Source organism: Cimex lectularius, unplaced genomic scaffold (assembly GCF_000648675.2).
Source record: "Cimex lectularius strain Harlan isolate CLEC.00 unplaced genomic scaffold, Clec_2.1 scaffold163, whole genome shotgun sequence".
Lineage (NCBI taxonomy): Eukaryota > Metazoa > Arthropoda > Insecta > Hemiptera > Cimicidae > Cimex > Cimex lectularius.
The window spans coordinates 654,846-1,142,728 of NW_019392826.1; the positions used below are offsets into that span (position 1 = coordinate 654,846).

At 34.1% G+C, this 487,883-nt stretch overlaps 5 protein-coding genes, 1 long non-coding RNA gene, 8 other non-coding genes and 1 pseudogene across 22 annotated transcripts; 7 read left to right on the plus strand and 8 right to left on the minus strand.

Annotated features, from left to right (window-relative positions):
* Positions 1–25,299: 25,299 nt before the first annotated feature.
* Trnad-auc lies at positions 25,300–25,372 on the minus strand. The gene has a single exon. It is a non-coding gene; the product is annotated as a tRNA-Asp (tRNA).
* Positions 25,373–36,338: 10,966 nt separating this feature from the next.
* LOC106669560 (metabotropic glutamate receptor 2-like) lies at positions 36,339–420,128 on the plus strand. The gene is made up of 16 exons (XM_014399104.2): positions 36,339–36,423; positions 53,861–54,393; positions 142,648–142,790; positions 226,553–226,723; positions 233,722–233,866; positions 339,007–339,258; positions 370,460–370,741; positions 380,516–380,665; positions 396,473–396,606; positions 407,072–407,222; positions 407,921–408,095; positions 412,090–412,252; positions 412,314–412,527; positions 418,480–418,631; positions 418,699–418,873; positions 418,931–420,128. Exons 2-16 carry the CDS (start codon positions 53,904–53,906, stop codon positions 419,107–419,109), a joined length of 2,976 nt encoding a protein of 991 aa, XP_014254590.2. The 5' UTR covers positions 36,339–36,423; positions 53,861–53,903; the 3' UTR covers positions 419,110–420,128.
* On the minus strand, positions 286,008–292,264 carry LOC106669565. Of its 4 annotated transcripts, none has more exons than XM_014399118.1 (9): positions 292,010–292,264; positions 291,828–291,961; positions 291,677–291,780; positions 291,525–291,605; positions 287,102–287,231; positions 286,777–287,039; positions 286,515–286,721; positions 286,324–286,457; positions 286,008–286,231 (listed from the first exon to the last, which is right to left on the minus strand). In XM_014399118.1, the coding sequence occupies exons 1-9, from the start codon at positions 292,068–292,070 to the stop codon at positions 286,182–286,184; spliced, it is 1,164 nt and encodes a 387-aa protein (XP_014254604.1). In that variant the 5' UTR covers positions 292,071–292,264; the 3' UTR covers positions 286,008–286,181. The 4 variants fall into 4 exon arrangements, with proteins under 4 accessions (XP_014254604.1, XP_014254620.1, XP_014254630.1 ...); XM_014399134.1 differs by having other exon boundaries at positions 291,677–291,765; positions 292,010–292,263; XM_014399144.1 differs by having other exon boundaries at positions 291,677–291,765; positions 291,828–291,952; positions 292,010–292,229.
* Positions 391,946–392,019, plus strand: Trnah-aug. The gene has a single exon. It is a non-coding gene; the product is annotated as a tRNA-His (tRNA).
* Positions 420,129–424,386: 4,258 nt separating the features above from the next.
* Positions 424,387–424,576, plus strand: LOC112127446. Its single transcript, XR_002910576.1, has one exon. It is a non-coding gene; the product is annotated as a U2 spliceosomal RNA (small nuclear RNA).
* A 1,028-nt stretch (positions 424,577–425,604) lies between these two features.
* Positions 425,605–425,816, plus strand: LOC112127447. The gene has a single exon (XR_002910577.1). It is a non-coding gene; the product is annotated as a small nucleolar RNA U3 (small nucleolar RNA).
* A 1,761-nt stretch (positions 425,817–427,577) lies between these two features.
* LOC112127442 lies at positions 427,578–427,739 on the plus strand. The gene has a single exon (XR_002910572.1). It is a non-coding gene; the product is annotated as a U1 spliceosomal RNA (small nuclear RNA).
* Positions 427,740–430,157: 2,418 nt separating this feature from the next.
* LOC112127444 lies at positions 430,158–430,319 on the minus strand. Its single transcript, XR_002910574.1, has one exon. It is a non-coding gene; the product is annotated as a U1 spliceosomal RNA (small nuclear RNA).
* Positions 430,320–435,058: 4,739 nt separating this feature from the next.
* Positions 435,059–435,517, minus strand: LOC106670479 (barrier-to-autointegration factor-like). Its single transcript, XM_014400889.2, has 2 exons — positions 435,301–435,517; positions 435,059–435,242 (listed from the first exon to the last, which is right to left on the minus strand). The coding sequence occupies exons 1-2, from the start codon at positions 435,424–435,426 to the stop codon at positions 435,117–435,119; spliced, it is 252 nt and encodes an 83-aa protein (XP_014256375.1). The 5' UTR covers positions 435,427–435,517; the 3' UTR covers positions 435,059–435,116.
* An 804-nt stretch (positions 435,518–436,321) lies between these two features.
* LOC112127443 lies at positions 436,322–436,533 on the minus strand. Its single transcript, XR_002910573.1, has one exon. It is a non-coding gene; the product is annotated as a small nucleolar RNA U3 (small nucleolar RNA).
* An 830-nt stretch (positions 436,534–437,363) lies between these two features.
* Positions 437,364–437,556, minus strand: LOC112127445. The gene has a single exon (XR_002910575.1). It is a non-coding gene; the product is annotated as a U2 spliceosomal RNA (small nuclear RNA).
* A 1,864-nt stretch (positions 437,557–439,420) lies between these two features.
* LOC106670357 lies at positions 439,421–444,963 on the minus strand. Its single transcript, XR_001341063.2, has 3 exons — positions 444,777–444,963; positions 440,052–440,323; positions 439,421–439,680 (listed from the first exon to the last, which is right to left on the minus strand). It is a non-coding gene; the product is annotated as an uncharacterized LOC106670357 (long non-coding RNA).
* A 269-nt stretch (positions 444,964–445,232) lies between these two features.
* Positions 445,233–458,063, minus strand: LOC106668282 (general transcription factor IIH subunit 2). The gene is made up of 7 exons (XM_014396892.2): positions 457,752–458,063; positions 452,318–452,519; positions 452,156–452,245; positions 451,874–452,092; positions 451,458–451,714; positions 451,146–451,401; positions 445,233–445,400 (listed from the first exon to the last, which is right to left on the minus strand). The coding sequence occupies exons 1-7, from the start codon at positions 457,814–457,816 to the stop codon at positions 445,269–445,271; spliced, it is 1,221 nt and encodes a 406-aa protein (XP_014252378.1). The 5' UTR covers positions 457,817–458,063; the 3' UTR covers positions 445,233–445,268.
* A 70-nt stretch (positions 458,064–458,133) lies between these two features.
* LOC106668253 lies at positions 458,134–481,146 on the plus strand. 6 transcript variants are annotated; one of them, XM_014396827.2, is made up of 24 exons: positions 458,134–458,278; positions 458,687–458,796; positions 463,962–464,504; positions 464,574–464,774; positions 464,854–465,063; positions 465,131–465,229; positions 465,304–465,380; positions 466,976–467,032; positions 467,385–467,521; positions 467,587–467,772; positions 467,845–467,936; positions 468,028–468,150; positions 468,210–468,436; positions 476,853–477,247; positions 477,487–477,589; positions 477,652–477,775; positions 477,831–477,956; positions 478,918–479,069; positions 479,159–479,259; positions 479,323–479,428; positions 479,503–479,655; positions 479,711–479,873; positions 480,331–480,424; positions 480,495–481,146. In XM_014396827.2, the coding sequence occupies exons 2-24, from the start codon at positions 458,766–458,768 to the stop codon at positions 480,520–480,522; spliced, it is 3,528 nt and encodes a 1,175-aa protein (XP_014252313.1). In that variant the 5' UTR covers positions 458,134–458,278; positions 458,687–458,765; the 3' UTR covers positions 480,523–481,146. The 6 variants fall into 6 exon arrangements, with proteins under 6 accessions (XP_014252313.1, XP_014252330.1, XP_014252322.1 ...); XM_014396836.2 differs by lacking the exon at positions 458,134–458,278 and adding an exon at positions 458,318–458,581; XM_014396844.2 differs by lacking the exon at positions 458,134–458,278 and having other exon boundaries at positions 458,317–458,796; positions 477,499–477,589.
* A 2,848-nt stretch (positions 481,147–483,994) lies between these two features.
* LOC106666446 lies at positions 483,995–486,619 on the plus strand (annotated as a pseudogene).
* Positions 486,620–487,883: the final 1,264 nt, after the last annotated feature.

The following is a 487,883-nucleotide window of genomic DNA, read 5'->3' on the forward strand; positions in this document are numbered from 1 at the left end:
TATCAGTATTTTTCTACGATGTATTTTTGAAATTATTGTAATATAGATTATGAAACTTATAATTAACAAGTATGTCAGAATTTAAGACGTTCACTTCCTTAATACAGTTATTTGTTGATGACAATCAATTTTTCCAGTTCATCACTTCTCTGAAAAGCTGGAATTTGACAATTTTACTTTTTAAACATACCGACTTAAATATATTACTAAGAAGTGCTTATGCTTTACCGATTACTTGGCATTGCTTAACTTTCAGTTAAGATGGGGTAGCTAAGATGAAAAGAATTAATCGAACATTAAAAAAATAATTTTTGTGAGTTTTTATCTATTTTTAATATAAATTTACAAATTTATTAAAAATTACAGTTTGGGACGCTTTTGTTGCGTACAGAAAATTATTCCAACAAGTCAGGAAGTGTATATTATTACATCAATTTGTTATTTGTTAATATATGATATAAATATACAGGGTGTCCCAGTTCCTTCTGCCGAAACTCAGGGAATCGATTCTACTCTTCTTTTAGAGCAAATGCCCAGGAGAAAATTTTTGGAAAGTTCTCTATTTTGAAGATATTCGTCAATTTAGGTTTTTTCAACTTTTCACTACCTTACCACATAAAAACGCTTATAACATCCAAAATATTGAGACTACAACAAATCCAATTACACCATTTTAAAGAACGCTAAATTTTCTGTAAGATATTTCTATTTGCAATAATCTAAATGATATAAAATGTTATCCAATATCTGTTGGAACATGTCAAAATTACAAAATTTAAAATTTTGGTCATGATTGCACGTCCTACTGAGGTTACAAAAAAATACCTACAACTTGTCAAATTTCACAAAAACTTCTTCATCTAATATGCTTTACGTTGATATATCCAGGTTTTTAAATAACGTTCTAGTAGAGTTGAAAAATAACAATTGAATGTTCGAAAACGTGAGCTAATTTGAATTTGAAGGGGGGTAGAAATAAATAAATTAGAACTCTCTTTGTAAAATAAAAATGACACTTGTTTGACCGGTTGAATGAATAATACTTAATAGGATCGAAGTTTAAACAATAATCATCACAGAATGAAATCAGGTAGGGTGTGTTACTGAAAGATAATAATATTAATTAATATTAATATTAATATTATTTTACAAAGCGAGTTCTAATTGATTCTAATTGACACCCCAGTATATAATATACATGTATATTAATTTAAGAACCATTACATTCATTATATCATCCCATACTTGTAATTTTCGGAATCTATATCTACACTTTCACAATGCAACAAAAGAATTGAGAAAAAAGTTAAAATTTTATGAAATGATAAATCTGACGGTATAACAATAGCCGTCATTTACATGGAGTTCAATTAAAAGTTATGAAATTTTTGCAGATTCGTTAAAAAGTTTCTGTTTCGGCCATGGAGGGTTTTGCTTTAATTATCTCACCAACGGTACGCGAAATACATAAATACATAATAAAAAAAGTTACGTTAGTAAATCCAGGATATGTGATGTGATTATAATAGATCAAAGTAGAATTAGAAAACTTAAAATTATAAATGAATCGTGCTAATTTTCTCATAATAAATTAAACACCAATGTTTAGAAATTATTATTATTCAATTAAATAGCAATGGAAAAACGGAACATTTTGATACAGCAATATTTCACTGGGTAAGTTTTATTGCATACTAAATTTGTTACTAAATTCACTTGAGTACTGAGTTATTAACTGTGATCAGGTTTGTTGAAGAAGACCCCCAAGAATACATTGTGACGGACACCCCAAGTAAAAACAGGCAATACATGAAGATACCGATGATTGGAGGGTAGCAATTCATATCATGTGCTTGCATTGCAAATTGGACGTTATAATTAAAAAATGGCTAATGGATATGCTATTAATTAGGGGGAACATGTGCAGTATGAGCACGCAACAAATTTCCTTGATAATGTGAAAACAATTTACCGATGACTAACAGACAATATTTAAATATAAACAATAGATCAGACAATCAGATTATTTTAAATTAGTCTAAACAGTAGATAAGTCTTAAATAATTTCGGTGAATTGATTATGAAGCTTTATGAAAATAATGATTTAGAGAAGCTTTAAGATTCAAATGAATATTTCTGAAGAAAACATAAAATTTTAGTTCTATGTTCAAATACAATTTTGATTGAGTCATATTTAAAGTTTGTGTGATAAAGTAAGAAATCAGATTAACATAAAGGTGTAAATTTTATATAATTTCATCTCATAGTTATTTTACACAATTAAAAATTTATATGTAATCAGATCAAGATTCATATAGGACAGCTTGTAAATTATTGACTATGATTGTAGTGAACTGTCACAATTTAATGTTTTTGTTACGATGATATGGTTATTTTAAGAGTTTTGAGTAGGAAGTGGGATGAAATTTAATTTTTCAAACACAATCATCGGAACGCAAATCTTGGTCTGCATTGTGCAATTCATGCCATTCGGCCTTCAATTACATTTCGTCCGGCTTGTTTAATCTAGTTTTCTTTTTTTTTTATCCGCCATTGATTCTTACGCGTTAGTATTCATTTGCCAAAGGCCGGGTGTGGCCGAGATCCGTTCGTATTCCGGGCACAACCCGCCGTGAAAGGGTATAATTCCGCCTTTCGCACTTTTTCCTCGCCATAATGTTGCGGTGAGGTCGTTGAATTTTATCCGGGAGGAGTAGATATTTCCATTTTCAGACAGCCCGTTGCCCAATAATAGACTTCTGCCCTGGGTCGACGGTGAAACATTCTGGGAAACGAAAGAAACAAGGGAAAATACCTTCTGAGAAAACATCAACATGTTTGTTTACAAAACCATACAAAAATAGGAATAATATGTTATAATCATGTGTGGTATTTAGTGACCGTTAGTCAATGATTGTTCGGAGATCATGAGATGCGGTCTGCTGTGACGTAGGTTTTAGAAAAACATTTTCTTTATCGTGCCAACGTTTCGATCTTTATTGAAATCATCGTCAGGGCCTAGGATTGTTTAAATTTTACAAATACATGTAGGATGTGAAAAAATGAACTTATACAACGCTAGAGATTTTAGATTAAAAAATGAAATTATACAACGCTAGAAAAATTTTGATTAAAAAAAATTGAATTTATTACAATGCTTGAAAATTTTAGATCAAACAAAATAAATCTATACAATGCCAGAAAATTGTATGTTTAAAAAATGAATTTATACAATGCTAAAAAATTTTAGATTAAAAAATGAATTTATGCAATGTTAGAAAATTTTAGATATTATATTTGTCAAATTTAAACAATGTTTATAAATCCCAGGCCCTGAAGATGATCTCAATAAAGATCGAAACGTTGGCACGATAAAGAAAATGTTTTTCTATAACCTACGTCACACCAGACCGCATTTCACGATCTCCGAATAATCATTGACTAACGGTCACTAAACACCACACATTACAATTATATATTTTTTTATTGTTAAAATTATTATTATTATTAATTTTTAAGGGCGTTTAAAAATATATTGTTTTTATACTTCATCATCTGCAGTGATTCCTACTGAAACATTGAGTTTTTATGTTTCTATGTCGGTAGGCTGTATAGCATTCTCACATTTTGGGCATGCGCATATGTTAATTTGTTTGGAATAAAATTCATAGCGAATCATCTAGAAAGCAACCCACATAATTCCTAAAAATTGCATAAAAATTTGACAAATGGTTTCACAGATATTGCTGTATAAGCGAGTTTACGTTTGCGCATGCGCAGGCAATACCGTTGATCCGAATGAATGAAATTCATATGGCACCATCTAGAATCGAACCCGCACAATTTCTTAACATTTCATCAAAATCTGTCCCATGCTTTCGGAGTTTTACCGATTAATTTGGAGAACAACAATTTTTTTCGAATTCCTGCATGAATGCAAGGCTTCTCTATCTTCGGCAGTTTGGAAGCAATAAATCTCACATCAGACTATAAAAACGAATCTCAGCCAAACTAAGAAATGTTTCTGTAGACAGACAGAACAATACATTCTTGAACAAAATATAAAAAGCTATTCTCGGATCGAAACAATTCTCAGACTAGAAAGAACAAAATGGTAAATGAATGAAACTTTTCTCTTTACATACATTATGAAAAAATTGTCGAGTAAGATTTCCCAAAATGATTGTTCGAGCAAACTAAAGATCGGTTATCGAATAAAATTGTAGGAAGCGATTTTTGAACAGACTGTAAGAAACTGTTTTCTGATTAGAATGTTAGGAACCAGTTTTTTGAAACAATTCTCGAAACTCTTAGATTGAACTCTTAGAAATCATTCTTTTATCAAGCATCATTATCTTCAATCTAAGAAATAATTCTCGGGCAACAGATTGGTAAAAATATTTGTAGGGATGTTCAAAATCATCAGCCTTATCTATTTCCACACAATTCGGTCTTCCTTTGAATTTTGGAACAATAGGGCGTCTTATGTTGCCATTTGAAACGCCATCTGCGGATAATCCATGAATATGTATACACTGGGAAACACGCTATGGTAATTCATCACCTTGAGGTGTTCACATGACTCAACCAATTCACTATCGTATGCAACTACCAATACCCCATTTCCCAATAAACAGATTTATTCAGCTGTTCCGACCTTAGAATTTTCTTAAAAAAGTTCAAACCATGATCTTCTGACTATTAAATTTGTGAAATTAGTAACAATAGTATAATTATAAATCAAAACGAAAAATTAGAATCACTATAGTATTAATATTTTTCATGTCTTCATGTATTTTTGACCATCTGTATAAAATTTATTTCCTTTTTCCCTTTTCCATGAAAGTAAAAGTACTCGATTATGGAATATTTCTAATGTTCAGATAATTTTTCTGAATAATTGAAAATGATTTTTTTTTATTAATTTAATGTTTATCTTTTACGTTGATTAGAAAGCTAGGTAAGAATGTTCTACCTCTCAGGTTTTTAGAAATCGCTTTTTCTTCACTGAAATCGACGGTCAAAATCGATGGCGAGGTTCGTGATTTGTCCGTGAAGACGTCCCTCGGGAGGAGGATAGAATTGTTGGGTAACACATTTGAACAAAAATCACCTTCCACGCCGACCCTTATCCCTCGGGGCAGAAAGCAATGTAACAAAGCAAGGTGATGGCTGTTCAATGCCGCCTTGATGACAACTGAAGAATTTACTCTTGAAATGCCGCGTTTAATTGGTCGGTATTGTGTGGAAGAGACGTGCAGAATGCACGGCCTCGAAAGATTCAATAAGACTTTCAGGAAACTAATCCAAGAACCATTAGTCCAAGTAAAACCTTCTCTATCTAGGAATGAGGGAAATTATATTCTCTGAGTTTCATCATTATGGATGCAGATTGATATCTAGATTCAAAAAAAATATTCGTAAAAAGGATTACCATCTAAAAATTTTCTTGCGTTAGAATATTCAATTAATAAAACTAAATATAATTAACTTATTTATAATTTTATGCAAATTGTCGTTGAGATGAAAAGATTAGTGTCACGAGCGGGACTCGAACCCACGACCTTCGGCTGAATATGCCGCTGCTCTAACCACTTGTGCTATCGTGACTTGGGTACTCCCGAGACACCAACTCATCATCTCAACTTACAACATTTTCAAATTCCCCTCATATTCAAATACGAGTAATCGTTTTGGGTTCTCAACGAACTTGGTGGGTACCGAAGTCACGATAATTCAAGTGGTTAGAGCAGTGACTTATGGAGTCGAAGGTCGTGGGTTCGAGTCCCGCTCGTGACCCTTATCTTTCCATCGCAACCATACTTTACATAAAATTATACATCACTGAATAATTGCTCTGGTTCGGGAATAGGACCAATTAACACAAAAACATAACAAAATATAATTATTAATAATCTGCTTAAAATAGTTAGCAATAATAATTATTATCATTCTTAAATATTGAACGGTATTTCGTTACAAAAAAAATGTTAATTTGTCTGCCTGTAATAAATATATTTAGTCGGTTTTTAGTCCAAATAGACCTCGGCGCAGTTGTTAAAATTTAAAAATCGCAAACTCTTCAATTCTGAGTATATATATTACAGATTTCCTAAAGAGAGAATTAACGTTAATAATAATAATTAAAATAAAACTAATAAAATGTCAAATACGTATATATTTTAGAAAGAAATATGGAACATAAGTGGAAAGCGAAACACTATTTAAAAAAAATGGTTCATCGCTATTACAGTATCACCTTGTTTCTCAATTTTATTGGTTGAAGTAATAAAACTTGTAGTTAAAGTGTCTCTACCATTCTTTCTCTTGTCCCCCCCCCCATTGTACAACGTTTTATCAGACTCACCAACTTTCGCAATTTTTTCTGTATGTACCTCTCTCACTTTCACTCTTTCTCTCACCCTCTCTCCCCCTCCAATCTCACTCTTCTTTTTCTTCTTCTTTCATTTTCTATTTCTTTTTTTCTTTACCTAAAAACTTCATCAATTTCATTTACCCAAAAATGAAACATAGAAATACAAGTCCTACGATTCTATAATGAAATGCTACTATTAAAAAAGATATTAAATTCTTAGATATTATCTTTGATATGAAATTATCCTCGATCTCTCACCTGTAGCGCATCATAATAAAAAGGAAACAATACTAGTGACTACAAGAAGCCCTCTAGACAAATATTGACGTCTAACCGAAAATGGCTTATTGGCTACGTTGGTAGTAGTAAGACACAAAAGAACATATGGATCACTAATCTGGTAGAACAAACCTAGACAAAAACGAACTACCCAAACGTTAGGCAGCAAACAAATGTAGAGGAAACATAAGTAACAAAGGGGCACAATGAAAACTAGTCCCTCAATTGCACGAGAAATTTGCTAAACCCACTTCCATTGGAAACATTTATAAAGAAGAAATTATAGAAAGTTATTGTAGGTTCCAAAAACAACCAAACTGGACCGGAACTAAACACTTCGGGCACCCAACAATAAATAACAAAATCAGACACCCATTCTAAGAATGGGGATGGACTACATCAGGCAACCTGCGGCCCTTTGCAAATTTTTGCGCGGCCCGCCAAAGCCCAATATAATTTTAGGAAAAATCAACAAACTTAGAGCGTGAGCGTGTCGAAATGTGGCCGGTGACAAAAATCCGCGCTAACAGAAGCTTAGTGGGAAACCTATTTTACTGCGCAAGTTTAATCCCTACTCCCCATAATAATATTTATACTCGTATATGATATAAAAGCACTATTTAAGTTACATTTGAATGTGCGCCCGCATAAAAAATTTTATTTTGAAAATGGCCCACCGTCCGAAAAAGGTTGCCGACCCGTGGACTACATGATCAGAGAAACACTCTTTCCAACATCCTATTGCCAACATACTACAAAGGAGAAGAATTAAGGAGAACATCAGGTAGAATGATATAACGTATCAGCCGTTAACATGAGCAACAAAACTCATTAGCGATGTACACCTCGGTCTTATCTGAAAAGCTTGTGCCTGGGAAAATCTTAAAAGAGTTTACACTGGCAAAAAATGGTCATAAGATAGCAGAGCCAAGCTGCTATTAAATCACATCAGAACTAGTCGGGGGAAGCATCCAGACACCTACAATACCTGCGGAAAAAGAATTACCTGATTATATCTTCGGTACCAAGACACAAAGAAATTTATGGTAACGAAAAGGCAGACACACTAGCTAGAAAACATTTTGAGGATATTCATCTAGACCATCAATACAGAATGGATCCAACAAAAACAAAAAGAGACAAGGATAAACTCTAGGGGTTCTAGACACACTAAACTTATGCTATAATAACCCTCAATAAGACTGGCAAACTCACTGCTTCAATTAGAGAGGGCCAAATCCGACGAGAGATAGAATTATTACGTCTGACATTTGTGAAAACATCTACACAACATGGGCATATTCAATGGCGATCCCATCTGCAGATTATGTAATGGATATAAAGAAACAGCCTTATCGTATTCGAATGTGAACTAACTGTTCAATCAATAAAACCCAGGAAAACGAATTGTAGCAACGACAGTCATTGACCTATTTCTCCTTAAAAAAAGGTTACAGTGCATGGGAAACCTAAACCCCCTCCTGGTCACCTTTAGTCATCATCATCGCCATCATCCAATCTTTCTTTGGAACCTTGGTACCACGAACCTGACAGACTAATTCTCATACTATATAAAGTATTAAACAATAGTCAATTTCTGTAATATTTGAGATAAATTTAAAATATACTTAGAGATTGTAAGTCTATCAAAAAAAAAAAAAAAAAAAAAAAAAAAAAAAAAAATTAATTAATTAAAAAAAAAAAAAAAAAAAAAAACAACACTCAAACCACAAAAACGTAAGTATTAATTTAAGTTCGAATAAAATTTAATGTTCATATATATACCGTAATATCGTTAGGATGGTGTATTTTTCTCACGACTGTGATAATAATAACGGTTCAGACTGGACTGGACGTAAAAGTCAATTGAAGCTATTTTTGTAGAAATTAAATGGAAAAATCGAGAGTCAACAGACAATTTTCAATCAATTGGTTTTATATGAAGTGTACGTACTGTTACTTTCTCAACGCCCTGACCTTTCACCCTTTTAAGAATAATTGAAAATCTTTATAAAAAGTGACCGATAAAGACATTGAAAGGACAAATATAATTTTAGATCAACGTATGGAAACGAAAAAACTTTCGGTAAAGTTTTCAAATATGATTCGTTTTACTACTTTATACTACTAATTATAATAAAATTATAATAATAGATTTTATTGATTAGAAAAAGAATACACTGTTATACTAAGATAGAAAGTAAAATATTGATTTAAGATATTAAAAACACAATAATTTCTCATTAATAGTTAATTAAAATAAGTGTTTAGAAAACTTACATATAATAATAAAGATAAACACTCTTGTATCATTGAATTTGTCTGCCCAATCACTGAACTTAAATTTTGTAAACGTCGGAGTCTATTGCTCAGACCGCAACCTTTTTCTATATAATTCTCTTGGTTATTATTTTAAATAATCTGGTGTGTAGCATTTTCATGGTTTTGTAATATTCTTTATGTGCAACTGGAATTTAGATTTGTCGAATGGTTTAATTAAAAATTAATAATTTTTTAAAATTTCTCAATTGGACTATCCCTTGAAACCCAACATACATATATGGCATCACTCTATAAGTCAATTAAGGGACCTTTAATGTTTCTTTAATCGGAGTATTTTTATCATGTATTAAAATTTCTCATGTACAATTAATAGGGGGGGGACGCAACTGTTTAGGCCCTCATCCCTGTAGGTACAGGTCCCGGGTTCGAATTTAGCTGCCCTGCATTCGAACCCGACATACTTACAAATAGGTATTTTTATTTAGAAATCGTGAGATGCGGTCTGGTGTGATGTAGATTTCAGAAAAACATTTTCTTTATCGTGCCAACGTTTCGATCTTTATTGAGATCATCTTCAGGACCTGGGATTTACAAACATTGTTTACATATTACAATTACATTTTGGATGTGGAAAAGTGAATTTATACAATGCAAAATATATTTTATATATTCAATCAAAGTCTTTCTACTCACTCAAAGTGTCTGTCTTCTGTGTAATTGTGCCATCCTTGCGTGTCGTGTTGAGAGTGCCAGTGAGATTTTGCTGTTTTATGTTTATATATGTTGGGTTTTGAACGGGTGGGGAAGGAAGTCGGTATATAAAAGACATTTTTGTATAAAGCGTAATCACCATACATTCTTAAAAATAGGCTTATTTTCGAAAATACCGGCACCCAGAGGGTTGATATAAACTCTGCTGTTGCGAACCCTAGTAAAAATAAATAAATAGCCAATTTGGATACCGTCTACACAAATTATTGAAATTAAGATTAATTTAAATTTTTTGCTTTTGAAACATTGTTCAATTTTTAATTTTAGCAATGTTTAAAAACAATACCTGTTATGGTTGTATGATCTTTATTTTATACAATAAGTAGAGAAATGAATAGTCGTTATTCGTTCCCGTACAATCTGGTAATTAGCGGTTATGTCAGCCAACAAAACATTTTATAAAAACCAATCTAATAATAGTAGAACATACTTGTAATAAAAGTTTCCGATAGAAATATATAAAACAATCAATTATATTTCGTGGTCCGATTGACCAAATAATTTCTTTCAATTAATTAATCTTTATGTAATGTATTGGTTAAAATGAAAAAATCAGTGTCAGCGGGATTCGAACCCACGACCTTTGGCTTCGATCGCTGCCCCTTGAGCTATCGTGCTATATAATAATAAATATTTTACCGGATATGTTGTGTCAGAAGTAATTGAAATAAGATAAAACCCATGACCGAGGCTTGCGCCTTACAGGTGATTTACAAAACGGTGAAAACTAGTGCGCACTTTGCCGTCTTAATTAGGGAGCCGACCTTGATGTGGCCGTCAACGAAGTTGTGGGGTGGGAAACATTTTGGAAACAGGCCTAATCAAGTCTGCAAAGAGTACATTACTTGCTCATTAATTATGGTCCAAACCGTTCAAATTCCCGCCTCTTTCTCGTCTTTGGGCACAATGAGTGTCTCGTTTCGGTTGATTTTACAGTCAACACTCCCTTTGAGTGTGAGTAATTTGGAATCAAGTAGACACCAGGGCAAAGCCTTGTTTTGACTTAATCTGGTTTAATAGTTATTATCCTTCCATCTCTTGCGGAGTGAATGGGCCGCTTCCCACAAGACTCACTACGTGCAATGTCATATAACCTGTTCCTTGTAAACGCGGCTTGTTCTCACATGAATTCCATTTACATGGGTCTAATAGTTGCCAAGGTGTGTTTTTAACACAAGGTTTTTAACCTACTTTCTTATTTGCTTTTTTGTTCCCTCTGTTAAGTGGTGGTAAAACGAGCCGACGAACAGCGCAGGACTTTGAAACTCGGCTGGGCTTGAAACGGTATAAAAATTCAAGACGCGAAAGTTTGTGAAAGTGGTATTTTTTCTCATTTTATACGAGGAATAATTCCGTTTTAACAAATCTACCATTTAGGGATTCTCGATCCCACGGAAAACAAACATTGACAAGTTCTCAGGTTGAAATTCCGTCAGAATTTAAGCGATCGAGCGGTGGTTTTTGCGAGCCCTTACGTTTACTTCCATTTGAGTATTGTAGATTTTGAGGGCTTTGTATTGTTTAACATTCACGGCCGGACGCGCTCTCCGGGTAAATTAAACGGAAATTAATCTTGATTAAACCTAATTTTGTTTATCAAGTAATAACTGTAGATCACAAAAATGGCAATAAATAAATAAATACACAGACACAGACCGACAACACACACGTGTATATACATATATATTTAAATTTAATAATAAAATATCATAATATTATATTATATGCATATCTGAATATCACTTTGAGCCAATAAGGAAGAAATCCGAAAACAATCAAGCTTCGTCTTTTTTTCATTTCCAGTTTCATTTTCATGTTAATTATTCAGATATCGTGAGATACGGTCGGGTGTGATGTAGGTTTCAGAAAAACATCTTCTTTATCATGCCAACGTTTCGATCTTTTAATGAGATCATCTTCAGGGCCTGGGATTTACAAACAATGTTTACATTTAACAAATACATTTAGGATGTGGAAATGTGAATTTATACAATGCAAAATATATTTTATATTCAAACAATATTTTGCTTGTATAAATTCACATTTCCACATCCTAAATGTATTTGTTAAATGTAAACATGGTTTGTAAATCCCAGGCCCTGATAATGATCTCAATAAAAGATCGAAACGTTGGCACGATAAAGAAAATGTTTTTCTGAAACCTACATCACACCCGACCGCATCTCACGATATCTGAATAACTATCGATTAACGGTCACTAATCTCTACACATTTCATGTTAATTTTTCTGACAATCCGTTAATTTGTCTGTTTTCTGTGTTTATGTTAACAAGTTTGCACAAAATATTAACTAGGGTATTCACGACGATTCTAATTTGTTAACTCGTGTTATCTCGAATAGAAAAATGTCCAGTAAGAACGTGAATGCCCCATTCTTTTCTAAGCATGTTAATCGTTAATTTTTCAGCAATGCTGCGCATGGCGATTGGTAGGACCAAAAATAAAGCTATAATAGACCTTGACGGCTTGTTGTTTTTGTTTTAGTTTTGCTTTGTGTGAAATTGTAAGATGCCAGAAGTTAATAAAAAAGGAAAATAAATCAATTCTTTCATTCAAAATGATATCTATTCACTCGAAAAGTATTAACAAATGACACGCTTAAATTCGTGTCAACATACCTAACTGGTATCCTAAAGTCTAACAGTCTACAACTTTATAGGATAGTGGATGTATCTATTATGAATGAGAGTATAAGTACAGATCAGAAATTAACAAAAGAAATGTAGTTGTCTGATTTAATTAATGCCTATTTGAGAATAAAAATACGTGTAAACAAAAAACAGCTGTTAAATTCATGGCTGCCATGTTGGTTACCTCTGCCCTAACGGATAGCAATGTGACTACATTTTCGACCTAACATCTAACATTGGCCCTGGCCTGTTAGTTCGAGCCATATACACTAGCCGATTCTTACAAGTCATAATTTATTCTCGGTGTAACACGACCTAACAGAGTTAACAGGTTTAACACATAGATCGTGAATACCCGTACTGTATAATACCAGTAAAATCGTTCCGTTTGTACCGTTCACCTTCCATCTTCCCATAATCATCTCTTCTTCCCTCGTTTCTCACTCCTTTCCTTTCCTTCCCCACCTTCTTAATTCTTCTTTTCCTTTTTCTTAGCTTATTATTCTTCCGAATTACATGAAAAAAATTTCTTTTCTTATTTTACCAAATTCAATGTATTTGTCCTAATAAATAGATTATTTAATTTATTTAATTATATATTAATTTTGTGACACTTATATCATTTTGGACCGACATTTATCTCATTTTCCACATAATTTTTTTGCACTTTCCAATTATTATTCATGTATACCTTGCTAGGTGGTAAGTCAAGTTCTATTAAAATCCACTATATTTTAGACGTGATAGTCGTGACCACTTGACTTTTTAGCAACGAAGCAAACGTGTGTACAAGTAGGTAAATAAACATATTTCTTGCTGCACTTAGGCAAATATTCATTAGGTCACAATATGTAAGTATACATTTTTTATTTCAGTATATGAATTATTCACGTTTTTAAGGGGACAAGTAGGATTGGCGTAATAATTACTTGGATATGCATTAATATACCTACACACATTAAGATACATTTTCAAATAAAATAAAAATATATTTATAGGCCCATTGCCATCGACGGGTGACAGTTTATCCAATTTTGTCCTATCATACAAGAATTTCATATATAGAAAGTGTATTTATACCAAGTTAAGAATGAGTGCGTTTGGCGAATTGCGGGAATTTTGGCTAAGAAGTAATCCAGATCTTCTTTAGCATTTATAGTAAAGCCGAAAATCTTTCAAGTTAAGGCTACTTAACTTCAAGTCTAAAATTTAAATTTAATGGGTCATTTTTAATGTCCATTGAATTTCTTCCAATTTTCCATCTGGAGTATTGTATAAATCTTTATAATTCATTATTTCTCTATAATTGGAACCTTTTTTGGGAAGAAAAACAAGATAGGAATTTTTCCCGATAAACAGTCCTTAATAAACAAGGGAGTGTAGCTGGCAGCACCAATTAGGAGAGGTCGGCTTGTGAATAGTCGATTCAAACGAGTAAGTCATGATTTTGAGAGCAAACGTTTAAAACTGAAAGATTTTTGTATAATTTCCGGCATAGTAATAATATTTGGTGGTCTATACATTTCTGAATAAATATATTTTTCAGCTTATGGGATTTGAATCGTGCTGGGTTTTTTCAACATCCAAAAATAAGTTGTACGTAAAATAACATAAAAATATTTGCAAATAAATCTTTCTAACTTATCCTACTCTTAATGGAGCTTAAAGCTACGTTTCATTAATGCCATTATACAAGATTCAAAATATATATCAATAATTCACTACTTTCGTGGTCCGCTTGACCAATTAATATATGACAATTAATTAAGGTTTTTAGTTGAGATGAAAAAAAGTTAATGGCACGAGAGGGATTCGAACCCACGACCTTCGGCTAGATACGCCGCTGCTCTACCACCTGATCTACCGTGACCTCGATCCACTCGGACATCAACTCCCCGTCTCAACCCCACCTTATGAGTTTTCCCTCCTTTTGCCATTTTTCAAGCGGCCCACGAAAGTAGTGAATTAATGATTTAAAAATGAAGTACACTTCATTAATGCTCTCCGTCGCCATTTCAATTGTCGTCGAGAATCCAAACCGATTACACGACATTTGAAAAATGGCAAAAAGGAGGGAAAACTCATAAGGTGGGGTTGAGACGGGGAGTTGATGTCCGAATGGATCGAGGTCACGACAGCTCAGGTGGTAGAGCAGCGGCGTATCTAGCCGAAGGTCGTGGGTTCGAATCCCTCTCTTGCCATTAACTTTTTTTCATCTCAACTAAAAACCTTAATTAATTGTGATATATATCAATATCAAATATATAATCAGAGATGATACAATAAAGAAGAATACAGTAAATCACATCGTCAAGTTTCTCGACGAATGTATTTTGACACACATTTACTAATTATTGACGATTGTTAAAAAACTATACCAAACTGCGAGGGAGCACAAGGCCAAAAAGGCGAACAAAGAAATTGCTTTGTCGTTCTATCCAGGATTGTACGTTCAAATAATGTATTTTTGAGAAAGAAAAAGCTTTATCATCAAGAGAAATGTATTTCACAACTGATGCGACTAAAAAATTACTTAATATGGTGGGAAGGTGTTAATTTTTTTATGAAAAAAATGTAAAAAATGCCCAAAAGTGCAAATTGAAAAACGATCTTCGCAGGGTCTATTGCATTCCAGAACGACGCCCATAACCAACGTGTAAAGAACATTCATTCCTTTGTTCATTTATACAGCAGTTGTATTATTAAGCCAAATATTTTTGATTGCCTAAGTGCATGGTTTATGTGGAAAATAAATACTTCAAAAACGTTTTTCTAATGTTTTAACTAAAAAAGCATTAAGGGAAAATATTTTGGAAAGACAATTTTCAACAAATTTTCAAAGGATTTTGTACGATTAGAGAAATTTGTAAGTTCATAATTCATGTATAGATACAAATAATAATTATTATTTTAAAAAAGCTTATTACTGAAACCATATCAATTTTAAACCTATTATTAGATTTGTTTCTTTACATTTCTGTCAAATCATAACATGAAATTTAAATATCCACTTCCTTTTTCAAATCCAAAGTTTAAATTCATATCCATTTCTTTTTTCAAATGCAGATTTTAAATTCATATTTGCTTGTTTCTTCAAATTTAGATTGTAAATCCACATTCAATTTTTTCTACATATTCGGATTTTAAATTCATATCCCTTCCTTCTTCAAATTTACGATATAAATTTATATCCATTTCTTTCTTTAACTTCAGATTGTAAATTCGTATTCACTTCTTTCTTTTTATTCAGATTTTAAATTTATACCCACTTATTTCTTTTTTTGGCCTTATTTATCATACTGGCCATGCATACATTTATTTCTTCAAATTCAGTTTGTAAATTCCTATTCACTTCTTTCTTCATATTGAGATTTTAAATTCATATCCACTTCTTTCTTTAACTTCAGATTGTAAATTCGTATTCATTTCTTTCTTTATATTCAGGTTTTAAATTCATACCTACTTCTTTCTTTTTTTGGCCTTATTTATCATACTAGGCATGTATACACTAATTTCTTCAAATTCAGATTGTAAATTCGTATTCACTTCTTTCTTCAACTTCAGATTGTAAATTCATATTCACTTCTTTCTTATTTGGCCTTATTTATCATATTGGTCATGCATACACTTCGTTTTTCAAATTGAGATTGCAAATTTATATTCACTTCTTTCTTTATATTCAGATTTTAAATTCATACCCACATCTTTCTTTTTTTGGCTTTATTTATGATATTGGCCATGCATACACTTCTTTCTTCAAATTAAGTTTGTAAATTCATATTCACGTCTTTCTTTATATCCAGTTTTTAAATTCATATTCACTTCTTTCTGTTTTTGGCCTTTTTTATCATATTGGTCATGTAGACATTCATTTCTTCAAATTCAGATTGTGAATTCATATTCACCTCTTTTTTCATATTGATATTTTAAATCCATATCCACTTCTTTCTTCAAGTTCAGATTGTATTTTCATATTCAATTATTTCTTTATCAGATTTTCAGCTCATATCCACTTCTTTCTTCAAATTCAGATTGCAAATTGATCTTAACTTCTTTCTTTATATTTTGATTTTAAATTCATATTCACTTCTTTCTTCAATTTCAGATTGTAAATCCATATACACTGCCTTCTTCAACTGGTAACGTTTTTGAAAGCAAGACTTCAGACAGAAGTTCAAAAAAACATACCTACAACGTTTTTAATAATTTTCACCCAAGAGAAATAATTAGATTTATTTGTGTCTAAAAACATACTTAAACAGTATGATGACTTTGTTTTTCTCTTTTAATTGTAGGTATTTTTTCTATATAACAAAAACCTGTATTAAATGGTTTCGACGCTAATTATATTGTTCTTCTCAGAAATTTTATGGTTAGTTTAAAGCACCACGTAAAGCTTTTGCTAAAATTACTGTTTACAATTTTCCTCACAAAGGAAGGTCGAGAAAGGATTTCGAATAAATGTTTATACGCCACCTTATTTGATTATTATGGAACGTCGAGCTATGGGCGGACAGGAAATGTTGTAAGAAAATTGCAGACTGTTTGGGGCAGGTAATAAATTACTTCCGTTGAAACGAGCTCTGAAGGCCGATGATTTGCCAGGAGGCTGAGCTTGTCGAATCAATGACTTCCCCTGGATTCCCGTTAAACGCTACATTAATCTTTAAATTGGCCTCTGACGCAGGTGAAGCGACTTAAGTCAAGTTAATTATCTGACCCCAACGTGAATGATCGTGCTGATTGAGGTTGACAACTATTGAAACTATGCCCAAATCAAATAGAAACAGGCAATGTCCTCTTCACAATTTACATCCGGCGATTTGTTTATTTTAGACAGAAAAGTTGTTTCTTAGGATCGCAATAAATATCCAAGTAAGTCATTGTACTTTCTTTAAAATAATTTACAAACAATATTACAGCTACAAGTCTTTCAATACGATCACTCTCAAAATTTGACATTTCGTCAATTCCGATAATTGTGATTTTTCTCGGTTGTTTTTATCTTACAGTCCAGTTTTTGGCATTTGGACATCCTCACCGGCTGGTTTGTTTAAAAAATAAAATAATAATAATAGAAATCTAACATAATAATGGTAGTAACGAAAAGGTCTCATATTCACGACTCTCAAGTTGTGCTAAACCTTCACGACTGGAAATCAACCACAAACATGTGAAGGAAAATTATGTAGATTTGGCAAATATTCAAGAGTTAGAATGCGTCTACAAAATAATTGAGAACAATTGATTAATTTGGTAATAATTTACTAAAGGTTTAGTGGATTGATGCCCCCTAATATCAAGCCACATTTTGGGCAAAACCTCCAGTCATGATGGTTTAGCATACCTAGAGAGCCGAGTGAAACTACAATTTTGTTAGTGATTATTCGGAAATCGTGAGATGCGGTCAGGTGTGATGTAGGTTTCAGAAAAACATTTTCTTTATCATGCCAACGTTTCAATTTTTATTGAGATCATCTTCAGGCTTGGGATTTACAAACATTGTTTAGATTGAACAAATCTATACACATACATGTGTAGGATGTGGAAAAAGCGAATTTATACAATGCAAAAAATATTTTTTATTCTATCAAAGTATTTTTTCACATCCTACATCTATTTGTTAAATTTAAACAATATTTATCTATATATATCTCAGGCCCTGAAGATGATCTCAATAAAGATCGAAACGTTGGCACGACAAAGAAAATGTTTTTCTGAAACCTACATCACCCCAGACCGCATCTCACGATTTCCGAATAATCATGGACTAACGGTCACTAATTACCACACATTTTTGTTAGTAACTCTGTTAGTTTATTTTTATTTTTGTGTGCAAACGCACCCCAGAAAATTTTGTAATCTGTTTCTATTGACAATTTATTGCTGTTGAATATGGTACTTACACCGTTTTCAATGTAAAAAATTTAAAATGATGTTTCAGGATTTTGAAGTTGAACTAGGCCTTAGGTACCCTGTATAAATATTCTAAAAAAAATTTGAAACTAGACTAAACAATATTAAACACGTATTTTTTGTATTTCGATAGCGTCATTGGTTCAAGAGAAATTCACCCGGGCTATCTAAAAAGCCATATATATACTAGCTTTTTTATAAACCGGCGTTGCCTAGGGGGATAATAAAAAAGTGTTATTTAATACATTATTTTGAGTATATATATTGCTATTACTAGATAGGAGAATATACATAAATTAAATGAACACAATTAATATTTGATATCAATCATCATTTTAGATGTTTACATACACAATATTATTTTTGCTTCGGATTACATTGTATTAAATTGTAATTACTGTTGTATTGGGTTGTCCGGAAAATAATGCAGGATTTTGGTATTAAACAAAAAAAAAGAAACTAGTTACTTTAAAGCAATGTTCTTTAATCAAAATAATTTNGAGTAATCCTGTAAACGTAAACAGAATATTTTATATAGATTTTTTTTAATGAAAACTTAAAATCCTGCATTATTTTCCGGACAACCCGATATTCGGCGTTAAATTCATTTCAACGCTCTTAGAGATACAATGTTTTGGTGATTCCATTTGGGGCATGAAAAAACCATGGATTCTTCAAATTCAATCCACACAATAGGAAAGAATAACCTTGTGATTTCCTTATCATTATTGTAAAAGCCAGTTTAATTGGAAATTGCAATCAATTGAATAGGAAAAGCACTTCTGTTGGTAGCATTGGTATATGTTGTATTAGCACATCCTACCTCACTAGTCTTACTACCAAATATATTTTTTCATGTGTATTTTTTTAGCATAGCATTGCCCAGAGGAGAACATAAAGTTTCATTTTATACATTATTTTGAGTATACATATTGCAATTGCTTGATTAGATATATATATAAATTAAATTAACATAATTTAATGTCTAAACTTGTACAAACTTTATTCACTTCAACTTCAACTACCACAAATGGATGCAAATTATATTCAAAATTTTGAATTATATTAAAACGCAATACCATCAAGTTTTACCAAATAGCACATTGATAGTTCTTCGTATCACATTTAATTTAAGCTTACCGAGTTTGGTAATAACTATTAACAATTATAAATCAAGTAAAATATTATTAAACATTGATTTACCAAACTCGGTAAGTTCAAATTAAATGTGATACGAAGTACTATCAATATTCTATTTGGTAAAACTATATATATATATATATATATATATATATATAAACATACCTGAAAAACAAAATTGGTTTTTGTAGTCTCATCTTTGTACACTAAATAAACGTTCACTCGGAGCACTTTTTTCACTTCTGATGGTTTCGCTTAGGGAAGCGCCGTCGATTACATGACATGCCGGTAGTTCGTTGTCCTACCTATCCCACTGCTGCCTATAGTAAAGGTACAACGATGAAGTTTGTATCTGCCTATCTTTATATCAGCGTAACCAATTCTGCACTTTTTGCGACTGTAATGTATCAATAGTTTTGGAAGTATAACCGATTGAGTAATTTTTGCGACTAGAGAGTGTTAGCGTCGTTTTCGCGTTGACTCTTAGCTCCTCCAATTCGGAATTTGAAAGACTCGGGAAATGCGTATCATACCAAGAACAGAAGGCCCTTCTGGACACCTGACAGCTGTGAAAACAGCTGTGAAAATGGACGCCACAAATTCCCGAAATCTGTCTTTTTTACAAATCCTGACGCCCCTTTTTATGTCCACTTTATATTCTCTTAACCATAGGGCACAAATACAAATAAAGTGTGAAAGTTTCCTCGAAATTGGATCCGTAGTTTTCGTTTTTATCATAACATTCACTTTAAATATACACTGCTAAAAAGAACAGTCATATAGCTGAATTAAAAAATGTATAGAGCAAGCAATTAATTACTGGGAGTATTACAGAATAACATAGCGTTCATTCGTTCATGAGATAACATAATATTAGTTCTTTTAAGGAAGTATGTATAGCATATATATACTAAGTTAATTAGTGTTTAATTATTTGGTGTAAGCATTTGGTGTAAGCATTGCACATACATATACACACGGTATTAGCATATGAGGAACATCCATAGTAATATATCTCAAGCTTACATAGTCGTAAACCTGCTAAATCTACGTGAGACGATTGGTAAATTCAATGTCTTAAGTGGACACGTATCAGTTGGAATGTCAGAAATATTAATAAAGACATATCGACACCGAAAATATACATTGAAAATATCAAAAACTAACGTTTTTACCTGATCTGTAATTAGTTTTCCATAGTTCATGTTGAAAGGGCTTGTTTTGTGTTTAAACTCGGCAATAATTCATTTTCAGTTGACATTTTTCTTCAAGATATAAATCTACCACCTGCGTGCTGCTAATTAAACAATTTTCCGCCATTGCAAAATCCTTTCGCTTTGGTGCTAAAGCCGATCGTTTAAGTATGTGACGGAACAGAAAGGAACACACGATAAATATTTAAGCCATATAAGCGACGTTGATAAAGTTGCGAGCTTAATGATATATATATATATATATATTTAAAGTGGGAAGTTTATGGGCCGACAAATAGTTAAGGTCATCTCCGACCGTCTGCTTGTTTTCATTCTTTTTATACTTTTTCACCATCGCTAATCATCCACAATTGACTGCGGAAGAAAAATTCCCATTCACAATATGGTTTCACTCCCCAGACAGGCAGGATGGAGGCACTTGTGAAAATAAATGAATATAGACGACCTCAAGAAAATAGTACTTCTGATTTCGCTAGGCGTAAAGGGAGTATCTATATTGGTGGCCACCTGTATATAAACAACTTCGCTATTTTACCTGCCTTAAAAATCTCTACAACTTGGCGAGGCATTATTTTCCAATTGGTATGTAAAATAAAGCACAGCCACTATGCAACATTGAACACGTTCAAAAGTAGGAAGAAAAAGGATATCCTCAAGAATGCTCCGGACCAGGCTTTTTGTACGGCTCCCTTCTAAAATTAGAACTTCCTGAAGAACTTAAAATGGTGGCATTTGCAGACCACTTCTTCTAATAATAAGCTCAACGACGTGTTCGACTCGAGCGACCCAACTACTGCTTGTTCACAATCGAAAAATGGGCAGTACAAAATAAAGTGCAATTAAACGCAAATAAGTCTAGCTTCATACGAATTTAAAAAAGAAGAAAGATCAAGCAGGTGAATATATTTCTGCAAGGGAAAAGACTGAAAATGGTTCAAAAGCTTAAGTAACTGGGTGTAATGTTTGACACTAAGATAAATTGGAAGAAAAACGTGGATTACATATGAAAAAAGGCTATGTAACTGATAAATATGCTTGCACGCTCAGCAAAGGTGTACAAGGATTTAGAACCCAACCCTCGGCAAATTATCTATTCTGGATCTTTGTTACCAATACTGACATATGCAGCCCCAGTCTTGTCAAGCGAACATATCCGTCAACGTCAGAAAACTCTCCAGCGTTCAGAGAAAAGTAGCATTTCGGATAATAAAAGGTACCGATCTCAAAAGAAGCTGCACATGTATTAACAGGAAAAGTTCTTATCGATTTGAATATAAAAGAACTGGTGGACATTTACTTTACCATAAAAAGAGTAGCATCCACCGACCTCTTTCCAAAACTAACAGTCGAATCCGTAATACCTGTAAATAATTGGTCTCATACTTATGTCTCGCTTGTGATACACAAAATATATCAAATAAAATAAAATAGTTAAATATTACCATCATATATATACGGAATGGAGCAAAATGGTTAAGGAGGTAACAGTCTACGACAACCACAACGCCAAGCAAGAAAATATTCTTAAGCTGGCCAGCTCGTGCTCCAATACTGGCCGAATTATTTGCGATTCTAAAGGCACTTCAGTGGCTCTCACTGCATGTTGGAGAACAGAACACCAGAAGCGCAATAATAATGGCTGACAGTCCAATTTCTTTAGAAAATATTCAAACCTACAAAGACAAGCTCAATGGCTGCGGAAATCAGAAGACCAATCAACATAATGATTGAAAATGAATGGAAAATAAGCATAAGGAAAGGAAAATCTCGCGCCGGGGTCCAGGTTAACGAAGAAGCGGATACAACAGGAAAATGAGCCACAGAATTCAAAGCACCATGTGACAACAATGTCATTAAGGAAGAGCATTACAAGTGAGAGGAAAGGTGGAAGTACACCACTAATGGAATACAAATGAAAAAATAATTCCTAAAGTTCAATCAATGATGACCCTGTCACTGCAACTCAATTTTTTAGATTGGTAAAAATATAAAACAAATATAAAGGAAAAATAGCTTTTTCCGAAAGGTCCTGAACCGATGCCGATGCAAAACGTAACGCTTTGTCCAAACAATTATTTTGTATAAATTGTAAAAAAATCGATAATACGTCCATGCAGTAAGGCGTAGTCAATTTGCAGCCGATGTAATCCTTTAAGCCGGGTAAGGGGAAAAACTTCTACGTCACTACGAAAGACTAACAAGCTCTTTGCTATTGTTTTCACGGCGAATTTCTGGCTGGTTTTTCTCTCAGAAAACCCATGAAATATGGATTAACTGGACTGATACCAGCCTCCTTTGATTTGTAATACAGATATTTAAAAAAAACAACTGTTGTTTGTAATCGTGATCTGATTAATTGAAAAAATAAACTTGAAGAACTTTGTAAATAAAAACAATACCGATTTTATTTTTTTTATTATGAAAAAAAATATATTACTGTTGAATTACACGGTTGAATTATTTCCCAACAAAAAACATTTTCCAGTATTTCTCTTCATGTATCTCCAAGACAAATCATAAATACGGAAGATCTGGTATGAAGTCATGAGATAAAAACAAACTTGTTTTCTAATGTCGAGCTATATTTGACGCCTTCCTCAGGTCTTTGAAAATATATTTCAAAAAACTTCAAGATTAGCCGTGATAACCCAGCCCACTGAATACAATTCTATATTCAACGATTTCATTAACTTTCTTTATATTAGTAATAATAATAACAATGATTTATTAGTACAACAAATGTTTACAAAACAAAACATGCCTTAATATAAAATAACGGCATGGATAAAAACCGTCTGCCGGAATACCAATTTACTAAGTAAGATTTAACAATCAGGGATTAGGAAAGCATTAATACTATCGGGTTGTCCGGAAAATAATGCAGGATTTTAAGTTTTCATTAAAAAAAATCTATATAAAATATTCTGTTTACGTTTACAGGATTACTCATTTGTATGAATGTCAACACTNAAATTTTAATGTCTATTTACAAATGTGTCTTGCATTTCTACTACTTAAAAATTATTTTTTATACAAATATCAAATAATTTGTATAAAAAATCATTGTACAATTGAACTTCAAACATTAAAAATTAATACTATTTTTGAGTTGAAATTATTAATGTCTACGTACAAATGTGTCTTGTATTTCTACTACATAAAAATGATTTTTTATACATATATCAAATAATTTGTATAAAAAAATCATTATACAATTAAACTTCAAGGATTTAAAATTAATACTATTTTTGAGTTTAAATGATTAATGTTTATTTACAAATGTGTCTTGTATTTCTACTACATAAAAATGATTTTTTATACATATATCAAATAATTTGTATAAAAAATCATTATACAATTGAACTTCAAACATTAAAAATTAATACTATTTTTGAGTTGAAATTATTAATGTCTATTTACAAATGTGTCTTGTATTTCTAAATAGACATTAATAATTTCAACTCAAAAATGTATTAATTTTTAATATTTGAATTTCAATTGTATAAAGATAATTGTTTTCCTAATCACCTAAAATTTAAACGACCTTGAACCTAGAGTTTAAGACAACTAATACATATTTAAAATGTTGTTCATTTAAACTATCAAAAAATAAGTTCTTTAATAAATTATAAATGTTAATTTTTCTAAATGGTTGGAATTTGAAAATTCGGGTATTTGTATTATGTCACCATAATATTTATGATTATAAAGATAATTGTTTTCTTATCGCCAAAATGTTAAACGACTTTAAATCTAGAGTTTAAGACAACTATTACATATTTAAAATGTCGTTCGTTTAAACTATCAAAAAATAAATTCTTTAATATATGATAAACTTTACATTTTCTAAATGGTTGGAATTTGAAAATTTGAGTATTTGTATTATGTCACCATAATATTTTCATTTTCTCATTCTATGTGACCAAAAATTTTGATGGACATGGTTACAAACGATATGAAATCAAACCTTAATTAATCTTAATTTGTTAAGAACATTTTTGTATTTCTTAAATAAAATAAAAATATAATATAAAATGAAATATAGAAATAGAATAAAATTATTTAGAATAAATCGGGAAGGGAATTTAAAAATATTACCTTTTTGAAAAATCATTCAGTTTTTATTTTTATATAATTTGGTTTAGATCGATTAAAAGTTTATTTGCACTGTTCGTCCCCTAGAAATAGTCTATAGTCAAAGATAATCGTCCAATAGAAAGGCACGATCATTGGGTGAAGTTGTCCTTTAGAAATGGATAATGAGGATTACTAGGATTTCCACAAGATGTCAAACTAATGATGTCGCATCCCCGATCGCTAATTATATAGATAAATATCACTTTCAAATTCAATGGTACATAAAACACAGTATTTAGTGAATATCTTTTATTCAAAATGAAAACTTTGAATGCTCCAAGGAAAATTGTTTAATTTTTCCAAATTACCTGTCACATGTGGTAGATCTTTTACAGTATTCCCAACGCTCAACATCATTAAAAAAAGTCAAATACAGTATTGTATATTGTTGTTCATAAAAGTAAATATAAATATGCAAATATTTCACTGAAAATACTAAAACTGTAAAAAAATCAATAACATAATTAATATTCAATTAATTAATTAAGAATATTCAATTAATTAAGGTTTTAAGTTGAGATAAAAAAGTCAGTGTCACGAGTGGGATTCGAACCCACGACCTTCGGCTTGATACGCCGCTACTCTACCACTTGAGCTATCGTGACTTCAGTCAGAGAAGTCGGTGCGTATCAAGCCGAAGGTCGTGGGTTCGAATCCTGCTCTTGACACTGACTTTTTTTATCTCAACTTAAAACCTTAATTAATTGAAGGTTCTTAATTGGTCAAGCGGACCACAAAAAATAGTTAATTTAACATAATTAATGTATTACTAATAATTATTGGTTTCGTTTATTTACATTTCCGTTAAATAATAACATCAAATTCAAATATTCACTTCTTTCAAATTCAGAATTTAATTTCATATCCAATTCCGTCTTCAAATTCAGGTTATAAATATATATACATTTATTTCTTTAAATCCAGAAGATAAATTCCTATCCACTTCCTTTTTCATTCGTAAATTCATATTCACTTCTTTCTTCATATTCAGATATTAAATTCATATCCACTTGTTTCTTCAACTTGAGATTGTAAATTCAAATTCACATCTTTCTTTTTTGTTCTTGTTTAACAAATTGGCCATGCATACCCTTCGATTTTCAAATTCAGATTGCAAATTTATATTCATTCTTTCTGTATATTCAGATTTTAAATTCATATCCACATCTTTCTTCAAACGTAAATTCATGTTCACTTCTTTGTTCATATTAAAATGTTAAATTCATATCCACTTGTTTCTACAACTTCAGATTGTAAATTCATATTCACTTCTTTCTTTTTTGGCCTTATGTATCATATTGGCCATGCATACACTTCGTTTTTCAAATTCAGATTGAAAATTTATATTCACCTCTTTCTTTATATTCAGATTTTAAATTCCTTTCCACTTCTTTCATGTTTGGCCTTATTTATCATATTGACCTTGCATACACTTTATTCTTCAAATTCAGATTGTAAATGCAAATTCACTTCTTTCTTTTTTGGCCTTATTTATCATATTTGCCATGCATACACTTCGTTTTTCAAATTCAGAGTGCAAATTTATATTCACTTCTTTGTTTATATTCAGATTTTAAATTCATATCCTCTTCTTTCCTTTTTCGGCCTTATTTATCATATTGGTCATGGCATACACTTTGATCTTCAAATTCAGATTGTAAATTCATATTCACTTCATTCTTTAAACTCAGATTTTAAATTCATACACGCTTCCTTCTTCAAATGACAAATGAAAATACTAAAAATGTACAAATCAACAACATAATTAATCTAATACTTTCTACTGTCTAATAATGTATTTAGTCTCTTAAAAGTTTATTTACTTTTACAGATGAATAAAAGAAAACTTGAATAATATTTTTTCGCCCTCCAAAAAAACACGCTACTTTTGAAAAACATACTATTTATAAAAAGAGGAAGTAAATACTATGATAACAATGATCACAGTTGAAATTCTTTTCTTCCCCCAAACTCTTATTCGTGTCTTTATCAAATGATGAATGTCTTGACTTTCCATCAAGCCGAGACATACGGATAATGTCTATCTCGTTCCAACTACTTCTTCTCAATACGTCAATGTCCTTTCAGAAACACTTTCATCCCCATCCTCGTTTACTCACGCAATCCTGGAAATAAGACGAAAATGAAAGAAACCCACCCTTGCTCAGTGTTTGGCCTTTGCCGTAAAATCGGAATTAAATAGAAATACTCGAGTTATGAGATTAAAAGAATCATCTATTATGTTCCGTTTCAATGTTTTCGATATAAATCGAATCTTGTTAACACTATAACTCATCATCAAACTGAAAACAAAATAAGCGTGTGTCAAATAAAAGTTTTATTGAGTTTAAATTTTTAATATCGTATTAGAGAATATAAAATAAAATGCATTTTATATTTGTTTAACCTTACAATAACAAAGGTATTTTAGCAGTAAAAGCGCAATTGTTGTTGTTCTCTTAATGTTCTCTAAACACAGGAAACCTCAAAGCATGTTAACTCTGAATAGATGCTTTACCAGAGTATTTCACCAGCCTAGAGTAAACCAACTAAGATATTAAATAACTAAATACGATGTAGCATAAATAAATTTGTATATTCAAGTTGAATAAATAAATACAGTGATACAGAGTGTCCCAGTTCCTTCTGACGACACTCAGGGAATCGATTCTACTCTTCGTTTGGAGCAAAAAATGCTCAGAGAAGATTTTCAGAAAGTTCTCTATTTTGAAGATATTCGACAATTTAGGTTTTTTCAACCTTACCGTATAAAGACGCTTACAACTTCCAAAATATTGAGACTACAACAAATCCAATTACACCATTTGAAAGAACGCTAAATTTGCTGTAAGATACTTCTATTTGCAATAATCTGAATGACATAAAACGTTAGCCAATATCAGTTGGAACTTGTCAATATTACAAAATTTAAAATTTTGGACATGATTGCACGCTCTACTGAGGTCCAAAAAAATACCTACAACTTGTCAATTTCATAAAAACATCTTCATCTAATATGCTTTACATTGATATATCCAGGTTTTTAAATAACGTTCTAGTAAAGTGAAAAATGAACGAAGCGTAAGTTTGAAGCGTTTTTATGTAGTAAGAAAGAGAAAAGTTGAAAAAACCTAAATTGACGAATATCTTCAAAATAGAGAACTTTCCGAAAATTTTCTCCTGAGAATTTTTTCCTCCAAACGAAGAGTAGAATCGATTCCCTGAGTTTCGTCAGAAGGAACTGGGACACTCTATACAATAACATACACTACAGTTTAATTCGTGCATTTGGTTCAATTTTCATGAAAATAGTTAATTTAGGTGTCGTCAAGTTTTTTGCGTTAAATTATACTTTGAGAACAATTATTACGTTCCACCTTTTGCCAAATTAAAAATACTTCGTATTATGTCACGATGGATCGATAATCCGTATATATTTTATTCTTAAAACCGTTAAAATTTGTTGCCTGATCTTCCCATGCAAGTTTTACTGTACTGTATTGGGAATTAAGCATTAATCCCATTGCCATTTCAGGTTTTGAAGAGACAATTTTAATCCTCACAAAAGAAGGAGCAAAAAAAAATAAAACAATTAATTTAAAAGATATTTTTACAAAATTTAATGTGTTTTTGTACGAGAGATCAAGGGTTTAAAAAAAGACTAACTACTAGTTAAAAAAGCGGATTAAAAAAACAGTGGTACAACAGCCAATCAATTTATTTACGCGTCTTCGGTTACCGCAATGGCAAAAGGTTTTAAAACTTTCCAATTATTCAAAGTAAACTCTACTTAATACAAATTCAACCGATAATCACTTAACTGTTTGACCTATTAGATCTTCTGAGCTTACTAGTTATTTTTTTATAAACGATGCTACTAGAAAAAGGTTCTTTATAATTATTGCTAAATGATTAATATTTTCTTGTTAATTAATTTTTAGCTGGTTTTTCAAGTAATATTTTTTTCAAAAAACGTTTTATTTTCCCGGCTTTATTCACAATTCAAAAATTGTTCGTGTAATAGATTTTACTTAAATTGTTATCAATTTTTTCAGTCAAATTGATTTTTTTAAAAGTTGGAAAATATAAATTTAGAAGTATAACATTTTAAATGTTTAAAATTTATTTAAAAATAAATGTCGCTGAAAGCTATAAATAAATTATTGTAATAGTAATGGTCAGAAAGTAGGTTACTGAAAATGAATCTATTTTTAACAAGTAGAGAAACAAGGAACTGTTAATTTCTTGTTCTTTAAAATGGGAAGGTTTTTTTAAAATGTACTAATTATTACATATTAGACATTGTTTTACACATTTTACAGCACGCCATAAACTGATTTGCATCAACAAATTTACAATACTTTTCTCCTTTTGTCTTTTGTTTCCAGTAGTAAACACTGTGCGAAATTCTGTAAAACTAAAATTAGCAATCTCAAAATAAATTATTGCCCTCGAGTTTTCTGTATGAACTAAAAATTAACATCGTCATCAAAACATGTATTACTAATTCCTTCAGAGAAAAAAAGAATAGGAAAAACTCTCTAGTGCTTTGAAATTTTATTCTATTAAAATTTCTGCACGGTGTATTGTGGCCAAATGTTTTTTCCGTCTTTTTGTTAATTTTTATTATTCATTTATTCTATTTATTTATTTTGGAAAAGCACGGTAAAGTACTTATTACTTGCGAGCGTGAAATTCAAAATGGGGTCTTTTAACCGAAATAGTTCGGATACAAACGTGTGATAAAGCAATATTAATGGTATCTATTATTTGTTAGATGTACACATTTTGAAAAATAACGTAGTGTTAAGAAACGAAGTTGAAAAAAAATCATTAACATTCAGATGGTAAAACATTTTCGTGATATAAATGATCCCAACCGAAGCCTAACCGTGAAAAAAGGGTCAAGTTCCAGACCCCCTACAAAACAATTACCCTATTGATGTATGCTACACTGTGGCTAAGCCCGGTCTTTTTTAGCCCATAACCTGAGATAACTGAAAAGAAAAGATAGAAGTTCCAGACTCCCACCAAAAAGTCAGCCTATTAAAGAAATGATATCTCAACCTCAGGTGGCCAACCTCATTGCTCTTCTACTTATATGAGCACCCTTTATTTTTATTGCCTAACATTTGACCAGTTTCTGAATGAGCAACAACGAGTCTGGAACTTTTTCATTTGTCAGTGTGGAACTTTTACATTTTTTCGGACTTCTCTTCTTTCTATTCACTTACCTTCTCCTGCGTGAACACACATGGTCTAGATAAATCCTTGTTCATAAACTGGCTAAATGTTAAGTAATAAAAATAAAAGAACAGAGTTCCGACATTTGCGGTAATTCATTAGTTTTCCTACGTATTTGGATTCGCAAATATAGGTAGTTAATAATATGTAGTGTTAAGTGACCATTACTTGATGATTATTTGGAGGTCGTGAGATGCGGTCTGGTGTGATGTAGGTTTTAGAAAAATATTTTCTTTATCGTGCCAACGCTTCGACCTTTCTTGAGATCATCTTCAGTGCATGGGATTTATAAACATTGTTTAAAATTTAAATATACAAGTAGGATGTGAGAAAAGAAAATGAATTTATACAATGCTAGAGATTTTTTTTAGATTAAAAAAACGATTTTATACAATTCTAGAAAAATTTAGATTCAATCACAGTATTTGTACTCACTCGAAGTGTTTGTTTTCCGTGTAGATGTGTCATTCTTGTCTGTCGTGTTGACAGTGCCATGAAATATTGATGTTTTATGTTTATATACGTTGGATCCCTGTTGATGTAAACCATTTCTAAAAAGTTACGTTTGTGTTTGTTTTGTACTGTGTATTTTTCGATCGTTGAAGTCGAAATTGGGTTGGTGTTCAAAGTGGTGGGTAGCCAGTGCTGTAACATTTAATAGCAGTTAATAATTATAATTCGAGTAACTGAAACCCCATGGCCTAATCGTACCTCGTTACTTCCATTCTGGAAGACATATCAATCCTTTAAATCACCTGACAACATTTCGAAGTGCTATTCGAGGATAGTTCAATTTCAGCTCTTTGCAGCAGTCGGCACTAAAGTAGTACTACAAGTCTTTGTTTCTCTTCCGACAAGTCAGCGTGATCTATCATTGCTCTCAGGAATAAGTAAAATATTCTCACATTAAAGTATGATCAGCTTTTCATCTTAGCGGCCTTCATTTTAATTTTTAACATTTTTAATGATTCCGATTCTATTAATTTATCTCCCAGTTTAAATTATCAATTGGCCCATTACCACCGCTTTTTTCGTACACTTTTACCACTTGTTTTTGCTTGTTTACAAGCCTATGAAAAATTTGAATATTTATCTCATCGGAGACCTTACATAAAGAATAATTAATTGAAAGAAGTAACTTGGTCAATTGACCACGAAAACATAAATGGATTGATATTTAATAAGTAAAAGAATCACTTCACTATAGAGCTCCCAGTGGCCACTCCATAAGTCGCTGAGAATTTAATCCTGATTACACGACATTTGAAAATGGCAAAAAGAGGGAAAATTCGAACGGTTGACACTGACTTTTTATCTCAACCAAGACCTTACATAAAGAATAACGAATTGAAAGAAGTAACTTGGTGAATTGACCACTAAAACATAAATGGTCGAAATGAAAAAATCAGTGTGACGAGCGGGATACGAACCCACGACCTTCGGCTCGAATCCCGCTCGTGACACAGACCTTTTTCATTTCGACCAATACCTTGCATAAAGATTAACTAATTGAAAGAAGTTATTTGGTCAATCGGACCACGAAATGTAATAGGGTTGTTATTTATTATATAGGAAATTATAATTATACAATAGATACAAAGGCGCATCGGGATACTTTTCTTGAAATTCTTCTTAGACCCATTGGTGTTATCATTGTGAAACACTATTTTTACGATTTTCAGAGGAATTTTAGAATTATTTTAGTTTTGCAGGATTAGGATTTCAAGTCAAGCATCATCTATCCCACTTGAGCAAATACTAAACATTATAACATGTGAAATACAAATTAAAAGACCAGTTGTTGGAATAGGCTATTCCAAACTGAATACCTTTTTTCATTGTACCCATATTTAGTAAATAAAGTATACTTTCTGTACTATTTTTACAAATTAGAATTATCAAAAATCTACGATATCACATTAAACACTTTACATTAAACACTTTACATTAAACCCGAAAAATTCATTTTTTCCAATTAAAATATTGAAATTAACAAATTCAAAAATAATATAAAAAAAATTATGCAGATGTTCATTACACGTTTAACTAGTAAATTGGTACAGTGAAGCGTCGGTTATCTGGTTCTGGCAGATTCATAAAGAGTTAGTTAATGGCGTACGCCTTTCCAGTTCACCACCGGCCGTGTGCCAAACTTTAAGCGGTTTACGACGTTAACTCCATCGAATGATTTCTTTTAGGAAATTGTTTAACATTCTAATGATACAGAATACGGTTAAATATTATTAATAACATCCCGAATAGAAAAATTGTCTACCCAACAAATTCGTAAGCCTTGTGAAAATAACATACTTTAATTGGATTTATATATATATATAACNTAACCTAAGATAGAAGGTTTGGATGTTAGGGCGTGAAATGACCTTAGCCGTTAAAACGCCCTTAAAAATTAATAATAATAATAATAATAATAATAAGACGTATTGCCTCCTCTGGTTTTAATTATTGCTTCCGCTTGTCTTGGCATACTTGTAAAAAGGTTCTGAAGAAAATCTTGGGGTATATTGTCCCACTCCTCCAATACAGCTGCCTTTAGCATTTCAACGGTAGTAGGAGGTGGATCTCGTGACCGAGAGATTTGAGATAATCCCAAACTCGGTTGTGTTAAGGACTTCTTGCTGGCCAATCAATGGTGTGGATATCTGTGGTGGTCAGGTACTCAGAAACACATCTTGCCTTGTGAGGACGGGCATTATCATGCATGAGCAACGATTCAGAGCCTATGAACGGCACAAAAGGCACTACGTGATCTTGAAGAATCATTTCTACATACCTTGAACCATTCAAGGCCCCTCCATGGATTGGCACTAACTCGGTACGTCCATCCCAAGATTTGCCTTCTTCAGAGAGAGCTATGATTCTGACCGAATCATTGTGGCTTAAACGATTCATTGTGAATAAAATTAATTGTTGTCACTAGACTAAAGAGAAAAGATTTGAGGCAAACGAAAGATAAACATGGACTGAAAGGAAATTTGAAATGAATAAAAAAAATTCCATCGTTTGTTGGTAAACAGTGAATAACAATGTGTCTAATCCCTAATGTCTCTCATTTAATAAATAATATTACTGTAAATATAAACAAAGTATGGATTAAGGTCAAAACCAAGTCGAAAATTATGGGTGTTGCAATACTTTTGAGGAGGAGTTTATATATCACAACAGTCACAACAGAACGACAGTTTTTTAAGTTTTTGCCGAGCTTTATATAATAATCTTTATTACACACANCTGAAATGGTTGAGAATCGGACCATGGACAATATGAACTTTTTTGTTCATTTTAGGGTGAAGAATCTACTGGAGAAGTTTGTAGCACGAGTAGCAATTCACCCTGTATATATTTGTACATACTTTTAATATATTACTCTTTAACTGAACTTTAACTTTATGAAATGTCTGTTGATTTGGTTATTGTGTTGTACAGATCCATACAGATAATTGCTCATGATTATAAATATACCTTACATAAAAATTAATTCATTGAAAGAGGTGAGAGAGACCAAAGTCAATCGGACCAGGAAAATCTAATGGATTTAATAAGCAAAATGAAGTATAAATTCACTAATGTTCTCCGTGGCCATTTCATTTGTCGCCGAGAATTAAGTAGATTACACGAAATTTGAAAAATGGCAAAAAGGAGGGAAAATTCGAAAGGTGGGTTGAGGTGGGAGGTTGGTGTCCGAGTAGATCGACGTCACGATAGCTCAAGTGGTAAAGCAGCGGCTTATTTAGCCGAAGGTCGTGTGTTCGAATCCCGGTCGTGACACTAATTTTTTTATCTCAACCAATAACTTACATAAAGATTAATTAATTGAAAGGGGTTATTTGGTATATTATCGGACCACGAAATATAATGGTTTATATATATGTGCCATAGGTCTGTATAACACAATAATCAAATTAACAGATATTTCGTAAAAATATATTAAAAGAGAAATATATTTGTGTTTGTTCTCGGTTTTTTGGTGAGAGGAGCGGTTCTTATTTGCCAGCCAACCTCCATACCCGTTTCTAGGGATAAACAAATATTTTTTCCCTAAATTGGTATTGGGGAAAAGATATAAATTGATAATACTCAATAATCAAAATGGTATAAAATTACAATTTATTTTTAAAAAATTAAAAGAAATTTTCTCAATTAAATTTACAAAATAAGTAATTATCCAACTGGCCAGTGTTTACAATGAAATAAAATATAAGGGTTCTGTTTTGTTGAATTGGAAAAATGACGCGTTTTCCAAAACAAAATTTGAGACGGAGTTTGCAGCTTGGTTCGACGTTGACGACAGACGGTGTCCCATAGCCATAACGAGGTGTCTGGTTGAGGCTGACGGCGGTAATGTGACTCATTCGATGGCGGCGTTGTCAAATCGATGTGGAAAGTCGATACAGAAAATCGATATTAATATCAATAAGTTGTTGAGGTTTAAATCACGATGCAAGACTGGGCTGCCGGGGTTATCTCTTGAACCAAAATGTCAACAGTATGTCACTCGGCGATTCAAATTGAGCCTCCGCAGGCGAACCTTAATCAACAAAACAAAATCAATGTGGGTAAATTGAATTTTTGAAATTTTCCGTATTCATTAACTATTTATGCTCTATTACTCCTTTCTAAAAGACAAAAAAATATTGTGATCACAGTGTTGTTAGTTTTTGTGATTTTAACAAGGAAGACCAAATAAAAATGCTTTAAGCTATATATAACCTTAGATTGCAAGTTATATACACAATTATTGATGGATCTTAAAGTTACAATAGCAGAAAACCGTAACACATCTGATTCTTAATACTAATCCCTGATAACAGCACGTGGTCAGTATCCGCATGCCGCACCAGTGTTACCAATCCACTCATTTCGTCAACCACATCATTTCGGTTTATGTAGCGACTGCTACACTACGCCCCACAATGATGTTCAGTCGTAGATCTTCTCGCAGTAAAAGTGCTGGTTTAATTCTACCGTAAAGACTGTGACTTTTCGTTCGGAAATTCGTAATTCGAGTGTTTTTCATTTATTCTCAATGCTTTGTATGGGTCGGTGTATAGTGGAACCAAAGGACTTCTCAGTACATCTTCCCGGAGAAATACGTGTTTACAAGTTTCCAGGGCCCGAGGTACGCAAACCGATCTGTCACTTTTCCGGAATATTGCGGAGTTTAGTTAACTCATAGTTGCCTGTAAACTGCGCAAGAATGCTACGTTGCTTAATGGTCTTTTGGTGGGATCTACAAAGTCACTTGTGACGCGTCTTTAATGAGATGAGTAAGGATCATTATTTATACATGATCAATTGGGCATTGGGTATAATAAAATAAATTTTTGCAATTGTATTTTTTCGCAATAAAGCTGTAGGCATTTCTCATACCGTCGGGGACGAAGCTACTTTTTAAAAATATACACACTTCACCAACGTCTCTATCTATCTCTATTTTATCCCTGCACATGGTATCAAACAGAATGAGAAGGAGGATGAGAGCGAATGTGTGTAAGAAAGAGAGAGAGAGAGAGAGAAATTACGTATATGCTTATATAACATATCTCTCCTTCTCTTCCCCATTCTCTTTTTCTCTTTCCTTTAGGCTTTCTTACACTGTCTTGCCTTTGCGCTTTTCTCCCTTTCTCTCTTTTTCGCCCTTCTTTAGAACATATCTTTCTATCTGCTCACCTTTCTTTCTCCCCCCTTTCGCACTCTCCATAGCTCCTTCTTTCGTCAATTATATTTATCATTAGTGCATATCCGGAGCAATATTGTTTAGTAGGTGATAAAATAGAAATATGGATAAATGAAACACTCATTTTCATTTTCGTTGATAAAAAGTAAACTAATTTCGGTGAACCTTCCTCGTCTCCTTCCTTTATCGAAAAGGGTCGAAAAATCAACATGTACCTTCTGGCATCCCTCAAAGTATTATGCAACACACACGAGTAACATGTTCTTTAGTGTGTTGTATATATAATTTTTTTTAGTGAAAAATTCAATGATGTGTAATTTTATAGAGATTTTTGTTATGAGTGTGAATGTTGAATGTTATAAGGTAAAGCCGATGCGAATTGAAGTTGCGCTACGTAATCTCAAAAGGGTTGTGAAGGCCGCTATCCAGGAAGCATCGTCGATCATCACTTCCGCTCCGAAGGGCGATAGTGCCGAAAGGGTCACCATAGGCGAAGGGCATTTTACGCCCCGGGCGAGTGACATGAGCCTACACGGTAGAAATAAAATTTAGGCGATTTTGGCGTGGGTGTCAGCAAAGAGGGGATGTCCCGATGGCGGGGGGGTAGCGCATGATCTCGACCACCCCCATTCAGGGTTGAGAAAGCGTTGGGAACAGTTCAGTGCCGTGCGCCCTTCAAAACATATCACGACGTCACCATGACGCTTAGCTAGTTTGGTAAGGAAACATTTTTAATTTCCTGATGGATTTCTGGAAATAAATATAATCAAGATTTTCGGAGAACACCTTTTCAATAAAAACAAAAAAGACGACAAAATTATTTTATCAATATAATCTAGCAAGTGTTGACATATAGGCATCTAACATTACAAGATTAATATTTAAAAGATATACCATAAATATTTCTAAATTTAGTGTAAATAAGCTGACGTACACATGTGAAAAAACGATTCTTCTTTTTATCAAATATCTTAACGATAATTAAAAATATTCCAATTCTCTTTAAATAAACGTAAAGATTTTACCAACAATATAAAATTCTTGTACAATCGTGCTTTTTAAACTTCTAAAAAATAAAAATGTCAATCTTAAAGAACAAAAATAAATAAAACATAAACATTTAACATACATGCTACAATGGAATATCCAAATGAAGAAAGTACCAAATGTGGAACGTGGGTAAATAATACAAAAAATTCCTCAGTCTGTTTACCAAACCAAAACTCATATTTATAACACTTCCAAACAAAAATCCCGTTAATTACGTTCAAACTATTAAATACAACGTATTTTACTATGAAAACACGATCAAACATTTAAGTGTATTATTTATTTTAACATAAAATCGCGCCGTAAGATGCAAAGTGTTTTGACCGTAAAATAACATACAGAAAATTTGACTGTTAAATTACATTTTATATCTCGATAAATAATCGCATTCATCCAATAATCGACATAGAAAAATTCTGATAGTTGAAAAAATGCTGATAGTTTTAGTTTCAAACGAATTCAATAATGGAATATTCAGAAATGGCTTCATTGATGAACGGTCTCAATGGGACGGCTAACCCCGCCCAGTCACGGTTTCTCCAACTGTCAAAACTCTTTTATAACACGTTAGTTGTATCAACGGAGATACTTTTTAAACTTAAAAACAAAGAAAGAATATATATAAGAATATATATTATAAGAATATATATATATAAGATTATATAAGTTTTAATATTTGTCCTTAGAAACTGTATATAATTCATTTAGGAGTAGTCTTCTGCAGAAAATAGAATTACTACGCTTAGTTATTTAAATAAATTTTTGGTGTAATTTGTTTCAATCTTATTATAGACTTGAGTTATTGAATGGTTACAATAAAAGTTCAGTACTGTCATTACACTTTCCTTATTTAAATTTTTAACAACAATCATATGTGTAGTGACCGTTAGTCAATGATTATTTGGAGATCGTGAGGTGCGGTCTGGTGTGACGTAGGTTTTAGAAAAATATTTTCTTTTCGAACGTTTCGATCTTTATTGAGATCATCTTCAGGGCCTTGGATTTACAAACATTGTTTAAATTTTACAAATACATGTAGGATGTGAAAAATGAATTTATACAATGCTAAAAAATGTTAGATAAAAAATAACTAAATAAATTGAATTTATACAATGCTAGAAAATTCTTAGATTACAAAAATGAATTTATACAATGCTAGAAAATGTTAGATAAAAAAAATGAATTGATACAATGCAAAAAACTTTTTGTTTAAAAAAAATAAATAAAATGAATTCGTACAATGCTTAAAATTTTAGAATAAAAAAATGTATGTATACAATGGTAGAAAATTTTAGATAAAATAAAGTGAATTTGTACAATGCAAAAAAGTTTTAGATTTAATAAATAAATGAAATTGCTTTATATAATGCTAGAAAATTTTAGATTAAAAAAAATGAATTTATACAATGCTAGAAAATTTTAGGGCAACCAAATCAATTTGGCTTTCCTTCTCTAATTATCCCCGTCTATACAATCCTGAAAAGATAATCAGGCCGAACCATTACCCACGTTTTTTCTCATTGTCGGCTCCTTTCACTTCAAAGAAGCCGATTCCTCATATAAAAAATGTCTTTCTATCCCGACTTCCTTCCCCACCCCTTCGAAATCCAACGTATATATACACAAAACAGCAATATCTCACTGGCACTCTCAACACGACATACAAGAATGACACATCTACACGGAAATCTAACACTTTGACTGCGTACAAATATTTTGATTGAACAGAAAATTTTCTAGCATTGTATCAAATCTTTTCTTTTTTTTCATTCTACAATTTCGTAGTCTTGTATAAATTCATTTTTTAATCTAAATTTTTTTAGCATTGTATAAATTTTTTTTTTTAATCTAAAAAATTATTCTAGCATTGTATAAAATCATTTTATTTATTTATTTATTCTTTGTATCTAAAATTTTATAGCATTGTACAAATTCATTTTTTTACATCCTACATGCATTTGTAAAATTTAAAAAATGTTTATAAATCCCAGGCCCTGAAGGTGATCTCAATAAAGATCTAAACGTTGGTACGATAAAGAAAATGTCTTTATAGAACCTACGTCACACCAGAACGCATCTCACGATCTCCGAATTAACCATCATACGCTTAATTACAACAAACCATGTTTTGTAGTAACGGTTATATCTCAATTTTACCCTCCCCTCCAGTCTATTAACAAAAACAGTACACTTATTTAAAAAATGGTTTTCTCCCTGAAAACAACAAAATAGACTTATTATTCTTAAAGCTTAATGTCATGATCTTTCAGTGAAGATCATTGAATCGTGATTTATAAACCATCACTGAACCCATAGTTACCTATTACTATGTTTTTTGTTGTTATTGACGTTTGCGTATGATACCAGAGTAAAACAATTACCCAAACAGGAGTTCAATTCTACGTCAATTCGAATATATTTTCAGGGTCAGTGGATTCTGCTGATCCATATCGATATCCCTGCGGTTTTTGTTACGGTTCTAAAAAGTAACCTAGGGTTTTGTAAATAGTAATAAATGTATAATACGTTTCTCATATTTGTTTTCACTATGATCGTAACGGTTAATTATAACTGAAAAGCAGGAATCTTTCGATTATTAATAGCTTGAATGACTTTTTTAAGTTTAACTGTTTAAGCAGAATAATATTTAACAAAAGCAATTCTTCAATAGGAATTTAAAATTGTACGATTAAAATAGGTCTTAAGAAAGGTCTCAACGTGTCTGCAATCTGCAGATAAAATCCAATCCTTAGATATTACCGGACAGTCATTATCAAATCGCTGACAAATTAAATTGATATCGTATGATTTTATTTTAATTAAAATATTATATTTATGTACTTCAAGTTTGATTAATTACAGTCAAAACATAAAAGACGTTTTGAGGTTGTAATTAGTATTACACATTTAGGTTAGTTGAATTAATAAGAATTGTCGAAATAAATACCCAAATGAAGAAATTATTTAAAAAGTCCTATCTTTTATTTCGTAATCCGGAGAAAAATGATACAACATGGTATCAATATAATTTTTGTCGTTATATATTTGAGTGAGACACTGATTTCATGGATTAATTGTCAAACACGTCAAATCCATGCATGAATTGCGTAAATGAAATGTACTGTAAATTTTGCAATAAATTCTGCTTATATTTGTTTATGTCTACTGATCAATATGCATCATCGACCATTAACTTTTCATTTCGGCATGCAATGTTTGGTTTTGATGTATAATTTATTATTAAACCAGTTGTTTTGATCGGGTTTAGTATTATTTCCGAGCAATTTGATTTTATAAAGTTATAAAAGTATGAGGAAATCCGCAAACTTGCATTCAATGATTAAAGAGCCTTACTTAGCTGATAAAATACAACATATAAATGAAACAAGTAATATGCGTCTATAAAATTTTAGTTTTGATTAGTGTCGACGAAAATTTAAACCTCACGTTTCATATTTTGTATTTTATTGGAACGAAAATCATTCCATTATGAACATTTTTCTTTTTGCGTTTTCGGGTTATGGATTTGGAAGTTGAATGAAATTTTTGGCCTTCACTTTTTCGTAATTAACTAAAATCTCCATTCGCCTGACGCCGATGAGGCTTTATTATTTAATGACTCTGTATTCATTTTTTTAACACAACCAATTTTGAAATTTATAAGATAATTAGACGACAAAAGTTAAAATGGCCGTGTCAGAATGCTTGACAGTCTTGGTTGATTGGCCTTAATATCAAACCGTGAAAACGTTTCATAATTATCTTCTAGACGAGTTATATTCGACCATTTGCAATTAATATAAAATTTTGAATAAAAATAAATTAGGTTTTATAAGATTCACGTTTAAATAATTTTTAATTACCTGAACTAAGAAATAATTGCTTTCTTTTTCATAATAAAATTTGTGTTTTCTAAATTTCATAATTTTACATTCTCTATTCTACATTCTACAATAAAAAATTTGCTGTATTTTTTAAACTTTTAAAGTGTTATAAGGATTATGTAATTAACTGTTTCTACCTATCTCTTTTCTTTTTTTCTTATTCTCTCTTTCTCTTATTTCTCATTACTCATCTTTTCTATTCACCCAAATGTCTTTTATTTCCAAATCCCATCTTTTGTCATTACTATCTACCTTTTCTCTTTATCATTCTCTATTTATCTCGTCTCTTTCTATTTCTCTTCATATTATGAATTATTTTTAGTTAGAATTTGTCATTTATTCGGCTAAAAGTTTAGTTTTTTCTTTGTGTCAATTTATTGTAAATAATTTGTGATGAAATAATGTTAAAAATATGAATAAATTATGAATATGTTTTTTAATGACTTTACTGATTGATGATGGCAGGCGGTAGGTAAACCGATAAGCTTTTATTCGTGATTTGATCAGTGTTTTTCTCGTATCCCTCCTCCTTAAACGACATATAAAGGAATCCCGGTGTAATTTATGACCGTCTGCAAAATGTGAAGAACGTTTACAACGTATTAAGTTGTTGCTTCAGGCGTTGCACTGATTGATGACGGCAGGTGGTACAAGATAAGATTTACTTCGAGATTTTGCCGGTTTGAACGTTGAACAGTTGTTACTTCGTTACTCCGCCCTTTTTAACGAACCACCCCTCGAGGTAATTCACTTAAGAAAGAAGGTTTTACTAGGGCTTTAAATTTTTTACGAGACGAGACGTTGCTCGTCTGAACCAACCGGCTCAAACGACTCCCTCTCACGGTAATTAACTTACCAGTTGTACCCGGATTCAGCTTCTTTAGCACTCGGTCTAGAAGAAAGTGTGAGAAATGGATTTAGCTGTGGAAAGTCTGCCGAGTGGATCGACCGATTTCGGAGGAATGATTGATCCCGACCACTTCCGGCCTGCCTGAACTCATTTAATGACAGGCGTCTAGATAAAAAAGGAAACAGTGAATCAGTGTTGATCGTACTGATGGCCTGCGCTTTAATCACCAAACAAGCTGAGACTTCTTGTCATTTTTCAACTCATTGGCTGTATTAATTTATGCATTTAATTTATCCTAAGTTCAAACTTTTTAATTTAATTAACATTATAAATCTAGATGTATATGAAATTAGCTTTCAATATTCTAATTTTATATTAATTAATTAGTTATAATAATTATTAATATTGTAATATTGAAAAAAAAAGAAACACAATCAGTTCTTTTGTCAAGCTTTCGAGGAATATTCATCCGGAACTATTTGGAGATCGTGAGATGCGGTCTGGTGTGACGTAGGTTCCAGAAAAACGTTTTCTTTATCGTGCCACGTTCAATCGTGACTTCAAGTGATAGAGCAGCGGCGTATCAAACCGAAGATCGTGGGTTCGAATCCCGCTCGTGCCATTGACTTTTTTTATCTCAATTAAAAACCTTAATTAATTGTAATATATTAATTGGTCAAGCAGACCACGAAATTAGTGAATTTAACAATTTACAAAGTTAACAACTACGAACATCGACTGGCAGAACTGTTATATGTAGGTAATTTACAACTTGATAAGTATTATTGTAAATGTACTTATATGCAGATATCCCTACGTACAACAGCTCATAAACATAATATAAACTACGACTCACCAAATCTATTTTAAATTCCACAGCGAAATAAACACATCAATAGAAGGCCTAAGAATTGGTAATCCAATTTCACAGTTTTTAAAACTCGCAGAATGTTGTTTACAAATTTGAAGAGAATATTACCCAGACATTATGGCAAAACATAACATCATATACATCGCCATGGTAGACATCAACAACAACAGCACAATCAACATACGGACAGAAATATGTGGTATTTTGTGACCGTTAGTTAATGATTATTTGGAAATCGTGAAATGCGGTGTTGTGTGCCGTAGGTTTTAGAAAACATTTTCTTTATCGTGCCAACGTTAAAAAAAATTATAAACTTAAAAATTTATGAACAACACACATTTCTACACAAGAAGAACGAAGAACAAGTGCACTCACAACACTACAGACAAGAATGACACATCTACGCAGAAAACAAACACTGAGCCCTGAAGATGTTCTCGATAAAATTTGAAACGTGACACGATAAAGAAAACTTTTTTTAAAATCTACATCACACGAGACCGCACTCACGAAATACGGACAGACCTGAACTCATTCCACAAAAACGATTCCCGGCGGAAATAGGAACAAATATTAGTATGAACATCCTAGATTTAAAAAATCACATATACACCCTACGATTTGAAATATAGAGAAAACCGACATCAACTGACAACATACAAGTCGACTCAATGCGCCCACACCGATACATAATGTCAGCGCTGAAATACATCACATGATAAGTACGAAAACGAATTACAGAAATACAAACCATAGCACGCAATAACGGCTGCAACACAAGGACAATCGATAATACAAAACATATACACAAAAACAAAACAACATCACAAAAAAACCCACTAAATGTACCACATTCACATACATTGGGAATGAAACGTATTAACTAACTAAAGTATTCAACAAATTAGGCATAAAAATAGCAATAAAAACAACAAACACAATAGGAAAATTATTCCTGGTAAAGACAAAACATCGACAAGACGGTCCAACGAGAGAGAAAAAACAGATTATAGACACGAACATGCACGAGACATACATAGGACAGACAGGACGAAAAAGAAAAAATATTTACAAGGAACGTATATCGTTTAGGAACAACGACGGAAAATCTAATTACGCTAAATAGAAAATAACCACGAACTAAACACTAATTACTAATGAATGGACGGAAGCTCAAAAAGAACGACTAGAACAATAAAAAACCAAATCCATCCAATACACCAATAAACACAGCCGCCCCCTCCACCCCCCATTTACGATCTCGTAATAAAAACTTCACAGAAATCATTCAAACTTTCAAGATGGCGCAAAGCTGAACGCGTTTCAATAAATCGGGTTGACACAGACCCATTAAGTAAACTTGTGCCGGTTCAGCAGACCAAACTCATATCAACTTACATGAATTTTTATTCTTATTCCTTAAAAAAATGCTAGGCTGGTGTTAAAAGAAGATCATCGTTTGATATCTTTTACTTACTTTAATCTCCGTGTTAAACTATTTTCTGTCTTGCTCCTGGGTGTAGTCAACCCTACAGAGTCGAGTTTTCAGACAAAATAATATCTAAAAAACACCCTAGCAAGTTTGAAAACACGAGACAAAAAGAAGCCAAATTAAATTTAATTCAAAATAACTAGAAAAAACGCTAAAGATGGGGGGGTCAAAAGGGTAAGATTTCAAAGAAAAGAGAGCTTTTTTAAATAAAAAGAAACGATAAACGGCCCAAAGCTATATCAAATTAATTTTAAGGCACTTTAAACTGGACCAGTTTTAATCGTAGCATAAAATATTCTTTTATGTATCTGTTAGATATCTGTTAGATCTGTTGTCTTATATAGTAGAAAATATGAAATTACTTATATTCAAAACAAAAGAAAAGCGTTTCTTATTAAAACTGTTACTACATTGGATATTCGTTTATCATATTTTAAAAAGATCGTAAATAAACCAATTTAATATATTTTAATTCCTACAAATTAAAAAATGGGTTTTGCATGCAAAAATTTTCAAATAGTCTACACCAATTTCAAGACCGATGCTTAATATAAAATATTAGTCGAATATATTTTTTTGCCATGTAGTCAGGGTTCTGTTTGGATTGTCAATTACAAATTTTGATTTGGATTCCTGGTTGATTTCTTTGCAAACAATGATTTCAAGAAATGAAAAATTTTATTCGATGAACTTGTCTGTATCTCAAAATTACAATTGATTAATGATTATAATTTTGCTACACAATTTAGTTTTGTTCTTTTCTACTGCCTAATTCAAAAACTTTGTGAAGATTCAGGAAAGGTTTCATCACAATCACTGAAACGACTTTCACTTTTTTTAATTGTTGTAATCTCATTTTGAAATTGCTGATACCACATTCTGCTTATTGAATTTTTTACATCTGATTTTACGGGCTTAAAGCGGCTTAACAAAGTAAAGTGGGCTTTTCCACAAACGACCTCCGGTTAGGAGAAAAGCGATTCTATTGTTTAAAACTATAAACGAGTCCTCTTATCTTTACCACCCCTCAGAGCCACCCGCGCATTCCCCCGTTACGCATTAAAAACTCTTCGTGAAAAAATTATACCGCCCTCTAATCAGAATTGTGCCTAGTTAAAAAAATGCTTTTTTTATACTAGGAAGAATCTGTAAACATAATGAAATTCTTGAATTAAATAATAAGATAAAACGTATTTTCTTTCATCTATAAAAGTTCAACTATATCAGCTAGAAAAACGTTTCAAGTTTTAAAATTGGCACTTTCCGGACACCTACGACAGCTTACGTGAAATTGCAAATCACTCGAACTATTTTCAATTATTTCTTCGAGCTTAGAATCTTTTCCATCTTATCCGCCATGCATTTAGACTATTGACTGTTTTACAATATCGTACAGTTATGGCATAAGATTCATTGGAGAAAAAATTGCAATAAATTATGAGAATTCTCAGTTTGACCCGCGGGCTAGAGAAGCTGTAATGGCCGAATTTTGGTTCATCACCCCGCAAACAACATGGCGAAATCTCACATTAACTTGGTAACGACCAAATTACATGAAATTTGTTGTCTAAACTTGTTCAGCAATTCATTGCTTTAGGTTTACGTACGTAGAGTTATAATTTGATTCATCATTGTTTATTCAGTGATGAATACATTATCACTTCACGCTTTCACAAAAATTAGTAATATAGATTGAATTGTTAAAATTCAGTACAATTTGCTGGTTTTCAAGTGCAAAAAACAAAACAAAAAACATTAACTCAAAATTAAAACCGTAATACAATTTAGTCATAAAATTAAAAAATATATTCAAAGACAATATAATTGAGTATGTAGGTTAGAAGTAAATATTACCTTGTCGACATTATTCGATCAAAATGTCATAAAAAATTATGTGTGGTGATTAGTGAATCGATATTTATTCAGAAATCGTGAGATGCGGTCTGGTGTGAAGTAGGTGTCAGAAAACATTTTCTTTATTGTGCCAACGTTTAGATCTTTATTGAAATCATCATCAGGGCTCAAAGTGTTTGGTTTCTGTGTAGATGTGTCATTCTTGTGTGTCGTGTTGAGAGACTTTTGTTCTCTAAGGGGTGGTGAAGGGAGTAGGGATAGAAAAACATTTTTTTTTATGAGGAGTCGGCTTTTTGAGGTGAAACGAGCCGACAATGAGAAAGAATGAATAATGGTTCGGTCTGATTATCCTTTCAGGATTATATAGACGAGAACTACGCATTTCACGATCACCAAATAATCATTAACTAACGGTCACTAAACACCACGCACCTCATGTATAGCGTTTAATTTTTTTTTAAATTTTAGTCATGTAACACATATTCACTTACGTAATGTACGTGTTACGTAATACATACTTTATTGTTTGTGCCTGTTAAATTTTTTGAAATCAGATTGTTCCTAATAAAAAAAAAGTCACTGGCTTTCATGCCTGAAAAGAATATATTTCATCAAAGTCGTTGGAGCATGTTTACCATTTCTCTTTTTACATAAAACAATGAAAGTCAAGAATATTTATATATGTTACGTAATGTGGCAACGTCCATAATTGCGAACATGTGATTGTCGATATAGCATATGAAAATATGGATATCACCAACAACTTATTTGATTATGTGTGGTGATTAGTGGCCGTTAGTCAATGATTATTCAGAAATCGTGAGATGCGGTCTGATGTGATGTAGGTTCCAGAAAAACATTTTCTTTATCGTGCCAACGTTTCGATCTTTATTGAGATCATCTTCAGGGCCTGGGATTTACAAACATTGTTTACATTTAACAAATAATGTAGGATGTGGAAGAAGTGAATTTATACAATGTAAAATATATTTTTTGTATTAAATCGAAGTATTTCTACTCACTCAACGTGTTTGTCTTCTGTGTAATTGTGTCATTCCACAGAATGAAGATGGTCTCAAAAATGATCGAAACGTTGGCACGATAAAGAAAATGTTTTTCTGAAACCTACATCACACCAGACCGCATCTCACGATTTCTGAATAATTTAAAAAATTATCTTAACTTAATGTTGTAACATACTAAATCCATTAGATTTCGTGGTCTGATGGACCATATAACATCGTTCAATTAATTAATCTTTAAGTAATGTATTGGTTGAGATAAAAAGTCCATGTCACGGGCGGGATTCGAACACACGACCGTCGGTTAAATCACCACTGCTCAACCATTTGGCCTATCATGTCTTCGATCCACTCGGAAACCAACTTCCCACCTCAACCCCATCTTTTGAATTTTCCCGCCTTTTTTCCATTTTTCAAATGTCTCAATTCTCTATCTCCGCCAATACGTTACTTAAAGGTTAATTAATTGAAAATAATTTGTTTGGTCAATCGGACCACTAAACCAATGGACTTAATAAATATTACGGTTTAACACATATACATGTTTTTTCAGAATACGTTTACTTAAAATTTGTATGTTCATGTGTAAGAGGGTAATCATCTTCCGTAAAATTGCAACGTGTATTTTGCGTTGAGTTTTCTTCTAACTGAGTTTTCTTTTTAGGCTTACGAAATACATCCGATTAAAAATCATCCAATCTATTCAGAGCTTATCTTTCTATGTTATTACAAAAACCCAGTAAATCCCCCGGTTTTTCTATCATTTTAACCACTGTCAAAAAAAAATGTATTATATCGAACAATTAATGTATAAAAAAACTTTAAAAATAGTTTAACTACTAAAGCATTGGGGTTTTAGGAGCTTGGTCGATTATTATGGCATAAATTTCGATATATATACATAATCCTCTTTGTTTTGCGCTGAACGGCAAAATACAAGGCAAACTTCATAAATTACAATTTGGTTTAAATTGGGCATTATGGGAACACACAACGTCGAGTTAAATAATGTATCTTTAATTTGTGCGCTCGTTAGTCAATAACATGAATTAACCAACATTGGCTTAAAATGTCATCTTTCTTTTTTATTTATTTTTTAAATATCTACAAAAATTGAATTTCACATTCCTCAATTATCTGTTAATCAACAACTAATCGAATGCATGATTTATTTAAGGTTAAGCGTACAATGCCTAGTTAACCTCAAATTGCCTATTCCATAATCAGTACGTATTTCACACTGCTTAGCTCTTATGACACCTACTTGCTTTTACCTACATTCTAGATATTGAAAAATATTACCAATAAAAAAATAATAGTAATCTAAGTAATTAGATAACTAGCAGTACCTCTAAACTAGGTGTAACTTACTCAAAAATATTGTTAAGTTTGTTTGCAGCTTAATAAAAGCTAAAAGACCTAAACTGTTCGTGAAATAACCTATGTTTGTATATTTTCTATGATAAATAAAAATTAAATATGCCGGTACAGAGCGGTGTTCAATGATTCGAAATGCAGGAATTTAATTTAAACTAAGTTTCGAAGTATAATGTCATAAAAAATTATCTTAACTTAATGTTGGAACATACTAAATCCATTAGATTTCGTGGTCCAAATGACCAAATAACACCTTTCAATTAATTAATTTTTAAGTAAGGTATTGGTTGAGATAAAAAAGTCAGTGTCACGAGCAGGATTCGAACCCACGACCTTCGGCTAAATACCCGGCAGTTCTACCTCTTGAGTTATCGGGACTTCGTATGATTCGAATCTAGCTCATGACACTGACTTTTTTTATCTCAACCAATACCTTACATAAATATTAATTAATTGAAAGTTGCAAAACATTGAACTGATTGAAGAGATTTGAATCATTACATTGGCCCCATGTATAGATCTAAATTGCAATAAATTGGTTGTGGTCCGTCAGAACAGGTCTTCCACAGCAACGGCGTGGAATACATAACACCATATATTTAACATTATATTGAAGGTTTTTAATATACAAAAAATTATATTTCATATTTATTTTCCAAGAAATTAAAAACATTTTTCTAAGACGCTGCTTGAACGTTGTCAATTTTTTAGAATATTCAATGATTTGAAAATAAAAATCGATTTTAAAAACAGATTTTCCTTTGCGAATTTATAATAATGTTTTGGAGAACAAGTCGTCCCTAAACGAAGCTACGGCGGCGCAATTGTCGCCGATGGAAATTCTGATGAACCGTAAGGAAATCTTTCCGTCATTTCTATGGGCCGAGCCGTGATCCGGGCTTGTTTGGCATACCAAGAGATTTTGGCACAATGCTCACGTATTATTTTGGCTTTATAAGAACAGCCTGGGTTTTTTCCCCTTGACCTGGTTTACAAGTTGTCTTTTCGACGTGCAATGGTACTGCTGCCAATCACCAATCTACATCACCTGCACTTATTTACTATCACGAACAAACTATCTTGAAAATAATTTTTTTTTACAAATTGAATTCAGCATAAATTCCCTATTTTATCAATTCATTAGAGAATTATTGTGATGATCATATGTGAAGATTATAAATATTTATGTGGTGTTTAGTGACCGTTAGGAAATGATTATTATTTGAATAAAGAATTAATTTATAAATCCTAGACATTTATTTTTTCAAGTATTGGTATAATTTAAACGATGTTTATAAATCCCAGGCCCTCAAGATGAACTCAATAAAGATCGAAACGTTGGCATGATAAAGAAAATGTTTTTCCAGAACCTATGTCACTCCAGAACGCATCTCACGATCTCCAAATAATCATTATAAATATTCGGAAATTACACTATCGCCTAGCTTAACAATAGAACAACATTTCAAGGAGAAAATATAAACAACTAAATTTGGCGTTTCTGTTTAAAAAAAAAAAAATTATATTACATAATGAAATACCATGTGCCAATTGAAAATCTTCAATTCCATACTTAGTTCGGTGCTATGGTACGAGGCCCAAATGTTCAATAATGTTATTGAATCAACTTTTTTTAATAAGACTTTTTTTTGTTTGAAAAATGTCTAAAACTACTCAGGAACATAGTAGATTTCTTTTTATATTTACATTAATGCCGTTTTTTTAATCTACTTATTTATTTGTATTTATTTTTTACATTAAATTAATTTTAAAGCATTTACAAACTTGTCTAAATCTGTCATCCTCCAGACTCACAAACATTGTTATAAAAAATGTCATTCCAAAGAAGGTATTTGGGTATGAAGAAAGTAGGAAAAAATATTTTTTGGGTAAACAAAGTTGATAATATTCACCAGAAAATGGCTATTTTTTGTCCTATAAAATCGTACTTATCGGCTTTAAAGAGCACTTAAAAAGAATCCGTATTATTTAGAAAAACATACTTTTGACCTAATTTACTACTAACCTACAGCTTTATGTTTTTGAATTTTTTTACTTATTTAATCTTATTGAACACAATCGTGCACATTTTTTTAAAAATCGAATGATATATAATAACCGTGAATTACGCGCAAAAAGTTAGAAACAATGTAAACCACTTAAAATAGCCCTTAGACGGTTTGAAACTATGAGGAACTTCTTTCTTGTTTTGTAATATATATTGCCGAATCGTAAAGTTTGTAATGTATAAATAATTAAACCAAATTAAAAGAGTTTTTTCTTGGACCCTAGGTCCCATCGGCAAGAACCTAGAAATGTGTCTAATATTTTCCGGCATCACAAAAAAAGTTTATTAAAATCGTAGCCTCCCCTCGTCATTCAACCGTAATAAACGAGAATGTGTAGAATGAAAGAATATATTGTGCATATAATCAATACAGTGTCACCCCTTCAAACATTATTTACTTTGTTTTATGTTACCCTGATAAAAATTTAAAGACATTCTCCCAGTAGATCAACGATCAGTTTGTAACCGTGAATACATATTAAGTATATAAATTTGCCTTAACATTAACCGAAAGGTTTTTCATATCCCTTAAGAAACCTAATCTTGTTTTTCTGATGGGGTTCCAAGGCATTGTAAAAGGAAATGAATTAAGCCAGGAACACACTTACCCGATGCTACGTCCTGCGACGCTACCCGATGCTACCCGACGCAAATCCAAACTCCGATTTACCATAAGGTTGCATTACCGCCGTGCACATCTCCCCAATGCTATGCCACGCTAACCTACCCGACGCTCTGCGATCCCCACTGTCCAGATTTTCGTTGGATCGCATCGAGTACAGTCGAAGAAAAAGAGCCGGACATTCTTATTTTTATTCAAACTACATGTATTATTGTCGTTATATTAATTACAACATACTTATTTTAATATAAATCAAATTAACTGTGATTAAAAATTAATTAGTTTTTATTTAAAAAATTAATTTTACTGGTTTGGTAGAAAATTAATCAAAACACCGGAATACGATTTTTTGATATTATGAATTTAACTAACAATTTATTGTACTCGCTTCGGCGGTACATTTACTAAAATTTGAACAATTTATTACACGGTTTTGCTCATAAAATTTAATTAACAATTTATTTCATAGTTTTGCTCGTAAAATTACACCATTTTAGTCGGGTAACATCAGAACAGGACACTCCTATTTTTTGTAGTTTATTTCAAACTAAGTACATGTAATTTTGTCTTTATATTAATTGCAGAATATTATTTTAATGTAAATCAAATTAAACGAGATCAAAAATTCATAAGTTTTTATAAACATTGTTTAATTATGATGGTTAGGAGTAACTTTATTTAAAACAATTAAGTTTAACAAACAATTTATTAGATGGTTGTGCTCAAAATAGTGCATTAAGAATAAAAGATGCGTTGCGATTGTGATAGTGATACCAAAATGTGGCAAGGCGTCGGGTAGAGTCGCATGGCGTAGCATCGGGTAAGTGTGTTCCCGGCTTTAATTCAAAGAAGAATGACGGGTGGCCATCCATAAGTTGATTTTATTATATACTAAAAGATTTTAGAGGACTAGGTTGACAAAAACCTATCCAGGGTTACAAACCAATTGCCTTTCCTTTATAAGAAATTGGAAAGAGATAGGCGACACGCTTAACAATACATTTTTCATTAATTGATATAAAGTTGACATATACTTGTTTTGAAGCTACATTTTCAGTACAACATTCAATATGTAACAATTCAACGAAACGTTTATGTAATTTGTGCTAATAACAAATTATTCGTGTATTATATAAGGAAAAGACAAGGCCTTTTGTAGTATCCTACCTTAGTACCGTAGTATTTTTGTAGTACCCTACACAATATCGGTTATTTTGGTGCGTTAATACACCGAATTCATTTTTTTGACAAACAAAAATATGAAGAGTATTATTGAAAATGTAAAAAGCCCACACTCGGAATTCTGTCTTTTTGTATAACATAAAGCAGAGATAAACACGTAAAAGGCCTTATCGGACCATTTTTGTTGTTTTCAAATTTTTAATTTATTTATGTAGGATCGGTTATTAATTTCAGATTTCTAATATTTATATTTGAAGACGTAACAATGGGAATTGATGAATAAAAAATATATAAAAATTTTAGTGAAAACGCAAATTTGTTACAACGTGCTTAATTAAATGGTAAATTACACTGTAATTACCATTATTGTTTACCATTCAATAGCCAAGCTACAACATTATCTTTCGACTTTTAAAAAGGTAATTTATCGGCAAACTTAGTTTACTTAGCACTCAATTTCGATAACACGCAATTGTTATTATGCCAAATAATAGTTACACTTTAAAGAATAATTTACAATTTCAATTAATTAAGGTTTTTAGTTGAGATAAAAAAGTCAGTGTCACTAGCGGAATTCGAACCCACGATCTTCGACTAAATACGCTGCTGCTGTACCATTTGACCTATCGTAACATGATCCACTCGGACACCAACTTCCCATCTCAACCCCACCTTTTGAATTTTCCCTCCTTTTTTCCATTTTTCAAATGTCCTGTATTCAATTTGATTCTCGGCGACAAATGAAATGGCCACGGAGAGCATTAGTGAAGATATACTTCATTTTTACTTATTCAATTCACTAGTTTTCATGGTCCGCTTGACCAATTAATATCTTTAAATTAATTCAGATTTTTAGGTGTGATAAAAACATTTTGTCAAAAACAATTGTCGCCGAAAATCGAATTCATTACACGAAATTTGAAACATGGCAAAAAGGAGGGAAAATTCAACAGGTGGGGTTGAGATGGGAAGTTAGTGTCAGAGTAGTTCGAGGTCACGATAGCTCAAGTGGTACACCAGCGTTCTAGCTGAAGATTGTGGTTTCGAATCCCACTCGTTACACTAACTTTTTTTATCTCAACTAAAACCCTTAATTAATTGAAAGATATTAATTGGTCAAGCGGACCCCGAAAACAAGTGAATTTAGAAATTTACAATCTTAATGGTGGTGATGGGTTGGTCCAAACGATTTGCTTTTTATACCTACTGTTATATTTATATCTGTTTTTATACATGTTTTTAGTGTAGTTTTTCATTGCCAGACATTTAATCATTATCAAATAAGTCTTTAAACCAGAAAAAATAATTATTACAATATCCACTAGAAGATCTGCCCCAAGACCGACAAGTCGAATATCTTACTCTTTAAACAGGATCGTTTTATTCCAATTGCAATGATTAAAAAACACATTTAATTATTTTATATAATTAATGAAATGGAGGGAGATAATTTTATCCGTATACACATATTAACTTTCGTCACCTGAACAAACTTTTTACTTTTCTACATTCATTGAAAGCGTAGCATAAACATATTTTTAAGTAACAAACATGTGATAATCACGACTATTAATAAATGGGTAATTGTTTAGGGGAAATGATTAAAATAATGGTGAATTTCATCTGAAGAAAGTGAATATGTTATTTTCTCCAAAGAAAGCCTAGAAAAATTTATTCAGAATATAATATCTATTCAATTATCATCAATAACTTAGAAGACTCACGTTCCATAATAAAACTAAAATTGTATGTGTTGATTGCCTATATATAGACATTTAGAAGAGTTACAATAATGACAATTTTGAGAAAAAAGAAAAAGGGTTCTCCGAGTTTCTTGAACATCTTTTGTTTTACAATCTAAGGATATCAATTTGCTTTGCAGTATGAGTCAGCGGTAAAATGAGAGAGGTTGACGGGATGTGAGGATGTGTAGGGAGGTGTGGTTGTATCTAGCGTTCTTCTTCGTCGTGTGCTTCGGATCGCACATACGAGGAAAGCACCACAGGGTGACACGGCACCACAGGCACCACCACCACAAGCACAACGAGAACGTGGACGGGCCTGCGCCACGGCTGCAGCTCTGGGAGCCCGGTGGCGACATGAAAGGCCTTCGGAGGTCCCTCGCCGAAGAACTGCTGACCCCCTGGGCCGCTGAGCCGCCCTGGCCGGTAAAAAGGGAGGCCGTCGTCGAAGGTGATCTCATCCTCGGCGGCCTCATGATGGTGCACGAACGCGAAGATACGATAACTTGCGGACCGGTTATGCCGCAAGGTGGCATCCAAGCCGTCGAGACCATGCTTTACACCCTAGACATCATCAACAAAAGGTTGAGATACTTTTCCCTCGGCGCCCACATCCTCGACGATTGTGACAAGGACACCTACGGACTGGAAATGGCAGTAGATTTCATTAAAGGTCTGTTTATAACTTATTATTAGTGATTAATTAACTAAATTTGATTTTTCGGCAGGAAAGTCTTTCTATTATTTTATACTTTGTCTAATTATTGCTTATTTTGTATCAGCTATTAGTCCCTAGAATTAAAATATAAAATAATAGAAAAGCCTTTCATTCAATAACATTAAGTGAATTTACAATAATAATTAAATGAATTTTTAACATTTCGGCGAGTTAAAACTGAAGGTTTTTCATTTAACGCACGGCCATGGGTTCGATTACAAGTTTTCGTTTTAGAATTTGCTGTCAAAATAACTTCATGTGAGCCTGACGTTTAGAACAATCATAATATCATCATAAATTATTATGTAATCACAAGTGACGTTATTTTTATTTGAAAGTAATGCCTTAGACAGTCATGTTAAAAGAGCTTGCCCAAAAAAATGGATCTCATAAAATATGTACTGCATACATTAAAAGGCTAACAAACTCCTATTTTTCTATACAGTATTTGTTTGAAATGTATCTGTTAATGGAGATAATAAAACAACATGTTCTTTAGTTGGTGAGTAATCGTATTGCAAAATTAACTAACTAATTAATTAATTAAGTAAGTGGCAGACCTGAACATTGATCGCTCACTATTCTACAAAATTGACTATGATGAATTCTGACGAAATAATTAAGTATTGTTCTTATTTCTTGCTTTATTGAATTTGAATTTATTAATATTACAGTTATGTTTGCAATAAAAAGTACGATTTACAAGTTAGTAAACAATATATCAAATATAACCGCAGTAGAATTAAGCATAGTTGAAGAATTATTACGCCTAATTATTAAACAGAAAATGAGAATCTCTACATTGATTGATATAGAAAAAACTGCAACATATTGGACGCTGATTCTAGTCATTTGCAAATAATCAAGTAAAACCTATTTATGTGAATATTTTTTGCCTAGGATTTTATGTGTAGAAAGGTAAATTTCCCTTTATAATAACTAGATACAAACTGATTGATGCTGGTTATTGATCTGTTGTAAAAGCGTATTATCGGATTTTCGACTATGTTATATACTCAATGAATGCAAATTTGCTTTCCCTGCGACAACTTGTTTTCGATTAATTTGAACAGTTTTGTATGCAAAGTCTGTTGCTCGAAGAACTGCGCTTTAACCGCGTGAGGTCTACCTCTTCATAACCGAAACATAAACGTGTGAAAATGAATAACGAATGAGAATCAGTTTGCGACACGTTGAATTCTGCATAGGATCTGCAGACATTAATTCTGCTAATATTGCCGATGACAGCCGGTCATTGAAAATTAAGTGCTATCGCTGCGCCAATCGATCCCACGTACGCTTGAAGTTTAAACGCAAAATTCGTAATAATACGGAAAACGTTCATCCGACATAACTACTTATTCAGCATATTTAAAAGGTTGACAATAAGTTGTTTTTATGTTTTTATTCAACAGGCACACACAATAAAGTATGTATTACGTAACACGTACATTACGTAAGTGAATATGTGTTACATGACTAAAATTTAAAAAAAAATTAAACGCCATAGATGAGGTGTGTGGTGTTTAGTGACCGTTAGTTAATGATTATTTGGTGATCTGAAATGCGCAGGTTCTCGTCTATATAATCCTGAAAGGATAATCAAGCCGAACCATTACCCATTTTTTCCCATTGTCCGCTTTTTTCACCTCAAAAAGCCGACTCCTCATAAAAAAATGTTTTTCTATCCCTACTTCCTTCACCTCCCCTTAGTGAACAAATCTTTCAACACGACACACAAGAATGACACATCTACACGGAAAACAAACACTTTGAGCCCTGATGATGATCTCAATAAAGATCGAAACGTTGGCACGATAAAGAAAATGTTTTTCTAAACTACATCACACCAGGCCGCATCTCACGATCTCCAAATAGTAACGCATGATGTTTAACTTATTTTTACTAAATTGTCATCGTTCATTTTATCTAGGGAAAGTTCATTTGTTATATATGATTAAAGTTGAGCATGTTAAGAGTTGTTTTCAAATTGAACTTTTTTGTACAAATATATTTAAAACTGGTTTTAGCGATTTTGTCAAAAGACAAATTATAGTCATGACGTACATTTATGAATAATAAGGCTCATTTTGGACCTTTTTCCGTGTACAAATTGTGTTTCATTTGTCATTAGTAAAAGGGTCGGTTTAATTTAAACAGATCGGCAACGCCTTTGGTTTCCATTTCAAAGCGACACGGGAAAATACTTCCAATGCTGGGTTAATTGCGTTTTGGCCATTGTCGTTTAATTTGAAAAGGGCAAAACTTTAAAAAAATATACGCTTAGAACATTGAAAAATAGCTTTTTATGAACTTGTTCCTAAGCATGTTTACTCGAATACGATTACTAGAACATATTAATATTACAATTTTATGAATGAAACATTTAATTTTAAAACCAAAGAGATTTGTACACATATATTTTTGACAAAACTTTGAAGAAAAATACTCCTTTTTTTTGCAAGGTTATTTCAACTACGAGGCTATATGAACCCTCAGGGTGACGATGTTTTGAAAAAATGCCATTTATAAGTATATCCAGCAGCCCTGTATTCGAACCTAGGATCGTTACGTTACAGTTATGATCAACGCTTAAACCGCTGCGGCCAACGATGCCCCAACTTAACGAGCTTGATATGTCATCTAATAGCATTTTTAGTGTACTACAAGATAGTTTAATTGATAAAAAAAATTATGCAGGGTGAGCGACCGATACCCGAGGGGTTAAAAGCCTAGGTAGGCCCGTACCCCATCCCTAAAAGGTCCGGGACTTGGTCGGCTCACGAGTCCTGCATAAACCTCTTGGACCTGTTTACAAACCCCAAGATTTTGGACCATTTTATCTTGGGGAGTGATTTGTCAATGTCCTCTCCTTCAAAAGCTTCAAATCTATCCCTGGCATACCTATCACATTCTACGAGGTAGTGTCGAGCCGTTTCTTCTTTTATTTCACAGAAGCGGCAAAAGGGGTCCGGTAGGATACCCATTATGAAGAGGTGTCTTCTCAAGGAGCAATGGCCTGTTAGGATAACTATCAGCCTCCTAATTCCCCTCCTTGAGTTAGAGAATAACCATTTCGCTTATTTTGGTTTGATTTCTTTCAGAAACTCTTTCGATTGCCTATGTCCGGGGGACAGATTCCATTCTTTCATCCTCCAGCAATTAATACTCTCTTTCGCTGTGATAATAGCGTGGGGTAATACCGGTTGTGGCCCGACAAACGCGGTATTTGAGCCTTCTTTGGCCAGGCTGTCCGCCTTTTCATTGCCATAGTGCCCCTTATGAGCTGGTATCCATATGACGGTTACCCTATTCTCGTACCTGGTAGTAATCCTATTAATAAGTTCAACGGTTTCCTCTACCAGCCTAAATGTTGATAACTCTTTTTGTAGTGACTTAAGACTGGCCTGACTGTCGAAAAAAATTCTAATATCTTTTCCCTTGATCTTGTTCTCCATGAGTGTTCTCCAGCAAACATTGATGGCACAGACCTCCGCCTGAAAGACTGATGTGTTATTACCAAGAGGGGAGAAGATGCTGATCCCCAATTTAGGTATATGTATTCCAGCACCGCTTCCCTTGTCCTTAATGAGTGAGCCATCGGTGAAGCAGTCTAGGCTACGATGGTCGTCATCCGCACTATAGTTGTAATCACAGGGAGTAACTACCTGAAATTGCTTTTTCCCTAAAGGTGTTTTTACCTTTTTATCGCTAACGCTTAGTAGTTGGTTATTGACCTTACTCAATAAATGTAGAGTTTTTGAGTGACCTATATTATTTCCCTTATGGGCTTGAGTCCATAGGAAGCGTTAGCAGATTGATTACTCTAGATAAAAACGGCATGAGTCCGTGCGGGCGCGCCTTTGGAAAAACGGCTTCAGTCAACCCGTCTACTTTTGATGTGATGTATCACATATGTATGTATGTTTGGGTAACATTATAACCCTATTATCTCCAAGTTTAATACTAGTTTCTTTCTTTTATTGTAATTCATGAACAACACTGTCGAATTATAAGTGAATTCAATGAATTGGGAAACACCAATGACCAAAATTCTTGCCTTGCTGGCATCATCACCGTTCTCTCTGTCAAGCGTCGGCGTCCACGGAAAAAAGAAAACTAGGCACGAAGGCTTCATTCAGTTATCGAGTCCGGATTATTGAGAATGGAAATATTCGCGATATTCCAGTTTGCCTTAAGGCTTTTATTTCGTTCACGGGATCACCGGCCGTCGAGTCAGATATATGAGGGAATCCATCTATCCATGGAAAATCTACAAAAGATATGCGTGGGAAACATGACATACGGGCTCACAAACTCACTGATGAGACAGAGTGGAAGGCGATTGATTTCATTGAAGTCTGCTTACCCTTTTGACATCACACTATTCATTAAAAGATTCGATGAAAATGTATTTACCCGCTTATGCTTGAAATATTAAAATAAAAATTAGATTTGATATAAATCAAGTATTTTTATTGAAGGAATTTCGAAATAAAAATATATATTGCTTTTTGTTGGGGTAGCTTATCCTGCAGAAACAAACGGAAGCTTTAATCGACACTAAACCACTTTTATGTGGCATTTCGATCGCGTTGATCAATGTGAAGAATCATAAAATAAGTTAATATTCTGCGTGGAGCTGGATCGTAAATATTTATTTATGGAATGTAAAAAAAAATCGAGTATTGAAATAGAGAAAATCCAGAGGGGATTTGGGGCGGAACCGTGGAATGGCGCACGTCTCTCGCCTGGGACGGCTTTCGTGATGCTTCTTGAATACATGTCACAAATGGCATGCTTCGCCGTCGCCGGTCTGCCGCGAATCTTCGTCTCGGTTAAATTGAATCTGGCCTCTTATAGAATTTCTTTTTCAACATGAGCATGAAAATAATGTTTCGGATGGAATGCCGAGGCTTCACTCGATGCTGAGTCCGGACTGTCTTTTGGCCGGAAATTACTCAATGAAAACAGGGAACTTTTGTTATTAAACTTGTATTATTAAATTTAGTAATAAAAGCCTTTGAAACATTCACCGACGACCGAACTCAGGGCGACAGCCCTCTTTTTAACCAATAACTGAAAATTTTAAAGAAACTCATGCTTCAAGTAAGGTGTTGCTTTCAATTGAATATGAAAGCAAGAAATACCTTATAATAATATCTTAATAGATTTAAATTATCTTGTCCATTTTTATATTTTGAATAAATAAATGTACCTATAAGTTTGTTTAGAGAATTATTCAGAAATCGTCAGATGCGGTCTGGTGTGATGTAGGTTTCAGAAAAACATTTTCTTTATCGTGCCAACGTTTCGATCTTTATTGAGATCATCTTCAGGGCTCAAAGTGTTTGTCNACACGACACGCAAGAATGGCACAATTACACAGAAGACAAACACTTTGAGCCCTGAAGATGATCTCAATAAAGATCGAAACGTTGGCACGATAAAGACAATGTTTTTCTGATACCTACATCACACCAGACCGCATCTCACGGTTTTATTTCTGAATAATTATCGATTAACGGTCACTAATCACCACACATTTGTTTAGAGAGTTGGAAAAGTTTTTATATATGTAAAAAAAATTATAATTACACAAAATTAGAAATTCCTAATGTGAGTCAATCTGACCCTGATCCATAGATACTAACAAAATCCCCTGGTAATATTTTACCGTTATTTTTTACGCGTTGTAGTGGCCCTGCCGAGACTAGAGGTACGTAACACATTTTTACGACACATGTATCTACATTATTTATATTATTGACAACCTGAAGTCCCAAAGAGAGAAGAGAAAGTCCGGAGACGCACTGGAGGGCCGTTGGCTAGAAAGAATTGCCCCGGAAGGACGAACGAGAAAAGGAAAATAAATATAAAATACATGAGAGACGAATAAAACAAGAAAAGATGACAAGCAATTGTCTATTCGTGCGTCTGTATGGATAAGTAATCGCTTCCATAAAACGGGTGGAAAAGTATCAATTTTGTAGAAAAAACTAATCGCTAAAGGGAAATAATAAATATCCGTGTCTACAATTGAATTACAGCACTACTATAAAGTGTTTTTATTAAATATTTACATTGTTTTCATTATAGGCATGTCATTCAATGTCCTAGGGTAAATAACCTAATAAACATAAAAAAACAAAATAATGATTTTGAAAATACGTTTTTGCGTAAAGAATTGCCTATAAAATTTCACAAGGTGAGATCTTTTTCTATAAATTTATTCGTATGAGGTTTCAACTGTTAAAAAAGAACTATGTTTCCAAGATAATATTTTTTTTCTTGGAAAGGTAGTTCTTTTTTAACAGTTGAAACCTCATACGAATAAATTTATAGAAAAAAATCTCACCTGTAAAATTAGATAGGCAATTTGTCTAATTTCAGTTCAAAAGATTCAAATTTGTATAAGCCAGTTTGACAAAACCCATCGTTTAAAAAAATGCATAACGATTAACAACCTCCGACGTGTGTTCAGACAGTTCGAACATTTTTAGATCAAAGATTATGTTATTATGTAAGCAGTAACGGATGCCATTTTTTAATTGTTTAAAAATTCTGCCGCAGTTTTTATAGTTGATGAGTATAATCACACCTGGAGTATTTATGTTATTTGTATGTTACCCGTAGTAATTAGTCGTAAGCTGCAATTACGGTGACTTGGTTCCTCCTTGCTGCGTATATAAATCTTATGCATCGAAATTTTTCAGTTTTTTTTAAAGAGGTTATTATGGCAATTCGGTGTAATGCATACTTTTTTCGAAATAATATCTAAACAGAACGGAAAGAATGTTTGCATGCAAAGTGAATATGTTTAAGTTAATAATATCATAGTAGTTGAATATTGATAATACATTCATTATGATAGAATGCTTTTGTTTTTTCGTAATAAAATTTTGTATAATTATATTCGCTAAACATTCCATTTACCCTTAAATATATTTAAATTAATTTTAATTTTATTTGATTTTGATTTTACTTTACATAATTTGCACTATTTAAACGGATTATACGCGTATGTCATAGGGATATCTGGAATGAGTAAAACTTAACTTTGAAACTAAACGTAAATTTTTAAGTTCTGCACGTTCCTCTAATATGTAAACTGTTTGACTGCTAAATTAAAAATTATTGAAAAAATCACTTTTTAAAACGAGTTTAAGCTGATCTGAAGTTTAGCACATCTAAAGCGAAAGTAATTATTTCTTCTTTTTTCATAATGATTATTTGGAAATCGTGAAAACCGTTTTCGTCTGGTGGGACGTAGCTTTTAGAAAACCATTTTCTTTATCGTGCCAACGTTTCCATTTTTATTGAGATCATCTTCAGGATTCAAAGTTGTTGTAGATTTGTCATTCTCGTCACACAACCTTCTTGTACCCGGAAAACAAACACGTTGAGCTCTGAAGATGTTCTCAATAAAGATCGAAACGTTGTCACGATAAAGAAAATGTTTTTCTAAAACCTACGTCACACCAGACCGCATTTCACGATTTTCAAATAATCATTATGAAAAAAGAATAAATAACTGCTTTAGCTTTAGATCACGATTACCAAATAAGCATTGACTAACTGTCACGAAACACCACACTTTTTCATTAAGTGTGGTGATAAGTGACCGTTAGTCGATGATTATTCGGAGATGCGGTCTGGTATGACGTAGGTTTTAGAAAAACATTTTCTTCATAGTGCCAACGTTTCGATCTTGACTGAGATCATCTTCAGGGCCTGGGATTGACAAAGATTGTTTAAATTTACTAAATACATGTAGGATATGGAAAAAAGTGAATTTATACAATGAAAAATAATATTTTTTATATTCAATCAAATTTATTCATAATATTACCATTCGGTTAGGAAGTTAAGAAAACCAGAGACAAAGCGTAAACGTGTTATTGAGGTAAAAAAAAAGCAAACAGAAAAATTTTCCGTTTTACTCACAGACCATCAGGTCCGTACATCTTTGCTATTTTGCAATATTTGGACTCCTGAAATTAATCAATGTCGTTCGTGACTTCAAGAAACAATAAAATAAGCTATCAAATAATTAAGCTTTAAACAAATAAAAAACTTTATTTTTTTCATAAATGAAATTATACTTGAAGGTTGAGAGTCCGGATGAAGGATAAATGGATAAATCCGAGGGATTTTCGATAAGATAGACGGTTAAGATATTGCCTGGAGAACCTTAAAAAATATCATTTAAGCCCATTAATGCCGCCATAGAGAGATTAAGATAGTTCATATTGCGGAAAAGATCGGAAGTGGAGCAGTTATTTTGGATCTGGGAAGCTTTTTCGTTTGAAAAATGACAAATAATTGCTTGGTATTTCATTTAAAAAAAAGAACTTTTAAAGTTAGATGATAATTTATGACGGCCGGGTAGAAATTCTTCACCTTCGGAATGACGACATTAAATTCTCCGCCTTCGTCCTACGAAAAGAAAAATTTAGTTTGAAAATAAAATAAATGTTTTTTAAACAGTTGTAAATGAAAATTCTTTGTTGATTTTTTCCCGGCAAACAAGTGCGTTACTTTTCATTTTTGCTTTGCTGTGGTTTTCTTACTCATTTGTAGTAACCCCTATCTTCTTTGTGGGCGATCTACCATCTTATTAATGAAATGTAAGGCGCATGCACTGATTTCCCCAATAAACGTCCTCAAACTTGGTGAAGAGTCCAGATTTAAACAATATTTAAATGTGTGATGTTTAGTGACCGTTAGCCAATGATAATTTGGGAGATCGTGAGATGCGGTCTGGTGTGACGTGGTTTTTAAAAAAAGATTTTTTTTTCGTGCCAACGTTTCGATCTTTATTGAGATCAACTTCAGGGCTCAAAGTGTTTTTTTTCTGTGTTGATATGTCACTCTTGTGTGTCGTGTTGAGAGTCAAATAGAGTTTATATTTAAACGCACTCGCCCAAACACACACAGGGTTTAACAAACAATTCTAAACATAACCTAACTAAATCAATATGTCTGTGTGGTACTCTATTTTGCCACAGACCGTTCATCCTTATCTACAAACTTAAATAAATACAAATTGAACATTTTAAACCGTATTTATAATTAAAAATTGGGAAAGCATTAGGCTATTCCACAATAAGCTATCTCACCCCTTATCACAATTCAATGTTGGCCTAATTAGTTAGTACTATATATTTCGCCCCATGTACCACCGTCCACACTTAACCACTTACGCCAATAAATACATTCTAACAGGTACAGCCTTTCAAATCGAATGTACCACACAGATCCGTTTACACACCGTCTAGCCAAGTCATGTTGGTTGCTTGTCGTCCTTAGAATTTTAAAATATCCTTCACTGTCACAGCCATACTACATAGGTTGTTGTTCTTAAAAGGATACGCTTATATAAAATATAATTTCCTAATTTCACTGTAGAATGCGCGACCTAATCATGTTAATTATTTGTGTTCATAATCAATTATTTTGGGAACATAATATTTTGTTGATTGGTTTAATTATACAGAAGGTTGCCTCGAAATAAATACAGCTTGTTGAAGTATATATATAATACAAATATATAATATAAACACCTCCAAACTTTAATTATATACTTGTAATTATTTTAAAATCATTTTAACATTATCAAAATATTTACGTATTATATTATAATTTTACTACAGAATCGCAGAATTGAATTGAAATAATTTCTATGTGTGTGGTGTTTAGAGACCGTTAATTAATGATTATTTGGAGATCGTGAGAATCGGTCTGGTGTGGCGTAGGCCCTGATGATGATCTAAATAATGATCGAAACGTTGGCATGGTAAAAATAATTTATTTCTAAACCTACGTCTCACCAAATCTCTATGTTTTCTATCGCTCAATACATCTGCGGTTTGGTTTAGACGTTGCTCAATGCTGGGAAGCCGTGTCTTCAAAATGTGTCTCGGTCAGATTGCATTTGTGCGATATGTACTGCTGAATAACCCAAAAGTGAAAGTCAAGGTATATGTCCTTTTACTCGCGCCTTATGGACTCAAATAGTCTCCAACGTAGCCGTATGAATGTTAGAAAATGTCGTAAATATCCGATTAATATTTGATAGAGTTAGAGATTTCGAACAGTTTCTAGATGACTAGATTACTCACACAGCATTAAACAACTGTAAAAAAGAAAAAAAAGAAAAAAGAGAAATTACCGATGTTACAGACGTTCTTTGTTTGATTGAATATGAAAGTTATGCCTAGTTCAGATGGTAGGGATAGCGGTAGTAAAAGGATAATAATCCGTAGTAATTGTTATCCCCTTTGAACAATTAAATTTTTACAGGCGGGTCAAAGACCGTCGATGGTGTGGCGTATGCCGTGTACAGCGAAGAGTGGCCACTTGGTCGTTGCCCCCTCATTGCAGCATATACAAGGCAAAGCTGTATGCGATTTCGGGGCGATCTTGTATCTCCGAGTGTTGTTTCGGCTATACGATACAGGTTCTTTATGGGCCCTTTCGTCGAAATACGCTGAGCTGGAGCGCCTCGCAAAACCGGTGGTTGTCTGGGTTCCTGGACACGTCGGCCTGGAGGACTTGCGGACGAGGACCATCGGGATCTGGCCATCTGACGCTAAGCTCGTAGAGAAAAACACGATAAAAGAAAAACGGCAGCGTTAGCTGGCGGTGGTCGCCCGAGAAGCTCTTGCGCGTCAAGTGACGGAGACAAGGGATCGTCCTACGTTGTGTGTGATTGTGAACTAGCCATATGTTGACACGCGGATCTGCTTTTGATTTAAAGGCCGCGCAGGTTCCCCTTATGCACAGAAAGATTACTCGATGGGTCCCACATAAAGATGTCATGCTTTGGCTCCATGCAGAGAACGTGTAGCATGCCGCTAGATTCTGGGAATGGTTCCCGTGCACGGCAGTCGGTATATGGGTTCCGTTTTTTAGAGGACATGTTTTTTTATTGTATATAGTTATGTTCTATGTGTTTTGTTTAAATTCGTGTATTTATTAATGTACTGTTTAGGGGCGATGGCGGAATATTTATAAAAGTACCTCAACGACCCTAATTTAGGTTAGATTATTAATGCTTTGCGTAGGTTGATGGAGGAATGTAGTCCACCGACTAATCAGAATGAGTGTATTTTTATGTATGAATGTATTTATTTGTGCGATTGGCTTATCTAATTTAATTAGCATTAGGCTAGACAGACCTACCTGTCGATAGTCTCCGTCAGACCCTAATGCCAGTGGTAGGGAAGCGATGATCTCCTGGGTATTAGGGGATACTAACGGCAGCGTCACAATGGGGTGCATGAACTCCATGATGGATAGACACTAGGGCCAGCACATCAGGAGAGTGTGAACCCTTTGAAGTGAAAGTCCGAACAATTAAAAAATTATATTATGAACATAAATAATCGAAAAAAGATCGTCCCTCGTTTAAGTTGAATTTGGGGAGTCTGGATCTCGCTTGCGTAATATAAACGTATTTTTTTATAAAACTACTTGGCGCCTAATAAAGTAGCATGTCACCCTTAACGCAAAATTAAAATTAAAGGTAGATAGAAATGAAAAAGTAGATAGATAAATTATATTCAAAAGATAAACTGAACCTTATAAAAAAAGTATCGTAAAGTAGGTTGAAAACATCAACTGATTGGGTTTTTTAGAAAAAAAAAGCTGGTCAAGATATACCAGGATATAATCTCCTAGCTTAAAAGCTTTTATCATAGAACACTATTACCTAATAATTGATTAATCTGTATTTAAGGTATTGGTTGAGATTAAAAGTCAGTGTCAGGAGCGGGATTCGAACCCACAACCTTCGGCTAAATACGTTGCTGCTCTACCACTTGAGCTATCGTGATTTCGATCCACTCGGACACTATCTTCCCATCTCAACCTCACCTTTTGAATTTTCCCTCTTTTTTGCCATTTTTCAAATGTCGTGTATCTATTTGATTCTCGGCGACACATGAAATGGACACGGAGAGCTTTAGTGAAGATACACTTCATTTAACTTACGAAATTCACTAGTTTTCGTGGTCCGCTTAACCAAATAATATCTTTCAATTAATTAATCTGAATTTAAGCTATTGGTTGAGATAAAAATCCCGTAGGTATTCGTTCGAATCCCGCTTGTAACAATGACCTCAACCAATATCTTAAATACATATTAATTAATTGAAAGATATTATTTGGTCAAGTGGCCCACGAAAACTGGTGGACTATTACCTAAATTTATCATAATGATACTTGATTATTAATACGATATCAATAACAAGCATTTCTTAAAGCAAATAAAATACTATTGAATATAAATAATGTAAAATATGTATAAACTATTCATAGACATTTTCAAAATTGATAAAATTTGAAAAAAATACAATTTAAAATTGTATGATTATTGGCTCCATTTCATAATAATGAACTTGGTGTTATAATTTGAGATCATTAATTTCAGTTGGAGAGACTTGGCAACTATTCAACTAAACAACGACCGGTTGCAAAGCCAGCTCATGATGTAATTTTAAAGATTAAGATATATCATTACTAATGTTTATAATATTAATTTAAATGGGATAAGCACAATATTGAAAGATTATAACTACATGGAAGTACCTTCTCGGCTTAAATAAACTCTCTGTCAAAGTTAACGAGCAGAAGAATAATAATGGTTGAAAGAAAATTTCTTCTTTTTTCCCCTTAAGGGTGTGACAATTTGCCATCAAGTACGAAAGGGTCATTTACAAAAGGAACAACCGTTTCGGAAAGAAAAAATTATAAATATCAAAGGTGGGTCTGATCTCATCAGATTTTTACTTTAGTTTATTTAATTTATTTTTATTAATTTAAAAATCTTTGAAGTGTTGCTATGTTTTCGCAATTATGCTTGACTTATTTAAAAGCGTTTAACAAATAACCGTTAAAAAATAAAATATTTGACATTTATATGTTACTTACATGTTGCACACATGTGCCCTAACCTATGGTATTAATAAGCAAAAGCGAATAAGATTGGTATGATTTTTATTTAGAAATCGTTAGATGCGGTCTGGTGTGATCTAGTTTTCAGAAAAACATTTTCTTTATCGTGCCAACGTTTCGATCTTTATTGAGATCATCTTCAGGGCTCAATAAAGATCGAAACGTTGGCACGATAAAGAAAATGTTTTTCTGAAACCTACATCACACCAGACCGCATCTCACGATTACTAAATAAGTATCGATTAACGATCACTAATCACCACACATTGGTATGATTCTTCTAAATTTCCTAATTATCATACAATTCCTAAAGCGATAATCTCTCATTAATGGCGCAAGAGTGGGACTCCTTTGCACACAAAAAAAGGGTGTGAATCTCTTCACCTTTGCCATCCAGCAAGCGGTCATGACGCGCACAACTAACCAGTCCTCTCACAACCCTCAAACTATCCAAACCTACTGTACCTAACACGCCAGGTTTGGTTAAAAAATAATTTAAAGGATCAGCATCAAATCTTTTGACTACTACGTATCCAACTTTCTAACCTCTCACAAATCACTCTGCTCAGCCATGTGAGGAATCATGAAACACCACATTTCATCTCTTCCCCTCCGTTGACATGATGGATCATGGGCCATGTTTTACCAAGAAAAAGATACATTTGCTAGATATCTCCAGGAAACGCTCTCGCCTCTTTCTGAGGCTAACAATGTTGCAATCGAAATAAATATCGAAAAATATCTTATATCACCCCTCTATGGACCCTCCCGCTAAGCCGCCAATCCCGCTAAGGTCAAACTTTCAGGCGTTCCTCAAAACGCTATTGTTTTCCACACATACAATAATTGTATATACGCACTACCGAATTTCCCTTACCCTGGAAATATTCGACCATCATTCTATTCCTGAAACCTGGCCAACCAGTTTAAAATACCTCATTCTATCGCCCAATTAGTTTACTTCCCATAATGGCCAAAGAATTTGAAAAAATTCTACTTTAAAGATATTGCCAAGATTAAACTACTTTAACTGTCTCCTCTCCAAAGATCATCAGTTTGGCTTTCGCCCCCATCATTCCCGATCCAGCCAGTGTTTCGCATTGTAGACCGTATATCTTTCTCCCTCGAGCGCAAGGAATATGGTACCAGAGTCTTTCTTGATGTAGCACAAGCGTTTGGTAGCGAGTGACACAAGGGCCTCCTGTAGAATTGAAAGAGTTTCCTTCCACATACCCTTTACTTAAACCTCCGCTCTTATCTGAGCGGTTCTTGCTGTCCGACAAGGATCAGATTGCTCCGAAACTGCTCTCTGGTAGCTGGAGTAGCTCAGAGTAATGTGCTCTGACCAATCTCTATATCCCTTATACTGCAGATGTTCCCACTACATGTAACACCCTCCATGCATCTTTCACCGTTGATACAGCTATACTATCCTCTAACCACGATCCTGCGGTTGCTTCGGAGGATCTGTCAAAAATATCATAGCATATTAGCGTAGACATTGAAATATGTCTATACTTCTAAGCAATCTCCTCTAACAATCTACTACAACAATGTTCAGATCCTTAATCCGATTGGGTTCGTTACCTTGAAATCCACCTAGACTCAAGTTTAACATGGAATCAGCATATATAACGCATGTACAACTGAAACGACAAGACCGAAACAGGTGCTACGGTCTTCTACAAACTTATACTACGACAATCCAAGCTATCGACAAAACAAACATAAAGTCTACAAAACTCTACAATAACCAATTTGGACCTACGGCATAGAACTGTTAGGAACCGCTAATCCTTCCATTATCCAATGTCTACAAGATTTTTAGTCTAAAGTACTCCGATAATTTATAAACTATTAAATAATTATAAATTTGCCGTATTTTCTAATATTACCCTCCACAAACGACCTTAAAACCCCATTTAACAAAAAATGAATTCCCAAAAAATTCACAAAATAATCACTCTCATGACCACATTAATCAGGCCCAGGCTTCCAACAGAAACCACCCCTACGATCCCATTATATTTAGTGAAGTGAGGTGGGAGAGTAATATTGATTATTTGCTTCTCTCAATGTGTCTCTCTCATTACATATGTATGTAAATAGTTGTAAATATGTCCGCGTATCATGAAATTGCACGTTGTATCAAAAATTGCACATTGTAATAATGTATTGAATTCGCTAAATATTTCAAATATAATCGATTTCATACATTTAATCTCATTTTTGTTTTTATACCTAAAATGTTTGAATTTGAGTATGAATAAAAGTACATTTTAAAACGACTAGGTAACAAATATCAACAAATTTTAAATCTGGATGTTCATTTGCCCTTCCCCACCATTTTCTCTGAAGAAAGCAGGTTAAATCATAGACCTGTGTTTTTCATATTTTTTTTATTTGCCCAAGCTTATTATGAGCATTACTATTAACTGTTTGTTCCGAGCTTATTTCCGAGAGATATTAGTTTTTTGATCAGTACATACTCGTAACTTCTTTGAAGTTTGTCCGTTAATTGTTTTTCTCTTCTAATAAAAATGTAATTTCCTCCAAAAAAATATATAGAAAAAAGGAAAAGACATACAGAATTACGAAGTTACAATACTGTCTGGAGTTGTTCTATCTTTTCAAAAATCGGAAAAAAAATTCTGTAAAATTTTCTTAAAATGTTTTTTAGCGGAGCCGAAATATATCTTTTTCTGCGCCACTTGGCTTTTTGCTCCAACCATCCAAAAGAGCAATAACATGGTAATTAACAACCTACTCTTCAATTATACATTATTAATTAAGGAGTCACAGGCGAGTTTGAGGTTTAGTGAGACGTATATAGTAATTAAATTTAATGATACTTCCATCTAACTATTCTATCTCCTTTTGTCGGTTAAGCTGTAGCTCATTTATTAACAAATTTCTTTTACCAAATATTTTTGTTAATTTAAATCAATGTTTAATCAACTTTCTTTATTCTCCAGCTGAAATCCTTTGTTTTGCAAGGCAAAATTACTTATCCAAATTTTCAGTCCTGTAATCATGAATTGAAAGTCTTCGATTTCCCTTTAAAGATGAATACAACTACTGGCAAACCATTTTATTTATTTACCTAAATATTTGACTGATCTAATATAAAAGAGCAAATAAAGAAAAATCAGAAAATCACCTATGGTAAGTATAAGTAACAATTAAATTCACTATTTTTCGTGATCCGCTTGACTAATTAATAACATCCAATTAATTAAGGTTTTTAAGTTGAGATAAAAAGTCAGTGTCACGAGCGGGATTCGAACCCACGACGTAACATGATCCACTCGGACACTAACTTCCCATCTCAACCCCACCTTTTCAATTTGAGATGTGAAGGTAGTGACCGAGGGGATCGAACACGATAGCTCAAGTGGCAGAGTAGCGGCGTATCAAGCCGAAGGTCGTGGGTTCGAATCCCGCTAGTGACACTGACTTTTTATCTCAACTTAAAAACCTTAAATAATTGAATGTTATTAATTGGTCAAACGGACCACGAAAAATATTGAATTTAATTGATTAAAATGAAGTACACTTCACTAAAGCTCTCCGTGGCCATCTCATTTGTCGCCGAGAATCCAATCCGATTACACAACATTTGAATAATGGCAAAAAGGAGAGAAAATTCAAAAGGTTGGGTTGAGATGGGAAGTTAGTGACCGAGGGGATCGAAGTCACGATAGCCAACTGGTAGAGTAGCGGCGTATCAAACCGAAGGTCGTGGGTTCGAATCCCGCTCGTGGCACTGACATTTTATCTCAACTTATAAACCTTAATTAATTGATCAGTAATAATGTTTAGTTTATATTTACTCGTTTCGGCGGTTTATATACGACAATTGTTCAATTTATAAAACTATGTAACAACTGTTGGTGTAAAAATTTGCAGCATTCGTATAAGTTGATGATTATTAACCATAATGGACATTGCTCATGAAACTCGTAAAAAATGTTTAAAATTGTTCCAAAACATGCATACCTAACAAGAAAAATTAAACCTAACTCAACGCAATTCACAACAATTCCTAACCCCGTTTGCAGAATTTAGATAGATGTTTTATTGCAAATTCCCGTATAGTTTATTAGGTAAGCGTAGACAGAATTATAATACGATCCTGTCATTCCGAATGGACCCAAGTTATCCCTTAGGTCAGTCTTAATCAAAAATAAATTAAATTACGTTTGCATAATAGGACTATTTAATCTACATTGTTTAAATACCAATAAGCTAATATTTGTTTAAATCAGACTACATTGTTTAATAAATTAGTGCGGTTAAATAATTAAAATTTAATTTGTACTATCAGCATAATTTAAAATTACGCTAATTAAGAACATAGTTAAAATTTCATTTCAGTTCAAAATATGTTAACAGCAGTGACATGCTAAAGTATTTCAAAAGTGGTTGTGTTTGAAAACTAAATATTAGTTTGAACAGTGAATGTAACTTTGACATGAGCATAGTCAAAATTTACAAAATATACCCGATTCCTCAATAAATTATTAGGATTTAGAATAAAACGATTACCTAGTTGCATCTTTAAGTTCCCAAACTATAGCCATTCACATTTGTTCTTTATTGTTTGTTGTTGTTGTGTTGTTTATGGACTGAACAATTTTGAGCATAAACTTATAGCCGACCACTACCATGCAGATCAGTATTGATAGTTTGACCGTTAGGTACTACTCAAACAATCAAATTATCTTTATGCAGTGGTGTTAATAATAAAAAATATTTTGCCAATGGCAGATCTTTTTCCGTCGGCTTTAGTCGTAATTAAATTATATGGCGAAAGATTTATTCGTTAATAAGGGAGACCAGAGTAGTAAAGAATACAGTTGAGAGAGTTAGTGGGCCGGATCATCCGAGAAGATCTTGCTTTTCAAGAGCACGGATTGAACAATGGCCCTAAGAGAGTCTGAAAAGAAAGGAAGGGATCGTACTCACTTGTTTGAGGATAGGCCATACACGATTGGCACATGGACACCGGCTTTTGGGGCAAACCTCACACAGGAGTCTCGGTTATAGAGAAAGGCTGCTAAAACTTGAGGAATGACGTCAAGGAGTGCCAGGCCTTGACCACTTTCAGGCATGGTAGTCATGGTACCCGGACATGAAGACTAATTGAACATGAAATTATGTTATTGGGTCTCCTGGATTGTAAGTATTGTACATACTGATAGATGGTTGTATTTATAAACAATACTGTATATATGAGTTGGCTTTGTGTATAGGTTGAGGAGAAGGCGGATTGCCGAATATCGAGTACCTTATTGGCTCTCACAGTACCTTGGAAGTTGACATGGCTTCATTTTCGGTACTCCTATTTAAAAAGATAAAGAAAAACTTGTGATTTCAGGAAGTTCTTTATTAAAATTTCTGCAGTGCCGTTGTTGAAAATGTTGTTTTTAATTTGCATTTTGTTTTAATCAATTATTTTCATTACTGCTAAATTAGAAATGTGCTAAGAAATCGATTTTAACGAACCACGAATAAAACTTTTATAAGACCTCGTGTCGAAAAATTTTCGAAACGGCAACACTTCAAATCTGAAATATTAAAATTAAAAAATATTCTATAAACTTGACAAACCGTGCTAATTCATTTCCCCGACAGCAACCATGATGTACCACCACATTCAGAGCAGAATATTTCATCTTTTTCCTATTTTTCACTTATATTTATCTTCATTAGTAGTGAAACTTTATATTGTGCTTATGAATAACCATGATAAATGGGAATATAATTATTAGCACCGAAAGGATTGAAGCTTGGTTTGAGACAGTCGTAATTGTCTTTCGTGTCTCAATAGAAGAATTCGCAGAAATAACCACACTGCTTATAAAAATCAAGAAGAACCGCAAAGGAAAGTTTCTTTAATTTCAAATTAAAGTTTGTTTTATTTACTTTGAACTTGTCTATTTCTAGCGGATATCTTAACATCAAAAATAATAAATTAAAATCATCATGACAGAACATTTATATACTATTTTTTAATTAACTATATTGTGTGATGTTTAGTGACCTTTAGGCAATGATTATTCGGAGAGCGTGAGATGCGGTCTGGTATGACGTAAGTTTTAGAAAAATATTTTCTTTATCGTGCCAACGTTTCGATCTTTATTGAGATCACCTTCAGGCCTGGGATTTATAAAGATAGTTTAAATTTTACAAACACATGTAGGAGGTGAGAAAAAAATTGAATTTATACAATGCTAGAAAACTTTAGATAAATTCACTAATTTCGTGGTCCGCTTGACCAATTAATACATTACCAATAATTAAGGCTTTTAGTTTTTTTCATCTCAACTAAAAACTTTAGATAAAAATGAATTTATGCAATGCTAGAAAATTTTTGATTAAAAAAAGAATAAATTAATAAATAAATAAGAAAAAATTTTTATAAATTGCAGGCCCTGAAGATGATCTCAATAAAAATCGAAACGTTGAGACGATAAAGAAAATGTTTTTCTAAAACCTATGTCACACCAGACCGCATCTCACGATCCCCGAATAATCTTAATTATATTATGATAATATGCAAACAAAATTAACCTCCATTGTCTTAAAAAAATTGTCATTATTTTCTAAACGAACCCAATTAGCTAATACAATCGTCATAATTTTTCATATCTGCTATCCTCCTTGACGTGTGAGCCAATTTTCAATAATCAATACAACCTTTAAAAGTCATCAAAAAAATCTCTACCGAAAAGTACAGAAGTGATTTTCCCGTAGATATTTTACGAAGTGGAATAACGTAGTGGTAACTCAGATCCAAGGGCGTAAAATTCGGAGTGGACGAGGACTGGAAACCACTTAGGTCAGCCTCAATCATTGAATTGGAAAGCTAACTTGAGTACGCACCGTGCAAATTTGTCACAATGGCACTTAGCCCCGGCACCGATCCACCTTGGCATTCCAAAAACCCTGTGTGATATATTTCACATTTTCTATTAAATTATTGAATAGATTCTTCGTATCTTGATTTACGAACTATTATTTGCATGCTATTATATAAAATATATTTGTTCTCTTATATGCAAATGTTACTAATCTATTAAAATTTATGTAAATAACGCTAATAGCCAAAACCTCTTGTTTAAAACATGATCATAATTCTTACCAACATTGAGGAGAAAAATCACACTTATAATTGTCGTTATTGCAATATACAGGGTGACAACTTAATAGTGTTTTCTCACAAACTCTCAACCTAGAAAGAAATAAAATTTTTGTTTGCACACTCATAAAAAAGCAATATACATAGTCCATCATCTGGAAAAAAGTTAAAAAGTAATAAAAAATATAATTATTGCAATGCTTGAAAGTAAGAACTTATGCTAACAAAAAGGCTATTTTTCGTTTTCGTTTTCGGTTGAACAGTTTTCAAAGCGAAGGACGCTAGTTTCTCCATGCATATTATAATGTAAAAAGATCGAATGTTTATCGTTTTTTGATATAATAAGGTTGATAATTATAATTTTTTTATTGTGTATCGACAAATAAATCTCAACTGTTATTACATCTTCTTTCATACTAAAAATATAAAGAACATAAGTTCACAAAAAATTAAATCTATTACAAACTATATTAGACGCATATGGTAAAAAAAACTAATAAACAACAACTAAAAAAAACTAAAGTCTAGCTATAGAAAACGAAAAGGAAAAATTCTATAATCACCTCAATACAGACGGTAGTATACAGTAAAAAAAATATTTTGGCATTATATTATTAATTACTAGTTTAACAGACAAAATACTAAAAGTTAAAGCTTTTGCAAAGATTTCTGTTTGTATGACTAATTAAATAGTAAAATAAGTCCAGTTATTCCAACACTAAAAAAATAAGTAAAATGGAACAAATCATTTCTATAAAGTAAAATTTTCAATCAATAAAATTTATGAAAAAAAAGAACGAAGTAACGTAAGTAAAACGACAAACGTGTTAAAAATCAGCAGAAAAAAAAATAATTGAATTGGTTCAAGATGTTTTCAATACAAGACACGAATTTAACTTTCAAAACGTGAAAATTCTCAGAAAAGAAATAATGAACTAAAGTTAAATGTGTTAGAAAAAATATATATAAACTAACCAATGTCAGTGTAAAAACTGAATCACATTATTCTTAACATTAAAAAAAATCCTAGATAGTAATTAAGATCGTGAAATGCGGTCTGGTGTGACGTAGGTTTTAAAAAAACATTTTCTTTGTCGTGCCAACGTTTCGATCTTTATTGAGATCATCTTCAGGGCCTGGGATTTATAAACATTGTTTAAATTTTACAAATACATGCAGGATCTGAAAAAAAAGAATTTATACAAAACTAGAAATTTTAGATTAAATCAAAGTATTTGTACTCATTCAAAGTGTTTGTTTTCTGTGTAGATGTGTCATTCTTGTTGGTCGTGTTGAGAGACAGAAGAATGACACATCTACACAGAAAACAAACACTTTGAGTGAGTACAAATACTTCGATTGAATCTAAAATTTCTAGCATTGCATCATCTAACTATTTGAATAAAAATAAGTATATATGGACCAAAATATGTTGTAGCTTTGAAGATCGAAAAAGGTCGTATCCCGTAATGCAAAGGATTGAAATATATGCCATAAAAATTATTGATGTTTTAGTTCCAAAACAAAATCAACAACCTAGTTTAGAAACATTTTATGGCCAAATAATATTAACGAAAAGGATTTGAAGTAAAAAAAGTTCTAAATCAAAAACATTATTATTGTACTGTATTGCTGTCAGTCTATAATATCATAATGATAACAGTTATAGTTATATGATAATCATGTCGTGTGAAATTGCGATAATGATCATGATAATGTAAACTGATTATCAAAGCACAGAGGGTGACAATTTGAAAATGAAGTTTGGAACGTCTTCGAAGGTTCGGCTTCGATCCTCGTAATTTGCGGTGGACCTGCAACCGTCTTTGAAACAATATACTTGGAATAGCAGCAAGCCGTATAAGTAACTAGTTCAAAGACATTCTTGTCTAACACGCGTTGCCTTTGAATCAGAGGGTAGTAACTTTATCCCCATGAGGTATAATGACGACGTAATAACCACTATACATCAGGAACAGAAAATCGTCCATCACAAGCGCCATTGCCGTAGACTTTTCGCTCTTTAACTATAACTGTCTTAACTGGTAGGATTTTTTTTCAAGGTTAGAATAGTTTTAGCAGGATTATTGCTTGCAATATTATCAGAGATCAACATGATAGGGAAAAGTAAAGATTTCTATTCCCGAGATAATTAAGTTCGCCAATGTCTCTAATTTCTCCTGGATAAGAATCTCGATGCAGGATTAAATATCAGACGAACCACCATTCGGATTTGTATATCATGTATTATGCATAGTCTGGTAGATTATGAACAAATTCGTCATGATACGATAGCAAATTTAACACTTTTCGCAGTTTACGCTCGTCCGGTTGACAAATTCCCGTTAAATATTTTATGTACGTCCATCAAAGTTTCAAAGTATTGCAATTGAAAAATCACAAATTTGCATAGCAGATTAACAAGTCGGAGTGCAATTTTATTTATTACTTGAATTGTTAATACAAATGAATAAATAAAATCATTTTTTTAATTGCAAATAACACGTTTATTCAATTTTTTATAATATTTATTATTGAAAATCCTTTCGGTTGTTATGTTGAACATGTTGTTGTTCTTTTAACTCTTTAAAAAAATATGTTGTAATCAATTCAAGCATTTAACGAAACATTTGCAGAAGTCACTGAAATCCTTACATTACAGTACAACCCCATTTTCATTGCCTTTGAGTATCAGTTACCTAATGTATTAAGAGCATTATTTTAAGAAAATTCGCAAAAAAAAAGATTCGCAGGTCTGCAGAGACTTAAAATATAAAGAGTGGAGAGAGCAGCTGAGTAAGTCCGCAGAGTGGAAGTTGTACTAGTGGGTTGGGTACTCTTTCCTCTCTCAATCAGGTTGGTGCTTGATATTCATACGGTTGGTATCATACTGCAGCTGGTAGAATATCAGGAAAGATTGACGTATCATAAGCCGTTAAACAATATTTTTATAAGTTCACACCAACCTTGAATGATTTTTCTTTCTATTCAGTTGGACACCGCACTGAAGATGGCAGAGAGTGCCAGACGCGTCTGACAGACGAACACAAAGAACGACGTTAAACCCGTTCGACCTAGATGTATTTAAAAACAACATACATCGATTTGTTATTTATAAAAGAAACGGAGCGGAAAATTTGTGACTTGACAAGTATAAAAGGGGGACAGGATATAGGGAAAAGATCTCCATACACTTTATATATCGAGTTCTTTCAATGTAGAATATACTGTGTACGGTATTTAGGATTTTTTCTGTGGCTTCTAACAGTAAAGTCATTTCAGATCCCCACGCACTGTGCAGGACGATCGGGTACTCGATCCCTTCTTCTTAACCTATTTACACTATCTGTGTTATTACATTAGTCTATCTATTTTTAGTATTTCGGTTGATAAGACCCGCTTCGGCTTCTCGTCATCTTCAGTTTGTTTTGGCTGATTATTGGCCTGGTTGGCCGGAAATGACGATGCTGCGTAAAAATTGCCAAATTTCTTCTTGCAGTTTAGCTGTTTTGGTTTGTCAGACGATAAAAATAGTATAAATATCACAACTCAACTGCTGAAGTTCGCGAGAGATCGAAACGTGCGTCTGACTGGCCAGAAACTGATGCTAGAAAATAAAAATGACTGGAAAAAACCTAGCATAAAACAGCATAATAACTTGCGTCTGGTCTGGCTGTTTTGATCTTTCAGATGCTAAAAAATAACATTCAGCCAAACCACTGAAGAGTGCGTGAAGCAGAAACGCGCCTGACCGACAGAAAACCCCTGATCAAGTTGCATAAATAATTGTGCGATTCATTTTGAGATCTAGTCTGCCTGTTATAATCTGTCATAGGTCATAATATAACGCTCAGTCTTACTGCTGAAGATGACGTAAAGACGAAACTGGTCTTATTAACAGAAATACCAAAAATAGACAGACGACAAATCATCAGAAATAAACATCTCTGCAAACTGACAAAAGGTCAATGTTGACAAATGCTTCTGAATGGGTGAAATGCCGAACTCGTCTGACAGACAAAAACCGTTCATACAGGCAGATAGGATGTTCGGAAAGGATCTAACTTTAGGTACATCACCCTCCAGGGTTCCTGAAGAAATATCACAATTCTTTCAAATTTTTAAACTTGAGTACTTCTTTTTTTGGTTATGTTTACACTAACATAACCAAAAAAAGTTGCATAAATAATTGTGCGATTCATTTTGAGATCTAGTCTGCCTGTTGTAATCTGTCATAGGTAATAATATAACGCTCAGTCTTACTGCTGAAGATGTCGTAAAGACGGAACTGGTCTTATTAACAGAAATACCGAAAATAGACACATGACAAATCATCAGAAATAAACAACTCTGCCAACTGACAAAAGGTCACTGTCGACAAATGCCTCTGACTGGGTGAAATGCCAAACTCGTCTGTCAGACCAAAACCGTTCATACAGGCAGATAGGATGTTCGGAAAGGATCTAACTTTAGGTACATCTCCCTCCAGGGTTCCTGAAGAAATATCACAATTCTTTCAACTTTTAAACTTAAGTACTTCTTTGTTTGGTTAAGTGAGTGTAAGGAACATCTATCGTAATAATCAACGCAATCAGATAATCATGATCAGAGAGATAATAGCTTGTAACAGTCTCTACAGCGAAATTATTTTTGTAAGGTGCATATTTAAATCTAAGGTGAATTGTTTTAGTTTATACCAAATGTGATTGTTTACAATTTTGTTTAAAATATTTTAAGAAAATTTTGGTGGGCGATATGTTTTGGCCAGAGCAAAATAGGCTCAACACCTTTGACCCTTTAGTCCTCTCCTCCATCTCTCCCCTCACCATTTTCCGGCAGTTCCGATTTTTCTGTGTCTCATTGTCAGTCAGGATCTATTGGGAAAGAAAAACCTATTCTTGAGCTCACCTATCTCTCCTCTTTTACGTAACTATTCTCTGCCGTGAGCACCGACCACTTTCTCTTTCAATTTTCCTTTACAATTTTCCAAAAAAGTTGTTTTGCTCTTAGCTTTCTCTAATTTTAAATTGTATTTTAATATTCAGCCCAAAACAACGATTAATTGTTATTGTTTTGAGATTTCTTCACGGCATCTGCAGGGTGATGAACCATTATGGTCGATTACGAGCATTTTTGGTTTGGATAGGCAGATGGAACATGATCAAAAGACCGAATAAATTAATTAATCAATAATTTATATAAAAAATACCCAATGCATTGTTTTTAAATGACATCCATGTTGGTTAATTCGTTTTGCATTGAAGCTGTCATGGAATACAAATTGAAACCGGAAATTAGACATTTTAAACGCCATAAGCCTGCGTCCATACGCAAATTGTTTATTAATCCGCAAGCCCGCGGTAAAAACGATAATAAAATCTCTACTCTCTCGCTGTTTTAGGTGTAGATTAATTTGCCCATTAGAGTTGTCATTACTAATGGGCTAAGATAAAGGGAAAATCCGTTTGAAGGGTTTAGTGAAGGCGAAATCCCTTGCGTAGCCTTTTGAGCGGAGGCAGCGCTTCAACGACAGCTAAAAAGGCGCCGGTGAAACCTTTGTCAACAGGAGCTTTTGATAAAGTTAGTAAAATGTTTTTGGTTGTTTACTTCGTGGGATGGAGGAGGCACCTGTGACTTGAAATTAAAATAACAGACAAATAAACAGTGAAATTTACAACGAACACAATTGTACATGCATACGATAAAAATTTTGATTTTATATTGGATCATTAATGTGTTCCTTTATATCTTTACAGCCTTCAACTTTACCGTAATAGTAAATTTACGATTTCATATCGCGTCAGGAGAGAAGACAAACGCGAGGCTAGTCAAACACCGATAAGATCAACATGAACAAGCTGACTAAACCTTAATGTTTAAACTTCAGAAAACACATTATGGTTGATATTGTTTGATCATCTATTTTAAATGAGAGATGTCAAACAGAGACTGGTAACAACAGACAAATCTCACTCGCTGTCCTTAATTTTGATGAAAATGCGAATTTTATTTATTACTTAATAACGTTATGATATATACATTTCAACTGTTTTAAATATTTTTGAAGTCTGAACGAAATTTGCAATGGGAGAGTAACGAAACGTCGATAAGAATTTTTTTAGCTGCATATTATTGCTCACTTAAATGTATGATTAGTTTACATGAACGTATACTGAGAGCTGATACAAAAATTTGCTTACATCTCGTGTTAGCCAACTCCACAGTACGCTATTTTCGGCTCATCTTCACAGACGGGTCTAAGGGTCTGGTGTGTCACGTGTATTACTTCATAGCCGCTCGTCCTCTCACTGTAGCGTATACAGGGCAGAATTGAACGCGATTTGGCACGGAATTTGGGTGATTTGAGTTGATAGTGGCTCTGCCCACCTAGTATGCACTGATTCCCTCAGCGAGGTTACTGCTGTCCGTGACAGTGCACCAATGTGGAGAATGGATACTTGAGAATGAACAGCTTTAATCCGACCTGTGGGTCGTAAGGCCACATAGTCTCGGATTCGCCCCTCGAGATGACTGGTCGGATGTTGTAGACTCGTTCGGGGCTTGAACGGACATCTCATCTTTTGTATCCACCCAGGGGAGTCATAGCCCACTTAATGTGGAACTATGGCGACAATGGGTGGTACAGTGCGGACAAGGCGGGAGGCGCTGACTTATTAGGCGAGCCTCGTGTCCTCGTTCAGTTCCTTTTCCCAGGCCGGGTCCTTCTCTCTTCCTTGCGACCTCTCTCAACCCTTGGTTACAAAGGGGTATCCAGGCGCAAAATAATGGTGCAGCCATGAGGGCGTGGCAACCTTTCTAAAGAACAAGCCAGATTCGTGTCGGCCACCGGGAGCTTTATCAGCGGCACACGAGGGTTAGGGTGCCAGATTCTGTATGCATAGACGGGGGAGGGTGCATAACCATCTGTACTACATAACCCGGTACTACGGGGTAGAAGAAATGTTCCAAAGTCCAGCCCCTGTAACAACGGGAACGGACTCGTAGTGGGTGGTGACGAGGCTCCTGGCGAGAACTTAGAGAAAAGGTGTTCTTCTATCGGTGACCTTCGCCAAACATTTGCATATGGCCATCGTTATTAACCCAGCCTCACGGGTTACGAAGGATCGGACCATCGAAGCGTACAGAATTGAGGACGACTACGTTGACGGAGTCCCTCGAATACGTGAGAAGTGGCGGATGGGAATGGATAGTTGTCAGCTAGGGGAGCCCCAATACTCTGGGAGATAGAGTGGCCTTCGGAGTGCGTGGGAGACCAAGCTGATTTATTTCAGCCATTTTGGGTACATACGGTCTGATGCTTAATGCAGTCCCGACCACTCAGAATGGGCAAGCGGGGAGTGAGGTTCGTCTTGGACCCTCGGGACTGGGACAGCTTCTACACCAACGCTTGCGGCTTTAATACACCATCAGTCGTAAGCCGAGGTGCTTCATCTCTCATCTTGAGAATCAAAACGTCCGGTAAGGTCTTGAGCCAGGTACGTACGTTAAAGATCCTGTCCTTCCAAAGACGACCGAGTATTTGGGAATGCACTGTCCGCGACATCTTCTCCGTCGACCCTTTCGTTGTGACCTTGTCGGATAGATATCACGAACTAGACCTTCGCGGCAAAACAGTGGCCGGTATAAACCCCGGACTACCAACACCCATGGTGGGTTATTGTCGAGGCCTGCCGGTAATTTTAGTAAATTACAAAAATTGGAATAGCCGAAGAACTGAGATGAGTGACACGCTCAACTCTGTACGTTTGTATTGTGCATACATTTGCAGATTCGAGTTTAGTAAAATAGCAATTAGTTTACTTTCTAAAGTGATTTTATTGATCGTTATTCGATCTCAGAATATGGAAAGGTGATTCGCACGGTTTTTCTGTCGATACACTCGCAGCGCACCGATGATCAAGGAGGCGAAAAAAGCGAAAAGGAGAGACACAATGGCTTGGTCGGAGGTCATGTTTAATTCAAGGAAGAGGCCGAGACCTGAACCGGAAAAATTAGCATTTCCTCCGCACCGCTCGCGCATCTAATCCGCCCCGCCGATGCCAATTCCGGCAAAACCGTGTTGATTTCATGCCCCTTAATGGCACTTTGTTTCAGAGTTCCGTTTCAATATAAGAACCTTTTGTGCCCGGTGATAAAGGGATTATTTGAATTCTATTATTAAGAAAGTGAGCGGAGTTGCCTATTATCTTCTTCCATTATCGATCTGAAGAAAAAAGGCAGTTTTTTTATTTCGGGAAATAATATTTTTCAGTAGCTTTTTGAACAAGGACCACCTTTCGACGAATACATCCATAATGACCATGAAACAGCGTAGAATTTAAATTTAAACACGTTTCTTGATTCAAACCAACTAGTTAGCAGTGTCTACAAATTAGGTGCTCCAAAGTTGTAAATAGGTGGATTATCTGTCAATCGATGGGCCAGGGCTCCTGTTTTAGAGACAGATCCCTTCATCCGCCTATTATTAAACTTCGCCATTCCAAATATTCGTGTTAGAACATCACAGTCTCTAAAGAGTGTTTAAGGATCTTGGTAAATTTATAGTTTATTATTTATAAAAGTTTATTTTAGTTCAAACATCTTCCAACTGACAAAATTCACATACACAGCACATTCAGGTTTATTACATGAGGAAATACGGTTATTCTGACTAAATATACAGTTGCAGAAGAAAACCTAACAATTTTGTTTGATAATTTTATACAACGAATTAAACTTAAAAAATTGATATAAAAAAGTATTATTTCTAAAAATTAATTCGTTACGTAAGCAATATAAATATATACAAATATTGTACATGTTTTTGAAAATGTTTAATACTACAATGTGTTCAATATCAAAGATTTAACTTGCACATTTTTATATTAAATTGTTAAAATTGCCAATACCTATATCGGTAAACTTTGAGGGATTTTTTACACTATCAATTTCTTTGATTTTAAAAATAGTAATTTATTACTTTTATATTATTATTATGTTTTTGATATTATAAGATATTTAAAGCTTATTTTTATTCCACTTGATATTTTAGATTAAAGATACACGTCTTTGAATCGCTGTAATGTAATTATTTTACTCCATATTTATTCTAATTTTTTACTGTTGGTGTTGGCAGGTCAGACCTCGGACTTATTCAATTCTTAAATCCCTTTACACATCTCACCATTAAATTTTTACTTATTAACATAAAATCACTCAGTTAGGAAGGTTGGTGTATTTGAACTAAAATTATTTATGAGCGTAAAAGTTATCGAAAAACTGGGTTCTACCATAGAAGGCCCGGTTCTGGAGGCTGTTGGGCAACAGAACCACAGGATGACCATTTTTAGATTTTGAGAATTTTGCGAAATAATCACCTTACTGATGTTCAAGCGATTCATCAGCTCCAGAATGTTCAAGGTGTCCAACGCACTGCTCGAAGAAGATTAAATCACTGATGGCTTTTCGGCCCTTAAGAGGACCAGAATTGACCATAACACACATAGTTGCACGGCTCCTATTTGCTCGAGAACACGGCCAATGGTCTTTGGAAGATTGGTCTGCAATACGTTTTACAGATGAGTGTAATTCGCTGTATGATCTCCAGATAGATGTGAAAGAATGTGGAGAAGGCGAAATGAAAGTTTGTACATGAATCTGTATTTTTTCCCAGTGTCAACCTTTTCCAAAACAGCTCAGAGATGGTGTGGGCGGAAATTTCAAAATTTCAATGGAGAGACCCACAGAGTTGGTTGTTCTTCGTGGAGAGTGTTTGACGGCAACTCGCTATAGGGATGAAATTGGAACAACATCCGTTGCCTATCCTCGATGAAATCAAGAAATCTCACTATAATTATATTTGTCAACCGTCTATGGGGATGAAATTTTGCAGCATAATCCGTTGCTTCGATGAAATCAGGGACAATCTATCCTTATATCCTTTTATACCCTTTATATTACAAATGGGTGGAAATTTTGCCTGTCATATATATATATATANCGTTTCCTTGCGAGCGTAAAAGAAAAATAAGAAAAAATATTTGTGCCACAAACTCAATTACATTAAACGGAAAAGACAAAAATTGGGACCTGATCCAAATAAATTATAACAAAACCTTCAAAAAAAAAATGTATTCAGTTTTGAAAAAAATATGTGATCTTTGACATACGCAACTAACTCCTTGCCATTTGCATAAAAAAGAGCAGGTGCCTTCAGGCAAAATTGAGAGAGAGTCCTTCCTCGTCTTTTCGTAACTCAGCTCGCACTGCCTGATCCTACTGTTGGGGATTAGCTTATCTTTGAGATAAGCTTCTCATTTTTGAAAATATTGTTATAATTCTCAATCAACTTACATTCACAGGGAACGACAGCAAACACGACTATTCCATCCTATACCATAAACATAAACGCTAAACGTTCTCCTATGCTGTCCAAACCTCGTCGTCCATTTATTATACATTTATCACAATCTTATCTGAAATTAGGTCATTCTGGCCTCCCGAAGAAATCTGACTATAATTATATTTGTATAACCGTGAACCCACCAATTGATAATTACAGTCATAAAGTTCAAAAGAAGAGTCTCTATTTCTTCAAATTTCACCGAAGGAACTTGTTGGAATTGTTCCTTTCCAATTGACCTTATTTGTGACTTTTAAAAGAAAATATTAATTTTTCTGGCAGGGTAAATAGATTTATAATTTTTGACCTAGCTAGTGAAAGACAAAGAAAATTATCAGAAATTCTAAAACTATTTCTTTTGATTATTATAGATATTTTTCTGCAATATCCTGTGATGGAATTTGAATTAAAAACATGTTATAACCATGATTATGTGGTTGACAATTGTGGGGCATTAGATCACCGCCCATTGTGTATCATTTATAGCGTCCCATATTAATATGCCTCAATTAATCAATTGCAATCAGCGCCAAATGCACGGCGCTAATTAATTATAACATATAGAACTAATCTCAAGCTAATGTTTTCCATGCGTAATTTCATTCTTGTTTGATCCGTTGCTGCTTTTCAATAAATATCTTTTCTTATGTAAGGTTTTACAAGGCGTGATTGTGTTGACATACTCCAAATATTTCAATAAAATATTCCAAGAAAATGGAAATAAAAATGTTTCAAGTTTACAGTCAAATCCTGAAAAAGATAGAAACGAGAGAAAATAAATAAGCCACTGGCGACAATTCCATTAATCTTGGGACAAAGAGACACGCAAGATCGGCCAATACCAGTGAAAATATTTTCTGCTCGAAAACAGGAAAATTGGTAAACGTTCAATTAATTACCGGGTCCATTTCGTGAGGTGGCGCGTCGCGGGACTTCGATGGGGAAGACGAGCGTTGCGAACCCACCCAGCCCAAAACTGGCCCACAGGGTTTTATCGAAAATGGGTCTTGAAACAATACAATTTCGCGCTTAATTAAGCACCACCAGCACATTGTTCGGCCCCATCCTGCGGCTGTGCACGTTGAGAGAGTTTCGGATCAATTAAGTTTGCCTCACCAGATTATTTCTGCGGTCCAACCCAGTTGCTGTTAATATCAACGTTATACACAAGCCAGTGTCAGATTGCAGAAAAACTTATTCATTTATGGCGCAAACAAAGGATATTTTAAAAAATCTTCGGGGAAAAATAATAATTTTCAGTTATATGCAAATTTCCTGTGAATTAAAATATAATTTTTTGTTTTGAACCGAAAAATGATAATTTTTTATTCAAGACTTGAAGCCGATTTGGTTCATCTCTACCACCGATCTCTCCACGATAGCAAATTACGGATAAGGGCTTAATTATGTCCAATGGCAAATTTTTTGAAATGTTATTTGTCGCTTATTTAAAGGTAAAAACGTTTTTAATTGAGGGCAATCGTAATCCAGTTATTCTCAAAAAATATTTCCAAACATGGTTTTTCAAAAAAACGAAACCTTCTCTAATATTTCCAACGAATCACCAATTTATTTAATCATTTTAATTGATAGCAAGTGAAATGTTCATGGTACCAAAATATGTAACGAACGATCAGGTTATGATACAAGTGGCAGTACAAGTTTAAAGGAATTTTTTAATTTTTTGGAACCATCAGAATAAGGATCTCTAAAGGTTGAAATAACACATTTCGTGTCTTCCCTGGACGCTAGATAATTACCTCCAAACTAACGCAATATAGTGAAGTCAGAGGGTGGTACCTACCATGAGGAAGAAAGCCCCACGTAGTGCCCTCTGGGGAGGTTTTGGCAAAGAACCGGTGCTACCAAAAGGGTAGTCACGAGTCAGTGGTTAGCGCAAGTATACACTGGTCAGATGGTAGCGAAAATGAGTAGGCTAGACCTTTGTTTGATTTTTATAGAATGAGTATACTTTGGAGAGGGAATGTCTGGCTTCGAAGCTTAGTTAATAAACGTTGTTATGAAATATGAAGATTTGGATTGCTTTATTATCGCCCAAATTGAAGGATTCAGAAGTAAAACTAAACCTGACAAACGACGATATGCGTCTCTCTCTCTCTCTCTCTCTCTCTCTCTCTTTCTCTCTCTCTCTCTCTCTCTCTCTCTCTCTCTTTCTCTCTTTCTCTGTTTTAGTTGTTCCTATTAACAAAAGGAATTATTCTTTAATTAAGGTTTTGGTTGAGATAAAAAGTCAGCGTCACGAGCGGGATTCGAACCAACGATCTTCGGCTACAAACCCCACTGCTCTACCACTTGAGCTATCCTGACTTCGATCCATTCGGACACCAACTTCCCATCACAACCCCATCTTTTGAATTTTCACTCCTTTTTGCCATTTTTCGAACCCCGCTTAATTAAAGATTAATTATTTGAAAAGAATTTATTTGGTCAATCGGACCACAAAACCTAGTAGACCTCCATTTTTTATAAAGTATGGTTGGGTTGAAAGATGAGTCAAGAGCAGCCCTCCTGCTTGAGTCAGTAATTTTTCAACTCAACCTACTTTTCAAAAAAACATAATAAATTAATTAAAGTAAATACATTTGTTTTGACTTGAGGTTGAGGCTTTTGTACGACAGAGAAAAATTGGTTGAATTTTTTAATATATTCATCTTAATAACAATCACGGTTCTGGGTTCGGATCCTGATTCATCCCATGCATTCTTAATTAAATAATCTTATGAAAATTGTATTGAAAAATGTTCTGACCGGTCGTCCGCTACACCCAACAGGTAGTTGGACGTTAAGCCCTTCTGAATGACATAAATTACTTTACTTTTACATTAGTAATGTCATCATTAAAAATAAATATATATTTGTAAGTAAACATCCCCTGAGATTATACATTACACCGAAATCTTGGCACCAACTCAAATTTGTACAGGCTATTAAATGTAATCTTTCATCATCATGAACCCTTATATTTTTGTTGTTGATTTATTTATTTAATGATCTGCCATTTTCCGGGAATAATTCTTTTTCCTAGTGGCCTTAATGTTGTAATAACTTTGAAACTTAAACCGAGTAATATTTTCCAGGTAATAATAACAAAATTTAATAAGTTTTTCTTTTCTTCTTAAAGTAAGTTGAAACAATTTTGGAGAGATGGTTTTCTTCTTGTAGGTCTCTTCGATTTCTCAGGGAAAGACTTAAATCACTTGAAGAGCGGCTGTTTCGGCTGGGGTCGCCGAAGGCTTAGTCATAGCCCTAAAAGCCGGCATAAATCCGTGGAGCGTTTTCCTCAACACCGGCATATCTCGGAACGGTGTCATCCGCATTAAAACGCGATGGCGAGGGCTTCGTCAGGGGAGTTATAAATTTTCTCTTCCCTTTCTCCTCGACCGTTAAGCACGGATGAAATTGTTTACAATATGGACCTTCTTTGCACCCCCCTCGAGTTCACATTGATTTTGTCGCTATGAATTAAATAATTATGGTAATGCCCTAGGTAATACCTACACGTAGTGAGCATATTTTACGTCCTGGCATGCCACAACTGTCAAAACCGGTGCATGCAAACATAAAAGGTTGTGGACCTATATCTTATTGACAACAGGAAAAAAGGTTTAATGATTTTTTCTTTTTCAATTAAAAAAAAGATTGGAAAACTAAAATAATTGTTTTAATAAATTGTTCGTTCACTTGTGCACTATTTGTAGGCCTCTACCTACATTACCTTTATGTATTGATGTACGTTATTTTTATTTTGATAATATTTCTGAGTATACAGCATTGTTTATTTTGTTTCTGTCTGTTATAAAGTAAATTGATTATCCTTACTTCCAATTTGGGCTTCCATTATTTCCATAAACGGACATAAATTTATAATTGTCCGAATGAGAAATATTCTTCCCGCAAATCTAATGTCATATTTATTCGTTTGCCCTTGTGATTTATTAATCGTTATAGCGAAAGATTTATTTTCAATGTAAAATTTCATCTTTCAATTAATTAATCTTTTTATGTAAGGTTTTTGGTTGAAATGAAAAAGCTAGTTCCACGAGCAGGATTCGAACCCACGACCCTAGGCTAAATACGCCGCTGCTCTACCACTTGAGCTACCGTGACTTCGATCCACTCGGACCTCAACCTACCTTTCGAATTTTCCCTCCTTTTTGCCATTTTTCAAATGTCGTGTAATCAGGATTTCCATTCTGGAAATACACTTCACATATGAAGCGGCCACGGGGAGCTGTAAAATTTATTATAAGGTGTACAGAATAAATGAATTGGAGGAATGCTTTTAAATCCTCTATTGTCCCCGACCTTTTACATAAAATATCGTCTACATAGCGTTTCCAAAAATAGACATAACTAATTAATTTATTGTTTGAGTGTGTGGTGTTTAGTGACCATTAGTTAATGATTATTTGGAGGTCGTGAGATGCGGCCTGGTGTGACGAAGGTTTTAGAAAAACAAACATTTTGCGTGAGCACAAATACTTTGATTGTGTATAAATTTCTAGCATTGTATAAATTCATTTTTTCACATCCTACATGTATCTGCATAATTTCAATAATGTTTATAAATTCCAGGAACTGAAGATGATCTCAATAAAGATCCAAAAGTTGGCACAATAAAGAAAATGTTTTTCTAAAACCTACCTCACACTAGACCGCAATTCACGATCTCCAAGAAATCATTTGTTATTTGAGTTGAAAAGAATTTTTCAAAGTTATTCACGAATATTTTGGCATAAAGTCGGGATATTGGAGATTCCATTGGAAACCCTTTCATTTCATAAAATTTATTATTAAATTTATGATAATTAGATAGTAGGCATATCTTCAAGAAGGCTATTATATAACGTTTTACAAATTCTTTAATAGAGTATTACCTAAGTGTTTGTTTTATTAGTTCAATACATTTTTTAACGGGGTTATTTGTAAATAAATTAGTGACATCAAATTACATTAATAGTTTGTTTCTATGTGAATTTTAACCATGATGACATTGGTGGATTAGGGTTCATTGACATTATTTTTGTAACTGCATATTTGTCATTTGAGCATAGAAAATCAGTTTTTTATAGCCGTTTGAACTCAAGTTGTTAGTTTTAAGGTTGGGTCTTTTTCCTTTCTTTACAATCATTAGTGTTTAGGAATTCTGCAACTTTAGAAATGTATTTTTGATATTCAATGACAACTTTACTATTTTCTTTATCGGCTTTTAAAATAAGATTGTTGTTATTTTTTATCAAAAGACCCAATTGTACGTGGGCTATTTAATTTATTGACGTTTAGATTTATCAAGTATGGTTTAATTATTTCAGCACATTTTTACGCTTCACGGTCAAAAATTGATGAAAACTAGTAATCACTGCTGAAACGTGAAAATTATAAATTTTGCAAGATATACAACTACTTTCTGAACATTACCCCCAAAAGCGGATCATTGTAAAATCTCGTTCACCCTAATTTCTTTTACACACCTAAGTATGAGATAAAGACAAAAATTCAAAGTTGGGATGGAATCAGGTGGGTTAGTTGAGGGAAACCAGCAATTTTCGAAAATGTTTGGTTTTTATCCGTTAAAAAAAAGCTTAGTTATTCTTTGCCTTGGCACCGTTTTTTTCCTATTCTATACACTCGAAGTACTATCTCTGTGGCTTTCAGCTGCCTATCAGATTGTCCCACTGGTTTCAATTGAGCTATTTAGCCTAAAATCTCGAAAATAGAATAAATTGGTCCACTTTCGGTTTACGATGTTGATTGGGATTCGGGTAGTGGTCTTCAAACATACAATGTTATTATATCAACCCCCAAGCTTTCGATAAGTTTTATTGCCTTCTTCAGGGGATCTACAAAGACATAGGGACCTAATCATTTAAATAGTTATAAATTACTGTAAATTACAATAATTGTACTTACAGATACAAAGTCATAACTTAAACACATTACACATTTCACGATATGTATATATACAAACTATACACATATATAATAAATAAATAAAAACGTCTTCTTAATAGCCTCTTACATATATTTTTTTTAAACAGTAACAATTACTTAACAATTAGTATTCTTTAGATACATAAATATCACAGGCGTTTGACTAGAAAATTGTTTTATCACGTTATCAGGTGGGAGGTTCCCCATACTATCACCTACTGATAACAATCGTTTTCCACAATTTTTAAAACAAGATCTTAATTTCTAGTACATTGGTAATTCTATGTTATCACAGCCTGTTATAATAAATAAATAAATGAATAAATAAATAAATATGTATGTAAGTATTGTTACGATCTTTGGAGAGATACCTTGTCTTTCTCTAGAATCCCACTGTATATCACACTCAAATTATTTAAATCTGTTTTTAAATTACATGCCATGTTATAGATGAATAGATATCATTTCTCTCAAAAGTCTACGACCTGTATTTTGTTCTGAAGCCACAATTTTGGCTTCATCGAAGTCAAAATTATGTTTCGTAGCATATGTATGTTTGGATAGTGCTGTTCTCCTTTCTTCATCACTGCCATCATACTTACGTTGCCGCACACGTTCCGATTATTGTTTCGTTTGTCCGTAATACACAGTGGGACATTGTGCACATTTGATGCGATACACTACATTCGATTTTTGTAATAGACGTTCTTTACTTTTATGTTTTGTGTAAAAATTCTTACCCACTTTATTATTGAATTTGTAAACAATATTTACATTATCTATTTTTTCTTTCAACAGTTTTTTTTAACTTACTTGATGTTCCAGCTACATATGTAACTGGTTGATAAAGTTTTTGCTCGACAGGTATATTCTCATTCCTTGTTGCTCTTGTCCTGGTTTCCATTAATCTATTTATTAATGATTTTGGGTAACCATTATCTATTAATATAGAGCGCACCTTTTTCCTGTTCTCAATGTGGAAACGATCATCGCTCAATTTCAGAGCTCTATCAATGAGGTTAAAAACTATGTTAACTTTCATTTGGAAAGAATGGATCGATGAGAAAAGTAGCATCCTGTCCGAGCTGGTTGGTTTCAAATACCAGTTAGTTTTTAATTTACCGTTATCTCTAATGACAACTAAGTCAAGAAGTTTTTTTACATTTATTTATTATATATGTATATAATTTGTATATATACATATCGTGAAATGTGTAATGTGTTTAAGTTATGACTACTTTGTATCTGTAAGTACACTTATTGTAATTTACAGTAATTTATAACTATTTAAATGATTATGTCCCTATGTCTCTGTAGATCCCCTGAAGAAGGCATTAAAACTTGTCGAAAGCTTGGGCGTTGTTATAATAACACTATATGTTTGAAGACCACAACACGAATCCCAATCAACATCGTATTAAAAGCTGGTTGATCGCTTAAAAAGTACTTTCTGTTTAGTTGAAAGATTGTGCGTTAACTGTTCTTTAATAAAAAGGTATATCTACAAGGGATCACAAACTTTCGTTTCATTACGGACGAAGTGCAAAACGATATTGACTTGTGTAGTAGGTAATTAATTATAGTTATAGTTATTACAGTTATTAGTTGTTAGTCTATTTTGTCAGTTCTAGGTTTTATTTATCCTACAACATTCTTGGAGCTACGAACAAAGCATGCCGATGCTAATTGTTTTCCATTCACACAGACAAAGAAGTGCAATATCGTATGGTTGAACTACATAAAGCCGTTCACTGCTAGTTTTGAAAATTTAAAAATATGCACTCTTAATGAATACCCAAAATTTTAAAATTTCATTTAAAAAGCCTGTTTATTACGCTAACAGAAATATAAAAGACAATTAAAAAGATGACAAATGGGAAGCTCATGAGTTGAACTTTTATTTTAAAAGTAGTTATACAATTTTTAGTCAGAAATTAATTGAGAGAAACGTGGGCAAAGCTTCATTTTGGTTATCTCAAAACGGGATTTTTGATTATTTACTTGCGATAAAGCAACATAATGCCTTTTTCATGATTATATTCGTGATCAACGTTGATTTTCTTATAAGGATAGAGGTTTGCAGAATTTGTTTTTCTGTTCTTTGCATTTTGTGTTCAACAGTCTGTGAATAATTTAGAGTGAATCGATCTGAGTCCACATGCCCGTTTAATTTTCGCAACGTGTAGATGTTCGTCAACCTTGCAAAATTTTGGACGGTTTGCTGTGGTGCAATCGATTTGAAAAAAGTTTTATTCCATTCAGCGCACGACAAACATGCAAAATTTGGGGAACTTGCCTCAAATAGCTTGAGTGTTACTGAATTTTTTTTTCTTACTTTTTGGCCTCTCTATGCGTCGTCCCCTGCTTCACGATAAAATGATTATTATTAAAAATTGTGTTTTAGTTTATTTTGTTGAAAATTTACTGTTAAGTGGACTTTGAAAAGTAAAAAATGTGACAAAAGCTAGGCTAGATAACAGAAAAAGGTTACAAATTTTGATCTAACTGCTAGCAACTATTCTTACCTCCTCACCAAGACGTTTTAGAGTTATTTCATTGTATTATAGCTCAAAAATTTTAATGAAGCCATGTGTTATATTTCAAGAGGAAAATAATATATGAAGTCTTTTATTAGGCTTAACGCGGTAGACGCACGGCCTGGAAATCCTTTTAGAAAATATTACAACTCGCCCCGGCAAAATAAACCCGACAGCGGTGAAGTTGTGCCCCTTCACCCACACCATTGGAGAAAAGTAGGTCAATGATTAATCTTCAAGTTGTTGAAATCTTTCAGCGATTACCGCCCGGCAGAGTAATTGTTTTCAGCCTGATATAGAACGTTTTAACGTTTATTATAAAGTTAGACATTTTAATAAATATAGGCTATAATGTTTTTAGGATTTAGGATAAAACTAATTGGAAAAAAAATTAATTCCTTTTGTTAATAGGAACAACTGAAACAGAGAGGGAGACCCATATATTAGAGAGCTCATATTTTTAAGATGTAAGTCAAGAAGTAATTTGGTCAATAGAACACTAAATATAATAAGGTACTAAATATAATTAAAGTATATTACCGGTATATATAATTAGGGTTATAAGCAATGCTGCCAACATTTCAGTTAAATACATTACTTTTTTTAGCCGTACTAACGTATTTATATACCGGTTTGCTCTAATTCGAATATTTTTGATATTTTACGGGTTGATTATATTTTATTTTAAAGGTGAAAATAAAACAATATTTCTTTAGTTCCCATTTCACACATGTACTTTTTAATAATACATGCTTTATTAATTCAAAATGTTTACAAAACAAAAATATATGCCATAACAAAAAATAACCGCATGAATAAAAACCGTCTGCCAGAGGTTGAAGCCACAATCATCAAAAATATATAAATAAAAATAAAATAATAATAATTTATTATAGTTCGTGGTCCGACTGACCGAATAACTTTTTTTCCTAAATTAATCTTTATGTGAGGTATTGGCTGAGATGAAAAAGTCAGTGTCACGAGCGGGATTCGAACCCACTACCTTCGGCTAAATACGCCGCTGCTCTACCACTTCAGCTATCGTGACTTCGTTCCACTCGGACACTAACTTCCCATCTCAATCCCACGTTTCCCATTTTGCCTCCTTTTTGCCATTTTTCAAATGTCGTGTAATCTATTCGATTCTCGGCGAAAAATGACATAGCCACGGAGAGTTTTCGTAAATTCCGAGAGGATGGGGCATACACCTAAGAAATGGATGACGTTCAATAATCGGATTAATCATGATAGAATCAAAAGGGCATCAGTAGTTTTCCGCCAATTTATCCAAGTGCTTGAACTACAATTTTTTTTCTTGATAACCTTAAAATCCAGAGAACGAGAAAGTCAAGCTTAATTTTTTTATTATTTAAGGCTTAAGCTTGATTTAGTCTAGTTTGTAAAATCATGACAAAGTTTACTTCCGTGCTTGAAAGTAATAAGGAATGGTAGTACATATTTCACTTACCATTATTTACCTCAGTCTTATGAATTGTCATGTGCAAAATATAGTGAATAAAACATGCATATTATTTTCTTATCCTCTGTTCAAAACCAATCGGCTCATGTATGATAACCTAATCATATATTGAAATTAATGGAGAAAAGAGTTGTTTTCATTATGTATACATTTTTTTCAAAGGTTCTCAAGTTTCGCAAAAACGCTAGGACATGTCTACTTATCGTTAGTATCAGAAAAACAAGTTTCCTTGAAATTGGTGATATCATGTTCACAGCCTTCCCTTGTTTGTAAACAATAAAGTACTTTATAACTGCGATCAAGTGACGTAAATAAAACAGAAAATTACCTGTGTTAGGTGTTGGGGGAAAAATTTCAACGTTTCTTCATCACGTTCATCACGAAGTTGTTTGGGCTCTCCCTCATAACACCAACATAGATGGTTTCTATTGAGACTTTAACCTCTCTGGTTCACGTCTCACCTTCGGTCTCCATGTTAGATACTGCATCAGGACTTTGAATCTGCCTGCTCAACGCCTGTCTCGTTCTCTAGATTTTGAGGTTATAAAGAAAAAAGATTCTAGTTCAAGCACTTGGATAATTTGGCGGAAAAGTACTGATGAACTTTTTATTCTAACTTGATTGATCCGGCGATTGAACGTGATCCATTTCTTAGGTGTATGTCCCATCCTCTCGGAATTTAGATATCCCCATACAATTCACAGCAGGCTCAGCGAAACTCAGATAATTGAATTCCTTAATGGCAGGAACAGTTTGCAATTGATCAGATTCGAAAACCAGGCTTGGTCGTATCGTCATGATCTAATTAGGGAATTCAATTATGATCAATAGTCCTTTTCTTTTTTAAATTAGTATTATTGTATTATTATGAATTTTACCTTAATTAATTTTTATGTGAGGTATTGGTTGAGATAAAAAAAGTCAGTGCCGCGAGCGGTATTCGAACCCACGACCCTTGGCTAAATACGCCGTTGATGAGCTATCGGGTCTAAGTAATCTTCACGAAAGCTCTCCGTGGCTATATCATTTGTCGCCGAGAATCGAATAGATTACACCACATTTAAAAAATGGAAAAAAGGAGGGAAAGTTGGAAAGGCGGGATTGAGATGGGAAATTAGTGTCCGAGTGGGGCGAAGTCACGATAGCTCAAGTGGTATCGTATTGTTAATCAAGTACCATTAGGATAAATTTAGGTAATAGTTCACCAGTTTTCGTGGTCCGCTTGACCAAATAACACCGTGATATTAATTAATCTGTATTTAAGGTATTGGTTGAGATAAAAAGTCAGTGTCACAAGCAGGATTGGAACCTATACCTACGGGATTTTTATCTCAACCAATACGTTAAATACAGAAACTTAACAGAAAATTGATTGAAAGATATTATTTGGTCAAGCGGACCACGAAAGCTAGTGAATTTAATAAGTTAAATGAAGTATATCTTCACTAAAGCTCTCCGTGGCCATTTCATTGGTCGCCGAGAATGAAATAGATTACACCACATTTTAAAAATGGCAAAAAGGAGGGAAAATTCAAAAGGTGGGGTTGAGATGAGAAGTTAGTGTCCGAGTGGAGCGAAGTCACGATCGCTCAAGTGGTAGAGTAGCGGCGTATTTAGCCGAAGGTAGTGGGTTCGAATCCCGCTCGTGACACTGACTTTTTCATCTCAGCCAATACCTTACATAAAGATTAATTTAGGAAAAAAAGTTATTCGGTCAATCGGACCACGAACTCTAATAAATTATTATTATTTTATTTTTTTTATATATTTTTGATGGTTGTGGCTTCAACCTCTGGCAGACGGTTTTTATTCATGCGGTTATTTTATGTTATTGCATATATTTTTGTTTTGTAAACATTTTGAATTAATAAAGCATGTATTATTAAAAAGTACATGTGTGGAATGGGAACTAAAGAAATATTGTTTTATTTTCACCTTTAAAATAAAATATAATCAACCCGTTAAATATCAAAAATATTCGAATTAGAGCAAACTGGAATATAAATACGTTAGTACCGGCTAAAAAAAACGTAATGTATTTAACTGAAATGTTGGCAGCATTGCTTATAACCCTAATTATATATACCGGTAATATACTTTAATTATATTTAGTACCTTATTATATTTTGTGTTCTATTGACCAAATTACTTCTTGACTTACATCTTAAAAATATGAGCTCTCTAATATATGGGTCTCCCTCTCTGTTTCAGTTGTTCCTATTAACAAAAGTAATTATCCTTTAATTAAGGTTTTCGTTGAGATAAAACAGTCAGTGTTACGAGCGGGTTTCGAACCCACCACCTTCAACTAAACACGCCGCTGCTTTACCACTTGAGCTATCGTGACTTCGATCCACTCAGACACTTAATTTAACAAATTTTAATTCATGCTTAACGTTACATAACGGTTATTAAATTGTATTAAAGTGTATTTCATTATGAAATATATTCAGTAAAATCATTTGCGACATAATTACAAATACACATGGCTTCAATGGACTACAACCACACAAAATCGATAATGGCAAATTTTGCTTTGGTCCTTGAACATGCTAAAATGGGTTGAGCTTCGCTGATATATTTAATTAAATTTCGTTTTAATTGAGGAAAATGTAGAAGCTTGTGAGGTTTTAAAATTGCTAACTGAATAATGTCGAGGGATATTCGCAACAATACGACAAATAAAACGTGATTTTTTAACAAGCCGTTAAAAGTTGAAAAGGCGAGCCTTTTGATTAGACTAAAACTGGCATTTGTATTATCGTAATGCTGAAAGTAAGAGATTACAATTTTTTTTCCGCTCCAATGATTTCGGTAGCAATTTTCTTGCTTATGCAGTGTAAAGATTAAAAAACTGGTCAAAAACTTTAAACTATAATTAATAAATTTGGAGAATTTGGAGAAACTTTTTTATTGATTTTTTTACAATGATCTTTCGAGCATGTTATTTTGAACGACCAATATTTCTTTACATAAGATACACATAAACATTGAAATATTATTGAAATTCTATTTCTTAAAAGTTATGTTTTCAAAATAAAAACATAATCTAGGTGAGTGCAAACGCTATTTCTTCAGATGTTACAATTTTTTTAATTAAAAAAAAGGTTTTAGTTCCAATCTCATCAAAACTCCTTAATACGTCATTTAATAATCAAATGGTGAGAATAAACGATGACCACTAACGGCTTAATTGCTAAAACTCCGCCCATCGTCTAGCTAGTAGTGCAACTTTTTCAACAAATAAAACTAATGTAAATGCCATTTTAGGGAAATAAGCGGAGCGTTACTAATTAAACCATTCCATTTTACACAAGCCGTTTGTAAATTGTAATATAATTGGGTTTTATAGCGGTTTTTAATGTTTCCATAAAATTAGGCATTAAATACATAATTGCCTCATTACGCGTTTCACTTTCATCATACTTTCTGATTTTTATTGATAAAAGATTATAGTCAAACCAAAAGCTAGCTGTGATTATTCGGCTTGAAAGATGGTTATCAAGCCGAGGACTAGTGTTCTCATAGTTTAGTCTTTTTACTGGCTTTATGCCTCGTATACTTTCAAAACTATAGTTCTTTATTCGTTTGTCTTTTGTTTGTGTAACAAAAAAAAACGTAGCCCTCTATAATTATTTCGAGATCGTGAGATGCGGTCTGGTGTGACGTAGGCCCTGAAGATGATCTCTATAAAGATCGAAACGTTCGCACGATAAAGAAAATATTTTTCTAAAACCTACGTCACACCAGACCGCATCTCACGATCCCCGAATAATCTCTGCTCATCTGTACATCACATGCGTTCTTTGAGGAAAAAATATATTCTTCAAAGAAAAAGATAGTTCATAATAAATTGAATTTATATTGAATTAAATACAGAAGACTCTAACTCAGGATTCAACTGCCACCACATGCGGATTATTGTCGAGAATAGGAGCATTAAGTGCCACTATGTATTCTATCGCACAATATATCTGCGGTTTGGTTTAGACATAGCTCAACGCTGGGAAGCCATGCCTTCAAAATCTGTCTCGGTCATTGCATTTGTGCGGTCTGTACTGCTGAATTACCCGAAAATGAAAGTCAAGATATATGTCCTTCTACTCGCGCTTTATTGAGTAAAATAGTCTCCAACGTAGCAGTATGAATGTTAAAAAATGTCGCAAATATCCAATAAATATTAGATAAACTGAGATTTCGAACAGTGTCCACACGACTAGATTACTCACACAGCTTTAAACAACAGATTTTTTTCAAAAGTATTTTATTTTATTTATTGCTATCTGTACAAAATACACATTGAGCAAATAGTTTAGTTATAAATAAATCTGACAGACCTGTCCGAACAGAAGGCAGGTGTGACGTAGGTTTTAGAAAAACATCGTTCCAACGTTTCGATCTTTATTGAGATTATCTTCAATGCTAAAGTTGCTTCTTTTCTGTGTAGATGTGAAATTCTTGTGTGTCGTTTTGAGAGAAATCTACACAGAAAACAAACACTTTGAGCCCTGAAAATGATCTCAATAAAGATCGAAACGTTGTCACGATAAAAACATTTTTTCTAAAACCTACGTCTCACCAGACCGCATCTCACGATCTCCAAATAATCATTAACTAACGGTCACTAAACACCACACATTTCTATACGTAGCCCTCTATGTTGTTCACCTTTTTTTAGCTAGAAGTTCTGCTGACTCAATACAATTCTCTCTCGACTTGGAGCGCATCTTAGCTTTAGATTGTTTAGACAGTTCCAGACGTGGTTCGAGTCAATCTCATAGGCTTTAATAAGTTTTAGAGCTGCCTGGCTATCTGATAGAATTATAATGTAAGTGAAATAAAGGTGTAGTGGAGACCAGGGCCATGAGTTAATGCCATCTATACAAAGGCTTTTGTGGATGAAATTTTGGTTGCCAAAATTTCAAATTTTTAGTACTCTTTTTATTTACTGAGCGAACATTTATTAAATTTTGTAATTCATTGAGCATCGGACAATGTATTCAGTCGCGCTGTTAATTTCGTGGGCCCCTTCCCGAAGTAAAAGGGTTTACGCGCGCCCTCTGTTTGACTTCGATTAATCGAAGCCGACTGCTCACCTGTTTTCAGTGTGAAAAACCTCATCCTCCCTCCCTACAGGTCGAACCGCTTTCATCCTCCGCCCCGCTTGTAATTATCTCACTTTTCCTTCTTGTTTTGTCGCCTCTTTCTGTTTACCCGCTTCAGCCTCTGTTCTGCCGTCAACCACGTCAGTGGCAGTACTGGAACCCGAAACGTAGAAGAATCTCTGTTAGTGCGGAATCGCCGAACGGCGAGTTACCTTATTTCTGTTGATTCTTTAACCCCCTTTTTCACCGGTTATAATTCTCCCCTTTTTTAATTTAATATTTACATGTCTGCTATATATTTAATGGTCTTCCGGTCAAGGTTTATCAAGTTAATCTTATTTTTTCTCGGCATAATTATTGTTTGAACCTCGTCGTTATTGTTCGGGTCTCGCGTACTGCCTTAAAGTCTACGAGATAAGGATGAGCGATTGTCAATAGTGAGTTATAATCGATTGTCATGATAATATTGATTGATCGATTAATAATCGAAATATGAACTACTGCTATTTTGAGCTCGTTTGGTTAAGTTAGTAAAATTAATTTAAACTGGAATCTATTGATAGTAATGATTTAATTAATAATTCTGCAAATTACTAGCTCTTGAATAGAGTGCATACTTAACAACATCTTCCTATAGGAAAGATAATCATAAATAATCTTTAGACGCTAGATTCTTATTCTAATATTGGTGACTATTTACTGAAATTTTATTCCAAACAATGGTGAGCTATAGCATACATACTTTGTGTCAAGGGTAATCATTCATAATAATTAAATACCTAATAATCTCTTTGAAATTAATGGTAATGAGGAAAAGAAATAATTTAATTTACTTAAACAAAGCATTATTTATTTTAATAAATTTAATTTATTTATTGTTTTTTTGGCATCGAATATGTTTGAATAATGACTAACGCTGCCTTCTAATAGAAACACATTCTTTTAAATGTGAATTTAAATATTGAATTAAAATAGATCAGAGGAAAGCAAATATTTTCTGAAATATTAAGATTAGGCGGAAAAAACAAGTGGGGATACGACAGCATCCAGAACTGTATGTTTACACATATCTGCATATCAGCCTTTGTAGGATCAAGACACCTACTGACACTTATGATTCCACCCGCTTCTGAAAAAATCCTCTTAGATGGGACTGACGTTGCTGGAATGCTGAGATATTTTTTGAAGCAAATTTGTGTCATTGAATTTCCATTAGTCAAGGATCTGGACATTATCGTCGTCAGAGCGGAGAGATAGTTCTTGTAGATACTGACGAACAGTAACGATGCTGTCTGCTGTGGTAGTCCGATGTTGTTTAACTTATCTCACATTCTAGTTTTTGAAAAACTTGAACTCCTCTCCGAGCTGCCCCTAAGTAAACTAGTTACTGAGTTAAAGCAAATTGTGGAAAGAGTTTATAGAAAGTATTCTTCTTAACTGTACCAGAAAGAAAAAAATATGCCAATTCTCTTCAAATTGGATGAGGATGATAAGTGTAAACTCATAATATAGACTTTTGGACTGAAATTTTTTTTTAAATGAAATTTATTCGATGACTCACATATCCACCTAAATTCTAAAGGTGCAGCAAATTTCATATCTATAATACACTTTACATCTCTTTTTGGAATATCGATTGTAGGTAAAAAAAAAAAATGAAGCGAAATCAATAAATAGCTGATGGGACGTCGGTGGCCGCTACGGTTTAGGCGTTGACACGGCGCTCATCACTCTAGGGTAAAGGTCCGAGGTTCGAATCCAGCGGCCCTGCATTCAAACCCGACATACTTACAAATTATTCAGAAAGCGTGAGATGCCGTATGATATGATGCAGGTTTCAGAAAAACATTTTCTTTATCGTGCCAACGTTTCAATCTTATATAAGCTTATATTATATTATCAGCTATTTATTTATTTTTTTATATTTTTTACGAGGGTTTGCAACAGCAGAGGTCATAACCCTCAGGATGCCGGTGTTTTTGAAAAAAAAACATTTGTAAGTATGTGTGGTGATTAGTGACCGTTAGTCGATAATTATTCAGAAATCGTGAGTTGCAATCTGATGTGATGTAGGTTTCAGAAAAACATTTTCTTTATCGTGCCAACGTTTCAATCTTTATTGAGATCATCTTCAGGGCCTGGGATTTACAAACATTGTTTAAATTTAACAAATACTTGGAAAAAAGTGAATTTATACAATGCAAAAATATATATTTTTTATATTCGATCAAAGTATTTAACTTTTTTCCACATCCTACATGTATTTGTTAATTTAATAGGTTTTAAATGACTAGAAAAACTAACAATACATTTTGAATCTAAAAATTCTATATACAAGAAAATCTATTTTAAAACTTTAACTTTCAATAACTTGTACAAGACGGTGATCAGGCCGATGTATGCATGCCCTTCCTCGAGTCTCACATGCAGACTAATATCACTATGCTGCATGTTGTGACACAGACAATTTCTGAGGCTTGCGACAGACATGTTGATATTGCTGGAATTCACGAGATATGTAACCATTAACATTTTTAAGCAATACGAAGCTAGTACAATCTGCTGCCAAAAGGCAATTATTGTTTGGATGATAGACATGTGCGCAGGAGAACAAAGAACGCTCTCTTATAATTTCGCCATTATAGCTGGGGTTTTGAATCTAATAGTTTTCTCTTAGTAAAAAATAATGCCATTCAATTAGTTATTACTTAACAGGCTGGAGGTAACTGCCGCTAGACAGCAGCTCCACTAAACCACTGCATTTAATGTAAAAGTTGGTAATTAAAATTTCCATTCTGTACTTCTGGTTTATGCATAGTCAGTCTGGTATTACAGCTTGCTGAAATCTGGAAGATGGAAGTGAACATCTCTGCTTCATTGTCTAATTGTTCTTCTCTTTTTATAGGTACATGACCTTTTGGTATCCACGACTAAGACAAACCTTCCAGCCAGTACTTAAATTAACTAGTGTTGGCTTGCAGTGTTTTTTATTTAGCGTTCTTATAACTGCTCAGTAAGCAGAATTTACATCAAAGTTTTCTGCAAAAATCATTTCCTTTAATACAAGTTTGAAAATATTTATTTTAAATAATGGAAAAGACGGTAAGAATATTTGCTGGTCTAAAAGTCAGTATTCGATTCGAATCAGCTCTTTATCCAAAGGCTGGATTAGTCCTTTGGCCTCGATTTGGTTAAGCCCGTGAAAAGAGAGTTCCTTTGTCGGACTTAATTAACCCGGTTTTCTCCATTAATCGGGACAATAAATGTCCCACTCCCTATTTTTCCCCTCCGTGCGATTCGATCGAAACGGACTAACCACAGCATATAAAGCCATCTTTGCACATAATTTCTATCAACGGATTTTTTTGGTCACAAAGTTCGTTGTTGGATGTTGTTGCCTGCAAGAACAACGTTTTCCAATTATTCCAGCAATCATTAACTTCCTCTTTTATGATAAACTAAAGCTTAATTAAACTTTGTTCAAATTACATAATTACTTATTTTTAACAAAGTTATTACAAGGTTATTGATTAGTCTTCTTTGATATATTGCGTAATTCCCTGCGAAAAAGACTTCCTTTATATTTTCCAAATTTAGCAGTTTAAGCCAGTTTATCTGAAAGCAACTGAACCGTTTATTCATCTAAAAAAACCTTATTTCGCTTCTAGTTAATGAGCTTTTTGGTGTAAATAACAAAGTGTATTAGGTATTGTTATCGAAAACTTATTAATAAAATTTGTCGCATTATGAATTTAATTTGCCATTCACAGACAACCATTTATTAAATTTAACTTTTCTTATTATATGACATGGTATGTTCAAAAGTTGGTATATTTTTGTATTATTAAATATATAAAAATTAGGTAATGTATTTGTAAAATAGGTCAGTCGTTATATCGCAACATATATTATTTCTGGTACTTCTTTGCATTTATGTTAATCAACGGTTCACTATTAATGATGCCCTTAGTTCCTACCTACACCTCGAAGAACCTATATTTACCATAACAATGTCAGCAATAATATTCATTAACTTAAAATTACAAAATATTCTGGTCAATGAAAAATGAATATATAAGTAATTGTAAGTACAAAGCTTAACTAAAAAACAAAAATTATAATAAATAACCGTTGAACTTACTGGCAAGTCTGCATAGATCATACAACTCAAATGTACCTTCTGGTCAGAAAGCGACCGCGTAGGTGCCAATTTTGTAAAATAAAATAACGGTCGAGCACATATTCAATTGAAGAAGGTTTGACATTTACAGGCAACATTTTGTTTTATCGTCGTTAAAAATTATAATACAAGACTACTCACAATCCACACCTAGCTGAGATATGAAATATTAATTTTTAAATTTAGGAGAGACTAAAAATCAAACGCCCTGTTCGCGCCAAAAATCGCGAATTATAATTGTTTATTTGTTTCCGAAATGCAGCTAATATAGAATTTATCCTAGCTCTGTTCCCTCCCAACAATCCTGTCCTGTTGCTGCCTAGTCCTGCTCTAGTCCTGTTCGCTTCCGTCTCGCTTCCATACAGTCCACTGTTAATTAGCCTCCAAGAGTGATTTTCTTTTAGTTTTTCTCTTATTTTCAAGAAGCATTTTTTTTCTTTCGTTTTGTTAATTATCGCGTTCAAAATAACGCGAGTGTCTCCTCCCGCATTCTTAATGCGACACATCATACAGAGTTCGGACGGAGCCCCGAAAGTAATTAATAGACTAGGATTCTGTTTTATCTTTGGCCAGAGTTATTGCAGGTTCTAGCTATTAAACGGCTCTCCTCCCTGGTTGTCGAGAAAATCCTGCCACAGTTAACAAGTTAGTATTTCAATTTATTTTGTACTTTATTTTATTTTGTATTTTTATTTTATTTAACCAAATTTTATTGCGACCGAACAGCGTGTGCACACGCCCGTATTTACGTGGTTGACCCAAGAGAGAAGAGGGCAAAAAATCCTTTTTTCATCCGAGAGGTTTTTGCCCCGCGAAAACTCTCTATCTTTTTGTGGCGCCCTCTTTCAGGCTGGCGCTTTTTTTCAATACGCTCCAATTTATAGACCATGTATGTTATAAGATTTAATGAAAGGTGACATGCTAAGGAAGTGATATCTCAGCAAAATGACATTTTGCTTGCAATGGACAATCGAACAACCCGTAAAATAGGAAAATGAGGCCTTCTAAAATTTTACCCTGGTTTGAAGTTTTTACAGACTGTAAGGGAGAATTTGGTGTATATTTGAGTACAAATGACACTTGTGTGTTAATTTTTATAGCTGGAGACGGATGTTTCAGCATCTAGACAGCGGTATTTTGTTTTGGCGGTCATATAGATCAAAAAAACGGAATCGCATTGGTAAGTTGTGACAAATGGAAGAATAGCGAGCGATCAATGTTCAGCTGTGCCACTTCCTGACAAACGGAAGAACACGTTTTGGTTATTCAACGGGCGGTTGCAGTTTATGTTGTTGGCTTTGTTGAAACTGGGAAGTATTGCCCAAAGGAGATCCCCAAACATATGTATTCACATATTTCATGAATCAACGTGTCCTTCGGAACCCCAAGTTTGTTTTCTTTTAAAAAATCATTTAACACATGAAAACACTCCACGTCTTCTTTCCCGACAGATTTAACTGGATTTTTCTTTCAAAGGCGCGAACTTTGTCATTAGCAAGAAAAGTTGTGATACTCTTTTCCTGCAAAGAAAGATTCATCTCATTCATTTTCATGAAATTATCTGATAAATAGTACAGGACACATGCCGTTTCTCATCATTCAAAATGATAGCGGATTTGACAGTGTGGTTCGACGATTCAACAGAGATAAGATTTCCGAAAGTAACCCCTGTAATCGTTTAAATTCTTTCCCCCGAGACTACTTACCTCACTTATGTATGGAGCAGCAGGGAATGATGAAGGCTTTTTGACTTAATATAATTAATAATTTGAACACTCATCCAAAACTTTCTTCATTTGTTTTAACACTAAAGCATATCTGTGAAAAACACATGCTCAATTGAAGGTTTGACAATTACAGGCAACGTTTTGTTATATCGTCCAACCTGCGTAGTCTTGGGGCACGACGGCGGGCCCAGATCGATGTTCCGGCCTATAAGGATTTTTAAATGTATAGTGTTTGTGTTGCAGCTGTATTATGTTCATGGTAATTTATTGGAACATATGTAATTCATTAGCGAGAATGGAGTGGGTCTAACCCCGCCCTGAGGAATATCGAGTCCTCGGGGGGAGTGAAGTAACCAGACATCTATATTTGTACCTGGTGTTCTATTCATATTGACTTATTAGAATTAATGTAATTTATAAACGTGAAAGTAATGAACTATTTATCTCCGCCCCATGGAATCTCGCGTACTCCGGGAGGGAATGCATGACGTCTGGAGAGTTAAAGTAAGTTATTAGCGAGAATGGAGTTGATTCAACCCCGTCCTGAGGTATATCGAGTACAGAGGGAAAGTGAATGTGACCAGACTATGTTTTTTGGTGATTTATATATGTGCATTGCAACCTTTGTGCTTATTCTGCAGTTGACAACCTGAGTTACAGATAAGAGGCTAGGATTTTAGGATGTTGACTTAGATTTCATATAAAACAAGATAGTCAGTAACCAGATCGAGACGCTCAAATACCTGCAGGTGAAAAATACGCTTGAAAGTATAAAAACGCAGAGAACCAGCGACGCTCTAAGCTGTTTGTCGGCACCTAACCTTTCCACATGGTATATACAATAAATAACTAATTTTCTTATTTGTTCACTATGTACAACAACCAACATTTTATATATGTGTGGTGATTAGCGACTATTAGTAAATGATTATTCAGAAATCGTGAGATGCGGTCTGATGTGATGTAGGTTTCAGAAAAATGTTTTCTTTATCGTGCCAACGTTTCGATCTTTATTGAGATCATCTTCAGGGCCTGGGATTTACAAACATTGTTTAAATTTAACAAATACATGTAGGAAGTGCAAAAAAAGTGAATTTATACAATTCAAAAAAAAATTTTTACATTCAATATTTCTACTCACTCAACACGAAATACAAATATGGCACGCAAAAAATAAAAACTTTGAGTGAGTAGAAATACTTTGATTGAATATTAAAAAAAAATTTTTGCATTGTATAAATTCACTTTTTTCCACATCCTACATGTATTTGTTAAATTTAAATGTTTGTAAATTCCAGGCCCTGAAGATGATCTCAGTAAAGATCGAAACGTTGGCACTATAATGAAAATGTTTTTCTAAAACTTACGTCACACCAGACTGCATGTCACGATTTCGGAATAATCTTTTTATATATTTTCTGTAATTACGATACGTGTAGATGGATTAAATTACATTCGTTGTATTAATTTTATATTATATATTTATTTTTGCATGTATTGATTCCAAACATATATTGACGCATTAAGTATGTATGTTGTACATTTTGTGCAATATTTCTTTATTTTCTCGATGCAGACGTTTACATATCAATCCTAGTAACTTATGCAGAGAGAGGTAGAAAACTACCCATTTGCTATTCCATTACTAGACAAGATCTTCTCCTTCGGAAAATACCGCCCTCTATTCCAATGTTCGGAGGGATTTCTTCTCCCGACGAAAGTATGCTATTTGTTGTATGATGCAGCGGTATGAAAGCTTGGGGTCTATAGAATTGATGAAGGAAAAGCCCGATTCCCTCCTTCACCGCAACCATTTGTTTTGTAGGTGGGGATTGTTGTTTCGATGAACCGAGAATTGCAGTTTGTTCAAATTGCCATTGTGATTGTATTATAAAGCAGACGAATTATGATAATTGGATGTCAATATGATTAATTTATCGCACACTAAACCATTCAAATAGATAGTTATCGGTTTTACACACGATTTATTAATGTATGATTATTTTTTCGTTTTATAAATAGATTGTCAATTTACGTTCCAACAATCCAACATAGAATTTTAAAAGCAGATCTTGTATTTTCTGGAAGGAGAAAAATCTATAAGTACAAATTTCTTACAAGAAAATCGCTTGAATATATTAAAACCCTACCTGATATATAAGTCGTGCAAGTTATGTTAATCACAAAAATCTCCTATTAGCGATTACACCATTTTTGTTTATCCTTTGAAATTGGCGTTGACAGCAAAAAAATATGTACATGATTTATTTTTAATAGTTCTAATAGCCCATGTAGAATATGAAAGAAATTACACGATAAGGAAGAATCATTAACTGCACTGTAGCTGTGTATACAAAACTAAGTGAGACCAAGAAGATGCGGCATATACTGCAAGAAGTGGAAGACAAATGAAAAACCAGAATAAAACAAGATTTTGATGTGGTAGAAAAAATAAAAATGTTGGAAGATAAAGCAAATAAAATGAAATAAGAAGCAAAACGATGGACTATAAAAAAAGCTGAAAAAGAGAAATATAAAAGACAAATGACTTTTTTTTAAAAGAACAGTTGCCTTCTTCATTGTGAAAGGTATGTATGGAAGGTCACTAAACAAATTCGAGGGACTCACTCTGAATGACCAGCTGGATGTGGACAAGAATAAGCACAAAGCATACAATTCACATATACACATCACCACAAACATAGTCTGGTCATATTCACTCCCCCAATGGACTCGATATACATTAGAACGGGGTTGAACCCGCTCCATTCTTACTTTTACTCTCCAGACGTCACGCACTCTCCCCCAGAGTACTCGAGATTCCTTGGGGCGGAGATAAATAGCCCATTCCTTGCACGCTTAAAAAATACATTCATTCTAATAATTCAATATGAATAGAATACCAGGTACAAACATAGAAGTCTGGTCACTTCACTTCCCCCACAAGATCCGATATTCCTCAGGGCGAAGTTGAACCCACTCCAATGTTTGCAAATCCCAGGCCCTGAAGATGATCTCAATAAAGATCAAAACGTTGGCACAATAAAGAAAATATTTTTCTAAAACCTACGTCACACCAGACCGCATCTCACGATTTCTGACTAATCATTGACTAACGGCCACTAATCACCACACATAATCAAATAAGTTGTTTGGTGATATCCATATTTTCATATGCTATATCGACGAGCACATGTTCACAACTATGGACGTTGCCACATTGCGTAACATACATAAATATTCTTGACTTTCATTGTTTTATGTAAAAAGAAAAATGGTAAACATTGGTAAAACGCTTCTCACGACCACCAAATAATCATTAAGTAAAGGGTCACTAAACACCACACAAAATAAAATAAAGTTAAAATGTAGGTTCCTCAAGATGTGGGTATTAGCTGTACTTTGTTTATTAGCTTACTTTAACTGTGATATTGTCTGTACGTTTGATCTCGTTCTCTGCATATTACAATCGTAGTCTCAAGCTCGAAGAAAGGTACTAAGTATTTTCTTCGTGTTAGCCAACCCCTGACCGTATTTTAATTCATATTTATTGAAAAGGAACAAAATATAAATTTTTTCACATTGTTTTTAATAAAAAGCTCGCATTTTCATTGAAGAATCGACTGTCTCATTGCATAAATTACAAATAAAAAGGCCACTTGTTACGGTGAAAATATATTAAAATAATACATATTTTCAACATTACAAAGATTGACTACGTGTTTCGCAGTTGTAAATGGTTGAAATTTAAATTCGGTGGAGCTGATCGGAAAATCTCAATCTTGGAAAAAGGGCGTTATAAGATCCTCGTCTTGAAGGCAGTTTTTCAACTAGATCATCCATCAGCCCTGCCCCGCAAAATAAATATGTCTACGAAATTTGTACACTAAATGTATAGCGACGTTGTTTACCACCCCCCTTAATGGCAGGCGAACACTTTAATATAGATAAAAATAAAACTTTTCACAAAGTCAATTCATTATTCATATCTCGGACCACGTTAACAATGATAATAATCCTATTATTTGATTAAATATCCATATATAAATTTATAATCAAATAATTATTCAGAAATCTTTACAAACATTGTTTAAATTTAACAAATACATGTAGGATGTGGAAAAAAGTGAATTTATATAATGCAAAAAAATATTTTTTATATTCAATCAAAGCATTTCTAAATCCAAGGGCCTGAAGATCATCTCAATAAAGATTGAAACGTTGGCACGATAAAGAAAATGTTTTTCTGAAACCTACATCACACCAGACCGCATCTCACGATTTCTGACTAATCATTGACTAACGGCCACTAATCACCACACATAATCAAATAAGTTGTTGGTGATATCCATATTTTCATATGCTATATCGACGAGCACATGTTCACAATTATGGACGTTGCCACATTGCGTAACATACATAAATATTCTTGACTTTCATTGTTTTATGTAAAAAGAAAAATGGTAAACATGCTCCAACGTCTTTGATGAAATATATTCTTTTCAGGCATGAAAGCCAGCGACCTTTTTTTATTTGGAACAATCTGATTTCAAAAAATTCAATTATGGAAGAACTGGTTTTGTTTATTGCTAATTTCGCAGTCGGGAGCTTTTTGGGTCAAGTAGGTCGACCAGGGAAGAATGAGAGTTTAAGGAACCTTAGCCATTTTAAAAGAAACTTACCACCTCTTTATTTTTCTGTTAAAACCAATTCTTTAACATGAAAATATCTTTAAACGATCAAGTGAATAAAAATAAATAAATAAAAATAAAATACGAATGCAAACTTTGTCTGAAAATAACGACCAATACGCTTACTATAACTTTTTCTTGATATCGAAATTACCGAATGAATTATACAAACATCAAGCCAAACCCGGGCTTATAAGAAATAATCATTTTAGCAGTGTTAAGAACAAAACATGCGTTGCCATGGAATAAATCTAATCCAATTTGATCCGTTAATGCATGCGGATTATCCCCTCATTTGCTGGTTACAAAAGTGTTTGCGATTGAAATCATTATTAAATCCTTAGTCATACAATGAGCTTTAATGTGTTTCGCACATTAAGCTGTTTCAGAAAGGAATACCACAGCCTGTTACTACTTTACAAACATAAAATCTTACAGTTATCATTCGTAATAAAACGATATTGTAAGTCTCTGATACATCTTTGTTTATCAAAGTCAAAATTGGCAGAAAAAGTACGAGTCGGAGTTTTGGCTCGGTTTGCTTATATTCCCGACTTCTTTCCCTTAATACATGGCACGTTTCTATTAGTTCGGTTTGTTTTTTATATATGGGATGAGCTTTCCGACGAACTCTCGTCCCTGGAATTGTGTAAAATACTGAAATCTAGATACAAGTGTTTGTTTGGTTGACTTTGGAGGATTGAGGATTGATGAAAGGATGAAGGATTTGTTGTTTCGTCTGGGTTTTGTGGAATGTGTGTTTTTTGTTCCATTTCCGTGTTGCCCTTTTTGTTGAGAGATGAAATGTTGGGTGTTTTGTATGTTGTTGGCGTCTGTGCTAGTGTGTGTGTGTGTGTGTGTGTGTGTGTGTGTGTGTGTGTGTGTGTGTGTGTGTGTGTGTGTGTGTGTGTGTGCGTGTGTGTGTTGAGCCTATATAAATCCAAAATCCAATTATGAATAAATTTAAAGTAATTGGAATGGCACTAATTCCATGTTTTACGTTTTACAATACATAAAAAGGATGCTGAAGGAATATGGAGTATTCCAACACCCTCGCTGAGTGAATGGCGTGTAAACAAATAAGAATGTATTTAATAGTGAGTGAGAATGTGACTGGCATTAGAAACTGATTGGGTTGGAGGATGAAATAACCTAGCTGTTCACCCTGGAGCCCANTGTGTGTGTGTGTGTGTGTGTGTGTGTGTGTGTGTGTGTGTGTGTGTGTGTGTGTGTGTGTGTGTAGGTGTGTGTGTGTGTGTGTGTGTGCCTACGCCATTTTATTAGTGTTTTCGTCAACTGCAATTCAGACCAACTCCCGATGAAGGTATCCGCGCATTCATCAACTGTTTTGCTCTCTCTGCCAGAACATTTTGAACATATGTGTTCAAGCTATCTATTTTTACTTTATTAATTTCTTGGTGTTCCAAGATTTTTGCATTTTTTCCTTTTCTCATTTTTTTTTAATTTATGTTCAAATTATTGGAAATTATTATTAAAATAATTTTTTTTCTGAGTTTTCTTAAGCTCTGCTACCGGTATTTATGGTAACTATGTGGATTTCCTCAGAAAAAATGTTTTAATCAAGAAAAGAAAAAAACAAAATTTTTAATAAAAGTTAATACTTCTAATTAAAAAAAAATAATAAAAACATATACATTAATTAACAAACATTAAAAATTATAACACAAGACTCTACTCACAATCCACACTCAGTTGAGATATGAAATATTAATTTTTAAATTCAGGAGAGTCTAAAAATCAAATGCCCGTATTCACGTGGTCGACCCAAGAGAGAAGAGCGAAAAATACTTTTTTCATCCGAGCTTTTTTTTTAATTAAAAGTTAATCCTTCGAATTTAAAAAAGAAAATATATATACAATTATTTAAAAAAATTATAATACAATACTCTACTCACAATCCACACCTAGCTGAGATATGAAATATTATTTTTTTAATGTAGGAGAGACTAAAAATCAAATGCCCGTATTCACGTGGTCGACCCAAGAGAGAAGAAGGCGAAAAATCCTTTTTTCATAAGAGAGGTTTTTTCCCCACGAAAACTCTCTATTTTTTTGTGACGCCCCTTTCAGGCTGGCGACCTTTTTCAAAATTTTCCATATGTTATAAGATTTAATGAAAAGTGACATGCTAAGGATGTGATATCTCAGTAAATTGACATTTTGCCTGCAATGGACAATCGGACAAACCATAAAATAGGAAAATGAAGCCTTTTTAAATTTTATCCTGTTTTGAAGTTTTTACAGACTGTAAGTGAAAATTTAGTGTATATTTGAGTAGAAGTGTCATTTGTGTGTTAATTTTTATAGCTGGAGACGGATGGTTCAGCATCTAGACAGCTTTGGTAATTAGTTATGGTGGCGTACCGATTATAAAAATGGATTCGCATTGTTAAGTTACGTTAGCGCTTGAGGGAGGAAATACTAGAGTCCCTAAAGAATAACAATAAGGTCACAAATAATTTTATATACCTGGCACTTGAATTAATGAAGGTTTCACATTAACGTACAGTGAAATAAATTCTCATAAAACAATAATACAAAATGTAAAATTAGAAATAATAGTACCAATAAGAAAAATTTAGGGAAAACGGTAAAAATTAAGAATACTCCGTTTTGTACGATCATAATCACAAACTGTAAACGTAAAAGTTGAGAAAAGGAAGAAACCAGATTTCTTTTGTAGTAAAATTATAACAGTATGTTATTAATTAAATTATAATTGTATTATAATAGCGAGAAAAATAAATGCGCCATACAGTCCAAAACAGCGAACAAGCCGTTTGGGTCTGCCTGATTATGTCTTCTCGCCATTTTCCCTTTGTCATAATAATTTTAGTTATAATCCACTATTAAAGAGAAGGTCCGGCGAGACAAAACGTGTCTGACAGAGCAAAACATAGATGATAGGCTGACCAACAGGTTGGGAATTGGCAAACAACAACATATTAACTGCACAGACCTCAAGCGGAAATCCCAAATTAAAAGGGGCAAATGCATAGAAATCGGTAGTAGATTTCGGTCTCGGGGAGGTCACAATAACTGATCATTAAAAACTTAAAACATTTTAACAACAACTTAAACAAACAACAAATTTTAACATAAATACTCTGATACGCACAAATCGATAAAATGCCAGTCGGTACATTCTCAATGGTTGTTTCAAAACAAATTTTTGGATCAGGAAATAAATCCAATGTTTTTACTGCCAAAATGTATTATCTATTATTTCTAAATCGGATTAAGTAGGCAACCCAGGATGGTGTTATCGGGAAACCGGGCTAATACTTACGAGGTTAACGCATTGTGAAAAGTGAGCCGCCAAGTCTCGCCGATAAGAGGAAGCCGACCCTAAACAGTCGGACCGAAAACGACGATAGGGAAACCGGTAAAAATTATTTACATTTTCGGAAGGTTTGCATTATCGTCCCCGGTGGTCGGAAAAAGGAAATTCAGATAACAAACATTTATTCTCCCCTTCGTCCTCCACGACTCCCGAGAGGATTCGTAGCAATTTTCAACTGAATGTCCAATCGCGGTCCTCTTCATTTAGACAATTTTAAATCACCGTTTTCTGGACTTTCTGAATAAATTAAACCGACGCAACAACTAAAATTTCTTTCGTGTATATATTCATTTATTTGTATACTATTAATTAAGTACTTCATAATTGTTTTCCTTTGGTTTAACATAACCGACAATCATACCACGCCGTTTTCATAAAAGTTGAAAATTATTTTGGACAAAAATTTAAACATAATATATAATATTTTCACACATTTAGGGATATCGAAAATCCAAACAGGGGATCCAGATACTCGATACCGTGCTCAAGAACTAGTCTCAATCCGGTGGCATTCCTACACGCTTTCTATATAGAGCGAAGGAATTGCACCTTTCAACTAGATGGGACACATCTAGCAACATACTCTACATCCCGGACACATATGCGGGTTTTGGTCCAAAAGTAAGTGTCCGTGAGTCAACCTTGCATGGCCTGTTCTTAATCGGGTGAGGATAACCCCTCTTTTAAATGTCAGATCCTCCTATCGTCAGAACTCTTGATACGTGAGTGCCATTCTGCCATTCCGGCCCTCCGACATAGCCATTTTGTTTTGTAGCAAGTTAGCGTTAGAGGACCGAATCGCGATGGTTAAGTTCGTCGGTTCGGACGTCCCATCCATAGCCGCCTCGTGCGCCTTTTCGTTACCCTCCAGATCGATATGTCCGGGTACCCAGTCCCTTCAGTTTAGGGTATGTATTTCCCTAACGAGGACAAAGATAGTTAAAAGAAATAATAACAATTCCTCCATCATATTTTTTATGTTTAGTATCAAACGTAATTGACAATTTCACGGCACGAGCTGTATGCTAAACCATCATGACCCGCGGGTCGTGCAACCTGAAGATATCAAAAACATTAGGAAGTATTTTATTTAAACATTAAGTTTAACGATTTTCTGTAGTTTTCATTTGTGCATAATTAACAATAAATATTAGGGCGTACACCGTCGTCCGCCAGAATTATTTTAAGGATTTCCTCAATATTATAGCCTAAAACTACTTAAAAAAATTAAAACCTAACAAAAGTATGAAATGAGCTAAGTTCAAAGCAAATAAAACCTGTAGATAGTTTTAATTAAATATACAAAATAAAATGCAATAAACAAATGAATGCTGCTTGCAAATAATATATATCGACAGATATTTCAAACTAGATATTTATATGTTATTTTATTACCACACTGACATTATTTCATAGCGGTGAAAATAACGAACAAAATCCTTAGCTATATTTTATTAAAAAGCATTAAAAATTTAATGTTCATGGACATACATAGGATAGAAAGATGAGTTTTAAATATGTATATGCAAATTTCAAAAATGTAAATACATTAAATTCACTAATTTCGTGGTCCGCTTGGCCAATTAATATATTACGATTAATTAAGGTTTTTTGTTGAGATAGAAAAGTCAACCTCAAAAAATGGCAAAAAGGAGGGAAAACTCAAAAGGTGGGGTTGAGATGGGAAGTTGGGGTCCGAATAGATCGAGGTCACGATAGCTCAAGTGGTAGAGCAGCGGCGTATCTAGCCGAAGGTCGTGGGTTCGAATCCCGCTCGTGCCACTGACTTTTTTATCTCAACTAAAACCTTAATTAATGGTAATGTAAATACAATTAGCAAAAACATTTATTGTTAAAGACCGAATTCCTGTGTAATTGCAATCTCTTATTGGTCACTCCGATTGCAATAAAACCGACAGAAGGCAGAAAAGAAATACGAATCATGTAAAAGACGTCTTTTGGCATTATTCTTATTTTTCACAAAATTGCACGTTTTGACATTATTACATAAACTTGGTTTTTTTTTTCTTTTTTTTCTATTCATTATTTCTTATGGATAAAAACAACGTGAATATATGTACATCATTTTAATGGGTTTACAAAATTAAATAAACAAATTGAGATTAAAGTCGTTTTTATAATGTACTTCTTCGAACTTCCAACTTCCATTTCCTAAAAAGGAAAAATAATAATTATTAAATTTTTTAGCATTGTACAAATTCTTTTTTTTTAATCTATAATTTCTAACATTGGATAAATTCACTTTTTCACATCCTACATGTTTTTTTAAAATTTAAACAATGCTTATAAATCCTAGGCCCTGAAGATGATCTCAATAATGATCGAAACGTTGGCACGATAAAGAAAATGTTTTGCTAAGACCCACGTCACACCAGACCACATTTCACGATCTACAAATAATCATTGACTAACACATTATTCATAATATAGCAAAACACTCATCAGACCTATTTTGACTTACAAAGTCCAACAGTGGTGCTCGACCAAATCCGCTATCATCCTACGAATTCAATCCTTTCAATTCCACGTTTCCACGTTTCTACGTTTTCTACGTCACTAATCAAGTGATCTTTTTTCAACATCCCACCCTTATAATCTTAAACGCAGTTTAAAACGACGATGGCCTTTTGACCTCCCACCTTAATCCTCCCAATTAAATAAAAGATAGTTCCATTACTTTCTGGTTTCTCTCCCACTGTCTTTTAGTCTAACAGATCTATCTTGTATATAACTATACTAATTGCTCAATGTATTTTGTACAGATAGTAATAAATAAGATACATTAAAAAAGATTCCATTCTAATTCTTTTTGACAACAACAGTTGTTAAAAGCAATTGTAGAGCAATAGAAAGCGGCGAATAGCCTAACCTCGACTCCCAATAATATCCCACATGTGCACTATGAGATTTGTACGGTTTATATGAGGAGAACGTGCCGCTTTTAGCCTGGTTATAGCTACTTGCTTACAAATACAATGACAAAACCGGCTAAAGTCAACCGATATGTCATGTTAAGATCCTCAAATAAGGTCATTCCCGTCCACGATATACCCCAATATGCAATCATAGAATGTCGGAAAGGTCGACCCCGTATGATGATCAAATTTATTCTCTCATTAACAATTATTATTCAACATTTGGCCCGCATATACGATCCTATTCTCCAAATGTGTAAGTCAAATATGTATTTAGGAGAACTCTATTAATTGAAAGGTCAAACGAAATTGAACGAGGCAAATTCCAAGGTGGATTTGCTTTTGTGAATATGTGAATGTATACTAACTGGCAAAAAATTTCACCCACTTGTAATATAACCTGATATGTATTTTTATATATTAATCAAAGTTTCACGTTTTTCAACGTTCAATAATACAGTCTTTGTCTAAAAAAGTTTTCGAAAAATTAAATCGCTAAGGAAAATGAATAATAATAAAAAAAGCAAGACGCCCAGATAAAAACATTTTCTACATTTTTAATTAACATTTAAATATGGCGCATTTCCTCCTCTTGCTTTAATTACATTTCGAATTAAACCTCCGCTTACTTTCTATTAGACTGGAAATATCTCTTTGCTGGACTTAGCCTATTCTTCACGAAGAAACCTTTCAAGATAATGGCGTGATTCAGGAAGTGATGAAAGTGCTCTTATTCGTCATTTGAGGTTATTTCATAAATGTTGGATGGGGTTCAAGTCTGGAGAACGGGCTGGCCAGGCTAAGACCATGATGTTGCTGTTGAATGTACGTTTTTAACATGCGAGCGACATGTGGACGGGAGTTATTGTGCATTAGAATAGGCGCCGAATTCATCGGCAACGCATGATGTTCCAAAATTTCATCTACAAAGCGAGTCGTAGTCAAAGACCCTCACGAACAACAACCAACTCTGGGGGACTCTCAATTGAAATTCCCGCCCACACCATCACTGAGCTACGCTGAAAATGTTGGCTCTGGGAAAAGTTCGTACCTTCCATTTCGCATTCATTACACTCTTTCTGAACCTCTGGAGTTCGTAAAGCAAATCGACACTCATCTGTAAAACCTATAGCAGACCAATCGTCCAAAGACCGTTTTCTAGCCGTGAAACTCTGTGTTCTAGTCAATTCTGGTCCTCTTACAGGGGGAAAAGCCAACAGTCCATACTGATTTAACATCTCCGAGCAGTACGTTCAGAAATATGGACACCTCGAACTTTCTGGAGGCGATGAATCGCTTGAACAACAGTAAAGTGCTGGTTTTGCAAAATTCCCAAAGTCAAAAACGGTTATCCTGTGGTTCTGTTACCCAAGAGCGTCCAAAACTGGGCCTTCTATGGTAGGACCCAGTTTCTCAAAAACGAATAACGCCGCCACGCAGTGTTTCGTAGAGAACTCCTATGGTAATAGCCGCATACCTGATGGAACGTCCATCATCAATAAGTGCCACAGCACGCGCACCATCCTGAGAACTAAATAGGATTTTTAATTTTAAAAATTGAAAATAAGAAAACAAAGATAAAAACTAAACAGTTTTCAATTAATTAATCTTTATGCAAGGTATTGGCAGAGATAAAAAAGTCAGTGCCACGAGGGGGATTCGAACCCACGATTCGGCTAAATACGCCGCTGCTCTACCACTTGAGCTATCTGAACTTCGATCCACTCGGACACTAACTTCCCATCTCAACCCAACCTCTCAAATTTTCCCTCTTTTTTGCTATTTTTCATGCCGAAGTGAGTGTCCGAGTGGATCGAAGTTCAGATAGCTCAAGTGGTAGAGCAGCGGCGTATTTAGCCGAATCGTGGGTTCGAATCCCGCTCGTGGCACTGACTTTTTTAACTCAACCAATACCTTGCATAAAGATTAACTAATTGAAATATGTTATTCGGTCTATCAGACCACGAAATGTAAAGAATTTAAGAAGTTAAAGTATATCTTCACTAAAGCTCTCCGTGGCCATTTCCTTTATCGCAGAGAATCAAATAGATTACACGACATTTGAAAAATGGTAAAAAGGAGGAAAAATTCGGTTGTGTTGAGATAGGAAGCTTGGAACCCTTTCCATAGTGGCCGCCAGATCCTAATGAAGTACAAGATGTTTTGGCGATATCAAAATCATCAACACAAACGATTTGTGGGAAATTGGCCTCACATCGTATGCCCTTTGAGACGACGTGCAGCATCAGCCCGCCACCAACAACTCAGGAGAATAACAATTGGAATGCTATGATGTTTACTGATGAGTCGTATTTCTGTCAGTATAGTGATAGCAAGCGCCAAGATGTCTACCGAGAATAGGGGATGCATACAATACCCTAGTTCGTGCTCCCTTCAGTGTAGTTTAGAGGAGGTGTAATGGTCTGGGCTGGAGAACGAGCTAGACTCCATATCGTTGAAGGAAACTACACCGCAGTCCGTTATATTCACGAATACATCCCTCAAACCAGGGACCTCATTGTCCGAGATTAGAGGATGACAATGCCAGACCTCATAGGGGCTGTTCATCAGTATTTAGAAAACATGGGAATTTCCCACCTTACCTTCAGACCTCAATCTCATTGAGCACCTGTGGGATGCGTTGCAGAGAAGACTTTTCGATCCCCGTCCGCAGCCAGTTGACCTGCAACAACTGAGATGTAGCATCATCTATGTAGAGAAATTTCTTTTGAAATTAGTGACAACCTTATTTGTAAAGTAACAGTATGCCTTAAAGGTGCACAAAGGTTTTAGCTAACAGAGGAAATTATACACGGTAATAATTGTTTTAAAAAATTATTGTGTCCAATAAACACAATTAACGGATTAAAATATTTTATTTTGTTATTTTTCAAAATCCCTTAATTAAATTTTCCTTCAGTAAAAAACATAATAATTTATAATAAATTTTAAAGTAATTAAAATAAAAGTGTTAGAGAAAGTAAATATTACAAAGATGGCAATATCCCTATTCATTTTTGGGTTGTTTATCTTGAAGTTCAACTTATTTTTTGATAAGACGACTTTACTCAAAACTAATTAAACTTAACAAAATGTGATTTAATAATTCCAACAAAATAAATGATCAAGTCAAGGGCATAAAACCAGCTGAGCTCCCTGGTATAATATTACATACTTCTTTAGTCTCAGAAATTTTCGTCTCCTGCTTTTAAAGCCGTTATTCCGCAATTTTGCGGTTATAGAGGGGTGTCAGTCGGGAACAATTTGACGAAGTAGCAAAAGAAAGTGTGTAACTTTTGCCAATATACCCTGAAGACGATGGCAACTGTTTAATAAAAAGGATCGCCGTCAACCATGTCCCTACGGGCCATTTTCATCCTTCGCCTTATTTTAAAAGACCTTTTAATCAATGTAGAAATTCTGGTGGACTATTTTAAAGTTCTTGCTTAAAATTGAGCAAATGCTTTTATGTTTTATATTGTTTCCCGTTGCAACAAGTTAAATTTTTTTAATTGGATTAAGTAGACATTTTAGTCTATCTACTGTATTCTTTTCTTTTGTCACGGCAACCTCCCTTATTATGTTTCGAATGAAAAAAACCACTTCGGTTTGTACCCCCTGGCCACCCTGGCAAGCTTGACCGAATCGAAAAAGTTTTCCAGTCTTCCCATTCTCCGTTGCTCTTTGTTAAATGAACCCTAAGCTGAAGGCTCCATCGCTGTTAACCATTACTTCGGAAATTGGTATTTTAAGATGTGGCTTCTTATTTTGGACTTTTATCGAAAATTAACTGAACATTCCCGCAAGAAAATCATTAAAATCATTTAACCGTTAGCCAGTGATTATTTGGAGATCGTTAGGTGCGGTCTGGTGTGACGTAGGTTTTAGAAAAACATTTTTTTATCATGCCAACGTTTCGATCTTCATTGAGCTCATCGTGACGTGTAGATGTGCCATTCTCAACACGACTTACAAGAATGACACATCTACACAGAAAAAAACACTTTGAGCCCTAAAAATGATCTCAATAAATATCAAAACGTTGAAAATGTTTTTCTAACCCCTACGTCACACCAGACCGCAACTAACGACCTCCATTTAATTTTGTACAAGTCTAATTTGTTTATTTATAAAAAGTTAATTAAGTACACAAGTATTGTTGCTATTCCAAAAACACCCACTTCAAACCACAAACAACTCTCAATCAAAACCACCTGTCGTGTGATCCTGATTTAAAAGATACTCTTATAAAAACAATCTAATTTTAAACTAATTAAATATTCTTAGTCATTCCACAGAAAAAAATCATAATGCCTCCCCGTTAAAATTATTATTTAAAAAAGTGTATAAAAATATTTTTTAAAAATGCGAAATGTGTGTCAAATGCTAAAATGTGTGATACAAAAGTACTCATCTAGTGAACACGAAACAAAGACACTTATTTATGTAAAGAACCCAAACAAGCATTACATAACAAACATTAATATGTTTTAATAATTCATGCATCCAAGCATTAAGTGTTTTATTCCATTCTGTGTTATGAATAGTTAATTGTTAGTGAACACCCTCTGCTTTCCTCTACGTATAAATATAGATATTGCATAAATTAAAATGATTAAAATCAGTTTTGCGCCAATATTTTTGTATTTATATATACGATTTCTGTTCTTACAATTGAAAAATTTTTAATTTAAAAGTTTTGTAAAAAGAATAATTTGAGAGCCATTAACCATTTGCTCCATCTCAATTAACAACAAAAAACTTCATGGAAAAGCCATTTGGTGAGATTGAATAGGAAATCCTTTATTATCAGAGACAAAGTGATACTAAGGGCATGCTATCAAGGATACGCCTTTGTATTAGTTAAATGAATTCGTCTCCAAACTTGAAATATCGCATTCGTTTCATCATGAGCTCCTTCCGATACAAAATCTTTCAGCCGAAATACATTTGGGTCTATCGAAGAAGTGTGAAACCAAAATCCAAAAATCTTTAGAAGGGTGAAATTTCTTTAAAGAGAGAAACATTATATTTATACAAATAAAATTCTACACCATGATTCAAAAATAGTCTTACTGAAGATTTTAACCAAAAAATAATCAGAATTATTACAAATATGATTATTACAAATTGAAAGGCACTCTCAACAAGACCGACAAGAATGACACATCTACACGGAAAACCAATACGTTGAGCGCTGAAGATGATCTCAATAAAGATCGAAACGTTGTACTTTTTCACATCCTACATGTATTTTTAAAATTTAAACAATGCTTATAAATCCTAGGCCCTGAAGATGATCTCAATAATGATCGAAACGTTGGCACGATAAAGAAAATGTTTTGCTAAGACCCACGTCACACCAGACCGCATCTCACGACCTCCAAATAATAATAATAATAATAAATATTTTAGTTGTCTGATCAGTTTGACATGCAATATTCTCTTAAACTAAAAAAAAATATTTTTATTTATAAACAAAACAAATACGAAATTTTATTAAAGTTGCAATACCGCGTGTTTCGCTTGAATTTTAAATTTTTAAATTGCACGACAAATTGTTTTTTGAACTTTTCATTATATATGCTTGATGTTTTCGCAAATTCATTCAGAGTTTCTTTCCATCTGATCCTCAAACAGTTGAGCAGAAGACCCATAATTTCGGCCGTACTTTTTGATAACATTATGATTTAAAAAAAGTTCTGTTTGATTTACATAAAGGCCTTACTAAAAATTATAAATAGAAATGAACTTAAAGTAATCAAAAAGTAAACAGGGATAAATTGTAAACACATACATAACATATACTGCATTAAGTCAATTTAATTTATGTAGGGTTCCAATCTTCCCTTCGTCAGAAGAGATCATCTTCAGGGCCTGGGATTTATAAACATTGTTTAAATTTTACAAGTACATGTAGGATGTGAAGAAAATGAATTTATACAATGCTAGAAAATTTTATGTAGAAGGTGAAAAAAAGAAAATTATTTGCTGGGCAGCTTTTGGCACTTTATAGTTACATATTGATGAATGATATACATACTTTCCCAAGGATGAAGAAAACGATTAACATGGAAAACTATTTATCAAGCGTTTTGGGTTTAAGGTTATGGAGCACATGGCCCGCAGTATATGTGTTTGACGGTGAAAACAGACATCTACATAAAATTATAAGTAATTATTAACATACAATATTTATATTTACAATGAAAACAATAATTTATAGTAAAGTAAAATAATACCTCGCTAAAAATCCATATGAATGAAGGTCCAACTATTTTTTTGATCTGACTAGCAATTTCTTACAGGTACATTTGTGATCTCAGAGAATATATTTTAAACTAAAATTACACTATTTACAGAAACTATATACAAAGGATTAAAATTAATGAGAGAGATAGAGCGACGAACCCCGTTATGGTTGGTCTGTTATGGTTAGTGAAGGTTACCAAGCCTTGTGCACTTTCAGTTGTGCGCTCTTTAACGGTCGCCTTCTTTTTCCGTTCTTTTCTTCACTTTCACCTGCCTAATGACCTCTACGAAGATTGGAACCCTGCATAGATTATCTGCAGGTCGATCAACGAATATCATGTCTTCAATATAATTTATTCAACCTGGAATCGGCCGATTAATTTAGAGTCCAGATTCGTGTGTGCCATGCTAACGGTTCTGGGTTCGAATCCAATAGTTCCCCACTAAGGTTTCGGTCCATAACCCTACTTCCTGAGCCTTCTCCACACTTTCCCACCCTTCATCGCCTCTTAACCCTACATATCGAGGGGCTGTGCTGACTGCATTTTTTCTTCTTCCTTGTGTCCTTCTACTGCATTGCTTGCCTTATGTCAGTGTAGTGATAAGAAGAAGAAACTTATATAAGCCCATATTTAATGTATGTTAATCCAAACTTCAACATATAAATTATTGTTAACAATATTTAAATAATTGTGACGGTTAAATGATGTGACACATTTCTAGCAATTCGTTAACTATTGACTTTTGTAGAATTGCAGATGAATATTTTTCCTTATTTGTTCAATTTATTTAATAAACATAATTATTCGGATATCGTGAGATGCGGTCTGGTGTGACGTAGGTTNTTATAAATCCTAGGCCCTGAAGATGATCTCAATAATGATCGAAACGTTGGCACGATAAAGAAAATGTTTTGCTAAGACCCACGTCACACCAGACCGCATCTCACGACCTCCAAATAATAATAATAATAATAAATATTTTAGTTGTCTGATCAGTTTGACATGCAATATTCTCTTAAACTAAAAAAAAATATTTTTATTTATAAACAAAACAAATACGAAATTTTATTAAAGTTGCAATACCGCGTGTTTCGCTTGAATTTTAAATTTTTAAATTGCACGACAAATTGTTTTTTGAACTTTTCATTATATATGCTTGATGTTTTCGCAAATTCATTCAGAGTTTCTTTCCATCTGATCCTCAAACAGTTGAGCAGAAGACCCATAATTTCGGCCGTACTTTTTGATAACATTATGATTTAAAAAAAGTTCTGTTTGATTTACATAAAGGCCTTACTAAAAATTATAAATAGAAATGAACTTAAAGTAATCAAAAAGTAAACAGGGATAAATTGTAAACACATACATAACATATACTGCATTAAGTCAATTTAATTTATGTAGGGTTCCAATCTTCCCTTCGTCAGAAGAGATCATCTTCAGGGCCTGGGATTTATAAACATTGTTTAAATTTTACAAGTACATGTAGGATGTGAAGAAAATGAATTTATACAATGCTAGAAAATTTTATATAAAATAAATATTTACTTATATAAATAAAATTTTCTATTACTTTTCTTGCCCTATTCCTTCAGCTGTCTTTCTAAATTGTATATATTAATATAATGTAAAATATCAGAACATACAAGTGAGGACAAATTATGTAGTTAAATGTTCTTTTTTTTTTAAACCCTATCCTCACTTACTAGTTAACTAGCAATAACTGTAAGGATTTTCTGTTTCCCTTAGGCATTACAAATAAATGAAAATATTGCTTACAGGAAAAATGGAGAAATATGCAACATAAAATAAACATAAGAAGCAGTTGGGAAAAAATTAAGGTTAAAATAAATCACCATCCTTTAAATTTTAATACTGTCGTACTATACCCAAATAGTTACACAAATAAGAGATGAATGGATGACTCACAGGAAAATATGATCATTAATAATTAATAATAAAATATACTATAATATCAATTAATAAATCCACGCACATTGATTAATAAATAATTAATTATGGCTATATAATTTTAGAATATGACTACTATTTGATCTTCATGGAATACGCTTTTTCTTATGTTTGTTGGATATTTTGCATGTAAGTTTTTTCTTCAAAATTATTAAAAATTAAATAGTTCTTTTGCATAAAACCAATTAAAATTTAATCACTCATCTTGACCTAATGCGGTTTTTATTCCCAATCCAATGTAAACATGCCACTAAAATGTAATTTACAAACGAACAGTGAACCAAGCACATTTGATACCCCATATTTTCCAACACGGATGGCAAACGATTTCCATCCCGTTGTCAACGGTCAATAAACAATTTGCGCAAATCTGCACCCAAACCCCACAGCTGGTCAGTTAAACATTAATGGACGGATTATCCCGGATAACGAGTATCCGGGAGCGTGATTGATTCGTGTCTCTTCGCACACTGATCCTCAATTTCACTCCGCCACCGGCGTTAATCAATAAAAGAGTTTCTTACGTTGTTAATGCATTTTATAAACAATAAAGAAGAAAAGAATATACTTTTCAACCGGGGGAGAGAAAAGCGCGATAAACTTCAATTCACCTTCAGTTTAAGCTAAATTTAAGTTTTTTTAAAGCACTCAAACAAGCGGGCCGCACATCGGGGCGCGAAGATAGGAGTGCCTTTGTCTTATTGTACATTGTCCAAATAGCGTAAAGTCGGGGATGCTTTGTTTACGCAAAACGTAAAATGAGTTGTTTTAATTCCTTCCGCCCTTGTCTCAACTTGAAACAATACGGCCCAGAAAACGTTTTGTCGGAAAATTTAAAGCGAGTTTCAAACCTTCACTTACAATCAGAAATTAATTGAATTATACTAAACACGCCCCACATTTATTCGGGTTAATTGAAAAACAGTTCCATCAGTTATTTATAGCATTTTGATAATGTTCTTTTTTGTAATAGTTTAAAAAATGCAATAAGTCAGTGTTGCTTTTATGTTTATGTGCCGTTTACAACAATAGTTTTTACTTGAATTAAGCCATTCTCCTCAATTTTCATCAATTGAATCATGTTCACGTTTCACATATTCCACTCTCAATCACAGAGAATGTCTCTAAGAAAGTTTAAGCTTCGCGAGGTATTCTCGGAGTGGGTAAGAGGATATATAATATGATGGCAACTCTGGAAAGATAAGGATGGGTTGATTGAGGAAATATTCCGAAACGAAATTGTATTAGGTCGCGGACGAACGGGATATGAAGATCGTTACGAATGCATGGTTGAACACATACCAGCTTTGAGGAATTTGCGGAATATTTCGAACTGATGGGATTGAATGTATTTGATCGAGCCTAAAACTTTGAAATTGAACTTCAAGAGAAGGCTTTTATTTATTTACTTGATTCAAGTCTCGTTTCTATTTATCAACCAGCCTTTTTTAGGAATTTGTTATTTACGATTCTTTTAATGTCATTATTGTCCAAGTGGTCTACTTCGAATTGAGTCGTACGTCAATGACAGGAATAAAATAAAGCACTAGTTCATACTTCGTAGGTATGCTTCAACCAAGAATGACGGGCACGTTTCCTAACCTCAAAGTTAATAGAAAAGGTTAATAGTGGAGTGAGTGTGTTGTTCAATATTTTTGAAAAGATTAAAAGTGAATTTTTTCATTCTTTCTATGAGGCTTTGGCCTGTTGTAAGAGAAAACTGACTTATCATATAATCCGAGAATGTCATGCTCTTGAAGACAGAGATCAAGGAGGCAAGACATCTGGCGTGAAAACATGATTCACTGAGTCCCATGCTCCGCTTTTTAGATCTGTCGATGGTGTGTTATGTTACATTGTCTTGTTGATTTTTTGTGCGGATTATTGTAGAACTGAATGAGTGTTAAAGGGTACAAGTGTCGGAGGAATCACAAATATGTGACTTTGTCATCCATTCCAGATTATTCAATGTAAGGTTGGCGGAAGAATACCGGAAGAATAAAGCTGTCCTAAACTTGGGATGCGTTGGGTGAATTAAATGTTTTAAGAGAATGATCCAGTACCGTGCATACTGCGCCATAAATAAGTTCGATATAATCTTTAAGGACCCTTTGATGAATATGAACTTAAAACATGAGGTCATTTGTCTGCAGAAATAACATATACTTACTATATTGAAATTTCTACAACTTATAATACTAAGAACTTATAATCCATGCAATATTTTTACGCTTCTCGTAAATATAACCTATTATTACCTTATTTTATGAACTTTTGAGACCTACAGAGTACTTGTAACCTGTAATGATCAAGCATTTCTTGTAGGTTGTTATTTTAGCTTCACACACGTTCAACAACGATTATTGTTTAATTAGAAAGATGAGATGCGGTCTGGTGTGATGTAGGTTTCAGAAAAACATTTTCTTTATCGTGCCAACGTTTCGATCTTTATTGAGATCATCTTCAGGGCCTGGAATTTATAAACATTTTTTACATATTACAATTACATTTTGGATATGGAAAAGTGAATTTTTACAATGCAAAACATCTGGCCGAACCATTACCAACACATTTTATCTCTTCGTCGGCTCCTTTCACCTCAAAGAAGCCGACGCCTTATACAAAAATGTCTTTTCTATACAGACATCCTTCCCCACCCCCTCCAAAATCCAACGTATATAAACACAAAATAGCAAAATCTCACTGGCACTCTCGACACGACAAGCAAGAATGGCACAATTACACAGAAGACAAACATTTTGAGTGAGTAGAAATATTTTGATTGAATATATAAAATATATTTTGCATTGTATAAATACACTTTTCCACATCCAAAATGTATTTGTTAAATGTAAATATTGTTTGTAAATCCCAGGCCCTGAAGATGATCTCAATGAAGATCGAAACGTTGGCACGATAAAGAAAATGTTTTTCTGAAACCTACATCACACCAGACCGCATCTCACAATTTCTAAATAAATATCGATTTACGGTCACTAATCACCACACATTTCTAAACGATTACTGTGTTCATACAAAAACCAAGATGAGAGAAAAAGGCCAGCTCTTATTATATCTTCGCAGTGTAGAATAAAAAACTGATAGTAATTGAGAACACAAGCACAATTTTTCAATTTGGCTAACATATAAATTTATCAAATTTCAGTGCTGTTGGTAATTACGAAAATATTTGTGACTATACGGACCATTACATAACACAGTAAGAAAAGTAAATAGGGATGGGTAAATTGTGTCAGGATCATTCAATACGAACCGTTACTCATCCAAACGCCAGGCCCTTCTGCCTTTGCAAACCGAGTTCTTAGATCTTGAGTAGCAAACTGCTGCGGTTGCCAAAACCGCAGGACCGGGGCTGTTTTAACCGCCTCCTTCTCCGCGCTTATTCCATCGCCCTAAGGAGAAATAAAGGAAATCGAGGTGGGACCTTTTCGTGCTTTTAGCAAGTTCATCCGGATTAAAAGAGCGCGGTAAGGAGGCCTGGCAGGGATTAGGTTTAAGTAACTTTAAATCTGGGCTAACATCCCTGAATTGATTATGTTGTACAAGCTTTTCCATAGGCGCTCTCATCCGGTCCACTCCGGCCGCTCGCACTAACCCATTTACAATTTAAATTGACTGTTTAACGGTTTTGTATAAATAAATTTTATTGCCATTTCTAATAGGCGAACAGTTACTTTATATCAACTTAATAAGCAAAATGACAAAGGCAGATAGTTTGCAATACTTAAAAATATATAAAATTAGATTTATTAAGTACATGCTATTAGTAGTACGTTCTACTAAAATAAAAGAAAAAAAGCATTTCCTGTAATACAGGAAGATTTAACGTCCAACTCCACTAGATGTTTCTCAGGCCTTCGACAGAGTATTATTATACAAATTAAAATTATTTTTACCCAGGCCTATTATCTGATTATACAATCATATTATTAGGAGAGTTTTTTTTTTTTTTTGGAGTAAACCAGAGTACGAAGACTTCTGAGATGGAAGAAGTGCTTGCAGTTGTGCCTCAAGGGTCAATACGTGCTCCGCTGATGTACTCAATATTTACTTTTGGTATACCTACAAATGAGAGTACACTTACCACCATATGTGCAGATGACACCGCCATGTTAACAAGTCACCTTTCTTCTACTTTCTTCTACACAAGCTTCACTTATGTTACAAAACCACATATCAATAATTGAAAAATGGAAAAATCCTTGGAAAATAAAGTTTAACATCTCAAAGTCACAACATATCACCTTTTACACTCCGCCGTGAGTCTTGTCCTAGCATACAATGAACCTGTTTCTCAATCCGACAAAGTTAACTATTTAGGACTTACATTTATTAAAAGACTAACTTGGAATCCATACACACGATTAAAAACAGACATTTAAAATGCTTTATTGCCAACTTAACCGACAATCAAAATTACCATTAAGACCAAAACTTTCGACATGCCTATTCAAACCTATTTGGATGTACAGGTACCATGCTCATGGATCTGCCATATATTCGAATATACAAAGATTACAAATTTTCCAATCCAAAATTTTAAAACTAATTGTTTTGTCTCTTTTTATGTAAACAGTAACACCTTCACAGAAATTTTGACATGCCAACAGTTTTTTTATCCATCAAAACATATTACAGACGTTTTCATAGTAAATTACAAAATCATACTTACACTCAGATTCGATTATTCCCCCTCAAATACCTTGTAAGCGACTGAAAAGATTATGGATAAGAGACCTCTTAACTGATTAATATCATATCATACATAACGCCCGTAATGCCACAATCATAAAATGAAATCCAATCTCCTGGTTGTATATAATACATGTTCAGTTGTATATAAAAATAAATGAATTAAAAAAATAAATTATTAAAATAACTGTCCTTAAATTTTTCTAAGTTACCTTGCGCGTTATCTTTTAATTACAGGTACAGATTTTGGCGTTTTATATGCTATAAAATAGGATTGAGATTGGAATCTCTCAGAGTGCTAAAATTAATTTATTGAAGTAAAAGTAAAGCCGATTTGGAGGATGTCAAGGGGAGTCAAGAAGCCATTTTTCATTTCCGTCAAAAGAGCCTGGTAATGGGATGTATAACGGAGCATTAAAAACCAGACCCTGGATCAAGAGAAGGAGAGTAGCTTTGAAATAGGATGGTGGATGAAACAGATGGGAGAATTTTTCAAACAGGGCAATCATATCGGTTTATAGTTCCTGAAAATGGCGAAAAAAAGCCTTCGGCAATGGTAATTCCTTCCTACTTTCCTAGCCCCTCCTTGCGGCAGTTCTTATTCGATTTCATGAGCCATTTAGCGATAATTTCCCACGGGAGCTCTAACCGTTTCAGAATCCAGACTGTCGGTCTTGAGTACAAAAATTTTGGCAACACTTCAAAACAAATAAAAATAACCGATAAGGAAACAAACTGCTTAAAACGCTGTGGGGTTGTAATATGTTTTTACTTTGGATTTACAGAAATTGAACTTTTTCTTTTTTTCAGAACGTTCCAGCATAGGCCTTGGTTGGAAATATGGGTGATAGAGTAGCTTGTTATTAGTAGAAGTGAAATTGTTTGGAGAAAATAGGGTAGCAAATGTAGATGTTTTAAGGAAACGTCTAACATGGTTCGGCAGTTGCCGGCCAATATCAGAAACAAGAATGTTCTTGTAGTACCGTTTGTTTATAAATGATGCCAAATGACAAAAAACAAAAAATTATTATAAAAATTGTATATATGGGATGGTTTTACTAAAGTCTCGGTGGTCAACTTTTAAACATATACATAAATATAAAAACAAATGGTTGTAGCAGAGGTTTTTCTAAAATTCTGCTCAGAAAATATTATTATACTTCAACCAATTCTTTTTGCACTGCATCATACATAACCCTCTCTTTCATGTGGTCACCAAACATATGAGGAAGACCACTGAACAAAAAACAAGCCCTCCCTCTCTCTCTGTCTGTCTGTCTGTCTGTCTCTCTCTCACACACACACACACACACACACACACACACACACACACACACACACACACACACACACACCACATACACACATCTATATTGGGTTGATGCAAAATTAATGCAGGTTTTGAAAATTTGTTTTATTTTCGAAGGTGCTTCTCATGTAAATAAAGCTAAATCCTCAAATCTAATTACTGGATTATAATAAATCAACTGCGTAAACATTAATAAAGATATTATATAAGTATATTATTCTTATTCTATTAATTTCAATTAAACTAACCGATAGGGGACCGCGGTAGCCGAGTGGTTAGCATGAGAGACTCTCACGCCGCGGTCGTGGGTTCGATTCCCACCGTCGCCCCTGGCCCTTTTTTCCCGATAACCCCCAATTTGAACACACAAGAATTCGTACTATGGCTAATATGCAAGATCATAAGGCCAATAAAAACAATAAAAAATAAAAATAAAAACTAACCGATATATTCTTGTTAATTGATACAACAAAATAGAAAATACAAACAATAACTTTGTTAATTCTAATTTTTAATATGCATTCCTAAAAATTCTGAACCTCTTACGGATCAGTAACATGTAGGTCAATACTCTGCTCTAGGGCATTGTCCAAATTGAGAAGGGACAACTATGGACGTTTTTGTGCGATGTGTCCCTGACGGAGAAGAAAAAACTGGATATGACCCTCTATTTTGGCGTCGGAACAATTAAATTCCGACTAGCAGAAAACAGAGCGCCGGTAAGGACAACTGAAGGCCAATCGGCCTCCGTGCTACTGGTTGCAACGTGAGATAAGGGTAAGCAAAGGGGTGGAAGAACGAGAGCAACACAGGAGCTGGACTTCACCAGCCCACTGAAGAGGCACATGTCCAGAAGTGGAGCTGGGGAGACAAGCCACCAGTTGCCCATGGAACTGAAAACCTCCTTAAAACGCCTCCTACCCAGAGATGAAGACAGCAGTATTAAGAGTCCTACAACGTTGTACGAATTTAAACTTTGGGAAAGTGCGGACCAAACCGCGCGTAACATCAAAAACGTTTAGGGGTGGGAAACATTAACGAATGCACGGTGCAGCGATTGTTTCAAAAATTTCGTCTTGGCGATTTCGATCTCGAGATCGGGAAGATCGCGGTTGGCCTTTCGTTGTGGACGACGACCAACTCAAAACGTTTATTTGGAAAAATTCACGTAAGACAACACGGGAAATTTTGGAAGAGACCTGTGTTGACCTCTCAACCGTTGTTCCTATCTGGAGCAAATTTTTAAGATTAAGAAATTGTGTCTCCGCACGAACTAATCGAAACCCGAAGAAATCGAGATTTGCACGTCTTATCTGTCGCGCCACTAAAATGATCCATTTGTCGATCGAATCATCAAAGGCAATAAGAAATTGATTCTGTACGAAAACAGGAGGCATTCAGGTCAGCGACTGGACAAGTATGAAGCGCCAAAACACTTCTCGAAACCAAATCTACACCCAAGAAAGGTGATGGTAGTGAACTGCTGGGGCTGATCACTCAAATTTCCTGAATATGGTAAAACTATCATAGCAGAGAAATATTGCCAAGAAATATACAAAATACACGGGAATCTGCAACGTCTTTGTGCAGCATTGGTAAATCGTAAGCGGTCCATTCTTCTTCAAGATGACGTCAGGGGAAACTTAAGGACTTAGGAATTAGGATATAAAACCTTACCGTACCCTCCATATTCACCCAACCTATCGCCTACAGACTTCCACTTTTTAGGAATTTTCATCATTTCTTGAGGGATAAAATTTTTAGAGAACGAGAAAAAGCCAAAACATCTTCTAAGACTTTATTGAGAGTCAAAATAAAGATATTTTAGGTCAGCTGAATAAAAGCGCATATTGCACGTTGGCAAAGATGTAAAATTGCGATAGAAAATATTTCGAATAAATTTTCTTTATTTTATAAACATTAAAAATAGTTAGTTGATCTCAACTAGAAACCTTAATTAATTGAAATATATTAAATGGCCAAGCGGACAACTAAAACTAGTGAATTAAAAATAGTTTTGACTTTTTCAAAACTTGTATTATTTTTGTACCAGCCCAATACATACGTGTATGTATGCACTCGTATGTATATTTACATATTTTAACTTTAAGTTATTTCAAAAATTTTTGATTATTTTGTTAAACGACTTCACGTTATTCACTGTACGTTTCACCTGAATGGAGTACATTTTGAATTAAGAGTTTGCCAGTTATGCAAGAAATTCGTGTTAATTAGAAAATTAAGAACATCGCGCCAGAGTTTATTTGAGCAGGTGGTGCATTGATTTTCTTATGGAGCGTCGAAAAAGTGCATCACCATGTATATAATTTATTTATTATTGGTCCGCTGAAAACTGAGTAATTTAGAAGTCATTCAAACTATACATATATGTTAAAAGAGTTAATAGGATTTTGAGGCGTTTTAAGAGGACCCCTGATAAACGGTAAAAAGTCTTATACAAATAACGAAATGAAAATGATTGCACTGTAAACAATTTTAAGTTTAAGTAAAAGTATTAATCATGCAAAAATAAAACGTTTACCAACACGTTTTTTTAATAGATTTTTAATAAATACAAGAAGGGTTCGTTAGCTGGAAGTAAAGTCGCAGGAACCCTTACCTCGAAGCACACGAATGAAATCTGATGGCAGTTTTATGCAACGAATAGGCGTTATGATGCTGAATAGGTTTAAACCAGAAATAAATAAAAATTAAGGAAATAATTACAAACCGAAAATGATTAGAGGCTCATCCACGGCCCTTTTTCTCAATCCGAGTTCCTTCATTCTATCCTGTGACCCCTCCCAACTCTTGGTTGCAAGGGGGGTATCCGGGCACAAAATAAAGGCGCAGACCAGAGGGCGTGGCAACCTCTCTAAAGCACAAGCTGTACTCGTGTAGGCCTTGGGTCGGCATGGGTGGCGGGTGCCTTAGCAGAGTCACACGAGGGCCAGTGCACTAGACCCTGTCTGCATAGACGGGGGAGGGTGTATGGCCGTCTGTACCACGGGGTAACTAAACTTTCCAAATTCAGTCCTAGTTACACTGGGAATTTATTCGTGGTGGTGCATGGTGACGCCCCTGGCGGGAACTTAGACAGAGGCTGTCTTCTATCTGTAACCTTCGTGAAGCTTGCGTATGGCCAGCGTAATTACCCCCGGCCTCACGGGAGACGTTTCGACCGGACGACAGCGTGTAAGCGTTGAGGACGCGATGATCATGCTGAATAGTCCCTCGAATCGGTTCCTCTGACTCGAGTATGCTTTGCATTGTTGTGCGTATGACCGGCGTGGTGCCCTTGGCGAAGCAAAGGATGGGACCACCTAGGCTAAGCCCTATGGCGTCCCTCGAATGCGCATGGCAGGTGTAGGCTAAGCTCGATAAGAGACTTTACCGTAGGCGGTGCTCATCTAGGGTGTGGTTAGCAATTCCACTTTAAACTAAACCGCTGCCGGGGCGATCCCGGAAGTTTCTACGCTGGAGCCCCTATACTCAGGGAGATAGAGCGGCCTTCTCTATCTAGGGAGTACGCGGGAGAACAGGCTGATGTATTTCGCCTTTGCGTGCGGCATACGACCCGATGCACAATGCGGGCCCGACCATTCGGAGTGGACAAGCGGTGAGCGAGGTTGTCTCGGCCCTTAGGGGGAGGGGCGCCTCTACACCAATGCTGCGACGGTAACACCATTCCGTCGTATGCGGAGGTGCGTCTGCTCTCATCTTGAAATCAAAACGTCCGATAAGGCCGAATAGGCTAGGTGCGGACGCTAGAGATCCTCTTGTCTTGTTGACAATGAGTTCTCGGGAACGAAAAACCGAAAATGAGTTTTGGGAACTGGCAACTTAGATCCACAATATTTCTTCGTCTTTTACCGCCTCTAGTAGCACGGTTACAACAAAAACCACATCAAGGTAATTTTCCATCATTAGCTAGTTTAACACGCCCCCAATTGATTAATGAACCAATTCCAGAGTCAATCCGTTGTAACAATAAAATCAGATCAAGATCAGCAGGAATGATGTTTTCATATATATTTATATATAAAATACGTTTTTAAAGCATATTATTGAAATAAATAAAATCAGAATGTGTCTTAAAAAATTATAATTATTTACAAATTTGNCAAGAATCCAAATCATATATATGTATGTACAAAATTAGTTTATATTTTGTGTAGGTTGTTGCTCTACTTGATTATTCTGTAATGTAGGAAAGGCGAAAACAACCATTCTATAAGATTATTCCTTTGATACGATTTCAGCATATCGACTGTTTTTAGGATGAGTGTATTATCATCACAATTTAAAACTTTTCTTTTTGATTATATGTGTTTGCATTTTTTTGCCGACAGTTAATTTTCTTGTTTACTTTTACTCTCCTACATGAACTTTTATGAGGCTTTCTTTTTAGCTTGAAACCGTAAATTTCTAAAATCACCTCGTTTCGCCGGGGTGAGTATCGTTTCGCTTGTAGGACCGTGTTTTGGGTCTCTCTTTGAGATTAATATTACGCTTAGCTGGAAAAGGACGTGATAAAGAAGGAGAAGCGACGCTTAGTCGCATAAAGTCTCTAATGAGCTTGGCGGCTCATCCACACTAAATCACAAACTTCATGTCTAACATATGCATTATAATAAACTGATAAAAATGAAAAAAAAAAAGATTTTTTTAAAGTTTTTAAACATCACGGGTAAGAAATAAAAATTATTTATTTTTTAGTTGATTCTGTGATAAAGTAAGTATATGCTATTTTGCTATAATTAATTTTAAGATTATTATTTTTAGAAAAAAATTAAAATTCTCGAACATGACGGTTTGACCTACGTTAATATTAAATTAATAAATCTTTATGTTATTGGGTGAGATAAAAAATTCAGTGTCACGAGCGGGATTCGAACCCACAACCTTCCGATAAATACGCCGCTGCTCTACCATTGTGAGTTCGATCGAAAAATGGCAAAAAGGAGAGAAAATTCGAAAGGTGGGTTTAGATGGGAAGTTAGTGTCCGAGTGGATCGAAGTTATGATAGCTCAAGTGGTCGAGCAGCGGCTAATTAGCCGAAGGTCGTGGATTCGAATCCCGCTCGTGACACTGACTTTTTTCTCTCAACCAATACCTCATATAAAGATTAATTAATTGAAATAAGTTATTTAGTCAATCGGACCACGAATTAAAATTGTAAGAGTAAAACTTGATAATTAGGAGGGCATAAAATGCATCAGTGCAGACGTTTTAATCGTATTTCCATAGTTTCTCATACAAACTCTATGATTCGCCAAGTTTCAGCAATCGCAGCAATTTGCCTGAATGACTTAAAAGATAAGGCCATCTGTTGAAATGAAATTGGGACATTGTTTCCTCTGGTGAATTAGGAGGTGCTATTTAAGAAAACAACAAAAAAATCTCCCCAAGTTTGACATCTCCAAACTAAGTCAAAGCGTGAAATATGAAAGATGTAACACAATCTTTTCCAAAAAGTCGATATGTTGTGGCCGTCATAAATAATAAAAAGGTGGCCAGTCGTGTCAGTTTGCATGTTTTGACCTTTGACGGTAAATAATTTATATCCCGTTGAATGGTAAATCAAGGCAAAAACCCATTTTCAATGTAACCCGTTTATCCGGCTCGGAGTGAAACTGTAAGCGTTGGATTCAGGTAACAGCCGACATCCCAGGAAATCGGGTTTTCTCAAAATTACACATGGTTGGCTCTGAATAGCAAATTCGCCCACATCAAGAACTGGCCTGTGACGTCGCAGAAATCCTTTGTCAGCATGCTGTACTTTGTACATGTACTTTTGAAGTCTGTCTCCAACCAATTAATTTCTACATAACGCAAATTGAATTTACAAAATAAATTGTGAACTATACATATAAAAAACACAAAAACTAACAAATTACACAAAGAAGACAAAATTAGAATTCGAATTAATTGTAATTTATTTCAAACTGATGGTTAAAACATCAACACATAAACAAATCAATTACTTCCTACGTTTTACGTATAACTACAGCATCTAGGCTGTACGGGGGTAAATATTTAATTATTTGATTAGCATTATCTAAAAAAAAACAATAAATAATAATAAGATGAGGCGTCGGTGGCCGCAACGGTTTAGGCATTGACATGGCGCTCATCACTGTAAGATAAAGGTCCCGGGTTCGAATGTTGGACCGACATACTTACAAATGGGCTTTTTTTCAAAAACACCGGCACCCTGAGGGTTGATATGACCTCTGCTGTTGCGAACCCGAAAAAAAGTTCTTTCATTGCTTGTTTTTCATAAAATCATAGTCAATCTTTAATCATTTCTTGCCTCATTTATTTATCCCTGATATTTTGTCAAATTATAATTATGTATTCACAAATAGTATAAATTTGTACATTGATTTATTATAAATTGTTTTCCTGTTGTAAAGTAAAAAAAACTGCTAATCGAGAACCGCATCGGAATAGATGGGGAGCATTCCGTACACAGGTTTCAGAGCTGGCAACAGCCTAAGATGATCCTATTAATGGGTCGATGATGCTTAATGACGCGAGGATGTAAGATAGGATTTATGTGCCACTACTTGCGGATTATCTCCCTCAGTTTGGCCTCCAAAAACCACCAAAAGCCTTTTTTCTTTGAATAATTACCCTGAGCAATCGATCAAGATAAGATCTTAAGATGGGCCAAGATTTGCCAAGATCAATTCCTTCGGTAAAACAACAAATTTGGTAAAAGCAAAATTTTCAAATTTTGTCAATTCGAGCAAATCAGTACTGCAAAAACCTTCAACGTCGTTGTCATTCAAAACAAGTGAATTAGAAAATAGGATCGGAATCATTCTCGACCTGCTCATAACCTTAAGTTCGCTATATCTATACATTGACAAAATCAGTTTACCCTATTTTTAACACTCGGATTTCCCTGAATTTAATTTCTATGGCGGACCGGCTTGGTCATTTTTGGGATTCAAGCAGTAATGCTTGTATGTTTCTTATTGTTTCGGCTGGTATCAAACCATTAACTATGATAGCCATTGGAGCTACGGTGATTTCAACGAGCTTACACATATTTTTCCTTTCTTCTGCCAGCTCTTGTTATTTATGCCGTTTCTCGGCCGTTTTGCGAAAATTGTCATCCAGAGGTATTTCTATATCGATTATGATTGCACACTTTTATTCGTATTAAACACAATCATATCGCTCCGATTGTACATAACTGACTTATCGGTGATAATTATTCAGTTCTAATATAGCTTGATTGCAAGTTTTTCTAAGACTGACTTATAATTTTTCAGCCTTTGTGAACAAACCTTCCTCTACAGCAATTGCCTGATGCAATATACGGGCTACATTATTATGCTAGGTAATCTGTGGCTGCAAGGCGAGTCTATCTAGAGGTTATGTGCTGGATGGATTCTACGATTTTATAGCGACAGTTTTCGAGTCATTCGTCTTAAAATATTCTCGGAGAGCACTTTCTTGTTTACGACAAGATTCACGGATATTGATAAGTCCTCTACACCCCTGAAAGCCACCACATTTAAATTTTGTACGACTTTTGTAAAATAAAAGCCATATAAAAGTAATTATATATGTTTTTATAATATAACATTAGCGTTCATTTAAAATAATCAAAAGAGACAATAACACGGCGGTCAACACTGTAAGGTAAAGGTCCGGGGTTCGAATCCAGCGGCCCTGCATTCGAACCCGACATACTTACAAATTGGCTTTTTTTCAAAAACACCGACACCGTGAGGGTTTATATGACCTCTGCTGTTGCGAACCCTCGTTTAAAAAAAAAAAAAAAAAAAAAAAAAAAAAAAAAAAAAAAAAAAAAAAAAAACTTACTGTTAGCCGGTGTATAATGCATGCGGAATTTAATTTATTTGTACACTCATCAATGTTTAAATTTCATTTTAATTTTTATTTAAATTCAATTTAAAATTTCATTTTTACAGTTTGTACCTCTTTACTTGGTACCTTGAGCTTCCCTACATAATATTGTTTAGGTAAATTAAAAAAGCTTTTATTTCTAGCAGTTTTTTTATTTATAGAAGACGTAGAAAAGGAAGCAAAAGGAATAAAATACAAAATAAAAAAGGCAAAGAAAAAAGAAGAAAGAAAATAAATCAAATGGAAAAGAAATTGTTGAACCGAAAAGGAAAAATAGAAGAGCCGGATGAAAAATTAAAGCATTACAAGGAAGAATCGAAACTGGCAACCATGCATCCCAACAAGGGCAAATTTTTTGAGAGAAAACGTAAAAATTCTCCATAGAGAAAGCTACGGACAACGGTTAATGAAACTAGAAGGCCTAGAGATTTATTTGTCAGGCAAAAGTAAAAATATACTGAAACGGTCAGGTTGACATAGAGGATACACCACTATAAATACTGGAGAAAGATTGGTGACGTCACACGTGACAGGATGCATGGAATAAGACAACAAAGAAGTGGTGACCAGAGTTGAGTCTATTGCACCGACTACGACCGTTGCAATGTTGACATTTTGAAAAGTACAGTTCGTTTTGGACATTAATTTGAAGTAATTTTTGTATAGGCTATTTTTGTACTTATTTGGAAGTCGTTAGATGCGGTCTGTTGTGACTAGGTTTTAGGAAAACATTTTCTTCGTCTTTATGATCTTTATGAGATCATCTTCAGGGCTCGAATTGTTTGTTTTCCGTGTAGATGGGTTATTCTTGTCTGCCGTGTTGAAAGTACCTATTGGTGTAATTTAATTGTAATGTGTTAGTGTCTTACTGTTTTTAACGCTGGTAGTGATTTCTATGTGTGAAATGTTTCTTTTGAAACGTATTGTGGCCTTAGGTATTTCGTTAGTTCTGGTATTTGGTTGTGTTAGTGTGGCATTTGTGAAGTAAAAATTGTTTTTGATGTGAGTAGGAAATACCTGGTGTTGTCTGCATTGCAACAAAAAGTTCTCTGTTAGATAGCCGGTGCGAGTTTCTTCTCATTGTTGGCGATGTCCTTCAGAATACTCTTTGCTTCGTGTCCATATGTAGTTAAAATTTGTTCAAAGAATCCCATGTTCTTCGTTCTTCTCGTGTAGATATGTGTGGTGTTTAGTGACCGTCAAGTTAATGATTATTTGGAGGTCGTGAGATACAGTCTGGTGTGACGTAGTTTTTAGAAAAACATTTTCTTTTTTCGTGCCAACGTTTCAATCTTTATTGACACGGCAGACAAGAATGACACATCTAGACGAACACTTTGAGCCCTGAAGATCATCTCAATAAAGATCGAAACATTGGCATGACAAAGACAATATTTTTCTAAAACCTACGTCACACCAGACCGCATTTCACGATCTCCAAATAATTATCAAGGAACGGTCACTAAATACCACGCTATTTTTATACTTAAGTTATATTTATGCTTAATTATTGTAATCTACCTCCAAATAATCCAGCAAATTTGTTTGAAATGTTAAAAAATATAAGACCTTTAGATAGTTTATTTGTATATCAGGTACTCATAGTACCTTTAAGTAGTTTATTTGTAGTCTCTATATGTATCTCAGGTACATTCTGATCAGGTACTAAAAGCTCGACGAAGGAATTGGCCTCATTTCTGATCACCAATTCTCCACGGATTTACATACACCTGTTCTTTTTTAAGGGGTTAGCTTCTTTTTAATCTATTGGCCACCGTTGAAAAGATATTTTAACATTTAACTGATTCAGAGGTAGACATTTTCAAACAGTGTTTGCCGAAAAAGGAAAATAACGGCATATTCCGCTTATAACCAAACTCTACAGAATTTATTTGTAAATTGTATAATTATTGGGTTGTCCGGAAAATAATGCAGGATTTTAAGTTTTCATTAAAAAAAATCTATATAAAATATTCTGTTTACGTTTACAGGATTACTCATTTGTATATTGTTTGTTTACCTCTGTAGCATTCCGCTACTTGGAAATAATTCAGTCATCCTTATAATGTCAAAGCGAGAATTTCGTACGATTTTCTTTTACGAGTTTAAACTCGGCCGAAGCGGAGCCCAAACGGCTAGAAACATTAACCAAGTCTGGGGCGAGGGTTGTGTTAATGAGTGCACTGTGCAAAGGTGGTTTAAAAAATTTCGGGAGGGAGATTTCAGCCTTGAAGATGAAGAAGGTCGTGGAAGGCCTTCCTCTCTTAATGATGATGTTCTGCGATCAGTGGTGGAAGAAAACCCCAAAACAACTGTTCGAGAACTTGCAGAGCAACTCAAAGTCAGTAAAACGACCGTCGCTGACCACCTCAAGGCGATTGGAAAAGTGAAAAAACTCGAAAATTGGGTTCCACACTCATTAAACGATCGCACAAAAAAATCAGCGCTTTGATGTTTGTGCATCACTTCTTTGTCGAAACAAAAATGACCCATTTCTGGCCAGAATTGTTACATGTGACGAAAAGTGGATTCTCTACGATAACACTAGACGTTCTGGACAGTGGCTCGACAAAGGAGAAGCTCCAAAGCCCCCAACTCATCAAAAAAAGGTAATGGTTACGGTATGGTGGGCTTCATTTGGTTTAATACACTACAGCTTCTTAAATCCTGGCGAAACCATCAATGCTGAATCATACTGTAACCAAATTAATACCATGCATCAGAAATTGGCAGTAATGAAGCCCTCTTTGGTCAATCGGAAAGGGCCCATTTTGTTGCATGACAACGCTCGACCACATGTGTCACGTGTAACGTCACAAAAATTATTGGAGCTTGGCTATCAAACTTTGCCTCACCCACCCTACTCTCCGGACCTCTCGCCTACTGACTACCATTTTTTTAGACACCTGGACCACTACTTACAACACATAATATTCAAAAATCAAACGGAACTGGAAAATGCATTTATTGACTTTATCAATTCTAAAAATTCTGAATTCTACTCAGACGGAATTAATAAGTTACCAACACGTTGGGAGAAATGTATTGAGAGTATGGGAAATTATTTTGATTAAAGAACATTGCTTTAAAGTAACTAGTTTCTTTTTTTTTGTTTAATACCAAAATCCTGCATTATTTTCCGGACAACCCAATATATACGTTATCATGAAATACATCATTTCGATTAATGCCGCTTAAATGTTGACTAAATAATATGAGATCGTCTTGTATCAATGTAATTAGATAATTCCCTCAATTTCCGTGATAAACGTCACAGAGTGTTTGATGTTCTCTGAACATGTTACGCTAAACTAACATTTTACCCAAATGGAAAACAGCATATTTCCTCGAATGAGGAGAAACAGACTTGGGCAATTCATGAGTTTCAATTCCTTAAAATAGTTTTGACTTGAGGAATTAATTAATTTATTAAAAGCCAGACTATATCCTTCCCGAAGAGAGGGCCCATAAGCATCATCAAGGGCCGAGAGATTTAATTGGATTTTATTAATGTACAATAAACACCCATGCAGTTTTTTAATTGAACAATTGTATTATATTATTGGGGTTTTAATCGATTTATTCAATATTTTCAGGGTCGATAAGCAACATAGACGACGGCGAGTACCATTGCAACAAAACGCAAGTAAGGAAAGTGATTTCCGGCGTTGTCGGTGCAGCTTCCAGCGTCACATCCATCCAAGTCGCCAACCTGCTCAGGCTGTTCAAAATACCCCAGGTATGTTTTGTTCTTATAAATATAATTACTTTGTATGCCGTATAAATAAATAAAAGTTTAACCAATGGAGAATAAATTGGCAACCGATATTTAATATCATTTATCATACCGAAGAAACTTCTTGAACATTTGCGGTTTATGTTACATTATATAACTTTGAATAAGTACTATAAATTCTGACGCAGACATCAGCAATTTCAAAATTTATTATTTACGCATTGCAACTATCATTGTTCCATCTTTTAAAAATGTATGGTTTGTTCAATTAAGAGATTTGTTACAATTAGTTCGACGGAGAATTAAAATGGACGTTCATTGGAAAAATGTTGAAAGAAAAACCACGTTTAACCAAGTTTTATAATGATATTGATTGTGTCATCATAATTATAGCCAACATGAATGGTAGTTAAATAGTGCAAATTTCGGCGTCCTTAATTAATTAATTTTCAAATGAGGCATTGGTTGAGATTAAAAAGTCAGTGCGACGAGCGGGATTCGAACCCACGACCCTCGGCTAAATACACCGCGGCTCTACAACTTTAGCTTCGTGACTTCTAACCATTCGGACACTAACCCATCTCAACCCCCACCTTTCGAATTTTCACTCCTTTTTGCCGTATTTAGCTGGGTTCGAATCCCGCTCGTGACACTGACTTTTTATCTCAACCAATGCCTTATATAAAGATTAACGAACTCTAATGAATTTAATAATTAAAATGAAGTATATCTTCATGAATGTTCTCCGTGGCCATTTCACATGTCGCCGAGAATCGAATAGATTACATGCCATTTGAAAAATGGCAAAAAGGTGGGAAAATTCGAAAGAGGGGATTGAGATGGAAAGTTAGTGTCCGAGTGGATCGAAGTCACGACAGCTGAAGTGGTACAGTAGCGTTGTATTTAGCCGAGGGTCCTGGGTTCGAATCCCGCTCGTGACATTGATTTTTTTATCTCAACCAATGCCTTTTATAAAGATTAATTAATTGAAAAACGTTATTTGGTCAATCGGACCACGTACTCTAATGAACTAATTTTTGATATCCAAAGGGTTCGTTAGATCAAAGTAATTTGACCGTTTAATCTTTCTATATCACCTTTTAACATCATACTAATATACAAATATATAATATTAGAAAAAATCGAATAATAAATTATTTAAAAACTTTTTAGATAGGTAATAATTATTAGTTCTTAAAACAATTGAGCTTGCAAACGGCTCGAAAGTCAATACCCATTCGATAATTTAATATGATTTAGAAATACATAGATTTTAAATTATAATATTGGGAAAACGGTATCTGAGAGATAACAATGGTGGGAGGTATTTTTTGTTAATATACCCTATATCAATACGATGGGAGGATTGCATGCTAAACCTTTGTTATTTTTTTTTTAAATCAAATCTAGGATGATTAACACTAAAATCATACAATTTTATTTTGTCCTCTTTGTAGCAAAATCATATTAAGAACGCAAATCATTCTCACGACATAAAAACATAGCTAAACGTACTCTAGCGTCTCACATATCTATAAGATGAAAAAAACGAGGAAAGGAAAAGTATATTGACTTTTAATATGGTAAATAAGCCGTGTGTATAGTACGTTGAATTGGCTGAAGTACAAAGCTACCATGCAAGAGAAAGATTAAATTTCGTTAAAAAGGATGAACGGTTGAGACAATGCTCAGACATACTGATTAAATTTTTTTCATATATGCCGGCCAAATATTCTTTGTGTTTCCTCTCTCTCTCTCTCTCTCTCTCTCTCTCGGAGATTGGAAGGGTGGAAGGATATATTTGGGAGTCATCGGCATATAGGCGATAGTTACAGGACTGGATGGAGTCGGGAAGATCATTGATATCAATGGAAAAAAGGATAGGAGAGATGCTAGAGCCTTGGGGCACCCCTGATTTTAGAGGGAGGAAGGAGGAGGTAAGGCCATTAGGAAGGGAGACAGCTTGGTGGCGATTGGTAAGGTAGGAGTGGAACCAACGGATGGTGCTGGCGGAGAAGGAAAAAGATTCGAGTTTAGAGAGGAGAGATAAGTGAGGGACAGAATCGAAGGCTTTGGAAAAATCAAGAAGGACAAGTATAGTAACTTTCCGTTGGTCCATTGCTAAGTGGAGGTCACTGGTAATTTTTATTAGTGCTGATTGGGTGGAATAACCTTGGCGGAAGCCAGACTGGAGGGGTTTGAGAAGATTCAAGGTGCCTGGAAACTTGTGCTTGGACTAATCTTTCTAAGGGCTTGGACAGGTTTGAGAGGATGGAAATGGGACGGTAGTCTCTAGGGGAGGATGGGTTGTGGGTTTTATTGTCAGGGTGGACAAGCCAGACTGTCGCTAAAACAGAGTTTTGGAGTGAGTAGTTATAGATGTGAAGAAGAAAAGGTAGTAATACTAGGAGGCAGAGTTTAAGAAAATGGATAGAGATGCCATCAACTCCAATGGCATTGGAGTGGGATTTGGTTATGGCCTCGAGGACTTCGGTTGGGGTTAGACAGTAGAAATAGAAGTTAGACGAACTGAATGAGAGTCCAGAGAAAGCGGGTATGGGGACAGGCATTGATGAAGAAGAGTTGGGCGAGACAAACATTTTACAGCACTTTTTATGTTGATGGCAATAAAAAGTATATTTTTTATTTTGTAGAGTTAATTTTCCAATAATGAGCACGTCGTCCTATTGATTTAACCAATAGTGTCGCGTTTCGACCCGTATGCTTATGTTCTGGAACTAATATTTATGTAAAGAAAACGTTACATTAGAATACATTATTATTAAAAATAATAATCGGTTAATAATAATTCAAAAACGGCTAAAAGTATTTTACCGTCAAATAATTTGAAAGAAGAGGAACGTAGCTTTTTAACGACCTATAGTACCATGCAAAATATGAAAAATATTTCTTTCAGAAAATACGTAAAATAGCAAAAAATTATTTGCCAGAAATTTAACCTCGTTTCTTAAATAGAAATAATAGTCCGATTTTCATGTTTTATATAGGTGTAAAATGCACCTGACAATTTATGTACTTTTGAAAAAAAAATGATATTAGAGCTTGCCCTAAGAATGTCAGTAAGGCAGATTTTGAAAAAAAGCTTCATAACCCCATTAAATAGATTTATTACGAATTCCAAATCTATTAATCTATTCTAATAAACACGTTGTTATTGTAAATGTGGAATATTTGTTGACAAGAGACAATAAGTTTTCCATAAATATCCCTACTTTTCCAATAACGACTTCTTGGACAAATTTCAGGGCTCAAAAATTCGATAAATATAAATTCAAAGAAATTTTTTTATTTAAGAGTCATTATGGGTAACATTATGACGTAATTTACTTGAAATATATTTGGTTTTTAGAATTTTTTGCTTATTGATAAGTATTGACAGCTTTTAATATATTTTTATTGCAATCTACATAAAGAAAGCTGTAAAATTATGTTCACGTAGTTGAAATTTTAAAATAATTGCATTAAAAAATTCAAAAACAGAAAATTTCAACTTTTAAATATTAAGCGAAACCAGGGCCTATTCACCACAAGTGGAGTACACGTGTGTGATATTTTGAAGTGTAAAATTACCAAAATAGTTTTGAACAAATCCGTCACCCACCCACATAGTCATCCCCTTGTTAATCAAATTAACAACAATAAGATTTTAAATTTACCATTTTTTAAATAATTTTAAGTAAACTTAACTCCATGTTATCTCCTAGTGATTAAGAAATGTATTGTATGTATGAAATGTACGATTGGTAAGGTAGGAGTGGAACCAAAGTATGGTGCTGGCGGAGAAGGAAAAAGATCTTTACATGTCAGAAGGCGTACTACAGACTTACAACGAAATATATTTTTGCTGTGGAGATTTTCTTGCAATCCTTTGATGTAAAACATCATTAATAAAGAAAGAGGGTTTGCGTGTTGAAATTAACGAGGAATGAATGTTTGAGGGAAAGTGGCACATCTTTTATTTAAATCCGAATCTCCCTCCGCGCTGATTTCACCTTTCATACACAGAGTCATATCAAGGAAATAGATTTTCCTTTCGTTCCCAAAGAACTCTCATTTAACGATTTCGCCTCGTAAAGACGTGACACCAGCCAAACTTACTTCTCCGGAATGTAAATTTTTCATATCCGTTACTTTTAATTCTGTAACCAACGCTAGCATTGATTGGCCTAAACCATATTGAAAATATGTCTAACCCATCATATTAAATATGAACTTGACACAAGATAAACGTATTCCCTCAGTCATGTCGTGTGAATCAATGAATTTTATATATTTGGATATGTCAGTGTTCAGGTTATATAAATTAAGTTCGTTTTAATTCAATTTAAATTAATATTTCAATCTGGTAAGTAAGATCTTTGAAAGTGCAAAGTTTAAAATACAAACTTCGAAGTGATGATAAAAAAATTTGCAATGATTGATGTAAATTTAGACGAAGGTAGGTTAACCTAGATTGGTAAAACTGTTACAAAGTGATCCATTTGTTTGTTGAAAAAACATGATCAAATTTGTTGAAACATGATACAGATATAAGTCTTAAAATAGAAGTTATTATTGAAAATATTTTACTATATAAAATATGCTTTACTTGTTTTTCAATTGTAAAAGCTAAAGTTTTCCACGGTACACCTGATACCCCTTTTTCACAAATCGTAAAATTCATGAGCTTTTAAGAGAAAATGGAGGAGTCCCTGACACCACGCTCATGTTAAAGTTGTTGGTAAAAGATACCGGGTTCGTTTCACCTCGGCCGGCTTATTGAGGATAAGAGCGGAGGAAAAGTATCGTAATGTTCTTTAATCGACCTCTTTCGGCGATACCGTCATAAAAGAATTTCATTTAGAAACCAACTTACAGACCGGAAAATTCATTACGAATTTCATTCGATTGTGTTTACTGTGAACGAGAAAGCCCCTGTTAAGCGATCCCTGCAATAATTCATTGAACGCTATCCAATTTCAACGATATCTATCTATATATCTCTATTATTTATTATTATTTACAAATATTACAAATTTTTCCTTCCTAACTCGTGAAAAAAATTTAACTTTAAAAGGTGGGATTTTAATTATGTAAAATCTTTAGAAGTGAATTGTATTGTTCATTACATAAATTAATAAAATATGTACAAAACTATGAAATTATAAATAAACCAAAATGGTCGACTAAAGAGCAACTGACCTTTTCCTTTATGACCTTTATGTAATTGGCGAGTTTGCAGGGAAACATCGGAGGAATGAAGATGAATGAAGAGGAAAATTAGAAAAGAACGCTCTTACCGGTTCGTACTCGAGCAGAAAATCCACTTCTCGAGAGTTGGTTTACAGTTCCTATCAACGCCTTCTCGATCAAGGTTGGCAATAAACGAAATAAAAATGTACTCCGACGAATCACGATGGCGAAAAAGAAAAAAAGTAATTCGCTTCAGGGGATGGAAAAACGGCACGCAGCCGACTGTATAACTGAAAACGAGTTACGGTGTAAAAAACAGGAGAGGAAAGCAAATTGCTACCACCAAATTGCAGTAAAAGAGGGCAGCATACCGTAGGAGTTTAATCACACAAAAAAACTAAATGGCGAAAAATATATTCTGGCAGATCAAAATGTATAAAAGTAATAAACCTTTTTTTTATTTGACCGCTGGTTTAATCAAGAACCTGTTTTCTAATGTAATGTGCAAATCAACTACAATATATTAACAAAAGGAGTTTATCGGTGTAAAGGGTGATGGAGGAATATCGAATATTGCACCACCAACTGACCAATGGACATATAAATAGGAAAGAACATATTTAAGCCTAAATGAAAGTATGAACGGGCTTTGGGTGTACAGATTAATGCGTTGGGTGCTGAATTGACCTAGCTGTTGACACCACCCTGAGCACAAACTCAGCGGCTGGACGGATAAAACTGAGATCAGATCACGGACTGCCAAATCCGAGGTGGGTGATTCTCGAGGCCAGCCGGTAATTTATTGTAAATTACAAAAACTTTAATTGCCGGTAGACTGCGAGAAGTAATAGGCTCAAATGTGTATGTATGTGTTTGAGCATATATAAGCCCAAAATCCAAATCAAAGTACATGACATATAAAATTAGTATTAATTATCAAATTATTCACATAAACAACGAATTGTCGCTTACTTTGTACGTTCACATTAATTATCAAATTATTCACATAAACAACGAATTGTCGCTTACTTTGTACGTTCACATTAATTATCAAATTATTCAGCCTAAAAATACTTGCTATGTTTTGAACAACAACAATCAAGTCAAATTTTAATAGAGGGACGTTCGGCACTTATCACTGTATGGTAAAGATCCAGGGTTGTATTCCAGCGGCCCTGGATTACCACCATACTTACAAACCAACCATACCTACAAATTAGCATTTTTTTCAAAAACACCGATTATCCGAGGTTGACATGACATGACCTCTGGAAAAAAGTTAATAGCCCAAAAAAAATTGAATATGATTTGGAAATATTGTAAAACAACGATGAAACAGTTCAAATAATTCTGTAACATTTTAAGTTTAGATTTTCCAAATAAACACAGTTGATAAGTAAAAGCTATCGACCTTAATAACAAGTGTGTGGTGTTTAGTGACCGTTAGTTAATGACTATGTGGAGATCGTGAGTTGCGGTCTGGTGTGACGTAGGTTTTAGAAAAACATTTATTTTCTATATCGTGCCAATGTTTCGATCTTTATTCAGATCATCTTCAGGGCCTGGGATTTATAAACATTGTTTAAATTTTACTAATACATGTACGATGTGAAAAAAATTTACACAATGTTAGAAATTGGTATTTGTGTAGAGTAATTGAATTGAGTGACTACAAATGTTGGCACGATAAAGAAAATGTTTTTCTAAAACCTACACCAGACCGCATCTCACGATCTCCAAATAATCTTTACAACTTTCTTGCGTTAACCATTCAATGAACTAAACTCTGTCTTGCCTGAAAAATTAACTCAATAATTTCGTCTATCAACACGTTTTGTATTTCAAGGATATACATTCGAAACATGCAACAAAATCTGAGAACATTAGTCAAAAGTTAAAAATTGAAAGGTCGATGGAAAAAAAATTGTAAGGTCTCATGTCCTAAGCAAAAAATAGCCATTTACCTATTGAGATTGCACGAATTATTGAATTTTTGTCTAATAACTAAAAAATAATAAATGGTTTCGATACAGATAAAAAAGTTACATTTTAGGCAAAAAATAAACAAAATATTTTAACATGTTTAACCGACACTGGGTTACTTACTTTGCATAGGACCGAATTTCACGCAGACCCACCATCAACTTACAGTAGATCAAAACACGTAACAATGCGTGATGTTTAGTGACCGTTAGTCAATGATTATTTGGAGATCGTGAGATGCGATCTGGTGTGACGTAGGTTTTAGAAAAACTTTTCTTTATCGTGCCACGTTTCGATCTTTATTGAGATCATCTTCAGGACTCAAAGTGTGTAGATGTGTCATTGCTGTGTGTCGTGTTGGAGTGCCAATGAGATATTGTGCACTCTCAACACTATACAGAAGAATGGCACATCTACACGGAAAACAAACACTTTGAGCCCTGAAGATGATCTCAATTAAGATCGAAATTTTGGCACGATAAAGAAAATGTTTTTCTAAAACCTACGGCACACCAGATCGCATCTCACGATCTTCAAGTAACAAGTAACAATCTAAACGCGGTCTGGAAATATGACGGGCATGACCAGGACTTGCATACCAACGAGAAACCTTTAATCTTAACCACTTGCTACGTCCGATGTATTTCGCCGAGCGTTTCCTTCCTGCACGAAAACTTTGCACTGTTAAGCAAATTGGGCGAACTCCTGTCACACTTTCCGGTACATTCCTTGAAACTAATTGAGTAGAATTTATTGTCAATCAGGAACAAACTAGTGATGAACAATTCAAAAATGTAAACCAACACCGAGCTGTCTACATTCTATATCATCAATATTCTTTTTGTTCTTTTTCAAGGGTTTATCTTCACTGTTCAAAAATGCAATCCAGCCCCGAGCTATCACCTATTATCTAGACCCCTTTCTGTTCAGTTTTAATCTTTTAAATAGTTTTCTTAAACTCAAAACTAATGGGATAATCAGTGGCGTAATATCATAAATACTTGAGATTACCCGATTGTGTGAAGGTATTTATTTGTGTAAGTGATTAAATGTGTATGGACTGGAGATGAGGCTCTGCTTGCGCACTGATACATAATCGAAGGCCGTTTGCCCCCAACATCGGTGAGAATTGAGTACTTGGTTGAGGTAGCTGGAAGTCCAGGTACGAACCTAATGGAACACATTTGGGACTAACTTATGCGACAAATACGACGGCGAAACCCAGGTCCTAACATCATAGAACACTCGGAAACGGCTGTTCTTGATGTATGGGAAAAAATTCCTCAGGATTTTATCATCAATCATTTACAATGCAATGGTGTTTAAGGGACATGATTCGTGACAGAGGTCGAAAGGGGGATAAGGGGATAAAAAGTTCTTTCCGTTTTTATTTTTGTATTTTTTTTCTTTACTCAAAACCAAACCATTTGTCTTATGCAAAATATGAATAAACCTAAATAAATTAAAATGTAATTGTGCTGCGTTTGTTTTGTTCATTAGTGTAGTATGAATGTGTTGTTTTAACTGACTAAGAACATTTTAATCACGTATGAAAGAATTTAATTCACGTGTTCAGAAATTCATCTTAACCAACAACGAACATCGCAATATTAAATTCTTACAAAGAAAAAGTGTGTTTTTCAGATGAAACTTCATATTACTAAAAATATCGTAAAAACATATTATACTTTTAATTTAAGGTCTTGGATGGGATGAAAAAGTTAATGACACCATCGGGATTCGAACCCACCAACTTCGGCTCACTACTTCAGTCACAATAGCCCAGCTGAAGTGTTTACTCAGCGGCGTATTGAACCGAAGGTGGTTCGAATCCCGATGGTGTCATTAACTTTTTCATCCCATCCAAGACCTTAAATTAAAAGTATAATATGTTTTTACGATATTTTTAATAATATGAAGTTTCATCTGAAAAACAAACTTTTTCTTTATAAAGAATTTAATATTGCGATGTTCGTTGTTGGTTAAGATGAATTTCTGAACACGTGAATTAAATTCTTTCATACGTGATTAAAATTTTCTTAGTCAGTTAAAACAACACATTCATACTACACTAATTGGCACTAATTTTTTCCATCTCAACCAAGACGTTGAATTAAAAGTATAATCAATTAAAATAATTAACACCGCCAGTTATGACTACTAAATACATGTATGGATTTTTTTACCTCTTTTTTTTTCTTAGAAGTAGTTTAATATTTGACATTATTTATCCAGCTATAAGACATTTGTAGACGTTCGTTTTTACAATATGTATTTTGGAATGAATTTTTAAGTTTGTACGTGCACAATAATAGAAATCGAATAGATTTAACTAAGTTTACCTACAAATATGATTCTACAGGTTTATTTAGAAAGAATTTGTCTTGTTTCTTGGCAAGCCGGTTTGGCAGTTGGAACATTCAAATAAAGTATCAATCTCGTTGTTAAGAAAATGACATTTGCTTGAATAAAATTATATATATTAACGCAAGACATGTTATATTTTGTAATATCAAGAGGTTTGTTATTAGATAGCATATAAATGATGAGGAGCAACAACCATAAGGGATGTTCAATTTTTGATTATAAATATGGTTTCTTTCCGAAGTCGAGGAGAGTAATTCCATCCCTAAATGTATGCTCATCACATACTCCCGACATGTGGGATATCTTACAAGGAAATGGGTTTTCACGTACGGGGTGTAAAACGAACAGCCCTTTCCCCCAATCTTAGCCCTCCTGGATTATCTTTTACGGTGTTTTCATAAAAATGAAATTCACGGCAAATCCACTCATGCCTTGGGATTTGATAGAAGGTTTCAGAGCAATCAACACTTCTATAAAAGACCAACAGGTAAAGAAAAGAAATGTACTGCCTGCCATGTCAATCTGCCAAGTCTACAATTATTTTTCTTACTTGGGAATCTTTCATGTCACGGTGACAAATTCAGGACGGTATGACACGATAGCGTTTGTCCTATCTCTACACAAGACAAAAATGAGTTTTTAAAAATAAACAATGATTGCAGCTCTATTAAAGCACGATGCTTTGAATAAAGTGGTTTAAAATAAACAATACGGTAGTCAAAACACCAGGAGATCTAAAAATTCCTTTATAAACCTCTAATTTATCATCAATTTGACCCTATGAAAAATAGGTTCCAATCTCCCCACCAGATTTTTCCACTAATTATAATAATAAAAGTGTATACATAAATTATTTTCACTTTCTATAATTACTATATTTATCAAAGATCATGTGTGATTTTAGTGTGATTTGATTCGCTTAGATAAAACACGTTGATCTAATCTAGGAAAAACTAAGAACACGAAAACCAAGCTTGTTTTACAATGTAATAGAATTTCAAAATGAAAGATCTTTTATCTTTCTTTTCTGAAAAATCCTGATGGGTGCTCTGTCAATTGTTTTTCCTTAGTCTATAAATCACTACTGCACCCAAGTTTAACGAAATTATAAAATAATTTTGCTTTTGTTAGATTTGTTACAAATCGTCTAATTTAAAAACAGTTGTATAAATCAAAAAGAAGATGTGTTGAGAGTTAAAAAATTAACTTAACTTAATTTCCTTTCAACTAAAGAAGGAATTAGTTTAATGATTAGAAGAAAGTTGGCCTAGTTCGATGGCAGCATGTTTTCCCTCGACCCACATTAAATTGTTTTTAAGCTAATCTCTTCCTTTTTACACTAATACTTTACAAAATAAAATAATCTGTACAGAAGTTTATAAAACAGACCTACCACAAAAATCTTGCGTAAATCTCTGTCGGTTAAAGACGTCGGTCCTGATACGAAAATGTATAATCTCGAAACTTATTGATCATGTATAACATCCATATTAAACACAAAAATTATCAGTCCTTTTCAATAATCGATGATTTGTGTAATGTAAATTTCCAGTAAATGGGAATCGTTTGTTGACAAAACAGTTTGCTTTATCTTAAAGTCACAGAAGTAGTTGGTTTATGTTAAAAGTTTAGGGTTTTTTCCTGTGAGGGTTTAATTAAAGAAAAACATTGCATTAATTTTTATCTGAGTTTACATTTCAATATGTGAGACAAAATCGTGCAACAAAAAATTACAATTCGTTTTAATTGAAACTGCCTGTAAATAAATACATAGGTTTTAGATTTCGTACAGTTTGTAAGAAATGTTATCTTATGGTTATGAAACAACTACTGTGTAGATAATATTTATACGATTTATTTGTGTGAATTTACTTATAAATTATATTTCGGTAATAAATCTTAAAATAAGTGCGGCGGTGCTTCCACTACCGGATTTTTATTACCTCGTCAAATTGGGATAAGAGATAGGCGACGAGGCTGAGCATTATCAGGGCTACAAGGCTACAAACGCGTATCGCCGGCTCTTTCGAACCGTACGAAACGCAAAAATCGGCCGGCGGAATCTCGCTGATAAGAGCGAACCATCCTTAAACAGACCGAAAAAAAGGCGATAGCAAAACGTGGAAAAATTATTTACGTTTTCGGATTCACCGAACGTTTGCATTATGGTCGCCGGTTGGAAGGAAAGACACAATCAGATCGCAAACATTCATTCTTTGTCCCTTGTCGCCCATGAGGATTTGTAGCAATTTCCGGGTAAATGTCCTATCACTGTAAACCTCCGTCTTCTTTATTTTGACGAGCTTTATCTCTCCGAATCCACTCAATTCTAAAAGCCAGGAACCCAGCTGACGTTTTGACGTGAAAGGTCTTTTTACGCTTAACCTGATCCATATCTATGTAAAACACTGCTAACAATTTTAATAATTAAAATTATTATAATATGTAAGTTGGTTTATTTAAAGAAATTACCTTTCACGCTTCAGCTGGATCTATATCTCCAAAAATGTTTTTAATATTCACGCAATCTTGACGCCAGGCAGTCTGTGATCGTTATCCCATTTACAAAACCTTTATTATATGTTTTTAGCAAAATTACAAACTCTTAATAGAACGAAACTGCATATATGCAAAACCACTTCAGGAGGCTATGTTAATATTGACAAAATCAGAAAAGCATATACAGTGACTCATATATTTGTTCACATCAGTAAATAATTTTATATTATCTCTAGTTTGCAAATCCCGTACCTTTTAATCCAGACAACAGCAATAGGATTAAGTTCGTTGAATTTTTGGTAAACAAACATTCACCCTAATAATCTTTATTCATGTTTATACCTTTGAATTGAGCCAGTTCTTCGTGTGAACAGTTTTGTGACTAGGGTTACTTCATTGCAAATTTCGCAAAAACCGTTCAATAATTCGTCTCAAATTTGTTATCAGGTATCATCAATTTAGTTATTTTTCTTACATATTGAAAATATTTTCTTTCCTTAATGGTTATGATCTATTCCGTTTAATTACAGTATGAAGCCATTTTCAACATTTTTGAAAGATCAAATAATAAAATCTCTACAAGAAGGACTTCCTTATCGTGAATTTTCAAAAAAAATATAAATTGTTATTATTGGGGTAATAACAAAACCTGAAAGATCTTCCGGAATTTACGATAGTTGTCTTAAAAAGAAGAGGAGTGGTCATAGAAAAAAATTTTCCGTGGCCAAAAGGCATTGTATCTACGCGCTCCGTTCGATCAGGACATGCTGTCCAAATTCATAATAATGTGATAATGCTAATATGGATGTCAGTGCTGAAACAAACAGAGATGTTTGCTGAGGCCGGATTAAGAGCGACGGGAATTGAAGAAACCATTGCTGGCCAAAGAGTGGTTTGCTGATCGTGGTTTTAATGTCATGGAATGGCTCCCACAGTCACCTAACCTTAATCGAATTGAGCACTTGTGGGGAAAACTAAAAAATCTTTAGCCGATGCTGCAGGAGACGCTTCAAACTTCTATCAACTTTGGGAAAAAAACACACGTTGAATGGGACCTAATTGATCCAGAACATTACAAAAATCTCGTGAGAATTATGCCCAGAAGGACTGATGCAGTTTTGAAAGCCAAAAGAGGACATACAAAATATTAAAGGACTTTCTATGACACAATCATATTATCGTTCGCAGACGGTAATTTCTTTTCTATTATTTTAATAATTATGATAAAGGAACAATTTAATTTTTTGGGTGTTTTTTGTGTTAAGATAAATAAAATTATTTAAAAAAAACTACGTTTATTTGATATCCTACAATGGTTTTGTATAGTAAATAATGATATAACCCAATTTGCATTCAGCTGTAAACGAATCTGTGAGTCACTGTACATGGACATTTCCTTCGCCACTCAATTTTGGTTAAAAATTAAACCACTAAACGCCATGTCGTGAAAATTCTTTTGATGGATTTATTCTTTTGATGCGAAATAATAAAAGAATAGTATTATACATTAACGAGTGTTACACATTTAGTAAATTATTTAAAAGTACAAACAAACATACTTGAAATATAAAATATTAAATCCCAAACTCGACAGGGATAAGAAAAATAATCCCTGCCCAGTACAAAATAAATGTCCCATTCACAACCGAAAGTAAATACTAACTACTACATACAAACACTTAAAAAATAGTATAAAATAAGATGTTATTAAATACTCTTTATAGATGTAATATAAATAATTTAAAATACGCGGATTTTTCTCGTATATTAAGTTTTATAAGTATTTCACAAGGTTTGCTAGATTCTACAGGTAAAGTTTTGGTTTTTAACTGGTAAAACAGATTTTGAGAAAAACCCAAAATTTTAAATTTATTTTGTTGATCAAGCGTAATGAACTAATATAGCGAATGTGGTGGACTCGAGATGCAAGTTATGATTATTAAAATGTTATTTTATATTAATATTTATTTTTTAGCTAATCCTGAAAAAAATTGAAATCCTCGTAGAAAGGAGGTAAAGCCGCCCTGGATGTCCATTTTTTCATTTGTAGCCACTTCTTGTGGAAGAAGGATCAAAGCGGGACTTTCAGAATTCTTTCATGGCAACTTCTGTTCAAATGTCCGTAAGCTATGTTTTTTAGTATAAAAAGTAATTCTAATAAATCAATTTTAATGCTTTTCGAATGACAAATAAAAATAAGTATAATTAATTATAAGTGTAAGTAACAGGAGCATATTAAAGGACATTTGTTATCAGGCTAAGTGGTACTATAACACTTAGAAAAAATATTGTCATTGATAAACTTGTATATCTTGTTTAGCGAAAAAAATTATACAATAATTAAAATTAAATTAGGAACAAATAAAAAAAATTTTAACACAGGACGCGCGTTTCCACCAAATCAGGAGAGGGCGATTCCACGGATCAGCGGACTTGACTGATCAGGGCCAGGTTTATTCATTCAGCCTTTAGTACGATTTTTTACTGATTCAAAAGATTCGAAACTCTTCAAATCGGTCAGTCTCCAGTTCAGGTAGTGTAATATCTGCTTTTTGCAAAAATTCAACGTTTATTGCTATAGTTAATTGTTTATTTTGACCCTACTTCTGGCAAATTAGGCCATTCATCAAGTTCTTCGTCACAGGAAAAACTATCGCCTTTTAAATTTCGAATGACTAGAGCTCATCTGAGCTGGTTTATCCAGTAAGCAAAAGGTCATAGTGCACATTACCATAACCGTCTAGAAAATAGCGAGCAAAATTATTTTTCCGATAAAGGTTTTTAGGAAATATTTTCGTATCTTCATACAAGATAATTCATAGATAGTACCGACTAGAATTATACTATAGGGGCAATTTTTATTATATGTGATCATTCCATCCAAAAATTGATCTAGGCAGGAAGTTAGATAAACCGATAATAAAAATGATATATCAAATATAAATAAATAAAAAATAAAATATAAAATAAATATAAATAAATAAAAAATAACTAATGGATAAATAACATTATCGCTGTCAGTGCGGTACCCAGTTATCTAGATTTTTTACTTGTCTCATTGATGAAGGTAATTCCAAGTAGATCTAGTTGAATAAAACTATCTTTAAGAACCGAATTGTAATAAATAAACTTTTTGAATTAGTTTCTGCCAACCTCAAGAATTTTAACTCTACCACAAAATTTGTTGGAGTCGTGAGGTTAGGAATGAGGTAGTTTAGAAAAACACATTTTTTCATTTTTTTGCTGAAGTTTAGACCTTTTTAAGGGTCGTCTTCAGGGCATAAAATGTGTGCTATTCTTGTGGTGTGATATTGGTGAAAGTGTTGTGACACACTCACTTTTACAGTATTTCGTTCTACATTATCATTATTTTTTTCTCAAAATAATGTATTCAATGTACAGAAAATAAATTCATTTTTGCATTTTTGTGTTTTAAAATCATCTCATTTTCCACTGCGCCCTGCTTTTTCGTTCTAATATTTCCGTCTGTTTTAAAAATTGCGTAATTTCACCCTTAACCCAATTGTTGTACTTTATCACTCAAGAGAGAGAAAGTTTACAATGTCAAATGATAGACATTTATTTAGGAAGACGAGCCATTCGTCGGGCCGTATATAAAATGAAGCGCATTAGTACAATCAAGTTCCATTTGTCGTCGTAGGCCAACTTCCAGAAAGCGCCGCCCCTGCCGGATGTTTCAATGTTTTTGTTGAACGGATTATGCTGTCATTAGCCCTCCTTTCGACGACGCTGGAAGGGTAGCTCGAACGACCTTAAACGACGACAATTTCGGGATCTAAATAATCATTAATTAACCATCAGTACACATTTCTGGATAAAATCCAAGCCATTGACCGCAGGAACACTGCGTATAAATCACCATTAAACCGGACAAGTCTTCCTAATGAAAATTGCAAATCCTTCCGACACTGCCCAACCCTAACCATGATTTGTCGCTTACTTCCTGTAATTAGCTTTAAAAGAAAAAACTAACTTTTTAAACTAATCCAAAAGGGTTGAACTCTTTATATCTGAAGAAGAGGGTGAGGAATTGATTAAAAAAAAGCTTTTAATAACATTATTCGTCCTTACTTGTACGTACTGACATTTTAAATTATATTGACTTTATATAGAATAACACGTACATAACCATGTCAATCAGTCATATTTTAATTGCCATTTTTTCGATTCGAATAATATTAATATTTTAATTAATTCAATAATATTAACACTTTTACAAAGACAACTGAAGGAATTAGGTTAATCCATATTGCAATTATCATTTAGTAAAAAGTTTATTAAATGAGGTTTCTAACAGAATAATTCATTTGCAATTCTGTCAAAATTAATGAATATTTTAAAACGTGTATAAGAAAGCTTTACCTTGGCAGTTATTTTATTTTTTTTTTTATAATAATTTTTTATTTGTTGGTATCAGATCATTTCGTCAATAAAAAGGAATAAAGGTCGTTGTGAATTATTATTATTAAATAAACGCAGTAAGAAGCTTTGTAAATTATTTGTCTTAGTGCAAAAGAAAGATTAGATTAGAGCGCAGGATATTGGACGGGTTGGCGGAACCTCTCATATCGACTTGGTAACTTCAAAGTGGTCGCAGCAATTTCTTGTATAGTGTAAATTGAATTTTGGCGGTCAAAACAGGTTTGTTCCTAACTGTCTTCGTAATTGTTCAAGTATTCTCTTAAGTTTTTGTTTCGGACTTGTGTGGAGATTCCAAGGCAGTCTATTGTATGTGTATAGTCCATGTATTTGACTTGAGTGGAAGTCGTAGTCCAATTATTATTTTCACTTATATATTACTATTTGACATTTATATATTAACCACTTTTTCAAATACGAATCAGTTGTTTTTGTTTTCTTTTTAAGGTAATGTGTAGAGATTAGTGACCGTTAATCTATAGTTATTCAGATATCGTGAGATGCGGTCGGGATTCCCGACCGCATCTCACGATATCTGAATAACTTTTTAAGGTAAGTTTATGTATCAATTGGTGTTTTCTGCTATGATAACTGAATGTTTGATCTCCTATCCTCTAAATTTTATGGATCTGAAATTTAACAAAGCACTGTGCACCTTAACAGTTAACCCTAAACTTGGTCGTTTATACGTTGATTAAAATGTCTTTAATGAAATAAAATACAAATTCTCGATATATTGCTAACAGTGAGACCCAAGACCCAGAAACACGCATTTTTAAAAATTTATTTGTTGCCTATACATGACCGTATACAATACAAATTTGTACATATGATTAATGTATCACACAGCACAACACTAGTACAAATGCCAGCACTGCACGGCATAACACATGTTTTGAGGAGCCAGTCATTGCTGGCACTCTACGTGTATGATTAGGTGTCAAAGAGGTCCCGAAGCCATCGTGGGTTGAGGGGACGTGGCGGGTTGTCTGGATGGGAATGAGTGGAGATGGCTCGAGCAGTATGGTTATGGTTAGGATGGTTCGAAGTGGAAGTTTAGGGTGTGCAAATGTATGCGACGTCAAGCGCACGCCACGTACAGTCACACAGCGTGTATCACAAATCAGTATCACAATCGCAACGCCTCTTTTGTTCTTAATGCATTATTTTGAGCAAAACTATAAATACTATAATAAATTTCTGGTTAAATTTTATTAGCACAACCATGTAATAAATTGTTAGTTAAATTTAATTGTATTAAATAACGTTAATCCGGTGTTTTGATAAATTTTCTGCCTAACCATCATAATTAAATAATTTTTATAAACACTCATGAATTTTTGATCTCGTTTAATTTGGTTTACATTAAAATAAGAATGTTATAATTAATATGACGACAAAATTACATATACATATTTTGAAATAAACTAAAAAAATATGAGTGTCCTGTTCTGACGTTACTCGACGAAAAGGTGTAATTTTATAAGCAAAACCATGAAATAAATTGTTAGTTAAATTTTATGAGCAAAACCATGTAATAAATTGTTAGTTAAATTCATATCTCAAAAAATGGTATTCCGATGTTTTGATAAATTTTCTACCAACTATTAAAATTAATTTTTTTTAAAGAAAAAATAATGAATTTTTGATCTCGGTTAATTTGGTTTATATAAAAATAAGTATGTTGTAATTGATATAACGACAATAATACATGTAGTTTGAATAAAAATATGAGTGCCCGGTTCTTTTGTCTGCGACTGTACTCGATGCGACCCGACGAAAATCTGGACAGTGGGGATCGCGTAGCTTAGAGTAGGGTAGCGTTGCATAGCATCGGGAAGATGTGCACGGGAGTAATACAACCTTATGGAAAAATGGAATTTGGATTTGCGTCGGGTAGCATCGGGTAGCGCCGCATGGCGTTTCATCGGTTAAGTGTGTTCCCGGCTTCCTCTGATTCCCCACTGCTCTCGGCCACGTTACTGACGCCCTTCCGAAATTTTGTTCTAATTGCGCTCTCTTTTACACAGTGAATAAGAGAAAACAATCGCGCCGAAGAAGCAGAAGAGAAGAGAACCGTCCTACTTGATTGTAATAGTGAAGAACGAATCGAGACTTAAACTGCATAAACAACTGGGTTTAACAAGGAGCAAAATTCCTCGATGTTATCTGTATTACCATCACAATGGAACATAAATTATTTAAACTTAAACCTACGGTTGGTAAACAGATATAGCGTTTTTTACATTGAAGCCTTTCCATCATTCACGGCTATAAATACGTTCATTCACAATAAAAACCACGCATTCACTTTCCTAAGTTGACCTAATAGATTCAACAGGTCTGTGGTTTAACCAATCTCACTAATAAATATTCACAATCGGGTAGTCTCTGCACTGGAAAAAAAAATTAAATGACCTATACTATCGGGTTGTCCGGAAAATAATGCAGGATTTTAAGTTTTCATTAAAAAAAATCTATATAAAATATTCTGTTTACGTTTACAGGATTACTCATTTGTATGAATGTCAANTATGGGAAATTATTTTGATTAAAGAACATTGCTTTAAAGTAACTAGTTTCTTTTTTTTTGTTTAATACCAAAATCCTGCATTATTTTCCGGACAACCCAATAGTTTGATGTATGTAGGTACTGTATGCCATTATAAACACACCCAATACTCGTACGTTCAAGCAAATAAATAAATTCGCTATAATATGATACATTTATCTGTTTTAGGTATAGAATCAACTTCGTATACTAGGAGATTACTATAGATTATTACTGTAGATTAGATACTACCTATACTAGGAGTATTCACGATGTTTCTGTTAACTCTGTTAGGTCCTGTTAGATCGAGAAAAATGATGACTTAGACTTGTAAGAATCGGCTAGTTAACGTTGCTCGACCTAACAGGCCAGGGCCAATGTTAGATGTTAGGATGAAAATGTAGTCACATTGCTATCTGTTAGGGCGTAGGTAATCAACTTGGCAGCCATGAATTTAACAGCTGTTTTTTGCTTAGACGTATTTTTATTCTTAAATAAGCATTAATGAAATCAGACCAATACATTTCTTTTGTTAATTTCTGACCTGTCCTTATACTCTCATTCATAATTGATACATCCCATATCCTATAAAGTTGTAGGCTGTTAGGCCTTGGGAAACAAGTGTCGGCCCGAATTTAAACGTGTCATTTGTTAGTACTTTTCGAGTGCATAGGCATCTTACAATTTAACACAAAACAAAACAACAACAAGCCTCCAAGGACTGTTGTAACTTTATTATTGGTTCTACCAGTAGCCAAGCGCAGCATTACGGAAAAATAAACGTTTAACATGCTAAGAAAAGAAGGGGGCGCCTACGATCTTACTGGACAACATGAGTTAACAACTAGAAAACATCTTGAATACCCCTAATGTGTTGTAAATGTTGTTTAAAGGGCAGGCCCTATCTCATTCCGTACGGCGCTATTCCTCCCACTCTGATAATACGAATATGTTTTACTGTTGTTTGTGCGCCGTATAAAGGGCATCTCCGTGGTCTTTCCTAGGCTTTTCAAGTCAGCCTGGTGTGGCCTATCCGCAGACGTGTTAATATGATCTTTTCTTTTTTCCATTTCATCCATGGCTCACATATGATGGTTTTATTTCATGTAGTTTGTCGATGGTCCAGTGCTTCTGCCATTCTTTGCAGCATTTAAGATAATTTTTCAAACCGCTGGATTCACCAGAGTTGGTTGAGTAGTTGGTCGGCCTTTTCATTTCCGTCTATGCCAACGAGTCCCGGGATCATGGATAGGATCATTTCTTTAAATTTTTTTTTCGAGAATAACTTGGATTAATGGATACATGAAGTACATATCACGGACTGCCGAGATAGCGCTGAGCGAGTCAGCAGAGACAACGAATTCATGTCTGATCTCGCGATTGGCTTTTTGCTATTAGTTATGATGTTTAAAATTTTAGGTGAAAAATATATGATAGTAATTAAATTAGTACTACCAATTAATATACTACTACTACTACTACTATTTATAAGTATCATCATATTAAATATACTACTACTATGAGTATAAGATTATATTTCATATTGGCCAGTTCTCTTTCCAGTAAAAATAAATATAAAGGAACTCCAAAAAATAATTAAATATCACGTACACTCAAATTATTCTCCTACTATCTTTTATCGATAAGATTTTCATAATATTATACGGTGTATAATTTTTTGTTTAGTATTAATAAAATGAAAAAACTGTTTTATAAATAAAAATATTTTTTCCCTCCAAAAATATGTTTTATTTGCTCAAGCTTTCTTACTACGTCTAATATTGTACTGTTACATAATTATTGTAATTATCAAGTTCATATTATTCCAAACATATGTATGTTCCATATAAACACCTTATTAATTTAGAATTTTATGTTTAATAGTTAATAATTAAAATAGTTAATATTTATGTAAAGTATTGGTTGAGATAAAAAAGTCAGTGTCACGAGCGGGACTCGAACCCAAGACCTTCGGCTTAATACGCCGCTGCTCTACCACTTGAGCTATTGTGACTTCCATCCACTCGGATACTAACTTCCCATCTCAACTCAACCTTTCGAATTTTCCCTCCTTTTTGTCATTTTTCAAATATTCATAATATTTATAACATTCACTTTTTATAAAGGGATGAAAAGAAAATAATAACTTCACACGAAAGTATAATTTTTTGTCCCGGTTCTGACATTTCAACTTAGTTGGTATTGGTATAAAGCAAGTTCTGTTTCTCCTTGGCTTTCAAAAAAAATTGGCCTTTTAGATTAACCCCCTTTAAGCAATCACGTCTTTTTTAGACTTTCATAACGAGGCAATAACGGGTGGCGAAAGCGTTCCAAACTTTTGATGAGGTGAAAAATGCAGCGCATGACTTTTTCAAGGGGTGGCACCGCCAGGGATTCAGACCGGCGGTATAAATACGGCCTGTTATGCAGATACAGATGGCTGATATATGAACCCACCTGGGTATAAGGGTCAATTTACCGAGTGAAAGAGGATGGGCAAAAATTAACAGGGAGGAAGGTCAATGTATTTAAACATGAAGAAAAAGAACGACACTTTTAACAGTAAATGATAAACGCGCACCTTCACAACAATAATGTGTAAAAAGAATGCAGATAATAGCCAACAAAATGACTCTCGGTAGGTCATGGGTATGTCACAAGACAACTTGAAGAAATAACATCGGTAGATTTTAAAAAAAACTTTAAAAACGGCATATTAACAATACAATTTTGTTTGAAAGCAACTGAATAAAACCAGATTTCTTTTGTTAATAAAGTGAAGAGCAATGAATTTATATGAATGTCACTTTTTCACTAATCGTAGAATGAGTGAATCAATGTTGTGTAAACAATCGTTAATCATGACCCGCTTTTGTCACTATACATTACAACCAGCGTTACATTGAACAGGAGATATTGCTGGGAAGTAAGGTGTTGTATATCCTCGTAGAGCCGGAATAAGGGGACAAAGACGAGTTGATCCATCGCTGTAAAACATTGAAATATCTGTAGGGGAGGAGTCCCATAAATCCCAATTGGCCGCAGAAGAGAATCCTCCGTGACAAATGGGATCTGATTCCACTCATTTGCCTCATTTTAATAGCAAACCCCTGAATGCGAAACGACCAGGCCCATCTGCATAAATAATCAGTCGTGTTAATTGCCTCTCTGCTTTGACCGTGTCCCGCTCGATCAGATTTTAACGGGCTATAAACACAACAAATTGCTTATCCGATGTAAACCTAACATGGAAATTATGGTAAAATCGTAGAAAACACACTTAGTTTTTTCTTTGTTTCTACGCTTTTCAAAACAAAGAGCATTTCCAACACTAGTTCAAAAGGATTCAAATCAAGCAGATGTATTTTCCCAGCCAAATCAGTATATAAAATGGGCAATTTCATTCTATACAGATAAGTCTCATGTAACTAAATAAAAAATTAGTTTCCATAAATATTCTGAAAGACCAACACAGAAGACAGGAGTATGTAGTGTATTTTAATTTTTATTAATTTTTATTTTAAGTATATTGAAAATAGCACTCAAAATATTGTACCTAGTTTATGTATTAACTTAGGCTGCCAGTTTGCACATCGATTACTGAAACAAAAATTCATCAGTTTTTATGATACGACTATGCCCGTGTTCTATTTAGATTTCCATGCCAATACGTATAAAAGATTTGGTGAAACTTTGAAACAAATAGAAGCAGATGCATTATTCAGCCCTGTTGCTATTTTTCAAGTATGTAAATTGGCAAGAATGTCCTTAAATATTTGCCATTTGGGAGGGGAGAAAATGCACTTTATATAAGTCTTGAAAAAAAATCTAGATCCTAGAACGAGCTAAATATTAGGGTCATTAGGTTATTACTCAAGGCAACCAGGAAAACCACAGTTAAAATGCACATTCTACTGAATAAATGTTTTTACAAGTCGAAACTTCAAAATAAATTGACGCAGAAAGTAAGGACTCGGAAAATGACAATCTCCAGTCCTACACCTGAGCTACCCTCTAGCTTCACAACTTTATTAAAATACAGGCTATAGCTTCATTGCCAATTCAAATTTATCATTAATCTTTCAATTGATTATTCTTTTTCATGTAAGGTCTTTGGTTGAGATAAAAAGTCAGTGTCATGAGGGGGATTCGAAACTACAACCTTCGGCAAAATACGCCGCTGCTCTACCACTTGACCTGAGCTATCATGACTTCTATCCTCTCGTACACCAACTCTCCATCTCAACCTAAAACCGATCGAATTTTCTCTCTTTTTGCCATTCTAAAATGTCTTGTAATGAGGATTCTATTCTCAGCGACTTATGAAGTGGCCACGGGGAGCAATTAGTGAAGTGATACATCTTTTACTTATTAAATATTAATCCATTTATGTTTTAGTGGTCAGTTGACCAAGTTACACCTTTCAATTAATTATTCTTTTTTATGTAAGGTTGGTGTCCGAGAGGATCAAGTCACGATAGCTCAAGTGGTAGAGCAGCGACGTATTTAGCCGAAGATTATTGGTTCGAATCCTGCTTGTGACACTGACTTTTTTATCTCCACCAATACCTTATATAAAGATTGACCACTAAAACATAAATTGTTTAACATTAATTAGTAATTACTAATGATTCCGTTATTAACGCATCCAGTACTGGAATACTTCTGCAAAAAAATAATTAGTAAACAAATAAAATTTGTTAATAACTACTAACCGACTACCTCACCAATGAAAAAGGGTAAATTTTTTGTTCTCGTTTGTGCAAATTCCCAACTCAGAACATGAAATTCTTGTCGAGTTGAAAAAAAAACCGTTGATAAATGATATGTATACATGGAGCAAAATGAGCCTTGGGCGTTGCAAAAATGCCTTTGGATGGCAAAATTAAAAATGTTTTGTTGGGCACTGGTTGTTTTAAATCCTTGGCAGGGCTTTACCAAGTAATAAAAGGAGATCAGTATTATTTCCAAACAGAAAATTTACTCAAATCAATATAATTACACAAAGCAAGTATAGCTGATCAAAAATTACAATACGTAACGATAATAATTTGATGAAGTGGTGAGGAGCGGTGAAGAATGGAGTGTTTTAGATAAACACCTTTTTCAATTTTTTGCCGTCGTTTCGTACTATATTCGGGTCACTTTCAGGGCCTTGGTGATTGTCAGACATATGTTGATTAGAAAAAAAAGGACAATAGAAATATTAAGGTAAATATTCAGGTTTTAACCAAGTATTTCATAATCACATAAAGTGAGGTGCTATTCTTGTGGTGATTATTCTCCTAACTAACACTAAATACTTTCTTCTAATTACTTTTATCTGGTGCTACTATGTGTATTCATCTTCCATAAATTTTCTGTCTTGCTCCTTAATTCTCAACTATTACTAAGAAACAACGGTCGTTTTATTTTATCAATCAGCTTCATTTTTGTTATAAATTTGGAGGCATATGGATTTCTCCCTTTGGCACTTAAATTTTCGTATATGACAATCAAGAAACTTATAAAAACCCTTACATAAAAAGTTCTTTGCCGAATTTAAGTTTTATTTAAAAATTTATGGTAGATTAATCTTCAGATTAAATCTATTTAATATATAATTTGTGTTACATTAGATAGACTTGAAAACAAGCAAGTAAGGACTTCAAGTTTGTTAAGATTTTTATTGTGGACATCATCGCATTTTCCCTGGAGAAGTATTGTTGCACGGGTTTCTTCTTCGCTGTTGCAACCGAACCTGGCACTTGTGCTCTAGAAACTCAGAGATGCTACCCCTATACACTTCGTCGTCATCAAGTACCTGGCCGACTAGTACTTTAGGGTCGGATCCTCTCACTCTCCTTTGTGCAAAGGCTATCGTTACAGTACTTAGTCTATATTGTTGATATCCATTCCCATCCCGATCAATTATCTTAACATACGCTGATAACTCTTCCATTCCATTATCTTTATGGCTCACGGAACCTTCAGACCTACATTCACTTAAAAATGGTTCAAAATACGGCGAATAAAACGCAACACCACAAAATCCAAAAATATAACCATCATCTTCCGTCGCACCACTCTACTCCATTCTACTATAACCTCACTTCCTTTTGTAACTGAAAACATTATCCGTTACTTGTGAACTATATCTAGCACTGACCTGGTCATTATAAAATCACATAACAGAATCACTATAAATGGTTATCTAAAGTCACTATAAAAGACTAGAAAGGATAGAGCTAATCCGATTATACGATTACCTTAAAGGGTACTAGACCATAGATCTAAACTCTCTCTCGATGACAAAACAAACTCATAAAAAACTCAGCACTGTAACCATTATGGACATACGACATAAAAACTGGGGTTCAACCAAGGCTTCCAATATCCGAAGAATCCAGATCCTACAATCCCAAGTGCGTGAATCCATCGGCAATGTCCCGTTCTATGTTTCCAACCGTACCATCCATAATGCCCTAAATGTATCCTTAAGAACCTACAAGTTCCATCTACAAAAATTCTACACTAACCTCCAATTTCACTCTAATCCTCACCTACAACCACCTTAGATCGTCTCGACCGGTTTTCCAATAAACCTCATCAACATCTAAAGAGAAAATGGCTTCGTGATCTGCTCTCCTGTTGTAAGAGGTATCACTGGATATCATTTATTCTCTATTTACCCTCATGTTCTTCCAGACGGGGATCTACTGAAGGCAAGATTTTTTTGGTGCTTGCTTAAAAATCAGACAGGGGACCCAATAACACACACTCATGCCCAAGGGCTGACTTTATATCGGATGACATGCCGACTCGCTCTCTGTAATGGTAGTAGGCCTACTTGACCAAGTGTGCCACTTTTGTTTTTCCCCAGTCAGTCGTGTATGACCTATCATCAAACTGCACAATCTCTTCCTTGCGTATCAGACTACTGGATGGCCACTGTGCTTTCTAGCTACGCTACATGGCAAAAAATCAAAGCCAAAATTTTTCATAGTCGCAACGAACGGTAACATGTTTAAAATCTGGAACCATAGTGGCGAGGTTTTCAACTTCAACTTGATGATATCTCTCAAAGCATTATATTTGTTAAAGAAAAATCGAAATGTTAAACCGCGTCTAACATACAAAACTAGAGTTCATTGTACCAAGTTAACCAGAATGATCAAGCTTAAATAATGTATCTCATACCAAAAATGCTGAAAACACAACGTTCAAAACTAAAACTAGTTGTACTTTGAACATTTTAGCCATTCGTAATTAAAATTTGATAATTGAGCTTAAGAACAGAGATGAATTGTTTTGTGGAATTAATTTCACGAAATATTACAAATCGACGACGAAATTTCGCTGTAATCGCGTGATCTGTCGACATGTTTTACCAGTTTGGAAAATTGGATCCGAGCTACTAGGTGGCCGTTAATCGTCTGGCTCATTCGTTGCCCAGCTAAACAGCGACAAAGCGGATAAAGGAAATAAGCGGGCCTCGAATACACTTATCACAATAGGGGTAATTCACCCCTGTTGTTGTTAATCTCACCCCTATTCTTGTATAAGTCTCTCCATTTCACTTAATCACAGATGTGCTTTTAGAGAAAGTTGAATATAATTTAGCAATCATTCTGGAAAATCATAAGCAATTATTTAAGCATTTTCATTAGGATGTACTATTATACTTAAAAATATAAACAAAACAAAATTAGTACTTCCTTATCATTAAGAAATACTTCATGGTAACGTTTATAAATTATGTGTGGTGTTTAGTGACCATTAGTTAATGATTATTTCAATATCGTGAGATGCGGTTTGGTTTGACGTAGGTTTACGAAAAACCTGTTCTTTACCGTGCCAACGTTTCGACCTTTATTGAGATCCTCTTCAGGGCTCAAAGTGTTTGTTTTCCGTGTAGATGTGCCATTCTTCTGTATAGTGTTGAGAGTGCACAATATCTCATTGGCACTCCAACACGACACACAGCAATGACACATCTACACACTTTGAGTCCTGAAGTTGATCTCAATAAAGATCGAAACGTGGCACGATAAAGAAAAGTTTTTCTAAAACCTACGTCATACCAGACCGCACCTCACGATCTACAAATAATGAGTTTGTAAATTATATTTTGCCAAGCAAATTATTTAAATTCGAGAGTCTTCGGACGATAGCGCTTTATCAGTTTCACAAAGGAAGCAGAAAATAATTTCGATTCCGGTCACGATTCTTAACGGGACACTGCAGACGCAATGGCCATTTGATGATTTTTCAGATTTCTGGAAAGAAGCAGAAGAGACCAACGTATCTATTAACAAACTGTGGTGCCCATTTGCTCAAAGGAGGAAGTGTTCTGGGGTGTACAACGTAACCGTAGAACAAAAAAATCTGGCCGTCTAATCAATTTCCTTCATGAAGGACTCACCAGTAAGTACAGAATGGGGGATGCAATAGCTCACAAAGAGCGCAATATATTACACACCCAGAACATTATATTTTTAGGCACGTTACCAAATTATTTGTTGTAGCTTTTTGCGTGATCAAAAATGTATTTACTTTTTGGTAACTATTATTTAATTGTGAGATTTTTCTGTGTGGTGTGGTACGCGATTAACTTTTAATTTGACATCGGTCATTTCCTTCTGTGTATCCTATCTGGGTTGGTCTGTCAGGTGCGAGGCAATGCCATCAATTCGTACCTTTTATAAGGTCGTGAGGGCTTCTTGTGCCGACGTCAAACAGGGCTTGCAAAAATTCAGTCGTTGGGCATAAACAGTGGTTTTGAAGGACTAAGTCTGGGTTTTTCTTTTGAATTGGAATAATGTTTTGAGTAGTGTAATATAATTTGTGTTTTTGGGAGTTTTTTTTAGTGCTTAGTGTGTTATATTTCCAAGTGTTTAAGTATGTTCATTTTTTGTCCTTTTTGTACGTCACGTAGTAGTTTCCTGCTTCACTTCATTGTTGAAGGTTTGTGATGTTTGTCTGTCAAGTGAGTTACTTAGTTTACTTTTCCGTCGTAAGTATCTGCTTTTTCTTTTTTGCCCTGTTTATTCCACGATTTGTCTCGGTATGTTGTTCGCATGTTCTGGCGTTTTGCAATTTTTGTTAACAGGTTGGTTATGTCAAAATTTTAGTAATTTTCCAATTGTGTTTGTGATCTTCAGCGTGTTCCTTATTCCTTAAATTTTAAATTCCACATTTGTTAAATAGACTTATTAGTTTAAACGATTCTTACCGTTGGTATGTGAATGTCGAAATTTATCCATTTTTGTGGTGTCTTTTATTTTTGTGTGTACCTTTGTTATTATTTTGTTGGTTTTGTTTGTGCTGTAGCCGTTATTGCCAGCAATAGATTTTAGGCTGTTTTGTATATCTTTGTATTTAGTCTACTGTCATGTGTATTAATAATGCCATTTTCCAGCCAGATTATAATAATATAAGAAAGTAATTGTTAAAACTCAAATCGCCTTTATAATACATTCTGTTCGTTTATAAATTTAAATATACACAATCTCTTAAAATAAACTCTTTTTTTCTTGTTAAGATGAAAAAAATTATATTCAGTCGTTATATAAAAACAACGGTTGTTCATAAAGCGAATTTATATTTTTTCCAATGATTTAAAATATATTGTTTGACAATATCAGAAATGATAAATGTTTAATAAAAAACTAATTTTCCTCTATAATTACATATCTAATTAAGATTCGTCCAGGCTTCCCCTTCGTCTTCCGTTTGACTCTTAATTACACGGATTGATTAATTAGCAGGAAAGAGTTTCACGGACATCAAACGGACCTGAGGTTGACATTTTGCGACGTCCTTCCACGTCGATCCTCGACAAAGGAGTTTTTAAAAATTAAACAGGATTGGAAAATTTATTATTAAATTCTTGGAGGTGGAAATAACATTTCCATTGGCGACCTGAGTTTGACGGCACGTTGATCACTTGCCTCTCTCTGTTGGAAAAAGCCTGTATTAGAATGTTTAATTTTAGATATTGAATTATTACATTTTTATTCGTGAGCCAATTTTGAAATTGTTAATGATATATTTTTCAAGATTAAAACTTAGATTTACCTGTGCCCTTTGACCGAGCAGTTGGTAGCAGATAGTCCTTATTTTCTATTTATTTTTACTGTATCAATTAGGATTGTCAATGAAACATGTGAACGTTATTAAAATTTACTAGAAAATATTTATAGTGCAGTATGGTGGTATACCACCATGGTACCAGTACGGTTTGCAGGGATTATCTAATTCATTTGAAATTAAAATTGCAGTGCAAGAATGAAGTTTGTTAAGCCTGTTCTTATTCACTTTATTCATCAATGATCTGGAAGAGTTTTTGGATAACGGTGGAATCGGGCTAAGCAATGGAAAGGTAAAACTGCTTCTATACGCATTTGATTTGATTCGGCTTGCGTCTAATACTCTTGGAATGCAAAAAATGATAGACTCATTTTTCTGAATATTGTGGGTCTTGGAATTTAAAGATAAATCTTAATAAGACGTTAGTAGTATCGAGAAATCGAGGACGAACAAGTAAAACATTTGGTGGGTATAGTACTTACGTCGCCAACCCTCCCATTATGGAAATATTTCTGGGAAAAATTTCGAAGCAGGGCAGAACTCTATCTGGGATAATTTTATGAACAATAAAAACGATCCGTACACATCAAAAATGCGCGAATACTTTTCGGTGTGCTGCAGTGTACTACTACAACATTTAAATAACGTCTATTAAACAATTTTATACCCAGAGCATAGATATGATAAGTTTATTAAGGTATACCGACGGCTCCAAAACCGACAAGGGTACGGGAGCTGGGGTTTTTGGGATGAACCCCAAGACCGAACAGGCGATAAACCTAGGTAAGTATGCTTCAGTTTTCCAGTCTGAAATCATAGCGATCGAACAATGTGTCAGAGAAATAAAAAGGCTAGGAATACATTCCCGTAAGGTAGCCATTTTCTCTGACAGCCAGGCAGCTCTCAGGGCCTTTGCCTTATGGGTCCCTGGACATTCGGGGCAATAGAGGCAATGAAAAAGGTTGACATGCTGGCCAAAAAGGAAGCCAACATGAACTCTATAGGCCCAAAACCCTACGCGGCCTAGTAGCCTGCCACAAAAGAGGATACATCTTAAAATGGATCTTTAATGAGTCCAAAACCTAGTGGTACAATACCGCAGGTATGAGGCACGCGAAGAGATTCATAGAAGGACCCTCCGCAAAACTTACAAAAGAACTACTGGAAGGCAACCGCAACAGAACCAGGATTCTGGTTGGACTCCTGACGGGGCATTGCCACTTAACAAAAGCACATGCACCGGATAGGAGTACAGACTGAAGAAACATTGTGCAGATACTTCCAGGAAGAGGAGGAGACCGCATACCATATTTTATATTTCTGTGAAGGTCTATGAGGGGATGTGAAGGGGCAAGTTCTTGCACCTAGGACAAGAAAAACCACAAGCAAGCTCCTAGACCAAGGAACTGCTGGCAAAGCTATGGAGGCTGGTTAATAGCGTGAAATTGGTCAGTGAGTTATAATTAACAGAGGAGTACAATAGATCTATTTAGGTCGAGGTGTAGTAGGCCTTGTGGCCGCCTCTCTTATCCCTATCTCCTATAAGGTTAAAAGGTTACTGAAAATCATACAACCCGATTTACTTGGTGTAAACAACTGAATAATATATGAGAATTAGATCTAGATTTTAACTTTAAGTAACCTGAATACTTTAATTTAAAAAGGATACAATGTAAAATAATAGGGGGTGTTCCAATTTTTCATTTGTACGGTAAAGAGTTTCGAACGTGTCATCTAGTTCAGGGGTTATCAAAAATGGAGCACTACACGAAAGAACAACGAAAATGACAAAATGCGTTGGCCAATCAATAACAGTTAATGATGCTCGTTATTGCGACATGATAATCCAGTTTCTGTCCCTAAATTGCATGATATTAATATGGAGGACGTACAGTTTCAACAAGACGGTACACATCCCATGAAGGAGTAAATTTAGTTCTGTATCAGCGAAATTCAGCCGCTTTTATGCTCACGGTCATCGAAAATTTCAACAAAAGAATGCTTATGTCCCAGCAAAGCCGTGGAGGTTATTTATCCGATATGCAATTTCATACATAACCCTATACTGTACTTTATGAATCAATAAAAAATATACGATGTTTAATTACAAACCTATATTTTCGTTTCGGTTTAAACTTCACCAGGAGGTTTCAATCCATGCTTGCATATATGTACTCACAATATTTTTAGTATTCTTCTTTTGTTTTTTATCAAATCTAAAAGCTTTTTGAAAGGCTCCCATGTGTATTTCCGGCTTTGGCTTTTCTTCTTGCAGGAGTATCTCAGGAATCTAATCGCCATAGGCCTTAGCACCAACAGAAGACATTTTCCGTTGTTTCTTGTTATTCCTGGTTATATCTGTATTTTCTGCTGCTCCTAGTCTATACATATTCCTCCGGGGTCTGTAGTATCCAGTCAGAGTCGTATTAATTTTTTTCCATGCTCCTGTCCTCGAATATAATTCTATTGAACCTCAGACTTATCAGATCTTTTCTTAGATGCTATTATATGATTTATATTAATTTACGAAATATGTTTTTTATTTGCTACATTAGATTACATCTTACCACTTTGATCGTGTTTACGTTTTTTATTATTTTTTTTTTAATTTTAGGTGTCAAATATAATCTGTATTTGTTGAAAATTTCAACGGTACGAGGGAAAATGGAAGATATTTTCTAAAGTATTTTTTAAGTTCCCAGAGGACATTAGTTGGAGTCCTCTGGGAGCGAGAGTACTTCAGTGCAGCGTACTTGAACGTGGGTTCGAATCCCGCTCGTGATACTAACTTTTACATTTCAACCAATACCTTACATAAAGATTAATTAACTGAAAGAATGTTAATAACAGTCATCAGTCAGGACATTGTAATAACTATATTTAAAAAATGTATGTATTTCCAAAAATTTATTAGACGTAGGTTTTTACAAATATTTGTGTATGTTAACGTTTATAGAAAAATGTATGTATATAGTTTAAAAGAAAACCCAAACATCTTGAAATATATGGATTTTATATTTATTTAACAAGCCAGCTACACGTTTTAGACAGATGTCAAAAATGACCGAACGAAATCTTTTCTATCACATCAATGGTGATTTGATATGATCATTCATAAGAGAATTAAAATTCATTGGAAAATAATCAATCGATCAGAGGCCTGTTTACCAATCATGTCGTGAACGCCTTTCCGCGGGTTACAAAAGGGGACGGGCCTACAAGAGTGGGTAAGGGGGACGCCTGGGACTAAATTCAATCTACTTCCAATCTAAGGGCCTAATGCAGGGTCAGAGGAGCCAGATTTACCAATTACCTAGCGGGCGGTGCTAACCGGCTACAAACTAGAAATAGGAGACAAGAACCCGCAGATATTCATCTAATCTGAGGTCCCCGATGGGATTATTTGGAGTAGAACGGTTCTTTCCGAAAGTGCGAATTCAATATGGCCCACTCAAATATTATTAATCTGGTAATTTATCTTTTCAATCGACTATAATTTCTCTTCTAAATCTCTTTTGAAATTAATTAAGAAAGGCGGCGAGATCTCTATTTGCAATCTTCATCCGTTTGAAATTATTCTTTGGACAAAATTTCGAACGCCTCTTTTTTCATCGTTAATCACTTTCACTTGAATTAATGATCTCTTTAAAACTGCTACTTATTAAAGTGGTATTTAATAACTCTCTGATCTTGGACCTTGGAAAGAGAAATATTTAATATAAAAAGTTACTTGAAAGACTAGCATAAAAATTGCTTTATTAAATAAAATGCTCATTAAGTAAAATATAAAAAATGCAATGTATTACTTTTATGTGAAAGATTATAATTTTATAGTTCAACAATATTTAGTAATTTTTTATTTTTAAGTCATCAACCAATAATGTGCAATTAAATTAACATTGTTAACAAATTATTTGGAGATCGTGAGAAGCTGGTGTTAAGTTGGTTAGAAAAAATTTAAACGTTTCGATCTTTATTGAGATCATCTTCAGGTTCGGGGATTTATAAACATTGTTTCAATTATACAAATATATGTAGGATGTGAAAAAATGAATTTATACAATGCTAGAAATGTTAGACTCATTCAAAGTATTTGTACTCTCTCAAAGTGTTTGTTTTCGACAGTGAGATATTGATGTTTTATGTATATATACGTTGGATTTTGAAGGGGTGGGGAAGGAAGTCGGGATAGAAAGACAGTTTTATATGAGGAGTCCTCCTTTCTCCTCAACGAAGCCGACAATGGGAAAAACGTGAGTAATGGTTCGGCTTGATTTAGGGTGGGGATAACTAGGGAAAGAAAAGCCACATTGTTGAAAACTTAGACTATATAGAAATGATTAATTCACTAATTTCGTGGTCCGCTTGACCAATTGATACATGACAATTAATTAAGGTTTTTAGTTGAGATGAAAAAAAGCTAATGGCACGAGAGGGATTCGAACCCACGACCTTCGGCTAGATACGCCGCTGCTCTACCACCTGAGCTATCGTGACCTCAATCCACTCGGACATCAACTCCCTTCTCAACCCCACCTTATGAGTTTTCCCTCCTTTTGCTTTTTTTCATTTTTTAACTGTAATTGTCTCAACACTGCAAGCCACCATGCAGCGTCGAAGGCACACTGTACATCAAGAGATACCTTTTATTATATGTTCGTTTCTTTGCATACACTTTTCTTTGTACTCTTTAACCTCCCATAAAACATCTAAAGTCCCTTTCTGTGGATTAAATCCGTATTGAATTCCCGTTTTTTTATTTTTTTTGTTTTATTTATTTTTTTCTTTGAGTATATTACTAATATATTGTAGAATGGACGAATCATGCTTGACGAAAAAAATTAGCGTTTTTTTCCTACAATTGGCATTATTTCTGATTATTAATGTAAAATTACAACTCTGAAAAGCGATACTAATTAAATCTGAGATAACTTACCTATAATATACGTACCAACAAAACCGGCCAAAGCAGACAAATTTCAATACACACGTATTCTGTCCAAACAACATTGGTAAGGTATGGTATAGTTTTATAGAAAAATACAAACATTGCTAGTATAATGTTTTAAATTTAGATATATTTAGTGGCAAAGTTCTTGTATGTTCAGAAAATATTGATAAAATTATATTTCAAGTTACACTACTAGCAGTGGAAAACCACATTTTGGCCAAGTTCTCATCTTACGCTCATAAAAGTGTATCACTTCGAGAAGCGAAAGCACAATGGGCTTCGAGATTTCTATACGGGAAAATCTCTCACAGTCCGATCCTATATATTCATCTTTTGCCAGTTATATGCTGAGTGAATTCCCGTGTACGCCTACATAAGTTTGGCTCGAGTCCGCTCCCCCTTGTTATTATTGGAATATATGAAGATGCGGACTTGTTCCGCTTCTTGGCCTTCGAACTTTAGCCCGAAATAAGATAATTGTTTGATTGGAATATTGTTCAACCTGTGATACTTTATATTTTGTTGTAATGATGGTCTGGCGATCAAATTATAAGGGGTATTCACGATGTTTGTAAGATGTTAACTCGTGGTAACTCGAATAGAGAAATGTACAGTAAGATCGTGAATGTCCCCTTCTTTTCTTAGCATGTTAAACATTAATTTCTCCGCAATGCTGTCAGAGGTGATTGGTAGAAACAAAAATTAAGCTATAACAGTCCTTGAAGGCTTGTTTGTTTTGGTTTTCTTTTGTGTTAAATCGTAAGATGCCATAAGTTAATAAAAAATTATTTCAATCAAAAAGTACTAACAAATGACACGCTTCAATTAGTGCCGACATACCTAACCTGTATCCTAACGTCTAACAGTCCACAACTTTATAGGATAGGGGATGTCTATACTATGAATGAGAGTATAAAGACAGGTCAGAAATTAACAAATTAATGTATTGGTCTGATTTAAATAATGCGTATTTAAGAATGGAAATACGTGTAAACAAAAAACAGCTGTTAAATTCATGGCTGCCATGTTGGTTACCTACGCCCTAACGGATAGCAATGTGACTACATTTTCGACCTAACATCTAACATTGCCCCTGGCCTGTTAGATCGAGCAAAGTTAACTAGCCGATTCTTACAAGTCCACGTCAGCATTTTTCTAGATCGAACAAGACCTAACGACTTAACAAAGTTAACACAAAGATCGTGTATACCCCCTACTAGCATAACAGTAGACGACCAAGCTATAGGTTTTCAACCTAAAGTTAATTGTTAAAATCATATATTCGAATGGTAATGAACGATTGTATACGAATTTTTTACTCAGTTTTTAGCAGCTTAGAACGCTTTTCGTTTGATCGAAATCTTCTTCCGAAGAGCTACAGGAAATAGGATTGACCTAAACATAAAGCGATAGAGTCTGCAACGATGATCTGTTTTAAATGATTATCAACGTTTAAAATGAGTAAGAAAGGAAGAAAGAAGAATTTATTGAATAAGGAATCATTAAATCTCACTTTGTGCCCCAGCCACTTTAAAGTTTCCCAATGTTATTTTCAAATTCATTATAAACTATTTTTTCCTTGAATCAGCTAATGAAAATGATAATTTTTTAAAATTGAAATAAACCTTCTATTTTTTGCCTTTGGTAGGGATTTTAAAATGGCTCTGGTTCTTAACCATCAGACAAAAACAAGGGCGTACTATTACCATGATCAAAATTATTCACGTACTCTTTGACAAAACAACACTTACAAATGTGTATAATATTATGTATTAAAAATATACTTATTATTTCCTATGGCCATCGAATTAATCATCAAGGTTTATATTCGGAAGTATATTTCGAGCATCAAGTTTAGTACGATCACGGCTTGCAAAGATATTTCAAGCCCCAATTCTAGACTTAATCCACGGGAGGGAGCATTCCAATCCTGGCTTAAACTGTCGAGTAATTCAGCATCATGTACTACTTGGGTCGATATAATATCATTTTGATACCCGTCTTTTTACAAAGATTTAATAGTGGTAAATTTAAAATTAAGTTGATCGTATATTTGTTTAAAATAAATTATTAAAGCACTTTTTCGATTTCCAACGGTATTAACAAGAATTATTGCTTTGTTAGTAGGATTAGCACAATGGCCGAAAGTTTAAGAGCTAAAGTGAGAAATCTAAACGAGTACAAATATAGGAAAATATTGTCTGGCTTTAATAATATCTTTTTTGGCATACCCAGAAAACGTTTTTATAGGAAATCCTGGAGTACGTTATACATCACCTAGCAATATCATACAAATAATAAAAAAATTATTTTTTATATGCGTCGTGTTTACTTTCTTTCCATTCGACTTAATGATTTCGATTAAATACAAGAAACTAGATTTTTTCTTCTTGGTTATATTTCTCAGTAAACATTAATTATTCAGAAATCGTGAGATGCTGTCTGGTGGGATGTAGGTTTCAGAAAAACATAAAATTCACTTTTTTCCCCATCCTGCATGTTTTTGTAAAATTTAAACAATGTTTGTAAATCTCAGGCCCTGAAGATGATCTCCATATAGATCGAAACGTTGGCACGATAAAGAAAATGTTTTTCTGAAACCTACATCATACCATACCGCATCTCACGATTTCTGAATAATCATCGACTAACGGTCACTAATCACCACACATTGTAAACGTTAATATTTAATAAATCCATTATATTTAGTGATCTATTGACCAAATTACTTCTTTCAATTAATTAATACTTTTATGTAAGGTTTTGGTTGAAATGAAAAAGTCAGTGTCACGAGCGGGATTCGAACCCACGACCTTCAGATAATACGCCGCTGCTCTACCACTTGAGCTATCGTGACTATGATCCACTCGGACACTAACTTTCCATCTCAACCAAACCTTTTAATTTTTCCCTCCTTTTTGCCAACTTTCAAATATTCATAATCGATCGAAGTCACGATCGCTGAATGGTAGAACAGCGGCGTATTTAGTTGAAGGTCGTGGGTTCGAATCCCTCTCATGGCAATAGCTTTTTTTTCAACCAAGACCTTACATAAACGTGTTAATATTTACTTTGCTCACTGATGTAAATATATTTCTATTTTTCTTCATTGTCCATTAAATAAAATTATATTATAAAATTGATACAACAACACTTACTCCATTTTTATGGGGTATCATTTGTATGTACGAAAAGGGAAAAACACTAGTCATGCAGAAAAACCAGGAGTTAACCAGATATAAACTATGTACAAGCATTAGCAATGTTCGCCATCATCATATTTCTTAGAGACGGTGCAATTTGTGATTTACTGTTGTTAAAAAAGGTAAAATAAAGTTTTAAACGCTATGGGATGAACCCCTTGTCAGGGATGAACGGGACCAAAGACTTGTCTGGCTGTCAGGCCGTTACCGGTGAAAGGGGGGTGCCATGTTCTTTGTAAGTGATACGCGAACCCCTTTTGTCTTCCCCTTTTCCTTCCAAATTTACAATTACACAATACCCCTGTCACTGCATCCCGCTCTTGCGGCAATCAAACTTATATTGCGGTAGAAAAGTGGTTGCCGCCTTGTTAAGACGTTTTTGTTAGGCAAAGTATACAATGGCATAAAACATCCACGCCTTCGCCTTGACTTAAAAGAGAGTTTATTTTAAAAAGTAATGTTTACTACAGTGCTCTAATTCTATAACAAGTTACATGGCTTCAAATTCGAACGTTAAAGTTAATTACATTACACGTCCATTAATAATTTACAAGACTAATAGAACATTATAAAGTGTCCTTTTTAGATGGATCAGCTTAAAGTCTCCTGAAAAGATAACGTTACTAAAAATCAAAAGATACGTATTTATTTTACAGTCTAGTTTTAAAATTTTAATGTGTTTTTTTTATATTTCTGGTTAGGATACTTAAGAAAAACAACAACTTTGAAAATTTAAATGAGAACGTATACTTTTTACCAAATGTATGGCAGGATTTTTTTACACTGAAAACAATGGTGCAATCCAATTTTAAATTGACCAAAGAATAAGTTAAGTCACAGAATGTGAAAAAAATAACTTATTTTCGTTTCTATTAATATGTATTTTCATTTGCTGCTTTGGAGCTAGTCAGTTTTATAGTGTAGGTGATGCAAGAAGGTAAAAAAGGCAGAAGTACCGGAGTAGTGCCAGAGGCAAGTAAATACTTCTATTTGTATTTATTCAGAAATCGGGAGATGCGGTCTGGTGTGATGTAGGTTTCAGAAAAACATTTTCTTTATCGTGCCAACGTTTCGATCTTTTTTGAGATCATCTTCAGGGCCTGGGATTTACAAACATTGTTTACATTTAACAAATAGATTTAGGATGTGGAAAAGTGAATTTATACAATGCAATTTTTTTTTTTTTTTTTTTCAATCAAAGTATTTCTACTCACTCAAAGTGTTTGTCTTCTGTGCAATTGTGTCATTCTTGCGTGTCGTGTTGAGAGTGCCAGTGAGATTTTTCTGTTTTATGTTTATACGTTGGCACGATAAAGAAAATGTTTTTCTGAAACTTACATCACACCAGACCGCATCTCACGATTTCTGAATAATTATCGATTAATGGTCACTAATCACCACACATTTCTATTTGTATTCTTGATGTTTTTTTATTATCCAGTTATTAAAAACTATTAAACAGTCTCGTGTTACTTCACTCCCACAAAATTCGGGTCCGTCCGTTTATTTTTAGGTCGGTACGTTATTCTTCTCCGTTCACTCGTTCGTGTTGTAGTAAAAAACGTGCCGAGTAGTTTACCTGGGGTCAACAGTGAAAATGGCGAAATAAAAGAGGGATAAATACGCCGTAATAGGGGTATTCACGATGTTTGTTAGATGTTAACTCGTTAAATAACCCTTTATGATCGGACTCGTGTTGACACATGACGGGAAAACCATACGTAAAATCTTCATATACTAATTTAATAGATCTTACCTGTATTGGTAGATTCCCATATTCATCCTTCCACTTTTTAAGATGGACTCTCACTTTTAGGGTAGACATCTTGGAAATTAAAATCGATTTATAATATCGCTGGATTTACTGGATTTATAAAAGGACAATATCAATGTATGTAATGTTCTTACTTCATATTATTTTCTGACGCTGCCTCCACGATATCTGATAATCCGTAGTCTCCAGCCTAGCGATCATGATATTTATACATATATATAATATAAGCATACAAACTTTTACACATTTAATACAAGGGTTCTATTGAAATATGTAGCTAGTTCGGAGTCCAGAGTGGTCTTGATGCTAAGCTTGATTTGTGATTGTCTTGATTAAGGTGACTCCAGGCATAATGACGGTGTAATCGGTGGCCACAACGGTTTAGGCGTGGACACGGCACCCATCACTGTAAGGTAAAGGTACCGGGTTCGAATGAAGGGCCGCAGGATTACAATTTTTTTTTTTTGTGGGGGGGTTGTTTTCAAGAACACCGGCACCCCAAGGGTTTATATAACTTCTGCTGTGACGAACCCCCTGTAAAAAAGCACAAAAAAAAACCACTAATTCACATGGAAGCGTGTCACCTAGTACTGTGAGTTGATTAAAACTTTTATAAATTTTAGCGTGACTTTACAACCAACAAAATAAGGTCAACAATAATAAGGTCTTATAAAAAATTTAAGAAAACAGTTTTTACGTAAATATGAAGATCAAAAAGAAGTTGAAAAATCTTGTAAAACTAAACATAAGGAACATAAAATAAGTATAGAATTTCATAAAATCATTAATCCCCCGCTTTCAGAAACGCTTTTTAACGTTTATGTTTTAAGCGAGTATGTTAACATGAGACCCACTTTCAAAAGCGAACCTGAGGTGTTAGCAAGGTTCTTTGTTATATATANATTTATTTATTTATTTATTTGTCGCATCCATTACAATTGACAACAGTACCATTTTTCATGAATGAATGTATGTATTTTTATGGACTTTATTTTCAAAAATAGATTTTTGTTGTCATGTTTGTGGTTTGCTACTATCCATTTTATTATACGATTGAACAGAAACTGTCATTGCATAACATATTTTAATGAAAATTAATATACACGTAGGAATTCCATTATTTTTATGTTTTAGCTTTTCACCGAATTCGCATTTTTTTCTTTACTTTTACTAGCAAGTAAGTTTTTCGTTCAGTATTTATTTATACTGGATTATTATACGACAGTTATCACTTCCAACCGAGTCGATTGAAGCAAAATTGTTCCCGAGACTTTTTCACTGAGTGAAGATTGAGGAAATTTCAGTGGAACGAGTATTTCCTCTAGGCAGGCTCCCAATAGGGACTCAAATGACAAATTCAGCATATATGAACATATCTATGTAATACAATATTTGTAGTTGTAAATATCAAATAATTGTAATAAAAAATATATTATTGGAAATACTAACTCCTATATTAAATTAACAACAATTGTTTACGCTACTTTACAATGAATAGTTTTTATTTTACTCTTTGTCAAATTTCATTAAATGCTAATAAATAGAATAATATTTAACATTGTATACATTTCAAACTCTGTGGTTACCAATTTATTTAATATTTAACGTACTGGTGGTATAGATTATTGATTATTCAGATTGACATGATTATCTTTTAACAGATGGCCGACTACATGGAACAAATAAACTTGGCAAACTATACAATTGTTTTTCTATTATTTTTGACCAAATTAATTTTAACTATTTAAAAAAATATGTAACAGATCGGTAACTCTCTCGGCGCGTGTTTAGAAGTTTAATATAACCTCAGAGCGGCATAACATTCGCAAAGATCTCCCAGAGAGCCATAAAACATATGAAGGTGGATATTAAGGGATACTAGATACGGCAATCGCCTATAATTTACGATATATCTAAACTAACATTTCTGCCAAGACACTCATTACGTGAAGTAATTTTTTCAAAATAAAAATAATATTCTTAATTTGGAATTCAAATATAGGAGCCTTCCAGACCAAGCGTGAAATAAAGAATGTAAAAACGTTATGAAATTCGATAAAGCCTTAATTTAAAATACAATGAAATAAATACCCTGCAAAGAATAACGAAGAGTAAGGTCAAATACTTCATGAAATTTTCTGCGTTTGTTTCCTTTCATTCAAACCCATATTGAAATAATTTACATTCTTTAGAGTGAGTTCCCTCCTGAGCACTGCAGCTGTACAGCTTATTGTACTTTATCCCTGGCTCCATTTTTTGGGCGCTCGCAACACAAGTGTGAATTTGAGTCGCCGGTGTGCCGGTGTTCTTCCATCGAAGAAACTCATTTTTGAAGGGGGTTGGGACCAAATTCAGGGTCGCTGAGATCTGATCCCGCTCCTTCCGTTGATGAGTGCCGTGTCAATTTCTTTCAATTGCGGCCACCGGTCCCCTTAGGCGTCAGAAAAAGTCCAGAGGCGACGGTGGGGATCGAACCCACGACCGCGGAATCTACTAGCCGAAAGTCTGACGCCTTAACCACTCGGCACCGCCCCCCCCCCCATATGTTGGACTTTAGTAAAATTATTTATAAAAATCATTAGAAAATAAGAAATTATATGAGTTGATCACATACAAGGGGCATTAAGTGAATTAACCAATAAATAAGTAATACTTGTAGAAAGTTATTGTATGCCTAGAAATCTACCACTATATATCTATTTATCGGTACATATGCTAAAATTGGAACTAGCTTTCTAACGTTGCCTCTATTTACCTATTTTATTTATTCTATGTATTTATCTGTTTTTCAATCTAGCTATCAACCCTTCAAATATATGTATATCTTTACCTATTTTTAATGTTACTGTTTTACTTTTCCACTTTTTGAATTGTATTCGAACAAAATAATATGTATAAACAATAGTTAGAGAAACAATGGTTCGAAGCTGCAATGAATAAATAGTTAAGAAATACATTCCACATATAATTAAAAGTTGTGATTTTGGTAAGGTTTCCAATCATATTATACAACATAAATCAACATACAATGTTTCATTCCATAATGCGTGGTCAATTTTACACAATTTTAATAAATAATAATCGAATATTGCTCGATTTATTATTTATTACTTTGTACTACTAGGAAACATAAAATTTGTAAGTAACTGAACTAAATTTACAAGTTCACTTGGCCTAATTTGCTAGAATAGTTATTTGGAATTCTTCACCAGTAAAATAGTTTTATGGTAGTCCTGGGTGTAATTTATTTATATTAGAAATCGTTGTTGATCAGTTTTCGTCGAAATGAAAAAGTTTGTGTCACGAGTGGGATTTGGACCCACGACCTTTGGCTAAATACGCCGCTGAAATTAGAACGATTTATTAATTGAAATAAGTAATTTGGTCAATAAACCATTAAATATAATGGAGTGTAACCTATATTTTTCAGATAGCATTTTTATTTTTATTCTGTGACATCCCAAAAACATAAAAGCATAGCTAAAGCTTATATACCACATGGGATTACGGATGATCCTAACGAACTGAAATTCGTAGGTGGAAACCACATTTGCAAATTAATTGATGGATAAGAGACAAAAACTTTGATTGTAATGGTACATTATGGGCCATTAATCAAAGCGAAAGGTTGAAATTACAACTGGGCCGGCCAAAATTCTGATTCTTCAGATTCCACCACATACCATTGGCTGTTTTTTAGCATAAAGGTATTTTTTTGACAGGCCCATTTTTCACGGGACACGCGCTTTTTCTTTTACCATGGGTGGATGCAACTAGGCGAAACGGGATTAATGTGTCAACAGCCAGCTTGCAATTGTCGTAATACGGAAATATATTTATACACGCGTATACATATTTCGTTTCTTATTCCATGAGTAAAACATTGTATAAAACTAATGGATGTGTCGCTGGTGAACGCCGTAATTGGCAGATCTTGTGTGAGGGAGGAATTCGCTTTGTAAACATTGTAAAGCCTATGCGATTTTAAAAAAGCCTCCCTCATTGAAACTTTATTGAATCGAGTTCAAAACATACTTCAGATTTTTAAAAATTATTTTCAGACTAAAATAATTAGTTTAAAATATCTTCAAACCATTAAATTCGATGACATGTACGATCATTTGAGAGATTGGACTAGATAATAGACGGTAAAGGCAAAGTCCGTTGCATTGCGATTCACAATGGGTCTATTGTGCTCCTCTCAATTATTTAGAGTTCCATTTGCAACCGCATTCTTATAAATAATACTAGAGTCTAAACCTCTTCCTGTAAATAGCTGATGTAGAAATTTGGAAGGACCTAGGAATCAAACTCAATAATATCAGATTTCTAAATGACTAAACAAATTTCCTTTAGCAAGTTTAATGTTTTTGCTATAAGGCAAAAAATGCATACAATTAAACCGAATTTCCAGTTTTTATTATTAGACAACTAATCTCTTTTCCTAAGAGCCTCCAGCGCCAACTCAATTCGGTACTGAACCGACTTCAACTCAAAAACTGTCTTTTTTCAATTTGTCTTGAACGGCGTTCAATCGATGAACCTGGCTCAAATCTGAATGGCTATCGAGCTTGGGGAAAGCGGAGATAAAAGTTGAATATTACCTGGATGTTGTTAAAGGCGTGTTCTCACGATTCAACTTTTGTTGTTGTCTTTTACACGTTTCTATAAAAATGAATTAACTTTTGACTTGAAAACCACTGTTCTTTCTGTTGATCAAAATGTTCTGATTGTCTTAATTTTGCGGTTCTAATCAGCAATAGTCAATCCGGCAATTTCTATTCCTTTTGCGCTAGAAATCAACGAATTTTATCTCTCATATCGATTTATACTCATCAAGTCGTGTCATCATTAGGCCGAGAGGTTTGTAAAATAATAAATTTTCTGCCAAGACTTTAATTTGCGGTGGATCCCGTAATTTTCATTTCTTTGATGACTATAGTACTAAAGCACTTTCCCATCGCCCATATCTATTTCTTACATTATATTGTAGATAAGTTGTTGGTTTCAAAGGTAGTCATGCTTATGATAAAATTCTGTATGTTTTACCCAAATTTTTCGTTACTGTTATTATAAATGTGAACAACTTTTGTGTCAAAGACCCTAGTAGTATTGCCTAGTAATACAAGGCAATAGACAAACGTCTTAATTTTGCAGTAATAAATCAGGCAAACCAATAGTTAAATATTGCGATAAAATTCTAATAATTTTAACTTCAACTTCAAATTCAATTGATGCTTTTGTTTTGTTTTTTAAACATTTTAGAAGCAAAAAGAACTAAAAACTAAATCTGAAAAAACGTAAATCATAGTGCCTTAAAAGAAAACATGGTTAGTAAACGAAATTTCATTTGGATTATAGCTGGATAAAAGGGTAATCTAATGGTTGTATTTTTACAAATAAATGTAGACGAACAACAGACGACGAAGATTTCTTTGAATTGGTAGGTGTACAAACGAAGGTTTTTTAGAACCAACAAGATCATTTGCACGAATGAAGCAAAGATTCTTTAATAGATTCAGAATGTCAACAAAAATTTCTAAGAAAATAAAATTTAAGGGAAAAGTAAAAACATAGCACTAAATTTATTTAGAAATCGTGAGATGCGGTCTGGTGTGATGTAGGTATCAGAAAAACATTTTCTTTATCGTGCCAACGTTTCGATCTTTATTCAGATCATCTTCAGGGCTCAAAGTGTTTGTCTTCTGTGTAATTGTGCCATTCTTGCGTGTCGTGTCGAGAGTGCCAGTATGGCACGATAAAGAAAATGTTTTTCTGATACCTACATCTCACCAGACCGTATCTCACGACTTCTAAATAAATATCGATTAACGGTCACTCACCACACATAGCACTAAATAAAAGTCTACGAAAAGTTGTACAACAAGCAACGTAAACAATGAATGAACACTATCACTAGATATAATTTTACAAAGGGACTACAATCAGTCCTACCAGCTGGCGGTTGAGCTAGGACAGTGGTCCTATACAGATGCTGCTACGCTGCCTTCTCTGAACTTGGTTCAAATTATGAACGACGTTCCAATGAACACAGTTTTAACCGTGGCTAATACAACGGGCCCTAAATGTTAGTTCCGTTTAATTGTGTTTTATTTTATTTTTAATATCTTACCTCTTTTTATCGAAGATAAGGAGTAACCAGATGGCGCTCAGCAAAGTATGGCGGGTCCAGACGCCAGCCCATCATCTTCAAAACCATTTCTTTAAAATAGTAAAGAAACCTAATCCCCAAATATCCTTGCCTTACTCGTGCCGTTTCTCCGTCACACTCTCGGTTTAAACTTAAGTTTTGACAATAAAGTTTCTCTTTTTAAAAAGCCTTCTTCGAGCGATTACTTAACTTGGATTACTTGGAACTGGGGGAGATCTCCCTGAGCTCTGCAGACTTACAGCTATTGTACTAGTGCCTGGTTCCATTTTCAGGGCTAGTTGATACATTTCTTCAATGTTAATTGTTTATACTAAGAACTATCCAATACGCTCTGAAGTGTTTGTTATGAAGTGCTGTCAGATCAACGTTGTATAATTGAATTATAAATATTAAAAGTTCGCATGAACAACGGAACTTGTTCTTTCAAACTGAGTAAAATGGAAACTTTCAACTACATCAGCTTGGGTTTTTTTAATCCCTTGCTAAGGAGTTTGGGGTGGTCCAGAACCCTCCCCCACAGATTGAACTTAGTTTCCAACCGACCTGATTTTCTCGAGTGGTTACATTTCCGCGAATAACAAACAACCCGTTAGCGCACAAAAAAGGAGGTAAAAGCTGTTTGAAACGTGCAAAAAATATAATCTATTTAACCCTCACTAATGATTAAACTTCATTATAAATGTTTTATGCTAATTTTTTCGGTGGATAACTTGGATAACCGATGCCAGTATTCACCATTATCAATTTTCCTACCTATGAACATATCTTTAGTATTTTTTTTAAACAAAAATTACATTTTCATAATGGTAATTAGACATCATTGGTAATGCTTCGTTACCACTTAGTATTGGTTTACAATTTTATAATTTAAAAGTGACTTCTTTTCCTGTTATTTTTTTCCCAAGCTTTGATGATGAAAATAATTTTACTTCAAATTTTTACATGTCGCCTTGACATGGCGCTCATCTCTGTCAGGTAAAGGTTCTTTTTTTTTCAAAAACATTATTGCTCCCCAAGTGTTAATAAATGACCTTTCGGTCAAAATACCCTGTTTTAAAAAACTACATATTTCGTTTTACCTTTAGTAAAAATTAGTTATAAAGACTATTATGTCTGTGTTACTAATTTAGTAAATAGTAAAAAATAAATATTTATATATCTAAATTCTGAAAAAATAGAAACGTAAAGTCTATCGAATATATTTGATGTACTCACGGATACAATTATAAATATATCTAAGGTTTATCTTTAGATAAATTTAATAAGATTATTTTACAAAATCTTATTATATTGGATTATTTGATAAATTTTAAAACATGTAATATTATTTTTATCATATTTTGTTAATATTGTTGTCTTTTTTGTACAAATTTAACTCCATTATGCTAAGTTCTTATTGTTAGTTCATAAACATCGTAAGAGTAATAAATTATTACTTTCCAAATTTAAAAGTTTTATTTCCATTTCTTATACTATCGAGATAAAATTATGGCAATACCTAGTCTCTAAAGTCTTAAGGTGTCTGCGGAATCTTGAGAAATGTTAGGCTCCCCCGACTATCTTATATTTTAATATGCTTTAACATGAAAAAAATGTTTTTTAGTAGGAGGTTCCTTGACCTATAGTAAATTATATTGGTAAATTATAAAATGTTGCTTTTAAAAATATAATAATAAAACCATTATCCATGATGTACCATAAATAACACAAAAATTATTATTTCACTATCTTCTCGACAAATGTCTCCCTGTTGTTATTTTTCTTGAAAAACATATGAAGCCACAATACTCATCATGAATGTTTCTTCTAGATTTTCAATGTGACTAAATCGGCGAAGTAAAAGAATAACCGCAATTTAATAAAAGGCTACCACGATATAAACGATATTATAACAAGCCCAAGGATAATTATTCCAGCCATTTTCCACGCCATTCCAGCAGGATAAAGCACTCAGAGTAAAATATAGCAAGAGGAAGTTTTACGATCATATTTACGAGAATCCTTAAGTGTTCTCTTTGTTTAAAAGTCTTTCAGGGGTGTACGATATTTTCTCAAATCGATAGCACCGCCGTTTTGGAGGAATGGGAATAAAATGTTACTCACCGAATTTCAGTTAAAGTAATTAGCCCCAGTTTAATCAAAATTGGTTAGTTTTTAAGGAAAGAGAGCTGAGTCAGTTTAATTAATTTCACCTGTAGATTTAATTAAACTTATTAACTAAACAGTAATTAGACCAAACGTCCCAACAAGAACTTGGACTATCGTCGAATTCAATTCCAAATCATTTAATATCAATAAACCTACAGCAATTGACTATATATTATTTCATTGAAACGGGCAAGTTTAGGATCATTTTACATTATATAATTCTTTTTACGTTTTACAAATGTCTATATTTGTGCATGTATAAAAAAAGTTTTCCCTAGCGTGTTTTTGTGATTAAGGCCTTTTTGGCTCAGAAAAAGGACAACCACAACGATTAAAAAATTAATGGCAAATTTTTAAAAAATTTGAAAACAGATTGAAGTGAATTTTTTTTTTTCAAATTTAAATCTCAGGGACTGAGATTTATAAAATCGCAAAAGAAAATGTTGAAATGACGATCGTGGTATGTCAATTATCAAACCAGGCCGTGAATATTTTGTCACGCCAGCCCGTCGATTGCAGAATGGGATTCGAGCTAGGCGATAGAGCTAAAATAACAACGGTATTTTGTACTCGCTTCGGCGGTACATATACTAAAATTGCTGAAACAACGGTATTTTTCACAATTTATGCCTCTCCGCCAAAAACGCAAGTTCATAAAGAGACCTGAATCGACGATCATTAATTCAACACATTTTTTTTCAATATTTTACACAGTTTCGGTAGAAAAGATACGGTGAGGCAAGAGATTTTGGGGTTTTTGTGGGGTTAAAAAAAGCTCTTGTTACCAATTATTATTCGGAGATCGTAAGATACAGTCTGGTGTGACGTTGGTTTTAGAAAAACATTTTCTTTATCATACCAACGTTTCGATCTTTATTGAGATCATCTTCAGGGCTCAAAGTGTTTGTTGTCCGTGTAAATGTGTCATTCTTGTGTGTCGTGGTGGGATATTTCCTACACACATCAAAAACAATTTTAACTTCACAAATGCCACACTAACACAACCAAACACCAGAATTGACGACATACATAAGGCCAAATTACATTTCGAAAGAAACGTTTTAAACATAGAAATCATCATGAGCATTAAAAATATTAAGACATTAACACAAAAATTACACCAATTAAAACTCAGAGGGCACTCTCAACACGACAGACAAGAATGACACATCTATACGGAAAACAAACTCTTTAAACCCTGAAGATGATCCCAATAAAAATTGAAACGTTGGTATGATAAAGAAAATGTTTTTCTAAAACCTACATCACACCAGACTGCATTCGCGACGCTGAATAGTTGAACAATAGAATTTTTTAATACCATGGAATATACAACATGAAAACAGATGGCTTTTGTGTTCGATCTGCTTGAACTCAGTCAGACAATGCCTAGTGTTAATAGCCTATATGTTATTTTTAGCACGTATTCTCATAAGAACTCTGTAACATAAAGAATTTTTAAGTAACACTGAACATATTGGATTATTCATTTTTGATTAGCTGTCTCATAATTGTAACATTATCACTGCAGGATCGGCCCTTCCTGAACTCAGAATAATTTGGTGAATTGTGAAAGTTCTCAATATCAAGATTGATTTACAATTTATTGAAATAATAAATCATTTTAAGGTAAAGGTCAGGGATTTGAATTCAGGACCGCTGAAATAACATATCGATTGCTTTATTTAAAAAAAAGAAAGCCCATCGGGGTTGAAATGACCTCTGCTGTTGCGAATCCCGTAAACAAGGAAATCAGTATAAGTAAATAAAGCCAAGAATGTCAAATATAATTGTAAGATTTCTTCATTGGGTTTATTGATGTGGTGTACTAGTAGTTTCGTCATTTTGAAACCAAGTAAGAAGACCAAAAAGATCGGGGAAATATAATTGCATATCTAGGCGTTGTACGTTCCTAAGGCTTCATTTTACAACTTATTTGTAAATGAAAAAAAGTACGTTTTAAACAAAACGTTTTTGTAGAAAAAAATCCATTTATCTGTACTTACGTAGTATAAGCTATTAAAAATAAAACCAAGTAATAAATTGTTATGTAAATTTGTTCTATCACTAAATGATTTTCTGTGATGGAAAATGGGTTGGAAAGAAAAGGTTTATAGTACAGACAACATGTTTATCGACGTAGTTAACATTTCCTATCGGTTCTCCATCGTTTAAGCAGAAGACCTTTGTCAATTAAACAGTTACCGCGATCCGGGGACCCCCTGAATATCAATGATATTCAAATGTCCGTATCTGCAATTCCGTCTTAAATTACCTATTCATTTATATCTGATTATTGTAAATATTTCGCGGTGGAAGGGTTAACAAAATTCTCTCATGTTTACAAGGCCGGGTGTCCTGAGGCGAACTCCGTTCTGTAACCGTGGGGTAAACGTGACGGGATTTCGGTCGGCAGAAAACTAGAATGGTCTTGGGTGTTAAAAAACTGGATTTCACATATCTATATCCAATTACTTTGGATCAAACCAACGTAGAATGTCATAATTGGTACCAACCGAAGGCTCATTATTTTAAATATTTTAGTGGTATTTTCCCTTTAAGTGTTTCTGAACTGAACTACATCACCAGATCTATAAGATTTTGGAAACTTTTCAATTGTGTTAAATTAAATTTTCTACTTTTAACTAAACCTTGCAAATTCAGTGTAAATCTACAGACGATGCAAAGTTCAGACTAGGGTAAATAAACAAAAAAATTATGTTTGCTCAACATCCAGTAATGTCTTAGTTACAATTGTGGCTTTCAATAAAGAAAAAAGTATTCGTGCGGGACAATCTCGCCTTGTTAGCCAAGTCTAATACTTCGCCATACCTTTACCGAGCTAACTTTCTGGAACTTGTCGAGGGTCGCCGGTTATGGCTTATCTTCACAGACGGACTAAAACCGAGCGCACACTAGGTCGGTGGCGCGGCGCAGAACCGACCACCCAGGAAGAATACATTGAAATGAATGTAACCCCGCACCCTAGGCCGGTAGGGCGGTCGGCACGGCGCGGAGCCGGAGGAAGTTGGGAAGTTAGTGCCCGAGTGGATCGAGGTCACGATAGCTCAAGTGGTAGAGCTGCGGCGTATCAAGTCGAAGATCGTGGGTTCGAATCCCGTTCGTGCCATTGACTTTTTTATCTCAACTGAAAACCTTAATTAATTGTAAGATATTAATTGGCCAAGCGGACCACGAAAATAGTGAATTTAATAAATAATATAGTTGGCTTTAATTTGGGCCGCTTGAAGCACAATACTCACCAATCGGCGATGAATCAACTTATCCTGGTGATTGGTTGCTAAGCGCATTTAGTTAATAGTACCAGTTTTTATCTTTTAACGAAAACTCAATCTTAAGGGAGAATGTTAAACAGGAAATTCTGTTGAATTATTATAAATATTCAAAACATACTTGAGAATCTGTGTTTGAAGAAAACTTCTTTTAGTCCCAGCACTGTTGCTGTAGTATTCTTCAAGCTCAGATTCTTTATTATGGAGTTCCATAGCTTTAACTTATAATGACCATATTTTGCTGATTGGTTGGAGCATCGAACATCGGGAATTGATAGAACTACGGAGTCTCTCTTAGAAGTTGTTAAGGTTAAGGTCGGAAGTTGTTTTTGATCGGAAGAAATTTGCGGACACGAGCCATTAACTTAGATTCATCGCTTTCTCAATCTACGGTTTGTGTCGACTTCTCATCATACTTTTTTTCAACGCCAGTGAGCCTTTTTGGTTGTTTTTATTAATGAATGAGTTTGGTTATTTATTTCTTGTTTAAAAATAATATGCTGAAGCACGGCAGAGCCGCCATTCTTTTGTTGTTGTTCCTTTTTTTTTATTTTGATTAAAGTCCTTTTTTTTATACAATTGTAATCAAAGTCTTAATTTTTTAAATCCTTTGCCACTATTCTTCGGACGGGGAAAAATCCACAAGAATGCACTTTTAATTTTGTTTGGTTTGTCAGTAACACGACATAGTGCGTCATAGACTGTAGTATTTTAGACAACATATCAAAACATACTTAATAGACACGTGAGAATCTACATCAAAATTGTCAATTTCGACCAATATAATTTAATTTTTATTAAAAATTAAATGTTAATTGCCTTATCCACTTTCAACTATCCTAAATTTTGACGGCCGTTTTCTGTATTTATAAGCAAATTTGTTTTAACCTCATTACACGTTCCAACGTTATTTTTGCGTGAATTAAATTAATTTCAACTACGTTTACGTTATAAAATAAACGTAAATAAAATTAAATGAAACATGGGCATGCATAATTACTCGCAACAACGACGTACAGTAAAATTAGGTTCACCGTCAAGATTTTCAGGACTGGTGGCGACTGGCTATGACATCCAGATGTTTTCATCGGTACATCTAATGAGATTACATGACTAAAAACAATGCGGACGTGACTGAAATGGATCAGAAACCACGTCGACATACGTGAGCGCGTTAACAATCTTCGGCCGTTACTCGTTAAGTCTCAATAGTAAATCAGTCCTTCCAGGGTTCAGCGAAATACAGTACAGAGACGAAACTGGGCTTTGATGAAAGAACAAACATTTAAAAACAGATATTTATGACAATGTTTTAGTTTTCGTGCAATTTAAAATCTGTTTTATTTGATTTTCCTTTACGCACAAATATGAAAAAAATATGAATATATTTTTTTTAAATACTTCGAAAAAAGTGATTTTTTTAATTAATTAAAGAGATTTTTAGTAATTGTAAAAGGAAGATTTTATTGGATCCGGGAAAGAGGAATTTTATTAAAAAAGGAAGAATAAAGTTTTTTTAATATGTACCTATATATATACATAATAATTGACAATTATTTTAAAAGAAAGATAATAGGATTTATCCAGAAATATTAATAAAACCTTCAATATTAAAATATATCCTACCCTTAAAAATCGGCCCCCTATTTACGCCGACCTGCTATTTTTTTTTTTTCACAATTTCCTAGATACTTCTGAATTTCACAACTTCCTACTTCTTTTGGATTTTTGAGAGACATTCCCTTCGGCCTCGGTCACCACCAGCTTTTTTGAAACCCGTCGTTCCCAAACTTCCAGGACAATTCCTCAACATTTTTCTTATTATTTGTAACGATTTACTATCGTTACAACTTATAGAATTTATTATAATAATCTTCCTTGCGAAAGGTAAACTGTACGTGTGAAATGTTCAAAAAGATCGATAATAAAAGTTCAACAGTTAACAACAAAATATTTCCCAAACAAGAAAAGTTTTAAATTATTCTTTTTATATAAGGTCTTGGTTGAGATAAAAAAGTCAGTGTCACGAGCAGGATTCGAACCCGCGACCTTCGGCTAAATAAGTCGCTGCTCTACCACTTGAGCTATCGTGACTTTATATCTCAACCAAGACCTTACATAAAAATAATAATTAATTGAAAGAAGTAACTTGGTCAATTGACGACTAAACCGTAAATTGATTAAATGTTATTAATTTTGACAATGACTCCATTTATCTGTTATAGCTTTTTACTTTTTTTAAGCCTCTCTTGGTTATACTAAATTTTAAACAAGTCGAATTTCGGAAAAACCAAAGTACAAGAAAACGTTTATTAAACAATTATCAAATAGAAGTAGAAAAGAATTAATATTGTTAACTTCTGTAAATGATGACTGTATTTTATATCAAATGTGCCTATTTTGCGAAATTCGTACTCAACATAATGTTATGATATATGTATAACATTATAAAATGTGGTGCAGCCTTAATATACTGGAATAGTTTGACAAATAGGGCCGGATGTTTATGAAACATTAAATCATATTTTGCTGAAAGCCTCTACTTAAAGTCCTTTGAGGATCATTTTTAGCAAAGCGCTTAACTCATGAGAAATTTCATAATAAATTTAATTCTAGAGTGAAATAAAACACAATTGTTCTGAAAAGTGAAGTAACTGCTGTCTTACAAGAGAGCTTAACGGGCTGCTACCCGTTGACTGTCTCGGACGAGAGTGTATACATTTATATTTATATAAAATATTAAATTTCAACCGTCCAGAAAAATTCTATTTTCAAAATTAAAAATTAAAATTGCTTAAAGAGTAGTTTAACAATAGTTTTTAATAATAGTCTTTAATAATAATTTAAATACTACTTCAAATATTTGTACCGCCAATTAGTTACTTTTTCTCCCGATCGTTTTTGTTTTATTTAATTTTAAAGAGTAGTAAGATATATAATTCGGTCTTCACCGATCAATTTGGTCTGTCAGCCAACAAAGAAAGGATAGACAGTACAAAAAGGTCGGTAAAACCAAATTACGAGTTCATCATCCCGCGGACCGCAGGACGAAAAAATCTCTCGTAAGAAGTTTACTGCAACGAACCAAAAACATTTAAGAATAAACTTGACTTTTTATGTTCTGCAATATGTACCATTTCGCCAAAGTATAGAATGGGCGGGGCAGGTTGGACCTCGTTTTTTAATATGCATTTAATTCGTAATTCCATTATCCTTGAAAATATGAGGTTCAATATTGTAAATAAATAGATGTTCATATTTTTTAACTCAGGTAAATTATTTATGTGTGGTGTTTAGTGACCGTTAATTAATGATTATTTGGAGGTCGTGAGATGCGTTCTAGTGTGTAGGGTTTAGAAAATCATTTTCTTTATCGTGCCAACGTTTTCGATCTTTTTCAATTAATTAACGTTTTTAGTTGAGATAAAAAAGTCAGTGTCACGAGCGGGATTCGAACCCACGATCTTCGGCTAGAAACGCCGTTACTCTACCACTTAAGCTATAGTGACTTCGATCCACCATCGTTGAAAGATGTAACTTGGTCAATTGACCACTAAAAAATAAATGGATTAATATTTCATTTTTTTAAATGTTGTGTAATCTATTTGATTCTCGGCGACGAATGAAATGGCCACGGAGTGTTTTTAGTTGAGATAAAACAATTTTGTCAAAAACTTTTGTCGCCGAGAATCAAATAGATTACACGACATTTGAAAAATGGCGAAAAGGAGGGAAAATTCAAAAGGTGAGGTTGAGATGGGAAGTTAGTGTCCGAGTGGATTTAGTATTTAGCCGAAGGTCATGGGTTCAAATCTCGCTCGTGACACTGACTTTTTATCTCAACTGAAAACCCTAATTAATTGTAATATATTAATTGGTCAAGCGGACACGAAAACTAGTGAGTTTCGATCTTTATTGCGATCATCTTCAGAGCTCAAAGTGTCTGTTTTCCGTGTAGATGTGTCATTCTTGTTTTTCGTTTGGACATTCTCAACACGACAGACAAGAATGACACATCTACGCGGAAAACAAACACTTTCAGCCCTGAAGATGATTTCAATAAAGATCGAAACGTTGGCACGATAAAGAAAATGTGTTTCTAAAACCTACGTCACACGAGACCGCACATCACGACCTCCAAATAATAAATTATTTATTATAGTTTCAAAGTCTTGATGAAGGGAATGTATTAAATGTTTTCATTTGAATTGGCCTTATCCCTGATATTGATGATGTAAAATTACAAAAAATATGAATAAATATTAAGTGAAATTCAAATTATGATTCAATTCCATCAACTCACTCCATCTTAACTGTAAAACTATACGTCCCATTAATGTTTTATCAAGATTAATTATTGGGTTGTCCGGAAAATAATGCAGGATTTTAAGTTTTCATTAAAAAAANATCGGACCATGGACAATATGAACTTTTTTGTTCATTTTAGGGTGAAGAATCTACTGGAGAAGTTTGTAGCACGAGTAGCAATTCACCCTGTATAAAGAGACTCGTCATACAATCTTAAATATGTATGCAATGTTCAACATCTTTAAAGTAACAAACCTAAAAAAATGTAGCAAAATATCTTTTAGAGCAAAAACCTAATCCTTAAAAAACTACACAAAAGAAAGTTTTTTCCTCTATATCGGTGACAAGAACGGCCCATGGTGTTAAAGCGGTTTTACGATACGCCACGACAGATCTGCATATCCGAAGGCTCTTTATGAGGTATTATTCACTGGCTCTCGTCCGAACCGATCCGATCACACCTGCCGTACATCAGAGAACAATGGTTCGCATCAAAGCGTAGCCCCCTTCACCATTTGGTCGCTTTTTATTCCTGGAAGTTTCACTGCTTTTAAAAAGGGGATTACAGCTACAGAGTTGAACGGAATAGATTTTTTACGGGAAATTCAGTCGAATTTAACAATAACGGATAGCAGCATGACTCCACCTTCGACCTAATATCTAACTTGGCCCTACCCTGTTAGATCGAGCGATGTTAACTGCCGATTTTTACAAGTCTACGTCTCATTTTTCTTGATCTAATAGGACCTAACAGACCTGACAGGGTTAACACAATACCCCTAATATTTATTTTGTATAATCTTATAACGTGGAAACAATTTGGATAGGCGATAAAAAGATGTAAGGGGTTCGACAGATAAAACCGGCGGGAACAGGTCAACCAGTTATATCCAGAAATTAAAGCAGAAATCATTTGAAAACATAACCGAAAATATATACGCGTAAACATAGAAGAGAAAGAGCAAATGGGAGAGAGAAAGAGGACAACCAAGTCATGCGAGGTGGCTAACTAATACGGAGAACAAAATGGTTAGTTGTGGAAGCGAGAAATAAAATGGATATACTAGCAAAACACGGAATTCTGATTCGGTGAAAGCGCATAAGGGTTGGAAGGAAATGAAGTAGAAGTTAGGATAGCAAAGAAATCATCAATGAATGAACAACTTGAAATATCCTTTAATAAAATTCCAGGAAGTTGCGGGAAGAACCAACTAATCCATAATGCCATTAGTCACCGGTATCAGATTTTACAACAAACAATAAAGCCAGAAACACACTTACCCGACGCTACCCGACGCAAACCCAAACTCCGATTTTCCATAAGGTTGCATTACCCCCGTGCACATCTGTCCGATTCTATGCTACGCTACGCTACCCTACTCTACGCTCTGCGATCCCTACTGTCCAGATTTTCGTCGGGTCGCATCGAGTACAGTCGAAGACAAAAGAACCGGACACTCATATTTTTATTCAAACTACATGTATTATTGTTGTTATATTATTTACAACATACTTATTTTAATAGAAACCAAATTATCTGTGATTAAAAATTAATTAGTTTTTATTTAAAAAATTAATTTTAATGGTTTGGTAGAAAATTAATCAAAACACCGGAATACGATTCTTTGATATAATGAATTTAACTAACAATTTATTGTACTCGCTTCGGCGGTACATATGCTAAAATTGGAACAATTTATTACACGGTTTTGCTCATAAAATTTAATTAACAATTTATTTCATAGTTTTGCTCGTAAAATTACACCATTTTCTAATGTCAGGTAGCATCAGAACAGGACACTCATATTTTTTGTAGTTTATTTCAAACTAAGTTCATGTAATTTTGCCGTTATATTAATTACATGTTATTTTAATGTAAACCAAATTAAACGAGATCAAAAATGCTTAAGTTTTTATAAACATTGTTTAATTAGATGGTTAGGAGTAACTTTATTTAAAACAATTAAGTTTAACAAACAATTTATTAGATGGTTGTGCTCATAAAATTTAACTAACAATTTATTACAAGGTTTTGCTCAAAATAGTGCATTAAGAACAAAAGATGCGTTACGATTGTGATAGTGATTATTGTGATAAACGCTGTGGACTGTACGCGACGTGTACTTGCGTCGGATAGATGGGCACACCCCACCAAAACGTGGCAAGGTGTCGGGTAGCATCGGGTAGCGTCGCATGGCGTAGCATCGGGTAAGTGTGTTCCTGGTTTAAAGCATCGCAAGCTAAAAGGTTTTTCGAACTGTTCATAAATGCATAAAATGTAACTTACCTACTGTTGAGCTAAATTTGACAACGACCCTGACTTGGCACTGACCTTACAGGAGCTGCTTTCATCAAAGTTAAGTAATCGCTCAAAGAAGACTTTTTTTTATAAAAAAGAAACTTTACAATGTTTAAGTTTAAACGGACAGAGTGACGGCGAGAAAGCTATCGCACGAGTAAGACAAGGGATTAGGGTTTATACTATACTATTGTAAAGAAATGCTGGTTGAGATGATGGGCGGGCGTCAGGACCCTCCAGACTTTGCTGACTTATTGGCCTGAGGGACATTTGGTTACTTCATAACTTAGATTATTCCATGAGATACAGTCACCAAGTTGCAATCGTGTTACCATGACAACATAAAACATATCTCACATTTTGTGTGAGTGCCCTTTGCTAGAGAAAAGGTTTGCTCGAGTTGAAATTTCGTTGAGGTAAAATTACTAAAGAGTATGTAAATAAAAAAATAAATGAATTAAAAACAAAAGAGCAAGTAGGAGAGAAATATAGTTGCATAGTTAGATCTAATGATGGAGAGATTAATCAAAATAGAAGGTGTCACTAAGGTTAGAAGAATAGCGAAAAAAGTGAAAGAAAGAAAGACAGGATGCGCACGAGAGTAGTGGTAAAATGAGCGAGGAAAAGAAAAAAACTACAAAAAGAGAAACAATACTGAGGTCGAAAAAGCCAACAAAAAGTGAAAGAAAGGTAGAAAAAGATAGGTAAGAGTTAAGACAGTTAAGTAAGAGATATGAAGATCAAAACAGATTTGATTTACGTTTTATTTATACATCACTCAAGATTTGGTCTCAAGGACACTCTTTCATCTAAAGTGAAATGCAATGGTAGATTCCAATGTCTACTCTACTTAATCCTAACAAAACAGTTTCTTTTTCATACATCCTTAATAAATAAAAACCATATGTATGTAAGATTAACTTGACCAAAAAAAATTAAAAACAAAAAAGTGAATTTCTCCATACTTTTATCTTCAGATATCAAACACTTTTATTACATACACACTTTTACACAGGAAAAATTACTATATTAAGTCTATTTAGGTACAATTATTGATTTACATACAAGAACAAATTTTGCAGATAATTAAAATAAGACATTTTTAAACTTAACTATATATGTTTACTTCACTAGTTTCGTGGTCCGCTTGACCAATTAATATATTACAATTAATTAAGGTTTTCAGTTGAGATAAAAAAGTCAATGGCACGAGAAGGATTCGAACCCACGATCTTCGGCTAGATACGCCGCTGCTCTACCACTTGAGCTCGATCCACTCGGACATCAACTTCCCATCTCAACCACCAAGTGGTACAGCAGCAGCGTATCAAGCCGAAGATCGTGGGTTCGAATCCCGCTCGTGGGTTCGAATCCCGCTCGTGCCATTGACATTTTTATCTCAACTGAAAACCTTAATTAATTGTAATATATGTTTACATTCATGTAAAGAGACTTTTTGCGTTTTTAATTTTTTATATACTGAATTTAATGTATAACATTTAAACTTTGCAATTGGTTTTTTTTTATACATATCGAGAAAGTAGATTATTTTTTATAGATTTTTTAAATGTCTGTATTTTTGCATTTTTGAATTTCATTCCGTAAATTTGAAAAAATTTTGCTCCATTAACTTACAAAATATTACTAAACGTTCTAGTGCTTTATAACCAGGATATGCCTATTTTTTTTCTAAGTGTTCAGATTATGAACGTCAGCTTTAATTTTGATCTTCTCATATTTGCACTGTCCTTTTTGATTTTATTATTTTATACATAGTGCATGCAATATGGTAGTTTATCAAGTCGTTAATTTTTTAAAATTCTTGTAATTTAAATTTATTCTATCATCGTTTGTTAAATTTAGTATATACCTAATACACACGTTTAATCCTACTTCTAACTTTTGTATTTGAACATAATAAATTTAAATCGCACATAGTGCTCAATCCATACATAATATAAGGAAACACTAGAGATTAAACTATTCTTTTTTTTCACTTTGGCATCATGTTTTGCAAAGCTGAGCACTTTTCTAAATCTACAAATTGGAGAATACATTTTACTTTTAATAATCCCTATTTGATCATTCCAATTTAAATTTTTTGTTAGCGTATGTCCCAAACATATAACTTTTTCTTCATATTCTAGGATATTCTTATTTATTTTAACTTTCCTAATACTTTCAAACTCAATTTTCTCCAATAACTTATTATAACTGAACTTGAAAAATGGCAAAAAGGAGGGAAAATTCAAAAGGTGCGGTTGAGATAGGAAGTTAGGGCCCGAGTGGATCGAGGTCACGATAGCTCAAGTGGTCGAGCAGCGGCGTATCAAGCCGAAGATCGTGGGTTCGAATCCTGCTCGTGCCATTGACTTTTTTTATCTCAACTAAAAACCTTAATTAACTTATAATAACTGAACAATATAGCTTTGCATTACCTAGGATTTAAAACTGGTGCATGTTTTTCACTCCAACCACCTAACCTTTCTAAACCAATCTTTATATATGATATTGTTTCACTAATATTTTCTATTTTAGATTCAATGTACATATTTAGATTGCATTCATACTCAATCTGCATTTAAGGAATGCATCGTTTATATTATTGGCATAAATGGAAAAAATTAGCGCTGACCATGTAGACCCTTGCGGTACTCCATGATCCATTAACTGCTTCTGAGACATATGTTCTTCTGTTGTTTTTATTTTCTGATACCTGTTCTGAAGATAGTCATGAAACCACTGAACGACTTTGTTGACAATATAGCTTTGTATTTCTTAGGATTTAAAAATAGTGCATGTTTTTCACTCCAAATAACTAACCTTTCTAAACCAATCTTTATTTTTGATATTGTTTAATTAATATTTTCTATTTTAGATTCAATTTACATATTTTGACTGCCTGGATTCATACTCAATCTGTAATTAAGGAATACATCGTTTTTATTATTGGCATAAATGGAAAAAATTAGCGCTCACCATGTAGACCCTTGTGGTACTCCATGATCCATTAACTGCTTCTGAGACATATGTCCTTCTGTTGTTTTTATTTTCTGATACCTGTTCTGAAGATAGTCATGAAACCAGTGAACGACTTTGTTGACAATATAGCTTTGCATTTCCTAGGATTTAAAAATAATGCATGTTTTTCACTCCAAACAACTAACTTTTCTAAATCAATATTTATTTTTGATATTGTTTAATTAATATTTCCTATTTTAGATTCAATGTACATATTTTGACTGTCTGGATTCATACTCAATCTGCAATTAAGGAATGCATCGTTTTTATTATTGGCATAAATGGAAAAAATTAGCGCTGACCTTATAGACAATTGAGGTACCCATGATCCACTAACTGCTTCTGAGACATATATCCTTCTGTTGTTTTTATTTTCTGATATCTGTTCTAAAGATAGTCATGGAACCACTGAACGACTTTATCGAAGAAATTTATTGACTTTAGAACAGCCTTCAAAATCTCATAATTGACACTATTGAAAGCTTGACTAAAATCCACGTGGGACATTATTGTCAGCTGGCTTTCTTCAATATTTTTTCTTATTTCTTTGGTCACCATGATCATTGCAGTTTCAGTACTGTGTGCACCCCTGTAACCGAATTGATAGGCCTTTAATATATTGTTTTGAAGATCAAGAGGGAGAGAGAGAGAGAGAGAGAGAGAGAGAGAGAGAAGAAAGATAGATGGGTAGATAATAGATATATAGGCAGGTAGATAAAAAGAGGAAAAGAGAGAGAGTGAACTAGAGGGATAGAGGGAGATTAAGAGAGAACCAAAAAGGGAGGGAGAGAGTGTGAGAGACGAGGGAGAGTTAATGTTAAAAATAGGCACAATATACATGTATAATTTATTAGCGTAAATCATTTCTTTTTTACTTTGCCCATATGACATATATGACAAGTACGTCCTCTAGAGCCACCGTTTTTTAATAATGAATAATTAGTATTAATTCCGAGTGGATCGAGGTCACGATAGCTCAAGTGGTAGAGCAGCGGCGTATCTAGCAGAAGATCGTGGGTTCGAATCCCGTTCGTGCGGGTTTTTATCTCAACTAAAAACCTTAATTAATTGAAATTAGTATTAATAGTTAAAATTAAAATATCTATTTATATATTGAAATATATCAGCTGAAACATGCATTGCAAGAAAAGCAAAAAAGACAGCAACTTTCCCTGCAGTAAACCGGAAAATGTTTGAAATTGTTGTTATGGTTGTCAGGGTAAGAGTGATAAATGATCATTAAAACCAACTGGTGTGTCCATTGTGCGCTACGCTTGGAGTTCTCTAGCCCTTAATCTTGTTTGTCCTCCGACATGAAACATTCAGCTGTTATTATTTATTGCAAAATATGAAAAAATGAGCAGAGAACTGAACTTTTTAGAGCATACATGTTACTAAAACATTTGTTACTAATAAATATTCCATTTGAATGAAATTGAAGATAAAACATATAGTACATAGGTAAATATTTGAGAAAGGAAAAGTCACAGACAAATGTTTTGTCGAAAGTTTTTTGAAGTCTCTGTAAATACCTGAATTTTCTTTAGAGATATTTGTCAAAATAAGTCAATCCAAACAGAATAAGTCACAACAGCCGAGAACCGAGCGTAAAATTGTTTAATTTTAACAACAAAAATGAAGAACCTACATTAGAAGGAATCTTTTTATGTAATGTTTTGGTTTAAATGAAAAAGCTAGTGTCACGAGCGGGATTCGAACCCAAGACGTTCGGTTTTCAAATCCCCCTCGTGACACTAGTGTTTTCATTTCAACCAAAACCTTCCATAAAAAGATTAAGTAATTGAAAGAAGTAATTTCGTCAATAGACCACTAAATATTTATTAGAAGGAATATTTCAATATTTAATGATTAAATTTGAGGAACTTGGTTACATTCAATTGTTTTTTAATCTGGATATATTGAGATGTATTTTAAAATGGTCCATCTATTCAAATTATTCATTATGATCAAAACGTTTAACAAAATAAATTTGAGCTACCGCATGAAATCATAATTCAGCCAATAAAACATAAATCTACAACTGATACTGAGTCCTTTTTTGCACTGACTGCATGGGTTCAGTTAAAATATTATAAACGATGGCTCGTCAAATAGACGTTTCATAATAAAAGGCCGACTATAATTTCATATCATAACCAAGCACCATTTATATCCAGTCTGCAAAAGGAATTTCACCAAAGGGTCAGAGATAGGACGGTCCTTTTGGACATCGTCATCGTCAGTAATGAGCCCCGTAAAGTAGAATAAGCGATGGGCCATAAATCAACCTATATCAGCGTACATGCACGTCTCTTACCTACCTCCAGATTAGTTCAGGCGAAGATCAATTTTCTTCGGCCTTTTTGGAAAATCCCGAATGACATTTTTTAATTACAAATTACTTATATTTAAAGCTGCACAAGAAATTACACGTTGTTTAAAAATAAGGGATTATTGACAGTTATTTTATATGTTGCCTAACGATTTTTTAAATAATTTTTTTATTCATTTTACTAGCTTTGTCGTATTTCGCCAACATTCTCAATTATATTTACATTCCTCGGAATTTTTCCCTAGTTTCGAATATATTTATGGCCTATTTTACCTTTCATATGCATCCGTTAGTGAATTATTTCATCAGAATACTGGCTCTAGTTTTTGTAGGAATCCGAGGAAAGCGGACTCCAGGGGACCTGAACTGGGGTAATCACGAATTGCAAATATCTACGATAAATCTACTTATAGCCGTTGCCACCCTCAAGGGTTTAGACCTTCTTGGATACCCCTCACTGTCACTGGCAAACCCTGGGATTTTCTTGCTTCCTTCCTGTAACCGCATACATTTAAATATTAAACAAATTTAAACTGGGCCATCTTGTTAAAGTAACCAAAAAATTTAATTTCGACCAAATTCTTTCAAATTTCATTGTGTTTTTACATAACTCGAATAATAAAAACAATACTTAATAAATTATGAAAACCAAAAACAAAAATTTTTACTCTAAGACATTCGTGTTTAACTGATCCTGCTGCAGAACAAATTAATTAGCTTATCAAGCTCTCCCCGAAAAAAAAATTCTCTAAAGTATAAATGTTATTAAGTTTGAAATTTTAATGAAAGTGAAACTTTGTTTCTGGTGCTGGAAATTGACAATCCAAGAAAGCTTCTTACATTAAAGCTTATATTACAGTTACACAGTTTTCCTCTCATCTTTTTCTTTTCAAAAGACCATTTTTACTATTTTATTTTCTTTTAGGTTTTTATAATATATTTTAACATAGAAAAATATCCAAATAGTTTAAGAACAAGTTCTAAAAGTAAACAGAGATTACATTGAATCTTGCTGTTTTTCATTTTGCTCTCATTATAAACCTTCAGACAAAATCTTTGCCTTGAATTCATAAGAATGTTGAGCCTAACAATATTTTAATTTTCTATTTAATTAAAATCAGTTGAATGAAAAAACAAATCCCTATACCGCAATATCTCCAAATTTCGATTCGTGATATATCGTAAGAAACTGCTGAACCCTTGAAAAAATTTCGATAAAACGTATAAAACTAATGCATTTCAATCTTAACAGTTTAACATATTTTTTTCCTATTAAAGGACCACAAAAGTCTAATAATTCATATTTCAGTATTGAAAGCCCCGATTAAACTATGAATAGAGAGGTAAGGATTTCCTTGACTGACCGAGCTCCAGGGCACGTAGACTACGGGGACTGTTATGACCAGTGGTGGGTTTTTTCAGAATTTTATTTTTGACACAGTATGCTACTGACTCAAGTAAACCACATGGCTTACTACACGCCAAAGCAAGAATGAAAAAGGTAACGTCAACCAAAATAAAAAAAATTCTTCAGAACGTGTGGTTTTAATAAAGGAGGATATATCGGCCATGGAACCGGAAAATTTCATCTAAGACCCCATGGGATGTCATCTCTTATCACAAAATGAAATAAACCCCGCCAATTTTCAGGAATTCGTTAATGTTGACAATGACGTCGTAATTACTGGTATGCTTAACAACGATGAAATTTTACCTACTTATCACAATAGAAACTAATAGAAAGTTCTATTTTCTAAAACCAACACTTACTAAATTATAGGGATTGGTGCATGGACAACTGTTTTAATTACTCGTCCAAAAAATTAATTTCCTCAAATAATGCATTAAAAAATTATTAAAAAACAATAATTTTGCTGCCAATATATTTCTCATTTTAACAACAACTACGATTTAAGCACCGGATGACACAAGGATGAAGTAAATAAATTACCAGAAGAGAAAAAAATTATTTTAAACAATCATAAAATTTACATTTTGTACGTTCAATATATGGTGGTTAGTGACGTTAATCAATGATTATTCGGAGATCGTGAGATGCGGTCTGGTGTGACGTAGATTTTATAAAAAGATTTTCTTTATCGTGCCAGTGGCACACTCTGCACGACAGACAAGAACGACACTTCTAGACGGAAAAAAAACACTTTGAGCCCTGAAGATGATCTCAATAAAGATCGAAACGTTGGCGCTATAAACAAAATGTTTTTCTAAAACCTACGTCACACCAGACCGCATTTCACGATCTCCGAATTAACAAATATCAATGATGGTAAAATGTTTTGTGGTTAACTTTGTGGTTTCTCTTTAATAATATATTCTCGTTGCGTGTATATAACCATGTATATTGGAAACTTTTACCACCTTTCTAAAATAAACAAAAGACTGAATAAGCTTGATCTGTGAAGAAACCCGAATGACATAAATTAAAGCAAACCCTCACACTAATTATCTCAGTAATTTAATTAGAAATATTCTACCACGCAAAAAAGTGACACATCGCCATTATTTAATCATACATCAAACACAGTACAAAGCTTTGACATATCGCTTGTAATTTCCCCCTTCCGAATAAACAATACCAACACAAAATGCTTAGTGCTTTAATAACTCCGACCAGTCAATAAACAATAAAAGAAACTCGCCGGGGAGAGATGTCGCTCGGCCGAGCAGTAGGATCAAATAAAAGAGAATTAAGGTCAAGTTCCCATGGGACGAAGAAACCGTATAATAAAAGAAAATTGAAGCCCAATGAAAGCTGGTTGATGGTAACAAATAGACGGAGAAATATCACAGAGGTGCCGAATACGGAGACAAAAACAAGCTTAAACCAACACCATTTTCTAGTTAAAAAATACAAAACCAACGATAAGCAGACTTCATATTGGATTACACAAGGAATTAATCGAAACATTTATTGTAGGCTGACTTGTTAGACCTGGTTCTGCCTAATTCAATTGTATGTATTAAAATATTTAATGAAGTTGGTATTTTACTGCTTTTATTATGCCACACTTAGTTTAATAACACTAGTGTAACCTAATAAACTAACTTAATTAAACGTTAATTTCAATAATGAATTGAAGCATTTTAAACTTTACTGCCCTCTTAATACAATAAAACTAAATTTTGACTGTATTGAAGCGTGTAAGATTTAGGAATTTATGTAGATGAAATGATCAGGGTATTAAATCAATCCCACTCACAATAGAGGTCTGTACTTTAAAAATAATAATAATAAAAAAATCTGGGAACTACTAAAATGAATCATGATATTTCTTTACGCTTTACTATTGAATAACAATTTATACTACACATTTACGTTCTTATTATTTATCATGTTTCAAACAATTTAAATTAGCATAATTGATTTTGTAAAGCAAATTTTTAATTCACACAGGAAGAATGAACCTAAATAATAAGTAATTATTCAGAAATCGTGAGATGCGGTCTGGTGTGATGTAGGTTTCAGAAAAACATTTCCTTTATCATGCCAACGTTTCGGTCTTTATTGAGATCATCTTCAGGGCCTGGGATTTACAAACATTGTTAACAAATGCATATGGAATGTGGATAAAAGGTGAATTTATACAATGCAAAATATATTTTTTATATTCAATCAAAGTATTTCTACTCTCTCAAAGTGTTTGTATTCTGTGTAATTGTGCCATTCTTGTTATGGCATTCTGGTCACTAACCACAACACATACCTAAAGAAAAATTCATATTTGCTAAGAACGATTTGTTATTAAATGAGTTATTAAAATTGGAATGATCAGGAAAAAACTCATTTAGTGGGTTTTGTAAATAATCCGGCTTATTTGGCACATTGCTGTCGGCGAACACGCCATGACATACATTTTTTCCTGGTAATATCAAGTATTTGCGAAAGAATACTTGAGATTACCTTTCGTGTAAACATCTGAGCTGTAATTTATATTTGTCGCGTGTATTTGTATTCTTCTTAACTTAATCGATTATCTTTATTTACGGTTATCAGGTAATAAAGCTTTTAAAACTTGGCGCAGTAGAGAAAAAATGTCAAATGTTTATATTATTCCGATTGAGTTTTCAACGCAGTATTTTTTGTCGAGAAAGGCGCTCTTTAATACTGAACGACTAAATTCACTTAGTTCAACAAGTAAAACAGTTTTTTGAAATATCTCTGAACTCTTGGATTAAAAGGTAACCGTACAAATCGATCCTTTTCCGACGAGAGTTTCGGGTTTTTAAGATGTTTTCAATGAATGTTTCAGAAAGATTCTTTTTTTAATTTCAAAACTCACTAAGATCCCATCCCTCGCGATATAATGAATAGGAGGTAATTAAACAAAAACTAATTAAAACTCGTATGGGTATTGTAACTGAATAACAATACCCAACCATCATGTATTTCGCCGCTCCCATTCTTTTAATTAACAATGAATGAATGACTCTTGGGAGACGTCTGTTTTCGTTTTTTCTAATAGTCTAATTTTTTATGAATTATTACAGTCTATTTGTTAACTGACGGATTACGGGGAAGTAAAATTAATAAAAATGTTGATAAGTTTAGATAAGACTATATTTCTTTATTCTTCTTACTTAAAAGATGAATATTAATTTGTATTCTGTTCAGAAGAAGTATAATTTAAGAACTAAATAAAAATAGAAAAGTGTCATAAAAACAGATAAAAAGTGCAACATTAATCAAATTTTAAAAGAGAAATTTATAATAAAATCGTGACACATTTCCATCTCTTATTATATTTTATGCTATTTCATTATGGTATTTTACAAAAATTAACAAAAAAATGTAGTTACATTTTTTACATTTAATTTACAGAAACATAATCAGAGGACGAATGTTATTTTAATTTTTCTCAGAGGCAGAAAATATGAGTGCTTTCGAAAAATGACTTAATTTTTCCAGTTCCCCTGCTTAATAACATTAAGGGTCATTTTCGCAACTATGTAATTATAAAATTTTATTAACAACTATATAGAGAAGAAAGGGCACAAGGCTTTTTGCACCTCGACCTGAGTAGATTTATTGTATATATACTATTGTTCCACTAGGTCGTGAACTCATTGAGTATCCATTTTTGGATATAACCTTTCTGTGGCAATGTGTTGGGGTACAAAAATTTAAATTTTATAAAATTAAAATTTGTAGTCGTTTTAAAATCTATCAGTAACGCTGAATGGCCTAGTTTTAAAAGAAACCATCTTTTCATCTTCATCTGGTGCCCCATTCTGTTAATAATCCTGACCGCCAGGCGTATTCCTCAAGAAATTACAGTGATGATGAAATGATAAGCAGGACAAATTGATCGGAAAAGTCCAAAATATAAGTTTAATACCTCGCAAACCTCAAGAGGAAATTTGACAAACTGGTTTTCTAAAAAAAACATTCGGATAAATCTCTAGTTCATCAAGTATCCTATTTCAAATATTTAAGGAGGTAATCTTAAATTTTAAAAAATATAATTAACCATACAAGGAATGAAGTTTAAAGGTTTAATCAAATTTGCTACATTGCTAATGTTTTGAGAAAGTCAAAGCGTTACATTTTGTTTCACAGCAAAATCTTTTAAATTCGTTTTGGCTTTTCAGAGACCAAGAGGGTCAATTATTTCCCCCGAGGATATAAAAGGATCCGGCTGACAGTGTATCTACCGGGGGAAGAGGAAAGCAGGATTACTCTTCTTACTGACCCACATCGAATTTTCTCCTCCTCCACAAAGCTTAATTCGTCTTCAATTTTCAAATAAAAAGCATCTCATTCTTTGAAATGTCAAATTGACATTGCACGATTTGTTTGGTTTAAACAATACGATATGTCATCTCATGATGCCAGGTCACTGGAAGTTAAATTTCACGGGGATTGCGTGTCACCTTGGGAGAAAATGCACACGGCACGTATAAAAAAATAAAAAGCAAAATCCACCTCACAGATTTTTAATTGTTGATAAGATAATTTATCGTTTAGGGCCGTTTTATTTAATAGAGTTAATGAAAAGCGAAGAAATGTTTTTAATTATTATCGCGTGTCAACGGCTCTAGCGTATTAAAAATACTTCGCTAATAATAAGTACTCCACCCACAGTTTCAATATTTTTTAACTATTTCAAAACCGTTGTAAAATATAATTTTCGTCATTTACATCTGTTTTCCTTAACATAAATATTTTGCGTTTGAACAAAATGACATACTCAAACCGTCTCTTAGACAATTCTTACGAAAAAACCGAATATACTATTAAACATTATGCCCATAAGGAAATAACTAAAGAAGTGAAATTTAAATTTGATGATGGGTTTTGGTTACGATTCTGTGAACTCATGCTGCACAGGCTTAGGTTTATTTATTGGGTCCGTCTTCACTCGTGGGTTTGTACCAGATGGCGCAATGCCGAAACGTATATGAGCAATTCAACAAACCCGTGAGTTATACTACCCGGACCCAATAAGTGACCCTATGCCGGTACAGCATAAATAAAAATTCATCTAAATTCAGGAAACATCCAGGATTTGGCCTGATAACAGGAGAATCTTTGAAAAACTTCCAAAATAAGGAATTTTAAGGTTGACGAATTCTTTTAAAGCGGCAATATGACTTAAGGCATACTTAAGTAATATCTGGAATAATAATAATAATAAAATAATATCTGGAAAGTTGCTGAGTTCACCATGACCAAAAACCATAGAAAACTCGACACGAATATCATACCTATTGCCCCATCTCATTGCTTCCTGTTATCTCAAAACTATTTGAAAAAGTGTTGTTAAAAAGAACGAAATCGAACGAGCCGAATTGTGTCTAGCCTAGAACGCAGAACTGAATTGGCTGAAAATTAAAGAATGAATTACGCTTAAAACAATTACACCTACTTTAAAAATATTTAAAAAATAAGAAACCTAGTTACCTATACAACAAATTTACATTTTTAGCGTCAGTCCACAAATTAGCTACAAAAATTCGATTCACACACATCAATGAGGTGACGTGAAGGCCTTTATTCCCGGACACTGTGATCATACAGGTATATCCTTTCACACTGGTGACTTGAGTGGCCAAAATGGCAATGTTTTTGTATAAATAACTTTTGATTATGGCACTAATTTTGAATGAAGAAGAGGAGCGAGAAAACGGAAGTGGGCCCATCAAGCATGGTACAAGAGAGGGACAGAAAGGGAATTTGCTACACTTTACAAAGAACGATGGACGATGGAGCAAAATTTTCCTTGCTACATAACTTAAGATAGTTAATAAGTAAGTCCTTAATACATTAAGAAATACGATATACGTACGTATAATTACGTTACTTCCCAAGTGGATTCAAGGAATGAAAGTCGAAAAAAATTTCATTTACATGGAACGAGAATACGCATTTCGTGTACGAGAAATATTCCTTGATTATTTCTCCCGTAGTTATCAAATACCCATCAACCTTAAAACAAGTTCTAATCGTAGTTCATTATATATTATTCCCGGTTCATATCGTAAACATTACTGAAATATACACGTACTTTACCCACCATCTGATTTATATCTACTCCTATTTTCCTCCAGAGAATAATCACTCACCAACTCAATGAATTTTTCGTCATTCATGTTGTACGGCCGTGAAAAGTGCAAAATATCCTCAACAAGAAATACGACGATCACGGTCCGGTGACCACGGAAGCACAGTTGGCCCGAGCACGTTCGCGCGCCGGGCGAGTATGAACAAAGCCAAAAAGATTTGCAAACCCGCTAGAGGAACAAATGCCGGTCACGATACTGTCACGTCACTGATGTGTGTGAATACTTTAACTTCCTACAAATTCCAACACACCGTACATCTGGAGGCGTCGGTGGCCGCAACGGTTTAGGCGTTGACACGGCACTCAACATTGCAAGGTAAAGGTCCTGGGTTCGAAACCGATATACTTACAATGGGCTTTTTCTCAAAAACACCGTCACCCTGAGGGTTGATAGGACCTCTGCTGTTGCGAACCCTCGAAAAAAAATAATAAAACAGCGTACATCTGTACATAACAAATCCTTCCTAGTACAAGCTTCATGTAATCTTAACTTGTACACGAAAACCGAAAATTGAGCAGTCCGTGACATCAAACAAACTGAAAATCCATTCGATTTTAATAAAGCAATATTAAAAATAACATAAAATTATAGTTATCAAGGTTTAGAGATGCTAGGTGTATTGTAAATTCATTCACGATTATTTCAATGATAGTTTTAACATTATGTCCAACGCTGCACAATCGTTACATGAAAATATCAAGTGTCAAGAATCTCTCACTTTTTCTCATCTTTCTTCTGCCCTACTTTAATCAACGAAATATAATTACAAAAATTAGAAATCAATTGACTAACACACGCACATCACACACATTTTGAGATGAACGTAAAGGAAGGAAAGATAGAAAAGCACATTTCCTGTAGGAAACTGGTTCATTTTTGGGTAAACAGAAATTGCGGAAGTGGGCAAACCGCTTTACACATTTGGAAATCTTGCTCCTATTGCGATGTTTTTATCCTGTCTCCCCACGCTTCTCTCATTCCTCGATTTTAAATATTTACTCGTAATTGAATCTGGTTTTATCACAATTCTATAATCGATTACTCTTCAGCCGACTGTAATTATTGCAGTCATTTAATTATCAAGGCAAATAAACCCAGGGAACAAAAGAAAAGGGAAAAACCGGCCACCCTTGAAATGCGCCGTCGTGGTTTTATTACACCACAGCCTTTGTGGCTTGTTCCTCTTCTATTGCCTGCCTTAGCTGAGGTGGAGGCTTAATAAAGAGTGGGAGGAAACCGATTGTACAGCAGCCATGTCCGTGGGGGATATCAACATTTTCAACCGAACAGTGACCATATTCTGTTGCAAGGAGGTGAAATGAAAAATATGCAAATATTTGAAACATTGCACCATTACAAATACCAAAGGGGAAGTTTCGAATGAGATGAAATTCAGTAAAAGGATCGGGACAGCCACTTTATTACAACAAAAGTCCTAAATTTTTATACACGAAATGGACTTTCCACAGCGCCTGCTGTTTCAAAATAACAGGAATAATAAAATATATAGTAAAACTTGGAATAATTAGTCAAGTGTATGGTCAAATATCAAAGAAAACTAAAATATACTTTCTACCAAGTCTACAAGAATTAAAGATATCAAGACATTTCCTCACAGTTTTTTAAAAAGAATTAATTTTAATAATAAAATTATAATCTTAAAAGCTCACAAACAAACAAAATTAATTAGTCCTATCGTAATTTCTGTATAACTGTTCAACGACCACGTCCTGATAGTTTATTCATAGTTCTCTAGTTTCAATTTTGAGCATAGTAGGGGTATTCACGATGTTTGTAAGTTGTTAACTCGTGTTAACTGGAATAGAGAAATGTCCACTAAGATCGCGAATTACCCCTTCTTTTCTTGGCATGTTAAACGTTAATTTTTCCGCAATGCTGCGCATGGCGACTAGTAAAACCAAAAATAAACCTATAACAGTCCTTCAAGGTTTGTTGTTGTTTGTTATGGTTTTGTTTTGTGTTAAATTTTAAAATACCAGAAGTTAACAAAAAAGGAAAATTAACCAACTCTTTAATTCAAAATGCTATTTATGCACTGGAAAGTACTAACTAATGACACGCTTCAATTCGTTCCGACATACCTAACCTGTATCGTAACGTCTAGCATCCTACAACTTTATAGGATAAGGGGTGTATCTATTATGAATGAGAGTACAAGGTCAGGTCAGAAATTAACAAAAGAAATGTATTGGTCTAATTTATTTAATGAGTATTTAAGAATAAAAATACATGGAAACAAAAAACAGCTGTTTAATTCATGGCTGCCATGTTGGTTACCTACGCCCTAACGGATAGAAATGTGACTACATTTTCGACCTAACACCTAATGTGTGTGGTGATTAGAGACCGTTAGTCGATGATTATTCAGACATCGTGAGATGCGATCTGGTGTGATGTAGATTTCAGAAAAACATTTTCTTTATCGTGCCAACGTTTCGATCTTTATTGAATTCATCTTCAGGACTCAAAGTGTTTGTTTTCCGCGTAGATATGTCATTCTTGTATGTCGTGTTGAGAATGCCCAAACGAAAAAGAATGACACAACTACACGGAAAACAAACACTTTGAGCCCTGAAGATGATCTCAATAAAGATCGAAACGTTGGTACAATAAAGAAAATGTTTTTCTGAAACTTACATCACACCAGACCGCATTTCACGATTTCTGAATAATCATCGACTAACGGTCACTAATCAACACACATTTCTAACACCTAACATTGACTCTGGCCTGTTAGATCGAGCAATATTAACTATCATTTTCTTACAAGTCTACGTCATCATTTTTTTCGATCTAATCAGAGTTAACAGGGCTAACACAAAAATCGTGAATACCCCTATTATTTTTGTAAATTGTCTTGTAAAATAATCAAGGTTTGTATTTTCCATACTTCTAAATCCAAGTTATAATATAGTTTTTTTTCTCCTAAAAAGTGAAAACTCTGGTTAATTGTTGTAAAACTTAAATGAAAACAATGAAAATAATGAGCTGACTATTCTCATAAATAACGCTGAATGTCGGCTTAATTTGCCTCAGAGCAAGGAAATGGTGCAGAATTTAACGGCGACATCCAGTTAGCGATGTGGAATGATACTGAACCGACAGTGGCCTCCATTAGTGCTGCCGTATCAGATTTTTACGCGTAAACGTTGAGATATTGCCGCCCGGATTCCGACGTACATGCGACAGAAATAATATAAGGCGAAAGTATGCCTATGGCGCGTCCTGCAGAAGAGGACTGATGAAAGGAGGAAAACGTGGAACGAGGCCAGAACGTCTACGCCCATAAGATATTGCTAATGACTTTTACATTTGGTGAGAGAGCTGATAACTTTGCAATTTTTCATGATGCCTTATTGTTTATTATCTAAAATATTAATACAAGTCACTAAGAACTTTTGTTATACTTGCACACTGCATCTAGACATTGATGAAATACTCTAGGGTCATAGAAGCAAGCAAACCACAAAGTGTATGCATCAGATGTATAAAGAAGACTAAAGATATTATTTTAGATAGATAGATATTCACTGTAAATTAGAAACTAGACTAATCTAAATTAGTGACTCTTCACCAAATAACTAGGAATGAAAAAAAAGGAAAAATATCTGATTTAATCAGAGTAATTTTTTTGCTATAATAAAAAATTAATATATAGTTAATAAGTAATCAGACAATTTTTGAAGCAATTAATTAATAATTAGGAATGGACTGCTAATTTATAAAACTTTAATTTACTACATACTATAAGTATCTAATTTTAAATATTTGAATGAGGGGGGGTCCGTCCTGGAGTTTGTTGCATGAAAAAGGTCCGATGGCTAAAAAGGTAGAGAAGCGAAGGTCTACAAATTGAAATAGTAAAGTTTTTCACAGACGATTTCAAATTTCTTTAACCCGCTCCAATACTGCTACAATACTTGGCAATTTTATTAGGTTTCGTGGTCTGCTTGACCAAATAAATTATTTTTAATTAATTATGGTTTTGGTTGAGATAAAAAAAGTCAGTGTCACAAGCGGGATTCGAACCCACGACCACACTAACTTCCCATCTCAACCCCACCTTTTGAATTTTTCCTCCTTTTTGCCATTTTATCTCAACCAAACCTTAATTAATTGAAAAGAATTTATTTGGTCAAGCGGACCACGAAACCTAATAAAATGTAATAAGCAAAATGAAGTATACTTCACTAAAGGTCTCCGTGGCCATTTCATTTTTCGCCGAGAATCAAATAGATTACACGACATTTGAAAAAGGGCAAAAGGAAGGAAAATTCAACTAATTCTTGGCAATGTTGAGTGAATGTCGGTCATCAAGAAGATCGCCTGTAAAAACTATGTCATTCTAATTAATTAAGGTTTTTAGTTGAGATAAAAAAGTCAATGGCACGAGCGGGATTCGAACCCATGATCTTCGGTTAGATAAGCCGCTGCTCTACCACATAAGCTATCGTGACCTCGATTCACTCGGACACTAACTTCCCATCTCAACCCCACCTTTTGAATTGGCAAATGGAATTGAAAAATGGCAAAAAGGGGGAAAATTCAAAAGGTGGGGTTGAGATGGGAAGTTAGTGTCCTAGTGGATCGAGGTCACGATAGATTAAGTGGTTGAGCAGCGGTGTATCTAGCCGAAGATCGTGGGTTCGAATCCCGCTCGTGCCGCTGACTGTTTTATCTCAACTAAAAACCTTAATTAATTGTAATATATTAATTGGTCAAGCGGACCACGAAATTAGTGAATTTAATATGTCGTTCTGTTGACATATTTATGGTTGTTTTGCCCTGAGGATGACGTTAAAATAGGTCTAACATTGGGCAATAGTAACTGAATTTGTTTTCTTCTTCAAGATCATCTTTGATCCAGACTTTTTTAATACGACACTGAAACCTAAAGTCTACTCTTATTGACATGAGAAAAAACAGCTGAACGGAAACGATTGTACATTATCGCACGGTAGATACAAATCAATAATTTATTTTATCCGCAGTTTATTCCGTTTTAGATTTTTATAGCTTGTTTAAAAAGATGTCAATTCTATTTCATTATTACAGTCTATTCATGTTGTTCAATTGTGCCATAAATGTTAATGGGATATCAGTAATTTATAGAATGGCATCGTAATCATCTGTCGAGTGAGAAATTTCTCATTTTCTTGTATGCTTACCAAGAGAGAGCCTTTTCCTAAGATTAGACTCCAGGGTACACCGGTAGGTCGGTCATTTCAGCTCCGAATGCATATAAGCTGCTACTAAACATGAATTACAACCTCATACCCTCTCGCACAAGCATGAATTTATTGCACAATACGACGGCGGACCTTTCGATATTTCCACATCGCCCTATAGGCATAAACAATACACAAACCTAAGTTAAGGCCGATGGGCTACTTCGGTAAATCCCCTACAGACCAACGGCCCTACGTATAAACGTTTTATGCGGACAATGGGCTTTTAGATATTCCTCCATCGACCCCTCACCCATTTATCCAAAGCAATGAACACTTTCTTTCATAAATTTCCAGCAAAAATATATAAAAAAATATTATAGAAAACATAAATATTTGATATAAAATATAATTTTAAATAAATTATATATTATATTGTGATTTTACCAATTAATTACTGTTTTCATCTAAGGTTTTTGGTTGATTGCATGGTCAATTATGACCACTAAACAACTATGGATTAATTGTGATTTTATTTTATTAAAATAATTCATTTAAGACAAGTTTCATTACTTAATGTATCGATTTATTGATGAGCAGGGATGTGATCACAAAAAGTGTGTAACTTTTCTACCTTTATTACAGTTTTCTTCAGGTCTTTACAGACAATTACGACGAATTAAGGCTAACATTAACAATATGGCATAAATTCATCAATTAATTCAGAGAAGCCAACTTACACGTTACATTGCATAAATAACTTTGATTACATAAAGCATTTTTAAACTTCTAGCAAAGCTTTAAAAATAAATACATACAATAATTAAAACCTTTAATAAAGTTATTTAAATAATTACAATAATTGTAAAATTTAAATAATAATAACTTTAAATAATTATTGCATTAAAACAGAAAAGCAAGATTTTCTAACCGTTCTGAAAAATGAATAATAACAGTGTTTTCGACAACATATTTTAAATAATCAACCTGGAAATCAATTTGGAAATTGTGATATGCTCGCCTAGCGGCCAGGATTATAAATAGGATGGGTACCTCAATGATGATGAAAAGATGGTTTCTTTTAAAATTATATCATTCAGCGTTATTGATATATGTGGGGTGTTTAGTAACCGTTATGATTGACCGTGATTATTTGGAGATCGTGAGATGCGGTCTGGTGTCACGTAGGTTTTAGAAAAATATTTTCTTTATCGTGCCAACGTTTCGATCTTTATTGAGATCATCTTCTGGGCCTGGGATTTATAAACATTGTTTATATTATACAAATACATGTAGTATGTGAAAAAATGTATTTATACAATGCTAGAAATTTTACACTCAATCAAAGTGTTTGTTTTCTCTTTAGAGTGAGTACAAATTCTTTGATTGAGTCTAAAATATCTAGCATTGTATAAATTCACTTTTTCACATCCTACATTTATTTGTATAATTTAAACAATGTTTATAAATACCAGGCCCTGAAGATGATCTCAATAAAGATTGCCACGTTGGCACGATAAAGAAAATATTTTTCTAAAACCTACGTCGTCTTACACCAGCCGCTTCTCACGATCTCCAAATAGTCATTAACTAACTGTCTCTAAACACCACACATATATTATTTAATTAGTTATCTGTTTATTATTAATTATTATTAATAATTTTTAAGGACAGGTAAGTCATTTCACTCCCTAACATTAAAACCTTCTATCTTAGCTTATTATTTCCAATTTTTATGCAAAGAAAGTTGTCAAGGGCGGGACACTAATTTTTCTTCTCAACCGTTATTGCGTAAAAATTGAAAATGAAAATATATTAATAAGATATAATTAAATCATAATTTTAGTTAGGTTAAAATATTTACTTAATTTGCTTTTTTGTTTACTGTTTTTAACAATATACATATTTTACATTTTATCCAATAGAGAATGTCTCTTAAAAAATCCGCATGATATAAAAAACTTTATTTCAAATGCCTGTTGTTTTATAGCTAGGCCTACTTTCTGGAGTATAGGTCTAGTCCGACTTGGTTTCCAGAAGTTACGGCACGTATAAACCCCAAATTAAATCTTTTCATGTTCTGTTTCTTTCACGTATCCTGGTCATATTCGAGAGGTAGTTTTATCTTATTAAATCGGTTTCAGTGATTCAAATCTTGACAATTTGAGTCGATATTTTCTACATATAGTTTTTAATTATCTCTTTTACACCACTTTTTAGTACTTTCCTAGTTCTTTCCTGCAATGCGGTTTTGCGGTTTGTGGCGTTCCCATGGGGGGAGTTTAAAGTGCACGCTTGCGAACAGCACATGCAAGGTATTTCGCCCGGTTTTAAAATGAACACATTATAATTATTAGTAATTTATAGCATAGGTCAAAATTTATTTTTCGGGCTACCCTAACTCCTCATGATCTTATATCGGATAAAATGGTATTATTCATTCGCATCTTCATACTTTTGTAGGCATTTATACTCTTACATATACAACAACAAAAAAATTCCTTTTGTTTTTGTAGTGCTGTATTGGTTTTTTGGTGTAGTGGTTCACTTGTAAATTTTATTTTAAACTTCTCAAAAAACGCATAGGGATATTGCCAATTTTGTAGTATTTACTTTCCCTAACATTTTTATTTCATTTTGTATTATAAATTGCGTTAAAATTTATTAGAAATTATTTTGTTTTTTAACGAACGAAAATATAATTAAGGGATTTTGAAAAATAATAAACTAAAAGGTTCTAATTCCATAATTTGTTTTATTGGTCACAATAATTTTTCTAAACAATTAATACCGTAAATAATATCCTTTGACAGCTAAACCACGGTGCACCTATTAGGTATACCGTTAATAAGGTAGTCACTAATTTCAAAAGTAATTTCACTCCATAGATGTTGCGACGCATCACTCAGTTTTTGCAGGCCAACTGGCTGCGGATGGTGATCGAAAGCCTTCTCAGCAACGCATCCCACATATGTACAATGGGATTGAGGTCTTAAGGCAATGGAGGAAGGAGCAGATGGGAAATTTCCAGGTTTCCTAAACATTGATAAACAACTCTCCCTGTATGAGATCAGGCGTTGTCATCCAGAAATCAAAAATCCCTGGCATTGTACGCATCTTCTGTTTTCGGTAGACCCTTCCGCGCCTGCTATCACTATCGTAATTCGTTTGTGTTGATAAAGGCTTTGCCAAAACATGTTTCACTACGTTTAGGTTCTGGCGGGCACTATAGAAATGGTTCCGTCTTGCAGCAATGACAATATTTCTGTCCTCCTTTAGCGTCGTAATGCGCTGGGATCTACCACCAAGGCTACTATTCGCTCATTCTCACAATAATGTTGCGAACTTCTGGTCCAAGATGAGACATCCATGGTTAAGATAATACAACTGGATTAAAATGGAGAAAAAACGAGAAACGGTGTTCGTTTACAAAATGAGTAATCTTCATGTTTACTATTTTTACTATTCTTAACTAAATCCGTTAATAAAAATAAAGAAAAACTTTTTTTTATTTTTTGTTTGTATTTTCTATTTTGTTTTAACCAGCTAACAAGAATATATCGGTTAATTTAATTAAAGTTAATGGTATAGGAATAATTTACAAGTATCCCTATTAATTTTTGAGAAATTTATTTTATAATGGTCTGTGCTACGAGTTGTAATGGCATTACATTTTTTAGCTCTTATAAGCCAAAAATTTGCCAATTAAATGTAACTACAATATATCAGCGAATGTGCTGTTCTTTGTTCTGTCTCGTTTCAATATCTTTAATAAGAAATTAATTACTGGCAATGTTCATCACATTACTTCATGGAAAAACAACCGTCTTTATCCTAAAATGTTTTGATTGTAAAGCGTCTACTTTAAGCAGAACAGGTAAATTTGTTTATAAGAGATTTTGTACAAAACTAGGGTCTATAACCTTTGTATCTACTCGACTTCTATTTTGTCTGCAGACATTCGGTAAATTTTATATATTGTATTCTGACTGGTTGGTTACTTTGTAACTGTACAAGTTTTGTTATCAAGCTTGTCCTTGTAAATGGAGGCTCTTTGAAGAATCTAGAACAGCAGAACACGTCTCTGGTACAACATATTCCAACTTCTTATCTTATCCATGCTTTTGAGTGTTAGTGTTCACTTCACGGAAAATTCACATTTCATATTACTTTAAAAAAAGAGGGGAATCAACTTAGCATCTCATATATGATTGTATACAGACGAAATAATACCATACAAAGAAAGATCATCCACAATTATGGATAATCTACAAACCTTAAAATCCACAAAATAAACAAACGTATTCCATCGATATTGCGGCATGTGTGGAATATATCATTTTCCAAAACAGTCTAGAAACTAAAATTTTACTGAGGCTTTTTAATTGTTGCACAGATATACTTTAACCATCATCAATGAACAAACATATTTTCAACTTCATATGTGTCTTGTATGTTTTCACAATAACTATTACAAAGGATGAGGAGATAGTCAATTGATTGGGTTGTAGATCAGGTCACTTACAATATTAAGCACATTCGCAAGTTCGTCGATGACTTGTTTCTGATTTTTCCAAAGGTTAATTTAGTCAACCTTCCTAATAATTAATTAATCGTTAAGTAAGGTAATGATTGATATAAAAACTCAGTGCGAGGAGCGGGATTCGAACCCACGGCCTTCGGCTAAGTACGCCGCTGCTCGACCGCTTTAGCTATACTGACTTCGATACACTGGGACACCAACTTCCCATCTCAACCCCACCTTTTGTATTTTCCCTCCTTTTTGCCATTTTTCAAATGTCCTGTAATCTATTCGATTCTCGGCGACAAATAAAATGGCCACGGAGAGCTTTATTGAAGATATACTTCATTTTGCTTGTTAAATCAATTAGGTTTCGTATTCCGATTGACCAAGATTAAGCCGAAGTCACGATAGCTCAAGTGGTAGAGCAGCGGCTTTAGGCGACGGTCGTGGGTTCGAATCCCGCTCGTGACACTGACTTTTTTATCTCAACCAATATCTTACTTTTTATTTTTTTAAATTTATTTGTTACCAATACAGAATTGTATACTATACAAGTATCTACACATGAATGAAATATCACACAGCACAACACTAGCTCTAATGCCAGCACTGCACCGGTAGAACACATGCTTTGAGGAGCCAACCATTGCTGGCACGCAATGTGTATGACAAGGTATCAAGAAGGTCCCGAGGCCATCGTCGGTTGAGGCGATGTGGTGGGTTGTCAGGATGGGAATGAGTGGATAGGGCTCGAGCCGTGTGGTTAGGATGGTTTGAAAGGTTTGGAATCTGGACTGGATTAGTTCGTTGGCAAAAGGAATATTGAGGTATTTGTGGATAGTGAGGCTAGTGACATAATAAGGTGCTTTGACAATTTGTCTAAGGACTTTCGATTGGAAGGACTGGATGCGCTGGATATTGGAAGGCTATATCTTACTTAAAGATTAATTAATTGAAAGAATTTAATCGGTCAATCGGTCTACGAAACCTAATAGACGTCTTAATAATCATCATGAGAACATAAAATTCACTTATGAAGTTGAAAAGTTGCTCTATCCCCATCTAAATTTTAAAGTGATTAGAGATCCAGAGGGCACATTGATGTAAGCTGGGATACAAAAGAAATTATTTTGGACAGATATTTCAATTATTTCTCTTTTCATTATTTTAGCTGAAAGCAGAATTGTGCTAATAATTTCTTACATAATTTTCGCACTTAGCAGTACATGCTTCTGGGGTGAAGTTTTAAGAAATAATAAATACTCATAGATAGGCTATTAGTAATAAATAACAAATAGGTTTTTAGATATTAATTCAAGGTAGATAACATATGTATGGTGATTAGGGACCGTTAATCGATAATTATTCAGAAATCGTGAGATGCGATCTGGTGTGATGTAGGTTTCAGAAAAACATTTTCTTTATCGTGCAACGTTTCGATCTTTATTGAGATCATCTTCAGGGCTCAAAGTGTTTGTCTTCTGTGTGAGAGTCTCACAATTCAACACGACACGCAAGAATGGCACAATTACACAGAAGACAAATATTTTGAGCACTGAAGATGATCTCAATAAAGATCGAAACGTTGGTACGATAAAGAAAACGTTTTTCTGAAACCCACATCACACCAGACCGCATCTCACGATTTCTGAGTAGTTAACAAACAGTGAACAAGCTTATAGAAATATGAACAAACCTTTCACGTTCCAGAGTATAACGCATGTCACAGTGATTTCGCCTAAGTTAAAATATTTGACAAATAAATATATACCCGATTTAGTGACTGGGAGATTTTGGTGACCCTGAGAAGTGTTGATTTGTATCTTTGAGACGTTGTGTGCGTGTGACGTTGATAGTGGTTCCTGACCGAGAAAACCGAAATCTTCTACCGATAAACATAAAAATTGTTTACTCTAAAAGGATTAACAAGACTGTCAGTAATAAGTCGATATCACCTGAACAAATGCTTTAAGACAGTACGTAAAATCAGTTTATATCAAACTTCTCAGGCGTTATACTTCGTTTTGATAAATGTTTATGCTGTGTTTATTGCCCTTCTTATAAATCATAATGCCTAAAAAGATGCTCTTAACAAACTATGAAAAAAGACAAATTGTTGCGTTTCATGATATCCGTTTGCCTGTAATCATTATGCGAACAGATAAAAAAACACAAACTCTTCATGGGCAGGGGTTCTGTCTATAGACAAAATGATGTCGTACTGTTGCCGCAATATAGCAATTCGTATTTGAGGTTCTAAAACTGTTGTGAACAATGTTTTACATTTAAAACAGAACAACAACGGTAAAAAAAATCTCGGTGGAAGCCGCGGAAACTTTCAAAGCGGGATCAACGAACAGTTTTACAACTGGTAACTTCTGGAAAATATTCTTGTCAGGATATTATTAAAGCGGCGAGACTTCCAGTATGTCGAACAACAATTAACAGTACAATTAAAAGCGCTGGGAATAGTCTACACGTCGAAAACGGTCCTAACCTCAATCATGAGAGAGACACAAAAGTCAGCGCTTAGAATTTGCACACGATCATGACTTGGGATGATAAATAGATTAGCGTGATCTTTTTCGATGAAAAAAAACTATTCAGGATAAACCTGATGGATGAAAATATTACTGGCACGATTTGAGGATGGAAAACGGATTTTTTTTCTAAAATACAACTTGACGGTAGTTCAATTGTGGTATGGGTTTAGATTTTTTATAATGGGGTGGACACTCTGACATTTATTTCTAGTAGGGCAAATGGTGATGGATATAACTATTGTTGATGAAACATCTTGTTCCTAATCCTGATGTTCTAGCAGGTGAAAAGTGGATTTCTGCAAGACTGCAATAGCAATGCCCCTGCCCAAGATTATCAAGTTGCAAAAACTTGAAGGAAGAGGATGAGAATAAACTGTCTTAAATGGCCAGCTAAAAGTGCAGATATGCACCCAATCGAGAACGTGGGGGGAGATATGTCGAGGATAGTATATCGAAAGGGAAGCATTATTCCACATCTAATGACCCAAAAAAATGGAGATCATACAAACCTTATTACCTTAATAATTTGTTGGAGACGTGAGGAGCGGTTAAGAATGAAGTAGATCGGACAAACACCTTTTCATTTTTGTGCCGACGTTTCGGCCTTTGTTCGGGTCATCTTCAGTTCATAAAGTGTCGTGCATTCTTGTGGTGTCATATTGGCTTTGTGTGAAATATTTGTGAAACCGATCATTTAAAAAAAATCTATTAACTTATTTAGTAACTGTAACAAACTGCCCTTAACGTTATTGTTCATGGTTAAAATTCATATAATATTATAAACTTTGTATTTACAAAAATCGTGCAAGAAAAAATGTTCAATCGTTCCATAAAATGTATTATTTTTATCAGAATAATTTGACGTTGGTAGTGTGTTAAAAAAGCACAAAACTCCCGCTGTTCATACAATTTTTATTAAAGTGTATGGGCGGATTAGAATCTACATCTACATAAACATTGCATGACTCCTGACGCTATATATTAATGCAGGCAGTACATTGGTAATAGATACAACAGAAAGTCTATAGTCTAAGGTTTTTTAAATTTCTTCTAAGATTACATTGTTTACATTTAACAACTATGCCATCACTATTCTGGAATTGATTGCTCATTTAATAACACAGACTAAATGTTGTAATAAGTAATTAACAGCAACACTAGTTAATCGACAGAAATCACCTGTTTCTCAATTAATTTATTTTTACGATAAATCTTTCAAAAATCAGAAATCTATTCAAAAATGGGACTCCATTGGTTAAATTTACCTAATTATTCATATAGTACATGAATTATTTTGTAACTTTGGAATTTTTTTACAGGTGTCCTTTTTTTCGACGAGTCCTGAGCTTAGCAACAAGCAAAGATTCGAATATTTTACAAGGACGATCCCTTCGGACCATCACCAGGTGAAGGCAATGGTCGAAATCGTCAGAAGGCTTGGTTGGAGCTACGTTTCAATCATCTACGAAGAGTCCAACTACGGCATCAAGGTGAGAAATTTTTTCAAAACAATTTTCAAGACGGTAACAAACAACGTAAGTTAAAAAAAAAAAGCTAATCCACTTGAGCTGTAATTTATTTATTCTAGAACATAGGACGTTTTGCTATTCCTGAGCACACCGGGACTAGGGCCACATCTACAAAGGGTGTTGTAAATCGTTTCTGCCCAAATATAAATTGTCATTAAATATTAAAGGAACGTTAGCGGCGTAAAAATGTAGGTGGTGTGGCAACAGGTGTCGGCCGGAAATCTAATTTGTCTTCAGTTCAACCGACTTCGCCCGCCGCGAAAGGAAAGGAAATAAATTACAAAATAACCTTAGAAAAGATTGAAAGAACTTTGGTAAACTTTTCAAACGTGCATATCATAAAAATATAAAGAAACATGCTGTTTATTAATCACAATTGGAAAAAATAGAAATTGATTTGGTTTTTAAAGCTGGTTATTTTGAACCATTTCTAAATACCAATGTACCACCAATTCCCAATCCTTTTTAAATAACAATTATTCAAGGTAGTATAGAAACAACTTATTTTGATTTTCTTATTAATAATACGTGTTACGATAGTCGTGTAGAAGTCAATTCACATTTTTTTTGTCATGATCACAATTGGAAAAAATAGAAATTGATTTGGTTTTTAAAGCTGGTCATTTTGAAAATTTCTAAATACCAATATATTACAAATTCTCAATTCTCTTTAAATAACAATTATTCAAGGTAATATATAAACATTTATTTTGATTTATTAATAATACATGCAACGATAGTCGTGTTGAGGTCAATTCACAAAATCGTTTCTATTGTCGTGATCAGCTTTAGTTCGGAGAATTTGCGATTAAATCACAAATGTTTGAATGTTTGAATGTTGTTATTAATACTATGTATTCACTGGAAATTATATGTAGCATATAACCCTCGTCTACATGATTCAATCATTGTTTTCAATTTTATTTCCTATTATAAAACATTTTAAAAACAAATAAAAATAAATTTGAATGTGTGGTGTGTAGTGACAATTAGCCAATGATTATTTGGAGATCGTGAGATGCGGTCTGATGTGACGTATGTTGAAGAAAAACATTTTCTTTATCGTGCCAACGTTTCGATCTTTATTGAAATCAGTTTCAGGGCCTGGGATTTATAAATATTGTTTAAATTTTACAAATATATGTAGCATGTGGGAAAAAAATGAATTTATACAAGGCTAGGATTTTAAATGCAATCAAAGGATTTGTACTCACTCAAAGTGTTTGTTTTCTGTGAGGATGAGCACGACACAAGAATGACTCATCTATAATTATATTTACAATTTCAAGAACATCTGTTTGTTATTTTCACTAATTTCGTGGTCCGCTTGGCCAAGTAAGTGTATCAAGCCGAAGATCGTGGGTTCGAATCCCGCTCTTGCCATTGACTTTTTTATCTCAACTAAAAACCTTAATTATCTGTTTGTTATGTTGAGTGTATTGCGCACTTTCTTTAATGACTACGGTAATGTGCCCATTCACGACTACCCTTATTCCGGGTTGTAACCAGTAGCATGGAGCCCGATTGGCCTTGCGTTGCCCTTCCGACGCCAAAGTGCGGGGACATATCCAGGTTTTTCAACTTTGCTATGGACTCATCATCCATGGAACCATAGTTGTCCCATCTGCATTTGCACATTACCTCACGCCGTCGAGAGTGTTGAGCTGCCTGTTACTGATATGTGGGGACCCATCTCGCAACCATTCAGCACTGCTCACGTCCGCACAGGTGACGATCAGAAAACCTGGCCTCCTTGTTCATTTGACGAACCTCACTTGGGGTCCGGCCTCTGTGACATTATCTAGGGCCATTAAAATAGAGTTCTGGAAATTATCCAGACTATCTGGATCCATTTTAGGGTTGCTCCCTCCACGTAGGTCTCGACTTCTACGGTTCTCTCGTGCCTTCGCATCGAGGGCTTTTAGTAGGTAGCTGGTTTTGTTGTACTTTTGTTTTCTCGTTTGGCACACTCATTTGGTTCCCACGAGAAGCAAGGTATCTAAAATTCACAGAGCCCCATATGTGCGGGGGAGGTGACTAATATACCATGAGGCGGCACCAGTTTCCTCCAAGGGAATGTTAAAAACCGCATCATACCCCTGCGGTCATTCAGTTATTTGCACGTTGCCTTACACCTTAGTTTGGGGGTGTTTTTCTGTTAGGGTTTTCTCCCTTAGCCCAGAGTTTCCCCGTTAGTGCGCCTGGAGTAGCATTCACCCTCCCACCGTTAACTGTCAGAAAAACGTTGCCCGGGCGTTCAGGGACGTGGTGGTAGGACTTGAGGTTTACGTAGGAGTTCATATCCAACTAGAACATTTCACGCTATGTATAATTCCCACCAACCTAGGCAATTGTTGGGAACACCGAGGCCCATTTACAGCCCTTGTTATAACGTAATTACCTGGTTAGTATGAGAATCACCATTGTTTAACTTCAATTGCCGGAATGTTGCAAAGAAAAATTAACAATCATGAAATACACTATATAAAATTGAAAGAAAGCACTTCCGTTCGTACTTTTATGAAAATGAATTTGAAGTTTGTTCGATCAAGCACAATTTTTGCAAGATCATCCTTTATATACGGTATTTCTCTCAGAAATTGGACCGGCAAAATAACAAAAACGTTCTTCCGTGGGAAAGTTTGTCCGCAGAAATCAAGAAAGCCCCCCGGGGAAAGAAAAATAAACCGACGAAAAAAGGATCGGGTACTGAAGTTCCTTCTGTTGATGTATAAAATCCCCGACTCGGCAAAATCAAAACGGATCAAATATTTTTTTTGTGGTGTCAAAAGTTTTTTTTCGAGAATGTTTAAACACAAATGTAAGATAACTAATAAAAGCAATTTTCTGGATGTCGACACAAACTGTCTGAAAGAAATGCAGTTGTTTTTCAATTACTGTACAAATAATTAAATATGAATAAAGTTGGCTTGCGTTTTTCAACCATGAAAATCTGTTTGGATGGTTATGCAATTAATTTACCCTGGATCTATCAGTACAGTAAATAACTTGAAAGTCCGTTCATACATTCGCATTAAGATTTACCTAACATCGTAATGTAAACTAACAAAGTGTAGGCTGTGTGGAATCTAGAGTATTGATTCCGTATTAAATTAAAGACTGATTAATCTTCTTCGGACGGAATGATTGATTACCGCTAAAACATCTTTTCAGGGACTTTAATTCAATTTGTAATTTCAGAAAAAAATATTAATCTGTTTTTACCAAGTATTTAAGTTAAGTCAAATTTTAAAAGGCGTTCAATTGTACTGACAGCAATCAAATAATTTATATATTATATAACGTATAACTTTTTTTTTTAAATACATTCATACACTTAAATACATCCATACATTACTCTCATTCCGTTTGGTTGGTGGAGTACTTGATATTCCTCCACCGAAATAATTTAAACTAAACTAGATTGGTGTCGATGGGGTACTTTTATAAATATTTCACCCTCACCCCTCACCATTCACGCTAATAAATACATGCACTCAGACAAAACATGTAGACACAACACATAAGACATACTATATACAATAAAAAAAAAAAAACAATTTCTTCTAAAAAGCGGAACAGGGGACTCTGAAACTCGCTACCGTGCTCGAGAACCTACCACACACACAACAATACATATGCTAAGTAGGTAAATAATTTTAAATATTGAAATGACTTTCTATATTGAAAATGGCCAAAATTTGGATTTCACCTCATTGTCGTAATTCTAGCGTTTTAAAATCCTTAGATACCGACTTTCGCGGAAATCGGTGTAAATTAATTTTTTGAGTGATAATTAAGACGATCGTATACGTGACTGACATGGTAGGGGTATTCACGCTCTTTGTGTTAACCTGTTAGATCGAGAAAAATGATGACATATACTTGGAAGAATCGGCTAGTTAACATTGCTCAATTTAACAGGCCAGTGCCAATGTTAGATGTTAGATCGAAAACGAAATTGAAATACAAACAAACCAGCATACATTTCCACGCCATTTATTCACGGCCTATCACATAAATTAAACACATTTCTCTCGTCCGATAAATTCAAAATAGCTTTCAAAAATTATAAAACAATTCAAACACTTTTTTCCAAAATCCAAAAGATCCCACACCCGTAATCTACAAAATCAATTGTCCGGCAACTTACATCGGTCTTTCATCCCAATATCTGGACAAGAGAGTAAAGCAACATATCTGTGATTGCAAAAAAACCCAAGCAAAATCCTACAGCACTCGCTACCCACCATTTTGAACACAAACACAATTTCGACTTCAACAATCCAAAAATATTACACACAGAATAAAACAAACACAAACGTAACTTTTTAGAAATGGTTCACATCAACAGAGATAAACGCAGCATCAATTACAGAATAGATACATGTAAACTCAGTCGGAGCTACGCCAATATCATTAATCAAATTCAATACATATATCATCACATCACATTCCACACATCAAATATTTTCACATAGTCTAATTTTTAAACAATTTAGCTTTCCTTATCCTATTTATCCCCGTCCATATAATCCTGAAAGGATAATCTGGCCGAACCATTACCAACGTTTTTCCCTTCGTCGGCTCTTTTCACCACAAAGAAGCCGACACCTTATACAAAAATATTTTTTCTGTACCAACTTCTTTCCTCACCCCTTCAAAATCCAACCAAAATCAAAATCCATTTATGTATATAAAACAGCAATATCTCACTGGCACTCTCAACACGACATGCAAGAATGGCACAATTACACAGAAAACAAACACTTTGAGTGAGTAGAAATACTTTGATTGAATATAAAAAATATATTTTGCATTGTATAAATTAATTTTTTTCCACATCCTATATGTATTTGTTAAATTTAAACAATGTTTCTAAATCCCAGGCCCTGAAGATGATCTCAATAAAGATCGAAACGTTGGCACAACAAAGAAAATGTTTTTCTGAAATCTACATTTCACCAGACCGCATCTCGCGATTTCTGAATTTTTTTTTAATAATAATAATTTATTTTAAGACCACATCAGTAGTTACGTACTTAATTATGTATTTTCTTTTCTGGATGGATTTCTTCAAAATAAAATTTAAATAAAAGCAGGGTAAACTTTTTTTCAGTGTGCATTTAGAAAACATTTTAATTTCATTTCACATTTTTTACAAACTTGCTTACCATCAGCGTGTTTAATAGAAGTTCCTTCAATGAACACAATTCAACAATTTTTTATAAAATTTGATTGTTATTCATAATGTGATTATGTGGTAACTTGTACCTGTTCCGCAATTGTATGCACTTTATCGTTATCCGGGAAACTGTTCAAAATAACTTAGAAGGGTAAATACGGTGAAAATCTAAAGGGAATTTTCTTTTTCCTTTTACAGTTAGGAATTGCATATCAAAGAAATACCATTTCAGTATAAACGAATTGTAGTTACATCTCTTGAGACATGGTAATCTCTTTCTTTCACACTGAATATTTATATACACAAAGACGTTTTTATATACACAGCGAGCCTCGTGAAATCCTATTTTTATTCTAACCTTACAAATGGAATTTTATTTAAACATGTTTGACATTGATACATTGGACTGTTCACAGCAAATTTAATCTGATGATTGTATTTGATACATGTTTATATAAATATTCATGTTCACATAAAATCTTTATAAAATAGTAAATACGACTGTTGGCATATTTATTAAAAAAATAAAATGTATTGAATTATATTCTAAATCTTATAAAAAAATTTCTATTTGCTTCTTCTACATATAAAATATATCGAAGGCATAAAATAGACAACATGCATTTATGAAATATATTACTTGACTTTTAATATCTCCACAACGGGGTTTGATACTTAAATAATTTATCTTACGACTTCAAAAGAATTATAAGAAGATTTTCAATATTGGTATAACATACTTGAGACCAGAAAATTGCCTCTTTGTAGTACATTTTGTTTTAAATAAACCATGAGTTTTGTGTTTACGAGGGGTGGAAAGGAATGTGTTATTCTCTCAACGTTGTACGTTCACGGTGTTAGTTAAACCTGGTTCTTCATTTTAATTGGTTTGTGGAAGTGAAAAAATATTTGGCACAAAGAACAAATAAAAGATTGTAATTGTTAATGTTGTTTACTATTCTTTATATATTTCTTGCGATTTTTCAAATGTCGTTGGGGTTCGAATCCCGCTCGTGACACTGACTTTTTTATCTCAACCTTTTAATAATTGAAAAGAATTCTTTATATATTTATTTCCTTTATATATTTTTTTATCCTTTATTCGAGATATTTAATCGATACAGGCTTGGCATTTATAAACAATGTTTAATTTATACAAATATATACGATATTAATATGAATTTATACAATGATGTGCACAATATAGAACTTTTTCGTTTAATTCAAGTATTTGTACTCGCTCAAATTATGTGTTTTCTGTGTAAATGTGTCAATGTTGTATGTGAGAGAGACTTTTATTTTCAATTGCCTCATACCTAATCTTTCTAACATAAACGCATCTTAACATAATAATAATTAATTTAGGCTTGAAAAAAACGTGCTTAACCTCCCAGAGAGTAAACAGGAATGTTCTGAGTCCTGAGGAAATTGCGTTCATTGTTTAACACGAAAGTTGTTTAATTTTTCAAAGCTTTTGAGGGAAGAAGTACTCGAGGGACCACAATAAAGTCTTGGGGTGGATAAAGTTTGCAGATGAAAAGTGGGCGGGGGTTGTCACGGACACGTGTCCTGGTAATAACTTGGCGAACTTGTTAGCTGTGTCTTCCAATCTAGCAAGCTCAGTAGTTGGGCTCGCACTTCTTGCGACTTGTTCCGAGTGCGGCCGTGGGCGGGGGTGTGGTCGGGATTAAGAACAGGGAGAATATGTAATGCCCGAGTTGGCCGGAGGAAGCTTTCTTTGACTCGAAGATTGACGATCACCCTTTTGTTGCAGGCTTTCGAGGAGCTGGAGGGGCTTCTGGCCAAGTACGGAATTTGCATAGCGATTAAGGAAAAACTGGTCAAGGATTCCGGGGTCGCCGAAGAGATCGCCTACGACAACATCGTCTCCAAACTCCTAACCAAACCCAGAGCCAGAGGTAAGTCGTATCGCTTAATACTAAATAGATAAAAATCGATTAAGGCACTTGCATGTGGTTCATAGTACAACCTCGTGTTTATGAAGAATGAAGGGCTTAATCTCCCGGCAGAATGAAGTGGATTGTACGACAAATATAGTCTGTTGAAATGAATAATGAAAATATAATTTGTCAAGAAAATAATGACTTTTTTCCGCATACATTTTTATGTTTTTATATCTGGCTGTCAACTGTCCATTGTTTGCAATTACTCTTTGCCATCTTTCAGGTAGCAGGTCTATTCTTTCGCTTCAAATTCCCATCTTTTGTGTCCAGGCACGTTTGAACATCTTTTTGAATACTTTCTAAACATTCAAAGATTTAGCAATTTAAATGTGAAAAATGTGGGTGTGATAAAATTTCCCAATTCAGATTAGTTAATAATTGTTTGGCCCTCAAAGCAACTTGGGGGCGGGCGTTGTCATTGTGAAACACTTCTTTTCTGCTTGCTAACGCAGGCCGTTTTTGCTTTATTGGAAGGTCTAAACGGGATAGCTGTTCACGGTACAGTTCACTATTAACAGTTTGCCCTTGTGGTAAAAGCTGAAACTGCAATGGACCGGACCTGTTCTACAAAATGCACAGCAAACCTTTTTCGTGCATTTGGTGTTTTGGAAGCATACTTTTAAACAAACCCAAGTTTTGGATGTGAGTTTTCAATGGTTGTATGGGAAACATTAACATATCTCCTAGTTCTCAGGTCGTCAAAAAAAGACTTTCTTCTATCCATTCTCAATATGTCGTCGTCAACCTCAGAAGGACGTCCACTGCGCGCATCATTTTCACGAACAAAATTTCCTTCTCTAAGTCAAGGAAACCACCTTTAGATTTTATGAACAATTACAGCAATAATACCATCATAAAGTAAATGCGTTCTCCAAAGACATATTACATATAAAATTATTTGACATAATTAGAGAAATTGAAAACAGATTTTTAGGCTAAAAAGCCTTTTACTTTAGGGATTAACATTACATATTTGTAAACGAATATAGTATAGACAAAAATGTAAGGATTAAGCTAATTAATCCTATAACTGAAAAATAACATTACTTTCTTGTCAAACAATAGCAACATGATAGACTAACTCACCCACTCTTGCCCGCACTCTCACATGCAAAGTACAGTTAACACACACATACACACACACACACACACACAAACAAACACACACACAACACACATCTATACGTTACACAAAGATCAGACAAACATAACCCCTAAACATACATTTATGTTAGACTACTTAGACCCTACATGTCTCCTGAGAAACTAGTATAAGGGTCAAGAAGCGACAGTTAAAACCGAATATTGAGCAACTCATTGGTTCAGCATAGGAAAAGAAGTACGACAAGGATGTACATTGTCATCTTGCTTATTTAATATATGCAGAGAACATCATGCGAAATACTGGCCTTGATGAATCACAAGCGGGAATTAAGATTCCTGGAGAAGATGATACGCAGATGATACTAACTGCGAGTTTGGCAGAAAGTGAAAAGATCCTAAAGAGCCTCTTGCTCAGGGTAAAAGAGGAGAACACAAAAGTGGGCTTGAAGCTCAACATCGAAAAAACTAAAATCATGTCAACCGGCCCCATTACCCCTGGGCAAATAGAAGGGGAAGTCGTGGAAGTTATGACAGAATTCACATTCCTGGGATCCCAGATCACCGCAGACTGTTACAGCAACCATGAAATTAAAAGACGCCTGCTCCTTGGGAGGAAAGCGATGGCGAAGCTAAACAGCATGATAGAAAGTAGAGATATCTCCCTGCCAACAAAAGTCCGCAAGATCAAAGCAATGGTATTCCCAGTAGTCATGTATGGCTGCAAAAGTTGGACTATAAGGAAGGCCGAGCGCCGAAGAATAGATTCTTTTGAACTATCGTGCGGGAGAAGACTCTTGAGAGTCCCTTGGACTGCAAGAAGATCAAACCAGTCAATCCTAAAAGAAATCAACCCTGACTGTTCTCTGGAAGGCTAGATAATGAAACTAAAGCTCCAATACTTTGCCCACCAAACGAGAAGAGAGCACTAACTGGAGAAAACCCTGATGCTGGAAAAGATTGAAGGTCAAAGAAGACGAGGACGGCAAAGGATGAGATGGTTAGACAGTGTCATAGATGCAACCGAACATGAAATTGAGTCATCTTCAGATAACAGCAGAAGACAGGAGGGCCTGGCGAGACTTGGTCAATGGAGTCGCAAAGAATCGGACTCGACTGTGCGACTGAACAAAAACAACACTACTTACTTAATTTAGCGATGAAAATTTTTAATAGTACTATAAACCGCACATGCAGAGGAAGAAACAACAGTGAACAAGTAATAAATAAATGAAACGATATTAATTTTTAACATTATTAATTGAAAATTTTAAACATAGAGTTGTGCAAGCACTGAGTAAAACTCATGATATAGGTTTAATAAAATATAATTTATTTTTATTTAAATTGTCATAACGGAACGAGAGAACATTTATTGTTATACCCCAAAAAATCCATACTTAAACTTTTCAAATTAATAATATTACAGGTGATTTTTTGTGTTTATATATTGTTTTTGCTTTAATCATACAGCAATAGTACCCGAATTTAATAACAAAATAAAGAAACAAGCATAACGTAATAGGTAAATAATAAAATAATTCAATAAAATTAACTTTTCTGCACACAACTAATAATCAGAATAGCACATATACCACAGTACTTAAAACTATATCACAGTACTACATATCAATATCACATTCTTTCTTTATCTTCATTTTTTTCTTCCCTCTCCATATTCTGGGCTCGTCAAAATTATAGGTTTTATGCTTTCTGGCTCGTCGCATGTTTCGCAGTTTGCAGTAGCTCTATTGTTGATTCTACGCTGAACAGGCATAGGGTCACTTATTGGGTCCGTCATCACCCGCGGCTTCGTTGGATTACTCAAACCCGTGTCCGTGGTGTCCCCGAGCCGACTACTCGGCTACCGCAGTCCCCTAGGAACAATTCTTATTATTAAATAGTTTTTTCATTAGAATCGATATCCAAAAGCTCACAGAATTATAAAGCGGTGGTAAATTACTTGCTTATGTTGATTAAGTTACAGTAAAATACACAAAAACATCTACTTTTATAAACATTGTTTAAATTTAAAAAAAAACTGAATGTATATAATGCTAGACAATTTTAGATTAAAAAAATGAATTTATAAAATGTTAGAAAATTTTAGATTCAGAAAAAAATTTGAATTTATTTTGAATTTAAAATTTTACAAATTCATTCTTTTTTAATCTAAAATTTTCTACCATTGTATAAATTCATTTGTTTAAATTTAAACAATGTGGGGATTTATACCAGGGACTGAAGATAATCTCAATAAAGATCGAAACGTTGGCATGATAAAGCAAATGTTTTTCTAAAACCTACGTCACACCAGACCGCACCTCACGATCTCCAAATAATCATTGGCTAACGGTCACTATATACCACACATTTCTATAAAGAATTATTATACTCTTGGACGATATATTCTCATTTTTAAATACATTACCCGGATTTTATCATATGAATTTCATTAAAATTCTTCCCTACAATAAACACCCCAAGGGTTTTTTATACTTGCAAAAATAATTTAAAACAAGATTTCTTCGTCTGATTTCATTAAACTGGTAGCGTCTTATTTAAAATTATGAATTAAAAATAATTCATATCACAAGATCCTACGCGTTTTTTTTAAACCCGTTCTTTAAAAACGCTCTTTACCGCAGATTTACGCCGAACCTGAATTTCATACTTAACCCGGCTATTACAGAAATTGTCACTCTCAGGGCCAGGTATTGTCCCATTATGTCTTCACTTACCCTAACTCGGTAACTGGATCAATTTACTTGATGGACTCGGCACATGTGGAAAAGGTTTTCCCTCTTCGAGGTACTTGGTAAAGCTCACAACTGTTTCGTCTTTTCATCACTTTACCAATCCTGAGAAATTAATTTGTTTTTATTTAATTGCCTATTAACTATTGTATTATGCTGGTTATCATGGTGAAATTTGACAGAAGAATTTTTCTGTTTAAGCAGATTATTTACGATAGAGTGATTTATTGTTTTCTTTATGTTAATTCAACAATTTTAAAAGATGCCAAAATATAGAAAAAGGTATAGTTTGATGAGCATTGATGTCACTAGCGAGAATATGACAGGAACTACCTAAAAATTTATTAATGCTCTATTGAAAATTTTTCTATTGTTATTTCAGGTTTAATCGCACAACTATTTCGTTATATTAGTCGAAATCGATAAAGCGGTGTTTTAATGTCATTTGTTAGCAGCAAAAGACTTGCAGTCTCATAACTTTCTTCTGTACAGAACTCTTTTAGATTCAGATGTGAAATTAAGCGTTTTCGGCTGCGGCAACTCCGGATTGAACTTGTGTCAATTCACGCCGTTGTTCTGCTGAAAGGGGCGTTGCTGTTTCTCAATTGTTTACCTTAGTCGAGTAAGGACCACTTGGGGAATGATGTTCTCCGCCAATTTGAATAACAGGGAAGACGTTCATCATTTTCTTTGTGAATGACCCGTGTTGGCTAAATTTCGCGCCCACACATGTGAAGCAGCTCCCACACTGGTCAAGAAGCTGGAAGAAATTTGGCAAACTCTCTCAATTCTGCAAAGTCTTTAATTATATTTGAAAGAAAGGCATGGGACTAGAGGTACAGTCCAGTGAAAGAACTAGAAAAGACTTTAATTGTTAATTTTAAAAGCCTATCCTGTGGCCACTGGCGAATTAGTGTACTTGCCTATTTTAAAATGTATTTCATATATTAAAACTTTATTTCAGATTTTAATGTAAAAAACTGTGAAATTTATTTTATAGCATTATTTTTGATTATATTGGGTTGTCCGGAAAATAATGCAGGATTTTGGTATTAAACAAAAAAAAAGAAACTAGTTACTTTAAAGCAATGTTCTTTAATCAAAATAATTTNTAATCCTGTAAACGTAAACAGAATATTTTATATAGATTTTTTTTAATGAAAACTTAAAATCCTGCATTATTTTCCGGACAACCCAATATATTCTTTTTTATGGTTTATTTAAATTCTCATTACTTTTGTAGAAGTAGGAGCTATGTTTTTTTTTAGCACAACTTTAATACAAAATCGTGACGTAGGTTTTAGAAACACATTTTATTTATCATGCCAACGTTCCTATCTTTATTCAGATCATCTTCAGGGTCTGGGATTTATAAACAGTGTTCAAATTTTACAAATACATGTAGGATGTGAAAAAATATATATAAATTTATACAATGTAAAATTTAAACAATGTTTATAAATCCCAGGCCCTAAAGATGATCTCAATAAAGATCGAAACGTTGGCATGATAAAAAAAGTTTTTCTAAAAACTACGTCACACCGGACCGCACCTCACGATCTCCAAATAATCAGTGGCTAACGGTCACTAAACACCATACATTTAATACGAAATAAATCATTATGTTATCAAAAGTAATACCTAACACTGGCAGACGGGTTTTTGCCATTTTTGTAATTTATTGTAAATATATTTTATAAGCCATTAATTTCGTTAAAAAAAAAATGTTTCTTCTTATTATCAACATATTCGGTAAAACTCTAAACTCTAAAACTTAACTCTATTAAACTCTAAAAGAAGTGTGGTTTTTCATAAATGCATTAATATTTATGCTCACGTTTATAAAAATAAGATATTGCACAGGGTCGTTCACTATGAGACACAAAAGAACTTAATGAAATAGAATGTTGCAAAAACGGATTCTGTACCTCTCTCCGTCGAAGAGATACAATTTCTTAATTGTTTTTCGAAAAACGGACTCACAACGGAAACTCACAAAAGCTTGCATTAACAAAAAATTCTCCGATACCAATTCATTTTTCTGAAAATTGAGGGCGTTTTTAAAATCTATGTTAAATTCTATATCTTCTTTAAAATCTATATCTAAAGAATAAGTCATCACTGAAAGATTTTGATCCATCGCTGTAGTGATGGTTTGCGTCTGGGAAGCTAGCGGTAAATCATTCGAACAGGACAGTTTGTTTCAAGTCGAAGGTAGGGATGAATCATAATTATGTTCTAAATTAATTATTATTTTTATGTAAGGTCTTGGGGGGGGGCATCAAACTTCCAACAAAACCTGTATAATGGGAAAATCAAAGTATTAACAAGAAGTTAATTAAGATTTTTAGTTGAGATAAAAAGTCAGTGTCCCGAGCAGGAATCGAACCCACGAACTTCGGCTATATACGCCGCTGCTCTACCTCCTGAGCTATCGTGACTTCGATCCTCTCGGACACCAACTCTCCATCTCAACGTACAACTGTTAGAATTTTCCCTCTTTTTGCCATTTTCAAATCGAAAATCAAAATCGAGAGGATCGAAGTCACGATAGCTCAAGTGGTAGAGCAGCGGCGTATTTAGCCGAAGGTCGTGGGTTCGAATCCCGTTCGTGAAGCTGACTTTTTTATCTCAACCAAGACCTTACATAAAAAGAATAATTAATTTAAAGAGGTCACTTGGTCAATTGACCACTAAAATATAAATCCATAATTATAATGATTTGAGTGGATATTTTGATTAGTCAAGAAGGGTGATTGAAAGAAAACTGCGTGGTCGTGACTGTAGATTTAAAAGTTGGTTTGCTTTGAGATGTAAACAAATGTTGGTGATTGTAGATTAAAAAGGTTGAATTCGACAAAATGTTTTTTCTATTCCATCCATAAGATTCGAGTTTTTAATTTTATATTTTTATCGAAAAAAGTGACTGCTGAACCGGCAATGGAATACTTATTGGTTCCGCCTTAACCCGCTCGTTTATTGAACTACTAAAATACATTTCAGCATTGCGCCATCTTCAGTGAGGAACTTTGTCTTTGTAAAAAAAGTGTATGTTGTCCGAGTAGGGTTTATACGTGGTGTTCATTAGCCAGTCGTTATATTGAGGGTTATTTCCCTTCTGTGATATTATTTGTGCGTTGTTAGTTTTTAGTTTTTTTAAGGAAATTTTAAAGTTGTTTTCTTTTGTACATTTGCGTTCTTTGCTGTGTAGTCTTTTCTGTGTGAAAGCAGTGTGTAAATGTGAGTTCGTTGGGACATTCAAAAATTGGCCCTCTTTAAGAGTTGTTTGTCCAAAAACTGACTTGTCTCACCGAAAAACAGATTTTCATTAACATTCAAACGTCATTAAAATCTACTAATCTATTATATATTTTTGGTTGGTCCTATTACCCAAATTAATTACTTTAATTATTATGCAAATTATGGTTGAGTTGAAAAATTAGTGCCGTGAGCGGAGTACTGATCCAGAAGTTGTGAATTCGAATCTCGCTCTTGACACCAAAGTTTCAATTCAACCATCCTCTGCATGATAATTAAATTAAAATATTTTTGAATTTGAAAATTTGTTGAATTTCCTAAAGGAATCATCTAGTATTCCCTTTCAATTGAACTGACAGACGTTTCGCTTTAAACACAGTAAGATTTTTAAAATATATCAAAACTTCCCTGTGATGTAACGAAACCTCCTAGAGATTGGTGAATTAAAAAATTGTTTAATTTGGTGAGATTTGGAATTGAATTGGATTGGTACATTCCTTTTTAAACGAGTACGGTAGATCTCCAGGAAAGATATATATATATATAAANATATATATTTGAAAAATAAAGCTTTTAAGAGGATGGGATGATTTAATTAACATTCATGGCTAAATTCTTTTATTAAATGAAATACTGAATATTTTAGTTTAAAATTAAAGTAAAGAGTGGCTTAAACGAATGAAAACTCCTCAAGGGATTTTGAAGATAACGGACTGTTGGTTTTTTTTGTTGTGGAAGAGTTGACTTTTAGAATGACAGGCGTAATACGACAAACTGCGTAATGAATAATGCGACTGGAGCCCGAAATCCGAGAGAATTTTTAACTTTCGAAGTGAAAAGATAGAGATGAGCGTGGATTAATGGAATGCACTTTGAAAACTTCCTTTTCTACAGTTAACCTATCTGGTTTAGTGTATACTTTTTATTTTGTTTATAAAAATTCGATCTTTATTTTTTCAATCTGTCTTTCTAAGTTTTTAAATTTTAATTTAATACTGGTTACATCCAAAATTTGAAAATAATGTGCTTAATTAATACTACAAAAATACATTCATTGTTTTTCAAATTTACAGGTCTTTATTTCTTTTATTTATTTTTTTTATAAATATTTTACCAGCAATATAAGGTTTTCTATAGAGATAGCGGTGTGGAATTTCAGTAATCCTATGTACACAGCCATGTTACATCAAGAATTGAACAATTAAGAATTTTATTGTATTTCCGTTGTACTAGTTGTAAACGGCTATGATATAACTAATTTTATTACCATTTTTTATTAATTGAAATCAGTTTGTTAAGTCTTTCTAGTGTCCATAAATAACAATTTAATCATGATAATTGTTTCCCTAAAGAAACTGAAACATCCTTCAAAATGGCCTTGGACCCGACATCTCGACGATATATACATTGGAGCAGGTACTTACTCGAGCGTAATGAACAGGCTGCATTATTTACCCACACTACGTTGCCTGGAGCAGAAAGTTCTTGTCTCAAGTGTTCTTCAATGTTTAACTCCGAAGAGACGGGAAGTGGCTTTTTGAATTTCGAACCGAAGGGCTTTATAATCTGAGCCGTTGAATTCGCCCTGGTACCCGCATCCTGGGTTCATGGTAATTACACATGCCTCTTCTATCATAAAGGACCGTGGAGGTCTATATTTTTCCCACCTTGAAGTTCGAAGTACTGTCCACAAACGGCAGTGTAATGTTTTAGATAGAAAGTAAATACAAACTTGCCCGGTAGTTAAATACTCTTGACCACGGTTATTATCTGAAGTTCTAGTAAACATAAGCCTAAAAGCTTCTATTAACTCAACTTTTTTTAAATACGTTCAGTAGTAAAATATGAAAAAAGTAATTGATGGATGTGTTATTAAGGTGCAAGTAATATTGTTTTTAAACATCAAAAACACTTCTGGTTTACTCGGTCAGCATTATATTTACGATTAATTAAGGTTTTTAGTTGAGATGAAAAAAAGTTAATGGTATGAGCGGGATTCGAACCCACGATCTTCGGCTAGATACGCCGCTGCTCTACCACTTGAGCTATCGTGACCTCGATCCATTCGGACATCAACTTCCTATCTGAACCCCACATTATGAGTTTCCCTCCTTTTTGCCATTTTTCAAATGTCGTGTAATGGGTTTGGATTCTCTGGATTGAAAAATGGCAAAAAGGAGGGAAAACTCATAAGGTGGGGTTGATATGGGAAGTTGATGTCCGAGAGGATCGAGGTCACGATAGTTCAAGTGGTAGAGCAGCGGCGTATCTAGCCGAAGATCGTGGGTTCGAATCACGCTCGTGCCATTAACTTTTTTTCATCTCAACTAAAAACCTTAATTAATTGTAATGATTTAATTGCTCAAGCGGACCACGAAATTAGTGAAATTATATTTACGATTATTTGGAGGACGTGAGATATGGTCCAGTGTGACATAGGTGTTAGAAAAACATTTTCTTTATCGTGCCAATGTTTCGATCTTTATTGAGATCATCTTCAGAGCTCAAAGCGTTTGTTTTCCGTGTAGATGTGTCATTCTTGTCTGACGTGTTGAGAGTGCCACGATAAGAATTTTTTTTAAACCAACATGCCATCAGATTGAATCTCACGATCTTTAAATAATCTTCTTTTTTTAACGTTCCTGCGGTTTGATTTTTTTAAAATTGTACCATTCTTAAGTTTCAAATTTGGAGTTTGGCCCAGTTCTGGACCAATGGCAGGTCTTCTCGCAGGAAATCCGTCTTCTAAAAGTCTTCGCCTTACTATCCGTAAACTGGCATTAACATTAACTTGTTGAAATCTTGCTTAATCTCAACAGCGGTAGATTATCGACTACGTAGTACATTCGAAACAATAAAACAATCATCTCTCTGAGATGGGACCCGATCCATGTTTTCTTTAGCAACCTTCAACACCTTGGTTGGGAAGGCCCTTCGGACAGTTTTCGGGTAATGTTAAGCACCCTGGCAACATACGCTTGACTTTATCCATCTTCCTACAATGCTATGATTCTAGCCCAATCTGTATCACCAAACTTAAGAATGGTACAACTTTTAAAAAAATCAAACCACAGGAACGTTAGAAAGAAGTTGATTATTTAGAGATCGTGAGAAGCGGTCTGGTGGCATGTTGATTTAGGAAAACATTTTCTTTGTTGTGGCACTCTCAACATGACACACAGCACTGACACATCTACACAGAAAACAAACACTTTGAGCCCTGAAGATGATCTCAATAAAGATCGAAACCTTGGCACGATAAGGAAAATGTTTTTCTAAAACCTACGTCACACCAGACCGCATCTCACGAGCTCCAAATAATCATCAAGTAACGGTCACTAAACATCCTACATTATATTTATGCTTGCGGTAAATTATCATTATATTATAAACAATTATGTTACTAGTAAAAAAGAGGTAGAATGGTCAGCAATTAGTCTGATGTTTATTCTAGAATACATGATTGCCAGTACACTTCAGCTTTGATCCTTTAATAAATTCTTCTCAATGCCTCGTGAGAGATGGTGTATTTCAATTTGCAAGGAATTTTTTATTCCAGCATTTAATTATTTCTTTATGAAAGCTCAAAGGAAAAATATTACATGGGGCCGGGACCTGAATTTCAGAACAATTTTCACCAAGACTCTTTATTTCAAAGACATCGCTTTTAACGTCTTCTTCATTTATTAGGGGCCTTTAGATGTAAAAACGTTGTTGTTTTTCATTTTGTTTACATGCTGAACTATCCAAGTTTAACATTTTATCTACTAAGTACTTCTAGCATAATATATTATTCATTAACCAGGATAGGTTCATTTCTTTAGCGGATTGATCAATCTTGTTAAGATAATTTAATTGTGCTTAGCATAAAAAAATTTTATATATGAACACATGCACCAATTATGAATAAATGTTCATATTATAATTAAACGTGGGCATCAAAAACTCCACACGAATAAATGACACATTGATTATCGCTTCAGTCGAGAGCAAGATGACGTGTTTAATACAGTTACTTCGATTCGACTGCGCCCCCGAATTGACAATGGGTTTTATATTGGATTTGTACAAGTGGTTTGGCGTACACAACATTCTGGCAACAGCTTGCAATGGTGTTCAAAACGCAGAAACCGCTGGCTTGAATTATTTGACAATGACTCATTTTTCCCCGGTTTTCATATAATAGAGATTTTAGGGGTATTCACGATCTTTGTGTTAACCCTGTTAACTCTGTCAGATCGAGAAAAAGGATGAAGTAGACTTGTATGAATCGGCTAGTTAACGTTGCTCGATCTAACAGGTCAGGGCCAACGTTTGATATTAGATTCACTAGTTTTCGTGGTCGCTTGACCAATTAAATTCTTTCAATTAATGAAGGTTTTTAGTTGAGATAAAAAAATCAGTGTCACGAGCAGGATTCGAACCCACAACCTTCGGCTAGATACGCCGCTACTCTACCACTTGAGCCTATCGTGACTCCAGATGTTAGATGATAGGGCAAAAATGTAGTCACATTATTATCCGTTAGGTAACAAACATGGCAGCCATGACTTTAACAGCTGTGTTTTGTTTACACGTATTTTATTCTTAAATATGCATTAATTAAATCAGACCAATACATTTCTTTTGTTAATTTCTGACATGTCCATATACTCTCATTCACAATAGATACATCCCACGGGACGTCGGTGGCCGCAACGCTTTGAACGTTGACGTGGCGCTCATCACTGTAAGGTAAAGGTCCCGGGTTCGAATGCAGGGATGGGCTTTTTTTCCAAAATACCGGCACCCCGAGGTTCGATATAACCTCTGCTGTTGCGAACCCTAATATTTTCGATAACCTGCCATTAAGATTTCACGTAACCGATATAAACTAATTTATTTTTCCATCGATTCTTTTTCTTATCTATATGTAAAATGACCTAAAAATCGTTAAAAACCATGTCCGTTATTCGCTTAGGTACAAATGCTAAAGCCTACAGACTATAAGAAGCTTTATACGAAACCCATTTCTGTTTTACTTGTCAATACGAATCGGGTAATGTTACTAGAAGGATTTACTTTCGATCAAATTGAACACCGATTAGATAGTACCCGTTCATGTTTCACCATAAAATTGAACTCGCTTTGTATCTTATGATCGAAAACGATTTTTTTTAAACCGACGTGCGCTTAGTTCGTTTGTACCTTCGCCCCTTATCTCTAATGGCGGCAAATAAGGGCTACTTTGTCATCACCCTGGTTGATTGTTTTCCAAAAAGGGTTGACAGCGGGGTGTGGAGTAAATAAGCTTTCTCCCAACTCGGTTTACATATCAAGTAATATCTCTTTTATATTCAGCAACCGAACCAGCTAATCGAGACGTATTAAAACGTCACAAAAACAAAAGGGAAACCGGTAAAGTTCAATAACCAGCTAGAAACAGTGTGAATAAATTTTAAAACAAAACAAACTCAGATTATTCCATTATTTCCTTGCACAAGCTACACTGAGATGGAAAAGAGGCCACACTCGTAATTTTTTTTTTTTTTTTGCAAGTAAATACTTGTAGTTTACTGGATATGTAAAAAAATAAGATACCTAGGCTAAATTAAAAAAAAAAATAAACTGAATAAGACAATTTTACCAAAAATGTTGTAAACAATAAAGAAAATATTCAAATCTCTATGGAGTATTTCCTCCCCGCATTGATCACCGCTTGCATTTGACGTGGCATCGATTTTATGAGGTTTTGAATGTAATGGCTGTGGAATATTTTCATATTCCTCCAACAGCGTCATTCTTAATCCCTCCTAATTATAAGGCATCACTGGACATTTTATACTCCTTGTCCAATTTCCAAACATTGAATTGATGACCGTTCCATGATGTCGCCAACGAACTCCTCGCTATGTGGGGCCTTACATTGTCTTCAGTAAAAATAAAACTATCTTCAATTAGTGGCAAATAAGGAACAACTTCTTCTGATAACACTGATATCTAATGTTTCGCGCAACTATTAGGGAACCCTTGATGAAGATTAATTTTGTGCGACTTTCCATAGAAATATGTGCCCAAAGCTAAACACCACCACCTCAAGAATAGCTTCTCCGGAGTGAAAATGTTGCGGAGATCGCATTCCTGTTCTTCTCAAAATCCTCTCCTGGCCGTCAGAAGTCCTCAACCAAAACCTTGACTCATCGGAAAACAAGACTTTAGTCCTATCTTGCATAGACCAATTGATGTGATTTCTTGCATTCTTTTATTTTTTAGCCGTATCTGTATAATTTAAAACCATTACTCAAATAAATTTGAAACTTAAAAATGGTACAACTTAAAAAACAAACGACCGGAAAGTTAGCAAGAAGCTTTACAGAAAAACCAACAAAGAAGAGACTGACTATTCAAAGATTTATTTACAAAATCCAATTATAAACACGAGTGGGAGATTTTATCTGCTTTATTTACCTCTAATCCTTTAAAACGGACCAAATATTGTAATCATTGCCGGACTTTGTAAGAGATAATGAAAAAATTAAGGGTGACCACTTTTTCTCTCTCTCAGTACAGTTTACAGTTGAATATTTAATTTCTTCTTCAAAATTAAAGGTTTTCACATATGCACTCAGATTTAATTATGTTTTCATGAAATGTTTTAAATCCTGTTTTGCTGAAAAAAATCTAAATCAGCAAAGCATTTTTTTATTTTAATATTTAATATGGTTTAACTTGTTTATGTAATTAGAATACAAGTTTGTCCCAACGAAGAATTGGCCATTGAAATCGGTGACACCACAACCATAGCTATTGCGAGTTTTTTTCTTTTAAATGGGCTCTATATCTATTTTTTTTAATATAAAACTTATCATTTGGGTGTGGTGTTTGGTGACCGTTAGTTAATGTTTCTTCGGAGATCGTGAGATGCGGTCTGGTGTGACGTAGGTTTTAGAAAAACATTTTTTTTATCGTGCCAACCTTTCGATCTTTATTGAGATGACCCTGAAGATGATCTCAATAAAGATCTAAACGTTGGCACGGTAAAGAAAATGTTTTTCTAAAACCTACTTCACACCAGACCGCATCTCACGATCTTCAAATAATCCTTATCATTAGTATGTTTTTATTTAATCTATATATTATATTTGTACTACATTTTGATTAGTGTTGTTAGTATAGTTACTGTTACAAATCGATTATTCCATTTGTACATAAATTGTTGAAATTACAACGAATGATTATTTTACGTACCGATATCATGCAGTTAAAATACCTGTTAAAAAACAAACATCATTATTAAACATAAGATTAAGTTTGCATAATTAAGACGTGATTTATTGAGTTAATTAATTCTTCAGAAATAAAGTGTAGGAAGATAAATTTTGTCCTTCTTCCACATCAAATATGTATTTTCTTAATTAAAAAAGAACCTGATCGTCAGTTGATTAAAAACACACAGGTCGCGCCGTAATCTAAACATAAACGTCCTCCAGTATCCAATTAATAACTCTGGTTTTTTTTTTTTTTTTTTTTTTTTTTTTTTTTAAGTCGTATTGGTTATCATATCAAGCTTAAAACTTTGTTCACATCCTTTCGCTTCTACTCCATCCGGCGATCTTTTGACATTTTGCGGCTAAGATGCCAGGGAGGGAGTTGACGTAGGTGAGCTTGGCCGTGTCCGGTCGGCTAATCCCTTCGAGAAGGCCTGGCCAAACCCATCCGACAGTTTTTTGACAGCCTTATTGACACGGCCGTGTTGACGAGTGCAAAGGCGGTTAAAATAAATTCGCCATCCACCTATAAAAACTGCGCCCTTTGAGGGTTGCGACGACTGGTTGACTTGGCACAAGTGGCATCTTAAGCCGAGTGGATCAAAGAGCCCTTAACCGAAAACAATATTCCCATTGATGCCTCTACAAAACGAAATTTAATAATTTCCCTAAAATTACAAAATAACCCCTTGATAAAATTGAACCCACGCTATTTGCTAAAAGTCAATGTTGATTTTTGGTCGGTTTAATTTGTTCAATTCTTCTTCTGTTCATTTGTTATTGTTATACACTTAGTTAAGGTTAAACATACATATAGATGTCGGCGGAAGGCAATTTTTTAGAAGATGAAAACCTGAGTTATTTCTAATGCCATAAATGGCTCAGAGGAGGGATTTATTGTCAGAAAGGCCGTGCCGTGAGAAAACTATTTTTAAGAAGAAAATCTCTTCAGAAAGAATAACTTGTTTTAAAAATCTTGTCATTCAGAAAAACGGTATTTGATTTTATGATTTTTTATTATAATCGTAACTTTCTTTTATAAATGGTTGAAGTAGTGGGCCAGATTCAGAAAAACACCTTTTTCATTTTATTGCCGACTTTTTGACCTTTATTCTAGTCTTCTTCAAGGCATAAACTGTAGAATTATTTTTATAGAATAATGTTTGTTTATGTATTGGCACGACAAAGAAAATTTTTCTCTAAACCTATGTCAAGTTGTATCATTCTTAAGTTTCAAATTTGGAGTTTGGCCCAGTTCTGGACCAATGGCAGGCCTTCTCGCACGAAATCCGGCTTCTAAAAGTCTTCGCCTTACTGTGCGAAAACTGGCATTAACATTAACTTGTTGAAATCTTGCTTAATCTCAACAGCGGTAGATTAAGCACTACGTAGTACATTCGAAACTATAAAACGATCATCTCTCTGAGATGTGACCCGATCCATGCTTTCTTTATCAACCTCCGACATCTTGGTAGCAATGGAAGACACTTCGGACAGTTTTCGGGTATTGTTAAGCACCCTGGCAATACGGTTGACTTCATCCATCTTCCTTTAATTTCCTTTTCTTCCTACAATACTTTGATTCTAGCCCAATCTGTAACACTTAAACAAATTTGAAACTTAAGAATGGTACAACTTAAAAAAAATCAAACCACAGGAACGTCAGAAAGAATTGATTATTTAGAGATCGTCAGATGCGGTCTGGTGGGATGTTGGATTAAAAAATAATTTTCTTTATCGCGCCAACGTTTTGATCTTTATTTAGATCACGTTGGCTTTTTTTTTATCGTGACACTCTCAACACGACACACAACATTGACACATGTACACAGAAAACAAAAACTTTGAGCCCTGAAGATGATCTCAATAAAGATCGAAACGTTGGCACGATAAAGAAAATGTTTTTGTAAAACCTACGTCGCACCAGACCGCATCTCACGATCTCCACACCCACACACACAAATAATCATTAACTAACGGTCACTAAACACCACACATTTGTTTTTTATATTTTGTTATATATATTCCTCTTTTTACGGCGCGTAAAGTGATAACAATATTGTTTATGTATACAAACTGTAAACCAAAGTTTGTTTTTTTGTAAACTCGGGCAAAGTTTCTTTTCAACAAGTTTGTACCAGGAGTGTTAATTAATACTAAAAGTACAGCTTAGTATCTTAAGATCTAATACGAAATCTATGCAAATGAAGATGTTTTAACTTAAATATTAAACGTTAACCAAAACTTCTTTGCTGTTGTTATTGTAATTTCAACAAATCATATATTCATTTTGAATGTAACAAATGATAAATAGCCAAAGTAATTATTTCATTTTTCCGTATCTGTATTGATGTTTGTGGCATGGGTGTTCGAATGACCACCGGAATATTCATTAAATGATTGTAAAGATAGAATACAATGAACATATGACCATTGTTATTCAACTATGTTACTAACTAACGTTATAAAAATAACATTGCAAGTTTGGTCGTTTGTCCCCTTTTTTATTTTTTTCTATTAAGTTAATTGAGCAAAGAAAGGAAAAGGTGCACGTTTTCACAGATCGATTCCCTGCCAAGGTCCACTTTCCTTCGCCCTATCCGCTTATTCAGAGGTGTTTCCCCACTATCAAATAGTTGAAAAGAGCACAGGCAAAATAAGCAATACCTGCAAATTTTCATTACGCAAAAAATTTATGTCAGGTGACTAATATTTGTATAAACAACTAAACAGAGCTGGCTATAAAATTTAAATAAACTCGGCATCAAAACATGTAAAAGCTAAATTTCATTGTTTTTAAACGGTTCACAAAGAAAAAACTAAAACCAAATGAAGGTTTTTTTGGCCGACCACCTTTAGAATTTTTTTAAAAGGGCGATATCCACCACATACCAGATAGGGTCCTACCTTCCATACCGCCATATTTCTTATTTTCATTGGCCTATTTTTGAAGGTGAATATAATGGCTTAAAAGAAATATTAGCAACGCAACAGTCTAAAGTACAATAACAATCAAGATAAATTAGATTGATGTATAAATTCATGGAATTTAATATTCAAAGAGAAAGGTTGTTTTATACGTTATGAAAAATATTAGGTAACCATAAAATGACAAGTATTACTATTATATCGTTCTTCCATTCAAACAAATACCGACAGATGTAAATATTAACTTGTCAGTTTCATATTTGTTTGTATCTGTAACTGAAATTATATAAACACATATGAAAGAGATTGCTGAAGACAGTGGGCGTTTTGCTGGCGATATATACTTTCAACAAGATTGAACTCACCACCACCCCACCCAACGTGGATCAACGCGTTTCCGATAGATTGACTGAAAAACCCGAAGCCGTTACCAGATACAGCGTCATTATAGTTTTTCCAGTAGCGCCAAATTAATGGAAACATTTAAAAAATTGACCTGCGTTAAGTGCAAGTGGTGAAAGAAAACATCAGTCCAGGCAAGCGGTTCGTCCCTTTTGGAAAACCGTTCATTACATAAAGTGGGTAATCATTATCTAAAAGTCTGATAAGAAATGTAAAAAAAATGTAAGAGTACAATATGAGTTGTACTTGTCAATAAATAAATTAATAAGATGATGAATGCCTTTTTTAACCAAAACGATTTTGTAAACAAACAAGATTATAGAGAAAATAGAATGACGAAACCCATGTTATTGATTCTACATTAGGTATGTCATAATCAGAAAAGACAATACAAATCAGCAACTCACTCATTTTGAATGCTGTTTTGTCAATTAACATTGTGTTACAGAGAAGATATTTATGATTGTTAATTTCTAGTTAATTACTGTTACATTAATCTGTCTGAATTTTATTGTTTTTGTTTTTTTAATTGTTATTAATAATTTCTTATATTTATATTTGATTTATCAAAAACACTTACGTTTAAAATTCGACAGAATACAAAATTTTATAAATTAAATCAATTATATTCAATGGTCTGATTGATCAAATTACTTCTTTCAATTAATTATTCTTTGTATGTAAGGTCTTGGTTGAAATTAAAAAGTTAGTGTCACGAGCGGGATTCGAACCCACGACCTTCGGCTCAATACACCGCTCCTGTAAGTGAAGTAACGATGGCTCAAGTGGCGTATTGCGCCGAAGGTCGTGGGTTCGAATCCCGCTCGTGACACTAACTTTTTCATTTCAACCAAGACCTTACATAGAAAATATAAATTAAGTTGAAATTAAAAAATATTTTCAAGAAAATACTTTTTTTAAGTTTTTCTTTTTGATTAGTGGTTTAGGAACAAGACGTTACGTAGAAATTTGATATGACCGGCAGAAAGTTGCCTACAATCTTTCATTTCCTTTTTTTCAGCCTTGCAAAAAAAATACTTATACGTATTTACATAAATTAATAAACCTAACCAAAATTTCATAAAAACCTAAGAAACCAAAAAACAAAAGTTAATATTGTATTATAATTTTTTTTTAAATGCTAACTCCCAAATAAACTTGATGGGGCATCGTCTGGAATAAGAAAGTATAATATAATATTTCTTAGAAGTGAAATTAGAAAACTTTTCCCTTCTCACTTGTTCAGGCACTTAAATAACAATATTTAAAAGTCAGATTCTGGAATTATTTCGTTTTGGGTGTCGTTTAGAAATTGTGCTTATCCACATAGATCAAGTTTATGAAGGAGGTCTGATCGTTTTTTGAAAATATTACTTTAGCCAATTTTAATTTTATCTTGTCATGTTTGGTCTATTTTTAGTCTCAATTTAAACCTACTAAATGTTATATCAGAGCAATAGAAATATGGTCTGCAGTGAATACCAGAAAGATTGTGTACAAAGCATAAAAAAGAGACTTTAAAATAAGCCTGTGTTCAGATCTAAACTAGTTATATAATTAGAATAACGAAACTTAATCTATTTGGATTTTTACGAAACGGAACTGGTTTGATAACAATCACTGCACGTTTCAGTCAAAATTAGATAAGATAAAGTAAATAATTGACCAGTTTCTTGCAAGTTAGAAGATTTTCGGCTACTAACATCAATTTTTATATCATTCCATTGAACATCCTGCTTACTTTTAAATTAATTTAACGGGTTATCCACCGTTGATTGGTCCAACCGCATTTTGAAGTCTTCTAAGAATCGAGCTATCACAACCTTTCGACAGATGATATTTGATTTCTATTTTCTACTACAACTAGATTTTTTCCTCAAATTCTTTTATAACCAAATTAAATAATTTTGTGTCTTTTTACCTAATAAACAAATCAGTTGATTTTTAGTCATTTTATTTTGGATAATCTTATCAGACATGCTGTCCATTACGTTCTATGTACTACACTTTGCATTCTATTGTTCGTCAATATGAATAAGTATGAAATGAAAAATCAATGAGGAACTTTTTAAAGTGAAGGCATTTTGTTTTGGATAGACACTAATTTATTTTTTCTTTTCTAAAACCTAGTATCAATCTAATTACAGAGACAAATATATATATTTATATATATATATATATATATATATATAAAAATATATATATTTGTCTCTGTAATTAGATTGATACTAGGTTTTAGAAAAGAAAAAATAAATTAGTGTCTATCCAAAACAAAATGCCTTCACTTTAAAAAGTCCCTGTTTTCGTGGTCCGCTTGACCAATTAATATCTCTCAATTAATTAAGATTTTTAGTTGAAATAAAAAAGTCAATGTCACGAGCGGGATTCGAACCCACGTCCTTCGGCTAGATACGCCGCTACTCAACCACCTGAGCTATCGTGACTTCGATCCACTCGGACACCAATTTCCCATCTCGACCCCACGTTTTGAATTTTCCCTCCTTTTTGCCATTATTCAAATGTCGAGTAATCTATTTGATTCTCGGCGACAATTGAAATGGCCACGGAGAGCTTTAGTGAAGATATATTTCATTTTAACTTATTCAATTCACTAGTTTTCGAGGTCCGCTTGACCAATTAATATCTTTCAATTAATTAAGGTTGAGATAAAAAAGTCAATGTCAGGTGTAGCTCAGGTGGTAGAGTAGGGGCGTATCTTGCCGAAGATCTTGGGTTCGAATCCCGCTCGTGACATTGACTTTTTTATCTCAACTAAAAACCTTAATTAATTTTTGGTAAAATTGTTTTACTCGGCATAATTTTTATGTAATTTTTCATTTAGATATATCTTATATTTTTCTTTAAAAATATCCAATAAACAACAACAAAAATGATAACGATGCAACTGTTTACTAAAAACAACGAGGATGGTCACTTTTTTGCCTTTGTGGATTTCAGGCCTTTTATGTTGAACATTCATTCTTCGCCAATTCCATGCTACTTACAGCACATTTGAGATACGAATGATACCACATAACTACCGTTTGACTCGCGGTTTCGAAGATTCGTACAATCACAGTTGATACCCAACTTTCTCTATTTCCACACACATTTCACATATATTTATCTCTGTCTCTATTTATCGGTGTATCTCACACAGTATTTTTTTACATTTTTTAAATCTATTCAACCTTATTTTTAAAGATTGATAATATTCCACGTGGCTAGTATTAACGCCATATTTTTTTCATGAGTATCGTCAAAATTGTGTGATTAGCTGATCAGCAGAAAATAATTTTAATTTCTAGAAAGATTTGTTTACTTAAAAATCTTTGAATCTCAAACAGGATTTAATATTAACTTAGGAACTTGGTGAGAAAAAGTAAAGTCAAACAGAAGCCAAAGTTAAAACAATGCAGTATTTTCAACAATACGTTATTTTAAGTTTACGGTTTTTATACGTTTACTGTTTCATACGGCGTGTGTTTACATTTTAACTTGGTCTTATTAAAAAAATGCACATCTCACAAAAACCTCTTACCAGTATAATTATGATTTTGCTTGGCCAGATTTTCGACGTGATCATCCACCGGTGAGCCAATTTTCTTAACAACTAGTCTTTCATTACAACACGCCTCGATGACCTCTGCGATAAAAGTCATAATGTAAGTTGGAGTTCAGATATCTTACTTTATTGCCAATAAAGTGTGCTCTGCGTCCATTAGCAAACCATTAGCAACCCATTATTGTAGAATACAAATTAAATTAATCTGAAATGTAGCATAACATGAAAGAGTAAATTAAATTTTGTTTAAACTATTAACATTAACAAACTACACTAATAAATTATTGTATTAAATAATGATTAAAACATACTGATTGATTTGTAATAAAAATGAATAATATTTCAAATTTCGAACGTGGGAGACCTTTTTTCATTGTTACCACAAGTTGAGAAAGAATCATTTAAAGTGGACGATAGTTGAATTAATTAGATTTAAAATCCAAAAAATCATCAATTTTTATTTAATAAATGTATTATAGTTGTTAACAACAGGGGAACAGTTTGAATTTATATACACAATCTACCCTTGTAATTGTGTGCTCTTTACCAAGGCTATAAGGAAAGGCGATGTTAACTCAGACCTTTTTTAACGAAAGGCCATGAAATCCCTCCCGTTTTATTTCCACAGTCATTAATATATGGAAAAGGGGATCCATGGGGGAGGAGGTGAAATCCAATCGTACGGATTGACTTGTGGTCTCCCGGTCGGCCTTTGTATCTGGACGGTGAATTTTTCACCCCTAATGACACCCGTTAACGCCCCTATAAACTCTTCCCTTTCAAAAGCCGAACTGAGAGATCTTGAATATTTATTCAATGTACTGTCTCACGACTGACTTGCATTGTGTTTGTGCAAAAAAAAGGTGCATTCACGATTTTTATGTTAACCCTGTTAACTCTGTTCGGTCGTGTTAGATCGAGAAAAATGATGATAGACTTGTATGAATCGGCTAGTTAACATTGCTCGATCTAACAGGCCAGAGCCAATGTTAGGTGTTAGGTCGAAAATGTAGTCACATTATTATCCGTTAGGGCGTAAGTAACCAACATGGCATCCATGAATTTAACAGCTGTTTTTTGTTTAGACGTATTTTTATTCTTAAATACGCATTAATTAAATCAGACCAATACATTTCTTTTGTTAATTTCTGACCTATTGTTATACTGTCATTCATAAAAGTTCTAAAAGCCCCCTATAAAGTTGTAGGCTGTTAGAAGTTAGGTATGTCGGCACGAATTTTTGTCCATTTGTTAAACTTTTCAAGTACATAGATTGCATTTTGAATTAAAAAGGTAATTAATTTTCCTTTTTTATTAACTTCTTACTATTTAACAAAAAACAAAACCAAAACAAACAACAACAACCCTTCAAGGACATTTATAGCTTTATTTTTGGTTCTACCAATCGCCACGCTCAGCATTGACGAAAAATTTACGTTTACCATGCTAAGAAAAGAGGGATGCATTCACGATCTTACTGGGCGTTTCCCTATTCGAGTTAACATGAGTTAACATTTTACGAACATCGTGAATATCCCCTGTAATCTTTAAAAATCTGTTTCTCGGTAACATATAATTATTGATATGTAATTTTTTGACTTTCATTAAATTATTGTTCCGGTCAGTGTAACTTCATTTTATTAGTAATAATTTAATCTTCAAATTAAAATTGCTTGCATAATTTTTTTTAATAAAAACTTTTTGTAAAAGTAATTAAGCGTATCAAAGATTATTTTTTCAAAGTCACTACATTTTCTATCATATCAACAGATACATCATTTATTCATTATGACTGAACAAAACATATTATTAACGTTAAGTAATTAAACAGGTCGTTCTATAAATGAAAGTACTAGCATATCCACACCAATTCAAATTAAACTTTACGAGTTTGTAGTGTAATATAATTGTAAAAAATTGTATTTACAAGAAAACAAAGTACGTATTTCTCAAATTTACAACTTCTTACCTTAATTTTATTATTTCAAAACAAAAAATGTACCAATTAAAACTTTATTCCAATTTAAACTTGAAGATTTTTTGAGAGTTAATTCCTTTTCGTCTACAAAATAAGAAATGAAGAGGAAAATTCAGTTCAAAATTAAGCTGTGAGACGTCGTTGAGTGTCATTGAAATTAAGAAAATAACGGAGAAACCAGGATGATCGAAAACAACTTGACTATACTTTGTTGTACTACATTTATCACAAGCTGAGATAAGGACGTATCAGGCTAGCCCAGTCTTTTTAAATCCAGGTAGGCTGGTCGGTGAACCTTGAATACATGGTTAAATGAGTTGTCGTCCTCTGATCCTCATCGATCAAGGAGTGCTTTAAATTACAAATAAAAGATTTAATAGCAGAACTAACGAATTTGAATTCACTGAGTCTCAATATGTACATTGATAGATAAATGTATTTATTAATGTTTCTTATAATATGCAATAAGAATCTTGTTGTAAATATGTCGGGAGTTGTTGCATACTTGTAAACTTATAATTTACATAAAAAGCAAACAATAGAAACTTTTTTAAACATAACGAGTTAGTTAGAGATAAATCAAACGAATCATTAATCACGTTTTTTTCTATAAATAAATAAATTTTATATTTTACCCTTATTATACTTGATATAAAAAATACAAATATATCATAATAAATACAAGTTGAGTTGAAAAGGAAAAAAATAAACTAAATGTTATTAGTAACTCTAATGAGAAAAATAGTAAAATTACAAATACATTATTATGTAATATAATAAAGAAAATTAAGTAATAACAAGCAGATAAATATCAACTCCGGCCAAGAGAGAACTGAATACAACTATAAATAATCAGACAAAAATTAGAGTATAAAATAATAACATTTTAAAAGTTGTAACTTTGAACAAAAAATATAGTTAGTCCCATGGGGTCTTACAATAATTAATTAAAGATAATCACATTCCTAAGCCATTAAGATAAATTATAATACCCTGTGTAGAAAGAGTATTCTTATCAAAAACATCTTACCCTGAACTCATTATGGCAGAGGCTCACCGCTATAAAATGATATGCATTTTCAATCTCGAACATATTGCAAAGGGAACATAAATGCCTTGACGGATCCCAAAATATAAAGTTGTAGTGGTTTTGAATATAGTGTCTGACGATTAAGAACAGCAAATACTATACAGTATGTTTAGCTGTCATAATTGACCATATTAATTATTTTTTTCAACTAAGGTCTTGGTGAAAGAGTGACACGAGGGGGATTCGAACCCACGACCTTCGGCTCAATACGCCGTTGTTCTAACCACTTGAGCTACGATTCTAACCACAAGACATTAAATTTTTTATTTTTTTCTACTAATAATGTATCTAGAACTTAATATGACTATATGAATGAAACTCTCTTGTTTATTGTATATACAATTCCCTTTTAATTTTTATAACAAAATGCTTTTGTATTGTTTTCTTAATGATGGGAAAAAAACATGTACATATTTTACAATATTTTATTTAAATTAATTATATGAATATTATTGCAGAGGGGGCAAAAAAATACAGTGTTTATATGATAATAAAAAAATTACATTTACCATATTGCATTCAGAAGGGTAATTCACCCAGAACCGAGTAGTAAGAGGTATTAAATTTCAAGCAAGATTTGAAAACTTAATCAAAGTGTACGCAATGGAAGGCCATTTGGAGTCCAGTGTGTGGTCGTTCGTAGAAGGTAAACAGTCATATTGCGGATTGCACACTGGCGAAGAAATAGAATCCTTAAGCATACGTGCTTATTTACAAATTCTGTCTTCGCAGGGTTTCATACCAGGCGTTGTATAGCTTTGATCATGGATCAAAGAATCATTGATCAAAGACCTCTTACAATTCATTTTGGAAAGGAGGATTTCCTTCATAAAGCGACATCATTTGTCTGCCATTTTAAACGTCGAACCTTATACAAAAGTTAAAAAATAATTATAATTCCAAAATTAAGTATAATTTAAAAATCCATCGAAGACTGGAATAAAACTTTTTATCGTAAAATTAAGGGCTATAAGTTTTGTTTTTGTTTTTTTCAATTGAAATAAACAGTATCATCCCGGCTCATCATTGTAAGGTAAACGTCCTTTGTTCGGATCAAGCTGCCATGCATTCGTACCCGACATATTTACAAATTGGATTTTTTTCAAAAACTGAGGTACGCCGAGGGTTCGTATAACCTCATAGTTGAAGTACGGGAATAGTATGTTAGTTACATTTATTCTATTACTAAATCATGTTCCGGTGTTTTGGTGGGTTTTCTTTCAAACCGTCATACTTAAATAATTTGTAATAAAACTCATGAATTTTTGATCTCGTTTAATTTGTTTACCTTATAAAATAAGTATGTTATAATTAATGTAATGATAAAAATACAAATAGCTTGAAATAAAGAATGATTATTAGTGTCCTTTCTTTTTTTTCCTTTGAGTATGTACAACGACAGTATATGTAAATGATAGTATACAGTATATTTAAATTAATAATAAGAATAATAATAAGAAACGAATTTTTGATGCGGCTTTTAGCCCTTAAATTTACTACAACTTATCAACGATTCATTACTTTATGATATATATAAAGTTTCGTGAATGGGCGTCGGTGGCCACAACGGTTTAGGCGTTGACACGGCGCTCATCACTGTAAGGTGGTCCCGGGTTCGAATCCAGCGGCCCTTCTTTCGAAACCGACATCCTTACAAATGGGCTTTTTTCAAAAACATCGGCACCCCGAGGGTTCATATAACCTCGTAGTTGAAATAATAAGTTTCGTGAAACAACTATCGTAATTATTTTTTTCGCATTAATAGCTCCTTAAATTGTCTTTGAAAATATACAAATGTTATCCAAATGCAACATCAGATTACGACAAATTACATTTAGTTACTAACTTATTATAAAGCGTGGTTTTTTTTTCGAAATGTCTGAAGAAGAAGTTATGATGTTTTGATAAGTTGGTAAGTTTTGATAATTGCGCAGAAAGCGGAGAGAAACTTTGTCTCGTAGAAACCGTTTTTTTATTAGGAAGTTAGAAGTTTTAAAACTTAGATGGACCGAAATGTTATTTTGACACACGTTCTGTATAAATAATTATATATATATATAAAATTTTAAAAGTATATATTTTGGCAGATTCCTAAAATTAAATTGCTGCGGCTGGAATGAATAGCTGCCTCGGAATCTCATATCTGCTGGTATTGCCGTGAAGGAAGCATGAACAGCACAGCACGGTCATCACTCCTCGTGTAAAAATACATTTTATGGAATACTTCATCCAGGAATGGTTTTGATATAGAACTTCCTTGCTGATACTTCAAATCAATAAATGAAAAACCAAGAACAATCCGTTATCTTAAAATTGAACCCTCCTGAAAATGTATTATGAGCCCATAAATAAGTTACTTAATAACACATCTTCGTGATAAAACAAAGTTCACACAACAATATGAAAAAAAATCATCTTTTTACTCATCATTTATATAATCGATCGCCTATAAAATTTTCCAGCATGATTTGGCGATAAAAGTGGAGAGATTGGAAAGAATATTTTAAGTGGGACACGAAAGTAAATTATAATTAACTTTACCGTTTCCAACGGATATAAAAGCTATCATATAGGTGCTAACTCAGGGGATTACAAGTTTTATTAGCTATCATTCCTTCCTCGAGCAAGGAACCCTCATCATTTCTAATGGGGTAAAAAGCATCCACCGTTCTGTAAATAGCACATGCGAAAAAATATGACTTATTTTATCCGATCAGTTCCTTATAAGGTTTTTTTACATAAATCACTTTGAATTTTATAATTATAGAATTCTTATAAAATTATAGAATCTTTATATTAATTATAACATAGATATTTTAATGTAAACCATATTACACTAAACCAAACTTCACGAGTTTTAATAAAAATATATGCAATTATGATGGTTTGAAAGAAAAATTCACCAAAACATCGTGAAATAATTTAGTGATAGATTAAAATTTAACTAACAATTTATTCTATTACTAAATGACTGCAGTTCAATACAAAATACGCGAGAAAGACAGGAAAGAGAAGGAATACATGCGGAGGGCCGGCGATGACCTCAGCTGTTTGTCGGCCCATAAACCTTCCACTTTATATATACTAAATGACTTTTCCGTGCTTTGGTGAACTTTCTTTCAAACTATCATAATTAAATAATTATTTGGTGATAGTGTGATACGGTCTGGTGTGAAGTAGACTTAAAAAACTTTTTTCTTTGTTGCCACCGTTTCGACTTTTATTCAGTTCATCTTCAGAGCCTGCGATTTATATACATTGTCCCAATTATACAAACACATGTAAGATGTGAAAATGAATTTATACAATAATAGAAATTTTAGGTTCCATCAAAGTATTTGTAATCACTCAAAGTGTGTGTTTTCTGTGTTGATGTGACATTGCTGTGTGTCGTTGAGAGTGCCGTCTTCTTTGAGGTGAAAGGAGACACACACACACACACACACACACATATATATATATATATATATATATGTCGGAAAATGATCTGTCAGGGAATGATCCCAGTCATCCTCGGAGATCTGGCCCTCCTCACAGTCGGGCATCATAGACAAAGCACGACTGCGTCACAATTATAATTTTATTTAATAAAAAAAGATTAAAGTCAGGGATACACTCTCCACTAATAAGTAAATAACTTTTGTAACTTTAAAAACATCTCTCATACTGGAGGTTCTTATTCCTCTCGCACTCCATAGTCTTTTCTAAAAACTCTACCTCCGCGGTTAACTTATATTCTCTAACTATTGGGGGCTTCCAAAATGACACAATGTGTTTGCCTTTCACAGTTATAAAATTAATAACTTATTTTACAAAATTTATTTTCTAAAAATTGAACAACTTTACAAACAATGAGATAATTGAGACAAACTTTTTTTTCTTGATTTTTATTGTATATTACAACTACCTGCATTTTGGTATCTAGTAATAATGTATGAATAAGTAATTAAGAAAACAAGAGTGGAGAAACTACCCACTGGTAGTACTCCTAACTATTCTTTATTCAATTGTCACTGGATAAAAGATCCCGTGGCCATCGTATTTTTAGTCGGCGAAGAGAGTTGGAAGGAATTCGTCGGGATGAGAGGATTTGAATTTGAGGATTTTTAGTGGTTGGGAAGTTTGTGAAAAATTTTTGGTAACGGGAGTGGATTACATATTGGAAAAAAGGAATATTTATGTCTTTATGGGTAGTGTCGTTGGACACATAAAAGGGAGCATTAAGGATTTTTCTGAAGATGATGGATTGGGCTCTTTGGATGCGTAGGATATTGGAATGTTTGGCTGAACCCCACACATCCAGTCCATAAGTCCATATTGGCTTCACTAGAGTGATATAAAGTAGTCTTTTGTTTAAGAGAGGTAGGTTAGAACGTCTGTCAAGAAGTCGTGAAAGTGCTCGGTAACGTTTCATGATACAAACATAAATATTAACTAATACTGTCAATTATTTAATGGTTTTTTGTAAGGTTTTGGTTGAAATGAAAAAGCTAGTGTCAGGAACGGGATTCGAACCCACGGCCTTCGGCTCGATACGCCATTGCCCTAACCACTTGAGCTATCGTGAGCTTGTTGATCCTTATGATTTATTTGTCAATTTATGTGGGAAAAGAACCAACACGATTCTTCAAGTCAGTTCGCTTAATAAAGTCTCTCGGCCGCCCGCTGGGAGGCAGTAAATTCCTAGCCCTGGGGAATTGTTTTACTCCGGCCTTCAATTATTTCTTTATCAAATCTAAGGTATGAAAAATTGCAGACTTGGGTTCGATAAACGCGATATATTACTGGAAACGCGTATTATCGCCATTCCATCAATGAGATTTTTGTCGATTGGGAATCGAACACGTCTTTTTATTAACAGGATGTACGTTACAAATCAACAGTGGGGTTGGAGGCAAACTTGTAGGAACGGATAAACGAATTTCCCCGAGGAAATTTTCAAGATTGTCTTGAGTTGAGATGTTGGAAATGGATTTGGAAGGCTGTCTTCGACGTTATCAGCTCGGCACGTTTAGCAGAATTGAAAAGGAAAGACAGTCAATTAACCCTTAATAGAATCAGATCTCACTTTATCCGATATGGATAATCAGCCCGGCCTGATTCCGGATTTTAAAATCCAGGGGGAATTTCGTATATCGTGTCTTCCACGGGGTGATAAAAAGACATCAGTGGCTGAAATTCAATCAACTACGTTATTAGCTCATTACTCAAAACATTTAATCAACATTTTTCAATCGTTCTTTTTCATCTTTTCTGAGGGTTTGTACTAGTCTCTGTTGACCGTAAACGCAATTTTCACGTTGAAGTAAAGGATAATTAATTAAATTATAATGAATAGACCGTCAGATAACAGTTACATTAGTAGTTCATTCAACAGAAAAACTGCGTAGACACAACAAAACGCATAGACCCCAACTTAAATTAAACGTTTGTAAAACAAATTAACACATTTTCCAAATTAATTGGACATATTAAATTCACTAGTTTTTGTGGTCCGCTTGACCAATTAATATTTTTCATTTAATTAAGGTTTTTAGTTGAGATAAAAAAGTTAGTGTCATGAGCGGGATTCGAACCCACGACCTTCGGACTGCTCATCTCAACCTCATCTTTTGAATTTGTCGCCGAGAATCAAATAGATTACACGCCATTTGAAAAATGGCAAAAAGGAAAGAAAATTCAAAAGGTGAGGTTGAGATGAGCAGTTCGTGTCCGACTGGATCGAGGTCACGATAGCTCAAGTGGTAGAGTAGCGGCGTATTTAGCCGAAGGTCGTGGGTTCGAATCCCGCTCGTGTCACTGACTTTTTTATCTCAACTAAAAATCTTAACGTTATTAGTGATAGTAGATGGTGCTAGTGTTGAGATGTAAATGTTGATTACTCTTTTCACTAGTTTCGTGGTCCGCTTGACCAATTAATATCTTACAATTAGTAGAGCAGCGGCGTATCAAGCCGAAGATCGTGGGTTCGAATCCCACTCGTGCCATTGACTTTTTCATCCCAACTGAAAACCTTATTTAATTGTTGATTATTCTGGTGATTTTGTGTCTGGGGTAGTGATTGTGATGGAGGATATGTTTGTATATTTTTATGTTTTGTGGTGAAATAATTCATGGCTAAGGATAATAATTCTGTGAAGTAGCTCTTTGTCAGCGTTTATTATTGTATGAAGAGGATGGTGAGATGTAAAGTTGAGGTAGCGATTTGTATTTATTGGTTTTTGATACTAATCTGTGATTAATGTGCCATCTGGTTGTTTTATTAGGAGTGTATCTAAAATTGGTATTGTTTTGTTGTATTCGATTTCATGTGTAAGTTGTAGGTGAGGGCGAAAGCTGTTAAATGTATCTAATGTAGTTTGCATTTGATCTGTGGGAACTGCTGACAATATGTCGTCTACGTATTTAGTTAGGAAGAATAATGTGAAAGGAAGATGTGGTATAATTTTATTTAATAAATGTGTCATAATTAAATCTGCAAGTATCGGGCCTAGGTTGCTACTTTTATAAACAACTAAACATTAATTTTTTGGCTATAGGCTTAGAACCCTTAAATTCCCTCTGTGTGAAAATTTTCATATTATACAGTCGGTCAATAAGATTGTTCCATTTCTTTTCTGTGGATTTTGTAGGATCTTTATTAATTCTTGTATGTATTTTATCAGATAAAAATTCAGGCATGACAGTTAGAAAATGTTGCTTGTTAACAATTACAGTCTTATTAATTTTGTCCGCTTTAGTTAATACTATGTCATTGTTTTAATCAATTTAAACAATGATACCTAATATGTTTCGATGTGATTTTAGAAACGTTTCATGTCAAAAAATCCTTCGAAAACTTTAGTTTGTTTTCCTCCTGGGAAAGTATAATACATAATATTTTTTTCAGTCTCCCCCTCCCTTTTTTCATCAGTCACCCTGTATGTGTCAAAGCTCAATATTTGTTCGTATTTTTATTGTAATTATATTGATTTAAAAAATATTCTTCTTATTAATATGAAATTCTCATTAAACTTAATTTCTTTAGCTGAATTATTAACGACACAGACTCCCATTGAAAGGCTCCATGTACTTTGAGCGGTTTTAAGGGTTCTCTTCCGAATAATAAGAATTCCTCCTTTTGGGAAAGATCAAAGAATAAGAAATTGAGAAATTCCTGGAGATCCAAAACTCGACAATATCCAAGTTTGATTAATCAGCAGTGAATCCGCTCGAGGCGGATCGTAATATCTCCCAACATCCTGCCCTACCAGTGTTGAACACACATTGTTGTGCACATTTCAATAGGATATAGCATTTACGCTTAAAATAGAAAACAAACTTCACTTCAAACTTTTTTCAAAATTTACATTTGATCCTTTTTCGATTGCGACTGTTCATTACAGCTAAAAGAAGTGTTTTTGTTCTCACATAGCTTTCATTCGTTTCATCTCAAAAATGTACTCATTTTTACAAATATAATCCAGTTAACGTACAAACTTGTATTGGGTCATTATCAACCATTTAACGTTTTAATACGTTACTCTTCATAAATGTTAAGCCCGTATTGCAAAAGGAGTTTTTTAAAAAATTAGCATAGTATTACCTCCGAGAAATATAAAGTTTACTTCGTTTTGTTTAAAAGTGCTACTTGCTGATGTCACTGCACTCTTCCTAGCTTTTTATTTGCCAACTATTCTCAACGCCGTAGTAAACACATTCATTTTTATCATGTAAATTGTTGACAGTGAAAAAGATGTAATTAACATCATTTTCATTTATCGCTTAACATTTTTTTCTCCTCCCCGTGATCCGCCAGTGTGTCATAATTATATTAAAATAGCTCGTAATTAAAACAAAATTAAAATAACAAATCAATTGTTACATTGGTTTAAATTTATATTGGATTTATTGTTACTTGGAGATCGTGAGATGCGGTCTGGTGTGACGTGGGTTTTAGAAAAACATTTTCTTTATTGAGATCATCTTCAGGGCTGGGATTTATAAACATTGTTTAAAATTTATAAATACATGTAGAATATGAAAAAATATTAAAAATATGAATTTATACAATGGTAACGATTTTAGATTCAATCGAAGTATTTGTACTCAAAGTGTTTGTTTTCTGTGTAGATGTGTTATTTTTCGGTGGGAAACGACATCGGGATAGGAATACATTTTTATATGGGAAAAAGTGCGTAATGGTTCAGCCTGATTAGCCTTTCAGGATTATATATACGGGGATAATTATGGGATAATTAGGGATAATCTCCCCACCTCTTCAAAAGACATATAGACATAACACATCAATATCTCACTGGCACTATCAACACGACACACAAAAATGACACATCTACACAGAAAACAAACACCTTGAGGGAGAACAAATACATTGATCGAATCTAAAATTTCTAGCATTGTATAAATTCATTTTTTTCACATCCTACGTACAATTGTAAAATTTAAACAATGTTCATAAATCCCAGGCCCTGAAGATGATCTCAATACAAATCGAAACGTTGGCACGATAAAGAAAATGTTTTTCTAAACCCTACATCACACCAGCCCGCATCTCACGATCTCCAAATAATCATTAACTAACGGTCACTAAAGAGCACACATTGGATTTATTATACACACCCACAGTGTATCACAAGATGAATTCGAACCGACGATCTTCGAATAAATTCATGCCTTTTTGATATTACAGTTTTATTAAAAATATTAAACACATATTAAAAAGATATATTTGTAAATATGTTGTTTGTAATTATGTTTGTAAATAATATGCATTTTTGACATTTAACAGTGGAATGCAATTCCACTTATAATTTGCAATGTTCAAAACATTTTTTTTCTATTTTTTAATAATAAAATTTGTATTTGACAATTGAAAAAACCTCCCTAATTTAGTTCATTATTTTTTCATTTATAATATGAAGAGTGTGTTCCTATAATCTGAAAAAGGAAGAAAATGCCAAAAAAATCCTTCCCATAATTTTGCTATTGGAAAAGTGTTGTTCCAGATAATTGTTGTTGTTTATCGGTCTAGTGCACTTGATACAGTTTAGATCTTGAGTTAGATGTTATAGTTTTAGTTGAGTCGGTAGAGTTTTAAAAATAAAATATAATTAGCAGGAGAGGGGCGTCGGTGGCCGCAACGGTTTAGGCGTTGACACGGCGCTCATCACTGTAAGGTAAAGGTCCTGGGTTCGAATCCCGCAGTCTTGCATTCGAACCCGACATACTTACAAATGGAATTTTTTTTCAAAAACACCGGCACCCTGAGGGTTTATATGATCTCTGCTGTTGCGAACCCTCGAAAAAAAAATTAGCAGGACATCGTTTGCCAAAGGATGTGTGTTTTACCCCAACCTGTTAAATCTCCTGGCTATATTTGGGTGTCGTCTTTCACGGCAACTGAGCTTTTGAGTACTTTCAAAATTACCACATTTTTTCAATCAAGCCCTAAATCGATGATTTGCTCTCCAAAATTAAATGCAGTTAAAAAATACATAAATTACATGCAAACATTTACTTATATTTTGAAGATAACAAATTATTTATCTTTATTTTGCATTTGTTTATGCTTTCATTGAAAACATTTGTAACAATCAAATATATAAAGTATTTTTTAGAGTAATGGTGCAATAATTATCTTTACAAATTTATTGAAATATATAATAAACCTGTTTACCGCTTTCTGCATCATATTACATCTCATGTTTATGTATATTATATTGTATTAATATTTTGACTATTTACTTATGCTCTTATATCGCACGTGTAAAATAATGGAGTAATCTCTGTATCAATATATAATGCTTGTTAATATATTTTGCTTTAGGTTTGAAAGAAAGTATCGATTTAAAGTTTTCCAAAAATCAAGTCATTTTAATTTTTATTTATTAATCCGTTTTGCAGATTAACTTCAGAAGATTATCGAAACACGGTTTGCCCAGTTCTTTCAATTCTACTTTTTTACCATGATTTGAAGGATATAAAAGAATCCTGATTGCGGGACGTATCAGGTGAACGAGCGATGATGTAATCCATTCTGGTGAAATTGCCTCAATCGGTCTCGGGTACCAAATGGTGTCGTAATTGAAGTTCTGCCGTTTCTGCCATCCGACCCATTAGAATACCGGAATATTGTCAAGTTCAGAACAACGCGTTATCACGTTTTCAGTTTTTTCGGTCTGTTTTCTAAACAGGAAGGTGACTGTAAGCACAAATCTCGTTTTGTATATCGGTAAATACACACGTTGAAATTTTGCATTTCTCAGCATTGATACATTGTGTTTAAATGGGTGGGAGATAAGCATCATCAAGAAAATACATTGTTAATTTTTGTAACGTAATGTAACGCAGTTAGCTTTCCCTCCGTCCCAGAACTACATTCTGCACTACACAATAAGCACTGTAGGCAACACATTCTAAAAATCAATATTTTTTATGTTTGTGCATTAATGCGTTGCAGTTTTTCTGTGTAAAAATAAAGACCAATATTTCTACAGACTAAACTCAGTATTCAATAAACTAAAAATCCACATCTCAGTGTTGCCCACAATGTTATCCAGACGTATGATGTGGATAAAACAATACAACAGCAATAGAAACAGTAAAAATCATTAATAAGAACACCGTAGTAAAAACATGGTTCATAATAACGGACTTGTTAGTTCGCGACCTATTATATATTATATATTATAGAATTCATCTATTAAACGTACGGATGTAAGATCATGGTTAATAAGAACAAACCGCTATTTGGGACTTAAAGTAATCTATGTCTTAGTCTAAAAGTCTTAAGGACTAAAAATAGCCCCTAATAAAAATCGTATTTAGGAGGAAATAAATCGCTTATAAGAACATTCAGACTGATTTTTTGTTTTTTTTTTCAAGAAAGTAATTTAGATAACGCGCCTTTATTCTGGTCACCTTTTCTCCGTTTGCCACTATTATTCAAATAGAACATAAGTGTGCAAACATGATCGTAAAACTTTTATGATTGAAGAAAAAATCCACGTAGTTTCCAGAGTTGAAAACCGGGGGAAAAGGGGTTAGTCATGCGGCTATTTCAAATATTTAAAAAAATCCAAAATAATTAAAACCAGAGCATGAAAGGGACCGGACTAAACAACATATTATTACCCAAGGGAATTTTGGGTAACGAAAATTCAGCCACACTGATCAGAGGATAATTTGCAAGACCATAAGCTCTGAACCTATTCTTGAGATAACGAAAACAAATACGGAATAAATCCAAAAAGGCAAAAGGATAAGCGCATAAACTTTAGTTGTGCATAGGAATTTAGCTTATGCTAAAACAACACTCATCAAGACTGGCAAACTCACTGCTACAGTAGTGAGGACTAAACACAGAGGAGGGATAGCACAATTAACCTGTCACTGACATCTGAGAAAACATCTACATAATATGGGTCTATACGGTGATAACCTCCTTTTTTAGGTTATGCAAGGAGGAGGAAGGAAAAGTCCTTATCATCTTCGAATGCGAAGCAACGGTTCAATACAGACATAACGAATCTAGGAAAGGAATATCAACAGTTAAATGAAATCAGAGTAATACTTCTTAATACAGAAATTTTATTTGTAAAAAGAGATACAGAATCTGGCGTTAACAGTACAATAATGTTCTAGGTGTTAAAGTGAGTTTTTATATTAAAAAAAGTTAGTCAGTAAGTCGGCGTTCCTTAGCTCGCGTCGTCTATCGCTTTCATTTCGCTTCCTGGACCTAACGACATACGTTCCCACTGGGGTCTCAATGTCATGTAACATTGAGGTTCTTTAGCGTGCGCACCTAGCCGTCAGGCCTTATCACACGTTTAGATTCTCAAGTTAGGAGCGACTCACCTCCGCGCACGGAAATCTGCTTCTTCCGTGAGCTTCAGCAAAGCCACAGGCTAATCGACAGACATACTGACTTCTCCTGCTTGCTCCTTCCGATGGGGTGGGTTAACTTTGTGCGCTTAACCAGTGTCGCGCGCAAAGGGATACCCACTTCCTAGATAGAGACGGCAACTTTATCTCCCTGGGTGTAGGGGCTCCGCTAGCGTCGAAACCTCCGGATGCGCTCCGGCCGCGGTATCGATTTTAGTGGAATCTCTAACCACCCCCTAGAGGAGACCATGCCTACGGAAAGACAGCTCAGACGACCACCACCAACAAGCATCCGTCCTCGTCCACCATTCCTCACGCTGTAGTTAACGACATATTGCTTCCCGATTTACTCATCGTCAACAACACAAGAAGATCTTTAACGTCCGCACCTAGCCTATACGGCCTTATCGGACGTTTTGATTCTCAAGATGAGAGCTGACGCACTTCTGCATACGACGGAAAAGTGTTACCGCCGCAGCATTGGTGTAGTGGTGTCCCGGCCCCTAAGGGTCAGTAGCCACGCTCTCCGCTTGTCCACTCCGAATAGTCGGGCCTGCATTGTGCGTCAGGTCGTACGCCGCACGCGAGGGGCTAACGGGCCGAAATACATCAGCCCGTCCCCCCCCGCGTACTCCCTAGATAGAGAAGGCGACTCTATCTCTCTGAGTGTAGAGGCTTCCCTAGCGTAGAAACTTTCGGGAACGCCCCGACTGCGGTTTCGGATTAAAAAGTGGGATTGCTACCCACCCCCTAGATGAGTACTGCCTACGGACAAAGGTCTCTTATCAAGCTCAGCCTACACCTGCTGCACGTAATCGAGGGACGCCATAGGTCTAGCCTAGGTGGCCCGATCCTACGCTTCCCCAAGGGTACCACGCCGGTCATACGCACAACAATGCAAAGCATACTCGTCAGAAACCGCCGATACCACTACCCTTTTCCGGTCGCTTACTCACGCATTCGAGGGACTGTAGCATGATCATGACGTCCTCAACGCTTACATGCTGTCGTCCGGTCGCAACGTTTCCCGTGAGGACCGGGGATAATACATTGGTCATACGCAAGCTTCACGAAAGGTCCCAGGTAGAAGACAGCCTCTGTCTAAGTTCCCGCCAGGGGCGTCACCACAAGCCACCACGAGTCCATCCCAATGTGACTCTGGGCTGGTTTTTGAAACGTTGAGTCACCCCGTGGTACAGATGGCAATACAACCCTCCCCCATCTATGCAGACAGGATCTGGTGCACTGGCCCCCGTGTGACTCTGCTCAGGCACCCGACGTCCCTGCCGACCCTGAGGCCGACATAAGACAGCTTGTGCTTTAGAGAGGTTGCTACGCCCTCAAGGCTACACCATTATTTTGTGCCTGGATACCCCCCTTGTAACCAAGGGTTAGGAGGGGTCACAGGATAGAATGAAGGAATTCGGATTGAGAAACAGGGTGTAGTTAACGACAGTCTGGTCTAAGGAACTAGGAAAGTACAAGATGCCAAAAGGCTGCATTCCTAGAGAACAAACCCCCTACTTCTTAGGATCCACCGCCACCATCCTCATTATCATCATCATCAAACTAAAAAAAAACTTCGAAATACTTCACCTCCTGACAATTTTTTTATAATGGATTCCAGGAACTGGAGCAGGTCCTGAGCACTGCAGCTGTACTGCTTATTGTACTTTACTCCTGGCTCCATTTTTTGGGAGATCGCAACACGCGCGTGACTTGAGCCCCCGGTGTGCCAGTGTTCTTCCATTGAAGAACCTCATTTTTGAAGGGGGTGGGGTCCAAATTCAGGGTCGTTGAGATTCGATCCCGCCCCAGACCCTCCATTGATGACTGCCGTGTCAATGTCTTTCAATTGCGGCCACCTGTCCCCTTCACATCTTGACAATTAATAATTTTATTCGTTTTTGCCTATTTTATTAAATAATGTAATACGCACTATTTTTCTTTAGGAAGTTTGTAAACATGGATCATAACTTTAACGTACATTGTATTAAATGCATACTAGAATATATTGAATATATGTAATACAATATGTACTAGCAAAAATTTGTATTAAATAATGTATATGTAACTAACATAAATTTAAACAACTTTTTTTCTTAAACCTTAAACATTATTTTCATATCTATGTACATAGGTTTTATGCACCTGATATGCATCCACATTCCCAGCATTTTAAAATTAACTTCCTGATATAAGAACCGAGTTCCTAAGTCACTTGGAAATTCTTATAAGCGATTTCTACTGTATTGTATAGATCTCGGTATGTGATATTAATCTCGACCGTTCCTAAATATGCAGCTGGCATTGGCAAGAAGATGAAAGGGCTAATTTATGGCATAGCAAGGAAAAAATGGAGTAAAACGGGTGTGGCTCAAGCTCGTGCATTTGTTGTTATGACTAGACTACATACGTAAAAATAATTGACTATAATTAAGATCACATGTACATAAATTTAGAAAAGAGAAAAAGTCTTTGTTTGCCATAATGGAAAATACAAGAGCAATACAGTTTTATAAAGTTTAGTGAGAGAACATATAATATTGATAACTATCTAATTGTCTTTAAAACAAGCAATAATATACAGATCAGAACTCATTTATGCAATAAAATTATCAATAATTAATCCAGAACTACATCAACCATTTTATTGCAGATTTTCTACTTCTTTCAAGTAACATTAAAAAGCGAACCTGCTTATTAGCACTGACATCAATACATGCAGGACATAATCTTGATTTAGTCAAATCCACCGTACTGGGCTTTTTGCATATAGGTTATGCGTAATTTCCTTTTTATTCCGCATCGCTCGTCTTCCCACTTGGTTAATCTTGCATTGCTGTCGCTTAACGGGAGTATTTCTTATGACGTTACTAAAAGCCCCGTGGCTTTTATAGCCCGAAGTTTCTGTAAATGGGAAACTAAACTTGTCTGCGGTGGGTGTCTCTGATATCTCTTGGGGTGGCATTCCCTTGATTGTTTTCAATTAAGCTTTGGTTTGTTAAACTTTCGCAGAAAAGACATTCATTTCCAAACCTGGTAAATTAAGCACGGAATTACGTAATTTTTTAAATTACTTTTTAGATAAATAGATGGACTAAAATAACATATAATATACCAATGTATGTGTTACAATAATAAGTTAGTTCAAACTACATTTGTAGTACAGTACTTTAAATTTTCAGTTCAACGTCCTTTGTAAGACAGAAAATAAAACTTTTCAGATGTGTAAACTGTAGCTAATACTTATTCTAAAGTACTGAGTTCTTCACAAGCTTGGCTACCCATTTTGTTCGTTTTATGAAATTGAAAATTAAATCATTGAAAATAAATTTTAAATATCTAACGAAGATTGATTTTGCTAAAAATAATCATAGTTGACAACTTAACTTGGTTTTTAATTGCATTCAGAAAAGCCATGCAATCTTATCAAGCAGAATTTACCACACGATCGAATATTTTATGAATGTTGTAGTACATGTCGAAGATTTGAGGGGACGGATGAGAGAGAGAGATAGATAAAGAGAGAGAGAGAGAGAGAGAGAGAGAGAGAGAGAGCCAGAGAGAGAGCCAGAGAGAGAAGGAGAGAGACAGAAAGAGAGACAGAGAAAGAGCGAGAGAGAGAAGGAGAGAGACAGCAAGAGAGACAGAGAGAGAGCGAGAGAGAGAAAGAGAGAGAGGGCTCTCTCTCTCTCTTTCTCTCTCTCTCTCTCTCTCTCTATCTCTCTCTCTCTCTTTCTCTTTCTATCTCTTTGGTTTTTGACTGTAAATTTAAATTTAATTTTTTTCTTTACTAAATACTCCTCGATAAATACGTTCACTAATTCATTCGTAAAGTGGTTATTATACAATTATATATTTTTCACTCTTTTTCTTTATGTATCTGCAAGATTTTATGTTTATTCACAATTTTAATTTTCATTTTTTTTTTAATTTTGGTTATTGTAAGTTGAAATTTTCCATTGTTTCTGACACAATTAAGTGAGATCACATACATTGTATATTACATACTACATTAAACTCTGATTAAAGCTAAAAATAGGTATGTTCCATAATCATTTGGTTTGTTTAATGTGTATTTATATAGTTTTGTAAACTTGTTGAACGCAAGAAAGGTCAATATTTCATAAATCTGCGAGTATTATTTTTTTTACGATAGTTCGCAATAGCAGAGGACATGTCAACCCTCACCGTGCCGGTGTTTTTGAAAAAAAAAATTGTATTTGTATGTATGTCGGGTTGGAATGCAGGGCCGCTGGATGCGAACCCGGGACCTTTACCTTACAATGATGAGCGTCTTGTCAACACCTAAACCATTGAGGCCCCATCTGCGAGTATTATCACCTTTTGAAGTAGCTTAATGTTGGATGTAAAAATTTTTATTTTCTGAGTTCGTTTCTTCATGGTGTGTCCCAACCAGATCCCTATAATCAATTTATGAGTACAGGTCAGCTTAAATTGAGATCAACCGGGGTTTTGAAGCAGATTTATATATGCCTCCATTTTGGAAGGCCAATTACCAAAAATCAATTTTAATATATTCCTGCAAATTCCAAAAAGAGCATAAATAAATAAAAACCAATATACATTTACCTCTTACAAAATTATATGTTGAGCCAAACATTGACATTTCAATAAAAAAAAATAAAATTAACATTACAACTAAATAAAAACGAGTAAAATTAATTAATTAATTTAAAATATTAATAAAAAATATTTAAAAAATAAATAAACAAAAATGTAAAAAAAAATTTGTGTTGTTATTATTCTGTTTTTTATTTTATTTGGTATTACATAGTCGTTATTATATTATTGTATGTGAAATATGTTATATCGTTCAGATAGATATTTTAAGTATATATTTGTACTTTTTGTTATGATGTCCTTAAGGGAACCTGTTCCCAGGACACAATAAAGTTTTTCTTTCTTTCTCTCTCCCTCTCTCTCTCTCTCTCTCTCTCTCTCTCTCTCTCTCTCTCTCCCTCCCTCCCTCTCACTCTCTCTCTCTTTCTGTCTCAATCTATTTCTCTCCCCTTCTTATATTATCTCCGTTTTCTTTTCTCTTACTTTCTCTCTCACTCTCTCTCCCTCTCTCTCTCTCTCTCTCTCCCTCCCTTTTCCCCTCTTCAATCTTCTTTTTCCTTTCTTCTATTTCTCTCTAAATGTTTTTCGTATGGTTCTAAATGTGGAAAAGTGAATATATATAAAAAACCAACACTTCCGCAGCACTCGCAGGTCGTGCAGGTTTAATCTACTCAACACAATTACTAGGCTTTGCGAAAAACCCCTTCTGACAAAAAATCTCTTTCTTTCTCGCTCCCTCTCTCACTCTTTCTCTCTCCATCTCACCTTTTCTTTTTTTCTTGCTCTCTCGCACTACCTCTAATTTCTCTCTCCCCCTAATAATCTCTCTACCTACCTATTATCGCTTTCACTTTCTTGAAAGACAGTCAATAACACTTTATTTCGTTATTGATGACCCTCATACCAAATCAATACTAAATAATATAGGATTGGTTGGTTTATTAATGGTGTGATCATTAAACCAACCAACCGTACATAATTACGTCGAATAACATCAAGTCTACAAGGTTATAAATATTAAATAATAAAAAATAAAAAAATAGAACAACATGAGTACTAAAAAAAAGTGTAAAAGTTCAAATAATATATGATACGCACATAAAAAGGAGATATTGTTAGTGATTGTACGAGAAAGGTGGGGAGATAGATAAAGAAACGATTGAAGAGAGAGAGATTGATATCGCTTTATTTACATAATCTCTCATGATTTGGTCTCGAGGACCACTCTTACATCTAAAAAGAATGTCCCAGATCGATGTCCCTAGGACCGATGCAACGATAGCTCAAGTGGTTAGACTTTAGAGCAGTGGCGTATCGAGCCGAAAGTCGTGGGTTCGAGTCTCGCTTGTGACAACAATTTTTCAACTCAACCCCACATTACATAAAAATTCCGATAGTTTCTGTAAAGGATGGTTCTTACTCACAGGTTGTAACTGTTGTAACATCACTTTTTTTAATGGATGGTTCTTAGCTCGTCATTCTTGTCTCCCTTTTGAACAACGTGTAAGTAAAGGTCAACATTTACAAAAGTGAATCGATATACTCACCCTACCTTTATTACTTTTCAAAATTAGAAATCCATTTAAATAATCACTTTGGTGTACCTTGGACCAACTAAAAACATACGTTTTTTTATTCTTATGATTTTTATTGTTGGGTGTTTTTCATATTTGTTTGGATTTGAATAAACTTATTTTCACTTTTCCAACTGTGTTTTATGATTTTTTAATTATGTTACTTTTACTTTACTGTTTTATTTATGCATTTCGAGGCTCATTTATATACCGGCCATTAGTATATTATATTTCAAAGAGTTTCGACATACGACAATTAAAATAATACGAATAATACGAGCACGTACGTCGAGACTTATAAAAAGAGGTAAGACTCATGACACATGAAGACGTGAAAATGAGCCTTCAAATGCATACACAACAAAATAATAAAAATTCGTAAATCATTCAAAAAGCATAATAACTTTACTCAAACCGAATAAAAACTTATACATTATTGTTGCTAATAAAAGCAAATATAAGGAGATGTAAAGCAGTATTAATTTACGCTTTCTTACGTAAAATGGGTATTTTGTTCCTTGTTAATTTACTTATTTCCATGGGATAAACACGTAACGAACATACTTGAAGGCTCAAGCCCTTCCATACTGAATAACACGAATTTCCACTTTGGCTTTGTATGTACAAACTGTTTAAATCGCATTTAAGTCGTTCAACATTGTCTTATCTCTAAAACAGAAATGTTTATCAGGGTAATACAGTTCATACCATTTCCTAGAACAACCAATGTCAATGTATTATGAACAGAATTATATTGTATAATTTTAAAGCAATAACATCGAAGAGTTTTTATAAGCGACAAACTTTGTTTTCTTAAAACGAAAAATATATTTTGTAAAATAGAACCTCGTATAACTGAAACTAAGAGCTATTTTAATACAAAATATCTTGATGAATTACGTTATAGAATATTATACTAAAGGACAAAACATTATACTTCCAAAAACATAAAGTAATAAAAAGGGTTATTTTATAAGCCAAACATCAAACTTTTATATTCTTATTTTATAACCAGTTGTTGAATTTCCCCACTACTCTAAAAAATATGAAAATGTAATATTGCTAATAAAATGTATGTGAGATGAGATGATTTTTAGTATAATAAAAAAATACATGAGCAAAATACTAAATAATAGTTGTTACAAATTTACTTTTACATGGCAACCTATGATGATTTTCTCCAATGTTTCTTAAATAAAAGCTGTTATATGGTTGAACAGTCACAGATGAATATAATTAAAGTATTTAAATTTAGAAATTGAAAATATATGTATAAATATATACTTGATCTGACGAAAATCAAAGGTTTGTAAATAAAGTTTGTGTTATGTTGTCTACGATATGTACTACAGTGACAGAAGAAATTCTGCAGTGCAAGATTCTCCTAAAACCGTACAAAATTTCATCCTTTAGCAAATGTTTTAAATTAAAAACAAAAAATGAGCTTAACTTTAAAAAATACTACTTTTATTTAGGCGTTAAAAGAATTGAAAAAATAGTTCAGTATGTGTTATTGGTTTTTATCTATTACACTGGTTAATATTGATAAATGTAACGTTAGTTTATCGGGGAGTGGGTAATTTCCTAATGTCACATGGGAATACGTGAATATTACTGGGCAGGTGTTTTGACGATGATCTCAGGAGCTTTAGGCAAAAACCCCTGTTCTGAAAGTTTTCGTCATGCAACATTCATGCACATGTGCCCTTTATAGCGTCGGGATAAATTGCAAAAATGTTCATGCTGAAAACTGTATTTCATTTCCTTATTCAATGAGATTTAGAACATATCAAAAAGTGTTAGAATATAAAGAATCAACAGTCCTTTTCTTCCGGAGAACATAGAATTTCTATACAATAGATATTGACAACTCACAGTTATGAACCATTGGTTTACTTGATATGCTTAATGAACTATTGAACAGTAAAACTGAAACGCGTTTTTCTGAACAAAAAAATTTAATGCTTTTAAATCATAATGAAACATGTTTTTTCTTTACTATCACATTTTATTTACAATTGAATTGCACCTATTGTATCCATTAGATTTCCTGGTCCGATTGACCAAATAACACATTTCAATTAATTAATCGTAATGTAAAGTATTGGTTGAGATAAAAAAGGCAGTGGCACGAGCGGGATTCGAACCCACGACCTTCGGCTAAATACGCCGCTGCTCTACCACTTGAGCTATCGTGACAAAGTATAAATAATTAATGAGTAATGAGTGGTAGAACTTTAGCTAACCTTACTTCGATCCATTCGGACAACACCTTCCAATCTCAACCCACCTTTCGAATTTTGCCAAGTTATGATCAACCCAGTGAAGATGGTAACCGACCCGCTGTTTTCCTTATTCTATTGCCCTCTCTATACCTCAGGGCCTCGTCAAATGTGGGTAAAATGCCACATGTAACAAACACAAATACACACAAAAATGAGAGACCAGATAACCAGTGGTTGGTATTCACATTATCGTAGAGTACTTGATACTACTCGGGGTAATTGGCAATAGCCCCCACCATTCACGCAAATAAATTACATTCGCACACCACAATTCATTTACACTACCCCAGAGTACTCGATATTCCTAAGGTAATTGAGGATGCACTACTCCATTCACGCTGTTAAATACGTTCATTACAACTCATACCGCATGCATAACGGTACAATAATCGATATGCAGATGAAAATGTGTATATAACTAAGACATATGATCAGCGATCTGTGCCTGCTGCCGGATCCCAAAGCCGCACGTAGGTCTTTCGGGATGTCGTATTTCTTTCTTTAAATGTCGTTCTTACTGCTCTGCCGTGATAATTCGTCCACACGACGGGCACCTCCGTGAACTCAACCCATTAGAAGGTGGCCTTGTGTGATTTTAGTATGCTACTATGGTAAGGATGACCTTTTCCCTTCTAGTTCCAGCCTCCGCAGGCCAGCGGATTCTACATTCATTTTAATTAAATAACTTGATTTGTAGTTTTTCTCGTTATTTCAAACAAAAGGTAAGTTAGCTACATTATTAAAATGAAATATTAATTATATAATGTTTGTATATTATTTTGGTTTGTAAAAGATTATATTTGAAAATAAATTATTTCAGTTGAATGTACTCCCTTTCGTGAAGCACAAGATCAAACTTTTTAATTAATGGTTTCAGAGTAAAAACGTTTTTCGAACTTGGACATTCATTATAATGTTATAAAAGTTCAAAATTTTGGTTGCCTCATTTCTGAAATCTTTACAAGAGTCATGTTTTCCAACCAATTAATGTCTAATCTCGGTGCTTTATGTGCTTCTTTTCCATGTTGAAGATTGGATTCTCTTCAACTCACTAGCAAAATTATCATACCGAAGTGTGAGACAATCCTTTTTCTTAGATTCTATAACCATTTTACACGGGGCTTTTCTTTGTTGCAACCCCTCTTTTGTTTGGCTCCGGTGAAAGAAGAAAGTTATACTTTTTAAGGGTTCCTGCACTTTATTATTTGGAACTGAATTCATCTCTATTTCCTTATTATGCCTTTCTTTTTTTTCTATTTTTCGACTTGATGTATTTTCTATGAAATTGTAACATTTCCTATGAACTTTAATTTAAATAAATTTATAACAATATAACTAAAAAAATTTAAACCTTTTTTATTTCGAAATATAAGAGAAGTAACAGTAATTGCAATTTATTTATTATATTAAAATGTCCTTTTTTTCCACTCGTTTTCATGTGCAGGGAAATTATTAATTTTCTTCTGACGTTACCAAACTAGGGTAATAAAGGGACTTGCTCTAAAATAATTTATTGTGCCTTAAAGCAGAAATGAAAATTCTGAATAACTTTGAACCCTTGAAATAAACCCGGTTCCCATCCCTTTATTTATTGCTCGGCGGTAAAATTCAGCAGATACGTCTTTTGCGCCAATCGAGTTTATTCAGAAACAATTTACTCCCGGAATAAAATTCGTTTACTCCTCGGTTAAAGTTCATTTCATCAGTTCACTGCTGAATCGACGAAAAGGTCGAAATCGGTACAAAATCAAACCGTCTTAGCTGACCGAATATTCACGATTTTAATTTCGCCGATATTATGCTCTTGGCATGAACTATAAAAAAATGTACCAAGCTGTAGTACATTTTGCTTCTACTTGTGTATATTTATGCGTTTTTCTCATACAATTTAAAAACAGTCCATTGTTAACAATTCACGTTACAGTTGTATTTATTTGACATTTCGGCTAATGGTCCATCCATTTGTATAGATGAAAAATTATTGTCAAATAGATCGTGATTGGAGAGAATAAAACGAGCGATCGCCTCTCAAAGGGACTCCGCTCTTGGAAATGTGGAAAACAAATGAGGACCGGAAAATGGGATAATTGGGCATACAGAAGCGAAACGTGCTGATTGTTGAGGTCATCGATAAAACATCAATTCTTTCAGCCAGCCAGCTCTTCTCCCATTTGAGATCAAAACTAATTAAAGTATTTTTTAAACTATTAGTGTATTCAGGCAATTTAAAATTAATTCATAAATAACTTTTTTAATTACAAAAATATAATAGAGCTATTAAATGAAAATGGGAAAAAATTGCTATCTCGTTATATTCTTGGTGACGTTCGTACGTTATTCCAATTCAAAAAGAAATGGAATATTGCAAAAAATGGCTTTATTTCATTAACTAGCTTTTTAACAAGGCATTGCCCAGTAGGATATTAAAAAGTGTTATAACAATTATTTTGAGTAAACATATTGGAGAAAGGAGCATATATATAAATGTAAGACAATTTAATATTTGCTATCAATGATTGAATTTAGTAATTATATTAGATATTTACATAGGTAATATTATTTTAATAATTTTGTAATATTTTTAGTTATTTCATTTTGCATATATACAAACAACAAATCCCTTGGTTTCCTGGAGCATGCAACGTATAATAGTTCATGAGAAAACCATGGATTCACCAAATCCACTCCACATAATAGCAAGGATTGACCCTGTGATTTGTTTATCACTATAGCAAAAGCCAGTTTAATTGGAAATTTCAATTGTTTGAATTGGAAAGGCAATTCTGGTGGTATCAACGTTATATGTTGTATTAGCCCATCCTCTCCTTTCAATTTTAATAGAATATAATATTATTCTACAAACAATATGTTGTCGTTTTGGTGGTATTTTAAACGACATCAAAATGCAGTTCTACCACAGAGACTCAAAATGATAAATTAAACATTATTAGCTATACTTACAAAACATCACTTCATAAGTCAGAAAATCATCCCTATTAATATTGAAAAGTAAGAAACTATCAAAACATTTTTAAAAAACTAAACAAATGGAACTTCACAATTTTTTACTTTTTGGAAAAGTCATTGTATAAATTCACTTTTCCACATCCAAAATGTAATTGTTATATGTAAACAATGTTTGTAAATCTCAGGCCCTGAAGATGATCTCAATAAAGATCGAAACGTTAGCATGATAAAGAAAATGTTTTTCTGAAACCTACATCACACCAGACCGCATCTCACGATTTCTAAATAAATATCGATTAACGGTCACTAATCACCACACTTTTCTACTTTGTAAAAGTCAGAATGTTAAAAATTCTAATTGCCAAAACATCACTCGCGCATTTCATTTAAACTGATTTCTGTTAAACAATATTTCTCATTTTTTACATAATTGTAATTGTTCATGTACACACCCACTCGTTCGAATTAAAACATTCGCTTCCATGACATAATCTTTTGACTGCCAATCTTGTACCATTGAAAAACGGGTTCAATATTTCTAAGAAGAATAAGGAACACCAACCTTCAGATTAATGATGTGTGGTGGTAATCCAGATAAAACAAGTGAATTTAAGAATTCAGTTGCATAATTTACAACTTCATCTTCTGTAACAGTATATAATTGTTAATTTATATAAGTTCAAATCCGCAGGTGTTTGTGCATAAACACACACTTGTGCAGAGTTGAGCCTATCACTTCACGCAGTCCACCAGCAATTCCAGTTTGTAATTTACAGTAAATAACTGCAGGCATCGAGAATCACCCACCGTGGTTGGCCTCGTGGAGCTGCAAACAGCTAGATCGTTTCATCCCCCAACGCAATCAACGATGCTTTCTTATATTTCGATCTCAACAGTTTAATTTATGATTTTCCTTCTCGTAGGTGGGATAATAGGTCATCTCAAAAAAACAACAACCAGTTTTTCTTTCAATCCACAACGTTTCGGATTTATTTTAATCCTTCCTCAGGTGAGTTGACGCAGTGGTTAAAACAGTGGTCGTCACTCATTAATATTTTATAACAGTTTATTTTAAAAAAGAGCCAGTGTGGTACATATTTAAGTCTTTCAGTCTCCGAACAAACAGTCAGGTTCAAAATATTAAAACGTTTGTTCGGAGTCTGAAAGTCTTAAATATGTACCACACTGGCTCTTTTTTAAAATAAACTGTTACAAAATATTAAAGACTGACGACCACTGTTTTAACCACTGCGTTAACTCACCTGAGGAAGTATTAAAATAAATCCGAAACATTGTGGATTGAAAGAAAAACTGGTTGGTGTTTTCCTAAACTACTCCACTATAAGAGTATGTATTGATTTGTATATGTATTTTTAGTACATTCAGCTGTATAAACCGGGCGTTGCCCATGGGGATAATCTAAAGGTATTTTGATGAGAAAACAAACTACAAAAGGTTAGTTCATTAAATTTTATAAATTCATTAAAGCCATGACCAAAATTTGAAGCAGGTCATTAGGAGAGAAAAGTCAATTCTCAATCTCATCTATCAGTATTTTCAAAAATTGCAAAGATGAAAAAAAAACGAGAGGCTGTATAAAACTAACATAGATCTTTATATCAAAAAGCAACAAAACTTTGAATAGAGCTTCTCCAAATTGCTAAAGACTATGTGGCGTGTAGAAGAGTAAATAGAAAATAAGAAAACACAATAAAAAGTTGAAAAACAATTGAGAAGGAGAATGAAAATGTTAAAAGTTAATGCGTGGAGAGGCCCTTGAAATCCGACTCTGGCTAAAAAGAAACCAAATGAAATCTCTTCGGACGTATTCCTCAAGCATAAACTCTTTATGATTCTATAAAAACTTGAAAACTTCAAGCGTTCAATTACGCCTTTGACGATTCCTCTAATTATTTAAGAACCAGACTTGGCTTTTAGTTGCAAATTTAACAAACTAAAATATACACTCAAGTAAACAAAAGTGTTTATACAATGGATACAAAGGATTCATTTTTTAAGCCATACTGAATCAAATCATATTAATGAAACGCGAAATTCATTATTGAACAATAGAGCTAAATTATCATGAAATGAGAAAGGGGGGAAAAAATTGCTTCGTTTGATGAGCTGCTTATCATTTCACCCCGTAAAATAAATCCAATGAGCATGCACTAAGTTGATTAAATTAAATCCCTGATAGGCCTGGAAATTTTTTTACTTAAATAAAACCAATTTCACCAATTAACGAAACTAATTTCTTCCTAAATAGCTTATAATTAGCAATATTAATAATCGTTGTTGTTATAGCCATCGGTATAAGCAATTAAAGTAGTTTTTTTACATTGGTTTAAAAAATTATTAAATTAATGATTAATTTAATTTATTAAATTACGTTTCTCGCCATTTGATAACGATAACCAGTAAACCTTTAATAACAAAAAATTATATTATATATAATATATATAATGACATACGTAATAAGTGCATAATCAATTATATTAATAGTATAAACTTAAATGAAAATAACTACATAGTAATGACAATGTTTAAGGGATAAAAAAAACTGTTTGCCTAAGTTTATGGATAGCAGGAAAGTCGTTGGGGTCTCGGGGTTAACCGGTTAACTTAATTAATCCTCTTTAATCCCCTGTGAGCATAAATCAAAGGGTATTGGCAGGAGAATGGAAGAAAGGAGGTCTCAGGTCTGCCGGGGTAAGATAAGGAAGGGCTTATTCAATGATGCTTATTCGAGTATGACGCACGTCGCAGCCGGGATTTATGAGACGGACGTTTCTACATCATGTATGATACCGAATACCTTCTTATTATTATAAGTATTAATTTTTTCGGCCAAGAATGCCGACGTTGAATATTTAAAATTGCCACGTTTTATATTTCAAGAAATTTATATTGCGAAACGCAACTTTTCAGCTTTATACGTCACCTGGTTCTTATTCTGGTCCCTTTTTCAAGGAACCTGCTTCTTTTGTATAATAATGTCGTGCTTTATCCAATGGCGTTCTTGCAAACCGGAGCCGCAAACAACTTAATCTTATGTAACTATGTGTATAGCTAAGTTCTAATTTTCATTTCACATTTATAAGAGAAGCCATGTTCTTTGTGTCAAATAGGTAACGATTTTAACAACACTGCAACATGTTTTCGTTTTACTGTCATTATAAAACTCATAGGAATATTATTTTGATCTGAACTTCCAAAAATTATGGTCTTATTTACGTTCTTGTTTTCTTTTCAAGGCTTCGCAATGTTTCTCAGATGTTTCCAGTCCTAGCATTTACAGAAAAAGAAGACATTGATTCTTATCAGTTAATTAATCTTTATGTAAGGTATTGGTTGAGATAAAAAAGTCAGTTTCACGAGCGGGATTCGAACCCACGAACCTCGGCTAAATACGGCGCTGCTTTACCACTTGAGCTATCGTGACTTCGATCCACTCGAACACTAACTTCCCATCTCCACCTCACCTCTGGAATTTTCCCTACTTTTTGCCATTTTTCAAATTTCCTGTAATCTATTTGATTCTCGGCGACAAATGAAATGGCACTAGTGAAGATATACTTCATTTAACTTATTAAATTCATTAGATTTCGTAGTCCAATTGACCAAATAACATCTTTCAGTTAATTAATCTTTATGTAAGGTATTGGTTGGGATAAAAATGGCAAAAAAGAAGAAAAATTCGAAAGATGGGAAGTTAGTGTCCGAGTGGATCGAAGTCACGGTAACTCAACTGTTAGAGCAGCGGCGTATTTAGCCGAAGGTCGTGTGTTCGAATCCCGCTCATGACACTGACATTTTTATCTCAACCAATACTTTACATAAAGATTAAGTAATTGAAAAATGTCATTTGGTCAATTGGACCACGAAATGTAATGAATTGATTCTTATGTTACCTTGATACCTTTTAGCGTCCTAATAAAATTTAGACTAACTCCTTGCAAATGTGTTTTATATCAGGTTTGAAGGACGGTAACGTAACTTTAGTTCTATTTTCACGTTCTTATACTTACACTTTAACCATAATTAAATTCGATTAAAATTTATTCTTACTTTACGTTTTTCCCTATAATTTATAGGTATAAATATTTTGTTTACATAGTTCCTTACCAATAAAAATGCAAGTCAGTTTATATATCTTATATTAAATCCGATAAGTTTTAAATTATAGATTACTTTGGTAGGGTTAATTCCTCATTTATTCCCAAGGTGATATAATCAACTTAGATTTCTCAAAAGCTGTTTTAGTTGGTGGTTCATTGAAAGACTTTTCGTAACAGATATGATTATAATTCGCAGCTTTGTTCATAAGCATTCACGTGAAGTTAAATGGTTTTCAATACAGCTTTGTGCAGAAAGGATATTTACGTTAGTCTATAAGATTCATTCAATGAGTCTTCTCATCCTAAGGAACTTAAAGTAAAGCTTTATTTGACAAAATAATAGCATTTTGGTGCTTCTTTGTTAAACGTGTTTTTTATTGAATTGTTGGGAGTTTAAAAAAACGCCACGAGCCGAGAAATCGAGCAACTGAGGCGAGAACGGGAAGAGAAGCTGTCGGAGAGCACTTTCAAGGAACAGCAAGGACTCGATGGAGAGTCTGGAGCGCGCCCGGTCCGAGATCGAGGTGCTCAAGAACCAGATGTAATAGGTGAAAAGCGTCCCAGGGGTGTTCTTAAATCTGTTCTTACAAGGACGAGCACAAAATTTAAATTTTTCACAAAGTTTTAATTGAAAATTTAATCAATCAGAAGAAGAAGACAAGTTAACTGCCTTTTGGAGCCATGGAGTTGAGAAAAGCTCGGAAAGCAGGTGAGCGGGTCACCAGGTGTTTCTTGTTGGCGTCTCCCTCCTCGTCGACAGAGCTGTTTTCACTGTTCGAACTCTCCGCCCGGGTGGCCTCCAAGCTATAAATTTCATAAAATCATTTAAAAAGCCGAGCGGATTAAACGAAAGTGTCTCACCTGCCCGGGGTGTCCTGGACGGCGATGATGAGGTCGTTGAGGTTGTTGCAAATTGTTAGCGGACCGTCACCCAACGCGCTGATGTCACAGTGGAGAATGCAGTTGCTGCCGCAATGAGGAGTGTAGTTGTCCTCCCCTTCTTCAATAGTCCTCCGCCTTTCTTTTTCGTATTTCTGTTCCTCTTCTTCCCTGAGTCGTATTAGCTCCCTGAAAAAATAACTGTTATCGTTTTGTTTTGTCCCAGTTTAAAAATCTAACTGACGAATTTAACGACTCTTCGATGAACCGCTCAGTTTCTTTCTGATCGACGCCGTTCACTTTTTGGAGCATGTCGGTAGCAATTTTCACAGCGACGTCTCTTTCGGCTTTCATCTCTTTCATCATATTCTTGAGAAGGGCGACCTCGGTCCGAGCGCTCTTCAAACTTTCGACAATTTCTTGTTGTTCCTTGAAAGCCCTCTCTGACAGCTTCTCTTCCCGTTCTTGTCTCAGCTGCTCGATTTCTCGGCTCATGCCATTTTTTTCCTACAAAGAAAACCATTTCAATTTCTATGATTTAATAAAAAAAAGCCAGTTCATTCACTAACCTCTTGAATAATTTGTATTTGCGTTAGTCTTTCTTTGTTAGTTTGTAGCTCTCTTTCATTCATTGCCCGAATATTTTCTGCTGTATCTTGCTTTCCTACAGCTACAGCAACTTCCAGTTCTTCTTTAGATCTGTCAATAAATAAAAATATTCCTATAAACTACTAGTTGTAGCAACAACCAACAAATTTCAAATTTACGACAAAGAGTAATTTTATCTTCAACAAGTTTTAAAACCTTAAAAACAAAAGCAGCCTATATTAAGTGATTTTATATAACGTTGACGCTATTTTACGTATTTTTCATGGGGTACACTGCCATCTGAGAAAACATGTACATAACAAGGGCATATGTAATGATGATCCCATCCGAAGATTATGTGATGTGGAGGAGGAAATAGCCCCCATACCGTTTTCGAATAAAAAGCAACGGCTCAATGAAGACATAGCCTAGCAAACAGAAAAGATCTAGGGAATGAAATTGTAGCAACAACAATCAATGGCCTAATACTTCTGAGAAGAAGTATTGAGTCCAATCTGTCCGCGACTTTCGAACGGTGCCCATTGCTTACCGAAGAGACCCGACGTTAATCCTGTGTTACAAACAAATAAGTATAAAATTTCCTTTCCAAAATTTTTTTATTATATTGTTTCTTTCAAAGTGAGGTTTTTATTTCATTTTTTTCTCTTGTCTGGTTTCTTTTTAAATTTTGGTTGTCCTTTGGGCCAAGAATGACCGTACTGAAAGACGGGTTTGGTTGGGACCCCTTTAAAGGGGGAAAACGAGAGTACGGAAGAGGAAAAGTCTGGTAATACATGAGTTTAAATCTTAAGAGTGGCTTAGAGAATCAGAACAATCGGTTTTCAATGACCGACAATGGTCCTTTTCACGTTTATCTTGAAAATTTCCCAGGCCCAAGGCAATAGTGATTTAGGAGGGTTAGATTCATGCCGTGTTCGTCGAAAAATTAATATATGAAAATAAATAAGTAATTTTTAGGCCATTTCAGGGAACAAAGCTTTTGGCCAGCTCTGATTATCTTAAGAGTGAAAACATCAAAGCCGTCTTTTTTGATAGCCAGGGAGGGTGTAATTAGAGGGGCACCCAGAACTTTCTGGTACGGAATTATTACAAAGTATAAAACTAGGGAGTCTTATATGTAAATGTTATCAGTGAAAGATGGAAAAGTAAAGTTGATATACAAAATTCTGCGACGGATCCCGGCAATCAGATACGAAATGGGACGGTTCTTCTCACCCTTAAATGACAACGTTTTCCTGCATATATTCCAATTCATTAAGTACGATGTCAGGTCGAGCCTCTTGTCAAAAATGTGGTATTGTGGTTCAAATATTTGAGGTACGGCCACGGCCTGCAAAGGTACCTCAAGATGGTCACGAAAAAAGTCTGTGATCAGTTATCTACACTCTTTTTGCCCTAAAGGAATGCCCTGAATACGACAGACAAAGAAATATTAAAAAATTAATGGCATTACCAAATATATCTTATAATAATGCGATAAGAGTAGTAGATTAAAAAAAAATCCTTTTCAAATGGTACGGCGGCTCCTTCTCAGAAGGATCCTGTTATATTCTTTGCTTTACCCCATTCGTCTGTCATTACACATGCTGGGCCCTAAAAGACCTCCCAAAAGCTAAGAAATACATCTTATTCAGGAGAAGATATGGCCACAAACACAAAAACGACTTTATAGTCCAATCACCCTAACCCCCCAAAAATATTCCTGGAGGATTAATCCCTAAGAATCCGCATCGTGCAAATTTAAATAAAGATGTGAAAAGCTTACATTTTAACTACATCTGTGAATCTGTATACCGAGGTATCGTTAATTTATGAGTGAGTCAAAATGACGAGATTTCAAGCCTCCGAATTTACACAATATTAAACAATACAGCGTTCTGAGTGTCTCTGTTTCAAAAACAAGACTAGAATTCAGAACTATTATTAGGTTATATTTTCCCCATATCTGTTAATGCGTGTTTTCATAAAATTTCATGTTTTCTTTCCATGTTTTTGCCTGACTTTGATTCAAGTTTCGATTTTCTTCATTCTCAACGGTAAAATCTTTCAATATTAAGTTAAATTTCGTACAATGGAATGAATTCTAGGTCGATCATTCCCAAAAAAGGAAGTCTAGAAATCTTACTGGGTGAAAAAAATGTAAATCTAGCGTTATTATCCGAAACTTGGCTCAGAGCTTGTTCTCATTGTAAATTCAGCTCATTTCCATCTTCTTTGAAACGATAGGGAGTCGGAATACGAAGCAACCACGGACCGTGGGGTGCTCATAAGCACAGAATTGTTAGCTCTCTCAAATTTGCAACATGCGACTGCCCCGAAGATTTAAACCATATTTACAGAATTCGAGAACCCCAGACGTAAATTGTTAATTGGTATTGATGCCCTAACAGGTCTGGGCAGACCCTTTTCTCTAGAGAGTCAATAACCAGGGGGAGAAAAGATGTGAATAAACTGTTAATTTGTTCTGTTTATGACTTCAACTCTAAATTTATAAAATATGAGAGTCGGGGGCTGGGGCGGTCCCACCCTCTCGGGATGGTCGGCTCGTCTGGGGGGCTGTCGGGTTGGACAGTTGGCGATCTCGGGCACGTTAAGTCCCGGGGACTTTTCCATAGCGCTGCGTGCAATATAATTGGTATTTATCTACATCCCCCCGGGTACGTCCGTGATAGTGAAAAATACTCCATTTAGTAGAGATGCATGGCGGTCCGTTTCGGCGGCGACAATGGCCGGGTTGGGCGCCCAGGGTGGTCGGGGTTGCTTATCCGGTCCTTCCACCACTGATAAAACTGCATGGCTGATGCGATAATGCAAAGCATTGAGTCGATTGCACTGAACTAGGAAACCTGGGGGGGAGGACAAACCCCACTTTCTAGGTCATCATCATCAAGGATTTTGTTACTAACTGTCCTCTGGGGAGTTTGTAGGTTAGCAAGCTTGTGAACAAAGGCAGCGATCACGGATCATACGGATTTTCTCTTGAATACTGACGATAATTTCGGCAAATGCTGATCATTAGAACGTACAAAGTGAACATTAATTGCCGGGCAATTCGGTAAAAGTTCACTTTAAATGAAATTGGGGACGAAAAGTGTCAAAAACTCTTAATAAAAAAATGCTTTGTTAAATTGTATTTAGGCGGATCAAGCAAAAGGTCTGTTTTACACAATTGCTTAGGTTCTATAAAAGGAAAAGTTTATTCCTAGCTAAAAGTCATTCCTACCTCTCTGTACATAAAACAGCCAAATATTTTAATGTTGGAATACCAAATAACATTCATAGGAATCGGAATTCATGAAAACTTGTAAGATTTATACAATTTTTACCATAAAATAAACAATTTTATTATATTTCTATATATAAATATTTTTTAAATTGAACAATATCTTCCACAAAAAACTCCATCGTTGATTTAATCGTCACCTATTAATAAGCACGCTATTCCAAGACAAATAGCATAGCACGTTATTTTAGATAGTGTTCCGTTAAATCAGCGCATGCCATCAATCAATCTCCTGTTACCGTTCACGATACCGTTATGCAAAATCTCCCTATTAAGTTGAATTCACAACATTAATAGTTTTGCTGCTTAATTTTCATAATTCCAATTAAAATGTTCCGTTTATTACCAACCATAAAGAAATTTTAGCGTAGTACATCTAGATAATGAAATATAATTAAACAATTCCAAAATAATCTGTAAATAATTGAATAACCAACATAATCGATGGCATGGTGTTCACGTTGATCATTTGTTATATAGGAGTTAGCAAATGTTTCCAAATGAATCTTTTATAAAATTTATAAACATTACCACATAATATTGGTTATAATTAAGGTTTTCTTTTTAGTTGAGATAAAAAAGTCAATGGCACGAGCGGGATTCGAACCCATGATCTTCGGCTTGATACGCCGCTGCTCTACCATTTGAGCTATCGTGACCACGATCCACTCGGACACCAACTTCCCATCGCAACCATTTGAAAAATGGCAAAAAGGGAGGGAAAATTCAAAAAGGTGCGGTTGAGATGGAAAGTTGGTGTCCGAGTGGATCGAGGTCACGATAGCTCAAGTGGTAGAGCAGCGGCGTATCAAGCCGAAAATCGTGGGTTCGAATCCCGCTCGTGCCATTGACTTTTTTATCTCAACTAAAAAATAAAACCTTAATTAATTATAATATATTAATTGATCAAGCGGACCACGAAATTAGTGAATTTAATAATATTGGTTGTAATAATCAGCTCCGGGGCATTAATTAATTTTATACAGAATCGTAAAACTGTACTGTTTACTTAATGCAGTAAAGGTAACAGCAATTAATTTTAATAAATGGTACGAATTTTCACTACATTAGTTGATATATATTTTAAATTACGAATATACCTATTTGCTAGGTCCAGTTCAGACTTCAACGTTTCTAAAGTCGTTTTTAGATCTTCTGTTTCACATTTTACCATTTTTATTCTACATGAAAAAATCATACGTAAGTATCTTGAATATTTTTTTATAAATTATTATTTATTGTTCATACTGACCTTTCTTTCTGACAAGGTGATGGTAATAGCAAACTCCAAAAGAGTGATGACGAAAGAGTTTTTCCGGATCTCTCATCTTCGTCTGGCTCCTTCTCATCAGAAAACTAGATCAAGTCAATCATTCACAAAAACCACGCATGTTTTTACCTACCTTATTGGTGAACGCGGATATCACGAAAGAGACGATTATCAATGCGGCAAGGACGACATACACACCCCTCGAGTGAAGTACCGATATCAATTCGCTAAATGTTATCAGAGGATTCTCGGAAAAATCTGCAAATTCTATAATAAAAATAAAAATAAAAAGTTTGTAGTTTATTCAGACCGTACCTTGCGACAATTCGACGGCTTTTGCTGATGAAAGGCTGAGAAGTATGAGGAACTTAGACATTGTTCGCGTTATCCGTTCGACTCGATGAGCATCTCGTCCTCACTTTAAATTTGACTTTCAGGCCTAACACGTTTTATTTTTCTGAACAATTTTGAACATTATTGATGTAATAAAATCAGATGGAGCCGAGGAAATGGAATTTTTGTCAACAACTGTTCGATTTAAAACAATATGTGATGCACTTTTATTAATACTGCTAAATCATTACAATTTTAAATAAATAATTTCCGAAACTGTTCTAACATTAATCATAATGAAACCAATTGGTAACACTATTCAAGTTTACAAAACAGTAAAATTTAATGCTAACTTTCATTATAATTGCAGACAAACCTTCAAAGGTTTAATAAAAATAAAATTAATTATCTTTTTATGTAAGGTCGTGGTTGAAATGAAAAGTCTAATGTCACGAATGGGATTCGAACCACGATCTTCGGCTTCATACGCCGCTGCTCTAAACACTTGAGCGATCGTGACTTCGATCCACTCGGACCCCAACTCCCCGTCTCAACCTTCCAAAAACTATCAAGTCAAGTCCAAAAATGGCAAAAAGGGGAGAAAATTCGAAAGGTTGTAGGTTGAATTGGAGAGTTAGTATCCGAGTGGATTGAAGTCACGATCGCTCAAGTGTTTAGAGCAGCGGCGTATGGAGCCGAAGATCGTGGGTTCGAACCCGCTCGAGACACTAGCTTTTTCATTTCAACCAAGTCCTTACGTAAAAAGATTAATTGATTGAAAGAAGTAATTTGGTCAATCAGATTACTAAATATAATGGAAATAATAAAAATTTAAAGAAGATACCAGCAAGAGAAGACTTATTGGCTTAGGATAAATTAAACTCAAGAAAAATAAACCCACATACCCTTCTCGAGCCTCCCCTTCATGAAGCAAGGCCGAGGAGAAAGATAAGCTCAAACATTTCCCCCTTTTCATGTCATACTTAGTTTTTAGTTTGGCGTTGTCCACGGTGTAGGGTTTCCCTAAGGTACGGCGGGGTGGTGGATGGGAAAAAACCGAGACAATCAGATTTTATAAATAAAGTCATTCCTGTCATACATGAAGGCTTAAGGTCCGTTGGGTGTCGCTGATGAGGGTCAAACCAATTTACCATATTTTTTTCCATACAATCGGACACACAACCATTCGGCCACTGCATTGTGCATAATCAGCATTTGTAGACTAATGAATTTATATGAATTTTTAAAAATAGTTGAACTTAAAAACTGAAAATTTCTCAAAGAAGAAGGAGATAAATTTTTTTTAGAAGATCCATTTTTTCCCTCGGATTGCATTCACCACTGTTATACAGGCTTATGACTTATTTCTTATCTAAAAGCAATTTACTATAATAAGGTTTTAAAAAATATTATATACTAATCGAATGTATTCGGAGTGGATTAAAAATAAAATTGTTAGTCATGTTTCTTTTAGTAAATGCTGGGTTTTGGTCAGTTCCTCACTGAAGATGGCGCAATGCCGAAGCGCGTTCGAATAACTCAAACAAAACAACCCGTGAGTGGAGACTGACCCATAAGTGGCCGTGTGCCGGTTCAACATTATGTTTCTTTTTATAAATTTTCTACAAAATAAATCAGCCATGGTGTACATAATTGTAATATTTATTGTAACCATTTTGGTTTTTTAATAAATATAGTCTAATTTTTCCTCCTGTTTTCAAAATGTCGGGATTTTCTTCCTATAATTCGCAAACCAAATTTACGTTTCAAGAAACAAATGCAACATATACATCAGAACCACATATATCACTAGAAAATGAAATTATAAGTTTTAGTTATTACGGTCTCTACTCTTCTAATTGATAGTGTCTAAAAAATAAATGATACAAATAAATGTAATTTATTATTATATATTCATTTATTTTAATTATGGTTTTCGAATGTAATAACTGCCAAAAGCTTCGCGCTAGTGCAATAATTATCATTCTTGGACTGCACCCCTAATTCCAAAAAGAATCAATTTTGGAGAATAGTATCGTTTGCTTATTAAACCTTCGTACTATATAATTTAATTTAAACTATTTAACCTGTACATAAATAAAATATACATAATTCATTTACTCTACCTGATAATTTGTTCGCGAAATTTTGAAAAAATCACGAAGCTCTAAATTTATTATACAGCAAATAAATTTCTTATAACAGATTGCATACAGTAAGTAAATTTTAAAAAAAATGTGAGGGGCGTCGGTGGCCGCAACGGTTGGGTGTTGACACGGCGCTCATCATAGTAAGGTAAAGGTCTTGGGTTCGAAACCAGCGGCCCTGCATCGAATAAATGCTTTTTTAACAGCATCGGCACCCTGAGGTTTGATATTACCTCTGCTGTTGTGAACCCTCGTCGAAAAAAAACAAAAAAATAATGTGTTATATGTAGTAGTATCATTAACTAAATTTAAATTCGTCTCAACACGACACGAACAGTGGCAAATCTACACAGAAAACACACATTTTGAGTGAGCACAAATAACCACCAAATATAGAAATTAACCCTAAAATTTCATGATTTACACATATTAATCCCAGGTGCTGAAGATGATCTGGGTAAAGATCGAAACGTTGGCACGATAAAGAAAATGTTTTTCTAAACCTACGTCACATCAGACCGCATCTCACGATCTCTAAATAATATTAAATAACCAATAGTAAAACGTGAATTATGAAAGACACATAAACGTCTATTACATATTTTTACAAACACGTAAAATTCTATGGGAATATAACAAGCACTCTGTTTAAGATTTAAATCTGAGGACTGTCTTATTCAGAAAAAATTAATGTTTGAGAACGAAGGTTGAATTTATATTAGCTCTCAGCATTTCTGATCCCGCGCATCTTTTTCACGAGATATTTGCATCGTCAATTTCACTTGAATCTCTCTAAAGTGATATAAAGCAGAGGAGGATCTTTCCATTATTTACCATTGAATCGCCGGACCCTTCAGTGGTTCTTTTTTGAACGGATAAATTATTGGTCCTATTCAAAATTAATGTTCAATTTACTTTTGAGAAAGTGCAAACCTTGCTTAAACAAAACCAGAGTCTCAGAGGCGAGTTAATAGGCCCTTAGAAACCCTAGAGTCGGAGTTGAGAAGAAATCACTAGAGAGAAAGGAGCTCGTTTTAAAATCACATGCCGTTTGTCATTGTCGGCAAGGACATTGTTATTACCTTTTCACTACAGTCAAGAACAAACCGCCTGTTCACAATTGGCTAATTTGATCGATGCGGCCGTTAACCACCGTTGTCGCCATAATTGCAAACCGTGCTAATCCAAATTAATACTGATTGTAAAAAACTCCTAATGATTCATTCTTGTTACCAGTTACTATTTGGTGATCGTGAGATGCAGTCTGGTGTGACGTAGGTTTTAGAAAAATATTTTCTTTATCGTGTTAACGTTTCGATCTTTATTGAGATCATCATCAGGGACTGGGATTTATAAACATTGTTTAAATTTTACAAATACATGGAAGATGTGAAAAACGTGAATTTATACAATACTACTTGTATAGTACTTCACTAAAGCTCTCCGTGGCCATTTCATTTGTCGTCCAGAACCCAATCCGATTACACGACATTTGAAAAATGGAAAAGAGGAGGGAAAATTCAAAAGGTGGGGTTGAGATGGGAAGTTAGTGTCCGAGTGGATCGAGGTCACGATAGCTCAAGTGGTAGAGCAGCGGCGTATCTAGCCGAAGATCGTGGGTCGAATCCCGCTCGTATCACCGACTTTTTTATCTCAACTAAAAACCTTAATGTTATTAGTGATAGTAGATGGTGCTAGTGTTGAGATGTTTTAGGGGTGAGAGGTTTAAACTTTACCTTCGATTTCTTGACCCTGACACTGTCATCTCACTCAAATGTCCTACTGGAGCAATTGAAAAAGGCTTGAGAATAAGATTAATTTCAAATAGAATCAAGAAGGAAAAAATGAACTGAAAGCGAAAATTATGCGTAGCAGAATGAAAGGTCTTAATCCTACTTGTTGTGCAAATGGGATTAACCAGTACAAATGAGAACAAAGGAAGCAAACAAAGCATTATTTGCTGTTTATTTTGACTACTATAGTTCTTAATTACCTCTTACTGATGGAGAAAGATAATGGATTTAATTTTAAACCAAATAAATTTAGTTTGTTGTTACCCCTAATAAGAGGGAATTTATTTACCACATGCTCCCTATGACATATTACATGTGCTTTACAATCAATGATATATTCATCAATTTTACATATAATTATTAGCATTGCTCGTAGATGGCTTGAATTAACATTATTATATCTGTAATATTTTTAATTAAATCAAGGTTGAGTTTTTTTATAAATGACAAAAAAATATTTTTTAAATGTATTAATTAATTATAAAAATGTTGGTGGCCATTATTCTCCTTGTAATACTACTGCACGTATCAAATAGGATCGTTCCTTGTCGATGGAATACCAAAACTGGAACGTCTGGTACAGTCAAATATAATGTGTCCCCAATTTTGGGCTTGCGCATCCGCACGTGTCATCCTCGACGATCTTGAACCTTTTTAAACGTGCTTTATTTTTTCCGTGACCAGAGAAAATCTGTGTGGTCCCTAATCATCCCTAATAAATTATCTGGTGTGTTAAATTTGTCCATTAGTGTAGTTTGGCGATAGTCACAATTTGTATGCATTTGATGTCTTGTCATATGATCACGGCTATTTTTTTTTTTTTGGGGGGGGGAATGTGGTTTCATGGTCGTGCTTTTTTTTAAAATTTCGTATAATGGTCTTTATTTATGAAATTTTTTAGACAATTGCGTATATCCACACTGTAGTATCATTTTGCTGTGATAACACTTGCAGTGATTGTCTTGTACTTTTTGTATGGAGGGTAAAAGTTTATCGTACTTTTTCTGTCTATCGTTCTGTGCGCGAGGTTTATGTATTGGCTAATTTTGATGACTGGTCTTTGGGTACCAAAGTATGCACGAGCGGGATTCGAACCCACGACCTTCGGCTAAATACGCCGCTGCTCTACCACTTGATCTATCATGACTTCGATCCACTCAGACACCAACTTCCCATCTCAACCCAACTTTTGAATTTTCACGTGGGTTCGAATCCCGCTCGTGACACTGACTTTTTTAAGTCAATCAATACCTTGCATAAAGATTAATTATTTGATAGCAGTGCGTAGAGATGGTTTCACTCTCATTTCTGGTTTCATTGATCAACCGTGATCCTACGACATTTATTCTACCTAATCAGGGGTGCGGCGAAACCAGAGAACCAGTCTCTAGAGACAGATTACTTCTGGGGAACAACATGTGAAAGCCATTACCTCACTGACCACCCGCAAAACATCAAGACTCACTGGAGGAAGATAGCTGAATACCCCGCAAACGGTTTGAATCGTTAGATATCGTAGGACTCGTGACCAGACAGACCGACATCAAATATCCCTTCAATCACATCAATTTGCGCAGTATACCAGACAGCAGAACCGTTGCAGTGCAGGTAGAAGGCAATTATTGTCGAGTAGTGGAATGCATCCGATCAAGGCACTGATTTTTAAATAAAAGAGTTTTGACTATTTTTTCTCCTAAATAAATTGCAAACGAGTGCATATCGCCCGGAAGGAAATTGAAAAGTTTCACCTTATTTGGGTAAATTTACGATCACACTTTGTTAAACGATGGTCGTGTTTGAAACAAATGGGGAATACTCCGTGTTCCACTCGTCCGTTCAAAAGATAAGTTTGTTCACTTTTCGATTTTAGTTAGCTTTTAACATTGAAAGAATCTACTATAGAAACAAGATATAATATATTGGAGTTCAGCGGGTTCTGGGAGTACAATCAGCCGGTGTTGCCTAACTGTTTCCCGGTAAAGTGTTATAAGCTCAGAACTATTTGTTAAGGACGCTAACCTAACTAACGAGGTCGAAATCGGGTGATAGTTCACGCGAATCGTCTAAAACATGCATCCACATCAGGCAGGAAAAAACCCCACAGTTCCGCATGAATTTGATGTATGACTAATAATTTCATAATGTAGTAATAACACATAAGTTATAACACAAATTGAACCGGCATGACTTGAAGGTAGTGAAAACAAATTTTGTTAAGCGAGGCATCCCAAAATGTGGTCCTAAACTAATAACAATGAGTACTGAAAACGAAAGTTTTCACTTTGCAGCAGCATCCATTGTGTTTTCCAAAACATGCTTTAGCTATTAAACAGACTTTTTTAAGAAAGTTTTGGCTGTCTGTTCGAATTTTATTTATCAGTTCTTTTCACTAAAATGAATCAAGGGAAGAGAACACAACTTTTGATGCTATTGACAAAAGGTAGCTCCTTGAAAAGTAAAATCCAGTTGTAGGTTTAATCTATTGAGGAAGAAGAGGTTCATGTGTTAAATAATTTTTTTAAAGAAAAACAGGAGCTTGCGAACGGCACGTTTATTGATGGAATATGTGAACACCTTCGTAGTTTGGAGATGTACTTTCAACACTATTTTACAACAGTTCAAGTACAATGCTACAAGACTACGAATGGATGGTCAAACCGTTTTCTGATTCGACAAAGCGAACCAGTCTATCTTCCAGTCAATACGAATTTTGATAGATATTACTTCTGACTCCAACTTGAAATATATTTTTGAGTTCAATACTTACCCCCATTTTTCACTGCGACCTGAAAAGCAAAAAATTTCATCCGCTACTTGAAAAAAGTAAAACTTGTTCCATTTGCCACAATTTACAATCCGATACGGATATTCTATCTATTCAACTACCATAATATCGAAGCTGTTCAGATGCTGAACCGGATATCCATCCCCAGCTATCAAAATTAAAACCAACATATCCAAATTGTGCAAGCTAAAACGACCTCACTCCTCCAATTAATTCACTAATAATTCATGTTCAAATTGTTACTTTTGAAATTGGATCTATTTTTACATAACAATTCATTCTGTTTTATCCAATTTGAGTTTTTCCATTCCGGATTTTGTATATAAAGTTAAGTATTTAGATGAAATTATGTTTTCAAAGGGTCATCCCTCTCCATCACCTAATTAGGAATAGCTGGCTATTTTAAAAAACTTTAATTTACTATGTACTATAATTATCTAATCGTAGATACTTGAATGAAAAGATTCCGTCCTACATTTTGTTTTGTGAAAGGGGTCCGCGGGGTAAAAAGTTTGGGAAGCTTTGTTAAAATCGATAATTTTTTAACACGGCTTCCCAAAATTTTATATATTATATANGTATGGTGAGTAGTGACCGTTAGTCGATAATTATTCAGAAATCGTGAGATGCGGCCTGGTGTAGTGTAGGTTTCAGAAAAACATTTTCTTTATCGTGCCAATGTTTCGATCTTTATTGAAAACATCTTCAAGGCCTGGGATTTACAAACATTGTTTAAATTTAACAAATACATGTAGGATGTGGGAAAAAGTGAATTTACCCAATGCAAAATATATATTTTATATTCAATCAAAGTATTTCTACTCACTCAAAGTATTTGTCTTCTATGTAATTGTGCCATTCTTGCGTATCGTGTTGAGAGTGCCAGTGAGATATTGCTGTTTTATGTCTATATACGATGGATTTTGAAGAGGTGGGGAAGGAATTGCAATAACAATCACTACCCTAAACACATAATCAATATAATATCAATAACTACAATTCAACACTAACACCATCAACCATTACTAATAATACTACATCAAATCTATCAAATACAGACAAACCAACATACATTTCCATGCCATTCATTCCAGTAGGTAATTGAGCATTGTTATTGAAGAATCCCACCTGGAAGAAAATATAAAAGTCCCGTTCGGTTTTTTTGTAAACTGTGGTTAAGCCTAAGCGGAATGTGGGTTGTGCTGTTTGTGCAACAGCTTTTAAATTCTATTTCCTTTTATTATTTAATTTCTGTGCTGAAATGAATGTAATGTTGAATAAAAGAAAAACCAATGCATAAAACAAAATTACTTTAAACCAATTATATTTGTTTTATAAATAGTTTAAGAGGGATACAAAAAACCTGCTATCCAGAAAATTGAATATTGAACCGTAATTTATGTGATAGGCCGTGAATGTATGGCAAACAATGTTTTTAAATCCCAGGCTTTGATGATGATCTCAATAAAGATCGAAACGTTGGCACGATAAAGATTCCGCATCTCACGATCTCCAAATAATCTTTGTATTTAATATTTTGTTTTATTTAACTAACAAGAATATAACGCTTAATTTAATCCAAACTTATAGAATAAGAATAAATTACAAATATCCCCATTTATTTTTGAGCTGTTTATTATAAATTTAAAAAGTAATGACAATTCATAAATCAAACATTAAATAAACTGGTCACCTGTTGGCGAACGGTTTAATAAATGAAGATTTATCTGAACTTTATCCGATCGAAAGAGCGGGAATAAACGAACCAGGATTCCTTGAGATCAAAGGTTGTGAAAATATTTTTTTTAAAAGGAGCGTTTAACGGCTATTACTTAGCGGCTGCATAAATATCATAAATCTCTGCGGTAACAGACTGCGAATTATTTTGAAGTAAAAAAATTTCAACAGTTTAATACTGGTGTGATACGATGGATATGAACCTGCCATGTAACTATATTGCTCCCAGTTAATACTTGGTTCATTTGGTCTGCCAGCATGTTTTTTTACCATATTTGTGCTGTTTTTTCCACTATTCATTTATATTCTAATTTTAATAATGAAATTCCTTATTTATTGAACGGTTATGATATACTTCAAGGCTACGCTCATTAAGTCTTAGAAAAGTCTAAGAGGGAATAATTCACGGTAATCCGGATTGACGGAGCTCACTATTTAGTAAATCAATTTATTGCTAGTCGGTTTAAGCTTCTGTTTGATGTATGCCGTGGAATTACAGTACATGAGATTCCCCCGCAATAATTACGAGCCTGTCGGTAAATCAAAGTCATTGCTAAGTTCGGAATTAGCGTCCTGTTAAATTAGGTGACTTTGCCCGACCAATCGGACGTGTTTTGGAGACGTATTGGTAGCCATACCAAATTTTAGACATTGATTTCTTTTTATTGAAAAAATATTTATTTACTTTTCAAATTAAATATTTTTAACGGCTGAGTTTCTTTATTGAATCAAAACGTTTTTCCATGACATAATCCATAATTTGTTACCATCTGCAATTTATGATGCAATATCTAATTAAAAATAGATATATTTAAATGCGTGGGATTTAGTGGCCGTTACTTGATGATTATTTGGTGGACGTGCGATGCGGTCTGGTGTGACGTCAAGTTTAAGAAAAGCATTTTCTTTATCGTGCAAACGTTTCGATCTTTATTGAGATCATCTTCAGGGCTCAATGCGTTTGTTTTCCGTGTAGATGTGTCATTCTTGTCTGTCGTGTTGAGAGTCATATTTAAAACTATTTACATACATATTTACATTAAAGGGAGGAAATAATCATTATTATTCTCCCAGTTCACTACTAAATAAACTTCACTACCATTCCTCAGAAAGGAGATCGAGGGCCCATTGTTAAGACACTTTATAGGATTGTAGGGATGGGTTCTGTTAGGCAAGGCTTGGGCGAGACTATGGGGTAATGGAAAAGATTATTATGGAACTTTTAAATTTTTGTAAATTTTTGGGAAATTAGTTTTGACTAAATAAAAGGTCTAAGTTACCATGTTATGTTGAATCCCTTTTTACTGTACTTTCACACTGTGTCATAAGAGTAAAACCTATTATGATATCCCCATCATCTACTAGTATGATATGCTTGGTTTTTTTGTGTTTTTTTACTCCCTTGATTGTTAGTAATGTAATCATGCTGAATTATAAATTATTAATTATTTTCATTGTATAAATTCACTTTTCCACATTCAAAATGTAATTGTTATGTGTAAACAATGTTTGTAAATCCCAGGCCCTGAAGATGATCTCAATAAAGATCGAAACGTTGGCACGATTAAAAAAAAAAATGTTTTTCTGAAACCTACATCACACCAGACCGCATCTCACGATTTCTAAACAATTATAAATTATGATAAAGAATGTTTATATAAAGTTTAAATAGCAGTTAGAGCTGAATGAATGTAAAAACATTAAGTTTCTTGACTTTTGTATGATCATAAGAGGAACCATTGGGTCGTATGTAAGCTTCAGGTCAAGAAACGATTCATGATTCATTCTCTCCCCCTCTCTATGCAAAGAGTGCTATGCAATTTTAATATGTTGACACATTAGGCAGACTTAGTGATCAGTTTTTTCAAACGAAATGCCCTAATTTTTCACACATATGGAAAGTCCTTTCCATTTATAAAAGAAGTATACAGGAACTCAAAAATCCAGCAATTAGTTCTGGAGACATTGAAGTTAATTTACCGTGTAATTGTTCTTGTTTAAAATTAGGTTTTAACAAAATCATCACAGATTGATTTTTTTTATTTAATTAAATTTTCAATTTTCACTTTTTCTAGCTAGTTAAGCGATAAGTAATAAATTGGAATTAACTAGTTTTAAAGGAAAACTTCTACATATCCAGAACAAATCGATGAATTTTTGAATTACTGGTATAACTTTTCTACGTTCTGGAGATTTTGAAATTTTACTTCAGAACTCGATAATTTCAATTTATCGAGTAACTAACTAATTGTTCTTGTTTAAACTTAGATATCAACTCAATTACATCAAATTAAATTTTCATGTTTCACTCAATTACATTTTTAATTTTCTCTTTCTTTTTCATGAGTTACACACTAAATTGAAGTTATCGATTTCTGAAGGAAAACTTCACTAATTCTAGATTAAATTGATGAATTTTTGAGTTTCTGGCAACAACATTTTTACAATGGAAAGTGTTTTCAAAATCTGAGTAAAAATAGGACGTATTTTTTTTTTAAGTTGATCACTTCTACGTGAAAAATTACCTTTGGAATTATACGTAGTTATAATTTAAAATAGGCAGCGTAAAATTAAAAGGACATCTTTCTAAAAACTATAAAAAGAGTATTCTGTTGTGTGTACGACAGCAAAACTTATAAAATACTTATACTTATAAAATCATCAAGTTTGAAACGTGACATTGTATTAAATGATTAAACTTTATTAAACTAATGTATTTAATATATTCAATTATATTATTATACATTACAGCTCATATGGTTTTCTTAAGGAAGAAAATATTTAAAAAATTGTATTCAATATAATAAATTATTAAATTCACTAATTTCGAGGTCCGCTTGACCAATTAAACATTACAATTAATTAAGGTTTGTTTGTTGTTGTTTTTTTTTGAAAAATGGCAAAAGGAGGGAAAACTCATAAGGTGGGGTTGAGATGGGGAGTTGATGTCCGAGTGGATCGAGGTCACGATAGCTCAGGTGGCAGAGCAGCGGCGTATCTAGCCGAAGGTCGTGGGTTCGAATCCCTCTCGTGCCATTAACTTTTTTTCATCTCAACTAAAAAAAAAACACGTAATTAATTGTAATAATAAATTATAAATCTTCAAATCTATAAAAACTATTTGTTTTTAAATCAGATCAAACGTGATTCATTCATCAAAACGTAAAATTTTTAGATTTAAATAAAGACAAAATTTAAATCATTGTTACATCTCGTGTTAACTTGCTTACTTGTTCCTTTTTATTTCCTGTATACTTTCAACAAATGATGTAACATTATAAACTATGAGTTTCCAGTTAATCGTTTTTATGCAAAATGTTATGAAACAATACTAATTAATCAGCAGTAAGACCATTTATTTTAAAATAATACAGATTCTAATAATTAATGCATTATTATTATTTATGGAACAACACAATTAGCGAAAAATGGCCGATTTTGCCATCGTCGTGGGCTCAAAAGTGGAATAAGAAAATAGTCGCTATTCTTTTACGAGACTTACCCGACATAATGGGTGTGCTAAAAAATTTACGTTAAGAATCCGTAAGTGCATTTTACAATTTTTATAATACCGTCATATAATCCTTTTTACAAGTCTGCCTATGGCTGAAAAAAATCAGTTTTAGTTAAGACAAGAAATTTTTTTCAGAGAAAAAAACTGACCGTCTCCCGTGCAATTAATCATACGTGCAAATTATCTGTTAATAATTGAGATACTAATCTCGATATTTATACTTTAATTAAAATGTACTTGCTTGGAAATCGTTGGGGAAAAAAGTGAAAACACGACGGGCCGAAGAACGTTTAATTGCCCGAATCTATCTTTGATGAAGAGCCTCGTTAAGAGATATTGTCTTCCTTGCTAATTACCAGGCTTCTTTGTCAAATCGAGTCCGGCAGGATCGCGCACGATTAAGGGTCGTCCCTTTTTTTCATTCTCTTTCAGCAACGGCCCTTTCCTCTAGAGCCGAACGGCTAAAAGGTCTAAGTGGCGCGCATGTAAACACCCTGAGGGAGTGGAACTAAAAATATCATATTCTTTTTAAGTAGAGGCTTTATCCATATACAAGAATACCTATAAAATGTTTGAACCTATATCGCTATATGGCACATTTTCACTGCTTTTGAATTCTTTAGTGTTACCATTTGTTTCCCACTAATTTTGAATAAATTGAACATAATAAAGAGACAATGCAATAAAACTTTTAACCGTCGCTTGTAAAAGTCTAATTAACATATTAAAAATATAATATTTCAATATTCTATTTATTAAACTTTGTAATTATATTCAATTTAATGATTATTTGGAGATGGTAAGATTCGGTCTGTGTGACGTAGGTTTTAGAAAAACATTTTCTTTATCGTGCCAACGTTTCGAACTTTATTGAGATCATCTTCAGTGCCTGGGATTTATATTTGTTTTTATTGATTATTTCATACATCTAAAATTTTAAGAAATATTCTTCAACGAAATTTAATGAGTTAGTAGTTTTAATGCCAATAAGTAGACCGGAAAAAAAATGAAAAAGTGTTTTTCTTAAATATGTACTTTAATCTCGACCACTCCGCAAGACTTCAAAAAATTATTTTTTGATTATTCAGAAATTGTGAAATGCGGTCTGGTGTGATGTAGGTTTTATAAAAACAGTTTCTTTGTCGTGCCAACGTTTCGATCTTTATTGAGATCATCTTCAGGGCTCAGTGTTTGTTTTCTGCGTAATTGTGCCATTCTTGCGTGTCTTGCGATAAAGAAAAAGTTTTTCTGAAACCTACATCACACCAGACCGCATCTCACTATTTCTGAATAATCATCGACTAACGGTCACTAATCATCACAAAAAATTATTTTTTTCTAAAAATTGCCAGTCTACATACAAAATAATAGTACAAACTTCATGAAATCTGCGAAATGGTAATTTTGGATCTGCTTCTTTAAACCGTAAATCCTTTACGTTATATTTTAAAAATGTCAAACCAGCTACAAACTTAAACATTTCTGAGCTTTCCAATGGTCTATTTGAATCCTTGATTGTTTTGGTTTTTTGATGAGCAATTTCAGTTTGAATGTTGGCAAAATGTGGTCCTGGAGGTATCCTGGGAATTAAATGCATGGCCCAAGATTTGATCGGTCTTGTAAATTAATAATTAGCAAATACATTCAAATAATTTGTTAACAAAGAAACAAAACGTTATTAAGAATAAAAATTAACACATTTTAATAGAACAAACTTTTTACGTTTCATTAAAAAAACATGAAACAAATATTAAATAAAGTTAACATGTTATTTTATTTGGTTTTCAAAATGTTTCTAATAATTGATTTATATGTCCTATCAACTTTTGAACCATGTATCTAATTATAATTTACTTTCACTTACTTGTTATTTACATGTTTTTACCACCCTCCAATTACAATGGTCTAAATGTATGTGGTAGGAAAAAGGTTTGATTTGGCTGAAAGAAAGGGTTAATTTGGTTGAAAAAAGGTTTAATTTGACTGAAAAATTATATAACGAACCTAAAATGAAACGGTTTGATTTCGTTGTTATTTGGCTTGTAAATGTTAATTTATTCGATAATTTGTTCTCAAATTTCGATGTTTTTGAGCCTATGGTTTAAACCTTGGATGTAGTTAAAATAAAATTTTCCACTTTCACACTAAAAATTACTTAATTAAAAATGCTGTTATTTATAACCAGTAAAATGTGTTTCCATTTATAATATATTTAGTTTTATATCAAATGTCACATCCAACCCAGGATTTGAAGCACGTTGCTTCCCATTAAAAATAAACCAAAGCTTTCCCCGTCGGCAAATGTCTTCTGTCGGAGGTGAATTATTAATTACGAAGTGTCTTGACAATTTCCCTCAGAACCCGGGAAAAGTTCAAGTTTATAAGTCGTGTACTGTAATTTTCGTGTATATCCTCTTTTGTTGACAAGGAAGATACTTCGTTTAATTAAATAACATTCATTACATCGGACAACAGCTTTATTAAATAAAAAACGAGTTATTATTTTCAAAAATGTTAGAGAAATTAGAACCATCAGATCAAAACCAATAATTTCATGCGCAGTAAATATTCAATAACTCAATTTTTAACTTAATTATTTTTAACTTCAATAGTTTAAATTAATTACAGTGTGAAATATTGCAAATAATGAATATTTTTGTACAATTAAATAGATTATTATTTACGAAGTTTAGCGTTTTGTGTTTGTGACATTTAATTTGTTAATAACGTCATTACTCATTAATATTATTTATACTTTGTCACGATAGCTCAAGTGGTGGAGCAGCGGCGTTTTTAGCCGAAGGTCGTGGGTACGAAACCCGCTCGTGACACTAACGTTTTCATTTCAACCAAAACCTTAAAGATTAATTAATTCAAAGAAGTAATTTGGTCAATAGACCACTAAATATAATGTATTATTTATACACTTTTATTTCAAAATAAACCGTAATTCAACATTAGCATTTTCTCTAAGAAATAACCCTTCCAATCACTCACTGCTAACTTCTTCACATTTTATTCATTTTTTAATCACATTCTCAGTATTTTGGTTTTTTGTTGATTTGATGAACAATAATTACACTGATTATCAGAGATATCGTAACATTTTAAGTTTATCAAATTTTCATTTTTACCGTATTCTTCGAAGCAGGTTTAATTGCATTTATATAAAATATCGTTTATTAAACATTTGTTCTTGATGTTATTACATTGTTACATAACGCAGTACTGAGAAACAAATCAATATGATTTATGCAAGTTCAACTCTGCACACACATGTATCTATTTACATACACTAGATATGAGCCTATCATTTTTCCCAATCCACTAGCAATTCCAGCTTTTTTTAATTTGCAATAAATCCCCGGCATGTCTTGAGAATTACCCACCCCGGGTGTACTCTTGTTCGGGATCAGACCTCCGTCCCTATCCGTCAAGCCGCCAAGGATGAGCTCCAGTTATTTCAGCCCACCATGCAATCCTAGGTTCCAAAAACAAACCCATTCACTCTCTCACTCAGTATTAAATACATACTTCCTTATTTAAGGTGTTTCAGTAATAATTCAATATTTCGCCAACGACCGTATCACACTACACATTCACGCTAATAAATACATTGACTCTCAACATAGGAAGTGACACCAAACGAAATTGTTACATACAATAAAACAACACCGTTTCCTTGAAAAATTTGCACAGGTGACCCAGATAATCGCTGCGGTGCTCAATTCTCATAACGGGTGTCTACACGCTCTCTATATTGAGCCAAGGAATTGCACCTTTCAACTAGGTGGAACACAACGGGCAACCTTTCTCTACAAGCCAGACACATGCAAGGGCTTTGCCCCAAAATTAAGTGTCTGTGTGTCAATCTCGAATAACCTATTCTTAATCGGGTAAGAAGAAGAAGAAGAAGAAAAATAACTTTATTCTGGGACTGGTGTCTCCTAAGAATAATTTACATGAACTAAATAAAGGAAGTTCCTTCTATGAAGTTAAAAGTAAAAAAAAAAAAGATAGAAATCTTGGCACAATGTATACCAATAAGGCAGGACAGAAGAAAAAATTACGAGAATATTAAACAAAAATAACAAATGTTAACGTGAGGTCTCTGCTTGGAGGGAGAGGAGGTGATTATACAGGTGGGATTTAAAGGAGGAAAAGGAGGCAGCGTGACGAATAGAAAGGGGAAGGGAGTTCCAGAGTTTAGGGGCTCGGATCAGAAAGGATCTTTCGAAAATATGGGTTGTATGTTGCGGAAGTATAAGATCGATTGGGGATAAGCGGGTCTTACTAGTTAGGAAGAGTTGAATTGGAGGGATTGGATGATGTAAGGAGGACGACGAGTGTGGATGGACTGGAAAAGAAAGCAACCTAGGAAATACTGTGCACGGAAGGAGGGGAATAGCCAGGAAAGTTGGGAATACAACCCCGACACCCGGGGTGTCGTACACAAATCTTACGCAACAATTCATAATAGGCTTCAATCGCGCGTTCTCCCCCTCCAAGAGACCACCGTATGCCAAACAGCTATAATCGAAGAAGGGAAGTATAAGGGAAGATACAAGGAGTATGCGGGTGGAGAAAGGTAAGAGAAGGTTCTTCGTCGAAGGACCGACGAAACGAGAATGACCCCTTTTCTAAGAGTCAGCTCCTCCGAGAGCCGCCCATTGACAGTGCTCTTGATTCGTGAGAGCTTCTAGGCAGATCCGGCCCTCCGACTCTACCACCTTCTTTGAAACATGTTTTAATAAATTTTTAGCATCAGAGGGCCGGAACGCGGTGGTTAAGTACGGAAGTTGGGACGTCCCGGCCTTAGTCGCGTCGTCCGCCTTTTCGTTACCCTCTAGACCAATGTGTCTGGGTACCCAGACAACAACCACCGTTTTGCCGAGATACTCCAGTTTATGGTATTTCTCCAACAAATGCTAACGAGAGGGTCCACGGACAACCTGTCACGTGCAGTAACCGCGCGGAGGTAATCAGAGCAGACTAGGTAGACAGAACCACCATCGTCTCGAATCACCACAAACACGTGCCAAATCGCATACAATTCTGCCATGTAAACGCTAACAAATCAATCTTCCCAGTACTTCATAATTATTTAGGCTTCCACGTCTTCTGAAATCAGGCATAATTTAAGCAATCTAGTAAAAAACGGAACATTCATAATTATTCAAGTTGTCAAATGAAATCAAGCTTCGTTTCAAAAAAAAAAAATTGTTGTCGCGTGAATCACAGGTAAGCGTCTTAGGATTTTATATTTATTAAAAATAATTCTTCAGATGTCCCCTGGAACTGATTTTGTTGAAAGTAACATAATTTAATTGAAAAAATGAAAACCTCACACATGGTTCGAAAATGTTAAGGTTGTCCGCCCCGACAAAATGGCTTCGGCCTAATAGGAAATGAGATAACCTAATAAAAACTTGTAAACAAAAAACACAAACAATTAAGACGGCCAAGTTTGTAGTTAGAACTTTAAAAGTTAATGCTTGTACTAGCTCTGGAGAAAGATCGTTCTTTACTTGGAGGAACTTTAACGGAATCTCAGCGTATAGTTTCTCCAAGCATAAACGGTTTTTGACTTCTGTTTCTATTCAAGTACACTTTTTCTCTTTTGTTTTATTATTAATTAAAAAACTTTAGTTGTAGTTTAATGTTCTTATACAATGCTCATATAGCTCCTCTTAAACCATCAAGTAGTGTCTTTTGTATTGGATTGTTGGCAAAAGCAACTGGGAGAGAAAGTGGGGCAGCAAAAACATTGTTTTGATTAGTAAATTATTTTTTGTTTATAACAACAACGCCCACCAACAAATAACGTGGTAGCCCATGTGACAATAACAATTCATAATACGTGTAATAACGTGTCGTCATAATACATAAGAATAACTCAGCATAAAATCAGCAGCATAAGACTAATGTGATCTGGCAAAAATTATTATCCATGTAGTACTGCATTACAATCGTACTCCTTTTCAAAGCAAATTACCCACGGATCATGAATTTCTGTATACAAGATTAGCAATAGTCATTAACCATTCCATTCAGGGTTACGGGTTTCTTCCCAAAACAAACAAGACCAAACTGTCAAATTTATTGTTCGACGTTGTACTAAAGAAAGCTCGTTTATAACAATCAGTTATTACACAATTTCAACTGAAATCTAGACTATTAAAAATTTAAGGAAAAAGATTAAAATTAAACAAGAAAGTATATTAACTATGCAATGTTCTTAAAAGCCTTAGGAAATTTTTAAAAGATTAATTTTTGACGGAGTTAAACTAATAAGGTAAACATATTTCTTTTAGTCAGTAAAACCAGTAGGACTTTTATCTCAAGTCAAAAGTTCAAGTTATATTCAAAAGTTTAGGAATTAATGAAATAAAAACAGAATAGGTCATCTCGTTAATTCATTCCGTCCTGTTAATTTATAATTAAGAAAATCTTTGGTTGATGTGAGGTAAATGGCCGGAAAGATAAGGGCTGTTTTTATTAACCCATGGGGCATGATTGAAACAAAGTCAGAAGGGCTCAACTGGGCGAGGTATAAATCGTAAAATTTCAGAAAACTTTGCCAAAAGGGCGTCGTTATCTGGGATCGGGCCCGTTCGATTACAGACCGGAATATTTTTAATTCTTCCTACCTAGGAAAGGGTTTTTGGACGAATTCGTGTTCCGCTATTGAAATTTGACACTATTTACTGGTGAATACAGATAGAACGCAACAAGGTATGGGGCTGGGATATTCTGGAACCAAATACACTAGTATCTTCCAAACTGAAGTCTGTGAATTGAGAGATGTACCCAGTTCAATCTGAACAAAGGATACAAAAGTCAGATAGCTAAGAAGTCTTCAGAACGCTAAGGTCAAACATAATTAGCTGAAAGATGGTGCTGAATTGCAAAACTAAACAAAAACCGATTAGGTATGCAAAACAAAGTCACGCTCTGCTGGGTCCCAAGACATTGGGTGGTAGATGGCAACGAGAAAGCGGACGCAAGAAAAGGGGCTGCAATACAGTTGATAGGACCTTCTTAGGAATCCCCATACTATCAATGAGCACCGTAGACAATCCAAGAAGCTTCTAGAAAAAAAAGAGGTAAAATAATACATTAAAGGAAGCACGAAAAAACTGCAAATCCTAACAGGGTTCTTAACAGAACACCGCGAAATGAATGGGCATGTGAAGAAGATTTGCATAACCCTAACGGTAAGTGCAGATTCCGCAAAGAAGCAGAGGAAACACCAACACCTACTAGCCAACTGTGGTACTATACTTGGCGGAAGGAGGAAGTGTTTTGGGATGTACAATGTAATCATAGAAGAGATTCAATCACTGAAACCGGGCCTACTAATCAAGTTAACGAACAAGGAATCACCTGTGTGCTATAACCGCAGAACGAGAGATACACCAGCTTTTAATCGGCGGAGTATAATGTACACTTCGACTAATACATCTACCAAAATGGTAGTCGCTGGTGAATTAGTGGTTGACACGAGTACGGAGAAGGCAGTTAAGTGGAGTTGCGTAACACTGGTCAGTTGGTCACGAGTCAGTTACAGTTTAGAGTTAGTCAATGAACAGTGATGAGTTCGAAGTCGGGTTTTGAATGCAACGGTGTTGTTGGTTACAAAAATGGAGGGGAGTGGGCTACACCTTCGTTAGATTTTATGGACTGAGCGACCTTTGGAGGAGTGTCTGGCTTCTGCTTAGATAACTCCTTTCTGGATTTTAAGCAGTTAATAAACGTTGTTTTGAAATGTGAAGACCTGGATTACTTTTTTATTGCCCCAATAACGGATTTGAAAAAAGTCAATCCTGACGAATGATCGACTGTCTCTCTCCCTCCTCTCTCTCTCTCTCTCTCTCTCTCTCTCTCTCTCTCTCTCTCNTTTCTCTCTCTCCCTCCCTCTCTCTCTCTCTTTCTCTCTCTGCCTCCTCTCACTCTCTCTCCCTCACACTCGCACTCTCACTCTCACTCTCTTTCTCTCACTCTCACTCTTTCTCTCCCTCCCTTTCTCATTCCCTCTCACCCTCTCCTTCTCACCCCTCTGTCCCTGAGCCATTTCAGCCGGAGCTATTCATCTAACAAGGGCAGCCTCTATAGACTTGAAAAGGTCGTTTTTCTTGCAGAATAGTCGTTCTTTCTTTTTGTTTTAGCAACACAATAGGATACTTCGAGTAACTTCTTTGTCATTGAAAATTAAAATAAAAAACAAAATAGCATTGCTTCAACGTTATCGAGATGCAAACGATTTGGCAATAATGTCGAAGTTACGATCCTGACCTTTGAGACTATAGAGGGTAAATTGAGGTAGATTTATTTTTTACCGACAAGCAAGCAGGGAATTTTATTGTGATGTTTCAAAAGAAATATTGAGCCTTTGTTGTTAACACCACCTTATTAATATCCTGTGGGCATAAAAGTGCAAAAGGTTGTGCATTACCGTAAACCCTTATTTATCAGTGGTTACTATTTATATTATTTATGTTATCTCACCAGTGCCATCGATCAAAGCAATCCGTCTTCTTTAATGTTTTATAGCGTTCTTTCTTTCTCACGTAATTGTAATTTATCGCGGCCGTTAATTTTCCTTTTTGTTCTATGGCTGAATCTCCAAGGTTTTTCATTCGATTTGAATATTATTGTTTTATTATTAACCTTCGAGATTTTCCTGTATCGGAGACAAGGATATATNATATATATAGTCGAAATGAGAAGTTTGTGGCATGAGCGATCGAAGTCATGGTAGCTCAAGTGGTAGAGTTGCGGCGTATTTAGCCAAAAGTCGTGGGTTCGAATCCCGCCTGTGACACAAATTTTTCATTCAGATCGTGTATAATTAATTTTTACAACTTGGCATATAGGAAAGTTTGTTTTTCTCTCAGGAACATTTATTAGATACTTTTTTTTTGTTAAAAAATAATACATTTTCTAAGTGGCTTGCCTATGCCTGCGGTAAAAAAATAATTTTGTAGTTCTAAGTTTTAATTTAAAAGTTAGTTTTAAATTTATAATTTTAATTTCGCCGCGGAAGCTGTGAGCATCAGGACATCCTAGATGACCCTCTTCCCACGGTCGAGTTGATGGAGCACATTACTTACTTGCTAGAGGATTCCGTGGTCGAAAGGATGGGAGCTTCAAGACTTTTCCCTGGAAGGAGGACGGACCGCATTTTTTTTTTTTTTTTTTACGAGGTGCTAAAGAGTTTTTTTTTTTTTTTTTTGCTTCGGCTGTGCCTTCTGCCAAGCGTTGTCTGCATCCCGGAACGCCAAACAGTCGGCCTTTCACCGCAGACTACTAGAGACCCGGAGACCCCTTTACATGACTGTAAATAAATACATCTATGAAAAAGTTCACATCCTCTGGGGGTCTGGGACATTTTGCCTTGGGGTTCTCAATGCCCCCTTGCCAGCAGGAGCAAACCCACCACTCGCCAGACGAGCAGCCCCCACCTGGGATGCAGGAAACCCATCAATACTAATCGTATATTAGCGAGGTATTTCACGCTTAAATCAACTATGACGTTTAATATTTTGTAGGAAGTCGTAAACTTTTATTTCTGCCGAAATCAACAATGCCCTAGGTTGAACGGAAAGGCCATTCTCTCACTGTACGTCTCATAGAGAAATCATCAGAGACACTTTTGTATATAGTTTTGGAGACTCGGTAATTTTATTTTATGTTCATTAGGATAAATTATTTTAGTTTATATAGTGTTAAGGATGGATTTGTGTGAATGCGTGAATGGTCGGCTTAAGGCACACTAGAAGGCCAGGACAAGGTCGATCTAGGTCTACAAACCAGAGAGACGATAGATTCATCCGTAATCAGTCACTACCGCAGCATTAAGGGAAATGAGATAAGAAATCTGATAAGACAACCCGAAATGTTTCGATTTCCTCCAGGCCTCCTGTACGGAGAAAGCTCAATGCAAACAATCTCAGTGCCTGACACCTCGAAGACATCTTCTAACCACAGCTCAGAAAATACCCTTGCTTAGATTGGCTTAATGGATTTCTTAAAGTAGATTTACATTTCTTAAACCCCCTGGTTTTCATCTTTTATATTTATTAGTAGTGGGGTTATTTATTTACATGCCATTTGTTCAAAGACTTTAGATATTATTGGAAATCATACTTATACGCCGATCATTTTTACTCGATCAACATACTTAAACATTGGCATAATATGACTAATTTTCCATTCAGTTTGGAATGTACCCAAATTCAGAGATGAATTGAATAACAATGGCAATGGATTTCACAAGGACAAATCTACATTTTTTAATAGTATTTTGGGAGTATCATCTTGGCATATCAAAGTGTTCTTCTTTAGATCAAAACGAGCGTTGAAAAATTAAACTTCGTTTGTTTCAATGGAGGCAATGTTAATTAATTTTTTATAGGTAATTTGAGGGTATTTTAATGATCTACGGGCACAAACCGAACCAAAGTAAGAGGCAAAATTATAGCAATTTTATGATGATTTGTAGCTGTAATATCCTTAAAATGCTTGGTAGGTGGTACTGGGTTGTTTTTCGTTTTATTTTGTACGTATGCCCTCTTTGAAGGTATATAGCAGTATTTGTTGAAAACACCGCCCCAGAGAAAAAGGCTTTGTAACTCTCCTTGCTTTTTATTTTTATTTTCTATTGGATCAAAAGAGACGTACATTTATCATACATTATTTTCGTGTTTTGTGTTTGGACCGATAGACTATACTGATGAACTGTATTGACCGTTTGAAAGGAGGACAATTTAGGACAATTAAGGATCATTAGGAATCAGGAATAAAATTATAAAAGAGAAAAGATTTACACTGAATAAAATTGACATATTGATATTCAAATTATTCTTCAACCTTTTTATACCTTTGAATATCAAAAAATATCATTAGAACTTAGCGTGACGGAAAAACATCTGTAGAAACAATTTAATTATTATCCTCCATACAATTAACATCAAATATGTAAAAATGCTGCACACCACTCGAAATAATTTTCGTGCAAGGCTTTCGTGTCGAATACCCCAGACCAAGGTAGAACTTGCATTAAAAAACCATTTACATTAAAAACTGTTATTGACAAACTGTTACAAACTAGGCTTCTGCTGTTTTATACGGCGTACAAAGAAGGCGATATTTCAGGAAGAAGCCTGCGTGACAGGGCCCTGACATTTCTTTTTAAGAAATAAATATCCCCTAAGTTGATCTCTGTACAAATCAAGGTAGGAGACGGATGCGAAGACGGCATGGATTTATACGCTAAAGGCAAAACGTGGCCTCCCCTAACATTTTTAATTATCTCTTAGACAATCTTCCATTGATTACCTTACAACAATATTTGGTCATCAGAAATGATGAACGGTGGAGTGAGTGCGGTGTTCAATTCTTTCCAAAAGATAGTAACACTGTAAGTTGTTTTGCTACGATCCGGATTTCGATCCCTTAGCTCATCATCAGGTTGAATGAGTTCTACAACCTGATGATGAGCGAAGGGCTAGAAATCCGGAACGTTGCAAAACAACCTACTGTGAGTAGGAACTATCTTTTGGAAAAGATATTTGGTCATTTTTAAAGGATTAGAGGTAAATAAAACATACATAAAATCTCACACTTGTGATTACGGTCAATTGGATTGTGGATGCAATTGGAATAAATCTTGAAATAGTCAATTTCTCTTCTTTGTTGTTTTTTCTGAAAAACTTCTTTCTCACGTACCGGTGGTTTGATTTTTTTTAACATGTACCATTTTTAAGTTTCAAATGTGTTTGAGTGATGGTTTTAAGTTACAGATTTGGCTAGGATCTATTAATCTATCCATTGTTGGAAGATGGAAGAAGCCATGCGTATTTAGCTTAACATTCCGAAGGATCTTCTAAGATACTGGAGGTTCTTCAAGAAGGCCGGGATCTGGTCGCTATCATGCCACATTGTTTTATTGTTTCGAATTTACTCCGTAATCGGCTTTCTACCGCTCTTGAGATCTAGCAACGACGTCAACAAATTAGAAATGTTAATGGTCAGTTTAGGCACTGTAAGGTGAAAGCTTTCAGAAGCTGGATTACGCCTGCCACTGGTTCAGAACTTTTGAAAAGGTAAAATAAGTTAAAATGCACCTGTCAAAAAGCTATATAGAAAAAACAATATAATTTTTACATAAAAGGCTAAACCAACACCAACAAGATGTAAAAAATAAGAAAGACAACACAAGTTTAAGTCAACGTATCACAAATACAGGACATAAATTTTGAGGCTGTAAATACTAGGGGTAGAAAGCAATGATGTAAAATAATTAGTGTTGGCAAACATTTACATCAATCATTGTTTATTAATTAATACTACATACCGTGTAAGTAAGATACCTGTTTATGTGTAAAAAGTAATCATCAAGCCATCAATTCGAAATAAATCTTCTTAATAACTTCACTAGTTTTCGTGGTCCGCTTGACCAATTAATAACTTTCAATTAATTAAGGTTTTTAGTTGAGATAAAAAATTCAGTGTCACGAGCGGGATTCGAACACGATCTTCGGCTAGATACGCCTCTGCTCTACCACTTGGGCTGTCGTGACCGCGGTGACTTCCCATCTCAACCCCACCTTCCGAATTTTCCCTCCTTTTTGCCATTTTTCAAATGTCGTCAAATCTATTTGATTCTCGGCGACATTTGAAAAATGGCAAAATTCGAAAGGTGGAGTTGAGATGGGAAGTTAGTGTCCGGGTCGATCGAGGTCACGATAGCTCGAGTGGTAGAGCAGCGTCGTATCTAGCCAAGATCGTGGGTTCGAATCCCGCTCGTGACACTGACTTTTTATCTCAACTAAAAATCTTAATTAACTTCTTGTTAATACTTTGATTTTCCCATTATACAGGTTTTGTTGGAAGTTTGATATACCCCACTCTTGAAGACAAAGCACTGATCCTACCACACATACAATTTCTAAAGCATATTAAATAAAGTAGTTTTTGTAAAATTCACCAATCTCTAGGTAGTTTTGTGACAGCGAAGTGAATTTTTGAAATTCTTTAAAAGATCTTCCAATTGTTAAATTTTATAGGTTGTGCCAGCAAAACGTTTATCAGATGAACTGAAAGGGTTCGACGACAACTCCCGCCCACGTTGCTTTGTGAACCAAACCATTATTAACTAATCTGAATGGTGAAATTTTATCATACTCGCTGTACTCTCCGGACATTTCTCTTGTCTCCGGATATTGACTATTACGTATGTGACTATTATGTATGTCGGTCATTACAAAAATGATCAAATAGCCAAAACTTGTAGTTTTGAAAGTGTTCAAACGTTCCTGGACTTAAAAGACGTGAATTTTTATGCGAATGGAATAAACGTACTGTCTGATAAAGATCAAAAATTAATTGAAACAAGTGACAATACATCTCCGATTAGATAAAAACAGGTCAAGTATAACTACAAAATGAAAATATATACAGCAAAAAAGTCATTATTTTTTTGCCAACTTACGAAAAAATAGCGATCAAACGAAATTATTTTATATGAAGGATACTGATAATTATCTAATTGAATTATAAAAAAGTAGCGTTTGAAAAATTGTCGCGTTAAAAAATCACATTTTTTTTAGCTTTTCCAAAATCAATATCCGATTATATTGGGTATTGGAAATTGATTTGTTCTTTAAAAATAATATGATTATTTTTTACAATAATATAATGAATCAACGATTCGTTTTTATTGATTAATTGTTAATTCTCTTTTCAGACAAATTTATTAGACCAACTTAGCGAAAAATATCTCGAATACAATTGTAAATAATAGAAAGTATCGGTTTGAATAATTATGAAAGCATGAACACTATTTAAGCCAAATTTAAATTGTATTATAAACAAAATTGTATGAAAAATGTTATTTAATTTTCGTAGAAGATGATCGTTTTTTGTTTCTTCTGTCAATCCCATTGTCAATCCGTGAAAACAAAATTGAAAATTAAATGCAGATAATTAATTTTAATAAAGCCATATTGTTTCTGAATTCAAACATTCTGACCTATAGGTAAATATATTTTGTCAATTTTTAAATTATTGTGTATATAATCATTGTGTTTATGGATGATTTATTCATAAAACCATTATAAATTGTTCTTCTGTAAGTCTTGTCTAAAAATGAATCATTTTTTGGAAAAACCTTCACGGATATCAGTTTTTACCGGGTTTTGTTAGCGTGACGATCCATCTTCTGCTCTTCTGCTTTTTTCCCCGACCAATCTATCTTGGTCCTCGCCATCCCTCGTTGTTATTTTCCTACGACAATTTCCAATGTATAATTTTTACAGGCTATTTAATCTCTTTTGCTTCTCCTTTCACTCCTGTTGTGTTATTTCACTTCATTTCTATTTTTGTGTGTGTATTTTGTGTCTAAATGTAAATGTATTATACAAAAGGGCATTATGCTAAAATCTGGCAAAGTTCTGTTTTTGCGTCATGTTAATATTACAACGATATATATCAGTACGAATCAAGTATATTGTATTTTCTTCTAACTAATGATAACATCGTTGTAGTACGTCTCGTCATTATTTTTTAAGTGAGTTAGGTAGGCCTTGTCATTCCTCTGGAGATTTCATCCCTCTAATTGGATCGTTCTGCTGTCCTGATAATTATTTTTCTCCTATTTTTAAGATGGGCTTTTGATATTTGAGACATAAATTAAGCTTAGGTAGCTTAGGATATTGTAAAAATTTGAGCACTTAATATTAAGCCTTATCGAAAGGCTATAAGGAACTTCCCGAGTAATTAGATACGAGACTTTCCGTAGAAATCTATGTTTTATATAGCAAATAAAGGAAAATTGCAACTTTCTCAATATTTGTGTAGCTTTGGAGGGGGGGGAGTGCGTAGTCTCACCATCAAAATGATAAAGAATTTCTCTTATAAGTTGAAATGCGATATTTGGTATACAGGTATGACTTATACCAAAACCAAGATGACATCAAACGATGCTGAAGCAAACAAAAAAAGTATGATATCCCAACAAAAACCTAAGCGTGAAAATAGAGCCAAGTTCCAGCCTCCTCCATAAAAACTAGCCCATCCGTGCGCCATAATAAACTGTGGCCAAATCCGATGTTTTTAGTCCGAAATCTGAGAATTCAAAAGAAATTATAAACGTGCCAGATTTCCTTACAATAAGTCAGCCTATCAAAGTATTGATATCTTCATTGTGTCCAACCACATTTCACTCCAACTTTTATGAGCACCATTGTTCTTTTATTTTTATTGCTTAAAGTTGACCCCTGTCTGAATGAGGATTAAAATATCAGGACCATATGTTCTCACGCAGGAGAGGTGGGTGAAGGGGATAGAAAATCAGAAGAAAAGAAAAAAGTTCCAAACTCTTCATTGCTCATTCAGAAGCTGATTGATGGTTAAATGATTAATGAAAATTGAAAAACCAATCCTTATGAATGGGCATACCAGTCGGTATAAAGCGTATATTGTGTTTTAATTTCGGCCCAATAAAACGTTGAGAAATCCATGTTTCAACTTTGGCAGAGGGCATATGAAACCCTCTTGATTTATTTGGAAACTTTGCCAAAAGACTGGCTGCCCTACCCTCCAACCCGTTGCGAACTAATTTCATCCCATCCACAGCCGAACTTCGTAAGCTTCTTACTTATCCAATTGATTGATCAAGAAATTTTAAGAGTATTACTAATTGGGAGGCCGGTTCTTGCAATTATTTACAGACCGTCCTACTCAACGTTTTATACAAAGAGCTACTTTTATTTTTAATATGTTCGGTAATGATCTGTAAAGACAATCACAAAACACGTATCTTTTTTTACAGTTTTGAAATCTATTTGGGTTTACAAATGGCCCTTAATTAATTTTTTCTCAAAAATTTGCCTTTCTTAAATTTTTAGTCACGTCGTTCCAGAACGAATATTTACATACACCCGCCAGTAAGTTATGAAAAATGAACTAATTGTATATAATTATATATGTATGATAGCTCTTAATAAATTTAAAAATATATTATGGGGAGGTAGTATATAAATGAACAAAAAATTAAATCTACATTTTATTTACTTGAAATGTATTACTTATTCATTTGAAGATTTTCAAAGAAAAGAAAAAACTACGTTTTCAAGTATGCCGACGTTTCGTCAAATTTATTGACATCCTCAAGGCAGATACTAATTCAGCTTTTCAGTCAATCTCACAAGTTTATGTTGGACGGTTGAAACATGTTTAGCCATAACTCTGCTTTATTTCTTGGGTACAGACAATTAATCACATAAATTCAACTAAGGGCCGGTGAACTTAATTAGTACCCTCAATTAATTTGGCAAAACGTCGGCATGCTTAAATACTTAGTTGTTTTTTTTTCTACATTCCGGTCATCTACTCAACATTTATTACTTATGTATCAGATTTATTTGAGATAATTACAAATATATAAACTCAATTGTAAAACGATTATTTCATACATACTTATACATAAAATATGTTTTTAAAGCATATTATTCAAATAAAATTAGAATTAATTATAAATTCAAGGGGCGTAGGTGGCCGCAACGGTTTGGGCGTTGACAAGGCGCTCATCACTGTAAGGTAAAGGTCACGGGTTCGAATCCAGGGGCCCTGCATTCGAAATTGGCTTTTTTCAAAAACACCAGCACCCTGAGGGTTTTACCTCTGCTGTTGGGAACCCTCGTAAAAAAATTTAAAAAATAAATTCTGGAATTTCCATATTTACTACTTTAACAATTATTTACTAAATTATTTACAAAATACTTATATATTTACTAATTATTGACGATTATTTCTTAGAATAAAACCAAAACTGATATATTTAAAAGTTAATAATTATAAATGAAGATAACACTATTACGCTACAAATATGCAACCATACAAAATAGGCTTCATATTATCCCTGCCACTTCAAAGATATGCCGAAATATTTCATTAACAAAACAGCTTTCTTATAAAAAAAATTATTATCAATTTACGTACAAAAGGTGGTCAGCGGAGAAAACAATTAAACAAAAACAACTTCAATAGCTTTGTCGAGCATTCGAGGAATTCATCGCCTTCATATTCCTCATAAATGTAGGCGATATATTCCTTGAAAGCTCGACGAAGGAACTGACAATGTTATTTGTCTCATTGGCCTCATCCCTGATCTTCGTTCTGAGTAACTTCATAGTGTGAGGCTGATCGCAAACTACAATCATAATATATTATCAGCACTAGTTCTATCAAAGGAAATGAGAGTAAAAAATCAACCACAACATTTTTATAAATTTATTTAACAAAAATAATAAATACGCAAGAAATAGTAGATAGTGTAAACTTTTATTTTTGTTTAATGGAGACATTAAGCCCTCTGACGCCAAGCTATCAGTAAAGAACATGATAAAAGAAAGATGGCAGTGTCAGTGGGCCGGAGGCTTTTGCGCGTCAAGAGCAGGATTCGTAGATGGCCCCCCGAGAACTTGAGCCGGAAACAAGGAATCGTCCTTACGCGATTAAGAATAGGCCATACACGGTTGATACACGGGCACCTGCTCTTAGGCCAAAGCCAGCGCAGGTGCCCCTTATGCAGAGAAAGGTTGCTCGATGTGTCCCACATACTGGAAACATGTCATTCCTTGGCTCCCTACAGGGAGCGTGTAGACATGCCATCCAATCTGAAAATGGTACTCGAGTACTGCAGCGGGTTTCTGGGTCTCCTGTTCCACTTTGGGTGAAATTGGGATTTTTTATTGTATATAATATGTCTTATGTGTTGTGTGTCTATATGTTTTGTCTGAGTGCATGTATTTATTAGCGTGAATGGCGAGGGGTGAGGGTGAAATATAACGTCATCATCGCCTCTCGAACGTTCAGAGCGCATGAGTGTGTGTTCGGGGTCGATGGCGGAATATTTTTAAAAGTATTCCATCGACCCCATCTAGATTAGTTTGAGTATAGGTCGGTGGAGGAATATCAAGTACTCCACCGACCAAACGGAATGAGTGTATTGTATGGATGTATTTTTGTGTATGAATGTATTTATTTGTATGAATGTAGTGTTTGAAAGGGTAAGTAGAGTATAGACTTAGTTGGGGGCTGAGAGTCGGGAGCCCCAGTCAAAAAAAAATAGAGACATTAAGAATATGAAAAATATCATGAATAGCCAGCAAATATTACATCTTCATAATTTGACAAATGAGTAAACCGAGAAGCGCAAGTATCCTATAAAATCTAAACGGCGGCCGAGTTTTAGGTTGCAAGAGGTAAAAAGTTATGTTTTTAATTTGTATCTACTTTAAATAGACGCCATAGACGTTCAACAGAGATTTGCAATCGGTTATGCGAAAGCTCAAATTTCTCATTCAATAAAATTATGTATTTTCCACACCTTTTACCCGTTCCAGACGCCAGGATTGGATCTCGAACGTCTACCCTTAAAAAAACCCTTAATCCTTAATCCAAAACAAGGATAAAGAATATTTCAATATTTGCTTTTTATGGAATTTAAAAGGTTTATTCAGTTTCATTTGAATTCTAAAGGAATAACCTGTTTAGTTTTCATCTTTGTTTTCTCAGTTTCAATTTTTAAACTTAAAAATGCCACTTAGTGCTGAGAATGTTGTGCGTGGTGAGGCACTTATTGATGACGGACATTCCATCAGGTATGCGGCTATTGCATCGGAGGCATCGTATTTCCCTACGAAACACTGCAAGATTGCCATTAGATGTTTTCGAGAAAATGGCCCTACCATAGAAGGCTCGGTTCTGGTCGCCCTAGGGTAACAGAACGACAGGATGACCGTTTTTTGATTTTGAGAATTTTGCGAAACCGGTACGTTACAGTTGTTCAAACCATTCATCATCTCCAGAAGTTCGAGGTGTCCAAATTAGTGAACTCATTGCTCGAAAAAGGTTAAATCAGTATGGACTGTCGGCTTTTCGCACGTAAGAAGACCAGAAGTGTCCAGAACACACTGAGTTGCACGGCTCGCATTTGCTCGAGAACACAGCCATTGATCTTTCGACGATTGGTCTGCTGTACTTTTTACAGATGAGTGTTCATTTTACGATCTCTAAATGGGCGGGAAAAGGCAAAATGTACCCAGCCTTTAATTTTTCCCAGAGCCAATCTTTTCATCGACTCAGTGATGGCGTGGGCGGAAATTTCAATGGAGAGTCGCACAGAGTTGCTTGTTGTTCGTGGAGGGTATTTCACGGCCACTCGCTATGTGGGTGAAATTTGGGAACGTCATGCGTTGTCTATCCTCGATGAAATCAACGACAATCCTACTCAAATGCACGATAATGACCGTCCACTTGTCCCTCGCATAGCACAAACGTACTTCAACAGCATAACATCAGGGTCTTAGCCTGACCATCCTGTTCTCCAGACTTCAACCCATCAAACATTTATGGAATAACCTGAAAAGACGTGTAAGAGCGCGTCCATCACTTCTAGATACCCTCCACGGTCTTGAAAGGACTCTTCGTGAAGAATGGGCTAACCTCGAGAGAAAGAGACAAGTACAAAGTATGCTGAGGCGTCTTCGAAATATAATTAAGGAAAGAGGAGGAAATACGCGATATTGAAATGTTAATTAAAAATCTAAAACATAATTAAAACCAATTTATCTGTCCAACTTTTTTTTATTTTTCATTTTTCTTAGCAATTTACATTTTTTCTTTTCTTCTTTAGACAAATTATGAAATTTTAAGAAACTTTATTAATATATACAAATCAAGTATTACAAGTGGGTGGAATTTTTTGATTGTCAGTGTATATGAAATGTAATTTATTCATTGGTAAGCTATTATCGATAAATTTTGAACCGTTAATCAATATGTTATAATTTTAGTTAGTAAGCCGCGTTTTTAACAGTTGCTTTAAATTTAAGCTACAGATGATAGACACAATTACTTAATATGTCAATAGGATGATAACAAAATGGGTCTGTTAAACGAGCTTATCGGAATTTAAAAAAAACCTTAATGTTGTCTTTACTCTGCATACAATTTTCTTTTAAATATAACTCGACTAAGCCATTGATAATTGCACTTCATAAGCTAAATGATTGGCAATAATTGCAATTTGAGCAAGGGTGTAATTGTATAAGATTGAAACCTGAAAACATCGTAAATGGTCTTCTAGAATCACAAAACAAATTAAAAAAAAAAAAAAAAAAAAAAAAAACGAATTATTTCAAAGGACCAGATAAAAGTACTCAATCATTTCAATGAAAGAGCGGTAGGGAACGTTTTTTATTTCTTTATCATCTTCTGAAAACAGAGACGATAATAATAACGTCATCAAAGCTACTGTTCGAAAAAGGGTCTTTTGTTGGTAGACAGAGCGGACACAACTGCGGTATGGCTTTGTCGGTAAAATGCAACACCTGTTGCTGCTTCGTCATTTGCCCACAGCCATTTGCCTTGTACCTGTTTCCTCCCTGGATTTCATTGGAGCAGAATAAACATTTTCTCTTGGTGAGGAAAAACGTAGAATTTCCTCTAAATCAGACTTCAACATCGATTTCCTCTGCAGATCAAGTCACCAATCTTTTAACGGCGTCATAAACAGTACAATCTGAAAGGTCGAGAAGGCACAAATCATTTTTTTATTAAATTAAATTCCAAAAGTTAAAATTTTCAAGCATGTTTAAGTAAATTGTGTTCATTTTGTCTATTTTATAATTAAACTTCATTTTATGCAACGCAAATATTGTGATGTTATTGTGTGATAACATATAAGTCTTTTCTTAACCTATGTAATAAATATAATAATATTTCTTATCGCTTGATTAATCGAACTTGTAAAACAATTTTTATCTTAATAAAATATTTAGTAGTGTGAAATAATATTTTGTAATTTTAAGTTCTTCCAACTTTACACAACGACTAGTCCTTGGTGGGAGGTCCCGGAGCCACCTCGGCTTTAGTCGTCTGGCGGGTTTATAGGGATGGGTATGTAGGAATATATTGAGCTAGTCGGCTCGGTTAAGTGGAGAGTTTATCCTGGAACAGAGGGTATTTTGAGGTCATTGTGGAGGGTAGTATTGGAGACATAGTAGGAAGCGCTGATTATGATTCAGAGGGCTTTGGATTGAAAGGACTGAATTGGTTGGACATTGGTACGTTTAGCAGTGCCACATAGTTCACGTCCGTATGTCGAAATCCGTTTCAGTAGTGTTTTGTAAAATGTCAGTTTGGTTTTGTCGACATGGTATATTTCCGTCCAGGTAGTTTATAGAGAAGTCCAAAACTGTTACTGCCTTTTTATTTGTATGCTTCGGTTCCAGGTTAAGCGTATGTCAAGATCTAATCGAAGGTAGCGTACGCAGTCGGTTATAGCGATAGTACTGTTGTTGAAGTAAGAGTGGGAGGGATTTTGCTTCGAAGGGTATCTGTAACATGGGTGCATTTGTTAATTGTTATCCTCCATTGGGCTATTAGTTGTTTGTGTGCCTGGAGCACCTCCGAGGCAATAGAAGGCTCGATCAGAGGAAGGCTATGTCGTCTGCAAAGGATCAAGGAGGGTAGAGGGTGTAGTTGAAATGTCTAAGTTGTAAAAGAGGCAAGGAGTGGCCCGAGCACACTGCCCTGTGGCTCCTCCAGGACAGTAATCGGAGTAGTCCGAGTCTTGTCGAACTCAAAAGAATCATCCTATGATGTAGGACCGAAAGATTAGGAATAAGATGTTTGGAAGGACACGCTTTAGTTTGTACAGGAGAACCTCATCCCACACGCGGATAAAACAGTTATACACATTCTAAATTTAACTAAGAAAAACATTTCCACGAAATTACATTTATCAACTCCAATTAATCAGAGTAATTCTGAAACGAGATAAGTTGAGGGCAGATGTTGTCAACGAACACAGCCAATATTGTATTGGATTAAGAGATCTTTAAACTTTCTTTCATGCGATTAGTTTCTCTTGTTAGAAAAGATAAAAAACGCATATTCACCAAAAAACAAACCAACAGACTAAAATATGTACCTATCCGCTAAGAAAATGAAAGAAAAAAAGAAAATTCCTATATAAAGGAAACAAAAAGTTTGTCAGTCAATTTTTATTCTTTCTTTCAAATAATGATACAAATACGTTCATTTTTGTTAGCATTCTTTATGTAAGGTATTGGTTGAAATAAAAAAGCCAGTGTCTCGAGCAAGATTTGAACCAATCCATTACATAAAAATTAATTAATCGAAAGAAGTTATTTGGTCAGTCGGTCCACGAAATCTAATGAATTTAATAGGCTAAATGAAGTATATCTTCACTTAAGCTCTCCGTGGCTATTTCATTTGTCGCCGAGAATCGAATAGACTACACATTTGAAAAATGGCAAAAAGGAAAGAAAAATTCGAAAGGTGGGTTGATGTGGGAAGTTGGTGTCCGAGTAGATCGAAGGCACAATACAATAGTTCGAACCCCGCTTGTGACATTAACTTTTTCATTTCGACCAATACCTTACATAATGATTAATTAATTGAATTTATTTAAAACCTAAAAATATGCTCAGGAAATTATAGATCGGGTTAGAATCTGCATGTCAACACTAAAGTAATTTATTTCAATTAATTAACCTTTATGTAAGGTATTGGTTGAGATAAAAAAGTCAGTGACACGAGCGGAATTCGAACCCACGACCTTCGGCTAAATACGACTTCACGATAGCTCAAGTGGTAAAGCAACGGCGTATTTAGCCGAGCATCGTGGGTTCGAATCCCGCTTGTAACACTGGCTTTTTTATCTCAACTTACATAAAGATTAATTAATTGAAAGAAGTTATTTGGTAAATCGGACCAAGAAATCTAATGGATTTGTTAGCAATGTTCACCAAAATTGTCCACCTTTTCTCGTTTTAAGTCATAATATTGCTAATTATCCGTTCAATTGAACAATTTTTGTAGATTTATGTGATATTGGTTCAGATAGAGAATCTGTGGTTGCAGTGATTCAATATGAAATGTCTCACGTTCATCCTCCTGGGATGTCGCCTGCGGCATTCAACCACTAATTACCCTCTCCCCCCTAAGTACAATCCCCTTTGTCCAAACATACGAAACTGTTGCTGAATCACTGTAATAGTTTAGCCCGGATATTACCGTAATTGGGCATAAAGGGCGTGAGAAGTGGATTGCCTCTTTTGTGCAGCTCAACTGGGATATGACGAGACTATCTGCGGGCGTAAGGCCGCTCATTAAGATTTCTAAGATACTACAAAAGGAAATCATCCAATTAAATTATTACAATATTATAGTTTCTAAATAACAATGATATACTAATTATTATTATATATTAATTATTGTATATTACGTGTGGTGTTTAGTGGTGTTCTTTATCGTGCTTTTTTTTTAATATAAAATTTTGTAGCATTGAACAAATTCATTTTTTTAAATGTAAAATTTTGTAGAATTGTACAAATTCATTTTTTTCACATCGTACATGTATTTGTAAAATTTAAACAATGTTTATAAATCCCAGGCCCTGAAGATGATCTCAATAAAGATCGAAACGTTGGCACGATAAAGAAAACGTTTTTCTGATACCTACATCACACCAGACCGCATCTCATGATCTCCAAGTAATCATTGTATATTATATATAAATATTATTCAAATTAATATATATAATAAATATTTTAACAATTATAAAAAAACTATATGTGCTTGAAAATGGTACAGGATTGCCGATATATCATACAATCAAGAATTTTTCCATAAAAACTCCTTTACATAATAAGTTTTGCAAATCCAAGTATCAATAAAACGAAACAAGAAGGCTAACAAAAACGAAGAAGAGAAGATTATTTTTAATTATGTATTAAAATTACATCGCAACAGGAACTGACATAATGGGAGATTCAACATTAAATATTAAACATCGATCAGGGAAGGGCCAATTAGAAAGGAAATACCCAGTTCCTTTTCAAGCATTTGTGGGCTTTGTCAGACTGTGACATGTTAATTAATAATTTAAAAAGTAAATTAATAAATATAACCATAAAATTACTTTATTGAAGGATGCTTTGTTTAGAGTTGATGTGCATATTTAAAAAATACAAGCTCCAAAACAACCTTGCTTTGTTTTGCAAAAAGAAGAATGAAGAGAGGCCAGAGTGTGGAAAAGTTTCCAGGTCCGGTGAAATATTCCTCACCCCAGATGCCAAGACGTATTACATTTACCGAGGTGAGCCAACGGGAATGAAAAGGGTTGGTGCCGACTTTTCACACATTCTCCAAGTTATAAATCGAAGGTTGACCGACCCACGGCAATCTTGTTCTAGGATCCACCCCCGTATCCCACCCTCGCAAACAACCTCGGTTATAGAAACAATTTTTCTTCCTCTAACGACCCACCTGACTCGCCGGGTTTAGCATGCCAATAGACATGCATGGGAGATCTCAATACAAGTCTGACACAATAACGTTTTTATAATAATAGAAATAACAATACTTTATTGAAAATCGGACAATAATACATAATACAAAAGAAAGAATTCACTTGACGTGAAAAAGACTGGATTTTTGAAATTGAGAGATGTTTTCTATGAAATTATATATATGACGTGAAGTTTAAAAACAAATGTTCACGGGGAAATTTCATAGCAAACATCTCTCAATTTCAAAAAAATTATATATATGCATTTATAGTATATTGCAGCAATGAAATTTTACATGTCTACTCGAGGTATAGGCGAGTCTACTAAAAGAAATATCAAGAATTATAATATAATAATCATTTTATAAAATATTCATCTTATACTGTAGCAAAAACAAAAATACAAAATATTTAAAGAGCAACTAGATATCCATCTGAGATAAATACACCGACTCACGTAAGAAATGCGAAACTTTGACAAATCGAACACAAAAACTGTTCAATACTATGATTTTGTGTGCATTAATTATATATATATAAAACAAAAGTTCACAGCGAAATTTCATAGCAAACATCTCTCAATTTCAAAAAAATATATATATATAAATACATATATATAATTTTTTTGAAATTGAGAGATGTTTGCTATGAAATTTCCCCGTGAACACTTGTTTTTAAACTACATGCCATATATATAATTCCATAGCAAACATCTCTCAATTTCAAAAATCCAGTCTTGTTTCACGTCAAGTGAATTTTTTTTCATAGATAAAAATGAAAAAACAGTTAAAAGAATTTTAGTTACAAATCATTATCCATTGGCACTTATTTTCAAACTTATGAATAGATTCAGAATTAGGATGAATAACTCTGTTGGTATTCCGTTGGTGAATGTTGTGGTGGAACCTACTTCAACTTCCATTGGCTTCAAGTCAATCACCTACATTCCTGGTGTGACTCAGAGAATTAAAAAATTAATGCTTAATAAAATAAATGTAAAAATTGCTTATAAATACAAAAATAATCTTTCTAGTCTACATACCGTTTTAAAGTCTAAAGAGCCTATTGGCACACGATCTAATGTGGTTTATAGGATGTCCTGGGGTGGTTGCGACGCTCAATATGTTGGACCAACAAAGCAGAAGATTCATATTAGAATGAACCAACATAGATTGAATTGTATTCATAAAAAGTTGACCACAGGGTTGTCCTCTCATACTACAAAGAATGGTTATTTTTTCAAGTTGGACTCCCCGGAGATTTTGGGTCAAGAGGTCGGTTTTGAGAGAAGACTCCATAATATCCATTTAACGAGAAATGCCTGCAATTTAAATGGTGACGAACTAGGTTCCATCTCAACATTTGCGAGGTTATTAGAAATTTATAAAAAACGGAAAAAAGGTGGCGACCGTTAGAGGGCGCATAATAGAGAGTGCACAGAGCCTGGTACTAACTGTAACAGTCCAACCTTAGGTGAGGCGACGTTGTGTCGTGTTCTCATTTTAATTGTAATCCTTTGTACATATCATTTTAACAAGCTGTAATTCAAGTCATTAAAACAATACTCTCTGTGATAACATATGTTTTTAATGTCAAAAATAGCTAGTAAGAACAAAAACAGTTGGACTTGTAATTATATGAATTCATTAGTGAGGTAATTTTAACAAATGTTATTATATATATATAAATTATTATTTTTTGTCAATTGTTAAAGTTATATGCGAATAATTACTCACTACTTTACATGGCTTGTTCACCATAAAGTGAATGTGCTTCATTCATAACCTAAACCAAAGCACTTTTACGTTAGTTTTTTCCGATGAGAATTTTTTTCTCTTCTCTCTTGGGAAAGTATGCATTATTGTTTTAATTGTTGATTGTTAAATTACATTAATTATGTATATTTTTTCTTAATAAATAGGCCCTGATGATGGCAACATAATGTTGCCGAAAGTTTGGTGATCCCAACACTTTTGTTTTTCTTTCACCTAGTAAAGACCTTAAAGAAGATTTGAACTCTACATTGATTATCTGCCGGTCGGTGTACAAACATCATTTCTTAAGGTTGAACGTTTTCGTTGGATATTTTTGCTTTTTTCGACATGAGTGAGGACAAAAGTGTAGTGTCGTGAAGAAATAATTAAGTTATTTCGTGATATGAACAATATTCCGAATTATGGGATACAAAACCGAAGGATTTTAAAAGCAAAATTAAGAAAAGCCTATATTGGAGACTTTTGAAACTGAATTCCACCAACATGGAGTCAGAAGTGGCCAGCAAATTACATAATTCAATCATTTATAAAACAAAGTTTTAGTTGCATAGGGTCTTCAGTTCTCGCGCTAGAGTCGTGTAAATTGGTATTGTCAATTACTAGTAAACCTTAAAAGGGCGACAATTTGACTTTGTATCGGAATATATATTTCAAGAAAAAGGAAACCAGGACAAAACAGTGCTACCCTTCCTTGGTTAAGAGAGTTTACTTAGTTAATATCAAATAATAATGGATAACGCAAAAAAGAAATTGAGACAAGTTTGAACAACAAATTTGAAAAATATGGAGTTCCTCATTGAGGATAGCGCAAAGCTGAAACGCGTTTGAGTAACATGAAAACCTGCGAGTGTAGACGACCCATTAATTGACCCAGGGTCGGTTTAGTTTTCATATAAAAGTAGAGAGCCAATAACAAATTGAGACGCTCAAATGGCTGTAGATAAGAAATATACTTGAGAAAGACCAGGAAAGAGGTACACACAAGCAGATGGCCGGTGATGATCTCAGCTGTTTTTCGGTTCGTAAACTTCCCCCATTTTATATATATAGTATATTCCTCCTCCCGCTGGGGTAGAGGAAGAAATGAATAAAAAATAAAAAATCACCTGCTAAACCCTGATAACTACTAAAATAATAATGATAATAATTTAAAAAATCATATCTAATAAAAAATAAATAAATAAATAAAATAAAATATAAAAAATATAAAAATAAAATATAAACAAATCTAATAAAAATCATATCAATCTATTTCCGAAGGAAAAAGTCAGAAAAAATATTATTGCTGCAATACTTGTTGTAGTAAATTTGGGTAAAATGAGTGGTGTATTGTTTGTACTGTATAAGATAACCAGAAGAAGGTTATATTTCTAATACTTATTGATTTAGTTCACGTAATTTCATGAAACTTGAAACCAAAGGTCTCAATAATCTAATATATTTCTTATTGTTTTTGATTGTGTTTGGTCCAGAGGGCTATTATAAAAATTACATCTTCTCTAACATTCGCCAAATTTGATAAGTAACAACCTCAAAAATAGAGAATTTTTGTCGATGCCAAATTCTAACTCAGTTAAAAAAGAAACCCCAGCGGTTCTAGGACCTACTCCTTCCAACTTGTTCCAAAGTGTAACTAGCCTTCTTTGCATTTAAACTCTTTAATTAAAGAACTAAGTAAAGCCAAATAGGTAAATAGAAGAAATGAAAATTTTCCCTAATAAAAGCAACACTGCTTGACGAAACAACTGACAGTTTTCTTTCCAGATGGCTTTATAACTGATATTTTTTTTAATATAAAATATAATTTTGAATGCTGATCACAAATTATATTGGAGATAATGTCATGTAATTTAATTTATATTTCCAAACTTGCAACTGGGTTACGTTAATAACAATGAAGAAGACACAACTAATCCCAAACAAATAAAATAACATTTTTCTACAAACACGTTCGTGCTTAATTTAAAAAAAGGACAAGATACCATGAAATGTACAAGATAGCGGTATAAAAGAATGATAGGACGACAGTCTTGCGTGATCGACGAAACAAAATCTTAACTATGTTGATATGTTTTATTTTTGCGACGTGGACGTGGTTATTGTTTTTCATGCCATGTCATGTTGTGGCTAAAAACGTAAGTGTGTGTGTGTGTGTATATATATATATATATATATATACNTATTATTATTATTATTTTCCTTTGAAAGATTACCTATGTTGATTTCATTGACAAGCAAATGTAAAACTTTGAAACAAAACAAAAAACGAGCTGTTATTTTTTTACACTGCTATTTTGTGACATTTAACTTGGAAATTTGCCGTGACAGAAGCTGGCGGTGACGGTTGGCGACCTGTATATTTCTCCCTTTGTTGAAATGGGTAGGTACTGGAATAATTACTGGCGTCGCGTTGGGCGGCTGCATCATTCCATTCCTCGCCTCTTAACCCTTTCTGTTTTACATTTTCTCAGGCTCTTAATGATCATCTCTGAGAAGTTTCTCTCTCCTTGTCGTATTTAGCCGGAAAATGAGATAAAATCATAACCCCTTCTATCCGAGCAGAAACGAAATTTATGATCGTGAGAATATATTTTTTAATATTAACTGTAAACATATGTGTGTGTGTGTGTGTATATATATATATATATATATATATGGTGTTTAGTGATCGTTAGTTAATAATTATTCGGAGATCGTGAAATGCGGTCTGGCGTGACGTAGGTTTTAAAAAAATATTTTCTTTATCGTGCCAACGTTTCGAACTTTATTGAGATCATCTTCAGAGCTCAAAGTGTTTGTGTTCCGCGTAGATGTGTCATTCTTGTCTGTCATTGAGAGTGACACAATTGAGATTGACACAGTGAGAGTGACACATCTACAACACGACAGACAAGAATGACACATCTACACGGAAAACAAAAAATTTCAGCCCTGAAGATGTTCTCAGTAAATATCGAAACGTTGGCAAATGGTTTCAAAAATCTACGTCACACCAGACCGCATCTCACGACCTCCAAATAATCATAATATATGCTTTGTATCATATTGATTTACCGGTTAATGTTTTCACAATAAAAAAATAGCAATAAACAAGTAAAGTAACATCTTATTTCCACTGTTTTTGCCTTTCACGCCTAAAAATTTATTATTAAGAAAAAACATTCACATCGAATGAAAATAAATATGATTCGTTTCGTGAAAATAATTGAATAAAAGTGCCATAAAAAGTGTTAAGAGTAAATATAGTCCCGAAAGGATTTATGATTTGTCCGGTTAAAGAGTGGCAGCCTGTACGAGGGAGATAGTGAAGAATAAATAGACCCGTGCTCATTCTCAACATGTGTAATAACATTATGGCATTCTGGCAGTATATCAAATATTGATTTTTTCCAAAGTTAAGAACCCGTGGAGACAGATTGCGTACATGAAATATCGACAGGCTTTATCTGGAACAAGGAATTTGGTGCGGTCCGTTGAAAAGCCCTGCTTCCGCTGGTAAATCAAATCAATCCTCCCGACGGTGGTGATTTTATAGTGCATAGTGCATATTTGACGTGGATTCACGGGATGGCGAATCGGCTCCGGCTCGCCGGGGGTTGGCTGTCTGCCCGGATGCTGAGGAATCCAGTTTGTAGGACCTGTAGAATGTTAATAATGTTCATTTCCGTCCTGACGGCGTTTAATTGTTGTCTCCCTTTGCAAACTTATTTTCCCTTGTGACATATCGACAGAACTCCAATAAAAATAACAAAACATAGTATTTGAAACGGTTTTAATGGAAAAAATATTATGAGTCCAAAATGTAAAACCTATTTAAACATTAATCAAAGTTTCAAAACTCAATATGTAACTATTTAATTATAAAATTCTTAATTCGCTGGAAGAAAGAAAAGAAAATTAATTATAATGCTTAAAGAATTCAAATGCAATGATATAGTATACAGATGGTTACAAAACAAATGAAGGAACCCGATCAGGCGTTTTCTGTATAAGCCCAAAACGAGCCATCCAACTTAGTAGGGAAGAGTAGAGAAGTACAACTTGGTCTTTCGAGCTGAAATACATGCCAACGTTTGTGCCATAAACAATCTTAAAAGTGGTTACAATGACAAACCCCTCTCATAAGAGTGGAAAGCCAAGCAACTATTAAAACATTAGCGTGTAAAAAAATCACATCAAAATTACTCACCGAATGCAGCCAAAATTTTCAAATCTTGTGGTGGCGGGGAAACACAACAGCCTGATGATATCTTGGGTATCAGGATATGTTTTTTGTTTGCTTGTATCGTGTCCGTTAAAGTGGGAATTTACAAAAAAAATAGTATTATACGGATACATTTTGGCTGACAAACTTGAGAAAAGTTTAACTGTGGCTACGGAGCGTTAAGAATTTAAAAAGAAGCCTATTGGATTAATATTTCATCTTCACTCGTCAGAGCTGTCACACAATTTTTTAACTCAATCTTCTTAAATAAAATTCATTAATGGTGATGATTCAATTAAAAAAGACTGGCGTCCGTAATGTCGTTTTTGAGTCAAAGTAATATGAATTATCATTATTAGCAACAGTAAACAGAAAACTGTTTTTTAAATGTGTTCTGATTTTGAACAACCTAAGGAGGAAATATAAAACTCCGGTTGATTATTAAACTTAGATAATTAATTTTTATGACTTAACCAAACGTTTTGAAAAAACATCAATACCTAATATTCTTAAGTATATGCTAAACATTTTTGAAAGAGAATTATCGACCAGAATATGATAAATAGATATTTTACCCCTTTTTTCCTTTTAAGGACTCTGAAGTAGGAACTCAAGACAACCAAGAAAAGCGCAGTTTAGATACATAGTTTATTAAACCAACTTCAAAGTTTGTAATAAACTGACACAGTAGGTAATAACCACAGCGTTACAAAACAATAAGTCCTATACCTATGTTACCTTAAGAATCATTTAACTCACTCAATTTGATGCAATGTATTACTTCTAAAATAAATTAGACGATCTATATGATTTTGAATAAAAACAGAAAATATATATTAACAAAAAATCGAAACTTGAAAATATAAAAAGTTATCACGCAATATGGAGTTGTGTAGGTGGCCAATAGAAAAATTGACAAAATTGATCGTGGGTGCAAAATTTTTTCACTAAGTATACACGATCTTTGGTTCATTTCTAGCAACCTGCACGAGTAGCCGGGAACACACCCGATGCACTCCTATGCTACCCGATGTTACCCATCCAAAATCCAATTTTCCAAAAGATTGTACTACCCCTGTGCACATCTGCCTGATGCTACGCAATGCTACCCTACTGCACGCTACGCGATCCCACGGTCCAGATTTTCGTCGGGTAATATCGAGTACAGTCAAAGACAAAAGAACCGGACACTCTTATTTTTATTTCAAACTGCATGTAGTTATATTAATTATAACATACTTATTTTAATATAAACGAAACTAACCGAGATCAAAAATTCATTAGTTTTTATTTTTTTAAATGATTTTAAGGGTTTGGTAGAAAATTGATCAAAACACCGGAATGCCATTTTTTTATATAATGAATTTAACTAACAATTTATTACACGGTTTTGCTCATAAAATTTAACCAACAATTTATTCCATGGTTTTGCTCATAAAATTACACCGTTTTCGTCCAGTAGCGTCAGACGAGGACACTCATATTTTTGTAATTTATTCAAACTATGTATATGTAATTTTGTCAATATATTAATTACAACATTCTTATTTTAATACAAACCAAATTAAACGAGACCAAAAATTCATGAGGTTTTATAAAAATTATTTAATTACGGTGGTTAAGCAGAAAATTTATCAAAACACCGGAATAATTTTATTTAAAACAATTAAATTTAACAAACAATTTATTACATGGTTGTGCTCATAAAATTTAACTAACAATTTATTACATGGTTTTGCTCATAAAATTTAACTAACAATTTATTACATGGTTTTGCTCATAAAATTTAACTAACAATTTATTACATGGTTTTGCTCGAAATAATACATTAAGAACAAATAAGGCGTTGCGATTGTGATACTGATTTGTGATACACGCTGTGTGACTACGTGGCGTGTGCTTCCCTCGGGCAGATGTGCATACACTACCAAAACGTGGCAAGGCGTCGGGTAGCATCGGGTAGCGTTGCATAGCGTTGCAACGGGTGTGTTCCCGATTTTAAAGTTAAAAGAAAACTAAAAGGGTCGGGGCATTTCGAACGCGTGCCGTACCTGACAGTGCGAAACACCTGCGTTCCAGAACGCACTTAGGACTCGAGGTGTTAAAATACAAACGCTACTGGTTGAAATTTAAAGTTGAACATTATTCTCTAAAATGTTAATTTAATGTTAGTTACATCACAAGATATAGACGATAATAAGAGATATATTTGACCTTTGACTTCAGGATAATTGAATTCAAATATCATATTTGTGTTAACTGTTTTGTTTTGGTTTTTAATAAAAAGAGAATTCTACTTCGTTTTACGCATGAATAAAATAATTTAAAAAATTCAAGAAGACAAGCTTGTCTATGACAGGTAGTCACAATTTTTTAATAAGATGTTCCTTTAAATTCCTTCTTTGTTTTTAAGCAATGTTTCTTGAGTAATATTATGAATACATTACTCCCACTGTATTAAAATCGTATTTTCCTCATTCATCGTTTATTTAATAAATACAAGGAGAAGAGTAAAATATTAATTATCTCACACTCATTAGAAGATTAGTGTGATATATATAATTACAGCTAATCGGGACACGACTAATCGGAATGACCGTCTAATCCGAACACTTTTGTGTCGGAGGATAGGAAAATTTATTTAATTTGAAAAATGAAGTTTGATCATTTTTCAGCCCTCAAAAACCACCATAATTGATTTCACCAAGAAAAGAAATATAAAAATACAAGGATTACGTTTCTTTAACGAAATGCTGCAACTAAAAAATGAGGTTAAATACCTACGAATAATCTTTGATAAAAAATTAACCTGGAACCCTCACCTGCAACATACTATAGCAAAAAGTAAAATATCGCTAATGACCACAAGACGTACTCTAGGCAAATCTTGGGGATTAAAACCGAAAATTGGCTAGACACGGCAGTAATAAAACCCCGAATAACCTATGGATCACTAATCTGGTGGAACAAAGCTCAACAAAAAGTAGCTACCCAAACATTAGGCAGCATAAAAAAGACTAGCAAACCTATGTATCACAGGGGCAATGAGAACAACCCCTACAAATGCATTAGAAACTTCGCTAAACCTACCTCCATTGGAAATATTCATACAAGGAGAGGCTAGGAAAAGATCATTTAGGCTCCAGAAACAATTAAATTGGAAATGAACTAAACAATTCTGGCATACAACCATAATCAACAAACTCGGATACCCATTATTAGAAATGGGGACTGATTATGTGATCCCGGAGACATTCTTCACAACTTCCTACAAAGTTTCAACGGACTATAAAGAAAAAGAAGAACCCAGAAGAACATCAGATACAATGATATGGTATACAGATGGCTCCAAAACAAACGAATGAACCGGATCAGGCGTCAGTCCAAAACATGGGCAATCAAATTCATTAGAGAAGTACACTTAGGTCTTTCAAGCAGACCTTGGCTTGACATGCAGACAAGCATGCCATCAATGCTTGTGCCCTGGGAAATTTTAAAAGAGGTTACACTGGCAAAAAAGTCCTCATAAGATCTGATAGCCAAGCATCCATTAAAGCATTAGCATGTAAAAGAATCACATCAAAATTGCATCAAAGAATGCATCCAAAATATCCAGAACCTGAAGCACAACAATCTCATGATATCTTGGGTAAGAGTATCCAGGGCACAGAGGAATTTTGGGTAAGAGAAAGCAGACAGTCTGGCCAGAGCCATACATAGGCCCCGAATCTATACTTGGGATAACAAAAACAAATATAGAATCCTCCATCGCAGCATGGATCCAAACAAAACAAAAGTAGAAGTGGATAAACACTATCGGTGCTAGATACAGTAAACTTATGATGAAACAACCCTCAGCAAGACTGGCAAAAGCATTGCTGCAATTGGAGAGTGCCAAACTCAGAGGAGTGGTAGGACTACTAACCGGTCACTGGCACCTGAGAAAACATCTCCACAACATGGGTAAATACTACGAAGGTCCCATTTGCAGATTATGTAAGGAAGACGAAGAAACGGCCACTCATATCATCTTCGAATGCGAAGCAACAGCTCAATGGAGATTTAACCTAACGTACTGAAAAAACTCAGAATCAAATTGCAGAAGCGACAGTCAAACACTCTGCACTTCTAAGGAGTTGGATTGAGTCTATCTCACTGAACTATGGAACTAGAAAGGTACAATAAGCCAGAAGGCTGCAGTGCTGGGGAGCGCAAACCCCGCTTACTAGTATCCATTTCACCATACCATACCATACCACTTTCCTCTTAAATTTCTCTTGGTTTTATAAACAATTACACCCACTGTTAGTTAGAAAAAAGTAATTTAAGATATTGAAGAAACAATTAATTCTGACTTTACGCTTTATTTTAGAATTAGTCGCTTTGTCCCCAATGGAGCCTTATAACGGCTTTAACTCCTGTCAATAAATTTTGGATTCTTTGTCAGCTTAGAAGGCTTAAGGGTCTCAACATCTTTTAGACCAACATGAAGTACAAATACTGCCCGGCTATCCCCCTAAAATTTTGCGGGCTAATACTAAAATACCACATTGTTAAGAAAGCAGACATGAACTGAGGATAAGCCTACTTCAAAGAAAATGATTTTTAAATTTAAAAAGTTTTTCTTTTGTTTCAGGAGCTATCATTTTTGGCTCGGACCAAGAAGTTGCCGGCGTGATGCGGGCTGTGAGACGTTGCAACGCGACGGGCATCTTTTCATGGATCGGTTCTGACGGATGGAGTGCGAGGGACCTGGTCTCCTCCGGGAACGAGCCTGAGGTCGAGGGCACCCTCTCTGTCCAGCCTCAGGCCAATCCAGTCTCCGGTTTTGAGGAATACTTCCTCAACCTCACTGTAGAGAACAACAAGAGGAACCCTTGGTTTGTCGGTGAGTTGACTTTTTTGTACAAATAATCCCTTCAACAGAGTCGACCTCATTTGGCCAAAAATTTACATAATCAATTAGCAAATGATGATCTGCATTTGGAGAAAGATCTGAAATTTTGGGATAATTTTAGCTTTGTTCTATTTACCGGTGTGTACAAGTGTTAGACCAAGTTTCTAAGAAACTATATAAGCAGGATAGTCGCATTAATTGTTCCTTTTTTGGTTAAAAGCTCTCAGAGCATTGTGCACCATATGATCAAATTTTCAAAACAAAAATCTTACTACACTGAGTGAACAGTAAGTATGCCCCGAAGAAACTTCTGGTTTGGTAAATCGAAATCTATATTTCTATGGCACATTTCAAAAGAAGTTTCTCTTCTTAAAATAACGCACAAAGAAGTTTTTGAATACGTTTCGTTTATCAAAACCTATATCCCAATAACAATGTGACGTGAACACTGTTATTGCTATGAAATGCAAGATAATTTCTTTAAACTTTATTTTATTATCATATTTATTTTATAATCTTCTAAAGAATACAGTAATTCTTTACATAAAATAAATCACAAAGTACACAAAAAATCGCAAAGTAAAAGTAGTTAATAAATATCGTGCACAGGTTTGCACCCTGGTTTTCTCTAATTTCCAACGTAGAAAAATAAATTTTTTAGCAAAACTCTACTAAACATAAATTAAGCATAAACTCTCAACACGACAGACAAGAATGACACACCTACACGGAACACAAACACTTTGGGCCCTGAAGATTATCTCAATAAAAATCGAAACGTTGGCACGATAAAGAAAATGTTTTTCTAAAACCTACGTCACACCAGACCGCTTCTCACGATCTCCGAATAATCATTGTCTAATTGTCACTAAACAACACACATAAACTTTGCTTTCAAGCATTGTAATTTAGTTGTCCAATTTCTTGAAAAAACGCAAAAGTGAATCTTTTTTTTAAATAATAATATTTTTTCTTCTTTCTTATGTTTGTATGTTCAAGTTCATTCGATTTTAGAAAACAATGGCCAAAATAATTTGAAAATTGTTCGGAAAAATGTTAAATATTGCAGTGTTTGAAAGTAGAGCTTAAAGTAAAAAAGGACGTTTAAATTTTTATTTACTAGGTTGAGAATTTTTTAGAAAACGATGGGAGACACCCTGTACATACACGTTGGTCCACTTTTTTTTTAACACTTGGTATTGACACACAAACATTTTTATGTGTTATCCAGTTTTTAAAAACCTGAACGGATTTTGCCGTTGATGGGTGACGCGAATACATTTTTAATTTAAATCTAGCATGTTGGTTATTTTGTTGAACTAAACACAAATTTATTTTTATGCAATATATTTCATTTGCTAATGCATTTCTAGTTAGTTTAGTAGTCAATAGTTGCAACTAAATTGAAGAAATTCAATTTAAATAAATTGTCAACTCTGAAACGGGACCAAGGACGTGGCCCGAAATGCATTAGAAACCGAAATTACCTTAAAATATTTTTACCATCAATTAAGTTAAAATTATTTTTAAATCAATTAATTATTCTTTCTAAGGTCTTGGTTGAGATAAAAATTCAGTGTCACGAGCGGGATTCGAACCCACGACCTTTGGCTAAATACGCCGCTACTCTTCCACTTGAGCTATCGTGACTTCCATCTTCTCGGACACTAACTCTCCATCTCAATCTACAACCGTTTGAATTTTCCCTCTTTTTACCATTTTCAAATGTCGTGTAATCGTATTGGATACTCAGCGACTTATGAAGTGAACACGGGGAGCTTTTTCGTGAAGTGATACTTCTTTTACTTTTTAAATATTAATCCATTTACGTCTTAATTATTCTTTCTAATGTCTTGGTTGAGATAAAAAAATCGAGGTCGAAGAGGATCGAAGTCACGATAGCTCAAGTGGTAGCGTAGAGGCGTATTTAGCCGAAGGTCGTGGGTTCGAATCCCGCCGTGACACTGAATTTTTTTATCTCAACCAAGACCTTAGAATGAATAAATAATTGACTGAAAGAAGCAACATGGTCAATCGACTACGGAAACATAAATGGATTAATATTTTTAAAATTTTAATGCCGAATTCAGTGCACTAATCAGATTTTGAGCAACAGTTTATTAGCTATTAATTTCTTTTAATTACTTGACCACATTTAAAAATTTGCGAGACACGTCAATTCTAAAAAGGTTCTAACGGAGTGAGGCATTTCATATTTAGTATTTTAATACTTACAATTGCATAACTACAATATGAAGGAATAATCACAATTTATATATATTACATAAAAAATTACTTGTCCCACATAACGAAACCCGAGCCGTTAAAAAGGTTTGTAGTACCTGTTAAAGAAATTGAACTTTTGATCCAAAAGTAAACCAGAAACGTTTATTCCAAAAAAAGGAATAACAAAACGCTTACAAACACGCCTACAGTGAATTGAAATGGAAGTAGATATTTATGTGAGGGTGGGTTTTGCTCATTAAGAACAAGTGGGAAAAGACAGATACCCCTGACTTGGCAGGCTCATAGGTTTTGATATATGCTGGACTCTGACATGACTTGGATTAAGCAATTTTCCAACGAACTGTGATTACTTGACTTTAATTGAACAATTTAAATCAACGCATTCTCATTAAAGTTGTTAATCATTCCAGTTTTTGATGAGATCCACCCTACGGGTTTCTTAAACCTACGTGAGTAAGAAACTGATTCACTTTGGCACGTGATTAATGGGAATTGAATAATCGTGATGCTTTTCAAAAAAACGCCAATTTTTAAAATTTATTGAGCTGATTTATGAGCGAGCGGAAAATTAAAACAAACAATTTAATTTCAGTTGATGCTGGATGTTGTAAATTAATAATGGTAGGTATAAAGTCCTGACGAAATATATATATTCCTTAAAATCTCGACTTGTCTTTTTTTCGAATTGGCCTTATAAATGATTCTTTAATTTTAAAAAAATTATAAATTGATGCTAGGTGTTAGTCTGCGAGTCGATACTTCATGCTGAACCGGCATAGGGTCACATATTGAGTTCGTATGCGCTCGCGGGTTTGTTGAACTACAGAAACGCGTTTCACCATTGCATCTTCTTCAGGGATAAACTTCCTATTTCTTTTTTACTGGCCCAGTAAGTGATCCAATGCCAGTTCAGAATGTAGTAGTTTCAGCAGATTGTGTATTTTTCTACTTATTATTTGGTCTGATCTTCAAACTAAAAAACTAAACTTAACACTGTCAATCTGTAGGCATATTTAAGATTGTTTTGCCTGATGATAACTTAAAATAAGTCGAAAGCTTGACAGTAACAATTGAATTTATTTTTTCTTCAACTCCATAACATGATCCGGAGTATTCGTGTGTACAAGATATGTAAGTTAGTTTAGCTTGGAAGTTACAAGAGACTAGAATAATATTACAATTTTAGCAAGATTTCTATCTTATTGTTCTTGGGCGAGCGCAACAATTTTTAATGTAATGATATAACGAAGTTAGAAACTTCTATGTAAATTACACACAAATATGGAAATGATCTTAGTTATAGGGGGGCGTCGGTGGCCGCAACGGTTTAGGCCTTGACACGGCACTCATCACTGTAAGGTAAAGGTCCCGGGTTCGAATCCAGCGGCAGCCCTGCATTCAAAAACACCGGCACCCTGAAGGTTGATATGACCTCATAAAAACAAAAATATTTTATTTTCTTAAGCTTATTTCGTCTTACTTATTCCGATTTTCAGTCAAATATTCATTTTCTTCAACATCAGACATCGTGGTCTATGTCAAACATCCACAGTTTTATTGGCTCCGTTCAGCCATCTGGTTCGAAAACGCCGCGTTGACACACCATTTCTGAATTCCCGTGCAAGGTGGATCGGTAATGGAAGACCGGTGATTTGGTCTGCCCGTTCTCCCGAAAAATTGGCTGAACAATCAACCGACATCCGTTCAAGAATTGAAAGAGCATATAATCGAAACTTGCCAAAGCACAAGTTCTCGTTTTGCCAACGGTGCCACGGATAATAAAATTCAAAGATTTGGATATATTTTGAACCCCCGCCGAAAAGTAGTGACATTATTTAGCGAGTCAACAAAGTACATTCTAAAATTTTTATAAATTAAAGTAAATTAAAAACCTTTTTGACTAATGAAAATTGTATACCCCATGTTTATTTTACTCCTGTATAATATTACAAATTATTTTTATAAATATTGTTGAATAAGAAAAGTATACTGAGTTGTACAAATTGGACGTAATTAGCTATAAATCTGAGCGTACGGCAGTGCGCTGGCTAAGTACCAGTTACCTGGGATGTGTATTACTTGAACCAATTCACCCGGTTTTCTTACCTTCATATCTCTCCTTCCTCGTAAGATGGGCTTTTAAAATTTGAAACATAAATTATGCTTAATTCGCTTAAGACATCCTAAAAATTTGAACACATTATATAGGAAAACATTTAATATTAAACCTTTTCGTAAGAGGAGAATTTCATAATTTACATTTTTGTTACTGACTGAACGAGGATTAAAACATGTAAGACATATACATACTACATATACATATATATTATGTATATGTCATGGTATGTGTATGTATATGTTTGTATTGTGTATACGTATACTATATGTATAGTAGTATGTATATAGTACATAGTATATATGCTCACACCGGAGAGATGTATGAAGGGAAAGTATAGAACTCTGAAGAAAGAAAGTTCCAGACTACTCACTGCTCATTCAGAAACTGGCCAACTGTTAAAAATAAACGAAAAATGTTGCCCATAAAAATAGAAATGAAGTGAGGTTGACCACAATGCAGATATCACTACTCTGATAGACTGACTTTTTTGGGAGAGTGTCTGAAACTTTTAGCTTTTTTTTGTTCCTTCAGACCATCAGCTAAAAAAGAACATACTTAGCCACAGTGTACAATGTAGTGTATCGATAGGGTAATTCTTATGGGGTCTGGAAAGCATTTCGACTACCCTCCCCTCCCCTTTACTTATAACATAAGACGTACCTTTTTAGCAAATTTCTCGGTTCTACCTATACAGGGAAGCGCCTTAAACAACAATTTTGATGACCCCTCTAAAGTGGCGCTAATTTTGAGAAAATTTCAATTTTCAGATTCTTACTTTTACTTATAATAAAAGACCTATATTTGCACCAAATATTACATTTCTACTTAAACGGGAAGTGCGTTATAATTTTGATGATGAGACTATCTCCCTTTGTAGGTTAATCATTACATAACATACTTCATGCTGTAACTTTGCTAAGACTTTGATCGATGTCTTAGGGCGCGATATGGAAGGAAAAACGTGAGGTCAATTAAAAGGTTTAACAAAATATACCTGCCGTTTGAATCACTTACGAGGATTCTATTAAAAAATTCAAATGAATCTGTTTGCGCTTTTCTCCCCTCAGGCTAAAATTTTGGTTCATTTAAGAATCCTTCAAATAGAGTAAATTAAAACAGAGAACGAGGGGAAAAAGAACGTTGTATTTTGAAGGCCTTCCCTCCGGAATTTCAACAATATTGGAATTTCCTTTCTGGGAAATGCTCTCGGCCCGAATGGGACAGGCATTTTCGCCCCCAAGCCTGGCCTCTGTTTTTTCCAGTTGTATCAAGTTTTTTTTAAATAAAAATGTCACACCTTAGGCTTATATGCGACTTTTGAACAAACAAAATAAGATAAACAAGCAAGAGTTGTTATTAGTCAATTCACTAGTTTCGTGGTCCGCTTGACCAATTAATAATTACAATTAATTAAGGTTTTCAGTTGAGATAAAAAAGTCAAGGATTCGAATTGTATTTCAACTGAAAACCTTAATTAATTGTAATATATTAATTGGTCAAGCAGACCACGAAACTAGTGAATTGAATAAGTTTAAAATGAACTATCACTTCACTAAAGCGCTCCTGGCCATTTCATTTGTCGCCGAGAATCAAATTGATTACACGACATTTGAAAGATGGCAAAAAGGAGGGAAAATTCAAAAGTTGTGGTTGAGATGGGAAGTTGATGTCCGAGTGGATCGAGGTTACGATAGCTCAAGTGGTAGACCAGCGGCGTATCAAGCCGAAGATCGTGGGTTCGAATCCTGCTCGTGCCATTGCCTTTTTTATCTCAACTGAAAACCTTAATTAGTTGTTATTAGTATTTTCGTGAAAACGAAAATACCATATATGGAATGAAATCATTTTTAAATTCAATTCTTGAGTTGTAAAATCAACATAGTTACAAAACCAGCGTTAATAAACAAATGAAGATAATTTTAAACAGTATAATCGAAGATGATTATTGAAAATTTTAAGTTTTATTCTCAAAGGAAAACCGGACACTTGTATTTATTTGCCTATTTTCCATAATAACTAGGAATACGGATAAATAGTTGACTTAAAAGTAAACACAACATTAAAAAAAATTTTAACTTTCAGTATTACTGATCTTTTTATACTCTTTACATTAAAAATGAAGAAAATCAGATCAATTTCATCTTTACAGAGCCACTTTATTTATTATAGTTAATTCGTTTTTAAATTGTTTTGTTTGATGAAACAATAAATTTGAGTAAAAAATTAATAATTATTTTTTCCTTAAACCATGGCTTTAAGTCGAGATATGGCCAGGGCAGATGCTTTGACCAGCAATGGACGTAGCGTCTGTTACATAGCCCAAGTCCTGGGTGTGCCGCGCTCTCCCAGCTCTCCCATTCACGATGGTCGACAGTCATCGGAAGTCTCGGAAGTCTCGATTGAAGAGACCACTACGACCGCGGCGATGTACGACGGCGAGAGACAATCGTTTAATTGTTCTTTCCTTACTACTGAACGGTCATTTAACGGCTTCCTTCATATAAGGTCCGTAATTTCAGGGCGAGCTTTAAACCAGTCATCAGAAGACTTCGTTAGAATAGCCTAGTCTCTTAGACGTCTCGCATCAGGTTCTGTACTACTCCCTACATCGAGAGAAAGCTACTATTCACGAATCAGCACCTTGCTTGGACACTTGAACAATGGGGGTTCTCTTCACATGTAGTGCCGATTTGGTTTGTGGCCATCAGTTGAACGTGTGTGGAGAAGTCAAGTGTCGTTGAGAATGTTTTGCTTCATGGTCCATGCGTGAGTTACAGCCTTTTCAAAAACAGTTATGATATGGGGTGGAATCTACGTCCACGCCCGTACCGAACTGATAATCATACAGAATGCATCTTTGTCCGCACTAAGATATATTGAGGATCTTGTTAATGCGTGATAATGCTCGACCACATGTAGCTCGAGTTGTCACCGTGATGTAAAGATTGGCCAACATGTTCCCCCGACATGAAACCTATAGAACACTTATGGAACATGATAAAGAGACCGGTTAGTTATCGTTCGCCGCCTGCAACAAGCTGGAATCCGCTCTTGTTGATGAATGGGACTTTTATCACAAGACGAAATCCGGTCGCGAAAATGTTCAATGCTTGGTTCTGGGGGAACGTCCAAGTCAGTTGGTGGTCAGACTAAATTAACTGTTTCGTCACGATTCGACCGAAACATCTCGTTCACGATCAAAACTTTGGTCGTAGATCAGATTGTGGACGAGATGCCTTGTGCTGTAATGGATGTCGCTAAGTTGCTTAGAAGGCTTAAAGCCTCAGCGAAGCCATTGAAGGTAATACTCGTTATTAATTAGTTAAATGTTAGTTATAATGTTATTAATAAATAAATTAATTATAAAATTATTAATGTTAGTTAAATTTTAATCTATCTCTAAATGATTTGCCGGTGTTTTCATGAAAGGAAGTGGTTGTTTAACCCCATCCCGAGGAATATCGAGAAATCTCGAAGAATGACTGTGACCAGACATTATGTTTGTGGTGATGAATATATATTTATAGTATGTTTTGTTTTTATTCTGAATTTGACAACTTGTGGTACAAACGAGAGGGTAGCATTTCAGGATATCGACGTATTATTCATATAAAAGCAGAGTAACGTAGAGAGTAGAGCTCAAATAGCTGCAGTTTAAAACAAATTACGCGTGAAAGAACAGAAAAAGAAGGAAAACAAATGGCCGGCGGCCGGCAATGACCTCAGCTGTTTGTCGGCTCGAAACCTCCCATTTTATATATATGACACGTTCATCAAATTGCAGATCTCTAGACATATTAAAACGAATAATGCAAATAGAATTTTAAATCAACTTTGAGTTAGAAGGATTAAAATAACAGAAATGCAAAATATTTTATTTTTACTTGGAAAAACAGTTGTCTATAATTTACAGGGAACTAATTTGTTTTGTTTTATATAATCCTGTTAATATCAATATTGACTAGATGAAAATATTTTACAAGAAATACACTCACTAAACATGCCAATGATCTCCGAAAAATTGTTTCTATCGATCTTAAATATTACGGGCAAAAAACACGACACACAAGAATGACACATTTACTCGGAAATCAAACACTTTGTGCCCTGAAGATGATCTCAATAAAGATCGAAACGTTGGCACGGGTAAGAAAATGTTTTTCTAAAAGCTACGTCACACCAGACCGCACCTCACGATCTCCGAATTATCATTGACTAACGGTCACTAATCACCACACACTTGAATATCATATTTTTTTTTAAATTTTATACCTGATTTTAAATATATAATAAGAATATTTCAGCTTGCTGTTGTTTAACATAAATTTATCATTAATGTTAAAAATTACATAACGATCTGTTCATTTTGTTTGACATAAATCAAAAAGCTTCAGTTTTCTTAAGCAATGTTGAAATTCGCTTTTCAGAATTACGAAGTAATTGTATTTCTTGTACACTTTATATCAAAGGTTTTTCCCAAATGAAATCTGTGCCAAAAGGAGCAAAAAGGACAAATAAGTATATATTTTTTACTTTTCAACGAAAAATATTAAAAGCCGCATCCATTGGCGGCTTTTGAACTATGCTTTTCCTGATTATGATAATGTCCAGAGCGTTTTATTTTTTTAAACTCGGCAAATCCTAGTAAAACTAATTTCTGGCACAGATACGTTTAAAACGTCATATATGCATAGAAACGCCTATTATAAAATATACGGCTTTGTAATAGATATTTAATTAACTTTTCCTACTAGGAGGGATTTTCTGTTACATGTTTATTTTTTAATTTAGCCAAAAATACAAACTTTAATTAACCCGTTGAAAAGAGGCAACTCTCGCCTTAAAATGTTCTTTCTCGTCGAGCGTTCAAACGGGCCTTTTGCAAACGTTATGACACACCCGAAATCGAGAATTTTCTCACAGGTGGCTCGTTCTCAAGTTTCATCAAAGGGATGAAATTAACACTGGCTAAAAGGAGTGTTGTAGGCGGGATTTTGCAATCTGTTCACTGTATGTTTAATAAAGTGTTCGTACATATGTTATTCCCCTAACGCAAGGCGACACACGGCTGTGTAAAGATTGTACTAATCTTTCTGTATTCATTGCGTCAGGGCGGCATAAGGAAAGAGAGAGGTAGAAAGAAGATGAAAGTTAAAATGGTACATCAAGCGAGGACTATACCCTAGGGATATTGTTGGCACTTCCATCTGGGTTGCTCAATAAAGTTTTATCAGAAGAGATAAAGCTTCAATAAAAAGTTATAATGCTACAAATAAAAACAATTTAAGTAGATGAACAAAGATAAAATAAAGTTTCTAATAAAAACAAAGCGATTGCGACATTATTAATTATAAAACAATTAGGTTGAGAATTTGTTTTTTTATACAAAACTTCACTAATTTCGTGGTCCGCTAGACTAATTAATACATTACAATTAATTAAGGTTTTTAGTTGAGATGAAAAAAAGTTAATGGCATGAGCGGGATTCGAACCCACGATCTTCGGCTAGATACGCCGCTGCTCTACCACTTGAGCTATCGTGACTTCGATCCACTCGGACTTCAACTTCCTATATCAACCACACCTAATGAGTTTTCCCTCCTTTTTGCCATTTTTCAAATGTCGTGTAATCGTATTGGATTCTCGACGACAAATGAAATGGCCACGGAGAGCTTGAGTGAAGTGTACTTCATTTTCATTCATTAAATTCACTAATTTCGTGGTCCGCTTGACCAATTAATACATTACAAACGAGGGAAAACTCATTAGGTGTGGTTGAGATAGGAAGTTGATGTCCGAGTGGATCGAGGTCACGAAAGCTCAAGAGGTAGAGCAGCGGCGTATCTAGCCGAAGATCGTGGGTCCGAATCCCGCTCGTGCCATTAACTTTTTTCATCTCATTAAAAACCTTAATTAATTGTAATTTATTCAAAACGTTCAAATGACTAACATTGAAAATAAGGGATTACATATTGGCAACTACTGTGTGTTTAACATTCAAAGATACTTTTTTTTAAACAAGATGTTTAAGCAGGTTCTACCTTAATGAATGATTACTCATCAGGGAAATACTAAAGGAATTTTTAAGAAAGCATTCAAAACGTGAATAAAATTTCAATATCGACGGGACGGTAGGAATCGAACCCACGACCACGCCTACAACACGACAGTCTAACACGCTAACTATTCGCCTACCCCGGAAATAATTAACAACCTACCCCTTTAACAACAAAGATTCTTTTACATATGAAAGTTTTATTAAATTATTTTATTTGTACCGGTACTTATTTGAATATATTATGAATATAATCACAGAAGGATTTTTTCACAGGGTATCCGCACTATGCCCATGTTGCAACCAGATGATCTGGCACTCAGTGTGAGGGATTAAGCCATTAAGGGGTAAGGAGGTCTCGATGACATCCTTGATTATGGCAACCTGACGGGTTCTAGAAATGGGAAGATGTAGAGAGGGCTCGAGTATAAGGGTTAGGATGGATCGGGAGGTTGATGTGAATCTTTTGGAATCGGGAACGGATCAGTTCGTTGACAAAAGGAATGTTGATAGTGAGGTTAGTGGCGGAGTAAGCACCTTTGACGAAGGATTGGATGCCGTTTATTGTGTCTTGGCAGAACCCCACAGTTCCACTCCGAATGTAGTGGTCGCAGTAAAACTGTCTGACCTAGAAGTCTTCGTAGTTGTCCAAATCTTCTGTTAAGTTGTCTTTTTCGCCTTATGTAGGCAATCTACGTCAGTCAGTTTGGTATATCCCTTAGTATTTGACTTAAATGGAAATCGGTTCTCTTTGCTGTCGATGTACAATTCAAAACAAGACTGTTTTTTTTCAATGTGAGAGTACATTGAGTACATATTTCTTCATTCAATCTTGTCCTTTTTGCGCTAAGTGTTCGAGAAGCTCGAGGTGTTCTCGGATGTTCGTTTTTAGCTTGGATAGGATTCGACATAAAGGACCAAATTGTGGTAATGTCCGCGTAGGTGATGATGATTGTACTGGGGGCCATTTGTGAGACGCCGACATTTATCGGTATGGTTAGGTAGGATTTAAGGATAAGATAATACGAAGAGGATAGGAATCGTTTAAGTTTATAAAGGAAAGCCGAGTGCCGGACTCTATCAAAATCATTGAGAGTTAAGAAATTAAATTGTCAAAACATTTTAATTCTACATCTTTGAGATCAAAGTAGCCAAAAAAGTTGCCACATTCACATATTCACATCAAAAGATTTACTTGTTGATCAATAAAAATTTGAGAATTATTTAAGATAATCAGTATAATAGATACTAATGAGATGAAGAAAAAATGTGTAAAAGATTGACCTTTAAAAAAAGCTTCAACCGTAAAATCGTTCAGCGTTAGTAAATTGAAAATTCAGAAGCGCAATGTCAAAATCAAAAAGCAATCTTTCATAGACAAATAGTTTCCATCTTTAATATATTTTTAATAACTTAATTAGTAAGCAAATAATAAATAAATAGCATAAGTTAACAATAACGCCGTAATACAATTCTGTAATTTTCTTAAAAAAATAGAAAAATGTCAAAAGCCAAAGGAAATCAAGCCTTTCAAATTGGCAATTATAAGCGCAGTAATTGAGTGATAATGATACGAAAAGACGTTGAAATAAAAAAAAGTCGTTCTCGATTCATCAGGGATTAAAAATATTCAGGGAAAAAGCATTAACAGTTAAAAAATTACAAAGCCCAAAAATACAATAGCATCAAATTAAAAAGCCAACTAGTGGCCTGTTGGAGGAATTCTATAGTCGGAATCATGGAACGAAATAATTTATGAACGTGGGAAAAAGAATTGCGAATAGCAAGACGATAGTATGCAAACCGTAACATTGTTAGCTGTTAACAAATATCGTTTATTGTACGTTAATAAGGTTATACAAACGTTTCAAGAATTTTGTGACTATTTGAACGGAAAAGATATTGACTCTTTAGGGAAATATTGTAAAGCGGCCTGGAATAGAATATAATCTGATTAGAGAATTCAATTTTTAGGATGAAATTATTTATGTTAATTTTTAAAAATTTTTAAATTCACACTATACCATAATTCTCTCCTAAAATAATATTTACATAAATCACTCAGTTTGTACATATATTTGTAATTCACTAATTTCGTGGTCCGCTTGACCAATTAATATATTACAATTAATTAAGGTTTTTAATTGAGATAAAAAAAGTCAATGGCACGAGCGGGATTCGAACCCACGTTCTTCGGCTAGATACGCCGCTGCTCTACCACGTACATACACCTATCGTATCTGTGTTATTTGGTCAATCCGACCACGAAATCTAATGAATTTAATAATAATAATGATTATTTGGAGATCTTGAGGTGGGGTCTTGTGTGACTTAGGTTTTAGAAAAACATTTTGTTTATCATGCCAACGTTTAGATCTTTATTGAGATCATCTTCAGAGCCTGGGATTTATAAACATTGTTTGAATTTTATAAATACTTGTGGGATGTGGAAAAAAATTATGAATTTATACAATACCAGAAATTCACTAATTTCGTGATCCGCTTGATCAATTAAATCGCTCTACCACTTGAGCTGCACTACCATCTCAACTAAAAACCTTAATTAATTGTAATGATTTAATTGGTCAAGCGGACCACAAAATTAGTGAATTTAAAGAATTAATATGAAGTACACTTCACTAAAGCTCTCCGTGGCCATTTCAACTGTCGTCGAGAATCCAAACCGATTACAGGACATTTGAAAAATGGCAAAAAGGAGGGAAACCTCATAAGGTGGGGTTGAGATAGAAAGTTGATGTCCGAGTGGATCGAGGTCACGATAGCTCGTGGTAGAACAGCGGCGTATCTAGCCGCAGATCGTGGGTTCGAATCCCGCTCGTGCCATTAGCTTTTTTTCATCTCAACTAAAAACCTTAATTAATTGTAATACCAGAAATTTTAGATTAAAAAAATGAATTTGTACAATGCTAGAAAATTTTAGATTCAATCAAAGTATTCGTACTCACTCAAAGTGTGTGTTTTCTGTGTTGATGCGTCATTCTTGTGTGTCGTGTTCAGAGTGCCAGTGAGATATTGATGTTTTATGTTTATATACGTTGAATTTTGAAGGGGGGGAAGGAAGTCGGGATAGAAGGACATTTTTATATGAGGAGTCGGTTTCTTTGAGGTGAAAGGAGCCAACAATGGGAAAAAATTGGTAATGGTTCGGCCTGATTATCCTTTCAGGATTATATAGACGGGGATAATTAGGGAAAAGAAAGCTAAATTGTTGAAAAATTAGATTACGTAGAAATGTTTTATGTGATGATTATTTTATATGTTGTATTATATGTTTTGTGTGATGTGATGATGATGTATGTATGTTATCGATATCGAATTTGATTGATGATATCAGCGTTAGTTTACATGTGTCTGTTCTGTAATTGATGCTGTGTTTATCTTTGTTGATGTAAACCATTTATAAAAAGTTACGTTTATGTTTGTTTAGTTCTGTGTGTAATATTTTTGGAATGTTAAAGTCGAAATTTTGTTGGTGTTCAAAATGGTGGGTAGCCAGTGCAGGATTTTGTTTGGGTTTTTTGTAATAATAGATATGTTGCTTTACTTTCTTATACAGATATTGGCATGTAATACCGATGTAAGTTGCCGGATAATGAAAACAATTGATTTTAAAATTAAATCAAATTTGTTTGTTACTGGTGTAGGATTTTTAATTTTGGAAAAGTGTGTGAATTGTTTCATAATTTTTTAAAGCCATTTTAACGTTGTCCGAAGAGAGAAATGTGTTTAATTTATGTGATAGGCCGTGAATGTATGGCAAACAATGTTTATAAATCCCAGGTCCTGAAGATGATCTCAATAAAGATCGAAACGTTGGCATGATAAAGAAAATGTTTTTCTAAAACCTACGTCACACCAGACCGCATCTCACGATCTCCCAGTAATCATTGGCTGACGGTCAATAAACACTACACAATAATAATAATAATAATGGACACAGATAAGCCACAGTCTCAGCATTCCATTCAAATACACTAATGCTACTTAACAATAATGATAAAATAAAAACTCAATAACACTTTTTTTGGAATTAGCTATCTTTCCTTATTTAAATTTCGATTTTGGGCATTTTAGTTTATTACCCCGCAATTTGTATTGTCTTCTTCTTCTTATTATTATTATCATTCTTATATTACTCACTAGTTGCTTAATGGTTTTTAAACATGATTTGTAAAAATAAAACATTCAATATTTCAATCAGTTGTGACATGTTCTGAAATCTTGTTCAGTTAAAATATTCAGTAGGTAAAATTAATTGAGTTTATTATCATGTTTATGATACAATAAAAAAATCGTTTGTTCGTTGTGCTTTTGTAAAGACGATGATTGACTGACTGTTACGCATGTCATTCGGCTCCCCGTTGAAAAGTTATGAAAAACAAAAGAAAACTGGAAGAGGGCAGAGAGATTTTCCGAGGAATTCGTGCCATTATCGGTCAATCTTTGTGCCGAAAGCGATTTTCATACGATTGACAGCCTTTTCATCATCACTGACGACGCCGCTAAACCGAAACTCGAGTCTTTAGAGCACGGAAGGCGTGTTGTTTAGGAAAGTTGAGAAGTTGAATGATAAAATCTAACGCTTAACCGGCGATCATTCGTGTTCTTGACTCGGAGTCTATTTAACATCTATTCCTTTTCAAAGTAATAGTTATTCAAATTTGGCCCAAGGATTGTTACGTTTACAATTAAATCGCGACTAATCATTTTTTAGCTTTTCTTACTTATTTTTACTGTTGATGAACTTGCTATTGTGCCTTGATGGAAGAGTGTCATCAATTATAAGGCTAAGGATAATGAAATTGGCAGTGGGGTGGTGGCCGGTTGAGGAAAAGCAGGAAGAAAACTCATCTGGAAATACTTTACTCAATTTTGCCGTCGCACCTTGGCCCAATGATGAATCACCTATCCCTTTCGACCTGAATATCCACTTAATTATAACGCCATTTTAACTCTGGCCAACTTTTCCCATTGCTCGTTGGCAATATGAATAGGAAAGTGTAAATTGGAGCAAACCAGAGAAATTCGTAACAATGATAACAACATAATCGCATCTGTGATCGTGTCAATTATTGTATATCCGTGTTTTAATAGGATTCGGGTTACACCTGTCAGGTTCGGTTTGTCGGATTAACACATAATACAAAAGAGTAGGCACATTGTTAACATTGAAACTGTTTTTCACTCAGTTTTTAACCGACCACTGTTTGCGCCAAAAAAAGATATACAAACAACTATACAAAGTATTTAATTTCACTCCAAAAAAGCTAAATGGTGAACATCCGTCCCAAGTGATAACAAACATCAAACAGTTTGTAACTCAATTGCGCCTCTACCTTCTCAACCCCACATTTTTGCTGTTCTTAAAGAAAAATTTGGGTTGCAAAAAAAGAATTAAAAAAGTAATTACACCGTTTGAAAGGTTATTAAATGGAGAACTTTTTGTAAAATTTGTTTCTTCCTTGGTTCACAAATGGCGTTCCAGAAAACCTTGAAATTCTTCCAAATTAAGAAAACTAATTTTTTTACATTTCAAGCGACTACAACTTTGGCATGAAAAACTTTCATGGAACTGGCAAAAGTTATAACCTGTATGAAATTCACCGTTGATTTCAAAGGTGTCCTCGGATGTATACTTACTACAATACTTGTTATTGCCAGGTTGAAGTGTGAATTTTACTGGCAAAGTTTGTGACGCGAGTAGCCTGGGACCCTGTATGTATGGGGACTATTGTGCTTCAATCATACGTACATGATGTTTTTATATTCTTTCTTTTACTTCCATTTCCACGATTCTTTCCAGTGGAAAGACAAACAAAAAATGTCTATTAGACCGTATTCCACATCTGACAATTTATAAAAAGTAAAATACCCGCCATTAAAATAAGAATAATGGGACCGCGGTGGGCGAGTGGTTAGGACGTCCGACTCATATTTCCCACGCTAGAGGTCCTGGATTCGGCACAGCCTATGATGTTTTAATTGTGAATAAATTAATTGAATTAATTGTGAATTATTGTAAAGTTTCACCCCCTCGTTCACGACACCCAACGCGTAGTTGGTCGATAAGCCATCTTGTATGACATAAATTACTGTACATACTTATTTTAAGTCGGACGTAACATGTGTTTCACCTTAAAAATAACAAACCCTACAATCTGGATTGTAAAAGTAAAAATAAAAAATAAAAACTGTTAAAAGTTGTGCGTGTGGTCTGCGTATTTTTGCTGTTTTATTTTAATTTTCTTTCACCAGGACGAATTTTGGCATTTAGCCCTTTTCAGTGGCAGGTTCAATCATCAATTTATGTTTTCTAGACTATTGTTTTTATTATTTAAATAATTTCCAAACACAATGTGCCTAGAGTGCAACTTAATTAATACAACAGGAAGGATTAATTATTGTTTACCTGAACCTTATAACAGACATTCTAAAATTTCTATCTAATAAACTCCACGTTTATTGTGAGCAATCAAACATTCCTTAGTAATATATCATAAATATATCATTTCTGCTGAGGTGGAATTTTACTTTTATACTTGATGTGAATAATGAATATTCATTAATAGCAAGTGATGAATGACCTTTTTGTTTGACGTTTGTGTTCCATATATCACGCAGGACGATATCCTTCAATATCAATCATCAATCGAAAGCATCATATAACGTTAATCTTAATACCAAAACAATCTGGAATAATACTGGTATAAGAGTTTTTCTAATTACAAGTCGCAGAACATGTAACAATAATTTATATCTTGCTTTTATTTAATTATGTTTTGTACTTGTTTTTATTGTCTCTTTATTATTAAAAGCTGTTTTAATTGTTAAACTAAGAAAATTAAGCAAAGAATGTAAAAGAAAAAGTTAAAAAAGTAAAATATACTGAATTAACACAAAATGAAGATTTAGGATAAAACAAAGAAGAATATAAGATGAATTAATTAAAAAATGAAAATTTCAATCGTTGGCAGCTTATCACTCAGGTGCAAAAATCTTCTTTGAATAAAAATGAGATATCGTGTTCCGAATGGAGAGTAAAAATGCCATATTTTTCCATGTGATTTGAGGGATAGATGAACCTGTAATTTGATTGTTACCGGTGATTTTTGGTTTGCCTGTCCTCGCTTGTTTGGTCTGTCAGACACGTTTACCAACCCTCATAAATATAATTGCTCAAATTGCGGCACAACTTTTGCAGTAAGCCTCCTGGACTTCTTTGATTTGTGTACAGTACACTGATAATTGATGTTGTTTTATAACTCAAAAGATTTTAATAGCAAAATTAAAATTAATTATAATAAATATTTAGTAATAACGAACAGCTATTTTGCTATTGTAACTGCTTATAATTCTGTCGAAGGGAATATTTTAGGGAAGTTAAAGGGCTATGTACACATTACAGTATTCTGTGTTAACAAAACTCTAATAATCAAAGTGATAAATATAAAGTAGCATAAATAAAAAAGATAGTTTGAAATATATTTTTCTTGTATATTTTATGCGGTCCATTTACTGAATTTTTGTAAAATATTTAACAGATGTACAATCGTGTCAAAACTAATTTAATAAATAGTATATTTTATTTTTAGAGGCGTTATCATCCCTCGGCAAGAAATACTCATTTTCTGACAGGGCAGGCCCCACAGATTAATCCCGTGTACTAGTTACTCCGAGCCGTCCGTGACGAATGGAATGGGTCTCGGACCGTCCCTAATTCTTCACCGCTTTTCTTTATTGTACGCTTATTCCAGCCACGTCCAATTTAAGTTTATAAATGTTTCCTTTTAGCTTTCCAACACAAATCATAATATGTTAGAGGACTAAAAATAAATAAATAATAATACAAAGTACATGGCTACATTAACTAAAATATACTATCTACAGATTGCTTAAAGGTAATAAATTAAAATTGTAATACTCCCTGTCACTTTCCTCAAATATCACATTTTACCTGTATCTATCTTTACCTTTTCTGAACCATGAGGGAGTTTTCTAATAGAGATGGGAGTATTAACGACAGATACAAAAAAATTAAATATGAGATGAGATGTCCTATAAATAGAGTGATGCCCCAAACAAACAACATTTATTACATTTATTAGGTTTCGTGGTCCGATTGACCAAATAAATTCTTTTCAATTAATTAATCTTTAATTAAGGTTTTGGTTGAGATAAAAAATCCAATGTCACGAGCGGGATTGGTCGAGGGTTCGAATCCCGACACTGACTTTTTTATCTCAACCAAAACTTTAACATTTATGTTAAATTGTTTTCTGAATGTAGGCTCTAAGTTCCTTTGGTTCTCTAATGAGATAAAATGTGAAGTAAATCACAAAACATTTTCAAAAAAAAGTCAAGTGTTGGCTATTTTAATATCTGGCTAAAAACAAAAATTACTACCCACAATTTAAAAAGGAAAATTGTTAGTTTTTTTTCATGTTCGTTTAATCTATTCTTAGAAGTTGTAATTTCTTTTCTTTTTTTTTTTTTTTTGAGGGTTCGCAAGAGCAGAGGTTATATCAACCCTAGGGGTGCCGGTGTTTTTGAAAAAAAATTGCCCATTTGTAAGTATGTCGGGTTCGAATGCAGGGCCGCTGGATTCGAACCCGGGACCTTTACCTTGCAGTGATGAGCGCCGTTTTACCGACTATTACCTACTACCGACGCCCCAACTATTATTATTACTATTTTTTCTCTCTCCACGTTTAGTAACGTTATGTTATCCATTCACTAGTTTTCCCCTAAAAACTTTTTTTTTATCATTGTATTGCTGGTAGCCCTTAAACAGGATCTACCTCAAGGGTGGCAATAGCACCTACTTTTGTTATATAAATAGTTTTTTTGGTATTTTTTTGTACTAGGAAATTCGTATCTTTGTAATTGTAATTGTACCTTTTTTCTGGACTATGTATTAGCCTAAAACGTTTGTTAAAAAATACTGCGGATTAAAAATTCAGGAACTCCTCCACAAGTAAAAAGAATTCTGAAATTTAAAAAAAAATCCTTTCAACGACGCTTAATGAAGGTATGTTGTTACAATTTTTAACATCAGGTGGGAGGACGTTAAAAATCATCCCATATTTATAAAACACAACTTTTTTTTTTAAATTAATTTGGATGATTTTTATTTGTAGTGGAAATCTTTGGCCCTTCTAGTTTTCATAACTATGTGAGTTCCGAACCAGCATATGTTTACACTTGTAGCTAAAAATTGCTAAAGGCAGAATATATAAGCATGGCAGTGTCAGGATTCTCGAGTTTTTAAAAAGCTCTCTACATGAATCGCGACCAAAGCCACCAAAGAACATAACACGAATAATTAAGAAAAGCGATATATATGTGTGGGCTAAAGCCCCAAAAAATCAGTCCTTATTTGGGATTTGCTGGAAACAGCTCGTATACCACTCTGATTAGATTCGTATTGCCTAAGCATTCTTATAGAAAAAAAATGCGGCCGAATTTAGGTTGCAGATGGAAAATATGTTCCTCCCATGTTAAGTTGATGTCGAGGACAACACCCAACACTTTGTGAAGGTGGGTACAATGAAGATACTCGCCATCTACCAACAAGCCAGACGACGACAAATCAAGGGACCAAACTTACATCTACTGTTTTCATTGAGTGCCAAGACCATATTCCGAAACCCAAGCCATGATTTTGTCCATTGTATGCTTAATTTTCAGTCGTAATTAAGTTAAACTTTTAAAATTAGTCGAACAGATTCAGTGTGTTAAAAGTTTAGAGGAATTTCCAGAGCTGGTTGATCCCCGTTCCGACCCAGGCTGTCCCTGTTTATTGTTACAATACGCAGATGATATTTGCGTTTATGTTAGCGCATCCACTATTTCGGAATGCAAAGTCAAACTGAACAGAGCAATGGGGACTCTGAGACAATGGATGACTGACAATGGACTCACGATTTCCGAGTCGAAATCCCTCCTCCGCCCGATTACAAAGAAAGTACGCAACGAACTTCATGACAATGAGAATTTAGGAGGTCTCTTCTTTCCGATAGTCACACGAATCAAGTTCCTGGGGCTCCAACTAGATTCAAAACTTATGTAGAAATGTCATATTGCCTGAGAAGGGTGAGAAATTAGCCAATGTTCTCCAGTTCACCACCAATAGCAAATGGGGAGCGGATCCCGAGATCGCCCGTAACAAATGTCTCCGAAGAATTGCAGGTTGTCTGCCGAGTACCCTTATCCCTGCTCTATCTGCTGAACTGAGCTACCCTCCGTTGAACGATATAAGAGAACGACTGGCGAACAACGTCTTGACAAAAGTTTACGACTACGGTAGTCCTCTTATAAAGACCATCTGTTCACTATCTATAAAGGTCCTGACAGAAATTACTGGAATACAAAAAATACTCCTCTGATAGTTTCAGCATTCCTCTCCTCAACTCCCGACATTTACTCAAATCACAAAAACCCAATCCCTCCCATCTTCACACTGAAATATGAAGAATTTGCAACAATATTCAATGCTATTTATTGAAAGATTTCTCGGAATTTCCTTTCCACATAGCACAGATAAAATTCCTAGCCGACATATGTACATTCCTTCCTGCCGGACTTTCTCCTAATATTAACGGAAGGCTCGCGAATAAATCATAACACGGGGTGCGCATTTTTTGACCCAGTAAACAATAGAAAAGAGCGGTTTTCCTTGCCTAGGCTATACTCGGTCTATGCGGCTGAAGTGGTTGCCATCCTAAAAGCTCAAGAGTACGCATCATCCTAGATTCGTGTAAAGAACGTATTCCACCCGACACTCTGACCACATTAAAGCAGCTAAAGGAGTTCTACACCAACACAAAATGCGAATTTGTCCTAGTCGAGGTTGTATAGAAAATAAATTGCATGAGATGAATAAATAAATAGCTCTTTGTTGGGTCAGAGGTCATGAAGAAATTCGGTATAACGAGACGGTAGATAAACTGGCGATGCCCGCCTCACTAGAAGACTTCCCCTTGGACATACCCATCTCAGCAAGCGACTACAAGAACAATACAAATAAAAAACTTACAAAAAACTGGCAAACAGCTTATCTTGCATCTTCTGTGGGAAAATCTTACATTTCTCTATTCCCCATTCTAAGAAGGAAACCGTGGTTCGCAGAAACGGGTTTTAGAAAGGGTAAAGCCTTTTTCTCCACAATATCGCGTCTCCGTACTGGACATGCCATATGTGGCGCATACCTGCACAAGATGGGTGTAGCTCTTACCCAAAATGTGAATCCTGCGACGAACTAGAAGATCTCGACCACAGTATGATGAGATGCTAGAAATTTGAACTGCAGAGAGGAGATATGATTGAAGCTTTGGAAAGATACTCGGTCGAGAGCCCCTTCAATCTAGGGGCTCTCTTTAGTACAGGAAGTACAGCAATCTACCGAATTCTGTATGACTTCATATGCAAGAGTCAAATTTCATTATATATGTATTTCTGTTAAAATTTTAGCCTTTTCTTTTGGACGCTTTGTTCTATCCGAAGATTCCGGCAGCGGCGGGTCTAAATAAAGTTTATTTTTGTTAAGAACACTTTTGCTCTATGTTGACAATGCCTTTTTTAGGATCAGTGTTTGAAAGAATCAGAGATGGAATCAAGAAATGGATCAGAGAAAAACCGACCTGCTTTCTCGCGGGGGCATCGTGTTTTTACAGTATTAGAAAACTTACAGAAAGCCATGGCCAATTTTCGATCCCTCCCACCGTCCTCAAGGACGGATTTCGTTTTTACACTTCCGGATTTGGTCGGATTTTTTATTTCCGAAAGAAAAAAAAACATTAATTTCCCTTCGTCTGCCCCTCTGAGAGAGTTGTGCTTTGCGCTGACTTTTGACTTTTATACACTCACAAAGCAGCCGTGTGAACAAATCCATTCTGCATATGCGCACGTTAATGGGTTCCTGTAAAGGGATGGACGAAAATGTAAAAACAAACTTTCCTTTAAAAGATCTCAAAAATATTTTAACACTTTGTACTGCATAAACATTTAGCTTAAAAATAATTTCGCTTAAATATTATTCCTTGAATTGCGGGATTTAAATTCAGTAAACTTAGCACCATTCCATTACTTTTTCTCAATTTTACGGTTCAATATTCAATTTTCTGGATAGCAGGTTTTTTTTTATCCCTCTTAAACTCTTTATAAAACAAATATAATTGTTTTAAAGTAATTTTGTTTTATACATTGGTTTTTATTTTATTCAAAATTCCATTCATTTCATCATAGAAATTAAATAATAAATAAAAATAGAATTTAAAAGCATGGCTATAAATAGGGCACAAGCAACACAACCCATATTCCGCTTAGGCTTAACCACAGTTTACAAAAAAAACCGAACGGGATTTTTATATATTTTTTTTCCAGGTGGGATTCTTCAATAACAATAACCTACTGGAAAACTTAAATTCCGATCTCTTAAGAATTGTTTTTGTCTTCAATAATTTAATAAATCAGAATTGTAACCAACAAACCAGAATTTCAACATTTTCAAACAAATTTGTAAGAACGTATATCATTTACTATTCCCAAGTGAAGGAAGTAGCTGAAGTCCGTTAATTGGTCAATACTGGTGAGAGAATATCGTTATAAAGAAAAGAGCAAGGTTCGTATGTAAATACTAATTAAACAACTAAACTAAATATGTACTTATAACTTATACTAAAGAATTTATAATCATTATTTCTTATTTGATTGTACTAGCCCACAACCTACGTTTTCCAGTCTCTAGTTGTGTTTTGCTGTATATGTAGTATAGTCAGGCTCGTCAAAAACGGGGCATTCTATCGTTTGGATGTGGATTTTTACATCTATAAAACAATTACAACGTAAAGATAATATGCCACACGAATAAAACAATTGGAATGAAAAACAGGTTAGGAGAACTCATCCAGAGTGAGCCTCCTATAAAAGGAATAGATAATGACATCAAATTTTCAATTTTCTTCGTCACAGATAGGGCTTCACGTGGCCATCGGCGTTTTAGTCGACAGGTGATTATATGGTAGTGGAGCTGAGCTGACGGACCAAGGCATTGGTCATGTGGGGAAAGGGATTGATGAGATTTTTTGTAAGAATTTCGCTACTTCCGGAACAAAGAGAATATTGAGGTATCGGTGTAGTTTTAGACACATAAAAAGGAGAGATGACAAATTTTCTTAGGATTTAGATCTTTAGATATTGGGAGTTGTAATGGGGTGGACCTGCAGAGTTCGATACCATAAGTCCACATAAGTTTGAGAACCATGGTGTATATCAAACTTTTGTAGTTAAGAGGAAGTTTGGATCGTCTTCAAGTAGTGGTTATGACAGTTTGTAACGTCTGTTTAGTTCGTTGTGTTTTAGTCTTGTGTGAGGATTCCAAGTAAGTCGATTGTCCAGGTGAATTCCCGAGTAACGAACGTGTTCAACAGGTGGAAGTGAAATCACGTTAAAGTAAACAGGTGGTAGTAATACGTCTGAGGTGCAGTTAATGTATTAGCTCTTCGTTGCATTTTTTAAATTCTCAACTTTGTCGAACAAACGTCGAGGCACTACAAGGGTTTTGAAGGTTTCTTTTTTTTGGAACGCTTCTCTTCCGAATTACCAAAATTAGAACGAGATTTTCGTACTTCTACTTCGATCTATATACTTCTACTTTCTGCTATTTATTTTTCAATAATAAACGGTTCCTAACTAGTATAGATGTATTAATGAAAGAACAACAAAGCGTTGTTTTTGTTGGTTAAGAATGGATTGGCCCAACATAATTGTCTTGGATACCCTCGATCAAGCTGAACCAATAACGCTAACCAATAACCAATAACCAATAACGCCAATAACGCCAGAACGCTTCTCTTCCAAATCGCAAAAATCTGAAAGTTTTCTGTACACGGTGACTTGATCGTTCTGCGGGGAAAGAATAGCTGGATTGCGTCCTATCTTGCGGTCGCCTTTTTTAGAAAAAAAGTCCCGATAGTCAAATAAGAGTTTCAATCTGTTATACTATTAGCAGGTGTTAACAAACACTTCTTTTCAGTTAACTCTTAAAAAGAATATTAAAAAAACAGCAGGAGGGACAGCATGAAGACAATCAGATTAGAAACGAGTGGTGAAGAAGTCGGTTCGTAAGAAAAACTCGCAGAACATTGTCACAATTCATCATTGTATTCTGCGTTTTTTCTTCATTAAACTTAAACAGCACGAAACATATCAGCAAACAAATTGACATTTTATTGCCTGTATGATTATCTTGATTATTAAACCACATTTGGCCAATGGAAAATTGAGCATAGTCTTTGATATTATGATCTCCTGTTATTATTAATGGGCAAATCAATTAATCACAGTAGTAATAATCCGCAATCTCATCTCCAAGTTAATTAATATTTAATTTTTGATGCTTCCAACCTTTCAAAGTAGGATAATTTATTATTCATAAAGGTGGCTCCAGACATGCGGTATTCGCCAAATGCCGATTGCCGTCGAATATTTGCCAAGTATCGGGATGCTCATCTTAGAATTCGCCAAATAGCGTGCCTACGTATAAGCACATGCGGTGTCTGTACAACCACCCAGTTTGTGCAGAAACAGTGAATATGGGCCAAATATCGTGCAAGTCCTCAACTTACTAGCAATCGTGATGGACAACAGTGAAGCTGTGGTTACTTTTTTGTGTAGTGGCTGCAAACTCAGTTACAAATCAGTCGGAACTCCTGCTTAATCTTACATTCGATCCGTTTCTACGCATATAAATACTCTTTCCGATTGTTGTGATTCGTAAGAGAAGCGTTCCAAATTATTGACAACCTTTGTGTTGACAAAGCACATTCTTAAATCCAATTTTATTTTGAGTGGGGTATTGGTTTTGAATCATTTTAATTTTCGAACATGATTTTAAAAGTTGTGCAAAATCTGAGCGCCACATAGTAGAGCCAGAAAGCAAAAAAACGAAAACTCACTTACACCCAGGTTATTTAAGATAAGTTCTCCAAATTTTGTACGTTTAGGTTTTTTGGTACGCTGAATCCAATAAAACTTTTTTGAATCGATTGGCCGCAGCAAACCGTCCAAAATTGTGGACCAAAATCCAAAAATGGAACAAATATCACCAATAATCATAATGGACATGTTTTTCTATACGCCCAATTCAATAAAACAGTTATCAAATCGATTGGACCACAGCAAACCGTCCAAAATGGTAGACAAAGACGAAACACGTTGCAAAAAACAATCTGGCGTATTGACTCAGATGGACTCACTCACAATAGTTGTATCTGAATAACTATTATTCGTAGACTGAGAAAAAAGAAGTCTAAATAGGATAAGAACAAATACTGAAAACCTCTTTCCTTATAGTAAATTTAACGCTGATCACGAATATAACCATGAAAAAGGCATTAAGCTGCTTTTTCGCAACTAAATCATCAAAAATCCCGTTTTGAGAAACCTGCGCACGTTTTTTTCAATAAATTTTTCAACAAAAATTGTCAAATTGCTATTAAATAACAACTGAACTCAGGCTTTTAATTGTTTTCACAATTTTTGTTAGAGTAATAAATTGGCTTTTTTAAATTAACCTATTAAAATTTTGGGTTTTCATTAAAATTGCATACTTTCTACTTTTTGCAGTGAACGATATGATATTGCACTTCTCTGTCTGTGTGAATTGAAAGCAATTAGAATCGCTATACCGTTCGATTACAATGATTTATTTTTGCAAAACTGTATAATAAATAAAAACTGAACGTACAAAATAAGTACAAACCAACAACTAACAATTATAATTACGTACCTACTACATATGTCAAAAACTTTTTGCACTTCTTCCGCAATGAAACGAAAGATCCTTTTCAGATGTACCTTTTTATTAAAGAACACGTTTCATGATACAATATTTCTGATATATGATTCGAATTCTACACAGTAAAAGAACATTAACAGTTACAGCCCTATCCTTCAACTAAACAGAAAGTGGCCAAATTTATTGTATTTTCGAAGTTGTATGCTAAATAGGTCTATTCAATCTATCTAAAACAGTGCTTTATCTAAAACAATCAAACTGGCAAGAATAGGCAGGTGAAAACCACAGATAGTAGTTTGATGTGTATAGAAGCGAAAATGGACAGCGTCATAGGAAAGAACAACGAAGCTTTTTTTGAACTTCTAAAAAACCGAATATTCCACAAATATTACTCGTTTATCTTCAACTATCCCACCTGATTCAATCCCAACGATGAATTTTTGTCTTAATCATATTCTTGGGTGTGTTCATAAAAGGAAATTTGGCAAACGAGTTATTACAACTAGCCGCTCGATAAGGGAGGAATGTTCAGAAAATAGCTGTATATCTTGCAATATTTACAATTTTCAGGCTTCAGCAGTGATTACTGGTTTTGATAAATTTTTAACCGTAAAACCATTATTACAGACTTATTCTCTGGCTCAAGTACTGTAAGAAAAATGAATTGGATTATAAAAATTTCAGTTTTTAGGAAATAGATTTTTTGCCGCCTTTGCTTCTTACTTGCCTTACTTTACTGTGTGCCATTGTGAAAATTCTGACTCGGTTTGACCGTTCGCTTTTTCCCGCTGTTTCAGCATTTCGGTTGGGTCTTGCAGACAATTCTAACTGCGGTCGAATGTTCTTACTGCCGGCAATGTTTCACAATTAGGAAAGTTTCCTCGAAACGCCTAAGCAACTAATTATAAACAAGGATCAATATATTAAATGACGCCAAAATTTGTCGTTAAAATGTACAATCAAGTAATAATGAAGACTGTGCGTAACCGTGTTTGCACGCTCATGATCATAGACGATCAAAGTTTAATTGTCGCTATACCATATTCATCACAAGTTTCACAAGCGGTCTTAACATAATGTACGCTCTTTACTTTATGCCTGCCAGTACAATCGTAGTTATATGAGAGCCAGTAAATAACATTGAACTTTGAATCGATACCAAAATAACAAGAACTGACGAAAGTAACGTCCGAAGTCATAATTTATCTTTTAACACCGAAACCAGAATAAGAACGTTTATTTTTAAAAACGTATATGCACTAGATTACTACATGGGAAGTACCTGCACCTTACAATACATCACATAATATTTATTTTAGTTATTTATTTAGTTTCCATCGATAGTTTTCTATTTTGTACTCTAATTAAGTCATATATAAAAGTGTTCATTCTTGTGAGCTATCAGTTACATTTTACCTAACGCAATGTGTTTTAATGCTTTCCTTTTATTTATTTTTGCATTACTAATGAATACATCCAATTTATTTCACGCAATTTCTCGTATTAAACCAATTTAAATATTGAATTTAAAAGCGAAATGTGTTAATTATCGTCGTTTGTTAATTTATTGACTAATGTGTTTCAGTTGAATGTAAAAATAATTAAATTATTTCGAACCCGGGCTTTTTTTATCTCGTTGACTCCAGAGGATTATTTTTAAAGGAATACCTCACATACACATTCCACCCCTAAGTGAATATTAAAACACGTTTTTCTGCGGTGTTGTGAATGAAAAACATAATTAAAACAGCTTATCAAACAGCTAGTTGACATTTTCTCTTTCAAAGCAGTAAGTCGCCCACAATGCTGGTGCGATTTTAGAAAGTAAAGGACGGAAATATTGTCGAGGTGTGGACGAGAGGATTACCCAGTACATTTTAATATTTAAAGTTCTGATTTTGTGTTATTAATAATTGACGTTTTGTTCCTTTTCATCTTCTCTATGTTTTAGTCCACTTTGGAGATAACGAAAATTCTTATTCAATTACCATAATAAAACAATTTTATTCAACAGTAAAATTGTTGAGTGAAAGCACATTTCGGACAGCTTTAACTATCAGCGCTCTGTTTGGTAAGATGGTTGAAAGTATGGCCTGGGGTGAATTTGAAAATGGATTATTAATCTCTTGGTAATTTTTTTAATGTAATCTACCGCTCAGAGTTATGTAAACGAAATGAGGGCGAAAGAAAACGATGGGAAAAGTGGAAAATGGATTTTCTTGAAAAAAGCCTAACTCAAATCCGGTTTTTCTTTTATGATTAATATTCTCTCTAGTCATTTTTTCAACATTAACATCTCGCCCGGTTTTTCACAATCGAGGCAGGTTAATGAAAAATAACGGTTTTCCAATTCGTTTTGTGCAGTTATTATTAAGATAATTTCAACGCTGATGAAGAACGGCTACTTTAATTCAATGAAATAATTCAAAGGGAAAAAATTTTTTTAGGGTGTTTAAATAATTGGAATTTATAAAATGCAAACATTTCTAAAAAATGAAGAACAGCGTTAAACAATACTCCGTCGGAATTACCAAACCCTCTCGTAATAATTCGTTAACCCTTCATCTCTTATCTCAATTAAAATCATTACACAGAAGAAAACCAGATAACTGAGAACGAATTCAGATATAAATTCATGTAATTTTTACAGAAATCTTCCAAAAATTAAATCACATACCTCACAAATATTGTTGACACAATTTGTTTTTTTACAATGCATGAATAAAGAACAAAGTCTTGTTTTTTAATAGATAAAAAATTGAATTTTTAATTATGCATAAAGGGATAATATTAAAAACTGCATTTAATCCGACATTTATCCCAACAAAATAAGAGAGAAATTATATAAAATAGTGTGGCTGTAGTACGTGAATTTATAAAAATTTATTGAAAACCTCTAGTGAAGGGAGGTTTTTTCCTGAAACATATATCTAAATGAAATTATAATTTTATACCCTGTAATATACCACCGTAACAAGGGGTTAGAATAGTAGAGGCCGGTTCGTTTTGGTCAGTTGGATTAGGTTAAGCTAATCCAAGCTCCGATTAAGCCTCATGGAGCTTGACCCAGAAAATTTCCAGCCATTATAGCGCGGCGATTCAATTCATATTTGAAATTCAAATTTGTTAACGAAAAAACGTACTTTTTTTAACTCGTCGATGATGAACGATTTTTTTTTTTTTTTTTTTTTTACAGCCCAGGTACAAAATTAATAAATTTATATAAAGAATTACAGATAGTATTTAAAAAGGAAATCCTGGCTTTTTATAAAAATATAAAAAAGAAGCTTATTGAGGGGTAAGTGAGTTGTGATTCGTTAGCCATCGGCTGCTTTGAATAATTAATTTCTCAAGAAATCTCGAGCGCGTTTTGATAATTGAGTTACTTCCGGCTATTGTTCAAGTTTGGCTCCAACCGAAATATCATAAATGTCATCGATTTGCCTTCTCTTGTCCAATATTATCCGTTATAAAATAATTTTGACCGAAATCAGCTGTAGTTTATTGAGCGAGAGAATAAAAATCATTCCAAATAAGGGCTAATAGAAAATTCCTATTCTGCCAATGATTAGCAATAATGAAAATGAAAAATGTCAGACACAACTTGAAAAATAAAATTAAACAATATATAACAACACAATATCATTAAAATTATTCAAAAGTAATAAATGTTGGCGGAAATGAGCAATCAGTCTGGAACTTTTTCCTTTCTCTATCTTCCCTTCATCCACCTCTCCTGTAAGCACATTTTATAAACGTATTATATAATTTTTTATGTAAAGTTTTTGTTTGAAATGAAAAAGTTAGTGTCACGAGCGGGATTCGAACCCACGACTTCGACTCAATACCCTGCTGATCTAACCACTTGAGCTATCGTGACTTCGACCCACCCGGACACCAACTCCCCATCCCAACCTTCACTCCTTTGAATTTTCCCTCCGTCAGTTTCAAGGTTAGGTTTTTGTGAGATACGTTTTACTTCATTCTGCCTATCGTTTTTCAACTCTTTTCGTATAAATTTTGTATTATTCTATAATTGAATAAATGGTTATATTACAAAATAGATCTGTTTGTACTATATAATTATACAGAACAATTGAATCTTTCAATTTTTATAGGGCTTTTAGTTTCAATTCAATTAACCTCCGGGAAAGTTTAAAATACGCTTAAGAATTTTATTGCTTTTTGCTCGACATTTCGCCGGCGAAAGTGGTTAACTGCTTGGGTTAATTCTTGCTTGGGAAGAAAATTTTAAGTGTTTATTTAAGAGAGAGGGAGGATGGTTACTTTTTTGCTTATCATAAAATCTTTTTGCTTTTCTTTTTTATCTTTTTTGCTTAAATGTTTCCTTTTCACAAAGACAAGTAGTAGCGTTAATAGTTACATCCACCGTGCATACACATCTTTTTATAATTAATATTATGAAATTTTTATAAAATGGGAAAATAATATTGCCTAAAAAAATACATTTGACAGATAGATAGAAATTACGAGCGGGATTCGAACCCACGACTTCGGCTCAATACCCTGCTGATCTAACCACTTGAGCTATCGTGACTTCGACCCACGATGTCTGGTTTTTTTTTACAATTTTGTGCACATCATGAAACATTAATAAAAGTATATACAACATGGAATTAAATTCGTCTGTATAATTTATAACATATTAGCAGTTCTAATTGTTAGGTCATTTCTAGTCTTAATCAGTTTCCATTCCACAACAAATTAGTCTGACCAATTATTCTATTCTATTCTAATCTATTCTATTCTATTCTTTATTGTCTATTATTATCTGTTATTAATTATTCTATCTTATCAATTATTCTATTCTATAATTGGTATATTTCTATTCTATTAATGAAATTTGTAGCTGAACTTAGGCTATACAATTTCATATCACTAAAATTGTATTTAGCTGAACACAGTACATATCTAAAATCTCCTTTTTTTCCAGAGTTCTGGGAAGACCACTTCCAGTGCAAGTACCCGAACAGCTCCAGGACTCCATACAACAAGAAGTACACGCGTCCTTGCACGACAAAGGAAAGGCTGACAAGAGAGAACACCGCCTTCGAGAACCAGCTGCAGTTCGTCTCTGACGCGGTCATGGCGCTGGCCGTCGCCATTCAAGACATGCACAAAGACCTCTGTACCGACTCTCTCAGTCTTTGTGAAGCTATGATACCGACAAAAGGAGCCGAGTTGCTCAAATACCTAAGATCAGTGAATTTCCAAGGTGAGCAAAACCGGCATTAGAATATGTTTGAAAAAAGATCACTTGTCATTCAAGAGCACCTTGTCTTGAAAGGACACAAAACGAACTCCCTCAAAGAAGTGTCGTGAGTCCTATATAGTTTTTATTATACAGTACGACATTCTTACATTCCCCAAATTCAGTCATTCCCACCTTTGCCAATGATAAAAATATCCTTTCTTTTTACTCAACAGTCCTATCTAACAAAGTCACCTCACTTTGTTAGCAAACAGAAGATACTGCAAATGGAGAAACGTGAACGAAAACAAATGTGTACAAATCGCAGTAAGAAAATTAATCTGTGCCCTCCATTACAAGAGAATGGAAAACTGCCATGATTGCTGATAAGTATAGTACGACAGCTGAAATTGTTCATTCTAAAACGACTGAACTTGAATCCACACACTACGACAAAGCTTAATCATGAAAATACAGGCTCTTGCTGGGACTACTCGGCCACGATCCCACCTAAGCATAAATAAAAATTTACCCTTTCAAAAATAGTCCGATTTTTGCCCCCTGTGGATTGGTAGTATTGGGCCAACGAAGCTGTCCATTTCCTCCTGTATCCAGTCTCTCCGATCCAATATTCTAAGAAAAAAATCACCTTTTATGTCTACAATAGAACCATTTTTAATTCGTTTGTTTGCGTATATTGTACAATCCATATACATATTACATGCTATTATATAACTCTTATTATTATTATTGCAATTAAAATTATGTTCAACATATTGTACTAACATATAATTTTGGTTTTAGATTACAATTTCACAAATCATTAAACTTAGAAATAATATTACAATTCATTAAAGGTAAATCCTTAAAGTTAAAATTCGTTAAAGTTTAATTTTTTCAAAAAGTTTAAAAACTCCGACATGTGTTCCTGTTCTACTAAATTTGTATAGGCCGGCCATTATCTCCGCTGCAGGTCAAGCCGCATCAGCTGACCCTTGCTCTCTCGTGAAACTTGCAGTCCGTCTTTATGTACAACGGTCTGGGTCGAAAGGAAGTCGCATGGGTATGTTGGAGAGTTCAAAACACCTATACGATGCAGGTGTGCCTGACAAGAACCATGTCCAGTAAGGAGTTGTGTGAGGCGGTAATCTGTCGACAATTTTGTTTCTATCCTTTTCTTTATTGTTGGGAAGTACATTTTTGTAATTGATGAGTTAGTTGTAGATTGGCATTGGTGTTCCCATTTCTCCAACATTTTTTCGGCTATTATGTTCTTATATTGAGACTTCGGGATCTTGTCGTAAACAGCTGACAGTGAAGAGTCCACTGAAACTGCTGTGGCAACAAAAATGATCAATATTATAAAAAGTTATTATGAGGATTCACATGCCAGATTTTGGACGAAGAAATGTTTTACAAACAGTTTCCCTTGCGAGAGGGGAGTAAAACAAGGATGCCAACTTAGCCCGTTACTTTTTTTTTATTTTTTTAAATGATCTAGAGGATGAGCTGTGTGGTGGTGTCATTACTAATAAACGAAAGATAAATATATTGATGTACGCGGACGATATTGTCCTTCTGGCTTCTACACCTCAGAATGCAGCTCATGATGAGGGATCTGGAACAGTACTGCGAAAATGGAACCTAAATATGAACCTGACTAAATTTGAAATTATGGTATGCCGAAGAAGAGGTGGTAGATTGAAGAAAAACGAAAAGTGGCTTTTTAAAGGGGAGAGAGTAATTTGCGTTAACAAATACAAGTACTTAGGAATTAGTATTACACCATCATTTCATTTAGAGATGCATTTTAAAGAAAAAATTAGTTGTGCTAAATCGGCAGTTACTAGCATCTGGAAAATAGTAATAATGAACAGGAATGTATCTCTTGATAAAAAAATAAGCATTTTTAACAGTACAATACGATCCATTGTTTGTTATGGGGCGCAGATCTGGGGCTTCTTAAATATAAAGGAAGTAGAGTTGATTCAGAAATATTTGATCAAAAAGTTGTTTTACCTTCCAGCTAACACTCCAGATTATATGATTTATATTGATACTTCGATCACTCCGCTTTATATTCATACAATGAACCTGCATTTACAGTACATTAGCAAGATCTTAAATCACGCCCCAAATAGATTAACACATTTCCTAGCCAATTAGATAATAACAAAACAAATATCATGGTTTAAATATCTGTCGAAAATAGGAAGGCAGTATAGCATTTAAATAAATAGAAGCACTCTAATGACGCTCAGTTGTACAAATTTGCTAAACAATCTAGAGGTGAAACTAAGGAAAGATATAGTGACTAACGCTAGGGATAATGTTTACCATAGATTATATGCAAGTTAAGACTTAGACCAAGGTAACCAATATATAAACAAAAATCTAAATATTTACTGCAAGCCATTACTCTTTAAAGCGAGGGGAGAACTATTGCAAGTGAACTGCCAGCCTTGGAGGAGCGATTTGAATTTTACTTGCTCAATCTCAATATTCCAGAGGACACTGTGCACCTTTTGGTTAAATGTCAAGTGCTGGGCGAGTTCAGGAAAATATATTTAGGGAAAGCACAACTAGATACAACCGAGGTAATAAATTTGGCGGAATCGATTGGGTTCATACAATAAAATTTCTCGCACGAGCTTTGGAATATAGAAGATATATGATTGCAAATTTCAATTATTAAATAAAAATTAAATATATAAATTAATTTAGTAATTTAGCAGCAACTCGACAGACGACGGCCACTGCCATTGTCATTCATGCTTTAAAATATTTTTTTTTTTTGGCGTTATGAACTATGCATATAAGCCATGTGACAATTCATATATGTGTGTTCAAATTTGGGGGGGTTATTGTGAAAAAAGGGCCAGAGGCGACGGTGGGAATCGAACCCACGACCGCGGCGTGAGAGTCTCTCATGCTAACCACTCGCCTACCGCGGTCCCCTGCTTTGAAATATATATCATGTAAAAAACATTATTTATTTTACAATAAAGCATATTATTCATTAATTCATTCATTGAAATTTTACTATCTGTCCGAATATCCCTTTGGCGTTTTCAAGCGATGGATTCTTCGGTTGCATATAATCAGCAATCCATTCAAGACTTTTCATAATCGCAATTCATTCTGCTTGGTTGATGCTGCAGTTCTCTCCCAGTCCGAATTTCATCGCGTAAATTTTTATTTTTTGATTGTGTACTACGAACGCAGAACCATGTTTCCCTGATTTTTTTTAATAGAATCATTTACATTGACAAACACCATTCCACAACCGTGTGAGAAGAAGCTATCAAAAATTGTACAGAACACTTCGCACTTCAAAATCCTCTCGTCACAACAATTTTCCCACTAACCCACCTGATAATCCTCCACATCGGCTGAAAAAAAGCAATACCCTAGATAAAGATCTATCCTTCTCTCTAAGGCTTCTCATGTGTCCCAAATGCCACAATATTTGTTATATAGTACTATATATAAGGACTATACAAAAAGGTTTACAGATGTAAATATAAAAGAAAAACAACCACAGTGAGTCCCCCCTTCTTCTTCATGGACTGGAGTGTCCCTTAAACAATAACCGTGATCATTTTGGCTAATTGATTTCTTGCTGTACCATCATTTGGAACTATTGTAGATTGGCCAAACCATTATCTGAGATTTTTCAATCAGGATGTTCTAAAATCTCTTATTCTGACAAACCTTGTGTACAGCCACTTGTAGATTGTTTGTATTCATTTGATCATAGAGCATGATTTTCCCAACTTCCCCCTCCATAAAAGGACAACTATAACTCGAGCAATTTCATAACTGCGGAAGAACTTTAGGCAGATGGGTCCGAGTTTTGTTTATACAACCGCTATTGCAAATCTTTCAAGTTAAATTTAGTTTTCTTCAATTGTTTGGTAAGGAAGTTTCTTTACTTAGGTTCACATACTAAGTTTTCGACTTATTAGTCACATGCTTCTGCCACTCGGTTCGTGAATAACTGAGATCTTCATTTGAACTTTAAAGGATTAAGTCGTCAGCTGTTACAATCCATTCCATTTACTGTGATTTCCATCGCTGTGTCATGAAATTCTTTATTAACAATGAATTATCATTGATATAATAGACTAGATTATATAGTATTAGAGATTTATAGAAATATAAAGGAAATAGAAAATAGAATCAAAAGCTTTCTCAAATCAGTGAAACACGGCCAAATACTGCCCAAAAAATATGCCCTAGACCCGAGAAGAATATCATGTTTGATTGGAAACAACTTCTTTTATAATAGGTTTCTTTAATAATAGGAAAGGTTTTTGGGTTTATGTAGTTTTGTCTAATTAAAATCGCCAAACGTGTAACGCATACAAAAACTTGGCTTTACTTCAGAGTTCATTTATTTAACTTTCACATCAGAAAACCATGTCTGTAATAATTTCTTGTGTAACACGTGCCATTTTATTGGACTTTTCAGTATTCTACTACAAAATATTATACTTACAAACGAGTTTCTTACATGCCAATTCATTTTGAAACCTTTATAAGTTTAGTTTACGATCATTGAACATTTGCTCAATACTTGAACTATTACTATTATTTTTATATTAATATTTATTTTTTATTGGGTAGGAGGTGGACAGTATTATTCTCTACAATTCAATCAGGCTGCCGAATGAAATTAGAACAAATTGCTAAAATTTTTAAGAGAAATATAGGATTTTGCTTCTTGTAGATGTAATTAGAAAAAAAAACTCATAAACATAAATTTCATCTTACAAAGTCCTTTGAATAATAAATATATCCGCTTGATTGTTCATAATGTAGAGAGGTAAAACGAAATCAGCGGGTTTGTTTTTATCGGACTTTATACCGTATTTCACAACAGGAATCTCAATCGGAGGAAACGGTGTAAAGCACAAAACCTCCCCAGGGGAAAACAAGTTTAAATTAGTTTTTAATTACTTTTACGACTCCTTAACAAAAGGACAAAACATCTTTCTTCTGTATTATAGTCCTATTGTACTTACGAAAGTTATGAAGATGTAGAAAAGTTAATTTCTTTCGAATTTCATTCCAACGTCTAGTCTCATTTTACACCCATTAAAACATCAAGGACAAAAATATTTTGTACAAAATTATAGATCAACGGCCAGGCCATTTTTGGCTTTACTAAACCATNCTTATATATATATATAACGCAGGGTGGGCGACCAAGACCCGAGGGGTTAAATGCCTGGGTAGACTCGTACCCCATCCCTAAAAGGTCCGGGACTTGGTCGGCTCACGAGTCCTGCATAAATCTCTTGGACTTGTTCACAAACAGCAAGATTTTGTGATGTCCGCTCCTTCAAAGATTTCAAATCTGGACCTAGCATACCTTTCACACTCTGTGAGGAAGTGCCTTGCCGTTTCTTCTTTTATTTCGCAGAAACGGCAAAAGAGATCTGGTAGAATACCCATTACGGTCTTCTCAGTGGGCACTAAACCATTTTTAATATCAAATTATTTAGTAAATAAACTAAATTAAGGCAGTATTAATTGCAAAATAATTGTAACAGTTCCAAAATCTTATAAATTTTGTACTTTATTTTCCTCGTCAACCACTCTTAAGTTATACATAATTGTAACATAATTGCAAATAACCTGTATTAGACTATTAAGCCAAATATTAATGTTTTTTCTTGATCCTGCTTGAAGTTTTTACAAAAGTTTCAAAACACAGTATGTGAAATTGAAAAAAAAAATTGTTCCTTCTTGGTGTTAATTTGATTAAACAAGACGTTTTTATATAAAAAAAAACCATGCTGAACATTTTAGTAAAAGGTGTATTTTTCTAACAGCTGTGATATAAAAGGCATGCTTAAATATTGAATAAGTAGCAATGTAATTTTCCAAAACAAAAATTCGATTATTTTTTCAAATCTAATTTAAAATTCTTGCAGTTTAACAAAAAATCATGCTATTCATGATGGACTTTACCACACAGACTCTTGAGAAATTATTTATAGGTTTAACACTGAAATGCCCCGACTGTATTAACTTATATTTAACCCCTTTTGAACTTTTAAACTCGTGCATAATGAATTATTTACATACAATTTCAAAGTTAATTAACTATTTTGCCAATATCTGCTACGATGAATATTTTGCCAGGTCGCCAATTATTAAATTTCAGCTTATGAAAGTGAAAATTTTCGCTCTCTTTCTCAGATTCCATTATTAATTAATAAATTTAGCATGGTTTTTCCTAATTAAAAACATTGGACAAATCATAATGAATTTTGTGTAAAACATCAGATAGAACAGTTTTAATTAAATATACACTCAAAGATACCAAAAATGACACTTTTATTTATTTATTTTCCAAAATAACTGCGTATAAAGATTAATAGTTGATTAAAACATAACATAATAAATCGTTGTTTACTTTTCTGTAAATCAGTTCAATTTTTTTCACTTTCCAAAGCTAAATTTTTCAGTGAGTTAATTGGTTTTTAAAATTATTTTGTTTAATGAAACAATAAATTTGAGTAAAAAGTTATTAATTTTTCCCCCTTAAATCATGGCTTTAAATCGAAATCTTCCGGGCAGATGCTTTGGCCAACGATCGACCTAGCGTCAGTTGGATGGTTGGATCCATAGCCCATCCTGGGTGTGTCGCGCTCTACCATCGACTCTGTCTACAACGGTCTAGAGCCATCGGAAGTCTCGATTTAAGAGACGGTAGTGGTAGTCCGGCAATGTACGACGGCTAGAGGCCATCATTTTATTGCTCTTATCTCCAGTTCAGAACCATCATTTAACCGCTTCCTTGATAAAAAGCGGTCAATAAAGTAAGGGTAAGCTCCAAAACAGTCAACAGAAGGCTTCGTGAGTCTAGTCTCTAGACCTCACGCATCAGGTTCTCAACTACTGGAGAAGCATCGAGTAGAAAGGTGACTATTCAAAAATCGGTTGAGAGCAAGATGAAGAAGCGGCGTATCGAGCCGAAGGTCGTGGGTTGGAATCCTCCACGTGACATTTGACATTTGACCAAGACCTTAAATGAAAATTATAATTAATTTTAAAAATTCAATTATGTCAACTACATCCATATATGGATTAATAATAACAAATTGACTGGGCTCCGGAGGCTTTGCGTGACAAGAGCACGACCTGTACATGGCCCCGAGAGCCTGAGCCGAAGCGACGATACCCGATTGAGAATAGATCATACACGGTGGACACTCGGGCATCTACTCTTGGTACAAAGTGGTGCCCTAATGCGGGGAAAGAGTGCTCGAATGTACCACATAATAGAAGTGTGTCATGCCTTGGCTCCTTGCAGAGAGCGTTTAGGCATGCCGCCATATTTAAGAAGGGTTGTCAGGCACAGGAGCGAGTTTTTGGGTCCCCTGATCCGCTTTGTGGATCACGTGCAACTGCATTATGGAATGTAATTAGTTGCAGGCTAGATTAAAGTTTGCATGCGTTGGGAGCTGACATGACGTAGCTGTCGACAGCCGCCTCGTTGGGGCGTAACAACGTTAGTTGGGAATCGTCGAGCCCCTGGGCATCGGGGTTAAGGGGGAAACTAGCGATCTAGCTTCATAACGGCGTAAGTGAACTCCCCTGCCGTATACACCCTAGTAACAGTATATCGGGGAGTGACAACCCTTTGGGATGAAAATTGAGACTGACAGGTAGCCTTAAAATAGAGCATTTCCTCCAGATTATCAGGTTATATATCGCACTACTGTATAGGGGAGGCCTCACCCATCAGATGTTATAATTATAATCCCTCAGGTGCTGGTGTTTAAAAAAAAGCCAATTTTGTAAGTATGTCGGGTTTGAATGCAGGACCTCTGGATTCGAACCCCGGACGTTTACCTTACAGTGATTAGCGCCGTGCCAACGCCAAAGCCGTTGCCGACACCGACGCCCCTACAAATGTCAGCCTTACTCCTAGGTAGCCATAGTACTTATATACTGTACGACCCGCCAAGCCCCCCACCCATCAGGAGAGCCACGCGCCGCCCGGCACCGCCGTCGAGGAGACCATCCCGTACGTACAACTTTACAAACATACACTACATAGTGGGGAAACCCCAATCGGGCGTATTAGGGAGATTTGGATAAAAACCTTACACAGCATTACATGCTCAGAACACAGACTCCTCACCCCCAAAGACAACCCCGGCCTACAAGCAGCACCCCGACAAGCTGCCCAGGCGCAGCCCGACAGACTCCCCCATAGCTCACATCTCGCTCAGGAACCTATGCAATAGTTTGTACTGTTCCTCACTCGCGATTGCTAAAATACTCTCCAAACTTGCTGACCTGCTTGCTCCAGGCTTGCTGACTTCCTCTGAGTCAAACGGTCGAAAAATGTCTCTCTCTCCTTTTCGTATTCCGGACAGAACAATAAGATGTGCTTGATCTACCAATATCACAGATTGCTATTATTTTAATTTAATATCTGTGGGTTATTCTGTACATTAACAATGTTTTATAGCAGCAATTTGGTGAAGTGCAACCCAATGGGCATAATCTTTAGTAAGTTCGTTTATAGTAGTTAATATTAGGTACGATTGAAATGTGTTCATTTATACATTTATATTAATTATTGTTTATGAACGTAGAGCCCGGAAAAATGCATAATAAATGCCGTAAGCTTGGCGGTAATGCAATAGCAATCTAGACCACATCCCCGATCTCAAAATATCAATATTTATACACAAAGTTTTGTTTATTGTAAAAAACGTTTTTAAGCTTAGATGTGAATAATAATAATATTTATGAACGACATACGTATATACATCGACCTATTTTGTCGAGTTTATATCTACTAATATTCCCCATACTTTGGTTGATTTTGTCTATGGTACAGCACCTAATTCCACAGTTTCTACATCTATTTCAGTTATTCATCTCTTACTCAGGCAAGCTCGCTTTATTTTGTAATCTCGCTGAATCCTCTCAGTCGTAAATTCAGCCCACCTTTCATTTCCCATCCTGGCTTTATGACCCGCCCATTTCCACTTCATGATGTGGGCTTCCTTTTACGTACAACCAAGCCACAACATTTTTAACATCCCTGGAAGGCTTCTTGTATTGATTATTCTATAGCCGGGATGCAGAAAGCCTGATCCGGCGCTTTTGATCTTGATTCTACATTTAGAGTGCCACTAGTAATTAACGGAAATAGGTCTTTCGACAAAAAATTTTCTCGGAATGAAAACCTTCCTCGTTTTCTGGAATTACCACCACCCAAATGTTACCCTTTGCGCCTTCTACGGAAAATCTCCATAGCTAATTTTCTCCTTTACAACATCGTTTAGTCTGTTTACCAACCGTTAATGTTCTATGGATTCGGGGAATCTCCAGTCTTACTTTCTTATTTTAAATCCACTATTTCTGGCATAGGACATTACACCTTCATTAGGGAAAAAAAGCAATCATCAAGAAAAATAACCATTTTTTCTGCATTTTCTTCAAACTAAGCCAATAAAATATCAACCTTTAATTTGTTGATGTTCAAAACACTGTTTATTTTCGGATAATCTGTTAGTTCATTAGTTTCATCACATTCTCTTTGTATAAGTTCAACATTTCGCTGTATATACATAAAAAAGTTACTCATATTTTTATGGCATATTAATCATTAAGAGAACCAAAAATATCCGCTTTTGATACCTAACTGTCAGTTAATGCAGCGATGAGAGACGTAACAAGTTGATGAAATTCAACAGACAAATATTCAAAATTTTCCAAACTAACGAAAAATGTTAAGCTTTTGATTTTTTTTTTGTTTTTTAGGGCTTTCCGGTGACAAATTTCGCTTCGACGCTAACGGAGACGGCCCGGCGAGATACAACATCATACACTTCAAGCAGGTGACAAAGAACAACTACCAATGGGTCAAAGTAGGCGAGTACGAAGAGGGATCGCTACGGTTGAACATGTCAGGTAAGACGAATCAGTTCTATTTTTTGGAAATCGTCATACCCAAATTTTCCCGGAAATATGTAGTCTTCTTTGGTCCCAACGTCTGACATTCAAAATCTGAAAAAAATTATCTTAAACAATAATAAAAGTAAATGGTAAAGATAAAAATCTTTCAATTAATTAAGGTTTTGAGTTGAGATAAAAAAGTCAGTGTCACAAGCGGGATTCGAACCCAGGACCCTCGGCTAAATACGCCGCTGCCCACTTGAGCTATCGTGAATTCGATCCACTCGGACACTAACTTCCAGTCTCAACCCCACCTTTCGAATTTTCCCTCCTTTTTGCCATTTTTATTTCAACCAATGCCTTATATAAAGATTAATTAATTGAAAAACGTTATTCGGTCAATCGGACCATAAACTTTAATGAATTTAGTAGGTGGTAAATTTAATCTATTACGGACCGCGGTATTCGAGTGGTTAGCGTGACAGACTCTCGTCGTGGGTTCGGTTCCTAACGCCTCCCCTCGAATTTCTGAAGAAGAAAAAGTTGTGTTTTCATTTCAACATAGATTAAAGCCCGACAGGTATATACTGTGGTTTGCGGACCTCATCAATAATTAAATTTTATTTTATCTGTTCTGGTTTGAAATAAGGTTGTTTTCAGTAACAGAAATACAACCATAACATAAATCTTGCTGTTGTTTCCTTACAACGGCAGGTCAATATATAAGTTCGACGTGATGACATCTATGCTAAAAACTGTATGGTGATTAGTGACCGTTAATCGATAATTATTCAGAAATCGTGAGATGCGGTCTGGTGTGATGTAGGTTTTAGAAAAACATTTTCTTTATCTTGCCAACGTTTCGATCTTCATTGAGCCCTGAAGATGATCTCAATAAAGATCGAAACGTTGGCACGATAAAGAAAATGTTTTTCTGAAACGTACATCACACCAGACCGCATCTCACGATTTCTGAATAGCTAAAAACTGTTTCAATTTAATTAAATGGTTTTATTTTGTACTGAAATTTGCAAAGACAATTTTTTTTTTTAATTCTTGACAATGAGTGTATCATTTGCTAGTACTAATAGAACCCATCACCCAAACGTCATGTCGTTATTGTAAAAACCTGTTGGGTTTTATATTGTAGCCTTCAAGTACTTCGCGTTAAATAAAATATGCTCTACTCAAAACAAAATAATCTTAAGTTACATACTCTCAAATGATCTTTTATTCTTGCACAAGCAATACGATATGCTATTTTCTAAACGTTCTGAACATTCAAAAACTATTGATGAAGTACTGTTTGTACGGTTACGATTAAAAAAAGGATTCTTTGCTTAGTTTTTTGCCTATTAAACTTCAAAGTTGCTAGTATGCGTAGTTATTGATCTCACCAAGATTTGTTCCAAGTATCTCCCCCATTGTACTATTTCCTTGTAGTGTGAAAAAATCGCTCATTCTATTTCTTCGCATTTACAATAGAAAATTTGTTGTAGATGTCTCGATGACGAGATGGCAAATTGTAATTCAGCCCAAGTGGCAAGTGTCTATGTCCCTTTGGGATTTATAGGATCGTGTGTTTATTCCCAATGTAGTGTGCTTTATATGTTATTAAAATCGATTGCTTTCAACGTTATTGCTCATATGTATATACTGTGGACATTGTGTCATAAAATTAGCTGTCACAGAAACGTTTAGACTGCATTGTTGTTAAGCAATAACCATTTGATAAGCTTATCATTAACATTAACAATCTATCTATTAATATATCAGGATTAATATCAATTATTACATAATAAAAAAGTTTTTTTATAATTGGCTTACAGATAGCATAATATTTCAAGAAATTTAAACAATTCTAATTTTTTATTTCCTAAAAAAATTAAATATTTACAAAACTATATAAAACAATTAAAAAACAGTAAGTATAATAATAATTGCTAAGAACATTGTGGGTTGTAAAGTATATTCAAGATTCAGACTTTTCCTTTTTATTTTGTCATTGAAAGTCCTTTGAAACTTAATTAAACTTCACGTCTAATAGAAGAGTTTGACAATTTATAAAAAATTTCTTGACCTCTATTCTGCTAAAAGAGAAAATTCTTTGTAACATTCAACAATTTTATCACGTCCAAAACATTCCGTCTCTCATTTTTTGTCCTCTTATTTTCTGTTATTCAATATTTCTACGAGGGTATGGAAATAAACCTATCCTTGAGGGGCAACGTTATGATCTCCGAGGCAAAACAGGCGGTCATTTGTTATTAATTTTACTGTGGAAATGTGGAATGCAAAAAGCTTTCTAAGGAAGATTTTTTTTAAGTGGAAACCCACATCAACAAGAAATACAAACGTCGTAAATATTGTATGAAGGTGTAAAAAATATCGTCTTTAACACTATAATGTTTCTATTTTAGCCTCTAATAATATAAAAAATTATGACTTGTTTTAACATTGCATTTTTATTGAACTTTAAATGTAATATATTTCAGTTTCATGTGGAAGTTAAATTTGCATCCAAATATAAACTGGTGATGCTGCTCGTTTTTAATTACAATTACTCTTAACCATAGAAACTCAGGCTTTGTTGTCGGAAATATTCACCCATGCATGAACACTTTTGATTATTGAAAACTGCTGGCAACGAAAAACCGTGTTCAAAACTGATGGCACTTCTTTAAATTAGGAAGTGGTAAAAGTTGTGACGGTTGATTAAAACAAAACGCAAATATATCAATATCATTTCTGTAGATTTAAGAAGACAAAACGATTCGAAATTTATAGAAATTATATTCCAATAAATAAGTTATTCCGACAATAACCCTTTAAGAACTTTACTTAAAAACAGGAGTGGTTCACTTTTCAATTAATTTTCATGTATGTATATTTCCTTGCAATATCTGCAATTAAAAAATAAATACGTACAATTAATTATGCTTGTAAAGTTTTTGGAAAATATATAATTGGCTATTTTTCTATTGTATAATTTTTATTCTTATAGCACCCCATCGTAAAAGTAAATTGGCTAGGTTTATTTGGCCTAACAATAAGCTTAACTTTTAAGGCTAATAGTTGGGACAGAAGTTTTTAATTGTTTTATACATTGTTTATTTAATTTAATTTGTTTTCCTTCTCGTTCTCTTTTTACTTTTTTTTAAATTAAAACTGATCTTACTACACCAACCATTAATTTTACAGTGATATATATAAATTAAATTTTCGTGCTTTACGTAAGTTATTTTAAAAACAATTGTTTTTAACTAACTGAATAGAGAATATTCGTGTTGATATTGAGAATGAAAAGTAGTAAGAATCTGGTTGTTTAGATGCATTTAATATTTTATAATTTACTAATACTGGAGGGAGAGAAAGTGCAACTTATGACTGCTTACACATGTTCTAGGAATAATCGTTAACTGGCACGTGTACAGAGATAAATTTGATGTAACTTTTATACAATAAATAAATTTTATATATTCTTATAAACCCATGGGTGCAATAAAATTTACATTTCACTATTGACAAAATTACTAATTACACTAGTTCAAATGACTTTTGTTCATTTCAACCTTCTAACGATGTTAATTAATCTTTATGTTTATGTAAGGTATTGGTTGAGATAAAAAAGCCAGTGTCAAGAGCGGGAGGATTCGAACCCACGACCTACGGCTAAATACGCCACTGCACTATCGTGACATCGATCCACTCGGACACCAACTTCACATCTCAACCCACCTTTCAAATTTTCCCTCCTTTTTACCATTTTCAAGTTTGTTTGTTGTTTTCCGATGTCACGATAGCTCAAGTGGTAGAGCAGCGGCGTATTTAGCCGAAGGTCGTGGGTTCGAATCCCGCTCGATCGGCTTTTCATCTCAACCAAGACCTTACATAAAGATTAATTAATTGAAAGATGTTATTTGGTCAATCGGACCAGGAACTCTAATGGATCTTCTAACGATGTTTAATTCGCCGATTTCCTTCCGACAACGTTTCAGTAGCGGGCAGGTTAGGGGTTATAAATGTTAAATCTAAATTTTATATCGGAGGCCTACTTTCTCTGCGAGTAAGAAAGGAAAAGTTGTAAGAGAAAAAGAAATAAATAAAAACGATGCTCACCTTCGAGATTGGAAAGACAACGAGGAAAAAGGAAAAAGTAAAGCATGATTAGGGTTAATGGAAATAAATTAAATTTAAATTATTTTAGACGAAAAATAAGGATAGGATAATCTCTGCGCAGGGGATAATGAAGATTACCAGACAGGTCGTTTTTCCTCTTTTTTTCGGCGGTTCCAGCCAGCTTGGATATGATGGAGAGTGAGTATGTAGTACGTACATTCCCTCGAATACCTTCTAATTTCAATATTGAAATGTTACCTAGGAGGTTTTACTCTCGTTATCAAAAACCTCTTTTTGAAATTAATAGTTCCTTCATAAATTGAACTTAAGCCCATAGTATCTGTCTGAATTTTACTACTGTTAAGGTTGCAACATTGTATTCCTAGGCAATGTTGGAACTGGGTCATTCTTCAAAGAAATTTGAAATCGGCTAATAAAAACTTGATTATATCAATTTGTAGACCTATTCGAAAGGTATAGTTGTACAACCTATTTCTTCCCTTTTTTCTTCACATGCTCTTTCCATCTCAACTTGGCATCTAAGTTCATTCCCAGATATTTAGCAGTATGGTATAATAGGTCGACCGTGGTAAAAGACGGAACTTGGTCCGATGTTTTGTTTTTAGAATTTATATGAATAGAGTTATGCTGTTTGGATTGAAGGATTTTGGATGTAAGGTTGTCGCTCGGCCCTATAATATCACTGATGTGCCATCTGCAGACCTAGCAATTTTTCTCCATCCATCTTCTAATATGCTACCCTTTGGAACTCCTGCATTGATTGGTTTAGTTCTGAATAATGGTCTTATAAAGTCTGTCAGTTAAGCAGGAACTGATAATATCTAAATACTGCTTTGGTAGCATCCCTCTTAGTTTAATGTCGAGTCCTTCATGCCAGACGTTGTCAAAGCTTGCAAAATATCAAAAAAGTTAGCAGAACAAATTTGTTTTTCCTTTAGAGATTTTTCTATTGCGTTCGTTACTCGGCGAAATTGGTGTATTGGTGATTGTATAAAACATTCACAAAAAATTTATTGTTCCATTCCGCCTGTCCTTTTCGGTTTTGCTAATATTGAGTTCTATTTTGTCTTGTTATTTGTTGTTTGTTATTTCTATTTGTTTATTATGAAAGTTTTGTGTGTTTGAAAAATCAATTAGAGATAATCGTTACCTTTTGAACCAATTATCCCGCAAATGATCAACCTATCGACAAATGAACTTCATTTTCTGCGAAAATACTTCAAGCTATAACTCATATCCCATCCGCGGATAGGTATGTGTTTGTTTTATATTTTATTACATTGTTCTATTTAGTAATTAAGTTTAATACATTTCTACCTGGAACAGATGTTTTCAAGTTGAATCATATCAATTCAATCCCTTCTCAAGTGAGCACATCCAATCAAACCCTCCGAAGACTCAACATTTCTCACTCGGATTCTCTCTCTCACCCTCTCGTCGAAATCGCTCGCCGGTGAAATTGAACATTGTTCAATTTCTATCGTTTTGCCATAAACGGCAGTGCCTGAAACGCGATACATGGGTATCGCGAGATCGTTCCCCGTCCGCTAATCCGAAATTTTCGCTAATGCTGCATTAAAGGCAGAGCAAGGAGAATCACGGGATTATTCGAATTGTAATAGCTTGTAAGCGTGTTGTTGAAACAAGGGCCTTCAGCCGAGTGGGTAATCTTAACTTTTCGATGACAAAGTTTCCCATCCTTCATATAAACTATACAACTACGTTTTGACTCGAAACATTAATTAAAATACGCACTTGCTTCGATTCAAAGGCGCAAATTCTTACCTGTGAAAATATCGTATAAATATCGTACACCAAAATAATAGATTTGCGGTGATATTAATTTAAGCAGTCAGAACAAGAAATATCAGTTTGATTGTGGTCAGCGACAGAGATGATCAAATCGTTCAGCGTAATTTCAAAATTCAATTAATTGATAAAGTATGATTAGTGAACAAAATTTAAATGTATATAGTATTAAAAACACAATTGTATTTGTAGAACAGAGCTTGTGCCAGAGCTTTATTATTTCAGACCAAATCCTCTTATAGGTAACGCAAGAAGGGTTGTTGTAATTAATGGCCCATACTAACAACAATAAATTTAACAATTTATTTCTTTATAATAATACAATCTTCAGCTTTTTCTTTCCTTAACAAACATATCTGGGATAAGTTCAGCATTATTTATGAAAACATCTTCACCTCAATTTACTTGGCTTTGACAGTTTCAATGTAGAAAGATTTAATTTTTTATGTTCAATCAAATTATAAAAAATTCAACATGCCGCGTAATCGGTGGAAAAGTTATTAAGTAAATCAATTAAATTAAATTAATTTTGTAGCACTAAGGATATATACAATGTTTTTTTGAAACTCGCTATAAGAGGGATTAATCATTTAAGATTAAAAAACAAAAACGGTTCTTTCACAGTGTGCTCCTCTAATTTCATAACTCACTGGCCAGCTTCAGGTTGTTAATCTACCTCCATAGCCTTTCCAGCAGCTCCATAAGTCGGGAACACACTTACACGATGCAACGCCATGCGACGCTACCCGACGCAAATCCAAAGTTCATTTTTCGATAAGATTGTATTACCCCCGTGCACATCTGCCCGATGCTACGCAACGCCACCCTACTCTACGCCCTGCGATCCCCACTGTCCAGATTTTCGTCTGGTAGCATCGAGTACAGTCAAAGACAAAAGAACCGGTCACGCATAATTTTATTCAAACTACATTTATTATTGTCGTTATATTAATTACAACATACTTATTTTAATTTAAACCAAATTAACCGAGATCAAAAATTCATTAGTTTTTTAATTATTTTTAATGGTTTGGTATGAAATTGATCAAAACACCGGAATACCATTTTTTGATATAATGAATTTTACTAACAATTTATTACACGGTTTTGCTCATAAAATTTAACTAACAATTTATTTCATGGTTTTGCTCATAAAATTTAACTAAGAATGTATTTCTTGGTTTTGCTCATAAAATTTAACTAACAATTTATTTCATGGTTTTGCTCAAAAAATTATACCATTTTCGTAGAGTAGCGTCAGAACAGGACACACTATTTTTTTGTAGTTTATTTCAAACTAAGTATATGTGATTTTGTCGTTATTTTAATTACAACATTCCATTTTAATGTAAACCAAATTAAACGAGATCAAAAATTCATAAGTTTTATAAAAATTATTTAATTATGATGGATAGGAAGAAAATTTATCAAAACACCAGAATAACTTTTTTTAAACAATTAAATTCAACTAAGAATTTATTACATGGTTTTTCAATATAATGCATTAAGGACAAAAGAGGAGTTGCGACTGTGATACTGATTTGTGATAAACGCTGTGTGACTGTACGTGGCGATTGACGTCGCATAGATGTGCACACCCTACCAAAACGTGACAACGCGTCGGGTAGCGTCGTATAGCGTTGCATCGGGTGTGTTCCCGCCTTTAGTGTAGAGTCTTGCTTGCGGCTTTTCTCCTGCTAGTTGCAAGAATCTTTATCTACATAGACCCTCATAAAAACATAAAACGTATCCTCAGGTCTATTCTTCTCCTGGCAGTATCTGCATAATGTTTCTTCTCTCTGTACTCCCACATTTATTGTTCATTACATTTCGGCAAAAAAATTCAAATTATAATCAATACATCACTGTATTTTGCATGAATAAAACCCAATTTTCTCGGAGGTTGTATTTCACAGCGAATATTCCCAAAATTGTTAAATAAAAACATCAATTTATTTTTGTTGCGTTCACATTTGCTGAATGCCTCAAAGCGATGCAATTCAAATAAAGTTTAAAGTTAAAAATTTTGGCGTGGTAGTACAATACAAGAAATTATATAAATTAATTGCATTTGAAAGTAAAATTGCAAAGGAGGGCTAAACATTCTAACTACCTGTTGGTTGTAGTGGACAAGGGGTCTACAATAATTTTTACAATTACAATTCCATGGACTGTGTCAAATCCAGAACCACTAGGATGATTTGAATACAATTAATCTAAACTGTAAGAGGTTTCCTTATGTTTGCTTATATTTGTTACATTAAAATACGTTTTCGTTACTTAGATATTATTAATTTGTAACTTTTACTTTCCGTTTCACCTTTCTTTTTAATCTGTAAAAACTTTTTAGTTCAATTTAAACTTTTTTTTAACACTGATGTACACAAAAACACTAGTTAATAATAAAATTTATTTAAGAAAAGTTTTCCATGTGGTTTTGTAATAAATATTTTGTTTTATATTTACATATTTTTTAATAAGATTCTGATGATGGATTTAAATCTCCGAAACGATAAAAAAATTTAATGTTAAAAATAATACAGACGATTTATAAAAAACCATATGAAAAAGTTTTTTAAAGCCAAATTAAAAATACAAAAGAGACAATAAGTCTTTAAAAAATCCGTTACATAATAAAAATGATAATTAAAATTTATACGCGCTAGCTGCGGATTGTACTTTCTAGATTTTAACTTTTTTAATTACAAACATTATCACTAATTTTATGATGTTTCAAAAACAGGACATGTTATGTGTTCATTGAACAATAATACAAACTATTTCCAATCTGTTCAATTTATGTTTTTCTGTGACAGTATATCTTGAATTCAAACAATGATTTCAATAAAAGTAAATTATTAATTAATCGTTTCAGTTTTTGTCGTTTTGTAAAGGTATAGTTTTTGCTTTTGAAAATTTCCTGTTTTTGTGCAAGGTAAACAAAAATGATAATTTGATATATTAATTGTATTATAGTATTTATAGTTCTTTTGTTACTATCTGTAATTATAATTATTCAATATAAGTTAAAATTCCTATTAAAATTAAAAATGCCCGAATTATTTTTATTATTAAGTGCTGAACGTGCGAATACAAATTTGTAAGGATTAAAAACCTCGGTTGGGCAAAATTAACGATTAGCTCAGGGAAAAATCCTCAAGCTTTTGAACCCTTTATCCCTTAAACGGCTTAGAGAGCCCGTACGGCGGCATCTAATAAATACCATAATAACCGTCTTTCGAGTACAAATTTGCACAGTGATTGCTTGGGAATATCAGGAAAAAGCACCTCAAAAATACGAAATTATTCAGTCTTGATTGACCAGAAATAAATTAAATTTAGGGTTACGTCGGAATTAAATATTGTAGTTCCACACTAGACGTTAATAAATAATAAACTTGAACATACCTAATTAACTTTTCATTTATTATTATGTTGATTTATAAACTCATCTGCCGCATTGTTTGAAAGTTTCTATTCTTATATTGTAGCATGATAGCAAGTTGGAATAAAATAGAATTTCAATTAATTATTCTTTTTATGTAAGGTCTTGGTTAAGATGAAAAAGTTAGTGTCACGAGCAGGATTCGAACCCACAACCTTCGGCTCAATACGCCGCTGCTCTAACCATTTTAGCTATCCTGACTTCCATCTAATCGGACACCAACTCCCCATCTCAACCTACAACCTTTCGCATTTTACCTTTTTTGCCATTTTTGAAATGTCGTGTAATCGGGAACTTTCACATCTCAACCAAAAAAAAAATAACTATTTGAAATAGTTAATATGTTCAATTAGACCACTGAACATAAAAGGATTTATGTAATAAGTAATCACTTCACTAACAGCTCACCGTTGCCATTTTCATAAGTCGCTGAGAATCGAATCCTGATTACACGACATTTGAAAAATGGCAAAACCCTTATTTTCTGCATATGATTTATAAATATTCCTAAAAATTAATTCTATTTTTGGCTGCTTGAACATGCCTTCGTAAAACTTAATAATTGGTGTTCAACTAATAACACTATTTTAAATTCTGTTAAATGTTCAGTTATGACTTTCCATAAAACAAAATATCCTATCAAATTTAACTACGCTATATCAGACTAGCTCCTAATTACAGAAATTGTTAAAAATCTTGGCATCATTATTGACAGACAGATAAACTTTCATACACACATTAACAAAACTATTGCTAAAGTAAATAAAACTTTAGGATTTATTACACGTCATCTAAACGTTTCCATTATCCAGATACACTTAAACTTTTATACATTTCCACTGTAAGACCAATATTAGATTACTGTTCTCCGCTTTGGGCTCCCTTTCAATCCACACATATCAGTTGCATATAAGCGGTCCAAAAAAGATTTTTCTGCCTGATACATTACAAAACAATTGGAGAATACAATACACCATTCTCATCGTTAATGTCAGATCTGAAATTGACGACTGTTGTGTACAGAAGGAAATTATTCGATTTATATTATTATATAAATTGTTACAATCCTTAACTGATTGCCCTCTTAACCGAATTAACTTTCCTGTTTCATCTTATTAGTCCAGAAGTCAAATAACATTCTCCATCGATTGCTATAGAACTAATTATGCTAAATTAAGTTTTATACAAAAGACAACAAATTTGTTAAACTCGTTCGAAAATATAGATATATATAATTCTAGTTTAAGCAAATTTTATTATTAAAAAATTAAATGTATCATTAATGAAATTAATACTTAATTTGATTATAATTAGTAATTTATAATTATATAATGTTAATACATTTTCAAATTGTTTCTATTGATTCTAAATTGTTTTTTATTGTTTTTTTTATTATTATAAATATTTCTAAACTTATGTACATTTATAATCTTAATACTTTTATTGTATACATTTGTAATTAGGAAACCGTAAATAAATAAATAGACGACAATTGAAAAATGGCAAAAAGAGCCAAACGCGAAAGGTTGTAGGTTAAGATGGGGAGTTGGTGTCTAAGTAGATGGTTGTCGCTATAGCTAAAGTGGTTAGAGCCGTGGCGTATGGAGCCGAAGGTCGTGGGTTCGAATCCCGCTCGTGGCACAGACTTTTTTATCTCAACCAATACATTACATAAAAAGAATAATTAATTGAAAGAAGTAACTTCGCCAATTGGCCACTAAAACATAAATGGATTAATATTTAATAAGTAAAAGAAGTATCACTTCACTAACAGCTCCCCGTGGCCACTTCATAAGTCGCTGAAAATCGAATCCTGATTTCACATTTTAAAAATGGCAAAAAGAGGGAAAATTCGAACGGTTGTAGGTTGAGATGGAAAGTTGGTGGCCGAGTGGATCGAAGTCACGATAGCTCAAGTGGTTAGAGCAGCGGCGTATGGAGCCGAAGGTCGTGGGTTCGAATTCCGCTCGTGACCCTAACTTTTTCATATCAACCAAGACCTTACATAAAAAGAATAAATAATTAATGTGGTCAATTAGGCCCCTAAACATTAATGGATTAATATAAAATAGAATTTAAGTTTTTTTGCTTAATATTGTTTTATAAGTAAAAATACAAATACGATTTAAAGCCAGTGATGCCAGTTATGCCACAAGAGCTTTGGCAAATTAACGAAATCTAATTTGATAAAATCCAACTAAAGTTTTTACAGGGATATTTTATGGTCCTCTATACGACGTACGGAATATCTTTTTTTGTTTCAAAACTTACTTAGATCCCCGGGTTGTTAATACTGTGGGAAGACCTCTTGACTGTGGAGTGATCGTAGTTTGGTCGTTTCCGATAATTTTAGACTGAATATCTTTGCTGTTTTGTTTGTCAGACGCGTTTGGCTATTCGCCATCGTCAGTGCTCGATCCAATTTTCAACTGAATGGTCATTTTTAAAGTGGGCATACCCAAAGATTGATGGAAATAGAGATTTTTCTTGGTCAATCCCATGAAATACTGTTCTCAACACGGCCTACTGAATGCAATCCAGGGTGACGTGTATTAATGAATAGAAATGGGGTCGTTTTTCCTATATGACGAAAGGCACTATATATCATTGCTGACACGGGGGAACATCGATGCACCTGACTCATCATATCAGCCTCGGCACAATGATTTAAACAAAAAAGAACGTCAATAGATACAGTCGGATAGGATGAGATAGAATTTCAAAAGAAGATCAATAGGCTGAACATATTGAGCAAATCATAACCCTGTTTGCCTGATATATTGTATTTAGTCAAAAAGTACGGCGAAGTATTTCGTTGACGACTCTTTCTAGTATTATTCGCAAAAAAATTAAAAGGTTTACAGAATCGCTGATCCTCGTTTGGTTTAATTTCTTTCGCTTCGGGCGAAATATTCAGTATGTCAGGTGAAAAGAAAACGAAATGAATTACGTAACAACGGGATTTTCCGTGTGGGGATTTAAACGTAGAGGAATATCAAAGGAGACAGTTGTATGAAAAAATGGGGGATCGGGCTATACTGTCTGGAAAAGTCGGAAAATTAAACTCCTCGTCCAAGTTGTATCTATGGAACAGTCTTCTTAAAAGACTTTGACGGGTGTTTTCCTTGACAACAAAAACAATATAGCTTACACCGGGACAAAAAAATTATACGAAAACTCATTTCCTATTCAAGGAACTCTTTGTCTTGGGGGCGGGGCTTGAAAGGATTGATCGTAGATTATATCCTTTACATCCGGTTGAGTCGGGCCAATATTATACATCAAACATAAATTTAATTTTTACATCAGACCGCTTATATGCCAAAAAGAGAATCTGGTTAAGGAATTGCAAGAGACAGCACTGAGACATGTTCATGTCGTTTCCAGCAATACAGATCTAATGAAATCAAACAGTATGAAATTCATTTAAAGGAAACTACAATAAAACCGCACAATTGTATCGCAATTATAAAAGAAAACTTCTTTGGCCTAGGAATTCCCAAGGGTGGCAGTGGTCATTTACCCCCCGTTAGATTTTCCAATTTTATTTTAACATCTGTAATCAGCTTATTAAATTCATCAAGCGGTTAAGAATTCGATATAATGAAACAAAAACCTGATAATTTATTTGTTATCCTACAATGATAACATTTCTCAAGGCTCTAAGGATGTCGTTGATGACGGTTCTGTAATGTGGTAAGGGCAATAAAACGATCACCTCTAGCGTACATCGCCGGTTGACCACTACCTTCTCTTCGATCGAGACTTCCGTTGTCCCTAGACCGTTGTAGACCAGAGTGGATGGTAAAGCGCGGCACACCCGGACTTGGGCTACGTAACAGCATCCAAACGTCCATCGTTGGCCAAAGCATCTGGCCAGGCCATATCTCGACTAAAAGTCATGGTTTAAGGAAAAAATAATCATTAATTTTTACTCAAATTTGTTTCATAAAACAAAACAATGATTATTCAGAAATCGTGAAATGCGGTCTGGTGTGATGTAGGTTTCAGGAAAACATTTTCTTTATCTTGCCAACGTTTCGATCTTTATTGAGCCCTGAAGATGATCTCAATAAAGATCGAAACGTTGGCACGATAAAGAACATGTTTTTTCTGAAACCTACATCACACCAGACCGCATCTCACGATTTCTGAATAATCATCGACTAACGATCACTAATCACCACACATTTCTAAACAAAACAATTTAAAAAACTAATTAACTCAATCGCCAAGTTGGCTCTGGACAAGATGCAATTGAACTGATTTTATTTATTTTTAATCTATAGAATGTAAAAGGGTTAGTTAAACTGTATGTAGTTAAAAAACAAGTTAATTATGTTCAAGTTATAAATGTTATAAATTGTTTTAAACCAACAAATAAATACAATCATCCGGTTTTTGCCTTTGGATGTATATTTAAGAGTTTTATGATTTTTTTCTTTAGTTCATTATTGCTGTTTATTATTATTATATCTCGATCTTATGTATCTAAATGTATCTTATTTTCTTTCATGTGAGATTTGTTTCGTATATATCTGAATAGTCGTTAACAGATCCCACATTTTAAGGTTAATCTAAACTTATTCTTCTGTTTTAATTTTTGTTGGCGCTGCTTATATAAAATTAATCCTATCGATTTCATCGGGCAGTTGTTAATAGAAATCATAATCAATTTGCCAGTCCACGTTTGATATTTTGTAAATGTTCTAAAGTGTTTCACTGATTAAAGCAATTTCATAGTTTCTACAATTAATTTATTCAGAATATTCTATACTCTTTGTTTGTTCTTAGTTTTTTCTTCAATTTTTTTTTTTTACATAACGAATGAACTTTAAGGCAAAACGTTTCTTATTTAATTAAAAGAGGGAGCAGGAATGTTAATGGCGAAAAGATAATTATTCCGTTGGGCTTTCCACTATACTTTTACCCCCTAAATTTGGATTTACAGGGGGCTGGGTACGAGATTATAAACACAAAATATCTTTAAATTCTTTCCAAGCAAACGCCAAAACAGTTAATTTTTATGGAGGAGGTGTTTGTTCATCTCGCTATACATTAAGAACCCCCTATTTCACAGATGTAAGCGTTATTTTATCTGTTTTTTAAACTTTACATGGTAGATGTTTGAAAAATATTGAATTAATTTGAGAGTAGTCTGGTGCAATGTTCTACGTTTCTAACTGAAGTTGAATTCTATGTTTTTATCCGATTATTATCCGCTATTATATTTGCAAAATTAAAACAGTATTTAGAACAGTTTAAATTTTGTTCATTTCATTTAAGGATTCTTTAAAAAATCTAAAAAAGAAGTGAAAACCGATTAAATATAACTTAATTGTACTGATATTTTGTAAAACTTGTTTGGGGGGATTTGGCGTGATGTGTATAATATTTTTTCCTCTAAACAATAATAGAAATAGATTTATTCATTGCTGTCGATATTTTAGTGATATTGTTTTAATATTCAAGACATTAACATACAGTTTATGTAAAATGCTGGGTTTATGATTAACTAATAGACAATATTTTTTTCGTCATTCTCGGTTATCCAGAACTAGATTTTGCCTTTTGCCTGATGCGAAATAATTTAAGGCAGAATAAAAATTCACCACCTCAGTTTTTGACAATTTTTCAAGATCATTAGGAAAATGATTTACGTATTTTATTGTTTTCTCTAAACACCGCCCGGTAGTAGCCCGAATGAATGTGCCCTTTGATTCAACGTCCCACGCTTCCCGATTTACAAAACCTTTTAGAAACGGAGAAAATTAAAATTGTTCCTCTCTCGAATATTAATGTCCAGAACAATCAGACTACTTCCTTCAGGAATTTTTTGCCAAAAATGGGACGAGTTAAAAGAACAAAGTGGAATACGATTTTTTTTCTTCGAGAACAAAAGATTTGGTTCTACTGTCACTTTGCATTTGCAAATTTTTAAAAGCAAAAGGGACAAATACTACGCGTAAAAGTGTTTACAGTTCATTGAAAAATAAAAGTATTAAGTATAAGGTGTATAGATTTTTTTAATGACCCAAGGTTAAATTTATCACTTTTCAATAAAACAACATAAATTTAATATCAATGATACATATAATTTTCATCGGAAAGACACTGAAACTTGGCCAAACTTAGATGCTGTTTGATTAGTGAAGAGGAGCGGAATGGTCGATAATCCCGATGGGCCAACCCCCAATTGCCTGTTGCTCCCAACCCCCACAATTGCTGTGATTCGATTACAAAAAAAACGTTTCCTAAGAAATACGTGCCTGAAACGGCTGACGGAAGTTTTAAATGTTGCCTGGTGGTAAGGGGTGAAACGTTTTTTACAACTTAATTTGGGGTTTTTTTGGTATGTCCGGAAGAAAAATGGGATTAAACTCACCATATTTTCAGAATGTAATCTCATTGCGCCCGTTTGGTTTCAGAGATACAGTTTAAATTGCTCCACACACGTCCACCTGAGTCCGTCTGTTCTCTCCCCTGCGAAGTGGGCCAAGCTAAAAAATACGTTGAAGGGGAGAGCTGCTGCTGGCACTGCTTCAACTGCACACAATACCAGGTAAATTCACAATTTTTTTAAAACTTTTGATAGAGTATGTGATCCTATTTTACTAAACCCAACAACAGAACAGCATCTCAATGTAATAATTTAAAACAGAGCTCAATACTATATTTACTATATATCTGCATTCAGTGTGGTGGAACTTTTCGACAACTTGTTTCTTAGGCTCATAGGTTCATTAATGCACTTACAATATTTTAAACATTATCATAAAATATAAATTTAACCTTACATACCTCACTCAATAAACAATGAAAACCTTTACTATTCCTAAGGTCAAAGAATGTTTAAAATTGAATGTGAAATGTGTATTTTGCAAAATAAATTACAATCTTACATAATATGTACAATACTTACATAATCCAATATAATAAATAAATGACTTGTACAAAATAATAGACTTGCAAAAAAACGGTCGGATCGTTCCGAAAAGTACAAGATTTCGATGCGGATGTATATATATATATATATATATATATATATATATATATATATAGAGAGAGAGAGAGAGAGAGAGAGAGACTTTTTATGGGAAGGCGTTTCCTCTAAGCCTAATAATTTTGTTGAGTAGATTAAACCTGGACGACCTGCGAGTGCTGCGGAAGTGTTGGTTTTGATATATATTTCTTAAAACGAGGGTTCGCAACAGCAGAGGTTATATCAATTTCGGGTTTTGGAAAAATGCCCATTTATACCTATGTTGAGTTGGAATGCAGGGCCGTTGGATTTGAACCCGGGACGTTTACCTTACAGATAAGCGCCGTTTCAACGCCTAAATCGTTGCAGCCACAGATCCCCCCAACGTTTCTAGAGGTTATTCCACAGAATGAAATATAATTCAATATAATAAATTAAAAACTAAATGACTTGTAAAAAACAATAGACTGGCAAAAAACTTTTAAAAAAATTTATTGTTACAATGGTTAATTTGAATGCCAGAAGTCCCAAAATTACAACATTTGGATTTGATTTATTATTATTATTGCATATATGTCTTTTTATCTATCTGTCTGACTGTCTGAATCTCTCCCTTTTCCCCTCTCGCTCTCTCTCTCTTTCTCTCTCTCTCTCTCTCTCTTTTCTTTTCTCCTCTCTCTTTCATCCCTCGCCCTTACTCTCAATAACTATAGCTGTGGAATGAAGTGCTGTCTGGGTCGTAACTAGAGTTTTGGCTGTGTTTGTCAACATTGCTGATTATCCTTTATTCTTTATTCACAGCATTACTAAAGTCTCACATATTAAAATATACCCAATATGTGAAAACATTACTTTACTACTCTACTGTACTAATCAGAAGTGTGGGTCGACGATTTTTAATAAAAAATCAAACGTTTATCTAATATCACCTCTCTTTGCATTGACTATGTTCAGAAAAAAATCGTATCAAGCTCAAACTTCAATATTATATTTTTTCATGTAGGACCGGTGGGATTGGGTTACTTAATGGGTTTAAGTCATCAATTCAAGTCGAGATTTCAAGGAATATATCTATTTCATCAGGACTTTGTAACTACCATTGTTAATTTACAAGGTTAAATTTAAAAATTTAAAATGATAATTTTTAATTACCGGGAATTTCTCTCTCTATGTCTCTCTCTCACTCTCCCAATCTCTCTCTTTCTCTCTCTCTCTCTCTCTCTCTCTATCTATCTATCTATCTATCTATCTATCTATCTATCTATCTATCTATCTCTCTCTATCTATCTATCTCTATCTATCTATCTATCTCTCCTTATATATATATATATATATATATATAAATTTTACATCGGAAAATAATAAAATCTAAAAATATCTGCTTCAGATAGCTTATTTTGCAATTTTAACTGTACGTATAAAGTAATAGAATTGAAGTAAAGATCGACTAATTAGTTTTTAAATGTTAAAGACTGACTAAAAGCTGTTTGGTCATTTATGAATAAAATGGTTGCTTGTGATCCAAAAGTCTCATAATAAAATGTTCAGCAATGAAAACATAGCTGGTATATTTGTTAAAATAAATTAATTGAAACAAGAATGTTCTGTAATCATTATTTGAAGAGCAATTCAAGTACCATTCTATCTAATGGTTCCCGAAAATCATTATTGTTAAGCGTGTTTAATGCTTTTCAGATCGTTTTCAACAATATTTTATACTTAAGAAGCTTCCTTTTAAGTACTGTTTTCAATAATTCATTGAATTTATTAAAGCAGACGAATTGGCAGAAAGGATATTCTAAAAAAGCACAAGTTTGTTCATTAAAAACGTATTTAATTTTATATTATTAATGTTAAAACATTATTCTTGCCATTTTATAACTTTATTCTGTCATAAAAAGAATATGATTGAAATTTTTAAATTATTCTAAAACACGCAGTTCTATATATTTGTCAAAAAAAAGGTTTCAGCTCTGTTTGTAAACGCTCCAACATAGTGTTTATTTTTACAGTTAGTTAGACACCAACTAAAAATTAAAAAACAAAATATATTCCTTTGAACATAACAAATAAAACCCGAATTACTACTGCACCCGAATTCACAGACCAATGAATGTTATATGAAAATTATTCCTAGCCTGACTCCCTTTCTCGAAATATCCGTATACATTATTATGGACCTGCGTCCTCGGTTTACTCAATCCTCCAGAGGCCCTTCCGGTTGAAAGGGAGTTCCTACTCCCTGTGTTTACGGGGTCTACTTCTGTCGAGGGCCTCCCTGGTCCGTGACATTTGCATAAATATTTATATATGCTTTATCCCATTTTCCAATCTTATCGTTAGTTTTAAAAATTCAAAAAGTATCAGAATTTAAAATGCTGATTGTAAATGTTTGAAAAATGTTATGATACAATCTTTTAGGACTGATTTTAGGATAGTAAAACGAGTTTCCCTGCTTACATTCTCGGCTGCCACATGACCTCCTCTCAGCCTGATTTATTTTGCATCGTACATCGAACGTTTTTAATCGCTCTTGCTCCATTTAAGCTGCTCTAATTCCGTTCAAAATGTGACAGTACATTCTTAAGAAATAATTTTCAGCAGAAATAAGCAAATGGAAGGAGAAAAACAAAGTTGCATTTAATTTAAAATTGATTTTTCACAAAAAGTGTTCATTAAGTATGTTAAAACATAATAACCAAATATTAAAATAAATACTGAATGCTAATTTATTTAGCTCAATTCTGTACACATCCGCATTGTTGAAAAAAATATATAATATACATAAATAGGGGCAAAAAAATATATTCAGAAAATTCCTGTGAACGTAATCGATGTGAAACTAAAACTGAGGGCACTTGGCCGAGAGGTGAAAAATCAGAAAGACAATAGGGTAGGGGGTTTGGAAGGGCAGGGGCGAAAGGTAGAAGAAGTGAACTTTCCCAATGAGACGAAGATATTGTGACCGAATGGTTTTCCAGAAAAATGATTGTGTCGCAATATCGCAAAAGTTTGAGAGAGAGTCAAGAACAGAAACGGAAGAGAAGAGTGTCGGAAGTGTCGTCCATTTATTACCGTGGTATCTGCAACATTGGACACAACCTCAATTCAACTGATGCCATGAGTGTCCAGCTAGATAAAATAATAATCTCTATAATTAAAAACGTGCAAGCCCGAACAAGGTAAAACGTAACTTTTTTTAACCAGAGGTCATATCAATCCTCGGGGTGCCTTGGTTTTTAAAAAAACCATTTGTAAGGATGTCGGGTTCGAATGCAGGTGATTTGTGCCGTGTCAACGCCTAACTGTTGCGCCATCCTAAAATTCGTATTCTTTTTTTCTCCATACCTACATAACCATAAATGAAAAAATGCAAATACAAGAAATGAATTACTACTTTATCGTCATGTATATTTTTTAAGTAATTATTGAGAGCAGACGTAAGAAAGGATAGATTGTAATAGAAGTAATTGTAGAAGTAATTATAGAAGTAAAGTAGAAGTAAATATAGAAGTAATGTAGTAGAAGTAATTGTAAAAGAATATTGATCATTACGCCTGTTAAAAGTGACAATTGAACTTGATGGGAAATGTATTTTTTTTTAATTATAAAGTATTTTTAGATTTATCTAAGGTTAAATATTACCAAAAGCCGATCAACGATATATTAAAAGGATAGCTCTTTTCTAGAAGAGTAGCGTGTACACCGTACTATTTTACAATACACTGCAATTAAAAAACAATATCGAAAAATAAAATTATTATTTCATGTTTTTTTAAACATTCCCTGAGTTGCTGATCCTGGGGTCTATCCTTACGGGAGTTCACCTACAGGGTCACTCCGACTGGGCCACTAAGACTGACCTTGAGCAAAATCCTCTTCACTACCCGCCCAACGGAGTTAGGTCTCAAGGACATTCCGCAGCTTGGTATTTCAGCCGCGAATGAATGGCAAATATAATCTAACCTAAACTAACACACAGAATACAATCGCACAAATAAATATATTCACACCTGTGTAAATGTCAAGCATTCTGTTTATCGGTGGAGTACTCGATATTCCAGTATCAACCTGCACACAATAGTAATAAGCTAACCTAAATTAGGGTCAATGGAGTTCTTTCATAAATATTCCTCCATCCACCTTAAGCACACACACACACACACACACACACACCACTGAAGGGACGATGTTGACTCAATATTTCACCATCAGGCCCTCATCATCAAAACCAATAAATATGCGCTCTCAAACAATACACAGAACCACAGAACGCATAAAACAAAAACAAACTATATACAATAAAAAATCACTTCCTCTAAAAACCGGAACAGCAGACCTACAAACCCACTACTATGCTCGAGAAACAAGCTCTCCATATGAAGCCAAGTCACGACAAGCTTCTATTAAGTGGGACACATCGAGAAACCTTTCTCTTCTTAAAGGGCATCTGCGCGGGCTTTTGCAGGTGTCCGTGTGTCAACCGCGTATGATCTATTTTTAGTCGCGTGAAGACGATACTGCTCGACCGGCTCAGGTTCCCCATATGCAAGTCGTGCTCTTGACTCGTTTAGCGTCAGAGGACCTGATGGGCGGCCTAGTCAAGATGGTGGTACGATAAAAGTTCTCCAGGAAGTTTGAAAAGGCAGAGATGTCTTAATTTCAATTCTACACCCCAGTTTCTCACCCTCAAAACTCGATACACTGAGGCTTCATTCTAGCCTTTTGATAAACATAAACCTCCCAGTTGCCCGCGTTCTCAGCACATGAACCTCTCTACTGCTGATCTTTATGATAGAAAGGATATTCCGGAATTCGAAATTTTCTAATGAGACCCGAAGAGAGAGTAGTATTTCAATGGCATGGCTCCACTGTTCATACCAAAAAATACTTTTAATTATAACCTCTTGTGCTGTTATTTGGATATAGCTATGAACAGAGTTCTTTTCTTACATAAGTCCCACGATATCACTTTTTTTAAAAAGTGGCAAAATAATAATTCGTATTGATAAAGTTAAAGAATGGTATAATGGCGTTGACACGGCGCTCATCGCTGTAAGGTAAAGGTCCCGGGTTCGAATCCAGCGTCCTTGCACTTCAACATACTTTCAAATGAGCTTTTTTCTCAAAAACACCGGCACCCTGAGGGTTTTTATGACCTCTGCTGTTTCGAACCCTTGTAAAAAAAAAACAGTTATTTTTTAGAATTACGGACAGTTAATTAATGTCGTTATTTCTTAGTAAATATTTTGGTGAATTTTAGTCACAAAAATTTAATATATTCAGAACATCAATAAATTTTTTTAAACGACAATTCAAACAGCAATAACAAATTCAGACTTGTTTTATGCTTTTGTAATACTGCAATCGGTTTCATATCCTTCAATATAGCGCTAAATTTAAACGGTCAATTTTAATTTCAAAAAGTCCTGGAACTTAGATAAAAATATATTTTGTTAAATTACTAAATATAAAAGTTGCCACATTCTTTTTTTTTTAATTATTAAACTCGGTCAGATGTTAAAAATTGCTCATTAAATCTGCCTTCACCTCATTTGAGCTATAGAACCGAGCAACGTTGATTTACCCTCAACGTTAAAACAGAATTAATTAAAATTTCTATGATCGTTAAAACTTTTTTTCATTGAAATGGAAGAGCCTTATAAGAAGATACAGACGATACAGAAAACCAATATTTTTTAGAGGCAGACTATTATAATTTCTTTTTTAATATTTGAGTATATTGGAATTAAAACCTAGTATATTTCATTCCTTCAAACAATTGTCAATCATATGAAACATAAAGAATGATAAAAAAATTAAAATTAAATTAAATTAATGGTTTGCCCATACATAGCCCCTCAGCTTTTAAAACACTTTTAGCTTTTTCACTAGATATTCACATTAAACTGTTTGTATTGACTTCCATTGTTCACTAATCCTATTCCATAATTCACAACATAAATCAGTTGCGAAAGGCAGGTAAATTAGGTAAATATTTTTCAGCCGGCCGGAAAGGCTTAGCATTCATATTATTTGATAAACATTTCAGTGAATCGAGTTGCATCCTGCGTAGAAAACCTAATATTACGTAAAAACCTGTTTAATCCCAGTGTCTCTCTTATAAACGAAAAACTGAAAAAAAGATTTATTGCTTTTTAACACATAGAGCGTACATACACATACACGATCGAGCATAAGACTTATCACCAACTAAAAATCACCTACTTCTGTTTAATTTGTTAATCGAATTTGAAGGGTTAATGGGATGCGCATGTTGTCCTAATTCTTTCGACGACTTTAATTTACCATAGAATAGTTATCAGTTTCTTTGTCTTTTAACGTTAGCAAATTATACCCATTATAAAAGAACAATAATACAAATTCACTTCTGAAGATGGCGTGCCTTATAGTCGACAATGCCATAACATCGAGCATTGGTCACAAGGAGAAATCTAAAAAAATTGATTTTTTGTTAATATATGTCAAATCCATTTACTAGGTTAATTCATGTAAGTCAATAGATTAAAAACAAAAACAAATATCGCAGTTCAAAGCGCATGCATGATGTGAGGTCGTTGCGGTCGAACGCGTTCTGACGCCGTTTGCAACACGCTTGAATTAACATGGCCACATAAATTAATATAATAATTAATATTAGTCTTACTTTGCTAAATAAATTCTAGTTTCATCTGAAACGGAAAATGAAAGGTAAAATGAATAGCTAGATATTTATGCTCAAATATGCTTGTTTTTGTATTGAATCACTATGCAGCTATGTGGCACTATGTTGTATTATTTGCTAGTATATAGAAGATACTTTTCTTTTCATATTAACCTCTCAGTGTATTTTTAAAAATCAGATGCATATTGGAAGGGTTTTTTTTTATGAGAAATAAACTTGAAAATGGCACAATAAAGAGTTCGTTTAATTTGTCAAAACGAAGTTAGTTTAAATCAAAGTGCGAGAAAATTTCTCTTCTATTTCATGGTAAATTAGTAATTTAAAATAATTATTCAGAAAACGTGAGATGCGGTCTGGTGTAATGTAGGTTTCAGAAAAACATTTTCTTTATCGTGCCAACGTTTCGAATCATCTTCAGGGCTCAAAGTGTTTGTCTTCTGTGTAATTGTGCCATTAATACACACGATAAAGAAAATGTTTTTCTGAAACCTACATCACACCAGACCGCATCTCACGATTTCTGAATAATTATCGATTAACGGTCACTAATCACTACACATTTAAAATAATGGTAAAAATTTGCACAATATTTCATGTTAAGCTTACGTGGCACCTAAACCTGACAAAGAGTACTTAACTAACTTAGCTAATCGGACACTCCTAATAAATATTCTGTAACCAGAAGGTTAGACATTTTTTTGCAAATATATGATTTTATAAAATTTAACTGGAAACAAATTAACATTGTAACATTTCAATAAATATTTTATAAACATTTTATTTTTATCTTAGACATATATTTAGTTGTATATTAATTTTTCATTCGCTTGTTATTTAGGAAAATATTTCTCTTCGCTTTTTTAATGTTTCATGTATATTTGAGATATATTCGGTTGAAATGAAAAATATTTTCACCGGTCTTATCGTTTTTTTACCAGGACTGGAACATCCTGTCAAAACGGCAAATGAATCAGGGATTGACACATCAAAAGATTCGGAAATTAGAAATTGCAAAGTTGGACAATCGGTCTTTCCGTTAATTTCCCATTTCTCCTCTGACCGGGGGGGGGGGGGGGGCTGAAATGGAAAATATTAAATTACATTTAGAACAAAGCGTTAAAACTCCATTATTTCCGCTCAATTGTCAGACTAAAACTTTAAAATTTCACTTATACAATTAACAATAGCGACATTATTCACGGTCTTTTGCTTTTACTGAGAAGTACACATCTAAATTGGGTCGATAATAAAAATAATTTCAGATTTATGTGGTGAATGAATATTAACGGCCAGTACATTTATACATTGCCATCCCTCACCGTTATGTTTGTATCACTAATATAATTAATATTAGTCTTGAATATTAAAATATTATATATTAAGAAGTCAGTAATAAGGTTTTTGTGGTAGCTTTTAGGGCCTGCGACATTGGCAATCGCCATCCCTCTCTTTCTTCCCTTTTCTTTTCTTTCTCGCGTTTTAAGCCACTTTTCCTGTTTCTCCAGCCCAGTTATGTTTTTATGATATAATAGTAAACAATTTTCTCTTTTCTTTATCCTATCCTACTTTATTCTCTTTATCCTCTCTCTACCTCAGGGCTTCGTCAATTGTGGATAATATTCGCACAAATACTCAGATGCACAGAAACAAGTAAAAACATAATAGTCTGGATAGCATTCACAGTACCTAGGAGTATTCAATATTCCTCGGACTAATTAGCGATATACGTCACCATTCCCGCTAATAAATTACATTAGCACACGATACTTCGTTCACATTACCCACAGTACTCGATATTCCTCGGGGTAATTGGGGATAAGTCCCTCTATTCACGCTAATAAATTACATTAACACATTCATCCACATAATTAAATCGCATAACTTCTGAAACTTCTTAAAATTTATTAATTTCTTATAATTTATTTATTTATGTAAAGTTGTGTAAAATCTTATGTACTTAGATTCTCATTTTCAGTTTTGGAGCTTTTGTTTCTCTCGACTATCAATTCCTTTCTTCCTGCCCCATATTTGTTTTTTATTTCTTTAAATACCATTTTTACTCAAAATTGCATTTGTCAGCTAATTTTCTTATTATTCTCGACTAAATACTGTTTTTAATATTGACACAATGTTACGTCGTAATTTCAAAATAAATTATCAATTACTTCCAAGTTGAAAAACATGTAATTTTAACGTTTCTTGTTCTACTACATTTTTTTATACGATATGTCAAGATAATCTAGCTAGATTACCAGCCAGTAGACGGAGAATTAGAAAAAATGTAAAAAAACATGGTTGGTATAAACCATGAAGTATTGGCTAAGAAATAACTTTTGAAACGACGATTAACAATTCAAAAAGCCGAAATAGTATCGATTATAAAATTCGATATACTTCATGCTGTATGAAAATTGTCTACGCTTCCAAAGGTCAATGTTACGAGAAGTAACAGATCAACACAAGCAACAAGAACATTTTTTTGAGCACGATTTGTTAAAAACCATGAACATACACAAATGAACAAATTGTATTTCAAATTGTGTTGGATTGATTAAGCTTTCTTGGCCTGTACAAAGTTTAAACTTAAAATATATTACAATTAATTACGGTTTTTAGTTGAGATAAAAAAGTCAATGGCACGAGCGGGATTCGAACCCACGATCTTCGGCTTGATACGCCGCTGCTCTACCACTTGAGCTNTACTTAATTTTTAATCATTAAATTCACTAATTTCGTGGTCCGCTTGACCAATTAATATATTACAATTAATTAAGGTTTTTAGTTGAGATAAAAAAAGTCAATGGCACGAGCGGGATTCGAACCCACGATCTTCGGCTTGATACGCCGCTGCTCTATCGAGGTCACGATAGCTCAAGTAGTAGAGCAGCGTACCAAAATAGTGAAAAGAATGCAAATTAGAGTTAGAATGTTAATAAAGCCGGGCAATGTACTTTATAGTTTTCTTTTCGAATAACACTATATTTTTTAAAAGATGATGAGGAAAAATGAATAATAAAAAGTATAATTTTTGTCTATTATGGCAGTCTTGCTCTTTGAACTTAGTATAAATTTAATGTATACGATAATAACACCATTTCTTAACCCGTTCTTGGGAGGGTTTAAATCAGAGAGCGAAACAATGAAGTTACCCATCAGTTTAACAATGAATTTTTGTTTAATTATTTTGTCCTTGTAAAGTTCAGAAGTTTTAAACAAAAGTTACTAACTATTTCTTATAATCGAAGTATCCATAAAAACGGAAACAGACCCAATATAGGAAATGTTGTTATGACTTTATATCGTTTCATGTAATCTCCGTCAATCTTTATCCCCACTTTATGCGTAACGTATTATTTTCAGATTCGCAATCCGGAGGACGAGACCCAGTGCGTGATGTGCCCTTTGGGAACCATCCCCGACAGAGGCAAAAACATCTGTTTGGACATCCCCGAAGCCTTTTTGAGGGTGGAAAGTGCGTGGGCGATAAGCGCCATGGCAATTTCTTCACTCGGTTTGTATATTGTATTTTACCTTCGGACCTTTTTTTCTATCGACGGGCAATTTACAAGAATACAATAGTTGTCATGGTACGAAATGTTGAAAAACTGAAGCCTGTGGAAATGTCGAGGTAACAAAACATTACCTTACTTTTCAATCTATTAGAGTTTTTACCTAAAATGAGATTGAGTAGTAAGGTTGTATATTTGTAAAATGTATGCTGAGTAAAAAGATATTCAAAAGAAAGAGAAAAAGGTTTAATTAAAATTTTTTTGTCCACTTTGTTCGAAGATCAGGTAAAAGAAAGTAAAATTATTAAGGATAAAATGAAAATAAATAGGCACGGAGGAAGGAAAAATTTACTTGTTATTAAATCAAGCTTTTAATCGGGCAGGTGGCTATAGTTTGATCATAGCAGATCAGTTGTACATTATTGGAAGTAGTATGCTCTGGAATGCGAGGGCGACAGAAGCGCAAAGCCCCTTTTCCACTAGTTTAAGCCCGCTACAAAATAACTCGGGCAGTTGCCCATAAACCCAACGGCTCTTGTTGCAGCTGTAGTGTTATATAATTTGCAATCTTGCATTCATTGTTCATGCAATTCCACCCATATAACTCAATAAAAAAACACCGAATAGATAAAAACCCCGGCTGTGGCCGTCGTAACATCTGAATTGTTTATTAACCAAGAATATTTATCATGTTTTCCAGGCATTCTGGCCACGCTTTTCGTTATCGGAGTCTTCATCCGCCATAACGAAACCCCAGTAGTAAAAGCAGCCGGGAGGGAGCTCAGTTACGTCCTTCTGATGGGGATTCTTCTTTGTTACCTCATAACGTTTGCCCTCGTTATCAGGCCGACCAACTTCGTCTGCGGCGTTCAAAGGTAATGTCTGAATTTCATTTTCTACCCTTTATTTATTAAAAAAATATACCCATTGTTTATATTTTATCAGAAAGTTTGACTTCACAAAGTAAGACAAAGGGCTTTTATCTTTTTACTATTTTCAATTGTTGACTTTTTTTATCCCAAAATAACCTAATTATATATCCAGTTTCATTTTCTATCTTGATCCACTCTATTCCATATACGAAGACCACCAAAAACACACTTTCATAAAAAGTAGTCTTTATTTTTTTAAACTACTATTGATTTCGGAATGCTGTTCGCTTCACCTCTTCAGCTGTTTTGACTTAACAAAAAACCCATCAAATATTAAAAAACAACATGTTAACAATTAATAAAATTAACTTACATCCCAGTGAAAATGAAATGAAACATTGAAGGTTACCATTTACACAATAGACTTGACATTTCAAATTCTTTCTTATGTCGTTATGCGTCGTCAACAAGTACTATAACTAACTAGCACATTATGTGGAATATTTAGTGACCGTTGCGTAATGATTATTTAGAGATGAGGTTTTAGAAAAACATTTTATCATGGCAACGTTTCGATCTTTACTGAGATCATCTTCAGGGCCTGGGATTCATAAACATTGTTTAAATTATACAAATAAATACATGGCTATAAATTTATACAAAGATGAAATGCAATATAGACACATCACACGAAACCGCATGTCACGATCTCTAAATAAATAATCATAATAACTAATACATTATGTACATTTTTAATCATTTATTTATTTACAGGTTTATAATACATTTTAAATATGTACATATGTATCTAATTTTTCATTTATTTTATAATTAATTTTTTAATACTGAATTTTTATGTTTATTTTTATTTTTCATATATATAGTGTGTACAAATTTATAATATATATACGAAGTAAATTTACATTTTTCCCCATAATTAATAATTTTGAATTTATATAATTTTGGACAGCTGCATTGTTCCATGTTTGTATATGTTTTTCTTTTTTTAGTTTTTTATGTGTATTTTTTATCTTGTAACATCTTCCATTTTATTAATGCAATCATTTTTGTAAAAAAGTAACATCATTTGTTTTTTTTGTAATAAACTGTAACCTTCAGTGTTTCATTTTCACTGGGCATATAAGTTACTTTTATTAATTGTTAACATGTAGTTTTTTAATATTTGATTTTTTTTCTATTTTAAGCCATAACAGCTAAAGACGGATTTTTTTAAAATAAAGACTACTTTTTATGAAAGTGTGTTTTTGGTTGTATACGACTATGGCCTAGAGTGGATCAAGTTAAAAAATAAATTCACTAGTTTTCGTGGTCCGCTTGACCAATTAATTAAGGTTTTTAGTTTAGATAAACAAGTCAACGTGACGAGCGGGATTCGAACCCATGACCTTCGGCTATATCGCAGCTGCTCTATCACTTGAGCTATCGCGTCTTCGATCCACTCGGACACCAACTCCCCATCTCAACCCCACCTTTCGAATTTTCCCTCCTTTTTGCCATTTTTCAAATGTCGTGTAATCTATTCGATGCTCGGCGACAAATGAAATGGTCACGAAGAGCTTTAGTGAAGATATACTTCATTTTAACTTATTAAATTCACTAGTTTTCGTGGTCCGTTTGACCAATTAATATTTTTCAATTAATTAAGGTTTTTAGTTTAGATAAAAATGGCAAATAAGAAGGTCGTGGGTTCGAATCTCGCTTGTGACACTGACTTTTTTATCTCAACTAAAAACCTTGATTTATTGAAAGTTAAAAGATAAAAATTATATGTTATATACTGTTCCGAAGACCAAAGGGTTCGAATCCCCTCCGTGGAACTGACTTTTTATTTCAAATTTCGTATTTATAAAAACCTAAAAATGTATAAAAATAATGTAATATAATAACAATGAAAACTTTGTAACATGTTTGAACGTCTTAAACTGCTCAATCATTAAAAATGCGGCATGTTTTTCCGGATGGATTTTCTATTGAAATAATTTACCGAGACCTTGGGCAAAAAATAGGAATTCTATTAGTGTGATTTACTGATTTAATTGTAACTTGCTAATCGCGGCCGTACAATTAGTTTGATTCGGTTATTAGGATTCGGGAGAGCCGTAACAGATTACAATGTTCACTGTGTTTGAAACAAAAGTTTCAACAAACCTGTCGATCGAAACATGAATCAAAAATGTATCGATCAATTTTGAAAAGGATGAATTGCGAGGAACATGTCGCAAACAATTATGCGTCGGTACAAAGCAGTAAGTACCGACGGCTGATAATTGAGACCCATTTTGACGGTTTGGAAATAAATACTAATTAGCGGTTCGGTTGAAACTAATTATTCTGGCAACCGATTGTTTGATTATTCAAATATGATAATAGTATGTTTTTTGTTTGATGAAGATGATCTCACTAAAGATCGAAACGTTGGCGAGCTTAAGAAAATATTTTTTCTAAACCTACATCACACCAGACCACATCTCACGATCTCCAAATAATAATATATTATCTTTAAAATGCATATTAACTTTTCAGTTTCTTACTATTGATTAGTTTAAATTTTTTCACTGCAAAGCTTCATAGTCGTATATTCAGTTGTAATTTAAAACTTACACGTAATGTAAATCTTTAATATTTTTTAAGACTGTATCTCCTTTTCATCGTAAGCAAAATGAGCTTTTAACAAATCAGTTTTATTTTGTTCAACGGTAAATCATCTGAATCATGCCAATTTATTATTTTCCCACTATTAATCCAACGCTGAAATCTGATGATGTAACCCACCCCTGGAGCTTAGGCGGTTTAAATTATTAAAACCTAAAAAAAGCTTCTCGTGAAATAAAAAATTAATTGCTCTTCTAATTTAAACAAAGGAAAAATCATACCTCCTCGCCCAACATGATGACATTGTTTACATCATGTGAATGTGGTCAGGTCGAGTTTAGTAATTTCGATTAGCTGTCAATTCGTCATTGGTGAGAAATAGACCAGAATTGGTAGTTAATAGTGGATGTCTAACGTCTAACGCAGAATCGCAGAAGTTTGGAATTTGCCGAAAATTTGGAACTTAGATTAATCCCTAAACTTCTTAGCCAAGTTCGTGTAGTTGCTAACTGCTACCTAATCCGTACGTAAGTAAAATTGTACAAGAAAAAAATGCAAATAAAGAGTCATAAGCATGAAAACAAAAATTTGTATGCCAAATTTCTTAAATTAATTATTAAGCGAGAAACCAACTGCTGACTAAGCTAAAAGCTATCAAGATGAAATCTTTTGTATTTCTTAATTAAAAATAATGATTAATATGTTTTTAGTTTGCCCTATTAACCGGAATAATTATTTAATTGATTTATTATTTTTTTATGCAAAGTGTGGCTCAGTTAAAAAATTAGTGTCACGAGTCGGATTCGAACCCACGACACTCGGAAATCCGTAGAGTCCCGCTCGTGACACTAATTTTTCAGGTCAGCCACACTTTTCCATAAAAAATAATAAATAAATGTGTAAACAATTTTTGATATTTGGACATACAAAATACAAAAAGTATACACATAAAAGAATCAATCCTAACACAAAAGGATTTTTATTCAGGATAAATCAAATAAATTTTATTTATTCACCCTTGCTTTTGGGAATTTAAATTTAAAGGAAAAACTTTTTTTGGGAAGAACCCACTGTTATAACAGACAAATGTTAATTTCATTGACATCCTATTTCAGTGGTTCGTAGATATAATAAACATAACATGGGACTTTTTGGTAGTTAATTCTTAGACAGATAAAATTATTTTTCTCTCATTTAAGAATTTAAAAACATATTATAATATAAATTTTATAAATGTACAATATTATTACAAAAATTTCACTTGTTCAATGTCAACATTGAAGAGAAAGTTGAACTTTTGGAACCGTTATCTGTAAAATAGTGCTGTGATTGGGTACTGTGTGTGATCTTAAATTAGTCTTTTAAAAGAATTTTGTGAAAACAGGTTTGGTGCTGGGTTCTGCTTCACTGTCGTTTACGCGGCACTTCTCACAAAAACGAACCGTATCTCGAGGATCTTCAACGCGGGTAAGAGGACCGCGAAGAGGCCGAGCTTCATAAACCCAAAATCACAGATACTCATCTGCTTTGGCCTCGTCTTTATTCAGGTATTGCAAAAACCGATTCCCGCGTTGGATTTTTCCCCTGGTGACACACGTCTGATTGCAGGTGCTGATCAACGTCGTCTGGTGGCTCCTTTCGCCCCCGAAGGCCATCCATCACTACCCGACAAGGGAGGACAACTTGCTCGTCTGTTCTTCCTACGTCGACGCCTCATACATGATCGCCTTCGGCTACCCGATCATACTAATCATAATATGCACTATATACGCCATCCTGACCAGGAACATCCCCGAGGCTTTTAACGAGTCGAAACATATTGGTACGTCAATCAGTGAAATGTTAACCTTTTCTACTATTCTCAAGCTATAGTCACTTAGTCAAGGGCTTTAGTTCGTCTCTCTCTCTCTCTCTCTCTCTCTCTCTCTCTCTCTCTCTCTCTCTCTCCGTCAACTCAACATGGGTATAAGTGGGCATTTAACCTCTAGGAAAGGTGGGGGGTCTGAGTCCGCAACGATTTAGGCGTTGACACGGCGCTTATCTGTAAGGTAAACGTCCCGGGTTCGAATCCAGCGGCCCTGCATTCCTACTCAACATGGATATAAATTTTTCAAAAACCCGAGGTTGGTATAACCTCTGCTGTTGTGAACCCTCGTTTTAAAAAATATATATACAAAAAACAACACTTCCGCAGCACTCGCCGGTCGTGCAGGTTTAATCTACTCATCAGAATTACTAGGCTTTGAGGAAGCCCGTTCCCATAAAATCTCACTCTTTCNATATATAAAACTCTCTCTATCTATATCTATTTCCCTCTCTCTCTCTCTATCTATCTATCTATCTATCTATCTATGTATAGGCATATAAATTAAGTTAAATGGGTCGGTGTATTGGCTTCACTGTATAGGATAAACAGATGGAGGTCATATTTTTGTAGAATAAACCGCTCTTGGATGATCTCGTTCCCTATAAATTGTATTCTTAATTGCATTGTAGTTGAACTCGTAAATTGATGCTCTTATTTGCTAACTTTGTAAACGATTTACTCAAGTTTCAAAGTCCTGTTGCATGGGGAATATATTCCTTGAAAGCTTGACGAAGGAACTGAGTGTTTTCATTAGCTTCTGTTGATCCTCTAACAAGCGCCAAGCAACTTGCAGATGAATTTAAAGTTGCTAAGAGGTGCATAAGCATCCTTCCTAAACAGTGTCACACTCTTCCCAAAAATCCAACTTTTTAATTTTGATCAAACGAAGGTTGCTCGCTTAAATAAACTCAGTTTTTGGCTTTAACTCATTTATTATTGGAGAGTTCCATTAAATACAGCCCTTAATCATTTATGCAAATCCTTAGAACAATCTTTTTCTTCTTTATTTTTCATTTCGCTTCGAATTTTAAAATCCTCGCATTTTTGTATTCCATCTTACGACTGGCCTTTTGATTGGATGAAGACTTGTACAAATACTATGAATTTGAAATACTGAGAGAATATATTTAATTATTTAGCTCGGCCTTATAAATTTTTGTTTTACGATTAAGCTTGTGTTTATAAATTTCATTTGAGAACTTTATTTATTTATTTTGGGCTTTTCTCAGTCCAAAACACATTGAATCATATGTTAAAAATTCATAGTAAATTTGAAACATTCTTCTTTACAAATAATAAAAATAAAATTTTCTTTAAATATTTGTCCCTCCTTCCAATTTCCCATAATATCAAATAAACCTACCCTTTGATATGAATCATCAGCACAACAATTCTGCCCATAGATGATCAAAATTAAGTAATAACGTTCTTCAACTTTCTCCCAATATATTTGTTTTAATGCAATTTAATTTGGACTTATCATCTATACTTTATTCTCGACTTCTCAACATTTTCTTTTATCATTAAACTATAAAGAAATGATATATCATTTGTGATAACTCAGTGTTATCTTTTTCCAATTAATGTGTTAATTTTTGTTGAAGTACTCAAGCGTGTTTGGTAACAGTGATAAAAACATGACAAACTATTTTTTTCTCACCTAAATGAATTCCTAAGTGGAGGATAGATTGTAGTATTATGCATGCCAAGGAAATTTATTATCCACTGTTGCCATTGCATACTATATTCTTATTTAAACTATTCCTTTAATACTCAGATTAAAACTGGAAAAAATTATATTTTGCAGTAGTATATTTTGATTCTTTTTAAAACAAGTAAATAATAAATATTCTTTTTATATATATAAAGAAACGTGGGACAGCTAATATCAAAGATGCCGACCTTCGCAAGTCATTCATTCCCTTTCGCATAACGCACGACTGATCAATTCCCTTTCTGAACCGGTACATCACGGATGATCAGTGTTCATAACATTCCAATAACCGCACACATACTTTAATATTATGTTTACATAATTACATTTGCGTTTACTCTTTTTAACCTGGTGGATATTAAATTTAAATTTCAAAGACAATTGCCGGACACTCGTATTTTGTTATTTATTTACACTTTGGGTTGTCCGAAAAATAATGCAGGTTTATGGGTTATAAAATTAAAAAAATTAAATAAATGATTTTAAACATTTGTTATTAATTAAAATAATCCCCATCACTCTCAGTATATTTCTCCGAACATGATGGCAACTTCTCTGTACCCTCTGAATAGAATTTTGAGTCCATGTGATTAACAAATTCTGTAAACGCATTTTCTAACGATTTTTGATAAATAAATATTTATGTTGTAAAACGTTGTCCAGGTGTCTAAAAAAATGGTAGTCTGGAGAATAGGGATAGTGAGGCGGAACCTCGTAACTTAGATCCAACAGCTTTCGTGTTATCATGAGACATGGGGCTGAGCGTGACGTGTAACAGAATCGGCCTTTACCGAATGACAAAGATGGCTTCAATAATACCAATTTTTGGTACATTGCTTTAATTTAGGAGCATTACATTTCGGCATTGATTGTTTCGCCAGGATTCAAGAAGTTGTAGAAGAAGCTGTGTGTAGAAGAATTAGCCCAAATGAAGCCCACCAAAGAATCACCATCACCTTTTTTTGATGATTTGGGGCTTTGGAAAATGTGGTTCTTCTCCTTTGTCGAGCCACTGTCCAAAACGTCTGCTCTTATCGTAGAGGATCCATTTTTTATCACAAATAACAATTCTATTCAGAAAAGGTTCGTTTCTGTTTTGGCAAAGAAGTGTTGCCCAAACTTCATAACAATTAATCTTTAATTAAGGTTTTGGTTGAGATAAAAAAGTCAGTGTCACGAGCAGGATTCGAACCCAAGACCTTAGACTAAATTCGACGCTGCTCTATCACGTTTAATATCGTGACTTGGATCCACTCTGAAACCAACTTCCCATCTCAACACCACCTTTTGAATTTTCCCTCCTTTTTACCGTTTTTCAATCTTACCAAAACCTAAATTAAAGAATAATTAATTGAAAAGAATTTATTTGGTCAATCAAACCACGAAACCTAATAGACTTCATAACAATGTTTTTGGCGGTCGTTTAATGCACTTTCGAGCTTTTTCACCTTTCCAATTCCCTTAAGATGTTCAATGACAATTTGCTAACTGAAAGATTCTCTGCAAGTTCTTGAACAGTTGTTCTGGGATGTTTTTGGTCCAAAGCTCGCATCATCATCTATAGAAGAAATTCTTCCATGGTTTTCTTTGTCTTCAAGCTAAAATCTCCCTCTAGAAAATTTTTGAATCATCTCTGAACCGTGCTTTCACTCACACTGCCATCACCCCAGATTTCGTTAATGTTTCAGGCTGTTTGGGCATCGTTACGTCCGAGTTTAAACTCGTAAAACGAAATTACGTAAAAATCACGGGTTGACATCTTAGTAAATACTGAATTATTCCCAAGTAACGATATGCTACCAAACGAAAACAGTTTATTATGTAGAAGCCTAATTGAAGGAAAACATGAAAACCTGCATTAATTTCCGGAAAAGCAAATATATGTATTTTTATCGTTATATTAGTTACAACATACTTATTTTATTATAAAACAAATTAAACGATATCAGAAATTCGCGAGTTTGAATAAAAATTATTTAATTATGATAGTTCGAAAGAAAATTCACCCAAAACACCGGAAAATAATTTAGTGAAAGATTATTGTTTTTTTTTTTTACTTCATTTATTTGTATCTACAACTGTACATGTATTATATACAACCAGCAGATTGGATTTCAGGTTATGTGTTTGGCATTATGGGCGTTATAGAGAAAGCTACCCATTGGCAGCCGCTCTGGATTAATGAAATGATATTAATCATTTAAGAGGTCTCTTATCCATATTCTTTTCAGACGTTTACGTGGTAATTGTGGGGAATGGAGTAATCGTATTTGTGTGATGGTGTGATTTTGCAATTTACTATGAAAACGTCTGTAATATGTTTTGATGGATGAAAAAACTGTTGGGATTTGAAGATCTCTGTGAAGCGTATTATTGCTTACATAAAAAGGGGCAGAAACAATTAGTCTTAAAATTTTGGATTGAAAACTTTGTAATCTTTGAATATTGGAGTACTTCGCCGATCCGTATACTTGGCACCCGTACATCCAAATAGGTTTGAGTAGGTATGTGTATGTCGAAAGTTTTGATTTTAATGGTAATTTTGATTGTCGGTTGAGTAGGTAATAAAGAATTTTAAATCGTTTGTTCAGTGTCTGTTTTTTTAATCATGTGTGTGGATTGCAAGTTAGTCTTCTATCAAATATAAGTCCTAAATAGTTAAAATAGTTAAAAATAGTTAAATTAGTTAAAATTTAACTTACAATTTATTATCTGGTTTTGTTAATAAGGCGTTGTTAATGACGTGTAATATCATGTCTGGCCTCGTGATTAGATCCGTCGGTATTCGTCACGAATAAATAAATATTTAGAATTATTTCTTTAAATATGGTATGATGTTTTGCTTGCTTGGCCATTACCAATTGCTCGCTTTCAAACTTAACATAATCGAGAATGATATTGATTTTGCTCCACTTAATCGATCCAGATCTAAATTAAACTGTTTAGCCAAAGTGATCCATTTAGCAACCAACGAACATTTTTTATTTACTATTTCTTTAGAAAATAACGCTTGGAATCTAACGATCTGGAAACAGGTAAAGCAAAACGTTAAAAAAAAATAAATAAATAAATAAAAATAAAGTTATAATGTAAATTGAGACAAGCTGTGTTTCTAAATTTATTTTAGAATTGGGCGTATTTTTTGGAATTGCAAATTGCTATTTAATGAAACATCTTAACACTGCATACTTTACATAATTTGACTAGCTTTTACCCGCGACTTCAACCACGCCGGAATTTAAAAAACACCCTACGACTAATATTCCTTATTGTGATACGAATCTAGTCTATGCATAATATAATAGTCTAAGTATGAGTCCCTAGTTTATTTAATAAATTAAATAAATAATAAATAAGTACATATAAAATAAATATAAATACGTACGTAATACATATGGATAAATACACACTCATATACGTACACATATACACACATACCTACACATATTTATATCAAAACTTAGAATAAATAGGTAATAATAAATATGTACATAATACATGAATAAATAAATAAATAAATAAGTTATATACAAACAAATAAATTAATTAATTAATGGAATAATGGAAGTTAGGCGTTGATATATATAAGCCTCTCATTGAGATCCAATAGGGTTTTGTGTTTGGCGCTGGGTTTACGTTTTTGTCCGATATCTTGAATTAATCTTACGGCGTTACCGGAATATCTATCAAAACATTTGTAACAATTGGTTTCTATGAATTCGCGGAGATATTGCACTCCGGAGTTTGTGTGGAGTTCATCTATCTTGGTTGCTAATGGGCTGTTAGTGCATAGCCTTAGGAATTTATTTTGAGTTCTTTGCAGCTTGTTTTTATTGGTGTTACAAGTTAAGCCCCTCTGTTTTAATGTACCTTCGTAATGCGATGCAGAGTGCCAGTATGGCTTTCTAATATAATGTCTCGTTTCCCAAATTCTTCTCTTCTTCAGTTCACTTCTGTCTATGCATGATAAAAAAATCGTCCAAAATTGTCCCTTGGGGTGGAATTTCAAAAAATCCTTTCTCAGCGGCTATCCTTGTCATTTTAGAAATGCATTGTCCAATTTTCAGCCCTTTAGATCTAGCGGTTTGATCAGTGCGTTGTCAGTTAGTCACGAACTGTTTTATATAAATATAGAAGTATATTATATACAAATGTATGAGACAGTAATTTTATGGGTTTTGTGTTTTTTTCAGGTTTTACAATGTACACTACTTGTGTTATATGGTTAGCTTTTGTACCGTTGTACTTCGTTACGGGTAACCATATGCCGTTGAGAATCACGAGTATGTCAGTCGCAATCAGCTTATCGGCCAGTGTCACCATCGGTTGCCTTTTTTCACCAAAAGTAAGCAAAATGGGAAACCTTGCCCCTTTTGAAGGCTAACTCTTACCCTTATTTTTCATTTTTCCAGCTTTATATAATAATAATTCGACCAGAGAGGAACGTGAGACAGAGCATGATGCCGACTTCGCGGTACAGCGGTACGGTCAAGTCCGGCACATCCGCTAGCGTCATGGCAGCGACAGTCGCTGTGACGGACACGCACAGGTTGTCTCACAATTACGTCCACAACGGCGAACATTCGGGTAAATATGGAGTTTAGAAGACGCCACGGGACCAACCTCACTTTCGATTTGTTGCAGGTAGAGGAGCCTCAGACATGGAGTTGAAAGCCGAAGGGATCTCTTTTCGTCCGAAGCCGATTTTGGTGAGCAAGTCGACGCAGACTCTTGCAGAGCCGAGCAACAACAACTGCACCGAGGTGAAAATAAATTCATCTTTAGTCGGCAACGGGCCGCTAACAAGTGACGTGCAGTTGTAGCATTAATTGCACACCTTGCTGACCGACTGAGACGCTTTCTCTCTCACCCTTGTACATAACTACACATTAACGAACCCTCTTATATTTTCAAGCGTTTATACTTAATCCAAGATTAGGTTTCTTTCGGGGAGTACAGGTCTAATGTGATGTACATTGTTTGTAAATACGCGGATTTCGTTTCTAAATATTTTTCTAATCGTTAGTCGTTAAGAGCAGAGAAAAGTAGTTTGGCCTATTCAATGTCCGAATGCTGTGATCTTACCAAAGTACACATCATTTATGAGCCCAATGATGATTACTTTGATGATTCAGCCACATTGTAAATATTTTGTAAATAAATTAATATTAAAATAGGTAAACAAAAATCTCAGTGATCGATTGCATTATTTATTGTCGTTAACTCTTATTATATAATATATATCATACATGTATAATAAAAAATGTACATTATATTGATACGGAAAAATTATATTTGTATGTGAATATAAGCGTTTCAATCGGATTTACTAAAATAGAATGAAATGCGTCACAATGTAATAAGCTCATGGCCTGTGGTAATTTGTAAATAGTAAATGGTTGTAAAATCTATCGGTATACTTAAGATAATATATAAATATATATAAATTTGACTTTTATTACCTGTCTATATATATATATATATATATATAAAGTTAATAATAATTTAACCAGGCAAATGTTTGCAGATATTATTGAAAAAAAACTATTGAAATGAAACTTGAATCGTTACAATTACGCTTAGTTAACGTTGTGATCGGCAGTATTGTTTTGTAATTTGTAAAAAACCGAAATTAAATAAATTTATCTGTGTTATTCGCTTGGTCATTTCTAAACCCAGTCTTTGTTAATTGTCTTTTAAAAACATTGTATTTTATATCATTTACATACAAAAAAGTCTTAAATAATTGTCGGGCAAAGGAATTCTGTGTTTAGATCTTCGTTGTTTATAAACTATATGTAAAATTTTGAAAAATAAAAAATAAAAAAAGAAACAATCCTAATTATGAAAATAGATTAAACGAAACATTATAAAACGTTAAATATTATTTTAATCCTTGTATTTCAAGTTATTTCACTTTAATTTAGAAACAACAAAAAAGTATAATTTGTTGTATAGAGTCGGCTGTAAGAAATAAAACGCTCAAAATTTTATAACACTAACTGTAATTAATTCCAGTATAATTTCTTTGGACAAATATTACCAAATTATTATTTATTGCTACCTTGAAAATGCGTACAAAGGTTTTCTTATAAATCACACAGTCGATAGCAGTTTGGAGCAATAAATTAAAGGAAAGAGCGATCATTTACGTCAGTATCGGAATAATCGAGATCGCAGAAGAACAGAGGAAGAATCTCCCCAAACCAGGGACTTGATGAGATTTCAATGACTCGCTAAATACTATCCCAATGTTCCAGCACCCTCGTTGTATGTTGCATAGTAGAATTAATTTCCTATTTCCGACATTAGACATAGATTGCAGCAAATTGGCAATGGACTCCTCTTTAGTCATCAATATATATAAAAAAGAACAGTTTTCCCTACTTACTTATAATTGGTATCAAAAATTTAAAAAAAAACATTGATTGACAATTTTAACGCACCACTCAATTTATTTGGTTTAAAATTAAATCCATTATCTTTCTACATTAAATACTATGTTTCAATAGTATGGTAGTAATATAATAAAATGCAAATAATGGTTTGTTTACTTTTGTACTTATTAATCCCATTTGCACAAAAAGTAGTGGCATTATGAACTTTCATTCTGACATGCCTAAAGATCTCTTTCAGATCAATTTTTTCCTTCGTTGATTTTAATTGGTTATTCTTATTCTTAAACCTGTTATAATGACTCCAGTCAGGCTTTTGAGTGAGTTTGAGGTCAGGGTCATAACATTATTAGAGGAAGGATACAGCCAGCGCGAAGTCGAAGTCGAAAACAATAGGAAGGGCGATTCAAAGAAACAGGGCTTCACACTAGAAGGCTAGCAAAAGGTTGACCTAGGTCTACAAACAAGAGAGTTGACAGATTCATTCATCATCAGGCTCTACAAATCTGCAGCATTACGGGAAATGTGATACAAAATATGTTGAGACAAGACCGAAATTTTTGATTTCCTCCAGGACTGTACGATAAGGTAGGAATAGGGATAAGAGAGGCGGCCACAAAACCTACTGCACCTCGACCTAAAAAGATCTATTGTGCTCCTCTGTTAATCGCTTACCAATAACTCCAATAACTCCAATAACACCCTGGCCAGCTTCAGGCTATTAACTAGCCGCCACAGCTTTGCCCGTGGTTCCTTGGTTTATTTGTTTTTCTTGTCCTAGTTGCCTACATACATACCTACACCTACATAGACCTTCGCAGAAACATAAAATGTGTTCTGCGGTAGGACTGTAAGAAGAAAGCTCAATGAAAATATCCTAAGGGCCTGGCACCCGGCTCGTGGACCTATTCTTACCACAGCTCAGAAAACGGCCATGCTTCAATTCGAGAATTGGACATTGTAAGATTGGGGCGAGTTCTCTTTGCAGATGAGCCGTAGGTTTGCCTTAAATCTTCAGATGGGCGTAATTTATATGGAGTCAGGATAAAAGTACACCCAATGCTGTATGGTTGAGCTGGCATTCCATGGTGGGGTCAGTGATGTTCTGAGGTGGCATTTCCTAGAATGTCCGCACCGAATGGTTGTTGTGCTATGAACATCTCTAACAACACAGAAGTATTTACAAGACATAATCGAAGAATGTAATGCCATTTGCGCCCACATGGGTAAGAGATTCTTGCTAATGCGAGATAATGCCAGGGCCCATAAAGAATATTGTGGACGACAACCTGAATGAGGTGACCTGAATTGAGTGGCTGGAGTGGCCAGCTCGAAGTCGAGATTTGAACCCAATCAAACACATTTGGGACCAAGTTATGCAACGAGTACGACGGCGAAACCCAGATTCTAACACTCTAGAAGAATTGGAAACGGCTGTTCGTGATGAATGGGAAAGAATTCCTCAGAATTTTATCAGAAATCTTTGTCCAAGAAATGCAAAGGCGCTTAACGGACGTGATTTGTGCCACAGGTGGAAATACTTGGTATTAAAGAGGACATAAAAGTTTTATTTACATTTTTATTTGTTTTTGAATTTTCTATTTTTTTCTTTACTTTTTTTAGAATTAGGTAATAAAATAAATGTCTCATTTGTTCAATCAAACCTATTTTTGGTATGCAAAATATGAATAAACCTAAATACATTAAAATTTAAGGATGGCGAGTTATTAATTTTGTCCATCAGAGTATATCATTATATTTCAATATAGCTGTAATATTCAATCTACAAATACATAGTTAGCTAGATAATTTGTTTATTTAATGTACCTAATTTACAAAATATATAATAATGATAATATACAATGTATCTTATAGAACTTAATAACTATAAACATTGGCATGGACATTTATCAGCCCGAATTGACCTTATAAAAAATGGACTTATTTATTCTAGTATGTGATCTTTTTATTTAAACATCTAAATAATCTATGTTATTGATTCACGAATTTATTTATTTATTTCCCGAAATTAATATTTTGTTGGTGTATAGTGATTCCTAGTTTTCACCATTCAATGCATTTGTCATGGACCCTTTGCGTAAAACAATTTGATTAAAATACTCATCAGTAAATCTCTTAATATTGGACATACTGCTATAAAATGGAAAGCTTCTTCGACCTCATTTAAATTACATAAAGTGCAATTCTGCTGCTTTTGTTTTCTGCAAAAGAAGAAATTGGAAGACAGAAGTTCCCCTCTTGCTTTCATAATTACACTTGTGAAGTGGTGTTTTTAGTCATTACACATTCACTTACGGGTCACATCAATGGACAGTTCTTTATAAGGTTTATGATATGTCGTCAGTTCTCTTTTATTTAATAAGCTTACATTGTATTATGACCTTTCCTTTTCAGACAGTAATTCTTCTTTACCTTAGGTCCATCCTTATACTTCATATTTAATTCAAACTCCTGCATATTATATTTCTGAACATGGACCATCATTTCCTTATACCAAAAAAACTTCTTATCTATAATGTAATATGCCTCGAGATCCGCCAGTAGTTAATATTTTGAAAATGTAGTCAAAATGAAGACTCAATACAAAGAAATAATGGTTTTAAACTAATTTCCAGAGCTATTACGTATTCGGGATTATTTGGAGACACCAAAAATATTTTCTTCGCAAAAAAAAAACCCTCTCATTGCTTCCACCTATCCAAATACTTTTACCCCACACCTGCGCGGCATAACATACCATGACCCTAAAGAAGGTGTCAAACAAAACCAACTTAGATTTAACAGGTGTATTCTCCCTTCTGATTACTGTTTTCCAGGATACATTGATAGCGAATTTGCAGGCTGACATTTTTTTAAATGCTTGGAATAGGAAAGCTGAGGGGATATTGTAAGTCCCAAATACTTGTGCTCGTTTACAATATCAAGCCTTTCACCTGCAAACCACCGTTTCTCACTTTTTGCCCTTCTCCTTCCTTTACCAAAGATCTAATACTCTGTCTCTAATTTTTTCTAGACCATAGCCAACGAAAATACATTTTTGACTTTGTAATCCCAATTCAGTCTTTTTTGTTTTGGTATGTATACAAAAACAATTTCTAAGATGTCTAATATCAGGTTTACATTGAAGCCATATTTCGTAAGCAGTTATTCCTTTTATTGAACTTGTTCCAGTCAAATATACAGTGCACAGTTAACATCTTCTGCCCATTAAATTTTCCATTTTGGCATTTGCCATCATTGCCCTGGCTGCTTCTTCCACAATCCTCATTTCTCTTGCAATTTTTCCGTTCTGATTTGGAGTATATGGTACTGTTGTTTGGTGTATGAAACAATTCATTGCGACATTGAGTTGGAGCTGCCCGGACGCAGCCGAGACGAAAAGAGTGTGGTCTAACTCTTGGCATGTACAACATTGTGGTTCATCGGGAAAAGTAGAATTTTCGGTACCAAATGATAATATAACTTTAAGGGCGATACAATTTATACGTACTGCCATATCATCTCTCTTGTGATGATGGTGGTGAATTTACATTCAATTTAAAGCGCATGTCAAACCGTAATAGTAAAAAGATTTGTTATTTTGATAATTGATAATTGATAAATAAGAATGTACGTTGCATCAACTTCCCGTTCTGCCGTATCATCGGTGTGGGGTATAACCGAGCGGTTCAAGATTTTATTACCATCGCTTCTCGGCCTTTTGGCTAAGATCAAAGTGTAGTATCTGTTCTTATCAGCTTAATCTCTGGTACGACTTCCATAGGGAGTCCAGTAGATTAAACTGATTTTTGGAAAATGACGGAGTGCTAGGGGCTTGCGACTCTGTCGCGGGTTGATCTGGTATTGCAGTACTTCCAGGAACGGCTCACCTGATTGTTTATGAATAAAAAAATTAATTAAAGTAAGAAATTACGCTTGTTAAAGTCAGTACAAATTTAGTAAAAAGTTTTTACTCGTTTCTAACGAATCCGATTAATTCATACATAAATACCACGTCAGTTTTACCAAACTAGAACGAATCGGAAATTGTGGAAATACTAAAACAACTAACATATAAAGAAAACAATTTCCATGTAGAAAAATTAATTGTTGTTAAATTTTGATGGCCGTTGTTGTGTGAGGGATAAATGAATCTGATTCGTCGGCTTTACTACTAGTAATACAAATCAGCAATATATAATAATAATAATACAAAATAAGATAGATAATAGATAGATCTAGATAAGATAAAACCCAAATCAATCTAGGCTGATTTGTCCTTCAATGTAATAATACTAACGATATAACAATTTGTACGCTGATTTGTATTACTAGTAGTAAAGCCGACGAATCAGTCTCATTTATCCCTCACACAACAACGGCCATCAAAATTTAACAACAATTAATTTTTCTACATGGAAATTGTTTTCTTTTAATCAGTTTTAGTTATTAGTAAATATGCAAGAAATAAAATCCAGATCGATCTACGCTGCTTTGTTCTTCATGAAATTTGTTCTTCGCCCTAATTGTCGTAACAATTAACAAGACAGAAAACGATTATTCTCAAATTAATAGATGCATTATGTATTTATCTACAAAAGGGGCCCAGAATTATTTTCTCTATCTAACGTACATTTCCCCGAGCCAACGTGCTATTAATAATGGAGAGTTGCCGTAAGGTAGCGCTTTCTCTATTATACACTACTTCTGACTAAAACATCGTGTTACATTACCATAACAATTGTGTACATAACGTTGCAAAGATTTGAAAATGTAACATAACTATCCTTCTTTAATTTCGACTTTAAGTCGATAAATGTAAAATTTGTGAAAAGGAGTTGTTTTAGATTTGAGACGTCGACTTCCCAGTCGGCCGAGAGCCGTTTCACCATTAGACCGGAAAGTCGTGCCCAGGGTACAATTAAGATCATACTTCTACAGGATCATTTCTGTAGTAGATCTTCACAAAATCCGGCTACAACAGTCGAATACCTTAAACCACGATGAGGAAGCGTGGCGTTCTCCCCTGAGCGTGAGGCAGTTTTGGAAGTTCAGTAATGCGAACTTCCAAAACATCGATGACCGTCAGCTTTCCCTTACCAGGGAAGGCGTGGGGAGTACGCTTTCTGAGTGGTTCTTTAAAAAAAATGAAACAATATAAAACGGGTGGGAAGGACCTAGTCGGTTATAAAAGACAATTTTGTGTAAGGCGTCGGCTTCTTTGAAGTGAAATGACCCTTCAAAACTAAACATAAAACCGCACAATCTCACAGGCACTCTCAACATGACACGCAAGGATGGTGGCACAATTACACAAAAGACAAACACTGAGTGAGTAGAAATACTTTGTTTGAATATAAAATATATTTTGCATTGTATAAATTCACTTTTCCACATCCTAAATGTAATTGTTAAATGTAAACATTGTTTGTAAATCCCAGGCCCTGAAGATGGTCTCAATAAAAGATCGAAACGTTGGCACGATAAAGAAAATGTTTTTCAGAAACCTACATCACACCCGACCGCATCTCTCGATATCTGAATAACTAAATATAAAACCGATCGGATTCCACATTAACTCCCCAGGGCGAAAATTTGATATTGTGTCCGCACTCCGTCCGGTCCAATCGAACGAGAAAAAAAAAACATGGGTAACAACAAAATAAAAACACGAGATCGTTTGGTAATTATTTTCAATAATAAGGTTTTGGTTGAGACCAAAAAAAGTTGATAATTATATTCATTCGTGAAATGCGCTTCTCATAAAACTAATTCATAGAGTATTTGTGGGAGTTTTACGACGGGATGCACTGGCCTTGGCCACTTTTGCCTCGGGGAGTTAACGCCGAATCTCCCTTTGTAACGTATGAGGTTCTAAGAACAGTCAAGATCAAATTTTGTACGTCGGAAGGGTAGGATCAACGTATAAAGTAGATAGAACTAAAATTAATTAACCACCTACAACTTCACGTTACATTTGAAATATGTAGTACAAGTTTTTAGTAGCAAACTAGCAACAACTAATAAGAAAAATAATATTGTGTTGACTCTAGATAAAATAAATTTAACTTATATACAAACAAGTTAGTAATGAAAAACTAAAATTAATTTGAAATGTTTTATAGCAATTCTGTCATATACGTCTAAACGTTCTTTTTCGTATGGTGAGCAATTTGAGAAGAAATCGTGACAATTACCTTAATTACTTTCCACACTGAAAATTTCAATTTCAAAACCGTGTAATTTAGAATGAATTTTACATTAGTAAAGTGCAACAACGTTTTACAAATGATTGCCCTTTCATTTTTGACAATGGTATCAAATTTAGCATTTAATTCATAATCATAGTAGTAGAGGCCCTCAATCGTCGATTAAGTTTCGTAAGGTCGATCCAAACATATTATTTAATAAATTAATATATACCGAAAATGATACTTTGTAGTGCATAATATTTGTACTTTTTACTTCAATCAATGATTCATTGATGATTGCCTTAATATCTGTTTACATTTAGATCTATGACTTAGGTAGATTTAGGTCAAATTGAAGTTACCGTTTAGCTTTTCATACTAACAAAACATTTGGTATGTGTACTGTAATTCGTATAAGGCGCACGATCAGCGCTACTACTGATATCTAGCGACGAATAGGAGCAACTAAGAACCAGATTCTCAGTATTTTTTCAGCCTTTACAGTGTACCAACGTCAATCGGAAAACATTAATTCCACAATAGCCCTTAAACATATATAAATAAAGTACGGATAGATCGAGTTAGTTGGTCAGGGAAGGCTGAATTAACGCCATAATCGGCTTGGGGAGTGGTGAAACCGGTAAAATTCCCGGTCATGTAGCGAGAGCACCGCCGGATATAGTGGAACGGGCAATCTAGCTAAGCATACTTACCTGGCGTCGGGGTTACCGTGATCACTAAGGCGGTTCCCCCAGGGCGAGGCCTTCCCATTGCACTTCGGCTTGGCTGACCTCTGCGAATATCCCAAATGCGGATATCTCGGGCGCGTAATTTTTGGTAGTCGGGACTGCGTACGCGCTATCCCGGTTCTAATTAAACTTTACGGAGTACCACAACGATGATGAACACCACATTTCAACATTAGTGACATGACTGGTGTGACGTCACGTAGGTTTTAAAAAACCATTTTCTTTATCGTGCACGTATATCTGCCGGGCCAGTGGAAGGGGTAGCATGTGAATTTTTTCACATCATTACGTGTATTTGTAAAATTTTTAAACAATTTTTATAAATCCCAGGCCCTGAAGGTGATCTCAATAAAGATCGAAACGGCACGATAAAGAAAATGGTTTTTTAAAACACGTCACATCAGACCGCATCTCCAAATAATCATTAACTAACGGTCACTAAACATCACTCGTTGATATTGAATTTGATTAATGATATTAGCGTAGCTACGACTGAGTTTACATGTGTCCGTCCTGTAATTTTTATTGTGTTTATTTTTGTTAATGTAAACCATTTCTAAAAAGTTACGTTTATGTTTGTTGAGTTCTGTGTAATATGTTTGGATTTTTGAAGTCAAAATTGTGTTTGTTGATCCAAATAGTGGGTAGCCAGTGCTGTAGAATTTTGTTTAGGTTTTTTGCAGTCATAGATATGTTGCTTTACTATCTTATCAAGATATTGGAATATGTATGTTGCCGGACAGTTTAAACAATTGATTTTGTAATTACGGCAGACATTTGTTACTGGTGTGGGATCTTTAATTTTGGAAAAATTGCGAGATTGTTTTGTAGGTTTTGAAAGTTGTTTTAAAGTTATCATAAGAGAGAAATGTGTTTAATTTATGCGATAGGCCGTGAATGAATGGTATGGAGATGTATATTAGTTTGTCTGTGTTTGATAAATTTGATGTAGTATTACAAAAACCTTAATTAATTGAAAGATATTAATTGGTCAATCCGACCACGAAAACCAGTCATCGGGAGCGTGTTTTGGTGTGGATGTCGTTCTCAACCGAGTAAATAGCATCTGGATCACATGGGATTGTCTGCGCTGCCTATCGCTCCTCGACAAACCGGAACGGGCTACACGGACCCCCAGCTTATGGAGATCGTCAACCTCAAAAACCAATGGTTTTTTAAATCCATTCACTTAGCAAAAGTCGCTCAAGAGAACTCCAGGACGTGTACCTCGGCATAAAATTCATGAATACCAACCTAGAGCCTATCTCGAAGAAGAAGGAAGAAGAAGAAAAAAGAAGAAGAGAATGAGAGGCTACACTGAAGTCAACATCCTTTGATGTCCTGAGTTATCTTCAAGAAAACACATGACAAAGAAGAAGAGTGCATGCGTTTATGACATTATGTATATATATATATNTGTGTGTGTGTGTGTGTGTGTGTGTGTGTGTGTGTGTGTTTATATATATATATATGATAATTTTATTTTTTTTGCAAGAGGGGAAGATTTTGTCAGGATCAAGAGCGCATCGAGAGAAGAAAAAGAGATCATTGATGTGTGCCCTGCTCCGACAAATATTGTGAGTGGGCGCTTTGGTCATTTTTGAAATAATTTGTCTTTCAATTCAAAAAGGATTATTGTTATTATTAATTAATCTATTTTCATTTGACGAGTTGTATTTTCTTTTAGTTTTTTTAACATAAAAATTATAAGGAGTTATTTTAGTTTTTTTTTTTTTAAATTTCTTGTTGTATCTATGGAGGATCTAAAGTAGTTTGAATTTCATCTGTGGGAACTGCTGTCAATACGTCCTTTACGTATTTAGTGAGGAAGAATAATGTAAAAGGAAGTTGTGGTATAATTTTGTTTAATAAATGTGTTATAATTATATCTGCAAATATCGGGTCTAAGTTGCTACCCATGGTTGTGAACAATGATGAAACATTTAGGGAAATGAGAGAGTAGTGTGTGGGAATGGGAATATTATTAATTTTGTTAATGAAATGAAATTAATCTTTGACGTTATATGTGTTATCTATGATGTTGTTAAATATATTGGTTAGGTATTTTGTTATGTTGTATGTGGGGAATTTAAAAATGAAATTATTGATCTTAGAGGGTGTTCAGGTTTATGTGTTTTGGTAGATCAGCATAGTTTCAGGGGCGTTGGAGAATTGTTTTAAAGTGATTTGTAGGTATATACGTCAATTTCATTTTGTTTAAGTGTTTCTTGAAGGATTTTGTTTGTCAGTTTGATGAGAGAAGGGGTAGTGTGTCTGAATTGGTTGTACTGTATGTGTTTGTACCATTGTTCACACCATGTTTGTGTCACACCAGACCGCATCGCACGATCTCCAAATAATCATTAACTAACGGTCATTCTAAATCTACCACCAGAAAGCATCTCACTATCTCCACAAGATCTTCGTCCTCAAACAAACGTTTTTCTAAACCTACGTGACGTCACACCAGTCATGTCACTAATGTTGAAATGTGGTGTTCATCATCGTTGTGGTACTCCGTAAAGTTTAATTAGAACCGGGATAGCGCGTACGCAGTCCCGACTACCAAAAATTACGCGCCCGAGATATCCGCATTTGGGATATTCGCAGAGGTCAGCCAAGCCGAAGTGCAATGGGAAGGCCTCGCCCTGGGGGAACCGCCTTAGTGATCACGGTAACCCCGACGCCAGGTAAGTATGCTTAGCTAGATTGCCCGTTCCACTATATCCGGCGGTGCTCTCGCTACATGACCGGGAATTTTACCGGTTTCACCACTCCCCAAGCCGATTATGGCGTTAATTCAGCCTTCCCTGACCAACTAACTCGATCTATCCGTACTTTATTTATATATGTTTAAGGGCTATTGTGGAATTAATGTTTTCCGATTGACGTTGGTACACTGTAAAGGCTGAAAAAATACTGAGAATCTGGTTCTTAGTTGCTCCTATTCGTCGCTAGATATCAGTAGTAGCGCTGATCGTGCGCCTTATACGAATTACAGTACACATACCAAATGTTTTGTTAGTATGAAAAGCTAAACGGTAACTTCAATTTGACCTAAATCTACCTAAGTCATAGATCTAAATGTAAACAGATATTAAGGCAATCATCAATGAATCATTGATTGAAGTAAAAAGTACAAATATTATGCACTACAAAGTATCATTTTCGGTATATATTAATTTATTAAATAATATGTTTGGATCGACCTTACGAAACTTAATCGACGATTGAGGGCCTCTACTACTATGATTATGAATTAAATGCTAAATTTGATACCATTGTCAAAAATGAAAGGGCAATCATTTGTAAAACGTTGTTGCACTTTACTAATGTAAAATTCATTCTAAATTACACGGTTTTGAAATTGAAATTTTCAGTGTGGAAAGTAATTAAGGTAATTGTCACGATTTCTTCTCAAATTGCTCACCATACGAAAAAGAACGTTTAGACGTATATGACAGAATTGCTATAAAACATTTCAAATTAATTTTAGTTTTTCATTACTAACTTGTTTGTATATAAGTTAAATTTATTTTATCTAGAGTCACTCCCGATTTCAGAGATCTTCCGGTTCCAAAGAGTACGGGTCTGGGAATTTTCGAATACTGTTTTGAACGCCAATGTGCAGGAGAGCTTCTTATTGGATTCTGCTTCACATGCTCCATCTGAGTGTCGTCTTGAGTGACTTTCATGGCATAACATCGTTGCCTCACAGAAGTTTCGAATAAATCGAGCGTAGGAAATTTTACGTCAGCATGAGAATTTCAAAACTTTGTCGTGTGACAGGATCCAAGCAACGAAGAGCTATATGAGTGAGCAAAAAGTCAGTCTCATTGTCGATTTTTAATAATTTAAAAGCCGCCAGATTGTCTGTCACATGGACGAGAATATTTTGTAGAGATTCTAACGACGGCTTGCCAGTTGACGGCTTAAAATCTAAAACTGCATTGATATATTGGCTGCCTAGCATACGAGGACTTTCGTAAGTTTGAGTGACAGCTTTCCACGCGAGTTCGTAATTGGTGTCCAAAATGGGAAATTTGTTTTAGAAAAAACACTCAAAGCTTCCCCGTAAGCGCAGAAAGAAGGAAATGGAATTTTTCAATTGAAGGTATCGTAGTATCATTGTGAACCAATGACACGAAAATATCGCGAAAAGAAGGCCATTTCATCAAGTTTCCATCGAAAGTAGTAGTAGTAACGAAGGTTGATCGTCGGCAGTTGCGCACGGACGATTCTAGATTCGTTTAGGCTTGAAGAGTTAAAGGCGGAAACGCTTCCAGGAACAGAGGGAGTCGTTTGACACAGTCGCAAATAAAGTGACGTCACCTCATAAAAGTACTTTTCGCTGAAGATTGTGTCGTGACTTCGCTTGGCGAAGAAATTCCTGGGTTTTGTTAAGTCGCATATGATATTCTGTCAATTTGTCCCAGGTTTGATTGTATTTATCGAAATTTTCTTTTAATTGAGTATGCATAGCCATAAACAAGTTAATTTGAGACGGGTCTGCAGAAGCTAAGCGTCCTTGTTCGGTAATGGACTTAATTTCTTTAGCGTACGATATAAGCCTTCCCTTGAGTAATCTGAATCGTCATTTCCGACGAATCTCCCCCTTCGGCCATGTTGAGGATTTCCTTTGTTCAGAGAACCAATTCCTTTGTTACGAAATACTAGTGTGCGTATATAAACGTTTAAATAATATCTAATTGCGGGTATCTACAATATTTCAAAACAGTGGGCGATACGTTAACGTTTAGAAAAAACAGTAGTACATGTAAAAGAAAAATAATATTTAAAAGAATTAACAATTAAACACTACAAAACTACTACACAGAAAATCAAAATATAGTATCAAACGTTAAATCCCTTACGCAACGATCCGGCCCGGAGGACCAATGTTTCGTAGACGCCGGCGGGAGTGAGTATTGGAACCTACCCTCCAAGTACGGCGTTACTAGGGATAGTTGCCGGCTGTTGCGTAAAGGACTTAAGGTTAACAAAAAGAATAATTCGTTTGATGATTAAATTTATTAACTGACAATTTATGATAAAAATACTAAAACTAAAAATCTGGCCAGAAACAAAACAAAGTTAACTAATATATAGAAATATAGATATATAGAGAATTGGTTATGAGAAAGTTAATACAAAAAATGGCAATGTTGAATTAAAAGAATAAGGACGTTCGTACGTCTTGTCGTCTCACGACAGTGAAGATCAAACGATTTGGCGCTTATCTTGGAGCTTGAGATTGGAGTCTGGGAGCCACTCGCCGGACGACGTCAAAGGTGCGTTCGTTCGTACCCGTCGGAAGCCAGAGAGCGACAGACTGGAGACCGCTGATGTACGTTCGTGCGTACGGGTTGAATCCTCGGGAGAGACTCTCTGAACGCTGAAGACAGTTGTACTTCGTGCGAACAGTTCGAAAACCAGGCAGTGACTCACTGTAGACAGCTTTGTACGTTCGTGCGTACAGGTCTAAGTCCAGGCAGTGACTCACTCCTTTTACGAAGGATTGCTGAAAATTGACCTGTTTCTCCCTCCAGCGTCGTGATCCTTACAAATTTTCTGTATTTATAACTTTTTAAAAATAATAAATTTAAAATAATAAAGGATAAGATTTCTAATTAACTAACATTTATAAAAATGTTTACATTAGCGTAAACACTAGCACACCATCAAAAAAAGATTAAACATAATAGTAAAACTACTTCTAATAGAAAACAAACCGAGGGAAAAGTCTTAATGGTAAAGGGACAAAAAATCGGATATAATAAAGACATATATTATATAAAGGAAATTGAGTGAATGAATTAGAGGGGTCAGAAATTGAATTCCATAATTAGGTCTAATCTACATTTCCAGGAGTGGCGGACATACTACATGAGCGCCCGTGGATCTGGGCCATCCAACAAATTTAACAGTGCTCCTAGAGAGGGTAAAAGATCACAAGTGCAACAACCTTATCTCGCCCAATATTGTACATTCGGCCATAAAATGCAGAGTTGTTTCCACAGATGGAGAATTGCAAAGGGCACATAACCCCTCCTTGCCCCTCAACCAAAGTGCAGAGTTCAAGTTAAGGGCCTCGCAACGGGTTTTTAGTAGCCATCTTAAGTTTGAAAGACTAAGGGAATTAAGGCTCTCTCTCTGTAGATTAAATAAAGTGTGGGGGTAATGTCTTTTAATAAGGAAAATTTAAGCCAGGACTGAGCTCGGAGTAAGCAACCGTCCCGATGCCGTTCCTTGAATCTAGATAGCAGATCTAAAAAAAGAGCAAATACAATCAGTAAGTTTTTCGTAGGTGGGACAGGTTACTTCAAATCTCTGAAAGAGCGTAAGCCATTGGGCATACCAGGCGATCTTATTCCTGACGACTGACATCATCAAATCATGCCAATTTTATGTAAGGGGAATTCAAAATTTTGAAAATAAATGAAAAGTGAAGTTTTAAGGTGTATATATAAATCAGGTCAGTGGACGTTTCTAAATAAATCATGTAGTTTGGGGTAGGGTTAGGAAGAGCAAATAACTTACGAATAAAAAATCTTTGGAATTTCTCGACTTCATATTGTTGGTAGCCCAGCTGTAACAGATGATTGACCGACACACCGAGTGAGAAATTTTTTAAACCATCTCTGAATAGTGCTGTCAAACGCTGCCATCACCCCAGACTTCATTAATGTTTCTGGCTGACTCTGGCCTATGAGCTGATGCCAAAAAAAAAAAAAAAAAAAAAGTTTCTGGCCGTTTGGGCAATGTTCTGACTGTATTTAAACTCAAAATGAAATTATACAAAAATCACCTTACAATTATATGGATGAATCATATTGTATTATCTACAAATACAGTGGTACTGTATACTGGCACTTTCTAATAAATCATGCCATCACTTAAATCAAAAGGCCAATTCAATGTCAATTTATATCAACACCATTTTCCACTATGGGTGTCAGTCTCTTAAATAAAGTGACTGCAGACATTTCAAAACAGGGTTTAAGAGTCATAACGGGGACATCTGAAAGAATATGCTAGTATATAATTTCAAATGATACCTTCATAAAATTAAGAGATCTGAAACAACTAGCAGAATAAAACACATTAATTAAATAGGTATTGTAAAACGCTCTAACCCTGACAGCCAATTAGGTGATGGTAAAAGCCATCCAGATCTTAAAAATGATCTATACAGTTGATGAGTAAGATAAAAGTATGGTACATAAGTAAGGACGGAACATGACATTTGACTATCATAAAAATTTCTGGAACTTTGCCCCTCAAAAAAGTTTTGAATATGTTAAGGAAGTTGGCGTAATAGATTGATATCAAGGTCAAGCGGGTTCAAAGATAGCATGGATGACTCATGAACATGACACAACGAAATGACACATGCTGTATTTATTAGTTATAAATGCAATAATATTGAAAAATATAGTTAAAAAATTAAAATTTAATTATTAAAAATAAATTTTACATATTTTACAAAAACTCATCACACCAATCGGTTGTAGCAGTCATTGGACTGTGTTGAATTCGCCTGGCAGGTGTCCCTCATCCAGTCTTGAAAGAGCGCTCTGTTTTTCCTGAGGACGAGAAACTGACCCAGGACGACGTAAGCCTGGACAAGGGTCGAAATTGCATTCTTAGTGTATTTACAGATGGAAAGGGCGGCTTACTCTGTCGAATCCCTGTTGTTCCAGCCTTGTGCCGAGGACTTCGCCGATGCCTGCCAGCTTAGTCACCGGTTTCTCGTTCATCGGCTCCGCGATGAAGTTCCTGTGCTTTTGACTACTGTGCGACATCTTCCTGTGAAATGGTTCTTGCTAAACTGTGTGAAACCACGAAACCAATAAACGAAAGCTCTGGTACCATGAGTGGGGAGGATCAAAGAATCGATAAAAAAGAATCGACTCACTTCAGGGATTGAATCGAAGGGAATCGATTCGCTTAAAAGAATCATACTTCCCACCACTAGTACACATTTTCGGCAGTAGCTCCCCGAGGCAAAAGTGGCCAAGGCCAGTGCATCCCGTCGTAAAACTCCCACAAATACTCTATGAATTAGTTTTATGAGAAGCGCATTTCACGAATGAATATAATTATCAACTTTTTTTGGTCTCAACCAAAACCTTATTATTGAAAATAATTACCAAACGATCTCGTATTTTTATTTTGTTGTTACCCATGTTTTTTTTTCTCGTTCGATTGGACCGGACGGAGTGCGGACACAATATCAAATTTTCGCCCTGGGGAGTTAATGTGGAATCCGATCGGTTTTATATTTAGTTATTCAGATATCGAGAGATGCGGTCGGGTGTGATGTAGGTTTCCGAAAAACATTTTCTTTATCGTGCCAACGTTTCGATCTTTTATTGAGACCATCTTCAGGGCCTGGGATTTACAAACAATGTTTACATTTAACAATTACATTTATGATGTGGATAAGTGAATTTATACAATGCAAAATATATTTTATATTCAAACAAAGTATTTCTACTCACTCAGTGTTTGTCTTTTGTGTAATTGTGCCACCATCCTTGCGTGTCATGTTGAGAGTGCCTGTGAGATTGTGCGGTTTTATGTTTAGTTTTGAAGGGTCATTTCACTTCAAAGAAGCCGACGCCTTACACAAAATTGTCTTTTATAACCGACTAGGTCCTTCCCACCCGTTTTATATTGTTTCATTTTTTTTAAAGAACCACTCAGAAAGCGTACTCCCCACGCCTTCCCTGGTAAGGGAAAGCTGACGGTCATCGATGTTTTGGAAGTTCGCATTACTGAACTTCCAAAACTGCCTCACGCTCAGGGGAGAACGCCACGCTTCCTCATCGTGGTTTAAGGTATTCGACTGTTGTAGCCGGATTTTGTGAAGATCTACTACAGAAATGATCCTGTAGAAGTATGATCTTAATTGTACCCTGGGCACGACTTTCCGGTCTAATGGTGAAACGGCTCTCGGCCGACTGGGAAGTCGACGTCTCAAATCTAAAACAACTCCTTTTGACAAATTTTACATTTATCGACTTAAAGTCGAAATTAAAGAAGGATAGTTATGTTACATTTTCAAATCTTTGCAACGTTATGTACACAATTGTTATGGTAATGTAACACGATGTTTTAGTCAGAAGTAGTGTATAATTGAGAAAGCGCTACCTTACGGCAACTTTCCATTATTAATAGCACGTTGGTTCGGGGAAATGTACGTTAGATAGAGAAAATAATTCTGGGCCCCTTTTGTAGATAAATACATAATGCATCTATTAATTTGAGAATAATCGTTTTCTGTCTTGTTAATTGTTGCGACAATTAGGGCGAAGAACAAATTTCATGAAGAACAAAGCAGCGTAGATCGATCTGGATTTTATTTCTTGCATATTTACTAATAACTAACACTGATTACGTATTACGAAAAATTAATTTATTACGCGTAATGTCGCAAATTAGATGTAAGTTTATATTTGCGATATTTACGTATAAATTAATTTTCGTCATCAGTTAGATAAGCTAGATAAAATAAGATAGATCTAGATAAGATAAAATCCAAATCAATCTAGGCTGATTGTCCTTCAATGTAATAATAATACTAACGATACAACAATTTGTACGCTGATTCATTTATCCCTCACTCAACGGTCATCAAAATTTAACAATTAATTTTTCTACATGGAAATTGTTTTCTTTATATTGTGTTAGTTGTTTTAGTATTTCCACAATTTCCGATTTTTCTTATTCATAAACAATCAGGTGAGCCGTTCCTGGAAGTACTGCAATACCAGGTCAACCCGCGACAGAGGTGGAGCAAGCCCCTAGCACTCCGTCATTTTCCAAAAATCAGTTTAATCTACTGGACTCCCTATGGAAGTCGTACCAGAGATTAAGCTGATAAGAACAGATACTACACTTTGATCTTAGCCAAAAGGCCGAGAAGCGATGCTAATAAAATCTTGAACCGCTCGGTTATACCCCACACCGATGATACGGCAGAACGGGAAGTTGATGCAACGTACATTCTTATTTATTAATTATCAATTCTTAAAATAACAAATCTTTTTACTATTACGGTTTTACATGCGCTATAAATTGAAACCATACAAGTTGCCGTTTAACACTTTCATCGATAACATTATTTAAAAAAAAAATTAAAGTTTATTTGGCTAAACGTTTAATTCAATCTAGTTATTAGCTTAGCCGTCAGATCGCAGTCATGCCTAACATTTCAATTACAACTGTCAGTCCATTATTTGTTTAAGTATATTAATAAACAGTAATAAGGATAGAAATAAAAAATAAGAAAATTAAATATAATAATGAGTTATTCATTAATAGTCTTGATTACTTCCATCCTAACAGAATCAGTATCTCTTAAAACTATCACTCAAACAATTTGAAACAAAAAATTCAAATTACCAAATATTAAAAAGAAGCTTTAAAGAAAAACTAACAAAGATAAGATTGACTATTCAAAGATTTATTTACAAAATTCCATTGTAAACACAAGTGGGAGATTTTTATCCGAGTATTTGCCTCTAATCCTCGAAAAGGAACATTTGGTGTAAGATAATCGATGTATGATTGTCTAAGAGTTAATTAAAAATATTAAGGGCGGCCATTTTTTGCCTCTCAGTGCAGTTTCAAAGTTCTGATCAAAACAATATATTTATCAAAAGCTTGATGAAGGAATTGTGTTTTCTTTTCTTTCCAAATGGCCTTATATCTGATTTGTAATTGAAACTTATACCCAGCACCTTCCTTCAATTGGTGGTAACAGAGCAACATCTGGCATAGTTATTCGAAAATCGTGAGATGCGGTCTGGTGTGATGTAGGTTTTAGAATTCTGAATTAAAAAAAAAAAAAAAAAAAAAAAGCCCTGAAGATGATCTCAATAAAGGTCGAAACGTTGGCACAATAAAGAAAATGTTTTTCTGAAAACTACATCACACCAGACCGCATCTCACGATTTTCGAATAATTATTGACTAACGGTCATTAATCACCACACATCTGGCATAGTTCTAAATGAGAAGAAAATTCCAAATACACCGCATGTATGAGTTTTAATTGAAGTTATGGATTGGGAATAGTAAAAGAACAAACAATGTATTATTAGTCCTATATATTATATGTTCGTAATTTTATTATGTTTATAGAAGTTAATAATACTAATTATTTAAAGAACTAGCATATTGTGCAATAAGTATGAAAATAGAGATTTAATGGAATAAAGATAAAGATGCTCCAAAACAATGCAGTCTTTTTCAAAGATTGGCAATTTAATTTGTTTATACAGCAATTAAGTTAATACTATTTTTTGGATTTGACTTGTGATGATAATTAAATTACTTAATTAAACAGTAGAAGACAGAGTGACTGTGTCTTAAAATTTAAAAAGCATATCCTACCAAAGCTTCTTTCTATTTATCTATGTTAAAATAGCTGTCAAACAACTTCACAAAATTGATTTACTTTCAGTGTACAAAAATAAAATGTGCTCAGAACCCGTAAGCAAATAATTTAAACTAATGCAAATTTATACAAACTCATAAATTTATTTTAACTGATCAAATGTATTTAACAAGACATTTACCAATAATGCCAAATATAAACTATATGAATTTAGTGTTATTTAGCTTAGTGGAAGACAATTGTGTTATCTTAAAGATAAATTGTTTATAATAATTATTATTGAAATAACGAAAGGCATTGGCACGTGTAATAGTAAATAAATATAAATAAACCAGTGTTTTTTGTTGTAGTAATGTTGTAAAGCTAAAATAATAAAACAAAAACAATTGAACATAAATCAATGCTAGTAAACCATATAATTAGCAAATATAACAATCAACAGTGATCAGAGATAACAAGAGCTCAGTAAAAACACAAGTTTAGTCTTACATACTAATTTCAATAAATTATTTGTACTTGTACAAATTTTTTTGTTAAATTTTTTTTATTAATACATTTTGATGTTTCACATGCGGTCAGTCTGTTGCTCCTATTAATCTGGTTAACTCCATTTGCTGCATGCCGTTTTTTTGTTATTTACACTGTGGCAGTGGCTGTAATATAAATAAACAATGAAAATTACATATTAAGTTGATTGTACAATTTAGGAAAAATAAGATATAAACATAGAGAATTGTATGCTTTTTATTTGCTAACTTTAAATAAGCAATACCAATGAAAATCTTGATTCAAGTACATCTTACATTCCATCATTTTAACATTCTTGGAATGTTTGGATACAATTTTTTTCTTTCAAATTTTATTATAAATTTAAAAAGCAAGCTTTTGGTATTTGATAAATATTGATAAAGCTGTTCATTTAAAATGTTATTTCTATTATTCCCTGTGTAATCAAATAAATTATAAATATGAAAGAAAATCAATATTTAAATGGTGAGCATCAAAGATTGAGGAAAAAACTTACTGAAATTTCAACATGTACAGAATCACTGCTCCTTTTTCTCTCATTCATTCGAAAAAGCAGCACATATCCTTTCGGAACAGAAGCCGGGGAAACGCACTCCTTGGAGTAGGAAAGCTTCAAAATCTTTAAAAGGAGGAATCCAAGGTGCCAGGACGCCACACACAAGGTACGGCAAGAAGACGAAACACGCTATCCACCAGGAGGCGAAGATAAGGATGAGCAACCAGAGCAAAACCATTAACACATTCATGTTGCCTTTAGTGTATTGCTAACTGGAAAACAACCTACAGTTAATGAAAGCTTATTGAAAAATTATATTTAGCAATATGTACTCTGACTCAGCAAATGATGTAATCAATTGGAGTTAACATTCCCTACCTCTGAGAAACTAATGTAATTTGTCCTTGGATAACAAAATACAAAATAAAAATTCCAGGAGTAAATAAAATCAAAATAAATCTCAGGAAATATTCATTTTCAAATTAATCAATTGCATTAAAACTAAATGGGTTTAATTACAAATAGATTATTGTGTAAATAAAATTTCCCATAATCAATCGTATAAAATAAAAAATATTTATAAATTAACTAAATTGATTAAAATTTCGAAATCCATTGGTTTTCCAAGAAAGTTGGATCTTCTGTTGAGTCATCTCCTAGAGACTCCATTGGTTGAGATAAAAAAGGCTAACCACCCCTTATTTGTAATTCCCATGATGAGTGGATGTTTGCACACCACAGCTTGCAGCCTATTTTCATGCCTCTACTACACATTCTAATATAATTGAAGGAGTTCAAATCTCACTTTTTTTTTTACTTTGATTTTGAATTTAACAATTTGGTGGGGAACATGTTTTTTTTAAACTGAATTTCTATTTGGCACAATAATGAAAAAACAGGAATAAATTTTATATTTAATTTAAAATGGGATTTTGGCATACATTTGGCTTTCCGAATTAAGAATTTTAAAAGGATAAATTAAAGGTTTGGATGACAATAGAATAGATTAGTTTATGAGAGAATGTTTGGAGCCAGAACTTTAAAGCACTCAGAATGGATATAGCTAACCTAAGATAGAAGGTTTGGATGTTAGGGCGTGAAATGACCTTAGCAGTTAAAATGCCCTTAAAAATTAATAATAATAATAATAATATAAAAAACTTTTTTATAATTAATTAATTACTACTTTATGCAAAATTAGGTTGAAAAATTAACATGATGAAGAATATATAGAATATATACATACATTAATAGTAAGTTTTAAGTAATTAAGTAGTATGGTATGGTATGGTATGGTAGAAAAGGATACTAGGAAGCGGGGTTTGCACTCCCCGGGCACTGCAGCCTTCTGGCTTATTGTACCTTCCCAGTTCCCTAGTTTAGTCAATAGACTCAATCCTTCTTCTCAGAAGCATCAAGTCATTGACTGTTATTGCTGCAATTTGGNTGTTATAAAAAGTTATCAAGTTATAAATGTATAAGGTAATATGCAAGGCTACACAAATTTACAAGTTAAAAAGCAAAGAACTTAATAAAGTACTTTGCTTTATAACTTGTAAATTTGTGTGACCTTGCATTATCGTAAGATTACGATCTTACAACTAGCCAAATTATTTGTATTTCAAAGCTATACATTTTCACTTAGTTTGGTCATTTTGGGTCATAAATCTAGCTGTTTCAGTTTGTCAGATAGAACATCTTTTCATTTTACAAAATCAATGTTATGATAAACCATGCAAATATGAGATTTTATGCTTTTATTTTGAATAAACAGCATTTTTTAAACAATTCTTCACACTATAAAGACAATATATGAATATAAGAAGATTATTTTCTCGGCTTTACCTTGACTCTCTGCACATAAGAGGGAATAAGAACTTTTGTCAATTATATATTTATCAATTTGTATTCATTCCAAAATAAATTTTAGTTCATATAAATAACAAGATTTTTAACACTATTAGACAGCTAAATGATTTTACTGCCTTTTCTTTTGTTATCTTTGCTTCGGAGTATCTTCTGGTAAACAGTCTTTTCGCAATGTTATGTTCAACTTTCTGGTTATGACATGTTACAATTCTTCTGGAGAGAAAAAACTCCATGAAGAACAGTTCAGCGTTAAATCATCACCAATTAATCTGATCAATTGAATCAGGTTTAAGGTGTGCAATCAGGAAAATTGTCAATCATTGCATCAAAGTTCTTTTTTGAAAATATACGTGAATACATAATTATACTGGGGGGGGGGGTTCTGTGGTTGCAACTGTTAAGGTGTTGACATGGCGCTCATCACTGTAATGTAAAGGTCCCGGGTTCTAAATCTCTTAGAAATGAGTTTTTTAAATTTATATATTTTTTTTTTTTTCATAAAACACCGTAACAGTAACCATGAGGGTTCAACTTCATAGTTGAAATGCCCTTGTTAAGAAAAGTAAAATATAAATAAATAATTATATTTCTCTATAATACATATCCTTTACCAAAAATTCTATCCTTATGTTTTTGGAATTATTGTTTTTTATTTATTTTGTGTATCTTTCTTAATATCTAACCAATTTGTCTGTAAGAGCAGAAACTAGAACAAAAACCAACCAAGTAAATTTTATTGTTTTCGAAGTGCCATGTTGTACAAAATTGCACCACTAAATACTTTTTGAAAAATCAATAAATTTTACATTAGAAAAAGTATTTTTCGATGTCAAGTGACAATTAGTAGAATAATGCAACTCTGACTGAAATGTATTTATCAGTGTGAAGCTATCTATAATGTGAATCATAGGTAAGTTTGGTTCATCAATTATATATTTACAATTACTATTTCAATCCTTCTAAACTTTATTTACATACTAACTAAAAATAGAGTCTCAGGACCACACATAGGCCAAATCCATCCAAAAAAAATTAAACCATAAAAAAAATTCTCAATAACAAGTGTATAGTGTAATAACACTATTTGAAAATCCTCATGGCAAACTGGAAAAATATGTTCAAAAAGGAGAACAAAAAATGTTTCTTAAAAGTTTATCTTATCTGCTTTTTATCAGGCGTGAACAAAGAGCAAGTCTTTCTTGGCATTCATACTACGGCTGGTCAGAAGACAAAAAAACAAATCTGATCGCATCTTATCTTTAACTGTATAACTGGGTTGGGACAATTATAATACACTCTGTTGTGAATGAGCGTCAATTATTCAGGTTCTATTTGAAGGGGGTCTGAATTTTATTACAAATTTTTTTTAAAATAAACAATGAATTCATTAAAAATACATTTGAGACGAGGAAGTGTTTATATTTTCTCATCTGGTAAATCATAGGCAGGCTAACAGGGGCTTGTTTAGTTGTATAAGGTTCCTTCAACTTTCTCTCTCAGCTTTATTTATGGGCTGGCTAGAACCTCGACGGAATTTCACTGTTGGGCTTAAAAGAATCGAATAAATTGAATTGCTAAAATGAAAGCTGAAGCTGAGCATAAACATTCTCTTTCCTTTTGTATGATTTTGGTTTATATAATTATTCACAATAGTGAAAAAAAACAAGAATCTTAAGGAATGAGAAAACCTTTTAAGCCCTATCTAATCAAAATCAACATTCCTTCAATTAATTAGTTACATAATAGAGCAATCATCTTAATAATTTTTCCATCAAGAAAAAAAATATGTATGTACATTAATAGACAAAAAAGTTTTACTATGGCAATTTATATTTTAAATAAGTATCAACTTTATTTTTATTCGACCCAATAACAATTTTAATCTTCCAAAAATATCACATATAAGACCAAAACAAAAGGTTAAAATTGGTGGAAATATGAAGAAATAGTCTCATGCGTGAAAACCTTGATTTTAAAATGTAGGATGTCAGTTTTAAATGGCTATTTAAAAGTGCAAATGATGAGTCAAGTATGACAAGCATGACAGCTTTCCTAGATTGTCAAAGATGAACAAGTTACTCCAATGATAACCATAGTTTTTAAAAAAAATATGTTTAAGAATCCCTTAATCATCCTACATAATTAAAAATAAAATACAAATTCTAAGAGAATAAATGACTCCATGCAAATGTGTGAAAGGCCAACCAGAATTTATTTTTATGGTCATTATTACCATATAAATACAACATTTTTAACAAATACAAAATTTTTCAGGATATAGTGAATAAATGATTAATGCAAACAATGATGTAGAATTACATTTTAAAAAATTAATTTTTTTAAAAGGATTTTAATACTGAAATTTTCTTTCATCCTGATAAATTCTGATCTGTATTTATTTTAACCCCAACTAAGTTATTTTTTAACAATGGGTATTTCTTAATGTTTTTCATGTTAATAGAGTAATATTATCTATTATATTATATATATATATTTTTTTTTTAATCACAAAACTTCAATTATATGCTATGGCCAAATTTTCAACCAAACATCTAATTAATATTGCAGAAGCTTTAAGAAAACTGAGAAAAAAGTGCCACATATAAATTGTTGACACACATAAATAAATAAACTGTTTTGATGATTTAGTTTCATTTTTGTAAAGTATTAACTTGACTGTAAATTTTTTGCCTTTATTTAACTTACGAGAATTTCTGTTGTAAAAAAAAGATAAATAAATGTTTTGGATATAGTGAGTTTCAAATACACAGTTTTAAATTCATCAATTTGTTTTACCATTGAAAAAATCTATTTTTTAACACCAAAGGCATTTTTGAGCAGAGATCACAAACTCACCTCTCACGACTAAAAAATACTGCGAGACTAAAAATTCCAACGTTTCGTCTTAGATTAATTAACTATTTTCATGCTTAACAGTGCAAGTGTTTAAGGACTTTGAGGTCTGTGTAGCTGCAGTTTCACTTGGTGGGGCACTCCTCTCACGAGTCTTTCTCCTACCTTGTTCTGCCCAGGAAAGAGAGTGGGGCATGCGGTGATGGGTGTGGTTCTATTTCAAAATAGCTCTCCCTTGCTTAACCAGCCTCATCTTCTATGCAGGAGAGTGAGAGAGCCCACTGTAAATATCCACTTGATATTCGATCGTGTATAATTATAAAACTGCTTACACCCGCTTTTGCCCTTCTGCACAAATTTAGAGAAATAAATCAACAAAATAAAATTAAAGCTACTTTCTGTTTTTCTATAAACACATTTTTTATTTAAAATAACAAAAAAAAATTGTAAACGATATTTTATTAAATAAATTATATACATTTTTGATATAAAGAATCAAGAATTTTCATCAATCTGTTGAAATTTCTTTTGGTTCGTTGCACATCCCGGGCACGTGTGAAGTGTGTCATGTACAAACATATCACAGTCAATGCAAAAAACTCTCGAGCATGTATCACATCTGAAAATCTGTAAAAAAAATCATACAATTTACAAAAATACAGATTGATTTGTGTAAAGAATCAGCTTAAGTAATATAGAAACTTAAGAGTTATAAAGTTAAGAGGAAACTAAAATTAAAATAAATATTTGAAAAATGTAACACATTTAGGGGTCTTGGAAAAACTGAACTGTGTATAGTACAGTTTAATGTGAAGTTAGAAAGAGTTATAAAATACAAGGATGAATAAAAAGCCTTGACATTATTTAAATCTAATCTCGTTTGTTATGAGTTCAGTGTTGTTGTTATTGGTTTGATTTTAATGCGGACCAGACCTTTTCTAGGATTGCACTATTAATGTTTACTTTTTAAATAGATGGTATTCAACTCTAATCCTATATAAGTTAACCTTGTGAACTGTTAATATGTATGTGATTAGTTAAATACAAAATTCAAAAAGCTAAATAAATTCTTGTTATCTGCAGGAATATATACCAAGCACCACTGCAGATAATGAGACGTATTTTCTTCTATTTGCATACAAATGAGACTCTTTCTGTATTGTGTGTGTGTGTATCTTCAATGTTATATATGAATATTCAAATATTTCACTTTTTTTCGATAAGGAAAATACAATACAGTAACATACATACATAATGATTCATTCATTCAGGTTCCCATTTTCAACTCGACTAGGGACAACTGTAAATGAATGAAAGCGTATGTAACCGTAATTTAACCGATGCCATTAAGCTTGTTGATTTTTCTATTACTTTTTACTTAACTCTTGTGTTGCTGTTGCGATAACAGATAATGTTTTTTTCCTGCTTATGTTATCTTTTTTTTCTTCTTTTTTATGTACCCTCTAGTGTACTCCTCTATTAGGGCTTTCCTAAACGTAATTTTCTTTAAAACCTTTGAACAAAAATGTAACTAACTTTGTTTTTTCTTTTTTCAGGTTACTTCATTTGGGATGTGTAGGAATTAATCGACCAATGTGCTTTTTACTTGCGTTATTTAAGAGATCGATTTCGGGGCATCTGTCTCCCCTCGTCAGTCTTGAGTTTCTAAAATGTACAGGTTGTATATTACTTTACAAATGTTACTTTACAAAAGTAATGTTCTTTTTATAAATATTTAACTGTAATAAAAAACTGTTTTGTAAAATAATAAGTAAATCTGTACATTTTAGAAACTCAAGACTGATGAGGGGAGGCAGATGTCGATCAATTAAATAAAACAAGTAAAATGCACATTGGTCTGATTAGTTCCAACAAATCCCAAATGAAGTAAAAATGTTAACTGTTAGTACTATTTTGTAGATAAAAAGATGCCTGTCACCGATCACAGCTCACGTCATAATTTTTTTTTTCTAGTATAAAATTTTGTATGTTATTTTTCAAATTCCTCACTCTTGTAGGAAAAAGGATTGGCTTAGCGCTATTATTTGCACCCTAATCCCTTACCCTTCGACTATTGTCCTGGTTTTTCCGTTTACACCAGTGGTTCCCAAACTTTTTTGACCCATGGACCCCTTTTTATAGTCAAAAATTGCCCACGGACCCCCAAGTGAAAAAGCCTCATAAAAAAACAATATAAAATTACAAATTAAAAAACCGTTTTGTTGAACTAGTACTTTTGAAATTATAAATTATAAATATATAAATTATAATAATTACTTTTGTTTAAAATAAAATATAAAAAAATTAATGACTTGGATGAACGTGATGAGATGTTATGAGCATATAATTTCTAATCGGTTTCTTTCTTTTGTGATGAGGTTTATAATGGAACTGAATCCACGTTCTCCCCAATAGAAAGACGGGAAAGCAGTCAACAACTCCTGTACAATAGCCCATAATGCAGGATATAAAATTGGGATCTGTTTTTGTAACAAGAATTTGTGGTATCCTTGTTCAAACATTGGTTTAAGTTCCTCATTTGTGGATATTTCAATAAGCTGCTCCTGTATTAGTATGGATTCAACTGTGTTCAACACCCAGTCGGGAATATCCAAGTGAAGAATGTCTTCAAATCTTTGGTTCAGGTCTATATGAAGAGCCGTTAAGTGTAGACGGTAAGCGAGGAAATTTTCATCTCTAATTTGCAATTTCGAAATATTTGGAAACTGAGAGCATTCTCCTCTTCCCAAGTTTTGTTTGTAAAGAAAAAGTTTTGCAACAAACGCAGATATTACGCTTTTAGTTTTGATTAAATTTAATTGGTCACCTTGTAGTTTCAAATTAGTTTCGTTAAATTTTGCAAATAATTAAGGTTTTTAGTTGAGATAAAAAAGTCAATGGCACAAGCGGGATTTGAACCCACGATCTTCGGCTAGATACGTCGCTGCTCTACCACTTGAGCTATCGTGACCTCGATCCACCTGGACACTAACTTCCCATCTCAACCCCTCCTTTTTTGCCATTTTTCAAGGAGGGAAAATTCAAAAAGGTGGGGGTGGATCGAGGCCACGATAGCTCAAGTGGTAGAGCAGCGTCGTATCTAGCCGAAGATCGTGGGTTCGAATCCCGCTCGTGCCATTGACTTTTTTATCTCAACTAAAAACCTTAATAAATTGTAATATATTAATTGGTCAAGCGGACGACGAAATTAGTGAATTTGCAAATAACTCAGACATGTAGGCTATGTCATTTTTTAAGTTAATTAAATTGTGGCGCAAATCATTGTCTTTGGTTTCCAGGAATTCCAACACCGAATCAAAGAGCGCATAAAAATTTAAACATGCACTTTTAGATAACCAACTTACTTCTGTTTTATATTATATTATTTTATATTATAATTTATTTTATATTAAACCTTGCACAGACCCCCGACGTTGTTCAGAGACTCCCAAATCAATTTTAATTTTCCACGGATCCCCTGAATGATACTGGGGACCCTTGGGGGACCACTTTGGGAACCACTGGTTTATACCAAAGCTCTCACATTTCCATTTCACACAGAAAGTGAGTTAAATAGATGCTAACTCTGATATTTTGAAAGTTTTGGAGGTAGGAAGAACAAAAATGTTTTTCTTGATGGTCGATGCTGTCTTTCCTCTGGTAACGATAATAAGCATTTTACCAGATGTGACAAATGCAAGCAAATCGTATATGCTAAACATTCAGTGGTGATCAAAAATGGAATACTTGTTATGTAGGGTATTCATAAAGTTATAGTTACAAAATTATGAGAAAATGAAATTATGTGAAAAAATTTTTTATCATACCTACACATGAAAATTTGTATTTGAATTATATAATGTAAATAAAATTTTAGAGTACATATGAAATTTTTTATTTATGTCACTTATGTATATACTAAATGCTAATATTCCGAAATAATAAATAATAAAAATACATAAACATTCAAAAACTTATTATTGTAGTTTTTCAGTTTGAAAAATATTGGGTCTAAAAAGACCTGAGCATTCTCACGATTCAACTTTCCTTATATTTCATTATATTTAGTGGTCTATTGATCAAATTACTTCTTTTTATGTTTTGAAATTTTACTTACTTCTTTTTGGTTGAAATGAAAAAGTTAGTGTCACGAGCAATTTCATTTCAACCAAAACCTTACATAAAAAGATTAATTAATTGAAAGATGTAATTTAGTCATTAGACCACTAAATATAATGGACTAAATACGTAAAATGAAGTAAAACCATATTTAGATAGGTAGAATCAATCATTTATAAGAAAGAAATTCAATGGTTTGCAAATTAAAGTTATAAATTTTTATTGAAACTTGTTAAAACTGATTCAAATTACTTTCAACTTGATCCATTCCATCTACTTCAAGTAGATCCATTTTTAAAATTATCACTAGGGAAGAAAAATGATATTACTTGCTCTACAATAATTTTAATTTCTCATATCACTGACGTTCTCAATTTATCATTTTTTCCTTAAGTATACAATTTATGCAAAGAAGGTTAAGATGAAAAACTAGTGTAACGAAAAACATACAGCTATCAGATAAATACTCTGAGGCTATCGTGACTTTCAGTCCTACAAGACATCAAATCCCAATTTCAACCTACAACCTTTATGAAATTCTCTTTTTCCGTCAACATGAGCTTGACCTCCATCTGAGAATAGGTGTACTCACAATTTTTCTGGAACATATGCACTATGAACTTTTGCCTCTAGGACAAACAGAAAAGACCTATTTGTGACCTTCAGGTCCAGTTTCGTTCAAAACTTCAAAAAATTGCATACAGGCTTGGGAAATTTTGCCACTTCAGACCTGTTGTCATCTCGTTACCTTTTCAGAAGAGCCCCCCCCCAGAACAAAGTCTAAATTTGGAGTTGACTCTATTGACATATAGAATTTATTTATTTCTGAACAATTTCCTAAATGGAACATTCTTTACCAGAGTTCATTATAAATGGTGAGTAAGGATTTTATATTTAAGGCAGTTTTGGGTTGGTTTTTAAGGCAAAAACACTTGTTAATTAATTTTATGACATTAATCAAATACTTTTTCACACCATGTGAGCAAGTTTAAGAAAATAGAATATACCCAGGAGGAATTGTTTGAGCCAATGCCTATGCAGAAAAATACTTCAAAAATATTTCAAAATATTCTTAAACTCTTCTTCTAACATGTGAGACAGTTGAATATAAATAAATATAAAAAGTATTAAATAAAAATAAAAAAAAATTGCCCAGGATAAAACTGTTTGGATGCAAATTTATACAATGCAAAAAATATTTTTTTTAAATTCAATTAAAGTATTTCTACTCACTTAAAGTGTTTATTTTCTGCACAACTGTCTTGTTCCTTTGTCTGCTCTTTTCACCTCAAAGAAGCCAACTACTTATACAAAAATGTCTTTCTATACCAACTTCCTTCCCCACCCCTTCAAAATCCAACGTACATAAACATAAAACAGCAATATCTCACTAGCACTCTCAACACGACACGCAAAAATGGCACAATTACAGAGAAGACAAACACTTTGAGTGAGTAGAAATACTTTGATTGAATATAAAAAAATATTTTTTGCAATGTATAACTTCACATTTTTCCACATCCTAAATGTATTTGTTAAATTTAAACAATGTTTGTAAATCCCAGGCCCTGAAGATGATCTCAATAAAGATCGAAACTAAATTCACTAGTTTCGTGGTCTGCTTGACCAATTAATATCTAACAATTAATTAAGGTTTTTAATTGAGTTAAAAAAGTCAATGGCACGAGCGGGATTCGAACCCACGATCTTCGGCTAGATACGGCGCTGCTCTACCACTTGAGCTATCGTGACCTCAATCCACTCAGACACTAACTTCCCATCTTAACCCCACCTTTTGAATTTTACCTCCTTTTTGCCATTTTTCAAATGTCATGTAATCAATTTGATTCTCGGCGACAAATGAAATGGCCACGAAGAGCTTTAGTGAAGGTATACTTCATTTTAAACTTATTAAATTCACTAGTTTCGTGGTCCGCTTGACCAATTAATATCTTACAATTAATTAAGGTTTTTAGTTGAGATAAAAACCTTAATTAATTGAAAGATTGAAATGTCAGCACGATAAAGAAAATATTTTTCTGAAACCTACATCACACCAGACCGCATCTCACGATTTCCAAATAATCATCGACTAACGGTCACTAATCACCACACATTATTATAACACTTAAAAAATACTAATTTTTTTATCAAAGGATAGAAAAAAAATATTAGCAACAAACTTTTCCATATAAACCATATTAATATATTTTCAAATTTGTTCATTTGGGTATCAAGAAAACTTGTACTCACATATTTATCAATTTCTTTAAATTGGACGAGACAAGCAAAGCAAAATCCTTCATTTCGTCTGAGGCTCTTGAACGTTATTTGACTGAACGGCAGGACAGGAAACAAGTGGTGGTACGACCTAGCCAGATGTGGTGCAGAGACCAGAGTCAGCCCGCACACCTTGCACTCAACCGGCAACTCGCAATATTTACTCCTGCACTGCGGGCACAGGTAACCGCCGCCTTCCAGTTTACTACCTTCTTCTGCATCTAAATGGCTGTGAAATAATTCATTAATAAGGAATTTTAAAAAATAAAGTGTTATGTGACATACCACATGCACATGGCAATCGATGTAGTCTTAGTATTAGTCACTCCATGGTGAGGGAAGCCCATTTTAATCAATGCGCTTTCAGAAGCTGACGGTGTAGCAGGTGGTGGCAAGACATGCTGTAGAAGCAAGTGTTTAAAATGTACATCGTCGAGCATCACAGAATAAGTCCCTCCTGTCATGAGGCACATGTGCCTTCTCAGCCTTACTTCAGCACCTATTCCAATAACTGAAACTCTTATTCCTGTGTTTCTTAAAGTCTGAAATTCAAAATAAAATAACTTTTAATTTATTAAACTTGAATTTGTGACCAAAGTAGCATATAATTTTTCTCAATTGTTTACATGTATAAACTACAAGTGATAGACAAAAAAAAAAGGCTAGTTTCAGACATTTAATAAACAATATAGCCAAATTACATCAATTGTCACATTTATATCACCAGGATCACATGTCGTCAAGCTACCCATTATAATCAAGACCTCCCTGATGGCATGGTTTGGCATGTTGCGAAGCGAAGAGATAGCCAATTCCAGTGCATTTTGCAAAGAAGGCTCACCAGAACACGCCGTAGGTGAGCTGTAGTGCAATTTCAGGTTTTCCAGGTGTTTTTTTGTATTACCAGACAATTCTGAAAACTACGCACAAATAAAAAAAAAAGTTTAAAAAAAAAGGTAAATTGTTGAACCGAATCAACAAACCTTTTCTGCACGTTTGTTCCTTGTCAGGATAAAGCCGAGCTGGCTGAGAGGACTCTCGTAAAGAAATTCTTCCGTGAAGTTTTCAAGCAGCTAAGAAAAAAGAAAAAAAAAGTTTATTTGAACAGGCATTAATTCGAAAATTAATTTATGAAACATTTATACCTTGAGGGTGCAAAGCTGACGAGTTGGTTTGAGATCTTGGTCGAGCATGGCATCTGAAGCATCGAGAATGATATACATATGCCTCATCATTCCAAGCCTGCACGGGCCCTTTCTTTCCATCTGGGCCTTTCGTTTTGCCCTTTGTATAATGTCCGTGACAGACGCCTCAAGGTTGCCCTTGTCATCTTCTTTAATTGCCTCCCTTTAAAATATCAAATTCAATAACAGATTTTTTTTAAATTCTCATAAAGTTATGCTATTGACCTTGTACAAACGATACTGTTTGTGAATGGAGGCTTTTATAAAATAAAACATTGCTTTTCAAAAGATGCGAAAGTTTATAAAAAGAACCTAATTTTGCAATAAAAAATCCGGAAATTCCAAAGGCAGTAATGTTTATGATAAAATTGCCAGCACACTGTTCAATTGTCACCTCTAAGAGAGTGCGAGAGACTCTTTAAAGCTGCTCTTCTGCTGTACGGTCACCTCAATTAACTGATCAAAGAAAAAGAACACCTTTGAGGCCCTTGTCTGTTAGCTGAGCTGTAGTACCTGACTAGTTTATTAATTTTTAGTGATAATTAAGTTTAGCGCTATCCTGAACTTTTAATTCCAGGCTGGTTACTCCTTATTCCCACATTTATTAAAATATTATGTATATAGTTTTATTGAAAATATTTTCAAAATGATTAACCAGCAAGAAGAACTATTAGAATACGTAACATGATAATAAGAAAAATATTTCCCTACCTTCCTCGGGCCTCACCTTTTAGGCAAAGTTGGTGGAAACCGTTAAGTACAGTAAGATCCCCTAATTTTACATACCAAAGGAACCTGTTTAGTGGCCATGGTCAGCCGGTATGGGGTCTCCCTTAGGTACAGTGGGGAGGTGGATGGGTTTAAAAAAATCACTCCTATTGTAAAAGTTCAACAGGAAACACAACCAGAGGTGATGCTAGGAATTGGGCTGCAACTCATGCTGAACTGATACTGAGTCACTTGTGAGGTCTACTCAAACGTGCTTTTTCAATGCACCATCTTCAGAGAGGAACTGTCAAGAACTTTGAGAAGATCACACATTTCAAGTCCATCGCTAAATCTTGATTTATATATACCAACAGGCAGCGTTTCCAGCATGTACCAGCTAAGTCACACAGAAATTGTTACATATATTATCTACATTCACATTTACAGGAATTGAGCCAGTAATCCTTTTTTAAAAAAGGATTGAATACCGCACTCCCTCCATCATTCATCATTTCTATTGAGCCAGTAATGTTGTAAATAATTCAATTAATTAAGGTTTTTAGTTGGGATAAAAAAATCAGTGTCACGAGCGGGATTCGAACCCACGACCTTCGGCTTGATACGCTGCTACCCTACCACTTGAGCTATCGTGACTTCGATCCACTCGGGCATTAACTTCCCATCTCAACTCCACCTTTTGAACCTTTTTGAAAAATGGGAAAAAGGAGGGAAAATTCAAGACGAAGGTCGTAGGTTTGAATCCCGCTCGTGACACTGACTTTTTTATCTCAACTAAAAACCTTAATTAATTGAATGATATTAATCGGCCAAGAGGACCACGAAAATTAGTGAATTTAGTTGTAAATAATATTTGAACTGTGCTGGCATGTGTCTGTGCATGTCTGTAGCATTGGCACTCTTAATATGAATTATTTTATCTGAAGTGGTGCGTGCCTGTGGCATTAGTGAATATTTTTTATTTTGAAATTTTTACATTGTAGTGATGAAAAACAAAAATTGAATTGAATTGGTTTGAGGATATTCCATTCTATATGACTTAAGTGATTGTAGATAATTATGTCTGGTTATCACTGGTGAAATTTGAAGAAAAAATAAATTTTCTTCTGGCTTTGGGTCCCCTTGAGTAACAAAAAAGTACAAAAATTGGCAAAATTCATATAAAAATGATTACATAAATAAGCACTTAAATGTAAATGCAAAAAAACTATAAATGAGACATATTAAATAAAATAAAAAGGGGGAAAATTAACCATCCTCGGTGTTAAATTGTAGGAACTGTAGTCAAAATTGAAGTCCAAAGGTTAAGGAAGGAGCAACCAAAAGCAGTGGATTTGTAAGGTGGACCTCACACTAGTCATTGTTGTTTTTATTCTTACTGTCTGTGATATATAAAACTAGTCTAGTCATTCCATCCAACTTGTCGTCCCGAACTGTTTTTGATTTGTTTTTGGGCCATTTCCATTCTGTCTCATTTCATCTGTAAAAGGCCGTTTTTTCTCACGGATCTGTCCTCGAGGCTAGCAACCGGAAGACAAAAGTGAAAAGGTTTTCAGTGTTAACAAGAAAATAAAAAGAATTTAAGTTTATATACTTCTGATTAAAAATCAAGCCCTGAAGAAGGTACAATAAAGTTCTGAAAGCTAGACAAAGAAAATATTTTATTTGACCTCATCCCTGATAACAACCAAGAGAACATTATCTGCATAAGTTGATCTATAAATCTACAAAAACACTTCCTTCTTCATCTTCAAGTAAAATTATTGCTATCACATCTAACTGACTAACTCAACTTGACTAAAGGGTACAAAAACGAGAACAATAGCTATCATGTCAGATAGCCAAGCAACTATCAAAGCACTAAGCTCAAATCTCTTATTTAAAAGATGGTGTTGAACTGCAAAACCAAATTAAACATATTAGGTACACAGAACAAAGTCAGCTTCTACATGGGAGTAGAAGGCAACGAGAAAGCGGACTCCCTTGCAAGGCAAGAATCTGCTACACCGCTGATAGGACCCGAACCCTTCTGTGCCATTGGAACCCACACTATCAATGAGTATCTCAGACATAAGGACAAAAAGAAAATGAAGGAACAATGGAATTCACTCATTGGAACAGGCAATCCAAGAATATCCTAACAAATTTCGGAAGAAAAGAAATCACAGAATGTGTCCAAGTCAGCAGGAATAAACTGCGAATTCTAACAGGATTCTTAACAGGGCTCTGCAAACTAAATGGACATTTAAAGAAGATTGGAATAATCCAGGATGGCATATGCAGATTCTGCAGAGGAGACACCTACACACCTATTAACAAACTGTGGTGCTACACTTGGTATGGTGGAAAAGGTTACTAAGAAGTGGGGTTTGTACTCCCCAGGCACTGCAGCCTTCCGGCTTATTGTACCTTCCTAGTTCCTTAGTACAGTCGATAGACTCAATCCTTCTTAGAAGTATCAGATCATTGACTGTTGCTGCTGCAATTTGATTCTCTAAGTCTTTTCCGTACGTTAGGTTAAACCTCCATTGAGCTGTTGCTTCGCATTCGAAGATGTTGTGGGTGGCTGTTTTCTCTTCCTCATTACATAATCTGCAAATGGGATCATCGCTGTATATACCCATGTTGTGCAGATGTTTTCTCAGATGCCAGTGACGGGTTAGTAGTCCTACCACTCCTCTGAGTTTGGCCATCTCCAATTGCAGCAGTGTTTTTGCCAGTCTCGGTGAGGGTTGTTTCATCATAAGTTTACTATGTCTAGCACCGCTAGAGTTTATCCACTTCTCCTTTTGTTTTGCTTGGATCCATTCTGCGATGGAGGATTCTATTGTTTGTTTTTTTATCCCAAGAATAGGTTCGGGGCCTATGTATGGTCTTGCAGATCCTCCCCTGGCCAGTCTGTCTGCTTTCTCATTACCCAAAATTCCCCTGTGCCCTGGCACCCAAGATATCATCAGGTTGTTGTATTTCCCCAGGTTTTGGAGATTTTGGATGCATTCACTGACTAATTTTGATGTGATTCTTTTACATGCTAATGCTTTAATAGCTGCTTGGCTATCTGATCTTATGAGGATTTTTTTGTCAGTGCAACCTCTTTTAAGATTTTCCAGGGCACAAGCAACATGTATTTCCGCTTGAAAGACCGAAGTGTACTTCCCTAATGAGTTTGATTGCTCATGTTTTGGGCTTGTACAGAAAACGCCTGATCCGGTTCCTTCGTTTGTTTTGGAGCTATCTGTGTACCATATCATTGTATCTGATGCTCTCCTGTGTTCTTCCTCTCCTTTATAGTCCGTTGAGACTTTATAGAAAGTTGTGAAGATTGTTTCCGGGATCATGTAATCAGTCCCCATTTCTAATAATGGGTGTCTGATTTTTTTGGTTATGGTTGTATGCCCGAATTGTTTAGTTCCTTTCCAATTTAATTGTTTCTGGAGTCTAAGTGAGCTTTTCCTAGCCTCTCTTTGTATGAATATTTCCAGTGGAGGTAAGTTTAGCAAAGTTTCTAATGCGTTTGTAGGGGTTGTTCTCATCGCCCCTGTGATACATAGGTTTGCTAGTCTTTGTATGCTGCCTAATGTTTGGGTAGCTACTTTTTGTTGAGCTTTGTCCCACCAGATTAGTGATACATAAGTTATTCTGGGTCTTATTACTCCCGTGTATAGCCAATAGGCCATTTTCGGTTTTAGCCCCCAAGATTTTCCTAATGTCCTTCTTGTGGTCATTAGCGATATTTTACCTTTTGCTATAGTATGTTGCAGGTGAGGATTCCAGGTTAATTTCTTATCAAAGATTATTCCTAGATATTTGACCTCATTTTTTAATAGCAGCATTTGGTTATAGAAGCATAATCCTTGTATTTCTATACTTCTTTTCTTGGTGAAAGCGATTAAGGTGGTTTTTGAGGGCTGGCTTTTGACTTGAAGTCCCTGTTTTAAACACCATTGCTCCACCAGGTTTAGTGCTCTTTGGGTGAGCTGTGCTACACTTACCCGCAGGAGGAAATGCTTTGGGATGTACAATGTGACCACAGAAGAGATTCAACCATTGAAAATGGGCCTATTAATCAAGTATCCTTGTATCCGTGTACTTTAGGCAGAGTACGGAGGATACAATAGCTCCTAAACCCCGACTATTACATCTACATCACATCTAATTATTCAACTGAAAAGTTTTTAACATGTATGTTTGCATTCAACTCTCTAATTTGTTGGTCAGCGTCTGTGGTGTGAAAACTTGTGTCTGTGCAATGTCACATGATGGACACACTATGTGGGGTATATATGAATCGAGCTTAATTCACGTTCCAACTTAGAAGGGATGACTCGTGACTTGAACATCAAAAATTTGACCGGTTAAAACTCAGTCGAGCCGAAGGTCCTTACGACAGATTTCAATCAACTTCGGTTGATCAACTAAACTTGAATACTAAGAATGCGCTTAAACATAGCCCAAAATTTTACAAGAATGTGAACAGCCAAAGGTGACAAATCAAGGTAAAGTTGTTTAAATCAATAACCTGAACACAATTTTTCTGTAATGTTTTTAAATTTTACTAACTATACTTAAGAAAAAACTGGATATTAAAGGCAAAAATAGTCTATGGTGGAAGTATTGAAGAGGTAAATAATAATCTTTGTTTTTGTTTGAAGGGTTTTTTACTAATTACCAGGTCTTTTCGTAGCCGGTCTCCCAGCGGTACTCCTTGACATCGTCGTCTTCCGCGGTCGCCATTCCAGGACCAGTATCACTATCGGGGAAGCGAAGTGCTGTGAAAACTAGCGTCGTACGTGTTGTCTTCCCGAGAACTGAGAAGGTTACACGATATGGTGGGAGGGAAGAGCGACACCCGGAGGACCCAAAAAGTTCACCATCCGACTTGTTGTTCCGATCTGTTTTTGACTTGTCTTCGGGCCGTTTCCTTTCAGTCTCAGTTCGTCTGTAAAAGGCCGTTTGTCTCGCGGATCCGTCCTCGAGGCAAGCAACCGGTTCGAATCGAATCAAGCGCCAAAGGGCTCGGTCCGCTAGTTGCGCTCGTCGTCGAGCGGCGCAGTCGCGCGCTGGGATCGCTTGATACGACGCTTTTTCGCCCTTTCATCGCGTATTTCTCTACTGTGGCTCGTCTCAGTCAGATTTCACGTGGATTTATTTAAAAAAGCACGCCAGCGACTCGGCCCAGCTCGCCGGAAGACACTGGTAAAAGAAACATTCAGATTATTTTTGCAGAGGGGAGCGGAGGGGGCCGAAATCCCCTTGCCTGCGCCATGTATCGCGATCCGCCTTCCCGACGCGTTGACTAGCCAGAATTTTCCAATCGGCTGAAAATCGTTTCGACGGAAAAATCGTCGGCTGAGTCTCGACCTGTTCGACGGTGTTCGTTTTGTTTCTTCTGCGGCTGATTTTCGCCCCGGGTCGCGATTTAAAAAGCCATGGGCCTTTATTCGACCTCCCGTTTAAAACCTCCCTTGTTTCCGAGAGTAATCGTTTTCCCGTGCGAAGGTACTTTCATTTAGGAAAACAAACATCCCTCCGCTCGCCCCCTCGCCTACGATAAACCTCATAAACAGAAATTCATATGAAGTTGTGCGTTTGTCTGTTTTGCAGAAAACCGTGCTAACCTAAAACCGCGGACCAGCTCATGTCAACGTTTTGATCTCGTCTTTATGCTGCCGGCCCGTCGAACATGAACTCGACCGAAGGAGGAGAGGTTGGAGGTGAGTTTTATTTACGATTTGTACCCGTATCGAGAATTACACGTGGAGGATCGACAGCGGCTGGCCGCCGACTCGACTTTGTCTTGACCTCAAAACTAGAAAAAGCGCGGTTTTCCGACTTTACACAATCAACATCCTTTCAACCAAACAAACACATCAACAACCTCCTCTTAACTCAAATTTCTTATTATCACTTTTCGTTACATTTTATTTTATTCACATTTTCCAAATATTGATAAAGAAGTGAACATCTCAAAATAAAAGAACATGTCTTTTGACATTTAACAAAAGTTTGCACTGATTGACAAATTTAAAGCACCATTCAATTTATTTAGTTTAAAATTAAATCCATTATCTTTGTACATAAGTTACAGGTAATTAGGAGCTATCGCAGTCAAAATAAACATAAATAATGCTTTGTTTACTTTTGTACTGATTAATCCCATTTGCACAGAAAGTAGCATTACGCCCACTGTTCTGCTGCGTCTAAAGGTTGCTTTCAGTTAATTGTTTTCCGTCGTTGATTTCATTTGATATTTTCTTAAACCTTTTTTCATCGCTCCGTCAGGCATTTGAGTGAGTATGAGTGTCAGGGACATAACATTACTACAGCCTGCGTGAAGTCGAAAACAATAGGAAGGGTTCTATGGCGCTTCAAAGAAACGGGGCTTCCTACTTGAAGGCCAGAACGGGGTCAACCAACGTATATGGACCATCATCAATCTCTAGGAACCACATCATTAAGGGAAATGAGATAAGAATCTGATAAGACAATCCAAAAGGTTCGATTTCCTCCATGGCTGTAAGAAGAAGACTTAATGCAAATAACCTCAGGGCCCGACTCTCGGTTTGTGGACCTTCCCTTTTCAATTCACACATTGGAAGATTGGCGACATGTTCTTTTTACAGGCGAGAATTTGCCTCAAATCATCAGATGGACATAATTTCATATGGAGGCACTCAGGAGAAAGGTATGCCCCATGATGTATGGCTCATCAGGTGGCATTCCACAGTGTGTCTTGTATGTTCTGAGTGGCATTTATTTGAACGCTCGCATCGAATTAGTTGTGCAAGGAAAATCCGGTGATAATTACAAGACATAATCACAGATCGGCTACCTAAATGAGGTTGGAATTGAGTGCTTGGTATGGCCACCTCGAAGTCCCAATCAAACACATTTGGGACCAACTTATGCGATGAGTACGGTGGCAAAACCCAGGTCTTAACACTCTAGAAGAGTTGGAAATGGCTGTTCTTGATGAAGGGGAAAGAATTCCTCCATTCCAGATTCGGATTCCAGAACCATGCCTAACCATCCTCTGGACTTTACCAGAAATCTTTTCCAAGGAATGCAAACACGTTTAACGGATGTGATTCATCCCAGAGGTGGAAATACTCAGTATTAAAGGGGAGAAAAAAGTATTTTTACTTTTTTTTAACTCGATTAATTTTTTTTAGAATTAGGTAATAAATTTTTTTTTAAATGTCTTGTTTTTACAGCCAAGCCTATTTTTGGTATGCAAAATATGAATAAACCTAAATAAATTAAAATTTAACAGTGGTGCATTAATTTTGTCCATCAGTGTATTATCATGTTGATACCAAATCTAAGAAATAGTTAAGCTTTTAGTCTTTTTATGTCATTTGAACAGCAAAACTACAATCATTAATGCAGTCAATACATGAAATAGAAAATTAAAATGCGTTTAGAAATTTTATCAGATTAAATAAATTTGTTTTGTTTACCCTCATTAATGAAGTTACACAGTATTTTACAATCCATTATATTTCGTGGTCCGATTGACCAAATAACATCTTTCAATTAATTAATCTTTATGTAAGGTATTAGTTGAGATAAAGACCATCCCTAAAAGAGATAACCATCCCTAAAAGTCAAGGCCACGAGCAGGGTTCGAACCCATGACCTTCGGTTAAATATGCTGCTGCTCTACCACTTGAGCTATCGTGACTTCATGAATCGGAAGTCATGATAGCTCAAGTGGTAGAGCAGCGGCATATTTAGCCGAAGGTCGTGGGTTCGAATCCCACTCATGGCATTGACTTTTTCATCTCAACCAATACCTTACATAAAGATTAATTAATTGAAAAAGTATTTTACAATTGTGACAACCAAGCAACAGCAGGAACCATCTTTTTAAAAAGGATTGTACGGATTACAACTGTACCAAGTTTAACATTAAAATAGTTACTTAAGATTTAAAATCATTGTTGATGACAAACCTAAGAGAAAACTAAGCATTTGGATTTTAAATTCTTGTGGTTGTTGGTCTGTGAACATGTTAACTGATTGATGCTGATACACTAACTCAAACACGTTTCAACTTTGCGTCATCTTTATTTGAGTAACTTTGGCATTTATTTCTTTTATTCTCTGATTGAAAGTAAAAAATTGACAAATTCGTTCTGGATTGTTTAAATAAATACATACACAATTAATTTACCCAAACAGTCCATGATGAGGTTCCATCTCAAAGTAGACACATTAAAAGAAATATTGACAAATTCATTCGGCATTTCGTTGTTTCTGTTCATTGTTCATTTCGTTGTTATGAATTCACCCTCAGAGCAAAACTGAATAAGTCAAATTTTGGTAAAATGAGATAAAACCATATTCCAGTAAGTTTTTAGGCCTGACATTGTCAAGAAGAAAAACTATTTCATTTTAAATGTAATGTACCTTTTTACACATCTTGAAAAGATATGTTAACATTTTGATAATTCCCCTTGACTATTCGTATATTTGTAAACTTGAATAACATATAAAATTAAAGTAATTCTTATCGTACAGGAGGGATTAACATCCAAATACCCGTTTGACATAGCAGATGAGGGTCAAACCACTTTACGATACATTTTTCATACTATGATCAATTAAAAAGACATGGGTTCTGCTGGGATTCCAGCCCAGAACTGCTAATGTTGCTAATACGAGTCGGGCGCCTTAACCACTTAGCCACCTTAGTTCCACTGAATAAATCATATACTGAAATAGACTAAATGTATTTAACTATGTTCTACTGAATATTTGTCTAGGTTGCTGTTATCTCACTTGTTAAGCGGTCCATAGACGATCAATATTATTGCACAATATTTTGGGTTGTGCAATTTAATTGATCGTGTGTAGACGATATTGAAAGTTTATGCAATACATTGCATGATAGACGAAAAGTTGAAAATATATTGTACAACCTGGAAAATATTGCACCGTCTGTTGGCATTATTGAGCAATATCAGTCAGTTTGTGAAGTATCAACAAGTGGAAAATATTGCACAAACAAAATTTTGTACAATATTAGTGAACGTTAAGGGGCAACCGTCAAATTATTGTGCAATCTATATTGTACAATAATATTGACCGTCTATGGGCCGCTTAAAGTATGGTGGTTTTTAACTTGACATCCCATTTTACCCGCTAAGAAAATTGAAGGTGTACATGAATAACTGCATTAGTGACGGTACGATAATCAGCAAGTGCCCAAATTACCAGTACCAAAAAGTCAAGGTATAATTAAATTTAAAAAATTTATTAGGGCAACTAAATCCAATTTGATGAAATGGGAGCACAATAACCAAAAAAATTATTACAAAACTTGACTATAAGAGTATGCCAAAGGTATAAATTTATAGATTGCAATCGTGAAATATTGTGTTTTTTGACTTATCCAGTTTTGCCCCAAGGGTCTAGAATTACTGCATGACTTACCTGAAAGAGAATGCTAAAAATAACTTAATACATTTTAAAAAAAAGTCTAATGAATTGTGTATTATGTATTGTTTTATTTGTAAAAAGGAATAAAAAAAAAAGAGTAATTTTAATAATACTATCAATTGGCAAACTTCATGCCAAAATAAAAAGAGAAATAGTGCAAGTATTCTGGCAAGATCATTTGGCAGGATTATTAAATAATTTATTTATTTATAAATGTTTTTTATTCGCAATTATTCTAGTACTAGCTTTTACCCGCTGCTTTGACTGTTCAAAACTCTGTTTTAATGTACCTTTCTAATGTGATGCAGAGTGCTAGTATGGAAAAGGAATGCACAGTCAAAATTTTAGCCCTTTTGATCCAGCGGTTTGGTCTGTGCATTGTCTGTTAGTCAGTACAGAACTGTTTTATATATCTAGAAGATAAACTGGGAATTTAAAAAATCCTTTCTTAGCGGCTGTCCATGTCATTATAATCAGCAAGTTAAAATTTCAGCTCCGAGGGTTTGGTCTGTGTGTTGTTTGACAGTCAGTCAAGGAATTGTTTTGTGTATATAGATGGGGATGGAATTTCAAAAATTCCTTTCTTAACAGCTACCCATGTCATTATATGAATGCACTATCAAAATTCCAGCCCTTTAGATCCAGCAGTACAAGATATCTCAAGAATTGTTTTTCAAGGGGAATATGACAAACTTTTTGTCTATTGTTTAAGACACTTGTAAGGATTTTTAAGGCAAAAATTTATCGAGTGTTTTTTGCTGAGTCTCAAAAGAATTAGTTTCTGATGATGACTTATTTATTATTGCATTAGAAAACACTAGTAGAGTGTAGCAAAATGTTACTACCCATGGTAAATATTTTGTTGTCAGGTATTGAATTTCCTCTTTTAAATTGTAACGAACAATATAAAGTATTGTATTACTGGTGAAAGGGATTAAGTACATAAAAAGAAAGACCAACAACTGATAAAGCCAGCTAAAGGAATTGGGGCTGTCAAACAAAACCGTCAATAATAGGCAGGCCAGAATGATCAGAGATGGTCGTCTATTATCTCACAATATTGCACAAAATATAAAATTAATAACATAGTCATTTGTACAAAAATTAAACCAGAAACAATGAACCATTTGAAAATGATGCAAAACGTGTTTTTAAATTTGATGTAACTTTTTAAAACATATTCATTGTTGTCTTTTCTACACACAAAAATATAAAATTTCATTTAAATTGCCTCATTTGTTAGAATTAAAATTTACCTTTTTTATTTTCTTAATACTTGTCACTTTAGACCAGTTTTTATTTAAACATTAATTCTGCCATAGAACCTTGCAAAAACGTTTGTTGTTACATTTCTCATGAAACCACTGAAATAAAATCCTTGGGTGATTTTAAGATAAATTTAAAAATACTAAAGTAATGATTTGATTGTTTTCAGCTATAGTAACAGACGTGGGTCAGGAGGTGGGTGATATCAGTTTGGAGATTTTCCAAAAGGATGGCGAAGGACAGGCACCTCCTCATGTCGAACCCGAGCAGATTTCTACAGACACGCAACCGGAAAAGCCCATGGAGGTAGAAGAGGAATTACCCAAGGGCCTACAGATCGTACCGACGATGAGTGAGGGGTCCAAGCCTGACTTGCTTGAGAATGATCTCATCCTCTCGGAAGTCAAGGAGCAGGTGTTGAAAGAAGTCGAGGAGATGAAGGACATGCCGAACCTCGATTCATCGGCTGTTAGCACAGTTGACATTGAGAATCTGCTTGAACCAAAGGATCTCCCGCTCCCGCTCCCTCAAGATGATTTGAAACCAATCATCACAAATGTCGAGCTCGGCCCTGTACATGACTTACAGCCTGAGCCTGAAGTCACGCCAGGGCATGAGCCTGAGCAAGAAAATGAGCATGAGCACGAAACTGAAACTGAATCTGAAGTGCCTGAAGAATCCAACCCTCAAGTCAACATGGAAGACATGAAAGGTTTATTTTTTTGTTATAACAATTATTTAACAATAATATTGTATTAAAGAAGATATTTTGTGTTTTTAGTTGCACAAGAAGAACTCAGGGTGCTTGACATCTTAGTTTGTGGATCATGTCACCAAGTTGTACATTTTGTGGATGCTTTTGTAATGCACAAGCCGATTTGTAAGGGAAAGTCGAATTTCCATGGGAACATTGCCGAGACAAAATCGCAAGTCTGGGCTTTCCTCCTCTGGAAAAATGCACAGAGTAAATTAAGTCAAAAGAGTGAGTTGGTTTTTCAAGTATAAGTACCATCAAATTATAAATGGAAGGCTAAATTGATTTTTCGTATTTGCTTTTTCAGCCGGAACTCCATCTACGGAAAGTTCATGGAAGTTGTACCAGAAATGGTGCAAAATGCCTTCACGGATAAGAGAAGCCTGGGTCGCCGCAGGGGAGACGGTGATGAATTTCAGCACCTTCGGCTATTCAAAAACAGGAGAATCTGTCTTGAAGACACCTATCAAAAAACCAGGGGAAAATCAGAAATCCGACATTATGGAAACAAATGAAGGTGAGTCAATTAGAAATAAAAATAAATTAATGAAATTTGGTTTTTTAATAAAAATTTATTCTTAAAGAAGACGGAAGGAAGCCTGTTGTTATGAGAAAACTCGTCCAGAGAGATCCAGCAGGAGAGATAAAAGAGATCAGGCCAACTGCACCCTCAAACAACAAAAGTATTGCAACTCTTATCAATATCTATAATTTTTATATTGTTTATTTTTTTTATTTTTTATTTTTTTTTAAATAGAAATACACGAAGATATAGAAAATATAAGGAACCAACTGGAGGATGGTGACAGTTCTCAAGACAAACTTACAGATTTGGTGAGGCATATTTATAAAAATTATTAAGAAAGTGTTTTTTAGTGATGGATTGTTCAATAATTTTTTGAAAAAGTGAGGAGCGGTCAATAATGAAGTGTTTAAGAAAAACACTTTTTTTTTTTTTTTTTTTCATTTTTTGACTGAAATTTCGACTTTTATTGGATCATCTCCACGGCCTGGGTGAATTAAAAAAACATATGCTCATTGGATCTGAATCACAAATCCAATCCAGAAAATCCCCATTCTCAACTTCATTTGAGTCAAATAAACTGGTTACGATCAAAGAAAATTTCCCAGATTAACCGCGTTTTCCACCTTGTCACAATCATATAAAAACAGCAGAATACAAATTGATGTTTCACAACAATTTCACACGAAACAAGTACTACACTACAAGAATATCCACACTTTATGTGAATATGAAATACTTGGCTCAGTGTATTCTTTTATAATCAACGTACGTTTTGTAATTCATCCAAGCCCTGGAGATAACCCGAATAAAGGTCGAAACATCGGGAAATTCCTGACTGCTCTTCAACAAATTATTAAGAACAAAGATTCATAGCTTGATTGGAAAGTTTTGCCCTAATAAAATTTAAAATCACATAGCTACTTAATCATTGGCTTTCTATCTATTATAATTTTTAATTAATTAAGGTTTTTCATCTCAACTAAAAACCTTAATTAATTGTAATGTATTAATTGGTCAAGCGGTCCACGAAATTAGTGAATTTAATGAATTATATGAAGTACACTTCACTAAAGCTCTCCGAGGCCATTTCATTTGTCGTCGAGAATCCAATCCGATTACACGACATTTGAAAAATGACAAAAAGGAGGGAAAACTCTTAAGGTGGGGTTGAGATGGGAAGTTGATGTCCGAGTGGATCGAGGTCACGATAGCTCAAGTGGTAGAGCAGTGGCGTATCTAGCCGAAGATCGTGGGTTCGAATCCTACTCGTGCCATTAACTTTTTTTTCATCTCAACTAAAAACCTTAATTAATTGTAATGTATTAATTGGTCAAGCGGACCACGAAATTAGTGAATATAATTTTTAATGTATAAAATGCCAGCTGGCCATTTTGCACCACTAATAGCTTTTAACTATTTTCAAATTTCAAATTGTGTAAGAATAAAATTTAACGAGGAATAAAATAAAAATCAAAACGTCATTTTTTATAGATGATTGATGCATTTTTGTAATTGTTTGCTCAAAATAAAAGGCAGGCTTACTTTCCAAAAGTTAAAAGCAATGTTTAAACTTGTTTTGATGTGGAGGGTCATCAATGCATTGTGCTATCTACCATGTATATCATTCTGTGAAACCCAAATTAGATCGGTTCTCTTTTTTTTTAACACTGTGCTATCGTAGGAAATTTGAAAGAAAGAAAAATCAAAAGCTTTAATGTAAAATGTTTTTCAATTTTCCAAGGAAAACGTTTTTTAATGATTCAACGAGTCATTGTTGTGTATCAAGTTCAATGCAATTCAATTTAAATAAAGGTCATTTTCCCTCCCATGGGCAAAGGCCGACCGATGTTTCTCCTGTATTATCGCCCATGTTTATGAAAATAATGTGGGCCTTGTTTTACAGGATTCCTTTGAAGCTGAAGCTCCAAGAATCAGCTTCCAAAAATTCCTGAGGGTTAAGGTAAAAGGATTGTCACACTTTAACCCACTGTTTGATAAAGAAAGAAAAAGTAGTGCATGAACCCGTTGGTTTTGAAAGTTAACTATCGACTCGCAGTTTTATTATTTAAATAAACTGTTTTTTGTTTGTTTTTTAAACCATTGTTGGTTTATTGTAATAATTGTAAAGCAAAAGGGAGTATTAATATTAAAGATTTAAATAAGCTTAAAGTGAGTCAAGAATGAAGAACAAGAAGAATAAGAAGTATTAATTTGTTTCTGTTGAATAGCCCTCTTATGAGTATCAGATCTTTTAATTTCCAAAACCAACATTTCAGGCGTTTTTAGTTGTTTACTAATTGTTTGGTTTCAAGCCTTCCACCAAGGAGGGCGTCATTGGAATGGACACAGTTCAAGAGGAGGAGTTTGTAGTAGAAAAGATAGTATCGAGGCGATTCAATCCAAGGAAGAAGCAATACGAGTACCTGTTGAAATGGGAAGGCTATCCGTCGTAAGTTTTTTTGTTCTCCTTATTATCCATTTCTTCTTTTCTAATTTTTTTTCTCCTTTTAAAAGTGAACAAAATACCTGGGAACCTGCAGAAAATTTGGAAGCATGCCAGCACTTGTTAAAGGCGTTTGAAGAAAGCCTTTCAAAGCAGTCTGCATCCAAGCCAGCCAGTAAGCCTACAAATGTGGCTGTAGCGAAAAAGACTGAAGTGACTCAGCAGCAACCCGGGCCCAGTGGATTAAATTCATTCGGGTAATTTATTTTAAACGTTAGCATAATCTACCATATTCCAACATATAGTACTAATCACATATTTTATTACAGGCGGCCTGTACGTTACAGTAAACAGAAAGCTTTAAATCAGGTTAAGGCATGGTGTGGGTCTATTAAACCTGACGATGCTGAACTTGAAACATGTAAGCAAGTTTTAAATAATCATGTCACAAAATAAACTAAATGTTATTTTGTTATTATTATTTGTTTATAAAACGTTACTTCTTTTTGCAGTAAAACGGAGAGCTCCAGTTACAGATTCTGAAGATGAGGATGACGGTGTATTAAAGAGGCTGAAGAGCGAGTTCGAAACGGACAGTGAAGACAGCTTAGGAGGCCGCATATATTACAATAAAGGTATATAGATATGATTTATACCTACTTGGTTTTTGTTTAACGGTTTTCGGTTTTTCTAGCCGGCGGCATGAGTGGAATTATCAAAAAGTCAGCTAGAGGCAGAGGAGCAGGTTACAATCGAAACAGAATCGTACAGAATGGAACATCCAACCCGGATAACCTAGCAGCCGTCCTAGGCCTCGAATCTAGTGGTGACGAGGCGGATGGGAAAAAATTGGCGCTGGAAATGCTAAATAGGAAATCTCTGGAGAAGAGGGTGTCCTCGCTTAGTCCTGCTAACCAACAAGTGAGTTCGTTTAATCTCTAGTATAGCTGTTTTTTTGTTTTTTTTACTGGGGCTTCTGACATCATTTCAGCCCCCAACTAAGTCTATATTCTATTTACACTTTCAACCACTACATTCATACAAATAAACTTACTTGATATTCCTCCACCGACCTATACTCAAGCTAATCTAGATTGGGGTCGATGGAATACTTTTATAAATATTCCGCCATCGACCCCGGACACACACTCTTACGCTCTCTACGTTCGAAGGGCGATGATGACGTTATATTTCACCCTCACCCCTTGCCATTCATGCTAATAAATACATGCACTCAGACGAAACATAGACACAACACATAAGCGATATCATATACAATAAAAAAAAAAAACCAATTTCCCCTAAAAAGCAAAACAAGGGACTCTGAAACTCGCTACTGTGTTCGAGAACTCTTCTTAAGTCTGGCGGCATGCCTACACACTCTCTATATGGAACCAAGGCATGACTCGCATCAAGTATGGCTGTTCTATTAGTTAAATAAAAGAATTCATTTTCAGTTGAGAGCAAATGTGTGCTATAAAAATATTTGTAAAAAAAAAGAGAGAGAGAGAAAAAGGATCATTTTTCACAAACTGCCGCTCAGTTATCACTCATAAAAGATTCTAATGAGTTTTGGATGTTAGCACATAGAATTAAAGGCAAGAATTTCAGATTATTTAAAGATCGAGAGATGGTGTCTGGTGTGACGTAGGTTAGAAAAACATGCCAATGTTTTGATCTTTATTGAGATCAACTTCAGGGCCTGGGATTTATAAATATTGTTTAAATTAAGCAAATACATATAAATTTGAATATGAATTTATAAAATTATGTACACGTAGTTTATTTTATTTTATTTTTTTTTATTGGCATCAAAAACTATACAGCCATGCTACAAAGAAAATGTACAATTTTAACAGTTCACACTATATTCACTTCACTGACACGTCATTCAAAAATTTTATTATCAGTATTAAGTTTAATCAAAGTATTTGTACTCTGCTTAAATTGTCTGTTTTCAGTGTAATTGTATCAATGTGTAATTACTCAGCATAAATCCCAGGCCCTGAAGATTATCTCAATTAAGAAAATGCAGTAATTAATGGTCATTAAATATTCTGAATTTCGTTTTTAGTAACCAAATTTCTACTTCTTGGGCCTAACACTTTCAGGTGCTCCTGAATCCCATAAGCATAGCCAAATCTTTTTATGTGGAATTGGTGTTTCTTTTCTTGATGGTCAATTTTCTTTAAAAATAATTACTCACAGTTAATAAACTAAACGATCATAAGGCATCTGGCCCAGACAGAATCCCATATGAATGTTTTAAATATGCTCCTTTGGAATTCCATGACCTTCTACTGTATTTTTATTATGACTATATTTTTGATTCCGGTTTGGTTCCTCATTCATTTAGTGGATCGATTATCTTTTCAATGTTTAAGCACGGATACTGAACCACTCTTTCTAACTACAGAGGTATTTCTTGTCTTGCTAGTGTACCTAAGAATTTTTCTGATTTACTTCTTAACAGGTTGGAAGCCTTTGTTAGTGTTAATGGTTTACTAATTGAAAACCAAATGGGATTTAGAAAAGGTTGCTTAACATTTGTTTTGTCGAATCTAATAAGTCTGAGAATGGCAAAACCTAAGCAAAAAACTTACTGTTTTATTGTTCATTTAACAGCTGCTTTTGATAGCGTTGATCGTAGACGCCTATTTTTATAACTATGCAATTTGCGTTTCTCCTTTAAAGTTGTGAATATCCTCAAATCTTTGTTTTTGGCAACCTCTGCTTGTGTGCGTGGAAAGAATGGAGTGTCAAAATTTTTAGGGTACAGTGCAATGTCCAGCAAGGTGCGTGCTAAGCTCGTTATTATTTGGGCTGTTTTTAGATGATCTTCCTCAGGTTCTCGAATGTGGAATTAGCAGAGTCTTCTTTGGAGCTTAAGAGGAATATTAAAATGTTTGATGCCTATTGTGAATAATGGAATCTGTCAGTTAATTAACAAAAATCAAAATTATTGTGTTCAGAAAGTGTGGTAGGCTTAGCGCTTTTACTTCAGGGGTGAATGTATAGAGGTGGTTAAAAAGTACAAATATTACATTTATTAGGTTTCGTGGTCCGCTTGACCAAATAAATTCTTTTCAATTAATTAATTTTTAATTAAGGTTTTGGTTGAGATAAAAAATTCAGTGTCACAAGTGGGATTGTCTACCGCTTGAGCTATTGACTTCGATCCACTCGGACACTAACCAAGGGAGGAAAAAGGAGGGAAAATTCAAAAGGTGGGGTTGAGATTGGAGTTGGTGTGCGAGTGGATTGAAGTCACGATAGCTCAAGTGGTAGAGCAGCGGCGTATTCAGGTCGTGGGTTCGAATCCCGCTTGTGACACTGACTGTTTTATCTCAACCAAAACGTTAATTAAAAATTAAGTGCAAATATTTATGAGTAATATTGTCCTCTTGTTGAACTATTATTGGTATATTGTGTAATATGCCTCAACTTTTTTGGTCAAAATGTTTATGAAGGAAGACATCAGCAGCTGAAATGGCTATAAACAAAACCTGTCCAATATTATTGCATAAGAATTATGTTCATATTTAAAGCAAAATTTAGTGTGTTTAATGCTGTCTCTCATGCGGTGTTTTGGCTGTCAGGTTTGGGGTATCAGAAGTTTGAGCCAATAGAAAAAGTGCAACGTTACTTGATACGTAAATTATTTATGTTGCCCTCTGGTATTTGGAAACAGCAGCTGACATAGTGTTTGTTTTCACATTTAAGCAACATTTCTCTTTCATGACAAAAGTGATTCTTTTTTCAGACAGAAAGTTTTCAAGAATCACAGCACTGGAATAATTAAGTCTTATTCCTATTGGTTTGTTAATTGGAAATTTTTACTTAACAAATACAATCTAGTTTTCTTATTGACACTTGAAAAACATCTGTAATTGGCATTTTCATTTTTTTGGCTCTCCTCGCCAAGATTGCCTCTCATCATCGGGAAGATTACTTGTTTAAGGTCTTCGCCCACTAGAACGTAACATACTAGGATCGTGTCAGGCACGAAAAAAAAAAAAAAAATGCTCTGGTTACTACTATGCCCACTGCAACGGATGAACCGCATTCTATACCGGTATGTAACGCGTATGTAAAAATGTTTCGTAGCCGTCCTGCTTTTGCTGTCATACATTTCTTTTTTAAAAACACGTTTCTTTTTGTAACTTTTGTTTTCGCGTCGAGTGATCTTGGTTAAATAAAATATGGCTATTAGAAAATTATCTATACGAGAATTGGCCATGATTACCAATATTTTGGACGAGGAAGAGGGAAAAAAAAACACTAGACGCTACTGGATTCACGAATCTCTACGAAATCGAGTAACAACAACTATTCTATTAGTTGTTCAACCTCCATTTTTATTACGACACAAACACTCACAATATAATAGAACACAAACACAGATCTCTTCGTCAAATGAAAAGAACTTGTGTGGAACAGGACAGCAACGCAGTAGGCCGGATGCGCACAGTGGTCACGTGTCATACACGAAGCGGGCCAACACCTGCAAAATATTCTCGGCAGCCGATTGTTGACTGAATGTTCATGGCACGCTACGGTGTTCGCCGGTGACGGAACAGTGTAGTGGGCATTTTCTAATACTAACTGATGTAAAGAATATTTGTTTGCATGTGTCGGTACGGTTACGGTCCCTAGTATGATACATTCTAGTGGGCAAAGAACTTTATGAGTTCAAACATCTACACACTTGTCTCTTTACAAGGAATTAGAAGCTTTACCCATGTTTGATTTTCAGAAGCCTAATTTTGACGGTCTTTCCTTGCGTAAACTAAGGTGGGCTTTTAAGCTGGGATGTGAGGTTTTACATGTAAATTCAGCTGTGTGGAATAGAGTTAACTCGATATATGCTCCATATGCGATTCTCTTTCCATTGAGACTGTTTCACTTTTTGGCAGTGCTCGATTTTGGGTGAGATTTGGCTCTTACATCTTGTTGGTTGTTTTACTCCTCCAAGAAGTGAACTATTGCAGTACTTGAATGGCTCAAATTCTCTGCGCTTGTGTGCTAAATGGCTTGGAGCTAGAGATACAAATTGATTGAGAATTTACTTTTTACGTTTTATTCTTTCATTATTATTAAGCTATCAAAATTTTGGTTATAGTCCTCATTTTCAATACTTGTATGCTTGTTTATTTTTATTATATTTTTGGTATTTTCTGTTTTATTTTATTGTTTTGTATATACTTTATTTAATTCTCACCCTTTTTGAACTTTGGTCGTTTGGTACAGCAGGACAATGAGAGGTTGTTCTCTTTGCAATTCACCCAGTCCGGATAGTGCATTTCATTTTATGGCAGAATGCCCTAGCCTTGTGGAGCTGTGGTTTTTACATTTAGTGTCTTTTTGACTAACATGGGAACTACTTGAGTGTCTGTTAAGGGAAAATGGCCCATTATAAAATATGTTCAGCATACTTGGAAGTATAGGTACAAACTGGTTAAAAAAATTAATTTACAAAATATTACTTCAAAGTATTTTTTGCTTATCTAACAAATTTTATTTAGCTTATAATCTTGGACTCCGACAGTTTAGGTGAGAAACATCGAAATGTTTGAAATTGGAGACGGACTTTTTGTAGATATATATGTGTGCATTGTGCCCATTATTTTGTAATGGATACGGATTTGAAAGACCTAAGCAATTTACGCTTCAGAATCCATCAATGAAAATTTGGAAGATTATTAAAAATTATTTAGAAATCATGAGATGCGGTCTGGTGTTTCTTTCTTTAATATTTGGGGGGAGGGATGCATTTTCATTTTATAGAAATTTGTTTAGGACTAGAAAGGTACATTTTTATTTATGAAAATTTAAAAATGTGTTATTTCAAATAAACTAAAGGTTTATTTTTTATTTTATTAACTTGTTATATTCTTCCTTTTTACACATTTTCAAGTAATATGTGTAAATAAATTATTAAAAAAATGCATAACTAAGTTATATTTAACATTTTTTACTTTGATATTTGTTTAATATCATATATAATTAAATTTCATGTATTAATCCAGCCCCTTGTTGAGTAAAACTTTGCGATTTGACAAGAGCGAAAGCGCTGGGAAACATTTGCACATGTCTCTGACTGCCAGTCCCTAATAAAATCCTCGGGCTGTTTTGATGACCAAAACCTGATCTGAAAATGTGATAGAACATGCAACTGACAGTTTGAGTTGGGGTTGGAGCATGAAGAATGCCAAAATCTAACTGCGCATGCGCCTGCCAGTTTGCTAACGGTTTGAATGCGTGATGGAACAAACCTATAATTTTTATTGTCAGCCAAGTTTGTAACATCAAAACCCATGCGTATATACCAATTTTACACGATTTTGTATAAAGGGTCTAGTGGGACAATGTTAATTTTAGGCAAAACTGAACTTTGATAGTTGTTTAGAATACTATACATTTTTATTTTTACATATTTACATTTAAATAGATATATAGAAATACTATATGTATACAATTTTGTAAATTATTATTTTAAATTATTGTTTTGTGTAAATTGTCACACTTAAATGGAAATTGCAAATTAAACATAAAACTCTGGAAATACATGCATTAATAGTAAAACATAAAAATAACATAAAAAGATAAAAATAACAAAAAACATAAGAAGAATAAAAATAAATACACAGAAAAGTAATGAGTATTTCATCCAGATCATCAACTTTTTTTATGATTGTGGTATTTAATGAAGGAAAGGTGTTTATGAAATTAAAAAATAAATTATTGGACTAAATGGTATCTATACTTCCAGGCATGGCAAGCATACCATATATTACGCAGGGCAGGGGAGACCAAGACCCGAGGGGTTAAATGCCTGGGTAGACTCGTACCCCATTAAGCATAACATATGTATATAGCAAGCATACCATATTGAATCATTCAACAGCTCAATGATTAGGTTTCTAGAGTGAATGACCTGAAGTGTAATAGATGAATCTCTCCTAAAATCGAACACTCAGCTAGTGTTCTGTCTCAATTGACCGCGAGTTATAAAGAGAACAGATTCCATCCCTCCCTCTTATCCAAAGAGCAGAGTTCAAATTGAGAACCTCGCAATGAAGTTTTTTAGAAGACAACGCAACTCAGATAGATTAAGACTGACGAAATTTTGTTCTTTTATATTAAATAAACACATGCATGAGATAGGTCTTTAAACAACAAAAATTATCTGAGGATTGGAGATAGGCCTTTAAACAACAAAAATTATCTGAGGATTGAGCACGGCACGTGCATTCAATTCTTTGATCCTCTTTTATTGCAGATAGCAAAGCTGAAATGAGCCATTTATCAAGGGTTGGGGTGGTTAGGGAGAACTTAGGGGATAGATATAGCCAATGGGCATACCAGGAAGTCGTAGACTTATGATTTCTAATGCTGTTATTTTTACAAGCCTGGAACCTGAAAGATGTAACGTTTTAAGAATGAATGAGAAGTGAAGCTGTAAAGTGTGCATGCATAATGGATTTGGTGATGCTTCTGAGTAAATCATGTAATTTGGGGTTGAAATTGGTAATGCAAATAATTTACGGACAAAATATCTTGTAACTTTTTCTATTGAATCAAATTGTTGATAACCCCATACTTGGCAAACGTAACAAGGATTGAACAGCGCACTGAGTTGAATAATTGATACTTGACTTTTAATGGGATGACCTCTTGAGCGATTAAAAAGACCACGTCTTGTTGATTGCAAACTTTGTTAATGTTACTTTTTTCTTCAAATGATTCGTCCACTGCAATCCAACATATTTATACTCATTAACCACCTCTATTCTTTCCCCTTAGTGCTTAACTTAAGTCTACCACCTCTTCTGAACACCATAACAAGTGAAGTTGAAGTTCACCGTTAAATTCCATTGGCCACAAAAAGCTTCTAATAGCTTTATATTCTTTTCTAGACCATGCATGAAGTCAGCCATTATTACTATGCCGTCTGCATAGAGTAGAATTTTTATTGTTACGTTTGCGTATTCTCACACCACGCTTAAGAACAGATGGAAGGTCATCAAGAAACAGGCAAACAGAATCAGACTTAGCAGGAACCCTTGCCTACCCCCCCCCATGAACTTTAAAATATTCTGAGAGCCCTTCTCACACACAAACACCCCCCCCCCCCCGGACATTGACTCAGATAAAAGCGATTTCAATATAGTTAATATTTATTTAGAAATCGATTAACTGTTACTAATCACCACACATAGTTAATATTTTGGATGAAAAACCCAAGTTGTTAAGTTTCAAAAGGAGACCTTGATGATCAACGCTATCAAAGGCTGCTTTCAAATTTGTAAAAAAGCAATACATTTTTTGTTTAGGGGTGGCCAACTTGGTATTAATTATGTGTGATTATACAAACAATTTATCTATTGTCGAAAAACCCTTTCGAAAAGCCATCTGAAACACGCTCAGAATCTTTTACTGCAAAGGACTCTTCGCGGGATAGGAGCAAGGCCGAAAAGATTTTGGCAATAGAGTTAAGACAAGATATTTACCTGTAATTATTAACATTGTTAACATCACTGCTCTTATATAAAGGGAAAATGATAGATTTACTAAATGGAAAGGGAGTAAGGCCAGAATCAAATATTGAATTGAAAAATAGATGATCAAGGAATGGTGGAGGAGCATATTTGTACAATTCCTAAGGAATTCTGTCAGGGGGGTGATTTGTTGTTTTTAAGGCCAACATTACTGAACTCTGACAAAGAAAAAGGGCTTCCAGAAAAGTCAGTTGTTAAAAGTTCAGCAAAATAAACAAGGGATTTATTAATAGGATTCAAGAGTCTTGAAATGAGAAATTTTGTTTCCACATAAGATATTTTTACTTTTAAAGGTGTTGAGTTCTTTGCAGTTTCCAATTAATCAGCCACAGCTTTGTTTCTGCTCAAGTTTCCTGTATGAGCTGTTTGCTGATAAGTAAGCCTTCTGAACTAAATTTGAACTTGTTTTTCAAAAAAGGTTTAACAAGATTTAGCTCTTGCCCATGCACATTGTCCATTAAATCATGGTTCTTTGAACAAGTTTTTAACGTTCAAAGAGAAGAAAGGGCAAGCTGCCCGAATTGTCTGTCCTTATCAGGAGAACGAGAAATTCCTGAGGGTTGTGGGGAGAGGGGGTAGGAAATTATTTTGATAGGACAATAACTTTTTGTTTATAGTTCTGTAATTTTCAATCCCTCTAAGTTGAGGGAGTAAAGGCAAAACTGAATATGGTACAGGACACCTGTAGATAAAGAGAAAGAGCTATGAAGATGATCCATAGCCATCCCTATTTACATTTAAGCCTGAGTATGAAGTTCTGTTAAATTTGTTTTTAGGTATTGGTAGCAAATGCAAAAGGAGTTGTCAAAGTCGACCCATCCCAGGTTCCAAACTTGTCTTCTGGAGTTTATATAATGTCCAATAAGTCAGGCATAATCAAGTTGGACTCCGTCTCACCCTCGAAAGCCCTTTCACTTAAGCAAGGCCCAGTCAAAGAAGTGACGGCGATAGCGCCCAAGCCTGCCATGACATCCACGATCACCTCCGGTAGTGTGGTAATGCTGAATAAGCAAAACCAGAACACGACGGGTATCCAGAGGACAGGCATCTTACGTAAAAACACTCTTACAAACATGGGCCGAGGAGGCAACTCGAACACTGTCATCCAAAGAGGCATTGGAAGGCCCTCGCGGCCACCAGGCAACATCAAAATTACAAATCCAAATACAAGGTCAGTAATAGCATGATAAATTTAATATATTAATTTGTTATAAAGTTATAAAGTAACACAAAACAGTGATTAAAATGTAAGGATAAAATAATTCCTTCAAATATTAGTTTAAAACGTGAATTTATTCAAAGCAGAAAATTTTCATTAAGCAATCTTAATCATTAAGCATCACTTCCAAAGTGTAAATTAGAAGAACATCATAAATTTAAAGAGAGGTTCTATTTTTATTTTAATTCAAGGCTACTTCATAGTGGGTCTGCTGCTGCAAGGTCTAATGTGAACGTGACACCGTCAGTGAAGCCGAAATTACCGTTGAAGACGACAGTTACCCAAGAGCCACAGGTAGGACCCCCTTCCACCCAATTAATATTTCACGATGCGAACTAATTCTCTATTGGTTGTAGAAAAAAGCTTTGGAAATAGAAAGGCGAGTGTTGGGAAGTAAAATTGGTAGGGGCGGTTTTCCGGCGAGAGGCGGTTTTAAGGGAAGGGGTGGCATCACCATCGGTGGCCCACCCAATAACTCAAGTAAGACATAAAACTCGCTTGCCGTCAATAGGTATTAATTTTGCCTCAATTTTAGTCTCAGATACTGATAGTATCGGAAGCAAAGGGAAGGACAAAGACGCGGATAGTATATTCAGGGATATGGCCCAGGAGTCTCAGTCGTCTGATTCTGACCCCGGCATCCCAGACGATTTCCCAGCGGGTAATCCAAATAAAATTCCACTTTACTTAAAAGTTCTGACATAGAGGCATTTCAAAAAGATTTTGTGAAAGGGGTTGAGATCACGTGAGGGGTGCAAAAATATTTTTATGCTAGTCTTGTATTGAAGTCTTAAAAAATTATTATTAACTTCACAAATAATTTATATGGAATATCTGAACAATAATTTATAACCAAATTAATTAAATTATTTATTTAGGTTATCTCTCTAGATATCCTTCTGGCTACCATAAAACGTTGCCTATGTTCACTCTCGAATTTTTTTATATTTTTAATTATTTAAATTAATTATACTTTTTAACTAAGGTCTTGGTTGAGATGGAAAACCTAGTGTCATGAGCCGGGATTCAAACCCACGACCTTCTGGTAAATATGCCACTGCTCGAACCACTTGAGCAATCATGACTTCGATCCACTGGACACCAACTCCTCATCACAAGCCAAAGGTCATGTTCAAATCCCCCTCGTGACATTAGCTTTTTCATCTCAACCAAGACATTTGATAAAAAGTATAATTAATAATAAGTAATATGGTCAATTATGACTACTAAATAAATAAATATATGGATTATTGTTAATTTTGTTAAAAATAATTTTTATAAGCTCCAATCACTGTTTGGTATTATTTTCTATTATTATTTGATCAGGAAATCCTTTTATCAAATACTTTGTTGAATGCTTCATTGTCAGTAGGAGGAAATATTTCTGGGTTTATTCCAAATTGTAGAACCATAATAATAAAATGTGTTTGTGGTGGTTTAAATTAAATTTTAAAAATATAGTCATCATAATTTTTTAAAATTATTTTTATTTCTTATAAAATTAAATTAATAATTTTTATTAGTTTGGCTGAAATTTAGTTGAATTTTAAAACTATAACTTGATTTTTTCTCAAGTTTGAAAATTGATATTTAAGGGAAGTTTGTTTTTCGCCTCCTTACAGATCTCCCTCCCATTGAACCCGAAAGTCCCCCTAGGCCACTTACACTTTGCCCCGAAACAGGCAAAGTACTATCGAAGGCGGAAGGAGAGAGGACGCCCGAGCCGACTCCCCCGCCTTCGCCAGTCGTGATCAAGCAGGAGGAACCCGAAAAGGTAAGCTCGCCCACCAACGACATTGCCTTTCTATTTCCTTCGCCCGGTTATTGTTTTTACTCCCCTGAATTGTTTTCTTTCTCCTCCAGCCCTCTACGTTGATCAAGCAGAAGGAAGATCAGCCTTTCTTGTCCAGAGTGAACAGCACGAAGGATAACACAATACTCAAAAAAACACTGGGGAGACCTGGGTTGGTATCTATTATAACAGATTTTTTTAAAACCGTTTATATTTATTGATTGATTTTCAACAGGACGACTGGCTCTATTGTTATATCACCTAAGAAATCTATACAGGAAGAAGAAGACAATGACAGTGAGTTTGTGACCATTACAGGGGAAGATGGACTTCTTTATAAAGTAATTAAGCTTATAAAACTAATTTCAAAACAAAAAACTGGATTTTTTTTAAAATTATAAAATGTTATTTTTAGGTATCGAAGGCGGAGTTGAACAATACTCTTCTTGTTTCTGGAGAAGACGGCCAACAATGCGTTTATGTGACAACAGGAGAAAATGGAGATGAAAACGCAGCAGTGTTAGCACTTGGTTCCACCTATTCTGACACAGTCGCCCAGCTGGAAGGGGTATTGTGAATTCTCCTAGTTTTTGCTTTATTAGAAACTAATTGGCTTCTTCCAGGTGAACATATTGGGCACGGAAGGTGAAGAAACACAGTTTTACGTCAAGGAAAGTGAAGATGGCGAACTTCTTAGCCTTGAAGTACAAGGCCAAGACGGCAGCGAAGACGGGCAGTCACAGCTTGTTGCCCAACTGGTCGAAGCCGGTGAACCTGCACCAGGAGGTGAGAAAAAGAAATAAATCTTAATAACATATAATGACAAGAAAAGTACATATTTTTTATGTTTCCTCTTTAAGTGAAAACAATAGTAATTTTAGGAAAATTATTAAAAATTTCAATTACATATATACATACATACTACTCTAATTAATCTTCGGTGGTCACTTTTCCCCCTTTAGTGTAGGGTTGTTATTATTGAACTATTAAGTCTTAAAACAATTTATTGCTTTCAAAGTATTGCCCGTTTACAGCCTGTAACCAATCTCCCACAACTTGATAAAGATGAAGCAAGCAGTGTGGTTAGAGACAGTGCTTCAAAAGTGATTACTATTGCAAAATTATTTGATTTGGCTTTGCTGTCAGCAGAGTTAACAATTTATAAATAATGAATAAAATTATTTTATAAAAAAAAGTAGTTTACAGCAAGTATTATTTACAAATCAATGCTATTATTTTTAAGGTGGTCCAAGGAGAGTTGTTCTTCTGCTACCAGACGGAAACCTCATGATGACAGAAGTCGATGAAGAGCAATACGCTGCTCTAGAATTGGACAAGTAATGTTGCACCACGTAGTTGTATCAATTGGAAATTAAAATGGACAATTCTGTTTTGGTTCGGTTTCAGATTTCAGACGACAACAGAAATGGAATAGGTTTCAACATATATCTATGTTTTTACCTTTTAAGGAGAGCAGCTTTCTCATATTTGGGGTGTAAATAGTCTTATAAATTAATTGTTAACTTATTAACGGTTGTATATAATAAGAAAGTTTTTAAATATGTTATATGGATGTAGCCTGTGGGAATTTCATGGGAAGATCAAGAACATAGGTTCAATTTATTTTTAATAAATATACGATTATCAGGATTAGGAAATTTTACACTTCCCTCATTTTCCGATTTGATATGTTCAAATGTGTACATAACCTGAATTTTTAAAGAAAATCTAGAAAAGTTTTCCAGTTTTAAAATATTTTTGTATAAATTTTTAAAATATGCCTTTCTTGCTTTATATGAAATGTAAATAAAAATAGTTACTCGCTGTTTTTAAGTGTGTGCAAAGTTAAATATTTAAGTTTATACATAAGGTTTGCCAAAGTACAGTTTTGGCATTATTGGCAACACGAAAAAAAATTTGTTAGTTTGTTTTTTTTATTATTGAACTTATACGGTTATAGTTTATTTCCTATATACCACCTTGGACGTTGTATCTTCAATAATAATAATAATAATAATAACAGTATTTGATGTAAATATAAAGTATATAAAATGCTTAATATATTTTAATTTATATTACCAATTGAATGTCATGTCTTGCGCTGTTTGAAGTAACAGTTTGACAAAAGTAGAGGTTTTTGTCTACTGCATGCCATTAATCCTTCCAGGGGCATGTAGCGGTTTCTTTATTATTGTATTTTTAGTTTGAATTTTTGTTCCAATCGTGCCAAAAGAGGTTAGTATTTCTTCTCTACATTTTAAAACACTGGGATCAACAAGTGCCATTTTTTACATTTCTTTATTTCTTCTGGTCACAAACTCACGGTCATTGCCTTCTTAATTGGAGCCATCGGCTGTGAAGATGATGGAGTCATGCCATGAGAAAACGCCATACTGCCATAATTTACTATTTTTGAAGCCACTTTGTTGTGATTTTATCATTTAAAAAAAGCCTACTTCTGTAATTTTTATATATGGTGCCTGTTGGAGAGTTAAAAAAAATATATAAAAAATCTAGTTAAGTTTAGCAATATCTTCCATGGAGGAAACATTTCTACAAAGTGTGGCTCTGAAGTTTTTGTAATGTTCATTACTGGCATCGTCATTCTGGAAGGATGCAATAAACCCATCCCAACAGACATGATTTCAGAACGAGACACCTCTTTTAGAAAACCCTCTCTTTTTTAAGTTTGTAGGGTGTTGGGCGTATTTTTTAATTGTATTGGTTTCACAGGCCTTTAGTATTGCTTTTTCAACATTACTGTGGTTTGTTTTTAGATTTGACCTTTTTAATCATAGTTTGTTTTTGTTGAGCTTTTGGGTTGAAACTGGTGTTTCAGTAACTTGTAGTCTATCTACATATGAGGCGTTGCGGATACGAAGGGCGAACTCAACAAAAGGAGGTGTTGAGAAAAACTTATTTGAAAATAATTTTTCCGTTGACATGCGAAGGGCGAACTCAACAAAAAAGATTAAACCTGTTTTCGTTGAAGGATGCCTAATTTTTTGTTTATTAATGGTTACCCCATCTAGAGATTGGTCAGGAATTTGGTTGAACTTCAATTAATCAAAAAACACATTTTATTTATAAAGTCTGTATTCTGAAAACGTACGTACATTTAAAATAATATTAAAATGACTTTGAAAACGAATTGTAATTTCTAATTTTTAATTTTTTCTTTCTTTTTTTTTATTTTTTATTTATGCAAACTAAACGAAGGATTGCATCATACAGCGGAGCGCGAAGAGAAGGACAAGGAGCGATGTTGAGTTCGCCCTTAGTATCCGCCCGCCTATGGCAGTTTCCAACTACAATCCAACTAGCATCGTATTATTCTCTTCATATTTCAGACGGATACGAAGGGCGAACTCAACATGAAAGCTATAACTGTACATTCTCTGAAGCGGCTAGATTCGGATGGTGACCAAAAAAAAAAAATTAACCTGATGTCGAGTTCGCCCTTCGTATCCGCAACGCCTCATATGTGCTAATGAATATTTGTCTAGGGGCAACAAAGGTTTTTTTTTTAACTGCTTGTATTAACATTTGTTTTGTTGGCAAGTACATTAGTGTAGTATCTCACTTGTAAAATATAGTGGATTTCAATACAACTTGAATTACATGTATTAACAGTGGTACAATATTAGGCAAGTGCTTTAAATTGCCAGTACCAAAAAGTCAACATAATTAAATAAATTTAAAAGTCAATTTACTAGGACAATTAAATTGAAACTGATGAAATGGGAACTCAATAAAAATGTACCAGTACAACAAAATTTAATTTAATGAATGTGAACTCAACTAAAAAAATTATTATTACAACTAAATTGATGAAATGTGAACTCAACTAAAAAATTTACTAGGACAATTAGATTTAATTTGATGAATGTGTACTCAATAAAAAAAATTTACTAGGACAACAATTGAAATTTATAAAATGTGAACTCAACAAAAAAAATTGCTTGGTCAACTAAATTTAATTAATGTGAACTTCATAAAAAAATTACTAATAACTAAATTTAATTTGATGAATGTCAACTGAGAAAATTTACTAGGATAACTAAACTTAATTGGATGAATGGGAATTCATTTAAAAAATTTACTAGGACGACTGAATTGAAATTTATGAAATGAGGGCTCAACAAAAAAATTTACTAAAAACTAAATTTTTTGATAGTGTCCATCCTGATTTTGTGAACTACCTACATAATAAGATGATGGGTGGGATATAAATTTATTTTAATGAATACTCGATAATAAAAAAAAATTACTAGGACAACTAAACTAAAATTGATGAAATGGGAGCCCAATAAAAAATTACTAGTACAACTAAATTTAATTTAATGGATGTGAACAACAAAAAATTTATTAGGACAACTAAATTGAAATTGATGAAATGGGAGCCCAATAAAAAAATTTACTAGTACAACTAAATTTAATTTAATGAATGTGAACAATATCTTGGTGTAAATAAATAATGTTCTATCAAGAGTTAAATATTTACTTATTTGTTAACGTTAGCGATTTTGAGAGGAGTGTTGCTGGAGGTTGAAATGTTGAATTTGAAAAGGGCGAATCTCAGCGTGGATTCCACGGCCACTTGAAGCGGCAACTTCTCGACCGAATCACTTTTTCACGGGCGAACGGGGAAAAAAAGTCGTATCCGTCAAATTTCTTTTGGATCCGTTTGCAAGTTGAAGGCGAGTCCGTCGAGATCGAGAAGGAGCGGCGAATCTGCCGAAGCTTGTTTAAATGATATATTCGATAGCCGTCGAGTTGTACGACTCGGCCCTTCTCCTTTCGAATGGTTAACTTGCGACTGTTAGGGTCGGAACGGAAGGTAAAGTAAAAACTGCCGTTTTTCGTTTGGTTCAGTTTTGTTTTTAGTTGGAGGAAGGAAGGGGGAAATGACTTTCCAGCCGCAGGAGCAGTGGCTGAAAGATGTGCTCGTCCTGCTGAAGCTGTCGATGGCACCGGACACGGCCACACAGCGGGCCGTCAGCGAGAGGTTCGAGGAGCTTAGCGCGAACCCGGAGTTCTGCAAGTACCTCATGTACGTGGTGACGAAGATGCCCGAGGAGGACGAGGCGATCCGGTCGCGGAGTTGCCTCAACGTCAAAAACATCGTGAGGAGGTACCAGCAGAACATGCGAACCGACGTCTCGGACGTGGTCGAATACGTGAAGCAGATGGCACTGGTCAGCATCCAGGACAAGTCGTCGCTGGTGCGGAAGACGGTAGGCACGCTCATCTCCACCCTGGTGAGTTTGGACTCGCTGGCCAGCTGGCCGGAGCTTCTCCCCTGCCTTGTTGGCCTGCTCGAGACTAATGACGGCAATGCCTGCGAGGGCGTGATGAACGCGCTTATCAAGATATGCGAAGACATGACCGAGCTGCGTGACCCCGACTCGCCTCTCAACCACATCGTACTCAAACTGTTCAACTTCCTCGGACACAACGATACGAAGGTGCGATCGACTGCCGTCACCTGCATCAACATGTTCATCTCCAACAAGTCAGTGACTTTTTTGCAAAACTTTGACTATTTTATGAATGTGCTCTTTGAGATATCGAACGACAACGACCCAGAGGTCTGCAGGCAGGTGTGTCAGGCATTCGTCAAGCTGTTGGAGCAGAAGGTGGACAGCCTTCTTCCTTACATAAAACCTGTGATCGAATACATGATACTAAAGACACAGGATGAGAACGTCGCCTTACAGGCCACCGACTTCTGGCACACTCTGTCTGAGCAGGCCATTTGTAAAGAAGTCCTCGGTCCTTACCTTCCCAAATTGGTACCGGTGCTTGTGAGCAATATGAAGTTTACGGATTTTGATATAGCTGTTCTTAAAGGGGACATAGACGATGAGGCTGTCGAAGACAGGGATGAAGACATCAAGCCGAGGTTTTACAGACAGAAGACTCTGGATAACGAAAGGGAAGAATGCTCTGATGAAGAAGAAATCATCGGAGATTGGAATATAAGGAAGAGCAATGCGGCGGCTTTAGATACTTTCGCTCAGATCTTCAAAGAGGACCTCCTTCCTGTGATTTTACCAATTTTAAATGAGACTCTTTTCCATAATGATTGGGTGATCAAAGAATCTGGGATCCTTGCCCTCGGTGCGATTTCAGAAGGTTGCATGAGTGGGATCATTCAACATCTGAATGACCTGATCCCATATTTGATTCAATGCATGAGCCATAAGAGATCGCTCATCAGGGTGATCACTTGCTGGACCCTCTCCAGATATTACGAATGGGTGGTTTCTGAAGCCAGCAATGTATATCTTGAGCAGATCCTTTCTGGACTGCTTCACAGGATGCTCGATTCCAACAAAAAAGTGCAAGAGAGTGCTTGTTCCGCTTTGGCTAAACTGGAAGAGGTCGCCAGTTTCAAACTTATCAACCATCTTGAAGCCATTCTTAAAACTTTTGTATTTGCCTTTTCTAAATACCAAAGAAGGAATCTATCCCTGCTTTACGATGCTGTTGGCACATTAGCTAATTATGTTGGAAGTTGTCTTAACAGTCAGGAGTACATTAATCTCTTGATGCCACCATTAATTGACAAATGGAACAAAACCAACGACGAAGACAGGGACTTGTTCTGCCTATTCGAATGTATTACGTCTGTTGCAGTCGCCTTGAAGCATGGTTTTATTCCTTTTGCCGAACCTGTTTTTAAAAGGAGTCTCGTGCTTATCGAAAAGACATTGGCGCAGCAGATGGCCAAGGAGAAAGACCCAAAGAACGATGACCTCCCTGAATACGAGGTCGAGTTTATAATCTGCTCGCTTGATTTGGTGTCAGGCCTGGTAGGTGGTCTGGGACCGCAAATGGAGCCATTGATACGCAACTCCAACCTTTTAAACCTCTTGTACCAATGCATGCAGAACAGCACACCGGAGGTAAGACAGAGTAGTTTCTCTCTGCTCGGAGACATGGCAAGAAACTGTTTCCCTTGCATTTACCCCGTGTGGGGAAATTTCATCCCAGTGATAGTCTGTAACATCAACCCACAGTGTCTTCCTGTCTGTAACAATGCTACATGGGCGATTGGTGAGATATGTGTTAAAGTCGATGGGAGCGAGCTGAACCCCTACGTGGACCTTATAATTAAACAGCTTGTCGCGATCATCAATTCGGGCAACAGGATATTAGTCGATATCGCGGCGATAGCACTCGGTAGGATCGGAAACGTCTGCCCAGTTGAGGTGTCTGCCGTTCTAGACCAATTTTCCCGTGTGTGGTGCTTATCCGCTGGCAACATACGCGATAGATACGAAAAAGAATCTACTTTCAAAGGCATGTGTCAGGTGATCATCATCCGTCCTGTGGGCATTCTGCGAGACTTGTATCTCTTTTGCAATGCGATCGCAACCTGGGACGACCCCGGGGATCACTTAAAGGCCGTCTTCTCCAAGGTCCTCCATGGGTACAAGAATGAACTGGGCGAAGAGAACTGGAAGAAATTCACGGATCCATTCTCAGAACTACTCCGTGAGAGGCTCGCCATGTACCAAATCTAAACCAACAAATATTCCGGGGTTATGGGTATTTTGAATCTGCCATCGTTGGGAAAATTAAATACGCCGTCGGGGGATTGGGTCGCGTTGAAGTAAACAGTTCTTGCATTCTGGGGGGAGTAAAATCGTTTAATAATAAAAATATTAAAATAGGGAAAGGAAATATTGTATTTGAAATAAATAAAGGAGAAATACGTGTCCTACCGGATTAGGGCACCATCGTCGGTCGACTTGTGAATGTATTAAATAAAATCCAGTAATAAAACATTAGGCAGTTTTATTTGTCGTATTATCGAATTAATTATGATAAGTGTTAAACAGTCGGTAGGATTAAAGGGTCAATTTTGTATTAATAAATGGGATAAATTTCGTCGAAACAAGGGATTTAAATCGGTAATTTTTTTTAGAAAATGTAAAATCTTGTTAAACTTTTCGGCTAACTCGTTGGGTAAAATCGCGAACAAAAATTTCGAATTATTGGGCAGATTGAGTTTTAATTTCTTTAAAAAAAAACTAAAAAAATAAAAAAACAAAAAAAAACTTATTCGACATTTAACTTTTTATTTTTAAAAAGTAGAAAAATTAGACGTCAATTTTATTTTTTAATTGTTTATAATACTTATTGATTCAGTGTGAGCAATAGACTAGTCTAACTGTTGTCGTTTTCATTTAAATGCGATTTTTATCTAAATTCTTACATTTAGAAAAGTGAAAAAAGTCCTTCAACTTATTTTGGCAGTTTAAAATGAGTCTCAAAATTTAAACAAAAAATGTATCAATTATTGTAAACTTTTTATTTATTTTTTAATTTTTAATTTTTGAAGGACTGATAAAAAACTAAATGGAGTATTTAAAAAGTAGCAGAAAATAAAGGTTTTTCCTTAAAAAAACTAAATAAATAAATTTAAAAAAAGCAAAAAAAAAGATGATTAGTATATTATTTAAATAGTTATAAGATCTAAATGGAGAAAAATATTGATAATTTATTTATATATGTTACATTGTATATAACAATGTTCTTATTACTCGTAATTCCCATTTTAAATGTGACAAAATAATCTGAAACCTTGAAAGTTTTCTTGAGGTTTCATGTATTAAAAAAAAAAAAAAAAAAAAAAAAAAAAAAAAAAAAAAAAAAAAAAAAAAAAAAAAGCCTCAGTATAACCTAAATCCCTCAGTCTTAACAACCCTACACAAGAACAAGACAGTTTTCTCATAGACTGAAAAGAAGATGACATTAAAAGGTGATGTCAGACAAGAAACTTTC

What these genes read in the sequence shown, in the direction of transcription:
- LOC106669560 (XM_014399104.2), top strand. Translation starts at nt 53,904, where the DNA reads ATGTGTAGGGAGGTGTGGTTGTATCTAGCGTTCTTCTTCGTCGTGTGC. An exon ending in TCAACTGCACACAATACCAG is followed by an intron (nt 396,607 to 407,071) that starts GTAAATTCACAA and finishes TATTATTTTCAG; the next exon opens with ATTCGCAATCCGGAGGACGA. An exon ending in TTCGTCTGCGGCGTTCAAAG is followed by an intron (nt 408,096 to 412,089) that starts GTAATGTCTGAA and finishes TTGTGAAAACAG; the next exon opens with GTTTGGTGCTGGGTTCTGCT.
- LOC106669565 (XM_014399118.1), bottom strand. Translation starts at nt 292,070, where the DNA reads ATGTCTAAGTTCCTCATACTTCTCAGCCTTTCATCAGCAAAAGCCGTC. An exon ending in AAATACAAATTATTCAAGAG is followed by an intron (nt 287,040 to 287,101) that starts GTTAGTGAATGA and finishes TTTTCTTTGTAG; the next exon opens with GAAAAAAATGGCATGAGCCG. An exon ending in CAACTCCATGGCTCCAAAAG is followed by an intron (nt 286,232 to 286,323) that starts GCAGTTAACTTG and finishes TTGTAAGAACAG; the next exon opens with ATTTAAGAACACCCCTGGGA.
- LOC106670479 (XM_014400889.2), bottom strand. Translation starts at nt 435,426, where the DNA reads ATGTCGCACAGTAGTCAAAAGCACAGGAACTTCATCGCGGAGCCGATG. An exon ending in AACAACAGGGATTCGACAGA is followed by an intron (nt 435,243 to 435,300) that starts GTAAGCCGCCCT and finishes ACCCTTGTCCAG; the next exon opens with GCTTACGTCGTCCTGGGTCA.
- LOC106668282 (XM_014396892.2), bottom strand. Translation starts at nt 457,816, where the DNA reads ATGGCGACCGCGGAAGACGACGATGTCAAGGAGTACCGCTGGGAGACC. An exon ending in ACCGGCTACGAAAAGACCTG is followed by an intron (nt 452,520 to 457,751) that starts GTAATTAGTAAA and finishes GATATTTTAAAG; the next exon opens with GGAGGCAATTAAAGAAGATG. An exon ending in TTAAAGAAATTGATAAATAT is followed by an intron (nt 445,401 to 451,145) that starts GTGAGTACAAGT and finishes TTTTTTTTACAG; the next exon opens with ATTTTCAGATGTGATACATG.
- LOC106668253 (XM_014396827.2), top strand. Translation starts at nt 458,766, where the DNA reads ATGAACTCGACCGAAGGAGGAGAGGTTGGAG. An exon ending in TTAGTCCTGCTAACCAACAA is followed by an intron (nt 468,437 to 476,852) that starts GTGAGTTCGTTT and finishes ATTTGTTTTTAG; the next exon opens with GTATTGGTAGCAAATGCAAA. An exon ending in AGCAGGAGGAACCCGAAAAG is followed by an intron (nt 479,070 to 479,158) that starts GTAAGCTCGCCC and finishes TTTCTCCTCCAG; the next exon opens with CCCTCTACGTTGATCAAGCA.